The sequence below is a fragment of the Cricetulus griseus genome, chromosome 4 (assembly GCF_003668045.3).
Source record: "Cricetulus griseus strain 17A/GY chromosome 4, alternate assembly CriGri-PICRH-1.0, whole genome shotgun sequence".
Taxonomy (NCBI): domain Eukaryota; kingdom Metazoa; phylum Chordata; class Mammalia; order Rodentia; family Cricetidae; genus Cricetulus; species Cricetulus griseus.
The window spans coordinates 141425019-142001734 of NC_048597.1; the positions used below are offsets into that span (position 1 = coordinate 141425019).

A 576716-nucleotide genomic window follows, 5' to 3' on the forward strand; every position below is an offset into this window, starting at 1 on the left:
AAATGTTACAGACTTCCCTACAAGCCAATCTGACAGAGACATTTTCTCATTTGACCTATCTCCCTCCCAGATGACTCTAAGCTGTGTCGTTTACAGAAACTAACCAGGATAAGTCACTTCTTCGACACCTTGGCCCTTGCTCAAATGTTTCCTCCTTCACTGAATACTCTTCTCCAGATCTCTGCAAACCTCACAAGCATCAGCTCCACTAAGGCACATCTTGAGGATCTCATTTAAGATCGAAGTCAGGCTTTTGTAGATTCTCTCTGCTAATCCTTCTTATGATTTTTAACATGCTGGCAGGGTTTGGGAGATTCTACCTACTTTGGCATATTGATTATTCTGAGTTGAAATCCACAGATGTAGACCATTAAAATTAGTATGAAATCCTTTTGTCCCCTGTCTCCTAAACCCAACAGACTTGCTGCCAAAAGAGGTGATTCCAGAGGTGTCCTTCCAGACAATAAAGACAGGTGTCAAGCAGGATTTTAGAGGGAAAATGCAAATAAACAGAGCTTGCTAAATTCTCCCCAGTTGTGTTACCATTAGGTAAGATCATGTGCTTCCTTGATTGCACTTAGGCAGGACTGGCCAGAAAAACTAAAATTATATTTCTCTTATTTAGAAGAGCTTTCATTTCTGAGTTCCCTTTATCATATAAAATGTACATTAAGTAAATCTGTATGCTTTCTACTGCTTTTTATGTCTTTTGTTATGTTGTTTCTGCCATGACTCTTGTAATGGGTGAGAAAAAGGATCCTTTTCTCCTCTCCAATGTTGTAAGTAAAATTTATTCATCTAGTTTTAGCTTGTCTTAGGTTAGGATACAGATTACACCAGGGAAGCAGTGTTTATCCCTTTGTATACTGCATATTTCAAGTGCCTAACAGGGTCTATTATATGGTAGATTCCCAATAAATATGTGAGATATGAATTAGTGTTAAGCATTTTGTACCAACGTATTTTTTATTATAATGAAAGTACAAAAGCTTGGACAGGATAACCTCATATGAAATTTATGATAGTAATTGCTAAGGCAAAGTAAGGAGAGGAGAGATTAGAAACAAATCATGTTGCTCCTGTGTTTATAGACTGTCATAGTTATGTATGACTGTGTAACAAGTCATCCAAAAAGCTCAGTGGCTTAAAACACACATGTAATTTGTTTATGATAAGGTCAGTGGGCAAGCTGGGTGTTGTTTGGACTTAAGTACAGTACAGTCTGAGGTAAAGGGTAGCTAGCCCTGAAAGGCATAGTCCTGCTTCTCTCTGAATGTGGTATCTAATTCTTCTTCAGAATTATCTCAGTCATCTTCAGAATTATCTCAGTTTCTTCCTTCCATGGTCAGAGGCTTCAAACAGATCAGTGAGTGAATCCAAGTAAACAAGTACTTGTTTCAAGCCTTTGCTTTGTCACAGTTACCAACATTTGTACATTAAAGCTAGCTCTAGTTTAGATCTAGAATAGGGTGGTTCTCAAAGCTATATATTTTAACATAGGTTTAAGCTTAGAGGTTAGTCAAAAGGCACTTGGAGAAAGGATAAGACACCCAAACATGAGTGTGGGCTTCTCAATACAGAGTTAGCTTGAATTATTTAAATGTCTTCATAATACTTACATACATGATTTTGGTGGGTTGTGAAGTTAGATCTTCAATGGGTTGCTAAGAAACTACAATGGGATTGTATCTTGAATTGTACCAGAGGATTAAAGCTGATTTGCTCATACCCTAGATCAAATGGGTTGCAGGGGAAATTAGGATGTTTTCAATATAAATAAAAGTCATGTGTGTGAGATTCCCAGGAAATACCTGGGAAAGAAGTTAGTCAGTACTCAAGTCTTAGACTCTCCGATCTTGAGCATCCTTCATCGGTATTTCAATATTTTATTTGAAAATATCACTATATAAAAGGGATATTTTTTCTGTGTCATCAGCCTTCACAAAACATTTTAATCATTATGGAGTTCTCGCCTTTCCTCTGGCAAGGGGCTTCAGTTAGATTGTGGAGAGATGGCTTCTTTCCCCTCCAATGTCCTCTTAGTTTAAATTTTTTTCTATACTGCCTCAATATTCCACATTTTTCTCCCCAAATTATAAAGTAAAATGAATTAACCTACAGTTAAAGCATGTAGTGACATAGGTCAGTGGCAGAACAATGAAGATAAGGTCAAAGAAACCTCAAGTTCACTATTACCCCATCTCCACCTGAGTTAGAAGGAAGCAGAATTAATTTAAAAATCCTTCAGCTCCCAGACTTTTCAACTTACCCCAAACAAAAATGTCTCCTTTTCTTTCAAAATCTGCAGTGATAGAGATTTCATATCCTGCTTTGAGAACACACTCCTTGTGTTGAACTTCACCACTGGTACTTTCCCCACCTTACATAGAGCCTCCATTTGGGTTGCTGCCTTGCGCTAATTTCCTGTGAGGCTGCGACCTCTGTGGAGCTAGTGAACACAGTCCTCTGATACTATTCTGTCACAGATCAGATATAATGGGCTTCAGCCCTTCTGCACATTTCTCTACATCTCCCTTGAAAGTCCTCGATCCCGAGTCACATAATGCTAGGGTCAGAGCAGCAAGAGGAGAAAGGCCATTGTTAAGTTTCATTGGTGATTCACACACTTATTAGCACAGATGGTTTTTATCACGGAGTTTTTAATAGCAGTGTCATGTAACAACCTCACTTGTTACCTACAGTCCCTTCAGAGTCAGGTGTCCTCATTGTAACCTAGAGGCAGCTCGAGTCAATGCAGAGATCATAGTGCTAGGATCCACAGAGCCCATTTAAGTTCAAGATCTAAAGCTTATTTGTGGTATGACCTTGGACAAGTGGCTAAAAATCTCCACCTTGCATTCCTGATTGTAGGGATAATAAGACCAGCTTCTCACCTGTCTCAATGATAATGGGGAGGATTTGGTAAAAGAATGGATCTGAAAAGCCCCTTGCAAGCATGAAAACAATGAAGTCACCTAGAACTTCAGTCTGGCTCACCAGTTCTTCAGCACAAGGCAGCATCAGCAAAGCCCACAAGAGGGTCACAAAATCCTCATTCCTGGTGTATGAGTTGGGCAGATTGCTAAAGTTTATCCATAAGCTTTTGTCTGGGAGGTGGAGCATGCTCCTTGTTAATTTTTTCTGTAGAGATAATTCTATGAACATAACCACCTTCAGGTACCTTTACAAAACTTTAGGATTTTATTCTGTTAACAGCTAACACTTAGAAACTGAGCATACCCTGTTACATATAAGAGAGGATGTGTAGGCAGTTTCCACTGTTATGGATCCAAAGTCCGTGGCTAGAGGTGAGAATTAAATTCTGTACCCTGAACAAAAAGTTGTCAGCGAGACATGCTAATGTATTTAAATGATATTTATTGTTTCAAGGGGGTGGGGGAAGGAATAGGAAAAAGAAAATTCTATAAATACAGTATTTAAACTTCCGTGTCCTGTTTGCTCTCATCTGGTTGTACAGTTTCCTCCATGACCTGGCTCATCAAAATGACTCACAGTTTCCAAATGCATACAGCTGCTTCTGCTTGATATGGCTTTGACCCTGCTGTTTCTCATCCCTGGGGATGCCATCACTGTATCACCTCCAAAACAAGGTTTATATTCAACATGTAATAATTGTGCATATTATTGGAGTCATTTGTGATATTTCCATGCACAAGTATTTACCTACCAAATATGTCAGGGTAATGAGCATTTCCTTCTTGGAATCATATCTTTGTGTCTCCATAATTCTCCTTTCTAGTCTTTCATGGAGAGTATATGTAGTAGGGTGATATGAACGATGCTCACCCACTCTACTGTGGAGGAGCAGAACTTTCCGCTGTCTTATGTACTGTCCACCTTTTCTGTACCTATCCAAGACAGCAGGATGTTGGATGAATTGTCTTTGTGGCTGCAGAAGCCAGGGTACAGGGAGTGACAAATGCCATGACCTTTAGTAAAGAAATGGAAATAATCAGTGGGCAGATGGATGTGGCAAGCAAAGCGGAGGTAGGCTATGCAATCTCTTGGCCTGTGTCCAGTGGTTTGAGGACTTGGAGGAAGGAAGAAAGGATTTGTAGGCTGCCACAGTGAGCAAGGAGCATACTGTCAGAACTAGAGACACATGAGGGGCACTGAGAGGGAGAAACTGCATCCATTTGAGAGTACTAGAGAAGTGGTAGCTACATAGGGAATTGGAGGAAGCACGTGGGAATAGTGTTTAGGACATGGGTTCAGGATGCATTCAGATTGATGTCAATGGTCTCAAACCAATTCATAAAGGTTACTAGAGGAAGGAAGATGACTTGGCTGGAGTAATGACTGAATGAATAATTTCAGAAGCTGGTCTGGGTAATGTAGGCTTCTCTGGGAAACATGGTTTTCTAAAATAGATAGGAGATAGGACCATGCAACTCTCTGTTCACCATTTTGGTAACACCTTCACACCCAAGATGCACAAATTGCAATTATTCCTAAAATGCATTCAAACTGGAACTTGGACCAGAGGTTCAAGATGCTCACCTATCAACTGTGTGACATGCAAAGCTTGAGAACCATTTGCCCCATGTAGAGGAGACTGTCCTACAGTGGAATGCAACATGCATGCAGAGAAGAGTCAGCATGGCTAGGACATGAGATTCCTGTTTTTTCCATTGCCAATGCTCAGTCTATGGTATATTCATGTTGGTGTAGCTCAGCAGAGCTTGCAGTAAGTTCTTCTTCTGACCAAAACAAATTCAATTTGGCTATCTTTCAATTACACTCAAAGACGTCTCAGCACATTAGTCTAATTTATAATGAAAGAAATCACTGGCAAAATTTGCTAGTTTATTATTATCAACAAATTGCTTGTGACATGTCTCAGAATGGATTGTGGTATCGCTAATTAGTGCAGACAGTTGAGAACTATTTGTCTCATAGAGTGGGGACCCAATCATGGCCCTGGAGTTAGAGATTATACCTTTGATTTTATTGTTCATTTTAAGCTGTAGGCCTAAAACCGCAAACCTGTTGTCTGAATCCCTTTTGCTTGATCTGGGTATAATTGGTAGGAGTAAAGCTGATCACACCACAGTTTGGACTGACTCTCAGTCACTTCCTCAATGAGCTGCTATGATTCATGTGATCTTGTATAGGGTTTGACCTTCTGTGCTCTTTCCATATCCTTAACTATGTAACAGCATTCCCAATCCCCAACCTATGGGAGGCATGCTTCCTGAGTTTGCCTTGTGGGAACAACACTGATTTTTATATAGTGTTTAGCATGGAATGATACAGGCAATTGGCATTCCGTCTGTGTTGAAGATTAATGAGTGCTAACGTCTGAGAGAGAGGGAGTACTTGTCCCTACAGAAATCCCACAGAGAAGAGTGAACTGCTGCCAAGGCAAGTATCAGGGAGGGAGAGGCTCTGCCGGGTCACACACAGAGACTTTCCATGGTATTCTTCCCTTTGTTCTGAAGAAAAGTTAAGTCTATTCTCTCTGCTGCCTCACTTTGCTTAATCATAACTTATATTCTCTGAACTTCTCATATTGAAAGAAAATTAAATAACAACCTGTCTTCCCCACAGGTGAAACAGAGGCTTGAATGTTAACAGTAATATAGTATTGTGCATTAGTGATGGTGTCAATCTGAATTTCTAAATGTAATTCAGGCTCATTCCATCTAGTTTTACTGCAAATGCATTCACATCTCTTTCATATTTCCAACCAGTTACGCAAAAGCTTTCACACCTACCCCTCTTAATAGGAAGCAGTATCTTTGCTTCACAAGGCCCCTCCCTCCACTCTATCCATCACTAGAAGAATTCACATGATCTCCAAGGAGAATAGGGAGGTACTGGTTCTTTCCAACAAAGGCTAAGGGAGAACAGGAATTCCTACTGGTCCTCTGCATTCCTTCTGGCTACCTTATGTTGTTTCTGCTGAGTGACAAGGCTCGCCTGCACTATGGAGAGCTTTTGTCAGTGTAAATATCTGCCAGCTCTGAAGTGAGGTGGTGTGATTACAAGTTTATTGCTCCACAGTTCACAGGCATATGCTCAGTCACTTTCTTTCAGTGCACACCACCATGCCAGATGCTAGGCCCAGGACCTGGGCATAAAATCGGATGCTGACAGACATGTTTCTACTCTTTATGGAATTTTTTAAAATTCAGAATCATGTCCTTCCTTGCAACCAAGCCAGAATCGTGTTCATTTGTTCTTCTAATGTCACATTTTAGCAAGCCTGCTTATGGTTCTCTGAGGCAGGTGACAGTCACTTACCCAGTACCATGCCCTGTTTTGCTTGGGTTGCAAAATATATTGAATAGATGTGGACACCTGGGAAGGAAGTGGGAAAAGAAGCATGCAGAGGGAGAGGCCCCAGTATGATTCATATGTATGATATATATGAATCATAAGTGTATGGTAACTATGCCTATGATAATGAGATACAATATCTTAGTAATGAAAAACTAATGTAGCTCCATCATTACAAGAGATAACATCCGGGGTATGGCTATCTAGTGTCTGAGAGCATCAGTTCTGTTATGCTACTTACATGCTTGGCACTCAGTTGTGTTGTGAAGGACTTTCAGCCAATACTTTTCCCCATCTATCATTCACAGACTCACAGTAAGTTATGCTGAGGATAAAGCCAGTATTTGGCCTTCCCAAAGTGAGCCATTGAGACAAGTCTTCTCTAATTCAACACTGGCCTTTCTGACATGAATTCCATGCTCACTGTCTTTTGTCTCTATCTGCAAGGATCTCTTTCTTTTTTGTTTTCCCAACTTTTTTATTTGAATTAGGAACAGAATTGTTTTACATGACAATCCCACCCGTCCTCCCCTACCTGCCCCCCCCCACTAAAACCTTTTCTGTCACATATCTTCTCTGCTCCCCCTGGATGGTGAGGCCTTCCATAGGGTGTCATCAGAGTCTTTCATTTCCTTTGGGGTAGGGCCTAGGCCCACAAGGATCTCTTTCAAATCTCTCTGTGACTTGAAACTCAAGGTTGTTGTTAACATACAGAGAGGGAGTTTGGAAGTGAGTTTTGATTATATGGAGGGACCTGGTGGATGGACCTGATTTTCAAGGCCAAGTCCCAGGCTCTAGTTGTTTTTATTCAGAGTGTGGACTTTTAAACTAGCATCTGTTTTGTACATAGTAAAAAGATACAATCATACTTATATTTTAAGAGCCCATAAAACAAAAAATGTAGCAACCATGAAGTGCTCCACCAATTCTCCTGCAAAAAACATGGTATTACACTAAAGACCAGTGTATGTGTGCCAGGATCATATTTCCCTTTTCTCAGTTGGTCCACATCCTTTCTGGCCTCTCCAGAGACTCAGTCATCCAGGCAAAATGATACTTTAATGACACAGTGCAAATTCTACACCATGCCCTTCTGGTTTACTGTCATCCTCTCAGGAAGACAATTGCTTCACAGTCATGGAATATACTCTCAAAGTCATTCTATCCTGCCACAGATGGCCTATTGCAGGGCTGAACAATGATCCAACTACCCCCGAGGAATTCTGAAACTTGACAGCAGAGCTTGTTATTGTATAGCCATACTTGACAAAAGAGACTTTGCAGGTGTAATTAATTAAAATATGATGAGGTTGAGGAAAATTTTGGAGTATTTTGATATTGCCTAAATTTCTTTTTCTTTTTTGTTGGGGGGGGCTTTTTCAAGACAGGGTTTCTTGTTTTGTTTTGGAGGCTGTCCTGGAACTTGCTTTGTACACCAGGCTGGCCTCAAACTCACAGAGATCTGCCTGCCTCTGCCTCCTGAGTGCTAGGATTAAAGGCGTGCACCATCAGGCGTGCCCGGCTGATATAGCCTAACTTTTCATGGTGTTCTTGTTGAAGTATGAATAGATGATTGCTCACCACAGCTAAGGCAATGATGGCATACCAAACAAGCAATCACATTCAAGCCTAGCTTGGTTAAAAGATGGAGTGTTGCTTACAGGAGCATAGGTGATTCCGACAGAGGCATCACTGAAAATCCCACTTCAGCACAGATGACTCACAAAAGGTAAATCATTGGAGATTCTATGAAACATTCAGGCAGCACCATTCGAAAGTCTCCTTTCTTCCAATAATAATTTGCTGTTAACACAATCTTACATGGCGGGGGAAGGGGTCCAGAAAATTATAAGGATCATAAGGTTCCTCAGCCTTATGTATTTCTTTCATGCAAGAATGCTTTAATTTCATGGAAGTAGCTACCCAATGCTCCATCACTTCTCCCACTCTTAGATTCTTTTTTCACTCCCTTCCCCATTGTTCCCTAAGCCTTTGAGGAGTTATATAGGTCTCTGATCCTTTTCTTCTATTTTTCACTTGAGGATATTGGACTGATTTAACATGGTAACAGTCATTTACTCTCAGAAACTTGACCACTTATATGTCTCTGCAGTAAACAACATCCATCACATATAAGAAAGAAATTTCCTTCTGCAAATAGGACTGTCAGTAGCAGTAATCCATTAGAGTAAACAAATGCTTTGAAAACAAAGTACATGCATTTAACCAAACACTATCAATAGCTTCCCTACTTGGGACTGTGACCTTCACTGCCACAGCTTTAAGCCCTGGTTTATGATGCTAGTCACAGAATTTTGCCCAGGAATAAATGTTAAGTTAAAGTAGAATGCAGTTGGTTTCATCCATGGCAGACACACCACTATTGCACCAATAGGTGTATCTCTTGTGCATGCTGATAGTGTGATATTCAGATTGGATAGCCTAACCGGACTTCAACAACTCTCTGCTGTCAATGTATATAAAGTTATGAAAGATAGTCAGTAAGGAAGAAGCTTTTAACTTAGGCCCAGCTTGATTTTACCATGTTCTATAACTAAAGCATGAATGTCATCAGCAACAGGAATTTATATACAGTACATGCAATCAACAAAAATGACAATAGCCTTTGATGTATATAAGACTTCCCTGCCTATCAATTTATAGACAGATAACCCACCTCGGGCACTGGGATTTTCATTCAACAACCTTATGTCTCTTGGGACAGTACCCATTTTATCTGTGTAAAGTGTTCTTTGAACTTATACTCTTGAAATGCTATTTTTCTCATTCTTTGAGGTATTCTTCCAATCTGTAAGATACTTGTGTTACCATCATATAATTAAACCATTTTGACAAGGGTGAGGAGGATATCTAAAGATCTACAGCCATCTTGTGATGCCACTTAGGGATGGGATTCAGCAGCTAAGTGAATATGAAGACTCGATTAGCAAGTCTACCACAGCATACGGATACATCAGTGTGAATGAGAGGTACTAACTTCTTCAGCTCTGTGTAATCCATAGGCATTCTCTATGAACCATGTGTTCTCCCTATCCTGGAGCACTTTCTTGGGGCTTCCATGCACCTTACTATCCCCAATAGACTCAGCAGTTGGTTTGCACTGCTCAGTGAGGTGTGGATGAAAGGAGAGCAGGAGAGCCAGTGTTGCAGCCAGTTTTTGGTTCTGATAGACTATTAGCTGAAATTGAGGCTGCTGCTTTAACATCAGTCATGCTATTGAGAGGACCCCAGGCTGGGCAAGAAATCTCCAGGGTCAGTACAGTTTAACACAGATAATAAATGTGTGCAGTATACTTTAGGAAGATAACTGTCTAGCCATGGGCAAACTTATCTTCTTCACCTGTTCTGCCCTGTTCCCCATGCTTTCTCTCACCTCTTTGGTGAACTGCTATTCTGGCTTTAAAGCCTTTCAGAGGCTAACTAGCACAGTATTGGCTTCCAGTCAACTTTTCCCCTAGGACCCTCACTTCGGTATAAATCTTGCCACATTTTCTTTCTGGTGACTCAGGCAAATCCCATTGTCTGCTTTTTTTTTCTTTTAAATCTTGCATGTATTAACACATCATGAATCCAATTTACATGCTTCTCTAAATCATTCAGGTCAATGAAAGTCTCCCCTACCTCATAAAGAATATATGCCATTATGGGACACAATAAAACAACCAAAGTTCCATTCTTATCTTAAGGTCACTGCCAGATAAAATTCTTTTAACCGTCCTGTGAACATATTTCCACCAGGCTTGGTTAACTGGGCATCAAGCATTACCTCAGTAATGCCTGTCCTTTCTCTATTGTCCTTCAGTCCCTGATGGTCATGAGTACATCAGCTGATGACAAGCAAGTGTCCCTAATGGATAACTTGAGTCCATGCTTCAGGATTGGTTTCCATTGTATTTCTTCATACTGGGCAGTCTTTGCCTTAAGAGGGTTTGGTAGTTGTATTCCTTAGTTTCTCCAATTCCACAGCATTCCAGCTTATCCTGGTGATGCCTGCCTATGTCCCAGAGCATCCTAAATCAGGGTTTGAAGGAGCTTTCTTGTGTAAAAGTCTTTGTTTGTAACTTTAAGAAGTTCACAGGTAGAGCATTCTGTAATTATTACATCCTCATCAGGACAACTATTAAGACCCCTGCCTGAATTCTGAATCTTAGACTTTATCTTCCTCTATATTTAAGGTTGAACCTAAGTGGTGTCTTCTATCACTCCTGCCTCTCTCTCTTTCCCTGCTAAATATTCAATTCTTCCCATGGGGTCAACATTTATACTCTCTTTCATTTATCTTCCACCAGGTACAAGAGTGCCATCTTATCACACACACACACACACACACACACACACACACACACACACACACACCCTTTTCCTGCAACATCAGAGGCTGGTGTGGAGAATAGCATCTGCATATATTTTCTCCCTGTAATTCTTCCCTTATGTGGGCAAGTTAATTCTGGAAAGAGAGAAGGGCCTCAGTGAATATCTTATCATCTCCACCAGAGTGTGTACAATTGTTGTCAGTCAGCTCATGATCCCATCCATGATATTTTCAAGTCTTGGACTGTGTTCTCTAATCTATCTGTCTTGGAGGCACTCTCTACTTAAGAGGGAAATCATATCCATAGGGAAGTTATGATACCCAAGACTGAGAAGCAGAGGGTCACCCTGGGATTTCCCCCAAGTATCCTCCACCTGTAGCTTTTGTGGCATACCTTACCAATCACAGCAGGTATATGCAACTGCCTTTATAGGAAGGAGGAACACCTTTCTGTACCACATGGATAAAGGTACTATATTGAAACTGTCACCATGGACATGCCTAACTCACATGAATTCCCTTCAGTTTAGTATCCTAACCCTGGCCACGAAGGCCATGTCACTGCTACACAAAATCTCAGAAAGGACAAAAGCAATAGTTTAGAAAAATTATTCTGCTCAAGTCCAGTTTGATAATCCAATATATTTATTGGTGTTATTTACACCATGGGTAATGACTGTATACAGGTGAACCACTGAAGTTTCCATTGCAGTCCACAAAAGAGCCACCCAACCCCAACAATTGTTTACTGCTTATCTAACATTTCAGGGGAGGGATCAAGAGTGTTGTAAATTTCATGAATTTCTCCAATTCATAGAAAATAACTGCAAAATCTTTGACTGGGAACAATGTAACCCCAAATTCCCTGTAAGAAGAAATGCAAAGGTCAGAATCACAGAAGGGGGTGTGACAAAGTAAAAAAGGAGAGGCACAGAGAGCTGTAGAGGCTTCATTGTTGGCTTGCAGAGGGACGATGGGGCTATACACAAAGGCACCAGGAACCTCAAGAGCTGGGGCTTTATAACAGTTGATCTTGATTACTAACTTGAGGGCATCTGAAATGACCCAGAAGACAAGTCTCTGGGTGTGTTTGCAAGTGTTTCTAATCAAAGTTAATGGATATAAGAAGATTGACCCAGGGCATGGACAGCACCATTCCCTGGACTTAATAAAAAGGAGAAAGTTAACAGAGCACCTGCCTTCATTTCTCTAAGATTCTTGATGGTCAGCTGTCTTGTGCTTTTGCCAGCATGTTTTTGATGCCCCAAAGGACTGCATCACCTCAAACTGTAAGCCAAAGTAACCCTTCCTTCTTTAAACTGCTTTTGTTGGTTATTTTGTTACATCAAAATAAATAAATAGATATACTCACAACAGCAAAGCAGGGTTTTCTCTCTAAAGCCCTCAAAGGAAATCCAACTACAATCTCAGTAATATGTGGTACAGGGAAATGGACTTGGGATTTCTTCTTTCCAGAATTGTGGATAAAATACGTGCAGTGTATTAAGTCACTCTATATAGCTACCTTGTTACAGCAGTAATGGAAAATCAGTATGCTTACCTCCCCAAAACAGCATTCACATTTAGTCTTCTATGGGCTTTTTAGGCATGTCCTTTTGAGATATAAGTGAAGCTCCTTGAGTTGATTTCTGCAGCATTCACTCTAGAATATTTTCCAAAAGGCCTGAGAGCTGGCTTCTGGAATGGTGTGCCCTTGTTTGATCCACTGTTACTGAGCCTGCCATCTGCTCAACACTGGCAGAAGATGGCTTCCTAGGCTGACTTACTTGAGCTCAGATTCCTTATGAGAACAATGGACCCTAAGTCCGTGCTTCTAGACAAGACTAGCTGCTGGCCTCACACAGCCTCCTTCTGTGGGCTAGCATCAGAGTTCTGTGACATCTGCTACCAACCTTTCCCCTGGAACCAGAGCTGGTCTAATGTGTTTTGGAGCTGAGTTTGTGCTAGCTTTTTGTCACCTCCATTGCTGCCATTCTCACTATCTGTTCCGGAATCAACTTCACCCATTAACAAGAAACACTGGGGTCCCAATGTGACCTCTCAGAGAGTCATTTCAGGGTAAGGACATACTAACGCTCACAAGTTTCCAGACCCTTCCTATGTGACTTCCTACTCCATCTCCTGCCATGGCTTCTCTAATATCTACCAATACCTGGCAAGAGGACATTTTGTCAGCCCACGTTCTGTGATAAAGGAAGCTGCCACGAAAGTTCCTGGGCTTCCACATGGCCAGCTAATCTTTAACAGCCCTTAGTCCCTTGGCAACAGAAACCAAGGCATTAGCATCATTGAGGTCATACAATGATGACCTTTTCTGTAAAGTCTTGGAGTCTTTTGAAACTATCACCCTCTTTTGCCTCAGGGACACACTACACTTGTAACAGATAAATAGCTTGGGAAAGTCAGCTTAAGATTGTTCTTAGGAATGGTTATAGGTCTTAATAAAATCACTATTGGCCAGTGGTCTTGGAGAGTTATTTAGGCCTCACAGTCCAGTACACATGGCCTGCACAGAAGTTTCCATGTAGCATAGACTCAGCCCAATGGTGGCTTAGTCTGTCATGTAAACCTTGTTTAATTTTAGAGAGTGGGTGTCCACAGATACTGACGGAGATTATCTTCCTGTGCCCTTTCTGATCTTATACTTTCAAGACATTAGAACATTTTATAACCTTGGAGAGTTCATTTAAAACAATTGCATAGGTCTTGCTCTCTATCTGATGTAGCTCTTTTCTAACAGGCTGTCCCTCTCAGGCACCAATTCCAACAGCAATCTAGTTCCAACAACTTGTCTCTCCTCCTGGCATGATATTCTGAGGCCCAGCAGGAGAAGGTAAATATAACAGAAAACACTGGTCAGTTTGCCAAAAGAACTTAAACGTGTTTCTGACTCTGCTTTGAAACAAATATGATACAAATGAGGGCTGCTATTGTACCTTCTGAATCTTGAGTCCAGTCACCAATGACCATAGAGCCTTATGAATTTTGTGGCAAGAACATTGCTGGTCTCAGCTCCTAACTGAGTGACCTCATGTGGCTCCCTGACCCCTGAATCCTGGTTTGTTTTCTTATACCTTTATGTTCATATATCAACATAGAACATGACTTCTCAAGCTCTTCTAAGGTGAATTCCTTGCTGATGTTGGACCAATGTTCTAAGGTGAGTCACTGTGCCATTTTGCTGCTATTTGTTCTCTGTGGCAAGACTGGAATTTTTACTGAAGTTTTGTTAAGAAAGATTTGGTGGCTCTAACTGGCCTAAGGAAATAATGAACAAAACTTCCTGTGTTTTGGGTTTAAAACAAGTATTCTTTTCTGGGGCATGCTGGCCATGTGGCAGCGAGGAGGGGCTGGATTCGAGTCAGCAGCTGTGGACACTAGAATCTTCCTGCCACAGTGCCATCTGGAAAGTGGGGCCCTAGAAGCACTGGCATGATGCTTTCAGGCCTGAGGAACAAAAGCAATGATTTTAGGAAGGCAGAGTGTCATCTTCAAAGTCCATTGTGCCTGAGGCTCATCTGATGAGGATATACAAATATGAATCACTCCCCATGCCTGATTCCAGTCCCTGATGTTGAGAATCATTCCATGTCTGCTCAGACATTCTTCTGCTCACATTTGAGCCTAAGGATGTTAGGCATTTGAGCTGCATCTGGCTTTAGACACAGTCACTACTTGGGGACTTGGGTAGCACAGAGCACTGGCCTTCTTGGAGATATGAGGCCATAGGCCTGGGATCTCGACTCCCATTCCTTCACCTCTCCACATGGCTGGAAGCTTCACTTACAACATGAGTTTCATAGGAATTAATTTTAATGGTGTCACTGGGGACTTCAAAATTAGTGGAGTATTGCTGGATAGTTCAACCGAACTGTCTACCCTTCAAATCACAATGCTGAATGATGCCTAGTGAGAGGGGCTAATATGATCCCAGAACCATTCTGAACTGTCCTATGTAAGCTAGTCTCTTGCCTCTCTCCTCATCCTGTATAATTCTACACAAATTGAATTGAGTATTTTCATCATGGTGTCTGTGGTAGTTAGAAGGTAATTTGGCCCCCATAAGATCATAGGGAATGGCACAATTAGGAGGTGTGGCTTTGTTGGAGGAAGTGTCACTGTGGGTGTGGTCTCTGACTTCTCCTTTGCTAAGCTTCACTCAGTGTGACCCTCATTTCACTTCCTATTGCCTTTGTATTACAATGCAGAATTCTGCAGCGACTTCTCCAGCACCATGTCAGCCTGCATGCCACCTTGTCCATTTGGGCCGAGCCTCTGAACTGTAAGCTGCCCCAATTAAATATTTTCCTTTAGAAGAGTTGCCTTCACAGTAGTAGAAACCCCAACTAAGACAATACCCTTTTGCTGTTTTGAGACAGGTTCTCAATATGTAGCCCAAGCTGAGCTGAAACACATTGTCTTCCAGCCTCAGCCAATAGAGTGCTAGGAGTATAGGCATGAGAATCATGCCCAGCACTGGCTCTTCTTTAACTGAGCTCTAGTCAAGTCCCTTAGTCACATCTCTGCATAGCATGGATTTCTCTGCTGTTAACCTCTCTCATTCTTTACTCACGTTTTCCGTTTATACCGGTTCATTCTTAACAGCCTTGTTTTAATATTCTTTCCCATAAGAGGCCTTTGTCCAGCCCCCCCCCAAACACATTAGGTACTCAGGATTTTTTGTTAATTCCCACTGTGGTTTCACTATACAACAGTTATTATTGCTTATCAGGGACCACACACTGTTCTAAGTGCTTTAAGCTCAGACACTCCTTGACTTCAGATAGGGGTCATACCTTAATAAACTTATCATAAGTTGAAAATATCCTAAATCAGAAATGCATTTAACCCATGGTAGTCATTGACATCATGGCTTAGCAACCACTGGCACTTCTTAGTAGTGGCTATGTCCCCTCACATTTTTGTGGTTGTGATTCCCTGTTGCTGCCTAGAATCTCATGCCACACATAACTAATGCAGAACATAAAGTATGATTTCTACTGGCTTCCTGTTGTTTTCATACTATTTTGAAGTTAAAACAAAACAGACAACCCATGAAGGGACCAGCCATAATTGCATACATAATCCTAGTAAAAATCCTATGCCCCGGGTGTTCCAGAATTCAACTAATGATCAGAAAGGTTATTGGTTTCCTTGCTTCCTGTGGAAGTTCAAGTGTTATGAAAAATGATGGAAGCCATCTCATTCAGCACTCAAGCTTTTAGACAATATAATAATAAGTGCATCCAGTATATAAGAAAGAGGGGCCTAATAACCAAACTATGGCTGTTTTGTAACTTTCACACTTTTAACATGAAGTGTTTCATGTGGACTAGACTGAGTCAATCTATTTGCTACAAGTAAGATCCAGCCCCTGCCCTGTGAGCTACTGAATGTCTGTCCCAGAAGGGCTGGGACAGGCATCTACCTTGCTTCTCTCTGGAAGGTAGGACTGCTATCCTTCAGCTCTTTGTCACAATTCCTAACTTTGTTTGCCTTCAATTTAAACCTGTGTCCCTTGCAAATAAATGCCCCTTTCTCCTGGGTGTACAGTGTCATAAGAGACCCTGGCAGAAGGGATTTGTATTAAACAAGAGGAAGGAAGGAACTTCATACAATCAGGGCTCTTCGAGGCTCTCAGGACCCTCCAGGATGCTAGATCACAGATATGTCTGGGGACACTGCTAGAATGAGCATAGTTCCATTTCTGTGCTGGCCAGAGACTGGGAGCTGATCTAAATGCCCTCTGAAAGCCCCCTTGGGCCTGTCTTCTATAGTATATAGAGCAAATCCACCCTGTTATCTTGCATGTGTATAAAACATGGAGTGATCACATTGAGCCTAAAGCCTCCCATGGGCAAGGGACTATTAATAGACATTCATTAAATGCCAGAAGCACACTAGACTTTGTTCCAAAACAAAGAATTAGATAAGGTCTTTGCTGGAATATAGGCTCTTCCCAGGGAGTACAGAAACTAAATTCATTGAGTTGACGGGGAGAAAAAAATCACAGGTAAAGAGCACAAATGTAATCAGGGTTCTGACCCCTTTGAAACAATTTCTTACATATTTCTTTTATATGCCATGGTTTATATATAGTGTGTGACATTCACCATCTTGAAAGGATTTGTAAGCTGTTGCCCCCAGACCTTTACAGACAGGAAAATTACATCGGGCCATTTCATATGACCTTCCTGAGCCATGGTTTCTTTATGTATAAAAGTAGACAGGAGTAGTTAATGGGAAAGGACAAATGGGACATCACCCACCTGTGCCAGGTATGCACCACAGGTGGGATCACCTGTGCCATTATAGGAACTACTCAAATAGTGAAATGTTTCTGCATGTGTCCCCTGAGAGTCCTTGTCCTTCATAGATACCTCAGCCACATGCCCCTTACTCCACTATTATCTCTGCTGGTCAGGGTTTTTCTAGAAGCAAGAGACATATGCCAAAAGGCGCTTAGGGATTTGTATATGGGTAAGATAAAAACCATTCAGGAGTAGAGAGATACTCAGTTCAGCAACAGTGGGAGACTGCTACTTTCCTCCAGCCCAAGGGTCAAGAACATGAGAATCTGTGTCTATCTGTGGCTTTGGATGTCAACTGATCAAAGCTGAGACCTTTAAAGAAGAACATGGTTGTCTTATGTAACCTTAGCCCAGTGAGGAGTGGCCTAGGAAATAAAAAGCACAAACTCTTTTCCCTATCCATTTTGATTTCCTGCAGGTGTTTACTATACAAGTAGATCCTAGCCTGGAGCTAGGCAAGAAGGAGCCTGGTAAAGGCTAACTGTCACCAGGTGAGTCTTCTGGTGTAGAGTGGGATGGAGAAAGAGAGAGGGATTTTACCAGGCAGAAAGGAAGACACCCAATGGTACACAATTAACTGCTGGTAACAACGGGCCTTTGGCACGATTGGAGTCTTTTCTAGCCTATGATTGCTCCTTAGGTATAAAGGGTTTGTTTGGCTCCTGCAACAGACTTCTTTTTCAAGCACTATGTCATAGAACAAAAATTTCTTCCCCACTTTGGATTCAGTCCCATTGTGGACCTTTCTATTTCTTTTAGTAATTTCCACAGGGAAAGAGTGTCAAGTTTGTCTGCACAGGCAGCCGGGACAAGGCATCTTTTTCCCTCAGGATTGTAAGCCTTTAAGTAAAGGACACAAAGAATTGTCACTCTCCTGAGGTCCAGGAGGGCTACTACAGTGGGTTTCTACCTAGTGTTTGCAGTTAAAACTTCCAGCAGTCAACTGTGTGCACTGGCCCAGCCTATTTCCTATCTAGTCTCCTTGTTAACAGTTGCTGCAAGTAGGCAAAATTTGAGCATTACTGGGTCTCACTGTCTCTTACAATGTCTTCTTTCTAGAGAAGAGCCTAATTGTGCTGCTCATTTCCATGTAGAAATTGCCTTTGAGGGGCTTTTGTGCAGAGAGCCTACCCTTCTTGCTGTTCAACTCTTACCTTGTCCCCTATTCAATTGCTTTATCTGGCCTTTCCAGATGGGGTAAACCCTTTGCTCTCTCATTGTCCTTAGTATGTTTGCAGCACCACTTAGCACGTTCTCAGGTTCTGTTTTCTTCTAAAATATGTATGCCTTTGACCTGCTAATGCTGTAAGAAGGAAGGTATCGACAGACAAAAGGGGAGACCCTGAGAAGTCTCCCACATCTCTCAATATACCCATCACAATGCTAAGCATGCTGGGAATTTCCCAAACAAAGTTGAAGCTGCTTGTTATCTGTTTTGTGTGACTTCAGTTTAAACCCACCCAAATACTGCATCTCAGGCTCAGTGCTCATATCAAGCTGTTTTCTCTGCAATTTCCTTGGACTGGGTGAGGACAGTGGGGTTAGAAAGGTATGGCTGCTGTACCCATCACAGTCACAGCCATTTTCAACAGAAGATGTGCGTTACTGGTACAAAAGCTATTCTGAGAATGTTCTCGTAGCTCAAGACACAAAGAACAACTGCTGGCACGGGTAGTTCTGCCACACTCCCTATCCTATCCAGCACTGATGGAAACATGCACGTCTTGTTGAAGTATGATTGTCTGCTGCTCTTTGCTTTTTCCATATAGGAACTGTAACCCGGACAAAAGCGTCTGAAAGCCTGGCGAGCTCTCATGTCAATTTCAGTTTAACCAGGTGCTGTTTTTCCTCTGTCAGTTGCCTCCCTGAGACTTCCTTTGCTTAGCAACAACCTCTGTTTTTCACAGCAGCTTCTCCCCAAGTCTTAGCAGCAACTCTAGAGCTTCCAGAGGGCTGGAAGCCTTGTGGATTTAAGTGGAATCGAGGGGGAAACCTCTCAGGGACTGAAATGGCCTGAGGTTTCTTCAGCCTCTGGCATTAGAGCTGGGTTTAAGGACTGGGCTACTAATGCTGTTTAATATAAAGGGTTGGTGCCCACATTGCGTCAAGAGGTCTTAAGCACCAGACACTGCTCAGAAGAGCAAGGATAACCACAGAGTATGTATTTAGAATAGACATCTAACCCTATCACTATCTGGTCCATCAGGAAATTTATCATCTCAGAGTGGGCAATCTTTGAATGTGCTTTCAGGTCAGTGGAAGATAAAAAGCAGGCAGGGTCCAATCTGTGCAATATATGAACTCTGAGGTTTAGTTCCCTGGAGATCATCACAGTAGTCTTCGGAATTTTCCAAAGCTAAAGATTTCCAAAATCCTCTCAGTTAATGTGACATATCAGGGTGAGAGGCAGAGCCAGAGTTAGATGGTAAGTGAGTCTCAGCATCTACATTATTACAAGAGCTGTAGGGATCCCACATAATCCATGTTATCACAGCAAGCTACAGTTCCTATGGTGCACTCCCAAGGTACACCAGTGGCCACAACAACCACTGTAGAGATGCACTGACCTTCATCTGGTTAGATAAGGCCAAAAAAGAAAATCCAGTCAGCATCAAAGTATGCTGGGTTACTCAACCTTCAAGATATTGCATACTACATAGGATGTGCATGCAGGTGTGACACATGTGAGCAATCCTGGTGACATGCCACACATACATCCTATACATGTCCCATTGTTTTTCTCTACCTTGGTCTTTATGTATCAGAGAGGTATAGGTCACCTATTAGTCAGACCTAGTCTACGGTGGCAGACTTGTTACCACTGAGGTAAACACTTCCAGGATTTCCCAAGATTTCTCTAGGCTAGTTCATGACACTGGGCTTTTCTGGCATTGGCATTTCACAGCCCAGAGAGTATGCTGAGAGAAAAACAACTAAGAAGATGTGGAGAGTGGATACGACTTCCTCTGCAGTCCTGGAGAATCTTAAATCAGATTAAATGAGAAGGAATATATGAAAGTCCTTTATAAATTGCAAAGACATAGAAACATGTAAAATTGAATACTATTATAGGGCATACAAGCAGATATTCTTCTCTGGTGGTGATGCTGAGAACCCCTAAATGTCCAATTCCAAGCCACCCATGGATGTAATAAGTAAAATACCTATGACAAGGCCAGTAACTTATCAACCTGGTAGAGACATATTATGTCTCTAACATGTGAAAACATTGAACTGTCTTTGAAGAATATAATTCAAGGAAAAGAATAATAAAGATGGCAAAAGTTAGTAGCACCTAGTTTGAACCAGAGTGATGTAAAATTGGATACGTTGAATACCTTAAAATATCTCACAAGAGAGTTTGGGACAAACATTTTATGGACTAAATTTTTCACAATTACCAGCAGATGTTCAATGAAGAAGCACTGGCTATCTGAATGCAATTCATCCTACTTTCTTTTAGGAATATAAGTTAAAATAAAGTTAATTGCAATGTTCAAAGATTGTGACCACACAAATTGTTGTTTGCTTCTACTCCCATCTCCATGGTGTTCATTATATTTTGATTGTGTTGTTCTCTTGGACATAAGATCTAAAGCAGAAATATCCCAAAAGGTTCCCTGACCTGCCCCTATCCATCCACTCAACAAATACAATGTTTTATCAGCTCAAAAAAATTGCCAGTTGTAAGACATGGGGGAAGTGCTGCCAATTAAACCATGGTATCCTATTGATTATGAGAAAAAAAGCTTCAAAGATTTTAAGTGAGCAATGTCTATCTTAGACTTGAATGAACAATTTAAAAGGTAACAATGAAGTAAGCTGTTGGGCTCATCAGACCACATTAATAAAGCCTGTCTTCACCTCAAGAGATTTGCAAAAGCATTTATATCTGACTTTCCTCATGGGCAAAGTAGGATCCAAGAAGCAGCTCTCCACAAAGGAGCTGTCAATTTCAGGTCAACATTGACAGTGGACCATAGAGTGATGGGGTTTTTGTTTTGTTTATTTTGTTCTGTTTTAATATCACCAAAGCATTGTTGTATGAATATTGTTAAGGAACAGCAGTGCCAGAGAATTGTAGACTAGATACAGGCTAGTATAGGTAATGAAAGCAACAGTACAACCTCATAGAGGTTGTAGTGAAGTCTAAGAGACTGAATATATAACACAGAAGGGAAATTATAGCATTTTCTGATGGATTGTGTGTACATATTGCAAGGAATATAAAGGATGAGTTAAAAGTTTGTTTGTGAAGATAAAGGAAACTAGAAGAATTTCATGTTCCATTTGAGATTCACATTGTATTACACTCTGGTGCTGGGAGCTGAACCGAAGTCCTAACACATAAGCATGTGTTATACCAGTGATGTACACACCTTGTCTCTGGTTTATTTACTTAGGGAGATGATGAGGGAAACTTGTTTAGAAAACACATTCCACACCTTGCAGATGCCTATTGAATAGGTATCTGCTGTTACTAATTACTGCACAAAGTTTTAAGACAAATCTAAACCATGAACTTCATGAGATCTTTATAGAAGCCCACTGGTACATTTTGTGTGTGTGTGTGTGTGTTTAGAATAAATAGTAGTTATACTGACTTGAATTCAATTATATGTTAGAAATTTCCCTATCCACCAAAGAGTCCAGATGAGATTCAGAGGGAGGTAAAAGTCAGGGAAAACAATTTGCCTAGGTCAGATATTTTTCCCACTTCAGGGCCTTTGTGTTCTGATTGCAAAGTCATTAGCTCTGAAACACACTGATACAGTTAACTTACCATCATCATTCATAAACCAGTGCAGGTCTCATCAGGAACACTCCCTGGCTTCCTAGACAGGCTTCCTGTGTGGCAGGTGTTTATAACACAACGTGTACACACAGCACATCCATTCTCTGTATGTGCAGTAATTCTATTATTGATTTCCCCTCTGCTAACTTGGAAACTTCCTGCGAGCAGGAAGTGGTTTTGATTTGGCTCACCATTTAATCATCAGCATCTAGAAGAGTGACTGGATATCCTGGGGCTTCAGTAAATAATGGGGTGTAAATAAGTGTGGTTTCATACCAAGTCCCACCTATAATTCATTTCAACCTCACGAGCACAGTTTCTTGAATCTTTAATTTCTCCAATGGTTTCTGGTGACCCCTAGGAACAAATACATCATAAAGAAGATAAAATGATTCAGACAAATATTTGTATTTTACAAAAAGTCTTTGCCTAGCCTCGAATGTTGGTAACAACAAAAATCTATTGAATTCTCTTTTTAACTCAGTGGAGTTCTGATGTTTCAAAATCATATTTCTTTTTTAAAAATTTTTATTAATTTATTGTTTACATTCCAATCCCAGTTCCCCCTCCCTCCTCTTCTCCCACTTCTCCCAGCCCTTCCCCCCACCTCCCATCTGCTCCTCAGAGAGGGTAAGGCCTCCCCTAGGAAGTCTACCAAGTCTGTCCCATTATTTCCTTGAGGCAGGACCAAAGCACCTCTCCACCCAACACACCCCTGTGTCTAGGCTGAGCAAGGTATCTCTCCATATAGAATGGGCTCCACTAAGTCAGTTTGTGCATTAGTGTTAGATCTTGGATCTATTGCCAGTGGCCTCATATATTGTTCCAGTCACACTATTGTCATCTATATTAAGGAAGTCTAGTTCAGTCTTATGCTGGTTCCCCATTTGTCAGACCTGAGTCAGAGATCTCTCACTAGCTGGCGTCAGCTGATTCTGTAGGTTTCACCATAATGGTCTTGACTCTTTGTTCATATTATTGCTCCTCCCTCACTTCAATTGTACTCCAGGAGCTTGGCTCAATGGTTAGTTGTGGACTTCTGCAACTGCTTCTGCAAGAGGCTTCTAGCTTTTCTAGGGTTGTGGATACTAAGCTGGGTATATTTTGCTTTATGTCTGGTATCCACATATGAGTGAATATATACTATATTTATCTTTGTGGTTTTGGGTTATCTCACTGAGAATTTTTTTTCTAGTTCTGTCCATTTGCCTGTGAGTACTCCATTGTGTAAACCTACCCTTTTTCAGTTGAGGGGCATTTAGGTTGTTTCCAAGATCTAGCTATTATGAATAATGTTACTATGAATATAGCTGAGCAAATGTCCTTGTGATGTGAATGTGCCTCCTTTGGGTATATGCCCAACAGTGGTATTGCAGGGTCTTGAGATAGGTGGATTCCCTAGTTTTCTGAGAGCTTGCAATACTGATTTCCACAGTGGCCATACAAGTTTGCACTCCCACCAGCAATGGAGGATTGTTCCCCTTTCTCTATATCCACTCCAGTATAAGCTGTCATTCGTGTTTTTATCTTAGCTACCAAATAATCTAATCAAAATCATCTTTTAAAGTCCTAGTATGTGAGTATTTGAAGAGACTTTTCACAAGCCTTTATACCAGAAATCACAGGTCACTGAACAATGGAGATTTAATATGACCCAGTCATGTCCATCAAGGAACACTTGGCAAAAATTGATTCTAGGAATTCTGTGGTAATTGTTCTGTTCATGTGGTTAAACTGGGATATTCATCAGTTGGTGAATCTGAATAAATGAGCCAAGGATTTGGTTGTGTGTCTACTTCATGTTTTTGTAAATCTCACTCAAAGTATAGAAAATGGACACTCTCAGGGACAGTCCAGCCAGTTTGCTTCTTTCTTCCAAGTCAAGGATTCACTCTTCAGATGTGTCCTGTAAGAAAAGGGAATGAAGCAGCCCTGCAAAACAAAGCAGCTGCTTCTCAAATGTGTCACCAGACATTTAGCTTCTGAAGTTATTACTGCTGATAGAGAGAGAACAGAGGACATGGGGGAGGAATGTGGACAAAATGTGAGACATTGCTAAGCCAGGGTCCTGAGTTATTTAGCCAGAAAGGCTTTCTCATTGATAGTTTGGGGCATGGCTCAACTTTGCTACACAGGTATATTTGCAAATCCCAAGTCATCTCTGGGGATCAATCCACCATGTCCTGTAAATTCCATGTAACGGAGGATTCCTACTGAAATAGTTTTAATAGCAAAGAATGATAATAATGTAAATGCTGCTAGCATTTCAGTGTTTGGAACCATGAGCATTTCATTTGGAAAAAAGTTATAGACTAGTGAAAGTGTGACCATGAGGCAGAGTATCTGCAGGATTTGTGAGCTAGCAGTGTTGAAGTCCCTGGCAGAGGTGGCAACAAGCTTGTAATGAATTTACTGCCCTCATGCTGTTGTTTAGGTGGGCCATTACTTCTGACTAGTGAATTACACTGTGAAATATTGATGTCCTTGTTCAGAACTAAGATTGGGTGTAGAGTTTGCCTGACCCTCTTACTTGCATGCTATGCTAGCACTGGCTTAGCAGGTAGGGATTGCTTCACACTGGGAAGGGAGTAGAGCCTACCCAGAATCCAAGTAAGAAAACACTAGTGAGAAGGATGAAGTAGCCAGCCCCTCATTCTGTCCTGGACTCTGATATTTGAAAGTGTAGGATGAGTTATGTTTTCTTAAATGAAATGTCTGTCCTAATAGACAGAGAAAAAGCAATGCTGATTTGATTTCTTTGGCTCCACGTGGGTTATGAGCTGTTTGGCTGACAGAAATGTCCAGTAGTTATCATAAATAAAGCTACAAATACATTTGGCTTGATCAAAACTTGTGTAATTGTCACATTTAGAAACATTACTGAGAAGAGCCAGTCAGCAAAAAGGGTTTGGAGGACAGAGCCGGAGTGTTAGAACACTGCAGGCTTGATTTCTCAGTGTTTAAATTCTAGTCCACACACGTCCCTGGCAGACTTGGAAGGACACGCTGCTTGCTGCATATTATTTACAAATCAAAACATGCTGAACAATATTTTACTGTATGTATTTTGGAAGTTTAAGCAATCCATGGGACACATCCAGGATATAGGTTCACAGTGAGGGCTCACTCTCTGTTTCTGTCTGTCTCTCTGTCTCTTCCTCTCTTTCTCTCTGCCCCCCTCTCTCTCATGATACATGTGTTTTTGTGGGTACACTCACCCAAGCCATCACATAGAAAACAAAAGGCTGATGTTAGCATGCCTTCCTCAGTTGCTTCTCCACCTATTTGTTTGAAACAGGATCCCTTACTGAGCCTGGGGTTTACTGTTTCAGATTTTAGCTCAACTGGCCAGGGAGTATGTCCCTGGGATCCTGTCTCCACATCAACCCTGAAGTTACAGATGATTCCATCCATGTCAGGCTTCCTGCTGTGCTCTCCCCCACCCCGCCCCCGCACCAGCCTACAATTTTCCTAAACTCTCAAGTTCAGGTTTTCACAAGTACTTCAAACAATGAGCCAGGCCCTAGCCCTGCATAGGCACAGTAAGGGCTCTTAACAAGAGTCTTGCAGTGAGTCTGAAGTAGCCCATAAATTACCAGACATGAGGCAAAGCATGTGTGGATTTCTTCTTGTAGGTTGTTTTGCTCTCTCTCTCTCTCTCTCTCTCTCTCTCTCTCTCTCTCTCTCTCTCTCTCTCTCTCTCTCTCCCTATCTCCATTTTTCTCCCTGCAGTTTGTTTCCTCTTGTCTTACTCATGTCTTATAAAGGATAGCTTTGGATTAACACCATTTGCTGTTTCAGGCAACATCACTGTCTATTATTAAGCAATGTTCCTTACTGCAGGATCAATCTCTCAACTTCTCCTTAAGGAGCCACTTCAAGTATCTGCAGAATAGCCACTATGATTATGTGTTTTCTCTGCTCGGGAGCCATCCCGGAGGCAAAGACAATGCATTGGTTGTAGAATTTTCCTGTATTCACACCCTCCATCTGCATGGTTTTAAAATGCTGCTTTTCAGAATTCAGTCTTGCAGAAATCTTATGAAAACCAGAAGTCATTTAATAATATTGCATTTTAAGCTAGATAGAGCAATATTCCACAATAGCATTTTTATATAAAAGATAAGAAGAAGGAACACAATAAACTAGTGAAGGATCAAGACTAGAGCCTAGTTCTACATATTAGCAACTCATTTTTTGTATTCAAAATGCAGCACCAATATTCAGAGATTCCAAATCAAAAAGTCACCGGAACACCATAAGTGCTATGGCCACTCTAGGAAATTTTAATCAAATATATGAGAGATGCATAGATAGAGGAATATTCATTATAAAAACACCAACAACCTCCAAATTATAGAGATGAACTCATATACTTTTACCATATGCCAGAAGAAATTATTCAAGTTATTTGCAAGATTGCAAAGGAATAGTCAGCATTCAAAAACTAAATCCAAACCAGGTCACTTTCTAATACATGTATCAGAATGTATTAGACTTAAGCTAGAAGAACTGACCTCAACTTGAGCTCAGGAAATAAAGGGTCTTTTCTACCAAGGTTCTAATCATGGGATAGAGGCATGATGGGGGGACTCATGAAGATGTGGGAGACAAATGCAGAGATTCAGAGAGTTCTTATTCACAAATCATGAGGATATTAATTTGTATTTAGTGCTTTACAGGAGGATGAAGTCAAGTGCTCATGGAAATAATGTTTAAATTAAGAATAGAGAGAAGGAAGATCCAATGCTTCGAGTGGCTTGATTGGGGAGCCAAAGAATAACAAAGGAAATACTAACCACACAATCAAATACCAATGAACAAGGTCTGATTCAAATTAGCTCTGGCATTTGGCTTAGAATTTTAAAAACTGTAAGTTGAAAAGAGATGGTTTTATTCCCTTTATCAGACACTACTGATGCCAATTGTTTTTAGCTGATTGTCTGCTGAAAGTGAATGACTGGCATGCACAGATGCTTTTGGCCAGGTGTACTTGTCACCTGGCATTGTGGTTCTGCATGAACAAAGATTGCTAGTTTTCAATAATCATCCCTTTGCATATATTTTTTCTCTTTAAATGACAAGTAGCTCATTTTTATTCACAATTATAGTATTAGAATATCATCAGTGATTTGCTGAGCTCACACTGTACACTTTTTAATCAAACATATCTACACAGTAGGTTCTTGTGAATGACAAGGGCTACTGTCTTCCAAGATAAACTCAAGGTCCAGACAGTAGAAAATAAAGATGGGAGAGGCTAGTGAAACGCAACAACATGCAATCAGATTTTTGTGTTAATTCATCCACTACCTTATCTCCAGCTTAAAGAGCAGTAACTGGCATTCATCATCACCAGCCACAGCACACAATGTGACCACTAGTGCATCACTGACTGTGATCATAGCTCCCAATTGGTACTGTCTACAGTCAGAGGGCAAACCTTGAATGAGTAGTCACCATGTTTCAAGATAGATATTCAGATCCATTGTGGAGAGTATGTGTGTGGAAGGCTCATTTATGGATGATAGAAACATATTGCACATCTGTGTGTCTGGATAAGAGCAGGTGTTCTGTTGGAAGGTGAACAGAACTATAGGAGTTTTGGTGAAAATGGTTAGGGCTTGTTCATCTACATCTGTCTTCTTTGCATTCATAGAGGCTGCCATGGTATAGTAAATTGCCAGTCTCTGATGACACTTTCCCTAAGGGACATCCTAATGTTGAGATGGATGGAGTGGATCTTAAGTAGGATGGTGTCTCATCTGTGAGTTACAAGTGGTCCAGTATACTTGAACTTATATTCAATTTGGCATGAAGAAAAACATCACCACAGGTTCTATTCTGGATGATTGTTTCCACAGATTCTAATAAACAGGTTGAGCACATTATTGTTTCCAACAGAGGAAGGACCAAGAGTTTTTCTCTAAGTTCCTATCAGCTCCTGACTGCCTCTGTGATGAACCCTAAATTGACTTGAAGGCTGAGGAAGGAGAATGCCATTCACTTTGAGTTTCCTAAGCAATCTGGGGCTCATAGATCTGCTAACCAGAAGAGAAGAAACTTTTACTTCCAAGATACAGTAGGGAGATCTGTCGACTGGTGAACCCATCAGTGATGGGGAAACGGTCCCCCACGAACATGCTCTTCCATAACCCGATCACCAAAGAACCACAGGCAAAAGGAGCATGAGTTGACAGTGATAGAACCAAGCCTTACTCATCAGTGTTACCTTACAGTGCTGGCCCTGGCTGACATTAATTCAGGGCATGATGGTCATAGGCTGATCTGAGGCATGATTAGTGATAATGATATTGGTAATGTCAGCAAGTAGCAGTATAGTAGCTGTTCATAGATATCTAGCAGTGGTTTATTTGAAAGAGAAATCCATTCCAACAGAGGTTGGGAGTCATGTTCTCTTGTCTCAGCAAGTGAAGCTTGGGTAGTGTATCTTTGCAACTGTTCTGAAATAGCCTATCCAGGGGGATTTCTGGCTTCCACTTTAGAAACAATTGTCATCCATGTTTTCTCTACTTGATTCTGGTGAGCTGTGATGTGTAAGCTAAATCCACCAGTTGACAGAGGCATGGAAAGTTTAGAAACTCTCACTTGGCACCTTCATTCGTTTCCCCCTATAATTAAGAAAGTATTGGCTTTATTTCTTGGAGCAGTTTTAGGCTTAGAGAAAATTGAGCACACAGTGTAACAGAAAGCAATGGGTTTGTGTCTCCGGGCCCACTACATAAAGTACTTTCCTATATGAATAAGTAGTTACAGTCTCCCAGCATCAATTCCCTATACTTTCTGGGTTCTAGGAGAGCACTGTTTTGGAAATAAGCCCCATTCTACTTACCTGCTGCATCTGGTAAATCTTTCTCTGCTTTTAATTCCTGTCTCGATTTTCTACTCATACTTTGCATCCTAAGAAAATATAAGGCCCCTTACTTCCAGTGGCTGTGAAACAGGGCATGGGTAAGACCAACGCAGCCAGGGTCTAAAAGACCTAGCCAGACTATTCCACGCACTATTTAGGTGTCTGGTACTTGAAATTTCCAGTGAAGGGTGAGGTTGATGTGGGAGGACAAAGGAGTCAAAGAGAAATAAAGTCAGGGATTCCATGTCAATGTTGCTATCGGCAACTGGAAATGCCAGCACTCCATACAAATATCCTGACTCCTTAAGGGGCAAAGCTGATGCCTAAAGTTACAAGGGCCATAATTCCTGACTTATCAGGCCTATACCTCATTTCTGACTCACAATTAATCTTCTATATGTTTCATTTCCAGAATCAGTCTTAGTATTATTTGAATATTGTTATATTGAAATCTTTGTTTCCTCTTAATTTATGGGTCTATGTTTGGTTTGGGGGTAGTGGTGACAGACATGGAAAGCAGTCAGTCCTCAGAGTTTTAATTCTTAAGATTGGGGGTTATTCCATACATACCATGATGAAATCATTGGAACTAACAGCTGTGACCGGACTTGACTATCTGACCCACAAAGGAATCGAATAACAACAGCAGGATAGAGGTAGCTTCCAACAAAACTCCCTGAAGGTATTGAAGACAAGGTCCCCAGAAAATTTTGGCTCTCTTTGCATCAACAGGGAGGATGGGGGAAGTCTCAAGACCCCACTGGCTATTTAGCAGAGCACTTGCCAAGGCAAGCTCCCCACTTCCATTCTTCAGACAGCCAGGCAAATTCACAGCCCCACCCCCATTACAGAATGAGCTATCACACCAAGTGAAGAGGGACATGGAACACTTTTTAATGTCAAGTCAGAGACAACCCATCCCTCCCCTATCCCCCAATCCCACTTTCCCTCATCACATCCAGGACCCCTCCCCGAGGCCTCTCTGGTCCCCAGATTTTGGGGAAGGAAAAAAAATGGTTACCTAAAAACTGCATTTTTCTTCTCTTTCATACACACTCACACGAAGGTGGAAAATTAAATAAAATAAACCAAGAGGGTTAAGTTCTCCAGTAGTCACAAAGGCATCAGGGATTCCCGCAATGGGCTAAAGCAAGTGATTACTGACTGACTGTTGGTTTAGTTGGTTCAGTTGCTTGCTGTCCATTAATGCCCCAAGGTGTGATGGAGAAGCCAAGCTGGCGGCCTCCTCCTCAGAGAGCCACACCTGGAAAGATGCTGCGCCTGGTATTAGTTATTGTTTCTGTTGTCCTTTCTGCTTTTTAGAAATTACTCTGACATGTAAATAACCCAAGAAAAAAAGGAAGGATCTGATTACACAATTACCAGTAAACTCTATCATCTTTTAGAAGATCAACACACAGCTAACGCCATATACAGCATGCAGTAATGTCTGAGAAAGGACCCTGCTGAGAAACAAAATGGCTAGAACTCTAACAAAAAAAATATATGTATATATATATATATATACTGTATAATATATGTCATCAAAAGAAGCATAGCCAAGAAACCAAGATAGAGTGCAGATCAACCTTCCATTTCTAAGCAGTAGGTAGATAGCATAGTGCTGTCTGCATGAAATGCCAGAATGAGGAGGAGGCTGTAACGCTGGTGGAGTGTTTGTTAAATCAGATGTGTGTCTGGTGGATTTGCCAAATCCTCACCAGGTGGTTAGGACCTGGTGTGTGGTCCACCAGTTGTAAACCTAGGTAAAAAGTACACTAATTGCTTTTAATGCTTAATAAACACGCTTCTCTTCACCCCTCTCCTGTGTATTTTTAGTTTTGTCTCTTGCTTTTGCACTAAGTTCTAGACTCATATCAGAAAATATAATTAATAAAATTAATAATGAATCAGAATCCCTTATTATCCATGATGTCCATGTGGTAAAATGAGAAACAAAGCAAAACAAAACAAAAGTTTAACGATATTATTTTGTGACTGTCGCTTGTGGGATTATGGTGCTGTCAGGCTGTCTTGTTTCCTTTTCTTTCTTTTTTCGGTTGTTGTCTGTTTTTGTTTTTGTTTTCTTCTGATTTCACACTTCATGACACATGCCACCATGGCGCAGCCCACCAAAGGGCCCTCTGTGGCACGTCTAGGCCCCTGTTTCTCACTCTGTGCTTGTCTCTATGGACCGATGGAATTTGGGATGGCCGACTCCAGAATGTTCCATGGTGGGGCACTTTAGTGGGCAGAGTGGCTGAGCCCTTGCCCACCCTGGCAACAGAGAGGTCACACAGTGCAGCTTGTGGGTGGGTCCAAGCCAGGTGTGCCTTCTTCCCATTTGGGAAAAGAAAGAAAACCCAGTGGTACCTAAATATCTGCAAGGCAATTTTCAAATTTCCTTTTTTTTTTTAAACTTTTTTCTTTCCCACAGTATTGTTTGTTCCCCTCCCTTGAATTTCTGTCCCATTGGCTGTGATTCTCTGAATTTCATTGGATTCTGACTTGTCGCTGTCGTGTTGCAGTGCTGTTGTATTGAGATGCAGTGGCGGCAGCTCTCCCCAGGAGGGACAGGGACTCCCATCAAAATTTGAGGAGCAGGTGTAAGACCAGAAGAGGGAGGAGCCAAATGCAGCCTGCCCTCCTTGATGTCCCATTGTTCACTTCACTGACAGCACCTGGGCCTGTGGAGAGAACACACATGTCATGAGCTACTTGCAGCAAGATGGGAGAACTTATCACCTGTCACTTGGTCTGCTGCCACTTCCACTGAGGCTTCTCTTTAGGATGAACAACTAGTGTTCTAACAACAGAACATTGTAAGACAGTCAAATGGATACTCAGTGTGTAAACACAAGCCTTCCCTGGCAAACCGACAAGATGCTGCAGAATTGTCATTTGCCCATGGCAATAACATGCTTCAATAATGTCAAATCCTTGATCGCCTGGCTACTTGCCTCATTACCCGTCACCTTCTGAGGTCTGACTGCCGCAGACATTTCCAGAGCCTTCAGGCTTCACAGCCTGTTCAGGAAAGGACTTGGTGGGCCCTGCCTGACGTCTGTCTCCCTGCTGCTGTTCCACTGAACAAAATGACTCTCTCAGTCTCAGGGTGGTGCTGGGATTCCCCCTGGAGTCCTTGGCTTCTTTGTCATCTGGATGAGGTATCATCAGACTTAAGCTCAAGTGTCTGATAAGCCCAAACCATCTCACACAGGGTAGAGAGAAGACTAAGTCAGGAACAAGACCATGTGCTGTGTGGACAAGAATGTACCTAGGGATTGACATGGAAATTGGTGTGCAGCACCTTCTTCATTGAATGACTATTGAGAGGCAAGCTTTGTTAAGAGGCACTTATTCACCTGGTTTACAAATAGATACTCTTTGCCAAACACAAGAGGCAAGAGAACTAACTCCAAGGTGGTGAAACTCCCCAGTAGCTTCCCTGTTGTTACATATAAACTTCCCGGCTACTTTAGCTCTTGGGTCCAAGGGTTTGCATGAAAAAAGGAAACAATGATTATGGAATAGTACATACTGTCAGAAACCAGATGCTTTAGACATTTAATGAACAGGGACATGTCCCCTCTGATTGGAGCTGCTCTGATCTGCTCTGGTACATTGAATTTCTCAGAGCTATTTAGTCCCCGTCCTCACCCGAACAGTGCCAGAACCTGATCATCTGACTCGGGAGCTCAGCACTGGAGTCACTTCTGGTTAAATCAGGCCAGATTCAACTAGGTTTCCTGATTGCACATGGGATTATTCTGTCAAGTCCTAGAATTTCTGACCTAGCTACTGCCCATATGATTGCATGTCTCGGTCCTTTGACGTCAGCAGCTGCCAACTTCATGTGGGCCTGGGTCACAAGAGTCACACACTGGGAGATTCCTGGTAACGTTGAGTCATCGTGCTGAAAAGCACAGAGAACCCTGCTCTGCTCTGTGCCTGCCAGGAGAAGTGATCCAGGAAACACAAAGTAGAAAACATTCTTGGGGACACAGGTGATGACGAAGCATGATCAGGAATTTACTGAGGACTTACCTTTCAATTGTTTGTCATATAGAGACAAAGTGTTCACACATTCTACAATCTTGCTGCCAGCTTTCCTTCCAAGGGGGCACTAAGAACTCCCTCTCTAGATCCACACATTGTTGTCTTCACATGCTTTCCTTGTTCTCACAGAGTGATGTCGCTCCTTGACTCCCCAAGGAAAGGCATTACATCTTATAATTTTAGGGAGTCTTTTCTCTCTGAACTGCTCTGTTCTTTCTACTTTGCCCCTTGTTTGTGCCTGTGGCTGTGAGATCTTATATACAGACCTTGAAAGCCGGGTTCCATTTCATCCCTGGTAAAGTGAGTGGTCCATTCCATATTTCTACATGTGCCTTGCCCAGTGCAATTTAAAACAAGTCCTGTGTACTTAATCTGTGAGAATCTATCAGACCACAGACTGTAGCACATGCCCCCCTCTTTCTCAATACCCAGGTGTTCGGCTTTAAAGCCCATTCCTGCCCAACAGCCTGCCATGGTCAGAAAGATAGCTAGGGGCAAAAGAGATGGAGAACAAATGCCAGCCCCTTGAGAACACTTGGACAATCCTTTTCTCCTTCATCTCCCTCTTTCATACTTAACTGAAGGGCAGAAGCCACAATGCAACAAGCATACAACAGAAGCCTTGCCTGGTTCCCAAATAAGAATAGTCCATGTAAGGCTGAACACCTTGTGTCCAGCCTAGATCCTCTGTACAGTGGCCAGGTAGCTTTGTTGGAGGCTCTCACTGAGGCTTTTGTTCAGTTACATTAGTACACACCTTGGAGTTCCACTGTGGTTGAATTGTATGCTGGGAAACAGTACAGGAAGTCTACAGGGACGGCTCTTAGGCCAATAAACTCTACAAAGCCAAAGAGTGCCTGTGAACACATCACCTTGCTTGGAGGAAGGGTAGTCTTGGTGAGATTCACTGGGCTTTCCTGCTGTTCTTATTCAGGCCTGAGTAACCTTGTCCCGACTGCCCACCACCTCCACGCTATGCACACACACTCTTTCTCCTCCACACCCTGTCTGTCTCTTTAGCACCTATGGGAAAACCTGACTCAGAATGAAGGAGAAGCAGACAGACAGCCCAAGGTAAGATGTCTGTCCATGCCTGCTGGAAGACATACCTGCAGTGACTCACCTTCCAAGTCACAGTTCACCAGCTACCACTGCCACCAGCTGCTGGGACCTCTCACATTTATCCCTTACATTAACTTCAGAGCAATGTCCCCACACCTCCAATTTGTTCCAGCTGAATGCTACAGCCTTAACCAAAACATCTGGTAGAATGTTCACCATCACATTGTATTATCTGCCAGCTATCTGCCCACATAGGCTGTCTTCCTGCCATGTTTTCTTAAATATTCTTGATCCAGTGCATGGAGGCACACATTCACACAGACACACAAACATACAGACAGACAGACAGACACAGAGGCAGACACACACAGAGACACACAGGCAGAAAAAGACATATACACAGACAAACACACACACACACACACACAACACACACACACACACACACACACACACACACACACACACTGGCTGGCTGGTACTCCCAAGCCATATTCTTTTTCTTTCCAATGCTCATATCCTCTACCCATTTGTCTGAAACATTCTTTTTTTTTTTTTTTAACTCACTCCTATTCATTATTCCAGCTTCAAGGCGGTTTCCTACAGGTAGGATTCCTGGATTCTCTCAGTAACATATCCATTCTGCTATTAAATGTGCCCCAGAATTCTAATATTCTAATTCTCTTATTTGTCTGACACACAGTTTCCGCTAAGTGCTATTACCAACTAAAACTGGTTCTTCCCTCCTCCCTGCTTGTGGTTTGTTTTAGACAGGAACTCCCTATCTAGCTCAGGATGAATGAGAAATCTTAATCTTCCTGCCTCAGGATCCCGAGTTCTGGGGTCATAGGTGTATAGCACCACATCTGGCTTCCTTTGACTTCCTAATGGCAGGGTATGTGTCTCACTGACCATGGCAGGTATTCATTTTTAACTGACTAAGGGAGAGAGCCCTGACTGATGCTGACATGTCTCTGTTTGCCTTGTGCTTCTGTTCCTCTTTTTTCTTATAATTATACTTGTTTTTAAAAAGCAAACCATATAAGACACAAAAATATTTTCACCTCTGTGTCTTCTGCTTTATCTCAATTTCTCTTACAGAAATTCTTTCTCCCCTTTTCTAACTCTGTCCAACAAAGTCACCAAAGGTCCCAGTACTGAGCGACTCTACCTGGAAGCAAAGCCTCATGAACCAGGGATTCAAGAGTGATGTGGTGCTATTACAGTGTCTGGGGACTGGGCTGAGGATTACAATTTCTTTTGGAATTTGTGGAAAGTTTTCTTTTGGGAGCTTAGGAGACCCCTCCGGTCCCTTGGCTGCAGTTTCCATATGCAATTTGCTTCCCACCAGCTCAGATCATGTATCTTCCCAGAAGGGTGAGGTCAATGGCTAACCCATCTGGGCACTGCTGAAGGCTGGTCTGCCCCACCCTGAGAAAATACTGAGCAGATACCAGAGAAAAGAGTGCCATGGGGTGAAGATCTTTGGTCCAGGGAGGCATAGGTCAAAGCCTTCTAAGAGCAAGGCTTTTTCCCTATAGATGCTAGGGAAGTGACAGCTCATCCCATCTGTTTGGTGACACAGTCACTCAGATAAGGCATCTGTTCTTCACCCAGCCACGCCTCCATTCCACATTGGATGCCTTTATTGCCACTATCTCATTAGAGAGCAGCGGAGGTCTAAAGAGACTAATTACCAGGACAGTTAGGGTCTCACAGAGCTGGAATGAGTGTCAATTATCCATCGGAAACATCTGGCTGCCATGAAAGCCTCAAATAAGACACATTTTATTCCTGTCCCAGTGAATCACCCAAGAACCTCCCTTTTCCTCCCAAGTCCCCCTCCCTCTCCCCACTTTCCTTCTAGCTCCAAGTTAGAGAAGGAGAGCAAGGGCTAAGAAAAGGCAGCATGCAAAGCTATGGCTTGAGAAGATTGTTGCATTAGAGAGAGCTTCATGGAGGTAATAAGGCAAGCCCAGTTCCAGGGTCCCAAAACCCAGCTCTTCTGAATACAGGCAGGTGTTCATTAGTGCCACCATAAGGACCAGTTAAACTCGTGCAAGTGGAGCAACTCATACAGGATGTGATGTCATTGGGAATGGAGTTAATCTAGGTTGATGGCAAATCACTCAAGAGTCAGGGAGAGGTCCCTCTAGAATGCTTAAGGGTGAGCTTAAAGAAGAAGGCATCTAGGAAGAGGTGAAGAAAACTGCATATCCGTTCCCACTAAGGCATCAGCTGCCTGAGAAGTAAATATACAAACCTTTCCAAGGGGTCATGGCTGTAGTTTTCACTTCTAAAAAGAAATTAAAAATAAGCTACTGTTAAGGCAGAAAGCATCTTCAAGTGCTTACTTTGCCCTCAGATGGTCTTAGAAACAAGCCAGAGTTATTGGCCCAGGAGATTGCCCAGGCCCCTTAGACTTGCCTCTAGTTATGCTGGCCACTGTCCATCACCCATAGCCATTCAGTATTTATTTATTATTACTATTGATATTATTATTTTAGCTAGAAGTGGACTGGAGGCAAGGAAGAATATGGATGGCAATTGCTGTGAGTCACAGCCTGACACAGAGCCTGCATATATACACTTGATCTTAGAAGACATCCAGTCCTTTGGAATTTCAGCCACTGAGGCAAAACATCTTCATAGAAATGTCCATGCTCTCATCAAACTGTCCCCCAATTCACTGAATTCTGTGGTGTTAAGTATAAAGTTGGCAGATACAGTAGGATATATACTATAGCAATTTGAGTCTGGGTAACCATGCTAATTATATAAGGTAAAAGTCTGACTTGATTTTAGTTAGGCCTTGTCTTTTAGAAACACTGATGAGTTAGCTCTTAGATGGCAGGAGAATCTTGACCTTTAATATCTGACTACAAGCTGGCCTGATGACACTCTCTCTGGGGCCATGAGAGACATTGATAGCTGTACCTGTGTTGCAAGAGTGGAACTTTCCAGAAGCCCCTGTAAATACATAAAGACAGAGACTGCTCTGTTGACTAGATGGTGTAAGAGCTCCCATTTTCCTGACTGTAAGCTCTCAGAAGATTATACAGAGCCTTTTCAGTTTTTCTGTGGCTGCCAAGGGCTTTGATGGCTTGATTTGTGATAACCATTCACCTTTTACTTTCTTTTCTAGCCATGGGCCTGTGCAGTTGTTCATCTGCATACAGGGAGCACATGAAGCATCATCAAAGCTTTGGGCTTCGGGTCCTAAAGTGTTGTACAAGGAGTCTGTTCTTTGTGCAGAGGTCCTCACATTCAGAGAGATAGCAGCCTTTGATACAGTGCATCCTAACTCCAACTACAGTGTTTGTAGTAAGGCAAATGCATTTTGTGCTTCAGACTCTTAGTTATACCTTAATGACACCAGGCCTACGAAACCTCCTGAACTAAGTAAATATTACCAACCTTAATAAAGATGTGAGAAGTGACCAATGTTTGGTCATTGAAGGGATGCCCTAAGTGAAGTTTAGATGGGAGGGGGAAGCCAGATGTGTTGGCTCCATATGTCTTATGCACAGCATGGACAGTCTTTTGGAATATATCCTTGGCCCTTGGAACAGTCCAGAAGCTGAGGGGCTGCTGATTTACTGGTGTCAGTGTCAAGAAGGAAGGTGAATGGAAGGAAGGACATCCTGGAGAGATGTTGGGTGATAAAGAAACCATGCAGACTTTGCCTGTAGACCACAAGCAGTAAAAATATAAGGTGTCCTGTAGGCTGTTACCCACAGAGTATTGTGGGTACTGGCTCAAATAGGGCTGCAGGAAGACAGATGTAGTTTCTATGTAGACCTGGGGCTTTGAGGAAGAGGTATAAACTAAAGGCACACATTCCTGTTACAGGAACCCACAGGAAATCCAGAAACAATTTACACATAATTGTTCCCATTCAGCGCCCTCAGCCCTGGATTCCTATTGTAGCTATTTGAAAGAAACTCAATTCTTTAGCATCCACAAGGTAAAGGGCAATTGGCCACTTGTCTTGACCTTATCTAGAACTCATTCTTTTTAGGTCTTTTCTAGGTCACAGTGTTTTAGCCAACCCTTGCTTAATGCAGCACAGGGGAAAGCAGGCCTGCTCTTCCTTCTATGGACTGTAAGCCACTTTTGCTCTAGCATCAAGAAGAAGTACAGGAGGTTTGACATCATCCTCTCTGTCATGGTAACATTCTGTCATCCTGTGAACTTTGTAAGAACCTCTTAAGCCAGTGACAGCCCTAAGATATAGACTTTGAGTGACATCTTAACTATCAAGAAAAGAAACACAGCTGGGCATGATTACATTCCTCTTAAATCCCAACACTTGGGAGGCAGAGACAGGCAGATCTCTGTGAGTTTGAGACCAGCCTGATGTACCTAGTGAGTTCCAGGACAGCCATCAAAAAAGAAAAAATGGTGGGGGGGGGAAATGGGGGATGGAGAGATAGTTCAGTGGTTGAGAGCCCTGGCTGTTCTTACAGAGTTCCCAGATTCAATTCCCAGTACTACATGGCAGTTCATAACAACCTATAACTCTATTTCCAGGGGATCTAACACCTTATATTACAAGGCATGCACAGGTTACAAAGTCATGCAATCAGGCAAAACACACACACACACACACACACACACACACACACACACACACACACACAAGCACTAAAAATTTAAAAATAAGCACTTCTTAGCAATCCAAGTATTTTTCTTCAATAGGAACTTAATTAAAAATTATCCGATCCCTTTGCTAATGATATATTAGCACAAAGTCAGATAGAACCATAGTGGTGTGATAAAAAGAAAAAAAGGAAAGCTGATGGGAAGAGGCAAGAAAGAACAACAGAAGGGAAGGAGGAAGAGAGGGGCAGGGAGGAAGGAAGGGAAAATACATAAAAAGGAAAAGAATCCCCTATGTCAGATAATATTGTATATTTCTGTTCATTCCAGAAATGATCATTATGTCAGCAAAGCAAATAAATGCTCAGTTATTTGCTGAATCAAAGTGCTTAGGTAAGTTCAGGGCTGGCCTCTAAATCTCACAGGGAGAAATTTGCTTCTGGGTGAATATGGTTGTTCAACCCACTCTTCTAGAAAAAAGATAACAGATTTTTTTTTCATATACATGCCATAGAAATGCTGACTGCATGATTCCTTGGTAGGTTGGCCTAGCTAACTATGTTGAATTTTCTGCAGGAAGAACTGATCATCTCTTTCTGAAATCTAGGAGGAGATATCTGCTTTTGTTGTCCATTCTTTAATACTGGGAGGCTCACGGGAATTAATAAGCCAACAATCTGAGCCCACTGATTTCATCAGATCTGTGCAGATTGAAGATAGAGGACCAATAGTTGAGGGGAGAGAAGCTGGGGAGCTGCTGAGCCTGCAGCATGGGCCTTGTGCTCTTACCCATGCAGAAGCTCTGTGAGGGATGATGGCACAGCCCAAAGTTCTTATTTATCACTTTGAGAGTCCTGTACCACCAAATATTAATACTGGAAAGTGACATGCAATCTGTTGTGTTTGCAAAAGGGAGGCAGAGAAATATGTCAAGGGTGACAAAAATGCTGAGGAGGAACAAAATTCTCTTATCATTTCTTGTCCATTTAGATATTAGGCAGCAAGGCAGCCTCGAGTTTCTCTAAAGGCCAAGGGTTTCCTGTTGTGGAAACCCAGACGTTCCTCTAAGTTTTTCTGTATGCCCAAAGAGCATCCCTTGGAGGTATTCCTGAAGAAAACAGCTATGTCATATATTCTATAGGAGAGCAGTCATGGGAAGGGGGAAACATATGCAGATAAATAAGTGGACATAAGGAGACTAAGGTCTACTTCTTGTAAAGCTGGCCTAGCTTTACATTCGAGTCCAGTAGACTACTGGTCAGTATTAGTGAAATACCTGCTGACAACATCATGGCAGCATCTGTCCTTTCTACCAAGGACATTAGTGCTTTTCTGATGTTCTTTACTTTGAATCTGAAAGGTGCCTCTTTGGGAGTTCAAAGGCAGAAGTTTCGTCCCAAGTTGAGTCTGAATACATCCCTGGACTTCCCCTTTTTCTTACCTGTTCTTTGTTTCACTTTCCTGTTCTGACTCATCAGCACGGTGGAGATAATGTAGCCCTGACTCTTTTTATGATAAGAGTATTTTTCTTCACTTGTCACATAGCTTCCCTGATATTCATTTCTTTCTATCTTTCCCTCCACCTCCCACATCTAATGCTGTCTTCTGTGAGTGTTCAAACAGTTAGAATGTAAATGGATGAACAGGATGTATGCAGGGGAGGGGTGGGATGAGGGAGGTCACAAGACTGTGTTGGGAATAGGGAGTTCTCACTGAGTTAACACAGGAGTCAAAATAGTCATTAAAGGCTCAGCAGTAAACCATTGCCTAGTATGTGAGCGGCTGTGAGTTTAATATCCAGCATGACACACACCAAAAAACAAAGCATAGAAAAGCAAACAAAACCACTGTCCTCTAGAAGAGGACAGTGACAACCTTGCAATATATCACTCACATTACTTGAGTGGCCCCGGAAGAAATGGGAAGACACACCAAGTATCCATAGAGTGGTAAGAGCTACACAAGTCATGAATAGGCAAGAGATGAGAGTGGAGGGGGAGAAGAAACTGAAAAGAAATGAATCTGTGGAATGTGTCCTGTATGGAGGGAGTCCCTGTCTTTTATATGTATATGGAGACTCAAAATGTGATAGTGTGCTTTGGAGTCTTTTAAATGCCAGAAGCTAGGACAACTACGAAAGGCAGATTACTCTTCATAGAAGATGGAAGGAAATCCAAGTGAGGTTATTAGACTCATCTAAGAACTGGGGCCTCCTAAAGGTCAACTGTGAGCTACAGCTCTTTGGTGTCCCATCCTGGGTCACTATTTGTGCCACCAGGCCTTTCTTGGAAAACCTGTGGATTAGGTAATGGTGACGTTTCTTGGACTGTTGGAATCACCATAAGAATCATCTGAGTTTGTTGTTGATTACCATAAACAGAACTCTTCATGTGCAAACTCAGATACCTTTGTACTGGGGTATCACTGTGGTCAGTGGTTGTACTGTCTTCTTTTTGGTTCACATTTAGTTTCTGAAACCTTAGCCCTCATGCTGATCTCTGGGTTTGGCATTTTAATGATGCTTTATTGGCCTTACTAATCTCAGCTCTCCTAGATAGATAGTGTGTGTGAAAGATGGGCAGAAGAAAAGGCTCCTGTGGCATTTTCCAAGCCCCCAGGATTCTACCACATTCCTAGCAATGACGATGTTACTGCTAGGAATATCAGGAAATCAACACCAGGGATAGGGTGAGGAAGAGGGCCAGGGTGAGGGCTTTGGGACCAAGGCGAAGGGAAGAAAACACAAGGCAAGGGGGATACTGACCTTGCAATAAAGTTGAGCTTGTAGGCTCATTTAGTTCTAAATCGGGTGGGGGACATACAGGAGAGAAAAATGAAAACAAACACATATATTATATACAGTCGCTATATATTTTTCATATATAGTTTGTATACTGCCTTTCACAAGCATTTCTAGCGGAAAGGATAAATAAAGGAAGACACAAACCAAAGGCCATAGGACAAGGTGCAGCAAGACAAACATTGAAATGCTTTCTGTCCCTTAATAGGGATGGGATTGTGGGAAGCAAGGTATTTTCCAGTGCAGATGGATTCTTTCTTTGCTTCTGCTGACCTTGGGAGCTAAATGTAAACAAAGGAATAAAGCTCCTTACTGGGGGAAATTTTTACCATCACATCTTCACCCCATTATCTTACAGATAAAGATGAAATCCAGCAATTTCTGTTCTCATGGTACCATAATCTAAATTTCATTAGGGCCCCCTGGAACTACTATGGTTCAGGAATATGGAAACAATAGTCTCAGAATTCTAGGACTGGCTCTATGGTCCCAGAGTCTAGACACTCAGAGCCTTATTGGTTGTTAATGGCAAGGTCTATCCTACTCCTGTAAGACTTACATCTCCCAAGATACAAGCTTACTAGGAGTTTCTTACACCAGAATCCCTCATTATTCAGTTTGACATGAAAAGGATACACTTTTATGATTTCTGTGCAAGTTGATGACAAAATGACAATAATTTAGCTGGCTTTCTGCAATGGCACTGGAGAAAATTTAATCATGGATGCTCTATATTCATGAAAGTAAGTGCTGCTGTCCAGTCTGCCTGGTCTGCTTGTTGGCTCCTACTGAAAATGACTTAGAGCATTCCCTGTGAACTTGGGAGCCACAATAATGTCTCCACTACACCTGGCTGGAGATGGAGGGGTTGAAAATGCTCAACTTAAACATTATTGGGATTTCACCAGCTCCATGGAAGAATGGTACCCATGGAGATCTTCTGTGATGGGCTCCTCAGAAATAGTATTGCAAATGAAACTAACAAATGACATTGATTTGTAATTCACTAAATATGAAAGAGTTTGCAAGTTTGCCTCTCCTTCATAGAGAATTTGTAGGTTACAGCTCTGAGACCTCCTCCATTAAGGAGCATCTCCACCTGTGCTCCATTTATCTGCGGTTGACCCAGGCCTCCTCCACTTATTTGCAAAGGTGCTATTAGTTCATAATGGATATTTAGCAAACCCTAGACTCTAGAAAGCTGAAAATGACAAAAATATCCCAAAGGAGGTAGAGGGTGGATGATCTCTTATTGGTGGTGGGAATGGAGGAAAAACAATGCCGTGATTGTCATATGTGGGTCTGCTGGAAAAAAAAAAAAACAAACAAAAAACAAAACCCAACGGCAAAGCCATTTCTCTCTCCATCTTAGAACAGAGAGGAGTTTTAAGGAGGGGGAAGATTATTTGAAAGAATGGGTATGGCTGTGGCCAGAGAGCAGGATGTGGGAGGTGCTGAGGGGAACACTGCTTATATGCTTTAGATTTTTAAAGGAAAGGACAATAGACCTGCCCCCTTTCTAATCCTATCCTTTGTGCATACAGACAGGTGCCTCCCATCAACTCCCAAAGGCCTGAGAGATTATAGGAGCACTTATGACTCCATGTATATGGGAGAATTTTTATAACTATTCTCATGCACAAAGGGGACTTGTGATCCTATCCATGCACAAGAGAGGCACATGGCCATCCTGGTACATGGGCAAATGTGATGACTGTGCATATCGAGGTCCTAAGCATTTCAGTCACTCTAGTCACATCTTGCCCCTTCTCAGCTCTGTGTTCTGGGATCAAATATGGCCTTCCCTTTTCCAGCCCCCTCAGCTAAGGCTGGAGTGCATTTCAAATGCTGAGTAGGAGGCTGGGAAGGTGTGACTGGGAAGTGGAGATGGTATCACATTCCCGTGTATCTTTAACACAGAGAATGGGAGAAACAGATTGGAAAATTTGACAGTCATTGAACTTGGTAGGGTATGGAGAAATGTGCTCTAAAGGCAACCAGAATTAATCACATGGCCCATCGGAAGTATCTGAACCCATTAAGGCTTTAAAGCCATTAGCAGACATCTGAAGTTGTTCCTGTTGGTAGCTAGGCAGGCATGCTCACTCCTGGGTAGATATTGCTCACAGGGTGTAGACATAGAGTGTTTTCCAAGAAGGTTGCTTACTGCTTCTGCCATGAATACAGTGGCTACATATGAAATGATGGCAGAAAAAAAATGCTTTATAAACTTAGTCCCTCAGTAATGAGTTAAGGAATTGGTGCATGAACAATGAACAATATGAGATATTTCAAGATGATGGTGAGGATGGGCAAATGTCTTTGCTAGCCATTGACACAAATAGAGAACTTGGAAAATCCCATTTTCCCTATTCTTTATCTTCCCATCTTTGAAATGAATATTATTAAGGATTCCAAGGGCTGTGATTCAGCTCTTATGAATGTCATTCAGATTTTCTTATGTGCCAATGGCTGGGAAACTTTCAGAAAAGGGAACATGTTATTTAGCCCAGTGAGCAAAGGACTGAAGCTATAAGGGCTCCTCTCTGATTTTAACTATTTTGTCCAATTATAATCTCTGAGTCAGTTTCAAAGACATCCCTGAAGGGGAAAAAGTCATTTTTGGCATCTTTTCCTCCTGTTTCAGGACTTTGGTCATTTTAGATAAATGAACATTCCATTTTTTCTTTCCCACTTCTGAAGCCTACATTCTTACATGCATGAATCTCTCTCTGTCTCAGTCTCTGTCTCTGTCTCTCTGTCTCTCTCTCTCTCCTTTCTTATTCTTTCATTTGCTCTACTTGGCTCACTTCTGAGCCTTTTCTTTTCCTCCATTCTCTCTTTCCCTCCACCAACCCTTCCCCACTTAGCATTGCCTTGTTACCCATCTCAGGGCAGAGTCTCACCAAATAACATGATGCTGGCATTGGTATGGCCCAACTTGTTGGAAGCCACACACGTGTAGTTCCCGTAGTCGTGTTCAGAGACGTTGAAAAAGATAAGCTTTGAGAGGAAAGGTCTGTTTTCCACTTTGACTCCCTTCTTTCCTTCAACCAGTCTAGGCAAACAAGCAACAGAAAAAGAAGGGGGAAATAAAGGGGAAAAAACAGGTCAATTTTTCTCATAGGGTAAACTTAGAGTCTAGAATTAATGATACCCTCATCCTCCCCAACATAGTATCACCATGACAATGATTCATCCACTTAATGGAATTACACGTTTCCATGGGACTTGGGAAGAGAAAAACTGCCCAGAGTTACCTCAGAGGTCAGTCTGGAATAGTGTTCCTGGCTATGGTAGCTTTCTGCACAAATCTCTACAGAGATTTTCCTGTGTGTGTCTTCCTTTCTCAAAAGGACAGTGAACTGGTGTAAGCCACTGCCCTCACTGAAATGCCCTCTGGCTCTGTGGGATGGCACGAAACACCCTGCTCTGGGAACAGATGCTACTGTTCTATCTCCAACTTGTTATATAGATGGGAATCTTGTAAAGGGTGCTGTCCAAGGCTCTGCAAGCCACCATGAGGATGCTTCTGTAGCTAGTATGGGTATGGATCCTATTTCCTAGTTTTTGGCAGTGTTCTCCATAAGGGAAGAAGTCTTCACATCAGAACCAAGCTATGAATTGGATTCCGGCTCCATAGTGTGAAGAGGGTTACTCAAAGCAGGTTCTTGCTTGACAGCTCAGAAATGTCTTTAACTAAACACAGTGCAGGGTGGCCAGCAGAGCTTTGCAGCACTTTACTCTCCTGGGATGACAAACATCCTCCCCCTCGGGCACTCAGGGATCTCCCATGCCCTACTGCTACAGACAGTAGCTACAGGTTTTTTCATGAAACTGTAGTCCTCTCAGTGACTACTGTCCCTGTTAGGTGGGCAGGCTTTTCTAAGAGTAGAATTCCATCTCTTCTTCCTTTGACTGACAGCAGACATAGGACAAGGCAGTGAAAGCAGAAGTCAAGTGAAGCCCCCCAAGACATCTGAAAAACTGCCTGTTCCCACTTAAGACACTTCTATTTGCTGCTCAATTCTGCTCATGTCAGTGAAAATGAAATGGGCTTCAGTTGTCATTTACTGGGACAGATGTCATATTCCCTCTGAGACCTGAGGCCACGGCTACCTTGTAGCCTCAGTGGTACAAAGAAGAAAAGCTGTGGCAAGGACCCCATGGTAGAAACATTCTTGGCATGCTGGTTGCTGGGAGGACAGAGAAACCTACTCAATGGGAGAATACTGGAAATGAATACATAAGCAAATGCATAAATGGACACAGAAAAATCAATGGGAAGTTGTGAACGTAGCTTAAGGAGACCACAGAGCTGCCTGCACCAGGGCTTCTGAGCCGGCACTAGGGCACCGTCTCCCTTTCTCTTCAGAATAGATGCTGACAAAGATGGCAGCCCCTGCTTGGACTGGTGCTGCAGTTCTCCCTTCCTGTGCCTCGAAACACATTTTTGTCATGCTTTCATCACACACTTGGAGATCTCATTTTTCTGTTATGTTTCTTTCTGTTTTTTTTTTCCATCAAGAATTTGAATACTAGAGTAGAGTGGATTGATTTTCACTAAGACTTAGGCCGTGTTCAGAAATAGAGACTAATACAGATATGTATTGTATGTATAGCCTGGGGTGGGGATATCTTTAGATCTTGGAACTGTAAGCCTCAGGTTTTCTTCATTACAGTAAGAAGGGCGGTGGGAATGAAAGATCTCTGATTTCTAGAATGAAGGAAAACAGCCAGCTCCATTTCTCATTTCAGTGAGTTTGGTCACCTCTTTCTGTCTCGGGTCTTCATTTATAAAATGGCGGCTGCCAATACCGCACCTTACTAGAGGCTACCAGTACATGCCCTAGAAATCCCAAGCAGTGTCCCTCACTGGACGTGGATATTATGATGGAGTGACTGGGTCCTCAATACAATTTAGTTTACTGGCTGAGGAACTAGAAGATGCTTAATGCCTGGGTGACTTCATGAAGAAAGAAAGTAGTGAACACCCCTCGTGCAGTAGGACAGTGTTTGCTGGGATGTCCCCACTGCTCTTCTCAGACTCTTTCTATGGCTTTGCAAACTCAGCCTCCTTCATTCTTTGCTCATCTCTCCACAGATCTCAGGGGACTTTGTCACACCTACAGCATCACTGCCTCTGCTTTTATGAAAATATTCTGAACACAGGAAGAGCTTACACATTTAGTTGTTGCTCATCCACCTTCAAATAGCTCTTTGATAATGGTAATTGTCATATTGCCTGGCTGTACTGAGCCACTGACCCCTGCGCTGATGTGCAATTTGATAACTCCTTGAAATGATCATCTTCACTGACTCACAACAAATGTCCCTAGGACGGCTGCAACAATGGGAAGGAAGGGAACAGTCCTACTCTTTTCTCCTACAGAGAAATGACAACCTGCACACAGAGGGAGGGTGCAAGAGGGTCATGGACTCAAACACAGTGGTACTGATAACCTTGGGGAGGGAAGTGGAGCCCTATGATGGGCAGGCAACTTGACAGCCCCTCCCAGAGGCAGATAGAATTGCTTAGGTCTGAGAAAATGTCAAAAATAGCTTTCCACGGAATGCATTATTTTCATGGCATAAAAAAAAATCACGGGGCTCACAATAATGTTGGTGGCTTTTGTTTTCTGATTTTTTCCTTGGCTAAATTATATTACCTTTCAGGTCTGCTGGTTGGCAAGTGATAACACTGAAGATGACATTGAAAGCCTTGCTGAACTTCCCTTAAATTAGAAAAGGCTTATTTGCACATTGAACTCCCATTGGGTGTCAGGAGAGGATTCCCAGAGATTAGATTGTGACTATCTGCACTCAGGAGTGTGGAAGGGAGGTTAATGAGGAGAGGAGGACTGAGCACCTTACCTCTTGTCATCCTTGAACCACTGGAATTCTGCTGAAGGGACTGCTGAGGCTTCACACTGTAGAGTCCCCTTCTGCCCCACGGGGACACCTGTACCCTTAGCTTCTGAGATGTATGGTGGATCTGCAGAAGGAAGATGGTCCATGCCATATAAGAGTACTTTTGAAAATGAAAAAAAAAAAAACAACAACAACCAGAACAACCAAAACAAACTGCCTCATTCATGCATTTTGTTTCTTACTCTCTGCCCTATTTCTGCTTATCTGCAGAAATCAAACTGCTGTATGGACTGTTCCAGAGAATGGGAATATTCAGGATGATATTCTAAAGGAAGACATTGTCTTTCAGCATGCATTGCCTCTCTTCTCTGTGATGAGGTGGAGCTGTGAGCTCTTGAGACACAGTGCTTGTTTAAGCCTTTTAACTTTCATAGGCTGACACCCACCCATCAGCCTTCCACTCCACGGGATAGCAGTCAGCACCTTTAATCATGTTCATAGAATTTCTGTACACTAGGTCTTGCCAAAGTGTAGGACTTTCAGCTATTCAATTCCCATCCAAGACTCACTTATAACTAATAATATTCATGGAGAATTGCCTGAAGGGTGTATGGACCAGTCCTTCCCATGGGCATTCTAAAATGGATCCTGTGCTCAACTAGACCTCCTTGCTGGGTCTGCATTCATCGTCTTCACTCAGCTACCTGTGGCATGCAAGCAGTGTGTAATGATGGGTATTGTACAACAGCCTCTCTAAATTCCTGTTCTGTTCAATGCCAGGGCATTGTACATGATGTGCTGACTGTTTCCGACAGTGGGGAGGGTTTTCTCTGGGGTCACATTACCAGGAAAAGCACGATTTCTTCAAAGAAAATAATGTTCTTTTGTCTTGCAGCTGATGTATATCTTAGAGTGCATGATGTTTCCTTTGTGTTAGCATTGTTAAGGCAAATTCTCACTGTGAACCCAGCAGCTTTATATTTCATATTTCATGGGTTGACTCCTCCCTCTTACTAACTTCCATAATAGATTTTCCCTTTGCTTCCACTTTGGTTTTATGTCTTAAGTTCATTATCAACAATTGTCAGTAACCTTAAGTTCCCTGAAAAGTAGAGTTTAAATAATAGGAAAACATGGCAGCATTGTTTTACCTTTACTACTTAAAGTGTTTCATGCTATCTAGGTTCTAACTGGAACACAAATCATAACAAGAAACAATGAGTATTAATCCAATACTGTTTCCTTCCCTTCCCCCATCCTGCCCCTGTAGAAGGGGTGAGGCTTCTGTGCTGCTGGTCTAGGCCTTGGGTTATATTCTGTGACAAGCAGAAGCCTTCCATGATTCATACAGAGCCAAGTCAATGCACATAACAAGGAACCCATGGGAAAACTGGTAAGGAATTGGTAGAAAATTCATGTAGATCAATGTCAAGGAGAATTTAGAAGGTTGATAAAGGGAGAATGAAGTTTTCACAGCACTAGCTTTCAAATGTTTTGAATTGCATCTATTAGTTTAAAATAAAATTTGAGATGTACCCACTCAAACCTGCATTTGTATATACTAATGTTTAAATTATGTATGTAATCAGAAGTCTATATCCATCAACATCTTCATTACAAAAGGATGATATACAAAGAGACACAAAAATGCTGCACACACAGGGGTAGTTTTTGTTCCAGCTCAGGCTTTTCTCCCACTGGAAGTATCTCCCTGGGAAGATTGTCACATTGCATGTGAATACATTACAAGAAAACTTTGGATTTTGAAATATATTTATATGGAGCATGCATTCAATGGCATTTATTGATTTGCAAGCCAGGTATGAAAGTTTGGTGCCATATGCAGTTACCGTCAGCTGCTTTTAAAGAGAAGGGTAACACTGGGCCTGTGAAAAATAGAAAATAAAACATGACTTTGGCCCCTTAACTCTTGAGAGCAGTGGACAGAAAGTGATGCTGGGTCTTTTCTGTCACGCTGAAGGCTGGCTTTGTGCTACAGTCTTGATAAGAGGGCATCCTCACACTCTCACGGGGTGGGGCTGGCAGGGCCACTCACAGTTCACGGTGACCTTCACTCTCCGTACCACTGGTGCAGCCACATCATTGGAAGCACTGCACTCGTAGTCCCCTGACTGCTCTCGAGTGATGCCCTGAATTTCCAGGTACTCATCTTCACTCACAAAGCCGACAGCTGCAGGAGAAAGAGTGAGGTGTAGTCAACTGGGTGGAAAAGACTAAAGACATGCATTACAAAACAGAGTATAGGGAATGGGGATTTAGCTCAGTGGTAGAGCACTGGTTCACCAAGCACAAAGCCCTATGTTCAGTCCTCAGTTCCAGAAAAAAAGAAAAGAATACAAATTATAAATTGGTTACATCTGGAAAACTGTCCATTTGTCAGCTCAAATTCTTAGGAATGCTACAGATAATCTCTTCTCTATTTCTGCCTCCTGCATCCCCACACCTCCTGCAATTCATACCCTCTTTTCCTTGACTCCCCAGTGTTCTAGCTGCAGTGTTTGTGCTCCCACTGAACTCATGTATGGAGAGAATTAACTGGTTCTCCATAAGTGATTAATAATTTTGACATTTACTCTTGTGGGATCTTACCACAAGGTTCAGCTCTGGGATTGGAGCAGGGACCTTAACTCTTTCTGACCTCCACCCACCATTTAAAGTGAACCTCTTAATACAATCCTGGGCCTGAGTTATTTGATGATACTGCATAATGGACACACACACACACACACACACACACACACACACACACACACACACACAAGACACTGATGTCTTAAGTGTCATAAGTGAAGAATCACATACAATTTAAAACACCTTTGTTTTCATATTAGACAAAAAAACAGGCGAATATCAATTTTCCAGACATTGATCTCCTGGAAGTCTTAGGCATAAAACTCAAAAAACTAATCAACCTGGAGACCACACACATGATGTCAAACCACAAGAAGAGCAGAAAGTGAAGAGTAAGAATTCATGACTACAAATCTTTCCCAGTCACATAAGCATTCAGAAATTTGATTTCACAGCTCTAGTGAAACATCATTAATAATGATACCACATCTATACCACATTCCACACATGAAGAATAGTTATCCAGTTATACAAAGACTAAGCCTCCCCATTGTCCCCACTCTCTCAGATATGGTCTCCTATCCCCAAGGCTGGCCTCAGGCTCACTAAGTTGCCTAGACCTTGCACACCTGACCTTCTTATATTTTTGGTTGTGAGCCTAGACATTAAAGGCTGAGCCATTTCTCCAGCCCTCAGGCCTGATCTTCTTGTCTCCACCTCAGTGCTAGAATGACAAGCATATGTCACAACACCTGGCTAAGCCCAAGACACTTAGAGAATAACTTTCCAAGTTCTGTCTCAAACCTGCCCTATGCCTTAGTTGTACTTAAAGTAAAGAAGGAAAATGCTGTTTACCTTCTGGGATTATCCTTCCTAAACTGTTAAATGAGGATAATGAGAATGACAATATCCTAAAGTAGGATACTATAAAAAGTGAACAGCAGGGGGCATTATGGTTAACTCTGGGACAACAAACTGAAATTGGGAATATCCCTAGAAATGAAGAAATGTTTTTTTCCAGGTGCAACCTACAAAGCAGGCCTGATACCTCATGGAGTTACTGAGAGCAACAAATAAAAATAACACAACACACATGAAAGCATTTGGAAATGTTCGTGTAGTGCCCACCTGGTAGTGTAGTTAATCCTAAAAGCTTCAGAGAAGCACAGAGGAAGGTTGGATGCAGCCACATTCATGTGGACAGCCCCAGAAATGGAACAGGGACTTTGGGCTCTAGGTCATGAAATCCCTCCATAATGTCCCAAGCATCTGTTCACCCAGAATGTGAAATCAATGTCTAAGAAACGCACATAATACAAAGAAGGCTGTGCATGGCATGCAAGCTGTAGCCCTATATGACAGCGTTATCCTCACTCTTGTCATGTCAACGGTAACAATCGCAGCAACAATAATAGAAAAGTAAACACACCCCATTGTCTTGTAAGAAAAAAGCAATTACTCTCCACTCTCGGGCAATTTTTAGCCATCCTTGGGGATGATGGGCTTTGAAGTCTCTTTTGCTCAAGCTCCCTTCAGTGTGACAGTCAGTTGACTTCCTACTGCCTGAAAGATGTAGCACTCTCAGCTCCAGCACCACAGCTGCCTGCCTGCTTCCATGCTCCCCAACATGATGATAATGGATGGAACCTCTGAAACTGAAAGCAAGCCACCCCAATTACATGTTTTCTTTATAAGTGTTGCCATGGTCACGGCGTTTCCTCATGACAATAAAAACCCTAACTAAGCGGCTGGAGAGGTGGATCAGTGCTTAAGAGCACTGGTTGCTCTTCCATAGGACCTGGGTTCAATTCCCAGTACCCTCATGGCAGATCACAATTGTCTGTAACTCCAGTAACAGGGTATCCAACACCTTCACACCAATGCACATCAAATGAAGTTAAATAAATTAAGAAAACCTAACTAAGACTCTAAGTTTGTGTAACCATCCAGCCACATCATACTGACCCAGAACACTCATTTACATATATTTAGCCATATGGAATCTATACTGCATGGGTACCAACATTTTATTCTTTTTATTCCCTTTGAAGGAGAAAAGAGGTACCAACATCTCTGATAAAGAAGATGAAAAACATTAATTCACCGGAAGAAGCAAGGGTATACTGATTAAGTAGGCTCACAGCCTAGCACAGAAAACCATCAGCTTGAACCGCCAAAGACTCACAGTTTCTGTAAGAAAATTCTGTGTCAGTATTGTTTTAGATTAACACACACTTTAGAACCTCGGCTTGAGGAAGTGTAGAGGAAATGAGAGGGATTCTAGTGAAGAAATTGTGGATCCTCTTACATGGCTGTTGTTTATTTACTATTAACTGCAGGCTAACATTTGTCAGATCTTTTTGCGCTAGAATTCTATAATTACTGTGCAAAGCATCTCAGAGACCAGTGTCACACTTAATATTCCCATTAATTTTAAATGGTAGTCCTTGGTACATATGTGTGGCAATTGGTGTCATATTTTAATTAGGCTTGCCCTACACCATCTGAAATTAATAATAGCTCAAATTACCAGTGTAATTTATAAATTAACAGTGCCTCAGCATTAGGAAATAAATTAGCTCTGGACAGCTGTTTCTGGATTGAGCTCCAGTGTCACCCCAATGATTGGTGGGACCTCGGGTCTATTAGGTCCAGGTAGCATACCACCATGACAGAGGAACAAGAGGCCTGTGGGTTCTTTTGAGCGTTTGTTTTCTCCAGTTGAAGTCTGTGTGTTTTTTGATCTGAATCTATGATTCAGATACTCTTGTTCTGATCACAGTGAGATTTGCAGAAGCTGAATTGTGATTAACTTACTTTGTGGACATCCAAAAGGAAGAACATTTGGAAGCAGTACAGTCATCAGCACAAATACAAGCTAGTAAATGGTCACTGACATAAAAAAAAAAAAAAACTCATCAAGTATTCTGCAAGAATGTGGGGGTATGAAGGACCGTGAAAACTCATCTAGTCTTGCCAGGTGTTGTATAAAGAAGGAAGCAGATGGCTGAGGATTTGGGGGAGGCATGTGCTCTTTACTGATCCAAATATTTAGTATATGTAAGTCATACGAAGTCGATGAGACTTTATTTTACCATCATACATACTCAGACAAAGTGAGAAACCATAAAGAACCCAACATATTCATTTTCTGACTAAAGTAAGCAAGGCCTGTGAAAAGTAGTTCATCTCTGCGAAAAAGACTTATGAATTATACTTGCATTGTTTTCACTTTTCTCTTAGTAGGAGTTTTTCTTTACTCGGGATCTAAATGGAAAAGATGGGAGAAAAGATGAAAACCACACACACACAGAGCAAACTAAACGATGTAGCACCAAAACTGATGTCCCAGTTGGTGCCACTTATGACAAAAAAATGAACAGAGCACACTAAATCAAAATATGAAATTTTAGCATTTAAAAAAAAAACAAGGTTTTGTGTCATAGCATTTCCATTCCAGCTGTGAATTGATCAGTGATTTATCCCCAGAATGAAGAACTTAAAAGGAATATAGGAGGGGAAAACAAAAACAATTTAACTGAGCACACTTTGTAAACTGCTACAGACTTCTAAAGATGGAAAGTGGCAGATCGCTTGCAAAAAGCCAGTGCCAAGAGTCTCTTCATGATCAATAGTACTCATCTATAAGTTGGCTTCCTCTTCTAAAGAAAATGCATCCTTGGGTGAAAATGACACTCATAATCTTAAAATACCTCCTTCTTCATGGCACAACTCTTGAGACACAAGTGGATCACTGTTTTCTTGGCATCATACATATGCCTCTGCCTTGCTATAAAAGCCCCCACACCTAAGGAGCCCATTACAGACCAGAGTTTGTCTTGCATTGGTGTGGAAAGAAGGGGACAGACCACCTTTGCAAGAGCAGAAGTTTAGAGTAGCACAAAACCAATTCTCTACCATCTAGCTTCACGATGTGGTGAGTAGGCTAACTTCTCTGCCCTGCCAGTTCTGAACAATTCAGAATAATACTATGCACTCCCAGTGCTGCTGGGAGCGGCAGCTGCTGTGGGGATAATGGGAGGCCTGGGATAAGCTCTCTGTAGGCACCAGTCACTCTAATCATTGCTATCACATGACTCTTAAAACCTTGTTTGATTTTCTTTTAGTTTAGTTGTCTGTAGAAAAGGGGAGGATGTGCATACACAAAGCTGGTGCCCACAAGGTCCAGGAGAGTGTGTCAGTGTCACTGGAGCTGGAGTTACAGGTGGTGGTGCACCAAAAATTATGAGCTGGGAACTGAAATTGGGTCCTTGGTAGGAGCGGTACATCGTCTTAACTGTTGAGCCATCTCTCCAGACTTCCATAGCACTACAGCACTTGTTATTAAAAGAGATGTGTGTGTGTGTGTGTGTGTGTGTGTGTGTGTGTGTGTGTGTGTGTGTGTGATCTGAATTGGGGGATGTGTATTGTGTGCAAGTGTTTAGAGGTCAGAAGTTGATGGCAGGTGTCCTCCTCAACCATTGTCCCCCTTATGTATTGTGGCTGGGTTTCTTGATAAAATCGGTTTGTAGAACCTAGATGCTCTAGCTAGCCATTTAGCTTCAGGGATCCATCTCCTCTGTCTACCACAGCTGCCAATATTTATGTGGGTGCTAGAGATACAAACTCCATTCCTTGTGTTCATGTGACAAAAACTTTATCCACTGAACCATCACTCGAGCCCCTCCTACTATGACTCATAATCAAGGCCTGCTACTTTGCATCTTAGACACATATGATGGCCCCGAAAGGAAATCACATCACCCCTCTATTTCAAATTCTGCTTTGTCCATGAAAATTATATAATTTGAGGTGAACTGCCCTCCCTGCCCTCCAAAAAGGTATGCTTAAGACCTAATTATCAGTCAAATGATACTATACTTAGGGTCTACCTACTTTTCTTCCTTTTTTGTTGTTGTTTTGAGGGAAGTTTTCACTTTGATGACTGGCTTCAAACTATGTCAAACCTTGTAACTTAGTCCTTTGAGTGGTGGGATCACATCCATGGGCCACCACCACACCTTGCTTAGAAATAAAGAATTTGAAAGTAATTAAGTTGAACTACAGTGTTAGGGCAGCAGTATTAAGGCATATGGGAAGAAGATGGTACAGTGACAAGTATGACGCTTCCCTAAGCTGAGCCATGCAAGGATCTCCAAAAGACGCAAAAGCAAGGGGAGCAGAGGATGACCCTTCCTGCAGTTGTTAGAGAGAGCCTAGACTAAGGCTTGATTTACTAATCAAATTGCCCATAACTGTAAGATGATAAAATGTGATTGTTGGTTACACCTAATTTTTTGTATCTTGTATAGTGTCCCAGGTCCATTAGCACATGCCCTTTATTTTCTGTTGTTGATATTTCTGAATGTTCTCCATCCATGCTGCATTTTAAAATGCAAAGTCTTAGAAATAATAAAATAATGAATGTAAAGGGCTTAAAGGAACATTGGTGGTTCCATAGCCTCATAATTTTTGTGCTAAGACAAAGATTCCTACAGGTGAATTCTTTACGATGAGAGCTCCACCATTAGGCATGAAGTCTGAGTCTCCTGAGTGGAAGGATTTTCACAGTCTTATCTGGCAATTATTTTGTGCAGCTACTGCATATGTAGCTCTAATGTTGTTTTCCAACAGCTGTGGGACACATGCTGACTTCTTTTTTTTTTTTCAGTGTAGTTGAACTTCTTAAACAATAGAGACAAAGTCATGGTTATCTCTGGCTCTCGACACATCTAGAAAACTAGTTTCCTTGATTTGAAATTTGTCAAGCACTTGTTGATACAAAGATTGATTAGGTTGAGTGATTGCAGCCATTCAATGATCCAATGACTCAACAGGTTGAATTCAGTCATACCAAACCCAGGACTAGTCATGATTCATCAGCCCTTAGTTGGCTCTGTCTGTAAGGTGGGTCACTTCTGATATTTGTTTTTCATACAATATTTATATTGTCTGACTTTAAAAACCTGCAATTCCTAACAGTTTTTTAGGAAAAGATTTTCTTTAAATATGTGACTTTAGAAGGCTTATGAAGTATTTCGTATAATTTATATCTAGCCTCAGAGCCAATTATTCCCTCAGAGAAATGTGTGCTTAATTTAAAACTGTAGCTCAATGAATAGGTATGAATTATCTCACAGATAATGTTTTATAGCCAACTTTTCAGGAGCACATCTACTTTATTAAGCAATATGACAACCAAAGCACCAAAATGAAGACGGCTGAATCAAGCTGGATACATGATGTTTCTCTCCCAAAGTCTTACAGGAGCTTCTCACTAGCCACAAGACAGAGCTCAGAGTCAGGCTACAAAAGACAGAGTCAAATCAAATGCCCGAGAGTTCACAGACTGGTCATTGAAACTCTTTTAACTGAAAATAATAACAATCAAGTTATAATTTTTATCATACCCAAGAATAAATTTGTCAGGAGGACAGCTGTAGCTTTTGGAGGGGACACAGCTGTCTCTTTGCTTAATATTTTTATGGTATGTATAACAGTCAGGATCAAATCAATGGACCACAGAAACTGGAAAAATATAGCACCCAGAATCCCAGCATCAGAACTGAGTAGGAATTATTTTTAAAATTTAATGCCAACACAGGATTTAGCAGTGCCACCTAAGGACTAGAGGACAAAAGAAGCATTTTAACTACTGATACTTCCACCACCACAGTCAGCATCAGGGTGTTTCTGCAATGCTCAGACAGGGCTTAGGGACATCTGCTTTAAGATCAAGTGAGCTGTGTTCACTCGACACCTTTATGACTGTAAGTGATCCTGCACAGGTGGTGTTCAGACTGGAGGAAGCTATGCTCTTTTCCAGCACTGGGTGAGAACATCCAGGGAAACATCACAATAGAGGCAAGGTTCTGAGTGCCAACTGCAAGGAGCTAGAGGGAACAGTTTAAGGAGGGAAAGAAGAAAGTAATCAAAACCAGAAAAGTAAGATAGGTGGCAAGATTTTGCCACTGTGACTCTAGGGTCAGGGCCTACCTGAGAGCCCAGTGTAGTCCTGGCTTCAAGAGCACCAATCATTGCAATGTAGAACACAGAAGTGGGCATGTCTGTGGCCTTTGATGCTCAGCTGGACAAGATTGGGGGTCACACTGGCTGTGCACATAATTCACATTGAAATAGGTGCAGTCTGCTGAAATTAGGAACACTAAACATGTTTGCACAATGTGGTACTGGTGATAAATGATTTATAGTATACTTAACATAAAAATATTAAGCAGAGAGGCAGCTGTATCCCTCTAATAACTATATCTGTCCACCTGACAAATTTATCCTTGGGTATGATAAAATTTACAACAGGGTTACTATTGTTTTTGGTTATAAGAATTTTACCACCCAATCTGTGAACCCGGGAGCTTCGTTTACTCTTGTTATTTGGTGCAGAACAGCTTCTGAGGGCCTCTGATGAGGCCACAACAAAATGACTGAAGGCATGCTGAAACTATAAGCCACATTTCCTAGCTGCAAATGAACAGCCATGAGTTTAGATGTGACCCACACCATATAGAGTATACTAGATAACAGCTTCTTTGTGTTTCTGACCTCTCTTCCATAAGACGGGAAGATCATACCACCTTACAGGATAACTGTGGGTGTGAAAGGAGTACCTAACTATAGACAGTCCACTCAATAAATAGAACTAGCACACCCACTGGTTTCAGTGGTATGAACTAAGTTTGGGCACCTTTTAATATAAAAAAAAAATCAAGACAAGAAAATCTCAACTAAGAAATGAAAAGAAGGTCAGATATCATCTTTGCTGGTAGGAATGTAATAAACTCTACAAAGGATTCATAATATATCCTTTAATTAGTATCTCTACTCCTTTTACTTAAAATAGGATTTGATTTACAAGAAATACAATTTCTGAGGATCACTTTTTCTTAAAAACAAATCAAGTATAGTTACATATCCAAGGTAAGCCTGCTTGAGGGCTTGAAAAATATCTCTGAATTCACAACGAAAAACAAAATGTTAAAGACACATTTATACACAGACACGGACACACACACCCTTGATTTTCCTCCGGATCTTGATCACAGGGCTGACACAAAGGGGAATCTGATGACCTCTGCAAGAATGGGCAAATTTAAAAGCTGTCTTTCACAGAAGATGTTCTGGAAGGTTTCAAACTGATTTTATCCTGCTGCAAACTGAGGAAGAAGTCTGAAAAGACTTAGCGAGAAAATTACTTTTGCTGTCAAATTTAGGAAGTGACATAGGCTGAACCATTCTAAATGGCTGGCTTCCATCTTTAAGAGGACATGCACTTCAACTGTTGGTTACCAGCAAACTGGGAGTTCATGTCACAGAGTACACATGTCTTCATGCCAATTCCTAGGTGCCATTCTAGCTAGTATAGACATTTCTCATTCTTGGGAAGGTTGTTTCATCAATTCTTGCAAAGTCCTTTTCTGTTGGATGCCGAGATGTTAACTGTGGCTGAGGTCTTCCTCTGAATCAGGGCTTCATTTATACATGGGTTACACACAGGATGATATTCTCCAAACAGTTTCATTGTTCAACAGAACTCCTGCTTGTGACAGAAATGCAAACTATACTCATAAAATTAATTCTTTAACCTGATTCCACCATAAAGCAATATAAATTTGATAAAAATGTGAAATGACGCCAAATATATATTGCGTGTGTACACATATATATGCACATATATATCAGCAAAGTACCTAGTATAGATCCTCCATATGTTAAAAAGTAATTTGATATTTGGAAGTGAGTGTATGTGTATATTTGAATATTTATGAATATGCACATATAAAGTATAATATTTTAAGTTATAAAGAAGAAAAAAGGAATTCCTTTAGTAGTTCAGATTGGGAAATTTTTGGAGAATAAATTATCTCTATATAAAAGAGAAGCTGCAACCCAAAATATTGGTGACAAGGAGCCCTTTGTATTCTTCCCTGGAGCAAGTCCCTGGGGACTTTTTAGGAAAGGCCAGGATGTACCCTGTTGACAATGGTGGCAGATTTTAGGGCCGGAGAAGCTTCTGAGGCTTCTAAGCTGTTCACTAGGTACTTCCTATGTTTGCTGCTTGAGGACCTGCCAGCTGAGTTCCTCATGTAGACCTTCTATTACGGGTGATGCTATCAAAATCAAAGCACACAGCTGGATGCTTGGAGTTCTCAGCGTGATGTCTGGAACCTGAGTATTTGCAGGAGTGCAGCTGATGGCTGCTAGAAAATAAATAAAATATAAATAAATAAATCAGCCTTTGATTTGTAAAACTCAGCCAATTTGATCTGAAAGACATTGATGGGGGATAAATATAGAAGCCAGCAGTGCCATGTCATCTCAGGCTTTAGGCTTTTGCCTCGCTTCTTCCTGGCTCTCTTGAGATAGGAGTTGGTGTGGTGTTGAGACAGATAAAGAATTGAACTGCTTTGGGATAGCTTGTCCAGATTCATTTAAAGAAATTCCACATATGTGAGGGACTCCTGAAGGGTTGAGATCTTTCTAGCCAGGAGAGGGGAAAACTCATTAAGAGGTCCTCTTCTAGCAGTCTCCCTGCCCACCACCTCTAAGCAATCTTAGAAGCATGAGGGTTGGTACCTGAGTATCTGGGATTTAGTTATCAAGACAATTTTTGGAGCAGCTTCTTAATTGGAGAATTGTAGAACTCTGGCCCAGGAGCTGTACCTGAGGAAATAGCTGTGTGTGTGTGTGTGTGTGTGTGTGTGTGTGTGTGTGTGTGTGTGTGTGTATGTGCATGCAGTGACAAACACACACATACACACAGATATATATATATATATATATATATATATATATATAGAGAGAGAGAGAGAGAGAGAGAGGCACACGTGTACATGTGCTTTCACTAATGGATCATTCCACCTTTGACCAAAAGGAAGCCTGACAGCAGCTTAAGATGCTACAACAGTTGTATCTGTGTTGTTTTGCTCCTTCACATCTCTTGTAGTAATGGGTTAGAACCAAATCTACATTGTTCCACACACACCTCCTCAAAATAAAACCTTCAAAATCTATCTGGCAAAAGGAAGAAGAACACAATAGCAGGGCTAAAGAATAGCTGTATGTGTGCTTTACTAAATATTTTGTGGAGAACAGGAAGTGAAGTAGCTTATCTATAAGCCCTTTGATGAATGATCATGCACATCTGGGAATTCCTGTGTTCGTTAAAGAGGAGAGTCCTTGCCCACCAAGATCTGAATTGCATTGGGGAATTGGAGGCTCTGCCCATAAACATGGAGTGAGTGGGTTGTGAGCTGAGGTGGGAGCTAGTGGATTTGGCTTTGTCCTTTTAGGACAGCATTCTCAGATACAGAGCATAGCACAGACTCTGCTTAAGCATCTCATTTTTCAGTGAGCTTGCTAAGGAAAGCCTTAGAAAGAGGTGGTTGTTTGGGAAGACATGAGGTAGAGAAGCTGGGATGGCATCACTCTATAAATGAGATAATCTAAGGGATGAAGTCAATCAGATTCTGAAAGAAAAATGTCAAGGTGCCATGAATTCTAAAGATAGAAATACAATCTCTGTATTTGCAATCGGCATAGAGTGGATACACACGGGCAGATAAAAACTGAGGATTAAAAACTGAGCGAATCACATGAACATAGACATACAAAAGCAGTAAGAAGATCTGCAGAAGGAGCATTTGGGCCCAGAGAGAAAAAGAGACATGCCTGAAAACTTCGTATTTGTCATACATAATTATAGTCTTCAAGTAGGAAAAGAAGGGGGCGTGTTTTCAAACAGTTGTCAAAGCCTAGCCACCAACACAGATACTTCATTCCTAACTGTGCTACCTGCAGCATGTGCAGCCCCCCTGCCCATCTGTTTGAGAATTCATCTCAGCTTTCTTATTAGTTCCAATATACACAGGTGGAATTTTTCAACCACATGGAATCTATAATAGGAAGAGTGTAGGGAAAACAGCAGAAGGTCTGATATACTATCTCATAGGACACATTACTAATGTTCCCTTATACTTGTTATTTTGTATGAAAAATAAATATAGGGACATGCACATCTGGATATTGGATAGAAAATGACGTAGTAAAACAAGAAAAGCATGATGTTATTGATTTCTGCTTTTATGATGATGCCTTTATGAACTAAGTGACCATCAGGAAGTTATCAAATCTCACTGCCCTGTTGAGTAAAATGCAGATACCCTTTTACTACTTATAGGTTTGATTTGAGAATTACATGAGGAAATTTGTAAAAATGCATAGAAGAATGATTGGCACACAGGAGGTAAAGTTAGAAGAAAAGAAAAACACTGGAGAAATTGGGGGGTCTACTCAACAATGACATCTGAAAAGATCCATAACTCCACTGTTTCTATCTTCACATTCCAGGTAACTTAGACTTAGAAAACCTGTGTCTCCAATGGAAAATCCTAGCTACAATCATGATTTCCATGTCTGCTTTCCAACTTAAGAGCCTGCTGAACTCCAGGTTCAAAACTGCAGGGGAATGCCCATCTGTCCTCTCTGAGACTTGACTCACCCTTCTCCTCTCATCTTTGGTCACAGTTTGCCAAAACTCATTTCTCTTGAGATGAGGTAGAATTACCTTACCTTACTTCTCATCTTCCTCAACTTCAATCAAGGAATCCTGGTTGGTGCCCATTGGAGCATCCTGATGTGTTCTATTCATTTCCTTATCAGTACTATTCTCTTAATTTGGGTTGTCATTACCTTCTCTACCTAATTCCATTACTCTGCTTTATTTGTTAATTCTATCATTACCCAATTTTTTTACCTCTAAAATATTGTCAATAGTAGAAATCTATCTCATTGCTATTTAAATCCCTTCTCCACTTGACATGACCCAGTCACCTGATATTCAGAAGCTCCTGTGGGCCCTTGCCCACCTCTCCAGGTTTGTTCATCACTCAGTGTTTTCCTCAAATGCATCAACATTCTAAAAATGAGGCAGCACATGAGTCTTTGTATCTGAATCTCCCCTGCGACGTCTGGAATCCAATATCTGCTTTGTCCACTTTAAACATCTTTTCAGGCTTCAAAGCTGTCTTGGACAGCACTGCTCTGAGAATCCTGTTTTGACCCTCACACATCCTTCCTTCTTTTTCTCCACTCAGTGTATGCTTCTGTTTGCTGTGTGGTGCAAGAATAAAGTTGCATTATCGTGTACTGTTTTTCAATAGAACTGAATCTTTTATTTATTTTACATCCACAACACTGTTAAGCACATTGAAGTCCCCAAGTGATTGTAAAGTCAGAGCTGGAGGAAGTGAAATAGCGAACTGATTTAGATGGCTGACATAGCCATCATGGACTATTTAGAACCTTCTTTTCTGATCCCCAAAATAGAGCTGATATCTGCCTTTAAAGATTTATCTTTGTTTGTCCATCTCTTTTTGTGTATGTGTACTTAAGGTCTGAACTCATAAAGAAGACTTTCAGAGTGGCCTAAGACTAAATAATTACATCTCACCTTCCCAAAGGAGAAAAAGCCTAGACTTGGGGAAAACCAAGAATGAGCTGGGTTTGTCTGTCTCTGCAAATGTCCTTCCGTAAATATTCTCACTGTTCATGTGCCTGCTTCCTCTGCCTATGAGGACACAGTGTGCCATAATCAGAAGAGTCTATGAGAGCTTTCTTATGTCATCATCAATCTGGTTAAATTTTTCCTGAGTAGAATCAGCTTGGTGATTCAGATTTGTCTATTTGTAATTAGTCAGGATATGATTACAGGAGATGTGATTAGGCTCTTTACCTTCCTGGGACAGGCAGGGGGAAAAGTGCTGCCATCAACAAGAAATGGGTCTCTGCAAGGGAAAGGGAACCTCTGTGTGGGGACACTGGCCACATGCCACTCGAAGAATAGATCTGTACAGGAAATAGAAGCATCACTGGAGGAGATGCTTACACACAGGAGCTGATTCAATGAAGGTACTGAATTCAGCTAAGCAGGGTAACACTGTGCAAGAGCATCAGATCTACTCCAACTTCTCACCTCCTGCATCAAGATGTTTGAAGCCTAAGATATCCATGTCTTTCCTGGATCTAGGGTGGTACCTGCCACTGACAGTCCTGTGTCCTGTCCCCCCACTCCCAGATCTATTACTCCATGTAAATCACATTTACATGCAAACATCAAATGTCCTTCAAACCTGCTAACCTTTCCTCTCCCTTAATTCCAACTAATGGGATTAAAGAACTTTTCACTTGATCAGTACCCAATGGTATTGGTCCCTGACATGAAAAACATAACCACTTTTACTGATGAAATGTTATTTGTTATTGCTCTTTAACACTCAACTTCAGGAGGCTAATCACCACATCCAAAATTTGACTGTCCCCTTCCACAGTACAGTAGAATGACAGAAAGAACTCATGAACGGAGTCAGTGTCTGCAAGCATGAATAGAAGGCAGGGAGAAGGACAGGAGAAGCATTAATTGGAGAAGAAGAGGGTATGAGAAAGGCATATATGTTAAACATGTATAAGATCTTTTTAAGCCCACGCCAGTAAAAGCCCATCATGGAGACAAGAACTGGATATGTAGTTCTTTCCCTAGCTATTGGCAATTCTAAGATAGTGAGAGAGGAAGCATGAGTTTTCTCTATGGAGTGTAGCCCCTGATAAGTTACCCACACTTCAGTGGATAGCCACATGTCCAAGAATATTTGCGTATCACAATATGGTCTGGATGGTCTGAATAACAAGGATACAAAGTTGAACAGGAATAAGTCTGGGAGAAGTTGGGGAAAGGGTGAATATATTTTTTGGTTGTGAGCCTAGCCTTTAGTGGCAGACCCAAATCTCCATCCCAAGAGTGTGTGTGAATATATTCAAAACACATTGTACAACATTCTCAAAATATAATAGAAAACTACATGTCAAGCAAAAAAAAAAAGTTGTTGCTAAAGGAAGGTATTCAGTTGTTTAGATAGATAAGAGGTTTGCTTCCATGATTCCTGTATTCCTAAGGAGGCTTTATGCCATTGCTACTCATGGAGGAATCAACCAAAATTGCTCATTTTTGACATCCCCTGATGCTTTCAGGACCACAACACCAGAACAAGCCACAATTTTTTCTACAAGTGAATAATCAATCTGTAAAGGACAAAATACTATTTTTAAGATCTGCAGATCATTTGGCCTCTGTGCAATTTTTCAACATCACTAACATGGCATCAGAAGAGACACCTGATTGTGGTTGCATATTAATAAAGCTTTCCTATAGACAATGGTATTTAAATGTCATGTCATTTTAATGTGATATAATATGCAGTGTGGTTCATCCTAAGCCACCACTGGGGACTGGCTCCAAGACTGCCTGAGGATATAAAAGTCCACAGAGTTCTAAGTCCCTTATGTAAAATGTATTTGCAGATAGTGGTCTAATCATGCCCTCCTGTAGACTTTGAGTTATCACTAGATTATCTACAAAATCTCACATACTATAATCATGCCCTCCTGTAGACTTTGAGTTATCACTAGATTATCTACAAAATCTCACATACTATGAATCTATGTAACTATTTTGCCACACTATGTTATTTGGAAGATAATGATAAGAAATGTGGTCTGTAAATGTCTCATGCTGATGTAATAATTTTGGATTGTAGATAGCTAAGTAGATGAATACAGAACTCTTAGATGTAGAGGGTAAACTTTGTTCTCTCTTTGGTTGATATTCAACAATTCAAAAATGAGAAAAATAGCTATATAAAAGAGCCAGCAGGTTGAAGTTGGCCTATCAGCTGTAGTTCACTGACCTTTACTCTATGTTTCAATTCCTGTTTCCATCAGATTCATGGTGCACTGTTCATCTAGCCCTACCTTTGTCTTAACTCTACACCCTTCATCTCTTTTCCTAATACTCTCATTGTGAACTCTGGGGCCTGGTATTCATGGTCAGTAGTTCCTTTATATCCCTGTATTCTTGAACAGGCACCATCCTGACCCTGTCACGGAGGTCTGGGAATCTGTATGGTCCTACAGACCTTCAAGCAGAAGCTACCAATTTTCAGAGACCATACACACTTTGTTGTCAGTTGGTGCCTTTGATTCCTAACAAAAGTTGCAGACTGAGTCTGTCTCAAAGCTGTGGCTTTGAGGACTTATCTTAATAATTACATATTTCCCTTCTTCACATTTCTCTGTTGACCTGGCTGTTTCTCCCCATTCATGGAACATCTTTATTCCTGATTTAGAGTCTCCATCACCAGTCCAATACCTACTATTATTCTCAGAGACCTGCTGTCCAGAAATACAATTGTTCAAAACCCAACTCCCTTATTCTTGATTTTTCATGACTGTACTACTTCTGAAGTTATGAATTGAACAATTCGGTGTATCCCTGATATTTTGTCTTTCCACATTTGCTATGTAACTGGATACAAACAATTATTCATTCATCTGGGGTTCTCAAAGCCACTGATCCAACCTTTTCAGCCTTACTTGTCCCTTTAATCTCTTTTGATAAACCTTAGACTTCTGACCTATCATTGTAATCTTTCTGTTGCAAAAATATCCTTACCTCTAACTTCTATTTCTATGCTATTATCATTGATGTAAAAAAAAAAGTTGGTTCTATTCCTGTCAAAATCTAATTCCTCTTTAGGGTCCATGTGTTTCTGCCCCTCCTTACCTTCCCAAAGATATCATTCCATCAGTGGCCTCTACTCGTTCCTACCTGTCATCAGCTTTTGCTGTGGTAGACCATTTCTATGACTGTTCTTCTTTTGCTTTTTAACTACCTGTCCCATCACCACTGTGTTCCACTGACTTGTATTCTTGTCAAACTCCTTTAAATGGCTATCTACATGTGTTATCTGAAGTCCCTTGTCCCTTGTCCCTTGTTCCATCTAATCTAGAACCTGTTCACACCTCTCAGCTGACCCTATTCACACCAAAGATATCAAATGATGGCCATGTTTCCAATCTTTTTTTTTCACATTTCCAATTTTATTGCACATGTTTAAGTATTTTTTAAAAAGATTTCTTAGCAGCAATTTACAAGGTTGACAACTAATTCCTTTAAATGGTCTCCTTAGAGTCTGTAAAGTCATAACCTCTGAATTGTCATTTGCTTCTCTGGTAACACCTTTAAAATCTCCTTATTAGATTCGCTTACTTTGCTCAACTTCTACATATTAGAATCTTCAGAGCACAGCCCCTGGTACGTTTTATATTTTTTCACTGTTAAATCATTTCTTAGTACCTATCATTTATTCTTCAGCTTTGAAGATCCAGGTATATGGCAACAACTCAAACATTTCTTTCTCAGCCCTTTTTCTTTTCCATGAGCCCCAGACTCATACATGGTCACTAGACATCTGGAATGCATCCCAAGTGTGATCTTTCTGGCCCAGAATCTTCAAACTTTTACTGTTCAAGTTTCCATTATGAACTAGTAACTCCTTAGAGTCTCACATCACTTCCAACTGTAAAAACAAATATGTTTCTGAGTATGATATATTCTACCTCTGAGGCCTTGAGACTATCCTATTTACTACATTTTAACATATGTAGTCTTACACTTCAGAGAATTCTAGAATAGCCTTTTAAGATTTCAAGTTTCCAGGCCGGGCAGTGGTGGTGCACACCTTTAGTTCCAGCACTTCAGAGGCAAAGGCATGATGATCTCTGTGAGTTTGGGGACATGATCTCTGTGTGTTTGAGCTATACAGAGAAACCCAGTCTCAAAAAACCAAGAGGGGGGGTGGATACTTTTCAGGTTTGTCTTAAACTATTGACAGTGATTGAAAAAGGTGATACCATTTTTGTCCCCACTTTTGCATATGCAATTACCTGGAAGCCTCTCCCATCTCAGGCTGTCTTTTGTTTCTTTTAGGTTACAGCTTAGATTTCATCATTGTGATGTTTGATGTCATGTGTTAGTTATGCTATGCTGTGTCCTTTGTTAGTACTTATTATATTGAAATGGGATTGTTAGTGATCTCCAACTAAAAATCTATTAAATGCAAACAATATTTCTGCATCTGTAGGGAATAGTTATAAGCAATATACAGTTGCTGAGAGAAAAAAATAATGAATAAATAAAAGTAAATATGACACATTTGCTCACAATAAACTTATCTGGCTAAGTCAACATTCATTCTTTACCTATGTTTTTATAGATTTGGTGATTAAAGCAATCTGTTCAACATCTCAGTGCCTATTGCGAGCCCCTAAATGAAGTATCTTTATTACTTCCTTAATAACCCATGGCACACTGACTTGATGCTCTAGAGTCACATTCCTTAGCACTTTCAGTTCCCAATTTCCTGATAGCTATGCCTTACTAAGGGGAGAACAGTGGGAGACATATGCTCACTTATAGTGTTTAAAATTGAATCTGTATGCTCATATTAATAATAATTAAAATAATATGGTAATATGGCTTTCAATCAATTTTACTGTATTTTAAATTCTGTGTTGGATTTGTGTACCAGTTAAGATGAAGAAAGCATAATACTCACTCTCTCTCTCTCCTGCTCATTACAACGGAATAAGTTGTCATTAGGTTATTGAAGGATTCTGACATCAGGTGTCAGTAGGGTTACCAAGGAGAGAGATGGAAACTGAAGAAAGAGCAAGATTGTGGCAGTTTACTTTAACTTTTTTGGCGTTTTTTTCTTTGCTGTTGTTGTTTTTCCTTTTTTAACTCAGAGAGGGAAAAATCCTGAAGTTATATAGCAGATCGAGCAGAAACAAGATCAAGACAGGCTATCCATTGGCCCTGAGAAGGAAGGTAGGGAGAACTAGCAATATGGACACATGGGGCACACCCTGTGTTTTCGTCCTGCCTCTATCTATAGCCAACATTCGAGTAAATAACCTTCCTCATGACCAGAGGAACTGGGAGAAGGGGTTATGGTACTAAAATGTTTACAAGAATCTTACACCGAGTTGGATTCAATAACATGAAATCAGCACCATTATGTTTTTAGGGAAGAGAGCTGGGGAGATTGATGCTCTTTCTTTCTATGGGGGCTCATAGGAACTGAAGAGAGGGGACAGGAGGAGGGAGCCCAAGGAAGGGATTCTTGAAGCATCCTTGAGAATGTGTCCACCTGACCCATACAATAACCAATAATTTTGGAGAATGGAACTTTTGTCATCCCTACCTGCCCTGACTGCTATCTGGGCCACAATGCAGGATGGTGGGCGCTCAGCAGGTCTCATAACCAGCCACAGCCAGCAGAAGGAAAGTCCAGGTTTCAGGTTTGACCTGGGCTAGATTAAGTGTTTCTTCAAATAGCCTGTCTTAAATCTATGTATGTTCTCAGAGGGGTTTTCCAGGATGCAGAGTCCCCTAAAATAATTTCAGAAATATGTATGATGTAATACAAAATTATTCATCATAGGAACACTGTGAAGAAGCCAGATATCTCAGGAGAAATTCCTATTAATAAACACCAACAAATTATCAGACTTCACATAAAGTAGAACATTCTGGAGACAAACATACAGATACAAATTCTTAACAGATGAGAAGTTGGAAATTAGAAAAAAATGAAAGAATTAAGATTTAGTTTGAGCTGAAAACCAGATGGGCACAATGGCAGAGTGGAAATGAAGAGTAAAGAGCAGTTAACATGAAGAAAAACAGGACCTATCTGACTTCAGAGGCTAAGATTCTAGGAGAAGCTTGACAGTGAAGAGACAGGGAAAGATTTTGGGGGTGAAGAACTGTGTAGTCTCACTAATTCTAGTTGTGATGTGTGTATAAAACTATACCTTGAACTATTCGTAGAAATGTACACTAAAAAGCAGTTAAGTTCATTAGCTAAGGATACACTATAGTTGCCAACTTATATTTCATATGCAGAATCTTAGATTTCCCCAAGTTTGTCAGTTTCTTAAGATTTACTTGCTCTATAGTATCAAACCGCCATGTACATTCAAGTCTCTCCAACCACATATTACTGCAGTTCTCAGACATCACCAGTTAAGTTTCTTTGTAGAGTGGTCAGTGGTAAACTGACCACAACTAGCCAATGTGCAGAGAGTTAAGTGTCAGTGAGATGCTCAGCCATAAATGGGGGATTTATAGCACACTCCTTCCTTGAGCTTCAGAGGCATCATGGAAGAGGTAGCAGAAATATTGTAAGACACAGACATTGGAAAGACCAGGGCAAAACAAAGTTTCTAGGAACTACAGGCATAGCTGTGCTCAGGAACTCACAGCTGCTGTGGTTGCTGGCACAATGTTCAGTCAATGAACTTGCTATCTTGAAAGGGAAGAGGTTCAAGAGCTTCCACCTATAGCTGAGGAGTTATGGCCAGTTGATGGCTTCTGAGGGAGTTTTCTCTAAGAGTATGGCCCATGAGGTGTCAAGAAGTCTCAAGTGGATAGCCCACAATCCATATAACAATTTGTGTTATATGGATAACACAACTTGGATTCAGTGTGTGTGTGTGTGTGTGTGTGTGTGTGTGTGTGTGTGTGTGTGTGCATGTGTGTGAAGAAGTTTGGAGAGAGTAGCAGGGAAGAGTTAGCAGGAGTTGGGGGGGTATGGTTTTGATAGTTTTTTGTTATTGTTGTTTTGTTTTTGTCAACTCCACATAAGCTAGAGTCATCTGGGAAGGACTTTGATTAAAAAGTTGCCTCCATAAGACGAGACTGTACACAAGTCTGTGGGTGTATTTTCTTGAGTAATGATTGGTATGGGAGGGCTCAGCACACTGTGGGCAGTGCCACCCATAAGTGACTGGATTAAATTAAAAAATCAAGCTGAGCAGTCCATAGTGCATGCCAGTAAGTGGCATTGCTTCTTGGTCACCACTTCATTTCCTGCCTTCAGGTTTCTTCCCTGCTTCAAGTCACAGCCAGGCTTCCCTTTGTGATGGACTGTAAGCGGTGAGATAAAATGAACCCTTTCTTATCCAGTTGCCTTTAGTAAGAGTGTTTTATCAAATACATCCTATCAAATACTCAAAGAATGTACATGTGTGATTTATGACTCAGTTATCCTTTAAGCAAACTGTGTTTTTTTATGTACTAAAAGATGCATAATTCTCCTATGAATTTGGGATGACTCAATGTACACCATCTCAGCTAATAAGCATTTGGGGTCTATGCTCCTCTAAGAACTATATTCTCTATTATATGCTTTTCATAGTTCCATGCTGTCTTTCCCTAAACTGGATAATGGAAACCATATTCTTCAATTCTAGAGAAATACCACCTGTAGGCTCTATGTCTGGCATATAATTGGAAAGGCAATTTTATTTCATAAATCATATATCATATCTAAGTTTTTCCTTTTAATCACTATCATCCCAGAGACCATATATAGCATCCTCCTCAACACCATAAATGTTAATTGAGTCAATAGTCCCAATTATTCCTCAGGATTCTCAGGAGACATTGCGATCCAAACACACCTTCAGCCAATCATGTTTTTTCCTTTCACTATCATACATCTGTGTTCTTTATTTGGACCCGAATATAGACCCTGAAAAGTAAGCTCACAAAATAGTAAGTTTATCTGAGACACCCTCACATGCATGCTCATACATGCACATATGTTAGCACATTTTTCTTTCTCTAACAGAATACGTAAATCTGTGGTTTATTTCAAGCTTAAATCCATTTTCAGCTATTCTATCTGGGGAAACATCCATGGAGCCACAGCGACTGGTTCATTTCCACTTGACTCTCTGAAATTCAGCTCTTTAGAGGTTGCTCTGTCTCCCAGATCCCTCTCCAAAGCCTTTATAATGGTTTGTTTTTTTCCATAAAAGTCACATTTTTCTTATTCTCCAGAATTTGCAGAACTTCAGCCTTGAAGAGCATGACAGTTCATGGGTCCCTTGCTCAGTCACGTGTATACCCAGTGTGCCACACAGGCCCAGTATAGGATGACAGAATGCTAATTTCTGGATTTTAGGGAAAGATGCACCCAAACAGAACACCTGGATTGTGTGGTCGATGCTCTCTTCCACTATTCATTTGCTACATTATGAAATACAAGCATTTGGAAAGCATGGAATACTCCACTTACCAAAATCACAGGCCTGATTACAAGCCTCATTATTTCACCATTATTGGTGAATGAGGGAAAGCACTGAGCTCAGGATCTAACAGAAGCCTCCCTAAGTGGCTCCATAAATTGCTGAGGCAGCTCTGATAAATAGGATGGTGGCCGAGCATTGCACAGCATATCTCTTCCTCTGAAGGCCTAGGAGGTCCAGAAAGTCTGAAGATGATTGAAAAGAGTAAGCATATGATAACAGGGAAAAGGCAGTCATTTCAGAGAAAGGTACTTCTGTGGTCAAGCCTAGCAAGAGCAAGAACACAGCACCAAAGAAAAAAACCATCATCCCACAGAAGGATTAGCAGGCAGAGGCTAAAGGACAAGATCAGAGCAAACTCTCAGGAGCCCCATGAGAAAGCACAGCTTTCCAAGTGGGATGAATCCCTGTAGTTTGGCTTTTCAGTGTAGATATTATAAGAATGAGAGTCAGGTGGATCCCACACTGTGAGGAACTATCCCACATATTAATGGTACTCCCCACTCCTGATTTGATTACACAGGGGGCCAATAAAGTCTACTAGTCATTCTGATGACCAAAAATACCTTCATGAAATTCAATAATCCCTTAGCCATGACACCTAGTTTGACCCATTGGGGATCCGGGTTCTTCAGATCCTGAAATGGAGTAAGAGAACAGAGTAGAGAGCCAAGAACAAGTGGACCAAATGGTTCACTGAGGTGCCAGGGTAGTGGCACCTCAGAAAGGGTACAATATCCTGTGTTGTTTCCTTGGTGACTTCTGTACTGGCCCATGAATCTGCTTCAATCCAATATTTTTCTAACCATCTTAAATCTTCTTTAGCAAAGAACCAGACATACAGACCCATTTAAAGTGAGCTAGTACTGGTTGAAAACACCATTGTAACAAACAGCAATGTCTTGGATTGGCATAGTCTAGAGAGTTAAACTTCATTTTGTCATGCTGATATTTTGGCAAATTTACTTATCCTTTTTTGGGGAGAGGGGATTTGAGACAGGGTTTCTCTGTAGCTTTGGAGCCTATCCTAGAACTTGCTCTGTAGACCAGGCTGGCCTCGAACTCAGAGAGATCTGACTATCTTGGCCTCTCGCCACCACTGCCCAAGAAGTTACTTTCATTATAGTATCTTCAAAATAAAAAAGAAATAACATCTACCAGGAAGTTTCTAGATCAGCCTAAACATGTTAAGTAAATCGGACACTCTGTAAATTTTTCTCTATTGTGTGGTTATTAGAAGTTATTGTTTCTCAAGAATCAGAGACTCAAACTGAAGAGATGGTCAGTTACCAGCTAGCAGCCAAGTCTCTCCGGGCAGTTGTTACTGTTAGTGGTCTTCCTCAGATGCAATTCTTTAGCCTGTGTGTCTGGGAGACTCTACCTATGCCCAAAGCCATCTGGAACACAGCTTCATTTGTCTCATGAAGCAGCTTGGATAAGCCAGAGTGGCTACATTAACAAAATGCCTATCTACACAAGAGAAGAGGACTGTGCCTTGAATGGAAAATTCCCCAAGGAGCAGGACTCATCTGTCAAGGCTTGGACAGAGGCAGACAGCTTGAGGACCCTGGCAGCAAGCAGGGCCAGAGAAGAGCTGGGAAGGGGGAGTGGTTGGAAGAATAAAAGGACTCTCTCATGTCCTTTGGTGACAAGGGCTAAACCTGTTTGTCAAATCTGCTGCCCCAGGAAGAGCTGCAAATGCAACTTGAAAAAAGCAGAGGGAGTGGCATGGTTGCCATGGTTACCTCTGGAATGTGCCAGGCCTGAGGAAGGGATAGTAAGCTATGATAGATGGGCCAGTTTGGATGAGGGTTAGGAAAGCGGATAGATAGGAAGAGTCAGCCAGGCCACTAGACCTTTTGTTCCTCTTCTCTTGAGATGGAATAGACAATTAAAAGCTTAAAAAGAATGGTTAAAAAGAGATACAAAGGGGTCCTGGAGAGATGGCCCAGCAGTTGAAAGAACTGGATGCTCTTCCAGAGGACTGGGTTCAATTCCGAGCAACCATGTGGCAGCTCATAACTGACTGCAACTCTAGAAGGGATCTAATACCCTCACAGAGACATCCATGCAGACAAAACATGAATGCACATGCAATAAGAATAAAATAAATTGTTGAAAAAGAGAGATAAAGAACATTTGGGAAAGTTGCTCTCCCATATTCTGGTGAGCACAGGGTGGCAACACAGGCTGCACAGTGTAAATGAGTCAGATTAGCTCTCAGTCCATGTCATCAAGCAGGTAAGGGTAAGGGCAGCTTCTAGTCCACGGAATCCCCGAGAGGCAGAGAGGGCACCACTGAGAGGATCTGAGACAGGTGGAATGCCAGAGCAAATTCAAGAGGAGAGTTCTAGGGAAACAGCTGCCCTGGATTACAGTGCTGTGACTCCATTCCAGCACAGGCTCTCTGGGTGGTACCAGTTCCTCCTTTGGTGTGCAGTCCCGGGTCTGATAACCGAGCATCTTCAGTCTGATAACCCTAGCATCTCTGGGCCACCAGTGGATTTAGAATACCCTGAGTCAAAATCTCCTAGGTTTGTGTTAGACAGCTGGAAGAGACAATTGGCTGTGATGAATGCTATAGGGTTAGTCTTACACCACTATCTCCATGAGATACTGAGATTCTAACCTCTAGCATTTCAGTGTGGGATTTTTGGAAACAGGATCTAATAGATATAATTAAGTTTACAATGAGACTATAGAGGTGGACCTTAATCCAATATGGCTGCTGCCCTTTGAAGAATAAAACTGGGGCATAGACACCAGGAAGGGGATAAACTAGGGAAACAGAGGGAAGGTTGTTATGATAAATCTTTCTGCCAAAGCCGCCAAGCCCCACCGCCACGTGTGTGCTTTATGCCAGCCACCCGCCCGAGTTAGGGCCCAAATTAATATACAGAGAGACTTGTATTAGGTTCAAAGCTGCTTGGCCAATGACTAGGATTTCTCATGTTAGCTCAGTCTTAATTATCATAAATCTATATATTTTATAAGACTTATCTTATAGAGGATACCTTCCGAAGGCACCCTCTTTTGCCGGTGGATCACATCCCGCCCTGGAGGAAGAGCGGAGGGAAAAAAGGACACTTCCTGTTTCCTTTGCTTAAATATGATTCTCCTTGCTATGTCACTTCCTGCCTGGATCACCACTTCTCTACTATATTTTCCAGAATCCTCTTTGACTCCTAGTCTACCCTAACTTGCTGTTTCATTAGCCAAACAGAACTTTAACAATCAATAAGATAAACATACACAGTACATTCCCCATCATCTCTTTTCTGTCTAAATAAAAAGAAGGATAACTTATCTTTTATAATAACTGAAGAAAACCATAACAATAATATCTGTCTTTAGCTCTATCAAAGACCACAGAAGGAAAATATATAAACTCTAGAATTGACAGGACATCTCACTACCTGAACAATCACCCAAAGTTCCTCTGTAACGTTGGGGCATCCATCTTTAGCCTATAGGCCACAGTGTATCTGGCACACTTCTCCATTTTAATAGGAACCCTTTAGTACTGTCTTGTTTTGTAAGTTCAGCAGTCACTTTCTTGTGGGTCCTGTATGTCCAGCTTATACTGTAACAAACAGTCCAGGCAAGAGCAGTTTCTTGCCCAAAAGGCTAATCTTGTCATGTTGAAAGCAAATTCCATAACGAGTTTCTTCAATGACCATCCTCCTTTCTGATGTAATTGGTGTGCCAGGAGCAGTTGTGTCTCACTGCCAAGAAAAACCCTAAAATATTTAAATGCCATATTTCTCTAGATCTTTGAAAGGTTTGAAGAATACCTAACCATCTCAAATACATCTCTGTAAATCTAGAAAACCTAACTAACTTAGTTATAAGTTAGGACTATCATAGGCAATTATATAACTTTATTTAAAAGATATGTATAAACACAATACCTAAACAAGAGGAGACATATACATATCACAAAATTGACCTTAAAGTTGTATGAATAAATGAAAATCTATACCAATCCATCAGAAGATGACCATTTTTTTTTATATACCCAGATAGGCTGCTATGCAAATCAATTCTACTCACACTTTCTCCTTGTACAGCCTCTGTAACTCTGAGATGATAATCCTTGTGGTTTAGGCCATTCCTGGTAGGGCACATTTCATCCCCCTTTCCCAAGGCAAATAGAAATCCAATAGAAGAGAAGAGGGTTTCCTTTTCAGGGTTCACTATGTGCTAAATTTCACATATATGTTTTAACCTAACATAGAAACTGTCCTTTGCAGGAGAAGGACCCTACAAGTTTGGCTCGACCTCTGGAGGCACTGGACAGATCTGCTGGCCAGTGCTTGTCTCCAATGGGGAATCAGCCTGAGTTGCCATCCAGTGCTGAGTGTCTGTCCTAAGAACACAGCCCAGAAGAGTGCAGAGGGAATGGGTGGGAAGTGTGCTTCAGGATGATGACAGAAATGGGGCTGGTCATGGGCTCAGAGAAAGAGCAGACCTTATATCTGCAGCCATCATTTTTGGCAGGAAAATTTCCACTTTCTCAGAAGCCCCTTATTTTACAGGAAAGGTCCCTGTTAGCCTTGCCCATCTTGGCCTCCCTTTTTAGCCTGTTTCCCTAAAAGCACCATCAGTCCTGAGACTTAACTGTGTGCTTTTAGGAAGAACTTAGGTAGGAGACACAGCAGCAGAAGGGTCTGTTTTTTTATCATAAAAATTCATCCTCTAGGAATATAATGATGATGAAAATATTTTTAAATGTTTAATTATCCATCCAAATCCACACTCAAGCATTAATAGGCACCAACTTTGCTCATTTTCCAGAACTCGTTAATCTCTGATCAGGATGCTGTTGTAATTACAGTTTTTTTTTGTTTTTTTGTTTTTTGTTTTTTTCTGTGTGTGCTGGGATCAAACCCTGGGTATCCTGCATACTAGATAAATGTGCTACCATTGAGATACATCTTCAGTCCCCAATTGCATGTGTTGATAAAAATGACCCAGCATGTAGCCAAAATATGCAGACTGCCTAGACTAGGTCAAGAATTTACTGCCTTGGAGAAATTTAAAATTTCAGAATTATAGGGATGTTTAGATTGGGAATGTGGCTCAGTTGTTAGAGTACTTCACTAGTAGTCAGGATCTCAAATTTTTATTAAGTCCAGTTGGAACTAATGATGTTGTATTGTTTTGATGATGAAATATTTTTAGCAACATGAAATTCATAAGAAGTAAGCTGAAGACAGAGGCCTTTTCTACTCAGGGGCATGTGTTATAGAAAAATCCTGCATCTGGGGGTGGAATTTGAGGTGGCAATGTGAAGTTTTCTACTGCTCAGCAATATACATACATATATACATACAGTATGTCTTTGTGTAAAGTTGGAAACCAGAACAATTTATGGTTTTTTCAGGTTACACACAGGCTTCCAGACATAAGCTATTCTTTACACAGCTCTGTCAGCTACGCTTATGACAAGAAAGTTTCTGAGGAATATTTCATGAAGATTTTTAAAAATGTTTACGACAATGCAAATATTGATGTCTTAGCCCAGTCAATATTACAATTTATTGTACTTCAATATAAAGAGCGAGCCAGGCTCCCTATTGGTCAATATTTGAACTCAGGTAAATAAATCTTTATACTGACTTCAGCAAATGTCAATATCTACTTATTCAAGACAAGTAAAAGTAAAAACAGGAAGCATTATTTATTTTTTGAAGTAAAATAACAACTAGTTACATAAAGGCCCCTCTGGCATTTCTGGAATATCAATATGTAGTTACTTTTGGCAATAAACCATAACAGAATTATAAGATGTGGGTTGAAAGCACAATGTTTGAAATTTTAGAAGTAGAGTTTAATAAAAAATAAATTTCATCTATGTTTTAATATCACAATACTTTTTTTAGACTTGAAGGAATTTTCAGATTTCATGTTCTTTTCATCCTGTAAGAACTTAAATTTTGATGTTGTCCATAATTTCAGGAATTCACAAGACCGTATTTCCCATCAATGCTTAGATTACATGATTAACCTTCACTCTGAACCTGAAAGAAAAATTTGCCCATATTTGACCTGTGTGTGAAGTGAAGTCTTTCTGTCTGGTCATGCTTTGGGCTGTCCATTTCAGAACAGGGGATGTCTATATTCTACATCTGCTCTTACAGACTGTATGTGCATTAGTAAAAGATTCTCCCAGCGTTACTGCCCAGAGGTTGAATAAAGCCACTAGCCATCCATTAGGTACAGCATAGTTTCAGATTTCAGGACACGACAGGAATTATCATACAAAAAAAAGAAAAAAAGAAAAAAAGAAAACCCAGACGTATGTGTACAAATAAAATTGTGGAAAAATGGTGCATACATATATGCCACATCACACATATAAATTCTTCTTGTGGAGGAATTCCTGTTTAAATGTACAAAATGTGTTTGCCTACGCATTGTCACATGTTGGCCTTAAGATGACAGTATAGGAAGCAAAGTGGTAATGTTACTTTTGTGTCAGAATATGTCTTGCACTCCTCAGGTATGTGATTTGCATCACTAATTGGGACATGGACTCTGTGGATTAACAGACTATTTGACCAATGAATATTCAGGCATGCTTTGAATACCCATTGACGACTCCCAGGGTGGTCATATTTATAGCTGTTCCCAGAATGCGGTTACTGAATGCTGATGCTCAGTGTTGAGTTGTCAATTTAGGTATCAGATAGGCTTAAATGAAGATTTATGCCTATTATAAAAATACCCACAAATTGATAGGGGCTGAAAGAAGAAAACAGGGCTTTCAAAAAACTGAGAGTTGCTAATGGTGAGAGAATATCATTTGCCTTCAATAGTTTGGTTTGGTTTTGGTTTTTACCTTTGAGGCTGAGTTGCCCAGAAACTGTGTCTTGAGCAATGACAGTGACTTTGTAAAATGGCTGTATGAATAGCCCGTGCTTGTTGCTTTGAGAGCTGGGTGGGATCCACATAAGCAGATGTACATTGAATTGGAAGCAATCTGGAGGACAAGGATATGAAATGGCCATGGATACTTCTCTGGTATGCACTGCAGGATCTCAGGGCTCAGTATAGCTGATGCTGTCAGCACATGTCTGATGGACAGTTCTGGGCTTTAGTGATGTTATGTTATTATTTTCCTTTGGGGATACTGACAAGAAAAGCTTTTAAGGTAAATCAGCAAGAGCTCTTAATGCTGAACCATTTCACCAACACAGTTAAGGGATTTTTGACCATCAGCCCGCAGAAAGTCACATAACAACCCCCTCTTTTAAAAGTATTTATTTTAAAATTATGTGTATATATGTATGTCTGTGTATATATGTATGTCTGCGTGTGGAAGTGTGTACATGAGTGCAGGTGTTCAAGGGTTTCCCTGGACCTGGAGTTACAGGCAGTTGTGAGAGGGGTACTCTTAACTGCTAAACCATATCTCAGTGCCTGCCAAACAATTCCTATGACACAACTTTACATGCTGCTGCTATCATGTCAAAGTGTGATATTTTATACTGGAATTACACAAGGCTACAGTTTTTACATTTGTTCAGTCCAGTAGGTATGTAAATGTATGTGGGCAAAAGGCAGTTATTGATTAAAGGCAACATTGAAATTGAGACTTTGAGAGACCAAACTCAAATAAAAAGCCTGCAAGAGAAAGAGGGAAGGGCATTCTGGGAAAGGACAATAGCATATGCAGAGACCTAAGGGAACAAAGGAATACCTTGCTTTGTAAGTTGTTAGTATGTAATGAATTGAGTGAACTAAGTAAGGACATAGGGTGGGGTATAGTAAGTGTCATAAGCACAGGGCTTTAGGATATCCTGAGGAACATGGGGGGTGCGCCCAAAACTCAAGCAAGGGAAGACCTTAAACAAATACATAAGACAGGAAGCGGCCTCTGGTAACAGAATAAAAGGTGAGATGGGGAAGAACAAATAGCTTTAAAAGAGACATGACTCAAGGATGCCAAGGGTTAAAATATGCCATGCATAGGCCATGATAGGAGGAAGGAATTAAATGAGAGAGACTCTAATATTGAAGAGAAATTTAGAATTACTTAATTGAAGATTATGAGAAATAATTAACTTACAAATTTCTGTCAGAAAGAGACGAATGTAGATGAAACTTCCTAAGAATGTGGAGTATGGAAAGAATATGATATAGAGGCCATTGGGAAGAAATAGGAATTCCATTTGGATAATATAGTCTAAAGTGGCCTGTAGGGCATGTAAGAGGAAGGGTCACAGTCACGTAAAATGACATGGATCTTCTCAGTATGGTTCATTTCAGCAGACAGTATTGAAAGCCTAGATGAGATAAAAGGAGAGGGAGTGGAATGAAACAAGTATTCAGGACATAGATATCCAGGGATGATTAGCAGCAAGATATCCAGGCATGATTAGCAGCAAGCAATAAATAAAGAACCCCAACTAAGGGTAAAAAAGGAATTTCAAAGATGGAGAAGTGCAAAATAACAGTAAGAGGATAAGACAGCATTTTCTGGTAATATCTCCCATATCACCTTGACTCTGAAGGCCCTCACATTGTGATGAGGACTCCAAGGAACCTGGGTAAGGCTCTGATCATTTCCATCTGTGTCTCAGAACACAGTCACTTTATTCTTAGAAAGCCCAAGCGAGGTTCATGGAGAGTCCATGCAGAGGAGTTCTGGCTGACTGGTGGTAGCATTAGCTAACACTTGCATTCACAGATGTATGAAGATGCTTCAGACAATTGTTACTCAAAGCTGCAAACTTAGACACCAGGCATCCTATCTGCCCAGCTGAGGATTCACACTTTCTAAGTAAAAACAACATGACCCTCTGCATCTACCTCAAGTCTCCCACCTCAAGTGTCTGGACATTATTTAAGGGCAGACTGACACCACCAGTGTGTGTGTGTGTGTGGAGGGCATGTCATTCAGCGATATCACTGACCAGACATCAAACAAACAAATAGGAATTCTGAAGAACTCACAGGCATCCTGGAAACAGCAGACGCCAAAAAGAAACTTCAAAGAAGACACAGAAGTGTCTGTGTGGCTTGGAAGCTAGAAAGCCATGGTGATATGCATGTTCCCTGGATCTAGACAGGAAATGTGGCCCAGGGAAGTTGAACCAATGAAAGCCCAGGGCAAAACCACAAGCATATATTATTTTTTTCTGAAATTATCTATACTATTAACTGTTACTTCTTTACATCAACAAATAGAATCATGGAATCCAACAAAATTAACAATGATTGCCTGTAGCTACTGTCTATTCTGGAAAGTCTTCTGACAGCAGGACCTCCTTGTTAAAGGCACAATATATTCACCAAGTCAGTCCATATGCTAGGTTCCAGCTTCTTAAAAATGTAGCTTGTGGGCCCCATGTGTGTAACTGAAAGTAGAGGCCCCTTCAATCAACGCGAAAGGTTGCTTTCCCACTAAAGCAGGAACAAAAGGACATCCACTCTCAACCACGTCTATTCAACATTGCATTGTAGGTTCTAGTCAGAGTGAATAGATACAAAAACTGGAAATCAAACAGGTCAGAAAATGGAACAAAAGGTATGACAGATGGGAAAGAAGGAAAAACCACCACTATTCACATATGGCATGATTTATACGTAAAGAAAGAATCCACTAAAGCACTATTTGGAGTAGTAGATGAATTTAGCAATATTGCCTGTTACAAATCAACATACCTAAGTCATTTGCATTTCTGTATACTTTCAGTGAAGAATATGAAAATAACCCTACCAAAACAGTTATTTTTATAATGGCATCAAAACGATAAGATGCTTGGACAAACTAAACCCAAAAGTGTGTGAAACTTCTATCCTGAAAACTACACAGCGCCATTGAAGGTTATGGAAAGACATCTTAACAACTGGGACAGGTTGAATGTTTATGATAGGAAGGTTTGATGCTATTGAAATAGTATTCTTCAATATGATTCTGATTCAATATGATGGCTATGAAACTTCCACCTGTATTCCTTGCTAAAATTGACAGACAGGGACCAATAATAGTCTAAAAAGTTTTTGAAAATGAAGAACAAACCTGGAAGAGCCACATTTTCAGATTTTAAATCTTACCAAAATGCTACAGAAATTAATACAAATGGTCAAGTATTCTGGCCATTAGTAAACTGGAAGCCAAAACCTACTGCACATTTTGGATCTCTTGATTTATACAAGAGTACAAGAATAGCTCAAAGGGAAATAAATGCTCCTTTCAGCAAACTGTGGTTAGCAAACTAGACACTCAGCTACTAAAGGAGAAAGTTGTACCTTACCATATGCAAATACAAAATCAACTGAAATGGAAAAAAAAAGAGACAGAGGAAATCTTCATGCTCTTAGGGTTTTAACTAGGACACTGAAAGCACAAGCAATGGAAGAAAAGCAAACATGCAGTAATCTTCAATAAAATGCAAGTGTTTGGTGATTCAAAGATTGCCATCTAGAAAGTAAAACTACAGCTCACAGAACAGGAGAAAGTATTTGTAAATGGTGCATTTGATGGGGGACTTACATGTAGGGGAGATGAAGTACTTGTTCTGTGAAAAGACAACCCAGTTAAAATTGGAAAAAATTCTAAACAGACATTTTTACAACAAAGTACAAATGACCATTAAGAACATCATAAATGCTCATACCATTGGGCAACAGAGAAATTCAAATAATAACTGTATTGAGAGTATACTTCATATTCATTGTAAAGGCTATAATCACAAAGATAAATAATAGCAAGTATTTGATTGGACATTGAAATACTGGAATGGTGGTATGTTGTAGAGAGAATTAAAATGAAAATGTGATTTTGGAAAGCAGTCTGGTAGGCTTTCAAAAGATTAAGCAGCATTACCATATATTGCCAAATGATTTCATTCTTAGGTATATAGCAAGTATAAACATGAATATATGCCACACAAAACACACATCAATAGTCATAATAGCCCTCAAAGGGAAACACCCCAAGTGCCCACTAACTGATGAATGGCTAAACAAATCTTGGCCATTTACATGGTAAAATATTATTCAATCAAAAAAGGAGCAAAGTTCTGATATGTGTGTCAAGTTGAATGAACCTTGAAAATATGCTAAGTTATCAAAATAGTGATGAAATCTCACATACTCCATTGTGGGATTCATATAAAATGTCCCAAATGGGCAATTCTGTAGAGACAGAAATTATAGTAGTTGTTTCCTAGTTCTCAGGGAGAAAAAGGGATTGGGAGGTGAAAGGAAGTGTGGTATCCAGAGACTACTGGTTCTCTTGAGACTGATAAAATCCCTCTATAAATGATTGTTTTGAACAAATCACTGTTAGTTATACAGTTCTGTCAATAGGTCCCAAGCCATGGGCATAGTGGGTGAACTGTGAGCCAGTTGGCTGTGTCTGTGTCATAGAAATCCAACCACCAGACTTATTGCCCTTCCTTGTTGCATCTTACTTACTTAATTATAAAGCTAGAGACAGACATAGTTCCAAATGGGAAGGGTGTGGAGGTAATGGAAAGCTCCCATGTTTTGTGTGATAAAAGAGGTCACTCACCTTTTCAAAGTGTTGAGTTCTACCTTATCTTATAAAGTGTAATGTGTACTTACAACCTGTTCTGGCCATTCACACCAAAGACATAAAAGCATATACCATGAAATTGCATGCATGCAAATATTCATGACAAAAATATTCATAAGAACTTGGAACTAGAAATCATGTAAATGGCCTTACTTAAATGCATGTACTGAACAATATTATATTTCCAGGCACAATGGGTCATGTTTGTAGTTCTCCCAAATTGGGAGAATAGGTAGGAAGATTGTGAGCCTGAGGACAGTTTGGGATTCAAAGAGAGACAATGTCTAAAATAAATCTGGGCATGGTAGTGGATGCCTGCAATCCCAACCAGAACTCAAGAGACAGAGGCAAGATGACTACTATACCATCAGGCCACCCAGAGCTAGCTACATTGTAAGGCAAGTCTCAGAGGGAAACAATGAAAAGAAAATATGTGAAAATTAAAATAAATACATGAGTAATATTATATACTATTACAATGTAGACTACATATGACATCACAGATAAACCCCACGGTAGAGAGGCGCCTACCATGAAGAATAAAGCTGTGTGAATTCAAACACAAAGTAAAATATCTGTCCAACTTGTAGAAATCACGTTGATACTTGCCAGCCTGAGAGTGCTGGGAAGAGGAAACACTCTGAATGGAAATGAAGGTATGTCCTCACAAGCTGAAGAGGTTTTATATCTTGATTAAGGTGGTGGTTACCTGACTATATACAATTTCTCAAAAGCCATCAACCTTAACATGTTTGGATTTCTTTGTATGCAAATTATAGCTCCGTGAAGTTGATTTGTAAAAAGAAAAAGTAAAAGTAGCTTGATGAAGTAAATGACATATCTCTGTAGATGTTTTCCAGGGCTGGATCCTGATTGATGGGATTTCAAGATTTTTAAATTGCTGGCTTACCAGCACCCTCCAATCACACAATGACTATGCTTCTTCACCTTCCACTCAGCACAGCCTTGTGATTCTCAGGACTGTCACTTGTAATGCAGACACCACAAAATTGGAAGTCAGGTATCTTGATTCCAACCCTGGCTGTGTCATTTTGGGCTATGCAATTTTGATATAAACTATGGCCTATAACTACATAAAACCTATGTTATTGTCTGCGTATCAGATAGGCTTGTTACTGCAAAGTGTTTTTGTTAAGAAGCATGGCAATCTCTCAGGAGGTACTTGCACATTTTACGGTGGGGCAGATGACATAGTGAACCAGTCAGGAAGTATGGCATCCTGTCTGTTGTCTAGCTCATTCAAGCAGAATGGAAGAATTTGGCTTTCTTTGGACAGTCATTTTAAAAAAGTCTTTGGGGCCGTAGAAATGGCTTGGTGGTTAAGAGCACTTGTGTTTTCAGAGGAACTGGGTTCAGTTCCTACATAGTACTTCAAACCATCTGTAACTCTAGATCCAGGGAATTTGATGCTATCTTCTGATCTCCATGGGTACCAAACAAGCATGTGGTACACATATGTCAATGTAGGCAAAACACTTCTATACATAAAATTAATAAATGAACCTAAAATATATAACACTGCAGTGATGCCTACACTGAATGGTTGGGATTAGGGGGTACCTGGTACAACAGAACACCCTGCACATATGTTTCCTGTCTTTTTAGCCTCATAAAATGTGGAGCAGATGTTCTGTGCCTTAAAATTCATAAGTATGAATACAATACGATCCCAGAAGTTTGTCTTCCAAGACACACTACACTTGAACCAGTCTCTGACTTGCACATAGATGGAAGGTGAAGGGCTTGGACCACACTTGTTCTACTCCTGAAGCTACTCTGCTTCACAGGCACAGAACTCTGCATACTGACCCTACTCGGTGTATTTTTGCCACATCTACTGGCTGGTGACATCCTTAGAGACACTTAGGATGCTTGGTGGCATGCTAAGAACTAGTCTCTGACTCCAAAGAGCCTTGTGACTAGCATGCGGGGAACATGGGCTTCTTCTTGATATGTTTCATTTTATTTTTCATCTTTATTCTTTCTTGAATATTGAAGACAATGCAGGCTTGTATACTATGGAAAAAATTTCATGAGTACAGTATTATTTCACCTTAGATTTTAAAAAAAGTAAACAAAAGTAGGTATTTAGATAAAAATAGGAAATGGTCATCAAATACTGAATGAAGACTTGGGTGTGAATTTGAAATCCATTGGGAACAGATAAAGAAACAATGAGGGGCTTTTGAGATGGCAAAGTCAGTATAATGCTTGCTACACAAGCATGAGGAATGAGTTCAGATCCTTGTCACTCATGTAAAAGCAGGGCAGGAAGTCCGGCAGACAAGGATCTCACTGGCTCTCACTGGTCAGCTTATGTAGCCAAATCCATGACCTCCACACCAAAAAGGAACCTATCTCAAAAGGAAGGTGGAGAACAAATGAAGGAGACACCTGAGGTCAACTTCTGATCCACACACACACACACTTGTGTACAAAGGTATCTCACACATGCACACTCACATACACACATGCACACATTAACACACAACAACCACACTCAGAGTTGGGGGAAGTCTACGCAAATCCCAGGAGAATCAGAGAGTCATGTGACCAAAGGATGAAGAACATATACATCTAAATGATTGCTTGTCTTCCAGTGACTTTACAATATTTTAGCAGTTTCTGTAAATGGCCAGCTGCAATATATTATTCCACACTTCTCAAATTAATTGATTTTGCGCTCCTGGATTTTGCTTCCACTCTTTCATCTCCTGAATCTTTGCAATGAGACTAAATGAGCCTTCACAGGGAAAGCCACTTTGATCTACTTCTTCCAGGGGAGGGAAACACAGGGTGGGCATGTGAGATGGTGCTCAGCCTTATTACAAGGTGCTTACAGGAAAATAAGGACAAATGGCAGGTGCCCCTCCCATGGCTCCTGTGTATTGCCTAAGCCCCAGTCCTATTTCCATCACAATAATTGTCATCCATGTTTGTACTCTTTACAGAGATCATTTCATTTAATAGGAAACATTTATAGTCAGAGTCTCTTGATAGACCCCCTCTGGTTCAGACGTTAACTAAAACTTTTAATCATTACATGCATGCCTTTCAAAACTAGTAGACCAATTCCATCTACACACACATGGAACTATTCTCTGAGTCTCTCTTCCCACATAATCCTACATTTCTGAGCTATCAGTTCTTTATCAGTAGCAAAAATTCACAAATCTAGGGCTCCTGATTCTTACCACTGTGCTTAGGCAGCTGTAAAACCTCATTCAAATCACATAATCTTTCTGGCTCTCGAGGTCTCTATCGTTAAAACTTCTAGCATGCTACAATCTCAGAGGAAGAGATTAAAGGCTTCTCTTCATTACTTGTGGCCTATGTTTGGCGCTGATCTAAGTGATCATCCTGTAACTGGGTGGAGGAGGGGTCTGAGTTCCAATGCCACTCTCTTGGCTGCTTTGATGTTTATGAGCTCCAGTGGTCTTAGCTTGGCTTCACTCTGCTCTGGGAGTTATGAGGAAAGATGCACTTTCTCCTTAGCTAGAGTTGATCCAGGGAGGCTGCCCATGAGACCGGGTAACCCACCTGGGCAAGTATTTAGTTCACATTCTTGAGGGATGCTCTTACCAGCACAGCCTGAAGATAAGGAAGAGCTGTTGCTGTCCGTTTTCATAGCTTGCTGGCATGAGGGACAGGTGCTCTGTGGCTCTCTTGTGATGGGGAATGTACTGTGTATGCTTATCTTATTAATTGTTGAATAAAGTTCTGTTTTGCCAATGAAACAGCAAGTTAGATAGGACTAGGAGTCAAAGAGGATTCTGGGAAATGTAGTAGAGAAGTGGTGATCCAGGCAGGAAGTGACATAGCAAGGAGACTCATATTTAAGCAAAGAGAAAGAGGAAGTGTCCCCCTTTTCCCCTTCCTCCTCCAGTGGCGCCATGTGAGCCACCAGCAAGAGAGGGTGCCAGTGAAAGGCATCCTCTATAAGTCTTATAAAATATATAGGTTTATGATAATTAAGACTGAGCTAACAGATGAGAATCGTCATTGGCCAAGCAGCATTTGAACCTAATACAAGTTTCTGTGTATTCATTTGGGCCCTAACTTGGGCAGGGGGGCTGGCTTAAAGCACACATGTGGCAGTGGGGCTTAGCAGCTTTTGGCAGAAAGATTTATCATAACACTCTTGGGAAAACCCAGATCCCAAGTCTCTGTATGTGTTTCTGTGAAACAGCACTATCAGGGGTAAGGTGGCCCAGGGACAGTACTTCTTCTTGATTCATATTTTCCTCACACATCCTTCCTGGGATTGCAAGTCTTGATGAGTATATAGAATCATGGCTGAATGTCCCATTTTCTGGGACAGTGGCTACTTAGCAGTAAGTATCTTCCATCAGTGGTGACCAGCCACAGCTGGAACTCAAAGCTGAGACTTGAATTTCAGCTCCATCACTAGATGAGTGCTCCTTTGGGTTTTGAGTTTAATCATTCTGCATGCGTTTCCTTGCAGGTGAAATGAAGAGCATAGTGGGATTTACAAGCTATTACTATAGCCCAATGACTTAATCGCTAACAAACACTGAAATTGTGCCTGAGGCCCAGGCAGACTCTCTCAGTAGACAATGTTCTCATCATGGTCACCATCATTGTCGTCATCGTTGTCATCATCATCTACATCATCATCACCATCATCATCATCTTCTTCTTCTATTCTCATTTTATTCCCCATTGGATGTCAAGTTCTGTTTTTAGCATAGCTTTTCTTCAACACGGTAATACCAAATTTTTGAGAATATATTCCCTTTAACTTGTTGGCTTTTCGTAAGAAAAATTTTCAAGCATTGTTACTAACATGGAGTGCAAGAGGCAATGGAGAATTTGAGTGCTCTCTGGAATAAAATCAGAGCAGACTTGATGTTGTCCTCTCTGGGTCAGGCAAGAACTCTACACAGCCAGAGTAGTTAGGCAATTTACTAGAGATCACACAGATGAAATGAGCAAGAAGTAAAAGCTAGATTTACCCATGAAACCATGCCCTTCCAGCCATTCCAGATGGTTTTGAAGTCTGCTTTTTAAAATAAAAATATCTAGTCCTTCTTGTTATCTGTGTTTAAAATGCTTGAAATGCACAATATAATTAATTTCCACACAAAGCCTAGAATGAAGGGTAGAGACTCTGATATTAGAGTACTGAGATAGAAATTCCTTCCAGGACAGTGGGAGTCACTGATCATAGTCTCTGGCAAGGACAGAGGAGACCCTGGGCTCACACTAGGGCTAATAAACTTGAGACTTCAAAGTCCTTTTCCATCCACTCTTCTGCCCCTCCCCTTCTCTTCTTGTCTTTGTGGCCTCATTTTGACACTGGGCACATCACTCAGAATCTCCATCTGTAATCAGGTAAGCACAGAACTGCCTGAACTGCAGTGGGGTGAGAAGATCCTCTTACTACTGTCACATCTGCCCAGTTTCTGCTTCTTAGCTGCCCACTAGGACAGTGTTTGGAAAGTCCCTGCCATCTGACACTGCCTTCTATCTTGCAGACGAAACAGGTAGGTATCACAAATATCAAGATGAGTGATGCCAAGGAGGACCAGAGATACACATTAGTGAATGCAGGACAGTTTGGAGACCACACCCCCAACTCTACAGCACCTGTGAGCTGGTGACTTAGGAGAGCTGCAGGTTGTCAGGGGTAGTGGAGCAAGGCTAGGAACCCAAGGTCTCAGCCTAGAAGAGATTTTCGTGTCCATCAGGGATGGCAACAAAAGAAATAAAGGTAACTGTGTGAGCAGCTGTTTGAGGTTGCCTTTGGCAGTTCTGTTTATTGGGTACACTGCAAAAGCTGACAAATTAGATAATAAAGCTGAAAACACTGGGGAAGTAAACATGCCATATAAATATAAGCTACTACTGCCTTCACATGTGATATCCTCTTATTTCTCTTATTCAAATGTTTCTGTTTTTTATGTCTTGACTTTTTTAAGGAATTCAAGTTGGCTTTTAAAAGTACACAAGAGAGAGAGGGGAAGAGAGAGAAAGAGAGAGAGAGAGAGAGAGAGAGAGAGAGAGAGAGAGAGAGAGAGACTGTGTGTGCTTAAACCTGCCTAAGCAAACCAGGAAATGATGAAACCATAAAGAAAAAGATTGGCAGATTTTATTGCAGACAAATCAAAACTGTTGTATGACAAATGGTATTATAAAATAAACTAAAAGGCAGGAGACAGACTGGAACAAATGTGTGCACTGTTTATAACAAAGGGTTAATATCCATAATACAAACAGCATTTGCACAAATCAATTTTAAAAGCAATAAACAACTCAGTAGAAAAAAATGAATGAAGAGCACAGACAAACAATTCACACAAGACATGAAAACATCTAATAAACCTGTGAAATATGAAAAATATGTAGAAAAACTTCCCTTGGTAACTCAAATATGCAAATAAAAATGGGTTCAACTCCCAACATATCACAGTGGCAGAAATGTAAAGTGCTGAGAGTGTCTGCTATGCAGTATGAGGGGACACCACACTTCTCTGCACTGGTGAGACCTTTAATTGATGTCGTCCTTTTGGAGGACAATTAGGCTGGCAATATAAAAATTTGAGTCAACAGACCCCATGAACAAGCAGTTCCACTGTCATAATCCACTTTATAGAAATATACCTTGTAAGAGACACAAACATTTGTGTTTGTGAGGTGATTCTGAGAAGCACTCTTTGAAAGAAAAAAAAACTATTATAAATCCACAAGGATCACAAAACTAAATGTATTTTAACATGGTCCTATCATGTGAAAGATTAATTTCTTTGTTTCAATTTTATGTGTGTGTCAGTTCACTTGCATGCATGTAGAGGTCAAAAGTGGGCAATGGATTCCTCTGGAACTTAATGAAGCTGATGGTTGTAAGCTGCCAGGCTGGTACTAGAAACCAAGGCCAGGTCCTTTGCAAGAATATCAAGTACTAATAATGACTATGTTTTATATACACAAGTATAAAAATATAGAGAAAAATTTTGGAAGAACAGTAGTCAAACTGTAAGTAGAAATGAATGGAGGCTGTCAGGTTAAAATATTAATAAATATGTGCTAAACACTACATTAGACATGAAAGACAATGGAAAAATTGGAAAAGAGAGTGGGCTTGGGGATCATGACAGATATCTATAATTGTGAAGTAGCTTTAGAACTACTCCTGTGATAGTTAAAAGTGAGCAAGAATTTTGAGTCAGATCCTGCTGCTATGAAAGTGAGGGAGAAAGTTGAGGTGAGGGGTCAAGGAAGAGTACTTCTGAAGAGAGAGCCTCCATGTTTCTTGGTATCGTAAACATGTATATGATGTTGGAAGAGGAATGGTAATGGTTACTCTGTTAAACTGTTAGGTAAAAAATGAGAAACATCCTTGAAACTGGAGGGAAGACAACCATGGCTATAGAGTGGAGAAGAACATGTCTGAATTTGGCTAACCATCTAGTATATTTAGAGGTAGAATTCGCGAGTAATAAAATACGATATTTAGTAGAGATTTCTAAACAATAGTATGGGTCTCCTCGATTAATGATTAAATGTGAATAGAGGAAAATAAACTGAAGATGGGATCAGAAAATGAAAAGCAGCAGGAATATAGTTTTGATTATTTCTCATTTGTTCTGTACTACAAAATGGAAGAAAGTATTTGGAAGGGAAGATGATATGAGTGCCAGGTGAGTGAAGGTTCATGTGAGTAGCCAACCTTGCAGGGAACTGAAGCTGAAACAGAAAGGGACATAACAAGGGGATAGTGTCAGAAGTCTTGAGCTTCACAAGATGCCATGATGGAATTATTCAGTTATTAATGTGAATTGCCCTTCAGATGGGGAAAGATGACCAACAAGGTGTTTCCAAGGTTAGGTTGAATGAGATGGGAAGCCTGCCAGGAACTTATGCAGGAATGAACTGAACGGCAAGACCCATCTTGAAGAAGGTCACTTGGAATGCTGTTTTTGTGAATAGACTTAAGCATCTATATAATGTGGTAAGGTGAAGTTAGGTTAGTAGGCAATCACAAAAATCTAAGCAAGAGGACAAAGTTAGTTATTCATCTCTTCAAAGATTGGTTGTGCTCTTTGACTGTAGTACTGTAGGATCTACTGTAGGCCATGTCTTGTGATTTTGAAACACAAAATAAGATCTCTGCATTGGGATAACCACAACACCTTGATCAACTCTGATGGAGGTTTGGAAGAGATACACTCTGGATCAGCATCATAAGGAGCTACCAGAAGAGACAGACAGGAGTACAAAGAATTCCTTCAGGAAGGAACAGCACATCACCACACTTTTGGGTGAAATAGTCCAAAAGGGGAAGTGTCTGGTAAAAAGTGTGAGCAAATGAGAAGGGTGGGGCTTGTGAAGTGGAAGGAGCTATAATCCTCCAGGTCAGGGCCACAGGACATCAGATCACCTGGGCATCTTACAGAGATGAGCTAGGGCAATGCAAAATGAAGGGCAAGGACCTTGGTATAGCACAGGACAGATGTTGCTTCTTGGTGGCTTCACTATATGGGATGCAGAGACAATCTAGGGGGCTGATGCACAGAAGAGCATGGGATGGGACCCGGCTCAGATTTAGGTTTAGTAAGTATGGGGATGAATCAGGAGTCACCAACAAACAGCTCTGTGAGACTGTAGATGAGATTTGTAGCTCTGGAGATGTTCGAAGGGGAAGATTTCTGAGTGCCCTGACTCTAGGATGGAGGCTAAATATCCTTTGACTATGGGGTTCCCTATAGATTTAGAGCAGGTTAGGTCAATGAAGTAACATGTTCATCTCATGTGACTGGGTTTGGCATATATTAGGGGCCAGGCCAGCAGTTTGGAATCCCCTCCATCCTGCAGGAATCTCATGTCACAATAGCATCTGCCTGTTGGTTTTAACCCAGCCACCTGCCTCAGCTCCAAGAGCTTCCCATTTGAAGTTCGTGGAAAGTTCCCCACTGCGACTAGTCAAACATGATCTGTGTGCTTCCTCCCTTCCTCCACTCACAATATTTGTACTCATTTGTCTTACTGAAGTCTATCCCCCCTGTTCCATTGAGACGGTTTGACTGGCAGGTCTTATTCTCCCACAGCTGAAACCTATCTATTCTCTAGACAATGAGGTGCAAGCGTTCTGTCTTCTATTGTGCTCAGTGGCCTTCTGCGCTCCCATCTTCAATCTTAAAAAGCCTGTCTCAGAAGACTCAGTCTAAAACCAGGTTCTGGAACATGGTCACTTGAACCAGTAATTCTGCATTTAACCAGTTCTGACCAAACAAAGGAAATATCCTGATATCCTCTCTCCTGGATACTTGTCCTGGGAGGCTGCCTCCATCTTTACAGCATAGTAAGTACTGTGAAAGGTCACTCCAATGCACTAAGGCCTCCATTTCAACCCATGCTATAGCCCCACTCACTCTCCTTGGAATCCTCTGTGCTTTCTATGGGATAGGGGAGTGTGCCCATACTCACCATAGTGATGAGGAAAATGACGCTAAGGAAGATGCATTAATAATATGGGACTGCTCCTGAGAGCTGTTTGGAAGATTTGGCAGTGGAGTGAAGCCACTTGTGGTCTTTCAGAAGAGGAACAGCTCTTTCCTCTATGGAAAGTTGACCTTTCCACAGGTGGAAAGGAAAGGACAGTGGTTTCAAGTACAAGGCCACCCTAAAGGAAATGAGTGTCCCATCTCTCCTTTAGCTGACATGCCCAAGGCTATATTGCTGTTGACTGAGTCTAGAAGAGTTCATCATTCCTAAGGGTGCTAGTTTCATAAGTTTTTGGAGTGTCACTGGCAACTGGTGCTCTGCCTGAGAACACGCCTCAGAGTGGTGCTTACGAGGAAAAAATCCAGATTCCATAAACCACCTTCTAAACCAGGCTGAGGCTGATGACTTAATGGGTTTGGGGTACATTTGAACAGAAGGTCCCCTGGAGTTCTACTGCCAACACCTAAAAACTCAGCTGTGTTTCAGGTCCTGCCCTGGAGATGAGGCTTCCCCATCTGGTGCCCCTCTTCTGCTGTGGATCCTCAGCCAAAACTAGTCAGTTTGGCCAGATTGTGAATAAAATCATCTTTTGAAATATTTTATAATCTAGCTGTGCATACTACAGAACAAATCAAGCTTGTACTGACCTTTTTGGCTCAATACTGCCAAGTACAATACTCGTGACCCCTCCGGGACACTGTTCTTTCAGTTTCTCTAACTTCTAATAACATCATCCACAGTCTGAAGTACCTTTGTTCAAATAAATCTCTAGAACTTTCTTCAAAAGACAAACAAAAAGAGCACACTCCATGGTACCACTGAGCTGCTAAAATGTTTTCGGAAGTCTATTTTCATATTGAACAAACCACCCAGACCTTAACCCTGCTTCTTCAGGTTACGAGCCGTATAACATGGATAAGTTTACTAGTGTTTATGAACTCACATTCTCTTGTCTTTAAAGATATCTATTAAATTTTATTTGATTCATCTTTGGCTTCCCTGGGTAAGGAGAGACCCCAGAATGGAGAGATGGGGAAGGGAGAGAAAGGGGAGAGACAGAGGCGAGTGGGAGAGAGAGGGAAGGAGGGAGGGAACACTTAACCCAGGCTTTAACTTTGAGTGTAGGGCCACTCTCAGTTTTGTGCCAGAGTAAATGAACTTATCACCTGATGGTACTCTCCTGTCCTCATTTCCAGTTCTCAAAATGCCCTGCTTTCTAAAGGTATACCTCCCTTCTCCCTAATGGCAAGTTCCTACACACACTGATTCTACTCACAATCTTCAAAATTTAGCTATATGACCTTGTAGCAACCACCAAGGCCTGATTTGTAGCTGATGCACAGCACAGTGATTTGGGGTCTGCCACGATGCCTCTCATTTCCTCCGAGTGTCTCCCAAGCTTGCTAGCTTCGGTTTTCCGGTTTTCCCCTGCTTAAGTGTGAGCAGTGGAATTGAAGTCCCTTTACAATATTAATCCATCAAACCTTTCACTTATTAGAGATGGTAGTATTTGATAGGCATGATTGTTCTAGAAAACTCATCTATAGAGGCTGGAGTTTATAGATCCAATATTGCATAGGTCTTTATACTCTCCCCATAAGTAAAATACAGTCCTGTCATTTGCCTCTGACCAACTGTTCACTTAATGGTAACTCTCAGAGTGTTTGGAGGCTTGTAAGGTAGTCAATATTTACATTAAATTCACAGAGATAATTGACAATTCTAACAGTTAAATCACAGGCAATCTACACACAGAAAATAGAAGGAATTAACAGGTATGGCTTCTGAACAAGTCTTGGACTTACTGACTGGGCAGCTTTGATGGAATTCAGTTGAGCACTCAGTTTGACAATCACACGCTTAAGAGTGACTGTCACTATCACACAGATGAAAACTCACTCTCCACCCTGATGAGCCTGGGTTTTTATTTGGCAGAGCTATAAGCATTTTTCCCTCCCTGTGTGCTGCCCTTGTGCTTACGTTGAGTGCAAGTGGTGGATGGAGAAAAGGTTTCCTTTAGATGGACCTCCTGAGAAAATTTTTTATGCTTGTGGTCAATGATGATTGAAAGACAGTCACATTATATGAAATCAAGCACTTAGGAAAAATACAGACTGAGCCCTGGGCTAGCCTCTGGCTGTGCTGCTCCAAGGCTTACTCAGTTTTGAGAGACAGTAAAAGTCAGAGACTAAGTGAAGTAACCCCATCTATTTGGGATCTATCAGCAGTCCAGGAACAAACCCCAAACATCAGGTAACATTGAGACATCCCAAGAAGATTAACAGAAACTTTACCAGCCAATTAAGCCAATGGCCAATGTATTTTATCTAATCCTACCTCTGAATTTGGGGGAATGCATGATAATCAAGTCTAGATACCCCACTGATGGTTGCTCAGGAGCCAGAGAAGATTAGCTGAGATGCAGACAGATCACGGAGAATGTGTTCTGTCTAACAAGTTTTCTGCCTGGTAAAATAATAGCCATGGAAGCAACTCTAAGTCCTGGAGCATCAGGATGAGTGTTCTTGCCTGGGTTCTAATTAGAGATGGTTCATGGATCAGCCCCTCCTGGAAGATGGACTTGTGCTGGCCCCCGGTCAGGTTCTCTGTATGAGAAGGGTTGTACTGGAAATGCCTGAGCAGCTGTCCCTGTGTTCCTGCTGTCACAAAGTACAAATGCATCTGGTGGGTAAGGCTCCACAGCTAACCTGCAGTAAATGCCAGCTCCATTAGTGTGGCAGGTGAGCAATCTATTAGGAAATTAAAGGCCCCTCCCTCATTATAGGAAAACAAATGAGCTGTGCCTGGAAGGGGCAGTGAGATGGAAAGGGGTTCCTTATGAAGGGATTGTGCTTTGGAGTTACAGGAATGTGTTTTGGAATCCTTGTTGTGACAATGCAAATGTGAGGTCATGAGCATCTGCTTTGAAAGTTTTGGGACTCCTTACATGAAAAGTGAGAAATGATTACAAACTGACAGCAATCAGGGCGACTGAAGGAGGTCAAAGGTGAAGACAAACCTGAAGATGCCTAAAGTGAAGACACACAAATGTTTATTCCTTCACCCTTATTACAGTTGGCTTCTCCAGAAGTGTCAGGCAGCACTGTTTAGCAGGGTGAGGACCAGACCTAAGCATCCCCTCAGCTTGGCTCCAGCTCCCCTCAGCAGGATGCTCTTCACTGACAGTCACCTAGCTCAGGTTCCTACCTTCTGGAAATAACCTTGCCTGTCAGGTTATTTCCAAGGTTCTCAAAGTCCTTTCCTCTCAGCACCCTACTCTCTTTCTCTTCCCAGGAGGGCTTGAGGATAGAGTCCAACCTTGGAGAGGCTCAGTTCTACCACAAGTTCTTCTTTTTATTATTGCTTTCTTGCAAGGTGAGAGAGGACAACGTCTCAGAATGAAAGATTCTCCTCCATGCCCTCTCGCAGCAGAGGCCCTAATTCATTTTTCATGGCCCCTTGCAGTGACAAAAGCCGCTGCTTTCTCTCTTGTAAGCGTGCTCCATGCAATAAGTCAAAGCTGATGCGCATTTTCCCCCTGGGTGCCGGAGCGCACTTTGATTTAATTTGCCCTGTTGTTTGGCACGGAGCCTTTGCCAGTGAGTTTCTTCACAGACCTGGGGAAGCAGGCCCTTACTGCGATAGGGTGCAGTGACAGATGGGGTTCAGTGGGTAGTGTTTAAATAATTTGCTGTGATGATAAAGGAAATGCTGCAGAGTGGCAGATGCTCTGCAGACAGCAGTCAGACAGACACACGCATCCTGTTTGTGAGAGCCGGAGCCGAATGACAACATGCTCCCACAGAGACAGACCCACTCTTTTTGAGTTAGAATTGGCAGCGCCACGGAAGAACTACAGAGGACCCCAGAGATTGGTGCGGCTGATGGACTCGTCTCTGCCTTTCCTGAACAGTCATCGGAAATCATCTGCGAGACTTTGAGACGATGTGCGCATGCTCTATTTATGCCACTTTTACTATCTCCTTCTCAGGACTGGCCCAGGTGAGAGCAATTGAAATACCATGGGGGGTCATGCTGGACCCATCATGAAGTGATACAGCCAGGGTGTGATGTTTGAACTTTGTGCCCCCCAAATATGCTAAATAACCCCATCTTGTTTAAAAATTGTGAAGCCCCGGCCCCCTGTATTTTGTTAAAGAAACTGGTGTGACACAGTTATATAGGTGGGAAGTAACTGGTCTGCGAAGGGACGGACATACGAGTTATTTTTCATGGCTATCACAAAATGCCTGACAAAAACAAATTGAGGAAAGAAAGGTTTGTTTAGGCTTCTGGTTTAAGGAGATACAGTACAGTATGGCAATGAAGGGATGGCAGAGGAAGTATGAAGTAGCTGGTAAAAATCCCCAAGACAGATGCACAGATGGGTCTCCTCAGTAATTCTAAATTCAGGTGAGAAGAACAACCATCATGGAGGTATGTGTACACATCAGAGATGCCCAGTTCAGCAGGTGATTCCTTTGTTTCTGCTCCTAGGATGAAGATGGCATTCCAACTGTTGCCCCCTTTTTTCTACACATTGCCTCTGTGCTCATCAGAGGAGAGAGCCATGCTCTGGATCATTACCCAGTTTGGATGCTGCAGTCGTAATTGTAGGTGAGGTGTCAGTGATACATCTTCCCAAGCAAAGGGCCAGGTGAGTGGGAGGAAGACAGCAAGGTCTGGCTGGGCAACTAGCTGGAGTCACAAGGCATGGCAGGAGAACACCCTGCCCTATAAGCAGGTGGTTCCTGAGAGCTCCCATGCACACCATATACACACTAAGATGTATGGGAATCTACCTTTGCCCTTGAGAAAAGATGGATAGATGTGGTGGAGGAACAGCAAAGAGAAGGCAGGGAAAGCTTATTGTGTTATCTGTCTGCCTTGCATTACTCTTTAGACATTTGCTTCAGATCTGAGTGTGAGGTGCATTTCTGAGAGAAAGATGGTGAAGGTGCAAGAAGAGTCTGGCTTGCTTGTTTCGGAGGTAAGGCGGAAGGAAGGAGTTTAAGAGGAAACGAATGAGACATCAATGGAAAATGGAAGGGTTTGGCTTGGAGGTCAGTACCCCAGTGAGAAGGTTTTGCTGAACAGGAAGTGGGGCAAAGAGAACTGAACTGTCTCCTAGCCAAGACTTGGCAGCTGAAGCTTGAAGGTGACTCAAGTGGGATGGCAGCGAAGAGGAGCCACACTGGAGCCCAGTCTGTTTGCTGGCTTACCTGTTGCGAATTGAACAGCTGTGGCTCTCACCACCCCCTTCCCCGACTGGGCAGTATACTTCCCTCTGAAAGGTGAACAGAGATTTGCCTCTTGGCATTTTTCTGGATTTTGTTTTATAGCTAATCAAACAGACATTAACCACCTGGGAACCTAGAAGCTGAGTTCCCTGAGCAGGCGGGTGACACCTTGACCTTTTGAGGGCACAGATGGAACACTGTCAGAGCCACTTCTGCAAGAAGCATTTAAAGGACTTAATCAAAGTCTTTAAAAAAAAAAAAAAGCAGTCCAGGACTGATAGCTACAAGCTATCATTTGAGAAAGAAAACTGAAGAGATATAGCTCAAAAGTGTAAGGAGGGGTAAGAAAGATCAGAGTTTGGGAAGACAAGACAAAAAAATGCCTGTCACTACCACCACCTGTTTGCTTTTCAGTGAGTTTCAGAAAGATCTTCTCAGACCCTGGTTCCAAGAAATGTTAAAGGTTAGGTCATTGGTTCTCAACTATGGGTATTTTCCTCTAGTGGACATTTGCCTCTGTCTTTCCATGTTCTCAGTTGTCTTAGATAGGAAGGGACTGTTAGTGACATCTACTGAGTTGAGACAAGGGCCCTGAACAACATGCTATCCTGGTTCACAGGGTCCATGGTGCTTGAAGAATTCAATCCATTGCACCCAGATACTGGCCCTAACAGAAACTGGTCCAGACTCAGGACAAAGAATGCTCTGGACTCACTCCACTGAGCCACAGCCATGCCAGTTTCTTTGGAATGGGTTTGTCTCTGTCCTCTAGCCCCCAAACAAAACAGTGACCCTGGTGAGAGGAGATACAGAGGCTTCCCAACAAACAGTAGGGGGATTAGACATGGAGGAGGTGTTAAAAATGGAAATATATATAAAGAGGTCAATGAATAAGGACAGAATGGTCAAAGGAAGGATGGTGGTAGAAATAACTGCTGATAGAGCAAAGAAGGAAATGTCTTAGATGGCAACAGAATGTGTATCTGCAGTAGGTGTGTTAAGGGCTGTGGAGAAAACAAGACTGGTGTTTTAAGAAAGACTGGAAAGTTAAAAGGAGAAGCAAGAAGGCAATATTCTGTGTGACTATAGTCACACCCCTCATGCACTCGATTCTCTTCCTCTTCACCCTTCCCAGCATGGATTTTTCCATTCTGTCAGCAACTGATCCTGTCAGGTAAGCAATTAGAACCCAAGATGGCTTTACTTTGCATTTGCCTAGTGATTAGCTTTTTCTTCCCCTGGTGGCTGTTTCTAGGATTTCTTTCCAGAGATGTTTTGGTAGGCTCTTAGTGCAGTTTTCAATGGGTTTTTGTCTTTTCTTTTTTACTATTGAATTCTCGGAGCTAATGTCCAACATATATTTTAGTTATTAATCCATGTCAAGCATATGGTCTTCAAATATCTCTTTCCCTCTGTAGCTGCCTCTGCACACTACTAATGGTTTGCTTTAGTGTGCGTAAGCTTTTTATTTGATATAGTCTCATTTCTCTGCTTTTGCTTTTGTTTCCTATCATTTCATGGTCACATAACAAAGTCACCACCTAGAACATTACTGTGTAATTTCCCCCATGTTCTTCTTTTATAGTTTAGAAGTTTCTGGTCTTACACTTAAGGTTTTAATCCACTCTGAGTTGACTTTGGTGTCTAATATGGGATAAGACACACTTTTGCACATGGAAATCCACTTTTCCAAGCACCATTGACTAAAGAGACTATTCTTTTTCACAGGGAGAAGGAGTGGGGATAGATAAAGAACACTCAGGATAATTGAAAAGGCCATGGGGAAACATTTTATATTTACTTAAAAATATGAACACTTTAGATGAAGTTATACCACTTAGGGTGATAATGCATTCTCCTAAAGCCATAGAATATCTAGCAAAACATCTGTACCAGGCATGGAAAATGTCTTTTGAGTTGTCAGTGGGGGGATTCAGAGGGGCTTCCAGAAAAATATAGGCTATTGCTGTTGCTCTTGGTTGCCTCCTGGAATTTGAAGGTTAAAACGTTATTGCTGAAGTCAATACACTTTTCAGACATAGGATTTTGAGGAATCAAGCTGGTACTGTACTTGAAGCCTCCTTTCTGAGTACTAGCTACATGGTATCTGAAAGTTCCATATAACTGCCAAGGCAGGAGCAAGGAATCAGTTAATAGTCTTATACCACTGTAGGACAATGACCAGCTAGACATACCCAAGAATGCAATAGCAACACTTATATCATGGGGCATCCAATATAATTAGACTTCAGACCCTCTCAACAGGAAAGAATTCATGCCAGGCACTGTAAACCTAGCCAACTACCCCATAGCAGGTGAAGCCATGGACTCTAGAGGAGAATATTTTACTGCTACTTTCCCATTGCATACTCCTGGTTCTTGCATTGGTTTCTTTTCCTGTTACTATGGTAAAACACTCTGACAAAGTCAGCTTCTGAAGATCTTAGTTTTTTCTTAAAGTCCTGTGTTAAAAGTCCATGATGCCAGTATAGTAATAGTCTTAGGAGCTTGAGGGAACTGGTCATATTGTATCTGCAAACAAGGAGCATGGAGGAACTAGCGAAGTGAAAAAGCATTTAAGAACTTGTCCTGATCTTGAAGAGGACTCAGGATCAATTACCAACACTCACATAACTCTGTGTATACTGCCAAACATAATACAATTAAAAACAAATGGGAAGAAAATAAGCAGTGGGATACAAATGTTACTGTTCAACTTGCTTTCTCCATTTTACATAGTTCAGCTCCCCTGCCTATGAAATGGCAGTGCCCACAGTGGGCAAGTTTTCCTTCTCACCTCAATTAATGCAGTCAAGGTAATCTACCAGAGGCTCATCTCTTAGGGGATTCCAGACTCTGTCAAGTTCCATTTGTTATCATGTACACTTTTTAAAAAATGTAACACTAATTTGATTACTTTCTTAGAGCTGGAGAGCAACTTGGTCTTTTATTTCTTGGTTGACATGAATATTTGCCTTTATTTTGTTGTTATTCTTTGTGAATTTATAGTCTTGGTTGTATAAAACCACATTGGAATAGAGAAAATTAAATGGCAATATTCCTGATTCATGGACATGGTGCCTTCCCATCTATTTGTATCTTCTTGAGTATCTTTTCTTGATGTGTAGAACTGCTAATACATAGATCCTTTAATCTCCTTGTTAACTTTATTCCTAACCTTTTCATTCTTCCTGGCTATCATAAACATATTTAATCTCTTGATTCATGATTTGAATAGCCAATTGTTATTTATTTTGTGTTCTGCAACCTTAATATATTCTCTTATTCTGGAAGTTATTTGTGAAATCTTTAGTTTTTCTATACAAACAATGAGGACATCACCAAATCATGACAATTTAATTTTCTCTTTTGCTATTTGGAGACCTTTTACCTTCTCCTTGCATAATTGCTCTGGCAAGAATGCCTAATACTATGCCAAGTAAGAGTGGTAAGCAGGGCATCTTACTGTTCTCCTGATTTCAGAGAAAAGACATTCAATTTTTAACCATTGAAAATGATGTTATCTGTGGCTGTCTCATCTCTAGTCTCAATTATGATGCTCTACCTCTTTCCTATACCTAGTTAGTTGGGAGTTATTTTCATAAAATGATGTCAAATTTTGTCAAATATTTTTTTCACCATGTAATGGGAGGTCATTTCAGGCCTATACAAAACAGCCACATTATGAAAAAAAAATCCATGTTCGTGAACAGAGGAGGAAATTAAGAAACTGTGTGATGAAATATTATTCAGTCTTAAAAATGAATGAAATTCCATCATTTGTGACAGACGGAACTGCAGAACAATATACTAAGCGACACAAGGCAGGAAGAGAAGAGCAGATACCATGTGGCCTCACTTATGTGTGTTATCCAGAATGATTGAATTCATAAAAGCAGAGGGGAGAGTGGTGGTTAAAGAGGTTGAAAAGAGGAGGAGTGAGGAGATGGTTGTGAAAAGAGGGGAGGAATATGTTAATGTTTTCCTTAATTTTGAGTTCTATTACACAGCATGATGAATACAGTTAATAATAGAGTATTGTAAATTTCAAAATTCCTAAGAGTAAATTTCAAACAATCTCATAACAAAAATGTTAAGTATATAAAGTGATGGATATGCTAACTAGCTTGATTTAATTATTCCACATTGTATTCATAAATCATAACATCACTTTGTATCCCATAAATTCATACAATTACAAATTGTCAATTTACAACAATATAAAAAAAGACAGCATGCAAGAGGTGCAGGGAGGTGGAAAAGATATTCCATGGGGAAGAGGTGGTGCTGATGAGACTGTCAGTCTGGTTAGAGCTGAGCTGAGCACAGTCTGTCACTGTGGCTGGGAGCTCGTAGAACCTGGCTGCCATCCTACATTAGGGGCTCCAATCTAGAAGATGGTGGACTGGAGGCAGGAGTCTGGAAAGCAAAGGACTATGGGCCCAAGGCAGGGAGGTGTCTTCCAGCTTTTCCTTAGCCTGAATTTACAGCTAAGCTTTCAAATCCTGCAATGTTTCTCCAGATCATGCATTTGAACAATTTTTGGAAACCTGACATGTTAACGAATTCAACTCCTACCCTCCCATATCTAATTGTGCTAGATCATTGGCAGATAGAAAGGGAGGTCTTGTTCCCCATGTATCCCTGTGTCAGGTCAACTGTGTTGAGGGATCCTCATCTGAATGTTCACCCTATAAAGGTAACATCTTGGTAACAGTCAGTCTCTTGGATGAGAAGAAGTTCAGGTTTATTGAGCCATCAGACTAAGACATGTGACTGAGCCAGGACTGAAGTGTTGGCTGACTGTAATATAGCCACATCATCTGTCAACTTCTCATGCATGGAAACAGTTCCTTTTGAAAGTCAGGGAAATGGCTAAGAAACCAGCTGGCTACAGGATCATGGACAAATCTTTTCACTTTCTCCAGATCTCATTTCTGTTATATATAAATGGAAAAAATGAAGGAAAGGAATAAAGTAGTTTGTACTTGATGATTTTAAGGTTATTTGTGGAACAATAAAGAATAAATTAAATGGTGTGTGTGTGTGTGTGTGTGTGTGTGTGTGTGTGTGTGTGTGTGTATGTATACCTTATATGGGTTGTGAATTTATTTGTATTTCAACTTCATTTTCTTTTTGTAAATGGGCCCTCTTTTATTAACTGCTCTATGTTACAGCCAGCCATGCAATGCCTCAGTCCTTCTTTGGCTACATGTCTTGGGCTGATGGTTTAATAAGCATGACTTCATTCTTCTCATTGACAGACTGAGAAGGATGTTATATCCATCGCACAAGATCATCAGGAGCTTCAGAGGCATCTCATGGGAAGCACACACAAGAGATTCAACAGCCCCAGGTAAACGAGAGTCATTATCATCAGCAGATAGAGTCAGTTGCTAGGCCCTGGGGATGTGTCCTAGGAAGAGAGTTTTGCTCTTGGGCATGGCTGTGAAAACATATTATATCGAAATTCTCTGAATAGCAGAAATAAGACAGAGCCATCTGCCATAGAATGAATATTTTCTCTCAAATGCCTAGTGTCCTGCAAGATGTCATTGTGGTCAGTATTCTGAGAGAAAAGACCTTGTCAAACAAGTTGGAGGAAACTTTGGCTTCAATAAATGAAGTGCTAGACGATTCTGAATTCTGAGTATATTCTATGCATCATAGATAATCAACAGCATGTTTTCCTAAACACATTGGAAACCTGCACCTTTCTCCCAACAAAGTGTTTTTTCTCCTCCTCAAAATAACCAGTGCTTTTCTGCACAAAACCTTGGTAATTTCAGTGTACAAGTAAACATTTATCTTATTTATCCATCCATATGCCAGGGATAAAAACATTCTTGTATCCATACATGCAAGGCCTTCTTTCCTTCAGATAACTTTCAAGGAGTGTCCCAGAGCTACAATAGCTTTCTAACGTGAGTTTTAAACAAAATCTCTAGTTCCACAAGCCCCAGGAATCTAGGCTTGACCACCTATACAAAATACCATTTAAAGAAATGAGGAAGTTTAATAAATGTGACCACAAAAGGAAGAGTGATATAGTAACTAATGACTCCGAGTCTACCTTCAAGTTTCTGATATGGGGGTTAGGTTTAAAAAGCAACAAGATGAAGAAAGTCTACTTAAGTCAGTCAGTGTAGTGTAAAAAGGACCAAGAAAAAACACCCTGACCCTGACTTGACCCCAGGACCAGGGCTTGAAATTAGACCAATCCCTGAGCAACCCCAGGGTCAGGCTTCAGAATCCCACCAGTCCATGAGCATAGAAACCACCAATCCCTAGGGTCGCTGAGTTCCAAAGGCCACCAATGCCTGAGCATGAAATGCCACTAATCCCTGAGTTTACCCCAGAATGTGACCAAATCCACTAATCCCAAGTCACCCTACAATGGGTCAGGAAGCAAGCTGAAAATTGATTGCTATCTAGGATGTCCCCTGGGATATTATCCCATTCATGGTCCTGATCAGGGAGGTGGCCTAGCCTCAGCTGGGTGGGTGTCATCAGTTTGGTGGATTTCATCTGCATGGTCCCAGACACACCTTCACTTCTCTGGGAAAAGATTGTTGGTGAGAATCTTATAAACATCTTGGAAGATGAGGTTGTGAGATTGGGATTGGATGCCTAATTGATTTTCATAGAGCAAAGCTTATACATGATACGTGATCATTCTCATTAAATGCCACATACTCAGCCCTGACTGGGTGGGAAATCTGTGGTTAAGGAGAGAGAGAGGGAAACCAGAGAGGCTAGAGAGAAAGAGAAGGGACTCCTAATTGAGGCTGTTGGGGGGGGCAGTTCCTAGTGTGATAGAAAAAAAAAAAGGAGGAATCATCTGATTTGGGCTTTGTAGCTTGGAGTTGTTTCCTCCTTGGCTGGTTTATTCCAAAATGACATTACCCCATGTGGTTCCTTTAAGATTGCTTAAGTATAGATTTTTAACTATCAACCCCAGTGTTATATTTTTCAGATTTATAACCTTACCCAATGTGCTTACAGATCTTGAGGTAAGATTTATGTCTTAGAAAAAGGTTTAGAGAGTTAGAACAAAACCAGAAGAGTATGAGATGAGTAGCAATAATCCACACTGGGAACAGTCTCTCCCTTTATTTTGTTCTGATCTCCCTTCTCTGTCACATAGCAGGTGGCTTGTATGATATGGGGCAGAGATTTTGGAAGAAACCTTTTAAACAAGCATACTTGGGTCTAGAGGAGGGAGAGCCATACTCCCAATTCCAGAGCCAGCTTTTAATTGAAGTGGTACAGCATAAAAGAACAGTATAATGACACTCAAACCTAAAAGACACTGGTTTTCTTGGCCTTTTGGGGTGGCTTAGAATTGGTGGATTTTTGTGATTGGACTCTGGGGCAAGCTCAGGGATTGGTGTGATTTCAAACCCTGGTCTTGGGGTCAGGGTGTTTTTCTTTGGCCTTTTTTACCCTGCATTTCTGCTTTATTTATTAATAAACAATGGGGAGTTGGGAAGGGAGCATCATTATTATTATATTAATTCCTAGTGATTGGGGATGTTGAGGTTCCTGAGTAATCCTGATGATCATTAGGGTGTAACTGTGTGCTGCAGGCATCTGGCTCCTTCGTGAGGAGCCAGTACTCATGTAAAAGTAACAGGTTAGAAGGTGTTGTTAGAAATCTTCTGGATCTCATGTTGAAAAAATCTAGACAAGACGTTTATAAGAAACGGTACAACTAGTAGGATTAAGAAAAGAAAGAGTGGTTAAGAAGTGTAGCATCCAGTTCCATATTGGACTATCAATGATCAATTGGCCAGAGGCATTGAGTTGTTTCCTATGTTTTGAAGATCTTCTGAAGTTTTCAGATCTAATCTCTACTATATCTGAGTCACTAATTTAGAAACAGCATTCCTCCCCAAGGAAGAGACAAAGACTACCTCTCTCTGCTGTTAGTAAATCTAATCCTTACTAATTTTGTAATTCTATGGTGGCCAGCAAGTCTATTTGTCCCTGGAAGGTTATCATGGTCTGACCCACCATGTGAAGATCTTGGATGAAACGCAAGGAAAGCCAATGGTAAATGACTCAGGAGGTAGTCAGTCCTGCTGCTCTCATAGTGACATGAATGGTTATACCCAGATCTGTTGAAAGTGGTGCAGCCTGCATTGCCCATTTCCAACATCATGCAGCAATTAACCCAGTGATAAGGAGTTGGCAAGGGTTCTTCAACAGGTACCACCCCTAGCTTTGGAAAAAGGAAAGCCAGGGCAAAAGTCCCAGACCACCTAGTGGTTAAGCAGTGCCACAGAGAATAGAGGCATTGTGAATGTTTGGGTAGAGAGTGGTAGTACTAAGGGTTATGGTATCATTACAGTCTGCAGAATCCAAGGTGCCCACAAAGTATGTTCCTGAGGAGTGATTAACAAGCAGTAAGGAAAGAAGATCTAATGAAACAATGAGTGAGGCCACAATGGTGGTTGTGGGTTTGACCCAGGAGGGATACAAAACCAGCATTCTTTAAAGTGTTCAGGCAGAGCATTATTCAATAGCTGATACACAGAGGTTAAGGTCTGAAACAAGAGATGATACGATAGGGAGGTGAGATCAGTATCATCAAAGGGGGTGATATTAGGGATGTAAGAACTTTGAAGAGCTTTGGATCACTTCTACTATGTACACCTAGGGGTTGAGAGAGCAGGATGTGTACTCTCTGTATTTTAAACATGCCTGATGGGTGGGGGGGTGATAAATGCTATAATAAAGTTTCCCAATGACCCTGTCTCCTGTTTAGGATTCCATAGGCCCTTAATTAGGATAAAATACCACCCATTCTACAAAGGTAGAACACCTTCCTGAATACACATTATGTCTCCTATAGGACCACCAAGGTGGTCTACATCTGGCTAATGTCAACAGCAATTTCTAGTCTGATCATAGAGAAAGAAGGCATAGGGGACAGGTATTTTAGAAGTTGATTTGGGTGTTACAGGGATAAGTATCTCCTTTTAGCAAACTGTTGGTGAGCAGTCTTCAGACTGAACCATGCAAGTGGTCTGGTCGAACCATTAAGTATACATTTAACAATAACATAGAGGAGAAAGAAATGGGTAACATTTCCATCACCCTAAATCACTTTCTAATACCATCAGAACTTTCATCTACATGAGACTTTCTTTGGATCCTCAGAACTTCCTTAAACTTTCACATGCTCAGATGCTTGCTTTGACCCTCAGAACTTAAGTTATCCTTGGTGCTTACTTGCACTTTTATATTCTCAGACCTTTATAACACTTTCTTGGACTCTCATTGCCACTGGGCTGAATTTTCACCAAGAGCCTCTCTTGGGCTCTCTTTAGGAATTTCAGTCCTGCCACACTGCACAAAGTCTCAGTTGCTTTCTATGACCCCTTCCTGTCATTTTAAAATCAATATCACCAAAGTGACTCTAATAATACAACTTCAGCTATCAGCAGAGGTACACTCCTGTATGAGTACATGAAGATGCAGCTTCAATACCATACTAAACAAGCACTGGTTTTTTAATTCTATCATGAAGTCTGTTTTATGATTTTTGTTTTCAAGACAGGAATTATCATACAATAATAGAGGAAATAGGTATAGGTGATAAGCCCCAGAGAAGGAGAAATGTATAAGGTAGTTATAGCCAACTGAATCAGCATTTGATAGCCTGATATAGAGCAGTTTCCTTGGCCCTTTTTATCCCATAGTAAGTACATTATTGTCCTGTTCTGGTCCTACACAGTGGTCTCATCAGATGTTCTTCACCCAACACTGGAGATGAGTGGCTTGGTTTCCAAGAGATGACTGTTCATGGTGCAGTTTAGCCATCAGAAGGCAATCCTCCTAATCTGAAGTGTTGTCTGTCCTGTAGGGTTCACTGCTGCTGGGCAATAGTTTGGGGACCTTGTTCAAGGATGTTTATTGGCTAATCCTATTGTTTTTAAAATCCAAAGTAATTGAAGGACTCTTCTTAATTCTTTGAAAAATATCTCATTTAAAATACCTCAGCTTCATAACTTTCTGACATTCATCTTTTATTTTTAACCACTCAAGACACATGTTCTTTCCAGACTCTTCATAGATAGGAAACTGTTGGTCTGTACTTGAGTTATATTTTTTTTTCTTCTTCCTCAGTCACCAGAGTACCACTCTTTTCCTACATTTTTCCCTTTTCTTGAACTCTCTTTTATCTGGAGAGTAGATGCATGGTAGCCTTGTATGTTAGGGTAGACACACCAGATTTTTGTGTTCAACCCTGATTTTGGCAATTCTTTTGCCTGCAGGCTAGCTCATCAAGTTAAATATTTGCTTCATGACATCTCTCATTCATCATAAATAAGAAGGAAGGAACAGCGGGGGTGGGGTGGGTGGGTGGGGTAGGGTGGGGGGCTCATAGGAAAATGAGTCCAAATGCTGGTTTTTAAATAAATTTCCAATTGTACTTATTTCTGAAAATAAATGGGAAAAATAAAGATAGAAAAAGACTGACTGAAGTCAGTCACTTCAGTAGGCATCCTGGGATCAAAGGCAAGGGAATCGAGGAGAACAGGATGGATGAGGGGTTCCAGCTACGAAAGTGGAACTCTGAGGAGAAATCTGCATTTTAGACATGCCATCAAGAAGATAATAGCATCCTGTTTTAAAATGACCACTGTTGTGGGATACTTGTACACTGTGAAAAGGTGTATTGTTGTGATGGGTGTAATAAAAAGCTAAGCAGACAATAGCTGGGAGCTGGATGGTGGGACAGAGAAAGACTCATTAAAGGTCACTCTACACTGGTCAAAGTTCAGGCAAAACCTTGAATCCTGCAGAATGCATGCCTATGGGGTTAGAGGGACCCTGACTGAGCTTTTAATCTTTAAATTTATTAGTTTTCAGAGGCAGCAAAGTCCAACAAGTAGTGGGCCTGGCACTCCACTGAACACTTCTGTGTGTACTATTAAATCAGTCAAAATCCAAACACTGATGGTTCTACTTGTGTTTTGCAATGACTGTGAGGCAGACAGTGATTGGGCCTCATTTCACATTGGAGGAAACCCAGACTTAGAAAGATGAGATCTGTTTACAAAGTCAACAATGCCTTGCTCTTTGCCTTCGGTATGGTTATTAGCACATAAGGAAGTTCCAGCCTGTGACTGCAAATATGATGTGGGCTGTGGACTTTAGGAAAGCTTCTCATGTCACTTCCAGAAAAGGCAGATGGGTCAATCAGGCAACCTTCCATCAACAGGAACTGACTGAGCCAATTTACATTTCTCTTAAAAGCACCAAAAAGATCTTCCTTCCTAGTAAGGAATTGCTAGAACCTAAATCGAAGGAAATACAAGTAGCAGCTTGCCCCAGACCTGTGGGCACTTGCTGAGCCAGACACTTTTCATCTTGTTGGGCAACCCAAAGGCCAAGAAAAGAGGAATCAAAGCACAGGACCACACTGAAGTGGGAAGTCTAATAAGAAAACCTCTCATAGTAACTGAAGAGCCCGGGATGCCATAACCCTGGATGAGAGGAAGCACCAAGATGAACATCCCTTCCAAGAAATTGTCATATAGTTTGGATGACCTGGGCTGGAAAGGAAAGCGGAAGGTGTAATTTAGTTTGAAGTGGTTCTAAATAGCAACCCTCCCAGGCAACCGGCAGAAACAAATACAATTCTATTGAAAAAAAAAGGCTATTACTTTCCTAAGAGTGGTCAAATTTATTTATTTTTAATACAATGATCTTCACAAAGGAAAAAAACATAGTCCCATAAAAATCATGATACCAAGAGCAAGAAAAGCAAGCTACACATATCCATACCCAGTAAAGGGGGTGTGAGAAAGAGTACATATCAGCTATCACTGTTTTAAAAAAATAAATGAAAGACTTGAAAATCTTAATGGAAAAAATTAAACACTAGCATGTTGGCAGAAACAGTGAAAACAGAATATCTAGAACTAAACACCTACATATTATTATCATTTAAGCTTATTGTTATTCTATGTATGGGCATGCACATGCCACGACTCACAGACAGAGGTCAGATGACTGTAGTATGGAATCACTTTTCTCCTTCTCCCTTTAATTTACTTGGGTTCAAGATCACCAGCTAGGGTGTTTATGTTGTATGCAAGAGTGTTACCCAGTCAGCCATCTTTTTTAACCCCATTAAATGTTTAAAAAAGTAAATATGTGTAATATGTTTAAATAAAATATTAGAAAAGGGCATAATTTATATAAATAAGTACCACATTGATGTAGATTAATATGTAGTTAAAATACATATCAATGGGAAGGTTTAAGGGAATATAACACAACTCTAGACAGATCAGTTAGCTGAGACATGAGTAAGACAAATACATTAAGCAGAATAAAGCAATAAGGAGATGGAGGATGCAGATTCAAAAGGGTAAGAGTCATGTAAGTGGTTAAGTCTATTCCTCACTTAGTAAGCAGCCCCAAAGGAGAGCAAAAAGGAAGAAGGATCAGGAGACAATATCGTAAGAGATCAAAGCTCAGAATTTCCCAGAAGCAATAAAATAATCAGTCAACAGATTCAAGAACACTAACAAATTTGAACAAAGTAAAAAACTTAAAAGGTATGCATAACTATGCATAATATAGTACACACATATACATACATACATACATACATACATACATACATACATACATACATACTTCAGAAAGCCAATACCAGAGGAAAAATCTGGAAAGCAATATGGGTAATGGCGTGTGTGTGTGTGTGTGTGTGTGTGTGTGTGTGTGTGTGTGTGTGTGTAACTTTAATGAAAGCCAACTTAAAATTGACAGCTACTTCATCAACAACAGAAATAGTCAGGAGACCCATTCTAAGCTGGAAGAGAGAACTTAAAACTGAACCTGTAGAATTTTCATTAAGTGACACTGGAGAAAACATGCTACCTGCAGGGGTCCAGCAGAGGAACACCTGCAGAAGGAATTTTGTGAGAAGAAAAATAATATCAAATGGAAAGTCTAAGGATGTTCAGAAAGAGATATGGAGCCCTAGGAATGTGATAATGAGTACCAGAATATATGTTGTCAGCAATGACAATGACCTTGAGACTGGTTAGAGTAACATACCCTGGACACCAGTCTGTCTGGCCCTGTCTTCAGCCTCCACCTGAATCACTTCATGGCTACATGTGACTTTCAGGTGTACATCCTGTACTTGGATCTGCAGCTTTTCTCTTGTATCGTGGATTTAAATGGTTCACAAGGAGGGAGAGATCCAAAGGGGATTACTGGGCAGGCCTGAAAATGGAAACTAGCTTTCACAAACATGGCGCCTGCCTGTGATCCTTTTGGATTGCACAACCAAAGAACAGCCTGCTGCCCTAGACCCAAGTAAAAGTGGAGAGTTTACTATGTGAATGTATACTCCAGCAAGAATTTTCTTCCCAGGAGCCTCTTCATCAGCTGGCAGAAGGGTGTACACACACTCTCTCACACACACACATACACAGCACATTCATTAACAGACATAATTACAGTCATATCTGATATAGCCAGCACACTCCCATATCCCTTCTTGAAACACACACTTATACGTCACACCCTCATTCCCTCACACAACATATACACCCACTACACATTTACATACTTTCACAAATGACACTCTTACACACATAGCTCTCACATACTTCCACAATTAACACACATAGATTTCTAGCCTTGAGTCCAAGGCTGCCCCCAGAATTTGAATGGAATAGGGTATTTCTTCATGCATACGCACGCACGCACGCGCGTGTGCGCACACACACACACACACACACACACACACACACACACACACACACAGCTACACTGATAAAAAGAAAGTGTGCAAGATTTTCCAACATAAAAGTCAAAAGACAGAGCCCCAGACAGGTGCTAAACCTATGGGGAAGCTGCTGAACCTATGGGGAAGGTTATGAAGATATGGAAAAGGTCTCCGTTTCTGATTCCTGAAACGGTTAGCATTTTCCTGGGGAAGGAGGAGCCTAGCCATTATCCTTTCCTTTTCATAGCCAACAGCTGAATACAGATACTCCTGGATGATGTGATTGACAGAGCTACAAAGTGAACGCCTGCATAGCAACAGCCATGCTGGAAATCTCCATGCTAGTGGCTACCAATGCCCTTCTTTGAGTCTATGCTGCACAGAATTTACTGTATTTAACTGAAATTGCTTGATTTGAACCTGAAACTTGGTGGAGTACTAAGGGCTACCTGCTTGACAGGTTAGTCATTTGAGAGGTAAGGGCATCTGCAGACCTGGGCTCTGAGGTCTTTTTTGTGCAATTGCCTTTTGAAGAAAAGGCAGCCAAACTTGTGATTTTTTATGGCAGTTGAGAAGAGAACTGGGATCCTTGGCTAGAATAGGGGCAGACTGGCCTACCCTCCCTGTTGAAAGCAAGAGAAGCAGTGTCCCTGCCCAGGCGGCCTCCTGCTGCTCACATGAAAGGCCATTTTAAATAACAGTCATGTATTAAAGCAAGGGGAAAGAAAGGAAGAAAAAAAATAAAAACCTCAAGGGCTATAGCACTGCCACAGTTTTAAATTATAGTGTAGGAGGATAAAAATAAAAGAGAGAGAGAGGAAGACAGAGCAAGGGAAAAAAATTGCCATTGTTTTATGAAGCAGATGGGAAAGTTCAGGGGATCAGAAAAAGACTATTATTATCTCAACTCTACAGTGACAAGCCAGCAGAAGGATGCACCGTTTTCTCCCATTTCTCCCTGAGAATGGGACACTAGCAGAATTTATTTTGAATGCAGTTTAAGGGCAGGGGTTCTAAGCAGCCAGGGTAGAATGAAAGATCCAGCGGCATGTGTATTTTAAGAGCACCTTCCCTGCATTACTCCATCCCCTCCCCCTGTGTTTAGATGCTTTGGGCTGTGCCTCCTCTAGGGTCTGGACAGAGAGCGAAAGGGGCCTGGAGAATTCTAAGGTTTAAGCACTAGAAGTAACTGTTTCCTGGGGGTTAATGTTTCTAAATTCAAGGGTAAAGGGACACAGGTTACCAAAGCTTAATGAGGTGGCAAGTGTCTGCTGAATTTTCACATCCAATAATTTGAAGGATCAGATATTAGAGAAAGAGAAAGGGAGTTTCAGTAACACAGCACAGCAGTCGCAGGTGCTGTCAGCCAAGCCTGATGACCATATGCTTGATCCCTGGGACACAAACGACAGGAAGAGAGAACCGACTAACAGCAAGTTGTTTTCTGACCCAGACACAAGCACTGTACCACACACGTCCCTGCACATATACACATGGTAAATAAATAAGTGAATGAATGAATAAGAAGAGAAAGAGGGAGTGAAGAGGAGAGATCTAGAAGGAAAGAGTGGGAAGAATGTGCCAGAAACGTGCAGAGTGTAGAAGTTCTAAACCTGTAATTACAAGGCACGTATTTTTCAATTCAGGACACTCCAGAGCCCACTGCTCTGTGGGGCCTCTGCCCTATTTGCTCTGCTGGATCTTTCCATCGGCATCTCCAGAATCTCTTAGTGGGAAACTTGAAGCTACCCATCATTGCATCAATTTTAGGATTCATTTATTCATGCAATAAACATTTATTTGAAAAGAGAAACATCCACTGAAGATTTGGGAGCCCACATTTATGGAGTACTAAGTGTTTTGTGCTGCACATTTCTCTCCACTGACTTCTTATCAACTCCTTCTAAGGAAATCATCCCCATTTTAGAGATGACAAAAGCAAGACCAAGGTTGGTTCTAGACTTCACGAAGATACTCAAAGCAGCTCAGTGGCAGTTTTGGCTCTGGAATTCAAATATGTCCAGCCTGCCATTTGTGTGCTGGAGGGACATGTGTCCATGAGAAGTTCCCAGAGAGCTAAGGAGGAAGATGTGTGCTTTGAAACCTGCAAACGTGTTCTAGGAAACTAGGGAAATGTCCAGAGATCTACAAGGATGACACCAACTAACCATCTAAGCAACAGTGGAGAGGCTACCTTAAATACCCTCCCCTGATAATGAGATTGATGACTAACTTATATGCCATCCTAGAGCCTGCATCCAGCAGCTGATGGAAGTGGAGGCAGACACCCACAGCTAAACACTGAACTGAACTGGAATCCAGTTACAGAGAAGAAGGAGTGATGAGCAAAGGGATCAAGACCAGGCTGATGAAACCGAGAGAGAACAAGTGGGAGCTTTTGGTCCCCCAGACTGATTTCTGAGAAACCAGCATGGAACTGATCCAGACCCCATGAATGTGGATGTCAGTGAGGAGGTCTCAGAAATCTATGGGGCCTCTTGTAGTAGATCAGTACTTATCCCAAGTATAGGAATGGACTTTGTGAGCCCACATAGAGGGATACTCCCTCATCCAAGACACACGGGGGTGGGCCTAGGCCCTATCCCAAAGGCTATGACAGATTCTGAAGAACCCCCATGGAAGTCCTCACTCTCCCTAGGGAGCAGAAATGGTATGGGATAGGTAGGGTGTTAGTGGGGGGCAGGGGAGGAGGGAATGGAGAGGGAACTGGGATTGACATGTAAAACAATCTTGTTTCTAATTTAAATAAAAAATAAAAAAGAAAGGTAGCATTTGACTGTATCCATTGGGGGGGGTGGGGGCTTTGAGTATAGCCTGAGGTTTGGGGAGTTTGGGAAGACAGAGTGTTGGTTTGCTTGAGATGCGCCTCTGAGTCCCAGACATTTGAAATACTTGGTCCCTTATTGGTGGCTATTGGGGAATGATTAAGAGGTATGGCCTTTCTGGAGAAAGTAGGTTTCTGGAGGCAATTTTGAGATAACAAAAAACTCTTATTCTCTGTGTGTTCTTTCTCTGCCTCCCACTTGCATGGAGAGATGCAACTCTGGGTTGGTCCTGCTACCACGTCTTCATTATATAATCATGGACTTTAACCCTCTGCAACCATATGCCCAATTAAATGCTTTCTTTTATGAGCTGCTTTGGTCATGGCTTTCTAATCACAGCAATAGAGAAGGAACAGACACAAGTGCAGTAGCATCTCAGCAGAGGGAAGAATACGTGGGAGGAAATGGATGTTCAGGGAAGAAGCAGAGAAAGAAGTTTGAGGCTAGGCAGGGCATCAGGGAAAATGAAGGGGCTCCTGTGTGCCCTGTAAGAGTGTTGGCTTGGACACCAAGAACCTGTTGGTAACTGAAGTGACCAGGGATGCAAATGATACGAGGAAAGACAAAGCAAAAGTGAACAATCCAGCATCTTGGAGCATCATGGATGCTCACATTCAGGATGGATCTTTAGGATGGGAATCTTTGACCACCTTGCCATCTAGACCCAGCTAATTTTGAGCTTCTCTCACGCTGCTCCCTCTACTCTGCAAGTGTATATTTCAGAGTAACAAAATTCTCTTAATAAAAAGCAAAACAAACAGAAACCATAAATATGAAGTCATATATCAGCAGCTGTGTATGGCGTACACAGCTCCAATTCAGAAAAGGGGTGTTTCCCTTTGTCTCCAACTAGGCTTCAGCCTTGGGAACTCAGAGCAGCCTCTTAACCATTTGCTTCACTGTGTCTCTTGAACACAAAGAGGGAAATTCCCTTGGCTATCCCACTGGGCTAATGTGAACTTCCACTGCAAACAACCAAGGGCTTCTCATAGGCTCAGCTTTACCTATGGTACTCAAATGCAAACACCAGCACATGCATACATTCCTGGGACTGGAAAAGTTCTGGCTGGGCTGGGGGGTTCATCTGAAACTCTCCCACAGAAACTCTACCAGCTCTTTATGTCCCCAGTCTGCCTGAGTCACAGCACTTTGGTTATAAGAAAACAAAATTGGTGTTTCTAAGGAATCTTGGGAAGGGCCCGACCATCTTCCTTCACAGTTTCTAACAACTTATAGGTGGTTGTGCACCTGGGGCACTGAGAATTCTCTTGCCATACTCCTTCCTATTTGCCTTATTCCTCTCCAGCCTGATGTAAATTTCAAATTAAAGCCTTCCAGCTCAGGGATTGGGGACACCTGGTCCCAGGGAGAATTTGGGATGAAAGGGTCCAGTGAGTCCCAGAATCCTTGCTGTGTTCTGCCTCTTACTGCTTTAGTTCCCCAGGGGGTTCCTGTCATTCCAGGGAGTACTAAGGGGTCTTGGCTGTGAAATGGACAAAGTTTCACAAATTCCAAATCAAAAGAGATAAAGGATTTGGTGAGATGAGTTAGTATCCTGCTGAGCACAGGCTGTGAGTTGGTACTGGCAGGTGGATGCCCATGGGTGGCTGCAACAGCAAACAGCATTTGTTCTTTGGTCAGAGTCCCAATGTCACTTCAGTCCTGCAGGGGGCCTGGAGGACATCCCACAGAAACTCTCCCAGATCTTTCTGTCCCCAATCTGCCTGTGTCACAGCACCACACTCACTTGCCTCATCATGTTCTTGGTGTGTCTAAGAAGGTCCTGTACATAGAATGTTCCACCTGCTTTTCTGGATGCTGACAAGCTTGTGCTGTCCTGGGAAGATGCTCTCCTTTGAAAGCACCCCAATGTGTGCACACACACACACACTCATACACACACACACACACACACACACACACACACACACACACACACATTTCATCGTTATTCTGCTTCTGTGCACTTGAATGCCTTCTTGTCTTTCCCCTCTTGTACAAGTCTCCCATTGGTCCATAGTGCTCTGCTCTGGTATTCCTGTTTGCTCTGCAACCCTTGGGGCATTCCTTCTCTTCTCCTGAATAGCTCCTGGAAGTAGCCACCTACCACAGCTTTCTGGCTATAGAGCTTCTCAGTAAACATCGCACCCATACTCCAGAACACCTCTGTGCCTTGCCAGGTCTGGGAGGGGCCATTTTTTTTTTTTTACCTAATCCAGCAGCCATTGCTTCAGTGCACTTAATATTCACGACAGATAGAACATTTCACGGCGAATTGGATGCACATTCAACTGGAAATGAAAATTTTATGACTGTTCTCACTCGGAGCCACAGATTACACCAGCTGAGAAAACATGGGCACAAACGTACAACCTGTGAACTGTAAAGTATATTAATAATGAAACCACAGCCTGGGAAATGAAGCCTTTATTCTGTTTATATTCTGCTCCATTAATAGAAGGCACTTCAGCTAGCTCCGCCCCATTAGCCAGCAATCTGTGCAGTGAGCAAGCTTGGCTAGGAGACGTAGGGCTGGGGCTACTGGGGGCAACTGCTCAGTCAATGACACGACACTCTGGTTGCAGAACTCCAAGTGGGCACCAGCTTTCTCCAAGTGGCAGCCAGGTATCTGTGCACCAGAGTGTACATATGACTTTCATGCACATCTAGGTTTGCATGTTTCCTCATCACTACAGAGAAGTCAAAAATAGAAAGAGAAGAGAATGTCACTACTCCATGCAGAAACTGAAACTGATCACCAAGGAGCAGCAACACATATTTAAGTACTGAGAAGTTCTTAAAGTGAGATATTGCATTGATACCCCAAAGTCACTCAAGGAACACTTTAACTATACAGATTTCCATACCCCATCATAGAAACTATTAATCAATTTATTTCACTATTTGACTCCACCAGAGAAATATGGTCCCAGCTTTATCAAACTTTAGATGCAATAATGACATCACTCTTCCAGGTGAACACATGCCCCCTCCACCTCCCAGCTATCTGAACAGCAATAAAAGCCTACAGGCAGCAGCATAGCACCTAAATTATTCCAGACAGGGTTTATACTGCCTGCGACATGGAACTAGGCTATGCATACATATGCAGGGCCTGGGTAACCAAGTGACTCAGCATCCCTTTTGCCTCAGCATCTGATCGCAGATTGGGCAGCTACTTTGGGGATTGCTGGCTGTAGGTGTATCCAAGAGCCCTGAGCTCAGCAAGGCAGAGGACCAATCTCACTCCCTGTCAGCTCAAGCCTGGCATGATTTACAGATCTGCAGTGCAATTAGTGACAAATGGAAAGAAGTCAAGAATGTGATCAGCCTGCCAGGGGAGCACATAGGATGAATTGGCAGATGGTAGAGTCAAAATCGAACCTGGAGATTCTTAGTGAAGAAGGATCTAAACTCTTGCTGTGCATCTGCCCCTGATGTGGTCCTGGAAAGGTACTGGGTACACAGCAACAGTGATGGGGGGGTCTATGTATACTTAAGTCAGTGTGTAACTTTCCTCTGACTACTGGCAAGAGAAACTTCCATTTTCCTGACCCCTCTGGCTTCTTGGCTTCATCAGTGGCCCAGGACTGGACAAAACACAGGGCAGATGGGCAGTGATGGGCAGTGATCAGCACACTGCCCTCAGGGGAATGAGATACTTTGAAAGGATGTCTCACTGTAGTGTCTGCTTAGACTACAGGAAGTCAGTGAAAGGAAGGATGTAATCCAGGGCCTATGCTGGCATTTCAGTCAACACTGGAGTGGCAGTGGTCCTATAAAATTATGATGGAGATGATAATCCCCATCACCTAGTGACCTCATAGCCATCACACTATCTTAAGAGAACACACACTCATATATTGATGGTGATGCTCACATAAATAAATATATTACACTGTAGTGCATGGCATATCATGTGTGTCTCTTGATAATGACCATAAAGCTTTGCACCTCTGCCCTATATATTACCATAATATAGTTTTCATGTTGTCTCAGAGCGCTGTACTTATACAAAGATTCCTGAAAACATGGTGCCACTGTGGTGACCACAGCTTCTGGGAGTTCCTGCTTGCCACATCTCTCATTTACATTGAGGACATATGGAATGATTGGCCTAGACCATCTAGTTTTCATAAATACCTCTAGTACATTCAAAGAGTGACAATGCAGGTCTCAGATTCAACCCTGGGATTAAGCAACTTGCCACTTCCTTCTCTAGCCCTGGATACCATGGAAGCCTAGGGCTGTGAAATTCTCCTCACTTCTACAACTCCTCTGGGCAACTGAGTCAAGGGACCACACGCATACTTAAGGAAAGGAAAGTTGCTGCAGAGTGATTTGTCTATGTGAGTCGTGCCAGTCACACAGATTTTGAGAAGCACTGGCACACAGAGTAATGACAATCATCACACAGCTCTAGTGAGGCCACCTACTTTATAGACTGGATAAATGTTTTCACTGACAGCCATCTTTTTGAACCACATGGATTTTAATCCTCTTTATTTATGAACATAAATTCTCAGACAATCCAAGATCTACCAGCTTCTTACCAAGCTCATTGAGAAAGCCCTTCTCTTCTTTCCCTTTGTATATGGAGAAATGGGAACACAGAGAAGGGAGGTGATCTGTCCATCCAAATTAGAAGTTGTTATAGTTAGATACAGACGAAGCAGCTACAGACTTGCACTAAGAACCCTGCAGCTGCTTCTGAAAATTTCAGGGCACAGATTTTTTTTTCTTTTCTAGAACCAGCCTCTATGTCTGCAGTCCTAATGCTGAAAGACATCCTTTGTATGACATGTTCCACCAGCTATCATACCAGCAACTGGTGTACAAAATGTCACCATTTATGCAGAGCACATCATGGAAGCCAATAGGAGCTGGAACCTGATTGCCCATAGCTGCAGCAACCTGATGTTGACAGAATGGGGACGAATTTCCAAGCTCAAAATTCTATAATAATACCTCAAGGGAGTCATTGGCAAAGTTTGGCCAAAGTATAATTAGTTTGTGCAGCTATTAGAGGCTGATAAAAGGTTTTAATTTGTGGAGTGATCCCACCAATCTTACAGATTCTGTAACTGCTTTTGCATCCTTTAAAACCGAGTGACTACTCAGGCTGAAGGCCACAGTCAAAGCCAACACAGGATGAGCCAGGATGCTGGCATCTGAGGGAACAAAAAGGGACAGGGAGTTTGCTAGCTCTTCCCATAATGAGGATGAAGGGAAGAAAGGCACGTGAGATGTGCAAGCGATAGCCTTTTCATCCCTATTATTTCCATTCTCATTCTTGCACTCTGCTCTCCTTTGCGTTAAGCAGAGCCATTTGGAAATGTAGCATTTGTCTTTACAAATTGTAAAGTGTGGAGAATGTACCCAGGACAATCCTTTATTTCCAGAGAAGCCAAAAGGAGTCATTTTGTTCTGTGTTTTAATTGTTAAGATGCAGTTCCCTCTGGGAGTGCTTACAGGAGGGTAATAACATGACAAGGGAGGTTCCACCTGCAGAGGGTGTCAAGGACAGGAAGGAGACAAATGGTTGATTTGGGGCTAAGGACAAAGACCCCTGCTGATGGGTCTGAGTTCTGCCATTTATCTGAGAGACAAACAAACATGATAAAAGTAACCAAGGAGATGGTATCAAACCACCACAATCTATTGTGCAGCTCCATGGTGCATTTGTGTGAAGGCTGGGATTGCATCTGATAGCATAATACAGATTTTACCCACTGCAATTTGCCTCTGAGGAGACAGACACTACACTACACTACACTACACTACACTACACTACACTACACACACACACACACAGACACACACACACACAGAGAGAGAGAGAGAGAGGGGGGGGGAGAACAAAAGAGAGATAAAGCATCACAACAAAGGCTAGTTTACATTTTCCTCCCAAATGCTGCTTCATACCAGTGGATTTTACTGTGTATGGGCAATTGGGTTTGATGAATGTGCTGGAAATCAGGGAGCAAGGCGGGGGTGGTTTCAGTGCATCCAAGCAAGCCAATGGATATAAGGCTTATGTAAAACATATGCAAAGTAACTGTGCATCTTCATGATGGCTCTTAAGTAAGGTCTCAACGGCTGCCATCAATATAGAAGATGTTAAGAGTGGGAAATGACCCATCAGCTTCATTTTAAAGAGATATATGTGCAGGTCTTTGCAAGAGGTGAAGAAAACGGATTACCAAAAAGGAGGGGCATTTGAGTTCATAACTTCATGTAATTCTGATTGTTTGTCCCTAATTTGTCTCATGAACTAGACATCACAGAATTGTATTGCTAGGATGGGAGGGGACTATGTATTATTACGTTTAATCACATTGCCCTATATCCAACACATGCTGATTAGTACATAAAAATGGTTTGCTGGCACCAGAATACTAGTCACAAGTTTGATTATCAACTAGATACACATTTGAGTGTCAAAAGGAAAACATTACCTCTAAGTTTAAAAATGAACATAAATGTAAATATGTGAATATGTAGATATGATTTCTTGTTCAGTTTCTGTAAGACAAACCACTCGTCTCCAAGATTTGTTTATTTTTATTTTATGTGCATGGGTGTTTTGTCTGCATATATGAATAGGCATCAAGGTGGGCATTGGTGGCGCTTGCCTTTAATCCCAGCACTCTGGAGGCAGAGATAGGCAGATCTCTGGGAGTGCGAGGCCAGCCTGGTCTACAGAGCTAGTGCCAGGATAGGCTCCAAAGGTACTCTGTCGCAAAAAACCAAAAAATAAAAGAATGGGCATCATATGGATAGAGTGCCCACCGAGTCCAGAAGAGGGCACTGGATCTTCTGGAACGAGAGTGGTGTGAGTACTGAGAACTAAATCTGGTCCTGTGCAAGAATAACAAATGCTACTAATCACTAAGGGATCCCTCTAGCTCCATAATACAAACCTCTTGAGACACTCATAGAAACACATTTGGATCTCTGATCCCCAGGGTTTCCATTCTGCTTTACCTCTTTGGTGTCTCATGTGTCTTTTATTGATAGCTTTTCCTGTTTGGAATGTTCTCTTCTCTATCTAATGTCACCTCAATATTACTCAAGTTACTTTATAAACAGATTCTTCAATGTAACCTGCTCCTTTTTGGTTGCTTGAACATATCCATTCACAAGCTTTCTTAAAAAAGAAAAAGGCATTTTTCTCTCCATAATGGAGAGTCTCTGGACAGCTGCCTGAGGAAGGTAGACAGAGTGTCTCTTCCAAGCTGGGAACAAAACTATACTTTCTGAAATGCAAACAAAAAACCCAAAACAAAACAAAAAACTAAAAAAACATTGGGTTGGAATATTCACATTGGTATCATTTAGCTTTGTCATTGGGAAATCAAGGAGATGAACTTGAAGTTGGGAAGCCATGAAGACTGTTACAATCATCATTTCCAAATTAAATCCACTTTATACTATATTTTTGCTTGACTCTACTCTCCTTTTAGTCAATAATTTAAGAAAAATAATTTAAAAATAACCTCTATAAAGACAACTGCCTTGTGGTTGGAGGAAAAAGGCAACTAGAATATACTCAATGATAGACACACTCACTTTTTCTGTTAAATGATGAAATCCCTAAATATAGGGACTATGTCTCCCTTATCCTCACTCTTCTATCTACTTCTCTAGCATCATTTGAACTTATTAGATGTTAAAGAAATGTCTGTGGGAGGATGAACAAATTAATTAGGAAAGGCGCAATGTTTCAATCCATATATATATACATATATATATACATATATATGACATATATATTACAGATATAGGAGAGTTTGGTAAGTAATATGAATTTCAATTAGTGTTGTCCTTTTAAAAATTATAATTAAATTTATAAAGGGAAATCATCATTATTATTCTAGCTCTATAATGAATAAAACATATACAATATATTTCATGCATATGTTCTAAGATTGTTTTCAAGGTAGACACAATGGAAAGCTTTGATAGGGAAGATATGCAGCTTGGAAGATATCCAAGCTTGCAGTCTTTGCCAGTTCCTGATGCTCCTGGAATCACTCATTATATCATAAAGTGTCTCTTCCTGGTAATTGGTCTTTTCTCTAAAACTCAATGGTAGTGTTTAGGGAAAAATTGGTGAAAGGGGAAACTGAGACAAACTTTTGCTACTTGGCTTTTAAGAAGGAAACCTACAGTTACCTAGGGATTAGTAGTGTTTATTTCAATTCTGTGGCTGTCAATATTAGAATAATGCTTGAGTTTCAGGATATTTGGCTATGTAGAGAGAAAGCAGGCAAGAAAGGAAAATATGGCACTCAAAACACTTGTGAGTAGAAAAAAATTAGATTATTCCTTACAGAAGATTAGGTTGTGTTCCATGTATCCAAGGCTGTATCCTGGATTTCTTGATTTATAATAGAAACAAAATTTCTTTGGGTGCTTCTCATGAATGAAAATGGAAAGCACAAGTTCATGCTGTGTCTATATTCTCCCATATATCTAAGACATCCTTTTTTAAGAAATTCACCTGACTAATCCATTCTAGCATCTGCATGGGAAGTAGCCATCATTGATGAAGCAAACACAGCCTGTTCCTCTTTGTTAGTAATGGGCATTGTAGTGTTATTTTGCTATACTTCTTTCTCTGAGCATGCTGTTGAACAAGCCAGTGCAGGCAACTTACTAGAAAGGCTGCACTCTGTTCAAACAGGCAGTTCTCCTTTGCTCTGGGAGGGAGACAAACATAATCCATGAAGTACATCAGTAGTCTCTCAGGGAGATGGCCAGAAAGGCAGACATCCCATCAATACATGCTGAACTTGAAGGGACATTTTCACAACATCCAGGTGAACAAGATCTAGGTAATATGTATGCACATTAACATTTGAGGAGCAGGATGGACATGCTTAGGGGTGCTCTCTGCAGTAAGTCCTTTCATCCTTCACTTGGTCTTCAGGTGTATTTCCAGCTACACTTTCCTAAAGCTATGGGCTCCGAGCCTACATATGTGTGCTCTGCCAATGGAGATGGTTCTGCCTTGTTGGATACTCTCTTGCCTTTTCTTCCCAAAGCTAATCTCATTGTCTACCTGTCTGTTGTCTTTCCTTACCTCGGTATAGTTAGGAGTGCTCCTGAGTCTGGAAAGGCAAGGCACGTATGTTACAGCCAAACATTCACATAACCTTTCCATTGTCCCAGGAGTTTTAGACCCAAGGTGTAGAAGGTAATCATTCTCCAGACCTGCTTCCTTTGAACTATCCAATTCTCTAGCTATTACATGCACCCTTGGACACTGACTTGCTTTCCCTCTCCCTTTCCTCTACCCATCCCTGCTCAACAGGTTCTTCCCAAAGACACCTTTCATCTTTACTCATTCAGTGTGAACCAAAAGGAGTGGGAGGTTCACAGGTTAACAGTGATGTAGTGGAGTCTGCTCCAGCCAAATTAATGCTGGCTGCCATGTAGTTTCCCTCATTAAACAATGCCCACCAAGATCCTGTCTGCTGTAAAACAATTGGTCTCTGAAGCCCAGTATTCATCTTCCAGGGTTGCTGGGAGATAATAAATGGGTAATATTCCAGTGATAATGGTAATGGAGTCACGGCTCAGAGCTAATATTATGGCAAAGTAGTAATTATTTCAACAGTAAACAAGGGGATGGTTGAGCTGCCGACAGAATTCCAGCCTGTTGAAATGGTTCAGTTAATTTGCTTGGAGCCGAGGCCTGGGACTGGCTGCAAGAGCAGGATAAAGTTTCCATCCTTGGCCCTAGTTCTCCGGATCTCCTCCTGGCCTCTGATTTCCTCTGGCTATGAAGCAGCATAAATCCCCCAAGCTTCTTCAGGCCTGACTTCTGATTGATAGGGAATGACAGGGATGGTGGCTTCAGGCTTCAGCCTGAAGATTCTGTCTGTCTCCTTCCCTACAGTGCCTCAGACTGGGACACTGAGACTAAGTGGGCCTTTGTGAAGAAGTAAGAATGCAAACACATGGGCTAGAAAATTGAAGTTTTTCAAGACAGGCTTCTCCAAAAAAAAAAAAAATTGCCTCCATTTATATATAATCCATGGTCAGTGGCTGACAGCAATGAGCTAGTTGTCAGGAAAATGCTTTGGCGATTTGTGATTCTGGAGGTTGTGTGAAAGCTAATAAAAATTTGGGCCTCAGCAAAAGTTCCTAAGATTTAGAAGGAAAATGATGACAATGCCTGATCAAAATGTGGGGTTTGCAAAGGCTTCCTTCTGATCATGACCTTTCAGCTCCCCTTGTCATTGGCCAAGGAAAGTGTACCCCACAGCAAAAGGCAAAATGCTATCTACAGGAATATCTTGCTACTTCTTTATATGATATACCTGGTCCAAGTCATGTGTTGCTATGTCTCTCCATCAACTCTCTCTCTCCATCAGTGAAGCTAGTCCACAGTTCACAGAAGGAAGGTGATACTGCAGGTAATGGAAGGGGTCTCAAAAAGTGCACCAGCACAGCGCAAAACCCCAGACTGACTTCTCTGTATGCACATAGCCTCATCATGGACACCTTTATCCAGTTTTTATTGAGAATGCATTTATTGCTCTGTCCATATCTGATTTTATTCAGGAATATATGTATGGCTCCCCGCCATTACTTTGTCACCATAACCATGATAATAAGCATCATTGCTAATAATTAATGTTCTTTTATGCCTGTAACTGACAAAGAGTAATTATGCAGTCCAACTTTTAAAGATATATGCTGCTCCCAGTTGACAAATGAATAAAAAGGGAGACAAAAACTAAGTTGCAAGTCTTGAACACAGAGTGGTTTGACTCCACAGATCTTTCCAAAGTGCCACATTCCTTCTAAATAGAATTAGTTCCTATAGACACCATAAGGGAGACTGAAAAATAGCTACAAATTATTATTATGAGATTCTGGCTTCAGTGTCCTTATCTGTAGAATGGAGATTATAATGATGCTTATCTCATTATCAAGATTAAATGTGTTCCTAGTTGTAGAACACTTTGCATGGATTTGGCAGAGAATAAATCCTCAACAAAAGTTAGTTAATGGTGCTTTTTAATAACTCCAGTGAGCACAAAATCTCCTTCCAAGCAAAGGTTTTATTTTTGTAAACAGCCATTTGGATTAGAGTCTCATGAATTAGATGAGTGTGATAAAATTATAATACATACATGTCAAAAACTTTACTGGCTGAGTTTTTGAAGCTGCTCCAAGGCATTTCCAATAGCTGCATTTTAAGAAAGTTCTCAGTAATGGTAGCATCAGTGACCCCCCCAGATAGTGGCTAAGTAGTTCTGATACTTGTCAAAAACACCATATTGCTCAGATGGGCTATACATGCAAGGGAGAATACTCATTAACTGTAGAATTCCCCAGGGGAATCACTTTTTTTAAAAACCCTAATAATGGGATAACAATCAAACCTGTATAGAATTTTGTGAATCAATCATGGAAATCTATCCAACATAGATTGTCAGGTGACAATTCTTCTAGTGAGGATGGGCATCGCGTCCCACGGTGGGACTTTTTTAGGTAGGTAAGTTTATAAGTGGTGCACAAAGGGAGAGAGAAATGAAAGGCAGTTCTGTCCTCTTAGTTCTTCTCCGACCTCAGTGTAGCTGGAACACTAAATTTTTGGTGCTTGTTAATTCTAAAATGTTACCCCTTTTCAATTCAGTGTAGCTATGACCTAAGAGGAAGAAAAGACTAGAGGCTAGAGACACAGGGAACTATGCACACACACAGACACAAACACACACAATGCACACACATGCACACCTACATAGTTACAGGCACACACACACATATACAGACACAGGTACACACAGCACAGGCACACATAGGCACACATAGGCACACATAGGCACACATAGGCACACACACACACACACACACACACACACAGGCACAAGAACACACATGCACATGCACACACACGATTGCAATGGTGGCTTAAGAAGATGGTGCAGAGAGGATGGTTTATTCAGTAAAAGAAGTGATGTAGTATAACTTTCAAGTCTGGGTTTTGACCCAAAAGTTGTCCTGTTGATAAAAACATGGGCGTATTATGACTATGATTTCTGCTAAGGAACGTTAAAATAATAAGAATTATGTGAATCAGAGAACACCAAATTATCAAATGCAGGTTTTCCTGAAAGCTGGGAGTAGCTTAGATATGTATTTTCTGGTAGTTCACCAAAAGCTTAGGCTTCCTGAGTTCTATGGCTGGTTTCTTCCAGTCACATTTCTTTGGATTTAAAATTGGAATATATTTCTAATGGCTAAGTTTATAACTACAAGATAGTTGTAAACATATATTTGAAAAGTAGAACATTATAAAGAAACTTATAATTAGCATCTAATATCTCCAACCGTTAGCAATAGTCACTATTTTTTTCATGTAAAGTTCAAAACTCATTTTTAAAAGTGAATGAGAAGACTATGAAGTCAATCTCAATAGAAATCTCTATGACAGACTTATTCTTTCCTCATGTTGGTGAAACTGTTATTAGTCTTGTGTGTAAGTATTTTTGAAAGTATGAAATCATAATGATGGCATTCTGAAGGACTATTCATCTAGGTGATCATTCAGAACTCTGACAAGATGTACTTAATTAGGTAGAGCTCATTTTTCTATGATCTTCTCTAAACTTGAGATCTGCCCTGTCTGCTTGACAAATAAGCTTAGTTCTACAGCTGTATTTCAGGCAGAAATAGGGGCAAAGATGGTAAAAAGGAGGTAGGTGCTGGGCTTGGATCCAGAAGATAACAAGAAGTCTGCAGTTGCCCAGTCTGGCTAGACTAGCAGTTCTCAACCTGTGGATCAAGAGCCCTTTGGGATTCACAGGTGTCAAATATCAGATATCCTTCCTATCAGATATTTACATTACAATTTATAACAGTAGACAATTACAGTTATGAAGTAGCAAAGAAAATAATTTTATGGTTAGGGGTCATGAGGAACTGTATTAAAGGGTCAAAACATTTAGGAAGGTTGAGAACCACTGGGTTAATGGTGCTGATTAACACAAAGTGCCCCTTCTGGGAAGATGGTGCCCACTAAGAAGGCTATTAGTGAGAGCAGGCTCATCCAAGCTATTACAGAAAGCTATAGAAGTACAAACAAACATGGGCACCTGCTACCCATGTCATTGCTAAGATATACTGATGTAGCTAGCAGGAAGCATTTTCATCACAGGAAAGTTTCTAATGAGAACGGGTTTCATGCAAGAGGATCCCAGTTATCACAAGGATACATTGTTTAAAAGTAAGTTCTACATTCTAGGCTTTCTCTGGTACTCTCCTCCCAGTTCACCACCAATGCCATAAAACAACAGAACAACAGAATGTGGTCACCAGAGGCAGCTGCTTGATCTTAGAATTCCCAGCTTCCAAGACCACAAGGCAGATCAATTTCCTTTTATGAAGCAATCAGTCCAAAGTGTTCCCCACAGAAAGAGAAAACAGACTAAAACAACAATCCAAACAAACTTCCCCATGGGTAGACAGAGAATCAACAAAAGAGCAGTGAGCATGGATCTGGCCACAAGACAGAGACCCAGGGGAACACTGTGCTTTTGTTATGCTCTGTAAAAAAAAAAAAAAAAATGACCCTTCAAACCAAAGTGGGTAGAATGTTGAATTGTTTGACTCTCAGGGTGGTACACATCAGGGTTAGGCACTGTGTGCCTTGTTAGAACAGAGGTCAGAGGTCAACAAGAAAAAACAGCAGATGGGCACAGTAAGCCATCTGTGGGCTAGGAGGTAGCTCTTGGCTCTCTGCAGTGGTATGTGCCACTCTTAGAAGGACAGAAATGCTCAGAAGTTTGGAATGTGTATGAGAACCACAAGGACTTTACAGGGTGCTAAGAAGAGAATTTGAATCAAAAGGGATTTTAATGGCAGTCCCAGGTCTTCTAGTCATCATTCTCTGTGTTACAGGGGCTGGCAAGCTTCTCCAAACGATCAGAGGATAGAAATTTTAGGTTTGGGAGTCATGTGACTTCAGCACTGATGGAATGCTAGTATTGTAAGACAAAATCATTCGTAAATAAATTGATGTGTTTGGCTGAGTTCCAAAACTACTAACTTATGGACAATAACCTTCAAATTTCAAACTATGCTTTAATTATTTTCAGCCATTGAAAGATGCAAAATGCACTCTATGCTCATGGGATTATGATCACCAAGGAATTATAAGATCAGATTTAGCCTAACTAAATGTATCTGTCAATCACTAGCATCACAAAATGAGGCAATAGGAGCCAGCACTGGATTTGCAGCATTCAGAGGACAGAGCTGTAGAATGGGAACCACATCAACACCAATGTCCCCTTTACCCTGCTATTTCCCTCTTGACTTCTGGCTTGCACTATTATGTCTTATTCTTCTGCTCTTTTTAAATGAAATTCAGATTCAACTCACCTCACTCCCAGGAACTACATCCTCTGCAGCATTTGAGAGATGCTTAGGTGAACTTTCAAATTAATTGCACTGTATAAATAAATGTAAGACTTAACAAAAGATAATGAGGACAAATGATAATTGCTGTTGTTATAACAACGCCATAAACACTGGTTACATTATTTGCTTTTTGAGTTTGTGTTGCAAAAATGCAAAAACATCTTTGTCTTGGAAGACTGCTTGGTAGCAGGATCACACCTCTACTCTCAGCCTCCTTGACTTTCTTGGCATTGCCCCAGAGCACATGCATGATTAATGCAGAACTTTTAATAAAGGACAATGTGCCTACTGTCTTTGTGTTTACAAAGCACCTGCAACGTTCTGTTACTATTCTGCCTATTCTCATCCTATTTTACAGATGAGCTAACAGAGGTCCACAGAGGTTAATTGGTTTGCTAAGGGTCATCTACTGAGTAATTGGCAGATCGGAGTCCAACCAAGTGTTCTGACCAAAGTGATCTTCACTCCCTAGGATCCCCTGCCCCAGTTAGACTGTAAGAGCTTAGATGTTAAGTTAAAGGTTGAACTGGGATATTGGGTTGAAGGTTTTCCTTGCCCAGTGCAGACCATAGGTAACCAGGTTGCATGAGTGACTTGGGAAGTCCTTTCTGTTCTGCTTTTGGGCCTCATCCCAGTCTTTTCACAGAGTCCCAGACAATTGGTTGCCAGTTTTCCAACATACATTTTTGCTTTCCTGACTCCTTTTCTTTCTTTCCCACAATGTCTCCCAACATGGTGTGTACATCATCAGATGGTGAAATGACTTACACTCACTCAGGAAACTTGGCAAGCACTGCCCGTCTTTTATTTGCACAGTGGGAAGTTTATAGTCAGTATGAATTGTAACAGCTCTGCAGGACTGACTTCTCAGCACTCCCCAGCTGTAGAGCTCTCTGAGGTGAGACATGGCTTGAGAGACACAACACAGCAGGGACTTTCTGATTCCCCTTTGCATCTGAGTTGGATCTTGAAAGCCACACTGCTGTGAACCTCCTGGCTCACTCCCTGCCTTTCTCACTAGCAGCCAGGGCTTCCCAGGAGGCTGGCAGCAAGGCTAGGCCTTCTCCCACTGGGAGCCCTATGGTCCCCACCTATTAGCTAGGGAGAGAAGAAAAGCATGCAAGGAAGACCTTTCAGAGTGTGGTGAAATATCAGATGAGTGCAGCAGCAATATCTTATTACCAAGGCTGTGGGCAGCATCTGCTCTGCTTCTTAATCACATGGTTGCTTCTGTTTTTTTTTTTTTTAAATAGGGCAGAAGTACCTTGTCAAAAACTTACATCCTAATAAAGTGCTAGTCTAGATTACAGCTAAATGCACATAGCGTAGTATAGGCTATTGTTTATCAAGATATGGGAACATCTTATCTTATTACAGTACCACTGCACCCCACATAGGGTCCTTTGGAGTAGAAATACTATTGTGTTCATTTCTCTTTGATTTTGTCAAAATGTGATCAAAGTATTGCTTTCTGATACATTTCAGTTACTTTCTTCAAACTTCATTAGACTTCCTTTTGTACCAAAATTAGAAGCAACTGGTTGTGAATTTGTCATTTTACCAGTGAAATGAAGGATGTGATCAGAGAAGCATGCATTTGTAACCTTCACTTAATGCACTTTCAGTATACAATGGGTACACCAGAGAAGTTATGGGTCTGATGCTAGAGAAAGCAGTTAGCAGATTAGTGGTACCAAGAAGTCCACTAACAATATTAGCCAAATTATTCATTAGATAAATCAGGGTATTATGGGAACATATCCAAGATGGACACTCATATCTTAGCTTGCCTTATAAGCCATACTACTCATTGTTAGGAACAGTAATTCATATTTATAGTTCAGATGAAATATTGTCAAAGATAGGCAATTACAAATCCTACCATTATTATTGTAACGATTACAAATTCCACTATTCACTCTATGCATCATCTTTGCTGTCCCTATTCTGCTGACACTTCTGAACACTCACTTGGGATCAGACCCAGGGTACATGTTACATGGAATGGTTACAGTAATCCTATAATGTGCCTTCTTCAATGGGCCACACTCTTGATGAGATGACTAGATGAGATGGCAAAGCCTGATGGAGAGTGGCAGAGAGCCCACAGAGATATTGTTTAGGAAATGATGTAATCAGAATTCATGTCTTTAAGTTCACTGCATTATAGACCAGTGAAGCTCTGAGTTCTGTCTATATTCATGAAAGAAAGATGTTCATGTCTATAAGCAGATTCAAATGGCTAAAGCTCCATCCCCAGCTCTGTGTTGTCCTAGCTTACCAACTGTGGCAAGTCATTTAACATTTGATTAATGTTCATGCCTCATTTTCCTTATTTTTCCCTTTCAGTGTTTCTAAAGATTATATATGCTGATACAAGTAGAGTGCTGGCATTGAACAAGAACAGAAAATGTCCTTGTTAGTACTGTCTTTTAACATTGTCATTGACTTCACTGTCTTCTCCCACTCAACATATCCCCTGCAGCATCCTTGAGCTCAAATAGAAGACTGAACTCTTGGAGCCAAGCTTCCTTGACATTGTGATGCATCATAACAGGCCCACTTCTAAGTAACTCCTTTATGTTTTTCCTTTCCTTGAAATGAGCTGAGACACTGATTCATAAGCAACCTCTGTTGCCAGTTCTCTGTGCAGATTACTGCCTTGCTGCAAGTAACACAGCGTGTGAAGGCAAGTGGGGTTGAATGCAGGCTGCTCCTCTTCTGCTATAAGGCAATGAGTGAAGGTGGACATTTGAATAGGGAATTTTAGAAATTGAATATGGGGAACTTTAAAGTACAAATGGCTGTTAGAATGGCATACTGAGACCTACTATTTATTCCTTTTCTCTTTGATAGAAGTGACTGGTTGCAACTACTGTGGCTTTTTCTTGTAGTGTAGTGTAGTGTAGATGTTTCCTCTGGGTTGGACAGGATCACAGACAGACAAATCAGATTATCTGGGGTCACACTCAAGAAAAATTCAGGGTTATCAGAATTTTAGCACTTCTTCATGGAGCAGGGGAGACTCAGACTCACAAGAGTGAGTGATCAAAAGACCATCATGAGGTACCAATCCTACCCAGAAGTCTAATAAGAGGTAACTAATTGTTTGGAACTTCTTGGAGATGTAGCTATACACATGATAGACACCAAGGGGTTTTTCTGTGCTATATGCAACTAGCTCATGTTCCTTTAAATAACCTTAATAAACTCATTGGTTCAACAAGCTGGACTTGGATGGGAATATTTTCTTTGGTTTATCTTATCTATGTGAATAGATATTTATTTATTTTCATCTCCACAGGGCATCACACAATATCCTTTTCTTTCTCCAGAGTCAGATTTTTGGGCCATATAATTTGGTGTTATATGCATTTAGGCATACATACTACCCTCCATTCTAAAACTGTATAGTAATAAACTCAGGTTAGTATATCATATTTCTGAAGCCAGGTTTCTTTGTAAAGCTACCATCTTCCCATGTTTGATCTCTGCTATAAAATAAGTATAAACCTATGATAGACATACTAACTTCATATAGTTGTTACAGGATAAAATAAAAAATATTTTAAAACATAAAAGTTAGATATGGTGTATCTATATCACCCCATCCCCCAACTCTCAAGAAATACTGTGGGAGAAGGGGTAGAAAATTGTAAAAAGAGAGCTCATTTGGGGTGAAACAGCCTCTTCTGGATATAACAGCATCATTTCACATAAGATCTTGAAGCAGCTGGCATTGTGCCTGCAGAAGATGAAGCCAGTCAACACTCCAGTGTGAATGGAGGCTCTTGCAAGCTGCTGCCCTTAGCTGAGGAGCCATTAAACCATTAAACGTTGGTGGCTTTTCTTTAGGGATGTGGCCTGTTGTGAAATACACCTTTACACTGTGTCAAGATATGTCACTATGATCAGTTTAATAAAAAATCTAAACAGTCAATAGCTAGGCAGGTTTTCCAGGCATGGAGAATGCTGGGAAGAAGAAGGGAGGAGTTGTGGGGAGACAGGGAGGAAGCAGGATATGTAGCAGATTAGGTAACAAGCCACAAGCCATGTGGCAACACATAAATTAATAGAAATGGGTTAATTTCAGTTATAATAGCTAGTTAGAAGTGAGCCCAAGTTAAGGCTGAGCTTCTATAGTTAATAAGAAGCCGCTGTGTGGTTATTTGGGAGATGGAAGGCAGGACAGAAAAATCTGCCTACAGTGGCCACAGATAGGGTAACTATGCTCAAGCAGTTGGTCCCACATCCATGTGCATATGGGCTATACTAATCAGATTCAGTAGACTACTGAAAAATAAAAGGGGACAGTGAGTTGGGAGGGGACCTGGGAAGAGTTGGAAAGGAAGAATAGGAGATGGATATGATAAAAACTACATTGTATAACTGCATGAAATTCTCAAAGATTAAATTTAATATACTGCATTTGAAAAAGCAATGCTGGAGAGGATGTGGAGAAAGGGGAACATTTCTCCACTGCTGGTAGGTATGCCAACTTGTACAGCCACTTTGGAAATCAGTATGGCGACTCTTCAAGAAAATGGGAATCAGTCTACCACAAGATCCAGCAATTCCACTCTTAGGCATATACCCAAAAGAAGCACATTCTTACAACAAGGACATCTGTTCAATGATGTTCATAGCAGCACTATTTGTAATAGCCAGAAACTGGAAGCAGCCTAGATGCCCCTCAACTGAAGAATGGATAGAGAAAATGTGGTACATTTACACAATGGAGCACTACTCAGCAGAAAAAAACAATGGAATCTTGAAATTTGCAGGAAAATGGATGGAGCTAGAAGAAACCATTCTTGAGTTATTAGGTAACCCAATCACAAAAAAACAAACATGATATGTACTCACTCATATGTGGTTTTTAGACATAGAGTAAAGAATTACCAGCCTACAATCCACACTGCCAGAGAAACTAGTAAACAAGGAGGACCCTAAAAGATACAAACATTGTTCCCTGGAGAAGGAGAAAAGGTCAAGATCCCCTGAGCAAATTGAGAACATGGTAAGAGGGGGGAGGGAGCTACGAGAATGAGAAGGGAAGAAAAGGAAGGATGCAGAGGTCATGAGGGAGCAGAAAGGTTGAGTCATGTGTAGATTAGAAGAAAGGATATGTGATAGGTAGGGTTTTAGTTGGGGGTGGTAGGGGAGGGAGGGAGAAGGGAACTGGGGTTGTCATGTAATTCAATCTTGTTTGTAATTCAAATTAAAAAAGTAAAAAAAAAGTGATATAAAAAAGCATAGGTTTTAGATACAATAGTTATCTAACAACTGGCTCAAAAGCTGGATTAGCCTACTCTGATATCTGCTGCAGATGTTTAAGCAGGATGAAGTATGGCTTTATCTCAGGCCTGAGAACCATGTTGTTTGCTTGAGTCTTGGTCTATCACATCATATAATGGTGTGAATTGTAGAGCAATTTTGTGTCACAGTGTCTTCACCTGAAGGGCAGCAATACAATGACCTCATAAAATCATAAACAAATGTAAAAGATAACACATTTAAACACTTAGAACAATAACCAGAACATGCTCAGCCTACAACAAAACTATTAGAAATCATGATATTGATAAAGGGGAAATGGAGGAGGAGACAATAAAAATAATGACAGTCATGATGAATCCTCTTTCAGCCCTCTCCTTTCTTTCTCCCTATTTCTCTCTCACCCCTCTCTCTTCCACTTTATTTTTCACTTTTTTTATAGTTTCTCACTCTGTAACCCATGGTGGCCTTGAACTCATAACATCTCTTCTTGAGTCTCTTAGGTGCAGGGATTACAAGCATGAGCCACCATGTCCACTTCCAGACTTCTCTTTTATGCAGAGGTAGGATTGAACCATTTTAGCAGCTGCTGTTTTTCTAATGACACTGAGTTGTCTCTCAAGGCAAAGAACCTCTAACTTCCTGCTTGACAATTTGGGTATGCCAAATGATCCCAGGACCCCTTATTGCCATCCGCATGATGACAATGAAGTAGAGCTCCCATCAAGAGGCTCTTATAGCCATGACAACATGTGCAACTTCACTCTACTGAGGATGTCATTTCCATGACAACACCTGAATGACCCAAATCAAGAGGCCTAGGGAAGTGCCACAAAGAGAAGATGTGTCAACGCTGAGGAATGCAGCCATTCAAGGGCAGAACAGGGCAGTCAGTGGGTACACTCAACAGCAAAGCTAAAGCAAGTGAAATGATGTCTAAAAATAAGCTCATATGAAGATCACCAAGGTGCTCTGAGCTCTGAAGAGCTGTGGGTTCCGGGAGGTTATATGCAAAGAGATGGAGCCAAACTTCCCAGTCCTTGTGTCTTACACAAACATTCTACCCACCTAGAGAGCTCATATTTTCAAGAGAAAGAAGGGTTCTATTGTAATATAGACAATGTCAGCAGTATCATTAAGGCTTCAAGAAAACATTTTGGATGGAGAATCACAAACACCTATGCATAGCAATAGGAGTTTCTTCTAAGTTACTCGGTTACCACTATTCTCTGTATATAGAGATTGTCTACCTATTCCTGGACAGACCTAGTCATGTGGGCATGCAGTATCAAGGCAGTAGGGATGTTTGAAGAATGCCCAGGTCATAATCTATGGAGCTGAAATATTTACCATAATATTAAACTCTGACCAAAGCAGGATTTGGATCAAGTTTGTCTACACTATTGTATATTACCTTGGGCCTACTCTTCCCCTCCCATTTTCCAAACTAGGGAGCTCAGGCATGAGGATATCTAGTCTTGGTTCCAGAGGGAGAAACTGACTTAAAACAAATAAACAAAAAAGCAAGAAGATGTCACAGGTACAGTCATGTGTGTGTATGGACCACAACAGATAACTTCCAAAGGCTGGCTCTGGTTTTGATGAAATATGGATTGGATATCCCTGATCTATGTGATCATATGAATGGGGAGTTGGTGCTAATGGATGGAAACTTTGAGAACATTTTCCCTGGTCTCAAAGGAAATTGGGGTATGAACAGAAATCTAGCCATGTCCCTATGCCCCTTGCCAAGACTCATTTCACACTTTAAGTGGTATTTCAGACAGTGCTAACAGCTACCCATCCTTGGTGATCCTCATTTGAGCTGGCAGCACAAACTCTCACATCTAAATGACCTAGTTGCAGAGAAAGCCTGTTGCATTTACAACGGGGAACTTTATCTGTAAATTCCAAGATCCTTTAAAGGTGCCCTTGGGTGTTGCTTCATTGGTGACTGTGTGTTCAATAAATAAAAGGTAAATTTGACTATCTTTTATTTCAACTGAAGAGGAGACAGGCTGAGGAAGAAGCCACACAATTACACAGAATAACAACCAGGCAGTTTTCAGGGATGCCAGGTACCAGACTAGAATTTGGGAAAAACACATTCTTGAACTCACAGTCCCTCCCAGCTCCTGATCCTTATTCTGTGATACATTACTATAACACTACCAATTAAACTTCATCTCATCCCCTTCGGTTCATTTTTCCCTATTTCGAATCACTGAATTATCCATTGACATCTTTCCAATTTTCGTTTCTACTAATTCATTTACTAGTTAATTAATTTAATGTATTTGTTTACTTTAAAATCTTGAAAATTTATACATGAGTACTGTATTTGCATGATTTCCAACACTCTCTACCATCTTTAACATTCTTTTATTTCCCTCTCAATTCATCTCAAATTCATGAGCTTCATATATATATATATATATATATATATATATGTATATATATATGTATATATATATATGTGTTGTGTGTGTGTGTGTGTGTGTGTGTGGAGAGAGAGAGAGAGAGAGAGAGAGAGAGAGAGAGAGAGAGAGAGAGACTCTTCCTGCTGAGTACATTCAGTGTTGTCCCAAATGGGATTGGATAACCCATTAGAAGAACATTCTTCCTCCATTGGTAGCCATTAATTTCTGTATCTCTAGGGGTAGGTCATGTGAAATATCTGTTGCTTTTATCAGATGCACTCTTTCAATGACTCCAGTCTGAATTTTGCCAATTCTGTTTTCATTTCAATCAACTCTAAATAATGTTTGTATCATTAATCATCTCTCCTTTTAGGAAGCATCCTCCTTCATTGCCTTGTACATTTATTTCTTCCCATCTCTCTTGTCACTTCCTCTCAGCTGTCTTTGCTGGAGGTCCTTCTCTTTTCCCTGATACCCTAGATACTGGAATTCATCTTGTTGGGGTCAGCACACAAGTCCCTTGTTTCAACTCTGGCACCAAATACAATTGCCATATTTATGAGTCTAGTCTGCCACCTGGCATCCTCTGGTTGTTGCCTAGTCATTGTTCTGTAAAATGATACAGCTTCTCTTTAGTGTCTCCCCTTTTTATATGAAATAAAAATTACCCAAGCTCGGCTTTTACTTATTGAACATCTAGTTTGTTTGTCTAGTTCCCATGCCCATGCATAGGCACATATTCATTTAACATACCTATTTAGTAAAGCACTAAACTCTAGAAATATTTACTAGTCACAGGTTATAAGTCTAAGTGTAACTCTTGATCTCTACCCCTTTCTTGAAATCCCCAATCAATCAGTGGACTTCTGCTTTGTTTTTAGAAAATATTCAAGTTCAAACGAGTCTGACCATTTTCACTCCTCCCATCATAGTCCACATTATCATTTTTAAGTTCTTCTCATTAAAGTCTACCATTTCTCTCTGCCAACATTCTTGCTCTCCATGAATACCAAACACACCCCTTACTCAAGGCTTGGCCGTACCTAAAATCTCTTTCTAAAATAACGATTTTCAACCTTCCTAATTCTTCAACCCTATAATCTTCATGTTGTGGTGACCCTCATGGTAAAATTATTTTGCTGCTGCTTTATAACTGTAATTTTGCTATGGTTATGAATTGTAATGTAAACACTGATGTTCAAGAGAACTGATAGTGAACCTTCTAAATGTTGCAACCCACAGGTTGGTCTAGAACAACATAGTTTATATTCTGCTAATGACCCTTTTCATGGGGGTACTCTAAGCCTTTCTTGTGTTCTATCTTTCAATACTCTAATGAAACCAGGGGGATAAGATGAGCCAGTTAGGATAAGGAAGGGTGCATGTTCATGGCCCAGGACTTTACTGGGCAGCTCTGCTTACAACAAGACTCAGAGAGCCCATACAACCTTATGGATTGGCAGTGGCCCCTATGACAGGAACCTAATTGCTCTTCTTCTCAGTTCCTTCTGCCTGCCTGTTCTGGTGAGAAAAAAAAGCATTTTCTACTACTAGGGAGATGAAGTATGCCAAAAACCACAAGCCACATAGTGACGCTGAATGAAGTCAGATAATGAAAAACACAGCCCGGAATCTGGCAAGTTCTTTTCATATCTAAAGCTGCTAAAGTGTAAAACAACCTAATAATAATAATCAAAGCAGAAGGCATGCCATTGTGTGGGTAAATGGCAGTATTTAACACAAAGAAAAAAATAAATCAAGTCAGAGTGCAGCCCCATCAATCCTGTGAATCAGAGCCCATCAATCCTGTGAATCAGAGCCGTCCATCCAGGTTTGTGTATGGGGAGGCAAGCTGAGATGTCACTAGACAAACACAAGCAGATTCAGCCAGAGAAGACGGGGTGGGGGAGGCCACAGCTACATGCAAAGGGCTATGGCCTTTGCTCAGACATGTTCACACCATTTAAAAGTCAAAGATCCCAAGAGAGGGATGGGAATGGTTATTGAAACGGGGCACTAGGATCCATCTGGGTACAGTAAGGGGAAAAGGTAGATTTGCAGGTAATTAGAAAGACTACCAAATTTTATTTTATTTGAATTTTGTCTTAGTTATGCAATTATTTCTAAATCCCAAATCCCTGCCTTTGGTTCTAAAATAAAAGGGAATTAGGTATTTCAGCTTGTGTCAAGTGAATAACTAGCACATCAGAGAGCCATGACTCTCAAACCTGAGCAGGCTTCATAATTGTCCAGAAGGTATGGAAACCGAGCCCCTCGGGTGCATCCTCAGAACACTGATACAGTAGGTCTGATATGGACAGGGCACAATTGGCTTTAGCAGTTGTCTAAGGTTTACTATGAGAACCAGTTAGTCCAATGTCTGTAATTTGGAAAGAAGCTGCCTTGCACTGAATTCAACCAACGTAGGGCTGCTGACTTTGTCCCACTTGTTTTGACCTTCAAAAGCTTCATTTAAATGAGAAAAGATAATATGCTTTCTTTCAGTGGAGTAGGCTAATAATAAAACCTGTCTCTCACTGTTGTCATAAAAAACAGACACCATGTGTAAATGGTTAGAAGCAAGCCTAGCACATTTTTAAGTTTCCATAAACTGCTAGTAATTGTTAGTATTGAATGATGGAAAGTCTGTCTGTTATATGGACTCTAGGAAAAAAATCCTAGTCATTGGAGGGCAAAAAAAGATTCAAAATTCCCAACTGGCCCTCCATAATCCACCGGAGATGCAATACAAGATCCCCAGATGATGCCTGAAGACATGGACTGCTTTGAACCCTATGTTATATAGGTTTCACACATATACCTATACACATATACCTATGACAAAGCTTAATTTATTAATTAGGTAGAATAATAGATCAAATGATAATGAAGTAGAGCCACTTTAATGGCACACTGTAACAAAAATCATAACAAAAAGAGAACATCTACTTTCTCAAAACATCTTCCTGTTTTGTGCTCAACTCACACAACAATGATGTAAGACGATGTGTGATGGGACAAAGTGGGGCGGGTGACACATAAATTGTTAGGTCAAGGTAGGCTGTAATTGACCATCTTACTTGTACATAAGAACAGTGACACCACTACAGTTGATCTTGCAGCTAGAGGGCTGCTGAGTGACAAATGGCCAGGTAGTTTATACATGACTATGTTTGACAAAGAAAAGATTTATGTTACAGGCAGAACAAATCTGGATGGCATGAGGTTTATCCATTGTCATACTACTCAAAATGGTAGCCAATTTTACACCCACACTTGTTTATTTTTGGAGTTTTCCATCAATATATTCAAATCACAGTTGACTGCAGATAACCCAAACCAAAGAAAGTGAGGCCACTGATTAGGGAGGACAATTGTACAAAATCAGCACTGTGTACATGTACTGTACACTGTACACCTAATGCAAAGGACACTGGAATTGCCAGTGCTTGGTGAATCCTAACCAACAATTCCTAAGCCCCAGTTGGTCTAATGAGATCCTTTTCATGCCCTAACTGGTGCTGATTGTCATGTGAGTCTATTCAGAAATGGTCCTCCTGCCTATAGGGGCCTTCCTTTAAAGGAGACTTCTCATCTTACTGAGCCATGCTGATTGGCATTTGTGGACAAGATGATTCAATCTCCTTGCTTTTGTTTCTTTATTTGTTCCATCAAAAACAGATCTGCTTAGTAACGGTCACCAAGCACCAGCACAAATAGCCAAAGACTCAGGAGAGCATGGGGGAGTGCGCTGTTAGCGGTGTCTGAATTCAGCAGACATCTGATTCTACAACATTTTTCAAGGGTTTTTAAATAATTGGGTAAAACCACAAACAGCGCCTGTGGTGTGCACTTCTGCCCTTGGTTTCTAGACTGAGGCGTGATTGCATATGTTCTCAATCCGGGCACACTGAACTCATTAATTTCTCCACTAGTCTTTTTATGATTTTCCATCTCTTTGAAGTAGATAGTTCCACAGATAAGATTGCTTTACATCAGACCATATATATTAAACTTACAAAAACCCTTATTGACAGTGGCAAACTTTACTCTAACTGTGTCTGTCTGCTTGTAAATTTATAGTTGAAGAATTATGGAGTTAAAGAGTAATCTGTAAATATCTCCCTTCATTTTTCCCCACCTTGAATAAACAATTTGATGAATGAGTTTCTGGATCACTTTCCCCTACAGATGAGGTTGTGCCATGGTTTGATTTCATCACAGCATATGACTGTTTTTATGCGTCAGAACCAATACTGTCTATTCCATACTGCTTTGAACAAGTCTCCTCTAATGACACATTTTTTTTTTTCTTCTCTGGTCAGCATTGACCACTATAATATCTGTTTCCTCAGTAATTTCCTGGTCTTTCTGGAGGAACTACTTAGGGTATCAAGGGCACTTTGACTAAGGATCCATGTTTATTGGAAAGTGATGAAGCATGAAGAGAATGTCAATTAATTACTTTTAAATATTATCCATTTTAACAATTGAATAATTCCACTTTTTAGAGAAGAAATTTGAATGTTCTACCCCTCTGTTCCTGTGTCATGAGACAAAGTACTGAAGAAGGGGCTATGCAAGGACATGGGAGTTAACCATAGGGTATTTATGATATTATAAGTTGGCCAACCACAGGGCGCTTATAATATTATGTGTTGGCTAACTAGAGCATTGATGATATTATATGTTGTGATGGAGACAGGTAGTTTACATTGGTACATCTGTGCCAACCATGTTGGCAGTGTATCGTTATCTCTATTTCCCAAGAGTAATAGTCTTAAGACTTGATGGTTTGGGTACATATCAGGGGAGGGGACAGAACCTTTTCTTAGATACCTCTCTAGTTGACTTGGAAATCCAGATATAGTCATCATTCAAAAATGATGCAAAGAGGACTGAGAGATGCAGTTCAGTAGTGGTGGTCCAGCATACATGAGTTCTAAGTTCTAACCTTGATAATGGGGGAAAAATCTTATAACCATGAAGATGAGGGTACATTCTCAATATTTTGGGCCTATGAGATAGTTCAGTATTTAAGCAGAGCTTGCCACAAAGCTTGACAACGTGAGATGTAGTCAGTGAAGTTAACTGACTCCCCAAGTTGCCCTTTGGCCAATGGAACATGCACACACACACACACACACACACACACACACACACACACACAGAGACAGACGAGAGAGAGAGAGAGAGAGAGAGAGAGAGAGAGACAGAGACAGAGACAGAGAGACTTTCACTCTCACTCATACACACACACAATAATGCAATAATAAAAGAATTTAAATGACACAAAACATGAGATTCTGATGTATTCCTCCTTAGTCACTGATATTTTGTTTTACTTTAAATGGTATCAAAAAATTTAATTTTACTTTTGCTTTTGTTTGAGGCAGAGTTTCACTTCAAAAATATCCCTAGCTAGCTTGAAACTCACTATGTCAACCAGGCTTGCCCCAACATTGTGGTGATCTTCCAGCTTCTGCCTCCCACGTTACTGGGATTGTAGGCATGTACATTCATGCCAGATTGTATTGTCAGCACTGAATACTCCCTCACTTCACTATTTCTCACACTGCCACTGGGGCGGGCATTAGAAATGAAGCAGAATGACATAAGTAAGGACTGCTCTTGGACTCCGTGATCTCTTAGATTACTTAGAATGTCCGTCCTTTTGGGTGACTGGTGAAAAGCCATCATCCCTCTTTGGAAAAGTGCTTTAGAATCCCAAAGAAAGGGATATACCCTGACTCAGGAGTGTATTAGAGGCTTTCAAACTGGTATCTTGGTCTTGAAGCAAGAATAGGACTTTTGAGTAAAAGGGTGATCTAAGGAAAGAAAGGCAGCACGAGTTACTTAGAGGACTTCCCATGTGTGCTGACTTGTCTTTGCTGTTGGTTTGACAATGCTGTATGTACTACAGGGATGGCCAGGTCATGAAAACTCTATGTATCATTCCAAGAAACAGGAAATAATGGAAGAAAGAAGTACACCTTTAGATATGGTGGCCAGTGCCCAGCAACTGAAAAGTAAGTGACAACTTCTCTCTGGCTGGATCTGTCCATTGCAAGTGAAAGTTGTCTCAGACAGCTAACCCATTCTTTTATAGAAATGAATTCATCTTGTATAGCCAAAGCCTCAGAGAAGGAGAAGATACTCCACAAAGTGTCTGCCTACATATCCAAAGAGCCCACTGTAAGATGCACAAGGTATAGTGTACCTCACACTTGCCCTCAGGAAGCAGATACATGGAATAGATGCCCAAGGCATCTCCATACCCACTTTTGGGACAAAGTCACAGACAAAGCCTACTTCTTCTAATTACTTCCCTAGATTCTGATTCTCAAGAGGAGACAGACAGAAGCCTGGCCGCTCTCAGCAGATCCCCCAGGCAGGACGCTGTCCTGACAAGTAGCAAGAAGACTAAACACCAATTCGCCTCTTCTCTCTCGTCATTCTTTCCCAGAGATTTGGGTTACTTTATGGCTTTCTGGTACAGCCATTACTGGAAAGCTAATCACTAACTATTCCTTTCAGTCACTACAGGAAAGATTTACATGGTATGCTGATTAAAATCAAGGTTATTCAACCAGGAGTAGCCCAGAAGCATGGTATAGAGTCATTCCCCCCCCAACACCCTTTCATGCTGGGTGGGTGCCATGTCCGAATAAGGTGATGCCTTTAGCTCCCTCCCTCAGCTCTTCTCTGCTGGGAACTTTTTTGTCTGCCATCCTAATGATCCCCATGCCACACAAGCCCTGATGCTGGTGCTGACAGGCTACTCATTAGTGCCAGGGTGCTGCAGTCAGCCGATGGCTTGCCAGAGCTCCACTCCTGACACTTTTTCACAGAGCTGTCACACAGTCATAGAGCCTGCCAGCTCTGGTTGAACTCAAGCTGTGATACCCCCAGTGCCAATTAATGCATCAGTGTCCTGCTTGCCTGGGGAGGAGGCTTTGTCAGTGATGACAAATGGGAAACCAGGCAAGCCAGTGGTCTAGAAATGGTAGTGGGTGTGTGGCTCAGGACACTGGCAAGGATAAGAACCCATGCTAAGGGCTACTTTGGTTTCATCAGCTTGTTGACTTAAATTTTTTTGAGAAATAAGGACTACCAGTAGTCCACTAGGGTTCTTGGAGCACAGGAAGGAAAGGATGACTACAGGAAAGGCGGTTGACTCAGATGCAGAAGTCATGTAGAGGTATCCACTATATGTTGCATTAAGAGGCTTGCTTTATTTTAAACTCAATGGAGATACTTCTGCTCTCATTCTACCCCCATATCTTTATGTAACCCTGAGATGAATGTTGGTTGTCCTGCCTACTTCTATTTACACACCAAGAATAAGGAGATGGAGAATGGGAAGAACAGGAAAGAGGGATGGATTTAAAATAATAATTTTCTTTTACCCACTAATTAACTGCTTTTGTTTTTCTCAATTTGAGAGGACCAGCACGTTTTCATATATATATTCCTCTGTCCTTTTTACTTTAGGAAACTACTTAGGAGCCACATACAAGAAGGTTGAAAGCAGTACCTGGTAGAAGGCTCAGGCTGTCCCACAAGGATAAGATGAAGAACATGTTTCAGAAAAACACATCTCAGCAGAGTGATGGGCATGAAGGACCTTAGAGTGAATCAGAAATCCCAACATCAAAGCCACTATGAGCTTTCTCAACTTCTGTGAAAGTGAGATTGAAGAAGGGCCTCTGCTTTCAGCCTAAGTTGAACCTCCCAATACAGCTGGTTCCTTGGAGTGGTTTCATGAAAGCCTGAGAGAGTGGGGGAAGGCTAGCAAAAATGTCCTGGAGCTTCAACAATGGCTCTATCTGGGGAAGATGGCAGATCACCACTGTACACATTACAGTGGAGAAAACCTCTCAAGAGTAAGCCTCGAGCATTGCACTAGAAGAAGAGACATGATCCTTTAGAGCAATGGAAAACAGTAGTGCTATACATCAAACCAACAGTATACTCTGAGTTGTATATAGGTCCCAGGCACTGTACATATGGTGAAGATGCAAAAGAAGTGAGACACACACAGACCCTGATCTCAAGGAACTTTTGAGATGGAAATGATACAAGTGAACCTGATGTGGGAAATCTCTGCTCTATGGATTTCCCCAATGCCTTTGTCTCATCTCAAGTCTTTGTCTTAGTGTGGGGATACTCTTTGGGTGTCTTAGATGAGGATATAACAAACTACCCAAGAGTTTTAGTGGAAGAAAGCTGGTGAAAGTAGGCACCATTCTATCAGGTGCTCAATAGTTCTTGGTTCCAAAGGTGTAAAATGTTCACAGATTCCTGGTTGGACTCACATATTTACCTGAGTTTATGGTAGGCTGCCAGGCATGTGACTGTATAGGAATCCTAGATGATTCTCTTACCCTATGACACCTCAATGAGATCTGGTGCTGGGACTGTGAGAACACATTTCTGTGAAGAGTGGGCCTACTTCGGGAATTTTCAGGATATATTGAAAGAGAACCTATTTCTGAATACTAGAGAAAACTCAGGGATGGGGCAGTTTTAAAGTCCATTCTTTCAGGCCTAGGTAAAGACAAAGGACAAACCCAGACTGCTGAGTAGGGAGCAGCCATGGATGAGATCCTGGTTTCCCTGATGCTGCATGTGCACAGACTGACCCTCCTAAGGACTTTGGCTTGGGCTTGTATGGAGTTAGCTGCATCTCTTTCTTGTGAGGTCAGGAAATGGAAACATTTCCTCCTGAGAAGATCAGGGCCCACGCAAATATACACAATAAGTGCATTTCCCGAAAACATGTGCCAAGTAAGAACAGGTATCCAGAAAACTGTGCACTTGAATTCCAAGAGTGGTAAGTCATGAGAAGAAAATAGAAAAGGCAAGCCACTATAAATAACATAGGAAAAACAACTTTGCACAAAATGTGGCCTGCCAAAAGGCAGCTTGGGAAGCCCTTATTACTTTCTATCCTGCCTGTGGGCATCTGGCATTTCTTCTACCTGATGAATGGCCTAGACAGGCATCTTGACCCTTTTATCCACCAGACATCCACTACTATATCAGCATGGCGAGGCCTTGCTGAAAGAATGGTCCACATTTGTGTATTTCCTTTCCACACAGATTTCTCTGGCTGGAAGTAGTCATTCATTTTTTATTTTTTATTTTTTGGAAGTAGTCATTCTAAAGAGGTGAGTTGCACTGGATGGCTTCTGATAAACAAAACTAGGCATTTTCAAAATTGCACAAAACCAGAAGATCAGTCTAGAAGGAGAAAATGCAATGAAGTCATCAGGTTGCCCCAAGTGCCTGGATCAGCTGTTCTTTGGGGAGAGTTTCATGTCTATGTAAAAATAATTTGACTGAGACACGATCTGTCTTTACCACTGGGACAAATGATGACAACTGCTCACTGCCTTTGGAGACTCAGCAAAGGTGCACATCATTCTCTCAGGAGCCCCAAGCCTGTCTTGGTTTATTTAAAATAAGCACCTTCTTGGAAACATTTAGTGAGTACAGATGAAGGCCTGACTGCTAAGGGTCTCCAGCTTCAGCTCAGATTTTACAACAGCTCAATGACATCTCTGATCTCCAAATAATCATCACTGGGGACACTGGTTCCCAGTGAGTCTCAAGGTGATTAGCTACAGCTCCGAATATCTCATCAGTTCGAAAGTGGGACAGCTAATCTGGGCCCCAGATCTGGACAAAGCGGTTCACCTAAATTACTCTAATCTGCAGGTAGATTCTGATCAGCCTGCTCCTCTCCCCTTGATACATCTTCTGTTTCCATAGCAGCTAAAACCTCAGGAAAGTGGCAGCATCTGGCCCTGTCTCAAGTGAAAATCTCCTAGGGAAGTGAATTAACTCCACTGGCACAAAAGGAGGAACAAAGGACCCCCAAAACACAGCTGAAACAGCATCAAATAAAAGTGGAGGAGGAAGAGAGGGGTGGAGAGAAGGAGAGAACAGTGAGTATAAAGTAAAAACATGGCAGAGATATTTAAGAGATAGTGAGAAAAATGGGAGAACCAAAAAGTGTAGGGGAGACATGGACATAAAAGGATTGGATAACAGAAGGTATCTGGAGGTGAAAGGCCATAAAACATCAATACAGTGACAAAGAGCAGAGTGGCTAGGGATGGGACTGAGAAGGGGCATCAAACTAGAGACAGAGTTTCTTGGAACGTAAAGGAAGTCTACATAGTGATAAATGTTCTGCAGTATGGAAAGGCAGACTGGCCCAGCATCTGATAGCACTAGGGACTCAGTGACATTAAGCTGTGATGAATGGGGTATGTAGACTCGAAATACCGGTGGGTTTAGGTATCCCGCTTTTAAAAGTGTCCCAGTTCCACTTTCCATCACTAATGAATGGTCTCCTGTTCAGCTGAGGTGTCCTTCTGGATTTGAGCCAGTCCACACAGAAGGTCATTTCAAAAGGAGAGACTGGCTTAAATGCAGAAAATTCTCTCTCATCCCTTTCTTCACGGGGTAACATCAGGAATGATGACCAAACATCTCCCTGGAGTTCAGGACAAATACAATTGAACATGTCACAACTCTGAGACCATCTGTCATAGTGCACTGGCACTGTCTGAGAGGAAATTCCATATTTGAGGTTGTTATAGTCCAACACTGATTTTTAAAAGGTGATTATGGAGGTACTGCCACCTTTAGGGTGGGGGCCTCAGGTTCCAGTGAAGGACATGCTGGAAACAGGCAGTTCTCCATTATTGGGACCTTCTGGGAATTCGCTTGTTAAAACAGCTTGCCTGGCTCAGTGGGTATGGCCCTTTGGGGACAGCCTACACCCAACAATGAAGTACTATGTTGATGAAAATGGCCCACCCAATGATCTTAGTAGAAGACAGAATAGAAGAGACATTGTACTTCAGGAATCCTACACAGACATGTGAAAGGTTTCCAAGGACCACATCATGACTCATCATCTCCTTCCACCCAAATTTGCCTCCTTCCCTTTCCACCTACAGAAGTTGATCACAAGAGCACCCCTAATAACTTTTCTTCACATCACTCTCCTACTGTGAGGGCACACAGCCTAGACCAAGCACAAAAACCTCCAGAAGGCTGCCTTTGGAATCCTTAACCTTGCCCTACATAGCAATATACTTGCCTTCATGGGTCCACACATACTCATAAATATGCATATGCATAAATTCATATGTAATTATATACATCAGCCAATGATCAGCAACAGATCTGAGGCTGTCTATCAACGCCTTTGCTCAAGTGTTACTATTTCTTGACTAAACTCCTTGTCATTAATCGATGTATACTACTCAGTTTTCTCAACCTTAACCAGTACTTGTTATACAGTCATCTGCCCATGAGAATATATTCACAAGAACAGAAATGTGTTAGTTTGGGGTTATGGCTAATTCACCCAGTGCCTAGAACAGCCTGTATGATTACACTTTCTACAAATATTTGGGAGTGAATGAAGTAATATTATATTCCTTGATAACAAATAAAAGCTACCTTAATGTAGCTTGTCAAATCCTAAAGGTTCAAAGCACAAATCACTTGGTTTGTTCTTCAAAACATCTGAACATTTTGGCAACATAAATTTTGCAATGCAGCCACATATTATGTGATATTTGTTATTTAGGAAATATCAGAGAAAAACAACAGCAAAACCACAAAAACAGCTAATGACCAGATTTTTGGCAAAGCACAGACCAGGGAAATTTCTTGTTTTGGAATATGGCATTTAGAGCTCTCATCTGTCATTATGTATTTGTATTTCCTATCTCTTTAAATACCAGCTGGACAATGTCACCAACACAGCACTTCCATCATCACTCTCAGTGGGACAAGTTCACACAGAACATCTTCACCACTATTTCACTCAGACTCAAGCAGAATTAATCTCCAGAAGATTACAAACATATATTCAGGTACACCTTCTGAGACTGTCAAAGCTAAGGCCACTGTGCATAGAACAATCATATCTACAGAGTCATGAGTGATTTCATACTACCAGAAGCTTAGAGCCCTTTGGACTCAGCAGCCAGTACCAGAACCTCCCACCCTTATCAAACAAGATTCTTATTATTTCTCATGAGCTGATGCTCTTACCTTTGGGAGAAATATGTCTCCAGGTTACTGTAGGCTCCGGTCTACCTGTGGCTATGCAAGTGAGGCTGATGTTGTTCCCTTCATTAATGGAGATATCTGAAGAAATCTCTACAATTTTGGGAGATACTGTGGAGACAAAACAGGTAGAAGGAACATAAAAATCCTGCTGACAACTCTTTTCATTGTCTTAAAGTAGAAGGTGACAGAAGCTTTGAAAGATTGGAACATATGGACTACACTTGGAAAACATGAGAAATTAGAAGAATTACCTTAAGAAGGAAAAAAAATTCTTACCTTAAATTCAGCTTCCAAATTAAATACAAAGTCCAGAGTGAAACCAGCTCCACTGCAATGCTGCAGTAACTCCCAACTATACCTTTTATCTCCCCTTACACCACCACCCCCACCACACATACCTCCAACACAGGTCCATGAGTCATTCTCATTGACTTCAGAGGCAGCTTTATGTAATGCAGTTCTTAACATAGCACATATCTGCCTAAACAGTTTGGATTCTCCCTTTTGCCTACCTGACATAATCAGGTTTTCTAGACTAGCACAGAGGGACATTCAGAATTGGGCATCAACTAACTTCCTCCAGCCATCTCTAGAGGCCCCAACATCCACTCACCCTTGCTTTGTCCCCAACACACTATGACATTTCTGGCCACATGGAGGATCTATATTCTTCCTTGTCATTTTTTTTTTACAATATACACATTCCCCTTAACAACTCAAATTCAGTTCTGCTTCTTCACCTAGGTTTCCTGAACATAGTAGACACAGAAGTTTTGACACTCTTATCATTGAGCTATGCTCACTTGACTCCTCTCCTGCGAAGGGGGGCTGTCCCCCAAATGCCTGAAGTTGGGGAGGCATTTGCTTCCTTGGCTTCTCTTTTGGAGCCTGGCTTCCCTTTGGAGGCTTATGGTACTGTGCTCTTCCCTCTGTACTTTACAGAGCTACAGCCTGGTCAAGCACTGGCTTATGTACTCTATCTCACACTGGAACCTATGGCAAGGCTCATTTTTGCTATTCATCTGAACCCACTTCTGCACTGTCACCCTTACCATAGACAACATGATATTGGATTCTCCACATGGCCCCTCATTTGTCTAATCTGTCAAATAGTCTGTACTTCAAGAAATTGAAGTGACAATGTCATTTATTGAGCTTTCAAAGTCTAATCATACATAGATTTATCCCACTACATTATACCTCTTCACTTGGACTCACTCATTCACTCATCCATTCATTCTTCTGTCAATCTGAACCCAAACCATACCTTCCCCATATAGGTATCTACAGTAGAAGTCCAACAGGTATTTATAGCATCCATAGTCATGCTGGACCATTTCCTCTGGGAAAGGGATATGATGGAAGTATCTCCTTCCAGCCTTCTTCCTTGGTCTCCCTTCTCCATCATCTTCTCCAATTCATGACCTGCACTCCACCCATGTGGTACACTCATGGCTCCCAAGCATGTGCTGTGTTTTGTCCTGTTATCGTACTTGTGGCTGCTGTGTGTGCTCAGCAGCTTCTCTCTAATAGTAACCTGAGTGGATGAATTTCTACCCCTTCTATTTCAATATAAGGTCTTTAAAAGGAGCCTTTTTCATCATTTAATTTTATGTTTTCATGCATACAGTGTGTTTCATACAGTAAACAAATTTGATCATTTTTAGACTTAAATCTCCATTGACTTTCAGGGAAAGAGTTTTTTTTTTTATTTGCGTGTGTGTGTGTGTGTGTGTGTGTGTGTGTGTGTGTGTGTGTGCATGTGTGTGTGTGAATTCCTGCACATTAATTCCTGACACTTGTGATGATGTTTTAACACCTTCCCAATGTCTGTCCCCACCCTCCCCCACCTGGAGTAGCTCAAGTCTCTTATGAAGCAGAGAAGCTGCTGCTGTCTAACTCCTTCCATTAAATTAAGAAGTACTGACCTCCTAATATTTAAGCGTTTACTATCTGCTGTAAAGTTTTGTACATTGTGTAAACCTTTCCTCCCAAATAGTAGATGTCTAAAATCATACATCTGATCTTTTATATTCCATTGTTCAGCACAAAGTGTGGTTTTTATTTAGAATTAAAAAGAAAAAAGAAATTTGAAATAATAAGACAGAAGTAAAGCAGTGGGATGAGAGACTCACTGCTCCGCAATCTCCAATATTTAAAGTCTAACACTGTAATTTGCAGTTGATAATTAAAAGTCAGAGTGTGCATGTCAGGATAGAAAGGCAATTGATATGGTAGTGACTAAGCATCTGATTTGATGACTCCTTGACATATAAATTTGTAAATTCTCTTAGTTCTACAGTTCTGTAGAACTCTTGCAGATGTAAAATCTCTGATGTATTTTACCCACAGAACATTAACTGCAGCATTTCCTTCTGGTGAACTCAGCCCAAGACATGTGCCTGCTCAGATTGTGCACTCACATAGCCTTGCTTGCTTCTTGGAACACAGGCTGCCTGCAGAGTGTCTATGCTGGCCTTCAGACATTACTTAAATGGTGCAGGTAAGTAATTTATTGATCTGTAAAGCACTCCAAGATTCTCTGCAAGGGATTATGTCATGCCAATGCCATGCAATAAAATAAAAAATGATGGACTTTGTGGACACAGGATGATTTAGGGGTTGTAGTTGGAAGTGTACGTAAAGTACATTTTAAGTGGAAATCAGGCTGGGTAATGAATTATTCTTGCTTTGCAAGGCTGACTGGGAGTTCATTTTCCTGGCTTCGTACATGATAGCTAATCTGCTAATCATACACTGGAGAACAATGGACAGTCCCAAAGTGGCATGGAAGGTGGAGTGGGCCAGAGCTGTCAGCACAGTAAGTATATTAAATGAGACAATCACACCTCATGCTTGGAAGAATCATCGAGAATTGTCTCCTCCCCCACCCCTATCATTTACAACTGGAAAGTATCCAACTCATGAAGGCAATGGAGAAGTGCTTGCCACCTCTTCTAGCTAGCCTAACAGCAGAGCTTGAAGGAGGTACACTGCCCTGGATGGAGCCAAAGAAGAAGCCATGCCTTGGTATGGGGCTCAGGTGACAACAAGCACAACCAAGTGATGAGAGCTAAATCAATGTGTGCAGATGCTCTTTGGTGGAAAGGATCACTTTCTAGGTGGAAACTTATATCATACTGTCGAATTTAAGATTAGAGGCTCAGAGCACAACCTTGACATGAGGACTTGAGTGCTATCCACAGCACCTCACTGAAAAATTAACTTGAGCTGGCAAGGAAACACTATGATATTTGCTAATTCCTGCTCATAAAACAGACTTGGGAAAGTAAGAGATAGGCTCTCTGCGTTTCACAGTTTCCATGGATACTTTCTGTACCTTACTTCCCTTAATGCAGGTTGTTAGAACCATACCAAGATTGCTTTTCTGCTAGAATTTATTCATTCATCCATCCATTCATTCATTCTCTTGTCAATATTCACGAGTCACTTTCCATATGCCAGCATTGTGCTAAGCACTAAGAACATAATGTCTGTGTACATAAGGATAATGTAATCTAAAGATATAAAACAGACAGAGGAATCCAAACTTTAATGTATTGTGACACAGAAGGATTCATCAAACTCTATGGGAGCATAGAAGTCAGATGCCTAAACTTGACTGTAGCTTAGTATTGCATGACCCTTTTAGGACATGTGACAAATAAGTTAGCTTTTTGGGGCTGAGCAAAAGTTTATCAAGTCTGGGTTGGAGAGGAAGACAAGTTTGTTAAACAAAAAGGGTGAGATAAGAAAAGCACAGCCGGGCATTGGTGGCACATGCCTTTAATCCCAGTACTCAGGAGGCAGAGGCATTCGGATCTCTGTGAATTCAAGGGCAGCCTGGTCTCCAGAGCAAGTGCCAGGATAGGCTTCAAAGCTACATAGAGAAACCCTGTCTCGGAAAAAAAAAAGGAAAGAAAAGCACCATTAGTGAGACTTTTTTTTTCTTATATATAATCAACCATTATAGAAGAGATTTTTCTTTAGAGGTTGTGCCAAAAGGCACAAAGTACTTGTGAATACATACTTTATACTGCAAAAATATACCAGTATGGTTTTGTTCTCCATGTTCTTACAATTTGTTTGGGGGAAACAATGCATTCAAGACATTCTACTGAGTTGGAGGATGAAGCAAAATGTACCAGAAAATTGTGTGTGATTGTGAAATGCAGGATGTATGTGATAAGTGCTGTGAGCTAGGAGGAGGGATGACCACAGTGATTGGGAGTGCCAGAGATGACTTCACTTTACATTAGTATGTGCTCTGGATAGCAACAAACAAGAAAGAATCATGCACTGAGATAAAAGTGGGGCTGTATTACAAGAACCAGAAATACACCAGCATGGATAAGGTGGCAAAAAATCCATGAGATACAGGAACATACAGCATCTATCAGCAGAAGGCAGTGTCCCACAGGGATTCAGATCCTGTGCCTCCCAGGCCACCTTTCTCATCTACAAAGGGGAAACAGTAATTCTGAGAATTCTGGCATTTGTGAGGTTCTTCAGGGGACTTAAGAAACAACTTCTGAAATGACCTGAGAGCAGTCCCTGGAAATATCAGACATTCAGTAAATAAGATTTTGGAGTTTTTTTTTTTTTTTTTGCCTCATATTGTCGGCAAACTAGTGTGCAGTGTCAACACAGAATTGACAGTCAATGAATTTCATAAAAATCAATGAAAAGGGGATACAAAGTCAATGAGGTACCAGGGGGCCAGATTGCAGAACAGCCTGTAGGGCTAGGTCTTGGGTTGTTAACTTCAATAGGCTATAGAAAGTATTTGATTAAAAAAAAAGAATTCCATAATTTAAATTTTTTATTTTAGGAAGAAGAATCTGTTAACCATGTGTTAGAATGGAACTGGGAGAAATTGGAATTAGAGAAATCTATATACATGAGTGATATTCAAAGCCTGGATTGAACTGTTGGCTCTGAGATTAAAGGAAAGGGTGAACTGGAGAGCAGTGCCAAGGAGCACACATGGAACCTAATGAGGGCCTGGAAGGTGGGGGGGGGGGTCTCAGAGAAGCAATTGGCTTTGTGGAGAACTTTAGTTAGAGTCATTCTGTTTTAAATATGCTGATGACAAAGACGCTTCATGACAACTGGGGCAACCAGGCAGAAGCAACCTGTTACTAGCTGGAGTTACATGACCAACGGGGCCGAGAGCACAATTGGAAGGTGTCCTGGGGAGGGCTGAGAACAGGTGCCACAAATTAAGTCAGTTGAGCATCAGTGGTGCCTTACAAAGGGATATCATTTTCTGCACATGCGTGTACTTGATGACTGAAGGTGCTACGCTTGAGGTCTGAATCTAAAATACACGAATTCTATAAACAGAAAGACTAAGATATATTTAGGAAGAAAGACAGAAGTCAGGTGAACCATATTCTGATGATAAAATTCCACATTTAATACATTTTATTAAGTTTTCATCTGGCTATTACTGAATTCTAATTCAAATATGTAAATAATTAAATGAGGTAATTATTAAAACAATATTCTGAGGAACTTTCTTATTCCTGGTTTAGCTTACAGTGCCCAGGTGTTGAATTTTAATAATTATGTCATTAATAAATAGCAATTTGCTGTTTTTAGCACACAGTAGATATCCTATTAAATCCAAATTAAGATACTTTATTAAGCACTGTGTAGTCCTGTGGGGCTGAGAGTGCACATAAATGCCTGGACCAGGTACTTCCCAGGACATATGCAGATCTATGCCTCCCAGATGGCTTCCACTGCTGCCAGAGGCACTTCTCTTTGCTTGATAGTGAAGGTCTATGTTGCCCAAAACTACTCAGGACAGTGTTCAAGGCTTGGGATTCTTTGCTGCTGTGTCCTAGGGACTTCTGATTCACAGTGTTAAATGCCCAAATCTGGGATACTGGCAACCCTTTTGGCTTATAGACCTTACAAATACACCCAAGCCATGATAACAGCCCGATGCAAAATGTGCATTGCAGACGGGGAAGTTATTAAAGATTCAGCCACTGTATGCCAGGCAAATCCTAATGCAAAGCTGTTTTGCATAGGAATGGGTCAGTCTGTGTAGCAAGATATGAGGCTATGTTTCCCAATCCAGACTGAAACAGGGTGATAAGTCAACGGGACAAGCATGAAGAAAACTTTCTTATACTAGTGGTCATGTGTGAAATACATCCCATTTCTCTCCTAGGCTCACCCCAGGCACCCTCTTTTTCTGCTGCTTCTTCTAGTCCTAAAGCACCCAACCCTTCCCGATACAAAGGTCCCTCTAAAATATCCCATTTTTCTTCACCTAACTTCTCTGTCCTAGCCTTTATATTTTGACTCCTCGAAGAGTCTTCCTTGGCCATTTTTTTTTCTAAGATAGAGTCTCCGCACTGGTTTAATTGTTCCACAATTATTGTGATAACTTTGAAGTATTTCCCATTACACAAAACTTTTACCATTAACATCAATAAACCCCAGGCAAATGAAAACTCCTTATTCACCTTATTATGAGATGGGAATGCTGACATTTGTTAGGAGTAGGGCATCTAGCAAATTATTCAAGGGCACATAACTTAAATCTGCAGTGTGGTGTACAATTTTTAGTAAGGGTTTTATTGTTAAAATCTCCTTGGAGTTGCAAGTGTGTATATGAAAAATTTATATAAAAAACCCAGGACACCCATTTTTTGTGCACATTGGCTGCTTGTGAAATCCTGTTGTGCATTAGACACGTTGCAAAGAGTGAGCCTATTGATAATATTTTAAGAATCCTATGAGGAATTTCTATTATTATTATTCATAAATGAAGGAAGCTTTAGTCATGTATTCAAGTGCAAGCTGCCAAACAGGGACAGACATGGAACATTATCAGAAAGTTATGGGTGAGGCCCACTGTCTGCTCTTCTCAGATGCCAGTTTTGTAGGTTGCAGGCTCCAGTCCTGCACTGCTTAGGTTTTGCTCAAAAGGTCTACACTGTGTAACCATCTACCCAGCTCCTTAATGACACAACTATGGACAATGGTCATTTCTCTAAACAGAACACTTCCACATTTGCTACATCAGCTTCCTTTCTTCCATAGCTCCACTGCAGCATTTGTGTGCCCATGCAGGAGCCCTTGTCAGTGCTCTGTATATGGTGTTATTCTTTACTACAGAATGCAAGGGAGGCTTTACCACCACGATTTCATACTAACTTTCCACTTCTGCATGCACAGTGAAATCTCCCACATATTCCATCCTGAGCATCTTGCTCTCCTTATACCCATTCACCTTCCTTCCATGTGAGCTGAACCAGAGATGTGGCCCTCAGAGACGCTACTGAAGCAGCCCCTGTGGCCGCTGACTCCTGCACACATACGGATCCATTGGACTGTGTCTACTTGGTGACAAAGAAGTCATCAATGATGTCCACATGTCTTAAGTCCAGGACTAATACAAGCTCTTATTGAGTTTCCTGTGATTGCAAACACAAGTCTGCCGTCCCCTTGCTCTGTTCTTCCTTCTCTACTTTCTTCTTTTGAAGTATCTGTATGCTCCAACACATATTTACAGAACTGTGGGGTCTGTGGAATTATTTACAAAGAGAAACTCTAAGACTTATGTCGGAAGACCAAGCACAAAGCTGAGATCTTCAAATTACTAGCTCTATAATGGACATAAATCATTTCCCTAGCTGGTTGCATTAATTATATTAATCTTTCTCAACCCGTGCTTTACCGATCAGAGAAAAATGTGGAAATACCACATGATAAACATAAAATATTATTCAAATATGACTCAGTAGTATTACTAATACTCATGTACCTCTAGAGACCAATATGTAGAGAAATGCAAACTTCCTGCACAGGGGACTTAGCTTGATTTAAAGGACACGGTGGCGTGGTTACCTGTGCTCCTATCAGCAGATTCTAGCTGGTATTTCAGAGCTAACAATGGCTCTGAGGTGAAAGGCAGCTGCAGGCCGAGGACTCAATCCCAGCCTCAGAGTGGTACAGGCTTACACTCCTGCCAGCAAGGAAACAGTGGCTGCCACTGTTTCTAGGGAACGAAGCCAGGCTGGATGTTCAGAATCCCAGATGAGGTTCTGAAACGTGAAAGCTTTTAATGATACAACCTCAGGCAATGGTTATTTCTTTCATCAGAACACTTTTGTCATTTGTTACATCTCATTCTTCCTCTCTCAGCTTCTCCATATTAAAACCAAGGAAAACTCATGAAGCCCTGGGAGAAAATCTGGTGATTTATTCAGGATTAGTCATAAACCAGTGGTTCTAAAGTTTGGAGTGTGGGCCTTTTAGGATCAACTGAAATGTGGAAGGAAGTTTTTATGAGCTCTGCTCTCTGACCCAGCTTAATCATTCCTGATGGAGACATAGAAGAATAAAGTAAACACCATTCATTCATCATGCCATGCTTCCCTGCTTCTGGGTATATTAGTGTAAATTGAATTTCACAGCCCCTACCTGTAACCGTAAGTGCTCCATTATAGTGGGCACCAACTAAGAAATTGCTAAGAAGTGTCTCCTCATCAACTCTTCCATGTGAGAACATAAGAGAAGGCTTGCTAATCACAATGCAGTCTGCCACCCAGACAGGACTGGCTGGGTTCCAGTTTCTAGAAAAATGGTACAGAGTTGGGATTGAATGGCTTGCTTGCCTTACACCACCATTCTGATATGGACCAGCTCCTTAGTTACCAACTCATCAAAGGTTAGAAAGATAGAGTGAGAAACCAAGGGTCACTGAACCAACATAAACAAGTTCAAGAATCCCTGGAGAGCATTTGGCCGAGTACTCAGCATGGCCTCAAGCATTGCCTTTCCTGTGCATGGAAAAGACTAAAGTTACTGAGTTAAATAGCTAAGCCAAGCCCATCATAACATAGGCAACCAGATACATGCAATCTCTAATCAGGTATCTTTGAAAACCAACAGTCAAGTTTCCACAGCCAGAGAGACTCCAAAATTAAAATGTGCTGAAAATGAAGAAGTAATCAATTAACCTGATTCACTATATAGTTTTACAAGGAAGAGGGTGGAAAACAATAGCAGAGAAACGTGTTTTTCTTATTATACCTCATGGAAGACAGCTATTATTTGTTGATCATCTTATAAGGACTATATTCTTGCTATGTATTTTCCATTTAATTCAGAACACTCAAGACTTAAAGAACTAATAAAATTCCACTGAAGGAGAAAGGAAGGGGCCAATGTCAGAGCCCAACTCTTCCAACAGGATTTGGGGGATCAAAGTAAATATTTAGGTAAAATTGAAAAGCACTTGTGGGCTGCTAATCACTCTACAGATGAATGTGACTTTGAGTGAGACAGTGTGGAGTTCAATTAATTATTGGTAAACAGCTTCACTATTTGCTATACAAACCCAACCCTGCATGTCCAGCCACATCTTTTGACTAACCCAATGGATTCTCAGCATCCAGTTCAGAAATGGGGCAAGCAATTGTGTTTCTGGTGTTCCAGCTTCTAAATTCCCCTGGAGTTCTCCACAGCCACAGTCCTGCTGTAGTCACTGAAACCCTACTACTGGGTCCACTCAGGATTTTTCTTTTATCTCTTGGCAACTTGCTGGGATTCCTTTCTTGAAAGCATGAAGGCATATGTAATTATTGAAATGAAGTTGACCAATTCAGGTAGGCCACACAGTGCTAATGGCCACTCTTATCATGCCCCCCCTCCACACACATTTTTATATGGCTTTTCTATGCAAGTTCTAAATGCCTGACCAAGGACTTGGATAGGAAAAGATCCCATTAAGCTTCAAGGACTCTGAAAACTCAGCCTTGCTGGCTTCAGTACCAGCTGGGGGAAGGCGTACATAAATTTTGTCCTTCAGAATGCAGTTCCTACCAGTTACTTCCTTTTCCAAATTCAGGAAGATGATAGTATGCTCTTGCTTCTGTTCAGAAACTCACCTCAAGCAGAGGGGACCCATCTTTGTACTACACTAGTCTGTGCTATCACCCCTCCCCAGGATCAAGTTTGTGTTTCTCTATGCTGATGTAAGCAATGTGAAAATATCTATGAGGAAAATATCTATAGGCTAACAAGCTATCATGGCCATGATTCTCTCCACCTGCTCTTAAAACGTGACTAAGGGCCAAGCATTTCTCTCTCACACACACTACCCTGTTCGGGTCAGATGGAGGTCAACCAAGTGAAAATGGAGGCCTTGTCCCCAGGTGGTCCCTTCTCAGCACCAAAGAAGTCTGTGTCTGTGCTGTCAATCCGCTGCCTGCCACCTACACACCTATATGCTCAGCTGCCTTTCTGGTGTCGTTTGCACTTTAATTCCTAATTGCCTAACAGCACTGGTTGTTAGACACTCAACAATGGCTGTAAATCTGTGAGCAGAGGGAATCATGCTGCCTGTACTAGGAAACTCTCCACAAACTCCTAGCTAACTGTACCCCTGACTGCAGGGGAATGCGAATGATTTCAAGAATGTTCCTATTTTCCTTTTAGTACCTGCAAGGTCAAGCTAGACAGAGAGGAGACTGCCTTGGGGAGAGCATCTGCCTTCTTCCAGCAGCATAGTAGTGTTAATGCTTGTGCCAGAATGGAAACTCAGGTTGTATTCAGGCTTCTGTGTCAGTGATTTCTGGGACCATCTTAGGCAAGTGAAGACACAGCTTATTATCTGACCTTGAATCTCAAAGCACTGTATGTGGTCCCACTGCAGTTCAAGGTTACTTGGCAACTGGTTTTAAACTGATTTTGTGTTCTGACTCCTTATTGCCACTAAATCCTTCATAAAGGTTATGGTTGGAGAGCAGATCATGAGGAAGCCTCTCCCCCACAGCATGAGAGGTAAAGATGCTGGCCTGTTTGTGTTGAGCTGCAAGTTCTCAGAGAGAACAGTAGCTCTGTGAATCCCCTGCGAAATGTCATAGTGCTGGAACAGGAGAGGAGGGTGCAGCCTGGGAAAGAAAAAGTTTCAACATGACTTCTTGTTAATACAAAGCTTGTCAAACACATCACCTAGAAATACTGAATGTCTTTATTAGATTCTTTTATCTCCCCCCGAGATTGGAAGGACGCACCAGTTGCTTCTCGGTGGAGATGTCATCATCCAGAAACTAATTAAAGGCTACGCAGGAAGCTGGGGCATTCACACTCTGGAGAACAAAATGCATTAGCAAGCAGAGTAAAAAAAATTACAAGTGAACTTTATATCGAAAAGGGCAAGTTGGGAATTTGACAATAACTTTTTCTTTCTCCCTCACCAGCTCACAGCAGGTGAAAGTGGGCCCATCAGGATGTCAATGAATCTTGATGCAAGGCCATCTGCTCCCTAGCATCTCGCAGGAAAGGATTTCTTCTATCTGGGTACCAAGGGATGAGGACCAAATGACCACATGCTATGGAAAATGCAATCAGGTAAGTTTCAGGCCAGACTTTGCCCCTACAATTGAGACATGCGGAGGATGTGTGTGTCTGAACAACATTCATTTATTTGTGCAGACTGAAGAGGCTAGGCACTCAATCCAAAGTATTTAAGAGTTCTGGAAAGGCAGACTAAAGCAGATGTTTCACCTAATGCTAATAAAAGCTCAAAACCTATGCCTTTGTTACCTTTAATTATGGACTAGGCCTCCCCCATGTATCTGGAGAACATTGCTGTTCTACTTCTCTATGATCACCAAAGACCTATCTCTACAGGTGCCATGGCCTTCCCTTTTTGGATTCCTTGTGCCCATGTTTTGTTTTCTTTCATGTCTCATTATTCAGAGTCCAGACACTAAAACTTAATAGCCTGTCTTTGCTACTCAAGGACTATTACCACTTCCCACTGATTCCATGGCTCCCCTAGACATGATATTTGAGACATTTCCTGATTCATGCCTTGGTTTGTGAACCTTCTTCTGTCTTTCAGGTTCTTCCTTATCAGCTCTGTCTTCTGAAACAGCCTTCATCTTTTGAATACACCTTGTCTTCTACTAGTCTTTTTAATAATTATTGGCTGGTTGACTGACAGTGAATGGGTGGATAAAAGCAAAAGCCTAAATATTTGCTGCTCACTCAGAGAAAAGTTTAAAGCCTTTGCTTTGTCATGCCAGGATACCCCTGTTTGTCTTACTTTCCTTTCTACTCTTGTCTTAAACGTTTCTTGACCAATGAAGACACATGAGTTACCATGCATTAGGGTCATCTACAGAGATGGGGATCCAGATCACCAGGGTAGCCAAGAACTCACTAATGTTTTGCTACCAACTAGCCTATGAGACTAATCTTGAATGTAGGTCCACTGTTCACTTATTTGCTAGCCAATACATATACACTATACACATCAATACAATTTTTGTAGTGGTAAAATATATGCCAAATGTGCGTCATCTTCAATGTTTTTAAATCTAAAGTCCAATGGCATGAAATACATTTATAAAAACAAATATTTTTGAGATAGTTATGTAACTTCTCAGGATTTTGTCTATAACACATATTACATGTTGCAGAATTCCTATAAAAGGGTGATTATGATGAGTGGTTTAGATAGATCATGTAGTGCCCAACACATGCTATGGGATCAAACTCATGAATCCATATACAAATGCAGTTGTCATGTCTGCTCCAGTTGGAACTGTTCCAACTAGAATTACATCGGCCAGTGTCTATTTCAGGTACTACATCTTATCCAGTGTGGGGGGTAATTCTTTATCTTTGTTATTATTAAGTCACCACTTGCCTCTGATGTTCCTTTTCTTCCTTAGCTTGGTGTTGTTACCCTGTTCTTGTTCTCCTCTTGTCTTATTGGCCACTCCTTAATTCCTTGCTCAGAGATGGACAGCTATATTTCCTGACCATAGTCTGCTTCACTAACTGTTTTCAGAGGCTCCTGGATTCAGAGTCCATGACTTTCTTTTATGCTGCACACCCACACCCATATAAGAAATCCTGGCATCCACACATTTTGGCTACTTGGAGATGGAACGCAGTTTTTCTTCCCTCCATAAAAATGATGGTATAATAATGGTCCTTCCTGCAGGGCTTTCCTAGAGATTTAATGTGTTCACATGCATAAAGATCTCAGAACAATACTGAGCTCAATAATGTGTGCTCAATAAAGCCCATGCATTTACACTGTCCCAGATAGAATTTTGGATTCTTCCTCTCTCTACTCCAAAGCCTCTTCCTCTCCTCGCATGCCCCTTCTTAATTAATCACACAGTTGCCAACCTAATCTCTTTGAACAAAGAAACAGGAGTTGCCCTTAATTTCCCTCATTCCCTTGCTTTCCATGTCCAACTATTAAATCTTGTTCACTTTATTTTAAAAATAACCCTTATGTTCCCTAAATCTCATTCTCTTCTCTCTTGAGATAATTTTCAGCCCTCTGCTTATCCAAGTCTGCTTTATGCTGTGTTATTTCTTTTCTGGTCTTCTTCTTTCCTTTTACATAGACATTCCACTCTTTATACCACAGAGTGACTTAAAAACACCTAAACAAGAGGTTCTCGTACTGTGGGTCATCATGACCCCTTAGGGGTCATACATCAGATATCCTGCATATTTGATATCCATATTACTATTTCTAACTTCAGCAAAATTAGAGTTATGAAGTAACAATGAAATAAGTTTGTTTTGCTTTTCAAGACAGGGTTTTTCTATGTAGCCTTGGCTGTCCTGGAATTTATTCTGTAGACCAGGCTGGCCTTGAAATCACAGAGATCTTCCTGGTTCTTGCTCCCAAGTGCTGGGATTAAAGGCATGCACCATCACCACTTAGCTTTCAATGAAATGATTTTATGGTTAGAGAGTCACCACAACATGAGGAATTATATTAAAGGGTCACAGCATGAGAAAGGTTGAGAACCACTGAATGCTAAGCCCCCCCCCCACACACACAGAGAGAGAGAGAGAGAGAGAGAGAGAGAGAGAGAGAGAGAGAGAGAGAATGGGGGAACCTATCACTTCTATTTATAACCTTCCAATAGCATCTGTCTACACTGAGCACTAAAATTCAAAGTTCATAGCAATGTCTACAAAACACTATGCAGCTGGCTTGGGTAGAGTGGCTCCTATGTCTTGAACTCTCTGATCTGTTCGCCACTTCTTGTAGATTCCAAGAATTATTTTTAATACAACTTTATAATTTCTGTTTCTTCCCCCCCCCAAATCTTCACCCAAACCATCATATGGTTAGTGGTTCATTTCAAATGTCCCTAAACAGCATCCTCCCTGTCCATCTTTTTAAAGCAGCCCCAGCCCATCCCAATGCTCTCCTATTAGATGGGTATGACATATATTCCCACCTGGAATTCTCATCTATTTGCTGAATGTCCTTTGTTTCTATCTCTTCATTGGAATCTTCCCTCCCAACAGTGCTGAGGATTGAACCTGGGCCTTGTACATACCAAGGAAGAAATTTCACTTCATTAGACTATATTCTCCAAGGCCTGGGGGGACAGGTAGTCAGTAAACATGCTCATCATGGAAACCTGACTATCTCAATTCGATTTCCAGAGTTCTGAGTGTTGCCACTGACCTCGATATATGCACTATGGCACCAGTGTGCCTGTCTTCACATATGCACGTTATAAACAAATACAGTATGAATAAATCAATAGAGTTGAAAAAATTGTACCCTTCAGGAGAATGAAGCCTCACATTGTACCCACTCTATCCAAACCATATACAGTGGTGCCCAGTTTGCAATAGGAACTTGATAACATTCAACCATCCCTAGCCAAATTTATTTGTAGTAACTTTATTATCATAAGTCCTTTCTTCTGGAACATATCATAACTATAACATGTCATAGTGACCACTGTACAGCAAACATCCTTCAGAGGAGACTTGAGAAGATAGAATCAGCAATATGTTTTGTACATGTTGTGTTTTACCTTGATGGTCTAGCAGTAAGTAGAGTTCCACCATTACTGTCCACCTGTGCACTAGGACCAAGTCATGGTCATTATCTTTCCTGTGGTTCCATGGGAGGGACACATTGACAATAAAGATTTCCAAAGTTCAACCACTGACAATTGGAATGACTAAATTTGCTTCTACACACAACCCCAAATCTGCACCTGTATTTATGGGAGGATGTATATGTATTGTATTATATGTGTTTATGTGTGAGTTATATATGTGTGTATATGTATATGCAGTGTTTGTGATGTGTGTATGTGTGTTGTGTGTATGTGGTGTGGGTAAGTGTACTGTGTGTGTGTGTGTGTGTATTGAGTATGTGGTGTATATGTGTGTGTTTTGTGTGTCTGTGGTATATATGTATGTGTATGTGGGGCGTTGTGTTGTGGTGTGTGTTTGGGTGAGTGTGTGTGTGGTGTGGTGGGTATGTGTGCTTATACATTTAAAATGAATATGTTTATAAAGAGGTCAGGGCAGCCTTACTTCCCACTGTAGAATCTGACACTTGTGAAGTGCTAGAAAATGTTAACTTGCTATGGAAAGTCCAAGTTCAGTTTCTTCTAAAGCACTAGAACATCAAAGAAAACAATGGCTTATGGGCTCCTCTCCCTTTTCCAAGGAGGCTGTGTTGAGTAACACAGAAAAGCTAAACAAAATCCTTGTCACTGGGCAATAAATTAAAAGTAGGTCTGTCCTACTGAAGATAAATCAGCAACTTTAACATTCCTCCCCTGAGCTGGGCATCTTCAAGGAACATAGGACAGGTGTCTCCAAGCTGAAGTATCGGTTAAAAAGCTGCCCTTTAAATTACATTTGGGCTATTTCTTTTCTGGCTGGCTGTATTTTTTTGTGATCTATCTGGAGACTTGAAAAGACGCACAGCAAAATAAATCTCAGTTCCATTAAGCACAAGCTATGGACTTGCATATTTGTTCTTATCTTTGGTCTTCCTTTCTGTCATCCCCCACTGCCCCACCCCTCTCCAGTGCTATCAAATATCAGCACCAGAAAATGTTACGATTACTCTTGACACTGATACTAATCTAATTCCCTGTAATTGCAATTCATCATCATGTGGGCTTCCTCTCTGTTCTGTGAAGCTCTAGCGTTCACATTGCAGATATCCTACAATAACTCCAGATGTAAACTCAGCCTGTTTCTTTCTAGAGTCCAAATGGTTGGCAGTGGAGTAGGCTCTGGTCTACATGCCCAGTCAGAGAATCAGGGTCAATGGAAACAGCCAAGGGGCACTGCCACAGTCTAGATTGGATCAGCACAAGTGAATGCACTTGCCTTCCTTTTAAGTCCAGCCCAGGCCCCTGCTGAGCCAAATCAATATTTAATAATTGGGATACGGTTATGTGGGTGTGTGTGGGTCTCCGCTTTCCCCTTACTGAGAGCTGTTTTCAGCAACACTGTATACACAGCATCTCTTAATGCCCAGTTCTGGCTCCTTTGGCAATTCCTATTTTTATCAACCCTACCATTCACTTCCGAAATGCATAATAAAGATAATAAGCTAAATCCTAGAAGAGCTCTGCCTATACCAAAGTAGCTAGAGGTGAGCAGGAGTTCATTACAGCAGACAGGACAATTTCCCTTTTTGGAGGTATGGACTGGGAAGAGTAGAACAATGAGGAGATGGAGCCAGGTCATTTCTGAAAGGTCTTGTAAAGAACTCAAAAGCACATGGCTTTAGGAGAGCGAAAATATGGACCTCTGCTGCCCTCAGCTCTCCTAATACCCCTAGTGTCACTCTGAACCAATCCTTTTCCATGAATCTTCAGCTCCATCATCTGCAAGAGGAGATTGAGCTAGTTGAAATGTCTCCACTTCAGCACTGTTGGAATTTTGAGCTAAATGATTCTTCCTTGAGGTAAAGGAATCCTGTTTATTGTAAGATATTTTGCAGCACAGATGCTAGTAGATGCCATTAGTACGCCCCACCCCACACAAATGTCCTGTGCTACACACACTTGGAACAGTCGGCATTCAGATATTGCTAATTATATCCAGGACATGAACTCCATGGAACCACTGGGCCAGCTCACTCTTGAAAAGTCTCCTGAGCATTCTATGCTTTTGTTATCATCTTCCTTCTTTGCAGATTTGCATGCAGATGCCAGTCATGGGCATAGACTGCAATCATCTAGAAGTTTCTCCTACATGCCATTTTCAGTTCACTTTCAAAACAGAGTTCGGCATTGCCTTGCCCTGAATTGCTTGCTTTCTTAGGTTTAAGTAAGGTAAAGGCACTGTGTCTGTTATGACACTCTTTGGTACATAACCCCATCATAGCTTTTCAGTCTGGGCTCTGGAGGCAGATGTGAAGCCACAGAACTTCCTGCTGTGATGACTGGCCTCCAGTGGCTGTCAACACCCTAAGCCCTGTTCCGTGCCTTTGTACTTCATCCAAGGCAGCTGAGCTCCATCTCACTGCCCCCTTCTGCAGGCCACCAACACTGCAGGGTCACCAGCTACTGAATGGCTCATTACCAGGGGCAAATCCATCAGAGAGGAGCCTCAGTCCCAGCACTGTAATGAATCCTTCAATTGGCTAGGAATGAATGCATTAATCTGGGGCTATTAGAGCCTTTTATCAGGCTGCCTAAAATATACTGCCTTCCCAAAGCATCCTGAGCAGGCATTTCACCCTAACGGAATATGTGGGAGGGAACACTATATTGGCACTAGCTAAAACAGGACAGCTAAGACAAATATCATATATAGGCAGAGGGGGAAGGGCACTCAAACCTAAAATAAAGGGAAAAGGCCATGTCATCTGAGAAACTTCCTTTATGGTGAAAAAGCAAAGAAGGAGAGAAAAAAAAGACACAGAGGCCCTCAGTGTTGCAGACTTCCTGAACAGCTACATGGTGGAGGCATCAAGACCCCGGGACAGGGTAGGCCTTGTTCTAGTCATCATATGTTGGACATGGTCAGATGGCACATAGTAAAACCTGGTGCTTAGTATTGTGAGTTTATAGTTATGTAGACATAAAGAAAAGGCAGTAGGCACATTTGCATACCTATTGTGATCCCAGAGGCATGTCACTGGAAACAAGGCAAGAATTCAACCTGTCAGGTGCCACGCTCCACTAGAACTCCATGGGGGGTGGGAGGGCTAAACAGTAGAGCTGCCTTAGACACTGGGCTAAGGGCAAGACTGCAAGAGTAACAGCCCTCCAGAGACAGTTTGAGGCCACAGCTTTGATGATTGAGGGCTTATTTGCTTATAAAATAGAAATTATTACAATTGCCTTGCTTTATCTTGTGTTTGTGAAAACCAAATATAATAATTCATGTGAATGCGTTCTCATACCAATAAAGAAGTGGCTGCAATGCTAAAGCATGAATGCCAGAATATTTCAGGTGCTAAATAAATATGTAAAAGGGCAAGCTGTTCAGTGCACTGGCCACATGATGAGGATAGCATGTCTCTATCTGCTCCTGCTCCATCATGAATTTCAGTGGCCTGTGGGGTCCTCTAGGAGTAGGCATCACAGGGACCAGGCATGGGCATAGGGAATAGGCATAGCCCAAGAGAATAGGCTGTACTGAAGAACTGAGTATGCACAGTGTTCCTTCTGGAGTGATGTGGATGATGGGAAAGGAGCAAGCAGGCCCATTCAGGGATGGGTTGTTTCTTGATGGGCTCTTTTAACTTCAGTAACATCATTTCCTGGTTTTGTTTTTATCACACGTTTACTAGAATTTATGTCCTTATGGACAGAGTGTCGTAATGAGGAGGAGCTGGGTAACTTTCAGACCCTTCCCTTCCCAAGGGACCCCAGGTATCAAGAAGCTTCCAGAATGGCTCAGTATTTGAGTTTTGGTCACTAGAGACTCCCATTGCTATGTCTTTTTTCTGTCTTTAGTAAATCTGGAATTAAGAGGGCTTCCCTCAAAGCCTGGGATATATAGATTTCAATCATGCTCTTAACCTCTGAAAGCAGAACATTTTAGATTTACTTCATTTTTCCTCTAATCTCTCCTTTCTAGGGTAGTGAAGAGATTATTAGGCAAGGGTGGCAGTAACTGTTGATAAAGATGACTCAAAGCCAGTATATCTGTTGGCTTCTAAGGACCTTGGCCTGTTATTTGCCTGCACACAAACCAGGGCCAGCAGTACAAAGCAGAAGCCCCCAAATGCCATGAAAGTCATTGGAGCCAACAAGGCCTGCAGCATCCTTTCCATTCCATCCTGGCATTCTCCCAGCTCTCACGAAAGCTATGTTCTTACAGGATAAACTTCACAACATGCCAAGGATCTGGAGTCTATTTTTATACTTGTGACTAACAGATCATTTTTAATAATGACAGTCTTTTTACTTAATAATAGAGAATTATTTAAAATCATGCATGTTGAACCATATCAGCAACTCTAGGAAGGCAAACAGCATAGCTGTCCATCAGCTGATGAATGGGTAATGAAAATGTGGTGCCAATACAAGTGGAATACTACTCAGATGCAAAAAAAAACATAAAATTATCAAATTTTCAGGTAAATGGACAGAGCTGGAAATAATTGTACTGAGTGAGGTAACCCAGACCTGAAAGACAAATGTTACATGTGTTCAAACTTTGGATATGTATGTTTAAATTTGGGTACCCATAAAAGTCAGGAATAGCTAGTTAGAATATAGCTAGTACCTGCAATAGGAGGTAGATTTTAAGGGAGTGGTGACAGAACACAGTTAATATGAAGGCGGATAGGGAATGCACAGGGTTGGTTTGGGTGAAGGATGATAATGCAGGATAGGGTAAGGACTATGGGGAGGGACTGCTAACACTAAGTACCTCTGAAAATGCCATATGGAAACCTAATACTGTAGAAGCATCCTAAAATACACACACACACACACACACACACACACACACACACACACACACACACAGTTACCCTGTAATGGGGGGGGTAATGTCTTTCCAGATAACATAAATCATAAAATAAAAAACCCAGCGCCAATATAGGTTATATCTTTTCAAGTGTATGGTGGGCTGTTCTCATAGACCATGAACCTACCTCACCCACACCTAAAACCAACCCTAAAGGCTAGTGTTATTGTTCTTGTTGACCCTCCATGATGGAAAAGCCCTGTTGCTGATGAGGCCACCATCACAAGATGTAGCGAAATCAAGCTGATATCAACCAGGAAGCCTCGTCCCTACTGGCTAACTTTTATATGGCAAAAGGTTCTATTGATGCTATGAAGGAGAAAGATCATCAATATTGATACTCAGTGCTGAACCCCACAAGTTACAATAATGACTGGCCTACTCACTTTTGCAATCTTCATCCATGGCTTCTGCCCCATGTTCCTGCTTTGACTTGCTGCCCTGACTTTTCTCAGTTACGGAAGAAACTTTAGAATTGTAAGCAAAGTGCCCACCACCCCAGGTTGTTGCCTGCCAATCACAGTGTTTTATCACAGCAGTAGACACCATAACCAAATTAAGCAAAAAGATGGTAAGGCTCAGCAAAAAAAAAAAAAAAAAAAATGATGTGCTAGATATGATGGTGTATTGTACACCTGGATTCCAGGGCCTGAGATGGCATGCACAAGGCTTGAATAAGATCAGGGTAGCCAAAATCTCAGCATGAGCAGAGAAGGGGATCATGAAGTTCTAGCTGTATCTGAAAAGCTATTTGCAATTGATAGCTTCTGGGGAAAGCGTTGGGTTTTCTTAGGGCTAGGGCTTCTGACAAAACAACCCATGTTCCTGTAGATGATCCTACAATGCACATACTAACAGCATCGGGTGAATTTAGTGCACTTCAAAAATAAAATGAGTTCACAAACTTTGATAGAGAAAAGTGACGGAAGGAATAGTGGGTAGATTTGTTCATAGCAGTTATATTCACATATAAAATTTTCAATTTAAAAGTTACATATGGCAAAGGCAAAGTTAGTAACATTTAAGATTTGTTTTGGAATATATTCTCTTGAATCATTATTGTAGCTATTGGCAAAGGAAGAAAATAACAGTGGTGTAACACAGTCACAAGCAATAAGATCATCAGAAGGCATCCAGCTCTGATTTGAGACATCATTTCCTATCAAAGAGGTGCTAGAAGGAGCCTTTGTTTGCATTATGAATAGAGGGATTATTTCAGAATATGAATGGAAGAAAATTTTCCCTCTTGAGAATGAAGAGAGTGGAGAAGAAATTATTACCCGGGACGGAAATGCTCTGATGTGTATTGCCAAAATAAATGTATATACACACACAATATGATGTATGAATATTGACATGCCCACATGCACATAGCTATGCATGCAAATACCTACATGTAAACTGAAGGAGTGAGTGAAAGCAATGGAGGACACTATTGAAAAAGCACATAATGTTTAGGCATAGCCTCCCAACACCAAAAGTTTAGAGTCTGAGGGTTTTAGTTTGTTTTGATTATGTTTTGCTTTCTGTTAAGTTTTTCCTACCTCGGTAGTACTGGGCAGACATGATTCTTTGTTTAGAAGAAGTTGGAGAATAATAGACCAAATCCCATCACATGGCTGTCAACACACACAAACACACACAGACACACACACAGGCACACACACATACATACACACACACTTACAAACACACACACACACACACACACACACACACACACACACACACACACACATACACAATCCCAGGAGGAGAATCTGCTGTTCTGAAATACTGTGAAATAACAACCCAAATCAATGGAAATTAAGATGGCACAAAAGTCTAGCTGCAGCAGAAGGTCCCACCCCCAGCTTCATAAAAGGATTGCTTCCTACACCACAGGTCTGCCCAGAAGACACTGCATCATAGGAACACAAAAATGTGGTCCCTTAACAATGCTACATTAACCTCATTCAAGGTCAGCTGCCTGGGAGGAAATCTTTCTACCAGGAAACTTTGTGTAGCTAGCTCTTCATGGACTTCATTTGACAGTGTTACAAATAATACAAACATGTTTTCAGAAAAAGATAACTCTGAAATTTTAAGGGGTGAATACTCTTGTCTTCCCTTCTGGGTATGAGCAATTGAAGAGGACGGCATCATTTCTGAAGAGTTCAGAGGGCTCCACTTGCTGCACTGCCAGGAACAGGAAGGACTGCAGTAGGGAACTGTGTGGGAAAAGAACTTGTACCATTTTGCCTCAAGGAGATCTTCCTGTAGTCAACCTGACTTGCTTATGCAGTGGTACATGGACAGGCTACATAGGATGAAGCATGTTCCTTCCAATATGGGTCTGGAACTGAGAAAGCACAAACACCCACCACACCCATGCAATAAGGCACAGAGTTGTGGGAAGGGTAATCTTTGGAATTAACCTCGGGTGCTCTGCAGCAGTTGAATCTGTAAGTCTCATCCCAAAGGAAAGTGGGGGGAAGGGGAGACCTGGCATGGAGACTAATGTTTTGGAGTAGGAGATGGAGAATATGAACAGGAAGTCCACAACATTTCCTGTGGTATGGTTATAGACTGAGTGTGTCTCCCAAAGGTTCATGTGCTGGAGGCTTCTGGTCCCCAGTGTAGCCTTGTTAAGGCAGAGGAAAATGTAAGATGCGGTGCCCAGTGTGAGGTTATTTGTTTATGAGGATCACCCAAAGAAACAACTAATGCTGCTCCTCTGGAGTGAGTTAGTTCTCCTTAGTATAGATTGTTACATTATCAGGATCTCCCATGCACTTAGTTCCTTCTGCACACAGTTTCCCATTTCTATTTCTCCATCTCGTTGTAGGACTGTATGACACTCATTGCTGGAACACCAGTGCTGTGATGCTGTAATTCTCTAGGCTAGAATTACAAGCCTAGTAAACTTCTTTATTTTCCAAAGTACCAAACCCCAGACACTTTATTATAGCAACCGGTATTATTCTGATAGACTCTGTAAACACAGTCTTTTAGGGTGAAGGCTCTTGAAAGAAAGAAAGAAAGAAAGAAAGAAAGAAAGAAAGAAAGAAAGAAAGAAAGAACGAAAGAAAGAACTAATGAAAGAAAGAAAGAAAAAGAAATGAAAGGATAAAAGGCAAAGCATTTCTAATTCCTACACATAGAGAGATGTTTTGGCCAAGTTTCACAGTGATTAAATGCAGTATTCACCAGGAAGCTTATAGGTAGAGCTGCTGCAACCATGGGAGTTTGAAGGGCAGCATACATCTGAGGAGATGGGCTGGGGTTTGCTTTGCACACAGAAAGCTTGGTGAGATCCTTCAGACCAGTAAAACCAAGTGCCTTGCCTAAATATTTGTTTATCAGATGGTGTTTTATAATTTCAAAGAACCCATTAACACCTTTGCTTTTGAATCAGAGGCTGGAACAGGCTCTGTACAGACAGGAAATGTCTGTAGCATTTGCTTCCCAGCCCTGATCTCCAGATCTCTATTTTCCATGAGAATTTTCTCAGTGGCATGAGAATTACTTTCTGAAACCAATTGGTTTCTTTTCTTCTCAGTTCTCATTAGATACCTTGGTTTTATCAGTGCCTGTGTGCTCAAATGTAATGAAGACAGTGACAGCCTGATTAAAGTCTTGGGACTTTGTTTGAGTTTTTGTCTAAAGTTTCCACGACTTCTTCGATCTGGAGAATCATGCTTGTCCTGGTGCTGTCAAGGAACATGAGTATTTTCAGGTGACACCTGTGTTCTCAAGGGGAGTGATGTGTGCTTGAGAGCAATTTGCGAGGACATGCACAGTCCTCTGGCTCTTCTTTATGATGATTGCAAATTTGGCTCCAGAGTCTCATAACTATGATGCCCACTAATCTAGTGTTTCTACTGGAATGAATATGCCTTCAGAAAAATGAACTGTATATTCCTGGTATTTGGTTAAAGTTCCTAACAAAGTGTTCATGCCAAGTACAAACTGGAAATACTCAAAGCAGGGCAATGGGAGTCAAGGCCCTGAGCACTATGTCTGTTGATGTCACTGCTGAATCTGGCCAGCAGGACATAATAAATCATTCTGGATCAAGCTTTTCTCCAGGGCTCTGAGGCCCTGCAGAGTCTTCACTGACACATGCAGTGCTGCAGTGGTGGTTTGCTGAGTACTTCCTGCATGCCAGGACTTTGAGACAGAGTCAAAAATGGATAGACCAACAGTTTAAAAGTATGTTGTCAGGGTATAACTGGGAAGTATGTACAATGAATGCTATCTAGCTCTGTGTGAGATGTATGATGTAGAATAGTGCATGCAGATGTGCCAGGGAGGAGATTTTCAAGAAAGCTCCCCTGGGTTGAGATCTTAGAGGAACTGAGGAAGTACCTAAGCAGGGAAAGGGAGTGCTGAAGGAAGCAGAAATGGCATCCACGAAAACAGAAGAAAGGTTCAGAAATGCTAGGTAACAAGTTGGTCTGTGTCTCTCTGCAGGAATGTGGGTGGTAGAATGGGTAGATCAGGATTCCACTTTGAAATAGTTTATATGCTTTAATAAGGATGGGGTAGTTATTCAAGAATCCTGGGCAGATTTGTATTTGGAAAGATAACATGGGCAACTGTATAATGATATATTTATGAGTACTAATTAGAAATAATTACCACTGTGCTTTCTATCATCACTCTATCTTCATCACTTTACCTACTAAAATTCAAGTCTTCAGTCTGGATGCTGATTTATAGGGTACTTCAGTTTTGAGTATAAAGGAGCCTACTGTTATAAGCTACCCTGATGGTATAGTAGCTGTTAATACATGCTTTCAAAAAAATGATGAATGATATGCCCAATGTCACACAATTGTAAATGATAGTAGTCTGAGCATAGGTAGTCTGACCCTGGAGGGCCATATCCTTAGCCAGCATGCATGGCTTGAGAATGAAAAGCCCTCCTTGTAAATGCAAGGACTACTCAAAGAAAGAGGGCCAAGAGAAAGAAGTTAATGGACATTTGGCAGATGGAATTGCAAGCCTTAAATAACATTGACAAAACACATGTGAAGCTACAAGTAAAATAGAAACTTTCAGAGAATTCTGAGCTTCTTGACTTGGTGGGTTTGATGAGTGGGCAGCATTTGTCAACATGAAAAATATTCATTAAAGAGAAGAGTGAAATTTTACTCATGTAATATTTAGTGGACATCTGCCACCACCATGTTACATTGCTGCCCAGAATTTTTACTCCATTCCAACTTTTAAGGAAACTTTGATAGTGAGAGTCCACACTAAAACCTGTTACAGATCAAATACGTGTCCCCTCCTGAGGTTTAGTAACATAGACACTACATGCCACCTCCTCTCTGTTGATTGGATGTTTACATCATGGATCTGACTTCATAGATGGTGATATAAAAATGCAGGGTCACACTGGGCAGTGGTGGCGCATACTTTTAATCCCATCACTCAGGAGGCAGAGGCAGGTGGATCTTTGTGAGTTCAAGACCAACCTGGTCTACAAGAGCTACTTCCAGGACAGCCTCCAAAGCCACAAAGAAACCCTCTCTCGAAAAACCAAAAAAAAAAAAAAGAAAAAAAGAGAAAAAGAAAAAGAAAAAGAAAAGAAAAGGCAGGGTCAGTTAGAACGAATCACTATTAGGAGGTTCAGTATTTAAAAGTATCTTAAGGCCAGATTAGGTATTAAGTACCCAGCATTCTATGGCATCAACAAGAGGGCCACTGTTGAGTTATGGTGGCTTCAGTGTCCTTGCAGCAAGACTCCCTGAATTATGATGTTTTTTTTTCATTCCTTAATCAATCCTCTGTCGATTCCACAAGTTCTACAAAATACTTTCAATGTTATTTTGTTACATCAACTTCAATCAATCCCTGCTCAGGGAGGCCAAGGACCCACTTATATGCAGATGTGATAGGCATCTTTTCCAAACTGTTAACACATTGAGTTCATATGTTACATGTAGAGCTCAAATTGTCTCCCACATGTACCAGTAAAGATGTTCCATTGACAATCTTGAAAGGAAGTGCAACCTATCTGGATGGCTACACAAATCACTGCTGTCATGCCAAATGGAAGGCTGAGTTGCACCACTTGCAGAAACATAAGGGAAGAGATTCATGCAGAGCTCAGGGGACATGACTATAAATGACATACAAAGGAGCAAAGGACATAAGTAGTAAGATCTGAGATAGAACAGTCAGTACAGTGCAAAGCTATGAGAGAGCATTTTCATGAAAGAGGAATTATCAGGACTGTAAATGGTAAGTAACAACGACACTAATTTCATAAGGAGACTAGAAAGGGCACCCTAGGTGCCACCTTTGCACCTACTGTGCCAAGAACATGAAAATAGCATGTCCTTGGCACAGTAGCTTGCCTTATACTTCTAGATTATTCTGAGAGCCTTACATTTTTTCTCTTTTTTCATTTAAATTAGAAACAAGCTCCCTTTACATGTCAATCCAAGTTCCCTCTCCCTCCTCTCCTCTCATGTCCCCCACCAATCCCCTATCCCATCCCTTTTCTGCTCCCCAGGGAGGGTGAGGCCTTCCATGGAGGATTTTCAAAGTCTGTCATATCATTTGGGATAGGGCCTAGGCCCTCCCCTGTGTGTCTAGGCTGAGTGAGTATCCCTCTATGTGGAATGGACTCCCAAAGTCCATTCGTGTACTAGGGATAAATACTGATCCACTACCAGAGGCCCCATAGACTGCCAAGGCCTCCCAACTGACACCCACGTTCAGGGGGTCTGGGTCGGTCCTATGCTGGTTTCCCAGCTACCAGTCTGAGGACTACATAAAAAGACAGTCTTAATTTACAATGTGACATGATGGCCATTTCAGCCATAAGGAACCAAATCCACCACATCTTCCTTGACTTCCTGAAGGAGCCGATGATGGCGTGCGGTTACCAACAAGGGAAATTCAGAAAGGCAAGATAAGAACATCTCACCAGACTTTAGTTGTCATCTTGTGATGCCAAATGGAGTGGAGGTGGTGGGCCGAGCTGCTAACTTTGGTGACCATAAGTGTATTTGACTTTTTGTTGTTGTCTTGTTGGTTTACTTTGTTGTTGTTTTGTTTTTTTTTTGTCAGGTTTTGAGGAGCTAACCCAGGGCCTTGTTCAAGTTAGCCCCTTCTGTTTGTGAAACTGAAACACAGCTTCTAAGGACACAAATGTTAGAAAAGTCTGACACTAAGAAGATTTGGGGGTTGAGTGTTTTGTTGGTGGGAATGTTTTTGTTTTTACTTTGAACTTGTGAAACTGCAGGCTTGAAATCACAGGAAGCCTAGAGATAGCTATGAGAAACTGTTTAGCTGTGTGACGTTTCTGTCCTCCACTGTTTCCCTTTAAGACCTGAGATCACCCCTCCCCTCATCACTATGCACTGCTCTCCCCCCATCTTCCTTGTGTCTTTGAAGTTGCCTGCTAATCTTCTGCTTTTAATAATAATCCATCAGTGTTTAGTAGCTCCTTTAAAAGTCATGTTTGACTTAACATGACTGTCAGTTTCTCTCTGCCTTCTGTATGCCCTCACTAATCATCCTCTACATCTCTCTGTGGGATTATTTCATCATTTTTAAGGATGTTCCTCTTCTCTTTTATCTTTTCACAAATTATGTAATAATTTATTAGACTGTGAACTGTGATAGGAAGGGAATGTGCAGCCTCACATTGAGTAAATCATCTTTCTCTCAGAAGACACCCAATCCCCTCTGTGTGTTCCAAAACCAGGGGGCCCATGGAGCTATGGGGTATACTGGGAAGGCACTATATTTTACAAGGCACTTCTGAACACGTATATACAACAGCATTGCCACTATTATCACCCTACTTTGAAATGGAGAAACTGAGGCACTGGGAGATTCAAATGTTTCCAACAGCCAAATGTCAAGACATGTAGGCTGTTGGTGGTACCTGCATCTTAATTTATTTTGATGTGTGACCTCTCAATCAAGAGAGTGTCCTATTCACCAGTTCCCATTCTTAATTTGCATCTGGGTCACCCAGTTTCATCAATTATCACTGGCAACTGTGTTCAGCTCTGTGTGTTCTCTGTTACATGGATGAGGATCTATTGTTAGGTGGGCCTCTCTGTTCCCACATAATAGCAGAGAATGCCACTTCCATCTCTTCCCCATATCACCTTCCAAAATGACTTTGAGTGATCTTTGCAGAAATGCAAATCTCATCAGCTTATAAAACTTTAAAGTATTCATTTTCCTCTGTTTTACAAGCGTGAAAAACCTTTTGTGGGGTGCATAAAAGAAGGCCCTTCAAGATTGGCCCATTTGCATCTTGCCAATCTTTCCTTTCATTATAATGTATTCAAATCCACCCCCTTAGTGTCTTGTGTCTGCTGATATCAATTACACACCTGTTTCTGCCTAACCACCATTATCATTTAGCTTTTCTTAACCATAAACTAGATTAAGATCTTAGTGTTAGCCCCCTTTCCCTCAATTTCCTCTTCCATATACAGTCTGGATCCCTGATTGATGAACTATCAGTGTTTTCATGTGGCTACATTTTCTTAGCCCCTTATCTAGACTCAATCTGGAAGAATTCTCCAGCTTCACTCTACCTTGAACCAGTTTGGGTTTGATATATCTTTTCTCTCTAGCATCTTATTGCAGAGCTCTTTGTATTTATTATGGGAAATGACCTTTTTGAAAACTCTTTGGCAGCAGCAATTTCTTTTTTGTCTCTTAGCATAGAATGCCTGAAACATACTCAGTCTTCCAATGATGAATAAAAAGTAAATAAAATTAAGATAAAAGGTGAGTTTAGATTGCTTCCTTAATGTGATTATTTAAAATGCATAATTGAAGCACCACATTTTCCTTTGCTTTGAGTCCATTGATTCAGTTACATTGAATACTAAATTCTCATAACATACACTTGCATTTAATATCTCAAAATCACTTTAGCCCTGAGTAAAAATATTTCTCCCTTAGGTGGTTTGTATCTACACCAAAGCAATTTTCATTCTCTTCAGTTTAATTTTTACTTTTCCCATTATTACTTCTGGTGGGCAAATAAATAATGAGTATTCTTCTCCCACAATCAAACTTTAAGACAAGCAAGTGATCCATAAAGATATAAAAAACACGTACTGGAGAGATGGCTCAGTGGGCAAAGCACTTGCTCTGTAGGCATAAGGGCCTTGGCTCAGATTCCCAAATTCCCTGTGAAGCTGGATGCAATAATAAACACCTGTAATCCCAGTGCTCCCATGATGAGATGGATGGCAGAAGTGAGAGAATTCCTAGAAGAGCATGGTCCAGCTAGCCTGTCATATGTAGTGATGAGGAACAAGAGACCCTGCCTCAAACAAGGTGGATGCAAGGATCAACACCTGAGGTTGTTCTTTGACCTGCACACATGCTCCTTAGTGCATGTTTACCCCTAAGTTTCATTCCCACATGAAGGGTGCACACACTTACACACACAAAGGGAAAACATGTTCTACTCACAAAAGCCCCATATATACATATATATAATACATACATATATATATATATATATATATATATATATATATTCTCACCAACTGTCCAGATTACAGTCAACATAAGATTTAAAATACAGATAAAAAGCTTGCCACCTATTGCTATAATTAAATTTCATCGGTTTCCCAACACATTTGGGAATCTTGGAAAACACAATTTTGAAGAGTAAGTCAATAAAATAAGGTAAAATATCAGACAGAATGATTCACATGGTGACCATGAATATCAACACAAATCTCAAAGTTAAGCTTTACATTCCTTCCAGGGTTTCCTGACAGTAACAGAGTAGTTACTCTTTTCACATACAATGTTTAGCTAAGAAAAGGAAAACAAATATTTATGTAGTATTAAAAGTTATTCATTTTATTTCAAGCAAATGATAATCATAGGACTCTCCAAACTGTGTTATTCACCTGTGTGACCTCAGATAAAGGACATGATCCTGACAGCCTGAGTCTCTCTATCTACTTGGTTCACAAGCTACAGTTGGGGAATACAGAGGTTAGGCATAGAGCAATGGTTCTCAACTTTCTAATGCTGCAACCCTTTAATACCATTTGTCTTATTGTGGTGAACCCCAACCATGAGACTGTTTTCACTGCTACTTCATACCTGTTATTTTGCTATAGTTAGGACTAGTAATATATATCTGTGTTTTCCAATGGTCTTAGGCAACTGTAGCTCAACCCCCCAGGGGTTGAAAGGTTGGGTAAGGGAATATGTGGCACAGGTAGATATCCTTAGGAAAGGGAAATAGAATAGATAGTTATGGATGGATGGGGGACTAGGAATTGAAGGAACAAGTGGGGAGAGAGAGGAGGAGGGATTGGTGAAGGAATACAGAGAATAGCTAAAATTAAAGGTTATTTGAGGAGTAATATGGAAACCTAAAACACTAGAAGCGTGTGTGTGTGTGTGTGTGTGTGTGTGTGTGTGTGTGTGTGTGTGTGTGTGATTTAAATGGAATCACCAAATAATGGGGGAGAAAGAGTCCTAAATGGTCATCTCTTGTCACCAAATGAAGCTTCCAATACCAGTCATTGAAATGTTGGTCAAAGGGGTTCCATGGAAATCCCCAAACAGCCCAGGCTGTTGCCAGGACTTTAGGTTGCTCTGCACAAACTAATGGCATGGACTCACTACTGAAGACTATACCTACACAACTCATTGAACATGGAGAATTTGAGCTGGTGACTACACAGAGCTTTTGGGCTTATATTATGACATCTTTGTTACAGGAAGGTACTATGCAAGCTACCAAAAGTGAATCATAAACATTAAACCAGACACAAATCCTTTGATCTACAATGGTGTCCTGCCTGCATGATACACTGGCACCAACACTGATGGAGTAACCAACCAATATCTGACTTAAGGCCTACTCCATGAGATGAAACCCATACCCAATACTTCTTAGGTGACTAAGAACTAGGACTAAATCACTCAGAGAACTGGGGTAAAACCAAATACTACTGTTATAAAAAATAAAATAAGCCAGGCTTTGGTGGCACATGTCTTAATCCCAGCACTCGGCAGGCAGAGGCAGGTGGATCTCTGTGAGTTTGAGACCAACCTGATCTACAGAGTGAGTGCCAGGACAGGTTCCAAAGCAATACAGAGAAACCCTGTCTGAAAAAGAAAACAAACAAACAAAAATTCAAACAAACAAATCTAGCAACAAAATAACACCTAATGACATTCCATTATACTCATAAACCAGTACTTTGCTCATCCATCATCAGAGAAGCTTTCTCCTACAGCAGATAGACATAAATACAGAGACTGAAGGCCATACATCACAGAGAGTGGGAGATCTTGGAACACACAACCCTAAACAAGATGTCCTATCTAATCTCTCTCCTAAGGGCTTAGGCAAAAACCCTCTGAAGAGGAAGTGGAAAGAGTACAAGAGCCAGAGAGATGAAGAACCCCTCAAAACTAGGCCCTCTAAGTCAACATGATCCAAGTTTATAGGAACTCACAGAGACTGAAACAGCTTGTATAAGGCCTGAATGGGTCTGCACCAGGTCTCTGCATATATATTATCCTTGCAGTTTAGTGTTTTGATTGGATTCCTGAATACGTGAGTCAGTAGATCTCTGATTCATGTGCCTTCACTTGAGCTCTTTTCCTTCTGTTTATTTGTCTTGTCCGACTTTAATGTTTTAGTTTCTGTTTTAACATAGTATATTTTATTTTATTATTATCCCTTAGAAGCCTGTTTGTTTTCTAATGAGAGACAAAAAGAGGATGCCTCTGGATTGGAAGGGGGATGGGGAGGAACTGGGAGGAGTAAAGGGAGGAGAAACCACAACCAGGATACAGTATATGAGAAAGAAATCCATTTCAATAAAAGGTGAAAATAAACAAAAACAAAACAAAAGGAAGACACGGATAAGCTGGGTGTTATTTAAGGCCTCTATTAGCATGCTCCTATGAGTATTTTTGCTTGTGCTTGCATTCCTTCAGCCAATTCAGGTGGAGTTATTCAACAAAGCTTCCAAATAATTCCCCAACTCCTTGGCCGTGTGTGTGTGTGTGTGTGTGTGTGTGTGTGTGTGTGTGTGTGTGTGTTTAGGAATGAAGTTGTGGTGGAACTTAATAATCAATGAGCACAAACTAAGCAAGCAGATAGTGCCTTGGATTAAAAATGTCTCCATTTAAAAGCTTTGACCTGTTGCCTGAAGCACTTGGGAATCAAGTAAAGGGTTTTCCAGCCTAAATAAATCTATTAGTAGCAGCCATATGGCAAGCAGAGATCCCAACACCACGGTACTCTGCCCCATACCCACTGGGGCTTCATAGCTTTCAACACAAAAGTTTCTATGGGCCTTAGGCATTTCATTAGCCTGTTTGGTTCACTACCCGGGTGTGTGGAATTGTTGAACTCGACCATAATTTCATTGTAGGTATTTTGAGGGAAGGCATTCTTAAGAAGTTGCTTGTTAGGAAAAAAATCCCAATGCTTTCTGAAATGGTCTGTATTCTGTCTGATTTTTTGTGTGAAATAATCACTTTATTTTTAGAAACAATAATGACAGCACTGATAATAATAATACATTATAAAGTCATACAATCCTGTCCCTTGTTCCACTTTGTGGCGATATAAGTGAAAAAGAATGCATTCATATTCCAGTGCCTGTCAGCTGGAATTGTTAAAGCCATTAAATTGGATCATACTGTGGCCACTGGATTGGAGTGCACTGCTGAGCTGCAGTATTTACTTGCATAAGGCCAACCAAATCAGAATGAAAGAGTGTTTCTGTCCATGGTGCTGAAAGCAAATAGTCTCCCAGCGGATTTGGTGCTGAACAAGGCAACCTCTTATGTTGAATCATGCATGTATTGTAACGTCTCTAATAAATCAATTACTTTTTGGCAGTAAAATGTCACAGCATTTAAAATTCTGATAATCACCTCCACTTTTCAGAGCTGTAGACTGTGTAACCTACACAGTCTAGCATTCTCCTGGAAGCACAGAGAAGGTTAAGTAACAAAGAAACAATGAAATACTTTGGCATGCATGCCCCATTAGGATTAAAGAGGCTAAAATTCTTCCCATTCTCAGAATCCTGAAAACATGGATACAGTTCCACATGCCAAACATAACTTGGTAGGACACATACATTTGGTGCCCTATTCAGAAATTTACAGTAAACAATCCCTCAAATACTTATTATGTGCTAAATAGCACAGCACATTCTTGATATCTTTTCTGCTACATGTGTAACCCAGTTTTACACCTTCAAATGACAAGATGTGATGCTATCTTCTACCCCTTAAGTTGCAAAAGGGAAAGAAACCGCCTTCAACTTAAAAGTCTTTCATCTCCTATAGAGATGAAAACTCCTTCTGAAACATTTTTCCTGCCTTTTCTTCCTTCAAAAATTGCTTCTATATCTGTAACTGACCAAAATGCTGCAAACACATCTCTTTAAAATCCCTACTTTGTTATCACCCATCCTTCCAGAAATAGCCCTTCCTGCAGCTCTGCCTCTGAGCACCTTTTCCTCAAGCAGGAGGACCTGCACAGGTTTCCCAAGGACAAATGAATAATTAAGTCCTTTGCACATGACAAATGTATTTTCTGCACATAATCACATGTAAGTGGAGGGAAAGTTGCAATGTGTGTTGATCAAACGATCTTTTCATGTGTTTATTTAATGAGTCTTCCTTAAATGTGGAATATATATGTTGGGGGCCAAAATAGATGATGGTGATGATGATGATGACAATTATTAAATAAACAAACAAATAAAAATTCGGGTTCCTATGCTAAAATGTATCAAGAAAGGAAAAGGAGTGGACCTGGTTTAGATAATGACAGAGTATTGTGAAGAATTTTTAAATCTTGACACAATAAAATTGCAAAAAAAAAAAAAAAATGATCCAGGAGTTCCTGTCAAGGAACAGGGGTGGGATTGGGCTGTTGAAGAATAACTTTTCTAGTCTTTGTTTAATTTCAGTCTTACAAAGGTGGGATGTTTATTTTTATTGAGAGGGGAAGATGCACAGAGTGACAGAATCAGTGCCAGACTCAGGTACTAATCATTGCTGAGAGCTCAGTCAGGGCTCAAGTGTGCATGCAGGAAGGCAGGGAAGCTGCTAGATTGCATGTTGTTAGATTTCTACACAGTTACCTCAGGTTATCACACATTGGGCCCTTATCCTTATACAGCTAGCTGATAGAGGGTGAAAGGTAGAGGCAAGGGCATAGACTGTGTCAGCTGACAGACAAGCACTGACAATGATGGGGTATTTGTGGTAGAGAGATCATGGGTTCAAATGTACAGAGCACACACCTTCCATACACACCCTCAACACACACCTTCCACACACAACCTCTACACACTCCCTCTACACACACTCTTCACTCACTCTCTCCATACACCCTCTACACACTCCATCCACACACAACCTCTCTACACACACACGCTACACACACCCTCCACAAACACACCCCCACTCCCCACACACCCCCTTATTATACCATACACACACGCAGATACACTGAGAATTTTTATTTGCAATTAAAAATATTACATGTGTACATTGTGCACTGAATCATTCTCTAGTACTAGAGCTGGGGGCACCTTTGTTAACCACTTTATTTGCAAAGCAGCCATATCCCAGTGTTCAGTGTTGCTGAACTCCTTCCAACATGCTGCAGGGGAAAATGAAGGTCTTTGGTCCCCTGGTTCAGAAGAGCCACATCAGATAAACTTGAAGTCTTGTTATCCAGAAATATTCATCCAAGAAAAGGAAAGAATTTGATTACTGTGGATTCTGCTCCATACTCCTCTTCCTGCCTGACAGTAACCTCCCTCTCCAGAGCAACAATAATCTGAACACAAACAGACAAGAAGCTTTTCAAAAAGTAATGAACTCAGAGGCATCAGAGCCAAGGCGATCATGGTTTAAATGCACGACTCCAGGAGCCCAGAGAGGCCATCAATTATACAGCCCAGCCGTCCAGGAAGAAAAAATAATAGTTCAAAGAGTCATTGCCAGAAAGAGAAAGAAAATGAAGAAAATGTCATAGAAATCAAACCATTCAGAGCATTTTGTTTCAAGAGGGTGGCTGAGCAAAGATGAGTAGCTAAATCCTGCCAAAGGCAGCTGTCTAAACACAGAGAGGAAGGAGGGATGGAACATACCTTAGTCCATGAAGTCACTTTTCAGCATCATTTTCTGTTACCCCAGAGCATGTAAGCTTCTACATAGTTAATTGAACAATCCATTTGCAAACATTTTTGAGAGCTTAAAACAACATATCACCAGAGTACCCGCTCTAATTAGTATCCAGAACCTGTTCACATCCATGTATTTTTTCTTACAAGTCTTTGAAGCAGGGAAAGGCACATTACTGCTTCTAGTTTGCAGATAGAATTGAAATAAAGGGAAAAAATGACTTGTTCAAGGTCACTCATCTACTAAGAGCCCCCATGATGCTGATGGCACAGAATCGAGAGAGCTATCAATAATCCTTTTATTTTTTAAAAATGGGCATTTCAAATAAAGATTTTTGTACTCAATAACTAACTGTCATTAAGTCATAAATCTGATCTTTTACCATTTAGTTATGGGCTCTCCTCACTCCTCTGGGGAGAAGCTACTGTATCAGAAGGAACACAGGATCAAATAGGCTTAGAAGACAGAGTTTCCAGCTGGTAGTAGAGGCAACTATTGCCCCAAACATTCTGTACTAGCTTTTGTTTGTTTTTATTTTTTTAAGCAAATGAAGAGGGAGAAGGTAAGTCCAAAGGTCAAAGAGAAAATGTTAATCTATGTTGAGTATAATTTAAGTCAGCCCTTTTTTTCAGAGAGGGCAAGGCAGAGGGCAAAACAGCAGCCCCACAGCTGAAGGTCTGTACAGCCATCTGCCCTGGATTAGAACATTCTTTACTGGAGGGAAATGGGCACTCATGAGATGCAGATGGTGAACAACCTGGTAAGTCCTGGAGGCCTGAACCTTACAGATTCATCAGTCCCCTCTCACAGTGTAGCAGCAAAAGTTTGCTGGGGAAAGAAGAGAAGGCAGAGCTGTCTAGACCAGGCTTGCCACCCTATGGACCTGCTTACAAGCAGAGTGCTCCAGCGTTAGAGATTCTTTGAATCTTCATTGATGCTGGAGTGGGCTTCTTGGGGATGTACTTGTCTTGGAGTTGACCATGGTCTTGGACACGGTTCCCATACATCAACTGGTATGCTAATTGAACTTTGGTAAAATCATTACTTTGTCTTCTCATTAGTGCCTTCTATAGGGTGAATTGATACTTTTGTCCTGTCTCCCAGGAAAACCTCATACAACACAGGTTGCAGTGTCTTGCTTTCTTCCCTATTGGGGTATATCATATTCTCTAAGTCCTGCTTTTGTCACTCAGACCTAGGAACTGGTAATAACTGTCCTGAACATTTCACAAAATAGGATGAAATAACTTAACTAAAATAATTGTCCCTTACAGAAATGAAGGGTCATCTGGTGGAGAGGAGGTAAAGGCTCATCTACTGCATATCTGGTGAACTGAGCAAATGAAAAGAGCAGCAGTTTCTGGTGCTTGGGTTTGTCAACATGCAGCTTGTATGTTCGAAAATACAAAGGCAACAAGTGAAAGCATTTAAAAGTCTAGCATCCAGGGTCAGTCAGAATAGTGGTCCAAAGCCCCTTTTTGTATGTATGTGAATGGTCATAGACAGCTTGATTAATCTTCCTAGGCTTCATTCCTTAGTCATGTATTGAGAGTGGTGAGGAAGTTTAACTCAAGCTTCTTCTGGAGATGGTAAATGCATGTAGGGCCTATAGTCAGCACCAGGAAAATACATAGAGCAACTTTAATGATTTGTATTACTCAATACTCTGTGCATGGAGAGCTAGAAGCAAACAGTGGTATTTCCTTCTCTTCTGGATGTCTAGCATCAGACAGTAACTGACCTCATGAGGTGCCTGGGAGCTTAACTAAAGAATTATGGTGAAGGTCCTGTGTGATGTGTAGACACTGAGAGTTAGTGGATAGCATGTGGGTTGCCTGGCATTTTGTACTAGTTCTTCAGTATTACAATTGATCTTGCCTGGTTTCCTCCTGCATTGATCTGTTCAGAATGCTCCTGACACAAATGCAATTTTCTGTGGCCAGCAATCAAATTCACCAATCGCACATGGCAAAAGCGATCGAAACAAAGGGCAGAAGTTGTGCTATTTCCAGCACAAATGATCAGTTCCTGAGTTTCTGACAGCATCAAATGGAAAAATCAAAATAACTTGAGACAGAAATAGCCAGAAGACCCTGGGTCTTCAACCCATTTGCAATATTCCTATGTGACCTGAAGTCATCCACTCTGTGCAAATGAGAAATTACCTACCTTGTAGGTCTGTGTGCTGGGAGAATTGGGATTTGGCATGGAACATGTCTGGCCTTTGTAATAATTGTTTCTGCTTTTAATTATTGACATTTCAATAGATTTTTAATAGTCTCCTTCCATAGGCCAAAGCTTTTCAAGTTAGAGTTCTCTCTAGTCACTATACACACTTTTCCTAAGTCATGTATCTTGAAAAGAATCACATGTTTTGAAAATATTTCTGACTATGTGTTAGACAAATGATCTCATTGGTCTTAAGCATATATAGAATGAATAAAGGCAATGAGACCTAGGGGGAGGCAGAGAAAGTATAAATAGACCATCTTGGTTTTCACACTCTCAATATAAGAAATTATCTCCTCACTATCTACGCCAATTGCTAATTCATTATCAGTCTTTTGAACTGTTAAAAGTCAAAATAACATCAACAGTCCCATATATTGTATGTTATTTATCTCTACCCCAATACCAACTGATTGGGCCAAGGGCAGTCACAAAGCTCAACAAAGACAGTATGATTTGTTTTTATAATCTGTAATTTAAGTATCAAAACCAAGATGGCTGGCTGTGGCTTAGCATGGCAAGTCAAGGCCACATGGGACAGGGTGGGAAACAGAAACTAAGGTGAGAGAGTTATGAGATCACTATAAGCTGACCTCTCTCTCTCTCACTCTCTCTCTCTCTCTCTCTCTGTACTTTTCTTATGTAAAAGAAATGCAATAAAGATGCTTCTCAGTCCAAAAGACCCAGAGGAATGGTGAGGGCAATCCCCTTTCACAGAGAACAGCTCTTCTTGGATTTGCTGCTACAGTGTCTGCACCACCACTGGTCCAACAAAAGATCTGAAACCCTGAAACCATTTTAGTGGTCTGTTGAAACTCAAATGGATATTTATTCATAACAAAGAGGACATGGGAAATGGAAGGACTGAGTGTTAATGAGGGCAGTTGAGGATCTGAATGTTTCTCCCCTAGTTCGAAAGGAATGAACTAGGGGAGCTGATGAGGTTCTCAAAGGAAATCCCTCATCTATCTTGACCAGTGCCCTTGTAAGGGAAGTATGGAGAAAACTCCTCACCCCAGTTACAATGTGCAGTTATAACTAGAAAGACAGAATCTGTAAGATCCTTTGTTGTGCAGTCCTGAAGACCTAAGTTTAATCCTTGGAACTCAGGGCTGTAGGACAAAAGAGTCTCTTGGAAGTTGTCCTTTGACCTTTACATATATATTTTCATAAACCCTAACCAGACACTGGGTGAGCTGATCACTTGATCTTTGTTTTTCAGCTCCAGAACTACAAGTAATGCAATTTATATTGTTCATAAGACATTCATTTATTTTGTCTGATACATTAGCTTCTTACACAGGAGACAAGAGATTGGGCACTAAGACAGAAAGGGGTAACAAGACAAAAATCATCAAGTGCATGCTTGTGTGAGCTCTGTGAAATTTTGTTCTTTGGGAGAAAGTCAGTTAACTTGAAGAAAGAAAACAAGGCACTAGATTATGTTCCAAGAGGAAAGATGAAAAAATTAGTCAACCATCCAACAACAAATAACATCCGGTGGACTTGAAAAGATTGCATCTTTTGAGTAAAGACATACTTACAATACAATGAGGCAAATGCAATGCAGACATGAGTGAGGTTTGAAACATTTAGCCAGAAGAAAGACTTAAAAAACAGACACCCTCAAATACTTGTTCTCCATTATGGGGTCAGAGCGATTTCACTATTTTTTTTTTTTATTTCCAACACTCAATAATGCTTTATGTATGAAAGGTCTTTAGCAAATACTCGTTACATTAAATTTTAAAAAACACTAACTACCTTCAAATACTGGATGTTACAGTTAATTTTAATCCCTTGACAATCAACCCTGGACTCCTTATTCTTAGGCTAAATATGAGAAAGCTGGATTTCTGAAAGATGAAATATTAGGCTAAAAATCCACCTACCAATATTTCATTTGATGACTTACAACTTGTAGGCATTTACATGGGTATACATAGATGGAATTCAGTTTTCAGTTTCTGCTATGGGGTTCTAGATGAATCAAGAGGCAGATACCATGAAGAAATAATTTTGGTTGTATGTATGTGTGTATACCATGGAGGAGATCTGAAGGAAGTTAGACCTGTTCATTGTCCCTTCATGGACTGTGAATGGGAAGCAGAATCTGCCCTCCTGCTTATTATTGTAGAGATGATTGGGGTTTTAGAAATAGAACTATGATGGTTTATAACCAGAAATTCACATAACATACAGAAACAACCTCTTTTCTTGGGGGAGGGTCTAAGGGATTTGGTCACATGGGACATGTCAATGACAATAGTGAATGTCAATGACAATAGTGAAAACCTTGTTCACCCTGACCACATCATTTCTTCCATATATTCCCCAAGAACCACTGTTCAATTTATCATACCATGGATGTTCATTCAATCCTTAGCACACGGCCTCTGCCACTAGGCTTTAGCAAGAGCCTATGACCCATCTGAGCTGGCTTCTCATTTTCTCTATTCCAGAGCAAAGGAAATCAAAGAGCTTGTCCTTTTCGTCATGAGTGGTTCTCCCCATCACTGTATTTCTGAAGATGCCTCTACACACTTAGAGAGATTCTGGGTAAGCTGATTTTTTGTTATTAACCAGCAGGACATCTGCCATAGCTTCCTGTAGACACACAAAGACTACCAACATACCCTAAGCCTGCCACAGCAGCTCCAAAATATTTGAGCCTACTTTATCTCTGGGTTTTCAGCCAGTGTTGGAAGCATAACCCTTTCTGCTTCCTATCTTCAGAACAGTCACCTCTACCTAGTCTCAGGCTGATGGTAGTGCTGGTCTGGAGAGCAACTCAGTGCTAGGAACATAATCCCAGAGGTCACTCTGTCTAATCAGGCTATGGAATGTCTGTCATGCTCAGAAAGAGCTATATAAAATGACTGAAGGTTCCATTTTATATCTGGTGGACATAGGTGACCACTTAACTATTGGCACTTCAGGAGAAGACAGAAGAAGAGAAAAATTAAAAAATTACAAAATCAAAACTATCTACGAGCTGGCATGGTAATACATGCCTGTAATCTTGACACTATGGACTCCATGGCAAGAGAAGTAAGAGTTCTACGCCAGTCTAAGCTATATAGGAGTACCCCATAATTAATTAATTAACTAATATTAAAATCATATTCTGAGTATAATCTTAAATCCTAGAAATAATAAGGACCAAAATAAAAAAGGGGGATGTGGATCAGCAGTCTCCAGAGATCCTTGATCCCCAATCCTAAATTCAATCCAGCACGGCATTTACTTTCTCTGGTTGGGGGACAGAATCTCAAAGACCTCCCTTGTAGAGCATCTGAATCCAAATGACAGGCTGCTGTGCCTGCTTGGGACAGGTTGAGAATGAGCTCTGCTTCCCACAGGTACAGCTGCTTCTTCAGCAAGGTACTTCTCCACTCAGGGCCCCACCCTTCCCTGCAGGCAAGATTCTCTCAGGCCCTGAGTTGACTAAAGATTCCTCAGGGGAATGAGAGAGGGAGAGAGAGAGAAGAGAGAGAGAGAGAGAGAGAGAGAGAGAGAGAGAGAGAGAGAGAGAGAGGACCAGATTAAAGTATCAGCACAGAATTTATGCTCTGGACTTAAGGTTTAATAATGCAACAGAAAATCAATATTTAATAAAGCAAATGATGGAGAAAAACACTGCCCGGGAGATGAGGCTGCTGCACTGTTTTCAAACGTCTCAGTCCCAGAGGAGGGCGAATTGGCAGGATGGATGGGAGACCAGGCTGACAAGAGAATCTGGCATGCAGACAGTCGTAGGTCCCATTGATTCCCATTCTGTTATCTTCTGGGTTTGCTGGCCACTTTTATTAAAGTGCTGACATGGAATTACAATGAAAGTGATGTGAGATGTTCAATAGATCAGGGGCCAACGGACCAGGCCACCCTTCAATTAGCAGCTCTGGATTGTTGTGATCTATGCAGGAGAGCCATCAAAGTTCAGACTCTATTTGCAGAAAAGAAAGGCAGAGGATGGGCCTAAAATTGGACCTTTATAGATATATTCCAGAGAGGCACCCCCTGATGTGTAATATCAGGGTACTAGGTAATACAGTAGAATGCATCTATTTGGTATACACAGCATCTCCAGCAGGGGTTTGAACTAATAAAAGATGCAAACTACAACTCACTAAAGTATCTTGAGTGGACTGTGTCTAGGAATTCAATGTGACTTGGGTCCTACTTTTCCATTGTGCAGAGCAGAGCACTTCTGAACTTTAGGGAAAGTAAATGTCATTGAAATGCTTGGTTCAGTGCCTCCTTTGTAGTTACTTTAGTATGTCTGATTAGGCTTTTTTTTTCTGTTAGAACATATTCATTCCTAGGGGAGCAAGTCACAGTTCATCCTGTCTACTTCTCTGGATATCTAGGTCATAGTTGATTTCATAGTGTTAGTTGGCTTCTAGGAAGCATGATTGTCAGATAACAAACTACCACCAGGAGAGATCTATGTTCTAAAGTGCCCTCCACAAACTTCTTGGGTCGCTGAGTATTAAAACTCTGCATTGCATAACATATCCTCTGAATTGTGTAGTCTCCCCTCCCTTCAAGGCTCCCACTGTAGAGACAACAGAAGTCAATATGTTGTTTATAACATTAGAAGCCTCAGGCAAGGTATGTGACAGCCTAGCTGCTGCCTGAATGGGAATGAACTCATCTGTAATGTGCAGATTGGCTACTCCCATTTGTTTTCTAAGAAACAGCATAGAGAGAGCAGAGTGCACTGATTCTCATTAATGAGAAAAATCTTCAGAAATCCTCAATGCGACTGTAAATTGTGAAGACAGTAAGTGCCCAAGAGTCAGGGAAGTCAAAAAGATGGAAACAGAAGAAATGAAGAAAAACTTAAATAGGTGTAAAGCAAAATTGCCAATGTTACTTATTGCTGCTTGTGAAGTCACATAACCTGCATAGAACAATCACATAATTAATTTTTAATGAATGCGTGAACAGAGTAGAGTAGAATCAAAGACTAGGATAGGGTAGGATGGAAAAGAGCATGCAGGAAATCAGGAAGATGGGTCAGAAAGGAATAGACCATGGGCAAAGGTGAGGTACGGAATGCTGAGTACAACTGCATAAACTGGGCATGTCCTGGGAATTATCCAGCTTAAACATCAGTTTCCACATAATTATTGATTCTGTTATGGAAATTCTGCTAATGGAAGACAGTGGTCCCTGCATGTCTCTTACTTGTAAAGAGTTGTCAGTGTGGTAGCAGGAACTATTCTGAAAGTAGACTTAATGCCAGACATGAGGTCAGCTGATGGTGGCACTTATCTTTACCTTTTCTTTGGGCCTCATGTGATTTCAAGACTCTGACAAAAGTTACCTTATTAAGCACTATGGTTTAAAATTCTGGGGTCTACAGGACCAAGCAACTTGATCAAGTGATATCCAGTATAATAGAGATTTCTCCCTGGAACTAGTAAACAAGGAAGTCCTACTTACACAGGACTTGGGGGAGCAGGGAAAGTCAATGAAGAACTGACATTACAGTTCCAGCAAATGGGATTCAAACAGTTAAAGAAAGTAGGTGGTCACATTATCCAAAACACATGGTGTGGACCTTTTGCTGAAGGAGCCTAGTAGGGGCAGTCAGGAGAAATTTGACAAGACCATCCACACTGCACTCAGGAGGAAAGAGTAGCAAAGGCCAAAGGAAGCCTGATACAGGGGCTTTAGGTGATCATTCTCAGTGTTGGGAGTAATTGATATATTCACTCAATAGCTCAGAGGCTGCTATCAGAGCAGCTGTAATATAATTTTATTTGTAAAATTCTCACTGCTTCTGAGGTGCTCTGGGCACTGTACAATAGCACTAAATAAATTAAATTAAAGCATGAAATATTATGAAAATGCAATGAAATCAACATCACCGAGGAGACAGGGAAACCCAAAAAGAAATAAGAGGAAAATGACTCCTCTCTGTAGGAAGCAGCATGTAGTGGGGAGAGGGATGTTTGGGGAAAGCAGAAAAAGTGAGGCTTCCTAAACAGCAGACAGATTCACTGCTGGGGGTCTTTTCACAGCAGACAGGGGTCCTGATGGCATCTTCCACTGGGATGAAGTGGAGGAAGACTTTAAACTCTCCACATGTCAGTTTCCTCAAAGTATAGATATCACATGGATATCTACTGTTGAAGATCATGAGACCTGAATGAGATTCCGAGTGAAGCATAGTACCTGCCACATAGTAAAACCCAACAATATCACGGTTTATTGTTGCTGTGACCACTGGGCAAAGGATGAGTGGAGGAGGAGAGAGACAGAGTAGAGGGGAGTAGGTAAAACGGGACTGATGCATGATCAAAGCGCATAGGGGAAGCCAGGAATAGAAACTACATTTCTCCCCTAGAAAGGAACAAAATAAATACACAGTGGAGTAGTCAACCACAAAGAAAAAAGAAATAATGTCACTTGCAGAAAAATGGATGCAATAGATGGCCATCATATTAGACAAAGTAAGCCAGACACAAAATGATAAATATCCTATTTTCTCTTATTTGTGGATTCTAAATTTTATACAGCTCTGTAAGAGCACATATATGGCAGGAAATCAGCCCAGTGGTAAGGGGAGGAGAGAGTATAGGAGGGTAAATATGGCCAAAGTGTATATTACATTTGAAAGAGCCTTTATGAAACCCTGCACTGTATATAATGAATGCATGTCAAAAAAAGTAAATAAAAAAGGTAAGCATCTAAGAAATAAAATTTAAAAGAAAACCTTTAATTCTCTTTGCAACCCTGGGTATAAAGTTTTAACACTCTTTGATGATGCTGATAGCTGAGGAACCTGGATGGTGTGGAAGGTAAGGTAACACTATTTGGTTTTGGACACACTATGAGATTTTTCAAAAGACAGTTCTATCCCATTCTTACATGATTTTCATGCTTTTGTGCATGAAGTCATCATAGATGAAGCTGAAAGGGATTGGCTGGGTCACTGTATATTATAGATCATGTTCGAAGAAGACATGGATCATGAGTAGAGGCCAAGGGTGAGGGAGGTGGCACTGAGAACTAAATCACATTATAAGAGTCATCTAGAAGAAAGGGGGCATTTGGGGAGAGTAGTTCATAAAAAGGCAGTTAAGGGATTCAGTTGGGGTGTGTGTGTGTGTGTGTGTGTGTGTGTGTGTGTGTGTGTGTGTGTGTGGTGTATCTATACATGTACAGATGCCCTCCCAGGTAGATGGGTGCCTATGGAGGCAAGTGGCCAACACTGGGTGTTTTTCTTGCTCTTCAGAAGGTTATTTTTGAGACAGGGTTTATAACACCCTGGTTTAAGCTAGGTTGGCTGGCCAAAGGGCCTCCAGGATCCACCTATCTCCACCCCCCTCTCAGCCTGCACAGTGCTGTGATTACAGACACGGATGTGCGCTTCCATGACTGGCTTTTCCATGTGTACTAAGGATCTAACGTGAGTTCCTCATGTTGGCACAACAAGTACTTTACTCATTGAGACATCTCATTAGGGCCAACTTCTTTTTTAAATTGAATTCATTTTTTTAAAATATTTTTTGCTTAAAAAAAAAAAACAAACTTCCTAACAAAAATCTACCCACAGAGCAAAGACCATTATAGGATAAGTGCTAAACCCCCATCACCAGCACTGTCACTGTCTTAACATCTACTTTGTGGTAAAACGATCTGGGGCAGCAGAACACAGAATGCTCAGCTTCTGATACAATGATAGTGGGATGGGTGATCTGCCAATGCTGGTTGTAAATGCTGGTTCTGCCTCAGATAAACTGATGGCTGGACACATCCCTATCTGTAAATGTTCACCGCGGTCTGAAGGCTAGGTCAGTTTGCTCAGGGCACTTTTTAATAAGCACATGTCATTTCCAGTGAGTTTATAGAATAATAAAGAAACAAACTTTGCTTATGATGTGCTTTTTTACAATGCAAACTTCCCATTACTGATGGTTGCCACCTGAGCTCATAAGGATATGTGGTGAGACTGATATTTCACAGGTGGACATTTCCTTATACCAAGGGGTGGGGGGTGTCACTGACTGAGCAGGATTATAGCACCTTTGCGTGGAGTCAGCTCATACCATCACCCTCAAGAGCTCCACATAGCAAGATTTATCATTATCCTCATTTTATAGGTGAAAGAACCAAGGCACAAAACCTGGTAGAGGTATTATTCTAACACAGCGGGGGGGGGGGGTCCCACCATGTCTGCTGTTTTCACAAACACAGAAAGGAAGATATGTCCTTAGCCAAGGGTGAGGGAAAGAGCCCTGAGGAGAGCCAGGAGACTGGACTTTAGTTGTAATATTCCTCTTAATCAGAGGTGTGACTTTGGCTTAAAAAAAAAAAAAAAAAAAAAGCTTACCTCGTGTCTATGTTTCTCCATTTGACATGACAGAACAGTGGTTTTCAACATGAGTGAACAAAGAAGCAACGGGGTTTTAAAAAAATGAGTGATGTTTTGGCCTTATCTCCAATGTTAAATCAAAAGCCCTGAAGAGGGCCTCAATACTGGAGATTAAACTGTAGCTTGAGTAACCGAGACCCCTGGCAAGGGACCCTCTAAGTGGCTTCTACCAGTGATATGATTTGAGCCTGCATCCATGCTTGCAAAGGCCACACCTAGTTGTGACCCAGCTCTCTGATCCTATTGATGCTAGCCTTTGCTCAGGATGCAAAGCTCATGCCTCGGTTGGATTGAGCTGCACAGAGTGAGGTAGTCCAGATTCTGCTTCTTCTCTGCTTCTTACTGTCATGGAGCCAAGCTGAGATGGCTGGCTCCCTAGCTTCCAAGCTAGGGAGCTTTCTAAAGGGCCTGCCTGCTACATATATAAGGTTTGTAAAAGCTAAAGCTATACATATTGTTGTCACTGGGTGGAAGTCTGTCTACTAAGAAGGCTGCCTACTAGTTTCATTTGATGAGAAGCTATGCTTAAAGTCCTTTATGGCTAGAGCAGCTAAAGGACCTTAATCACTTTGTCATAAGGGGATACCTTATGACATCCTGGTGCAGAAGAGGCTCTGTGCATAGAGGGGCCAGCTGATCCCTGTCCTCAGCTCACTGTGCCTGCTGCACTGCTCAGGAAATCCATCCTTGACATATTTGCCCATGGCCATCACATAGGGCAATGTCCAGGGTAAACAGAATAATACCTTCGTCTTTCTTTCCCAGCCCAAGGTGGTTCCCTTCTATGACTTCCACATTCACACTGGGTAAGTATCACAAGGCTGTTACACCCATGGTCTGCTACAAATTACTTCCAGTTGATAAATAAATGGAAACAGCCAGAGACAAACACATACCCTCCCCATGAGCACACAAACATATTCACCACACAAACACATTCTGAAAGAGCAATGTACACAGATCCAGAATTGGACTCTCAACAAAGAAACCTTAAACATACCAACCCCCCTCCAACTGTGCAAGGAGGGAATTTCATCTGGGGCTGGATGGGGCTCCCCAGGGGAAATGATATATTGTGAGTGGAACTGCAGCTCCATTTCAGGATGTGCTTATTAAGTGAGATGAAAAAATAAAGTGGTGCATCTGATCAGCTGGTCCCCCTCTCAAGGGCAGGGCAAGTTCAGAGTGCTGGTGGAAAAGCCCAGGAGCTGTTTGCAGAAAGAAGCAGCCTAGGGCTGTGCTGATGACATCAGCAGGCTGCAGCTGTGCACTGGGAGCATCAAACAGATCAGAAGTGATGACTCTGCCTTAGTTTACCAACTATGGCTGATTGTCAGCCCTGCTCTGACTGCTCAGAATGGGTCTCCTCAATAGGTCCATATACAATAGCTGTCACCTGTGGGCTAAGCTTATGCTAAGCAATGGAAAAACTCACCTGCTATGTGAACTGAAGGAAAAGATAGTGGAAACAGTCCAGAATATGTCTTTTCTGGCCCCAAATAGGCTGAAGGCTGTGCTGTACACAGAGTGCCCAGAAGTGGCCTCTGTGTGTCTTAGTAAGTAGCAATCAAGGGCAAAAGCCAAATAACTCGTTGGAAGCAATCTGAAAGCACAACAGGCTATTATGGGGTGAGTCTGTGCTGATCCACTCAGGGTGAAGACCACTCTTCATGGCTCTTCTGTTTCTTGTGTTTTCATGTGAATGGCCACATAGCAGGTTGAGGTGAAGGAAACCACACTGTAATTAGAGCCCTGGAACGAGCCACTCACCTAATTTGATAAAGAACCTGCTAATGAGTAATACCATACATTCAGATTTCATGTAAGAAACATTCCCAGACCTGCGACAGCCTCTTCTACGGCCATCTTTTAAGCCACCTGCCCAAACCTGGGAGTCTCAAAACATCCACAAATTTGCCTCTCAAGTTGACTTCATGTCTAGCAGGTCTATTAAGAAGGTTGTATCCTCCCAAGCTCCATTAGGAAATTCCTCTGCGGATTCCCAGCAGGGAGCAGGAATAAGAAGTCTGAGGTCATTTGGTAGGGGCTTGGCATTCTCTGCCTTCCCCTACCTTCCAAGCATCTCCTAGCTGGTCTGTCCTGTGCACTATCCCATCTGCCCTGTCTCATTATGGGCTTGATCCTCTGTTCACACACAGCTCTGAGTTCATCTCTGTAATCTGAAACGAAAGCTGGCACAGGGTTTTCTTCATTTGTAAATTTATAAACTTGAAGCTTCTGCAAAATTGAGACAATGAATTCTGTTTTCTTTCAACCTTAAACCACACAAGGAGGGCATGTGTCTTTGGGGGAAAGATTATTCTGGGAACCTGAAAGAAAGCACCAGACTGTGGACCATCCTGGCTCTTCCTGTGCACACACCCTCTCTTTCCATGCATGCATTACCCCTGTTTATATACCTTCTGAGAACGGTCTGTTGAGTCCCTACATGGAAGAAAAGATGGCTCTAGATCAGGGACCCAGTAACAGGTCATTGACTGTTCATGTTCTGTGTTTTTACTCTCTTACTCTCTCTGCCAAAAATTTCCTTTCTAGTCCATTCGTACTGTGTTTAGATGACAAAGATCTTTCTGAAACAACAAATGCAATTTCCCCCCCCCCCCGTGTTCTCTATCCCCAGTGTTCAGTGAAATCCCACATCTAAGGAGGCAGAAACTAGGCTTCTCTGCCCTCCAGTCCAAAGGTCCTCCCCAGAGCTTTTGCTTCCCCTTCAACTATCATGTCTCCACTTGGTCTTTTGAAATTACCCTGTTGTATGTGCTGTTCCTTCAGTCTAGGATAGTGGCTCTCTGCAGAGCTTTCATAAAAAAATCCATCCTGCCAAACTCAGCTTAAATGTCATATGTTCTGAAAATGGGATGGGGGAATGAGTAATCACCTAGATGGAAGTAACAGAAGACTTTATACCCCTCACACATGAGCAAATAAACAGAATGAAGACTGAAACCAAAAATGTTCGTGTAATTGCTGGTATCTGTTTCCATCCACGTACTCAATCAACAAATATCTATTGTTCGAGGCTTTACTCTAGGCATGTGGAAGGAAAGGTAAAGAAAACAGCTCAGTCCCCATCCTCATGGAAAAATATGTTCTGGTTGGGGTGAAGTAGGCTACATCCTTTTACAAAGCAATACACTTTATACCAATCATCGATGTATTGTCAAGAAAAATAAAACAAGAGAGTGCTGTCACAGTGACTTCAGGCAAAGAGCTAAAGAAGAAAGGTGTACTCTCTCAGGAGCTGGGGACAAGCAGAAGGTACATAAAGGAGTTGTATAGAGATGTTAGGAACCCAGTAACATCAGGCTGTGTCATGAGAAGCAAGAGTAAGGCTTCGATCCCACCCTACATGCATCAGGAAGCAAAGACTGAACCCAAAGAATGACAAAGTCTCACAAGATACACTGCACTTGGGAGGCAGATGCATGTGGATCTCTGTGAGTTTGAGAGACCAGCCTGCTCTACAAGAGCTCATTCCAGGACAGCCTTCAAAGCCACAGACAAACCCTGTCTCAAAAAACAAACAAACAAACAAACAAACAAAAAGATACTCTGTGCCTGAGTGTGGAGAACAAATGGGAACTATACTGATGAGATTGGTCAAGCAAGTGAGGGCAATGATGAATCTTGTCACATGGAAAAAGAAGACAGCTGGTGAGGAGGGGTATTCTGGGTAAATATCAAATTTCGGTAACTCTCACAAGATCTGTTTAAGAATGAGAAAGAAGGAGAGGAAGAAAAACATGAAATGGGTGTTTAAAGCTCTACAATGAATTGCTAAAGAATGCATTTATTGCTTTTGGAAGATGAAGGCTATAGGAAGAGCCTGTTAGAGATGAGTGTGCAGAGACCTATTAGAACTGAAGAGATTTATTAGGTACATTGTGAGTATGAAATGCTGTTGAGATAAATAATGAAAATGAAGTCCAAATACAGTGTTCCCTCCCCAATAATGAGAGAATACCCCAGGATCTTCAACTCCATTTCTACACGCCCAAACCATCCTCTTATGACACTCTTACACAGTTGAGAAGTTCGTCTCTGCTCTGCTGTATCATCTAAAATCCCCTGGTCAGTCATTTAAATAGTATCAAGTACAGTCTTATCCTAAAACTGTAGTGATTTCATCAATTCCTATAGATATCTCAAAGACAAGGAAATGACACTATTATTGTATCTACAGGACAGGGTGGATTTCTAGGATATAACTTTCAAAAAGACAGTCATTCTTCAGTAGTCTCAGGGTACTGGCTCTTGGATCCTCTGAGGGTACCAAAATCCAGAGCTATGCGAGTTGCTTCTATATAATATAGTACAGTATTTGCATGTAACTTAGGCACATCTTCGCTCTCCCTTCAAATCATCCTTAGCATTATACCTAACATAATCCAAATGCTATGTACATAGTTATTATACTTTGTTGTTTAGAAAGTTATTACAAGAACAAAAGCCTGAACATATTCACTAGAAATTTGAATATTTTTTCCTAAGAAAGAAGCTTCAAACAACAGTAATTTAGTGTCTCCTAGGATATCTGAATCCATTATTGGAGAGTGGCCTGGTTGGGCAGTTCTAGCTCAGGGTCTCTCACAGGGATTCAGGCCAGCAGCACACAAGACTGTTCCCCTCTGATGGCTGAGCTGGGTCAGAGACTGGTCATTCAAGTGCGTTGGCTGCAAATTCATGCTGGCTCTCGGAGGGAAGCCCGGGTTCCTCTTCCCACTGGCTTGTCCCTATGGCTACTTGAATGTCCTGGCCACAGAGTGGCTCAATGGATCAGAGGTTTAAACCTTTCTGTAAAGGACCAGAGAGCAACTATTGTGAACACTGTTGGCCAAGTCAAGCCTCTGCAACATATGCTTCTTTATTTAATCATATTTCAAAAGCTAGTGCTTACAAATAATGGCAATAGAGGCCATAGGCTGGGTTCAACTCATGGGCCCTAATTTGCTGATCCCTGCCCTGGAGCTTAGCTTCTTAAACTTTGGGTCATAAATCTGTATGTGGTCAAGCAACTGAGCTTTGTGAAAATGAAAATGGTAACAGTAAAAGGTTTATGAGCCATCAAAACCCCAAAGTTTAAGAATCTGAGCTGCTCCCAGCAGATCTATGGTACAGCGTGCATCCTCACTGCAGCTTGATTTGGAACATGTGTGAGCAGGTGGCATTGTGCATGCCTTCACACCACAAAAGACAAACCAATGCCTGAAACACCTGGGCTCAGTTTTGAGATACTATGTGTTACACAGTGTGGTGTTTTTACTGTACACACAATGTTACCCACAATTATAGAAAGACTAGTTATGGAAAAGAGATTTCATATTTTCCTGCCCTCAATCCTCAGCATGCAAGTATCAAATTCATGTATTTTTTTTTACTGTATTGTGTTACAATGTTTGATTTTAAAAATGCTGTTTGAATTTATATACAAGTGTTCAGAATTCAATAAATATTGAAAAATGAAAATAATGATCTGACAACTTACTAAGTCATTTATAAGAAACAGGAAATCAGGGCTGTAATAGACTTTTGAAAACAAAATATGAATGGAGACAACTACAAGAGAAAGTATCAAAAAAACCCAAATCAAGTATACATAGCAGCAATGTATATCAAAAATAGTAGCAAAGATGAATGAACTTGAGATAGATTACAAACATGAGGCTAGCTGAGAAATCCAGGGGGCCTCCTGAACTTTGGATTTCCTTGTTCTGTTTGGAGACAAGGTATTTTTATTCTTGAAACAGGGTGCTGTTATGTAGCCCAGGCTAGACTAAAACTTATAGGTATTCTCTACCCCCAGCCTCTCATGTACTGGGATTATAGGCATACATCACTATGCCTGGCTTATAAATAAAATTTTATTGAGATATTGCCAAATTAATTGAAAGTATAAAATAAAAATTGCTATTTGAATTGCTTACTCACTTGAATTTTATAAGAATTCATTAAATCGATTATAGTTGGGTTTAGGACTGAATTTTTAGTTTCTGCAGTGACCTTAAACACACCTATCATTTTGTATTATGTATGTATTCATGTGATGTGGTGTTCTCGGCATTAACAATTATAAATTTAGAATATTGATCAACTCTGATAAACATTGAAGAGACTCTTTCCCTGCAGTATTAAATACCCTGCCTAGATTTAATTTTTTTTTATGTAAAAGTAGGGGCACCCATATTGTTAGTATACAATTTTGCTTTCCTCTTCAATAAAAGATAAGATGATATATACCAACAAATTGTTTTAAAATAAAATTCTTTGGGTTTTATTTTTAGTTAATGATTGATATGTGTACATAGTCCATATGAGTCAGATAAAACTTTCTCCAATAGGAGGGGTCATGAGTGGGAAAAGTTCAGGAAGCCCTAGCTTGCAGCAAGCAATCACCCTAATGACTAAGCTCATTACTGCATTCCAGTAGATCTGCAGTACTAGAATTCTTTCTTAATTCCTACCTCCAATAACCAGGGGCCAATCATTTCAGAAGCAGTGTATTAATTTCATATTGCTACTGTAACAAATTTATACAAATCCCACAGCTTAAAACAAATAGAAATGTCTTTTCTTCTCAGTTCTAGAGGCCAGAGCCCATTGGCCTTTCGTTGATCTGAAAACGAGGATCAGATCTTAATCTGGAGGCTCAGAGAAAAGTGTCCAGGATTCTTCCAGCTGCTGGTGACTGATGACATTCCTGGCTTGTGGCTTTATCACCCCCATCTTCAAGGGCAATGCTGTCAAATCTCTGTTCCCACATTCACATTAGTTTCTCCATGTTTGTCTCTAGCGGCATCACTGCCTCCTCCTAACAAGTATGTGTGATTACATTTAGGGCCCATGATAATTTCCCTAACTTAAACTCTTTATTTAATCACATCTGCAAAGATGCAACCATTCGGGGAATATTCATGGGTCTTGGGACTAGAAACCGTTCTTTGCTTGGCCATCCTTCAGCCTACTACAACAAAACTGAGCAGTGAGCAATGAATCACATTGTTTAATTAGTTTTTAAAAAGAAATTTTATAACTCCATTCATTACTCAACAAATAGTCCCCAAACTCCTATTAGTTGGAGACACTGGGAATACAACGGAAGGCAGACATGCTTCCTGCCCTCAGGAAAACAGACACATCACACTTATTACACAACTTGTGGTCTGACCATGAAGAAGGGCAGTGCTTGAGCTCTTAAGTGAGGTGGGGGCAGTAGAGAACTCTGGAAAGCACCTCCAATCTATGGAAGTTCATATTTGAAAGCAGAAAAAGCACCTAGCAAGAGAATTCAGGTAGAGGGGAGAAGACTTATAAGGGCTTGGTGGCCAGAAAGAGCAAAAACATTAGTATAAAGTCAAATAAAAACAGTGAGGCAGGACAGAACATAAGCCAAAATTAGAGGTCCCAGAAACCAGACTCCGAGCTCTCCCAGACTTAGATGTCGTTGAGGCAATAACTTGTTTGAAAAGATTACTGTGGACACATAAGTAGTTTTATTGAAGGGGTGAGTGAAGGAAGTAGGATGGGTGTGGACAAAGTTTTATTTAATTTTACTTTTGTTCTAGCAGTCTATAGAAGAAATATAAGACCACCCATTTCCAAAGATTTCTATTTGTCTGGACTTCTAGCAGAGCAGAAATCTTGCTCCTAAACTTGGAACCACCAGCCTTTAAGTTTTAGATCCCCATGAATGGTCCTTCCTGAGCAACTATCCTCTTACTTTGTAAGGGTTACCTTGTCCCAACCCCATTCTACATCCTGATCACAGACTACTGTGATAAATCTGTGCAGATGTCCCAACCTTCTTATGGGTATTTTTATATATAAGTGAATATGAGAATTTCTAAAAATTCTTGATATTTCTTTCTTGGGGTAGGAAGAATGAAAGGGCTTGGCTAGCCTATATCCACAGAGTAAGGGAAGTTGACCCAAATGTCCTCTCTCTGAAGACCAGGTTTTTAGGAAAACAAAGCTCCTATAGCATCTATTCAAACTAGTGAGAAGAAAAGATTTGGTGGTGACACAGCTGAGGGACATTACCAGAGGAGAGGACAGAATGGAGATTATCAGGGTGTGACCCAGGTTGGTTCTTAGGAGCATGGAGAGCTGTATGTGTTACAAACACAGAGGACTGGATCTGTTCAAAAGACACAGGCTAGGACAGACAAGCCTGTATGCCTAATAAATGATTACAAACTTCATGGAATTGGCATGCAATCACCCGCCACTTCCTTGCATCTAATAGGCATCATTCTGCAAATCAGATTAAAGGATGTATCAAAACATTTCTATAAAGTATCTAATTGAGAACAATTTAAATAAGTAGGTCATTTTTTCCAGGTAATTATTATCAAAATTCAGACTGGAACCCAAAACTCTTAAATCCTAAAAATCTACTTCTTTCTACTAAGCTATTAAATCCACACTGGAGTCATCGCTGGGTTCATTGTGTAGACTCCCAATTAATCACAGTGGAAAGCTCTACTCGCCAAGTGAAAATCCTCTAGCTTGAATTCTTAATCCCCCACCAGCTGAGTTTACCACAAAGACATGAATATATAATTGAGACATAAAGAAAACATGCCACCAAATTAAATTGTCCTAATTTTAAATCAATAAATTCTTTTTCAAATAACATGAAATGAAGATAAAAGGAAAAATGTGGGGCCCCAACAACTCCAGCAGCAAATGAGCTGAACTCCAGCAGATGCCAGATAGACTTCCCACCAATGTTAGACATTGCTGGTCACAACTGATGTTCATTGGGAATGTCAGTCCTATGGTATATTCCAAGTGCAGACTTGTAGAAGTCTAAATCAGTCTGAAGATATGTGAAATGACAAGCTTTCCTCTCATCTGCACATGAGATCTCAGGCAACAGGAGAAGGTGGCTTCTGGTGGCCCTTGATGTGGCTGCCATTTATCCTTAGCTGCAATATCATCCATTCAGGTACAAAATCACAATGACATGAGGATTCAGGCACAAAATCACAATGACATGAGGAGCTCAATGTTATGTACTCTTCTGAGTGCATAAAGAGCTACTCCTTGACTACACTGTGACACATTAATCACTGTTGTGACTGCAGGTGTAAGCACAGAGTGCTTCCAGCAACAGATTTGGTGGTAGACATGTCTTGGAAGTCTGTCTCGTTTGTGTCTTAGCCACTACACAAGGGACACAGAACCATAGGGATTGAATCCATTCTTTACCTTCCAAGACTTCTCCCTTTCTTTCAGGGCTTATTAACCAAGGTGCTTGTCATGTTCTATTCCACTGATAGCCTTGTGGATATTGTCCATTGTCAAATCCATTTAATGTACATTGCCTTGAGGAATAGAAATGGCACTCTTGCCTGTATATCAGGAAAAACCAAGTCTGTGGAGAAACACTACACATCCCTGCCCATCCAAAACTGAAGTGTTGCCAGCTTTCTGGTCCTACTCTGAACACATAAGTGCAACCACTCTTCTTCCCTATGGTTCTTTCCTGGGACAACATGTCTTACCCAGAGCACTTACCAAGTCCCACTCACAAAATGAGAAACCCAGTTGTGAAATGCAGCTTTCGATTATGCTATTTAATTATCATGGCGCTGCAGCTACTTCCTTTCAGTGATTCATCAGATCTATATGCACACAAATATCCCAATCTCTGCTCTAACAAGATAGTGGTTGGTTGGTAATGTGGTCCTTTCTGCTGCAATGTCAGGAACTCCATGTGACTTTTGTGTTCCTAACATCTGTTTTCAAAATGCAGTTGAATGGTATTGAATTGTATTCCCTGATAATCTTGAATTCAACAGCCGATAGGCAGAGCACCTTCTACAACGATGTCTGCCCAGACCCAAAGAAGTTGAGGACTTTTAGTTTTCTCAGTGACCAGAATGTAAGTCATAAGGCAGATTGCACACCAGTCTGCCTGAGCAGGCAGGAGTCACCATGCGTCACTGAGTTCACTGAGTCACTGAGATCAATAACACTGCCTTTGATATCACTCTCTGAAAATCATTGAGTGCAAAGACCACAGCCTCCAACTCCACAAGCCTTTAGAGATTTGGCAGTGATTCTAGAATTAAATATGTACTGTTTCTCAGGAAGCCTCCAAAAGACCTCATAAACCTTCAGTTAAGAATATCTGAAAGGCATGAACAGGATGGGGCTTTAGGAAAAGGAATCTCTGCTTCACAATTAGTTTGAATAAAGCAATACCTCCAATGTGGAAATGGGAGGCTACAGATAGTGTATTTTGAAAATGCTGGTATTTAAGATCTGAATTTATTCTCCCCCCAAATAAAATGACAACCTTTCTACTTGGAGGCTGAATAAGGAATAAAGATACAGGGGGAAGCCTTGACAATTTCTCCATGCCATGGTGAAGCTGAGGTAGCTTGCAGGCAGTTCAGGTTCCCTAGAGGAAGCCACTCCAGGGAAATTATGTTCCTGGCTGCTTGTAGAATTTCACCAGGGAGCCCTAACTGCTCACCTGGAGGAATGCTGCTGACTCCCCAAAGTTCTGGGAAGCAGTCATGGTCACTGGAGTCTCTGTTCCCTTAGAACTGCATATGTGGAGTAAAGGATTTTTCAGAGGAGCCCTGTCTGCTATTGTGAGCTTATAGGTGATGCCAAGTTTTCCAAACTGCTTAGAAAACATAAGGGGTGTCCTTTGCCTGGCAAAATCATATCCAAAGGTACAGAAATGACTTTAATGAATCCATTGTGACTCACCCTACTTGACTTATGGAACAGGTAGGCTTCCAGTGGGCTTCCAGAGACGTGAGCACTGGTGTAGCCTTTCTGGTAAATGATGCCCCTCTACTGTCCATAAGGGCTTCCTCACCAGGTGAAGTGAGATGCTTCATGCTACCTACATTTTGTAGATCAATTGCCAGGAGAATGTCCTATTTCCTCACCATGTTCCACAGTGCTTTGAGGAACACTTCAATTTCATAGTAGAATTAATTTCCATAGCTTTTCAAAAATTCTACAAAATTTAAATTTTGTAGAGCCTTATGATGAGAGAAAAATGTATATTTTCATATATTTCTTGAAGGAAGCAGAAGAGTAGAGTGTTCCAATGTTCTTCTCCACTGTCTGTCACTTGGGGCTATTGAAACCTAGGCAAGAACATAAAGTTCTGTGTGAGGTCAATCCTGTCTGTTGGGGACTGGTTGGTGATGTGGACCTCCACCATGGACTCAGCCAGGTGCAGTTAGAATGGAAACAGGTCATAAGAACTTCTCAGGGCTCCAGGAGCCTGGTAGTGTGAGGAGCAGTTGGCACCTCCTGCTGTGTGTGGAGGGACAGAAATCTATGCTTTCAAAATAAGAATCAGATCACATTGTTCCCTTTGATATTCTGTGCTTCAAGTCTCCTTTTGTTGGGGCCCACCTGTAAAAGTCTTTGGTGCATAGGTATTTAGAAATTCATAGTTATTGTTCCTGTTCTCTTAATCACAGTAATGAGTTTTGCTTGACAAGATCAATTAATTATTCAAGATTGGAATGCTCTCTCTCTCTCTCTCTCTCTCTCTCTCTCTCTCTCTCTCTCTCTCTCTCTCTCTCTCTCTCTCTCTCTCGACACACACACACACACACACACACACACACACACACACAAAGACACCCCAGGGTGGCAAGGAGAGGATTAGGAACCTGAAGACAATAAAAGATAGATGAAGTGTTGGCATGGTCACAGTTGAATTGTTCATGTCACCACCTGGCTACAGGTCTCCCAGCCCAGTCTCCTCCCCCACAAACCCATGAACACAGGGGCTGGGTCCTATACTGTACAGTAGAGATCAGTGGTTCCCTCCTGAACTAGAGTTTCAGAGCTGCTTGACTCCAAAGGCAGATAATTAACTATGAGACAATAGCAGGGATTTTCAGATTAACTCTGTGTAGAGAGAAAGAGGAAAACTCATTTGCACCAAACAAAAGGGGAGGGGGCGATTAGATGCTCTAATGACAATGGGAGACCTAGATAGGGCCTGGAAAACTGATAAAGAGGCCAATAGCTTTCTTCTTACTATGAAAGGAATATCTTTGTTTTTCTAAGTTCTGCTTTCTGCTGTTCTCTATCATGCAAATGTTTTTCTAGGTGAGATTTAAAGTTCCAAGGGTACTTGGTCAAGGCTAAGTCCTTCCCCATGCTTAGGTGAGGCAGGCCTTTCATGTTCTATAGTCACTGCTGCAGGGAATGGCAGTATAAGTACAGGACTGTGGGACAAAGGGCTTCTTAGATGTCTTCTCTAGCTGCCTGCAATTTGACAAATGATTCAGTGGCAGCAAATCTTTTATTCTTTCTGTTTTCCAAGGTCTCACTTCTTCCATGAGACCAACAGAGACAGGAGGATGTTCATTTTGAATGCATAAAAAACTTGTTTGGCAGCAAAATCAAGAGCTGAAATATGTAGCTAGATTTCAGAAGCAGACATGAATTGTATCCATGAAGATGAAATCTGAAGGTCAAAAGGATAGATGTGGTTTTTATAAGAGTAATTTTATTTTTAATTATATATGTGTGTGTTTGGTTGTATGTGCCTGTAAGTTGCAGGGGCCTGCAGAAGTCAGAGGAGGGCACTGGATCCTCTGGAACTGGTATTATAGGTGGCTGTGAGCTACCTAACATAGATGCTTGGAACCAAATTTAGGTCTTCTACAAGACTGCCACTCAATACCGAGTCTCCCCTCCTCCAATCCCATCAAAAAGATTATGTTCTGCTGCCTAACAGGTTATGCAAATCCTTGAGTGGCACTTCTTAATCTCCACATTCTGGATAACACCTTTGGAGTCTAGCTTTCTTCTCTGCCTGAGCTGAGAAAGAACCCCAGTCTTCTATCCAGCAACTTCTGTTTTTAAAAAGAATACCATCTTTTCTTATTTCCATCTCTCTCCAAAACCTGTTCCCATACCATGCCCGGTCCTTCATGACAGGGAAACAGCATCACCATACTGGTAACTACTGGTAGCACTGATCAGTAATGCTCCCTGTGATGAAAGCTCAGGTCCATGCTCTGTGTCTGCATCATCTACTGTATTAGAAAAGATGGTTCCTATGACTGCAGAAGTCTTAGTTTTATTTCTGCTATTTTAAATTGTCACCCTAGTGAGTTGCTAGTTAACACAGCCTCTCCTCAGTTCACCTTTCCTGATACAGTCTCTTCTACCTGCCTTCAACACAACTCCAAAAGCTGTTCTCTCAGGGATGGTTTTTTCCCATCCTTGCCAAAGAGACTTGGCCCATATAATTGTCTGGGTGCCACCTGCAGCCTGGATCCTTGAGCACCTGTCTTCTCTTTCTCAAGCTAGCCATCCCTGTCCCTGAGGATGAATTCAGTGCCTCTATTTCATCCTTGGGTTCCCACTGACAGGCCAATGGATTTCTCCATTCACCATTCCTCTCATTGGAACTCACAATGATAGCTGCTCCTCCAACTCCTTTTCTGCCTGTTGTCTTCAATTGAGTGAAGGCTATAAAGCCCAACCCAGCCCAAATGGAACCCTGTCCACATTCAAGGTAACTCACCAGTCCTGTTCTAGAAACCACATTTTCATATCATCATGAGGAGATGAAGAGAGTTTAGGAGAACCTATGAAATCACAAAGCCATCTATAAAACAAATTAAATAAAACAGAAATAATGCTTAAGGAGTAGAGATTCAGGCCACAGCATCTGTACTCACACAGATTCTTGGAGATGATTTGGAAAAGTGACACACCATTCTATCTCCCCACACAGAAGTGAACTTGATCTTGAAGGGCAGCATTGTGTTCATCCTTATCCCATCCAAGTCATGGGAACACACTGTTAGCAATGTTTCTCAGAAAGTAATTATTGACAGAAGGAAGGAATGAGTTTATGTCTACTTCTTGGGCAAATGAAGTTGTGATGTCTTGATTATGTTTAAGAGTCGATCATTTTGAATTACAACTGTAAAGAAAGATCTAATATAAAAAAAAAAAAACTAATGGACTGGGTGGGATGCTTGGCAGTCAGGATGCTGCAAATAATCTTGGACTTCAGACAGATTGCAAGAGGTAGTGGCAGTGTCATTTCCCCCTCCCCACATCGCTCTGTGTGGGGTACATATACATGATGCTAGCTATGCAGCTTGTAAGTCCAGGTGGGCACAATACTATGTTTGTTTTCTTGTTATTACTGATGTTTGTATTTCTGTTTTTAAATGATTACAATACCATTTGGAGAACTTGATGTGCATGACTTGCATTCCAGCAGAGTTTGGTTGAAAAGCAACTTAAATTCAGACTGTCAGCTTCTGCTAAGGGAATTAGGGTCTCTGTTCAGTATAATAAATGATCCCAAGATAAATATATTTCTTTTTTTAATCCTGCATGGTAGTACATCCTCTTTCCAATACAGAGTCTGGCTCTATTTAGTTTGTCTGATTGCTTTGAAGAACAGGACAGGTTGACTCTGGAAAAACCATGGTCCTCTATTCATTAATGTGTCAATAATACTCAGCCCAGGCATATTGACAGCGGATTATCTTGGGCTGAGTCTGTGTACAAGACCAATGCCTTTTTTAACCCAGCTTGTTTCCAGATCAATACACCCATCAGCATTCGAAAATTAGCCCAAGATGAGATTCCAATACTCGAGATGGTGTGTCATGGGAAGAGGGCACCTAGCCAAGTCACAAATGTAAACACCTGGCTATAGATTAAACATTTTCCATTAGCTTGGACGTGGGTGAAGATGGTTGTGGACTGTATCCCCTCCTTTCCTTCTGTTGCCCCACCTTCCAAGTAGTCAGCCTTCTTTCTTAGGGCCATTGTAAGATCTTTGGACTATAATTTCAGATATTGACTTCAGTAAGTATCCATTAAATGCCAATGTTCAAAAACCAGTCTACTATTTAGGGCAGACATGAATGGGTGTGTGTGCAAGGAGATGCATAGGAAAACAACACTGACCCAGACCTGGTTTCTCGTTTTCTAAGAGGGGTTAGAATTTTCCATTCCATCCCTTTTCTCATTCTACGATGGTGCCGCTCTCTGCAGCAAACCTCCACTCAATGCTCCTAGCCTTTACTGGTCATTGCAAGACACTCTGCCAGAGGAAGAGCTTCAGAAGTACTGCCTAGTAAAGATCACCAGTGGCTTGCCTGGAGCATTCACCAAAGCTCCCCACAGAATTGTGACTCTTAATTTTTATTTTGTCTATCTATCTACTAGGAAAATCTATTACATGTTTAAAATGTATACATGCTCAAACAAAACCTCACATAGCAGTACCTAGTCTGCTATTTATAATACACTCAAACACCGGCTATCCAATTCTATTTTAAAATGCTATTTGCACAAAGCTGTTTGAAAAAAAATACTCATTTATATAACCTATAAAAGAAATAAAACATCATAATTTCCTTTGTTTAAAAAAAAACAATAAGCAAAAGTTATAAAACCCTGATGTGACCGTACTCTGCCACAGCCTGATAGCTTCTAGTGTACTGCTGCCCTCACCTGTAAGTAACCTGCACCCAAATGTCCCCTTATCCTAACCTGTTCTCCTCTCATGGCTGCTGGCCCTCTCCTGCTTCTCCCAGTTCTGATACATGATCCCAGTGTGCTTTCTTCATCTTCTCACTGAGACTTCCCCTCATTCCTTTAATTTGTCCTTCTCAGTCCTTCTTCATCTTTTCTTTCTCACCAATCACTCCAGCTTTTCATCCTACTCTCAAGCATACTGCCAGGAAGGCAGGCTGCAAGAGGGACATCATTGCTTTGCCTGGCTCCTGCAATTTAGCTGGATGAAAAGAGACAGGGATCAGGCTGGGGTGCAGGGTGTGGGAGAGGAAAAAAAATCCTCCAGCCTAGGATTTCACTTCCCAGGATCTTCAGTTCCGAGAGAGCAAAAAACAAAGTGTTTAACCTACTATAAAATGTGACTAAATGTTTTAAAATATCAGTAGTGTTTTAAAAAAAAATCAAAGGGAGCATTCAATAGTGACTACGGGGTACATACACCTCCATGGGTTAGGCATTCTCACAAGGGCTTTAGTTTATCTGTGTGTAAAATGTAAACCCAACCCCACTCCTCACATTCACCCTGTTTCACAAGAAGAGGCCCCTGGGGTGCAGTAATACTTGTTTTAGGCCTCTCCATCAGACAGCAGACAATGCGGCTCCAAACTTGCTCAGTAACTAGAAACCCATCTATTTGTTAAGTGTAGTTTGCTGCCCAAGGACCAGTTCTGATTTGAGAAGACTAACATCAGCCCCATGATGTGAGAAACAGAGGGAGTAGAACCCAGAGAGATACCACAAAATGCACTCAGACACCAACAAACTCCCCAGCAAACCATAAAACTACAAAGTGCAAAGAAGAAGAAAACAGAAGCCAAAACAAACAAACAAACAAAAGAAAACAGAAGACCAGCTAAGTAGGGACCCTGAATCCAGTCTCATAGATAGCACAGGCATGGGGGAACAAATCTTGGGTTGGATGAAAAAAGAAGCAAGTACATTACACCAGTGTGTGTGTGTGTGTGTGTGTGTGTGTGTGTGTGTGTGTCAGGGGGTGGTTGAGGTAAGCTTCTGAGTTGAAGTAAGATCACTGCATCTTGGCTCTTCTGTTATTGAAGGCTGGTCTAGGGCATGGCATATGTACCGAAACAGAAGAACATTAAAATTCTGGTCTTAAAATAAAGCAAACTTGTACTTGGGTGCAACATTTTAAAAATGCTAAGAGGAAGAAAAGCCAAGGAAAGCAATAATTAGAAGATAATTTTGTATAAAAATATTATTGGAATACAAGAAAAACTAGTTCATCTCAACAAGCCAATTGTTGGAAAGTTCAGTGATAACTCCCATTGCCACTGGGTGGGTGTTGGGCATGTCTAGAAAAGTGTCCTTAATGGGAGAACAGGAAGTATCATCTTGGTTTAAGATCATGAAAGACATTCCCATCTACACATTGAGGCCTCCCAGCCAAACTCTACCCACCTTGTACAATGAGATGGACCCTGGAGGTCTTAGGGTGGTTGTCTGTCTGCACTGAACAGGTATAAGGACCCTCGTCATACACATCCACATTCTGGATCTCAATGCTGTACTGGGTCTGGGTGTTACTCAGGAGGACCACACGAGGATCTAGGCACCACTTGTCATTTCCAGCATAGAGGATGGTACTGCGGTTTAGCCAGGCCACCCGGGTGACTCGGTTGTCAATTGTACACCTGAAAGACAAAACCAGGCAGATAAGTAAAAGGACCAGAGAGAAAGAAGAGGTTGTAAGAGGCAGGCTAGCATGCCTCAGCATGCCTTGTCTTTCCCCTTTATACCCAGTGGACAGACATGCATTCCCTGTGTTTGCTTTGCCATGGGTAGAATGTTCCAGAACTCACCAGTAGGGCACTTGTATGATTATGGCTTTAGAACATCTACTGTTTGGGTTTTCTAGATCCTGAGGAGTTTAGTGCCTCTAAAGCCAGAGGAGGAAATGACCATTTCAAATAGCCTCTAAGTGCAAAGCCAAGGCATCTTACATACTCAGAATATCTAGAATGTTAAGACACTACTAGCCCTCCTAGCTCAGCCCTAGGATCCTCATGATGTGGACAATGATAATTCCCATTGTCACTGGCTGGCTGTTTGGGATGTGCTAAACTGTTCAATACTTGCAACAGCCCTGCGGGGTGTATTTTATTGGAAAAAGAATTCAGGCACAAGGATGCTAAATGTTTTTCCAATTCACGGTTAATATGTGCTGGTTCAGAAACCCAGCTTTAACTACAAACCATCCTTCCACTCATCTCAATATAGCAAATTCTAACAGAAGGCTTCTGAAGTCAAAACTAAATAGGGACCACCACTATTGCTGTTTATCTTCATTATATCCAGGGCAGAAATGTTCAATTATTGCTAGACTAAAGACATTTTCTAAAATCTCAAGACTGTTTGCACATATAAAAATAGATTCCCTTTCTTTTTATTTTTGCATCTGGAGTTCTCAAGTTGTGGAAGCTTCCTTTTCTCTTCTGCACTTTGAAACCGCCCAGTAACTCTCACCAAGTCTTCATCATATCTTTCTGTCTGTAATCATTTCACTCTCTTGTTACACCAAGTATGTCCTATGGCCTAAGGCTAAATTCACAAATACAGTGTCTAGCTCCTTTCTGTAATGCTGGGAATAGCTGTGGTGCATGGTCTTTATAATGATGTCTCAAATTTCTGCACTCTTTTAGCATATAAAGTACATTCACATTCACACTGTCTCAATTGTTTCCTGCAACAAATCTTTGAGGAAGTGGCTCAAATTCATTTCTTGTTCCAAAGACCAGAACTGTTCTGTTTCAACCTGCCTGGGTCTTTCGCAGTGAAAGAGAAAGCACTGAAGACAGTCCCCCACTTTAATGTCTCATTTCGTGTACTGTGTGTACTTCACAATGTGCAAAGGTGACCTTTTTAATGGGCAGGTATCATGGTTTACTTTGATTGCCAACTTCATTGGCTTCAGAAATTCTAGGAAAGTAATAAAGCATAAACATGGTTTTATCTTTGAGAGGACTGGGGAAGAAAGAAATTGGGGTTCACCATTTCAAGGGGTGCCAAGAGACATGCTCTTTCTCTGATGCTTGCTGCTAAGAGGTGAACTACTCTGCTCCAGGCTCCCACCTCACTAAATGTGAAGGACTCACACCATAAGCCTTAATAAGCCTGGCCTTCTACACATTGTTTCACTAGGGTATTTTTTCACAGTGTCAAAAAGCCAACCCAAAGTGGCTTTGCTTCTGTTGAATCCTAAAAGTTACCATTAAAACAAAACAAAACAAAAACCAAGCACTGACAGTGAGTTCCTCCACTTCCTGCTTCCTGACAACGGCTATAGGTTACTCAGGCGCAGGTGGACATATTGCAGAAAGCTCCTATGGGGGAATCTGCCCAGTAAGAAGCACTCTTGTTTTAGGGTCTAGCAGGTTTGCAGCACTTAGGGATTTTTCTGGCAATTCTGGAGAAATGGAGGGTGTGATGCTGACATATGCCATGAAAGTGATAGAAGAACCAACTAGTGAGATGTCAGGGTACTAGTTCAAAACAGGGGCATGTGCCACTTATATCAGAAACACATGAAAGGTCTATAAGCTCCACAATTGCTTATATTATTTATTAAGTCTTTGAGAAGCCAGAAATATCAAGTTATAACAAGAGCTCAGTTGGAGTTTGAAAGTTACTGATTCAGAATAGTGGTACCCAGGACCACCTATATAATTTATGGAGCCTGAGACCAAATGAAAAGACAAAAACCTCTATCAGTGAGAAGTTTCAGATGGTAAGAGTGGGGCACCAAACCAAATGTGGGTTTGCAAATCAATAGTCATGAAGTCAGCTCTACTGATCCTCAAACTTTAATTGTAATCTGTGATGGGAGGTTTCTGAGAAATAGGTTCTGATCTGGTACAGCAGAGGCTGAGCCTAAGACATACACAAACACTCTCATCTCTCACTCTCTCATCTCTATTTGTTACCTAGGCTACTACTCTCAAACTCTGTTCTTCTGCTTCAGCCCCCAGAGTGCTAAGATTTCAGGCCTGTTTCATCGTGCCTGACTTAGGGTTCTGTTTCATTGCTGGGTTCCCAGGTGAAGGCATTCACCTAGAACCTGGGTTCACCCTTTGAGGTGATTTCATCTGGAGCTGAATTGTGTACATATTAACGTTCGTGAAGCCTGCTAATATGTGGCTGGCAAGCAAGCAGCTTCTACATCACAAACAGCATCACCATCACCTGGGAACTTGTTAGAAGTGCAAAATCCAAAGCCCAACATCAGAGGCAGTGAATCAGAAGCTGTATTTTAATAAGATCTCCAGGTAACATGATTGCATGTGATGCTTAGCCTGGTCTGAACTATATTCCATGCCTCCCTTTTGGCTTCAAGGAAAACATCCAGAGCAAACTGTGAGAGTCCAAGACAGAGTGGGAGATCCTTGACAAAGGAAACTCCTGATGGTGGTCTCTTCCTTTCAAATCACAGGACAATGGTCTTCATCTTGGGCTGCATTGACTGAAGCCTGGCTCTGAAACCATGCTGCTTTGAGCCCCCGAAGTACAATTCATTCCACAGCTTACTATACTAAAAACAACTTTTACAGTAATGACTTTAAGGGCAGAACCTATTCTGAACTTTGCTTGGGGTCAAACAGGTTACCAGAAGCTCACACTCATGACCAATGCTTGCTGAACACATATCTCTACTTGCTAAGTATTGTGCAAGCCTACTCCAGGAACTGTTAGCATCTCAAAAACGTGAATGCATTAATGTATTGTTGCAAACCAACAGATCAAATTATCTGAGCCTAAGAAACATCTATATAAGGAAATCGAAGTTATATTAACATTTGTTCTACTTTTCACCTTTGATGTTCCTTAATGTCCTCATGGGACCTCAAACAAACACATCTAAGTTCCAGGTTCTTAGATTCAGTTTGCATCTGAATAGCCTGGCTGATAGCATACAGCAGAGATAGATGGGTGGTGCTGAGCTGGAGACTGAGTTGAGACACTGTATTTTGTTGTAACCCAGAGGGTGCCCACAGTGGAGAGTGATAGTCTGGAGATCACACTGTGAGAACCACTAATTCAAAGATCTGGTTTCTGGTGAAATGAGAACAACCCAGTGGATGGGTGCTAGGAAATGACTCTTGTCAGAAACAATTTTCTATTACTTTCCCAGAGAAAACTTTCTTGTAACCAATGTGTTCTGGGAAGCCAGAAGCAGGTTCATAGTGACTTTTTCTCTGAGTGGCTGAAATTAAAGCAGATAGCAGTTAAAAGTCCAAGGTGCAGGAAATGCTGACCAGCAGACGCGGGCCCTGGGAAAAGTTGATGATACCCAGTGCTCAGGCTTCTCCCAGCCTTCAGAGGTAGTACCAGAGGGACATCCCGGGATACCTACCCCTGGAGGTCTAATTATCCAATATGGACTGAAGAAGAAGCTTTATGATCATACCATATTGCTTTACAGGGCCAGAGAGGTTCCTCAGCAAAAAAGCTAACACTTCAAATGCAGCCAATTTCCAGCCCAGTTATGTAGCCCCTGTGATATACTACACTGAAAAGTTGGCATAGTTTCAGCTGTGGTTTTGGGCACATTCAAGGTCATGTTGAGATGTCCAAACTGTCACTACTGTGTATCAGTCTTGCCGAGTCTCCATGGAATTAACACAGGCGTCTGCAGAGATGGATCACAAAGGTAACTCAGCAGCCAACTCCTGTCATCTGCTCATACCTGCCCCCATCTATCTGTCTCATTTATCCATTCTCCATAACAATGCAGAGGAGACATTCTTCAGATAAAAAAAAGTGAAATAGATAATTGCTCCTCAGCCAGAGTGAGTGCTTGGTTGACGGGGAGAAGCAGACATTGGAGTCGGAAATTTGGCCAGCAGTCCCCTTTGCAAACATGCTGTGCCTCCAAAGACTTCTACATTGTTATTTCTGAAGCACACCATGATATTTCACCTTCCTTAGGAAGACTTTAGAGATATGATTAACTGGGAGTGGATAAGGTTTTAAACTCATCCTTCCCTGACAAACTAAGCAGGGGAAGCTGGAGCTGGACTCTCATCATAGAACAGGAAACATCCAGAGGACAGCAGGACGGAGGAAAGAGAGAGAGAGAGTAGATGGAAAGGGTAGGATGGGTGTTCCGCATCCCAGGAATGTCTCACGGTGAGTACAAGAGCTAGAAACTGTTCCAGGAGGGCAGGACCACAAGACAAGAGGACAGAGGATGCCCTTACAGGAGGCACAGTGCCAGGACAGGGTTCCAGTTCTGTTTCCCTGTTACTTTCTTATTGAGCACATCTGCCTAAAGGCTATATCTGACTAAATGATGGAAACAGAAAGAAGGCACATTGACACCTGGTTGAAACATTTGGATAAACCAAATCATGTCCCTTCCATACCTTACCCCAGTTTCAGTTTCTGCCATAAGTCTTTTCAAGAAGCCCTCATATAGTTGGATAGTACCCTCTTTCCTGGAACCGCCCCTGTTTTCTACATAAGAGCTCTGTCATCACTCATTCTCTCTCTCTTCCACTTTCTCTCCTTCTTAAGCTCCAACTTATGGATAAACTTCTCTCTAAAAGTCATCTTCTGTCCATGAATTTCAGTCTTTGAAATCTTAATCTCAAAGTCACTGGCTAGAGGCAACTTTGGTGGCCAAGATCAGAGAAAGGCTCTATGGTTCTAAAAGACACACTCATATTTCTGTGTCATCAAGTCTCCTAGTATCTACAGATGTACCAGGCTTCTACTTCACCATCCTCACTCCTGTCATGATTTGGGCATGAAACAGACTCCAAAGACTTGTGTATTATAGCCTTGGATCCCAGTGGTAGATCCAGCCCGAAGTAATGATTGAAACATGGGGGCTCTGTTTGTTTTGGTTTCTTGGCTACTTGAGGTGAGCAACTTAGTTTTGTTGTACCCTTCAACTGTGATGGTCTACCTCATCACAGGCTAGAAACAACCCATCTGCCAAGCATGGACTAAAACCTCCAAAACTGTGAACCAAAAAGTTCTTTCTTTCTTGAATTCTTTTCAGGGGTAATTTGTCACAAGGACACATTTAACACACTGCCCAAAGTGACTCTTATGCCAAGAACAGAACAAGCCCCTTTGTGTGTTCACACCCAAGGCTTCTAGACAGAGCTCTGTAGCTTACTACTCTACTCATCTCTGACATCCTCTGACAGCCAGCCTCAGGGTTCAACCACCAGCTCCAAACACATCCCAGCCTTTGGTATTTTGGTGTATGGCTTTCTACTATCACCATATCAGCTCTCCCTTCTGCATGAGGCCCTCATTGGCATCCCATAGACTGGCCTTGCCAGCATCCTAGAAGAGTGTTGACAGAAGAAGGCCCAGAGAGACATTGGGTTGCCAAGAGACATCTGGTTGCCATGAGGCATCTGATTGCCATTTGTTTACTAAGCCTGTGCCCCCTTTATGTGCATATGTGACTATCTGCCTTATGGACATTCTTCTTGTTGGGAATATGCAGACCCATCTAAGGCTCTATCCTTTGATACCACTTGTATATGTGAACTGCCAGGGCATCATCTATGGTGATGGAAAGCCTCACATGCAGTTGGCTAGAAAAGGATACAACCATAGGAGAACAGGCCCAACCATGAACCTCTAGCACACAGAGTGGGGTAGGGAATGCTTCCAAACCTGTAATTGTCTGCAGCTGCATTTACTGCCCCAAAGAAGATTTAAAGTCCCCTGACATCTTCAATGAACAGTAATTGTGTTTTTATAGAGAGGAGAAGCACAAGTATTGAAGCAAGCCCAGGACCCACATCTCAGAGACAAAACTACGTAAGTATGGACTTTGGTGGCCTTACACTACTTTTGGAATCAGGGTAAGAAAAGAGAAAGATAAAAACTTGAAACCTGGAAGAAAAGTAGGTGAAAGTGGTCTGTTTGGAGCCTCCTAAAGACAGGCAGAGTGTTGAAAAAAAAGAAAGAAGGATTACTGAAGAAAGGAGAGGAAAGCCAAGCCTGGCCTCTCCTGATAGCACCTGCCTGAGGATCTAACGGCAATAATGGATCCAGACAGTGTGCAATCTGACAGCTCCTCCTATGAAATGGCCCTTTAAATGCTATTGAAAGGCAGCACGCTTGAGACCACAGCACAAAAAGGTGCCTCTGTCCTTCACAGAACCTGATCACAACTGTCTCTTATCACACAGAAATGCTTCAGCCACTTCCAAATTTGGCTTCCCTAGCCTTTGGCACATGCTCTCCTCACCTCACCCTTCACAGCAAGTATTGCAACATAAGTGGCTCAAGATGCCTTCACTCAGGCGCAGGGCATTAGAGCTCTTGTGTGAGCTTTCCATACCTGCTTCTCTGAAGAAGAGTTTTCCAGGAAAAATCAGGCAACAAAGGTGACATGTCTCATGGCTGACCCAGTGCAAATTCAGAGGCTAGAAGACACCTCAAATCTCTATAGTAAGAGACAACCCCAGTAGTGAGGTGGATTATTTTGAACCTCCTAGATAACTTTTAGCACCAAAACTCATGTTCTTACTTACAAAATTAGGTTGGATGTTAAAGACAAAATCTCTAGCTATCCTCAGTTCAAACTGCTCTTCCTTCTCCCAACTGGTACTGGCTTGAATTTAAATAACAAAACCAGCATACAATGACATCTTTCCTAGCTGTGAAAATAATGGCCAGGGTGGCCATGCCTTGGCAGAAGGAGAGGACATGCTTGTGATGGAGAAGAAAAGGCAATAGAGGAGGGAAACAAAACCAAACCAGCTGGACACATACCATGCTGTGCCTGTGGCTTCATACTGCTGGGAAACAGCTGTGGTCAGGGGGAGGGATACGAAGAGGAGGGCAACATGGCTGAAGTCTGGCTGCTGGAATGAAAGTCTCCTCTCTGCCTCCAAGGTCTCAGAGTTACTTCACTTCACTGATTGCATTGAAGTCATTTGTAGTGAAATAATGTTTCTCCTCCATGGGGTCAAGAAGGAGAAGATGAAGAGAACCATGCACAGAAAAGCATAGCTCTGAATATCAGAGAGATCACAGCAGGACTCTTCTGTGTCCTATCACATGGACATCTTCCTCATCAGAGTTCTGTATGTTTCTTGCATCCTTAACATGATTGTAAATTCTTGGCTAGGTCTCATTTCCTTGTATAATAGTGTCCAAAGTACACACCAAACTGCCCACTGATTCTGTGAATGATGCCACATATCTTTTACAAATTTTAAGAAAGAAGGAATGAGAGAAATACATCCACTAAAAGTTTGAGTTATAAGAATAAACACAGTACATGTCTCTAAAAACCCACATCTGCAAACACAATTGTATGAGCTGCCCTCCATACCACCTCTTATCATGGGGAATCAGCTCAACTGAGGCAGACTCCTGCTCCTTGCCAATGCCTCTGAACAAAGCAGTGGGGCTTTGCTCTGTGGACTTCCAGAAAGGCTGTCTGCAAGCACATCTACCCACCTGTCCTTTCTATCTAAATCAAATAAATCTGCACTGCCACAGACAAACTCAGTGGAGTTAAGTGGGCCATTACTTGTCTAAAATGAATAGCACAGGAATTTGAGTTGTACTGGTAACAAAAACTCAATATTAATATGAATTCCGAAGGAAGCTCAACAGGTCATATGATATTTTAAGTTACAACTCCCACAAGCTATTCTTTATTCATCCATAATCCGGTCACATATGAAGAGGAACTCCATAGTTAGTATAAGATGATTTGGGCAATGTGAGAGTGTCTACACTATGGAAAAGTATAAAGTTATTGGGAGAAATGAAGACAAAGAGGCATCATGGGCTTATCTCTGGCTATCAGACTATTGAAATGATGGGTCCCTTTGGAACTGGGATTACCCCAGGGGTCTCAATTGAGAGAAGAACAATGCTGGGCTCCTGGTGTAAGGCACATGGGAGCTTAATTTCCATAAAGAGATTGCATACAGTTCTGACAGCTTGTCATACCTTATTGCAAGGAGAGAGGGGAGGCTAGACAACAGCAAGGGGCACCATTACAAATTGACCAACACTTTATTTATGCATACTATTTTTTTACTTTATTATTTTATGCACAGGGATGTTCTGCCTGAATGTATGGCTATGAATCACATCAGTTGTTGGTGCCCTGGAGGTCAGAAGAGGGCTGTGGATCTCTTAGTACTAGAGTTATACAAATGATTGTAAGCAACTATGGGAGGAACTTAGAATCAGCTGGCCCTGGGTTCATTCACTGGAAGATCTGTTTTGCTCCTAACTACTGAACCATCTCTCTGATTCCTAGTTATACACACCTCTTACCCTCTATTTAAACATAAACTTTATGTCTGAACCCCACAGATAGACTGAGGAGGAAAGTTGTCATAGACTCTTTTCCTCTTCCCCATGTGGCCACATTGACTATGTTCCCATTGCCTGGTTTTCACTGTTGGCATCTTTTTAATCAGGTCTGTTAGAACTACCTAAGAGTGGTCAGTTAGGACTACCAAGGTCTACAACCTCCTGTATTCCCTGGGTGCTAAAGCCAAACAACATAAAAACTTTCATTTCTTTATTGTATCCAAAATATAGGCCAAACGTGGAAAACAGTCATTCCTAAGGGGCAGAGTCTAAATGCACTCATGTTCATGACATTCATGGAAATTTGCCTTGAACTCAACCTGCCATTTGACCTTGGCTAAACAGAGTGAGACCTGGGAAACTCAATGCCACCACCCTCTCTGATGGTTTATTTAGACAGCACTTATATAGAGGCTATATTTCTGAGGGTGTTTCCAGAAGAGAACAACACGAGCAACATTGTACTAAGGAGGTCAGATCCTTGCTCATCAATTTGAAATAGTATTATCCAACCCACAGAGGACCTTAATGGAATAAAAAAATAAAAGAAGGGCAAGACTTTTTCTCTGTTTGAGCTAAAATATTCATCTTCTCCTGCTCTGGAAAACTTTCTCTTTGGGTTATCAGGTCTTTGGCTTGTATTGAAACTTACAGTAGAATTGTGAGGCAAAGCCAATAATCTCTAGACAGGTAACACAGGCAGATAATAGCCAGACAGATGGATCCCCTTGACTCTGTCCCTCTGAAGAACTAACTCCCAGATACACACAATCCACATGCTTCAGGCATGGACTGTATTATGTGCACTGGTCTACCTCTCCCCTGGTTGTCTGAACACTACATACAGTAGACTTTAGTGACTAGAAGTTTAATGTGGAATGTCCTCTCCATATTGACATTTACAAAAATTCCTATCCCCTTCCTAGGCCAACTTTAGAGATTACTTCTTATTCCAATTATTTTTTATTTTCAAGGCTTTTTGTTGTTGTTATTCAATGAGTGCTCTTCAAACATACTTCAACTGTTATGTATTCCAGGGTTCATCCTTTTGAGTTACGTGCAGCTCTGGGAAGGCAGAAAGCACACACAAATTGAGCATCTCTAATCTGAAAATATGAAATCTGAAAAGCCCCAGAATCTGAAACTTTGTGGGTGTCAACTTGATGCCACAGTGGAAAATTCCATACTATAAAATGTTCTTCCATGGAAAAAAAATTGATTACATAAAGTCACTTTTAGGGTACAGGGCATATGTGAAACATTAATGAATTTTGAATTTAGATTTGGGTTCCATCTCAAGACAACTAGTTGTGTATATGCTAATATTCCAAAATCGAAACAAATCTGAACTCTGAAATACATCTGGTCCTGAGCATTCCTGGTTAGGGATGCTCAACCTGTATTATTTGTTTGTCTAGTCTACTCCTTGTCTCCCCTACCCTGTAATGGCTTTGGGTAATAATATCAGGGCAATTTAGACCTTGGTGAGTGTTCTGATGACTGTGAGGACGGAGGCTTGTTAAATAGTGTTTTAGTTAGGGATGAATCTGGGAGAGTAAGTCCTCTAGGGCCTGGGAGTAAAGTGTATGGAACAGAAAGCTTTGACAGGACAGATGGAGTCAGGCCGGTGAGTCTGCGCACAGTGATCTCTGTGTGCCCCTAGACTCCACAGTGCAGTGACTGGTGTTATCACATCAAGGGGTGCCTCTGCCCTCCAGCATCCAGCTGTGTTGTTAATCCAATGTGAAGCCATGGCTGAAGATAGCAAAGGAAGGGAAGGAGAGCAGGTGCCAGAGGCTATGCTCCTGTTTCAAAAACCACAGCCCATGCCAGAGGCCCTTTCCACCCAGCCTCACTTCTTGGAGGCGCCTATGACCTTCTTCCCCTGTCCCTCCCACATCATGACAGCACCTTTGTAAAAACCATTTTATTCAACTCTGCTCAATTATACCAATTTGAGCATGCCATTTCTTGCACATGGAATCTCTGATCATTCTAGATAGGTTGTCCAATCTGCCCCAAGAAAGACTCTCACTACATCCTGAGGTCAGAGAGTGGCCAAAATAATAAACAAAGCATTCTGCAGAGGCTAGCTCATAGTGTCTGCAAGTTAATCTTAGCATTGAGCTTCTCTTTTTTCTCTAGTGGACAGACCAAGGAATCAAGAAGGGAGCTGTACAAAAGAAAGTTTTGAGAAATAAATCCATCCATAGTCTTGCCTTTGTGTTTAACTGTTTGGTTGTGTTCTCACTAACTGCTCTGTATGAAGCTTGTGCCTGAGGTGAGACTTCTTCATGCCTCTTTATCTGTCAAAAGATCATGTCCAGCCTGACAGAGCACCTAGTGGAAAAACCATAGCACACATGGTCCTACGAGGACAGCTTCTATAATTACATTGGGCACACAAAGAATTGGTTTGGTGGGTAGGATGTATGGGCTACACTAGCACATTATATACACTATATATTGGGAAAGGGCCTGGAAATGGCCTGCTTCCCCCATGCCAGGGCTTGGTGTGGCTACAAGAGCTGTGTTTGCTTGGCAGCATTGCACATATATATCAGTCTGGGATGGATCCAGCCTATATGTTACACCTGGTCCTCTCCCTGGGGCAATCCTCATCTCCATCACCAGTAGCATTTTCAGCCTTCTCTTAGGTCTGGTACCCATCTATCAGTCACTTTGCACTAATGTGAATATTTAGGTCTTGAACACTTGCAAGTGGGGAGAAGCTCAAAGCTTAGCAGACAAAACACAGTTCTGGCTATATGTGCATGTATGACCTTGTGCATACTCGACTGTAAATATTATGACCATATTTGTGGCAAGAAAGGGCAAAGAAGAAAGCAAAGTGGCTTGCATCCTAATGAAAAACAGTCTTGCTATGGAAACCCTATCAGCAGGAAGGCAGGGAAGGGAGATGAGAGCTAGACTCTCAGAGATGCTTGGGGACTCCCATGTTGGAGGGCAGTGGGAGGGGGTTGTCTCTGTTTTCTCACTAAGTGACCTTGGCCACACACCATTTCACCTCCTTGTGGTGCCACTGTGTCTAAGTGATTGCCTGGACTGGGGTGGAAGTGAAAGACAGCTGGTAAGTAGGCAAGCATCCTCCCTGGGGAGCAGTTGTCTAGTTAGAAAGCCCCCTTTCTGCCATCTGAGTAGGAGTCAGGGAAACAGAGGAAGCAGGAGGCAAAACCAGCATAAAGATGCATCCTGAATTGCTGGAAACTTGTCCTTTTCCATCTATGTCCTGTGGAGCCCCTTTTTTCCCTGTGGCTTGTGAAGAGGAAGGAAGAACTCCCCAGGGTATGGAAAATGAGCACTCCTAAAGACAAGGGAATACAGGAATCACTAAGAGCACAAAGCTCATTGGCTCTCTCTAGATAGTTAATTAAGGTGATGCAGTCCCCACAGGAGTGGATGTCTCTAAGAAGATTAAATTTGCCAGTGGGAAGGTGATGCCCTTTGCTTAGTCTGCTTCTCTGTACCTGGGGAGACATCACTGTTGCCCATTTTCTGCTGGATCTCTCCTTCACTAGCCATGGGTCAGTTGCTTCTTTGAAAAGGTCCTGAGGCCAACTTGTTAATGATGGCTAGTATTACTCCAGCTTCCTCATTTCTCCTACCTCTCCACCAGCAGCTGACTATATTGAGGGGGGATCACAGTGAGAATCTTTGGGTGCAAGGAAGACAGAAAAGAGCACACATGTTAAGTCATCTCTTGCTTTATCTGTATTATGTACAAAGACAGTGGCAAGATACAAAAGTAACTCTCTTGGGCCATATGAAAGTGTTTTAACCCAAGGCAAAATGTCTCAATTGCTGACCAAAGATGTATGGCCAGAAGAAATCAGTCCTTAGCCTTGGATGCCTCAGGTATACAGAAGAAAGAGTTCAGGATGCAGTCTGGAGGAACTCAGACCTCAGGTAGGCAGAGGAGGAGTGTGGAGAATCTCAGGAATGTGATAAATAGAACAAAAAGCCAGGAGGAAGAGAGAAGAAGGCAGGCCTGGGGTCTGCTTTTAGATCCCCAGTGTCCTGCTGCCCACCAGCACAAGACATAGCAGTGGTGTATGTTCACCCTGGCTCTGTTGGGTCCCATTTATCATCTCTTTGTGGCTTTCCAAGCTTCTGTGCTTCTACTCCTACCCACCAATTCCTGTTTCTATGTTCTGAGGCCCACCTTTAGGTTACAGGACTCTGTTCACACTTTCATACAGAACTCAAGTTTGTATCCTCCAGGCAGCTATAAGCAGGCTGCCTGTGGTGGACAGAAAGTGCCTTAGCCATCTTTTGGGTGTCTGCCTGAGATAGAGCTGGCTCCGGGCTCCTGCCTTGTCCTGCCTCGCTGCTTCTGCTCTCTTTCCTCACATGTCTAGTCCATACCTAAGGGCTGCTTCAGGGGAAGAAAAAAAAAAAGACAACCCTATCTGTAATCCTCACACCTGCTTCCTGACTGGTAGAACCCATAGGAAGAGAAAGAATGCACAGAAAAGTGAGTAGAAAGAAAAGGTGGGCTGCACTGTGACCAGCTGCAGGGATCAGGGCAGAGCAGGCAGCTCCTAACTCTACGGAAGGCACAGTAGCGACATAAAGCCTGAAGCCTGGAACAGTGGGCAGAGAGATGCAAACACGGTCAACTGCAGTAATAGAGGGGGACACTTGGTGGGAGACACATGTATGTGAAAATGTGCATAGGAACACAGAGACCACTCCCTGGATACAAAGGTGCCTAAAGATGTAGATGTGGATACAGGATAAAGGATCAGGTGTCTGGTCTGGGAAAACTGTTCTGTGTGATGAACAGAGCAGGAATTCCCAGAAACAAAGGTCAAAGCCCTTATTGCCACAATGTGCAGTATGTTCTAGGCTGTGTATGAGCTGTTATCCCAAGGGTCTGGGGAGGCTGAATGGCAGGACAGAAATCATATTTGGAAATGATGAAGCAGCAGGCAGGTGAGGGAGGATGAGGAGGGTAGGGAAGTCAGCCACTGCCAGCCACAGGGGGAACACTGGGCCTTGCATGTCCTAAGGAATTGTTTTTCTTCTTCTAAGTATGCTGCACTCACTCTTATCATCTAAGAATTGCCCACATAGATGTTCTGTTGTAGCTTCACAGGATGAAGTTAAACAAGGCTGGCAATTGGAGTTACGTGGAAGGGGTATTTGTGGCTCATGGGACCCCCCACATGTTTTTCAGGCCTTTCTATTCACAACAGCATAGATAGACTGTGGTGTATTTGAAAAAGTTTATTTTTCCACTTACTTGTCTATTTTTTCATTGCGTACCAACTATGTGGCTGACATCATTGTTCTAAGCAGTTAAAGATTCATTAAAAGGACAAAAGATCTAGACCCAGGCACATTCTCTTTGTGCAGAAGAGGAGGGGCTGTAGTTCAGCCATGAAGAAGTGTGGTACGTGCCATGGTGGGATACTATGAGTGCTGTGCAGAAAATAAACAGGTGCTAGGGAAGCAATCCCTAATCTTATGGGTCATGGGAAGCCTTGCAGAAGTGGCATTTATATGAAAGTTCTGCAAATTGGGTGTTTGCAGGAATTTGGGAGGACAACTACCAATAAGAAGCCTGGGGTCAAGTTATGTGACTATTTTTGTTTTGCAAGACAAAGCTGCTTAGCTTCTTACATTCAAATTAGTATTGCATCTCTTGACTTCTTAACCCCAAATACAATGGTTGTGTTTTGTAACTGGTAAGCACCTGCCACCGAGCACAACAGCCTGAGTATGATTCCATGACCCACATGTTAGAAAGAGAGAACTGATAGGTTTTCCTCTGACACATACCATGAGGTGTACACACCCACACACATACGCTTACACCCACAAGAAAGAAACACAATAAAACGAGATAGTGCTTGTGTGGCTGGTTGTTTTTTCAGGATAGATTATGTAGAGAATACCCGATAAACTTGATAACACACTGGGTATTACTCAGATTTGAACAAGGTCTCTACCCGTCTGGAAGCGCCTGCATGTTCACATACTTCATCTGATACCACAGATGTTCTATGTCTCTATGTTCACATCCCAGAGGAAGTGGCAGCAGTCAGTCTGACTTCCAGGAAGCCATGATACCTGAACTGTTGTTTCAGTGTCTAATCTCCTGAGATACACAGGCTTCTTTTCTTGACTTGGTTTCCACGTACACACCAGTGCATCAAATATTGTCTGCCTCACCCTGCTCTTCTGGTTGGAGTGGTCAGAATGCATGCTGAAGGGAGGTGCGAAAGGCCTGCTTGAGAGCAGGGAGGGGGTTAATGTTTGCAAACCTTCTGTGTGGAAACACAGTTGTCTCCTGTCTCAAGTCTTATTTTCCAAGCAGCCAAATACATGCCCACGCCGCCATGCTCAACATTACACATTTATTTATTGTGCTTCTATGCCTGTGGAGATGTGGTGCTCACTCTTCAGAACAAAACATATTCCTTACTCTCTGTGTTTTAAGAGCTTATGATACAGAGAAGATAACAGCCACTTAAATGAGAGGAAGCAGGGGGCCTGCATAGGCAATTGGATGATAAACACCAGATGGATATGGAAAGAAACAAGCCCAGTTTTAACCCTCCATGAACAGGCACAATCCAATCAGAAGCAGGAAGCTCCAAACACAGGGCTATTTTCTTTCCCTGTGCCCAGCATCCCTCCCTTCCCATTGAGGGCAAAAAATAGGGAGGCCAGAACAGAGGCAAGGTTGAACTGATTAGTGAAGAGAGACAAAACCTCAGTTGAGAAAGCAGTCGTTGGGGTCAGTGTTCTATCTGCCATTCCTTCCAAAGCACTTTCATCCAAACAATATTGGTCAATTAAATAGCCAAGTTCTTTACAGAAACTCCTGGAGGTTTTGCCCTTTATCCCTACTGACTTGTCTCTGTAAGAAGGGATTCCAGCTGGGATATGGGTGCATTAGTTCTTTCTCTGCACCCAACATCACTAAACATGACTCTTTCACAATAAGCTCAAGTCAGTCCCCAGCAGTGGGAAAACTGAACAGGTCACCTTCTGTAGTGAAGGCAGGGTAGGGCTCACTCCCATCTCATCCAAATTGGCAGAGGGCTGTCATCTGTATTATTCTGTCTTGCACAGTCTCTTGTTTCCAGCTCAACCTTCAGCAGTATACCCTTCTCTGGCCCTCTTGGATGACTGTGAAGTATGTTTCTAGACAGTCTGTCCAAGCCTTACTTGTTCAAACCCCTCAGTGGTTCACATTATTCAAACAATTTAGAGGAATACATCAGATTGTGAGGTCTGAGATATTGCTCATTCCTCCAATCAATCCCCTGTCCTTTCAGTGCTCTGAATGATAGCCAGAGTGTGCTATTGGTGTGCAAATTTCCAAGAATAGCCTGCTTGTAGCATATCTGCCATACTCTTAATCTATTTCATATTCTATTCTCACGATCATCTAGCCACCTCCCTACTTTCCTCCATCACAGGGATCCCTTCAAACTCTCAATATACCTTATTGTGTAGCCTCAGCATCATCTTTAGCAGGCCATATGGAAACTGTTAAGGCAAGGCTAGTGTGTTTTCTCTACCTGTCTTTTATAACCTACCATATACCTATTATGTCTACCATTGGTTCATGTTTAAGGACCTTTTCAGTTGATAAATAGTGGTTGCTTAAAGTGAAGGCACACTGTAGTATGTGTCTATCCTAAACCAGGTGTCTGGAGACAATAGCCAGCCTCATACACATCCCAAATCCTGGACTCTCTCCAACTCTTCTCCATGGTTACTCATGCTGGCTGCCAGGATCTCAACACGCTTGAATCTATACCACATGTGAATCACACTCGCAGAAGTCACAAAGTCATGTTTTGTGCTCTCCCACCCCAAAAGCCTACAGAAGAAGAAAGGATTCTGTAGATAATTCACGAGAATGTTTTTGTTAACTAACCAGAAAAACAACACCTCAAACTGTCTTTGTGCTTGATGCATTCAAAACCCTTCCAGTTTTAATTAGTATCTCACAGACTCATGAAAACAAAGCTGGGTGCAGAGATACATCTCAAATCCTGGATCTGAGGATTTAAAATGGGTTAGTGTGGGCAAGTCATTTGTCCTGCTGGGCCTCAACTACTCATTTTCATTTCGTTTCATTTCATTTTTTTTTTTTTTTTTACAAAACCAGGATAATGCCCAAAGTCCCAGCTGTGTAGTTCACACCAAGCCCCCGCTCCTGCCTTGTTCTCCAGGGACCTATGCAGATGCTGCTAGCTGTCCAGATTTGTTGCTTGGAACACCACAAAAACCTCCCTGTTCTGATAGCAGGTTCCTATCTGTTCCAGGCTCTGCAGACAGAACCAGGGTGGAAGAAGTTAGGAAAGACGTGGAGAAAAGTGCAGGATTGTGAAGACAGGGTGCCAACTGATACCATGAATAAATAAAACATGGCTTCATCCTTCATGCAGATTCTCTGGGAAGGGGACACAATAGAAAATACTTCATGTCACTCCCACAAAGTAGAGAATAACATAATATTAATTAGAATATAAACTCATGTTGTAAAACTGGTATCGTGATGGTTAATGTTCTCACTAGGGGAACTTCAAAGTCAGGATGAGAATATAGTAATTTTTCCTTCTTCCTACTTGGGAGAAACCTTCAATTCCTCTCTGTTTTCTGAACTTACATGGTCAATGTGATGTTCCTTAGCATCTCCCTAACAAATCTAATGGATTTCACTCTCAAGACTTATTTCATCACCTCTAAATCCACTTAATCAACTGCTTTCTATATGCAAATAGTTGATTCTATCTTTCTAGATGATTTCCCCTTACAGTCATTTCTCCCTGCTTGGAAAATGCATTCCAACTCTCCTATTGGGTGTCTAAAGTTACATAGCCCTAAACCTTATCTCTACTGTGGTTTCACCTGTTAGACATGCATACACACTCTGATCAGTTTAACTATTGAATTAGGCTCAGTAGTAGATTAGTAACAGAGGTGCTGGATATAGTAGCTCATGCCCCTAATCTCAGTACTCATGAGTCTGAGACAGAAGGATCACTGTAAATTCAAAACTAAAATATACTGGGATAGAATAAATGTCTCATCTCAAAAAACTTATAATAAGATAGAATAATGATAATATATTGTAATACAAGTCCTATTAATGTGGTTTCTCATTGCTGAAATATATTGGACTGTATGCAGGACAAAGGGTTGGTTCAATGAAGGTGTTATGGAGTCACTCAGATAGTTCATCACTCTACTGAGAACAATGAACAACCTTAAACTCATAAATTGTTTACCTCTCAAATTTTCATTTAATATTTTGGACTGTGATGAATTACCAGTAACTGAAATTCTGCACAGTGAACCAACAGATAAGACTGGCTACGACACTAGCAACTTGTGTGGACATTATGTTGGGATCCTGTTCCATTATAAGAATATACAAAAAGGATTTCTCCTAATCCCTGAGTCCTAATAGACTTTGGAACCATGTTTTTCTCACTAAGAACAAGATGCTCTTTTGTAGCTTCATCAAGGCCTGTTGACATAGTTCATGATCAGCAGACTAACCAAAGAAGAAGGGACTGACAACATGACTTCCTAAAGAAACATTATTCTTATTAAGAAACTGGAATCAAATTGACCTTAGTTCAGAAAAGGTTGCAGATGGATTTGTGGGGATGCTGACCCACAGAAGTATCCTTATCACTGAAGTCATGTACATCTCATGCCTCCTACATTCTAGATTCCTTTTTCTTGTCTTATTAATTCAGGTTCATACATGAGTTCCAATTTTAAATGGCTAGTGGTTGGAGCCAATGATTTGGTGTGTATGTCTGAAGAAAAATAATGACACTAGCAACTAACTTCCAACTTGCATTCCCTAACAAGTGTTCCCATAGCCAGGAAGCACAGTAGACAGGGAGTCTGAGATGAATCAGATGTTCAAGTTGTTTCCTGATCAGAGTGGGGACCACCTACCCCACCCCCACATTGTTCTGTTCTTAAAACTTCTATTTTATCATATATTTCATCTGTCTGGAAAAGATAATTACAACCCAAAAGGCTAGGAAGTTGGGCTGGTTCTGATACAAGAACTCACTTGGGAGCAATCTGGCTGAACTAACTTGAAGGAGCTGTTGGCTGACCTTTTGTCACCTCACCCAGGGTAAAGTAGGTATTCTAGATCAATACATGTGCAAGACACTGGAAGGCTGCCCCTTAAGTTGGTTCTAAAGTTGTCATTAGGGACTCAACAGTAACAACACCTATATAACAGAGGCACTGAACTGCACTGTACTTTTATGTTCAATGGTAAAGATGTTCACTTCTTATATCACCACCTCTGAGTGCTGTGTCTGGAATATATGACCAAACAATGCCCTTACACCCATGGGAGCTGTCTTTGTAAAGTAAACCCTAACAAAAACATTTTGTTTAAGGAAATCTTCATCTGATGACATTCTAGGTCCAATAATATCAATTGTCTTCAAGGAAAAGTTCCCACAACATCCCAAGTCATTTCTCCCCTTGCCAAATGTCTATATCTGCATATTCCCCCACCAAATATCAATAGTTATTTAACTTCTAGCCCGCAACTATAAACACTGGAAGAATCTTGGTGACCCCTATTCTGCCTGAAGGAAATGTGCATCTTTGCAGCCTGGAGGCAGGTCACAGTATGCCACAGACTGTCTCTGCAGAAGCCACATTCGAATCCTGTTGTCAGATGTCCTTGTGGAGTTTCTCAAACCTTGCTGATAGAGTAGGCAGGACTAGAAACAGCTGAGTGGTAACATTTTGCATGCACATTCAAAAGACATTTATTATCTGAAAGACACTGTTTAGAAATTGTGTTTCTACTTAATTTGTGATAAATGATTAGTAAACTTGTTTGTCAATGTAATAAAAAAAAAAAAACCACTACAACTCATCGAGCATTCTCAATTAGATTCACATAGCTTATTATCTGGGAAAAAAATAAAAAGCAACTACTCGTACAGGAGGAACAGGTATATTGCTTGCCTGAATGCTCCCTTCCCTTCTCTCAGTCAGCCCTTTGCCCTGCACAATCTATCCCAGAAAGTCTTCCTCTGCCAAAGCAAACCAGCCACCCTAATGTGGAGGATGGATAGACAAATAGAGGGATATCCTTTGTCCACAAGTTTCAGGAAAGAGTATAAACCATGCTGAGGGGCATTCCCCACACTGCTCCTCTCCTCAGTCCCTTGGACAGAAAATGCTAGGTCTAAGACCAGAGCTAGCCTCTGGAACTTAAGGATTATAAACTCAGACATCACTCAGCCTGCTGGCCTGACATCTTTTCTCCTATTAATAGCAACATCTTCCATTCTGTTTATCCCAGAAAATGGAATGAATGAGGCTTGGCTCCAAGTATGAGAGAGAATAAAACCCAGGGTAGCAATAAATTGGAGTACAGAGTGGCAGACACTGTAATCCTCTGGAATGCCTCTCCGGCTCAAGGAAAAGCACCTCTTTGGGGAACCAGCAAAGGAAATCAATGCCCATAAAAGCATCAAGAGCACAAGCAACAGCAGAAAAAATAGATACTGTTGACCAGGACATGCGGCAGATTGCAGGTTGTAAAACAAAATAGAAAGTCATTAAAAAGGCGGTCAAAGGGCACGGTTGAACCATGCAGATGTCACTGGGGACCTGCGTTGGGGGTCTCAGGGCTTCTCATTAGCCAGGAGGTCAGTATTGTCTGTGTGATTGTGGGGTCCCACGTGGTTGATCCCTGCACAGTGGCGTGGAGGTGAGAAGCGATTACTCGTGCAGTGGGTCCACTTGGTAACACATTCTGAACAGCTTATTGGGTTATTAATACATCACAAGCATATTGAGCTGTATTCATTTAGGGTTCGGATTACTTTAACCAAAGACTGTTCTGGGAAGTCTGCCAGGGTATGTATTTCTGGAAGGAGTTCCCTAGTCTACCTCCTTCAGCACCTTTTGATCCACCAGAGGGCAGAGTCAACCCATGAGACCCAGGCTTGGGAACCTTGTGGCGGTAGTTTGCAGAAGGGAGGGTATTTGTAGGAGGGGACCAGGAAAAACAAAGTCACGAACACATCTCTTCATCTTGGACAGGAAGTGGGGAAATAATTCCCACAACACTAGGGACAAAAGACTGACAATAGGCTCAGAAAAAGAGCAAGGAAAAAATGCCATTAATGTGCTGTGCCTCAGTTTCCCAACATGTGAGAGAACAGGTGCTGGAATCTTTTCAGCACACCTTAAACCAGACTGCCTTTTACAGATCATAAAGAACACCTCTCATTATACAAAAGGGACAGTGGGCAGAGCCAGGCTTTAAGGTCACAGCCAGCAAAGTGAAGGTGTAATCTGGAGTCTTTTCCTGGGCTTCACACGTCTCTGCCTCTGGCCCTCTGCAGGTCTCTATCTCGGGCAGTCCCACTCCTATCCCCCCTCTCCTTTAGTCTTCTACTATCTTTGCTACCCTTGCCAGTTCCTCTTGTCTTGGAAGAAATAAAAGAAAACCCCAAAATAACTCCTGGGGGAAAAATGACAGCAGCTGCACGGCCCTCCCCCTGCTCCCACCTCGGAAGGTGCTGGCACACTGCCAGCCATGGTGTGAGCATTGGTTTCCAGTCTTCTTGCCTGTGTTCCACAATAGCTCAGCCTTCCTTTATTGGAGAGAAGACTGTGGTGGGAGAAAAAGCAAGGAAAAACATCTTCCCATCTCATAAGAAGTAACTGGCACCAGCATCTGTAACCACCCTCAGTTGGGTCCATGGTGGTAAGTATCACATGTCAATCACATTACCTCACCAACTGGGCTGGAGAGAAATAACATTACCCTGATACTGTTCCGTGTGCGTATGCCAGCCCACGTGACACTAAATCCACCAGGCCCTTCTTTTGGGGAGAGAAAGTAATGGGTTCAGAATCATCTTGATCTTGGTTTGGTTTTATTTTTCCCATCACAAACATTCACTGACATACACAGTGGCCAGACCCTAGCTTATTCTTAGTCTCTGCTTCCCTACATTGCACAAGAATGTGTGTTGGGGCTCTAGGTGCTTACAAAAAGTGATGATACAGCTTTCCTCGGTTATGTTCCTTCCTCTAACAATAGTACACTCTACCGCAGTCAGGACCACAGTCAATCTTCTCTCTTCTGCACCTCTCCCTCTCCCTCCATCCCCTCTCTTTCTCTCTCCCTGCTCTCTCTCCAAACACACACACACACACACACACACACACACCACTGCACTATATTGTCTTCTACTTCCATATACTTACAGTGGGCTTAATTTGTTCTAGGTTTCTTAGGCATCATAGATCATATCCCTCACTAAATTATTCACTAAATTAGCTTCACCCAATATTTTGGGGGTGTCTGTGCTTGCTATGTGTCAACCAATGTGCCAAGAAATACTAAGTTGAATAGGGCAGAAAAGGTGTCTTCTGTAGGTGGTGCTTTCTGATTTGGAGCATGCATCAGACATATTTGCAGACCTTGATAAATGTTTGTGTTTTACAAATATCTCCCCCTTATATTTAAAAGAAGTTTCACAGCTTTTATGATGAACAAATCTGAGAGACATTCACCTGAGTGGCTGGTGAGATTTAGGTATAAGCAGGGAGACCTAGAGGTGCAACAAACTGGGGCACGAGGGTAAGACATTTTCACACAAGACCTTGGGAGTCACCCTTAGGGTTATGGAAGATAGCATCAAGGTACAGAGGTCTCAGAGTGCCACACTGTGCCCAGATCTGTGAGATGGAGAGCATCACTTGCCACTGGGGAAAGACTAAGAAATAGCAGCTGCTCTCACAGGTCCACCCAGCAGCTCATGCCTGCCAGAGTTGTGAGACCACAGGAAGCACCAGACGCTGAGAGGTAGAGCCAAGGGTGCAGAGTAAACCTTAAGTCCAGAGGGCTACTAACAGAAAGAAATGAGTATAGTAAAATAATACTAATGAATAACAATTAATGATCATCAACATATACCAGGCCCCATGCTAAGCCCTTTACACACATTATTTTACTTGCTCCATATAACTATTCTCTGTGGTAGTTACCAAAAATATCTCTACTTTGAATGCAAAGAAATTAAAGTGTAATAGGTTGCCTACGGTCACACAGTTACTAAATTTCAGAGTAGAGCTTCAACTCTAGGAATCTCTCTGTGGAGATCCATTCTCCAGAGCAGAGACTCTGTACCTGAAGGGCTGGCTGGCTGGGGAGCTGGACCAGTGGGAATCCTGGCAAAAGGAATGTGACAAGGGAAGGGTTTTTGAATGCAGTACTTCAATGCTTAGTTATGACATCAGATGCCAATATATTAGAGACTCTGGGTTGAATCTCATATGCTAGTCTTGATTGTTCATCCAAGTTGTCTATACCTTCAGGACATGACCATTTCTGCTGTGACACAGATGAAGTTCCTGGCAGCTGGGATCCTGACACATCCTCAGACTCTTGTTGACTGGTTGTCCAATGTGCACAGGGCATTGTTGATAGGAGGGACTAGAGGAACAGTGGCTTCCTACTTCTTCCCAAGGGAGAATGACTATAGGTCACATGCATGCCAGGTCCTCTGCTGCCCTGCCTTCTAACAGCTCCAGCCATCTTTCTTTTTGCCACCATAAAACTAAACCCATGGCCACCCTATCAAGGCATATATAGGTATTATTGGGTCTCCTGATAAGGCTCCCAGAACGTGCCTATGTTTTTTTTAGTAAGATAGCAGAAATGTCTCTATATCTATGTGAGAAATCTATGAAATGAACCCCAACATCCATCTTGTATGCACCTCTTCCTGCCAGGCCACCCTTTGTACCCTTCTTGTCCCTCTCTGTCCTTGCTATGGACAGTACATTTTATATGAAGCTGTAAAATTTGATGACAGCTTTCCTTTCCTGTCATGTGGCCCTCATGCTGATACCTCTGTGATATACAGCACTGACCCTCTGGCAGTCAAGCAGCCTCATTACAAATGAGAAAAAAGGGAGGCAGAAGACACAAAAGGAGGGTTGCACACCAAAGAAGAGTGGTGCCAACAGGACAGTGTACAAAGAGAAAGGAGAAGAAAGGCAAACAGCCTCAAATTGTCAGTCAGGGGAAAATGGAGACAGGCCTTCTCATTCACTTTGACTGTCCAATAGATGCATAAAATTCTCTCTCTCTCTCTCTCTCTCTCTCTCTCTCTCTCTCTCTCTCTCTCTCTCTCTGTGTGTGTGTGTGTGTGTGTGTGTGTGTGTGTGTGTCTGTGTCTGTGTCTGTCTGTCTCTTTGCTTTTCATATTTGTCCCTGTCTCTCTCTTTGTGTGTGTACCTCAGAAAGTAACAAGGACTAAATTCTAAATAGAGAGGTCAATTCTCTTAACCTACAGAATATATATATATATATATATATATAGATATAGATATAGATATAGATATAGATATAGATATAGATATAGATATAGATATAGATATAGATATAGATATATATTCAGTATCTCCAAAGAAACAGCAGCTAATGAAATTACATTGGGAAAGACAGGTCTCCAGTCAAGAATTCTTAGGGAAAGCTGGTATAGGAGGTCTACATCTCTGTGAGTTTCTATGCCTTCTCTTTCTCCTCTGAGGCTGTGGGACTTATATCTCCAATCAGATTCTTGAGACCAAGGAAAGAAATGCAGTGCTCCTAGGGACAGGATCTACAGATCAGGGGGCTCTCTGCTTAGACAAGGCTGGGATATTTGAAGGTTTCCTTAGCAAACTTATGAAGTCTGATGTGGTAGCATGGGCAGAACCTTGGTTCCCAAGAAAATCCTGTTGATTTCACTTTAACTGCTCCAGGGGAGGCTGATTTGCTGACTCCAGAGTTACCTAAACAAGGAAGGTATGTTGGAAGAGCACCTACAGACACACACCATAGTGGGAAAACCCACATTTGCCTTTGGCAGCATTCCTACACTGGGCTGTGCCTGTTCTTTGCTTCTTTTACTGCCTATCACATTCTTGCTCCTGTCTTCAGCAGGGATAAACTTGACTACTAGTGTGCTGGGTTCATGAGTTCAGCATCTTGACAGGGTCCTGAGTTCCCTAGACTCATGTCAACCAGAGACAGGCAATCAGCATCTGTAGCATCTGCTTTGAGTGCAGGTCTGTGCCAAGTGCACAGCTCGGAGCACGATGCTTCTCCAAACACACAGCTCAGCACCAACAGCACTTTACCTACATTTCAAATTAATAGGCAGTTTAGGTGTTCCCCTTTCAGCTTCCTGTATAGAGGTAGAGGCTGCAATGAATGCCAGCCCATGGTGTCTAGGTTATTAGATATGCCTGCAGAATGCAAGTAATTTGTGCTTCTGCTTTGTGCAATTGGCACTAATGGCACATGCATAAAACGGAGCCATCTTCCAAAACACACGTCAAAGGAATGTATTTACCAGGCACAAAGGCTAGGAGCAGAAGAATTGAACTCTAATGATAACATGTTTGCAGAAAAGCGATGCACTTAAGTTATTATGTATGAAAACTATTGGCAAAATTGTCAGTCTAGGCTCATTAGAGAGAAAGAGGCGGGAGATGAACACAGAAGGGGTGGTCTGCTGGTTGGAATTGAGGGACAGACTGCTGTATGAGAACATAGATTACCAAAGGGAATGGAAAATAAAATGAGAATTAAGGCTTGTGAGGCAGAATTTAAGAGAGAAATAGGAGATTTTATAGGTCAAAGAGAGGTTTGCAAGAATAGAGCTGGGAACTGGATCCTGTAATGGATCGGCTTTTCACTTATATTTTCTGTACTCTGTAGTCCTCTTACTTAAATAAATGGAGTCTGGGCATTTTCCACTAAGTTCTTCCTTCCGGAATTTCATCATGCCTCTGTCGACCCCAGGCGTCTTGTACATGACTCATATTTTTTTTTTTCAGAATTTCGCGTTACCCACCAGTCTCTACTGTTACTACAACTTTATGCATTCAGATTTATATTTTACTTTTTATGCTTGAACTTTGATGTGGGTTTGCATTTAATCTGAGCAGAAAATTAACACTATGACCCTGATTTTATATTCAAAGCAAATGAGGTCCTGGGAAGAAGGGCTTATGGAGGTCATTGCAGAAGACAAGCTTAGTGATGAAGATGAATTGCACATCCTCAGGCTTACTCGGGGAGATGCTCCCTCCCCATCTCTACAATGGGAATAAAATCCCAGCCTGTTCTACTTTTGTTCTGTGAATGCTGCAAGCTTTGTAGAGAGTTAGTTCAGAAGACACGTCAAGGTGACCACTGGACAGATGTGAAAGCAGCCAAAGACATCAAAATGAAACCAGATCACCAGAAAGCAATGAAGATTGTGCGTGCACACAGATACACACACCTGTACCTCCATCAAGTCTCTTTAGCAGTAACACAGCTTGCAATAGCCCATTCTACTGCTGCCAAGGGGGTAGCATTAGGGTTAAAGATAGACATAAAGTGAAGAAAAAATAATCCTCCCTTGTGGATAGTCAAGGAAAGGGTGCTGCATTTACTTCAGCTGCTATTGGCATGCTTCTCTCTGGGGAGCCTCTAGGTCAGGATGCCTATTAATCCCTGCAAAGCCCTAGGCAGGTAGGCAAATATTATTTCCACTTATTCCCAGCTGAGAAAAGAAAGGAGGCAGTCAACACAGGTACTTTATCCACTAGTGTGTAGATACTGTGTCTTCGGGAATCAGGAGGGGCAAAATGTTGCTCATTCTTTCTACACGTTAATTACAAATTTCAGCATTTCAGGGAGTCTTGGCCCTTTCTTGCCCTTGGCAATGATTCTGTGTGGGTGTTACCCCCAAGCCTGGGGCTAGACCTATAAAAGGAATTAAATGGCGTCAGTCAGTACTCAGATCACTGATCACAGGGCCCTTGTGATTTTATTACCTCTCCTCATCCTCACTCTCATCCTCTTACTTGGTTTATCACCATCAGCTCCTCAAGTCCATCACTGCCTAGAGAGAGTGGAAAGTTTCCACCATTCCTTCAAAAACCCTTTGGTCTCATAGGCTGATAAAGTTCCAGAAACACAGCATCTCCATTTGAAGATGACATTAGTTCTGGTCAGTTTTAACACCAGAGGAAATGGCCTGTGCATACACACAAAATAAATAAATAAGTAAATAAATAAACAAACAAAATAAAAATTTTAAAAATAGAAATGTAACAACATAAACAGAGGAAGAGACAAAGACAGGCTTCGTTATTGTTTCATTTGGGGGTTCTTTTTTATCATTTGCTGAGCTGTAAAATCAAGCTGGGACTAGGAGGAGAGGCAGAGGGCCTCATTCTGTACTGTAACAGCAAATTTACTGATTCATCTCATAGTTTCCTTGAACATCTTATAAATTCCCCAACTCCCCAGCTTGTGTGGGGGAATGTCCTATGGACGCATAGATAGTCTTTGCACAGCATTTATAAGTACACATGGCTTGATGAGCCAATGGGCTGGCAACCATGTACTGAGATGCCATATTCCAACATGAGGACAGACATGGCAGCATCACTTCACCACTTGAAACTTTACCTGGCAGGATATGCTCATGGCCAAGTAATCTTAATTCTCTAAAATCTCCGTCCATCTGTGCCCTTGGTGCAGAAGGTCCCCAAGACCATCAGTGATGGCTCCATGGTGGATTGGACTGCTACTTGGGACCAGAGGGCTGCCAGCTCACTCCCACTGTGGCTGAAAATCCCATTTCCACTCAGGATGGCAAAGGCAAACAATTTAATGCATTAACCTCTACTGCCTCCTCACCCAGCTGCTTTCCATCTTGATTGAAGGGTAAGGAGGTTAATTATTCCCAGGCTCCTCTTCAGACTTCACAGACCATATCATTGCTGCTAGCAGGGGCAGGGTCTGGTCTGGCTGAACCTAGGCTTTGGAGAAGATGGTGGTAATGAAATTGGCTGCCGCCACCACTGGAGCTGTTCCTGTGCCAGGCTTTGATATTTGAAAGGGTCAGTCATGAGGTCAAGGATGCATGTCCCCATTCTCAGATAAGATCAGAAGAAGGGATGATTTCAACTTTGGTCACTATGATCACCATGCCAATGCACCCCTCACCAATAGGTGGAGATTGAGTGTCTTCTCTCTGCAAATATAGACATTGGAGAGACCACAAAGCTCTGGACCTTGGGAGCCTCAGCCTCCTGGAATTACCTCAGATTCAATAAAAACTGAAGGCTACCTGCTCATGTCAATGAGAGAAGCTCTGCTGAGGGAGCAGAGAAAACAAGCCACCTATGGAAGGTGCTCTTTTCATCCACTGGCAGTTGGAGGATGAGGCTGAGGAAGAATGAGACAGGCTGGGCAGAGAGGGGTTTCTTTATACTATATACTATGACTGCTCCTCCCCCTCCAGCTCCTTCACCCCCTTGAGGACATCATCCTTAAAATATATTTCATTTCACAGCTGCATTATGGTACCACAAAATCCTGGGAATCCAATTTAAGAACAGATTACCTCCTCACTTACTTCATTTGAAGCAATTACATGTTAATTTTCATTGAAACCAGCCTAATGCATACCAATCTGATGCTGCAATCTCATTTGAATACTTAAGGGAACATCTACCAGGTTTGGGGCTCCAGAGATTTGTATTTAAAGGGCCACTTCATCATTCTGTTCATTGGTGGGCTCTCTTCTCTTCCTGATGCCCTCCCTGAAGCTCTTTGGGTTGGGAGCTTTACCATGGTGAAATAAGAATCGATGAGTGTGTTCCATGACTGCACGTAGATGTAGTTAGTGAGGAAGTCCTTGTTCCAGGGCTTGTGTCTTTTCTCTGCCATTTGTATTGGCGGGCTACTGTGATAAAAACACCTAGCCACCTCCACCTTAATTTGTCTGCCTTACGAAGTCAAGATTCATTCTGGGCCATCTGCACAGGGGAGATGCAATGCCAAATCCCACCTCTCCTCAGCCCCCTGTCTATGCACAACCCCCTCACATTGTTGACTGCTACATATGGTATTCCCAGCCATTCACCTAAGGAGGAAATAGCTTTCTAGACAAGCCCTGTGCATTGATCTGAGCTGCTGGTAATTAATATTACTTGAGGACTTTACACTCAGCTGTTCTTTCAGTTTCAGAACATCCAGGTTTAAACAACAACAATGGAAGCTTATCTGCTCAATTTATGAAATTAAAATAAATGTGTCTCAAGCTGCAATTTAGAGAGATTCTGAAGCTATAAGGGATTGTGAACCTATTGCGAAGATGCTATATACATTTATTTTATATTATATTGTAATTAATCTAAGATAACAGAGGAAGGCAGATGGTTTTACAAGACTGATTTAATTTGGACAGCCAAGAATTGTTGGTTCCAGTGCAGGGATGTTGAAGGTCAGGGTCAGTGGTGTCTATTATGTCTATTACTGTTACTAGATTTAACTTGAAGTACAACAGGCATTTGCGATACTAACTGTTCTGTACAATGCTTGTGATTGATCCCGGACCTAGTCACCTCTGTCCTCATGGAGCTTATATAACCAAGGAGACATAATACACAAGTCCATCAGATAATGAGTATAGCACAACAAGAAGGCAAAGCGAGGGTTGAGAGAGTGTGATGTGGTCCTAGCTCCTAGCTTACTACTGCTGTGTCATACTAGCAAACAGACTTAAGCACATTGCCTTTTCTGCCTGAGAGGAGCCAATATACCTAGAGGTACCTTTTGATAACATCATTTACACAAGTAAAGGTCACTCCTGACCTAACAGGGTATTTCCAAGCTCTCCACCAAATTGCAGCCCTCTATGCTTTAGAATAGTGATCTGTCACTCTTTACTCGGCAGAAGCTGGGCTCAGAGCAGATATGAGGGCATGTGGCATGGCCAGTGAGTTCAGTAAGGAGGGTCACACAAATGAGGGTCTGTGTCCATGTTCAGAGACAGCAGGCTTGAAGATGGGCACTCCTTGTTCATGTTTTCAATCTCAATCAACAGAAAAATAAAAAAAAAACAAAACACAGTAGTGCTGCCTTCCCTTATAGACAGCTTTGTAAATACATTTTGTTTTTATGCAGCAAGATTGAAATAGCATTTGCATTGCTAGAGGGTTAACTAGACTCCAAGAACAAAACTGCAATACAAAAAAGCAATCACTTTAAATGTCCACTCCTGCCTTCTAGCAGGGGTTCTCTAATGCTGAATTAAAAATAAATGTGGGTTCTTCAAGAACTCTGGCATCTATGACTTTGGTGGAGGTGGCGAGATTGTCTTCCTCCACAGATGCCAGGTTATGGTCCCACCTTCAGAAGAGGAATCCTCATAAGCTCCCCACTTCATCTGCTTGGCCACTTGTTCTCTCTCTCTCTCTCCTTGAGTCTTACCTCATATGTTTTTTTTTAATTCTCTGTGCTACTTTCCCTATCATCAAATGGGTATGAAACCAGGGAAAATAGCCCTTTGTCAATCTGGAGAGTCTCTCCTCCCTTTCTCTTAGACAAGAGTGCTATCTGCATAGTGAGTGTCTTTCCTATGGCTCTAGTCCTGACCACCTAGCCCCTGCTCTCAAGCCTGTAATTCATCTTAATGCCTCAGAGCTACAGATATGTGTGGATAGGAAAGTATGGGAACTGTCTGTAGTTCAGTATCTCAGTTTCTCCATCATGTTCCACTGATGTCTAACCCATGCTGTCTTAAGTGCAACCAATGTTGTCTATTGACTCAACTGGAGTGACACTCTGACAGAGGTACTTTGTCCAGGGAAATGGGGAGTGGGGGTAGATGATGGTTACTCAGAAAGGGACAGGAGAAGAGCATAGCCACGCTAAATTTGGAACATGCTGTAGCTCTCAAAGACTGAATAGGGGCTTCTCTGACAAGGAAGATTAGCATGGATAAAGGACTGTTTAGAGGGCCTGGCTTGTTTGCACTCTGCCCCATTAAAGAAAGGATCTCCACAGAGCTGGGATGGTAATGGCTGTGGGCTCACCAGGCTTTGCTATGAAGCATTTAGGACAAGCTGCTCTCTGAGATCCTACAAGGCTTGAGTGCTATTCAATGAAGATAGAGGAATGCAGCACCATCATTTCATTAGTAATGTCAACACTGGACGAGGAAAAGTGGCCCAACAAATACTAAGTCATGGTTTTGTCAGCAGGTCTAGGGCCCAATAGTGGTTTCTCAAGTTGCTGGCATGCCATACAGTGACTGAGTGGGGTGAAGTATCCCTTGTCCAGACAGGAGCCTTCTCTTAGACAAAGAGCTGTCCTTGTTCAAAAAATGTCACCTGTTTCTGTGTTCTTGATGGGAAAATGTTACTTACAGCTCGCCTTACTTTTTCTATTATACACTATCAAATTTTTATTTTTTTAGCCTTATTGAGGCATAATTGGCAAATAGAAATTATATATATTTAGCATGTACAACTTGATGTTTTGATATATGTATACATTGTGAAATGATCACTACAATCAAGCTAATTAGTATGTCCATCACCTTGCCTAGTTACCATTTCCTTTGTTGTGAGAATTTAAGCTCTGCTCTTAGCAAATTGCAGCAAGTCTTTGCAAATACAATACAGCCTTGCTAGTCATCTTCACCATGCTGTGTATTAGATCTCCAGAATTATTCTTTGTAGCTGCAACTTCAGTACACATGAAACTTCTACTCATAAAAGAAGCAATCTCTGGCCTTGGTGGAGACCTAGCATTTTAGTTGGGCCAGTCATTCACTTGGCCAAGAGGCTACCCTTAGGAAGATGGGTTCGCCTTAAGCCACACTTAAGAGATATATGGGATAAACAGCCCTTAAAAAAAATCTGTACTTGCCTTCCCAGAATCCCCACTGTTAGTGCAGTGGTTTGTGGGGCTACAGCCATGTAGCATGGTAAGTCTGCCTGATTGTTTTGTATTACTCAGAAAAGAGTAAATTCTTTTTTTCTATCTCTGTTCTCAGGATGCTTTTTCCACCTTTGTGTGCATCCTTACTTTTCCTCTAATGCTTTCTCCACCACATGGCTGCTTGTTAACCATGTGGCTAATCTCCATGCCAGCTTAAACGGCATGGCTTTGTTCCTTTCCTCTTTATTTCTGCATGGTTGTTGAGATGTATAGCTTGTTGCCTGGGAGGTTTTTTGTTTTAGACCCTAATAAAATTGTCTTTGAGCTCTCATTTGAATCTATTCTTAAATTATTTTATTAATGATGCTAAGAAACTCCAAAAAAGACCTCAATTTCCCTTGTATCAAAACTTTGTACTCAGCCACCAACATCTTCCCATTATTCTTGCCCCACCCCTGGGCTCCAGAAACCAGCATTCTAATCTCTGTTCTATGCATTTGACTATTTTAGATTCTGCACTTAAGTGCATTGGTCTCTCTGTATCTGGGTTATTTCATGATGCAAAATGCCCTCTGAGTCCACCCAGCATTATAACCATCAATTCTACCTTTATCCACAGGAAAGTAAATCATTATCTCATGTAGATATTTGCATCATTGTGTTTCTTGAATGAAACTCATAATAACCAAGATATAGACTTGCCAATCATCAAGAGATGACTCGATACAGCAGGTGTGATATAGATACACACACACACACACACACACACACACACACACACACACACACACACACACACACACACACACCATGGACAAGGCACATGACAAAAAGGAGAGCCTGTGGGTAGATAAAATGATTCAGTGGGTAAAGGCACTTGAAACCAAGACTGATGATCTGAGTTACATTCCTGGGACTGAAGTGGTTAAAGAAGACAACAGACTCTCTCCAGTTGCACATGTATCTGTGAATTGCTGTGTACACTGAGTATGTACAGATATGCACATGTACGTACTTACATATGCAATCAAATCCTATTCAGCTTTGAACAAGAATATATCCTACACTTTGTTTTAAGTACAGGTCAGTATAACTCAAGATTCTCAGTGGTGTTGACAATCATCACATAAATAAATACATGGAAAGACACTCTAGACAACTTCACCAAATTTTTGCCAGTTAGGAGCTGTTGATAATCACTGTATAACCTTGATGGACTCAGGCATATCATTGGACCTTGCTTTCCTATGTTAAGTTGAACTTGATCATTCTCAATGTCCTCCACACCCGAAGTAAAATATTATTCCACTTCAGGATTTAAAGAACTAATGTCAGTTCCTGATATCTGCCCCTCCCTAAAGGATTATAAATGTACTACACAAGTGTGCAGAGTAATCATCCTGCAGCAGATAGGAGCAAATACAGAGACCCACAGCCAGGCATTACTCAGACAGTGAGAGACCTTAGAACACTCAAACCCAAATGGGATTATCTCCATCAAATTTCTCCCCTCAGAGCTCAGGGAACCTTGCTGAAGTGGAGGTGGAAAGAGTGTAAGGGTATGGAGGACAAGCCCTCTAAGTTAACACAAGCAAAGCTCAAATGAACTCACAGAGACTGACACAGCATGCACAGGGCCTGTGCAGGTCTGCACCAGATCTGCTGTACAAATATTACCACTTCCAGTTTAGTGTTTTTATGAGATTTCCCAGTGTTCCAAGGAATGGGTCTCTGATTCTTGTGTCTTCTCACTGTCTCTTTTCTGCTAGCATGTCTTGTTCAATTTCTATGTGATAGTTTCTGTTTTATCATATTACATTTTATTTTATTATTACCCCTTAGAAGTCTGTTTGTTTTCTAATGAAAAACAAAAAGAGGAGTGGATCTGGATGGGAGGGGAGGACCTGGGAGGAGTAGAGGAAATGGGCTAATCAGGATATATTATGTGCCAAAAGAATCTATTTTCAATACAAGGGGAGAAAAAGTGCAGAGGAAATGATCAGGGATTAGGAAAATGTGGTTGCCTGTAAAGGAGGAAGGGTGAGGGTAGTGAGGCAAAATGGTGCTACAGTTTATTTGTTTGTTTGGTAGTTAGTTTTCAGTGCAAGGCCCTGAACACACTAAGCACAGGTTGAATATACTGTTGATGAACATGACGGCATTACTTCGGAAAAGCATCTTTAAATAGTGCAATCATTGAACACAGTGTAGTGTTTGCAACCCGAACAAGGAAGAGAACCAAGCATCCTGTACTGCCCTCTCCTGGTGGAGCAGTAAAGGCTATGTAAGAAGCAAGACTGGAGGTGGGCAGGGCTGGTTCTGACATATAAAATGCTTTTGTTGGAGGCTCAATGTGTTCAAAGCACTCCCCAGCTTTCTCCATAGAAAGCCAGCTGACTTGACACATGCCATGTTCAACACTTGTTCTTTATTTTAAACATAGTTTTAGATGTCATTTTGAAAGCAGGATAAGACCTTTTCAATAACATTCCATATTTACACTTCTTTTATTTTTTTTAAACAAAAGCTTGTGTCTGAATAGAATCACGTCTTCAAAGGATGCCTTTTGAAGAATCTATAGGACAGATAAAAATGTGTTGATGAAGAAATAAGTTCAACTGCGCAGTGTGAAAGCGAATCCTTCCTCAAGATCAGCAAGAATGACATGAAAAGAGACAGAAAGACTGGAGGCTGCACGAAAGGCCACAGCAGTGGATAAAGAGTTCTTGGGATGCAGCTGTCATTGGTGGCAATGAAGGCTTGGGCCTGATGCTCATTTAAGATTCCTCCTCTGTCTGATTGTTTTTTGCAAGTTCTTCAGTCATCCTTGGCTTTGACAATGAGCCCAAAGGATTGCATAGCGTCCTTCAAAGTAGGTACCCCTGTACTACACAAGGTGCCTGCTAAGGTGGCTTTGGGGGCCATATATGCTATCTTCAATCACTCTAGTTGTCAGTTAGCTTAACTGACATCTCAAGATATTCTGGAGTGAGTAAGCCATGCTCTGCCTCCCTCTCCTGCTTACCACATCACAGTCAATAGGAGAGTACCTACATGAAGGTTGAGGATGCAGATGTTGAGTCAGAGGCCAGTACTTCAGAGCTTTTACTCTGTTTCTCCCCACTGCAGCTCACCTCTGCTTGGATCAACTGGGTACCAAGAATAGTAGGAGCTATGAAGGGAAAATATGTACCTTGTGCACATGGGCTAGCTTTCAGATGAAGAGAATTTGGGTCATGATATTGAGTTAAGATAGCTTCCCTCTTTGTGATCTCTGGATGAAAATGCTATTTAAATGCAAATCACAGAGGCATTTCTTACAACCATGGCAATGATTCCAAAGTTATTTAAAAACCAAGTCCCTGGGTGAATATCTTACTAACACACAGGTGAAGTACTTCACTGAGGTTGGGCCTAGGCTGCATGGACACAGCAGATAACAAAACAAGGAAGCCAGTGGGTAGGCAAGATGGCTCAGTGGGTTTAAGGCTTGTCACCAGGACTGATAACCTAAATTCCATCCCTGGGATTCATGTGTTAAAGGAGAGAACAGATTCCATCCATGTGTCTGCATATGCACACGCGCGCACACACACATACATACACACACACACACACACACACACAGAGAGAGAGAGAGAGAGAGAGAGAGAGAGAGAGAGAGAGAGTAAATAAAGGTAAAAACATGTTTTGTTTTTGTCTTTATAACAAAGGAGAGTCAGTCCTGAACATGGTCAAAGCAATCTGGCAGTGTGCATGATACAGCAGACGGGTGTGTGTGTGTGTGTTGAGGGGTGATGAGCAATAACTAGGATGGTGGCTGTGGAGAACTGCTTCCAAGGTCTCACCAGGATAACCTTTACTTCTGTCTAAAGTCATCAGGTATGGTCCAATGGGTCCAGCAGGAAATCAAGTGTCTTCCAAGGCCATTCTGGAGGTAACAAGACACCCCCTCTCAGCTATTTCCCCAACTGTGATCAAGGAAGATTATCTCTGCAGTCTTGAAATTAAGAAAGCAGAGCCACTGGTATTTCTTCTGGAGGGACACTGAACAGAAGCACAGAGCTGTGTTTTCAAGTGCCTCCCTGAAACCAGGGTGGTCTTCCCATGTCACCTGTGTGTGTGATGTGGAAAGAAGAGGTCAGAAATTACTTATTAATCAGCATAGATATCCAGGCCCAAATCTCACACTCTGAGTGTCCAGAGACCTGTGATCAGAAGGCAGGGCACAGACTCTGAGGTCTGTCTCAGTATTGCCTAGACAGTCCCCAGCGGCAAATGTTCCCTCAGCAGAGAGCTGTGGACTCCATGGTCCTTGCCTCATTCCAAGACTTGAGGCATCATTTTCCATCAATTCAGAGAAACACAAAGTATTTTAAGAAGTTCCATTATTTACTAAGTGAATGATTCTGAAAATGCCTTGTTTTTTTTTTTGGTCCTCTTTTTGTCATTTCTTTTCTGCTAAAAGGTTAGCCATACCCTCCTACATAACATGTCTTCAAGATGTGGCATTCAGCTGAGTGTAGGGACACTAGTTTCTTTCACTTGTTTATCAATGCTGTACAATGGATCAGGCAAATGACGCAAGATTGCTTCATCTACGGTCTCTTTGGCATGCATCAAGCTGCATGGAAGTGCCTCAGCCTGCGTCAGTCACCAAAGAGACTGCACAACATAAAGAAGGCTATGTATTGCTGGATGAGAACTAAGGGGAGAGTAAGTTCTGCTCTCTTTTAGAACAACCAAGGCTGCCAACATAAAAGGGATCTGTGACCTTTGTTGTGCTGTGTAGTAGCTATTTATAATCTCAGACATCTGTAGCTTCCATTGAGCAAGGCAAAACTTCCCTCATCCCTTGCCAAAATGCCTATATCAGTATCAAACTGGTTCCTTTCTGCCTCAAGCACAAGCCACTGAAAGCCTCCCCAGAAAATAGAAACTTGTGGTAATGTATCTTTATTACTAACCGTGATTAAAGAGACAGTTTCCAATCTCCCCGTGGTGTTGAGTAGCTGGCTGGAAACCATCTATTATTCTGTTTCAGAGACTGAAGAATTTAGATTGGACATCTTTAAAAGAATAAATCTGAAACCTGGTGCTTCATTTTTTCTCAGCCAACTTTGGTGGTTGAAGCATCTATGTTCCTTTTCAGAAGGTCAGTTTATTAAGTGTGTGCAGATCTCAAGCAATCCCATCTTACGTATGGGAGACTGTGAGCTGCTAGTTTTCCTAGGACTGCAGAACTCTACAGCATTGGAAAATGAAATGGGGGATCCTATGTAAGCAGACCTACAGTATTGGAATGTCTTATCATATACATTATCAATTACTTCATTCCATCAGTGATATATTTATTTTATTTTTTATTTTTATTATTTTCATTATTGTGTGTATGTGTACCAGGTATGAATGTGGGCATGTGAACAGTATGCATGTGGACATCAGATGACAATTGTCAGGTGTGCTTCCACAGTAGGATGTGAGCTTCAAAGTTGGGTCATCATGCTTGCAAGGCAAGCAGCTTTACTCCCTGAACCATTTTGCTGGCCTGAACCTTTAAATCATTGTTTTCCAGCCCTTATAACAGTAAAGGAAAATTCAACCTTATGTGTTTCCTTTTCAAAAAGATGAGAGGAGAATCTATTTATTCGAGTTGCTATGTTGTAATATGAGTTCTAATAGGACTTAATAATAAAAGCCCAGAGTCAGATATAGGGGAAAATGCTGAAAGATCCGAGAAATGAAGGAGCAAAACCACAGCAAGGATACCTACTCAACTTCCCAGTGGAAAAGAGACTGAGCTCCTGTCTCCTCCTGCCTTACCACTTCCTGTATCCTACCAGCCATGTCACTTCTGTCTCCACCTCCCTAGTGCTGGGATTAAAGACATGTGATCTCAAATGATAGCATCACCTTTGTGTGAGCCCATTTTCTCTTTTAGACAAATTCAATCTTACATAGCCCAGGGTAGCCTTGAACTCACAGAGTTCCGTCTTCCTCTGCCTCCCAAGTGCCAGAATTAAAGGTGTGTACCAATACTGCCTGGTCTCTCTAGCTAGCTAGTGGCTTAGCTCCCCACTCTGGTCTTCAGGCAAGTTGATTTGTTAGATCACAAACAAAATATCACCACACTATGTTCAAGAAATAACTGAATTTGCTCCTTTATAAGTTGAAAAATATATCTAAAAATTAAGGAATGCATTAATATAGTTTTCAAATAAGAAATAAAAGTACTAAATTCATTAGATTATTTCTTGCTATAAAATTTTAACCAAACATGAATATGAATAAAGACATTTGCAGAGAGGACATTGGGCTGCAAAAGGGAAAACAAAGCCCCATGCCACCATCATATGTGATCTAAGAATAAACCGATCACAAGCATACTTATGGTCATGCTGCAGCCATCTGCTGGCAATGCAGCTCTCCAGAGACACAAGTGTCCTTGGCAGAGATGAGTCATGCAGAGACCTGAAAGGATGTTAATTACTAAGTTTACTGGTGCTAGGAACACCAAATTTGTGGCGACAGGAGTTCAGGAGTGCATGCCTCATTTCCCATCCCGTGTTCACACTCACTGGTTTAGTACTGAGTGTGTGCCAGATGTGGTGCAAGGGACAAAGCTACAGCACTCAAGAGACAGAGCCCTCTTTTCTGGAACTGATGTGCTAGTCAGAGCACTGAGAAAGGTTGCAAGTTATTTTAGGGAGGCATGGTATTCTGAAGACAGCACACAGGACAGTGGGCTGGAGAAGGGCGATGCTACTAGACCACATATGTCAGGGTTGTGTTTCTATAGAAACACATTTTCAGGAGAAAAGATTTGTCTTGGTACCTAAGAGGTAACCAGGAGGTATCTAAAGGAAGACCTTGGATGGTCAGGAGAGAGTAATGCAAGCATGCAGCAAGAGCAAGAATGTACAGAGGATGTTTTCCATGAGCTGAGAGTAGATCAAGCGAGTGGAATAAATGGCTCCATGCACCACAGTGGGCTTGCATCTGATAGGTAGAGGAAAAGACTTGGAGAGCTTGGTGGTAATCAGCCCTGATTTTAAGTATAAAAGTTTGGCCAAAATGTCTTAAGATGGGGAACAATCTTATATACAGTTTCTGTATTAAAATGATGTTTCTATTTTTCCCAGAGGACAGTGTAACAGAAGGAGCTGGGTAGCAGAGAGGCCACATAGGAAGTTCAAGTTGCTATCACCATTTGGTGATGGTGGGCCAGGCTATAGGTTGTGAAATGAAGGACAGAAGTATAGAATGGAGATAGGCATTGCAGGTGGGTTAAGAATAAGGGAGATGATGAGTCACGGAAGAGCAAGGATCAATTTGAACTCTGCAGTTCTAGCCTGAACAGCCTTTGTAGAAGGTGCTCTACTTTAGTGAGAGGAATTGGTGATTCTGTTTTATAGTTGCACCTATGGTGCTCTGCTGGAGCCACCTACGAAACTCCTTGACCTGGTGTGTGTGTATGGGACTGTGTATATCAAAGCACTGTTCCTTTAAGTCAGAGGGGATGAGAGACAAAGATGTGAATGTATGCAAAGCAGCCTAAAATACATCTATATGGAGCCAACCTACAAAAGGCGACATGGGCTTGGATCCATCAGACACCAACATTCAAGGTGGTCCCAGTGAAGCAGGACAAATAAAATAAGAACAATTGTAGGTTCCAGAAACACAGAAAACTAGGTCCTTTTCCAGAGTGTTCTAGACTGCTGCATAGAAAGCTGATGTTAGTTCATGTGGAAACAAACCAAAATAGCCTTTTTACTTGAACTGCATTCTACATGAGTACATCGAGGAAGATGAGGAGTATTAATAGATAGCTAGTCATTATGGATACTTAGTTATGTGTCCTGTGACAAGACTCCATCTGGAAATCAGAAACAGACATTGACTGGGTGATCATCTGTGATCACAATGCCTCCTCCTTTTGCTTTACATCAGCAGGACCAGAGAAGGGCTCTATATTTAGACTACAGGCGCTAATATGGTATTTGATAAATAAACACCGGATGTATTGATGCATGCCCACATTGTTGGGAACATTCTACATACTTTATAGATTTTAATTTTCAATCTTCCTAGACTGAAAAGAGAACTCAGAGAGCTACCCAGACTTTACAGAAACTTGCAATAAACTAGCAGAGACACATACTTCCTAACTGTGCCACATATGCTGATGGGTAAATGATCCCAGTCACCATTCCATTCAACTCCAGCAGACCTAACAGCCTGTCTCAGGGAAGCACTAGTGGAGGACAACATTGAAGGAGTAGCCTGCCCATTATGGAAGATCCTTTCCTGGGGATGTCTAAAATTTGAACATGAACATTCACTCAGTTCTGGACTTTTAACATTTCAAACAAACTCAGCTCTGAGCATGAGTTTGTTTAAACTCTCTGCAGACAGCTTATAGGTGGGTGTGGGCACAGACAGATGGGATGCTGCAGAGAGGAAGCTGTGTAAATGCCAAGTGGCCAGGGCTATGGCCAACCTGGAAGCCTTCCGGCGGGCACTTCTGTTTACTAACCTCCTGTCTTGGCAGCGCCTTTAGCATGGTCACGTGGCTGCTCCACAAGGAGCTGCTTAATTGCCACCAGTGGATAATCTGACCCTTTGAATCCAGATGGCTGAAATCTCCCTGTCATGGACATAGATACCCCTTTCCTGGGGAAAGCTGCTGCCTCATTACTTGGAAACAGTCTGCTTTAGGTGAACCATATGATGACTGCTACCTTGGAGAAGTGAGGTAAATGCCACCCTGAAAGAAAAGGGAAGAGGAGGTGGGAAGAGGGTACATGGTGGGGAACTACTACCCTGCCCCCTCTCATTTCTGGAATCTGAATGTGTTTATTTATAACTCAACATTCAAACTGGTAGCTGAAAGCTTTCAAGTGAAAATGTAGGTCAAAAATATTATGTGGGATAAAGGCAATTGTTTCAGCTTCAGGGAACAAGTAAGTAATTGAACTATGCTGTATCACTGACTTCTACAGACCAACACCCACCAGCTTAGCCACAGAACACATGGTCCCAGTTTAGCCTCCAATGGCTAACTTAGACTTTCCTTTGTAGAGAGGGGCTGGGTTAAGAGCAGGGAAATGGAAAGTTAGCAAGGATGGTTTAGATGCTCTGCCCTTCCCCTCTTTAAGGCAGGCACAAGTATTATGGCCAAAACCCTGAAATTCTTCATCTGCAAAGCAACCTTAGAATAAGGAGAGATGCGGAGAGTGAGAGCTTCCCCAAGCCAAGGTGCCCCAGCACCAAGCTATCAGTCCAGTGCTTTGGGGCCTGTACATCAAAGCCGTGCAGCAACAGAAACCTGCAGAGTCAGCCAGTCAACCAGATAAAAATGACTGGACTCCAACCTGGAGGGGTCAGCTCATGATAATTAGGGACAATTAGCCATGTGTCTGCTGCTCCACCACCCAGGTTTTATCCTCAAAGCTCGGGGTTGCAGCATCTCCTCTGAGACCCTGGCTCTTCTTCCTTTCCCCACTTCCACTCCTGCTTCTTAATACTGACTTCTGTTCACTTCCTCATCTCTTCCCTCTTCCTGGTGCTCCTTGTGCTCTCTGCTCTTCCCTCTTCACTGATTTCTCTTTTCATGTCTCCCCAATAGATAAATTTAGATAGCCTTCTTTTCTCCACTAATACAAATGTGTTCTTGATCTAACCATATGTATTAAATTAATAAACACACATTTATTTATCACGAACTTAACCAGTGCTTCCCCCTGGGAGTTTTCTGCATTCAGTCTCTATTCATCCTCACTAAGTAGGCACAGCTTCTGGAGGAGCATTGGATCCTTGATTGTGCACAGACTCCTGGGAACACGTTCCCTCAGCCAGCCTTCCTTAGAATGTTTGGTTAGGAATAAGTGGGTAGAGACTGGGGAAAAGGAGAGGAAGAAGGAGCAGTGAGGGGAAGAACACAGTCAAAGTGAACCCACTGGGATCTCCAGGGGCTTCAAGGTCACCCTTTGATGCAGCTTCCTGTTAGTCCATCCTCTAAAATAGTTAGTGTTTTGCCAGGTGGTGGTGGTACACGCCTTTAATCCCAGCACTTGGGAGGCAGAGGCAGGAGGATCTCTTTGATTTGAGATCAGCCTGGTTTAAAAGAGCTAGTTCCAGGACAGCCTCCAAAGCCACAGAGAAAATCTGTCTCGAAAAACAAAAAGCAAATAACAACAACAACAACAAGTAGTTGGTGTTTTATAACCTTGGCTGTTCATGGAGTGTTCATTGAAGAAAATTAGAATACAAGTTTAGAAAGATAGAGAGAAGGAAGGAAGGAAGGAAGGAAGGAAGGTAGGTAGATAGGAATGGAAAATGGGGGGAAAGGGAGAAAGGTGATGGATAAGTGGACTTAATTGTCCCATAATCTCCTTACTCAGAAAGGTCTACTTTAAATATTGTAGCAAATACCCTCACATATATCCATAACAATGTTCATATACACATGAACATTCATATGCAAACATGACATGGAGCTACAGCACTGATAAATTATTTGAAGACGAAAGATATTGTGGACCAGGAATCTCACAGTAAGAAGGCCATTAGCAGAACCAGTAAGGAAAACAATGGACAGTTGATAACCTCCTGGTTCTGGCCAGGCCACTGCATTTGTGTCACTTCAGCTTCACACAAACCCACAGGAGCTTTGCAACGGAGGAAACGAAATCTTAGAAAACTTGGGTGTCGCTTGACCAGATTCACAGCCAGGCAGTGGCACATTCAAGACATGGGTCTACAGCAATAGGATGACTGGCATCACTTTCAGGTGCAGGTAAATGCTGAAGAAATCTCTGCAATGGAAGACTGACATGCGCTAGGTACTTGCCTTCATTTTTTTTTTTTTTTTTGCCACCAGCTATATATAACTGAATTAGAGAAAATTAAAAAAATAACGTAATCCGAAGATCACTTAACAGTTCAAAAGTTAATCAACCTGAGTGTAGGAAAGTAAGAACCGAACTGATCAAAGTTCCTGAACACAAGGCTGAGTATATGCTCTCCACAGCAACAAAATGCCTGAGATTAGAAATGCTAGCATGCATGCAAAGGCAAAAGAGGCCATGCAACTAAGAATCACACGGCTTCTGTGAGCTTTACTTGAAGCCACAGTGGACCCCAAAACCTGTGCAAGGGCCAGATTCCAATCTGGCTGAGAAAATGTGCCAAGTGGTTTCAGTCTGTCAAACTCATCTTCTATAAGCTTGGAGAGAGACTGAGTGAGGAAGTTCTGCTGTGCCTGCCATGCCTGTGTGCATCAAGGGAGTCACCTCCAGGAACATCTGCTGCCGATGTTCAACACTAGGCAGGATAGGGATCAGATGAAGGCAGACCCTGGCAAGCTCTGCTCTTCATTGGGGCCAATTTGCATTGTAGATGCCACAGGCTCCCTGGGGCCAAGGGACTCAAGGCCTTTACAGTCCAATTTGGCTCTGCTGTGCTCAGTTCTGAAGCAGAGTTGCACTTAGTTTAATGGTTTGACACGAGGCACATGACGTGTGCAAGCACCTGGAAGTTTGAGGGAGGCTGGATTCCAGGACGTGTGGAGACAGGCTTTGCACTGCCCACAGCCCTGGGACCAGAGGCTGTCACTAACACAGCAGGGCAGCCATGCTAGTGCCTGCTCAGGGGGCACTTCTAGAAACACTTAGCATTTTTTGTACTTAGGAAATGTCCTTCAAGAAAGTTTTGCTGACAATTTGATCTTACTACAAAATGAGGCAGAATAAATTCATTAGAAAGACCAATATGAAACCTACGCTGTGTAAGTTGCAAAACCCCTCCACAACATGGAATGTAACCAAACTGTAACATTCAAGGTTTTAAGGAAAAATTATGTCTTAAACTACTTCCTGACTGATAATAAAATTGCCAAAGATTGCTCCTTCATGAGGAAGGGATGTTTATTTAGCTTACAAACACAAAATCTGAAAGTCTAAGCGGCCCTAGGTGTTGTGCCTAGTTTGCTTCACAAATAGTGGGAAAGGCAGAATCTGTCATGTGCAAGAGAGGCCAAGTGTGTGATATGGCCACTTTATAACAATCCACTCTGAAGAGAACAAACTCGTTATGTAAGGTATGCATTAAACCCTTCTAAAAGTAGCACCTAGGTTACCATTTTTCAGTATCACTACAATGGACAGAACATCTGAAACATGGCCTTTTGTGAAGCACACTCTAAACATAACAGATACCTTGTGAGTTCTCCATCTGAAAGGGCATTTGCCCACTTCCTCTGTTCACTAGAAGAATATGTGAGATGCAACCTCTATCAAAATCTCGGAAGAAAGAATTCTTTCTACAACAGATGATCTCAGAGCTAATTCCTAAAGGATGAGTAAGAGAAGTCCAGGAGTAAAGGAATGGAAAGCACTACAGGTTTAAAACACACACACACACACACACACACACAGAGAGAGAGAGAGAGAGAGAGAGAGAGAGAGAGAGAGCACATACTCATATACCCACACATAAATACCAACTCTTAGACTCACATATTCACATACTCAAACATAACCATACGTTCTCTCTCTGCTGCTCTCTCTCAAACACAGACACACACACACCACATGAACACACACAAAGGGGGACACAGTAGAGATGATGAGTGAAAGAAACAATAAGCAACTCCATCATCCAGGAGTGTTACACACCAGAATAGAATGCCAAAAATGGGGCTGAGAGCTTTGAAAGAAGGGTTGAATCATAGAGTGTCAGGTGCTATGTCAAGCAGCTTAGACACAAACATTCATTATGCATTTTACATAATCTTTCCTGCCATTGTATTCAAGATTCAGGGATAGAAGGTTGAGCTTAACAAGACAGGATGAGGGGCAGTTGAGATAGTAAATCATTGCCATAGTTCAGGCAAGAGATAGCAAGGAATGCTATTACATCCCTGGTGATAGAGACACAGATAGGGTGAGCAGGTGGCAGCATCAGACTGGCAGAATGTGGTGAGAAGAAGTAAGGCTTTAGGTTTCTAGCCAATACTATATGGAATTGATTGCACCACAACCATGCTTATTGAAATGTGTACAGCACTGTGTTCTTCAGTCTATCCTATTCCATTACTATGCCTGGTCACAGTAAACAGGGATATTAAATTATTGGACAGGTGTTCACTGAACACAAGCTCCACAGTTGATTCAGTGTAGCTTCACTCAGAGGAGAGACAGTGGTCACGTGTACAGAACAAAGGACTAGAAGGCCACTGGTACCAAGGAGCTGGGTCACAGGGCAGCAGGGCAGAGAAGAGTGATGTCACCCTGAGTTGTCTTTTGTCTGAGCGAGCAATCTCTTCGTGGTGGAACACCACTGTCAAGATCAATATTGAAATAAAAGGGTGGGGAGGGCCAGAGAGAAAGCAAACAGCAACTCAACTCCATAGAGGTAGGAAGGCTGATCAATGGCCTCAGGAACAATCCATACTAATTATGGTGATAAAAAGCTGTCAGTCAATAGCCTGGATATTAAATTTAGTGGGTTGGAGACAACAGGTCTGCTTGCATTTCCCCCACCATTTTATTTATTGAAACACTCAGATACAAATGAGCATTCAGCGCTGAGATTTCATTGTTTCACCTGCTTTGAACTGCAAATGCTTTGATAGCTGGATTGCCAAAGCTGTCACATTTCCCTCCATAGTTCCTATGCAGAAGTCTACCTTCACCATTCGGACAGAGTTCTGTTTTGTAAAGTCTGACAGTGATACTGGTCATTAACTCGCAGCCGATCGCTCACCTCATACATCTCAACACAGCTCAGAAGTGTGTGTGTGTGTGTGTGTGTGTGTGTGTGTGTGTGTATGGGGAGTGCTCAGTGAACAGAAAGATTTCCTCAGCAATCGGAGAACACAGACAACACAGCTATCCCCAAACAGCACGGAGATGGATGGCAGCCCCCAGTCAGATGTTGTGCTTCTGAGAAGGCAGTCCTTTGAGACTCTTTGTGGCCAAATGCCTAGCACAGAAGGAAAGGAGGCAATGGGTGTCTAAGAAGTTAATAAGGAAGACTAGCTCGTGCCACCACTTACAGTTCCAGATACAGCAATTCAATCATCCTTGAAGCAGGTGCTGGTGGCACAGCTCACTGGGGGCTTGCATATGCTAACTGAACCTTCGACTGTCTGGGTCTGTATTCCCCTCCAGCTTGATTATTCTTCTGCCAGGGACAGATCCTGTGGATGCTAGCTAACCAGCCTCCAAATCAATCTCCACTCAGAAAAACAACATGAAGCGCATATTTTATCAGCCATGCCGATCAATCTTGCACAAGGTACTAAACAAACTTGGTTAGGCCATAGATTGCTTCCAGGAGTGACAGCGAGGAAGCAAGTGGGTGTGGTGATTAACCAGGTGGATTTCAAGGAATCACTCCTTTTAGTGTTCTAAAAAAACTCTGCCAGCACAAGCGGTAGAAAGAAAAAGCCACCTTTCTTGGAATCCAGGGATTTGTAGTTATCATGTCTATAAGAAAGCCTGGCTTAAAAGTTGGTTAGTACCAACAGGAGGAGTTGGTCCACTTTTTTGGGAAAATGGAAAAGAATTAGGTAGAGGATTAGGTAGGCAAGAATTGGAAGGTTTGGGGAGGAACAGCAAACTGGGAACTATGGGACACCAGGCTGCTTTGGTATGGGAATGTAGGCCAGGCCCAGAGAGCTCATTTGTCACCAACATTTTCCCTATAAAAAAGCAAATGCCTGAGTCTCTCCAGAAATCATGTGTGGCATAGCATGGATTCTCAGCCTATTATCCTGAGAACAGCAAGGTGCCCTGAGAGTCCTATTCCTTAGGCCTGGCTGGACTTAACATTGGAGACAGTGCACAGGACTGCTGAGGAAGAGCCTATAGAATTGACTGACATATGTTTAAGAATGTCCACTGATAACACACTTGAGGCAAACCACTCCATCGTTCAGCCATGATTTTCAAAACTGAGGACTTAGGTGAGAATGTTGCCAGGTTATCTCCATATTGTGTGCTTGTCAGAGGTCATGAGATTAACAATTTAATCAGAAAATTAAGAAATAAGATAGGTAGGAAAAAATCCACATCCAAAATAAATTGTGTTTTGACATAAAAAGATTTGGGCACCACTGACTTAGAAGCACTTTAGATCCTATTCCCCGTGCAACAGTGTGTGGTTTTATTCTTCCGAACCTCAGTACACAGCCTCTAGCAAGCCTCCAGCTCTCACCCCCTCTCACCCCCACCCTCCTCTGAGACTTCCAGGCTCCCCACTCTGGTCAGTAGAGTTGGTTCTTTCTCTCTATCTTGCATTTACAATTTGATTTTGTCGTGTTGCTACAATTTCAGTTTCGATAACACGGAGTTAATTAAGACACGATCTCTAAGAAACAGGTGGCCACAGGAAGATAAGCACAGAATCTTCCAGCTGTAAACAGCTACAGCCCTTGACCAGCATCCAGGGAGCTGCTGCTGTTACAAAGAAGACATTGCTATCAGCCCTAATCAAACATGGATGTAATGTTCACGTGAATATTGAGCAGAGCCCATGCACGTTGCTCTGACTGTGATCAAAACAACCCAGGCTGTTGTAGAGGAAGGGAGTCTTTATGGCTTGACACATTGCCTTCTGCTCAACAGTGTCTGGCCAAGGAGACATGGAGACCAAAAGCTAGTACTTGTTGGGGAAATTTGCATGAAAATGCTGTAGATTCACCATCTTTTGCACTTGAGGGTGCATATTTGCCCAAAGGAGAGGAGGAGGTCTAGTTCCTCTAATTCCTTAGAAAGCAATGAGACCAGGTCTGCTGGAACTGTAATTAAATATTGAGAAGTCAAAGTGAAAGCAAAGGCATTAGAACCGGGAAAGCACTATAGTCAGGACCATCTGAGATGTGTTGCCTAGGACACTGTCTCAGTAGTGCTAGCATGTACATAAGTAACAACTGCAGCTCCAAAAGGAGTTTGTTAGTGCTCAGGCTCAAAACACATGTAGGTGATTACCTACCAACAAAGCAGCATGAGAAGAGTCAGAATTCTTAAGTGAATGATAGGGTTGCTAGACCAAAGGTTTGTCACATACCAGTCTCCACAGGACTGGAGGACCTTCCTGCACTGGAGACACTGTTAGCTTTTGTGTCCTAATTTTTGGAGAACAAGCTAATTGCACAAAGCAGAGCATGTACTTGCACGGACAACATCTCATTGTTTCAGCTTTGATTTGCATGAGCAGGCATTTACCGTTTGTAATTTTTGGTAAACCACCAATAAAACTACTGATGTTGCCAGTTACTAAATTTGTCAGTAGACACCTCATAATTAAAGACTATCCTAGCTGTCTTAACTTCCCTAATCATGCCACCTTTCTAGTGGGCTGAATGGATATTAATAATAGCAAATTTTATAATAAGGCACTTTCCACATCCTTATTTGCATTAATTGGACAGAAACAAACAAGTAGAAGGGAAAAACAATCTTAGTTTGTCATAGAATCTGTGCTACTGTGTAGAAGTCAAAGTGGTGTAGAAGGCAGATTTCTGTCCACCTTCTTCCTTCATTCCATGCTTCCCTGATTTTCCTTTTGATACAGGGTCTCATTACATAGCCCAGGTTGGCCTCTACTTTGTGATCTCATCTACCACACGCTATCATATCCTCAGCTGGAAGCACCCCAAAATTCTTCTCCCTTTGGTTTCTTTTTGGAGGGAAGTTCTCATCATTCCCCCAAACAAAACAGACAAGTTTTTTAAAGACAACAAATAAATTTGTGTTATACAAAAGCCTTTCTCTAGGGTGAATGGTATGGAGTTTCTATTTCTTGGTGAAACTGTACTCACAGACATTCTTAACTGCAAACATTCCCAGACTGACCCAACCTGAGCACCATTTAAGTGTTTTTCATGGAGTAGTTCCCAACTGTTCAGTCAAGAAAATCAATGTGACAATTTGGGTACTATAAAGAAATCCAGGCACATTGAGTACTAAAAAAGACATGTCACTTATTCAGTGGTTCTGATAATTTACAACATAGCCCACTGTCCTGGAAGATCACCCTAATCACCAATGCAATGTGGCATGAGTGTTACAAACAGTCTGCCTGAAAGGAGGCCAATGGTCAATTGCAGCTGACTTCAGATCAATGGTCTCCTCATACTCCAAATGCCAACCAGACAGGTCAACACATTAAATGTTGGGGTTCCAAACTGTGGTTATTGAAGTAAAGTCCCAGGCAATGATGTGACCAGAACACATGTAGGCTCATAACTCTTTCCAATGGCTTAGGCCATTTCTAAATAGATGTATGTGCCTTGGGCAGTCCCTCTATTACCACACCCCAGAGAGTATAGCTTTATGAGAACCTTGGCTCTGTAGATCTACTTGAAGATGAAATACAGAATAAATTATGATGCTGCATACTACCTGAAGCAAAGTCACAGAACTGAGTTGTGACCCCTGTCTACAGTCACACTAAGGAAAGCTACCACTGCTTTATGCCTATCATGAGTCAGAGATAAGCATAGTCCCAAGACTTAATTCAAACCGGGCCTGATATAAAGTCACTTGGTGCCTCCGAAATCCTAGAGTCAGATTACATATAAACCCAGGCTCTCAGGCTTTGTGTTACTGTGTGCATATATGTGCATACATATACATGTGAGTGTGAGCACACTTTTGCCATGGCATGCCTGTGGAGGTCAGCCTTGGTTGTTGGTCCTCACCTTCTACCTTGTTGGAAACAGTGGCTCTTTCTGTTTTCTACTGAGTACACTAGGCTAGCTGGTGAGCAATCTTCTCAGCGATTCTCCTGTCCTCCCATCCATCTCCTGATAGACATGCCTGGCCCAGCTTTCTGTGAGCTCTGGAAAGTCACACTCAGGATCTCACTTGCTTGGCAAGTGCTTTACATGCTGAGCCACTTTCCTAGGACAATTCATTTTAATCATGGTTGTAGAGGGCTTATCTACCGCAGTGTGGGAGTGTGTATGTGTGTGCGTAAGTGTGAGTGTCTGTCTGCCTGTGCGTGCGTGCGTGCGTGCGTGAGTACGTGTGTGTGTGTGTGTGTGTGTGTGTGTGTGTGTGTGTGTGTGTGTCTGTCTGTCTGTCTGTCTGTCTGTCTGTCTGTCTCTCTATCTGGCTCTCTGTGCATGTTTGTGTGCAGAGCTCGATCAACTGGTCAAGAAGCAGAAAGTATGTCTTCTCTAGTGGGCATTCTCCTTTCCCCTTTTATTTCCTGGACCCCTAGCCTGTAGTAAGACCCATCAACAATCAGGGACTTTTTTGTGAATGCCCTCACAGACACACCTTGAAGAGTGATTTCTTAATCACCCAGGTGCTTCTCAGACTAATCTAGTTGAAAATGAAGATTAACGACCACACCCAGCAATATGGAGATAGAGTTGTTAAGGAACTAAACTAACTGTGGAAGTCAGGTGAAGTGGAATGTTCATAGGCAGCTGGACAAAGCAGAACATAGCCAGTGAAGTGTACAGAGTGTCACTCCTCAGAGCCTGTATGTCCTGTTTCCAAAGTCTCATCCCTCACATCCTCTGCAATACTCTCTGTCACCCTGTGGTGAGCTGGGCTCTCCTAGATCTGTGTGATGATTAATGGTGTGGTAAATGTCAGTTCCCTTCCTGGCAGGTCCTTGCACAAGGCAGCAGGCAGATGAAGAGTGAGGAGATAGTGGGGAAAGAAATCAGTGCTTCTGTTAACCATATAGAGCCAGTCACTCCTTGATGGGTCAGTAATTAATAGTTCCGGAGTGGTGGGCATAAGACTGCAGAAGTATGCTTTGTGAATAGGCCCTGGAGGGGGCGAGGGGGGGAGTCACATTGCTTGTAAGGTCATTAAGAGAATATTATAAGTAATACTCCATGACTCTCTCATTAAATACTAAGTGAGTCATTCAATCTTGGGGTTCTATTTCTATTCCCCTTCTAAATGCAACTTTAATGATTTAAAATCCCTTCAACCCAATTACAGTCCTGGATTCTGATTAGGAACTCTTGCCCATTGTGTGCGGGAACCATTATCCAGAAGCCTATAGCAAAATTAGCACCTAGAGAGGCAGCACTGGGAAATAAATCCTTCCCTGACATTTCAAGACCGGTTCCTGGCCAATTACAACACACTCTGTTACTCTGGTAATGTATAACTGAGTTGCTTCTTGCAATCAAAGGTTGCTGGCCAAAAAGATAGGGGAAAATCATTTAAGGTAAAAAGAAGCCTAGGAAGTATAGAAACCAGTCAGGGGCAGCAACCTGGAGGCGAGAAAGGGTTTATCAGGCAGAATCTGTCACTCGGGCCTGATCAATTTGTCAGAGAGGAGCTGTGGTAGATTAAGCCGACTCACATGGCAATTGGGGACTAGGAGGTAGCATCCACTTCCTCCACTATATAGTGGCATACTGTACATGTCATGGTAGCAGTAAGTGCTATGACAGGGAACAGTGTTCTTAAGGCTAACACAAAAGCATGGTGTGAAACCTTGATCAGTAAAAAAGGCTGGGCAGGTGGGCTTTCTCCATGCGGTTTTTTTGTTTGTTTGTTTGTTTGTTTGTTTGTTTTGTTTTGTTTTTTGCAATCCAGGTTGGTGGGGTTTCTCCACTTTTTAACACATGGTCTCTAAGGCTGCCCTGGATATTGACAGCAGCTGCTGTGACATTTGTGAATGACACCTGTCAGTCCAGGGTTAAGAATCAGTTAGTTGGCTCGACTCAGACATAGGATGCTAGGACTGAAGTCCTCAGCTTTCCAAATGCCAGTGCACATTACTCAAGAGGAAACAGGGTTGGACAGACAAGCCACCGTCTCTGTCACGGATGCCCTTTTTTGTTACTGTCTTTGTATTCTCAGTTCATTTACCAATCATGATAAATTCCATCTCAGTTCAGGGACTCCAGACCTATGTCTTTGCTTTTGTGGCTAAGCATCACAGTTAGAGCCTAGTGCTTAAATGTTAGTGTGACGATGAAACTGCAGATGAAGCAGACCAGTCGTCAGAGCCGCAGGAAAGACAGGATACAGGACCATTTAGGAAGCCGTCTAACTCCTTTCTGTGTGGCTCCTGACGCTGCCTTGGCCCATCCTGACGTTGCACCAGCCCATCGTAACACAAACCCCACTTGTCCTGTCTTCTAGTCATGATGTGATAGGAAGACAATGAAAGGCAGGAAGAAGCTGAGGACAGAGCAGCAGAGGAAGCTTGTGGATTCCCAGGCTTGCAGACAGCCCCACCACACTGAAATACTACAGGAGGCATCCATAGTGATGCCATTAGGGTGGGAAGAGGGGACTGAAGGTGCACTCCACTGCCGAGTTCTACCCTTTCCTTTGAAACTCCTCTAGCTCATCTTCAAAAGTCTCCATCTCTGATTCCCTCCCTCTGCTATTAATATGATGGAGCTGTCATTACAAAGACGCCCTAATTACTAAAAGCTGATAGTTGCCTCCTTGTTGAGCCCTATTGTGATAAATGCCATGAATAAACATCCCAATTTCCCTTGGCCCAGCAGTGTATACATGCACACACACAGGGACACACACAGACACAGTCTTCTTAAGCACACTGGGGCTGTCTCATCGCTCTAACCTCCTTGACTTTTCTCTTCTCTAGCTCCCGTTGTTTCCATGGGAACCACAAAAATAATAATAATCATCATAATAAAAGGGGAAGAAATGCCTGCTGTTCTTCTATTGAAAGGGGCTTCTATTTACCAACACCTAAGAGTCCAGTGTCCTCAATGGACTCCTAATTTCTAGCCACATAATTCTCCTCACTCTCATCTAGCCTCATCCTTAACATATATGCTACTCAAATTCACTCTTTGGATCTCCAGAAAGGGAGAGACAAAGGTTTTTACGGTTTGGAATTCTTGACAATAGAAAATATAACAGGAAGACACTAGAGAATCCAGCAATAACATATCTCATACCTGCTGAGAACACCTAGTATTTCCTGTGTGGTATCAGCAGGTTAGTCATGGCAACTCCTAGGCATTTTAAGTCTAGGAAAACATGATTATCTAGGAAGAAAACAATGTATAGAATTGGACATTTAGCCTGACAATCCATTGTTCTCTTTCTTTCTATCTAGCTGTCCAGTCAAAAAACATGAGGCATGGGGTGGTGGGTTGGTCACAGTTTTATCATCTGTCATAATCCAGGAGCAGTGCTAGTTAGTAATAGAGCACAGCTGTGAATCACTGTCACAGTCCTCATAGACCAAGCCATTTTTGCTGATACAGTTAAATAAAAAGGCACGGTAGAGTCAGGACTGGATCCATAACAATGACGTTTCACAGGAAAGACTTTCATCATATCTGTTAAAGAAGTTTCTAGGAAGGAAGTACTTCAATGGGAAGTCTAAAGAGAGAGTATATGTGAATGTTATGTATTTGAGTGGTGTGTGTATGTGTGTGTGTATTAAGGAAGGATGTCCTAGACTAGTTGATGCTGAAGGTTTGCCATGAAGCCAGGGGAATGGCATTTTAGACAAAGTCGAGGAAGAGTGCTGGACCCAGTGTCTGTTGGATGAACTGATAAACTGGATAGTTTCATGGAAGAATTAGCTGCCAAGATGAACCTAACTCATGTGCTTCCTCACATACCATGTTCTGTGGGCTCAGAAGTCATCGCTGAGACAAAATACCCACTACGAAGCAACTTAAGGGAGAAATGGTTTGTTTTAGACTTAAGAACAGAGTTCACAGTGGTAGGGAATACATGAGGCAGAGAAGACAGGCTCCCAGCTATGATGCAGAAACTTGCTCATATTTCTGCAAATTAGGAAGCAGAGATATGGTAACGCTAGTCCTTGGAGGGTTTTCTCTTATCTCATTTATTCAGTCCAAGACACCAATACAAGTGATGGCCCCAACAATATTGAAGGTATGTAATTTCTTCTCCGTTAATCCCCTCTGGAAGCACCATCATACATATATGCCAAGGAATGCCTCTTTAATTCCATAGATGTTTCTTAATCCAAAACAGACCTTCTCCTGATTGACTTCGGTCAAGGAACCAGCATGTGCCAAGCTCTCAAAAAAGTAGTAGACATGGGAGGAAAACGGAATGTGTTCAGTATTGCCAGAGTGGAATGTGGGTAACGAGCACCATGCTGGGAATGGACAGGATAGGTAAATAGTTGAAGTGAGTGAGGCATGTAAACATAGGATACCAAGACCTGGAAAGCTTAATGTCTCCTAATACAAGTTAAAGATATAGGCTTTTGGCACAACAAAATAAGAGAACCACTGATATGCTGTCAAGAGGAAAAATAGAATCATGTTTCTATTTGAAAGATTTGACTGCAGCATGGAGAATGATTTGGGTCAGGGACAGCCTAGGGTACAAGGACAGTTAGAGATTACAATAATAATCCCCATGAAAGATTAGAGTAGCTGGAATTAAAGAGTTGAAACAATGAAAGGAGATACTCAATGGGGGCAGGATTTGGGGAATAGAGATGGATTATTCTGGATGCCAACCTGTCTCCGGCCTTCATCCTCTGGGTGAGGGGGTCACTGAAATATAATATAAGACTGCAGGAAAAACAATGGAAATGAGATAAACCTGCTGAACTTAATGCATCTTTGCTTCACTGGGTGGGGATAGACAGAGGTCTACATCCTGGGTCAGGGTCAGGAGACAAAGCAGGCTTGAGTTGTGAATTATAGAGGTATCAGTATATACATGTTGAGGGGGAAGATGGACCTGACACAAAAAAACAGTTCCTGATTGTCCCAGAGGGCAAAGCCCCTAAGAGCAAACACCAGATAGACTCAGGCAGTCAGAGAGCTGTGTTTTCTAGAAGCAGAGGAAAGAGGCTAAGTGACCTGAGAGGTCACGTGAGCTCCTTCAAGCCTTTCTAGGGACTACATCAAAGCTGTGGGCATCTTGGTGGGTATCATTTCTAAGGAGCAGTGGGGCAGAGTGAATTAGGAGCCAGAATGTCAGAGCTGGTGTAATGATGTCTGGGAGCTGAGAGTGGTTGTAAAGAAAGACATAGAAATTAGGCAATGCCTCAAGAAATAATTTCAAAATATACAAAATATATTAATGGTGTTTCATTGCTGAAAAGGTAGGTATTCAGATATTGCAGGTATCTGAAAGAAAAGAAAAAATACAAAGTTGGCCTTCTATGGATATTGCACAAGAAGAGGTCAACAGTAAAACCAGTTTCAGGAAAGAGAAGAACTTCTGATTATAGAGATGTCAGCTCACAGCTATGGTAGCAGGAGGTCCAGAGACCACTGATTTTAATGGTGTCAACATGTCATGTTTCTTCATTAATTTGTTCGCTTACCCAATATTCCTACAAGACTTTTCTTTTTACTTACTTTATTGCCCCCTTCCTTCCATCATTTTTAAAAATCTGGAGTCTAGGGCCATGGCAATGCTACAGAAACATTCTGTCTGTGACCAACAGAGTTTTGAGACATGGCCTCACAAATGTTGTTCGGGCTGGCCTCGAACTCACTTTGTAGCCAAGCAGGATTTGAACCTTCTATCTTTCTGCATCAGCCTCACAACTAGCTGAATTATCTGCCTGATAAACTATCTGCAGGGCTGTGGTGGTGCATGCCTTCAATCGAAGCACTTGGGAGGCAGAGGTTAGCAGATTTCTGAGTTCGATACCAGCCTCATCTACAGAGTGAGTTCCAGGACAGCTAGGGCTACACACAGAAACCCTGTCTTGAAAAACCAAAAACCAAAACCAAACAAACAAAAAACAGCTCTATTAAAAGTCTAATAAAATACATTTCTTAGGAATAAACAAAATACAAACCTTATAGTGAAAAAGTCAAATAAAAATAAAACCAATTATGATCTCAAACAACAAAAGAAAAATTTAAAAATAACACAAAAATAAAATCATAATTGGGAAGGACAGATATGTATAAAAGGTGCAAATATCAGTAAAAGCCTCCTTGAGAAAATCTTCAAACCAAGACATAAAATGGATTTGTGTGAAGAAGAAAAAAAGAGTAATTTATAGGAAGATAAGTTTTATGGGGTAAGGAAAGCAAGAATACAGGGGTTAAGTAGAATCAAGAAGACTGAATAGCACCACCCTGCAGAATGGGAGACAGAAACTAGATAAATGACTTGCCAGCCTTTTATTTCGAAGTTAGGTCAGAGATTATGGATTCCTGGAAGAACCACTAAGAAGCCCAAGTTTTCTCCAGCAGCAACTAGTGTAAGCTATCAAGAGATGAATTTTTTTATGGGTTGTATTTTCCTCAAAAAACCTAATCAAGGGCAGTGGGGTAAGGAGGGCAAGATTTATTGATGATGGTGGATGAAGCCATGGGTTTCTGTCTCTAGGCTCGATGATGGGGAAGAGAAAGAAAAGACAAAGGGGCTGGGTTGAGGGGAGGGATGGTGCTGGAGAACACTTAGGCTCCAGTGTGTCACAATGAAGAAAGAACTGGTTATATAGACCCAGAAGCACAAGAGCAGAGAGTAGCTGATTTAGTAAGTATCTTGGGGACACTGGGAGTGATCCCAAAGCTCTTAAGATAACTGTGAGATAGAACACTGGCTGGGAAGAAATGGAAGGCTCATTGGACAGCAGAAGATGGCATGCTAAGAGGGCTGAGGGTCTGATGGGTCACCACCCAGGTGAGCAGCAGGTCTGAGTAGGGCTGGAGACTGTAACAACATGAAGAAACATCTATTGTAGTTCAGCTCTCCTGAGGGTGGCACATTCGACCCCATCTTTGCTGGATGGCAGTTGTGATGGGCAAAGAGAATGTATCACATAAACCGAGCTTAGGAGCATTTCATGTTGTGTGCCGGCCACTGTACACAATTTGAAAGGCTGTTTTGGATACCATTTCCTATGGCACATGATCCTATAGTTAAAAAACTACAAAGGACTTTGCAGTAGGTTGTAGCTAGTAACCAGAAAGACTGAAATCAGCAGCCATGCAGTTTTCTTTTTATTAATAGCCAGTCAAAAGGTGACTGTTGTGATACACACCTCTGCTTCTAGCTATTAGGAGGCTGTAAAAGGAGGACCTCAAGTTCAAGCCTGCCCGGCCTGCACAGTGAATTCAAGGCTAGTCTGGGAAACTTGGAAAAACCCTGTCACAGACTAAACAAATTTGAAAGTGACACAGTTCAGTAGTGGAGCAGAATATTGTAATCCTTACCTATGCAGCTCAATGATATAATATGGTGTAATATTCCTGTGTGGGTCAGCGCTGGAACCCTTGCCCATGGAGTTCAATGGTGGAATCATCAACTATGCTGTTCAATGGTGGAACCCTTGCCTATGTGGCTCAACAGTGGCATTCTTACCTAACACACACAGGCCCCAAGTTCTATCACCTGCACACCTGCACAGAAACAGGCATGGCTGGTTAGGAGAAAGTCATTGAATAAGAAGTGAATGTTGATTTACTGATTCATGTGTGTGTGTGTGTGTGTGTGTATGTGTACATGCACACACTCAGATGATATACATACATAATATATATTCCCAATGTTGTATTGCCATTTCAAAATCACATCTTTTCCTGCAGTAGTCTAAACCCCACTCAGTTGAAAGGTTTAGGTTTAGACCTACCTACCTTCTGGAATATTCTGGTTGACAGTAAGCTCTCATTTCAGTGATCATAGCATTGAGAGCACATGCCAAGCCCTTTAGCATCTACTTATATATCCTTTAACAAGCATATGTGACTTCGTTTCCATGAACCTCTTCCTTCTGAGACATCAAACAGTCATTGGGCCTGGGCTGAAGACAGAGATTTGCCCTCAAGGTTTATATTGTTTCTTTATCTGGCATTGGGCTTGGTTTGTGTCAGGAGCACAGGTGCTGTCATTTAATCAATTCTCCTCATTTCCTGTTGCCATAAACTGCCCAACCATTAGATCTCCATGCAAGCACTCAGGAAAAACATCCTATGAAACAAGTACACTTCACAGTTTTCTGAGATTAAAATCTGAACTAATGGCTGTTAGCAAGAGAAGAAAGTTCCATGGCGATGCATTTGAAAAGCTCTGAGGTTAAGCACAACCCTGCTGAGACTGTCCGGCTCACAGACCGAATAGGTCAGTGAAGCTTAAAAGGCTCCACAGAGCCCGTTGGGAATATGAGGATGAAATGCAGGTAGAAGAAGGTAAGTGGACAGATGGCGAGCATCATCAGTGCACCCCACGCTCATCCCTGGGTCCAGGCATTTTAGAACACCATCCAGCAGCAGGCAGAGCTGCCCATTGGCCCGAAGGATGGGAACTGCCTTTGTCAAGCAGAGCTGTCCACTCTTGGCTGCTGGGGATTGTGTACAAGTACTCAAACCCAGCTATGATCTTTTTGGCATGGGGCTTTAGTATCAGGATAAGCCTTTCTGCTCTTTGAAAAGCAATCCAGCTGAGTGGGCCATGTGGGCACAGCTGGTAGATGCCTTCTGCAGTGACTGCACATTTAGTCACTTGGCAAATTAAAAGATGTCCCATGCAGGCTGGAAGCTTGCTCTCAGTTGCTTGCCCAATGGGAGAGCTGGGGCCACTGATTTTCTTCAGCACAGGTTCATGATGAAACTTACCTGAGCTTCACAAAGACTGTTCAGGAAGAGGCACTGAACACTTAGAATTTGGGATCTAAGAATTTAAATAATACATGAACAGGATGGCATGAAATTCTTCCATTTTGACTATTCCTGTGCCTAACATAAAAAAGCACTGTAGAGAGTCCATTTCCTCCATTAAACACATACTACTTTTTGGTAACATGAGAAAGTACTGTATTTCAAAATAATAATAATAATAATAATAATAATAATAATACTGCAGAAAGATAAAAAATGGAAGACTGCCTTACATAATTTGTGGGAGATTTTACATTAGCTGGCATGCATCACAGGTTAATGAAAAGCTCTCATTTGGCTGGCCAAAAGTAGATGGGGTACCTAGCCATATTAATAGGAACAAAAAGTAGAAAATGGAAGACAATGTGCTTCACACTCCTTCCACCACCTCATCTAAAACAGTCTATGACTTCACATTCAAGTTTTAATGTTGTCAGGGAAATGTAACCAGGACAGCAAAGGTCAGGAAAAACACCCATGAGGAATTTGTAATTAATCTTGGAAAAGAGAAGACATCCATAACTGTTTTCAAGTTTTGAAGAGCTAGTATTTGGGAAAAAAAAACAACTATTTAAAAAATTTGGGGGAAAGTCTATTTTTATAATTATAGTGACTGCTACATCAATAGACCGTGACTTCTTCATCAAGACAATGACAATTATGAGACGCAGCAACCAGAGTGACATGAACTGGAAGCACACTCTAGGGAGTATCAAAGACCTTCACTCATAAGCTAGGGTTTTTAAATGATGGTTGTAGGATTCAAGTGCAAGCCCACTGATTACATATCATAAACTCCTGTCTGTGTTTTATTGCCCACATGTCTTCCTTAAGGTTCTGATGTAGATGGAAAATGAAGATGCACACAAAGAGCCCAGGAGAGCCAGTGGTTGCACAGCTAGTGTCCATGAGTATTGGCTATTGTCACTGCTATCTCTGGGCAAGCAGAGCTAGCCAGCATCTAATGCTAAGGGTTTTGTGGTTAAGTGTGTGCCTCTGAATCACATGGGTTTCTTCTCTGGCCTGCCTTTTTACACCTCACTCTCTATGCTGGGCCCTTTATGTGGGAAGCCTGACTCACATGCAAGGGTCAAGTGCCCCTCTGCAGAGGCAGCTCCGATACCCTTGAGGTCTACATTTAATCCTAAAGTTGGACTTTTCTTTATTCAAATCCCATTCAGAATTGGCACAATTCCATTTGCTGATTCAAAAAAAGGGAAAGAGGTTTTGAAAAGGCTTATAACAAAGGCTCATAAGCCTTACAGATCAAACAGCTCTTAAAGAACAACATTTTGATGAGTTAAGTGTAAAAGAACCAGAAACATACGGATTAAATTCCCCTTGAAATTTGAATGCATTTAAAAATGAAAGGGAAAAGCACTTGGCAGAATGCACTGGGGTCCTCTGCTGAATCTCAAACATTTAGGAAAACGGCTTGAGACATTGGACCCAAATGAAGCCACTTTCTATCTGGCTTCCATTAAGTGCTGCTGGTATTTTTCCCCCCACATCTCTTAGGAGACTATTTCAGATCCCCAGCTCCTATTCCTTCCTTTTCGCTTAATAGCTAATTGCTAATTAGCAAGATATTTGTGTGCTGGGAAAAGCAGTTCATTTTCTGAAAATGCTGGAGACTACTGCTCAGGTCATCTACCAGTAAGCATGCTGGGGCAGTGGCCTGTGAAGCTCTACCTGTCCCATGTTGTGAACGTGTTTAATACGGGATGAAAAGCACACCAATGGGCATGTCAAGTACTGCAGGCCTGAGCTAGCATCACCAGACAACATAGCACTGTTTTTAGAATTCTCTAGGACCAGACTTCTCACGGGCAGGGCAACCACAGAGGCTAAAGTAGGATTGTTAGATAAGCAAAATTGTCTGGCTTGTATAAATGGACCAGTGTTGGTGGTATTATCAGTGAGAAGTGGCTCCACAGTGATTCCTTCACATGTGGCAGGAAAATATGCTCCATTTTTATTTATTCTCTTCATTATTTTTTAGTGATGGTTTGCTCATCTACCTTAGAATAGGAAATTAATCAACATCATCAAATATTGTCAGTCAGTCTGTGCATATTATGAGTGATGGCTGAGAGTTTCCTTTTGCTGTGGTTTTAGTTTTATTTGGTATGATCTGTTTTCATGTGAGCAATAAACTTAGAGGCATTTTATATAAGTGCAGAGCTCTGACTTATGAACAATAGACCTGGGGTTGACTCCTGTCTTGATCATGTTTTAGCCAGATGGGCCTGAGGAAAAGGGTTGGTCTCTTAGAGTCTCCATGTCCTCTGTAAAATGGGAATTTTTACTGTTTTTGAATCTTGTGTTAGGTATGGTGGGTGACTGGCTAACATCCCGTCCAACAGCCCCAGCAAAGTTCCTGGCTCATGAAGGAAGTATCTGCAAATGATGGCCACTGTGGCATGGGTTTTCAAAAGATCTTCTAACTTTTCTTGAAACTGTCTTCTAGCAAAGGGGGCGCAGATGTACATTTCAGATCATTACTGTGAACCAGAGAGAAGGCTGACAGTGAAAATCTTCATTACCTAAGTCTATCATCAGGCAGAATGATAGAACATGTACAGCATCTCATAGGCAACATAGTATTCTGTCTTCATGGTCTTTTGTTGAAAGCCTAGACCAGAGCAGCCGATAATTTGTAGAGATTATCAAGTTCATAAAATTGGCTGATGACAATGACTAAAATTTTAGTAGTGTGGAGCTGCAGTGTGGGTAATGAACACTGACTGACATTGTGTGTCCTCCACAGGCTTTCTACTCCATGCTAGTACTAGGCATGTGGTGACAGTAATCTTGGTTCCTTTCTCCAGCCTTGGCACTCTTAGAGGTCAGCAAATCCAGGGACTGGTCCAAATCCCATCTACTCTCTGCTTCTTTAAGTGGGTATTTGGGGGGAGCATCCTGGCCATACTATTTTACTGCAATTCACCTGTTGCTGCATCCATGCTTTCAAGACAGAGTAATGACGATTCACCATGCAGTATATCCTAAAGTATTTACTATTTTTCCCTTTACAAAACAGTTTGTGGCCCAATAGTCTGCTAGAATCAAGCAAAAGGCACAGATAAAGAAAAGATATATTTAGTAAGCAGGGCAGTTGCTGAGAACATGGTACAGCTGTTTCCATAACACACTCTCATTAAGTCAGATTAATGCAGCTATTTAGCATGAAATGTATGAGGTAATCAATACTATTGTGTCTGTGGTTTAAAGAAAATAAATGATGAAAGTATGTCATTGATTACATACCTACCAACACTATCAATATTTACCTTACTTCAGGTAAATGCCATCGAGATAAAGGTTACCTCTTTCATGAGAAGAATTAGATTTTTGGCCAATTCTCAATCATTTGGAGACAGACTAATAAGAGTGTTGCTGAGCTTTTCCCCCTCCTGATTTCTGCCTGTAGGCTGTTACACTTTTGCTTGAGACTTCCCGAGAAGGGTGAGGAGGAGAGAAAGGAAAGAGCCATGCTTTAATCTAAGCGCTTATAAATCGTTCTCAAAAAAGGCAATGTGCTAAAATAAAATTCTTTACAGAAAATGAATAAACACCTTATTTTTAGATTTCTGAGTAGATTGCAATTATCTTTCTTCCCTAGGCTAATAATAGCTCAGAAAACCCAGTGTGGTTTGGAGGTGGCAAGAGCTCTGTTGGTCCCAAGATCATCAGAAATGTTGTTCTACTTAGAAGTGTAACTCATGCATAAAGCCATCCATAAACACTAGCTTGCATTGCTACCTTAAAAGATGCAAAAATCAACCTGGAGCTCCATCTTGGAAAAGTGTTCTAGAGGAAACCTATGTGAAACTTCTAATGTTAAGCTGCTAAAATTACAGCTCTGTTTCACTTTTACAAATGTTTCCACATTTTCATATTTCCTTTTAAGATTTTTTATCTTGTTGTGGGAAGAATGCAATCTCAGATCTACACACTGAATGAAACTGTAAGTCTACAGTGTCTGCAATAGGCACAGGGCTGTACAGCAAATGTCCAGGCTTACTTATTTTGTGTGATGGAACATAATGTTTGTTGAACTGGCTGTTCTTGCCCCTCCCCAGCCTCTGATGCTCATCATGCTAATGTTTGATTCTATAAATCCCCCTAGTTGATGCCATGTTGGATTGAAATATCCAGTGTTAGTCCTTCTGTGACTGGCTTATTTTATTCACTTACTTAAATGTCATCAGGATTCATGTATGTAACCATACAGAATGTAATGTCTTCATTTTTAAAGAATGAATAATATTTATTTATATGTATATACTTCATTTTCTATATCCACTAGTGATCAAATGTTTACAGCATTTTCACATCAAGGTCATAGTGAATTAAAATCTAGTATGTTTGAACTAGAAATATGTCTTCCCATATTTCTGTAACTTAAAGTGATCTTTGCCTTCCTACTTCTTCTTGATTTACACAAGTACTGGCAAATTAACAATCACCTTATATCAAAAGTACTTGAAATCAAGCAAGTATATTGTTTTCCTTGGATCCATATGAAAAACTAAGATAATCTATTTTCCATGAATACTGTCTCTGAAATTAATCCTGGCTAGAGGTATAAAAAGATTCTGATGGAAGATCTGTGCTTCCTCATGAGTTCTGATTTCTGAGGCAGAGTCCAGCCATGCACCCACAGGGCAATGGTAGTACCTTGAGACCAATACACACAGTGCCCTTGTATGTAAGGACTGTGGTCCTCAAAGCCAACCTGTCTCTAGGTCAGTCATACATTCCCTTCCCAGAAGCCCCATGGCTTCAAACAGCCTGCCAAGTTCACTCTAAAACAAAATGACACATTATTCTGTTCATTGTTTCCCAAACAAGCCATTATCCAGTGGCCTATTCTGACTTTGTGGAGGGATATCCTGTGCTGGGAGATAAATCTTTCTGTGACATTTCAAGACTCATCCTCAGCCAATTAGAATTGCCACTGTGACACTGGCTTGATGACACACATTTCCACCAGGTTTTCCTCCAAATCTCATCCTTAATGGCCCTGCAGCACCTCTGTAGGCTAGGTCCAGACAGGAAAACAAGAATGGCCAGAAATAACAAGGGACTGAATAAACCAAGGTTGGGGGAATGTGCTGTTGTAAGAACCTTTGCATAGAAGGCTGGCTTTCAGCCCCTGCATTTTCTTTGACCTCTAAAGGCAACCTGGGGCCACACAGGTCACACAAGCTTCACAGGCCACACAGAGACTACTGAGGAGATAAGGGGCTGGTGCTTTATTTGAAAATAGACTTGACTCTACTGATTAGCTTATAAAGTTTCACCATGGAGATTGGGCTTGGCAGTTTGTGAGGATGGTTTCAAGTCAGGCCATACAGAATCAACTTCCTTGTTACTCAAGATCCCCTGTATTCCTCAATTAGTGTCTGGACAAACAGTGAAGTCATATGTCCCTTTTACAGTATTCAGTTTGCCATTTATGGAGGGCCAGATATTTTGCATACTTATTGCCACTGATATAATGTAATCAGGTAGACCTACATGAGATAAGCAAGGCTTCCTTCAGTCACAAGACATAAGACATGTCTTGTAAACAAGCACCCCTTTTTCATGACTGGGAAACTGAGAATCAGAGAAGGTACTGGTCATACTCCAGGTTTCCCCAACAAAACAAAACCTCTTTCTTTGCTTCCTAAGTACAGGAATTCTCACATGGCTCCTTGTATTATTACAGAAGACTACTGAAGTTGGAATCCCTCAGCCTAGAGTCCTGCTAAGTTTCATCCTCTGATGCTAATGACACTCCAGTGGCATTCTGGACATGGCAGAGGCAGCTATGGGGCTTAGGAACTTCAGGCTGTAACAGGCAAGACTCAGAAGTCAGACTCATTTTTCAGAAATGACACCATCTTCCAATCTATTCAGATATGACCATGGAGTAACTTTCAGCTTGTATTTGTCTGAAACATGTTCTCTCTTATGAGTTCCCGAGAGAAAACCCCTGATGCTTCTCTGCAGTAAAACACAAAGCCCCTTCCCCATGACACATGCTCTGTGGTGATAGGCAACTGCAACTTTAAAAGAATAGAGACCATGGAACTGGCTGAGAGTTCCTTCTGGAGAGGTGGCAGGGGGATCTGTGCACATAGCACTCTCATTGAACTAGGCCTCCTGTCTTCCGTAAAACTAAAAATAAGGATGATAACAAGAAAGATTTATCTGGGTCTGAAAGGAAGTTCTGACATTTCCAGAATGGCATCTCTCCAGAAAATCTGTTCATTCCTTCCCATTCACATCTCTGCTTAGTATTTCTCTGAAAAAAATACAGGGAACGATGCCTTCCCCATGGTTCACAACAATAAGATCACCCTAGCTAACATACACTCCCTCAAAACTTGGTTGGTTAATTACTCACCATCAGAAACACCAAAGTAACAATCAGTGTCATATGTGTTTGAGGACTCTTATTGTTCTAAGAGACTCCTAATTATATGTTTCCTCTTGTGTCTATCCCTTAACCCTCCCTACTTCCCTACGGGAGATGGAGAAACACAATCAAAGAGGATTCTAAAGAGGCTTGTCATATCCTGGGGTTTACAAGACATGGCACTCAAAAGGCAGTGATGTTAATATTGTTTTACAGTGTGCAGACTTGCTTGGGGGTTACAGGCATCTGTGAGCATTAACCCCTTTCTAAGACAAGGAAAAGGAGGGATGGGGGTTGGATCACTCATGCAGGCATAATGCTTGCCTTACCTCTCAGGATCTCCAACCCTCAAGTTGTATCTAGCTAGTTTCTCTCCTTTCTTTCTTTCTTCCCTCCTCCCTCCCTCCCTCCCTCCCTTCATTCCTTGCTTCTTCTCTTCCTTTCTTTCTCATGAAGAACATACTTTAGTTGGTTTTGATGGACAAGAAACCTATGGTCATGTCCTTAGCCAAACCCTATTCAAAACATTATCAGAATTATCCCGAATTCTTCAAGGGTTGAATGTAGCATATGCAACTGGTTGGTGATTTCCAGCACATATTTTACTGTGTTTACAATCCAGGGCTCTTAATTCAGGGCTATTGTTAATGAAGCAGTTTGTCTTGGTTAGGTTTCTGTTGCTGTGATGAGATACCATGACCAAAAGAAACTGGGGAGGAAAGGTTTATTTAGATTACAAGTCCTGAATCATGGTCCATTGAGGGCAATAGGAGCTGATGCAAAGACCATGGGGGAGTGCTGCTTACTAGTTTGTTCTTCCTAAATTGCTTAACCTGCTTTCCTGTAGCATCCAGGACCACCTGTCCAAGAGTGGCCCCATCTGCAATGGTCTGGCCCCTCACATCAATTACTAATTAAAAAAAATGCCCTACATACTTGCCTAGAGTCAGATCTTATAGAGGCAATCTCTCAATTGAGGTTCCCTCCTTTAAGATATCTCTATTTGTGCTCAGTTGAGAAAAAAAAAAAAAACTAGCCAGGACAGAGGCATTGCATGCCACGCAAATTATGTTGTATTTCAGTGTGTGTCAAATGTGAAAACAGCATTTTGTGAAAGTGACAAAAGGTATGGACTCTAATTTTAGAAAATGAATTTGTTATTTTATGACTCTCTTTCGCCCCATTCTGCCATACACAAAGGCATATATATGTTTCTGAGAGATTCTTAGACTCTATGAAGGTGACTTAGCCTCAGATTAGGAAAGCTCATTTTATTAAAAAGTTTAACCTCAGTGTGGCTTCAGCACAGACCATGGACATCCTCATGACCTTTGATGGTAACATGGACCAGGGACTTGGCTCTGGGCCTCAACAGGATCACAGACACCAACATGGCTCTTGGCAGCAGCCTGGACCATGGATATTCAGAGATAGCACAGATCATGGATGTCAACCTGGCCTACAGGGCAGCAGACACATCCAAATGGACATAGCGCATCAACATGGCCTGAGACAGTGTTGCTCTGGAGGCCATGTTGATGTCCAATGTCTGTGCTGCCATCAAGGACCATGATGATGTCTATGATTGATGCCGAAGCCATGGGCTTTGCTGGTGTCCATAGTCTTGCATCCAGAGGCCATGTGGATACCTGTGGTCTGTGATACTGCCTAAAGTCATGTTGATGTCCATGGGCCATACTGTCACCAGTAACCATAGTACATGATCCATGCTGCCACTGACTGTAAAGGGTAAGGAAGGGTAATGGTATCGATGACTTCAGACTCACAGTGCAGAATGAAAGACATAGAAGGCTTCTGTAACAACCTTTTCTTCCAACATCACCCCCCAAAAAGTCTAGACAGGAGCCATTGAAGAGAACATTTAAAACTAGTGATAAGGATGCTGAAAGTAGTTCTTCATGGTTGATGGCTTCTGGCAGGAGTGAGGGTGGGGGTAGGGAAAGGCTCACTGTTTCACTGTTTTTTAAGTGTCTGGCCACCAGAAATCTGACCATGCTCCAGTGAGTACATGAGCAGCACAAACAAGACTTAGCATTTTTTCTTTTATTTTCTTCCTTTTTGGTGTGGGGAGTCACAAGGGTAGGAGAATGGACTTGAGAGGACTGGGAAGTGAGTTGTAAATGGGGTATATTATGTGAAATTTTCAAACAATCAATAAAATGCTAGAAAAAAAGATCAACTTCTAAATATTTAGTATGTCTTCCCTAGGTCCCTTTATAACAATATGTAGAAAATTTTAAGGTTTATCTTATTTACTCTTTTTTCTCAATCAAATACTTTCCTCAGTGGTATGATTCAATCCACTGCCCCACCACTTAATTTTAATCAATGTACATGCCCTGGGAACTTTTTATAGGTCAGATTTGTGTATTAACTTGACTGGACTATGATGCTTAGTTATTCAAATGCTGACCAAACTGTTGCTGTGACTGTATTTTGTCGCATTCAAAATTGAACTGGACTGAAATAAAGAGGGTCACCCTGGATGAACTGGACAGCTTAAGCAATTGACTCAAAGGCCTTTATAGAAGTAGAAGCGAGAGCTCTGGGAAGAGGCCTTGCCATCTGTGGACAGCCGCTTCAGCCTTTGTTGTCACAGATGCTATTCTTGATGACCACCCTATGGATTCAACTTGCCAATCTAGGGTTCACACTCCAGTAGGCAATCCTCCACATTAGACACCTCAGGCAGTCTTCTCAAGTTCTGTTGCTGCTGCTAAAACCCTTGTTGATGTGGATTTTGTATAGGGAAGTAGGGCACAGCTGAAAGGAATACCCTAAAACATATATCTGTCTATTGAACTGGATATTATGCAGGGGCTGGGGGCCTTTTTACATATAAGTAGGAAAATCAGAGTACCAATCTTAGAATACTCAGAGAGGAAATTCTGCAGACATGCCCAGAACTTTTTGTTAGGAACACACTCTTAACATCTGCTGTAAAAAAGTTTGTTCTATACATGTCAGGAAAGCTGCACTCATGACATCTCAACAATATGCCACCTAAAATGGATACTCACAATGACAACAACAATTGGCAAGCCAGTGTGGATGGGAGAGATCTCATAAGGTCCCAACCCTCCAGGCAAGCAATGGTTGCTGAGAGAGGAAGAGTCAGTCTTTTGTAATTACAGGTCCCTTGATAGGTTAATCCAATCCCAAGTGGTCATCCTTAAACAAGTATATATAAGCAACATTAACTGGAATCAGCAAATCTTTGTATATATACATGAATGTAATATACATGAAACAATAAGGAAAGGGCCATACATTTGAGAGGGACTAAAGTACACAGGAGTCAGAGGAGGAAAGGGAGAAGAGGAAACGATGTAAATGCAGAACTTATGTATGAAATTCTCCAAAGCAATTACAAAACTTATATTAAAAAGGCTCTTATTATTACATAGGATCAGAAAGCTTACCTGCATTCTTCCCTACAGGTTGTAGAAAGAAAAACATGTAAGCATGAATATGGATATTTCATAGAGGAAATTTTCAAGCATTGTGTTATGGTGTAACCTGGGCTTTGCATTCTACTTATAGTAAAATGTGAGAGGAGAAACATAAATTGAAGAACTGTTAAGTAAGAATGACCTTGCCTTTGATGATTTTTAAAATTCTCTGTCTATGTAAGTTGTGAAATATGATAAAATTAGGATACTCTGTTGTTAACAAGTGTGCCCTGGAGAAAAGACTGAAAGTGAAACTAAGCAAACTTGTACTAGGGATGAAGCTGTTGAGTTCAGGAGTCATAGAGACAAGATTACCCAAGAATGGTCTACAGGGAGCTCATCTTTCCAACAGTTTGAGTCCCATTGACATACATAGGGGACACAAAAAGTTTTGAGAATATAATGTCAATAGAAAACATGGCCAGCATGGCTGAAAAAGATGAACACATCACAAAATTACATAGGGCTGGTGTACGCTCAAGTTCTATAGCAAGGAACCAAGCTGACAAAACTGTTAACTTATAAGTGTACTCTGTCATTAAATAAAAAGCAAAATGAACAGTGATTCCCTGTGTGCAGTGTTGAGCCCAGAAGCCAGACTAGACCAAAAGGCTGAGTGGTTGTGCCAGAATGTAGGGATATGAGCCACAGAGTATCATTCCCATGCCTTGCAGCAGAATGGAATCTTCCTGGTGGAATCTTGATAGTCCTTAGAACTGCTCCCCCTTCTTCTTTGTTTCTCTTCTTTTTAAAAGGAGCATCTATAACGTTTTGTCTATGCACATCATATTTTAGAAGAAGGAAAAGTGTATTCTAGTTTCAAACGCTTCCAGATGGAAAGAAACCTTGCCTCCATGTGGCTCACACTCAGAGTATCGCTCAATCTAAGTTAGATGATGAAACATCGAACTTTTGGCATAAATATATAAATCAGATTTTAAAAATGAGCTGATCCACAACAGGCTAAGACCTGGGGCATCTTGTGATGGAGTGAATGCATTACAAGCATATATATGACAAGCATATATGAATCAATTGTAGTCATTTGTTTGGGAAACTGTAATAGAATGAAAAAGATGTGCTTCAGAATTGTTTAGATTCTAACTCCCCAAATCTGTGTATTCCTTTTATGGGGGGGGGTGTCTCTACAAGTGAACTTAATGACAATCTTGGGATGAAAAACCAATTTTGGATCCCCTTAGTGATCTTCCAAGTACAAGCACACATTCTTTAATGAAGTGAAGATAGTAGTGGATTGAAATACATATGCAAGTGAATGTGTTATGAGTGGTGGGAGAGACAGGAATGCTAGAATGTTCCAGAAGCAGGAGGAGATGACAAAACAATTCTCTAGCCAAGCTCCTGAAGAAGCATGGGCCAGCTCACGCTTTGCTTTAAGTTGGTAAATTGATGTTGGACTTCTAGACAAGTGGGAAAGTATATTCTCTTGCTTTAAGCAATCAAGTTTGTGATAAACATTACAATAGCTGCAGTAAAACAGCATAGATCACATAGGAAAGTGAAAACAGTGTCCATCTATCTCCTTAATACGGTATGAATTGACCTGTAGAAGGATCCCAATGACTATTCAGGTATCTCTAGTACAAGGATGCCAGCCATAAAGGCAGATGAAAGGGCCTCAGAACCTTTCTTTGGATGTAGAAAACTGGATTCCCATGAAGAGGAGGATATGGGAGGAGCAGTCATGAAATTAACTGACATATTTTGAGATGTGTTCAAATGGAGGAACTCTTAGATTTCACAGAAAAAAGAAAGGAAAAAAGCTTTCCAGTGACCAATGGTTAAAATAGAGTATACAAAGAGGCATTTAATTAGTTGAATTTCAGCACTTTTCAAACTGTGCTTCCTATAAAATATGGAGAAATACAAAATCTTTGAGACAATGGGTCTGGTGTCCCCACACACACCCCACACACAAACCTGCCAACACCATACAGGCAGAATCAAAGAAAGGTGGCATAAACTTAAAACACAGAGGCTGGCAGTTGGTACTTGCTCAAGGATAATTTCTTCACTTTCTTAGTTCAGTGTAAAGAATGAAGATAAGACTTGTGACATTTTCCTAAGTGTCTGTCACATACCTAGATGGTTAATGATAACAGTAAGATAGCATGTGGGGAAAGTCAGGATTACAAACTAGTATTTCTCTCTTTAATTCTTCCACTAGGAGGCAAGAGAAATTAGGAAGCTAGAGACCCATACAGACGATTAAAGTCTTGAATGACATTCCAGAGGTTTTGGAATCCATGGGATGCTTATAATATATGGTACAACATAACTTCATGTTCTGGACAAGATCATTATCTGGTGTTGAAAAGATACAAAGGGTCACGGATGAGTCAGAAGGGAACCAGTGTTGAATCTTCTGGAGCAGGTTCCAGGAACAAGATATTTGAGGCCCTGCTTAAAGGACAGCACAGAATGCATTTTTCAATGGTTGAGGCCACACAGCTTGAGGCCATGTTTGAGGAGGCAGAAAATGTAGCCTGCACATACGATTACTGGAAGACAGGGTAAATCACATGAGTACAGTGAAGAGCTGCAAGGATTCCTTATGCACAGCTATTCTAGAAAGGGCATCTGAGTTTTGGCATCTCTTCTAAGGGAGCTATTTTAAAAATGTCACAGTGTTTGATGGCTGGCAAAGTACTTCAGTACATTTGTTTACAAAGCCTGCCTTTCATGGTTCCTAATGATCCTAATGGCCAGCTGCATATGTTTTTCCAAGAGTCAGATCCCCCACATTCTTATGCACAGATAGGGCAGTGGAGCATGCATTTCTCAGTCCTCTACTCTGGGAGGACTACAACAAAGTTTTCAATGCTCAAAGTATAGCACAATGCACATCCTTGCAAGTGTGGAATGAGCCTATAACCTTGCCCCATATGTCACTTAGCTACTTAGCAGAGATGCAGAACGGTGTACAATGAACCATGTTCTACAAAACCCAAGGAAACCCTATTTTATCAAATGTTTGCCTACTTGGAATAGTTATGATGTTGTGACCTGTAACTCAAGGTGGTGGTTATTTAAGCTTCCATCCCTATGGGAAATACAGCTGTTAAGCTCAAAAGAATCATAAGAAAGAGCACCATGGCTCAAGAATACTTATGGACTTCTTGTCTGCTCATCTAGCTATTTTCAGGTTTGTTCCCTACACTGTGTGATCAAGGGATTTGGTGAGGCTCTTTCTAAACCATCCAAAAATCCAAGGTTTCAAATTCTTCTTTTAAAGACGTTACAGTGTTGTTGGAGGCCTCACTATTAACCCTTCATTCCTGGTAGTCACTCGGAATTAGTCTTTGCTCAGATATATATATGGTGTTCATTTGGTGCACTTCTACCTAACTTCCTAACTCAACAACAATTTAGCAATATCACACACACACACACACACACACACACACACACACACAAACACACACAAAAAGAGAAAGAGAGAGAGAGAGAGAGAGAGAGAGAGAGTGTCACAACACTTCACATGAAGATAAGTTTATTCCAATCCAAGTTTCAAGGATAGAAGGAGGAGTCTCAAGAAATGATTTGTTCAGGAGCTTCTTATTCCTTGTCCATAAAGAAAAGGCACTTTTGGAAGAGCCAATCACTGAGGCTCTTACCTCCTTTCTCTCAAGGTTCCCATAAACATGCTTCGCCTTCTTCTAAGGTTTTCTCTTAACATATTTTTACACCTCTACTGCCATAAATATGCGTAGTCTCAAAACACATATGTTTAAATTTGCTTCTTGATCTGATCATATTTTGAGGTGGGACCTCTGGTGCATGGTTAAGTCATGGGCTTAACTTCTAGGGGCTCCCAGGGACAGGACAGAACTCTTTCTTTCCTTCTACGATATGAAGTCATAGGGAAAGGAAACAAGCCTTCAGCAGACATGGAACCTGTCAGAACTTTGATCTTGAACTGCCCAGGTTTCAGAACTCATATGGATGGATAAATACATGTTTGGTAAGCCCATATATACCATTATGTCAGGTTGTAACCTGAACAAACTAAGACAGCTACCCTTCTCTTTTTTCCTAAGCCTGGAGCTTTCCTATTGAAGTGCAGTCTATTCTGCCAAGCATCCACTTCCAGAAGCACACAAGGCACCAAGAATTTCAGCCTTCTGTTTCTTTGTATAATCCATGGAGTTTTTCCTATTCAATAAAGGACTTCATTTCTATTGACTTGTAAAGACCACACACTTCAAGTGCTGCCAAAACAAATCAATGTCACATGAGCCAAATAAATCCTTTTAACTACTCCGAAGAAGTAGTGATTGTGAATTCTTGATGTCTGTATTTTGGCTTGTAGGTTCTATATAACCCCTGGCATAGCTTCCATGATAAGACTCCAAGCAGAATGCCTCTGGCCACAGTGTACCTACTCTTTGGAGGGAGAAGCCTTTGTGGAGGGCCTACTCTGGTCCCACAATATTCCCACTCCAGTCTACTCTGCATTTTACCCAACAGTCTAGGTTTTTCACTCATAGCCCAGAGCAATCTGTTTGTTAAGGAAAGTTACCCTGAAAAATTCAGATTAAGAAACATTCAGGACTAGGATGTTAAAGCAGTCAGTGTTAATGAGTATGGGGTTTTTCACTTGGCTATTTAGAATTGGCTGGGTTGGCACATGCCAGATCTACTCTTGGCTCTGGTTGACATAGTTAGCTCCTGACTACCCCACGATGGAAAATATAAAAACAAACATATAGATATTATCATGTAACACTGCCTATCTCATACACTATAGAACATCTTGAGGCAGGTTTATGCTTACTGACCTCAGGGTAATTTTTTTGCACCTGGGTGGTACATTACTTCCAGGTGAGGGAAAGCCAGATGGCCCAAACTTTCCTGGAGTTGATTAAAATGATTGTACCTGCTTCAGAAATCGACCAATCAAATATCACAGTTGCATTTACCATGGTAACGTCTCAGCCAGTGGCTTCTGCACTGTTAATAGAAGATGTTGAATCTACTACCAATTAAAACCAGCAAATGATACCCCCTATCTGATACACACACACTCACATCACTTCATCTTAAGTGCTTTCACAGAGCCAGCTGCTGCTGAACAAAAAGAAAATTGAAAAAAAGCATTTCTTTTAAAAGTGGAGCTCCTGCTTGGTGACATATAGAATAATAACACAGGTCTTGAACACCCCTGGCACAATCTACCACTACATAAATGCAGAAGATTCTTGAACTCTGTAATTGCCTGGTATCTCATGGGACATTTGTCAGCACTTGGCAAAGATGCCCAAGAACAGGGGTAGAGGACAATTTTCACATCCATGTGGCATCAAATATCTCCTAAGTCAGCCATATGAATTCCACATTCTGTTATTATGAGATGCTATTAGATAGCCATGCATTTCCAGTTTCTGGTTTATAATTTAATACAATTCAATTTATTTCTGTTCAATTCAATTGGGTTCCATCTAACTCAGTTTAACTCAACACATTCATTAGCCACATATTAGCTAAAGGCTAGTGTGAAAATTAGTTGAACACAACCTTCCCTCGCAAGGGGCCTAAAATGAGTTATCTGCAAGAGTTTGATAGACCTGTACAATTGCAACATGGAGGACACTGAGCATCCCTGAGTTTTACACCTAAGGTGCTGAGAAAGACACATGGATGACTTTAATATATCAACCATTCTGTCAAAATGTACACGGAGAGTATGCCAAGGGTGAGCAAAACACCTAGTTAGCGTTGCACATAGGGTGAGTATTTCAAGAGACAAAAGGAAAGGAATAAAAAGAAAATAACAAAATGGTTCTACAGCAAGGCCCCATCTTCGATGCAGCATTAAGAGTAAGACAAACTGAAAGCCAGAGCCATTTCAGTGCACATTCACAAAACACCATCTCAAAATCACTTAGATATTCAGTATTTTTCAACATAGCTGAATGTTTGCCTTTACAGATGCTCAACACAAACATCCACATTTAGACAAATAAAAATAGCAGTGGTTTGCAGTTATGACCATTAAAACCATGTGTAGATAGGCAAAAATAAAAAACAAGACTAATCGCACCATGTGAAGCAGGAAATATACCAGTCTCTAAATTTTTTCTGCAACTTCAGGTCTAGAACTGCTCAGAAACAGAACACCAAAAGGCCACAATTGCAGAGATTGCACACTCCTCAGGAAATTCAAGAAACTTCGTTATTTCTGGGATAGAAATTAAGTCTTTGGTTTCCACCAATAACTTGTGATACAGTGGAATGCTCCCTGTGTTGCTGTAAATGCCTCCGCTCTCTTTGCCTGGTTTATTAATGGTGCAAAGCTATCTGCCTGATGTCAGAAGAGGAGAGTGGGTCAATTATTTCTTTTCCTCTCCTTGCTTGAGTGCTGCTCAGAGTGGACATGACCTTCATCCCAAGCACACTGAACTTGAAATTCAGGAAGCCTTTTCTGTATTGAGGACTTGTTTAGGGAAGCACAGGATAAGAGTCAATACCAAACTTTTTCCGGGCTTGCTTAGGTCATCCAACCTGTCCTTATCAGGTAAACTGAGTCCCTCATAGTTCCAATCTCCAATGTTTTAACCAGTAGGAAGCTTTCAACAAGGCACTTAGGTCTAAGACAATGACTATTGGAACAAACAGAGAGCTACAGTTACTGGATATGATGTAACTTCTGGAAGAAGTTTAACAACTACAGATGGTTCTTGAAAAATCAACAAGCCCGGGTATAAACTTGAAAAGCAGCTCTCTGCCCCACAAGGGTCAGCCTCAGAAGAAACTGTCTACTCCCCACTAGTTCCAGCCTCAAAAGAAGCTCTGTGTACTGTCCACCAGAGCCAGCCTCAGAAGAAAGGATGGTCCTTTCTGCATCTGTGCTGCCATAGCTACGGGCATTAAAATGCTGCAGGAGAGATCAGGGCAGGGAGGGAATATGTAGGATTGCAGAAGTTCAAGTCTAACTGAAGCAAGGACTGAGTATTCTTTACATGATGCACTAACAGAATAAACCAGACACTGAGTCTGTGGTAATGCTCTCCAGCGGATTCCATGGACTCTGAAATGGCTTCCCATGGGCACTAGTCATAGGCACCTGCACTAGGGCACATTAGATGTTGTGGAAATTACTCTGGCTTAAGAAACAAAATTCAGAGGCGCAAACTACAGGACTAGTAACTATAATATACAAACCCTAGTTTGATTAGGGCAGCCAAGGTGCTGGGACAATCATTTGATGAATCTGGCATCAATGTTTACCATTTCAAGCATTAGTATATGTCCTGGTGAGCCTTAATTGTCAACCTTGTCAACCTGATACAGATCCATGTATGTGTATTTTTCTATAAGTGACTATCTTGATTATTAACTAATGGAGGAGAGCCCATCCCATTGTGGGTGGCATCATTCCTCAGAAAGGTGGTCCTGAGTTACGTTACAAAATGCTAACTAAGCATGAGATATGGAACAGACAGGAATCCTCCCTGGTTCCTCTCCCAAGTCCCTGCTCCAACTTCACTCAATATTCTATTCAAACATTGAAGTATGAGCCAAAGAAATCCATTCATCCCCAAGTTGCTTTTGGAGAAAATGTTTTATTACAGCTCCAGAATGAAAACCAGAATTGTATGTAAAACAATGCACACATGACTCATGAGGCGTTTTTTTCCTTCTCTGTCTCAACTGTTCTCTGTGCTAAGGAATGGAAGTACCCCAAAGGCTGATGCTTAGAGTAAGGTTCCAGGGCTTTATAGCCACCAGATTTTTTAGGAATCTAATGCTGAGTTTCAATGGCAACCCTGCCAACAGGAATGGATAATCAAAGGATCCTATGTGGCCAGGCAGATGGACTGTTTGGCCTGTCACCTGTATCAGACAAGCTCATGTCCACACAGAGGCAAGAACCAGAAAGGACCCGTACCAACCAGGTAGAATGTTGGAGGTGAAGGGCTGCCTGCCTTCAGAGCACACTAACTACAAAGAGTAAGTGAAGAAATTGAAGAGGAATGTATAGTTTTCACTGTTGTTAAGCTAGAATGGGTGATTTCAAAACTTTAGCCATCTAGGATGGAGTCCTAAAGAATTCCTGTTGCTGCTATCCTCTCTCTCTCTTATGCTTACTCCATTTCACATTTTCAGAACATCTTTCATATTAATTGTGAATAATATTGGCTTACTCTCATCTACCGTCAAGTAGGCATGCCCTGTGCAGCCCTGCCTCCTTCCAGTGAACGGTACAGGTTTCGAAAATATGACAAGCAGATGACAGGGTACCAAGGATTTGATTTAAGCCCTGATTGTAACTCTTGGTTTCCTGAGCTCCATGGGTCATCTTGTTTCAGAATCAGAGATGATGACAACCAGCAACTTGAGTTAGACAGAAGACTGTAGGATTCACTCTTTGTCTGAACCTCCTTCCCCAGTGTTCCATAGAAAATGAGTGAAAAATATTACAAGAAGAATTGGAAAAAAATATTTGAAGGACATGAGGCACACAGAAGTCACTGCAGCAAGTGTAGGTGACAATAGGTAAAAGGAACTCAAGGAAAGTGGGGAACCAATTTTGCATTGGGCATCTCACTGTGTTAGCGGCACATGGACAGCCTAAATCTCTATATCAGCAAGACATACCATGTCCTATAGAATGCCAGAAGAGAGACCAAGTCCAGTATGAAGGACAGAGCATCCCAGGAGACTGGGTTGTAGAGTGCTCTACATGGTGGCACATGCCTATAATCCCAGCACTTGGGAAACTAAGATATAAAAGGTCTATGAATCAAGGGCCAGATGGGCTGCTCAACAAGTACCAAACAAATGTGGGCTGTAAAATGTTGAGTCCCTGTCTCAACTACTGTTAGGCCAAGTATATTCCTTCCATGTTAGGAGCCCCAAGTGAAGCACATTCTACCATCAGCTCCTGCAACCCACCCTTTTTATCAGAGCACAAAAAAAGCAGCTGAGGGGGCTCTCAGGATTACAATGGTGCATTTAAATAAGAATCACCCTGCATTTCACAAACATCAGCTCCAAGAAAACCAAATGAAGAAGCAACATAAAGCACCCCAACAGACAGAATAATCGGAGCTGACAGAGGAAGGAGAAAAACTGCAAGTAGAATCAGACATAAGAATAAGACATTAGAAGTAACTTTCATTTCTAAAAACAAAAATAGAAGCTTAGTGTAGTCACAAACAAGAACAGGCATCATTTAATAAGCACCTTGGGAATGAGAAACCACTATACAGTGTCTTAAGGTAATTTTGCCAAATGACTCCATGATTTGGGAAAAGAAGTAAAATAAGGAAATGACAACAGTGAGGGAAGTCCAGGGACTTAGTGTAAGAAGCTGAGGAAGAAAACTGGGAAACTGATAGTCCATGATAAAACTCAACTGAAGAGTGAATCCAGGATCTGCCGGAAATGCCTGGTTACCCTGGAAAGAGTCAGTATCTGCGGTGCCCTCCAGAGCAAATCCAGAGGACCATGAAGCCATAGGCTACCCAAGGAGAGAAGAGGGGATGATGGCATGTGTAGAGAAAGCAGAGCAGGTATTGGGGGTTTGGTTTGGGAGCTACTGAAGAAATGGTAAGCATATTTTTCCAAGAACATTGTTCTAAAACCTAAACATTTGAGAGGGTGTTGCTAAAACTCTCCTTGAAAGTCTAAATACACAGTTTAGTCTATCTGACAAAGAAGAACAAGGAATTCACATAAGACATTCTGGCAGTACCAGGCAACACTGCTAAAAACACTTCTAAGAACAGAAAGATTTATAGCTACATTCCTAGAAACCCAAGCCTGGTGCATCTCCAAATACACCATACATTTTAGACTTCATCTTTTACAATATTTATTGCATTGTCTATTTTCTTTTCTGTAGTAGAGCACACAGCCAGAGAGCGGAAGCAAGATGAGCACTAGATTGGGATTCTCCATTTGCCCTTTCCTGTGTCCCGATGGCGGCCATCTTCTAGTCAATGGTGTTAGGTTTATGAAAGCTATGCCTGTCACAGCAGCTATCAGCACATTCCTTTTTCTGTGGGGGTAGAATGTACCAAAATACCCAAATAATCCTACAAATATCGACACGCTAACAAAGCAGGTGTTGCTCCTGGGACCAAGTGGACAGCTGGTTGGCAATATTGTTGTTGGGTGACAGCTCATTCAACAGTATCGCATGTATGTACATACTTGGCATTGGCCCAGTGGCCCTCCTCTAGTGTGCTAGATGGCATGTGGGCCACAAAAGAGTTAAGCACACAAGGAAAAGAATCATCTGAGTACATGTAAGATGTAAACAGTGAAATCAGGGTCTTGGTCAATAAAGAAATGGCAAAGTTTACTGGTTAATCCTCTGCCTTCCCATTTCCTTTCCCTTTTCCTTCCCCCCCCCTCTTTTCTCTCTTAGTCCTTATCCTTACCTCCACACAAGCATGTATTCACCTTATGTGTTTAGGGCTCGCTACTCTGCCTCCTGATAGATTCTCTATTTTAATGGGGGAAGCACAGGTGCCAGATGATGGTGCAGCTGACTGTGTTTAGTGGCTAGGTGTTTAAGCAGTGGAATTTCGCTGCCAACAAAAACCCTTCACTGAGCATTAGTCAGTATAGAAAAGCTGAGCAGCTCAGTTGGGGACAAAGCAGGGAAGTGTGTGGGGACCCAGGATTGTAAGCCAGGGCTCATTCTCATAGGTATCCACCCCACTACCTTTACATTTTTCAACTGCCAGTTTGAGGCAAGAGAATGTTCATAGTTTAGTACTTACTGAATAAAAATAAACATTTCTAATTTTACAAAAGGAGATGTTTTTATTTCTCTCCACACTGCAAAAATGAAAATTGATAAGTCAAGATCTCTTCTTTATCGTTTCTCACTGCCACCCCTCGCCTCCTTTTCTGGAAACATAGCTACTTTTGTCCAGAGGAAACACAGAAGACAGACTGTGGCCTTTCTGAAAAGTAATGAGTACTAGAATTTATTGCACATTTTCTGTATGCTGAGTCCTGCATTAGATGCTAAAACAGATCATCTGTGATCTGAATTCATAGCTGTCCCTCAATCTGTCACTGGGTCAAATCCTGATACACTCATCCTAAGCTGGGTAGTCTATAAGGTGAAATTGTGCTTACCACATCTATTCTATTGCATCATAGTTTAGCTTCATCTACTGTTCGGGACACTTGTCTGTATCGGGAAAAAATATCTAACACAAAGCCCATGTTCTAATAAAGTGTTGATCATCTCATATACACACATAAATAAGCTTCTTATAGCCTTGGTGGCATGAGAGAACACAAGCCAGAACTCTCAAAACCACCAGCAACATTCATTGTAATGGCAAGGCCAGTGGCTACTGTCCATCATCATGAGAGAATGCACATCAGAGTCAGAGAAAAAGACCCAAATTCAAAAAATAAAACCAGTTTCAATTGTAAAGTTTTAAAAATCAGAAGCCAAGGTGTGTTATGTTGGGGGCTGTCAGTGCAGGCCTATGAAGGACAGATAATGAAGAGTCTATGTAGGAAATGAAGCAGAGTGTTCAGAAATGTTAAGTAAATGATCAGATCCCCAAGTCCTAAGATAGGAGACTCAAGCACATACGCGCACAAATTCACATCCATACAGATATACATACACACACATGCACACACTTTCACAGACATACCTGCATTCACACACAGAAATGCACATGCATAAACATACAAAGACACACATACAAGCATGCACGTGCACTCTCTCTCTCTCTCTCTCTCTCTCTCTCTCTCTCTCTCTCTCTCTCTCTCACACACACACACACACACACACAGAGGCATCCTTCTTCACTACATATTTTGAAATACATGTTTACTTTCCCACCCTGCCTGCCTGTTGTCCCAGGCTGCAGCTGCTGTTCCAATGCCATGGTGCTAGGTGCCAAAAAGCTGTTTTCTTCCACTCTAATAAACATGTTTCTATTCATTTGTGAGATGGTGTGTTTGTTTATCCAGTAGGCTTCTGCTATGTGTGTCTGGCCAGATCCTATATTAACCCTCCAAAGACAAGGCTCTCCAAGCTTAGGCTCTACCCAGGTGTCTGAGCTGCACTTTAGCCAGTGAGTCCTAGGTAAGGTGGTGACTTTGAGAAAAGAAAGAAGTGAATGGGTGAGGGGCATAAATGGAACAGCTGCTTCATTATCCTAAAACAAATTTAGAGCCAATAAAAGGTGTTCAAGTGAGAAGACTAGAGAATGAAGATTGACAGTCAAAGAAACAGCCACATTGGCTTTGGCCTCAGTACCAGCCCAACCTTTTGCAATACAGGTTTCTTAATTCCAAAGCACTGCAAGGAACTCAGACCCCTTGAGACTGGATTCCCTAAGACACTGTTAGCTCTTCTTCATCAAATCCTGGCATGGTACTGCTTGCACTGTCTCCAGTGCCCAAACAGGCAGGGTCAGCATTTCCTCCTACAGTGTAGACTCTTACCCATTTTTTTTTTTTAATTTCCAACATTGGTCTGACAAGCCTTTAGAACAGTGAGACTGCTCCTCCTCAGCTTGGGAAAAGTTTCAGCCATTTCTTTCTCCCAGAATGACATTCCTGGAGAAATTGCAATTTATTCAGGAGACCATTGCTACAACTGTCTGCTAGTCAAAGGGAGGGGCATAAATTAGGCTGTCTTGACTCCTTCTGGGAATGTTATGGCAATGCACACCCTGCTACCTTACAGTTGGAAGAACACGGTGGTAGAACTCAGCACAGCTCAGGTCACATCTCTGACAGCTCTTCTCCAATGGGCACTCTACTGAGGTGTCACCTGTGAGTCCCTAGGCAACAGACTTCCAAGTGTTACCTGAGTAAGGGGTTTTCTATCGAAAGATGTAGCACCCTGTACCCTATGCCCTTCCCTGCCACCCACCTGGGAATCAAAAGGCCTAAGTGCAGGCTTGTGCTGTGAAATCACTCCTATACCCATAAAGGTGCATGAGACTCTCACTTGTGCCAGGTTGGGAGCCATGTTTTTCTCTGTTCAGAGCCCTCCCTGCCATGCTGTCTATTTCTGGGACTTGAACTCTCCAGAGAGAGCCTGCATGCTGTTGCCTATCTATCTGTCTGTGGTTGAGATCAGTAACTCTTCTAAAAAACTCCACATTCCTAACAATCCTTCTCAGTAACCCCCATTGAGACCTTTCAACAGCCCCTTGGACAGTTCTGTGCTGGGCTCACTGAATGTCCCACCAATACCAACACTGGGATAGATTTTAGAAGACCACTGGATAATACATGAAGAGATTCATTTTTCCCATTCAAGATAGCTTTGACAATGTTCTACATCCTAAGTTACTGAATTAGTGTCTATTGGCCCTTCCCGTTGTTCTTCTTCCAGGGACTGAATATCCCCCATTCAGTCTGTTTTCTGGCCACCAGTATAATAAAGAAGATGCCTACACTCCTCTGACTCATTGCAAACTAACTGTGGTTGCATCCACTCACTTCTCCATAAAGTGGAAGTGATCAGGGACCATTTGCATCTTAAAGGAATCCTTTCAGTAGAAATGGCAAAGTAAGTGCAAAGCTGTATATAGCTCTTCAGAGAGAGGGGTCTCAGATCAAAGTCTATTGAAAATTGTCTATTTCCAAGACGCCAAATCAAATCATCTGTGTCCCTCCAGTAGAAAGTATAGACAGATGGCTTTGGAACTAACCCTAGCTTTTTTTAAAGGGGAAATGGGGACGACAATAAGGTACTGACCCCCTGCCTTCTGTGGAGTGTACATCTATATATCAATTCCCAGGCCTTTCTACAGCAGGAGCAGAGGCTTTACTGTGGAAACACTGCTTTGTGCTGTTTTCTTTCTTTCTTTTAGCTTTTATTTGGTTTCTTGTTGAATAACCACTGCATTTGCCACTGTAAATAGGCCCTCAATTCAGTGCAGCTTCTTTTTGGGGTTGCTGGCAGCTTGCACTGGAAGGGAATCCACCAATTAAGGTCATCAACACAAGAGGGGATAAAAAGAACACATATTAAGTACCTTCTGCTTCAGGAAACACCTGGGTAGCTTTAGAGACAACAGATCCTCCATTTGAGATTTTGAAGGCATACTTAGTTAATTTTGCAAGAATTGTAATTGACAGGTTGGGTAGTAGAAGTGGAGAGAGTAGTTCATGTGCATACCTCATATTATTTCAGTCCACTTCTCAATACTTCTCACACCCAATACACAGAGAGAGGGAGAGAGAAATAGTGCAGGAGGAGAAGGAAGGGAAAGGAGAGGAATAGGGTGGGGAGGGGAGGGGCACCCAGTCTCAGGGAAATGCCTACTGACATAGTCCATAAATTTAGATCCCTTCTTGTTGAAATCAGAGAGCATCTAGTAGACAGCCAGAAGAATTGGTTTGGTGAGTGCTATTTGCCCTTGGTCATGGTAGTGTAAGAAGAGGAGCTGTAAGAATTGACAAGAATCCCATGCCTGGAAACATCTTTCATCTATCTGTGACTTGATAAGTCAATGACATCATTTCCATCATTTGGACCATATACTGAGATCAGGTCCTGGGGTTGGAAATGCTTTGGGTCAAACTACATTTCCCTTCCTTTCCAGTGCTTAACCCCTGTTATTGTGTATGTATTCATTGATAACTTCAAGGATAATGGTAGTTATGCCTTCACAAGACTCATGCAAACCTTCACCATGCTTGCCCAGAGTTCAGGTACTCTCAGGTGCTCACTATTCCTGTTATGGTTGGTACATCCCTGCAGCTGCCTCTTGACCCCATGGAATGCAAATGTCACTGAAATCTCTGGAACATGCACAAATATGAAAGCCAGCATTAGAATTACTTTATTGCTGTTTAGTTCTTCCTTTAGGTTTATGTTAGACACCATAAGAGACACTATAAGAAAGAAATCACTGAGTCTTCCTTTTGCTTTTGAAGAGCTTTGAAATTCCTAATACATTTGAGAAATACATATTTGTGAAACATTAGTAAGGCATTTAAATGAGGACTTACTCAAGCACATTGAGCCTGGAAAAAATATGACTGGGTCTGGAAAATATGACCATTTAGAGAAATAATTAATTCAGCTATTCTGTCTGTCTCATAGATGGGAAAGGTGGGGAGCAGGGATCCTCCAAATCAAATAACATTTCCTTCAGATATGAACTTGGAGTGAATAAGAGAATGACTTTTCCATTTGGTGCCTTAATTCCTGTCCATCAGGCTTCCTGCTGCTTCCAGCCTGGAAATGTGATTATCTATCACTCTTCTGGAATGAGCAGGACCAGGTGCATTCCTGAGCATCTCCACTCTCTCCCTCACCTGCACTCTGATAAGCATGGCAGAGCTGGGGGCCGTTGACAAGATTCACATTTTCAACTGATAAAGTGCCATTTACACTATGAATGCAGATGGCAGTGGTAGGGTGTGGTGCTCAAACATTACACTTCAAGGAAAAGCAGACCAGGCCTCCCAATCCTTGGGAGAATGATGGTGTCCCTCTCCCTTTTGTTATTAAAAATGGAGAAAAATAAAAAAGAAAATGGGGAACGAGGGCCAGTCCCAGCTGCCATATTCTAATGAATATTCTCGTCGTTAGAACTGTGGCACCCAGCTTCACGAAGAATTAACAGTAAATTTGGCTTCATGATGTTCTTTATCCAGATAAGTATCTATGGACAATTTAAGAAAACTTTCTGAAATCAACTGGACACAGGGGTCAATATATTTATTTTCCCTAATTTGAGTTATCTATTAAAAATCTGAGTTATTTATTTCACACTTTAAAGGTGAAAATTTTCACCTCTAGATTTATTCAATTCTTTCGATTCTAACATGTATCTGGCCTGAGAGACCTGGTAGACAAGCCCCAGGCCAACCTGTGCAATCAGCCAATGACCCACTGGCTGCTTCAGGCCCATTATTCCACTGCTTCCCCAGCACTGAATCCAATCTTCAGGGATCACGGTGCAGTAAGCACCAGCATTGATGAGTTCCCCACAATCATTCCTGAAATAGACTTCACACTTGAGGAAGCTGTGCATGTCCTTGCTCCCCACCTTCTATTATCAGAGCCGAGAGGAGGAGAGGGTTAGAGGAGGAGAGAGCAGTGGAGAATGGCTTGGGCAAATGAATAAAAGTACATTTGTATTTTCCTACCATTGTGACCAAGACATTAGGAGGTTAAGTTACCTGGCCAGAGCTACAGGGCTAGGATTCAAACTAGCTTATATTTGACTTCAGAGGGAAAACTTTTAAGAATGAAGCAAAATGTCTGGCTTGATCAAGGCCAGCTGTCAGGTCAGCCAGCTGGCACCAAGACATCCTTCTCACCCTGGACACATAACAAGGCTCAGAAGCCATTAAGCCCTATTTCTGGAGTTCCTGCTACAAGGCAGCCATAGTTATGCAAAAGAGGGAAAAAACAACAAGGGCTGTTTACTGCATCCCAGGGGAGGCGACACACATAAAGATGAAAAGGGAACAACAGAAGCAGGTGAACAAAGCCAGAAGAGAAGAGCCACTTGACAGTCCCACCAGTTCCTCTATCTTTTTATGGAGCCAGTACTCCTGCAGCAGCAGCCTTATTGGTGTCTGTGTGCTTGGCCGCTTCTGTCTCAGTACCTTTCCCTCAGGAGCAGATCTAAATGATCGTTTTGTCCACCCACCCCTCTTCATCCTCAAGCTTCTAGATGCTACTACCACTTAAGCTTTGTCTCCATGCACACTCTCATAGTGCACACGTTTCTTCTGAAGTAGAGATATCAAGAGTAGGCAATTACTTGTGTAGTGATGTGCTTATGCCCACCTCCCGCTTGTGCTAAGGACCACAATGGTGAGGACTTCTCTCTTGCTTCAACTGTGAGCACGATGCTGTTAGCAGACAAACACACAAGCACTAGGTGTCTCTCTTCCAGAAGGCAATTTGCCCAGCAGCTTTCCCTGTTTCTATGCTACCTGCCTATTTTAGGTATCTTCACAGTTCTAAAATACCTGCAGGAGTAGGCTTGTCTGCAATGGCTGAAAGGATCAACTGTGGAACAACTGCTGTTTCTCCAAGAGGACTTGAGCTGGGTTTCTGATAAAGCTGGGGGTTCTGATAACTCCAGTTCATGAACAAAGACCAGGTGTAGATATGGGGTTTGCTCTTCCTTCCCATTTGGCTAACTTGGGCCATGGTTCTCCAACTGCCAGCTTGTCTCAAATGTCATAAGAGAATCGCTGGAAAGAAATGAACAACCCCCCCCCAACCCTACCATTTAACCTACCTACCTTACTACTCTGCCAGTCACCAATTGTGTCATGTGGTCAGGGTCCTCTGTTAAGTAAACACTACTGAGCCAACTCCAAATTCATTCTTAGGATAGTCCAGCTCAGTAACTCAGAAAAAAAAAAATCAGTTTGCAGGTGAGAGAAAGGTGCCTTCTCTCTCAGAGTTCTCTTGTGATGAGGTCAGAAATCCCTGTGGATCAAAATTGTCCAAGGGTCACAAAGAAAGCTACTATGAGAAGTGGGAGTGTCACTAGAAGGCAGTGCCTTCCCCATCAGTTGGAAGATGTGTCTGAGACAAAGGCACCTGTGTCTGCTTTCCTGGCTGAGCTAATCTGAAACGCATGTCCTTCCTCAGAATGCCTCTTTTTTCCCCAGGAATTTTCCTACACTGCCTTGCTGACTGAGCAGCACATTGGCCCCATCTCTGGATGAGTCATATGCCAGCAGACACACCATCAGGACAGAAGAAAAACCTACATCAGGCAGAGATGATAGAAGCAATAAACATCTCCAACAGTGCTGATAACTTTGGAGGCCACAGCTAAGGGAGTGTTCCTCACATTTCTTTGAGACACTCTCCAGGGATTTGAGAAAGGCTGTCAGTTGGGGAACTCATCTGCTTTGGCAGGCTGTGTTGTCTCCTGTCTCTCATTCTGCTCTCCCATCTCCATTCCTGTCCCAAGCCAGCCTTTGTCTGCCATGACCTGAACAAGAGTGCTCTGCTAACCCCGTCAGATATAACCAGCTCCAACAGTGCTGCTTTCATTCTTCCTTCACCTTGGACATGCCCTGTGCACAGAGAGGTGAGTCCCATGGTCTCTGAGTCTGGGTCATCTGATGATGACTTTCTCTAGGGGTCACTTAGAACAGGCAGCTGATATAGATTTATCTTTAGACCCAGATTTTTGTCCTTTTTGCAGCTGTGTCTGAGATGTACTTCGCTTCCTGGCAGTAAGTATCTGGAGCGGTGGCCTTCAAGTCAAAAGGCTAGATGTCTCTCCAATTATATTTTTCCTCAATTCCATTTCCTTTGACCTGGTCATTTCTGAAAGACCAAACACCCTCTTAACATCCTTTCTTCTGAGCTCACAATGAACAGCAAACTAAAAACAAAAGTCTTGAATAACAGTGTACAAGTTCTCCTTTGGAGACATCAACCTTGACTCTCCACAGGACAAGGGCTGATTCTTCAAATGCCTCTCAACTGATGAACATGAAGGGACCAAGGCCATTATGTATTTTATCACCCACCCAAAATTATCGAGTTCCAATTCTCTAGATTTTCCCAGTTTTTTTTGTTGTTGACACTGGTGGTGTTTGCTTTGTTTGTTTTGTGGATGTCAAGATTTTAACACTGTGCTCAAAACAACTTCTGATATTCCTCAACTCCTGGGTCCTGAATCCCTGTGGTTGCTATTTGGACCCAACTATTTACAGTTGTCAGCCACATTTACACAACTTTCTCATACAAAGCTTTCAAGGAACTCTGGAATTAGGACAGGGAGTACAGAATTCTGAACCCCAAAGAGTGAAAGGGTCTTTTAGTTTTCTGTCTCCAAGTGCAAGCAAGCAAAAAATTAAGACTCTCCTCTGGTCCCACAGCCATTCCTACAAACAACATTATCCTCTTGGTACTAAAAAGTGGCCCAACAATGTCCCAGCACAGAGTATAGGCGTATTCCTGTGGCGTGGACTTAGGGAGAGCTTTACAAACTACAAAACATTATCTCTTTTCAGGATACTCTTTAGCATTGCACTGGAGCAGGAGGGAAAGGAAAGAGGCTGAGCATGTTTGTATAATGGTCATTGCTATTCAGCAATGTATGCATTCAGCCATGGGATGTGGTAGTACATTCCTACAATACATTAAGAGTTGGAGACAAGATGGCTGCTTATCATACAAGCATAGGCCTACAGGGACATGGAACTGCCAATACTAATAGGTCTAAAGATGAAAGTCATTCTGAGTTATCACAGGAAATGGAGGTACTAGAGTTATAATGGCAATTTGGCTACATATCTGAGACTTCACAGTCTGTGTTGCTCAACTCTGACCTTAGCAGGCAATGATGCACACACAAGTCAGGCATGCAATACCATCACAAGGATCATCACTGAAGACAAAATTCTCTCTTGTCTATGGCTCAGAACAGTTACAGGGAAAAGGAGGCTCACAGGAAGGGAGCTTGGGAGAGACACATTTAGCAGAACTTGCACATTGCCCATCAGGGTCATTGAAGCTATGAACATGACTGCAATCTAGGGAGATGTCTCAATCAGTAATGGGACTGCTGCACAAACATGAGAACCTGATCTCAGATTCCCAGCTCCCAAGTAAAAAGCCATGTGCTCATGTGTAGGTCTATGACTTCATGAAATGAGGGCTGTGGCAAGCAAATCACTGAAACTCAGTGAGTGGCCATTTTAGATGAATTGATAAGCTCCAGGTTCATTGAGAATTTGTCTCAAAAAGCATGATAAAGTAATTAAGAAAGACACCTGATGTTGACCTCAGGTCTGTACACATGCATGTACATACCCACACTACAATATCTACAAAGCAGGCCTGTACACATGAATACATACACAGGAGCACACGAAACAAGGCTGATTCCCAGGGAAGCCATGTTGAATGGATTTTCAAAAATCTTCTTTAGTTGTTAAGTGGGAATTTGGTTTTTCAATATCAAAATGTTTTTCTTCCAAAGTGAATAATGGGAATTGAGACCAAGTATTTAAAGGAAAACAATCTTATCGAGGGTAGAATCATAGCTGAAACATTTCATAGACAAAACATTGCAAAAGATATTTGGGAGTCATCATCAGACTGGCCCAAAAACCTTGTGTAAAATTTGATCTTGACATTAAAAGGCTATTTAGTTAATAGATAAGGTTCAGTGTCTGAGTCCTCTTCATCCCTCCAGCAGTGACTGGTTATCTATGGAAGATCCAAGGCTGTAAGATCACAGAAAACAGGACAGGGGCAAAGGAAGTTACAGTCAAACCTAGAAATATATGTACACTTTGATTCTACTTCCAGATTTGTTGCTTATTCAATGTAGTCATAGATGGCCAATAATATCTGAGCCTGGGGTTCCATGCATAAAACTTATGATCCTGTGAATAGCCTAACATTACTACTGCATTTAAACAAAAATGATCCTAGTGTTGTTTCTAATGGAGTAAATACTCGGTATGACTGAAAAATGGGCAATTGAGAGACACATGATGGATATATGAGTACAAAAATCAAGGGCTCAGCTGCCTGGACTTTATTGTTGTTGATGTTTTTATTTTTTTATGCCAGAAACCCCTCCCTTTCTCTGAAGATACCCTTTCTACATGCTGGTGAAGAAGACACAGAGAACCCAGGGGAGCGCCATCTGGGAATGACCTATTATCTGTGCTCAGTATGTTCCTGGAATCCTGTTGTCCCCAAGAGAACAGGTGAAAGCCCTACACTGTCAGAAAGTGGGGGAAGCACTCTGTTTAATATTTTATTAATGGTATTAAGATTTCTTTGCATAAGCCATTAATCATTAGGTTATAAGAAAGGTTTATGCTTATTCAGAGAGTATAATAACTCACCACACTAAGGACTGTGTGATTTCTCACTGACCAATAGAACTACTAGGTTGCTATACAAAAGGATGATTTTCTTTGCTTTCTCTGTTTTGTATTTTCCTTTTTTTTTCCTTTGGTTTTTTAAGACAGGGTTTCCCCGTGGCTTTGGAGGCTGTCCTGGAACTAGCTTTTGTAGGCCAGGCTGGCCTCGAACGCCCGGCCCTGTATTTTCATTTTGTTTCTTTCTTTTTTTTTTTTTTTTTCTATTTAGTTCGACTTAGGCCAGTTGGTTGATTTAACACTCACTTATTGAATGCTTTTGACGCAAACAAATACAATTTCATCTCTCCTCTTGCAAGCTCCCAATGGCAGCAATAATGATAAAATAGCAAGAATCATCACCATTTGTTGGGCACTCGCCCAGCACCTGTCCTGTGTTAAGCACTTTGTACTCATTATCTCAATCTTCCTATTTAATTCTCATCACCACCCTACAAAGCATGTACTAGTATGATCTCAATTTTGTAAAAATTTAGTTTTGAATTCAAGTAACTCACCCAAGGTTAAGCAGTGAGGATTGGTCTGGTCTAGCAAAAAAATTAGACTGCTTCCCAGATAAAAATTCCATTTTAGATTCTTAACTTCATATACGCAACCATATTTCTATACACAACCTGTATGAGTCAGGACAGCAGTAGTCACTCATCTTTTATTTCCTGTCCTCAATTCTGAAAGATTTCTACAGATAGTAGAACCATGGAGACAGCTTGGGAAAAAGGAATGAAAAACCCCCACAATTTACAATGTTCACCAGTTCCTAGGACAGATAGCTGATTAACCAGAAGCCCTGAAGTCTGCTGAAACTACACTGTGCTATTACTACAGGCCCATGCCAAGGACCTGGCTTAAAGAAATCCTCATCTGAGATCATAGCACTCCAGTGTGGGAGTAAGGTCTCCTCTATATCTCTGTTGTTGAATTGTATTTGGGAATGGAAGGAGCCACAGAGAAGAATGCCAAGTAACCATCAACATTGGTTATCTGGAAAATAAGTATTCATATAGGAAACTGTAATTGCATGCTTCCAAAATGTAGTTAAATATACAAAAATAGCCACAGCCAATAGCCTAGGGTGTTTCTTAAATAGTTAGCTCTTATTAATTTTATAAGATAATGCATTTCATTAAGACTTTTGTTCATTTATTTTTATTATTTTTTTAATCTGTGGACAAATTAATTGGTTTCATAATAGCATTATAACAGATGTATTTTACTGTAGTTTATTCTCCCCTCAATTACCCCCTTGTAATGGGTTGTATCCATTGTCAACTTAAAAAGGTCTAGAATCAAGCTGAAGACAACTGCTAGCCATGACTGTCTTGATTAGATTAAATGAGGTAGAATGAGATAGAAGCATCCATCCCCTATGGATGGCACCATTCCCTGGGCTAAGATCCTGGACTGCATTAAAAATGAGAGAGAGAGAGAGAGAGAGAGAGAGAGAGAGAGAGAGAGAGAGAGAGAGAGAAGGGGGGCAGATTGCAAACAAGTGCTTTTGTTCTGTTTCTTAATTGTGGGCATGCTATCATGATGAGGTCCCTCAGGCTTCTACTGCCCATGACTTTTCAAACATGATGGACATACCCTGGAATTGTAAGCTAATATAATGTATGCTTTCCTTTAAGTTGTACTAGCCTAGGTATTTTATAACAGCAACAGAAAAGTAATTAAGACACCTCCCACCACAACTTCCTGCTCCCACTGGTCCTTTTCCTCCATTCAGATAGATTTTGTATATTTTAAAACATGAGTATATTAAAATCAGGATTAAACATGTGAGAAAATGTGTGACATTATCTCTCTCTCGTTTTTGTAATTTGCCAGACAGGTTTATTTTTCTATAAACCTACTGGAGTTTCTGTCAAATGGTCTATTTAAATCAATATCCATCTTAAAAAACATATTCAAGACCTAAGTGGCAAGACCAGATCAAGCACTCATTGGAAATTGACTTGGGATTCAAAGTTCTTGAAGTTACCAAGTTTTGTGCTCAAAGACTTGGCCATTCACATTTGAATATTATATTTCTTTCACATTAGCATTTTTGTTACTTTCACCCCTTTGACTTTTCTCTCATACAGTCAATCCCAACTTCCATGTTCTGTATGTCCATATATTTAAATCTGGATTTCACATGTAAGAGAAAACCTGTAATATTTGTCTTTCTGTGTCTGCCTGGTTTCTTTTAACATAATGATCTCCACTCCTATCCATTTGTCTGCTAATGTCATAATTTCCTTCGTTATAGCTGAATAAAACTCTATTTTATAGATGCATATATATCCCTGTGTTGTTATGAGTTTGGTGTCTGTGTGTACATAAGTAGACAAATATGTGGATAGATAGATAGATAGATAGATAGATAGATAGATAGATAGATAGATAGAAGACAGACAGATACATAGATAACAGGTCAGATATTCTTTATGGTTTTATCTGTTGATAAAACCATAAAGTAGGTTCTGTATCTTGGCTGTTGTGACTAGTTCTGAAATTAATAAGATGTGCTAATATTTCTGTGGCATATTCCTTCAGGTATACATCCAGAAGTGTTATAGCTGAATCAAATTTTAGTTCTATTTTTACTTTATTTTCAGGAACATGCATTCTGATTTCCACAGAGGTAGAATTTATGTCCCCACCAGTAACATATGTGTGTTCTGCTTTCCCTACAGCATTAGTGGCTTGTTTTCTTGATGATACACATTTTGATTAAGGTGAGATTGAATATCAGTATAGTAGTGTCTTAGTTTTATCTTTATTATTTGTTGTTTTGAGACAGGGTATCAGGCAGAGGCTGGCCTAAATTTACTATGTATATAGTTCAAGATGGCCTTGAACTCACAGCATTACTCTCCTGAGTCTTCCCAATATTGAAACTGCCTGCATGAGCCAACACACCTGGTTCAAGTCAATGGAGTTTTAATTTAGATCTCCTGATAGATAAGGATATTGAACAGTTTTCATCTACTTCTTGGCAATTTTATTCTTCCTTTTTATTTATGATATATGATTGCATGGTAGAGCACACAGGAGAAAGGTAGAAGACTTTAAGTTCTTTTTCTCCTTCTACCTTTAAGAGCATTGTGAGGATGGAAATCAGTTACCAGCCTTGTGCAGCAAGAGCGTTTACCCATGCTGAGACACCTCTCCTACCCTGTTTGTTTCCTTATTTTGAGAATTATCGGTTCAATGCATTTGCCCATTTTATTGAGTGATTTGTGTGGGATGTTTAATTATTTGAGTTCTTTATTAATGATTTTTGTTTATGGAGACAGGGTCTGTCTATGATGGCTCAAATGGCTTAGACTTACACAATCATTCTGTCTCAGCTTCCTGGATTCTGGGAACAGAAGTAGCCCACCACACCCCACTTCATTATGACATTCTAATACATGTACACAACATAGTTATATCATGTCTATCCTTCAGTAGCATCTTTTATCTCCCCTACACCATCATGATATTCTCTTTTTTTAAATCTTGATTGTTCCCCAAATCTGCAGTCTACATGTGACAGACACCATGCAATGCTTGGTGAGACAGGAGTAACTGCAGACTTCCCATGTATCAAACATGATGATTCTAATATTTTTTTGTTTTCCAATCTATCCACGTGGGGAGCAGGTACTTAGTCAGCTTGCTTGAACTTACATGAAGTAGTGGCTGAAGGACATAATGGGTTACTACTTTTCAATCCTTCAGAAAATATAAATGAGGCCAAACTCTTTTCCCTTTGGACAAAGCAACTAACTAGAATCTCTGTGGCTTGGAGAAGGAATATTTCTGTTAAAGCATAAAGCTGAACTTGGATCTTCAGTGGCCATGCAAGAGTCTAGATTGCTATAAACTGAAGCAAGATAGAGACAAGAATGTGAGGCTGTGTCTTAGTTAACGTTTCTATCACTGTGAAGAGATACTGTCAGCAAGGCAATTCTTATAAAGGAAAGCATTTAATTGGGTCTGGCTTAAAGTTCAGAGGTTTATTCCAATGCCGTCATGTGGGAAGCATGGTGGCATGTAGGCAGACATGGTGCTGGAGAAGGACCTGAGATTTCTACATCTGGATCCACCAGCAGCAGGAAAACAGAGGGACACTGGGCATGGCTTGAGCATTTGCAACCTCAAACCTACCCCCAATGACGAACTTCCTCCAACAAGGCCATACCTACTCCACCAAGGCCACCCCCCCAGTAGTACCACTCCCTATGATCCTATGGAGGCCATTTTCATTCAAGCTGCCACAGGCTGAGTGCAGGTTTCCTCAGTGACTCCAAAAGAAACTCCTTCTCAAACAGCTCAGGATCCTAGAGTAATGTGACATGATTCCAAAATTCTGTTTTCATGTCCCAGCGTCCTCAGAGCTGTCCCTCCTCTTGCACCCTCCACTTCATCTTTGTCTCTTCATGTTCCATTTACATGGCAGCAGCATAAATCAACAGTATATGGATAAGCTCAGTGAATTAAATATTGTAAGAATATGTATTCTGAGCATGAGCTCTAAGCTAGGCCAAATCCTTGGTTCTAGGGCTATAACGTTAATTAGAACACCATGACTCCTATCCATCCCTATTTGGTACCATAGGGATGGTATGATATGTTTAACATGATGGCAGATGTGCTATCAATAGTTAATGAACTGAAAGATTGTCTTGATTCCTCCTTGATGCACAGTCCACACATATATTTTCCTGGAGCAGACCTACACACTTTCCTTGCCAACACTACTGTCTTCAGAGCATAATGTTCAGCCTGTGGAATGGTGACATGTCCTGTGGTGTACAATCTATCTCTGCTTTTTGTTGTAGAAACATACTCTGATATATGACAAGGAGGTTCTTAAATCGGGGTCCATCTCATATAATTTTGTATTCCAGCTCTGAACTTAAACATTTTTGTTTAGGAAGAGAACATCCTTTCTTTTCTTGGGTGTGGACAATGGAAATGTCTGGCCAAAAGGTCTAGCAGCCTTTGCTCTGACAGTCTCCAGTACAATGAATGTATTCACTGAGAAGAAAGACTGATGCTCTTGACAGAGACAAGGTCAGTAGTGTTCATAGCTCTCATCAGCTTTATTAATGGAGTGGAGGAGAAGATGCCAAATTGTCCTTTGCCAGCAGAAAACTACACAAAGTATCTGGAGTCCCCGAGGAGATATGATTGGCTATCACAAAGTTTAAGGCTTCCCTTGGGTCTTTTTCCTTTTTATGTTTTGTGGAAGAGGCCATATTTGTTCTGGTGTACAGGCCATGTCTCTCTCACAGAGAACAATGAGCAGAAATATGCTATTTGACTTCTAAGGTCAAAGCGAAGCACTCTACCTTTGACTCAACTTGGTTCTGCATTCTTATGTAGAATAAAATGTGTAGCTATGCACCTGCCATTTAAGTTATGGAAGTAAAATCATACTGTGAGTGATTTATTACTGCTGCCAACAATGACCTGAACACGGTCCATGGTCCATGGGGAGTTGGGAATTGATGATAACAGGGGGATCCTGGACCTTGTTCTTCAGCTGAGATGTTGCATGACAACTGAGGACAACCAGCAACAAAATAACACAGCAGTGCCTTATAGGCCAACCTACTGATGCGTGTGATCTGTTTGATCTTCTCAATATAATAATGCCCCCATTTCGCTGATGAAAAAGTAAAGCCTCGGGGTGATTCAGTACCACATCCAAAGTCAAGCTAATAATTGGTAGGAGAGCCAGAACTTGCCTGTGGTCTTCTGGTTCTGAACCCCACAGGACACAGTGGCAGGGATTCCAGAGCAGTGGACATGCTTGCCTCAGATGCAGACACCAGGCATGCTCCTACTGCTGCTGTGATTTCCAGGGAACAGCTAGACTCTTAAATCTTGGGTATGCAAGTGGCTGCACATTCATATGCACTGAGAGACAGAAATGCATCTCAGGGAATTATAGTTTAATAATCTCACAACTCAGCACATTAGTAATAACCAGAGACAAAAATAAAACCGATGACTGTCTAGGCGTGTCTAAGGTTATTCTGAATGCAATTGGATGAACACAGGTTCTCCACTATCACCAGGTCAGCCTGATGTCTACCTTCATTTCCACATTCCTCATCAGTCACACCTGGCTGCTCTGCAGTTTGCCTCCATCCCTTTGCTTACACACTTAGAAGTCAAAACCAGAGAAACAGAAAGCTATTTCCCCCAAACGAACCACCTCTTCATTTCTTTGTCACACATACATGCATACACACATAATTAAAATGATAGAAAGAATAACAGAGATACAGGCTGCTGTGTGTAGCTGTATGTTTCACAAAGAGAAAAGCTCCAATCTAAGCAAATGCAATTTGCAGTGGGTGAGGCGGGGGGGGGGGGGGTGTAGGCTGTAATTTTAAATGCTTGGTATAGAAGACTATAAGTAGCTTAATTTTATGAACAGAAGGAAACACTGTCATTCCTGGAGACCTACTATGTGACTACCTCATACACAAACCAGTTTAATATTGGAACAACCACAATGTGAGCCATTCATGTTTACCAACCAACAAGGAAAACAAGTGCATGTGTGATATTATTATACAGCCAGAAAGTATGAGGTAAAATCCATATCTGACAACAGAGAACATTCACATATATAAAAGTCTATGACCCTCTCTCAGGACCTGGACAGAGTTAGCCATCCATGCACAGAAAAAAAAATTCTCCTCACTGAGATTGAAAAATAGTTGATTATGGGGAAATTTCCCTTTCCTTACTATTTGTCCAGCAGTCTGGGTGTGTGATATCAGAACAATTCACTTCAGTATAAGGCATTGGCAGAGAGCCTTGGTTGAAAGGGATATAGCACATAGAGCTTGGGGCCAATTGGTCTCATCAAAATTCCCAACATTTTGTGTGCTGGTGCTATCCATTATTCCACAATAATGCCCCCATGTCTTAGGGTTTCCTTTCTGTAATAAAACCCTAAGACAAAAGCAACTTAGGGAGGGAAGGGCTTACTTTGGCTTACACATCACAGATCACATTCTATCACTAAGAGAAGTCAGGGCAGGAACTCACAGCAGGAACCTCGAAGCCAGAACTGAAGAAGTCACAGAAGATCATTTTTTACTGGCTTAATCCTCATGACTTGCTCAGCATCTTTCTTACAGAACTGAGGACCACCACCCTAGGGTTGCCACAGTCTGCAGTAAGCTGGGACCTTCCATATCAACCACCAATGAAGCAAATACCTCACAGGCTCACACATAGGTCAATTCAGAGAGATTATTTTATCAGTTAAGGTTCCCTCTTCCCAAATGCCTACAGTTTTTGTCAAGTTGTCATAAAACTAGACAGCACATTCAAGATACTCCAAGGACAATGAAGGATGGTATAATAGAAAGTATCCCAAATGGGTTCCTTTTTTGTGCATGCAACTCCTAAGCTAACCACTCCTGGGAGCTGTTTTTGGAAGTACTTAGCCTCTGTCCTTTGAAGCCAGTACACTTAGCCACATTCTCTAGTTTGGCTGGGGCTCATGAAAAACCTGCAAGTAAGCATCAGATTTACAGTCCTCCAGAATGTCCTTGCTTTCCAGTCAATATTTCTTTCCTTTTGCTTATTAAGATAGTTATTGCCATGTTTTGCATGTCTGAGTATGCTGTACATGTATGTGTACATGCTCACATATGTAAGTGCACATGTGTGCTGATGCCTGTGGAAGCCAGAAGTTAACATCAGGTATCATTTGTGATCACACTTTACCTTAAATATTATGGCAGGGTTTCTCACTTGAATCCAGAGGTCACCAATTTGGCTATTCTAGGGTAGCAAGCTTCTTTCAGGAATTCACTCGTATCTACCATTCACCTCCCCCTCCCATGTATCTCTGTTTCCATTGGTTCAAGCATCCATTGAGACTCAATATTCCCAAACCTACTAGCTCTGTTTGAACCCTCAGATTTCACTTTTTCTGCAGCCTTTGCTGAAGATTTTCTGATGTGTTTCCTGTTTCCCAGATCTTTCTGTTCCATCTGTCTTCCAGTGCCACATGTATAGGAATCTGTGACAAAAATCCATGAGACCATCCTAATATTAGTCATGGACTGAGGTCCTGATCCACACCAATGGACAAAGACACTGCTTCCAAGGAGCTCGAGCTAAGTGTGGAGCAGTATGTCAATGGACCATAAGTCAAATGTAGAGAATATCAGAAAGCCATGGCAGCTATGAGAGGAAGAGAGAAGACTATGAGGCAGGGGGTGATGGCAGCCACTGACTATTGATGACAAACCAGGCAACGTGCTGAAGATACACAAAAAAGCCACTCAGTCCTCACAAAAGCCCTAGGGCTGAGGGAGTCCAGAATCACTCCCACTTTACAAATGAGTAAGTTACACTCAGAGAGGTTAAGTCACTTGCCCATATTGAGCCAGAATATAAATATAAATGTGACTTTGCAGGTCTCAGAACTCCACCAATCTCCAAATCAGAGACCATTCCCTTCAGTACACTCTCTCCCTCCCTCTTCCACTTGGAAAATCTTCACTGCATATTCAACAGGAGCCAGAGTCCACCATGCCAGAAACAAGATGGGTCAAGGAATTCATGAGCTTAGCACACAAAATCAAAGAAGATGGATTGACTGAATTAAGCCTCTGCTCCTAGTGAACACAGATCCCAGTTGCCTTTAGCCTTCTGTGTTTCAAACAGAAGCTTGGAATTACTTATGCTAGCCATGAGTTCAAAGACACCAAGAAATGAAGAAGAGCAGCAGAAGGCACATGAGAAAAGTATTCCCATAGACAGGAGGCACATCCACTCCATTCATGTGTGTGCACACACATACGATAATATTTTGTTTGCAAATCTGCCTATTTACATAGTTAATTTGGGATCTGTTTGCAAACACAAATTAGTTTGGTGCAATTACTTTGTGCATGGACATGGAGTTAGCCGCTTCAGCAGCTTAACAGCATCAAAAGAGACTGCATAGCAGCATATGGCTGGCTGTATATAATCACAGTATTACCTACACACATTAGTTACATAGATGTTACATTATAATTAGTACCATTCTTAAGTCATTGGAAAGGGAGGAGAGGTATTCTAATTAAATCAACAGGGTGTCTTGACTGTGAGAGTGTGACAATGAGTCACAGCAGTCCATCAAATGTGACATACAATTACCATCTTTATGCCCCCCTCCATATTGGGGGGAAGCTCTTAGATAACAACATTGAATAGTATCATTCTGTAGCCACATGTTTCTCTGTCTTCAAGACATATTGCTACTTTCTGAGTCTCCTCTGCAGCTCAAGTAATCACCAATGGCATCACACTGGAAGAGACTACAGTAACAGTCTGGTGACAATTGTCGAGAGAAGGAAAAGTAATAGACTCTGTATCATGCCACTTAGTGGTAAACTCAAACAGGACAGACCACTCTCTCTGGTTTGAAATCCAGTGCTGATTCCCATACCCTCTGGTATCATTATGTGGCTGTCATTTTCGAAGCTGCAACCAATGTCTCAGTCAGTCCATTTCTCTCTAAGATTAGGAATTAATTTATGTTGTGAGGGTGAATAGTTGCTGCACTTCCTAATCCATTCATAACCAATGGGGGGGAAATCTCTCCTAGGTTGTTGAATAAATAGAAGCTAGTATTCCAATGTCTTCACATGATTTTAAGGACTCAGGCAATTAAAAGTATTCTGCCTCCTGAGGATGCAATTCACTTAAATTCATTGAGCCAAGCTGTGTCATATGAGCTCCAGACACACCATTTGCTGGGTGACATTGGACAGTGTACTGAGTCTTCTCTTGATTCCTCCATGATACAGAATTAACATACTTAAATGTCTTCCTCTCCGTTTTCATTACAAAAATAATTTTTCTTCGAACAGGCACTGTGTTAACATGAGCTTCAAATTACAACAGGCAGTGACATCATCTTAGGGTTGATATTGCCATTGTGGCTCTGGGTAGAATGGGTCAGAATATTCCTTACACCCAATTTCCCCCATGCTGCCAAGTGCAATATTGTCTCCATCCTCTTTTATGGAGAAAATGTGAACTTGGAGCCTAGGGGAGGGAAGCCACAGGATGCTGTTATTATCACCAGGCCAATTGAGGAGAACAAATAGCATCACAGCATAATCAGCATCTTATCCCAAATCGTTCTGTCCTTCCTCCCCAGTACAACATTTAACACTCTGTGCAGAAGAAACTAAACATTCTTTGTAGCATAAGATGGGAAACAGACCACAGAAGCACAGGATAAGAGATCACTGGTGTCCATCAGGAACAAATGACCATGTAATAACTCTGTAATTACATGGTAACTAGAACTGATTGAGCCTGTAAATTATATCCTTGTCACCCCTGGGTAATGATGCAGCTCTATCTCCCATCTACTGAGAGCCGCAGCACATGTCCACAGACACTGAGAGATAAGGGAATTTGGGACTGTTAAAGCAGATTTGCTGCTGCTGATAGGTGCCAAAGAGACAGCCTGAAATCTGGGATTTAATGATCTTCCAGTTGAGGCATTACTGTCTCACCAGCCATAGCAAGACATCCATTATGCAGCCAGCACCCATCATCCTTTTAGAGGGATTGATTAAGACTCCCAAAATTAGAGATGAAAGGAATAAGGCTGGGAACATGTTAACACAAAAATGTTACACATGCCTGCAGGCAGGGACACACACACACACACACACACACACACACACACACACATCACAATGGCCAATTTACACTCCTTGAAACATTTAATTTGCAAACCTCTGAAACACCACTATTGTGGCATTTCACCAAATATTTTACTACTAGGAAGAATATTGTCTATTTCTATGCAACATCCTCTCTGGGACCATTATGCAGAGGCATTAAGAAATTCTGCGTGGTAGATCATTCAGCAAATATTGTTTGACAGCCGACTGTGCATACAGCGTTCTTTTAGGTGTTAGAGGAAACAAAGAAGCATAACACTCAATTCTCTCCCTCAAGGATATGAGTCCACTTACATAGATAATATAAATACATAAAGTGCTGAATTATAATGCCACAAGGCAGTATATAATTAACTGCCAAATGACTGGTATGGATAATGAGAGACAGAGAGTAGAAAAGAACTCACTTTACTGTGGTGTAATTGTAAATATAGCATCTCACAGATGAACATGAACATCTACAAGAGCCCAACTATCAGTCTCATTTAAGCTCCATTAGGAAGGCACGTCTCAAATTTCTCTCTGTTGGCAGGCCTCTTGCTTTCCCAAAAAGCAAACAACAACCACCGCCAAATAAATAAATAAATAAATAAATAAATAAATAAATAAATAAAATGTCCAACAATAAAAACTGTGGGAAGGAAAGTATCAGAAATATGAACATTGGGTTGGAGATATGTCTCAGAGGTTAAAAGCACTGGCTGCTTCTCTAGAAGATCAGGGTTCAATTCCTATCACCCTCATGGCAGCTCATAACTGTAATATGGATCCATTGCCAGACAGGGATCTATCACACCAGGCATGCATGCAGACAAAATCCCATATACATAAAATTAATCTATAGAAAAAAAGAAATATGAACATAAGTATAAATTTGCCTGCAGCCAAGATAATAGGCAAGCAGAAATGTGTTAATGATGGCTGTATTCTTCTTCAGCTCAGGGCACAGATGCAGGTTAACTGTCCAAAGTTATGTGAACATTTATTAATCAACATGGAGATTTAGTAAGAAGAACAAGGGCAAGAAAACAGCACAATCAACTTAAGAAACTACAAAATCAAAAAGAAAGGAAGAATGAAAGGAAAGAGAAAGGAAAGGGCAGAAAGGAAGGAAGGAAGGAAGGAAGGAAGGAAGGAAGGAAGGAAGGAAAAGAAAGGAAACTACAAAATCTTCTCCCCAAACATCCAGCCAGGGTGAATTAAGTTAGGGACAGCTGGTGGGGTTCAATAGGGTCATTTCTCCCAGATAATACAGAGGGGAAAGAATGTGCTCTGCTCTCTGGATTATTTGTCCAACCTTTAGATGTATGTCATTTAAAACAGGTTAGTGCTGCTACTGCCAAGGGTTCACCAAGAGGGGCCCTGGGATCCTATCTGGACTGGATAGAAAACCATTATCTATCATTCAGTGGTCCATTTGAGCAAGCTCAAAAAAATGCCCAAGTTAAAAAGGGACTCTATGTGTGTTATACATCTATGGGGCATTGGTTCCTTGCCCCAAAAAGAGAAAGAATACATGGATGATGCTTAAAAGCCTTCCTGAACCTAATTTCTATAAACTAGGCAGGCTGTAATGTTTAGTTATTCAAAAGCTAGTAAAGAGTATTTGAATCCCCAATCTCAAGTTGCAGCGAAAGGTTACACAAATTCAGTATTAACTAACAAGTAGTTGAACAAAATGTCCAGTTATCTCAGCTGCTATCGATGCCACGTAAATCTTTTTTTTATGGAAGGGCCAAGCAATATCTGAGAGAATGTCCTGTGACTAGTTTGGGTGATCTTCAGAGACCTTTATCTGCCTTCACAGACCTATCCGCAAAACATTGGACTAGCATTGTGCACTCCTACAAGAAGTTACCTGACAGAAACAACCTAATGGAGGGAAGATTTATTTTCCTTATGGTTTCTGAGGGTCTTAGTCCATGTGTAAGGTGAAGGTATGGCCCAGCAGCTGAGTGGGGGGTTGGGGGGCAGAAGGAACAGATTGGAAGGCTGTTCACATGGCAGTGGTCTCAGAAGCATTGAACCAGAGGTTGAGCTAAAAACCTTTAAAAGCTTGACTCCGGTGAGCCACATCTGCCAATGTAGCCCCACCTCCCAGGTTTCCAGAACCTGCCCAAACAGTGCCACCAGCTGCAGAAGATGCATTCAAAGCATGAACCCATGAGAGACATTTCAGATCCAAATGATAAAAGCAATAGACCTGGAGGAAACTGCTTATAACACTTCAGCCTTCCGTTGATGTCAGGAAACAGCCCTCTTTGCTGCTCAAATCACAATGGTGCTGACAGGCAGGACTCTGTACACCTGCACTCTTTATTTTATTTACAGGGGCCACAAGATCGATATTAGCTTCCCTGGAAATAAAGCTTTCTGCTTTGCATTGGAATTTATTTTCAATTGCTGCTGGAAACCATTATCACACAATAATGTTCATTCACCACTTATGTTATCTCTTCAGCTAGGCAGATTGCCAGGTATTTGACTGCCTGACACCAAGTCCATTTGGTGCATGACAAAAATAAAACCTTGCATTGCCTGGAAATAACAGGAGACATACTTATCATCCAGCCATGGATGCCTGTGATCCTCTGGAGTTGTCAGAAGTCATGTAAATCGCCTTGTGCTGCAGCCATAGGTACACTCTCACTATCTGTGTATAGTTAGTAGGAAGAAAATGCTTTCAAATGGAGCAAACTTACTACAAGCTGTAGAGGTAAAGCTATGAAGGTAGAAGACTATTATGGGTCTGTGCTATCTTTGGGTCATGTTTTCCTTAAGTTGGATTCATTGATCACATGACACTGCTGTGATGTTCAAAAGTGTTGACTGACATTCTCCTTGGTGCCAGAGTAAGTACTTGACATTCACTGGAAAATACCTACATCTGTCTGAGATAAGTACATACAAAGTAAACAATCAGGTACACATGTAAAAAATGGTGTTGACACAAGTAACCAAACACTGTATCCTGGTTATGAATCCAGGGGCGGCTTCTGCAATGAAGTACAATTTGAATCCGATAGTCTTAACTAATCTATGAGTACAAATGTAGGCAAGGAGACTGTGGAATACAACTGACTGGAATGTAAGTCAACTCAGTGGTGAGCCCATATTGAGATGGGGACTTAGTGAACATCACACCTATAATTAGGTAAAAAGTAGACAGCCAGGCCTAAAGGATAACCCTACACCTTTCCAATCATGAGGGGATAGCCATTTTAGATATGTTGATTTCAGACAAGTAGTCAGAGAAAGCATGCCTCAATTAAAATCAAGAGAAGGTCAAGGGCAGAAATGGTGAAGTAGACAGTCCCTGTACACAGACCACAGTGAAAGCCCAGAAAATGGAAGAGGCTTACACTGAGAGTGTTTCAGTTTGATTATGAAAGAAATTAATGTTCATAAGGTCAGTACTTCCCAGGACCAAGTGTACAGGCAAGGAGACAAGTTGGCAACAGTGTGGATCACTAAGAGTAAGGCAGGTGACATGTAATTCCAGAAAAAAATAATGAGAGGTGTCACCACAGAGTTGGTAGTGAACAGGGTGAGTGAAGCAGTAAAAGCAACACCTATCTGTGTACTTGGGAGCTTTGTGTGTTGGTGGATATCTGTACCCAGCACCTGGGAGGCTATGGCAAGATATTCACGTTTCATGTAAACTTGGTCTACAGAGTTAAGTTCCAGGCCAATGTGGGATACATAGTGAGACCCTACCTCATAAAACCAAGAGGTGAAATGGAGCTCAAGGCTAAAATGATTGTATTTATTTAATAACTGGAAGGTCGTAGGTTTAACTATTGCTTTCAGATAGAATAAAGGGGGATGGAAGGGGGAGAAAAGAATGAAGGAAGCAGACAAGAAAGGTTTGTGCAGAGTTTGAAAATACTGATCAATACAGTTTTAATAAGTAAAGCAGTTTGGATAGATCCATTTGGTTAAGGAATGAGTGGACATGAAATGGTGAAGTGTTCGTCAAAAATGTCAGTTAAGGATAAAAGCAGAAGTGGACAAACCAAAAGATGAAAACAGGGAGGACTTGAGCATCCTAAGTTTTAGAGGAAAACCTGGTAGAGAACAATAGGACATGAGACTCCCGCATGGAAAAGATTATAGAACAAAGTCTGAGCAACTGTTATTTACACTGCCAAAGATAAATACATGTCGGGATCTATTAGAACTCTCTTTAAGTCTACGTCAGTCTGCTTTTTTTTTGCTGAGCAGTAGTGTGCATGTCCAGTTGTTTCCTAGGAGCTCCATCAGAAATCTAAGCAGATCCATGTGAGCAGAAGACAACTCGGGACAGACATTGCCCAGTTTTCCCTACTGGCTATAGCAGGTACTTAACCAAAGCCTGGGGGAAGTTCTCCTTGATCCCTCTTTTTATTTTATCCCCAACACCCAGTGTCCCAACCAATTTTGTGAGCTTCACCCATCAAACAGAGGCAAAGAATTTCTACCTCAGAGTTCCCACCTATACACTGTTGTCCCAGCCACTGCCATTGCTCATCTACAACACAGCTATGCTCTTCCAACAGGTGTATTGCTTCCAACATAACCCTTCCCATCTGCCCAGAACTATCCTTTTACAAACACAGTCAGAACAAACCATTTCTGTGTCAGTACCGTATAAGGACATCATTTTTATTCATATCTTTAAGTTAGCACACAAAGTAATGGGTTCTCTTATGGTATTCTCATACTTATCTTATTCTCACTGGTCCCCCTTACCTCATCCTTCCACTGTCTCCCAGCTCTCCTTCTGCCGATCCCTTCCTTGTCCCCAAAGAGCTCCCTGTCTGCTTTCATGTCACATGTATTCCATGGTGACCTTTCATTCCCCCCATACTCCCTTAAAACCTCTCCTTCCCCTTTCATGGCCTTCAACATATATATAAATATTAAAATCTAGGCTCTGTCTATTAGAGAACATGTGCTATCTGTCTGACGAGTCTGGCTTATTTGCTATGTGTGTTGGTTTCCAGTTTATCCATTTCCCCACAAATGTTTTTCTCAACTTCCTTTTACACAAAGCATTAAGCTAGACTTCTTCCTAGATCAGGATATAGCAGTCATGCCCCCTTCCCATGTGTGCATTGTATAGTGGGGAGCTCTGGTCACTAGTCCTAGTTAACTATGCCTTTCTGGCTCACCTAGGTAGGATTCTCCTTCTCATGTCTGCTTGGGGCTAGTCCTTGTGACCTACTTTGGCCACAAGCTGTTTACAGAGGACTGTGCTCAGGCTGAAGGCTTGCCCTACTAAAGCATTCTGCTCTCTGGTTTCTTTTGGGAGCACAGCTCTCCTCTTTGGGTGGGTGGGTACTGTCTCTTTAGCTTCAAATCTAGCATAAAACCATGTAGATCACCCTGAGCCCAGGATACAGGCTACAGTAATCTCAGGCAATCTACAAATTGAGAAGTATCAAAAATTGGCTAGCTTGTATATTCATAAGAGATTTTAAATTTGTCATTACTATGGTCAGTAGCTGGCTAATTAATTCAATGAACTAACTTCCCTCTGTCAAGGAGTCAAGAGACATCTCCCTCACTCTGGCCAAACCATATCTGTCCCTTTCCCTTCCCACTGTCTATCAGGATCCTGACACAGGGCCTTTGCATATTCAGCTTTCTCTTGAAAATCCAGTATGAAAATAATCTCTTTCCTCACCTCCATCACATTATCTCAGCATGGGTACCTTCCAGGACCAATTCTACTCAAGAGCCTCATTATTTGCTCTTTGCCTAGAATTCCTTCTTATATAGTACATGCTGTAAATTTATTTATATACAGATATATTTAATTACAAATTACATAATACTGTATAGTTCCATGTAAGTATATATAATTAATTTGTTAAACATGGTTTATTTTCTCCCTTACATGCCAGAACTCAATTGGTGTGTATACAGTCTGATTAGTAAGTAAATAAACAATACTTCAGGTTCAGCTCCGTTGGCCCATAACAAGACATTTTATAATTGTGTGTATAACATGAAGTGGTCTGGGAGATTTTTACTTGATTTTAGTGGATGGAAGATGGGTGCGAGTAGTTAGCTGCTGAGGAGTGTTGGTAAAGGAAAACCTTAAAGAGGCAGGCAGGCCATGTGTTAGTGCAAACAGTATCCTAGTCACCTCCAGAGCCCTTGAGAACTGCTCCTCCTGGGGATGCAGCCACTTGTGACTGATGATCATAATTATGACCAGAGTAACAAAAATAAGATAAATGATATTTCCTATGCCTTGCTCAATAAGACAGAGCAATAATATATTTTAGAAAAAACGTCTATCAAAAGAGATTGTAATGTTTCCAGATCAATTTAAAGGATGATAGCTCAGTGATATGACAAACCTACTCATGTGGAACACTGTCACTGTTTTATAAATAAGACCTTCCCATACAAACATGAGGATTTGTAATGAATTTGCTGATTATTCTTTGCCATGAATAATATGCAGAATTGATGTTATGCCCTTGTTCCTCTCTGGTCACTTCCTCCCTCCTTTGTATGGTTTTCTTATTTGTTTTTCTTTAAGACATCTGTTAAAACACATATTCATGGTTATCATTCAGTGGTGGCTGTGTCTTTCATTTCTTTGCCACTAAAGGCCTGCATGGTTCTATTTCTGCTGACACAATAAATGAATTAAATTTCTTAAGTAAAAACATCAGAAAAAACAACTTTGTGTTTTCAGTCTGGCATCATAAGAACCTTTTTAAAAAAATCAGGAAAAATAGAGCCAACAAAGTCTCTATTTGTTTTTGGAGTCTTCAGAAGAGAATAGTGGCGAAACACTGGACCCAAGAACAAGAGCTCAGCAGCAAAACCATGATCAGTATAGAGAAACTCAAAGGCATGGCTAAACCACCAGAGGCTCAGCACAGTCAAGTGTGAGTGGTGTAGACCCCAGAGGGGCCCATCTTTGGGTGGCCACTGACTCATAAGTCTTACCTCCATGAGCCCCACAAGATTTGTAGCTTCTTATAATTAAGATCAGAAAACATGTCCCATATATCCAGGAAGGGTAGGCAAAAGTGGCCAACTAGAAACACATCTGGAGTATTCTGTTCTTACTGAGGCCTGCCCCACAAGAGAAATCATTTCACCAGAGCCTAGGACCTGGGGGAAAGGGAAATGTCTAACTCTAGTTCCATGTAGCCTCTGGACTCACCTGAGAGAGCAGAAGATGCATGCACACAAACTGAAACATACGTATGAAGGTCACACTCCAAGAACATAAGCCCAGTAAAGACAGAGAGCTCGATGCCCTGAAGGAAAGGCTGGCTGGGGGTGTGGTGAGGGGATCCAAAGCACTGGAGCAGACATAGAGAACACCATGATGTGTGCACTGGACATGGCCAGTGACACACAGGAAAACCTGCAAAATTATCAGTAGACACTTCCTGAATCTAAATCCACAGAGGACAAAGGGTGGGATGAAAAGGAACCAAGTACCCTACATCTGTGTGTGGTTCAACTACAGCTTGGTGGGTGGATCCCTGTCTACTGTTGCTGACACAGAGAGTGACCCATCTTATGACCAGGAAATTCAAGACAGAACAAACACGGACAATGGTTCTTTAGTTGCTAAACTCTACCTTAAAGCAGTCTCTTTTTTCCACTTGTTTCTAGCCTGCCTCTTCCAAAGTAATCCCCTAATCCCCAATGGCATTTTCTTCTCCAGAAAGGAAAAAGGTAGAAACAACTGCCTTCCCGAGGCCCCTCCCCCTAATCAAAACCCAAGCTAAACCCAAACAACACAAAGCCCCAGCAAAAAATAATTGCCTTGTTCTCAACACCAATTGCTGTTGATAATATCTGTGAATTGTCTGCATTGGAACCTAGTAACACTCCCCAACGCACAAGAGGATTTTCCTCAGCATGGTTAGTGCAGTATAAAAGCAGATGACAAAGCTCTTGCAGATAAGAGCACACAGATTTTTTTTTTCCTTTTTCAAAAACGTATCTGATGAATATACAAGAAAGAAGAAGATGACCTCCACATTTGTGCACTCCTTTCCCTAAAGAAGAGTGTTTGTGACATAACCTGGCAGTGGCCTCACAGTCACGGATGTCTCCTAGACTCCAGAATGGTGTCCATATATGACCATTTGTGCCCCTGAGGAATGACACTTTCCTTGGTGGTAGAGAGCAATGGGCATTTAACAGCTGCTGAGCAAAACTCCTGAGTACTGCAGGGCAAGATATTAACCCAAAGGACACTCCACGCTCTCTCTGCAAGGGCAATGTATTAGAAGTAGCAATCTTATTGATATTAGCAGTAATTATAATAATTATGAGCATGTACACGGCACTTTTGTGTCTGCAAATGCTCTGCATTCATCCTAATGATTGCCATTTGTACAGTAACTTCGTATTTCCTAAACACTCTGTCATTAATTAAATGATGGCAGAAACATCTGTGGGCAAGGGCCTTAGTTTTCCCTCTTATAGGCACAAGATGGAGGGAAAGCAATTGCCTTGCCCCAGGCCATGTGATCAGTCAGGGACAGAATCACAATCCCATTTTCAAGTGCCCCATTGTCTATTTTGCCTGCACTTTGTATGCAAAACTGGGCATCTACTTCTAACTGAAAGGAAAGTGCCTAAAGCATGAAAACCCATCACTTCCCCAGCTTCTGGGTGATTGTTAAGTACCTCTGGCACCGTAAGAAATCTGTTTTCATAGAGAACTTTAGAGGTGCAACAAAATAACTATGTTGAAATTCATCCTTGGTTCAGGTCACACCCCTGATTCAATCACACTGGTCTGGGGGTGAACTCCACCTCTTAAGTGATGTTAATGGGAATCCCCAGGAGTGTGAATAGCTGCTTCAGGCAGTGGCTCTCAACCTTGAGTTGGGGCTTTTCAAGGACTGCATGTCCCTACTCCAAGGATTTCCCACCAAACTGGACTGGAATGAGACTCAAAAATGTACACCTGTGATCTAGGTTATTCCTCACCTGAGGTTCCTTCTCCCCAGATGACCCTAGTTTGTGTCAAAAGCTAAGCAGTATAGTTATCAAGAAGTCAGGAGTTACTCATTTCTACAAAAATTCTAGCCCATTCTAACATGTATGAAGCTCCAAATACCTATTGGTAACATGTTCCTTACCATATGGAAAGACTGACTAAATTTGGTAAGCAGGTGAGGAAGAAGCCTGGGGTATATTTAAAAGTCACGGACAGGGCTGGAGAGATGGCTCATCCATTAAAGGCTAGGCTCACAACCAAAAATAAAAAAAGGCACGGACAGCCACATGTCACATAGTTCCAGAAGGTGAATAAGCAAGAAAGGGACAACTGTGGAAGAGCCTAAAATATACCCATCCTGGCTTGAAAGCAGTCAGCCTCTATCAGAGCTCCCTGGGAGTGTATACTTGACAGGGCAAGGTGTAGCTCTGTGGCTAGCTAAACCAGCCCTTCATGAACAGCTAGTCAAGAATAGAGTGGCCAAACTGACTATAGGACTATAGTGGCAGTAGAGGGCACAGCCTGAAATGCTGTGTGATATGCAGGGATAAAAGACAAGACAAGAAAACCAAGCCAAAAGACACATGCTGTCCCCCTCTCCTACTCCAGTTCTTCCCATGAGGCTGTTCCCTCCAGGAAGAGTCCACACATTCCAGAGACATTCTTGATGAGAGACCTCAGGAGTCTGGAGACCCACCATCAGCTAGAGACTGAATGAGAAGTGGTTCAGAAACAGTTTCAGATAACAAGCCATTCCAGAAGCCTGCCCCTTGACAAGTCAGTACTCAGCCAAGGCATCACCTTGCCAGGGCTTCTGTCCTTCCCATAGGCTCAGCTGTGACCAGAGGACCCAATTCCACAGCTGTTCAGCTGCACGCTGTGCCTGTTCCCCAGCTGTAATGCCGTATTACTTGTGCTTGTTTGCCATCGGCTTTAATTAAGAGAGGTTTAATTTTCCAGCATTATCTTGGCTCCTCCTTCCCAAGCACTCACATCAAGAGATTCAGTTGTTTTCCACCCAGGCTCAACTCGGGCACAGGCCCAGTAACATTGCTGAAAACACCCTCTCATGCCCACAGGGGAGAACATACAGAGGAGCACATGACAGGTCTGCGGTGGGGGTGGGGAAGAGTCTGCTGCTCTTGGGGATCCCAATGAAAGTACACTCTTCCTTTGGCAGAGCCAGGATCCCCTTTTAGTCTCCACTGGGTATTTTTTCAAAAGTCTTCCCACGAGCTTCATGTGGAGCCAGCCTAAGGAACTCAAACTTGATTCCAATCTGATTATCCAACATGGCCCTATCAGCTGAGACAGCAACATTTATCACATTAATAGGAAGGATGGAAGAAAACTGGGATCCCATCCAACAGGAGCATTTTTATCACATGTTGCACTGTCTTACAAATCCAATTATCACCAGCTGAAGGTCTTAACAGCCCTTGGATTGCAGCTTTCGAATCTTAAAGGCACACGATGCACATTTTCTAAGATTCTTTCCACCATTCCTTATTCTAGGCACTCGACCCACAGGACAACTTCAGAGCTAGAGCTGCCGATGAGATACATGTCTTGAGTTTAACCAGTGAGTTCAAGGGAAACAGACTGAGGATGCCATTTGTCTTAGTTAGGATTTTTATTGTTGCAATGAAACGCCATGGTCAAAGCAACTCGAGGGGAAAAACAGTTTATTCACCTTATGCTTCCATATTGCTGTTTACCACCAAACGAAATCAGGACAGGGACTCAAGCAGTGCAGGAACCTGGAAGCAGGAGCTGATGCAGAGGCCATAGAGAGTGCTCTTCACTGGCTTGGTCCCCATGGCTTGCTCAGCCTGCTTTCTTATAGAACCCAGGAGCACCAGGTGCCCAGGAGTGGCACCACCTATGATGGATGGACCTTCCTCCATCAATAACTAATTAAGAAAAAGCCTTACAACTGGATCTTATGGAGGCATGTTTTCAATTAAGGGTCCACCCATTCAGATGACTCTAGTTTGTGTGCCAAGTTGACATAAGACTAACCAGCACACCACTTTACCATTGGCTTCAGCAATTTGGGCCGAAATGCAGTGCACAGCGAGAGGTAAGATCAGAGAAAGCAAGCCTGGGAAGGCTTGCAGGTAAGGTCAGGTGACTGACAAAGTAGGACAGTAATTTTTTGTAATGCCACACTGTTCTCAAAGTTTACTCACAAATTTAGAAGCTGCTACCAGATACCCTGTGACTTAGAGGAAGCATTCCCCAAAGCTATGAGTATAAATGTCTGAGAAACATGCTAAATAAAACCCACTGGCATCTGCTGTATCCAGGAAAAGAGATCAGCAAATATATGCACAAAAAGCCTCAAGACAAAGTTGATCAAAAGTGACAGCCAACTATTGCGAAGCATAATCACTGAGCAAGGGGAGAAAATGACCCACAAGTGCTATATCAGTGTAGAATTCTGATCTCTGGTGAAGAACTAGTGACTCTAGTACTCAGTGAGCCTAACTTAGTCACTGTGAAGGCTTTTCTAGGGTAAGTCAGGCCATGAAGAACAGCAAACTCTAGGCCTTAGTCTAGGAGAATCACTTGATTTGGAATACTGGGTGATATCCTGCTTAGGAGGTTGATAGTGGGAATGATGGTCACAAAGACTACCAGTTAGGTCCAATGGCTGCTTGGAATGTTGTTCAAGTTATGCATAGTCAATGAGGAACTCAAGTCAGGCCTACACCTTTCATTGACTCAACAGTTATAAATTGGAACAGAAAGGACATGAAAGACACCAACAGAAAGCAAATGAAAGACACACCCTAAAGTGAATTATACTTCTAGTGGACTCACTACCCACATACAAGTCTACTAGAGGAAGTATGTCTATAGCTGTTTGAGTATAAACTCTGTTTAATCATAGGCTAAAAGTTCAACCATACAGACCCAAGAGCAAGCTATAAGAAACTAGACTTTAAAACTAATGTTAATACATTGACTATCTGTGACTGCAATATAGTACACTAAATATCTACTTAAAATACTGTACAAGTGGGCACTAAGAACTCTTGAATTGTTCCAAGATGCTGCCTATAGCAGTCAAAATTTCAAAGCATTTTAATACATTTAAAGAACTAGGGGAACTTATTTAAGACCAAGAGATCATATATCAACAATAAATACATAGAGTGACACAAAGAGTGTCAAGGATACAGAAATTACATTTCTAAAAATAAACCAAATGCAAATTCTAGAGATAAAAATTAAAGAAACTACAATTTTTGCTAAGAACCCAACAACTGGTTTGAGATGAAGATGAAGGAGTCCATAAAATTAAAAATCATGAGAAATTATCCAAATAAAATAAAGATAAAAGATAAAAGAAGGATGAAGAGTTTCATTTCATACAACAATGGGATTTTGTAAGGAGAAGGGATACACAGAGAGAGGGACAGAGATCACATGCAAAGCAATGGGGGCAAAATATTAACAAATGTTATAAAAAATAATCAAACGTGTTTACATAGCTAAAATTTTCTACAGATCCAAATTACCACAACTAAAAAAAGATCCATACCACAATCAAACATTTGAAATCAAAGAAAAAGAGATACGGTTGACAAGAGGAAAGTTATAGGGTAGTGATGATGTACCTGATAATGTATCTTTTTACCTGAAATAACAAAGTCCAAGGAACTAGGTAAGGTGACATATTCAAATATAGAGGGGGTAACAAGACTATTGTGTAACAGAATTTCCCTTTGAATGTGGAGGTAAAACACAGTCCTTCCCAGACAATGCATTGAGGGTTGGCCTATCTTGCAATTACTCTTGAAATTCTACCAGGAAATTGTGACACAGCCACATGCTGACCTGAATTCAAAGGAAAAAAGAAAAGCCCAAGAAAGGGCAATGTGCAGGTTCACATAAAACTCAACAAGTCTCTCCTTCTTTATCACTTCACCTTTAAACAAAATTCTATGAGCTATAGTTAAACTATTGCATTCCTGTATTTGTGAAGGGACCAGCTCCCCATTTCAGCAGCTATGACCTTGTCTTAGTCACTGGAGGTTAGGTGCCTGCCTCGTGACAAGGAACCAATCAGAAGTTAGCTGGTGGCGCTATGCTTTACTACCCAGGGTGTACTTTATGGAAAAGCACACAGCAATGACGCACAGAGCATAGCAACCACCCTGGGAGGGCCTATGGGCCATAACAACCCCAATCAACACAGGACAAGCCCTCCAAGCCTGGAGGCACACCAATCATGAGCCTGTGTGTACCCCTAGACACTCACTCCCCTTACACTGCCCTACAAGATCTCTCGAAGCCGGTTCAAACTGTCTTTTGCGAGACGTCTGCCATGGCGGGTGGGTGAAAGACCCGAGCTAACATGGGGTTAGCTCATTAAATTACAATAAAGCCTCATGCAGTTTTCAGCAAGCTCCCTAATCTGCCTGGGGATTGGGGTGACTGAGGTCGTGGCCTGGGACCCCGGATACCTGAGTTTTCCAGGGGTCTAACATTTGTCATCTATAGAGATGTAATGCATCTGAAAAATAAAAATAAAAAAGAAATATACTGGAAGCATACTTTATATTTTACCAGAATTTGCTTGATATTAGTGATTAAATGGGTTTTGAGAGGCTAAATGAGGAAGTATAATCACCAGAGAGATTAATAAAATAATGTCTCAAACTTAAAAGTAAAATGTCAATATGAGATTTGGAATGAGGGTTGGAGAGACAGCTAAGCCATTAAGTGCACTAACTGTTCTATCACAGAGTCAGAATTTAGATCCATCCAAGTACTCACATCAATAAGCTCACACACATCTGTAACTGCAGCTCTAAAAGATTCAATGTCCCTTTTTGGCTACAATGAGACCCCCCTATACTGGAACCCCTTCTACACACGCACACGTGTGTGCACGCGCGCACGTACACACACACACACACACACACACACACACACACACACACCAAAAATATCAAAGCATAAAATAGAAATCCAATCATGAATAAAAGGGCTGTTAATATGTATAAAATAAACACCACAATTAAGAGGCAAATTTTCAGACTGTAAACTAAAGTGAATTTCCATTATAAATTATAAAATATAAACATAATAATAATAATAATGATAATAATAATAATCATGGAAACTTATGGTTTTAAATTAAAACTAAATTAAAAAATCAGACAGAAAACTATAAAATCCTCAGATTTTTAGAAATTAAGGAATATGATTATTAATGTTATGAGTCAAAAATAAACAAAAAATAAAATATGTGATTAGCTGAATAGAAACCAAACCTCAATAGCTCAGAATTTATGGGATGCAGGAGAAAGATGTGCATAAGGATCAGGTATAGTTGTAAACATTTATGTTAGAAATGATAAAAGGTCTTAGTTGGTAGCCTATTATGCCAACTTAAGAAATTACTAAAGGAGAGAAAATTCAAATCAAAATCAGGGATTAGATGCGATAAGGAGTAGCAGGAAATAATAAAATAGAATGAGATAATATTATAGAAAGTTAAGTGAGCTGAATTCATTCTTAAAAGATAACAAATTTAACAAATATTTAATTAGAGTAACTGAGAAAAGGAGCAGAAAATTGTTGGAGATGAACAGAAGTGGAGACATGCTGATACAAGCCCTAACTCTTTCAGAGTATAAATGGTCTAGATAGAAAACTTATTAACAATTTACACCAACAAATTAGACAATTTGGATGAAAGGGACAAATTACACAAATGACAGAAATTAATGAAACTGACATAGGAAGAAGTACAACATCTGAATAAAACAGAACCCAGTATTTATATTCATCATTAACCATCAACAGGAAAAGCCAGCTCCATGAGGCTTCATGAAACTTTGTCAAACAGAAAAACATGAAACATAAATCCTGCATGAATTCCTATACCAATTATGGGTTAGGCTTATTATAAGGGTTCAATATTACCATATATGAAGGCCAGGCGAAGAAAGTATAAGGAAAATAAGGTACATAATAATTTCCTTTGTGAATATAGATGCAGCAGGCTTTAATAAAATATTAATAAATGGGACTTAGGAATATGTAAGGAGTACTATACACCATTGCTCAAGGGGACATGTCACAGGTGGATAGTTTGATTCGGTGTCTGAGAATGAGCCAAATATGACATAAACTAGAATTAAAACAAAGCTGCAAGTCCATTTTATTAGATTAAGGAAAACATTTGCCAAACTTTCACACTCATTCTTAATAACAATTCCCAAGTAGGAGGGTTTGAATCAGCCTTAACTTTACAAAAGTTATATATAAAGCAACCCACAGTTAGCATCCTACAACAATGATAAAAGACTGTTTTCACTCTGGGAGTAGAATGCTCAATGTTGACACCCCTATTCAAGTAAAATTAGTGCTTCTATCCTTTGCAACAACAACAGAGAAAGTAAGCCAAAATATAGGCAGAAACAGTAGGAAAGGAAAAGAAAGATGATATTTAGATAGAAAGGGGAGAAATAAAACTTTCTTTCAGCCAGCACAAGCCTGAGTGATGAAAAACCCACATGATTAAAACTAAACCATTCAGCAAGTTGCAGAAATAGCATCAGTACACAAAGGACAATTATTTTTCTATAAGCCAACAACCCTGAAACTGTGATAACAATTCCATTCACAAAAGCATCAAAAAGAATTAAATACTTAATAATAAATGTCTACACTGAAATCCATATAACAGTGTGGAGTGAAATTAAAACCTGTCTAAATAAATGGAGAGGCATTCCATGTTCATGGATCTGAACCCTCAGTAGTGTCAAGATGGCAGTTTCTCCCAAATTGATCTATAAATTAAAATGAGATCTCCATTAAAATCTCAGCAGGGTGGTATAAATTGACAATCTGTTGCTAAACTACTTATGAAAATGCAAAGGATGTAGAAAAGCCAAAACAATTTCAGAAAAGATTAATGTAAGAAAACAATACTACCTGACTTCAAACCTTCCATAACGTTATAGCAATGAGGAATGTGTGTGTACAATGACAGGCATTTAGATTAGTGGAAAAGAACAGGTTTCTAGATAGAAATCCCATTCACAGGAACAAATGAAGAGTCATCATTCCCATTTAAGGCCAACTGTGTTTTCACAGACATCCCAAGAATTAATCTTGTTTTCAAAGCACTAGTTGGGAGCAGTTGAAAAATCCATGTGGGTAAACTCCAACTCAAAATAAATTAACAGGTCTATGCATAGGCACTAACATGAGGCTGCTTCTAGGAGAAACTCATGTTCCTTCATTGGGTAAAATGTTCTTAGGTTAAAAAAGAGACTTAATAAAAATGTGATAAATTGGGCTTCATCAAATTTGAAAACTTTTTGACTCAAAATCTTCATTAAGGCAATGAAAAGACATGCCACATACTGGAGAAAATACTTGTAAATCATGTGTCTAATAAAAACCTTGTACCAAGAAAATATAAATAATTCTTACAACTGAGGAAAACAAGCAATTCAATTATGAAACTGACAAAAGTGTTGAACAGACTCCTCAAGCAGGAAGATATATGAATAGTAATAAGGATGAAGAAAGGCACTCAATGATATTAGTCAGTAAGGAACTGCAAAAAGAAGCCACAAGAAGATAACCTTACACCCTCACTACTAGAAAGTCTACAGTCAAAACTCCCGCCCCTAGCAAGTGTTGGCAAGGACTTAGAGAAAGCAGGCTACTTGTCAGCTGCTGGAGGAAATGTGAACTGTTGCAGTCATTTTGGGAAAACAGTTGGCAGGTTTTATCAAAGTTATAAATAAATTGACATTTGACCCAGGAAGTCTACTCCTAGGACTTCTTTGCAATAGAACACTATTGTGCAATGAAAAGATCAAGTTATGCATGCATATTAACACACAGATGAAACTTAAAAGCATGTTGAAATAATTCACATGCAAAACCTGCACATTGTATAATTACAATTAAATAAGATTCCTGAAAAGGAAAATTTATAAACAGAAAAGCAGATTGGTGTTTCCTAAATCTGGGATGATAAATGGAGATTACACGGGCCCTCGGAAATTTTCTGAAGTGATGATCATGTCTCCAAATGGAGTGTATTGATGGTTACTCAACTATATGAGTTTACTTTTTAAAAAGAAAAATCACTTCATTATACACTTCAAGGGGATGAGTGTTAAGGTATATAAATGATGCCTTCGCCAAACCATTAAAAAATGAAAGTGAGCTGAATGAACCCTTCAGTGGATTATCTTGGGGCCATAAACATTCATGTGTACCCCATTGTTCTCCCAGTGGGGAGATGGTGCCCTCCCTGATCAAGACTAAACTCATTACCATTTTTCTGTGTCCCACTGATTCCTTGATAGGAATCCTTGTTCTCAAAATTCCCTACTAGCTAAATCTTTCTCTGACTTACATTAAAGAATGGTCAATAATAGGCATGGTTGTCTCACTTCCCACCTCTAAGCAGCTCCAGGTAGACAGCCTTCTCTACAGAATGGTCAGCCTGCCATTATCAGTAACAGCCTGCGTGCAACAGCTCATAGACCCATCTCAGTCCTTATTTCACAGACCCTGCTTCACAATCCTTCCTTCCTGCTCTGTACTGGCATTTGCCATGAGTTTCTCTGGCCTCAATGGTACAATTATAAAGGGAAAGAATGCTTAGCTATGCCCTGTGCCTTTTCTCTATGTGCCTTCACCTTCAGATTTCCATCTAACCCTGTATATAGAGTACTTCATTATTTCAGATTATGCTTATTAATAGATTTCAGTAATCTGAAGATGGGCTGGGCTTAGGTCCATTTTTGCATTTATGAAAAAAGTGTTGATTAATTACAGTGGGAATGACAAGACAGCTACTTGACAACATATTGTTAGCCATTAATTAACTTAGCTTTATGTTCTTGAAAGTAATAAAATTGCATTTCTTTTAAAAGGTTTTATAATTAGTCTGAACCACACAATTTAGCACTTAATTATATACTGTCTTCTATTGTTTTTTAATTCCCTTTTTCTTCCTTTCTCTCCCACTCCTTTCTTTCTGACCTCCTCTCCCACAGCAGTATAGAGTATAGACCATACCATGCATTCACTGTTCTAGTCATTCTTAAAGGATACAAATGAATAAAAAGTCCTTAATTCTGCCTTCGGGGAGCTTCTTCTGAAAGAAGACGATGGAATTCGCACATAATTGACAATATTACATGGGTGAAAGTAATTAACTGCATTCCTGAGTTTGAAATAAATCTATCTCTTCCAAATTGATGGGTACATATGGGCTTGAGAACAAAGAAAGACACAGAGATACGTAAGGCACATTGATGGGAGATGAGCAAGCACAAAGGCAGAAGCAGTAGAAGGTGTGATACATATTGAAACCACATGGTGTGTACTAGAAATACCATAAGCTCTATAATCAGTCCCTCTACCACTCATATTGATCTTAGTCAACACAATAACATGCAGAATTGTTGTATTTTATCATTCTCACCTTTAAATCATGCACTATAGTGTCTAATTGATATTAGACAGTATGGTAACTAACTGGGGCAGTACTCATAAAGCTCAGACACATAGTAGGTATCAAAATGTGAATCAAAAAGTGTGTGTACTCCTTTGTTCCAAGAAAAGTGAGCATAAATGAGCTATCAGACATAAACAGCCTCTTTGGGGAAACCAGACAACAAAGTTTTAGCAGCCACTCATCCAACTCAGGGTGCTCATTGACTTAATTGGTGCTTCTGCAGTCAGCTGATTTTGCCTCTTTGCAGAGACACAGGACTCCCTTCTTGTTATGGGAATTGTGTTCATGCTGTGGTTCAATGTCCAATGGACTAGAGCATTTGGTTCAAGGGGTAGGGTTAACATTCAGCTGACCTGAATGGATAATGAAGCTCCCTGGCTGACTAGGGACACGAGAAAGAATACCCCTGGTAGAGGATGAGGTAGGGCCAAGGGGTTTTGTGGTCTTTTCTAACGAGATGGTGGATGGTGGTTGTGTGAATTACAGTCGCTTGAAATTATCTCAGGTTTCTATCTTTTGTATTTATCTCTAAGTTTCATATTATAATAAACAGTAAAAGAAATCGCAATACTTTCTCCCTGGAGCTCTGCAATCCTTAGGATGATTTCAAATAGAGAACGAAATGCTAAACACCACTTATTTGTACTTCAAGATACATTTAGGAAGAAGTGCAGCAATGGTTATCAGGGGGTTCCCCATCTTTCTTTTGTCTTTTTGAATCATATTGTATCATTATAGAATTTGTACTAAGGTTATTTTATTCAAATCCTCAATTACATATTTATGAGACCAATTTTGCAGATCAATAATGTAAGACATGGTTTCAGGCTTGCTGAGAATTATGACAAAACACATATCCAAAACACTCAGCACCAGAGAGTTTGCATTGTAAGATCTATAAGTACCAGGTGACTTCCTACGATAGACCTAAGATCAAGGAAGGTTAGTGACCATACACATGGACAAGTCACTGAGATCAGGGGGAGTCCAAGTGTCTTGTTCAAGAGCTAAGACTAAGACTCCCATCATCTATGAACAAACAACTGTTATTTTGGCACTTCTTAAGAGAGATGGAACAAACTTATTCATTAAAAAGTTATCCCATTGTGAGAAGCAAACACAAGGGAAGGAAAATTGTTCCAGAAAGATACTGGCAGCTTCCCCAATTAGGAAAAATTCAAAAGACCTACCCATGGTAAATAGTCAAAACATGCAGTAGCCATGAAGAATATTTCATCTGGGAATTCAGTGAAAGATGTTACTTAATAAAGAACTTTAAATTCTGGGATAAGTCAGCAATGTCCACTGGGGAGAAAAAAGACTCAAGTTGCTCAAGAAGAGAATTACATGTGATGAAGGATTCTTCCAGCATGAAGAAAGGCATCAGGGTGCAGGGAATAGACTAGGGACATTGTGAGGAAGCTCCTACAAGGAACAAGTGAGTCAGGATGCACTGAAGAGAGCAGTCATTATCCCTAAAACTTACAGAATCATCCCATTCCAGACCCAGACTCTCTAACCTTGTTTGCTGTTGACATCAATGGAACCAATGGGAATTAGAATTGGGGCTGCAGCTGCATCTCACATGAACTGAGTTTCCAAGATTTGGTTTTATGTTCTCCATGTTATACGAGGCAAAGAAGTTGTTTGTGAAATATTTAGATTCAAATAGATAGTACATATAAAGAGAATTGTCAGAACAAAAAGCTGATTGGATGAGTTGGAATAGCCCTGGTGAGAATCAGCATTTGGATTGTCTGAAACTCCTGGAATGAACTACATTAGCCTCCATTATCTAGTCTCTGGCTTTAACATTAGTCCAGCCCCTTCCTTCACCCCTGTCATGCAAAACCAGTCAGCTTGGTAATGGCCCAAAACTACAGGGGCCATGAGGTCATCAGTGAACACCGAAGGTTCCCTATACATCAAAACAAGCTTTGTCTTCTCCATTTTCTGTTCCTCTGAGAATCGGCATCATGATCGCCTCCCAACAATACTGAAAAGGCAGACACACCGATGACAGATTTTTTTAATCACAAATGTAATAACCCATCATGTCTCATGAAAAGGAAAGAGGGCAACAGGGAGGCAATTTGGTCCAGGAGTTTAATAAAAGCATGCTTCCCTCAGAAGGAAGCTCATAATGCCATCTTCCAAGTGCAGAGTGCTAAACAGAGCTCAGGAAGGCAATGAGCCAGATTTGGAGCTCCAAAGATGTCACTGGGTATGTGTGTTCTGTTCTCATGTTGGCCTGCTCATCAGGAGAGCAGAGCCACAGGAGACTGAGCACAGCCGCAGTCCTGCAAAGAGGCCCCTTGCCGTGTCACTCTCTGCAGTGATTTTCGGTTCTCCTTCTGCCTACAGGCTTAGCCACAAGCTTCCTTTCCATCAGCACATGCATATGCATGTCACAAACCTCTAAGGGATTTGCTGGTCCAATCCCAAGCTGTAACTGTGTTTAAAGACAGCCAGGTATACAATGAGGGATAGGTCACTGAAAGTTGAGGGAAACTGGGACACTTCCCTGGGTGGCAAGAATTAACTTCCAGGACTCTTGCAGACACAAGCGGTTTCAGAGAACACACTGTGTGTTTAAAAATGCTTGACAAAGGCAAGCTTCCAATTGAAGCTTTTCCTAACAAAAGACAGGGGGACTTCCGCCAGAGGTAAAGCTTCCAGGCTGACAGGCAGAGGGAGGGCTGGGCAATAAGTCAGTGGGATGCAGAGGGAGTGGAGGATACCTTCCCTACTGCGTTGATTTGGTGTCTGTGAGCCTTTCTTTCAGGATGTGGATGTGTGCCTTGATGCCCCGCTGGTGAATTCTATCCAGTTAGAAAACATTTTGTTACCTTCATTCGCTCTTAATTAAAATGAAAAGAAAACTCCTAGGGTTCTGACAACCGGAAAAAATACAGGAAGAAAGAAAAGGAAAGGAAAACAAGAAAGAAAGGGGAGAGCTCTTTGAATTGTTGGAAGCAAAGGTTAGAGTTACCCGACTTAGCAAGGAAGAAAGGACTAAAAAAATGAACTCAACAAAATGGTTTTAATCTTTCTGAGCAGTGTGGATTCTGGGAAATATTTTCAGGGGGACATTGTATGCATTTGTAATGGCAGAAGAAAGACAATGGCTTCTTAATCTCAGTATTCACACCTGGCTAGCAACACTCTCCTGCATTCTCTTTGGATTGCTAGATGGCTCACTCTCTCAACAATTATCTACCAAAGGCCACCATGGAGTCAAGATTACTCACACAGTAGCAGTCAGGATGCCAAGGAAAAGTAAAATGTACAATATTGATAGTTTTAATTTTCTGAGCTCTACCTGAGGTCAGCTTTGATATTAGGTCCTTGACATTTTGGTTCTCACATAGGCCATGCAAGGAGGGATCACGATCTTCAGCATATTGGAGAAAAGCAAAGGCTCTAAAAGACTAAAATTCTTGTACTAAGTTTATTAAGTACAACCTCTTCACAAAGTGGTATACTCAGTATAGGGGCAAGGCTGAGTCTCCTACCAGTCCAAGCCTATGAACTTTCCACTGTTTTTAGACTTCCCCATTTGAGGCAAAGGAAAATTAATCGTAGTTGGTTTTCTAGTCCCTTACTTCATGTGTACATTCTTCATAAAGGCCCAAAGAGAGGTGTGCATATACTCCTCTTGATTTCTTTTTGGTATTAGTAAGCCTACTTTAAAACCTAAGCTTGTTCTATTCAATGCTTGCTTTTCTTTTCTCCATATACTCCGCCTTCTATAAAACAAGCCCTCTCCAGGTCATTCCCATAAACTACTTTGTAGCACCATGCTTAAGTTGTAGACTTTAAAAAATGTTTGGTTCTTTTTTGGGGGGAGAGGAGTGTTGGAGAGAAGACTCCAAAGTTAACTGCACTGATTGTCTTCCAGAAGATCCAGGTTCAATACCCAGAACACACAGTGACCAACAACCACTCCTGTTCCACAGGATCCAATGTCTTCTTCTTGCCTCTTCTGACAATACACACAAATGGTGCAACAGACATAAATTCAGACAAAGAACCCATAAAATTAAAATTAAAATAAATAAATCTTTCAGAACGTGTGTGTGTGTGTGTGTGTGTGTGTGTGTGTGTGTGTGTGTGTGTGTGTGTGTGTGTGTTGGGACACAGGTATGTGCAGTTGTGCATGTGTGAGCATGGGTGTCGAGGACGGAGTACAACCTTGGGTATTGTTCCTCAGGCACTAACCACTTTTTGTGAGACAGAGTTTCTCAGTAGCCTGAAGCTTGCCAAGTATGCTAGGCTGGCTGACCAGCAAACTCAGAGATCTACTTGCCTCTGCATCCCCAGCATTGGGACAGAATTATTCACACATTCCACCATACCTGGCATTTTTAACAAGAGTTCTGGGAGAACAAAAACAGGTCTTTATGCTTGTAAGGCAAGCACTTCCAGGCCAAGTTATCTCCCCAGCCCTACACTGAAACATATTTGAGGTAAAATTTTATATGCCATCTACTCCCTTGCTCAGTGCTACTACTATGTCACACTATATGTTTTAGCTCACCTAGGATAAAAATTTAATTCTGCCAGACTCTATACTTGATGCCATGTATTATTATTTGCCCTGGATTCATAAAGATCTGTTACACATTTGACTCAGTATTTGATGCCATGCATTATGATTTGCCCTGGATTCATAAAGATCTGTTACACACAAAAATACCCACAAAGTTTACAAAACCAATGCAAATCAGGTGGATGATTACCCATTCCCAAAGAACTTCACCATAGACATTCTTAAATAGCAAACTTCTCAGCACCATTATAATTTGACTTGATTCTTCCCCTGGGGATGCATCTTTTGCATAAATAAAGCAAAGCAGAGAGTAACAAAAGGAGCCCAGAAATGTCGACCTGAAAACCTACATTGCAAATCTGTTGATGTAGCACTCAGGTATGGACAGGCCTTACATCAAAGGGTGTTTTATGCTCTCTGTTTCTCCTAGTGATCTTGTGCTGGTGGTAGGTTGCCAGTAGGATCAAAGTTCCCAAGTGGTCCTGGGATGAATGACCATCTTTCCTTAATTGCTCTTTCCCTGAACTCTTCTGCAGGTTCATCTTCAAAAAGGAAGGGGGAAAAAAAGTAAAAAGAGAACCGCAGTTAGGAGGTAGGCTTCACCTGCTGCTCATTCTTTTTGTCTTAAACTCAGGGAGACTCAGGGTAGTCAGAGCAGGATATGCTATGCTGAAACAGACAACTATCTCCATAGGTTGAAGCAAGGGACCCAGGAGGTACTCTGTGTCTACTACTCCTGGTAAATCAAACATAGTCTTCCAGTATTGTCATGACTCTGAAATGTCCCATGCAGAAATAAAAGACTTAGCCCAGCCCACCAAGACACATATGCTATTTCTACTTGCCTATCACTGACTAAATCTAGTCATGCAGTAATCCCTTTTCCCCTTATTGGAAGAAGTACAATTCATCCCCAGGAAATACTACAGATGTAAAGATCCACAAGTAATCCATAAGCAACAGCAGTGCTTGCAGCAGGCCTACAGTGGTGCTGAAGCTGTCCATAAGCAGAGAACAGAAAGCTTCAGACTCTAGAACTCTGGGGAGCACATACCATGGGACTTCTGGGTGACCTGACCTGTATTGGTTCTTTGAAGGTTCCTAGGTACATCCCTGATTACACTAGCCCTTTCCCTTTTGGAAATGACTGCAGAATTCTCAATTCATAACTGGTACTAGCCAAACCAGCCTTGTGGGATGCTGCCTTCATCACTAAGGAGGAGAACTGGACAGAATAAACCTTGTTAAAGTTTCCAATCTCCAAGAGATGCCTTTGTCCTGTGATGGCCTTGCAAAAGCACCTTTCATCTATTTCAAAGGGAAGCTGCCTTCTCACCTTCTCTCAGCTTTTCTTGTTGCAAGGCTGTTTCCTATTTTAGATAGACTGAAACATTTTTCTACTTCCTCAATTTCTCCCCTTAGATTTTTCCACACAGAGCAGAGGACAAGCAGTGCACACAAACCAGGCTGTCTGTTAAGTCAATGGACATCTCTCTCTCTCTCCTCAAGTTTTCTCACCATTTGGGGTTGAGAAAAGCAGGTGTCAGGTCTCCTTGGGTGAAGGAGTTATTTTCAAGCTGTGGAAAGATTGCAAGGCAGATTTTTGTCAACTCCTACACATCCCAACACTGAGCACCCTTATTATAAAAGGTGTCAAGAGGCATCAGCCAAGTGAATGAGGCACCCAAGAGAAAGGCATGCCTAATCAGAGGAAGCAAAGGGGGAGGGCATATCTCACCGATCTCCAGCAATGTTTATGGGGGAGAGCACTCCAAAGGAAAATAGACAGTTATGGTTAAAAACTGCTATTCTTTCATTTCTTTGAGATGTGTTTTAATGTCTTTTGTGATGCTCTAAGAAATAAGCAGCATTCGCCTTAGGGAAACAAGAGATGTTGGAGTCAGAAAGGTATCTTGTAAATCTAGGTGTGCTCATAGTGTATGCTAAGGGATTTGCTGCAAGCCCATGCACATGAATTAGGAAATAGGAGGACTGAGAACTGGCTATCTCTGCCCTCATTCACAAAGAAGAAGGAAGGCAAGAAACACAAAAGCAATGCCAACAGCACAGCGAACATGAACATATAAAAGTACAAGGGAGAAACGTGTTTGGAATCCCTGCTATGTGTTAGAAATAGTATGCACAATTACCCCCATTTAATATGCACAGCAAACCCACAATTAACTTCCTCATATCCCTTCCTCTCCAAGGTCATTCATCCACTGACAACTCCTCCACAAGGTAACAGTGTTGCTCTTGTCTGCTTTGGCTCCATGTTAGGCACTAATAGCACTCAGGAAAGACCTGGTTTAGTGACAATAGAAAGAGGAAACTGGGAAATGTCTGCTTAAGGTTTAACAGACACTTCTTGTCCAAGAGAAGATTTGCTCTCAGATCTTTGGCACTCTCTAAATTTCTGTTATCCACATGCAGCAAGATGTTAGAGTTAGGTAATGGAATTTCACCTGCGGATGTACAGACTCAGACTCTACTGGCATAGGGCCTGTAAACAAACAACAAACTTTCTAGCCCCAATCTAACAGCCAGCCAAGGCCAACCAATTGCAGAGTATCATCTGCAGCTCTAATAATGTCCTTATGCTAATCCCTACCCATCAGCAATACATTTTCACCACAAATTCAGAAGAACAGGTAAGCCTCCTTGTCCTCACTATCTCATTGTCATTCTTCTTAGGAAGGTGAAGCAGTAGTGATTTCTGTGAGTAGGCTTGCACATCTATCACCCATTGTAAATGTGACTATTAAAACTGTCTGGGTTTCAGGCCTTAGACACCTCACCATGCTGCTCAGCAGAGGACAAGCTATAATGTCATTACTTAAAAGTTCCCAAGGAGAGCAGTCCTTTTAATCTTACTATCCACAGCTATGTGAAAGCTGAATCAATACACAAGGTAGCATGAACTTCCCAGACTTGGAAGGATTGTGATCCTACCACAGATACACCTGCTGATACAATGCAACTGTGTGCTTCCCTCTCCCCTCAACTCTGTATGTGTCAGGCTGTCTCCCCCCACCTTCTCTCTCTCTCTCTCTCTCTCTCTCTCTCTCTCTCTCTCTCTCTCTCTCTGTCTCTTTTTCTTTCTTTCTGTGAAATGCTTATACCCAAATTATAAGACCCTATTGATCTGTGACAGAGGATACTAATCAAGTGAAACCAGGGGAATAGAACACAGATATGAGATGCCATTGATCAGATGAAGGAATTAACTAGATAAGGGAGAGAGGCCTTCCAAGGAGGAACTGTAGGAACATCCCCGTATACAAGGCTTTGAACACATGGAAGAAAATGAAGCTAAAAATCACCTTTAGCTTTCACTTAATAAAAGAAATACAAGTTTAAAATATTAAAAGAATGGATTTGAGTATTTACCTGTATTTTGGAGATACATGTAGACATTTTTATTCAGACTAGAATAGAGGAGTTGTGGTATAAAGTAATAGCACAAGCTGTCATGGGCTGTTACCACTATCTACCCCAGTCAACCACTCCCTGTCTCATTTAATACACACACACACACACACACACACACACACACACACACACACACACACATTTTCTCCTTTCTTTCTTTCCCTCCCATGAATTCTCCTTGGTATAAACATTCTAAATTATTTATATCTAGATTGAAGGCATCTTTTGGTATAACTGGGCTAGGGTAATCAAAATATAATTGTGCTATAGATATGCAAATACATTATGATAATATTTGATTAAGGTGACTATGAGACCTACAGAATGATACTACAGCTTTGGGCCATCCAGGGGCAAAAAAAAAAAAAAAAGGCTTCAGAAAAAAGGTTACGTGAGGATCTTGAGCTGTTAAAGAAACTGGCTGGGTGAGATATAAATTCTGAACAAGAAGCATCTCTGCGAATAGCTCTGTAAGTGGTAAGGCCAAGAAAAATAAACCTTAGCTCAGGGATTTCTCTGTGCAGACTCCAAGGAAGCAATTAAGGAAGGTCTCAGGCCTCTGAGAAGACTCAAGCAAGGGTACAGGCATGGTCTGATGTGGAGACAGACTGACTGGGAAAAGCCTTTAGTTCTTAAGTGAACAATGTAACTGAAAACCAGCTCCTCAATGTATGGTCCTTAGGCCAGAAGCATCAGTGGTACCTGGGAACACACTGTTCTACTTGCATACCTCCCTCTCCCCTTAACTCTGTGTATACATGTGTCTGTGTCTCTTTGTGTGTGCGTGAAATCCTTAGACCAGATTAGAAGTGCTCTGTTAGCCTATGACAGAGGATACAAATCAACAGAAACCAGGGAAATGGAACATGGAATCAAACGCCCAGAAGTTAGGGCCAAGATATCTGCATTTGACGTGGCCCCCAGAAGAGCCCAATGCCCACAAAGTGACAATCTCCTGTAGAGCATCAGGTAGACTCAGGGTGAGGTTAGAGCAAATCAGGAAATGTTGGCATTACTGACTTTAGCGTGTTGGGTCCACACAGAGAGCTATGGCAGATTTTTCAGTCATTTTGTAATGTGGTTTTCCTTCAGCTCCAGTCAACTTTCATCTCATACCTTCCTAAGGCTATCTTCCTGGCCAGAGACTTGATCAGGAACTTTGATAAACTAATCCAGGAGAGGCTGTCAAAGATCAAGTTTCTCTCTACAAGGAAGGAGCAACCCTGCCATTGATGAGTTAATAAGGTAACACAGCTGCAGCCTTACTGCACGCACACTCATCCTGTCTAAAAGTCACTGCATCTTCACCCATATTTTCTGTATTTTCTAAGATGAGTTCCCGAAGCACAGAATTTAAGCCCCTCATCCAAGATCATGGAGAAGAAGGGAATAGAACTTGGATCCAAACCCAAGCAATCTGGTGCTTTAAGATTTCAATGATGGCTAGAGATTCCTGGGGAGAGAAATGATTCAGAAGCATGGATAGTAAGAGAAAAAGATAGAAATAAAACAAAAGAACAACCAGTGGATACTAATGCTTGAAAATTTTGCAAACAAAGGCCAGAACCCTCCTCTTTGAGGGATGAATAGAATTTTGCTTTTAAAAAAAATCTCTCTGCAGAGTATTAATTATGTTCTTAGAAGGACTTGATGTCAAAGGGTAGTCTTGGATCACTGTCAGTAAAAGCTCCTTTTGTCCCCTCCCATCTTGGCCCTCTGACATTCTCCTCGTGGCTCACTTGTCAACACCTACCAAACCTGAATTCTTATTAAAAGAGATGATAGCCAGGCATGGGGGAACAAACCTGTAACACCAACACTTAGGAGGCAGAAGCAGGTGAATCCCTGTAAGTTCAAGGCCAGCATGGTCTACAGAGTGTGTTCTAGACCAGTCAGGGCTACAAAGAAAGACCATGTCTCAATAACAGTAATATTTTCAACATATGAAAAATTACTAAATTTGATAGTTTTTATACAACAAAGCTGACATAAAGATCCATGTTGGAAGTGTGACCAATGCTATATCACTTTCCTACCCCAAATCTTCAGTGAACACAAGACAATACCCTTGACCTCTGAAAATCCTCTGGCATTTACAGACACTGTTCCCACAATGATGGACATCCTACTGATTCTGCAGGTCTCACTTATCCACCAACTTCTATTGCATGTTGGGTTTTCATGTGGCTATGCATTGATTCTGATATTTTCGACCATCTAGACTCAACCTTTCTGTATATCATCCATTCTTTCAGGTCTAATTTAGATCCATGCCTTCTTTGCTCATCCATGTCTATGTAATTACTCCTCTGCAGCCATAACTGTTTATCCTTAATACCATTTGACCACTACTCACATATGGCTTCACCACTGAAGTTTACAGTACTGAGCATTTTGGGGTATGTTCTGTGTATGTTTGTGTTATGTTACATGCATTACTAGAAATCAACTCCTTTATATGTACACCCTATATCTGGAACAAAGGATCCAATTCTGAAAAGTTGACATGAGCTGCATGTTTCTGTATTGTTAGCATTGATTCCATACACAGTGTACCTCTTTGTATGCAGGAGGTCCTACCCTCACACATACTTAGTGAGACGGATGCCCCACACTCCCATAGGAGCATATGTGATTCTGCACTTGTCTTTAGAAATCTAAGATCAGTTTTCTTTAGTGCAATAGCTCTGTCTCCCAAGCTGAACCACACATTCCTCTTCGGTCTCTTGTCTGCTCAGGATGCTCCTGCAAAACCTTCCTCAGCAGATAACCAGGAGTGCCACACAGCTCTCAAGCTGCCCTTTGTTTCTGCAAGTTTCCTGTGTTGCTTGCTCTGCATGAAATGCACTTTGCTCATTCTTTAGAAAATTCCAGATAAGATAAAAACCCTAGTAGAAAGTCATTTCATACCTGTCCTTCCTACTGGTATTATGTTTCCTTTCCCCCCACAATGTTTAGTAAGCAATTGATTATATTTTTTTCTGCCCTATTTGTTTATGAATTCCAAGAGGACAGCAACTGTTTCTTATTTATCTCCATGTCCCCAGGCACCAGCGTGGTACTCAGCGCAGAGTCTAAGCTCGGTGCATTGAATGAGAGAACAAACGAATGAATAATGAAATAGAGAGGATATACCAAACCAGACTTTTATAAATTTGTGAAGGAACCTATCATTAGCCCAGTGGAGAATGTGATAAAATTATGCCACACAATAGGATACGGAAGCGTGTTAATATGAAAAATGTACTTGTACACATTTACCCCAAACGCTTTCCATATTTAAGTCATATCATTTGCAGTACTGAAATCCACTGGGAGAAACATGGTTTATGGCAAATAAACTGAAGGAACCTCCACAGGAAGTATAGCACAGAAATCAATAAGGGAAGAATAGCATCAGACATGAAGGTGGTAGCATCTACAGGGACTGAGAGACAAAGATAGTACATCCTTCCTGGATTAAGAATTCCCTCCCTCAAGGACTGACACCAGAGCATCAGATGTGTACCTGGCTTTTGAGACAAAGCAATAGACTCTACCCACAAGCAGGGATTTTAAAGAAAAACGCAATGAAAATAAGTGGGATTGTCCCAGGATATGCCCATGGAGAGTTGGCTCCACCCTGATGCCCCAATCCAGATTGGGTTGATGGTATCTCTGAGGTTGAATGGGCCTCAGCACTCACCCTCTGGACTCTAGCTGAAAACCTAAAGATGTCTGTGATCTCAGTCTCCTTGATGCCTTAAGAGAATTTGATCAAGCCAGGTGGAAAGTAAAAGCTACATGTTAGAAATCACCACCATGCAGAATGTGTGGGGTGTGTGTGTATGTGTGTGTGTGTGTGTGTGTGTGTGTGTGTGTGTGTGTGTGTATGTGTATGTGTATATTTGTGTGTGTGTGTGTGTGTAGGGAGTGTTTCATGGACTGAAATCAAGCATGAAAAAGAAAAGGGAAATAAAGCTAGAGCCATAGAAAGCCTGTCAAATCTCTCCAAACTGCAACAAAAGCATGGGAGAGATAGTTTCTCTTTAATGAATGCTTTGATCAGACACAGTTGATATAATAATTATATAAAACTAGAACAAGACAGAAATAAGATGTGTTTTTTTCTCTCATGTAGCCTGTAACCTTTGCAATTGGTTCATAAATTGAAGAAAAGAATAAGTCCCTTCAACACAGAAGAACCTGCTTTGTCCTCTGACTTACACAGGAAATTCTCAGCAAAGCCTACACCCCTTTTCCTTCTTGCCCTAGAAAGGCTGCTCTGCCAGCCATGACTTCGAAAGGGAACTAATGATGATGGAATTTTCATCACCTGCACCTCACCCTTAATTCTCAGGCTAATACTGCTGTTTAATCCACAGTCTGTCCACAAGCTGTGTGTTTCCTCTCCACTGAAACCTTTTTCTTACTTAAATGATTCCTCCCTTCAGTCTGCACTTTGTTGGTCATTTCCCAAGTAATAAGATACCCAGTGCTTCTGGAAGTATTGACTTGGCTAGTCTCCAGAAGAGGAGGAGAAAGCATCACTCTTTTTTAGAGTGATACTCCCACAAGCACGTGTTCTTTAGAAATAGTAAGGGAGAGAGGTGGTTACCATGGGAACAGAGGCAGACACACAAATAGGAGCCACACATTTCTCTCAAGGGAGCATCAGCAGGGACTCCTTCCTTACTTCCATCACCATCAGAGCCCCTTTTGAAAGCTTCCTTTCCTGAATGGGAAGAGAGGCCAAAGTGGGGGAAAGATATCCTTGCTCTGAAATTCCAGGTGACATTTGGTGAGTCTTCTTGACCAACAGGCTGCTCCTGTGGTTGTTAGTGAGGACAGCCTAAATCTGGGTCTGGACAGAAGAGAAGAGAAAATAATAGCTGCTTCTGCAGTCATCATTTGAGGAATTCTCAAGAGTGTTGGTACACACACTTGAGCCATAAGCTCAAGAAACATTGATACAAACCCCTGTGGTGCACATGCTGGCTTAGAGCTCAGCCAGGTCTAGGGGGAAGAAGTGGGAAGAAATCAGAGGATGACACAGCCCACCTATCACTTTGATGCCATAGAGCCCTTCATGGGGACACAATGAATATATCAGGAGAACCACAGGAAGAAAGGGGAGAAAAAGAAAGGCAGGACATACATGATGGGCTGTGGGCACCTCCTGAAAGAAAGTAGGGGTTGTATATCTAGCAGGACACTGAAGTCGGCCTGATGGAGTCTGAGACTGACTCTACCATGATCAGATATAAATAAATAAATACTTTTTTTAATAAAAAAACTCATGTTTATAGCAATAAAATGCCGACCAGCTGTTTGGCAAAATGTATATAAACAGCCGGTTGATTAAACAGCATTCAGGCTGCAAGGGAGGCTTCAGGAAAGATGATGGGCAGGTTTGTCAAGTTGTCTCAAGCATAGCCTTGCCTGGGTGGTGGGACCCAGAGGCCACAGGGATGTCGCAGAACTGGAAGCCTTCCCCTGCCACATGCCGGATGCTGATTTATGGGGACTGGAACAATTTGTCTAAAGCTGTAATTTTAACTACCTCCGTGCTGAGCAGCCAATCAGTGGGCTTGCTGCACGCAGCTTTTACGAGTCCCCATAAAAGCAGCAAAATGAAAACTCAGGGGCCCTTAAAATATACTCCAAGGGTTTCTGCAGTGCAATTGGAGGCTTTTATGACTCCTGTCAGGACTTTTATGACCCCGTAAAACCAGGCAGCAGCCTGGCCTGAGATGAAAAGTGGCCCCACTGTCTTAAAGTCTAAATGGTCTGTACATTTACAAGGCCTCCAGGAAAGATGGGGGAACACAGCCAGGACAGGGGGTTGCCTAGAGTGAAGGCAGGTTGTGGGGCAGAAGAACTGAAAATGGGGAAAGTGAGTGACTGGAGCAGGGGATGAAGAGGGTGAGCTGCGCATGCGTTCTTCAACCTGTCAGAGCCCAGGCCCCCAAATCCTCCTGACATTTGCCACGTGGGAGTAACAGATGGGAACAGAGCCAGGCAAAAGGCGCTGTCGTTGGGAAGAAGAAAACAGAAGCTGCCGGGGACTCTTGGGCTCTATGGTACCATTGCAAGGGCATATCCCCAGTATTATGACACCTGCATTACAGGAAGTGTGTTGTGGTGGGGGTATTCTAGAAGCAGTGCTTAGAGCACTGTAAGTGTTCTCCAGAGTTCAGAGAAGGTAGTTCCATCGGGGTAATGAGAACCTTCCAAGAGACTAAAGCCTACCTTGTGCCTGAAGACAGAAGACAGGCTCTGTCCACCATACTTAGGCAGGAAGTCTTATCACAGACTCCTTTTTTGTTGTCATTGAGACTATGACAGTGTGATTCTGGACCTCAGAGTGCCCCTATCATGCAAGCTAGCTGGACAGGGACAGTGTGCTACACAAACCCCCAAGAACCTACTGCCCTTCTATGGTGCATACCAGCAGATGGCTTAGAGTAACATGGTGTGACCCTTACTATGAAGGCATAGCTGATACCCAGGGAAGGGTAAGGTGATGTGAGGGGCACAGGAAATGGACATCCTAAAGCAATCCTACTATGGGACTCAGGTCCTACCCCCACAGAGCCTACAAAGGGAGGAAAGGTGATGGAAACAGAGTGGATGTGTGTGAATGCCACAGTAGAGCTGGAGGCAGGTGTTCTAAAGGCAAAGCACGGAGACTCAGTAAAAGTTGTGAGAAAGGGGTCCATGCCCCTAAGGTATGATTGCTTGTTGGGGTTGAGGGTCAAGAGAAAAGACAAGATAGCAAGTGATTCACTTGGATGAGTTACCAGGCAGCTTCCTTCTATAAGAGTGGCATCCCAGGCATTGGTGGCGCACGCCTTTAATCCCAGCACTTGGGAAGCAGAGGCAGGTGGATCTCTGTGAGTTCGAGACCAGCCTGGTCTACAAGAGCTAGTTCCAGGACAGTCTCCAAAGCCACAGAGAAACCCTGTCTCGAAAAAAGAGAGAGAGAGAGAGAGAGAGAGAGAGAGAGAGAGAGAGAGAGAGAGAGAGTGGCATCCTCCACCTGGAGAGGCTGTATGTGACAGAGTAAGGAAAAGGCCATGTCACAGCACAGGCACTGGAGTCCTGATAGAGTGTAGCACATAATCGGAGTCATGTTGACCCCAGGGCTGCAGGACAGACACCTACCCGGCAATTATTCCCCTGCCATCATGCATGCTAGCAGGAGCCTTGAGGGGTGGCAATGTAAGTTGGAAGATGAGGAGGCCCAGCTGTAAATCCCAAGACACCATTATGTACACTGAGCCAGTCCTTAATCTTTGTGAGCCTCTTTCCCTCATCTGTAAAGTGGAGATAAAATATTTGCCTCATGTGGTTGCTCTAAGGATTAAAAGAGATAAGTTGTGTAGGGCCGGATTTGAGCAGCATCTTAGGAGACGGACAGGGGTTTGTCAGTGCCCACAGAGAGGGGCTGCAATTTCAGAGGAAACTATGGTAGTGGCAGACATAAACCAATAATCAAAATTTAGGTACAACCAGGCATCTGCTATCCCTACAGCAAGAGTCGCCTGTAAGGGGCGAGTGTGTCCATTTTTTTTTAAATTGTACATTGACAAATTATAGTTGCACATATTTATGGGGCAAAAAGGGATATTATAATTTTCATACAATGTGAAATGGCCAGATCAAGCCATTCAACCCAATCCATCACTTCAAACATCTGACATTGTCTATGATAAGAGCACCTAAGGTTCACCCTCCCAGTGGCGTTGAAACTTGCAGTGATAAACTATGGGCTCTGCTCACCCATGTTGTCAGTCTACATAAGATTTGCTCCTCCTCACATTGTTCCCTGTCCACTTCCATCTAGTTTTTTAACTTTAAAAATATTACCTGTGTGTTTGTGTGTATATGTGTACATGCATGTGGTATGTGTGTGTGTGTGTGTGTGTGTGTATGTGTAGAACCTCAGATGCTGACAGAGATGACAAACAGATGTTGCTATGCCTGATGTTTATTAATTTGAGTTCAATAGGACCGAATTCTGGTTTTCAGCTTGCAAGACAAGTGCTTTACCCACCAAACCATACCCCAGTCCTGTCCCCCTTTCCTATCATCTCTTCAGACCTCTCCAAACTTTGATATCCACATTCTGCTCTCTCCCTCTATGAGTCCATTCACTCCATTTCTCTATATAACTGAGATCATGCAACATTTGTTTTCTTTTGGCAAAATGTTCTCTGATTCTATCCACACTGTGGCAGAGAACAGGATCTCTTGATTTTTTAAGGCTGTGTAGTTATCCCATTCTCTTTATTCACCCTTCCTCTGATGAAACCTTAGGAAAACTCCATAGCTTGGCTATTGAGTGTTACCAAAAGCATGGCCACACAGCCAGAACTTCAACATGCTGATTGAAGATCTTTGGAAATGCATAGCCAGAAGTGGTATTCTGCTTTTAGTTTGATGAGGAACCTTGTTAGTGACTTCACTACATATTCCCATCAACACTTCTTTACATGGAGATCTCTAAACATCAATTCACTGACAGGACAATCATGTCAGAACTATATTGTAGCAGGTGTGGTGATGAGGCCATAAGGGAGAGTAGAGTGTCTTCTTTTTCTTCCTGACTTCTATCCTTAAAATCCATTTTCACAACATCTAGAGTCCTCTTAAAACACACATTGAATGTGTCATTATCTTTAAAGTTCTTCAGGCAATTACTATGGATCACATGTCCCCCTTTCCTGGGGCAACCCTCAATGTTCTGTAGATCTGTGTCTGCCCAGAACTAGTCTAGATTTGATTTAGTCTCTATCCCTCTGCTCCCTTGCTCCCAGGTCAAATTCCTATTCATCAGAATTTTAACAGGAGCAATGCTCAACTCTCCATTTCTGCCAGGGTGACTCCTCCTCATCCACTTGTTATCAGTGTGATCAAAGCCTCCTCTAAAAAAAGGACTCCATGAGTTGGTAGTACCAAGGTGACACCCATATCCACCATCCACATCTTTCAAACATATACTGGGTTCTCAGTTCATTCACACTAGAGAAGAATGCCAATGACCACATGTTGTGAGCCAAAGATCTCAGGGCTTGGCATGAGATCCTAGGCCATGCTTGGCCGGCCACATAGTTATATATGAACCTTTACATAGCAGCTCCTCAAAAGTTCAGCTCAAGAAAAGAAACAACTTGACCCAGTCCTCCACCCACAGGCTCAGTCACCTAGGCAAACCTTCTGGGACCTCTAACTCATGAACTCTTTACCCTGCCAAACCTCCTCTTTGTGGCTTCCTAATATCCTGCCTACACTAACACCTGGCACACAAACAACCCATTCTACCCCTCCCCATATCCTGCTCTGCTGACTATATAAGCTAGCCTTGGATAAATAAAGTTTGCCACTTGATCACAATCCTGTCTTGTGGTCATTCTTTCTGTGTCTCTTGTCCCCATTCCCTATCCCCGACTCTCTTGACCCAGGTTGACGTCCTATGTGTCGGGACAACCACAGAGAGCCATAGTCCTGGAACTTTGTCCCTTATCTGGAGAATAATACCAAAAGAATAAAATTTGTTAGATTACTAAATAGACTGGTCTAGAATGGAAAGGATTCTGAATATGTAGCATGAGTCATTGAGTGTTTAGTCATCCATGCTTACCATGGAGCTAACAGTAATTGAAAGAGGACATTGGCTTAAAGGAAGTAAAAAGAGCAATATGACCAAGCTGTAGGGATTCTCTATGGGGCTGTAGATCTGTGTTTAGAAGCAAGGCTGGTTTCAGTAATGCAGGTGAGAAGGGAAAAAGTTCTGGATTACCACGGTGGATGTCTAAATGCCAGACAAAAGCCATTCAAAAGTAAACTCACCAGACAACAGAAAATTAGATAAGACCCCTATGTAGCTTCAAGGTATCTATCCAAGTGCCTGGTGGCCAGATGAGTGTGTGGGATTCATAGTAATAACTCAAAGTGTGAATGTGGACACAGAATCCAGTATGGGGCTTCTTCAATACAAAATCTATGAGAGTGAGCCATACAGAAGGAAGTACCCAATAGGCAGCTGAGAAACAGATCTTGTGTCCAGAAAAGTTTAGAAACATAATTTGATGAGTTAGAGGAACCACACTAAAATAATTGAAATGACATAAATAGTCAGTGGTGTTTGTATAAGAGCCAGAGGAAGCTAGTAGTCTCACACTCAAACTCTGAAAATTGTGAGCAGTTTAAAGAACAATAGGGGCCTAGGGACCAGAAGCTACTTTCCTTAACAAACTCCTGTCACACACAGCTGACATTAGATGTCCCATCATTAGTTGCTTCCTGATGACACCATTCATTTTGTAGCAATGTATATCAACTGGTTATTAGGTTAGATGGTTAGATATCATACCACATGGGATCCCCTCCAACTCTGTTTCTACTTCTGTACCAGACTTTCCCTTTCTTCTCCCAGAATTTTACATCAGCCCCCTTTACCTAGTAGAAGCATGTTCCAAAGGGGTTCCTCCAACTTCAGGTTGTAGTGAACCCCACAGATGCTATGTTTTTATTTATATATACACACACCAATGGCAAGCTTTAGCTCTTTAGATAAGCAAAGTGATTAATGACAATAGTTAATAATGAACTAGAAACATAACAACAAAGTCCTTGTCTGACCATGAAATTTTGAGCTTATACAAATCATGTGTGTCAGAATTCAAAGGTTTCCTTGGCCAATGCAGGATGAAGTTTATCACCAAGGTAAGGAGCTCAGATGGATATGAATGATAATTAAGAATAAAACTCTTCTCCTTGAGGTCACCACTGACTTCTAACTAACCAAGTCCAGTGGATGGAATTGACACTGACATTTCATACTACTGGCTAACACTGACTCCTTCACTCTTCCTACCCTTTGGGGACAGAGCCTTTTTTTGTTAATGGTGTTAATTATGTCTTTCTTTATTACCTGCTCTTTCTCTTCCCTTTCATTTTTTATGACTCCAAAATTCATAGATTGTTATTGTCTCAATTATATCTACCATAGGAAATCTGTGTGTAACACACACACACACACACACACACACACACACACACACACACACACACACACATCTTTATATATCATTTGCAAACAATTATTACAAAAGTGTTAGCATTAGCTCACAACTTCCATATATACAACTTCTTGGATTTGTACAATTGGAGGCCCAGTAGGCATTTCAAAACAAGATGTCAAAATTCAGCTCCTACCACAAAGCCCTGTTCTCCTCTACCAGCTAATTACCTCATTATCAGAGCCAAAGATATGGAAGCTGTTCCAGGTGCATTGCTTGTCCCCTACTGCAACAGACAACAAATTGCGTGTTCTACCTTCCAATTACTGCTGTTCTTTATTTGTATTGCTCAAGTCTCAAAATGCAGTTTGATACCTCCTGAAGGGATGCTATAGAATCCTGGAAGTCATTCCACTCAATGGCTTTCATTTCCATACTCTATCCCAGTGGGCACAGCATCCCACATATCTAGCCTATGCTATTTCCTTTTTCACATACGAAGGGCCCCTTCATTAAGACAGAAATTCAACTCTATACTCTATACTCTATACTCTATACTCTATACTCTATACTATTCAACTATACTATTCAACTCTATACTCTATAAAGTATCTTGTGCCACATACGTAGGCACAAGCTACTTTAAAAATCAGGTTCCCAGATACTATCCCAAATCAACTTAAGAGAATGCTTGGTGGGCTAACTCCAGAAACATGGTGGGTATGTTTCCAAACTTCTAGAAGTTCTTATGACACATGTGTAGCTTGCAATGGAGCCATATTTATAATAGGTATTTCCTGTAAAATATCATCTCTTCTCTGGGAATTCCTAGTGCAAGCACTCCTCTTCAGTTTCCTGTGCCCAGAAGGACTCGTGCAGCACGCACATTGCTGGCCATTGTTCAGGTAGTCCATGTGTAGGCGTCTAGACCCGAGAAACACAAACATAGCTCCTTTCGTAGAGACTTCATGAGGGAAACAAAAGAACTGTATTTACAGATTGCCACACGGCTCTTGTCTGCTGTATTCTGCTTTGTGCATTGGAGAGGTAGAGTAAGCGATTCTGTGTAATGAGAAGAACAGAAGTCACAAAAGGAATAATGAAACTGACTCTCTGATGCTATCCTTGTCCTTGGTACCAGTCTATCACTCTTTTTATTTGTTTACTTTTGCAGTTCTGGGACTGAGCCCAGCATTGCACGCATGATGGGCAGACACTCTATCACAGTGCTATATTGCCAGCCCCAGACTATTCTTGAAGCCAAGCTGTAGCCCTGAATTTGCAGGCCAGGAAATTATTACATGTTTTTAAGGAAGTTATATTCTTGCCTGAGATCCAAAATTAAGGGGATTAATAAACACCCAGTGAATGCCTGCACTCAACTTTTCTACCGCTGTCTGCAACATTTTTCTCCTACCATACCTCCACTGTACTTCACAGCTTGTACTGCCCATTTGTCCCTGGTCCCTGTTGTTCCTTGCCTATCTTTATATACTTTAGCAGGTACAGTTTCCTCTTTGTGTTAGCTTCCTCATCTCTGAAGATTCATTTCAAATTCTATTTCCCTTGAACCCCTCTCCAGGCTTTAGAGTAGAAATGTATTCTCCTGTGTCTTTTCTTTTCTTTTTCCTTTTTGAAACATCGTTACTCTGTGAAGTTTTTGGAGCCTGTCCTGGTACTCCCTCTGTAGACCAGGCTGACCTCTGCCTCACAAGGGCTGGGATTAAAGGTGTTCACCACCACCGCCCAGTTTCCCCTGTGTCTTAAAGCAGCTTGTGTTGAGAACTGGTGTGGCTTTTGTTGAGTGCTTTTTGTATTCCCCCCTGAACCTCAAGATGAAGGGTAAGAGCTATTATTTTAGTATCTTTGGTTCTCTATCTTCCAATAGTGGTAAACATAAAATGACCTCCTTAATGTCTGTGATATTTAAGACTGTACTAATCGACCAATTAATCAATCACCTGTTAATTACGAATTAATCAGAATCTGTAAGACAGAGGAAATGACAGAAAGGTGACTGTCTATAGCTTATGATGATTCAGCCTCTGACTTGCAAAGAAAAGCCACTTGTGATGGGACTGCTGCTGTCAACTCCACAGTGCATCAGGTGGATGGCTGTTATGCTTCTTTTATTTTTTCCCAATACAAAGAGAAGAAAGAAGGTCATGTGGGGAAGCCTCTTATCAACCTGGCTGAAAGAGAGTCTGCTCAATATTGCTTGACATATCTTCTCAGCAGGAGGTTCTTGGAGCTAGGAAGGTGCTGCATCTTCCTCATAGTGCACACTACTATTGCTAAATGTACAGCAAACACCAAGCAAGCTGTATTTGTCATCCAGCCCACTTAGTGTGTAGTATTGCCTTTCCTTTACCTCAAGTCAATGTTCTTATCCAGATTATAGAGTATGTACATCACAGTTACAGGGCAATCTATCAGGTAACTGGGTTCACAGCCCACTCAGTCACTCACTGATTAAGATTCAAATTGACATAGTCTTTCTTCCCACACCCCATCTCTCTCTTTCTTTTCAGTAGAGCAAGAATGTGGAAAATAGTTTATAAGCTCAGTCCCTGGCTCACAGGAGATGAAAATGTGATCCTTTGCTAGCTCAGACAAAATCCTCCATGCTACATTAGGCTTGATAGCAAATTTTGTACTTGCAGGCTTTTATCAAAACTATATCTGAAATCTTAATAATGCAGGAAGGTGGATAAAGTCTCTCCTCTGTTCAGGTTTACATCAACAGAAACAGAACTAATTCATGATTCAAAACTCAGCAATTTTGGCAGGATCTACAGTAGCATTCAGAAAGTCCTGAAGATGATGGAAAGAACCTGGGCACATGCCAGCACATAGGCACATGCACACAAACATGCACACACATGCACATGCCAGCACTTGCATGTATACACACACACACACACACACTCCTGAATGAAAATCTTAATGCTAAAATTAAAGATTATATTTGTGAATAGCAAGAACTACCCTGAATTTTCAATATCAGCCACCCTTAAAGAGCATAAAGTAGCGGCTAGAAAGATGGCTCAGTTGGTAAAGTGCTTTGCCTTGCAGCAAATTTGATTACCAATACTCAAGTTAAAAAAGAAAAAGCTGTTTATGATAACATATACCTAGAACCCCAGTGATGTGAAAACAGACACAGGAGGATCCCTTGGCTTGCTGGCAGGATAGTCTAGATGAATTCATGAGCTCCAGAATCAGTGAGAAATCCTGTCTCATAAAAAATCAGACGGAGCTCAAAATACATGCCAGTGACAGAAAGCCTGCCTAGTATACATGGACCCCTAGGTTCAATTCCCCAGGCCCCCAAAATAAAGCAAAACAAAACAAGGTGGATAGCTGATAAGGAAGACACCCAACAGCACTCTGATCTCCACCTACACATCTGCACTCACATGCAAAATCACTTATATACACAGGTGCAAACCCACTTAAGCACACATCTGCAAACTAATTTATTCACACACACACACACACACACACACACACACACACACACACACACACACAAAGGATATAAACTATATTAACCAAAATATAAAATTAGAGCCTTCTCTTCTCTATGCATTTCTCTGGCCTCTTGCAGACACATGTAGTACAGGATAAGGAGACTACCAGATTTATATGTAAGCTAAAAAGAAAAATTTACCCTTCTGTTCAAATCTACAATTTTCTCTTCACTCGCTATGAAACTTGAAATTTTTTTAAAAAAATGATTTTAGCTTTATGTGTTCTTCTTTTCAAAATGCAATGAATAAAATCCATTCTGTTAAACGTACTGGTTGCTTTTGAGGATCAAAATCAATAAGATTGATTCCTCTACCCCAGCTGCCAGTATTCTGGCTACACATAATAGCACTATGGGGTGTGGTGTTTTGTTGTTCCAAATATTTTTGACTTCTATTCAGGAAAGGATTATGTATTTGGTGCATTGACATCAGTACTGGTCATCTGACTTGTGACCAACATAAAAAGGAGTAGAAATATCATCACCAGTTACTACAAAATGGAAGAGTTTGGAGCAGTCCTGTGGGTCTTCTTTTCTCTCTGGGACAATGTCTTAACTCTAACCCATCCCTTCAAGCTTCAGGCCAGAAATGAAATCAATTGAAGTTTGTATGTGTCTCTCTATATGTGAACATGCTTGAAATAAATCCATATCTATTGTCTGTCACTGAGATATTGAAATCAGTTGTTACTGCAGCAAAATGTAGCCAAAGCTGACTGATACACATGAGAAACTGTAAACCAACTTCGATTTTCACTTAAGTATCCCTCAAGATTAACTGGTCCAGTTTCCTTGGAAAATACACTCATCCCAAAAATAGTTACTAGACTCTTAATACAACAGGCATTTTCTCATGTTGCATGTTAAATAAATAATTATTTTAAGCCACATATAACTATCTTTATGATATCATAATATAATTTGATTATAGGATAAAGAAGACAAATAACTTGAAATAATTTGATAAGCACAAACCAGTAAGTAAAATGTTTTGAAGTTTTCAAGAAAATTAATGGCATGCATATAAAAAATGTTTCATAAAATAAATGTATATCAGTTGGTACTAATTTACTCAATTAGTATAATTTCGTGAAATTGTCTTTTTGGGTAAGATATTAGGCTCAGGGTTGTCTGAATATATAACATCTAGAAGGCATTAATATTTGAAAATGGAAACATCAGTGGTGTGTTCAGAAGCAACATATCCCAAAGCTTGATTGTAGCACCCTTAACTTTTCTGTATCAAGTTTTTTTGTTAATATTTTTATTATTCTTCCGGTCCCAGGCGCTTTGGGAGCCGCCGGATACCGTTCAGACATGGCCAAGTCTAAGAACCACACCACACAAAACCAGTCCAGGAATTGGCACAGAAATGGCATCAAGAAACCCCAATCACAAAGATACAAATATCTTAAGGGGGTCGACCCCAAGTTCCTGAGGAACATGCACTTTGTCAAGAAACACAACAAGCAAGGCCTGAAGAAGATGCAGGCAAACAATGCAAAGGCCATGAGTGCTTGCGCAGAGGCCATCAAGGACCTTGTAAAGCCCAAGGTGGTGAAGCCCAAGATGCCGAAGGGCCCCAGCCGCAAACTCAGCCGCCTTGCTTTCATCGCTCACCCCAAACTCGGGAAGCAGATTAGAAGCTACATGGCCACGGGTCGCAGGCTCTGCCAACCAAAGCCCAAGGTTCAAACCAAGGCAGAGGCCTCGGCTCCAGCTAAGCCCCAGCTTCGGCTCCAGCTCAGGCTCCCAAAGGTGCCCAGGCCCTTGTGAATGCCCCATAGAAAAGGTTTCTTCCACTGTGAAGACAGATGGACTGGTGTGACACAACTACACACTATCTGCAGGTGATCATGCCCTGTGATGTTTTTACAAATAAACTTGAGGCAAGACCTGTTAAAAAATATTTTTATTATTTATGTGTATATGTGTGTCTGCGCTTGAGTATGTACTCCTGTGTGCAGGCACCAGTAGAGGTCAGGAGAGGGTATCAGATACTCTGAAACTGAAATTGTAAATGGTGATGAGCCACCTGAAATGGATGCTAGAAATTGAACTAGGTTGTCTGCAAGAGTAGCATGCCCTATTTATTTCTTTTATTTTCATTCCTTTGTTCTTTTCAAGACAGGGTTTCTCTGTGTAGCCCTGGCTATCCTGGAACTCACTCTGTATACCAGGGTTGCCTAGAACTCACAGAGCTCCACCTGCCTCAGCCTCCAGAGTCCTAGGATTAAAGGTGTGAGCCACCACCACCTGGCAACAGACGCACTCTTAGTCACCAAGCAATTAAATCAAATATTTTCTCAAAATGCAGAAGGTTCCAGACCCACCAGAGCTGTACTTATAGACCCAGATAGATGAGGTCATTTTTCTGCTTCATGCTGATAAGGCTTAGTTTGTCTGTTTACCAAATCTAGAAATAACAAATCCATTACTATAGAAGTTTAACATAAGGGAGTGGAATAGTAATATTTCGAGTATTATATTTTAGTTATTTATACCATATGTATATGGAGGACTCCTCTGATTAGATGCCTTCTTGTCACAGACCTTTATTTTTTAAAAATCTCAGCAGCCTTCCTTGCTCTGCCAACAACCAATTCATCAGACCCAGAAAACTGTCAAAATGATGGCACTGTCCATGCAGCCACACATATCAATTTCTCTAAAGAATTCCTGGTTTAACTAAATGTGGCAATGTTCATTTCCTTCACTTGGACAAAGTCCTCATCTTAGCCAAAAGAGGCCATGACAGAGCCCATAAGCCTACACCACCATGCCTACAGCAGTCATTCACAAGGAATGCTCTACAAAGACAATCCGCCACTGCAGATTAGTGTGCTAACAGGCTACCAAGAATAGCTTCGATTTTACTCACAAATCCAATTTCAAGATGGAGAGAATCTAATGCAGCATCACCAAGCTACCCTGCTATAGTCATGGAAGAAGAATACCTGTTCCCTGGGGAATGTTTGTAAAGTAGAATAGCCCCGGGCAAAGAGTGAGTTGGAAAGTCAGTCCACAGAAAGGCTAATATATTATTAGACAAAAATCTTCAAGTGAAGTTCAAATGTTGTACAGTGAATAGTTTTGTACCCTAGAAGTCATATATTGAAACCAGTCACCAATGTGCCAGTATCAGAAAATGTACTTGGGGGGTTAGAGTGTGGGGATTAGGTTCAGAATACAGAACTTCCATCAGTAGGATTAGTATCCACTTGTAAGATGCCCCCAGAAAACTTTCTACTATGTACAGACACAAGAAGTCTCTCTATGAAAAACCAGTCCTTAACCAGACTCCCAATTAGTGAAGGCTTTGATCATAAATTGCCAGGTCTCCATATATTCAGACATAATTGTTTGCTATTTACACAGTCTAGTCCATAATATTCTGTTATAGCAGCCTGTACAGATTAAGATGACAAGCTTGTCCTCAGGAGCAGACATCTATGTGACTCACCTCTGTTTTCAGTGTGCATCCCACTCATACTTCCTCAGAAAAATGACTAACCATCAACTGAGTGACTGGCCAAGTGAACAACACAACATATTGGAACACAGTGATTTGCTTTCAGCAGCTCCATGTAAAACCAAGCAACTGAATCATTTGACAGAAGGCTAAATGATAGGAGTATAGTCTATAGTCACTTGAAAGGGCAAACTTCTTAATAGTAGTAAAAATTTCCTTCTGTTGGTAGCCGCCATGCAAGGCCTCCCTGACACACACTTCTCCTATCAAGCTATTATGCATCTTCTCTCCATCTCTGGGTCGCCAAGAACTTTCCACACCATGTCAAGAGCAAAGACTTCTAAAGTCTGCTACTCAACCCACTTATTTTGTTGTGAAGACAATTCAGTCGGAGAAAGTCAAATTAAAATAAAAGATAGGATTGCTAGAGTAGATAGAATATTAATTTTACACATAGTAAACATTCCAGTCTGCATGTACAGGTGGCTTGCATGCACAGATGTACATGTATATGTGCTTGTCTGTCCTGTTAAAATTAAAATATGGTTATTTATGTGAGTAGATATAAAATATTTGAAAATCATTAGTATAGACTAAAAGAAAAACTAGGCAGACCTGATGAATACATACATGTCTCCCACTTGTTAGCTATTCTACTGTGAACAAATGACCCTACCATTTAGAGTATTAGGTTTTTAAATCTATAAAACCAAATTATATTGGTTAAAATTTCAATGAAATAATGTAATGATAATGTTTATTTCGAATTGGAAATTTTTACAAAAAAATTTCTCCCTTCCTCTTTTATCTTTTTGGTTAATATAGTGATATCTTAGAATAATATAACCTTCCCTACCTCCTAATTATATTGGAATCCATCAGATTTCCCCTACTGAAATTATACTCCTTAAGATCAAGGAAGAAAAAAATCAGTTACTTGCTCACTGAATGCTTATTGGAACTCTTTTTTTAGCCAGTGGGACTAAATCTCTAAACAGTAGCAATGAGTAACCCGGGGCCTCATGAAGCTTACATTCCATATGAAGAGGGCCAATAAAATCAAATGAACCAGGACCAAGAGCTGAAGTGTTTAGGAAAATATTAACATATGGATTTGTGAGACTAAGTGTTATGTGGAGAGAGATGAAACTTTATGCCGGAAGCTTAAAGGTATCCTTCTGGTATAGTTATGGACAGATGTGCCCCAAATAGTTAGTGGCATGATAAATAAGTGCTTAAGAAGTTAAGATACACAAAACAAATGGGGGGCCAAACAAGTAGCCGTTATAATTAAGTGCTGAAATAGAATAGAACATACTTTTAATTCTTTCAGTTTCTGCAAAGTGACTGAAAATCTTGAGCCTGGGGACAGGGAGGGCCTCTAGATTTTGCAGAAGGCATGCTTTGAACTGGGCTTGTTGAAACAGGCTGTAAAATCCAGAACAGCCAGTGACTGCCATGTAGTCTCTGCAGTTCTGTTTCATGTTACTTGCCAGTACAGACATGCCCCTGGAGGCTACATCTTTAGTGGCCAAAGGACCTGTCAAGGCTGATGTTTCAAATTTGAAACAGCTTCCAATAGGCCAGATGGAGTTCTTTGGAAAAACAGTGGAGGTTCCCAATTCAAAAAAGTTAAAAAAAAAATTAAAAAGCAGACCCACAGAGATACAGCATAGCTCAACCCAGAACAGGGTGAGATTTCAAAGGTCTCCAGTTCAGAGGGCTGTGAATAGTGATGTCATTTATTCTGAGTTTATCAGATACTCTGGGGCTATCTAGATTGAAGAGGTGAAGAAGATAATGAACATTTATCAGGTGCACATGCCTTTTCTATTTCTAGTGATGTTGGATCCCAACAAACCCATTCTAATTTGAAAACATCATAATTGAAATGAATTTCATATATCAAACATATCATCACTTACCGTGGCCTGTGTTGTGTGTTCCCAATAGTACAGCAGCATACAGTTGGTCAAAATGAGTTAATATACACCCTATTACTCAAAAAAGTGCTGAGTGTTGTGTAACTTACTAAATACTGTAGTGAAAATAAAATCATATGGTTGTACAGTAAAGTTTTATAGTGTTAAAAAAGTATGAAACTCTTGAGTGGTTCCATCATAAATCAAGAACTCTGTTCTTGTCCTAATGGCATCTTGGGGGGCCACCCCAATTCCAAGACAACATTAGTGGGAGGTATGTATAAAAATGACCACTCACTATTCTCTAACACTAATGCTTTTAGGTACCATACTGGCTTTCTCCAAACCATCTTGCCATTACATGCACTTGATAAGAATTCAACATCACCTGTATAACTTCATAAGCCTAGCTCTTCAATGACTCCTACATCTACTGTTTGATATTTTCTGATTCCCCTGCAAGATGCTGCTCATAAGGACCTTGGATACCTCATGTGGAAGGCAAGGGCCTGTCCTGAAGACTCTATTTCTGGATGAGCCCTAAAGCAGAGGCAGGCATCACTGACAATCATAGTACCACCATGAAGTGACACTGGTGGCTTATTATCTAGTGCTTACCACAAAGATTTGGTGATTTATTTGTTATGCAAACTACTGTTTCTTAGATTTTTAATTAGTGTCATGAATAGGTGACTGGCATGATTAAACCAAAAATAGGTTGCTTGGTAGTGATCTAAATGGATTAGAGAGATGGAGAACCCTACTATAAAATATCAAAATATTTGGTAAAATGTCACGACAAATCAAAGTAAGTGTCCACTGAACCTGAGAGGGAATGGAGAGAGAAGCACAACCATTGACTGTTCCTGTTTTCACTAGCTGTTGCAAAAACTAAGTGAGCTCAAAGAACATGTTTTACTTTTCAAGGAAATGAGGAAGAAGATAAAACCAGCAGTCTGAGGCCTCGCCAAATAGGAAAAGTTGGCTGAGCCAACGCCTCACCCATCAAAGATCACATAGAACATCTCTAAGCAGATAGAACCATTAATAATTCTCAGCTGGACAAGAGGCTAACTTTTGGGGAAGTTACAAAATCATAGCCAGTACTTTCCTTTCCAAGGACTTCCTTGAGATAGCCTCAGTGTTGCCACACTGAGTATCATGAGAGCATAGAAAAGGAGGAACAAGTAAGCCTCAAAGCTGGTTTACTTTCTTTGGTGTTTGACTCATGGCAAATGATGCTTGTGCAGTGTTTGAAAGACTTTGTAACCAAAATTATGACTTAACTTTCAAAGTGTTAATGACATACTCTAACTTGAAAAAGCAGAGTGGGTTGCATATCTTATTCAGTTCCAAGGGAAATTTGATCAACAACAACCATACCAAATGTGTCCATTGAAGATGCTGAACCAAGAACTTTGTAATGATGAAGCTATTCAGCCATGAAGAGTATGAGACCAAAACTCTCTAGGGGAGACATTTTTCAACTGACCGGTCAGATATATCACCATTAACAGAAACTAGTAGCCTTCCAGCTCTCCTCTTTTTCTAATTAAATGTCTATGATGATAAGGATATGTTGTGGAATATTATTTTAACTAGGCAAAGATGTGTTACATTTGTTTATGCCACATTTGTTTAATTATGTAAAGATGTGTTGCATTTGTTTAACTTTGCCTGCATAGAGCACCTGATTGGTATATTAAAAATCTGAACAGCCAATAGCTAGGCAGGGGAGGGATACATAAGGCTAGAGTGCAGAGAGAATAAATACAAGGAGGAATCTACACTTGAGAGAGAAGACAGAAGGAGGAGGAAAGAATGAAGGAGATGCCAGGGGTCAGAAGCCAGGTAGCTCTAGAACCATACATAAGAAGCATCAAAAGTAAAATAGATATACATTAGGAAAGAAAAGAAAAAAGTCCTGGGGCAAAGGGCAGATAAAGAGAAACAGGTTAATTTAGAAGAGTTAGCCAGAAATCAGGCTAAGCTAAAGCAAGCATTCATAACCAGTAAGAAGTGTTCAGGACATGATTTGGGAGCTAGTTGGGAGCTAGCCCAAAAGAAAGCCTAGTAGAAGCATACACGTCTAGCCTAATGAAAGAAAAGGGCAGCTGCATATCACTTTTCCATGAGAAGTCTCAGCTAGTCATGAAGCGTAAGAGGAAAGTATTGCCACGTAATCTTGAAGTTGGAACAGGATGCAATAGTCAGAATGGACTTTCAGTTTTCCAACTAGAGGCTAACTTGGTGTGGTACACATGTGAAGAAGGCCAAAGGCATGCTGTATCTATGAGTACCAAACAAACGCCAAAATCAACCCCCAATTTCCTCATGTCATTAGACTATATTCCTTTACCAGGGAGTGTGCCAGGTCGATAGTGTAACTATACTTTGACCAAAAGCTTATGAAATATCATCTGATATAACTATTCTATTCTTAAAATTCTTCCATGTGTGCTCTCTTAACCTCTTTCCTCTTCTCCTGGCTCCAAGATAATGATGAGAGGCCCATAGAAGACAACTGTCTAAGATGGCAGTGGAAGAACATTTTGTAGTCTGGGTCAGCAAGTGATTGTGTGGAAGGCAAAAAGCACTACAGCTTTTGCATCGATGAGCAAGACATGAGCATGTCCGTTTAGATGAGTTTTTGTCTTTTAGAAAATACAATACTATGCAATCCTTAATATTAATTGAACTACTCTAGATGGCTTTAACCTATGCCCCACAATCTTCATATTCCATTGTTCCACACTATCATCCATCATCGAAAAGCAGAACCACTGTGTCAAGATAAATTGTCCAGTCTTTTCTTATCTTCAGATACTGGGCACATGATCCTTTCAGGTAGTATAGTTGAAAATTTGTTTATCAATAGCTAAAGAAACAATCTCGTGCTAGTAAGGAAAATCCAAACTTGAGTGAGCCCTGCAAGCTGATGAAAAGCCATCCTCTTCCCCACCTGCTGGTTCCAGAGGGGTTCTTTAGGTAAATGAAAATCATAAGTCATTTGATCCTGGAAGTTTTTTCTGCAGAAAGGCAAGACTTGGGTCCTTTCTTTGCATTAAATCTTGCCTTGATTAAATTGGCTCTTTCTCTTAGTGAGTTTCCAAAGCACTGAGTTACTAACAAGAAAAGATTTTAATAAGGTCCTAGATTTTAAAGCCATAGGCAACACAGCCTGGGCCCTTTATACTGTGTAATGAATAAAAGAACTCAAATCACTGCTTTTAAAAAACCATCTATCTAAGAATTATAATAATCCCCCTTTTTTCCACCCTCCTTTTCTTTCACTTTATATGTTTCCAATGTCACTTGCTCCAAGGGGCATGTATTAGAGGAACAGAAACCATGCTTTTCACAGGAGATGGCCCTGGCTGGAAGGCACCCCTCTCCCAAGCTGCTCTTGCAAGTGGATAGCCTGTCAGTGAGTGATCAGTTTTCCTAGCCCTTCCTCTTCCCCTCCAGCACCATCTCTGTAGCTCCTTTCCATTGTCTGGCCTCTTATCCTAGCTCTCCCCCTCTTTTCTCTTTATATTCTCTTCCTCTGTGCTTTCTCTTGATCATAGTAACAAGGAAACAACATGCCAGGGAGGAACCGACTACTCTCCAATCAGGACAAGTTCCAGTGTACAGAACAAACAGAAAGAAGCCACCCCACTCCGGCTTGGTGACAGCATTCACTGCCTCAAAAGTTTCAAAAGTCAGTACGTTTGTCATAGATTTCTCGTCCCCTTAAGTTGATGGGCAGTCTAGAGCATAATTTCATGCTGAGGGATGGATTTTGTTTTGTTTTTCTTCTTTTTTTTTCTTTTTGGGGCCCTGAGAACATACAGGGTGATCTGAATTTAAGCAGGCCAGTTTTCAAATCCTATTCTAGCACTAAAACTTTGGAGTGCCCAACCAAGAAGAAATGTACAAGATGATATGTGTCCCCTCTGGTCCTCTCTTGCCCCCCAGACACAGAGCAGGGGTGCTTGGGAACACAGAACAAGTGGAACATTTCCATGAAAGTGCTTTATTTTGAGTATGGAACAGCTTCCTGCCAATGAGTCACCTCCTCAGCCAAGGCAGAAGTGCTTGCAGAGACCATTGAGACCACTCCACCCTGCCACTCGAGTGAGAGAGGTGACTGCAGGGAACATTGTGTGGTCACACACTGAACCAGACATCCCAGAGGACACATTGAGCCACACTGGAGGCTCTTAGGTGGAAAAAGTATTGCCTACTTAAGACACAAGCAAGCTGGACATGGTGGCAGAAATCTAATTCTTCCTTCTCCCATCCTCACCAGGTAGCCTTACCAAATTCTCAGTGGAAAAGAAATACAGAGTGTTGGGAAGTCACTCAAATCATGCAGTGTTTGTCCATCTTTTGAGAGGGGAGACTAACAGAATCTCACTATGTGTAGCCTTGGCTGTCCTGGAACTCACCATGTAGACCAAACTAGCCTCAAACTCATAGAGTTCCTCCTTCTATGCCTCTGCCTCCTGAGATGGAAGACATGCACCACTACATGTGGCTGATCCAACTCACTCTTGAGCTTTAATCCATGCCAAATCTTGTGTCATTTTTATCAAAACAGATAAAGCCAGGAAGGACTGATGAAGTTGTTCAAGGATTAGGTTATTTATTATAACACACACCCCATTTCCAGAGCTACTATGTCTACTTGAAGTAATAACTGGAAGGAATGACTGTGTACAGGACATCTACCAGAAATGATGGGAATCTGGTATGAATCCCTACCACATAGACTTGCATAGGCTATTTGCAATTATCTCCCACACCTCTTTGTCCCCATGTCTCTCCATGGCTTGCTCTCATTTCTGTCAAAGAGGTTCATTTTGGATTTTCCTTATCTATCTTCTTTCCTACCAGCAGACAGACTGTCACAAGAATCTCTTCAAGCCAGGTAGTGGTGGCACAACCCTCTCATCATAACATTCAGGAGGCAGAGACAGATGGATCTCTGTGAGTTTGAGGCCAGCATGGTCTACAGATCTAGTTCTAGGATAGCCAGGGCTACACAAAGAAACCCTGTCTTGAACAACAACAAAAGAACCACTTCAAACCCTTCCTGTCAATACTTCCAGAGCAGAGAAAGCAGTTTCATAATGCTGCATAAGCTCAACAGGTGTTTGCAGAGTAAATATATTAATTAACAAGGTAGCTGCCCATTGTTTTCTGAGATGGTGCTGGAGCCTCAGTCCATTTCTACATACAGCATTGAAAAATTATGGTAGTTATCTATTTTCTTTTAAAATTTGCTTTTGAACCCCACAATTAAATCATAACAAAACAATTTGAGGGACTTATATCATGAAAGAGAATTCAATTTGGTTTTCTCTCTTGGATATTTTTCATTTTCAATTCAGTGTTTGCCAAATAGACATTGGTTATATCTAGTACGACCAATACAATCATAACATCTAGCATGAGTGCACTCGCCTATAAAATTCAACATCTTTTAGCCTCTTTGGGAAATAATAAATCAGCCTTATTCTGGATATGCTATATATGAGTTTGCTGCAAGCTTACCTATTTTTTCAGGTCTGACCATCAATCTAGGAAAATGATCAATTCCCATTTCAGAGATGTATGAAGAGAAGCAAGTAAAACACAGATATTTTATAATACTTGGACTTTTCTTTTGACATCCATTGTTTATGATTTATGCTCTTCCTGAGTTATTTTTAAAATGTAATGCATGTGACTTCAAATTAGCAAATGTCATGGTTAATCTTAATTGTCAGCTTGGTTAGGTTGAGAAAGACCTGAGACTTAAGTGAAGCACACTGCTAAGCTTTTTTTTTCTGTGAGGATGTTTCTAGAGATCATCACATGATGAGGGCTTTGCAGTATCTGGATGTTTAACTTATTGATGGATTAGTATGAAGGTAGCACCAATGAGAGGATCTGAGAGATAAGAGGTATGTTCTAGTTAGAGGAAATGGGTTAACCTGGAAGTGTGGTGGGAGATTTTCATTGGCCCACTCCTGTGTTCCACACTCTCTGCTTCTTATATAGGGGAGGAACAGCTTTCCTACCACATGTCTTACCACAGTGCTCTGCCCAAGCACATGACAACAAAAGACCATGAGCTGAATGAAACTATGAACCAAAATGAGGCCTTCTTTTCCTAAGTTATTTCTGTCAGATATATGGTGACAGTGATAAGAAATGTTAAGTGACAAAACAAACAATTGTTTTGTATCTAAAGGGGCTAATTAAAACACGACTCAGTTTACCCAGTAGCAATAATGCTGTACCCATCTTCCTCCCCCCTCTTGTCTCTCTGTATTAATTAATATGTACAAAGAACACTGAGTTCCTTGGCCCTACATATTCACAAAGGGCTATTATCAGTAATTGTCTTTTAGTAATTAGTTGTCACCAGGTCCATTATCATATCTATAGACTTGGGAATACTTGAGCCATAATGTTAGAGCTTAAAGTGTCATCCAATGTGGATGTCAAATGTCTTTCAATGTCATGTCCTCTTTTGGGCATGGAGAATGACATCTTAATGCTGCCTTCTGGGCAATTTTTAGTTAATAATGAGGCCAGCAGGTCTCAAACAGCTTCAAACAATAACTCCTTATTGGATTGCTAGACAATGAATTAATGGTCACAAAGAGACTTACCAATCACAACTTAATTAATTACAGGCAAGTGAGAGAGCTTTGTAACTTCCTCAATTTCATCTCCATAACACACATGTACTATATATCACCTTGGCCAGAGGCCCTCTTAATTTTCAAATGCCAAACATCAAAACACCTTAAATAATCAGAGAGGGTGCTAATGAAATCTGCATCATTAAAATGTGGTGAGTTCCTCTGTTAAGTGCAGAGAATGCCATTGAACAGGTCCTTTAAGTCTCAATCTATGATCTAAATTTTTGGATCTAATGGAACCAATAAATGGATTTTACATAGTCTGACTCAGAAACTAGATTGGGGTGTGGTAGGGTGAATCATACTCTACACAGGCCCTTTAAGTCTTGATCTAGATCTAAACTCTGGATCTGATTGATCTAATAAATAGACCTTACATAGACTGCCTCAGGAAGCAGACTGGGTGTAGTAGGTTGAATCATATTACACTTTACCTGGCTACAGTTGACTTTCTGGGTTTAGGTGTATAGCATCAACAATCAGAACCTACTTGTCTTCTGCCGATAGGTGTGTTCAATACTAAACAGACAGCATCTCAAAGGTCCCTTAGCTTCACAGAGTCAACAGACCCATGCATGTTTCCTAAATACGTTCCCGGCCATGCCAACCCTATAGCATGTAATCTATAAGCTTCCTCAGCATTTATAAGCCAACACAAGGAGGAACTAGGCAAACCCCAGAGAAAATGTATGCTTTGCAACTGTGTGTCAGGAGCCTACTTTGCCACGGTTAATATGTGCTCCAATTAAAGGATTTTCCAGGTCATACACACTCAAGCATGCAGGTGGGAACTAGGTCAAACATATGTTATCACATTTGAAACACAAGGATTGTTTTCACAGACTTCAATGTGCTAATGTGTACCACAATTCTCCAAGCTCTGGTTACATAAACAGCATCCAACAGACATATTGATTAAACAGAAATACTTCTAGTTTGTAAACTAATGCGAGGAAAAAATATGGACTCTAGTCTTATTGCATGGAGCCCTGCCATCTTCCTGTGGTGGCCCAGGGATACAGGGAGTAGGACAGGAAGCACAAATCTTATTAGCTAGAGAAGGTCTAGTGGAGGTTTTTTCCTTATGATTTTATTAGCTTTCATTCCTTGCTGATGGATAACATATTTTCAGAAGAACATATTCTCTGACCCAAAAAATTTGAAACCTACTGTACTATATGTTCCAATGTTCCTTCTTTTTTGCTTAACTGTAACAAGGCTAATATTTTGAAGATAAATAAGGATCAAATATTGATATCATTAGCTTCCTTGTGACCTCTATATTCATTTTCTGACACTTTGGGCCCAGTTTTTCTGGCCTATGCTATTGTTCCATCCATCTCCAATTCTTTCCTACTATTCAATAGACTGGGATGCACCTTTATTACTAAATAAATCATGTGTGTCATCACACTTAACATTCTAAAAGTTAAATCTCAGTTCAATCAATATCCCCTGAACAATGTCTCTCCTGCTGTCCCTGGAGCCTTCATCTGACTATGGAGAACCCCCAAAGAAGAACTTCTCCTGAAGTGTCACTCTAACTGTCCCCCAAGAGTCTTTCTGAACACCATACTTTTTCTTTAATATTTGTGATTTGTTTTTTTTCCATAAATTACTTGGGATCATACTTACATGTCAGAGACTACCTGTGGAGAGTCAATGTATTATACTATCAACCGTTCCCTGTGAATGGAAATCTCTCTCTCTCTCTCTCTCTCTCAAAGAAACCCACAATGTATTCTATTACAAAAGTTCTTGCTTCACTGGCTGTCAGATTTTTATAGTAACTAGTAAAAAGTAAATAAATCCTACAAATCTTTCCCTTTGCCTTTGACAATCAGCCTTCACGAGATATGGTTAAGGAAGCATCCAATCATGTCATGTAAGTACAGTGTTGAAGCAGCTATATACACTGGGGTTTAGAGCTAGTAAATTAGTCAATGGGCTGGCAAGACCTTAAAATCAACCCTTTGTTTCCATGAGGGGAAAGAAGCAGTTACTCTTGGATGCTATCATTTTGGCTGCCTAGGACTGCAGAAGCGGCACGCACCTGAGCAATTGGAAGAGCCCAGCCTGAGGAAAGAGCCATTTGGCATGGGTAGGACAGCCCTTGCATAACACACACCAGTTCATTGTTCTCACAATAGGAAGAGCAGATGCTCTTGGGAAATTTGGCAGTACAACTCACTGAGAGGACGAAGCTCAGCACTAAAGGCTTATGATAGGAAACTGTTAAGTGTAACTGTTTTTGTTTAGTGTTCTTTCCATTCCATTAAAAATGTAGCAAATGATGCTGCCATTTCCCAATTCTACCAAGTGGCAGGAGGGCGTGAGGGCAGAGGGCAATCCATGTACTTCTGAAGAGATGGGTTCTGGAGGCTCAGCATGTGATAAGCCAGATCTATTTGATTTCCAATATGCATGTATGCAGAGAAAGCTTCCAATGGGTGGTGCTGACATTTATCTTCAGTATCTAGGACTGGTGGGGTTGGTCACCTCTGTGCTTGGGAGTGAAAGTAAATGTCAGAAAAGATTAGTGGCCATATACTACCCATACACGTGGACATTTTTCATTCTTTGTGTATTCTTCATGCTGCTCTTCATTTATGAAACAGTTGTGAGAAATTCAATGTACCTGTGCTCCAGAGGGAGTGAAATTATGGAAAAGTGTGCTGTGTTATCAGCATGGATTTGGACTGAGATTATTTTCAATGCAAAATACTACTTCCCAGTTTGCTTTATTATGCCTTTTGGAGACAGGGACATGGGAATGCTTTGTATTCTGGGACTATTTCTTCATCTATGGGTCATGGAACTCCAGAGAGCATATTGGGCTTTCAATATTTATGCTGTTACTTTGATCCATTCATTAAGGAATGTGGTTAGTACTGAACTGAGGCCTGGAGGGGAGCGGAGAAAGACGCGGGTTGGAAATGCTCGCATAGATTATCTTCGTGATAACCACAGAGGTGAAAATGGCAACAGGGAGGGGAAAGAAGGATGAAGGGGCACAAGAACATGTTATTCTTGTGTGATATCCATCTTGTAGAATAAAATCCCTAGCCTGACCAACTAGGATCCAAGACCAGCAGAACAGGAGCACTAAGAAAGCCCACCTCCCATCCTCAGCCCTCTGAGCATCCCCTCACTGCTTCAATTCTGTCCCATTAAGGACTGTGGAAGCCAGGCTAAACCATACTTAAAAATATCCAATTAAGGAGCTAGAGAGATGCCTCGTTGCTGAGAAGCACTTGTGATTCCTCCAGAGGATGCAGATTTGATTCCCATCACCCAGATGACAGCTCACAGCCACCTGTAACTCCAGTTCCACAGGATCCAATGCCCTCTTCAGGCTTCCAAGGGCAATGAAAAAAATTCATACAAATAAAATAGCAAAATATTTTTAAATACAAAATAAATGAAAACAAAACAAAAATTACAAATTAAACAAACAAAAACCCTAGCAATCCAGAATCACCTACCCCAAGTAGAAAATAGATTCAAAGGCCACTTGTTTGTGAAGTGAAGAGAATCAAACCCCCACAGACCAAGTTGTTCCTCACTGGAGGTACTTGGCACTTACTTTTTACATGCTAGAGGCACTCTTCTCTCTGGTGGAGCTGTATTTTCTCAGTTATCTCAACCTAACTAAACCACACAACAAAACACTCTAAAGCAAATGACAGCAGGGCCTGGGAGTAGAGCTCTCTTCTTCTCCTAGTGACCATACAGACTTGAAATTCTACTGCACAAGTCCACTCCTCCTACAACCTCTTCCTATCAAGTGGAACAATCAGTGAGCTGAGCACTCTCAAGTCCAACCCATATCTTCCCTCACAAGAAGGACCCTTTCAAGGAAGGACTTCTATAACTTGCATCCACTCAAGGCCTAAACACAAATCACAGAATCAGCCTTGACAAATTTACCCATGTAGAGGCTTAACTAAGCATTTATTCACTTCTCCTTCTTTGTGACATATGAAGCTAGGTGTCCATGCACTTATCCTAAATCAAGGCACTTACTTTGGTATCTTATGTTACCCAATGGACCTAAAATCCAATAGGGAGAGCAGGAAATTATACTATCTATCCATTTCCTAAGACCATGCTGGACCAGCTTACAACTGAGGGATAGATAATAGATATGGGTATGGGTATGGGTATAGGTATAGATATAGATATGGGTATGGGTATGGATATGGATATTGATATGGACATAGATATACATATACATATAGATATGCAGTAGGAGTAAGAAACACACCTTGCCGGGCATTGGTGGTGCACGCTTTTAATCCCAGCACTGAGGAGGCAGAGGCAGGTGGATCTCTGTAAGTTCAAGGCCAGCCTGGTCTCCAGAGTGAGTGCCAGGATAGGTTCCAAAGCTACACAGAGAAACCCTGTCTAGAAAAACCAAAAAAAAAGAAAGAAAAGAAAAATAAAAAGAAAATAAAAAGAAACACACCTGTTAGTTGAGGGAGACCCTGTCAGGACTTTTCAGAGGGAAGGATGCATGGGCTAGGAGAAGAACATAGCATAAGAACACGGAACAGTTGTGATGCATTTCAACCTCCCACAGATTTAATCTATTTCAGAGTGTTTCCTCCCTTCCCCACCTCAATTTGAAATGTCTTGCACATCAGACTACAACATCACTAGCTCTTCCTTGTGGAGGGTTAAGAATCTTAAAAGTTCAGTGTGTGACACTTGCCTTGTTGTGCTTTTTCACCCTGCTTTATCTGGGAAACTAAGGTCTCGATTAGTGAAGCTCTTGTTTCAAATAAAAACATTTCAGAAATAAGGACTCATACAGGTCATAGGTGGTAAATATCTCATTGGATTCCTACTTGACTCTCAAGAAGGGGGAGTTTTTTGTCAGATGAAAATAATAAAATGAATCACATTTTGGTGATAGTCTCAGTTTCTTTCTTGTTGCTATGATAAGATATCTAGATAAAGTCAATTTAAGGAGAAGAAGGTCTGTTTTAGCTCACAGTTCAAGCTATAGTGCATCATGGAGAGGAAGTCAAGGCAGGAAACTGGAAACCGTTGGTCTCAGCACCTCTACAGTCAGAAGAGAACAATGGATGCATGCTCACCTTAACCTCCAGGCAGAAGAGAGCAATGGCTGTATGTTCAGCTCATTTTCTGTTTTATGCAGACCAAGAACCCCTTCCAGGGAATGATTCCAGCTACAATCAAGATGGGTCTTCAAATAAAAATTAACATAATCAAGATAATACCCTACGGGCATGCCCAGAAGCCCATCTCCCACTTGACTATAGAGCTTGCAAAATGACATTTGACATTATTAATCATCACAGCTTTCATAGGCTCCTTGTTTGAATACTGGGTACCCAGTTGGTGGACCTGTTTTGGAATGACTGGGAGGTGTGGCCTTGTTGGAAAAATAAGTGGTATTTGAAGGTTTAAAAGCCCACACCATTCCCAATTAGCTGCCATTTCCAGTTAGCACTCTCTGCCTCATAGTTGTGTCTTAAAATATGAGCTTTCAGCTAATGCTTCAATGCCAGGTCTGCCTGCTTGATTCCATGATGTTCATGAACCATCTGAAACTCTTAAGTCCTGAAATACTCCTTCAACTCTAAGTTGACTTGGCACAGTGTCTTACCACAACAATAGAAAAGTAACTAAGACCCATACTTTTCTGTGTGTACCTCTCAGATATTGTACCATGATCATGGAATAGCTGATTATCATGAGAATAAAAAGGCGATAATTTATGTAGTGTAAAAAATGTAGTGCTGACTCGGGTTCCCCATAAGGCAAACATCATGGGGCAGATAGCAGGATAACAAAGCATATCTGTCTTTAAAATGTACCAGGATACGGGATGCATAAACTTGGAGTAAATACTAAATAAAGAACATGTAATTTTACTATGATTTACTCATTTATCTATTTGCTCACACATCTAAATACATCATAAATACCTATGTTATGCCTGTTACTTCTCTGAACACTGCCAGATCTAGAACATAGCACACTCACATTAACAAGGGCTCCCCATAGTGAGTCCCCTGGGGAAGAAGAAATATAGAGGATGGTTTTCTAGAATTCTTCTCTCAGATGGAGTAATGGACCTCACTCTCACACTGTGGAGTGGGAACTAAAGAGGTGATGAGCATGATGGAATTTTCAGAAGTTTTAGGTTTTGCTGCATTTTGTGACCAATGGCCCCATCTCCACATCCTAATGAAGAGACAACTGAACCAGAAGGGTAGTCACAGGTGTGAAAGCTAACCTGGTTCCTCAATTCCCTTCCACGTAATCTTCCCTGGTGATATGGTTATAGATGAGACCACAGAAGAAAACACCTTGATCAGAGAGGACTCCAGAGAACTTGGAGTTCATTCTAATAAAGAAAGATGTTTTAGCTCTTGGAGAATGAGTTGCATTTTTAGTTAAGCAAATTTCAAGTCCATAGTGTTTATTTTGTTGTTATTACAAAGCTTACTTATCCATTTAGTTGCCAGATCATTTGTCAGCTTGAATGTTTTCAACATAGTTGGATGCACTCAGTGGTGTAGACCTCAGCAAAGGAGATGAATTCACAACAGGGAAGCTGTCTAACAACTCACTCGAGAGGCACAAAAATCATCACACTTCCTTTCATTCAGAATTATATGTGAGGTTATGTTTCTGTGTTTTAGTACTTTGAAAAAGTACTAAAAAAAAGTCTTCACTGATGGTCCATGACACTGTGCCTGATGATTTGCCTAGAAATGAAAGATGGAACAATATTGCAGCTCCTACATGCTCCTAATCTAAAAAGAGAAGAGGAAAGCATTTTAAGCATGCTTCATCCCAAAGGATACATCTACAACATATCTTCTACACCTCTGACTCATGGTACATCACAGAAGAGGGGGCAGAAAGATTGCAAGAGCCACCATACTAGGAAGTCTGTCGTGAAAGTCTCTCCTAGAAATGGCTACATAAACAAGAATAGAACAAGGGCAATATCAACAGACAAGTTAATACGGAAGGAAAAACTTTCATGGAGTCTCACCCCTAGACAAAAAACTCTGGCAACCAATGACTGCTGGGAGAAAGGTAATTAGCCTCTCCAGGGAACAATGCAACATATTGGTAGTCCGGTACAGAGTGGTCAGGCCTCCGTATATACACAACCATATATACATATATACACAAAAAAACAAAATGGACTCAGCATACACAAAATACATATACACACATGTACCAACAATAAAGAAAAAGAGGTTACCAACTTGGGGACGATGGAGAAGTTCCAGAGAGGGTAGCTGGGAGGGCTGGAGGGAGGGGGAAGTGATGTAATTCTATTTCAATTTAAAAGATTTTTTAAAAAATAAAAACTTTAAAAGAATTCTTTGGCTTAGGGTGTTTTCTAGTAGTTGTATGGTTACCATACTGTGTACAACGCAGGGCAGCCTATCAGTGGAGGTGGACAGAATCCAGGCAGAAACATAAATATAGGAAATCAGGCCAACAGGACAGGGTATCCTGTAAGGCATTACAGGTAGAACAATCTAAAGGTGTGGTGCAGGCTCAGGGACAAGAAACAGATGTAACAAATAAGAAAGCTCAGAAAAAGGACTGTATGTGCAGGAAAGAAACCTGTTAAAATGACAGCAACAGTCACACAAAGCCATGGGAACCAACAGCTTAGTTGATGGTCCTGGAAAACAGGCTTGCAGCCTGGAGGGGACTGGGGGTAAACAGAGCTGGGTACTCATTTTATTATGGGAAGGCTATTTTGTATCATGTTGTCAAATTGCATCTTAATATCCTAAATCAGGAAAAAGCAAAGCCATAAACACATAAACAAGTCCTGAGGGCTGGAGGCATGCTCAGCAGTGCAGAGTGCTAGGAGAGTGCTTTCTGCTCTTGCAGACAACCAGAGCTTGGTTCTTAGCACCTTGTCTGACAGTTCTCAGTAGCCTGTAACTCCAGTCAAAGGACCCAGTGACTTCCTCTGGCCTCTGATGGCCCTATTTGCACACACCTATACACACACACACACACACACACACACACACACACACACACACACACACACACACACACACTTCAAAAGATAATTAAATATAAAATATCCCATTTTCACTGAAAAAATGTATAAAATACATTCACATGTTAAGGAGAAGTGAACTGTGAGAGATTTTGTTATCGTGAAAATATCAATATCAGAGAATCTAGTTACACTTATGATATGGATTTGACTACCCTAGGCATCATAAGATTATGTAATCACCAGCATTCCTGCAATCTGCCATTTATCAAAATGTTATTATATTGTGTGGAGTTTATTTGGTCAGGCACTATTGTAAGTTCCTTATACATTTTTCTCATTTAATCTGAGTAAAAGCTATATTAAAAAGTTGAGTTTAATCCATCCATTTGGGAAAGAAAAGGCTGAATATCATCACCAAGGCCACAGACAGTGGCAGAGCTCAGATTTGAACCCTTGAAGTCAGGTTCAAGTATTTAATTACTTTTATGTGGTGTCTGATGAAGAGCACCATTGGCAAAATCAATGCAATGAGCAATGACATAGATTCATACAAACATACTTTACAAATTTTAATGCTGATAAGCAATTAAAATATGGAATGTGTACCATGAATTCTTTTCCGTAAACCCATATGAAAAGGAGAGATGGCCGCAATAAAAGGATAGGGCAAGTCTTCTCGGATAATGAGATTGATGACTACCTATATGCCATCCTAGAGCCTTCATCCAGTAGCTGATGAAAGCAGACACAGATACCCACAGCTAAGTACTGAGCTGAACTCTGGAATGCATTTGCAGAGAGGGAAGAGTGATGAGCAAGGGGGTCAAGACCAGGCTGGAGAAACCTACAGAAATAGCTGACCTGAACAAGGGGGAACTCATGGACCCCAGACTGATAGCTGGGAAACCAGCTTAGGACTGTTCCAGAATCCCTGAAGGAGAAAGTCAGTTTGGAGGTCTGGACAATCTTTGGGGCCACTGGTAGTGGATTAGTATTTACCCCCAGTACACAAATGAACGTTGGGAGCCCTCTCCACATAGAGGGATACTCTCTTAGCCTAGACACACTGGTGAAGGTCTAGGCCCTGCTCCAAATGATATGACAGACTTTTAAGAACCCCCATGGAAGGCCTCACCCTCCCTGGGGAGCCGAAAGGGGATGGGATAGGGGGTTGGTGAAGGACAGGGGAGGAGGGGAGGGAGAGGGAACTGGGATTGACATGTAAAAGAATCTTGATTCTAGTTTAAATTTTAAAAAAGGAAAGAAAAAGGATAGGGCAAGGATTAAGCAATAGACAGAGGAAAGGGTCTGGGAAGCAAACCTGCTCATGAGGTGTGTGTAATTACACACTCCCTAGAAACCAGTGGGATGCAGACAAATTTAGAATCACTTTACCCCATAAGTTCAGATAAAACTAAGTTGAGGTACCTGCCCTTGTACTCCACAGGGTGAAAACAGCCCTGTAAGGCCCATTGAAAACAAAGTTGTAGCTCTTAATGTTGTGACACACAGAACCTATTAACCAGCAGCATCAATAGTGGCTGTGCTTCTCGGGGGAAAGTTCATAGCAGTTTATGAAGGCTTGCCTGTCATGGAATTGTATGGGACAAAGGGAACTGGAAAGAAAGCCGCAGTAAATCAAAGCAATGGATACATCAGTGGCAAATACATACAAGGTACCAACACATTTTATAAAGATGCATGCACATTTAATGAGATTTATGAGATTTATGAAATACATTTGTATGAGGAACTGTAGAGCAAGGAGACTAGGAATAGAATTGAAGATGAAGGGACAAACAAGACAGCACTTTTCAGGGATCAATGATCCCGTGTCGGCAATGCTCATCTTTGATGAGTGTGATTAACTCAGCCCTCAACCATGCTGCATGTGTAGAAAAATAATGAAGAATTATGAGTGAGATCAGGAATGGAGGATGAGGCAAAAGCCCAGGTACAAGAACGAGGATGTCAATCATGCTTAGACAAGAGCTGAGGTGAAATGCTACTGACGTCCTAGGCCTATGGCAGTTTAAATAACGGCTGCTGCAGTCTGTGGGAAAGCAGAGTCAGGGACAGATGTGAGCCTTTAGATAGGAATCAGGTGGCCGAGCTAGGGAAACATAATGTCTCCAGGAAAAAAAAAAAAAAAAAAAAAAAAAACCTGGTGGAATTAGGCTTGACACATGAATGACAACTGGCAGGTTACAAAGCCAGAAGGTATTTCTGACATTAGTTTATTTAGAACAGACGTGGTTAGAGGCCCAGAGGAAATAAAGTTTCTAAGCTCCCTAACAAGTAGAGCATAGAAGCTGGACAGGAGTCATGCAATTGAAACACATGCCCCACACCAGCTGAATTGAAGTAAATGCACGGAAATCAGAGTCCGTATGCACTGTTGCCACCGTGTTGCTTGACCTAGATCTAGGCCAATTTGATTTGGTTGTGAAAATGTATAGGTGAGGTTTCTAAGTACATTACTTTCATCATCTTTATTATGAATTGCTGCTGTCTTCTGTGTAATAAGATGAACACAGAATGGGGAGAGAGAGCACCCCTTACTTTGCAGTTAAGAGTCAAATTTTAGCAATCGAGGAGTTTCTCCTTTTCAAAATTCATGGACTGTCCCTAAATTGGGCATACTAAGAAAACTTCAGAGAGACCTGTACAGTAGCTCAAGTGCTTCTATTCACATCATGTGTCACTAAAACCCAAACCATGAAACCCCAACACCTACCCGTGCTCTGCTTCACTGAGAAAGGGCCCACAGTCTTTGCTGAGGCTCCCAAACCCAAAGATTAAAGGACTCTGTTCCCCAAAATGAAATGCAGAATAGTATTTGTCAAGAAGACAAGTATGTGTCACAGACTACGGACACACAGAGTTCATGCCGCATTCAGCTAACAGAATGGAGTACATTGGAGGGGAGTGGACAAGCCTAGCTGAGTGGTCTTGGGAGAATGTGGCCTCTGTTCATCTCCCTCATGGAACTCATCACCGTCACGATAAGCAGACACCTGGGTGAACTTTCTAGTCTTCTGATTAAATAGCTCTGCAGAGAATTCTGCCTTTGTTCCTGAAGCACCCTACCACCCAAATGGAAAATAGAATTAGCCCTCTTCTCTTTTTAATCTTGAATTGTACACTAATTGATGTTTAAGAGCCCTGCTGCTGTATTGTATTTGCCCAGTCATTAACTGTGTTTGATTACAGATGTTTCAGGTATAGCCAAAATGTCCCCTTGCCTGCTGACAAATGAATACATCAGGTAGTTTTTAAACACCACTAGTCTCCAGGAGTCCCAGAGTGCAACAACAAAGATAGTTCATGGGGAAAGAGTCAAAACAGTCATAAGGAGAATTAGGTGGGTAAGAGGCTGTGCTCAGTCTCTGAAAAGCGTTTAAAATGTGTTTTGGGAAAATATGTAGGATTCATAAAAGTGAGGAAGAAAAGAATTATCACTCTGCTAGAGATCAAATATCTAGCATGCTATAAATGTGAGCTGGTCCCCAAGAGATCTGTGTATTGGGAGCTTGGTTCTCGGTGTGACCATCTTAGAAGGTAGTTTGGGACTCTTAATACACATGCCAAGCTATTAGGTAACTGAAGATTGTCTTATATGGGAACCATTAAAGATTTTGTGAGGCCTTGGCTATTTCTCGTGAGAGAGCAATTATCATGTATGTGACCAGCTACTCCCTAGTATCTGCCATGGTATCCTGTTGAGCTACTATCTCTTCTCCTATATACTCCCATCATGACACCACTACCATAATATGGTACAGTCACAAGGGTGACTTATTGAGGCAGCACCAGTCTCTAAAGCTAAGCTAAATGAACCCCCTTTCTTTATAGTGTATTCAGCCTTTAGCATGTATTATACCAGAAGATAGATTGATGCTATAGTAGATCCACAAACCCAAAGCCCGAAAGCCTACTCCACTCTTAACTCCACATACCAGGACAGTCCACCAAAACCCAAAGGGACAGCACAGAGTCAGAAAACACAAACCATGAGGAGGTGGAAGGGGTCATTCACAGATAAGAAACACACAACAGGGCCTGGCAGTGGAGGCTCACACCTTTAATCCCAGCACTAAAGATGCCTAGGCAGGCAGATCTATGAGTTCAATGCCAGCCTAGTCTACAGAGAGAGTTCCAAGACATCCAGTGCTACATACACTCACTCACACACACACACACACACACACACACACACACACACACACACACACACACAGCCTGTCTCAAAAAAATGAATGAGAAAGAAAGAAAGAAAGAAAGGAAGGAAGAAAGGAAGGAGGGAAGGAGGGAAGGAAGGGAGAGAGGGAAGGAGGGGGCAGGGGAGAGGCAGGGAGGGAGGCTGTTATGATAAATCATTCCGCCAAAAGCCACCAAGCCCTACCGCCACGTGGGAGCTTTACATCAGCCACCAGACTGAGTTAGACCCAAATGAATACACAGAAACTTTTATTAGGTACAATGCTGCTTGGCCAACGACTAGGATTCTCATCTGCTAGCTCAGTCTTAATTATCATAAATCTATATATTTTATAAGACTTATCTTATTGGCGTCCCTCCTGGCCGGTGGATCACATCGTGCTGCTGGAGCAGGAGTGGAGGGGAAAAGAGAACCCTTCCTGTTTTTCCTTCACTTAAATATGAGTCTCCTTGCTATGTCACTTCCTGCCAAGATCAGCACTTCTCTACTACATTTCCCAGAATCCTCTTTGACTCCTAGTCTCGTCTACTTGCTGTCTCATTGGCCAAACAGTATTTTATTTAACAATCAATAAGATAAACATACACAGTACATTCCCCATCAGGAGGCAGGGAGGGAGGGAGGGAGGGAGAGAGGGAGGGAAAGGAGGAAGGAAGAAAGGAAGGAAGGAAGGAAGGAAGGAAGGAAGGAAGGAAGGAAGGAAAGACACTGTTAGCATGGGAAGCCATTTTTATTCCCCTCTGTGAGTCCTGGAAGCTACTTTCCTAGGTAAGAAAGATTCCTTGATAATTACCTGGGAAACTTCAGCCATAGCATTTTCAATAAACAGATTCTGAGGGTGGCATGGAGGGTGGAGGATGCTGAACTCTCCAGTGACACATAGTGTGGCCTAGAACACTCTAGATGGCAGGGTCCAGCATATTCAGTAGCCCAGTCCCTGTGTTTTCAGCCCTCAAATGTTACAACAAAGCAGTCTTCAGCTGCAAACTATTTCAACTCATGGTTCTATTTCTCTGTGCTATTGGTCTACTTAAACACTAGTTTCTTAGCCCCAGCAAAATGGGAGGGCACACCATTATTTTAATTGATACTACTGAAGAATTCACTGTGATAAAACATAACAGTAGTCTGAAACTACCTGTTCTGTTGGCCAAATCCAGGTTGCATACGTTAATCACTCCTGTTGTTGTGAAACAGTGTCCTGATCTGACATAAATGGGACTGCTGTCACCTCTCCAGCTGTGAACATCACCTGATAGTCACAGGTGCCGCTGCCTATACAAGGTCATTACAGTCTTAAAGTCTTTACACACTTCATACTTTGTCTGGAATTCATTCCCTAGAAAAGTTGCTTCTTTCAAATTTTTGAAGACATGCCTCAAATGGCACCTTCATAGAGATTTATAATAAAATGTTCTCTGTATTTCTCATCTCACTATTCTGCTGTTTTCATCCACAAACACACACACTTCTGGCAACTGGACAATATATTCACACATTAGCTTTACTGTCTGTCTCTCCTCACTGGCATGCAGGGCAAATGGATTTTTCAGTTTGAATGAGATATCCTGTGATTGTGAACAGTTACCTTTACATAACCGGCACTCAATAAATACTGAATAAACAAAAGAATGAGAGAGAGTCTATTCTGCTTTTGTGACCTTGTCTCCATTGTTTTCTTCCACCTAGAATCTCCCTACAATGATGTATTAATCATCTTTTATGCCAGAAAATGAGAACTTTGTACTTTGAATTATGCTACTTAACTCAGCTTCAACTGCTCCTTCCTCCTGCTACCACTTCGAGAAAATGAGTTTTGCACACAAGATTCATCTCAGGTGACTCTCTTCTATGCTTTCCCTCCTCTTGCCTGTCTTCCTCCCACACCAGGCTCCACCTTTTCTCTCTTTCTGCAAATATTTTAACGTCTTTGATGCAGCATTTTCTATGCTAGCCACAGAAGACTTGAAATGCCAGACATATTCCCTGACTTTGATTAGTTCACAGTCTACTGAAGTTTCCTCCAATGCTTCCCAGTGAATAAGTCACTCCCAAGCTTGACATTCTGAGTCACAGTGACAAAAACAAAAAACCCACGGCGTCAAGTCTCAAAAAACCCATTCTTTATTTTTAGCTTGAAGATAAAAATTCCTACCATATAGCAGCATTTCATAATTAACCTAAGTGACATTTCAGAAGTAATTATATGCAACATAATGTATACAACAATACAAGTAATAATACAGAAGTAAACTAAACAATGCTAAGACGCCCTGTTGGCAACCACTTGTTCAAGCATGTTAGTTTCTTTCTCTTCTCTCCAGTGCCCAGCAGTGACCACATTTCTTTACTCCATCCCTTATTTTATTCTGCCTCACTGTAGAAGTTACTTAGTAGTCTGCTGCCCATGAGATGTTGAGCTGCCTGAGGCCATCTCATTGTGTGCAGCTAAGTAGTTGTAGACTGTAGTTGAGAGTTAAGGGACATCTTGCTTTCCTTTCCTATTTGACCCTCATTTGTTTCCCTTTCTTCTACATGTGAGTCTGCCTGCCAGTCCTTTCCCCTCTCCATCAGGCCCTTTGTTTCATCGCCTTCTTTTGTATTCCACCCTTCTTAGTACTCCCTTCTCTCTCCAACAATGCCACACTACCTACCATGCCCTCCCTCTTCTCCTTGCCGAAGTTATGGTGCAATCATCCCCTCCTCCCCTCTCTCTGTCATCACTCTCTGTCAGGCCCTTGTCCTCACAGCCCAGCCAGGGGAAGGATTATTGATCTCTTGGTAATGCCCGAGTGCCTCTGAAGGTTAAGGTCAACAAGAGTAAAGCATCCTGCTGAACCACAAAACCTAACTCTGCTTCAGTAGGATGGGCATCAATTATTCAGAGTTGTCAGACCATGGGGCACACTCATCCGGTGACAGTGGGTGGGAAAATGTGAATGATAAAGTCAGTGTGGAAAGACTGTCACACATAGGTGAACCCTCACAACCCAGGGCCTGCCCTTGTTGCTGGGGCTGACAGCGGTGACAGGATCAGCTATGGTCACAGGAAAAGTGATGCTGGTTAGAATCCTATTTTTTTTTAAAAAAAGATTATCATCAAAAACATCATCAGCATCTAGAAAGAATAATCTATGTTTGAGTCATTTTTATTTATCTTATTTCCCACAACCCTACATATAATTCCCCTTCATTTTTCTACTTTCTCTTGTGATCTATCAATGCTACAGAAATCAAAGTAAACTCAGATAATGGTGCAATTTGTTCACCACTTCTACATCTTTACAGTTTCAAAGTCTTATACCATCTCAATAATAGTCCTTCCGTTCATCATATACAGGAAATAAAGAGATGTGAGTCAGAAAACAGATGTAAATCTTAGCATCTTACTCATTCCAAAGAACTATGTTCCTAAGTATTAGTGGCCCATCCCAGTGAGGTTATTATCATCTGCCACCCAGCTCACCTTTGGGCCATTGCACAGACATAAATCACTTTGCTGAATGCCCACTTTCTCCACCCTCAGTTTGCTGAAGATTCATTCACAGTTCAGGGTTGCTTTTAATCTCTCTTCTTCTGGATAAAGCTTTACCTGAGTTTGAGTGCTGACTCCACCATCTTCCCTTTCACTTCCTTGAACTGTCAATATAGAAATGATAGCAATATCAAGCAGGCATGTGCAAATCCTTTTCAAAAGGCCTCTTTTGCTGTGAGTACAGTGCAAGCAGCACTCTCATTACTATGCCATCTGCACATGCTCAAGGTACAAATTGTATGCCTTGTGCCTCTCCCTGAGGGGACACATTCTACTTAGCAGCTATTAAATCAAGGGATGTTGTCAAGGCAAAATCACAGTTCTGTCTATGACCTGCTCAGTCTCTTTGGAGAGAATCCTTCTACCAAGGTTGGAGGAGAAATTCCACATGAGCTTTCATGAATTTATAATAAGCAGGATCTTGTCACAGATGTTTCCAGGGAGGACATCTTGTAAGAGAGAGCTAGTGTCTCCCTCTAGAACAGAAGACATGTTTTCTTTATTGTGACTCTAATAATGATAATGATAATGATAATGTCTCACTTTCAGAAAATCACTGGGCACTTTCCTCCCAATCTACCATAAGAGATTACAACCTCTCTAAACTTGAAGTTACTCAGTTATAAAGCAAGTCCAAGTCTTTGCTTCAGTGGCTCTGTAGCACACCTATGGGTGTAGGACCACAGGAGAGTGAATGTTTACTTACTATGTAAGCCACAGTAGTAACATCCTTTGTCTGGAACACAGGGATGTAAGAGTACTGTATCTTCTGCCAGCATCACCTTGAAAAGTGGCAGGTTATTCATTAGTTTGAAATTAGGGTAAATTCTCCCACCTTCCATGTTTTCTGACAGGTTCTGGTTGGTGATGAGAATTGGCTATTAATACAACTTTCTGGAAGATAACAGGAGTCGTTTTCACAGGCTGAGCTGGAGATAGACAATTAATTTGTGGGACCTCACAACAAATGCCATTCTTAGGTTATGGGTATGTGCTTTAAGTAAGGCTCACTACTGTTGTATTAAAGTTTGGACGATGACTAGTGAAGGTAGCAGTGATGGGCAATATGGTTCAGAATTTTCATTCTGAAAAACAACTGTGAAGGCTTTGGCACAGCAAACTTGCAAAATCAAGTGATGATATAGCTATAGCTGACAAACCCAGGAACCCCAGGGGTGAAATGAATGATGTAAATCATAAGCACACACACACACACACACACACACACACACAGAGAGAGAGAGAGAGAGAGAGAGAGAGAGAGAGAGAGAGAGAGAGAGTATATAGTCTTAGTCTGTTAGGTTTCCATTCTAACAAATTACCTAGCAGAGTGGCTTAAGCAAGAGTTCTACAGACTAGAATGTCCACAAACCAGGTGCCTGTAGATCCAGCATCTGGTTTCTAATGGTTGTGTTCTTACTGTGTCCTCATTTATGAAAATCAGATACTGGAGATGCAATCTTGAAGGTCTTCTTATAAAGACAATAATCTTGTTATGGATGTTTTGTCCTTGTGACCCAATTACCTCTTACCAGTCCTATCTTGAAATACTATTTCTTTGGAGATTGATATTTCCAAACTTAGATTTTAGGAAGACATGGATATGTAATACATAGCAATTAGAAACGTGCTTTAATATGCACTGCTTTTTGGCTTCCGTGCTACTCTTGATTGCCATGCTTCTACATTTCCCACCCCTTCAACTTTGACCTCCACTACTTTAAGGAGAAAAATGGCTGGTATGGGCATAGGGATAAGGCCTTGGTACCTCCGAACAAAAGGCATTTAACCATATGCATAAACTAGAGAGGTATAAGGAAGAAAGGGGCTTGAATTGCTAAGGACACAGAGACAGAAGTCATCCCAGCACTTGCTCTCATTGTGGCTGAGCATCCAGATTCAGTTGGGATGTGATGTGACCCATGGGTGGGGCCCATTAAACCAAGTCAATATTGTGTTGTTATTGCTTCTACAACAATAATAGAAACTGAAGTGCTGTGTGTCTGCACTTTATAACCCATAAGTGAGAAAGAGAATTCTCATATTTAGGGAGAGCTGCAAGGACAGAAGCCCTTTGGGATACTTTGGGACAGAAAGTCTTGCATCACCAGAAAGTAAGTAAGGAGTTAGCACTATTCTCCACTCTCTGGTCTCTGAAATTCTCATCTACAGTTTAGAGTTAAGACTCTTCCTTTTGATGGTTCTGAATACAGATATTATCACAAGTCTTGCAGCAGTCATAGCTGGGTCCTAAACTTTTTATAGGGTGTTATCACCTGCTTGACTACTTGTGAAGTTTCTTGGGATGGTACAGATATCTTTACTCTTTCCAGTGTCCCAGCAGGCAGGGGCAAACTACATCTCAATGCTGTCACCACAAAGTCATTTAGTGGACTCCAGATAATGGAGCCACTGCGTTCATTTGCCAGTTAACTTTCAATCATCTCCCATTAAGTTGTATTTGATGTATTCAATCAACTTATGGCAAATTCTCCACCTCTAAGACCCCAAACCCTAATGACCTATCTGAGATAAACATCTCTATGACTATGACTAGGTTTCCTGACTGAAACCTCTAGCAACCAGCTACAGCCTCTATCCAGAGTCATCTCAGAGGTTATGGGCTTGTCTGCCAGTCATGGTGACCAGGTACATCTCCTTTGAGAAAAAAAAAAAAGCTTATTACCTTGATTTTTACACACCATTGGAAACCAAACACCAGGTTTTGAGAAGCTTTGGGATTCTTTCTGTAGGAGCCAATGATACCAAGATGAAATAGCCCTGCCATCCTTATTTGTCATGGAAATTTTCTATTCCAGAACACTGTCTATCTTGCTGTCATATTGGGTTTACATTTTTAAAAAAGAAAAAAGTTCTCTATCCCTCTGAGGAAACGTTATCATCCAAGTGGTGCATGGAACAAAGCTGCTGACACAGCACCCTTTTCCACTCCTACACAGAGATTCCCCTAAATGCCCCTACTTGTCACAATGGTATCCTCCAGTCTGCTCCAACTGGTCAGCCTCAGCACCTTCAGAACAGAGCCAAAAAGGAGCATGCTGTTAGGCTTTGTGGGTGGAACTCAAGGCCATTCCCATAGTTCTAACAAATTCTTCTCTTCACAAGATTGACTATGCATGTAGTGATTTGTAGACTGCTCTTCATGGCCTCACTGTTTTGCCTTCCACTTTGAAAACTACAGACTACTATATTAGATAACCCTCAAAAGGGCCATGCATTGTGAAAACAAATCACAGCTATTAATCAGCCTGACTGACACCACAACTAGGACATGCTACGAGACTCCACTGGGAGAATCAAGTTGAAAATGAAGCTTGCAGTAGCCGAATTAACACCACTGATAGCCTTGCTCACTGTGGTAAGAGATGAGGCAGCACCTCAACCCCCTAACAGTAAAGGACTATTTCATTTCAGACTTAGTGATTCCTACCAACAAGTTGACCTCTTTGTCTCACAGTGGGAGGGCACATTGGAAGGGGTACTGCCCCTATCACTGCTGAAGGATAAACTCCATCTGACATATGACCTTGTTAGGCCTATTAATGCTGAATCCCTGCTGTGGACACTTTGTAGGGCACAGGGGCCCTTTCTTATTGAAAGCCAACTATTGTCTCCCTCGGAAGTAATTTGGGCCAGTGATGAGTTTTCTGAGTGTTTCTAGTCCAGATTTGTTGTGCCTTTTATGAAAGACGTTTTATAATGAAGGACTAATAGGTCAGTTTGACAGATTCACTTTTTGTCATGTCCCATTTGCCATCACTGAACCTTAGAGCTGTCTTAGGAAAACCAAATCAGAAAACTGTCTGCTGCTAAGACGAGGTTTCAGTGGGTAAAGTGCTTGAGGCATGAGAACCCGAATTAGATCCCTAGTACCCCTGGAAAAGCTGGGCATGGTGGCATGCACCTGGGGCCCCATACTGGGAGGATAGACACAGATGAACTCCTGAAGCTCATTAGCCAGCTGGTCTAGACAAATTGGAAAACTGAAGGTTCAGTGAGAGATTCTGTATAGAGAAATAAACTGGGGGGCGATAGGAAAGAACAATGATGCTAAGCTTTCCCTTCTACAAGCATATACATGAGTATGTATGCCCACCTGCACACACATCACACACAAAGGATTGCTGACTGCTTGCCCTTTGCCTTGCAGCTCAAGCACCGAACTAAAGTACATTGGTTCCAGAATGGGACTATTCTATGAAAGGGATTGTCTCCTGTCTGGTAGTTACTGGGTAAAAAACAACAAAATAAACCAAATAATATGGTATGTGTCTGTGTGTGTGTGTGTCTGTGTGTGTGTGTGTGTGTGTGTGTGTGTGTGTGTGTGTGTGTGTGTGTGTGTTTACACACAAGCATACATTGTGTGGCATGTGCACTTGGATGTTTCTATAAAAGTTCTTGCAGAAGCTCAGGATTTATTCTTGAATAGTCCTATGCATAGCAACCATTATGTTTTCCTGAAGTGACCTCAGTTCATCAGAGTAAGTCCAAACAGGGCACAGCCTGGACACAGGGCCACCTAGAGCACTCACACTTAATTGTTTGGTCACATTGAGTCTCTTGGTGGATTGGCATGCCCTAGGTTAAAAGAGAATGGCTACATAGTTTAGCACATTATTGTCCAAATCACTCAAGAGTGACTCAAATAAGCCAAAGTGAGGAGAAATTGCAATTCTATAGGTTCTATAAAAATTCCCTTGACTCTGCTTCAACTGAGTCATCCAGAAGAAAGGTCTATGAACAAATGAAAGATGATTAGAAAGGTTAAAATTAGAAGCCCCAGATATGGCACATCAGTTTCATAGAAGGAAGCCAAACCACAGGCACCTGAGCAGGAGAAAATTGCACACAGGAGGCACAGAAAGGAAGACATGTGACTAAGTTTGTGTCTTATTACCAATCCATAAACCTTGGCCATGAGGAAGCTATCCCAAACACTCACAAGTATCTTTCTTTAACTGATTGATGGGTCCACTGACACTGCTCTAATGGCTCTGACAATTGGTCCATCATGCCCATAAACCTACTGAAGAAGTTTATCATGATGGCAGAGGATGAACTTCAAACCAAAGTCCCTCTGCAGACATTCTGAGTTGACTTCCATACTCTCCTCTCATAGTCATTGACTCACAGAACATCCATATGTTACTTAAATAGGGACATGGATAAAACTTGTCACCTGATGTCTTCAATTGGTTCCAGGACCCCCACAGATATCAAAATTATTGATGCTTAACTCTTACACTAAACAATGTACTGTCTGCATATCTTGCTTATAGTTCAAATCAATTCTATGTGATTTAAAATGCCTAATCTAAATGTTGCAGTATTTCGATAATGAGAAAGGAAAAATTCTGTACACATTCCAGGTGTTTATCAAGAATTTTTGATCTGTGGCTGGCTGAACTCATGAGCAGAGAACCATCTGAATACATAATGCTAACAATCAGTAAGGCTAGGCAGTCCCTATCAAAAGAAGTTAGGTTTGCAACTATACTCAGTCATTCTAAGTGCCATAGAAACTACAGTGCAGCAACCATTCAGTACCTCACATTTTCCCACACAAGAATACCTGAGAGTACAATTCTTTTTTCACAATATTTTATTGATTATTTGGGAATTGTGTATCATGAACGCAAGCACACTCACTTCACATTCCTCCCTGGTCTGCGGTCTGCTCCCAACCTTTGTGGACTTCTGCTACTAAAAGAAGAAGTAGAAGATGAGGAGGAGGAGGAGGAGGAAGAGGAGGAGGAGGAAGGAGGAGGAGGAGGAGGAGGAGGAGGAGGAGGAGAAGAAGAAGAAGAAGAAGAAGAAGAAGAAGAAGAAGAAGAAGAAGAAGAAGAAGAAGAAGAAGAAGAAGAAGAAGACGAGAAGTCCAATTTGTTCTCACTGGAGCATGCTCAAACTCTCAGTGGCAAGACCCTTAAAGAAAACTGAGTTCTTCCCCACCTGGCACCTCCTTGAGAAGCCATCAATTGTGGAGAGCTATACTTCAGTATCCTTATCACAATTGTTAAGGGTTCTCTTTGATGGCTGTCTACCTAGGCTGTTACTTGTTTTAGTGGAAGGGTATCTCTGAAGTTTTCTGTGTCCCTCTTTCTCAACTGTGAGTATGCAAAGACTACGAGTCGTAAGCGGAGATCAGGGAAAACCTTGCCCTTCTTCTGAACATGTTATGACTTTTATTTTTTGGTTTTTGATTTATTATTATTATTATTGTGTGTGATATGTTTGTGCACATTCCATGGCACACATTTAGAAATAAAAAAAGATAGATTTTTGGAATTTGTTCTCTGCTTCAACAACAGAATCTGGTAATCAAATTCAGGTCATCATGATTATATGGTACCTTTTTTAACTGCTGCCTGCATTATGACTTTTTTTTCCTACATTGTAAGATACTCAAAAAGAATTCTAAAGTACATATGGAGCCTCACCTTTACTCTGGTAGTAGTTAGGGTCAGCCTTATCTCACTGGCGAGGACAGAGGACTGAAATGCCATGGACTACTGTTTTACAAACCCAGACCATGTCTGATTCCATCAGTACCCACTGTGGTACCCACATTTATGTATTGGGCAACTAGAAAGGTCAGTATAGAAACTTGAGGTTAATAGTCTCCTTTCTTCCCTAAGTAGCCCCTGATCATTTTGACTTTTGCTCATCTAATCAGCTCTCATACTCTAGGGGGCCAAAGCTGAAGCTAACACTGACATAGCTTCAACCCTGTAGCATGGAGCCCTGTTAACAGTGACCTTAATAAAATGTGCTCTGAGAGTAACTAAATAGACTTGGTACCATCCTCCTAGATTAATCAGACTAGCTGATGACATAAGAAAACTTACCAGCAGGGAACTATCAGTAAGTACTGACAGGAAGCAAACCCTCCTTGTGGGTCTCTTAAATTTTTCATCTCTTGCAAGCATAAGAACAGATGATCCTTTCATTGATATTTCCATATACAAAGAATTCTAGCCAAGTGGTGATGGCAATACACACCTTTAATCCCAGCACTCAGGAGACAGAGGCAAATGGATCTCTATAAATTCAAGGCCAGCCTGGTCTACAGGGCAAGTTCCAAGATAGCCAGAGCTATTAACACAGAAAAACCATGTCTCAAAAAATAAAAACTAAAAGACACTGGATATCTACAATGCAAAGAGTTAATTTTTATACACAGTGTAACAAAGACAAACTGTCCCAAGACCAGGCAAAGTGTTGGCAACCATGCTCGCCTCCCATTATTAAACACCTAGATTTGCTAAGCTTGGGTTTACTCGGGTATTTTGCCAATCAATGGACTATTCAGCATGAACTTGGGCTATCAATATCATATATTTGAGACTTGGGGCACAAACGTAAAGCTACTGTTGTTAGAAGTCCTCTAACTATGACCTCAGAACCTTATTCCTTCTTCCAACATCTATTCAGCAGCTTCAGTTACTCTTCTAAAAGACATTATTCCTGCTGGAATGTTGACTATAAATTTAACAGAATCCCTATACCAAATGAGCACTGCCCATGGGCCAAAGCTCAGCCCATACAAGGAAGCCCATTCTGTCAATGTCCTCCTCCCACCTTTGCCTTGCAGGCACACAGTGAGCTGTCTGGTTTGCAGAAAGTGAACTTGAGATCAGAAAGAGCAGCTGGACTCACCAGCATTGAATTTATCTTCTTCAGAGTTCTTTTCTTTCCCATATAGAAGATAAATCAAGGAGAGGGAAGAGGGAAGTGTGGGCTTGTGGTTCCCTCAGATTAAAGCCATTGATTACAGGCTGACATCATGGGAGCTGTTGATACAATAAATTTTTGTTTTTTCCTAAATGATTTTCTCATTAAAGATTAGAGTTCTATGGGGGAAAGCTGTAGCACTCAGTGCTAAATTATTAGCTCATATTTAATACCTGTAGTTCCGGCTTACCTGCTCAGCATTCTTTGTGGCTACAGCATTTCACTCTCTCCCCTCACCACTCATGAGAGTCTGAAGTTTATCCCAAAGCATCATGATGAGAAAAGGCTGCTACTTTCCCCATGCCACTCTTCTTATGGCACTGAGGTGCCCAGGACACCTTCTGAGCTTTTAAGTTCCATGTCTCTAAAGATTACTAAATTGGGTCGGATGTGTGGGATTAAGCTCTCCTCATAAAATTTGCTTGAGAAAATCTCAGATCCATTAATGCTTCATAAAAATTTTACAAGGTTTCTGCTAAAGGAAGGAAAACAAACAGAGGTGGTGTCGGCATCTAGGCGCTCCTTAAATCAAACATTCTCTCTTTCTAATGCATTTTTTTTATGGCACCAATCAGAAAAGCAATCAACCATGAAGCCTGCGGCTTCTTCTACTTCCATTACTAGAGTAAAATCTCTAGTATCTTTAAGCATTCTGCATGAAGCCAAAAGAGAAGCCCCTCTATTAATATTAATATACATCTATAGTATAAACACTCTCACATGTATATCTAGAGATATTCACACATATATGCATGTATCTACACCCATCAATCAATCCATCTCTAGGTAGATTTGAAAACTTTTATGATCTTCAAAATGTACATATTAAGATTAAAATTGCCCATCACACAATTTCAGATCAGGAAACTAGGATAAGATGAAAAATTAATCTTCCTCATACTGATTTCACAGTGGAAGGTTGAGGAGATAGAAACAATGAGCATGTAAGAAAGCTAGCAATTTAAATACTCTCATATTTATTACCTTTACTTATATTTGTATTGTTCTTAGAGATAAATGACAATAAAATAAATCACAGGTAACAGCTGAACTCCAGGGTTTAAAGGTTACTGATTTTGAGATATGCAATGAGACAGTTTGGAAGGATTGACAGCCCAGCTCCATCTGCAACATACTGCCCCCAAAGTCTAGAGCCATGGGCTCTAGATGCCCTGTACCCAGACATCCCCTTGATAAATAGACCCACTGAAGGGAGAATGGAACACTTGGACCTAGTTTCCTAACATGATAAGGGACTGTCCTGCCAGCCCTTATTCCTCCAATTGTGTGACTTCCTTTGGAAGCCTTTTCATAACAGACAAGTGACTAAAATATAGAGGCAATAATAACACTACAAAATATTGCTTAGATTTTTCTCTTTTATGTTCCATATATATTATAATTACCTGATCCTTGGAAACCCTGTGAAGTAAAGAAACTGTAATATCTTGGAAAGGAAACAAGATTTTCACTAAAATAAAAACTAGTGCTTAAATTCTAGCTTGGCCAGATGCTAGCTTGTGTAACTTTAGACCTCTACAAACCTGTTGTCATATATGTAAATTAGGGATGGGGGGTCTCTATTTAACACAGTGTTATGGTTTAATCTCTTAAATGTCACCACAAATCTAGTGTGCCTCAATGGAATGGGGACCAAAACTTTGGCACTGCTGGGTTCCTGCTGATGGCACTACTGAGTCTCTTCTGGGAGGTGCTACTGCCTTTCCAGACTAGACCTACTGGGAGGCATTGTTAATAGGGATAAAAGTGATCACCAAGGGATATATGGATGGGCTTGCAGATACGAAAGAGAAGGGGGATACAATGTAATCATATTTCAATTCCAAGAAAAATAATATTTCTAAAAATTGATATGAAGAATCCAACCCCTTTGTCTTTCTCCTCTCTTTCTGTCTACCTCAAGGTGAACAACTTTGCTCTATCATGAGTGGTCTTCGATAGTGCTTGCTTCACAACAGACCAACCATAACACAGAAATCCAACCAAGGTGGAAGTCATGGGTCAAAATGAGTTTGCCCTCCTTTTGACTTGTTTATCCCACCTATTTGTCACAGTAGCAGAAGACCAATACCCAGGATATTACTTAAACACTTGTAGAATAATGTCTGTCCACTCACACTTTTGTACAGTTTAGGAAAGTAATTAACACTGCAGAGAAAGCTTTAGCACAGTTAAATCTCTCCCAATTCTGATGCCTGAATGTGTTTTTCCCATGACTCAAGGCTGCCCATCTTTACTTTCAGTTAGCACTGTGCCACACAGGTAGAGGCTGACCTTAGAAGGAAAGGAACAGCTCTTCACTACTGCCCAGTTTCCACCAATCAGTGCTGTGGCAACCAACTTCAAGAGAGCCCCCACATCCAATAAATGTGTGTGAGGGAACCTTGTCCCAGAGATAAAAGGTTGGGTTTCTTGGGTGGTGCCCCTGCCCTGTGGCCCAACCCCCATACAAACAGACAGGGAGACGATCTGAGCTCAGTTCAGTAGAAGCTGGAAGGCTGGGAGACTTCCAGAGGTTTCCCAGATTCCTAAGCACTCTGTGCTTACCACATTTGAAAAATCTGGCCACAAACTCACAGCAATGAAAAGGTATTGTGGGTTGTCAGGGAACGCCTGCCGACATCATTTCTGTTGAGAAGCAATCAATCCAAACATGGGGCTCTGGTCCTTTTCCATTTCCTGTACTCCCACGTGCCTGTTTAATGTGGATAGCTCTAATTATATCTTTAATAACTAAGACTCTGAAATGCTTCAGGTCATCATGCTGCCTTGAATGTACAGCACCTGTCATCTCCCTGATGCGCCTGTGTGAAAGAAGAAAGAAGCCTGGGTCTAGATCAGGAGTGAAGCCAGTCCAGGGCTCTCACCACTCAGCCTGTCTGCTTCTGACCAGGTCTCCACTGTGCTGGCTAATGGAAGTCTGTGGCATCCGCAGAGATGTTGGTTCTAAAGAAAATCGATGGTAGACTCCCTGACACCGGCATCAGACATCCGAGAGACACTGACTTCCCCGCCTGGCCTTGGGAGTTCTTGAGTGTGTGGAGAAGGAAGTGCATTCACTCAAGTCCTTTGCCCCACAGGTTTTGTAAATAATTCAGGAAGACAAGGAAGAGCTATCTTGAGAAAAGGCTACAGGGGCTGTCTTGCTCGGGATTCTAAGACGTCACCTAGTGCCCCTCTGGTCATTTTTTGCTGTTACATTTTTAAAGTCAAACTATGGAATATATTTAAGAAAACCATATTTTGGTATTAGTAAGATAAAGTGTAATGGTTCACTGGTAGGGATACCAGCGCCAAATCCCACTATTATTAAATCAGAGCAGAGCACTGGGATGGTAGGGAACAGAGGAACTAACAGAGTGAGGGAGAAGGTTTTCTTAGATCTTTGAGCTGGTTAACCTTCATAGTCAAATTGATTTGATTAAAATTGCCTAGGAGATGGTAAAGCACAACTTTGATGTGTCTTGTATGAGTGTTTCCACCAAGGCTTAAATCATGAGTCCAATGACCTACGGCAGGAATGAATCCTTGGATGGACTCATAATATCACAATGTGACTGGGAGGTGGTGAATGGTAGGAGGTGAGATCTACTGACTGAGATTGAAGGTCCATGAGGGGAGTGTCTTTGGGGCTGTATCTGGCCCTGGCTCTTTCCTACAGTTACCTTTCCTTAGCTTCCTCTTCACCTGTATGTGAAGTACTCTGACACCTCTAAACCTGTGAACCAAGATAAACAACCCCTCTCCTTCATTTGTTCTCAGATATTCTTGTGAGAATGGTGAGGAACACAGCAGTATAGGATTCTCACGCCAACAATAGGTTTCATAAGACATAGTGGAATTTATAAAAGGAATTTTTGCAATTTTTGTACCTTTGCAATCCTTAAAACCTATTGTCTAGACAAATTGTCCTGAGTACTTTCTCACTCTGGTCATCTGTATTTTCCTATTATATTTGAAATCACTTTTGAATGAATTTGAGAAGCCCTTCTCCTCCCTAGTGCCTTTCTAAGAAAAAAGGAACTCTAAAAGTTGACAAACAGCTATTGTCCAGAGCACAGTCAGGCAGTCGGGTTCCAAGAATTAAGTAATTGGGGGGAATGCCAAGTAGCTGGTCAAGATGTGTGGAATATTTCCAGCTCAGTACCATTCATCTCAATGCAATTTAAAACAATGGCATAGCATTTCCACCAATCAAGCTAGCAAACCTCAACAGAATTATAATATTCATCATAGATGAAAGAGTGAGGTTGTAGAGAAATGAGCAGTGCACCCATGCAAAGGGCAATTTGACAGCAGGTGTCAAAAACCATTGGCCATTTGCATATGCTTAACTGTAATTCTACTGCAGGAACCTATCCTATGGAAATAACCACAGTTGTGAATGAAGACATCACAAGAGAAAGTTACTTCAAACAGTATTTACAAGGGCAAAACTATCAGTAACAACTTGTCTCACCAAAGACTGGCAATCATTACTTAAAAGTGTGATTGTCCATCTATGAAGCAGAATATTTTATAGCAAGGAAATAGCACAAACAGGGGCTGGAAAGATGACTCATTGGGTAATGTTCTTACTACAACTTGTATGATAAGCTGAGTTTGAACCCTATCTTGTGCATAAAAGCTGAGTGTGGCAGCACACACCTGTAACTCCAGTGTTGGGATGGGACTACCTGAAATGTATAGTCAAAACAGCAAGGTTCAGTGAGGTACCCTGTCTCAAAAACACAGTGGAGAATGAAAGAGGAAGGCATCATCCTCAGACCTCCAAATCTGCATACATGGATTTAAGCTCACAGTTGTATATACCATAAAGAGAGAGAGAGAGAGAGAGAGAGAGAGAGAGAGAGAGAGAGATCACTTATACAACATTCAATGATAAGATGCTATACAATTTGTATGAATAGACAAAAAGATTATATGTATTAACTATTGCAAGTAAAAGTATGATTATGCATATAGATGTTTAAATTAATGATTGACATGTTAACAATGATGACCCATGGATAGTGAATTACAAATAAATGCTTTTAGCTTGTCTGTTTGGTTTTACTACTACTTCCTAAAATTTTTGCAGCATACATAAGATACATACATTTTAAAATGTAGCTTCATATGTTCCATAAATGTAGATTTCATGTATTCTATAAAGGTTGACTGGGCACATACTTTGTGCCAGGGAGTATTTGGGGGCAAAGTTAAATGTGCAGACTCTCTGGGAGGTGCTGAAGGAAAGGGAAGACACTATGTAATCCTCCTGTAGCATCTGAGCCTGGAAAAGCCAGAGCCTCTGGCTATTCCAAGTCTAGCCTTAGCTGCAGTCTGTTGCATGAAGAAGATAAGCCATAGTACAGGTCCACTTATAGCCAGGACTTAGGTCACAGCAGCAGCTGTCCCTGCTCCTTCCTAACACCTTCAAGGGCTACAGAGGCCTTCGACCACCTCCAGTGGGCAGAGCATCCTGTGCTATTGCAACTGCCTGTGTTTAGTTCCCCAGTCGCTGGCATGAATCCAAGAGAAGTCAAATGCCAAGCGTATTCTTTTGGTGGCTATTTGGGGGTAATGGTGATCTTACCTTAAGTCAAACCTCTAGCTCTGAGGAATATCCTTAAGGGGGTTATTGTGTGTTTTTATTGAATTAATTTCATTATAAGTTACTAAACAATGATATTTGACTGTGCCTTCCTTATACACAGACTTAACATTATCAAAGACAGCTACAGTTTAGGAGCACAAGAACTGCTTTTCTCCATCTCTCCAGAGTGACTTACTGCCTCAGCCTGTCTATGTCACACCATTTATTTCTTTTCCTTTCTTGCTCCCCTCTCATAATCTTCTCTCCTCCTGCTTTATTAAAATTTTTTACTTAAAAAATTTTCTTGTTTCTTACTCTACCTCTCCTTTCTAATCAAAACAATACACTGGTCCTCTATTTTGCATTGTGTTCACTGCTAAGACATAACTACACTTAATCTTGCCCAGGTTACCAATGCCAATTAAAACAGACCAAACAAAGCCACCAATGCAAAGAATTTTCTTGCCCAGTGAAAAATCTGACCTTTCCATTAGTGGGTGTGAACTGCCTATTTTCCCAAAGATTTTAAAATGACTTTGGTATGTTTCACTTTCTCAGCCAGCCCCTAAGTAAGTATGGTCTGCAAAGATCTGTTCTCAGTACTAATTCTGTACACACACACACACACACACACACACACACACACACACACACACACACACACAAACACACATGCACCTGTGGGTGTGCACGCAAACACACACATGCACATACATATCACACAAATTTTGCTTCTGCTCTTCAAAAAGGCATGTATATCCTGTACTTACCAATATCCAGAAAGTTGGATCCCAATTTCAGTCCTAAAATACATTTTGAAACATCTTTAAAATTTTAGGGAAAAAATACAGTATGCCTCTATTTTTGAAAATTTTAGCACTTCCACTTTCAATGCCATTGGCAAAATCAAAAAATGTTGCCAAGACAACAAACCACCCAGTCTTTCCCTGATGCCTGACAACCCACCAGCACCCACTTTCTTTCCTGAACATTCTTGCTTACTGGCAACTGGAAAACTGAGCTCAGTGCTTTCTGTCCAGGAACCAGAAAAGGCAGCTACATATTTGTTTTTCAAGACTGACAAAACTGGCCTTCATCAAAGACACTGAAGAATGTTCCCAGTGTCACAGTCCTTATACCAACCTGACTAAAGCAATGGCAAAGTAACTAAATTACTTCTGCTGTCTCTACTCTAGGGATTAAATTTGGACAGCGAAGAGCTGAAGTAAGCATGGGTAGGGAGAGACAGAGATGCAGCAGTGCCAGTCACCATAAGTCATCACCAACTGAGGACCATGCTTACATCTTTAACTGGTTTAGCTCTTCATTCATTCATTTATTTATTTTGAAACAGAATCCTGCTAGGTAGTCTGAGTTAGTGTTGAAGTCCCAGGATGGCTTCAATTCACCATCCTCCTGACTCAGGCTGCCCAATTCTAATATTAAAAGCCTATGCCACCATACTCAGTTCTTTTCATTTCTAAAGGGAAACTCTTGTGGAACCATATCTCTCTGCATGGGAAAGGTAAATAACCTCCCTTTGTTGAGCATTTGGTTTGATGCTTTGCTTCCTGCTAATCATAAAGGGCAAGAAAGTGTATCCAAGTATGTAGTCATCGAAGTGATGTTAAAAAACACACAAGAAAAGCATGAGGCTCTGCGGGAGTAGCTAGGTGAAAAGGGTAATCATTAAACTAAAATGACACGAATTTTGCTGCATTGATTTTGTCAGTATTATTGGATATTACATATGTATGCTTATTTGTACTTACGTGTGTACACATGCATGCACACATAGAACTGCTACAGAAGGTTGTAGATAAACTATATGAAGTCTCTTCCATGAACAAAGCCAGATCCTGGTAGCCTTTGAGGCAAGGAATAGCAATGAGTGTCAAAACATCTGCAAAGAGATAGGGGCATATGAGATGTTCTTGAGTGATGCTCAGGGCTTTGGCTTATTAATAAGAAAGGTATCCTTAAATAAGGTTCCCCACAAAAGAAAGGAAGTGGTAAGATATTGTCTGATTTGTTATGAGTGAAACCAGGGTGATGATTTCTTGCAGGGAGCTCTCATGAATTATGTGGCATGGAATGTATGTAGCAAAATCTCATTATGACCTCAGGTTCAATGGTCTCATCTTCTTCGAAGGTGGTATGGGCTGTGAGGAGTGCCTGGGCCTTTCCCCCAATCTCCAGCATCACACTGTGCTTTGAGCCAGTCTTTGTTCCAGACAGGATGGCCCCTTATTCACTGGACCAGGTTAATAGGGTGGAGAGGGAGCATCTGCTTCATAGAAGGCTGTCAAGTGAAGGCAGTAACACTGTCTCTAAACCAGCTTTTCATAGGCTCTTACTTAGTATTTAATTTGGCTGCAGTGTATGGAATTAGGCTAATGGCTGTTAAGTGGCTAAGGCACAAACATGGCCCATCTGCTGAGAAGGCTCTGGGCCATTGTCTATTTGAAAGGCTAAGGAAAAAAGATGAGTGAGAGACACAGTTACACTGAGAGCTTCATCACGTGCCTGTTTATGACCCCTCTGATCTTATTTCTCTCAACGCTTGTGATTTTCATGGTTCCATATTAAAGAGTTAGAAGCAGGTCCTCACTGCTGGACCATTACTAAAATGAAGATAGCCTATCCTCATCTAAGTTGGCAGATGTGGATCAAGAAGCAGCCCCATCAGCAGCACAATGATTCGGTGCACCTCAAGATATGATGGAGAGTAACAATGTTCAAGGTGCTATGGAGAACACAAGAAAAGAGATGGGGCTATAGCTTAGCAATAGAGTGCTCACCTAGGTGCATGATGCCCTAAGTTAAATTCCTGGTACTGTTGTAATTAAAAGACAGAGAAAGAGAGAGAGTGAAACACATGGAAAGATTGGAAAGATTCCTGACACTGGGTGATTCTGTCTTAAAGAGAAGGAGAAAGACACAAAGACTGAAGTATTCTAATGTATCATCCACCTTGTCCAAACTTCAAGAGAAATCTAAAGAGGACATGTCTGGGAAGATCATAGGGGAGTTCAGAGTCAAGAATTCTTTTGGACTTTGGTTTTGAATATAATAATACCTTATGTTTATAAGTACTCACTCTCTGGAGGACAATGTATATGCAGTATCTAAATTAACATTATCAATATCCCGATACAAGTATCTTTTCATTCCTTTTGACTCTGGAGTAAAAAGAGGTGTAACTAGTACTATCCAATGGCAAGGTTTTTGTCAGCCTCTGTGTTCTCTTTAAAGTTAGAGACGATCAAGCTGGGATTGTAGGATACTTGTCTGACAAGCACAAGGCCCTGGGTTCATGTCTCAGCACTGCCAATAAATAAAGATAAATAAAAATAAAGTTGGAGAAAACCTAAACAGAAAAAGAAGGTGAAGTAAAAGGGGAGCATGTGGGCTTTTCAGTCTTACTCAGGGCTCAGGAGTAAGGTGGGAAGCAGGTGGTTATGATGGTGAGCTTGCTAGTTTGGCTGCAATATGTGGACAAAGATATGGGAGCCAAAATGCAAGATACTTAGAAAACTAGGCAAGGGAATGAGCCATTAAAGGGAAGGTTTGCATGCAATGGAAAAGGAAGAGGGTGCTCAGGCTATTCTTGTGAACGTCCTGTCACGTCTGATAGATAGGATGCAATAGAGATGAGAATATAGAGGGGAAAAAGTCAAATGAGATGTCACAAGTCCACTGTAAGCAAGTGACACTGAACCCACACTCAAAGGAGTCTGGTATTCATCGAAAATGATGGTACCCTTGTGTCATGTGATATGGGGTAGGGCAACTAAGTCAGTCCACCAATAGACACTCACTAAATAGCCTCAGGTTTGGGTCAAGAACTGTGCTAGATAGTGGAGATGAGGAAGCAAAAAATCAAGGACAGGCCATTTGTTGTAGTGAGTAAACACTCATGAGATAATTATAAATAGCTAATACAGATAGCTTGTAAAGTTCTGGTGAGGGTGTATTATGGAAGCTGTGGGGTTGTGGCAGGGTGAAGGACTTGGTTTAGAGCAATGAGGGCATAGGTAAATGTCCAGCAGAACTTGACACAGCACTCCAAGCTCATCTAGGATATTCTAAAAATGCACCCTAAGTGTGCCATGCTACTCCTCAGCGGACCTGAACCTTCAAGGAAAAAAAGGCTTTTGAATGAGCAACTTTGACTACACTAGATATTACTGATGACTTGGAAGGATGGACTTCAGGAATGTGGGTAACAGTTCTAGGTACAGGGGCTGCTCTCAGGGTAGACCTGAATACATCCTTCCAATTCCTCAGGCTGCCAAAGTATGGAATGTCTTCAGTTGTGCTTAGGGCTTTGTCATGTGCATATCTTAAAACACCACTGAGATAGCTTTATGCTTTGTGAATTAAAGACAAAGATGCCAGTGCTGAGACCCAAGTCCAAGACATTATGCTGTTATGAATGCTGAGGATGCAGAAGTGGACAAAACATAACTTCTGCCTCACAACTGGTGTTCTAGCCAGAGATGATAGGTAATAAACAGACAAGCAATAGGTGTATGGAATTATTCCAGTGTTCCCTGAAGCACTATCCATAACACCTAAGATATAGAAGTGACTTAAGTATCCATTGATAGATTAGCAATCAAAGAAAACCTGGAACGTACACCCATCGCAATATTCAGCTTTGTGGAAGGGAGGAAATCCTGCCATTTGCAAGAGCATGGAAGAACCCTGAGGTTGTTATGCCAAGTGAAATATGACAGTCACAGAAGGACAGATCCTGCATGATGGCACTGACATGTGGCATCAAAACCCAGCAAACTCACAGAATCACAGAGCAGAATGGGAGTTCCCAGGGGCAAGAGGGTGCAAAGCTGCTAACCCTTGGGGAAAAAGTCCTAATTATGCAATGTGAGCACATTCTGGAGCTTTTCCATAGCACACGGTATGCATAAAAATACTGCTCAAGTGTTTTAAGGGTGGCCAGACTCCTCTAGGTCTGATGACCACAGTGTAAACAAAATTGAAAATGAAGTAACACATACATATTGGGAGAAAGTGAATGAAAGGACACTACTCTGAGTCTGAAGCCCACCCTAATACCTAACTATATTCCAAGTAGCCATGGAGACAACCAAGACAGACTATATAGGGAGTACCAAGGCTTTGGGGCTAAAGAGTGGAACAAGAGACAATAGGTTTTTTTTTTGCTCCAACAATCATTTTATTACAGGCAAAAAGTTAACTATGGGACAAAAAAGGCTCCTTTGTCTAAAGATCTTCATCAACAAAGCAGCAGCATTCTTTAGGAAATAAAAATTACCAAGTATTCAAGTCCTTCATGATATACCTTTGGGCATCATAATAATTAGGATCAACTTTTATTACAATATCTTCCTCAGTATATAGCATGTAAGAGTTTATGGCCAAAGATGCGATATTCATCACTGTATATTCACTAAGAATAAAACTAACAATAACAAATCAATAGAAATAGTATTAGTAGGACTTAATGTTTTTTGAATGTTCACTTTGTAACAGTTGGGCCCCACATGAAATGCCTCCCTTGTAGAATGTTATTTGATCTCACTACTAATCTAAGGAGGGAAAACCTAGGCTTAAAAACATCATCTAAACCAATTATACAAAGCACCACCAATGCTCATATCCAAATGTAGCTCAGACCAAAGTCACTACTGGTAACTGTACATTACTAACAATGTACCATGGGTCGCTGAGGACTATCTATGCTGAAAAACAAGGTGCTAGAGCACTAAAGCCCTGAAACATTGACACCCTTAAGAACAGACAACACAGAACTGCCTCACTCATGCTCTGTTCACACCAAAGCTCTACAAAGACTCCTGTCATCTGCTCTTCTCTCCTCCATTCTTTCCTTCCTTTGTTTCTTCCTTTGTTGGCAATTTTCCTGTGCTGCTATGTGCCAGACTTTGCCTTCAATGAATATGGGCAGCCTCAGTACAGGTGACAGGCTATGTGAGTGTTAAGTCACTGGTCATGGCAATAAACACTGACCTCACAGGCAAGAGAAGCTCCCCAAGGGGACTAAGCAGCAAGCAGTTACCAGACTCTTAGTGTACTACTTAATGAATAAAGATAATAAAATCAAATTGGAAGGGAATCTCGATAATCAATGTCAGATATCAGTAATGAAAAATGAAGTATAGGAGGACTCCTATGTTTTCTTTTTATTTTATTTTTAAACCGACACCCTAAATCTCCACAGAGAGAGCCCAATTCCTAGCCAGTTGTGTGGAATCTAGAGGCAGAAGATCCTATTGATCCAATGCCCATTGATCCTATTAAAGTTTGCATGTCCTGGGGGGAGAATGAAGCACTGAGTGAATGTATAAGGAGTGGGTGGAGTCCTGAGTGAACATGTGTTGTTGCCATGTGTACAGCCATAAAAGGGACTCTGAATTCTCACACAAGGGAATGGCAAAGTCTTGCCTGGGGTCAGGATCAGGGAATTAGAAAAGCCTTTCTCTGAGTCAAATAAGAGTGTTTACTAACAATTGACCAACGTATGCAGAAAATATCACCCACAGCTTCCTCTTCTGAGATGACTGAGCCTTACATATTTACCTAAGTAGACCTCAAAGGGGAATCAACTAAACCTGCCTCCTTGTTCAGCTGTGTACAATAACTGCTTCCTCAATTCAGTTGCATAAATTTAACATGTTGGGTTCTGGGCAGCTGGTACCCTCCCACCTGACCCCAGCTTTTCTGTACCCATGACTGTGTGTCTGACCTTTCATCATTCCCTGGTCACTACAGTTGATCCCTGAAGTCATGAAGAGTGTGCCAGTGTCCCTTCCAAAGTCATGTTGAAATATAATGGCCATTGTAATGGCATTAACAGGTGGTTCCTCTAAAAAGCAATTGGTTCAGAGAATTTCATCCTCATGAATGGATTCATGCCCTTATCTCCAGAGCATATTTCTGACAAAATCTGACTTCTCTCACTTGATCTGTTGTTAACTTGCCTGCCCGATATATCAGGAGGCAACATGAGACATCACCACACTCTTGAACTCATCAGCCATGGTTCTGCTTTAAATAAATTTTGGTTGTACATACATTACAGTCCATAAGAATCTAACCATAAAGGGGGGGAGATTTGAGAGGTAGATCAGTGGTAGAACACATGCTTAGCATCTTAGAAGCCCTTTGTTCAAACCCCATCACTAAAGAGGAAGGGGTTCAAAAGGAAGGGAGACCAGGATGAAGGGAGGGAGACAAAGTCAGAACCACACAAAGTGCCTGGAAAGGCTGTGCGGCAGAGGAAATCTAAGAAAGCCCTTTGGGAAGTACCAAGTGTGCTGGCTAGTTTTATGTCAACACAACACAAGCTAAAGTCACTGGAAAGGAACTGCCTCATTTGAGAAAATATCTCAGTAAGATTGGGCTGTAGGCAGGCTTGTTGCCTGTTTTCTTAATCAGCGATTTATGTGGAAGGGTGCAGCCATTGTGGATGATATACCACCCATGGGCTATAAGAAAGCAGGCTGAGCAAGTCATAAGGAGCAAGTCAGTAAGCAGCACCCCTCCATGGCCTCTGCATCAGTTCCTGCCTCCAACTTCCAACTCTGCTTTAGTTCCTGCCCTTACTGCTTCTGATGGTGAACTGTGATAGGGAACTGTGAGTGAAGAAACACTTTGCTCCCCAAGTTGCCTTTGTCATAATGTTTCATCACTGCAATGTAGCCCTAACTTAGATACCAACACAAGCATCCATTGCCCCTGAAGGAAAGAGTAAGTTTACAAGAAACCAGCAGAGGAAATGGGTCATTAGAACCCCAAAAGGGTGTCCACAGAGTGGGAATGCTCCTATCTATTCCTTTTATACCATTACAATATGCTATGTCTCAGAAGTTAGGGAAAATCTGTTGCTCTTGTACTTTTTTTATTTTTAAAATATGTGTGTCTGTGTGTGGGTTTGTGAGTGTGAGTGCAGTGCCTAAAGAGTCAGAAAGAGGGGTGTCAGATCCCCCAGACCTTGATTTCCCTCAGACAAGTGTTTGTGAGACATCTGATGTAGGTGCTGGGAACTGAACTCCAGTCCTATACTCTCTTAACTACAAAGCTATCTCTCTGCTCCCAAATTAAGGAAACTCTTGTACATAGGAAAGTATTTAGGTCACTTTCAAGATATACATGTAACAAGTATTACAGCAATTTCTGAGACAAAAATGCTACAAATAGTCCAGAATTGCTTGGGGAATAATTCTGAAATAAAAAAACAATCCAGAATATGATCTATATATTAAAACCAGTATTATGTAACAAAGTATTATGTTCTAGTTTGCTTTCTGTTACCATGACCAAATGTTGACCAAACCAACTGAGGAGGAAAGGGTTTATTTCAGCTTGCAAGTTATTGTCCATCATCAAGGGAACTCAAGGCAGGAACTAAGTCAGAAACCAGGGAAGAACATAGATTACTGGCTTGGTTTTCCTGACTTGTTCAGCTACCCTTCTTTTACAGTCAAGTCCTACTTGCCTAAGAATTGAACCTACTAAGTCAATCAAGAACATGACAGATCAGCAAATAGTCAAGAAGAAGACCCACAGACATACTAATAGCCCAACCTGATAGAGACAATTCTTCAATTCAATTCCTCAAGTAGACAAGGACTAACCAGTGGAGGCAGTATGACCAACATAAGTAGATACTGCTTGATAAACAATACTGGGACTGAGATTTTTTAAAGGCAAAAAGGGAAGGATTCCTCCATGCCATAGGTGTATAGATAGATGGATCAACAATTTCAAATAAAAATTAAATTATAAACAGAGCTGAGGAAATAATCCAGCCCAGGTGTGGTCTGTAATTCTGACACTTAGAAGGCTTGAGTGAGGATGATGAGTTCAAGGCCACCCTGGGCTACACAGTAAGACCCTGTTCTAAAGCCAAGAAAGAGGGAAAATCATTAATATTGTTCAGGATCTCCAGATAGGAAATATCTTTCTAATCAAGAATATAGACACAATAAATGCAAAGCAATTTAACTACATAAAATTTAATAATGTATGTAGAAAATACATATGACAAATGATAAGATTGCAAGAAAACTAGAGGGTAATGTATGAGATGTATGGCAATGATTAATTTATTCCAACATATAGTATCTTAACAATAGATAAGGGAAGGATGAGGGAAAAATAGGTAAAAACTAAGCAAGCTGCACAAAAAGATGAAGTAAAAATGTGCAGCAAATATGAAAAGATACTAACCTCCCAATTTAAAAAAAATATAAGTTGTACATCTCCTTACAGTGTGACAAAAGTCCACTATTTAAAATGCAAAACAATGAAGTATTACAAAAAAAATGAACCCCATTCATTACAGGCTAGGTTATATAGAAAGTTCCATACAAATCCATAAGATTGAACAATCCAATGTATGATTTTGTAATAGTCTCCATACTTTGGATTTATGTACTTCTGGCCCTCATACACTCAGAGACATGAGTTTGCTTTAAGAGACACTTGTGTGTCTATGCCAAGTTGTTTGTCATGGCCTGGTTGGAACAACAGAGGAAATGAAAATAACTTGAATGTGAATGTAGAGGGAACCAGTGAAATACATTCCGGGCCTCAGAAAATAGAATATTACTCATCTAGGTAAAAGAAGTAAAGTTTACTTTATACACACTGATGGAAGAGCATATTGCTGACATACTGTTTGTAAACAATGGGAAGCCCAGATCGATACGTGGGACACATTTCATTTGTATAAGATGAATGTTGTGTGTGCCACATATGGTTGGAAATGAATGTAAAAACACCTGCCAAACTGTGGGCTCCTCCAGAGAAGAGGAGAGAAGTTTTTTCAATGAAATGTCTACTTTTTAAAAGTCTCTAAATTTTAGCAGAGGACATATGACAGGTTTTGGTTTTGGTTTGTTTTCATTTCTTTGTCTGTAAAAAGAGCAAAATAGATTAGGAAATCTTCTCTTTGGCCCTTGAAGCAATTTATTTGACCATGGTGTGGCCTCCTTTTCAAAATAAGAGATCCTGGATGGTTTTTAATATCTTCTCACACCAATGGTTATAGGATTTGAAAAGGAGTTCTTTAAAAGGCCCATATGGCTGCCCCCACACTAGCAGGCTTCTAGTGAGAGGTGCTGAAGCATTCATCGGTGGTCCATTCCCCTGTTGCTGCTGTCTCCTGTAAGTCTCACACTGCCTGCTCACCCCAGCTTCCTGGGTCTTTTAATAGTTTCTATCTACGTGATTTCCCTCCTGATATCCTGATTCCCTGGATTGCTCTCTTGTTCTCTTTCTGACCAGAATCTGGTGACAGACTTCTGTGTTCTGTCTTCCTCTTGTGTAACTAAGTTCAGTTCATTAGCTGTATACAAAAGGTAGATCTAACCAGTCTCAGCCCATACATTGCTCAGGACTTTGCATGGAAAACAGCAGCCTTCTGCACCAGAGACACGTAATAGGCAAGACTGCTTTTCACAAGGAGAGATTTGCCAGGTGCCATTCATTCATTTTAACACTTGTGTCTCCCAGAGGTTTCAGAACAGACTCATCGCACTGATCAATTACTCCAGCATTCTAAGGGGGAACTGAGAGACTGGAACTAGAAAGGTCCAAGAAGTTCAGGGAGGGGTCACTATACAGCTGGGAAACTACACCACCCAGAGAATTAACAAGGAGGGTATGCTATTTGCCCTTTCCTTTTGACAAACTCTGACTGCCTTTGGGATTACTTCTCTAAGTGATTGGGAAAATATTGACAATTAAGGCAAAAATTTGAACACCTGGCTGGCCTTTCGTCTGGATATTCCACTTCTTACTATTTTCAGCTTGTATATGTATGAGGGGCTCACTCTCAATCTCCCTCCTCTTTAGCTCAAATGGACTAGAATGCAGGAGGTGACAGTGGAACATCAAAAATCAGCTGCCTTCAGCCACCCATTGTGGATAGAGGGTGTGTGTGTGTGTGTGTGTGTGTGTGTGTGTGTGTGTGTGTGTGTGTGTGTGTGTGTATGTGTGTGTGTGTGTTTGTGTTTGTATGCATGCTGCCTTTGGCCCCAGGGATTAAACTAAGGGCTTTGCACGTGCTAGACACATGCTTTACTCATGAACTATCTACTTCTAAAACCAAATAAAGGATTTCAAGTAAGTTTGCAGCCAAATAGCCCTAAATGCAAAGGAATCCCAGTGTTCAGGAGGCTCACCTCTGTACTGCTTCAAACTTAATATGTAAATGCATGCACTGTTAAACTTTAGGTGTCTACATGTATGTGATGTGCATGTATGCATGCATGTGAATGTGTGGTGATAGCAGAATCTCAAGGAATACGACTGTTTCATACAAATAGTTAAAAATGATGCTATTTTGGGATCCATACATGGGAAACCATTAAAACACATACTGCTGTTTTCCTGGATTTGTGCTTGCTGAAGGAAGAAAATAAAACAAGAATAAAAACAATGAAATCCAACCACACACCAAAGGGACTGTGCTTAGTTCAAAACTCCAGGCATGAAGCCCAAATAGATCCAGGCCCGGCTTTATCCTCACACAACAGGGAAGATGATAAAATGCATTTACTTAGTCTTGCATCACGAGAGCCAAATGATTCCAAACTGAACTAATCCTGTCTATCCCAGGAGCAGTGTTTTGGTTCTCTGCACTACATATGTCAAAATGGTGATGCTGTGGCATGATACATTTCCACAACACCCCTTCAAGTGTGATCAGGCATATACTCCAACACATAAATGCTCTGTATACATTTGCTTAAATAAATAATTCATGAAACTACAAATACCTATCCCTGAAGCAGCTTCCAACTCTTAAACACTCGAAGCATGCTCACCCTCATTTTAAACAGGAGGAGATGAAGTGCAGGTTGCAATTCAGATGGAGGGGAGGGGATGCCAATCCACCGAGACCTATTTCAAATTAGCGAGGAGTTAGCTACCGGATACCAACACAGCAGGCAGAATTTTATTTCAAGGGCAAAATGTGGAGTTTAACTAAGGAGAGCATCCTGGTACTGGTGAGGAAGCAAAGCTGAGTGCAGCATGGATTTCAAAGCAGATGCCTTTTCCTGGATCTCGTGAATGCAGGAAAGAACTGTCCTGTCACCTTCCTACAACATGACGGACCTCCAAATACAGCTCATTAGATACTCACCTCTTCTTAGCAAATCGTGCCTCCTGTGCCCAATGCAATATGAGTACAAGGATTTATAAACTACAGTACAGAGCCCAACTACTGCAAATCGCTGTCTGGTGATTTCCTTTTAACCAACAGAATTTTGCTCTGTGCTTAGTAATTCTGGATTTAAAGTATTTTCTATTTTTTCTAGGCAAATTACTTTGCACCTGCCAGTGGCATTTATCTACTACCAAAAGCCTATCAGTGTCACCTAGATCTCGTTATACCACTGGCTTCTTCCCAAGATCTCCCACTAAAAAGGAGGAAAAGTGTTTCAGAAAAGTTTACGAGAGGGAAGAATACAATTTTCACTTACAAATAATGCCCAAATACAGCTTTTAAAACTCCCTCCGAAAAAGACTCTTTCTTCGGGAATAGCACTATCACTGGGAATTTTCCCCCTTTTAGAAAAATTTGACTCAAAATTAGAATATCTGCCAGGCCAAAAAGCTCTAGCTGTCAGAGAGGCTTGAGGCTATGATGAGATTCCTATGCCTTCTCTTATTTGTGGTCTAATTCCGTAAGACCTTTTAAATGGTAGAAGTGCATGTTGTGAGAAAGTTTTTAAAAACAAAGCTGAACTTCTCAAGTTCTTTGTCCAAGCTAGAGGTGTTATTCCCTGGGGAGGAGATCTTCTATGCACACACAATGACCTGAGTTCAGGTGGTCATGTATATGTGCCGATAACCCCAGCGGTGTAGGGAGCAGAAACAGGAAGGTCAGTGGGGTCTGGTGGCCAGCAGCCTAGCTCTAGGTACAGCAGAAAGCAATAGAGGAAAACACTCAGTATCTTCTACTGGGGCCAAACATGTGCACACCTGCTTACACATTCCTGTATGCTCACCTCACTAGCACACGCACACACACACCACCACCACCACCACCACCATCACTACTATCACCACCACCACCACCACCACCACAATAACAACACCACCACACCATTGTCACCACCACCCCACCACTACTACTACTACTACTAATAGTAATAATAATAATATTAATAATAAAATTCTTTACCTATGGGAAGTGGGCAAAGTACTAGGAAATGGAGAGTGGAAAAGAGAGGAATGTTCAAAGAACCAAGGAGAAAGATCCAGAGAGATCATTCTGCAAGTGCCCTTCAATAGTCTCTTTCATTCCACCGATGAAGGGGATTCCATTTGTGTCTATCATAGCACTCTTGCACATTTTATGCTATTGCTTCTGTCTCCATCTCAACCAGGAGGAGTGAGAATTAAGGAGTTCGGGTACTTGGCACAGAGACTGCCCTTCTGTCAGAGGTCCCTCACCATGTGGCATCCCATCAAGTTTGGGGCTAGTGACATCACTCAGAAGTCATAGACACAGAAGCAGTGCTGATGTCTGGGTGCTTTCTCGGGGAAAGGCTGGTAAGTCCTTTACTGAACAATCCCAGCCTCTACTTCAGATGTACTCTGAAATTAGAGAGTCCCCATTGAGTTTTTTCTACTTGCTGTGGCTCCTCTAAGTTTCTGACATGGTAGGTTCTGGCTCGGGCCTAATAAGATCTGCGATTCTGACAAGGTTTTACAGATAGAACATTTGTTTTTCAGAAATACCAGGGACTGACAGTGTTTCAGGTATTTCTGATTTTAGAATATTCATTATATATGTACTATGAGATAGTGCGGATGGAGGACTGAACTCTAAACACTAAAGTGATTTGCTTCATATGAACCTTCAATACATAGCCTGGTAGTCATATACCAGCAATAGTTGTGGTACATCTACATCTGACTGTGATCCATCACAAGTGCTCAAGTGGAGAATTTTCCATTTGTGGTGTCATGACTGTGATCAAAATGTTCCTGAAGTTGGCACATTGGGGAGTTCAGATTTTTGGATGCCTTGTACTGATGATGCTACTCAGGGGGCTGAACTTGGAAATGACAACCCTGCTCCCCAGATGTGCTCCAAAGATTCAAAGTTGCCATCCGAGTGCTTTTTAGACCATGGGAAATGACCTGCAATACCCTGGATGGTTAAGCTCTGTGTACTAATACACAGAGGCAAAGCGGGTCTGCTTCTGTGTTCCCATAGAGACAGCTAGTCTCTGTACAAAGCAACTGTTATTTGTCCACCAAACTGTTAATGTTGTCCTGCTTTAACCCATAGAAAGAATGTTTTCCCAAGCACCCCTTGTAGCTAGGTCAGTGGTTCTCAAATCACCGAAGACCACTTTGTGTATCAGATACTTACATGATGATTCATAACAGTAGCAAAATTACAGTCATGAAGTAGCAATGAAAACAATTTTATGGTTCGGATTCAGCACAACATGAGGATCTGCATTAAAAGGGTGCAGCGCTGGGAAAGTTGAGAACCACTGAGCTATGCAGGGACATACAGCAGTTCTAGGCTCCGTTTCCAGACAACACCCAACCCTACCAGATCATTCCCTTATTCTCCTTGAAGCAAGGACTCCAATATAAATTCCACAATGGAAAAGCTCAGGTCCTTAAATCACCACCTGGGAGGAGCCACCGAGGTGATCTGTGCCTCCTGCACAGACATTTCATAAGCAAGAAATTAACGTGTATCACGTTTCTGCACTAGGATTTGGAGGCTGTTTATTACAACAGCTGTTATAATTATGCCACTAATCCGTCCTCTGTTTTTGCATAGTGGCTCCTACCTGACCCCCCTCCAAGATCCACTTGCTTCACAGTTAGTTTAAGCACCAACTTCCCCTCAAGATTATAGCTTTATTCACTTTACTCCTTAAAAAAAATCTTACCATTGAAAAAACTCTGGCATAAAATAGACAATTATTAAATGTCTATTAAAGGGAGAGGAAAAAAGGAAACAAAGGAAGCAAGTTTAAAAAAAAAACTGTTATACCACATAGGCTGAGCCCACAGATCTAAATATGTTCTTTAATATGGATTATTGCACAACCAACACCAGACTGCTGTCATGGATTAATTTTGATTAGAATGGAGGTGGGGTTAGAAGGAAGGAGGGGAGGGGGGAGGAGGGGAGAGGGAGGACTGTGGTTGGAATGTAAAATGAAATCAAAAGATTAAATGGAAAAGGGAGTGCAAAAATGAAAGAAATAATAAAAGAAACTCAGACCTCCAAAACTAGGGGTACTCCTTGAGGAGTTGTTTAGATCACTCCAAATGACCCATAGCTGCTCCTACATAACAAGAGCATATACTGGTGGGCCTGTGTGAAGTACTTCCTGGTTAGTCCCAATCCCCTGACACCCTCACAGGATTAGGGTAATAGTAGAATAACATCTGTCATTCACTTATCCTGTTTTTTCTCTGCAATGTGGAGCAGCATGAGCCATTCCCGTCTCCTATAAAACTGAGATCAAAGACATTCTTCTTGCTCCTCCAAAAGATTCCTTCTCAGTGTCAGAGGGACAGAGACAGAGAGTTGTCAGGCAAAGACAATAAAAGGGAAGACTTTGTTTCCTAGCAAGCACTATAGAGCCATAAGGAACTGTGATTAAATAGCTCAGTCATGACCACGTGCTCATACACAGCTAGAGAACAAGAAGCAATGTTTGAATTCCTATCCCCTTTCCTCTTTGTTGTTCTAACACACACACACACACCCCCCAGAAGGTGGCTTCACAGGGTTTCACCAGTGGCCAATTCTTAATACCCACTGACAGACAGCTCCAGATTTCCAGATTAGTGCATTATTCCTCAACTTCCCACAAGCACAAAATGAACAAATGACAGCCAGAGAGTGATGTCAACTTGACAGATTATGAGGCATTGCCCATTTGCCTTAAATCATTTCCCTATAAATCATATGTATGAGAAGGTATGTGATGTACTTAGCCACCAGGCTCCAAGAATGTCCATTTCTCTGGTTCACTTGAGCCCTTCCACAAGCTCTGTTCTCCTTGCCCTCCAGTTACCAAATTAGACTGTATACAGTGGTACACCCTGGTAATCTCCGAATTCGGGAGGCAGAAGCAGGATGACTGGGATTCAAATGTAGTGTGAGGCCTCACCTCTAGTTTTTTTTTTTTTTTTTTTTTTTGAGAACACACAGGGTGTTTTTGTTCATAAGCGAACTTTGGTATCAAAAGAAGGTTGGTAAATTTAATTATCTGATCATCATGTTTCATGGATATTGATTCATTAGGATAGTAAGCAAGATCATTAAGTCACCTCTCTTCTACAGTTTCTGTTCTCTGGGTACATAGGATGATAGCTCAGTGGTAGGTATCAGACACTTGCTCGTTCCATTCTACTTACCCTGAATCAGGAAACAGATATTCTCACCCTGGAAAAGCCTACTGTGAGCAAAATGATAAGAAGAAGACATATTCCTACCATGTATAGCAACCTGTCTGTCTGCACAAGTTAACTGGGTGGCATCAGGTGATTTCCCCTGACAATAGACTTCATATTTTGTACACTCTGCATGTCAGCTTGCTTACATGGATACTCTGCATTGTTTGTAGAACACAGGGGGTAAGAAAGTAAATACACTCCCCTCAAGCAAACTTGAAAATGTTTGTCCCTCAATTTATACCAATTATGTCTTTACTGTGTTTGACTCCAGTAAGTCCTCCCACCCCACTTCCTCAACCACTGGAGCCCTGGAAAAAACTGACCAAATTTCCTTGTTGTTACATTATGTTATGCAGCATTGGAACCAAGTACACATACATTGCACATGAATGTTACATTGTGTTTGGAGTAAAAATCAGAACACTTCACTGGGGCAGTATCCACTGAGATTCTTAGGTTGCCAATATAATGTACGACCATAGAAGATCTCTGTGGAAATTTCTATCTGATACCTGAATCTGAAAGCAATGAGAATGGTCTTCCTTCCTGGAATTTAAAATAGATTGTTTTTCTGTAGTATTCTCCTTGAGGCTGAGCTCTGGATTTCTGGAACAGTTATTCAAGTGAATGATTACATACAGACAAAAGTCTTAAGAAAGAGAGAAGTGTCCAGTGTGAGGTCCAAGTCAATTAAATATATTATCCTTACACTGTCTCAAGCCTACCATGCAAATGGTGGGAGCTTTCTAATTACTGACTTCTTTCCTCCTGTGTCCATATGACATCACATCATTCAAGGGGATGACACAGAAACCCACTTTACTCCATGCTAAATTCTATGCTAACTTTTAAGAAAAAGAAACAGAAGGCAAAAGACAAAAGATCTGTACATCTAAAGGATGCTTTTGCTCCCTTCAAAGACAGCGCTGGGCTTGGGCTTTGCCTCTCAACCTCTCCTCTCTCTCACCATAATTACATTATCTTTGCTAGAACTTTCTCATATGTATGCAACTATATGCAACTATGCTCTGGAAAGTATTATCTGAACACACACAGAGATACACACAGACAGTCGCACAGATACATACGACACACACACACACACACACACACACACACACACACACACACACACACACACAGAGAGAGAGAGAGAGAGAGAGTTACTTTCCATTGATCTTCCCACAGTTACTAACAGCTCTCTCTCTCTCTCTCTCTCTCTCTCTCTCTCTCTCTCTCTCCTCTCTCTCTCTATCTCTCCTTAATGATTATCTGAAATCTTCATTTTCATGATCACCAAGGCTCATCAATCCAATCTCAGGGACACTACTCTCTTCTGGGTTGTGGCAGTCACTCTCCAAGTTGGTCCCTCCTTCCTGAACACATTTTCTCCTCACTTTGGTTCTGCTCCTGCAGATTTCTATTCCCTCCCAATCTTCCCACCTATGCTCTGTGTTCTTTCCTGACTCCCACCTCTCCCCAACCTTCAAATATTACAGATCTGCCAACTTCTAATACTGACCTTTCTCATTATTTACACATGATGTTGGTGATTTTATCCTGCCTTAAGATTTTAAGGACAAATGGAAGCTTCTCTCTCATATTTATATCCACAGCATCCCAAGAGAACCTCTCCCGACTCAAGACCAACACCTAAACCTTTCCACTCATAAGCTTCCAGGCTTTCTCATTGATTCTTCCCAAGAGTTACACTCCATCTAGCACATGGTCAAATGAGGGGATTCATGCTTGCTTCTATCCATCCCCTCTTTGTCCTGCCTTTCTTCTGGGACCTACAGACTATCCTTAATACCCACCTACTTCACATTATACTTGGAGAAGTAATACGTCTTCACTGACACACACCTGAACAATATATTCCTTTGCCATAAACTTCTAAACTCCATATGGCACTGAGATGAAGTGCAAACCTTTTACCCCATGCAATGTGGTCAAGAAGAACCCCAGGCCTCTCTGGCCTCTCTGAGCTCTCAAACATCATCTTGTCAATCTCACCTTTGGCACTGTGCTGGGCTCCAACAGCTTCCATTTCCTTCTCAATCACGCTGAGAAGGCTGCAGGCCACACCAGCTCCATATTGCTTGTTCATTAGAATTCTGCTCTTCTTTCTAAGCTGTAGACAAAGCAGGCTCCTGTGCATCCCTCAAGGTTAGGTTTCACTGTCCACATCACTACCATCTGCTCCTGACTACTCCTAACCATGTGTTTCCCATCACATCACCTATTCTTCATAGCCCTGTCATCCAAAACTTTCCTTGTTGAATTACTTTTACCACTAAAATGTAATCTTCCATGAGAGCAAAGACTTCAACTTGTTCAGCTGTGTATTCGAAACACATAAGTCAATGCCTAACCCATAGCAAGGACTAGATGGACAACAGATATCTAAACAAGGCATATGCAATGAATACCAGCTAAAGTGATAGCCTGTGCCTTCTCTCCTGGTGAACACTATTTTAAGATTTGGTTCAGTATCCTGTGCAAGAAGTCAAGTCAGAAGATTGTGCATCTTAATAGAATCTTATCTCTTTTTTGCCCTGAGATATTACACTGCACATGCTCTACATAGTGTCTGCAATCCATGTTCTGTGAGAGCTCTAACACACAAGTCATCCCTCAAAATAGCACTAATTTCTACTAGCAATAAGAAATTGGGATTTATTTTCAGAGTTTGATTCAATGCTAAATTATCATAGTAGTTAGTGTAAGGTCCACCTGTTGGGAGTTTTTGCTCCCTCTCACTGGCGGCTTTGTGGAGGAAGGGTGAGGGAGACAGAGTTACAACAAGTTTCCCAGGAAGCAGAAGACCAGCATTGAGGTGCAGATCTGTTTTAATGTGTATGTTCACTGGCATTTGTGCATACATTATCCAAGCAGCTAAGGTCATATCAGGTTACAAAATGGCATGCAACCCATATTATACATGGTTGTCCAGGGTGGGCAGTATGTCTGGGCAGTGTGTCTGCAGACAAAGGGTGGGAAGCAGGCAATACCCTGGGCTTTGGTGCCAAATTAGAGGGTCTCTAGTTAGCTGGGACTCTATTATGAGTCATTTAGTATTCCAGAGACTCAGATCTGCTCAAACATCCTCAGGAGGTGTTGATACTTCTCACGTTCCTGTTCCCCATCTTTCAGCGACATCATCTGAATAAACAGACCACTTGGAATACATCATGTCTAGGACTAGAAAAATAGGGAGAGACTTCACAATTCCAAAAGTCGCTTTCATCTGCAAACCTTTAGGCCATGTATGAACAATTGCACTGGGATATTGCCTCTGCTCAGGAAAACATCTACAGCACCTTAGTGGCTGTTACCATGCTCAGAAGGCATCTCAGCATTGCATGGCCTCTTCGTAGTACACCACATACTTGCGGAATAGTAACACCAATCAGTGACCCATCCATTATACAGAGGCCCAACCACACAGGCACTGTGTAGTCTCACATTTTATCTGCCTGCCATATCTGACTAATAGAACAAGAAATAATACACAGAATATTAAAAAACACTATAGCTAGAATAAATTATTAATTCAATTAAAGTATGAGTTCAATAATGATTCTTTTTCATTGCATTTATTAAAAGGAAAAATTAATTGCTAAGTGGGTATTTAAAAAAAAAACACAAACTGCTGACTCTTCTCAGTGAAATTGCAGACTTCTTTTTGCCAGGAGTTTAACAACCACGCTCAGACCCTGGTAAGAAGACACCAAGAAACACTCAATATTGAGACAGACAGATTAATATTGAGCAAAAAGGGCTGCAAAGATGGCTCAGCCCACAAAGGCACTTGCCACCAAGTCTGATAATCTGAATTCAAATCCTAGAACTGATTTTGTGCAAGGGGAGGACACACACATACACATGTGCACATGCACTCAACAAAGTTTTAATTAAGCATACAGTATACAGTGGTATTGTAAGGTTGGGGGTGGGATTTGGAGTGTTATATGCAAGAATATAAGGTAGCAGATAAATTAATTTCCAGATGAATTAAAACTTAATCCTATATGCTCCAAAATTGTCATTTTAATTTTAACCAACTTTGATGACAAATTGCTTGAAATATTGGCTCACTTGAATGTCTTGAGAGACTAATGTGTAATGTAATATACTTTAAAATGTTGAGGTCTCTGATTCATCATTCCAAACACCGATTTTTGACATAGATATTCTTAGAAGATGATGGAATATGTACAAAACTGTTCTGCACATGCATATACCAAAAGACACACGTGTGATTTCCTTGCTTCCTCCCTTTTCAGCACTCCTAGTAATCACAGTACAAGAACAGAAATGCAATGCTGGTAATTTAACACAGATTCAGCAGAACAAAACAGGAGCATTAATGATTGTGAGTTCTAGTAATTTATTTAAAAGTGACATTTGTCACTGTCTTCTTCTATCTCCTTTGCCTTACATGAGATAAGGCTTGCATCAAGGACTGAGATTTTTCTGTCATTTTTACCTAAAACTCTGGAAGGAAGAATACCAAAAAAGGGCAGTTCTGATTACAACATATTATTGCATGGGTGAGGTAATAAGGGCCATGGAGCGTCTATCTAGCCCTGGAAATAAATGAGAGACTTGCAGAGGGAAATGAAGGGAACAAGCAACAGGGCCTGTCTCCTTCTCTCTTCTCCTGAACTGTCTCCAAACACATGTTCTTATTTTTTTTCCTTTTGTCTGTGGTCAGCACACATGTGTAAGGACAGGAGCTTCTCCATCAAAAAATAATTCCTCTAGGGAACACTAAACATGGGCCTGGACACAAAGTGGTTCTTATGATATATTTATGATTAGTAAACACAAGAATTTAACCTCAATCTTACAAGTCAAGTGGGAAATAGATGGCTTCCGGAGTGGGCTTTAAGTAGAGAAATGGGTGACTGTATTTCTTAAACCAGTGTTTGATTCAAAGTAGTAGCATGGCAAGGAGTTATGTAAACATATCTCAGGATGGAGAGAGTTCATTATTTACATGCCACAATAATGATAATACAGCAGGACACTAGCTTTCTGGCATTTTCATGTATTGCTATCACTGACACCTTTGCATACTGACTTTCTCATTCAGCTACACAATGAAAGTACAACTGTAAATACAGCTCATTGGTTACCATCCCCACATGGCTCAAATCAAATCTTCCCCATACCTCTCTGGGCCCTACATAATCTCCAAAAGTTGCCACAAAGCCTACTCCTCAGTGACTTACATGTCTCTCAGAAGAGCTAGACATCAGTGTCTTGTTATGGCCAAGAAACTCGGACTGATAATTTACAATGCTCTAATGAATCCCACAGATAATGAAATGAGACCCAGTCTATCTCCTAGACATCCCTATGGCCCATCTGACACCACATTTAGTGCTCTCTTCTCTTTTAGCCTGGGAGCATCTTCGCTGCTGCTGCAGCACTCTCTTCCAGCCCCTTCTCTCCCTTACTTTTGGCTCAAATGCTACTTCCTATTTGCGAAACTTTTGCTAACCCTCTCCAGCTGTGGCCTCAACCCAGCACTTCATTAAATCTGACATATCTGGATACAGTTCTCCACAGGCTTACCATCTTCCATCACGTGACTACACTGTAAGACTCATGAACATATGTCTCTCTTACTCGTTCTGGAATCATGGCACATCACACATCTAATGAATGTTCCAACAAATGAATGAATCACTCAAAGGCAGGCAGTGCTAAAGACTTTCTGTAGATTATTTTATTTTATCTTTAAACCATCTCTGCAAGGTAGTTTCTATTAATTACTATTCTTATTTTACTAATGAGGCTAAGTAAATTTCCCAGTGGACTGCACAGTCCATTCTTTTAATGACATTTCTCCCCTATCCTCTGTATATTTACATGATGGTCTATACGTGGGGGACAATGTCCCTCCGACCTGTCATAGTGCTATACAAAGCTCATTCATCAGAGAAAATATCCAAGCTTCTTCTCGGGGTTTTTTGGGGGGCATCATTTTTATGTTTTCTAGCTTCTTAAAAATTGACAATTTCATATGTAGATCACACGGTATAAGTGGACAAGACCAATGTGGTCATTAAGAGCATAGATGGGCCAGTAAGATGGCTTAGTAGGCAAAGATATTTGCAGCCAAACCTGACAACTTGAATCTAACACCTGGCACTTACAAAAAAAGACAAGACCAGCTCCTGCACACATTGTCCTCCATCCTCTGTACAGTAGCATGCACACATGCACACACCCACATGCACACATGTACAATAAATAAATGAGGTGATTTTTTTCAATAAAGGATGTACACAGGCCATGGAATTAGCCAATGTGGAGTCAAACCCCCATTCAGCCACGTATTCATAAGTATATGGGATAAAATGTTCAAAGCAATATGCCCCTCTCTCCAAAAAAAAAAAAATAGGAGTTCAGTAAATGTCCACTGGAGTTGTCATTATCACTAAATACTGACTACATGATTGCCCAGACTAGCTTTTACTTCCCTGAGTAAAAAATCACACACATATTACAGCAGCCTAATAACACTGCCCATGGGTCCTAGCCATCAAGACAGTTCTTTCTCTTCCTGTTCTTCTGCTTAGGTGTAGAGTAAGAATCCAAGAGAAAGAGAACCTTGCATCACCAACTCAGTAAAATGTAAAAATAAAGCCTGGTAGAATTAACCCCAGAGCCATCTGTCCCCTTCTTAGGTGAAAGCCACAGCACTTAGGGGCTAGAGACTGCAGAACCAAGAAATCACCTGTATCTGTAAAATAAAGCTGACCAGACACAGACCAAGTCTAACTCTGAAAAGAGCACTTCTACGGTGGGAAGCTAACAGGTGAGAGAAAGGGAACTCCTAGCTAACACCTGTAGGTGCTATAAAGCACTGCCCTTTCGTTTTGAAGTTAAGGAAAGGGCAGGCATGCAAACTAAGTGGATTGCTCCTTTGCCCAGTATCCCAGAAGGGGTTGGATGGATACACAGACTATGGGTGCACAGTGCATAGACATGGACCCTCCAGGTCCCCCACAGCTCCCTGACAGTTCTGGGCCCAGAAACCAACTGGCAGTGCTGGCACACTTGCAGTAGAAATGCAGTGGCACTGCCAGCTTTCAGTGACAAAGGGAGTGTTTACAGCAGGCACACTGACAGCTGTCCGAGTGCCACATTTATTTACAAAATGTTAGTTAAATTACTGACAGTTGGCGCTGTGGAGGAAAAGCCGAGAGAAAAGCTGACACTTCTTGATCTAGTGGTGCTCAGCTCCCAGCCCTGGCTCTGCTTCTCGCCTATTTATTAATTCCATTATTTTCCTGTTAGTTTGTCTATGTATACCTTCTGGCTTATTCACTGGCCCTAGCTGTTAAGACACTTCAGGTGTCCCATGCAGTTAAACCTCTCCATGGAATTCGGTTACAAATTGCCAGAGCTCTAAGTTACCCTAAGGATGACTTTGAATGGCAATCATGCTTCAAGCGAAAAGTGCAGAGGCGCTCCTGGATGTCTTTGGAGAGTGTGGAAGCAGGGAGCACATTTCAAGCCACAGAGAGACTAAAGTGAGAATAATCTCACAATCAGAAACATCTTTGGATGCTTGTGCTCTCTGCCAGAGACAGGATTTCCACGAGACAGCCAGACCAAGTACTTCCATTTTTTATCCTTTCTGACATAAGCAATTAAGATAGAGGAAGAAGAATTTGTGTGATAAATGAAGATCAACGTCATTGCTCTACAGAGTTTTAAACACCGCAACATATTACCAATACAGCTTGTATCATTGCTTTTCCTCAAATGTTAAGAGAGAGAGGTGGGAGAGAGGGAAAGAGAGGGAGAGAGAGAGAGAGAGAGAGAGAGAGAGAGAGAGAGAGAGAGAGAGAGAGAGAGCATTGGTTGCCATAAAACATTGTCTTAAATTTTTTCCAGTCTTTTATCTTGTGTCGAAATAATTTCTGGGTTTTATTGACAATTTAAAAATGGACAGATAGATGAAGAGTAATGAAGCTTTCCATAAGTTTCTTGCTCCTCCTCCCCCATACTTGCATTTATTGAATTCCAAACTTTGTGCCTGTTGATCATTACCGCTGGAAGGGAAGCTCAATGAAACAGGGGTTTTAGTGTGCTGTCACTGTCTGTCATTGTCTACAGAGTCTAGAAGAATGTGCTGCCTATGGTCAGCATGTCTTGGCATTACTGAATTGAATGGTAGCAGCACAGCTCCCTGGAGTTGACACTTCTCAGTCCAGTTGGTTTTCATAAGTCAAGGATGTTCTGGGCTCACCATGAAATAGACAAAGACTTCACCACAGAGGAGGGACGCCTGCAGCTTTGAGGCCTTGTCTTCCTCTAGCAACATGTCCAAGGTTTTATGGGGTCCTTCATAGGCTGTCCCAAATATTCCTACAGGTTCAGACCCCTGCCTGCCATCACCTTCTTCAGCCTTCCAGTGTTCTTGTAGCTCTCCAGAACAGCCCCCATGTTACCTTCATAATAAACTGTAGCTATATTGAGTCTCTTTTTGAGATCCCTCTTCATCAGCTCCCTCTGCCAGACAAGAAAGGACTTGCTGAGGGATGGAGCGGTGGCCTATTTGTCTCTGGAGCTCTTAAAGCACTCAACACACTGCTTACACATGGAAGCAAGTATACAGAAAGCCCAATGATTGACCCGCAGTGATGTGAATCCCAAAAGTCACCAACCTCGAAGATTATGTAGCACTGTCCTTATCTGATTTACAAAACCAAATGCATACGGAAAATCCATGGAGAGACACAACCCTTGCCAACCCACTACCAAGAAATTTGGTATGCACCTGTATGTTGATACAAAATCCTTTGTTTTGTTAAAGTTTCTGCTAGCATCTGCAGGTGTAGACAACCACTTCTGACCAATGGGTGTAGACCAGTTAATTTTCTGAAGTGATTTAGAGAAATTACCATCTTTGTTCATGTATTTAGATAAATTATTTTCTAATAAAGAGAAAATAGACACTACTGATAATATGATGTTTAAGTGCCACAAAATTAACTTATTTGTTACAATTCTAAAAAAGAAGGAGAAAAATAATTAAAAAACTCAAAGCACTGGTCAGCTACTCATAGGAGAGAAGTTGTAAATAAATTGGAATTCAGACTCAAGAGGAATGGAAGTTGTATTTCCTAGGCCAGGTAGAGAGAGCAGGATGGATTTGTTACATTTTTATATGCAGATATGGTACACACATGATATGGGATATGAAAATATGAGGTATTTTATATGATATATGAAACTATTTCATAATAAAGAAAAGCAATATGCAGCTGGCTTGTAGGGTATATAAAACATGTGCTTCTCATATGAGCATTCCATCATGCCCTAGAGCTTGTGAAGAGACCGGCCCAGTGGGAGGTGCAAAGAGAAAAAGAAGGACCAGTTCCAAGACCACAGGCAATCTGCATCCTTCCACCTCACTTCCACCTAAATGGAAGGATCTGAGCATCAAACATGACCTCAGCATCATCCAGGGCCTCAGTAATGCCTATCCCACTCTTTCTTACTTTCTCCTATGAAGTAAATTTATGCAAAAAGTAAAGAACTTGGATTGTACCTTAGTGGTAGAACAGCTGACTAGAATATGTAAGGTCCTAGTTAAATCACTAGTACCACAAATACATACATGCATGCATACATACATGTTGCTCACACACAAAAAAACCATAAAATATTAATAGGGAAGTTCCCAATGTATTTAGATGGGGAATATATGTTTACATAATCTTTAAAATAAGGGTTTACTTTGTTATCTATAGCTTAGTGAAATTATTGGATAGAGATCACAAAATCATTGGTACCTACCAACTAGTTAAGAACTTAGTAGCATCCAAACCAATTACATCAAAGCTAAGTGGTCTATTCCTTACCTCAAGGACTTACCACGTATTTATGAGAAGAGTATTCAAAATCCTCTTTTCTGGATGCTTGGAGAAATGCAGCAATCACTAGCACCCTACTTGGTAATATTCTACCATAACACTTTTTCCCAGTCTTATTTTAACTTTGTTCTAATCGACATCTCAACCATCTACATCTCAATACCCTTCCCATCCTCTAGTAATCACCTTTCTACTCATTACTGCTCTCAAGTTAACATGTTCAGATACCACAAATGGGCAAGATCAAACAGGATTTGTGTTTCTGAGTCTAACTTCATTAAACATGTTATCCTTCGGCTGCATTCATGCTATTGCAAAGGACAGGGTTTAATTATTTGGGGAGATGAGTGGTATTCAATTTATTGTATCGATCACATTTTCCTTATCTATTGTCTGCTATTGACACCTAGATTGACTCAAAACTCTTAGCTATTTATAAATAGAAGTGCAATGTACATAGCAGTGCTACTATCTATTTGGCATCCTGGTTTCACTTCCAGCAGGACTATTAGGACAGAGAGTAGTTCTAATTTTGGTGTTTGGAGCACATTCATAGTGTTTTCCATAAACTCTAAATTAATTCACCTTTCCCACAACAATTCACATTGTTCTTTTCTCCCCTTCCTCACTAGCATGTGTGTCTTATCTTTTTTACAATTGTCATTCTAATTATTGTTTGCTTTTGACACTATATATACATATATGAGAACAGCTCATTGTACATCATAAATACATAAAATTATCATGTACGTAATAAACAAAGGTTACAACTTTATGATAAAGATGGCAAAGGGGTTTTAAATTAAACAACAAAATGAGACTAGGATCTTACAGTCTTTTTGCTGAAATATTCACTGTACATTATTTCTTCTGAACATTTTATCAATTTTAGATACCTCAGGACCGTGAGTGATGGGGCCTTTGATCATGAATGACAATAAAGTCTAGGGAACCATATAGTGCTTGTTCATCCAAGGACGTAAAGGACTGGTACTTCTATGGCACCTCATGAGACATCAAGGACATCTTCAGAATACCTCATTTGGAAGTAACTTCCCACTTTGTGCATCAGTGTAAGCCTAACAAACAGAGGCTCTCCAGAGGCAGCCCTTCTATATTACAGGAAGTGTTAGTCGGGTATTTGATACAGGTCATTGTGAGACCCAAGAGAAGTTCCCTGTCAGGCTGTGTCTGGTAGAAAAGAACATATAACTTTTAAGAGAATGTAAAATTTTAATAAGGGCTAGACAATAAATAATAATTAACTGCCAAAAGGTGGAAATCACTCATGATATAACAGTATTCCAAATGACCAGACTGCTTCTATGGCTTCCCTAATGTAACATAAGGTCAAATGTGTTCCCATGCCACACACTCTGGGTTAAGTTTTGCTCTCAACTCTTCTATCTTTTCAAGTCTAAGAGTTCCTACTTTGGCACTTTCATCTTTATTATTGCTTCTTCCTGGAACATATTCCCTCCCAATATAGGAACATCCTCACCCCAGTACATGTGACATCTCACTTAAAGGTTCCACTTCAGGAAGACTATCCAACCTACTTTTTCATTTTCCTCTGTAACATACCCAGCAGTACTGGCTTTAGTCTGTGGCTGCCCTTTGGCTCCCTGTCTTCTTGAGTCTCAAGGTCTAGAATGGCATTTGCTGCTCAGCAGATGTCAACTACATTTTCTTAAACAAATAATTTATTTGATATAAGCACAAAGCATTGGGGCTGTTGAAAAAGTAAGACATGTACCACCTGTTGGGATGCTCAATGAAAGAGGAGATTCAAGATGTTTTCTGTAGTGTTGCAGTACTGGGGTCTCGGTGGGAGAAACTAAGGACTGGAAAGAAGGGTGTGGAATTCACAGAAGCTAAGCAAACCCCACAGGAAGCTTTGTTTGAGCATTGGAAGGCCATCTCTGCATTCGGACAAAACAGGTGAAAGATCTCAGAAGATGTTTCTCTCCAAAAATTCTCTAAACACAAATGGGAGATAACCTCTCTTCCATCATTTTCCATCTGTCTTAAACCATTTAACTTTGGATTTTCTGTATGGTTGGTTTGTTGGGTTTTGGTTTTTGGTAATTTTCTCTGTTGGTAGCATAAAATATCTAATACTTAATATGTGCCAGGTACAATCCTTAGAAGTTTACATGTTAACTTACATGATTATTATAAATGATTATGATTATTAGATGAGATGACCCATGTAAAGTATTTATCACATAATGATAGGTTCTCATTAGATGCTGCCACAGCTGATTTTGTTTTGGTTGCTGTTGTTGCTATCATCTTTCTCACAGCAATTCTACCAGGTAGGTATTAAGGTACCACAGTCCCACCTCTTCTTGGAGAATCTGTCCCATGGCCCCTGACTGAAGGCCTGAAACATCACATAATACCGAACCTTACACACACCATAATTTCCTGTGTATGCATATAGATACTAAGAATTTACTGGTAATTTAGGCAAAGTGGAAGACTAAACAACACAACAGCAAAATATATTGTTTATAATAACATACCACAATAAAAAGTTACATGAATGTATTCTTTCTCCCTCAAAAGTTCTTATTTGACTGTATTCACCGCTTCTTTCTTTAACAATACTTAAAGGAAGCAAGTACATTGTGGTGTCTCTTTAGCCTATCCAAATTGTTGAACCACTAACTTTGTGCTTAAGGCCGTGATCAAGTGAAATATGAGATACTGCAATACAGACATGAGGAGCCACAAAAGTCCGTCTGATTACTCAGACTGAAACTAACAATGTTAGTTATACAAAGGGAATGTATACCATGGGTAAATGGGACAAAGGAGAGTTCACATCCTGGATGGAGGGAAGTGGCTAGGGCACAGATTCCTCACACTCTCCTAAAGCTTGCAAGTTAAAGTCGCTAAGTACCATGTATCTGGATTTTCCATTTAATATTTGCAAATGTAGTAGGTTGTGGGTAACTGAGACGGCAGATAAGGAAAGGCTACTGTATTATTTAGTACATTTTCACAGATAAGAATATAAAGCCTAGAAAGGATTAGTCTAATCATTTTCACAGCTCAATTTTAAACCTGTACCAACATCACAGTCCATCATCCACTACAGAATATATCCTTAACTACCAGGTTTTTATAAGAGTTGGGTACCTCCATCTGGACAAATATTTATGTATTGTAAGTAGCCACACTATTGACAGGCTAGACACTCTGTCTCCCGAAGCTTGGTGCATATGAAAGGATCTATGATGCTCTGATTTCACATCGCTGTTACAGTGTCTAGAAGCCCAGTCCTTCCCCACATCATTGACTGCCCCTGCTTTCCATCTCTTCTTCCTTTAATCAGTGCTGTGAGGAGAAAACTGAGGGCTTTGAAGTCTGTGCATAAAGGAAGAGTGTGAACCATAGTGACAGTACCAAAGTGCAACAGGCATGAGGATCAGGCCACCATGACACCTTATGTGAAAGAAGAGAGATTTGTATCTGGTGACTCCTAGCATGTGGTGTTTCAGTCAGCCCAGCCTCCATGTATGGGCTTTGGAGCTCAACACCTACTAATAATTGTATGCTAATGTTAAGGAGTGAATAGGCTACCTTTTAATACTAATGGTAACCACAGGGACAGGGAAATGCTATTCTGAATGCTTAATAAAGTTGTTGCAAATGCTCTAAGGGTACAATGTTCAATTTTCAGATGTGAATAGAAATGAACAAAGAGTGGTGGTAAATAAACAAACAAACAAACACCAACAACACTTCCTCACAATCCACTCTTTGTAGGTTTAAGCACTGAATAGATATAAAATATGTAGTAAATAGTTTTTCTGAAAAGCTCAAGAGGCCTAACCCACCTCTGATTTCTATGAGCCTATTAATACCAAATGTACATCTTCTTAAACATATAGGTGCATTTACACATAGTCATAAAATTCCAGCTTAATTTACAATGTCTTGGAAATGGCAACAGGTAGGGTCTAAAATTGAATATTATGCATATCATAAATACTTATAAGGTTTATATATAATATCAGAAGAAAATACCAGAAACCCATGAAGGATGACATTTCAGTAGTAGACACTAATTAGACCCTCATGGCTAGGGATGGCAAGGGGAGTCCTCAGGTACAGCCTGTCACAAAACAATACTCTGATAGCCAGGACCACATCTTCAGGGTGGCTCTTGACACAGAGAGTAGAAATGACACAGGGCTGGGGATGTCTGTTTATTCGGGATTTGTATTTATTTCACATTTCCTAATACTCAGGCCCTTATTTCCATGCTCCTGAATTTCTATGTGGTGAAAGTTCTGACATATATACAAGACCTCCATATCCTTCTTTTTAAAAACAAAGTGTACTTTAACTGATGCATATCAACATATAAACTATATTTGCTAATAAGAAACCATGTAATAATTTGATATGTGAATAGATTATATATGTTAAATCAGGATTACCATATCTATTTCCTTTCATATCATCTCTTTATATTGAAAATGTTTTAAATTCTTTCTTTTAGAATCATCCTAACTTGTAATTGCATAGGTCAGCCTTGAACTCGCTCTGTTGCCCAGCTGGGCAGGCATATGGTCCTTCTGTTTCAGCCTCCTAAGTATCTAGGATCCCAAGCCCATGATATAAGCCACAGCCTAGAACTGCTGGTTCTTGTCTAACTGTTACCTCTATGGTCACTGTCCATTCCTTCTTCAGTTTATAGCTTTTGTCACCAACTCTCTGCTCTCCCTTGATAAGGTCATTAAGCTTCTGAGTCACTCAATCTAGCATGTTCCTCTGAGGACTTTTGGGGCACTTGTCCACCATGTATAGTTCTCCTCAACTTGCATGTCCTTTACACACACCCAGTGATCTGTCCCCATATTTCATTTTACTTTCTGTCAATTCTTTCCCCCACATGACTTATTTGTTTGTTTACTTGATAACTGGCCCCTGGTGTACATATGAGTCATTTGGGGGTATTATAGGGAGACTACCCTTTTGCCAGGCACTCAAGTGAGTGACTCTATTAACCTGTAGGAAGGACACCTAAACCAAATTTCTGTGCCTAATGCTTACTTGGGAAAGATGTATTTTTCCAATACACACAGTAGCAGCCCAGTGCTCTCTTGTCACTAGGACTTTCTCTGATACCTGAGGCAGTCACATAAGTGGTAAAATAGGAACCATGGAGGACAGAGCTGCTGGTAGAGGTATCTGGATACATTCTGAAAGTTTCCATCCATCCTGTATTGTAAGCAGGGAGCTGTGCAGCTTACTGAGCTACAAAAACTAGACCTTGAAATCCTGAAATAAGATGAGATATTGAGTTGCAGTTTCCACATTTCCTCCTCTTTGAAGCTCTCCCACCAGAATCTTGCTTTATGTACTCCTGTCATGATTTTGCCTTATGTCCTCTCACCATGACCTCTCCTAATGCCTTCCCACCATGACCTCTCCTTATGACCTCTCTTCATGACTTTGCCTTGTGTCCTTCTACCACAACCTCACTGCCTTTGCCCATGTTTCTTTTCTCCTCTATACAGATTCCCATGTGAATAGGCCAAACCCTGCACCAACATACTCTTCCATAGTCTGACTCCTGACAGCAGCTTTGCCTCCTTTCTCATCAATATTTTTAAGAACAAGCCTACAAACCATCCATCAGTCCCTTTGAGGGGTGTCAGTGAAAACACCAGGAGCTACAATTCCTTCAGCACAAAGGGTTACTCTAAATAAGAGACTCCAGCCACTAATGAGCCATTTGTCATCTGAGAGGCATTTTCACTAATTGCAGTATCTCAGTTATAGCCATCATGGATATGTGTTAATTTGCTTCAAGGTAAAACTTTTCTTTGTCACTGGTTTTCACAGACTTGCAGAGTAAAGGAGACATTTTACTTGGTTCAGAGATATAAAGCGTCAAGGAATTGAAAATCAAACATTTGAGGCTTCAGTTTGAAAAGGCCATGGGTCTGGCTTTTCAGACATGTTTAAAAAATCACCAAAAGGTTTGCTGGAAAAGATTAATAAGTTCATAAGCTTGAAATAAAAATGTGTGCATATCTCTATACCATTAAAATGAAAAATATGGATTGCTTAGTAACTGTGGAGCACTGATTTAGATATAGATAGTTATGCCAACAAATAATCTCTATAGCTCAGACCCAGGCAGAAGCCCATTGTTCCCTTGTGCAGTAATCTAGTGAGGTTTTGGGTCAGCTGGTAGGGTGGGGCAGGAACTCTTTTTCTGCAGTTGTTCAGGGACCTTTCTGATGGAGCATCTGCCACAGAGGATATGGTTTCCAAGGTAATTTTGGGCATCAGCAGCCAGATGGTATCAGGAGAAACAGCACAATGTAGTTCACAGGGGAGAGTCTAATGGCCAATCCGCTTATAGCTATTGCTTACACTCATTAGGTCACATGATCAACCTAAGAAAGACATGAAAATACAGCCATGGATTGTGTTGATGGACAAGAAGAAAAAATATATATTTTAGACACTAGAAGTCTTTTTTTTTTCGAGACAGGATTTCTCTGTGGCTTTGGAGGCTGTCCTGGAACTAGCTCTTGTAGACCAGGCTGGTCTCAAACTCACAGAGATCCTCTGCCTGTGCCTCTGCCTCTGCCTCCCGAATGCTGGAATTAAAGGTGTGAGCCACCACCGCTCGGCTCTAGAAGTCTTTTTTAAGAAAAAAAAAGTAGTGAAACAAGCAGGATGGGACGTGCCTGCCTTGCTATTCCAGCAGGGAGCTGAGGTCTAGGAGAACTGATTTTCTTAGCAGCATCTCATGGTGAGTTGTGACAGAGCCAAGGTCCACCCAAAGCCCAGGTCTCCTTGTCCCTGAGGAACCAGTCAGTCCCAAAGTGATGAATTTCACATAGATTTTCCAGAAGCAATTGCACCACCAAGATGATATGCAGTTAGACTGCGGCAGTGTCTGATCCTGCCCAATCCTCTGTGCCCTCTGCCTTCTGCAGATGGATGGCATGCAAGTATATGAGTCTGTCCAGAGACAGTTCACACTAGGCATTGCCGGTGTACTGTACCGACTGTATCAGCCACAGAGAGTGCCACCCATTGTTCTGAGTACTTCACACTGTATTGGTGTCTTGGTGCAACTATTACTAGATCCCTTAAATGATGGCAAACTGAGTCACAGCTTAGTGAGTTAGTATCCCAGAGATCATAGACCTGGGTGGCTGAGCCAGGATTTGAACCTGGGAAAGCTTTTGTGTCTATCCCCTGCTGTATCCTCCACAGCCCCAGGCAGCAGTTATTTAAGAAAGCAGGCTTGCCAGGCAGGTGGTGCAGGTCTTTATTTCCAGCACTCAGGAGGCAGAGGCAGGTGAATCTCTGAGTTAGAGTCCAACATGATCTACAGAGTGAGTTTCAGGGCTGCCAGGACTACACAGAGAAATGATGCCTGAAACTAAAATAATGGGCACTAAATACTTGGTTAAATTCCAGGCTCACAGTTTGCCTTCCTTCTCCATGCCACTTCCTTGTCCCCCTTCCATTTTTGTAGGCCTCAGGCTAGAAAATAATCCTTATTTCCCAGCATTTATTAGATTTTCTATAAAACTCCTTGTAAAAGTGGATATTTAGGGCCCTTTAGATTCCACACATCCTGGCTTTATGAAGTGTGTCCCATTTCCCACTGCCCAGGAAATTTCTTTCTCAACATCGCATTCCACTCTGTGACCTAGAAGCAAATCCAACAGCATCACCCACCTGTATATGAACAGTTTAGTAACACCTAAGCCCATGAAAGTACAGACTTGCCTCTTCTTAGAAAAAGACAAACAAAATTTTCACTGTTAATAGCCTACTATTACTCCTAATAAATGTTTCATTCACTCTACGAATATCCTTTAATATATTTTCTGTCCCAGCAGTAATTCAGTCACTATGAATGAGAGCAATAAACTCACTGGCCTGGTGGATCTTACATTTTAGGGAAAGAGACAATAAACAAGTAACAGATAAACAAATAACAGGTCTCTCTTAAGGCTATGAAGAAAATTCCAGATACAGAAGGGAGCAGAACGAGGAGGGACTGGAAATAGCTATTGCAGACAGTGTTGCCTGGAGGATGTGTCACTGGAAAGGACACGCAACTTCCGGGAGGGCTGTGGTCACACATTTCCACAGCAGGTCCTAGCAGAGAGAGCAGACTTGGATCCCAGAACAAGAGAAGCTCAGTATGCCACTGTCCTGGGGAGGCAGCAAAGATGGGCTCCCGGTGATTCAAATGCTCTCACAGTACCAAGGTGTTTGCATTTCATTCCAAGGATAATTGGACCAAAGCAGGGTTCGAAATACAGTCATGCAACATAATTTATGTTCTCAAAATGATGAGCAAGAGGCTTCTAACTGGGCAAGGGCTCTTTAATAACACAAGCAGATAAGAGCTGGAGAGATGGCTCAGTGGATAAGAGCCACTTGGCTATTCTTCTAAGGACCCAAGTTGGATTCCCAGAACCCACAAGGCAGCTCACAACTGTCTGTAACTCCAGCTCCAGAGGATCCAATACCTCTTCTGGCTTCCTCAGACACAGCAGGCATGTGGTACACATAGATAAGTACATGAAAAACATCCATATACATAAAATAAAAACAGATAAATATCTTTTAAAAAGAGGAGCAAAACCAAAAATCAGAGGCAATGTTACCAAATACCTTAGTAGTAAGGATGTTGACTATGATCTGGGGGTTCATTCAAATGGTGAAATATGGTCTGATTCAGGAAATCATTAAAAGTGAAGATAAGCTGAGTTTGGCAACTCAGCATATTAAACACAGCATAAGACAGGAAAATAAAATAAAATAGCTGCTAGGTTTCTGGCCCGAACAACTAGATGACAGATAAGCACTTAGTGTTGACAGTTCCCAGGACTGGGACTGATGGAGAGCAGGCAGTTAGTGAAAGTTGGGGATGAGTTGAGTGGGGAATGGGTGCTGATCAAGAGCATGAGGGAGGCATACAATCTCAATGTCTCTTAAAAGGGGAATCCGCTGGTTCATAGTGGGACAGTGTAGTTAGTTCAGAGGGAAGGGTGTGGTCAGGATGGGGAGTGATTGGCTGTAGCTGGAAGGGAAGTGGTCCATATGGCTTTGTGGTATCTGTTTTGTCACCACTGCAAGTTTTGAGGAAGATGAGCAGAAAAAAAAAACAAAAACAAAAACAGAAGCCACAGTGAGCATCAAAAAAGGCATTTATTCATCTTTCAGGTCCCATCACAAAAGTAGGACATGGAGGGAAAAGTAGGCATGAGATGAATTGAGGGGTAGAAATATTCCAAAAAAGCTACTTTCCACCCAAAATAGGGGGTGTGAGAGTATCAAAGAAAATACTGAGGGTGGCAGATTTTGCTTATGGCAGATCATGAAGCCCACAAAGTAGAAAGGTTTGTGGGATTAGAAATAGGCATGCACCAGTCTTCAAGTTTCAGATATAGAAGAGTACCATGGTAAGAATCTGGAGGTGACAAGTGGCTGGCTCATGGTTGAGAGCTTTTATCATAATATAACCAAACGCAGAAATGACTTCATTCTGGTGGTCTTTAAGAGAGAGGGAGCCCACTCTGACTGCTATTACTTAACAAAGGCCTTTCTTTACAGTGCTGTAGGGCTGTCATAATGGAGAAGCAAACCAAAAGTTACAATCAGTACGAATTATAGTCTCACACTTCTGGAGGCTGGAAGCCTGAGACCCTGAGAGTGACAAGGCTACATCACTTGGAAACTCACATGCAAGATTCTTCATGGTCTGTTCTCACCCTTTATTACTAATTCTGTAGAATTCCTTGTCTTCAAAGTATATCACCCCAACCTCTGTCTTCTCCATCACATAACATTCTTTGTTTGTGTCCTTTATATCTCTGTGTTATCATTTCATGTGTGTACTGGATGTATTGGCTCAGGGGACCATTTGACAGTAGTATAACTTCTTCTTGGTTCATCACAGATGAAGCATCCCTTAGTCCAAAAGTTCAAAGAACCACCAATTCTTACTCTATAAGCACCAGCATAATAGAAGCAGAAAACTCCATACCAAGAACATAGTGTCTTCCACAAAATTATTTTAAATACTATATAAAATTACTTCCAGGATATGTACACAGGACATATGTGAAACGTATAAGAAATTCCTATGAACAGGATGATTATCCTCATCCCCAAGCCAACTCATCATGTGATTGTATAATTAAAAAAACAAACAAGCACATTATTAAAAATACAAATCTTAAATATAAGTCTCAGGCATCTTGGATAAAGAATATTCAAGCCTATTTCCAAATATGATCATATATAAGGTACAAGAAACATTTATTTCTTTATTTTCTAGTTTGTTTGTTTTGGTGGGCAGAGAGGCATTGCTCTCCTTACAGCCCCATAGTACTCCTTATTATAGTGGCCACTTACAATAGCAACAGCACTCAATTAGAAATAATTCGCATTTATTTCCTTTCTTACATGTAAGTTCTGGTATGACTACAATCGTTTTAGATTGATCTCTCCTGATGGGTAAATTTGTGAAAAGATGATTTTTTCTGAGTATGAGAGCATTTTTTCACTCATCTATTACATTATGGTTTGTCTAAAATCCAGAGAAGATAAGAAATTACTTTCATACAAACACATCTTCCTTTGCCTCCATGGGGCCAACAAAGCTTTGTCTGAAGGTTGATTTCAGTTTTATGATTTTCTATCAGTATGTTGGTTGATGCTGTTTTCATTAAAATTCTATTATTTTTTTAAATCCATCATCAAGTTCTAAGATTAATTCATATGTTCATTTTACAAGACAAAGCTCACCCCCAAAAGCTTTCTAAGCCAAAACATTTCACTCTGACAAGACAGAAAATTGGCCAAACACTCCAAAACAAATCTAAACAACTCAGCCATGTGAATGAATGATTTTTGACAAACAGATCATAAATGATGGAAGCTGTAATTCATAATAGCTCTTTACATTTAAACTAATTTACATCTTTTGCCACTGGCTTTGGAAGAAAGGGCTTTCTTGATCCCATTGGTGAATTCCAAGATCATTTTTAAATAGTAGGAGCATCCCAGACTTTTCTCCACCCTAAAGAAAATGACCAAATGCAGGTTTATATCTCCACCATGAAAGCTCTGGGCCTGCCTTCCAATTACAAGGAGGTATCAGAGGCAGCCAAAAGAACTTCTGACACTGTTGAAGATCTACATACCAGAAGATCCCCTGCTACATGGCATCCCACCCCATCTTACTGCCCTTCTCCATCATATTATCAAAGAGACCAATCATCCAAGGACAGAGGTCCACCCAGCCTGAATCTGTCCATGAATTTCTGATAACCTACTTCATAAAACATTCTAGACCACTTTGTTTAGTGAGAAATTCATCTTCAGAACCATGAACTGTCACAACTTGCTATGCAACAATCTTGTTAGGAAAAATGAAGGAATACCTTTCTTCTCACTTCCTTTCAAAAATAAAAGTCTCAAGAAATGATGGGAACCTAAGAAGATTCATAGATCAAAGCAAAGGTGTTTGAGAAATCATGCACACACACACACACACACACACACACACACACACACACACACACAACTACAGATGATTATGAGTGGACAATGCAGGATTTATAATTTTATAACAATTTAGAAGTAAATAAAGTAAATCTATCGTCGAAGTGTAGTGACATGAATATTGGAGTTACAGTGGTTTATAACAAGAATAGGATAAAATGTATGGATGTTATACACACACACACACACACACACACACACACACACACACACATATATATATATATATATATATATATATATATATATAAAATAGATTACATTAAAGGTTGTGCAGTGTGGGATCCTTTTTTTCCTCTCGGCCTTGGTCATCAGTCCAAGTGGGCAAAGGGGCAGAAGCTCTGTATGTTGCCCATGAGCATGAATAGAGATAGCCCTCCAGGACACTGTTTTTGGTGAAAGGTCAACTTTATTCCAGAGTATAAGGAATGTATAGGGTTGGAGATCCTGGGGACAAGCCCTAATTTGCATTAAGTGGCACACTCCTATCACAAGGCTTTGTATGTGGCAATAGGTTCCTATAGCAGAGCTCCTAGCACAAGTCTTTTTAGAAGGAATCTATGCCAAGGGTCAAGCTAAAGACAAAGAATCAAGCTTAGAGACAGCTTTCAGGTAAGGTTAGTCCTCCAGGCCCAGGGCCATTCTCCAGATAAAGGCAGGTATAGGCAGGAAGTTCTGTTGGGGAGGGAAGAAGTCCCATGTTGCCAAGCCCTGAAGATAAGCTGCCAGACCATGGGGAAACTGCAAGTTTTTCCAATCAGCAAAAAAATTCCAACAATGCATTTCTTTATTTTCACCCAAATCAACACCATGGAGTGTCTAGCAACCATTCTCTTCAAACAAAGAGATGAATTATTTTTGTCTGTAATCCTAAAATCACACTGATAAGATGCTTACACCAGGATGATGCTTGCTTAAGTTCCTGATTCCAAGTTCAGTTTCCTTCTAATGCACTCCTCTGCCCCCTAGTACATGCCTGGTGGAGTATAAGTTGGTTAGTATTCTGTGTCAGAGACCTTTGTCTCCACCAGCTGTCATTCAATTAGACTTCTCTTTTACCTCCTCTTGTTGTGCACATGAAAAATCTGAAAATGCTTCTTAAATCCAATAAAATTTTTATGTTATAAAAACAGTTTTAGACCACCTATATGCATTTCTACATGCAGACAGATAAATATGGTATTGATGGCATTGTCTACTGATTTTCCTGGTCATCAATTATACGATGGAAATTCACAAACTTTCCTGTTCCTTGGGAAGTGAAATTACTTTAGTGGAATGTTCAGCCCTAAAGAGTAGATACATGTCAACATCGATTAGTTTTATGCTTTTTCAATACACTAGAAGAAATGTGAATGGTCCTGTTCCACATATAAGAGAAACAAACAAAATGGTAGAGCCAGGCCCTTCCCATTGGACCTCAACCACCTAACATTCAGTTGCACTGGCTTGTGGCATCCTTATAGAATTGAGTCTACCTGGAATTGTTTGGTGTCCCACTTTGGGAAAGTGCTCAGAGATATTTGAGGAATTGTGACCTCTGTGTGAGAAGCCAAGACTGCTGATGTCTGAAGCAAAGGATTAATGGTAGAACCTAGGGTAAAGTTTCCTCTGAATGAAACAAGTCAGCCCTGTGATTCTGAGAAGGATCCTACTAAGACAGAATAGGTGTCTGTGTGTTTGTGCTACATGCCACATAAATCCCTCACACTCCCTGGACCTATGGCCAAAGCTCATCAAGAATGGAGCTGAGCTATGTGTGACACAAGGGAGAGCAAACAAGTTCCCTAGGTCCTTGGTAGCAGAGGAACTTGGATAGAAGAAAAGAGAGATAAGATGAGGCCAGCTCTCCAGCCTAAAGAGAAAGGGCCTAAAAGCCAGGCCCAGGTGTCTACTATCTGATCCTGTGGTCTGGAGGAAATGCTCCCTTTTGTTTCTCAGTCTATAAAATCAGAATAAGAACTGTATCTCCTGTGATTTGGATGAGAAAATCCTCAGAACAAGGCTTAACAGAGAGGAAACAGGCATGTGTGGCACTGAGTCTGAACCTTAGTGTAATAACACATGCTTTGGTCCAAAGAAAGCAGAGTTAGGTGAGAACCAAGAATGTGGTGACAAATGGCAGCCAATTGAATCAGAGCATGCCTAGTAGGTCTGCAGAATGGTTTGGTATTTAGTGGGCAAATCCCCCCTTCCTTTAGGCACATACAGGCTACTGAGCTCATAGCCGAGGAATGGAGCTGATGCTGGATGCCACCTTTCTCACCTTGGAGCAAGTCTGATTGTCATTGCCCCCCTTACACTTAAAACTATGTGGCTGAACTTCATGGTCTGTAATCTTTCCAAACTTCATTGTGTGGGCCTAACAGGGAAAGAATAACAATTGCTGAAGCACACCTCTGAGGAAAGGAAGGGGTACCAGGAAACTGTGTTGTCCCTCTGCATGCAGTTTTGGGTTCCAGTAAGAACTGGCACACTCCCACCGCTTCTGTCCCATAGTTGCTGGAATTTTCATGATTCCCATTTTGCTTTCTGACTCCTTAATGAACCTCCCTGCACAGGCCCATCTGCCCATGCTGCTCAGAGCCACAGTCCACAGGATGAATGCTGACCAGCCCCTGAGGGGAGCTCAGTCAGCAACTGTGACGGGAGGCACAGAAACAAGCCCAGTGCATGCTTCTGGATGGCATTGCTATAGGGAAGGAGTGATGCCATAAGCAGGGACCAATAGTTCCACCACGGAGACAACTGCTACCAGGGGACTCTAAAAATAGAAGATAGGAAGGAGATGCTTTTCTGCCCCCCTCCTCATCTTAAGTAGACTACTTTCTCTGAAGTACACATGACATGTCATTAAGAACATTTCTTCAAAATTGGGTAGTAAAATGACCTGCCAGAGAAGGAAGCACACAGCTAGCAAATAAGGAGCAAACTCCCAACACAGCCCATCTGTGTGGAACTCAGGAAGACACCAGGTCAATAAATAACATGTGTTTGGAATCTGCACACAGCACCTTGTCTGAAACTGCCCCACACCACACATTACCAGGGCAGCTATAAAGCTGCATCAAAGACATCCCAGGGCAAGGACAATACAAGATGGCAAGGTAAAGAGAGACATTCAAGGGGAGAAGGGAGTAAACTTCAAACACACATTTCTTCACTCATCCCTACAGTTTGTGTTTTGGTCACTTCCGGTAGAAGAGACGCTGGGGAGTGAATATGCTGAATAAGCCAGAGGGTGTACACCTATCCCAGGGAATTCACTGTCCAGGTGAGAAAGGCAGACCGCATGGTAACTAAACACATGAATGGGATGGCTTCAAGCAGGGATGAGTGCTCCTGAGAAGCACCCACTGTGAGAAGCTGATATTGACTGGTATAAGTGGTAAGAGGCCTAAATTGATTTGGGTGTCAGCAAAGGCTTCAGTTGGGGTATTTCATCTGTACTTGGGTCCAAACCAGAAATAACTATGGCTGCAGCAATCTGGATAGTGTTGTTCCTAGTAGGAGGGATGACCAAAAGTAAGCTCCATGGGTCAAGTCATGTGCTTAAAAATTGTGAATAAAACCCAAAGAAGGTACAGTTTTACCTTCCAAGGCCCTCAGAGTATCTTCAAGGACTAACAGACCCATAAAGAACCCAATTTCCTAAATCTGGAAGGAGATTCTCTAGATCTACCCCAATCTTCTGTGTTACATTGGAGTTGCTATATCGAAACTCAGCCTTGATCATGCACATTAACTTAGACAATTTATTTTTACCTTGTCCAAGAAAAACAACATGGTTCAGTCACTGTACTTCTAGACACAAGACAGAGAAGAGATTCAGCCTCTGACTTGCTCCGCACCCTGGAAATAATTCACTTTTGTAGTGGCTGCTTTCTTTGTGGAATGCCTGAACCAGGTTTCTCCCTAGGCAGAAATCACTGAATGACATCCTGATGTTTAGTGAAGGTCTGCACCTGGGCTTCATCTGCCCAGTAACCATCTCAGTTTCTGAGCTGCTTGATATTGCCTCTACACTGTTTGTTTGCTTGCTTTTCAAGACAGGGTTTCTCTGTGTAGCCCTGGATATCCTTGAATTCTCTGTAGACCAAGCTGGCCTAAAACTAAGAGATCTACCTGCCTCTGCCTCCCCAGTGCTGGGATTAAAGGCATGTGCCACCACTGCCTCTACTTTCTAATACTACTAGTTCTATGTCCTAACCACTGAAAGCCTACTTCCATCAGAGGGCACTCCGCTCAGACCCACCCAGCTTGTCACCCTAGCCCTATGTGTTAATCTTGATTGTCTTCTTCACAGGCTAGCTTTGGAGGTTACAGCCAGGTCTTCTGAGAGCCAAGTTCAGGCCTCCATCTTTTTCGACATACTTCAGCACCTGGCTTGATGCCCTTCCTGAAGGAACCATGCAATACATCTTTGTTCTTTGATCATTGCTAAGTTATAAATTAAAGTGATAGAAAAATAGGATAAGGAGCAAAAGAGAGTTTTGTTTTGTCTTCATATTGTCCAGGGCACTGGTGAAGTTAAAAGGTGTGATCATTGCTCTCCCAGAATGAGCTCAGCCCAATTAGAAAGGCAATTAAACTACAGTACAAAAGAGGAAAGGATGGCAGACATTAAACACCACTGGGGAAGTAGGGAGACAGAATTCTTGGGCCCTGATAAATCTTGGGAAATCTTGATGTCCGAGATCTACTTAAATCACTCTGAAACAACATTCTACCTCTGTCACTTGCTACTGGTGTGAGTTCAAATAAATGCAGCCCTTTGAGTCTCAACGCCTTCATCTGTAGAATGAGAGATAACCTAATGAATCTCAGAGAGTGAAGGGATTAACTGTTACTCTGAACATTTAGTTCATAGTACCATACAGTGGCTGATCAATAAATGATACTACAATTCAATGTATTAACATCAAGTACTGGTGCCTCCTGCTAGCCCCACTTCAAAACTTCCTATCTATTACACCTTCATCAAGTAATGTTTTGGTTTTTTGTTTGTTTGTTTTTTTGTTTTTCTGTGAGATGAGGGGCTATAGTAGGGATCCAACCAGGGATTCATATGAGCTAAGCAAGCACTCTATCAATTGAGCCATATCCCCAGGCCCAAGTGAGGATAATTCTTCATGCCAATGCCTCAGTTTTCCCATCTGTAAAATGTGATAATAATAGCAACTACATAATAATTATTATTAGAATTCACTTACAATGTTGGAGGTTGAGATATTATATACAGCACTTTGGTATTCCCTGATGCACTGTGACAACTCAACAAGCCAGGACTATATAGTTACGCATTCTGTGTCATGTGATCTCACCATTCATAAAAAAAAAAAAAAAAAAACATCAAAGGGAGAGCAGAAACAGTGGGAGACTGCAAATGCCTGAAACTCTGTACACCATTGTTTCCCAATAGCTCCACAAAGATCATCTCAGATAATCAGAGAAAGTAAAATAAACTTTCAAGGTTTCTTCAAAGTAGAATTTATCACTGAAACACTTAATCTTTAGGGACTACAAAAGATCTCAAAGATGATACTGGTGAGAACAAAGCAGAATAAAAGGAAACTAGAGCAGAAAGTCCTCTGCTGGTCATGAAGGGAACTGCAGTCTTACTGCAAGGACACCTGGGTGGCCTTCCATGTTAGCAGAGGTGCTTCAGCCTCCCTACTTGTTGATAGGCAAGGGAAGAAACCAGTTCCATTTCGTGTACAATTTAAAAGAAACAACAATAGAATCATGAACCATTAGATGGTTGCAACTTATAAACAAGTGAGATGCAAATTTAGCAATTTTTGTATAAACAAAATAATGCAACCTAAAATCACTACATGCGACTTTCCAAGACAGAACAAGAAAAGGCAGGGAAAGTGTCTAAGAATTCAGCGCTTCCACTCCCAAAAGTTCACCCTCAACAAGGAAGCCCTTCCATGGTCGAGGGCAATACAATCTGAGAAGAATGAGGAAACACCCAAGGGGGCATGGGTGGCACACATACAGCTTGCCTGTTACACCTGGTGCCAGTTCTGACCACAAATCATGGCCATGGCCAATGCCTTGTATCGTTCACACCCTGGTTCATCTAATCCCTAGCTTTTAAGGTTCCAAACACTGAAAGGGCCACCCTCCTGAATGTTACAAAGACATGAAGCCCTTTGTGGCTGACACAGTATAGCAGGGGACTGGATGGAGCTTTTATGCAAGGTTAGGTTGTGACCAATCCTGAGGTACACAGGCACAGCCATGCCATATCTTCCTACTTCCTTCTGTATTCAAACAAGACCTCTGTGTGGAGAGTCTGTGTGAAAATGCAAACTAACATTGGGATCTGAAAGAGACTAAGGTGAGGGTGAAAAGTGAGAGCAAAGGAGCCAATACACAATAATGTCTGTTAGAAAAAAGTGTCAGGCCCTGGCACCTGCTAGATGCAGCAATTCTCTGAAAAAGCCAGAATCTCCTAAGCCACAGGGCTATTGCCTTCCTGGGATGACATTTTGGGCCACTCTAACCCCCTTGTGTGAATGTGAGAGTCACTGTCAAGACCTATTGTCTACTTATATCTTCAAACCCCTAGGGCACTCACTAGCTTCTTTTCTCTCTTCTGAGTGTGTTTGGGGGGGATCTATTTGTATCTAAATTAATCCCCATACATAGTATCTCTATTTTGCCCCTGGGGGTCTGCTTCCTGTAGCCAAGGGTCAGGGTCAAAGAAGCCATCTAGAGAGCACTAAATTTTCTTGACTACATTGTTTTAGAGGTTTGGGATTCTTTTTCTATTGAAATGGTCTGAAATCTGCATAGTTACAAATCCTATGAAGTCCCTACATAAAGCAAACACCCAGTCATTTCAGAGAGGGGGCAACTGGGCAGTTTAGCTTAACCTGAAATATTCCCTGAAGAGTTCATTCATGTATCATTGAACGACCAGGAGTTCATTGGAGCTATGATGGTTAGGTCTCCAAAGACAAAGGATCTTGGGATGTTTGCAGTCTTGCGTGGCTCCTTAAATCACATGTGTTTTTGACAATGCCCTCACAATTCAACTCTGTATTGCCAGCACTCCCTCCCCAACACTTTCTGTCCTGTAGGTATCATGCATACAGCTCAGTCTCAGAACACAATGGGTCCAACACATCTGGCACCAAAGCCAAGGTTAATTTCCCAAAAATCTCCATGTCAGGGGATAAAAATAGTGTCCTGTCTCCTATGGTCAGTTCAATGGACCAGTTTTGAAAACTTTATTAAAGAGGACACATTAAGGCAAAGGGAGGTGCGAAGGATTTTTGGTCTCTTAAAAATTCCAGAGAGGAAAATCTCCTATTAAAATCATCCAGAGTGTAGCCCTCCTGTGAGAGGTGTGGTTTTATCAACGCTAGTGAGGGAGTCAGTGCTTTAATAGCAAGGTAACAAGAGAGACAGTCTTGCCCCACTTAACACAAAACGTAGCCAAGATTCTTCTCCTCCTTCCCAGGTCTTGCAATCCTCAGTCCTAGAAATCATCCCTGACCCTACACAACACTAAAGTCTAGGGTTTTTTTTTTGGGGGGGGTGCCAAGTTTTGCACATACTGATTTGGTAGATAGAACAAATAGAACATAGCTCACTCCTGTCAATGGCATTTTACACAGATAAATCAGAGGGCATGGTGCTAGCATCCAAAGGCCATGTTCAGACAGGAGACCTCATCTGCCTCTGCCCACCATCTCATGGAATCCAGACATCCCAGAAAAACATTGTTAAAACCAGGCTCAGGAAAAGAGGTTTTGTGGAATCCGGTCCCTGGTGGCAACTGCCAGTGGCACGGGTAGAGTGGGGGCATCCCCACCAAACCATGTCCCTGCTTTGGGACTCATTAACTTCAGAGAGATCATCCATGCTGAGTCTCAGGCAAGTCCCAGGTCACCATAGCCATCAGGCTCAGGAACAGGCAGTATCAGGACCACTGACCTCAAAGTGAGACAGCTATCCCTCACCTTTAACAAACCCCTGAGTCTAAGAAGCTAGGTTTGGGAAACGCAGATCTCCCCTGGCACTGCTCTGTGATTGCCACATTCCTTGGCAGAGCAGCCAGCTCATTCAAGAATTGTGCAGCGCAGGGAACTAGCGACCTCTCCACTAGCCCTGGCTTGCTCCAGTGCACACACCCGCACCCCCTACCCCTGTCCCCTCAGCCCAAACAAATCATTATTTCGTAGAATGGCAGTTCCCTACCTGAGGGTGGCGCTCTCCCCCTGCCTGACCGTCACGTTGTCCATAGCTTTGGGAAAGGTGGCATCTCCGCTGCGCACCGGCACTCCTGTGGGTACAAGGAACAGCAGCCTGAGAGACACGACCACGAGGCACTTCCAGGGCAGGAACAGGTACCCACAGACCCCCATTCTCGAAAGCCACAACTTCCCAGAACTCCGGCAGCGGCACGCACACGCCCCCCGGGCGAGCACAGGAAGTGGGTGGGGTGGGGAGTGAGCGCGGGGACCCTGCGATGAACTAGCTGCGACCGCGAGTTGCACTGGGAGGTGGAAAGCGCGCAGACTCCTCCAAGTCTAATATTCCTCCCTCAAATCCAGCCTCAGCTCGCCAGCCTCCAAGAACCAGTTTCCACCGCACACATCCGAGGCAGACTTTCTCCGTGCTGCCTGTGTCCAGGAAGGTGGACAGGAAGGAGAAGCGCAAGGCAAGCAAGCAAGCGCACAGGTGCGGGTCTCAGGAGCTGCCTCTTCCCTGTAGCAGTTCAGGCATGGCACTTTGGACAGGAGTAAGCACTTTGGTATCCAACAGGGCTGTGGCTGGGTTGCATCCAGCTACCCAGATGTGGTCTGCGATTCCTCAGTCGAACAAGGGGAAATCCAGCACTTTCTTAAGTTTCAGAGCAAGGCTCACCGCCAGAAACAATCTGGAACAATAGCAGATGGAAAGTAGAGCACGCAAGAGGCGGTAGGGATGGTGCCAGGAGGCTACTGCTAAGCCGGCTTCGAGCAATCCGGACTCCGAAATCCTGCCGCAGAGCCTCGGTCAACTTCCTCGGAGCCCAGATGCGCGCCGCAGCCTGGGCTGTAGTCTCTGCAGAGCAGCAGAGGCTCGAGCAGCCAAGCAGGGCGGACCGTGGTGGTCCCTCGCCTGCTCTCTGGTTCGCTGCAGAAGGCGAAGCGCAGTCGGCACAGGAGCCGCGGACGCCACGCTCAGCGGCCGCCCCCGGCCTCCGCGCCGCCTTCCTCCCGGGAGCAGCCCCGACGCGCGCGGGCCCCGACCGCCGGGGTTGTCATGGCAGCAGCTCCATCCCTGACCGCCACTTTCTCTCGGTGCCGACTCCAAGCAATCCAGCAGGCGGGTGGCACGGACTGCGCGCTCATCCCGACGGGTGCGGGGCGCGGGAGCCCACCTTAACCCCCGCTGCGCCGGGCCAGGGCAGGGCGGTGCACCACCTCTGGCCACTGGTTTAACCATTTCTGGACTTAAAGAGCAAGCTCTTCGCAATTAAGAAGACAAAGTTACAGTGAGGTCTTAATAAGCCCTAGACATCTTAATAAGGGTCACAAACTAACTAGGAAGAGAAGAGCCTGCAGCATGCATATATGCACCTTTAAAATGGTCAAATTAATTCTATCAGCATTTAGAGTAGAGTGTTATAGGAGGATGCTTTAAATAGTCTCATTTTTATTCAACGTTACACTACCCCTCTGCACTCCACCCACCCCTAAAAGCTCCTTAAAACCCCATAGACTAAACACAACCATTCTAAAGAGATTGTCCATGTAAAAATTAAATGTGGAAATTCCAAAAGCGTCTTGGTGGGTGCAATGAGCAAAATCCCATTAAAATGTTGGTCAAGTGCAACACTGCCTTTCTCAACCCCCACCCCCACCCCAGACACTGAGTATGCTGCCGGGTAAAAGGAAAACTGGCACGGGCCACTGCCTGGTTTCTAAGGAAGAGTCTCAGGGTTCTGGGTTCACACTCTGGCATACCTTATTTCATCTCCAAGAGGTGTGGCGTTTTTTACATCTTTGAAGCCCAAGGAAAGATTGGGTATGCCTCAGGTTCTGTGACTTCTCTGTCTGCTGCTGGTTCCTCTGTGCCTACATCATGTTTCTCCCTTCACCCTAGTTCTGATGGACCATGCCTAGTCCCTGTGCAGAGAACAGAGTGGATCGGTAGGAACAGTGAGGGCAACACCAATAGGCTCCTTTCTCAGGGACTTCCAGTCCTGAGCTTCCAATAATGACTTAAATTGATCCTGGGAATTGGGGGAAGGATAGGATGGTTTTGTTTGGTTCCTGTGGCCTTTCTATTGCATACAATTGGGGCACTATTTTTTAAAAGCAAGCTATGAAATAACTGGGGAAGGGGGAGGAGCTCTTCCTCATCTAACACTGACACCAAAACATGACTACAGAGCCAAGATTAACCACAGGGTTCTGGTATCAGGGGACCATTGACACTACTGAGCAATGCTGGCCGTTTCCATGTAGACAGCATGAAAGAATCCACAAGTACCCTTCTCCCACAATATCTGCCACATTGCTACACCAGAGGGAGGGGAGGTCAGAGGTCAGCTTTGTGATAGCCAAATTCAAAGGCCACAAAGGAAGATGAGCGAGCTTGTTTTTCTATTTTTATAGTTTCCCAAGCACTGCTGGGCCACGAAGTATTGAGCAACTTTACACTGGAGGTGTCAAAATGCTTGACATCAATTCATTACTAGGCCAATTCCCTACTGTCTCTTCGGGTGACTTTTTCTGATATTAAAGTCTCAGGGAACTCATCCACTATTTTTGAAACCAGGGAACCTTTTGACATACAGCACCAAAAATGCTTGTTGTTGACTTATGGCAATAACAAATGGCTCTTTTTTTCCCAAAGCCTACTTTGTCTCATTTTTTTTTCAGTGGGAAAATATGAAAATCGTAAATTAAACTATTTCATTCAGTTGAGCTGTTCGTGAGTACAGACAGCAGGCTTGAGCTTCTCTTTTTGCTGATTAATAGGCTTATGAGTTTAAGAATCTTTCCTGAAAGCCAGTGTGTCACTCCTAATAACCTATGCGCTATCCCTCCTCTGGTCCTATCACCACCCCACTTCCTAAGTGCCACACTTGGTGGAAACAAGTGCCAGACATGAGGAAGTAAAAGGAACTCACATTGGGCTTTGGAGTCATTTCCCTGCAGATCCAGGCCCTAGAATAGAGAGGCTGATTCCTTTCATGACAAATTCTAGTTCAGTCTCCTGCATCTAATTCCAGGTGGGTACAAATGAGCATTTAGGTTTTGCATCTAGGATTGGAGATAATGACAACCAACAGCCTGTCCCAAGGGTCCTACATACATGATTAACTCTACAGGAAAATACTTAGAAAACCATTTAAGATGGAAGAGGCTTTATTAATACATTTTTCCTGCTACTGCTTCGTTATTATGGCTAGACAGAAAAGTAATCCTCCAAGGCTCCTTGAGACACAGTCTATATTGGCCTGAATGCACTTCATCTCAGACTGGCAGAACATCTCTCTCTGACCCTGAGGAGGAATGCTGACCTGTGGCACCCTGGTGGCTCCCCACAGAAAGCCCATCAGCACTCAGGTAACCCTCATGGAGAACAAAGAAAAGCCACTCATAATCTCTGCTTGGAGGACCCAGGAATCCAAATTCTATTCACAAATAAAAGTCAAGCAAGTGGCCAAAGGTCAGAGATACCCGCACAATTAACAAGACAGGTCTGCTTCATTCAAACCTGCTATTGAAGTGCTTTAAAAAGATGAAGATCAAAATCACATGTCAATTGCCTTCCCATCCCCTAATCCCTAAATATAACCAGCACTTAGTGGCTTATCTTATATCCTGTCTCTGGCTTCATAAAAACTGCTGGATTTATTTTATTTTTCCCAGCATATCTGAGTTAATGAAAAAGGGATGACAGTCAGAGCAATTTCATTATTTGTGTTCTTTATAGAAACAACTTCCTCTCTGCCTCCTGGAAAGCAGACTCCTAACGAGTGCCACCTCCACCTTCTCCTCCTCCCATCCCCCTCTCCTTCCTCCCATCTTTCTCACACACATACATATACTGTACACATAAATCAACTTGTCACAGCTTGTCTCGGCACTGACAGCTGTAATTGCTTCAGGTTATAAAAATATCTTTAGGACAATACATTTCAAGCTCTCTCTCTCTCTCTCTCTCTCTCTCTCTCTCTCTCTCTCTCTCACACACACACACACACACACACACACACACACACACACACACCCTGAAGCAGAGAGGAGTGTATGGTGTCTTATACCTGCACCTGTACACTGAACTAGGGTTTGAACAAGAAGTCCTGATTGACAGGTACCCAGCTGGGATTTTGTTTTGTTTTACTCTATGTTACCTACAGCAAGGCTAGAGTGAGCTAAAGAGCTCTGGCTCTTCCAATATTCAAGAGACAGAGGAAGAGCAGTAGCTTAAGAAATGCCAGCTCAATTTCTCTACAAAGGCGAAAGGCCCCCCTCTCCTGGTAGAGATTTCAAATAGAAGCACAGGCGAGATGAAAAATGCAGGGCAGTTAGTGAGTGGTGTGACATCAAATAGATATTGGAAGATTTAATCAGAAAGAGCAGTGTAAATCTGGATAAAGAGGTGCCTCCAGGGGTGTAGGGAAGGGCTGGGCTTTGGAAAAATACATGCTATTTTTGCTCCTCTATGAATACAAGATCACAATAAAAATCACTGCTAATCTGGGCTACAGTCCAGTTTGTTAGGATTTCAGTGGGAAGAGCAACAGGGCAACATGAAGAAGGGAAGAGGGCTGCACAAAAGAAAAAATAAAAAGGTCAGAAAAAGAGAGATCCCAGAAGAAGGAGATGAAGAAAAGGCAGGGGCATGGCTGCCTGTCCATGGGCTTTGAAACCCACAGAACTTTATAAGGGATACACAAAGCAAAGAGATTGTAAGGGAAAAAGCTATGGAGGGCAACTGAATGAGCTAAAATCAAAGTGTCAAGAATACAAAGGGTAGGTTCCAGAGAGCACGTCCCAAGAGTTAGAGAAGTTGGGGCAAAATTGTCTCTTGTGTAAGATTTAGGTCATAGTAAAGCCTCAGACCCATAGAGTCACAGAATGATGTGTCAGAAAGGGTGTGGGAAGATATGCAATACATCCCTTTCACTTCAGGAAGGAAGGATTGATCCCCAGTAGGTCAACTTAGGTAGAATGCTAATAATGAGCAAAGCAGGGCAAGAACTCAGGACTTCTGACAGCTGGTCCAGTCGTATTCCCATTATTCCACAACTATGGACACCGTTGACAGATGAGTAGCAAACACTGGCTTTTAATGCTTCATCTGGGGCCATACAGACAACCACGGAGGGAGCCACACACTGCTCATTATATCTCTGGGCGTCCAATGATTTCACTGAATCTGATGCAATCAGTGAACCAGCATGCGTAGGGACTGGGTTGAGAACTAGATAAAGAAAGATGAAGGAAAGCACACGACACACCGGTTTGCCCTCCAGTTACCAGCAGTCTGGTGCTCTTGGGTTTCTCAGCAGCCATGAGTTACAGTGAAATTCACAGATGTTGAAGTTCTAGGGAATCCTGACTTGTACTCCCCTCAGCTAAGGAAAATAGGCTGAAATCTACACTCCCCTTAAGAATCCAACCTGTGGTGCCTGTCCAGATTTCTTGGCACCATATTGGCCTTTCTAGAGTCCTTGTTAAGAGGAAAGGAGTGCATTAGGGACACCATAATGTGACAGAAATCCTCTCGTCAGAAAAGCCCACACAGAGCAAGAGAGACAGACAGTGCATGCGTATCTTCTCGGAGTAAAGAATACACTTGTAGTATGAGCACTGTGAGGAAGAAATGGAAGAAGGCATCTGAGCCGTGGTGGCCTTTGCCTTTAATCCCAGCCCTTGGGAGGCAGAGGCCTTTGGATCTCTGTGAATACGAGACCAGCCTGGTCTATAAGAGCTAGTTCCAGGACAGCCTCCAAAGCTACAGAGAAACCCTGTCTTGAAAAACAAAAACAAAAACAAAAAAGAAAAAAAAAAGAAAAGAAATGGAAGAAGGAAAGTCACATCAAAAATGAAAGATCTCTACATAAGGAGCTGATGCTAAGCAGATCTTTACTGCTGAGGAAAATGAAAAGTATACAGAACAGAAGAATCCTTGTAGCAGGCAAGCAAACTTCATAGACTCTACCCAATCCAAGAACAGAAGTAAGGTGAGCAGAAGCTGCCACTTGTCTGGTTGTGTTCAGCTGAACTTGGTATGAAACCTGGTAGCTCTGTCCTCTTCAGTAAGATATGTGCACTCATGCACTTCTTCAGTCTATATTATCCACCAAGAATGACTGACTGTGGACTTTGGAAATAGAAATGGCAAAAGTCAAATCATCATGCTCTGTCATAAGGATGGGACCCTGGGGACACAGCTTTGCTTGTAAACTAGAAGAATTCATATTACCAAGCACATGGAGCTGCTATAAGGCTCTGTGAACAGATACAGAAGTTCAGGCCAGAGCCTGGCTTCTCCTGTGTTTCTCAGGTGATACCTGGAAGGGTTGTGTTGAACTTGTCAGGAAGGACACAGAGAAAATCATTCAGAGGAGTCCAGGAGCAGAGCCCAGGTCTGGAGACAGTCATGGAATTTACATCAGGAGGGAGTCTCATCCCAGAGAAAGAAAAGAAACACCATGCTTGGGTGTGATAGAGAGAGGAAGTGCCTCAATCTACACACTTGAAGCTGGAAGAAGAATGACCCCACCCTTCACATCACTGTCTCATCCCTGAATATCTAGCCATCCAATGGCTGCTGCCTGCTCACAGAAACATAGGGGAAACAACTCATGCTTGAGATCTGGCTTTCTCTTGATAGATGTTGAAGAACTTGGAACTCTCCTGTTCCCAAGTAAAGGTAGAGAACATCCAGGATGTAGGGGAAGAAGATGCCTCCAGCCCATCCTAAGTAAGTCACACCTTCAAACCCTCTTCCAGTGCTCCTGAACCCTTCTCTGCCCCTACATGCCTACTGCAGGCAAAGTCACTTGGAGTCTGCAAGGTCAGCTTGCTGCAGTCTCCATTTGCAGAAAGTCATTTAGTCTTCCAACCCTACCAAACCCTCAGAGCTGTCAGCCCCATGGTCCTTCTAGAGAGGTTACCTGTAGACATTAGCTTATGTGAATACACTCACCTACACACTACCTATCAAGTGAAATGTTTGCAAAAAGCAGCCCAACCACTCAGGGACTAGCTTTTGATACCACAACAAGCTTGTGCATGGCAATCTCTGAAGCCTGGAGCACACCCAAGGCACTGTCGGGAACACATGCCTTGCTTACCCCACATCTTTCCTTCCTAAAGAATCACCTACTGCTTGTGTCTTTCCTGAACTTTTACCCACATTTTTGTTTGGGGGATTTTACTCCTTATTCCTCAGCTCGGAGAAGAAGCAGAAAAGGCAAAGTTCAATGAGATGAGAACACTCTATAACACTCTGTAACTGCTTCAATTAGGCTATTTCCTAGTAATGACTTGCACATGAATATCCTCTTATAAAGCAGAACACCTGGGTTCCAGATCCTCTCAGCAGATCTCACTGCTAATTTGGAAATGTTAGGACTTTCATTTGTCAAATGAGCCAACAACCTACAGGGACATCAAATCGCCATCAAGATCTACCTGCTAATTCATTCCAATGGGCTAATACATTTCTGGAGAACAAAAGAATGATTCTAGACTATGCTGACAACTCTGGAGAGGCAGGGATCAAGGGTCTGCAGTTGCAGCCCCGGCCAGCCACTTACTGTGAGGAAGTGCCTGGGTGTCTACCTCCTGACTCCTATACAAGGAGCTTGGATTAGAAGATTTCCAAGGACCCTTCCAACTCTAATAGACTGTGATTATGATGCTCCTCAGCCCTCTTCTCAGAAGCAGTTTACCCTTCAGAGTCACTTATCTGTTCCTCCTGTGCAGAAATAGCCTCTTCCCCCTGCCCTTCCACTCTCCAGTAAGCCAAGGTACCACTTCAGAATTCAGAAAACTATCATACAAAGTAATTAATGAGCTGCCCCAGATCTAAGGCAAGCCGGTGGAGGAGTCAAGATGATTAAAAGTCTTCCAATAAAGGGTTTCTTTAAGGAAAAGAAAATCCCACAATGCATCCAGCAATGTTAATCTTCAATAAATACGCTGTTAATATTTAACTGGCATTTATTTAAACTTACAGTAACTGTCCTATTAAATCTAAATTAATTGCCCATTTGGGAATCTTCCCCTAAAGCTGGGACATGACCGTCTAGATCATAGCCTACGCTAGGCATCTAGCCGTAAAGAGAATACTTAAGCCATTCTTCCAAGACTATTGGAATAGCATGGCTGCAAGAGTGTTGGAGATAAACTAGGCTAGCAAGTTGTCTGTACTGTGACTTTCTAGGAGACTAATTGTTTCTGCTCTTCAGTAAGAGACTATTTTGTTTCTTTATTGTTCTTATTACACGTGACTACATAAGGCATATTTTCATACAAGAATATAATGCACTTTGAACCCTGTTTACCTCTGTCTTCTCTTTTTTTCCATCCACCGCTATTCCCTGGATAGTTTTACTTCTATTGTCACACCGTCTTATACACATCTGACTTTATGTATACAATATATAAAGTCTAGGGTCTACAAACTGGAGAAAACATGTGGCATTTGTCTATCTCAGACTGGATCCATTTGCCTACAAATAACACAATTTCATTCTTCTTTATGGATAAATAAAATTCCTATTCCTATTCCTCTCTCTCTCTCTCTCTCTCTCTCTCTCTCTCTCTCTCTCTCTCTCTCTCTCTCTCTCTCCCCTAGGAATATTTTTCCTTTGAGCACATGCTAGTCAAATGCCCCACCAACCACAGACTATAGGTCAATCAGGACACCTCCCCTTCCTTTTTAGACTTTGTGGTTTAGACTCAGCCTTCTTTCTTTTGTCTAATTATCTCCAAGGTTTATAAATAAGACATTTATGCTTCACAGTCAGTTGTGTGTTCATATCTGTATGCATGTATACACATATAAATACAGCTTACATATAAGCACAAATAGAAATATACTTTCATGTGTCACAAAGTACATTTTGTAATGATGTTCATCTATAAAAGAGCTGCAAAATAATCCCCGAGCTGTGCTGCTTTGTCAGGGGTAGCCAGAGTGTAATTGGGTAGAACTGATCTTTGCTCTTCCTGGAATCAATCAATATTGTTTTATTATAAGTGTGATCCTGGCTGAACTTCTGTGATGTTATTTCACTATGATTAGAACACATTTGCATTTGCTCACATGCTCACACTCACTGCTCTTGTGTTAGTGAGATGGGGATTTCAGACAAACACAGGGTTCAGTCACACAGGTCAGTGCTCAGAGAGCATCAGCTTCAAACCAATGTGCCCAGGCCGACTAGAATCTGAATTTTCCTCTAGGAAGTGGGAACAAGGATGAGGGGATCATAATTCTCTCTAAGGTTTCTGAAGCTTTTAGTTGGGTTTCCCTATGTTCTGTTTGCCTTGCAAGGTGTGGAGGCAGGTGAGTTGTAGCTAAGGAGACATGTGGAGCAGACAGACCACTGAAGGGAAAGATAGCAGAGAGGAAGTCAAAGCATTCACCCTTTGTAAAAGGACTGTGCTTATGCTTAACCATTTGTGGAAGGTTTAAATTTGTACTTCTATAAAAGTCAGGTACTTTTACTGTTTTTCTAACTAAACCAATATACAAACCGTCACTTGTTTGCTTGCTTATTTATTTGTTTTTCTCCCTTCAATCTCTGTCAAGTTAGACTGAAGAGAGTATAGGATCCTAACAATCCCTTCAGTTAATAAAAGTAATCCATCCTTTTCCAAAACATCTTTATTCTTCATTTTACCGACACTTGGAAAGTGGAGGAAAATGAATGGCGTTCTGAGTTCTGTATTATTTTGTTGCCTCATCTATTCACCTGTACTGGATGCCATTTGTTCTAGGATTTACATGGTAGAACATGGAAGGGCATTGTTGATGCATCAAAACCTTGGATCTCCCCTCCTAGGGCTCAACCACTTGTGGCTTTTTCCTCCCGGGAAATAATGATTTCCCTGAACCTCCTGTAGGCTTCTTCCTCGGAATTATCAGAGAGCTGCAAGAAGCAAGAAAGTGAGAACAGCTACTAGAGAATCCTAGAGTAGATTTACCTGAACTCGGGTAGCTCTAATCCTAGAGGAGGGAGAATGGGGGCATGTTTTGAGTGTACATGTGAATCAGGCATAACATATGAAAATAATTTACTTCAGATTTCACAACAGTTTTGACAAGGTGTCAGGATCAAAGATGCCTTAAAAAAAGTGGATGATGAGAAGTCTCTGTTTTTCCCTCCAAGGCAGAAAATTAGCTTAAAGCTAAGATGTAAATCAAGCATAGATTGACATGTTTCTATAAGGAGAAGTATTAATAAGAGATTTCTCAAAGGACAGTCACTAGGACAAATCAAATGTAATTTCTTTTTGTGTGTGAATCATCTGTCATAGGAAATTCAGAAGGAATACTCCTAGATTTTCAGAAGTCCTTGTGGTCCACTGAATAATTCAATCTTCAGCTCATAGGAAGGAACTGAGCCCACAAACTTATGTGAATATACAGAAAAGTGGACAAGTGGAATATAACAGGCCTCAGGAAAATAATCTAATGTGTACTGGTTACGTATCAAGTCCTGGATGGCTAAGAGACAGTGCTGTGTGGTGGATTGAAAATGGATGCTGTAGCTAATGGCCTCGACTTTCAATTTAGGCTCCACAAGCTGTCAGCCTCATCTTGAACCACCTTCTTATCTCTCAACATCCTCTATTAAAATGAAATAGCACTTCCTATTATGTTAGCTGCAGGATTAAATAAGAAAGTGCATGTAGTACCCAATGGCATGTTGTGCCAACCCCAGAAACAAGAGCTACTGATTTTTCCTTCTCCAGCCCAGGCAAGTAACTTTGTAATCGCTCATCACTAGTGGCTCTTTCAACATGGCCCTAACAGTACAGTGCACAATGTGACACTATAAGCGTTTTCCCACAAATAACAGGATTTTCCCACCCAAAAAGAATATGGATCCAGTGTTGTTCTAAAAGACACTAGAGCTTTTGGGGAGGGGAAAGAAACAGAAACAAACAAAAACATTACTTGTACTCAAAATTACAGTTTTATTGAGATAGGGTCTTGTTTCTGCAGTGCTATGAATGATGGTGACACTATCAGGCCTGGTTTAAACATCACTTTTACTGTCTCCTGAACTCTGCCCCTCACTACCCAATTTCTTAACACTTCTGTCATTCTGTTCGTGTCTCCCCCTCCAACATCTGTTGGGTGCTTTTTCTAAATTAGATGTAGCATGAACCCACCTCTCTCAGTTTCCACTGCCTCACTATGACAGGAGGCACCCTCCTTCCTGAGCTCTTACCTGAAGGATTGAGGTCTCTCTTAGGTGGCTGGCCATTATCAACTCTTAACCAGATCCATTGCAGTGGTCACACTGAAAGAAGGTTCCCTGAATCTGAGAGCATCACTTTCCTTGACTAAGCCCATAGTGGCTCCCCACTGCCCTTTGAATAAAGCTTTCCATATTTATGTGTGTCTGAGCCCCAAAGACACACTCCTTTGCTTTTAATTGTATCTTCTGTCAATATTTCTCACAGCAAGCTAGGTTAGAACTTATTTTATTTGAAGACTAATTTCTTTCACATTCTTCTTTCCAAACTCTGGGCCTTTATATCTGCTGCTGCCCTTCCTGGAACCCTGCTCTTGTGTTTTTCAGGCTAAATCCTATCAACTTTTTTCTGTTCCCAATTTCTTTCTCATATGAGGATCTATTCCATCACCACACGATACATCCTCTGCAGCAGTGTTTCTCACAAGAGCCACCATATTCAGGGGGAGCTGAAGTTCTCTCCTTTTCGATCTATTCCTGAACTCTAACACCAGCTCTGGCACTTAACTTCTTGATGAATATTGACTGAATTTCCATGACTGTCACAGCTGGAGAAAAAAATCAGCAATTAAAATTCTTTGCTGACAAGGCTTCCAAATCAAGTAACCTTAGAAAGATGAAGACATGCAATATAAGATAGTGGGCACACACCGAATGATTAAATACTAAAACCAAAAAGGACACGAAGAAATAAAGATAGCAGCTTAAGGATAAAAGCAGTTATGTCTATATGAAAGGCTGTACCAGCATATGTGTTATCTAAATGGAAAGGCAAAGGCTTGGATGAGTGTGAGGGTGATAGGTTTATTAGGTCACAGATGTTTGACATATATCTATAACCTTTGAATATGACTCCCAACAGGATTGTGACTGTCCAGAGCAGGTAAGTAGGACATCTGAATTGATGTGACCTGTTGTGACCTTTCTAATGTCATGTTCCCATTTACCCAGTGATTCAATTGTCTGCATGGATGGGGGTAACAACATCTTCACCCCTATACACTTCCATCACAGCCCACTCTAGAGTACAGGTGTATCCTTGGTGAAGGCAGTTCTTAAATGCTGCCACACTGTGTGTGTGTGTGTGTGTGTGTGTGTGTGTGTGTGTGTGAGAGAGAGAGAGAGAGAGAGAGAGAGAGAGAGACAGACAGACAGACAGACAGACAGACACAGAGACACAGAGACACAGAGACACAGAGACAGAGACAGACAGAGAGATGTGAGGAGATGATAGAGAATGCAAGATGACTCAGCTTTATGCAGGGTCAACTGAACACCTTAAGCTCCTATTCTACACACACACACACACACACACACACACACACACACACACACACACACACACACACACTTCCGCTCTTAGCTACAGGTGAGTGCATAACATTCACTGTTTCCTGAACACTGCCACCTGCTTTAGCTCTGGCTATGCTTGGCAAACTCTTTTCATAGGCTGGGCTTCTCAGGACAGAGCTGGCTCTGCCTCATTGCCTTCCTGTGCCAGCTAGGGCATGATGGGAAGCAATTCAATAGAATTTTCCACTTCTCACTTTAATGGAAGAGAATTATGTCAGTAACCATTGGAAACAATAGCTGGTCCCCAGGTCTGACACCCTAGCTGTGTGCTTCTTTTGACTTGCTTCATGGGAAGTTGATAAATTATAAATAACTTCATTGGAGGAAACTATAGCATTTCCTTTCCTTTGAGACATGTGGAATAACATACACAGGGCTTCACAGATTTTACAAAAAAAGCAAACTTGGAGTGTTTTATGAAAGTTTTCCCCAAATAAAGGTTGGAGTAAGTTAGTAGGAAAGTATGTTTCTGCTTGACCAGCTAGGATGAACAAACTCTTGTCACTTTCATTTAAAACAGGTAAAGTAGGTAGGTGATGTGATATGCAGGACTTGTGTGTGTATGTGGTGTGTTTGTGTGTGTGTGTGTGTGTGTGTGTGTGTGTGTGTGTGTGTTAGAAGTAATTAAATAATTACACAGATGATCAATAGCCACAAGTAGAATCCATGTAGAAAGGAAAAGTACAGTTATAAGAGAGAAGAAGAAAAATGAAGGGATATTGATTCACAATCATTCTGTCTCAACACAAGGGAGTAAAACATACTCAATATCAGCAATATTTGTGAGGAGGAATTAATAAATAAAATTTGTAAAAGAGTAATATATAACCTAGAACCTTGTATTTCCATCTTCCCTGGAGACCCATTGGCTGTACCTCCCCCAAAGCAGACACTGTTCAGACCGCTTTCAGTCTTTTAAGAGAAAGAAGAGCTTTGTGCCCTTTTTATATCCTTCCTTAGCAGACCAAAATAGAAGAGTTAAGTGAAGTTATCTAAACATTTCCAAGATAGCCACTTGGCTCTAGAGAGAGATAGCTAAGTATAGTCTCATAACAAATCCACTCCAATCCCAACATCCAACCCTGACCCCCTAGCACTCTCCATCCAAGAATAACATTAATACTAATCAGACTATTAGCCAGGGTGCTTGGTTTGAATTTGAAAAATTGGAGAAACGATCTTATAAATTATTTTCCAAGGATATCATCTTTAAGCATGAACAGCTATAACTGACTCTGAATTCTGGGAAGTGAGCATAATTACATGGAAATTGACACGACACAAATGCCAAGAATTCTGTTAACCTTTAATATCTTTTAAAAACTCCCTCCTTGTAATTATCTCTTTCTTTTGTTCTAAATGTTACCAATGAATATGTAGAGGTGTAAGCAAACAAGAGGGTAGATGGACTGTGGGATCTTTGTCTTTGGAATTCTAGAGTTCTCCAGGTGTTCCATAAGATACCAAGTTATGAATAGCATTCTTGGAGTTTGGCTGCATCCAAAAGTTGTCTCCGTCTTGGTATTTTTCTTTGCTCTTGTTCTCTGATTACAATTCTCCAGGCTAGCTGGAGTTCCTTCACAATAGGAATTATAGTGGAAATGTAGGTGTGAGGCAGTGGGTGTCTAATGCAATTCCTGACCTGCTCTGTGTCTTTGCAAAAGTCACTGCACCTTTTCCGTGCTTTGGATTTCCTTTCTGTAAAGCGAGTGTGATGACATTTAGCTTCAACTGCAACAATATTTGCATAGTGCTGTAAACTTTACAGAAGACATTTACATCTCTTATCTCACTGGTGTCTGGGTGTCCTATTCATTCCCCCTCCTTTTCAGACTCTACTGCCATTACCAAGGTTCTTTTCTGTTCTCTTTTTCTCTATGTACAAATTTAATTAAGTCTTAACTCATCCCTTGGCCTCCAGCCCTGCCTCTGCCTAAACTAGTCCTTAAGTGCCAGAGCAAACTTCTTGGGGAGGGAAGTTGAAAGGGTTTTGATCATCACTGTACCCAGGAAGCAAAGGCTGCTATCAGGACCATGAGGCCAGAGAGATTACATGGTCAGCAATGTGATGACTGGTCATTTGTGAATGCCAAATGCCTTTCAGATGTTCAGGTGAGTGAAACATTTTTTCTTCATTTCAGCCTAAAATTGTGTATCTTTTAACAAATTCTTGCTTGGTTTTAATGTTTACTGAGCACCTAAGAATGTACCATCTTGCAAACCATGCAAAGGTTGCTTGACTTGCTCAGATCTTTACCTAGAATTGTCACTAGTTTGAGAAATTGTATCAGCAGTGGGAATGTTTATTGTGGGGTGTGAGTCACTAGTTTTATATGTCTATGACAGCCTGCCAGCAATGTACCTGCCATGTTCTCATCACTGGTCACTGGGGGCAGCTGCACTTCTCTGTATCCCATAGCAAAGTTGTGCCCCAAGACTTATTTTATTTTTGTTACTAAACATTTTCTATTAATTTAGTTTTAGAGATCCAGCAAGAACATTACATAGGTCACTTTTGAAATGGGCATGGAAATGGCTTATTTTAATTATATTTAATTTAGAGTTTTAAGCTTTATATGGTAATGAAGATATACACAATTTTAAATGAGTTCTAGTTTAGTTAAGTTAAATAATAGCTGATATGAGCAAATTATTTGAAACCAGTTTTATCTTTCTTGGATTGATCTCTAGTAATGTTCTTGGCCTGTTCAGGAAGTTTGGGTAGCTCTTCCTGCCTATGGCAGCTCTCCCTGCCATTGAGAGCTATGCTAGACTAAACTACAGCATTAGGCTTTGCTGTGACCTCACTGCCTCCTTACTGACCTTAACAACTCAATCAACTTGAACTAGTAGTTCTTCCTGGGCCATCACACTGATACTCATAAACTCTATATGAAAGGATGCCTTTCTACTATTCATAATTTTTGCAAATACCATTCGGGCAAGACCAGGGTAAACTCTTTTTCCTTCATGAAACATTGTTTTAACCAATGTCCCCACTACTGAAATAAATCCTTTTTAACATATCTTTGTATCTACCTATGTATCCATCTATGTATCTATCTATCTATGTTATATATTCAAATATGCATGCTATTCATACACACATGTATATGCTATAAATATGCATATGTATCATAATATAAGAACTTGTGATACACATTTATCTTTGTAATATTACATGTTTATTATGTTTTTGGTTCTTTGTATTATAGATGAATATATTCATCTGGTCTTGCCTATTGTGGCTTAGAACCTTTCTGGAGGAAGGCACTTTCTTTTTCTAGTTTCTTTATTCACCTTCCCAAGGCTGTGCAATGTGTGGGAATGAGAGTGTAGGTGCCAGAAATCCTCATTTAATTGAACTGCTACCTCAGTTGTTGAATTGCTCTAAGCACTGCCCTTCCTTCATACGGAAGGAAACTGAACTCTAAACCTGGAAGGTTTTTGTTTGGTTGGTTTTGTTTTGTTTTAGGGATTGTTGTTATCGTTGTTTTGTAGGTGAGATCTCACCATGTGGCCTGGCATGTCTGAGACTTTCTATGTAGATCAGGCTGGCCTTGAACTCCCAGAGGTTCATCACTTCTGCTCCTGGGTGTTGAGATTAACAGTGAGTGCCATTTGCTCACTTGGGAGATTCTTTTAGGCAGATCACCAGGTATGCATGTTGCAGAGGTTGAAGAAATCCTGACTTCCAGCTCATTCAAGATCTGGGTCTGCATTTAGAAAAGACCTAGAGTTTGGACTATGTTTTCACACACACACACACACACACACACACACACACACACACACACAGAGAGAGAGAGAGAGAGAGAGAGAGAGAGAGAGAGAGAGAGAGAGAGAGAGAGAGAGAGAGAGAGAGAGAATCAGCTAATTTCCAGATCAAATTTCCAGTACAGAGGTTAGCGTTTCTATGACTTCATGTGCAGGTGCTGAGACAAAACCTTCCACTTCTCAAAGCCTCATCGCCAAACAGACATGCAGCTTGCTCCATTTTAAGATTGGATTCCAACAGATTTTAGGCAGAAATAAGACACCAGTTTCCCAGAACCTTCCAGAGGCTTGCTGGTAGTGGAAGGGTCAAGCTCCAGCTGTGCTCCCTGGCCCAATGCCAGCCCTGCCGGAGCCCATCCATCACAGCTGAAGCCTGCCCTTCTCACATGCTGCTTGAGTTGGAAATGGAAGTGGCCTTTTAACAGAACATTGTCTTAGGATTGTATGAAGCAAGGCTGACAGAGAAAGGAAGATTCATTCCTGACACCAATCATACTAATATCTGTCACCAAAATGACATTTTCCCTTTAATGATGAAAAATGCATCAGAATAGAGTAGGGGAGTGAGCAGCCTCCCCTGTGCTGCCCTGGCCTGCAAGGGAGGAAACCTCTACTGTTGGTGGTCTCCAGGTGGAGTAGTTAAAGGAATGGATGGCCATCCCACCACTGAACAAAGAAAACTCATACCTGCTTTAGAAAAGCAGGCTCCAAGCAAAGGGAAGCCTCCAAATTAGGTAATATCACGGAATACCTAATCCTTTCTTTATGAAGTTCTCTGCCTGGTTTTTCCATAGAATTATCTCCATACTTTTCAGGCCCTGAGCTGGGGGCTCAGGGCTGATTTTCAGGGATGCCATTGCACAGTTCCCTCATACCAAGTTTGGCAGAGTCAGTAAACCTCATAGTAAGGTCATGCTGCTGAGTCTATCCCCATCCTCTGGGGTGTGAATGGGTTGAGACCAAAAAACTCAGGCAGAATGCGGGTTCCCTGTGCATACCAAGGGGACAGCCTATGGATAAGGGTAATTCATGGAAGGAAGAGAAGGCACCACAGAGCCACAGTTCCATAGACCCATTGTCTAGAGAGGTGAGGACTGCACAAAGCTCGGGATATGCTCCCTCATTCACTGAACAGTTGGAGAAAAACCAGAGCGAGACTGCTCTAAACGCTGGCTGCCCGATTCTCAACTTCACATCTACCTAGAAGTCCGATGATGGTGACATTTACATGAAGCCTTCTTTCCCAGTGGCAGAACCTGTTTCCCATGGTATTCATCCACTTAGTTCTCTTCTGCAGCTGTGCATGGACACATCACACAGCAAGACAACAACGAGGAAGCTCACATACATGACAATGAAACATGCACATTCTCCCAGGCCCCATATCTCTTTCTTTATGATTAGGTGACTGAGGGGAAGATTCAAAAGGGAAGCTGCAATCTAATAATTTCTCTAGGAGGTTCTCCTCTGCAGACCTTTGCTGAACCATTAGACACCCTACCTACCTACCTCCAAGCCTGTTTCATGGTGTCAGTTATTATGCCTCTGAGATAAATGGTTGATTAGTTGTTCTCAAAACCATCCAAATTACATACACTGCAGAGAAATAATGTAGTAACTTGTAAGGACAGTATATGTGGATTCTTTTATCCAGTCTCTAAGTTATACTAGTCTGTGTCTATATAGGCTTTCTTGTAACCCTTCACTCACTCTTACAAATATCAGCATGCCTAGGAACCACATGATACCAGGGGACTTCTGAAGATTTTAGACTTTCCAAATTATATGCAACGTTAATTAGCACAGCACCCACACATTAGCTAACCTGCCAGCAAAGCAACATTACATCATCATAGTTATGAAGAAGGAAACTGAGTCATTTACATGAGTGGGCTTCTGGCTCCCCCTCCTTCTCCTCCATTTTCCCTTTCAAAAAATACTTTAGCCAAGCAAAGTCATGGCTTTTCACAAACTGTTCATCTGAACAATTGAGACCCCCAAGCCACTGACAAACAAACATGGATTGTTTAAGGCAGAAACCATAATATGAATCCCTGCAAATAATTGACACCATACTGTCTGCATCCTCAAATGGAGTCAGATACTCTGTCCTCTGCTGTTCTTGGCCTTTTGTGTCTTCTTGTGTTCTTTCAGTCACAAAACTCCCCAGCAAGAGCTCCAAGGCCCAAAATGACTCCTAAACTCTAAAAATGACACTAAAAGCCTCTGCCATAGTGGAGAGAATGGATAAACCAGGCTGTTCCCAGGGAAGCTCAGTAGGCAGTAGGAAGAAACTTGCTACACACCCCCTCTGGGGGGATCATATGCTATGAGACATCAAAGATCCCACTGAGATCTTTCTATCAGAAACCCATGTTCTTGATTCTCCAGGGTGCCAGGCACCACTGACAGAGCAGGGCAAAGACCATGCTGTCTGTCTCTAATTCCCATGATGGTGTCTGCTTCCAGAGAGGAAAAAAAGAGGATCTTATGCTTGTTCTAGGTTTGTGTTCATTAGAAGAGGGCCAGACTGGATTGCCTTTCATAGCAGCTATGCAAACCAATGTCCAGCAGAGGCACCATGGCAATATAACATCCAGGGGTTGAAAGCACCACATGGCCTACAGCAGTTGGAAGCTGGCCATCACCTCCTGGCGATAAAGGGCATTTACAAACTGCTTAAGTGATATGATGTAACATGCACATAAACTTGCATGAATTATTTTACTCATAGCATATTTGATATACTTAAGGAAATGACAAAACTTTCTACTTTCATAGTTGCAGCAATCACAGCTGACATAAAAATGTTGGGTCTGTTGGGAAAGAAATGATACCCCTTTCTTGGGCAGTTTAATTCTGCTCCATGCGTTCTGTCAAGACAAAGCTATGTTCCCACTTGGCAGATGAATAAAGTAAGGTTCACATTGGTCAGGAACCTGACCAAGTTCCCACTGTGAATTATCAAAGACCTTAGCTTCAAATTGAGTCTTCGATCTTCATTTTTACTTAGCAGCACTTTACTCAATGAGGAAATCTAGCCTCCCTCCTTGAGGAATGCTCTCTCTGCTGTGGCTCCTCTGAGAGGACAAAGAGTCCTTAGGATAATGGGAACAATTTGTGAAGGGCCAGAGGAGCAGAGTGAGATTGAGAGCCATTGTTAAGAAGTGGGCCCAGCAAAAAAACACACGAGGCACGGGCAGAAGAGCGATGCAAGTCCACAGTGCCTGAGCAATGTAACAAGCCTGCCATTCACAGCACAGCACTCCTCTGAACATCTGGGAGAGCAGCATCTGTTGTGCACAGAACAACAGGCAGGATTGATCGACAACACTGGGAGCAAAGAGCAGGCAACAGTTCCCAGTGTTAAGACACTGTGGGTGGCTTTCTGGGTGGCTATTGGCAGCTCTTGTAGAGCCTACCAGGAGAACTGAAGCCTGCTGTCTGAAAGGTGTCTGCTCTGGGTGTGATGGCCAACCTCCTTGATGTTGTGCAGCATGTGATCACAAAAAAAAAAGAAAAAGAAAAAAGAATGCACACTTTATTATGTGCTGGGAACCTGAGTCCTGGCAGTTTTAGACTTCTATCCTCCTGCGCATCATCATCCCAAGAGGTCCCTGACTTGTGAAGCAGCCAACACATGAGGACCTCCAGCTTATACATATATCTGATAAGCAAGTATCCTCCTCTAGATACTCCTCAACAGATCCCCTCTTCTCCACAAGTGCCTCTGTCCTGTAGGTGAGGACAGACCTCTGTCTTCTGAATTTTACAAACTCAGATCTACTATAAAGGCCAGAACACACTGCCTTGGGGTCCAGCTGAATGAAAACAGGATGTCCACCCTCCAAAAACAATATGCTTGTTGTCTCTATTGCTTCTATCTTTTTATTACATCAACTTCCTTCAGCATTAAAAATAGATCCAAGGTAAAGCCAGAGATGGCTCTGGGGTTTTGAATATGGCTGTTGTCTCTTGCAGAAGACTCAAGTTTCATTCTAGAACTCCAGGTCCTCCAGGGCATTTGGTGCCCTCCTCTGGTCTCCCTGGCACTTTCACTCACATACCCCACCCATATCTACATACAGATAATTAAAAATAAAAATAAGTATGAAGAAAATATATTTCAAAAGACCTTTGGTACCATCTCCATTATTGCTACCTTCTTATGGGTGAGGAATGAAGGCCTAGAGAACTTTCAAGGAAGACAAGTCCACAGGGCTGGGCTAGAGAACACATGGAATTTATTTGTATCCTGAGCTCAGTTGCCTATTTCTCTGAAGCAAGACCAGAGTGAAAAGTTGAAGGAATAAATGATCCCAGGCTAGAGACACATAAGAGTTGAAGAGGAACTGTAGAGGAGGCTCATTTTAAAAACAAACCTGTCAGGAAGCATGTGTCCAGGACAACATCGACAATGACAAACACTCATTACGAGCTTTTCGAGAGACATTTGGGTGATGATGTTTATTCAAACGACTAGGGGTGGAAGTTTTTCAGACAGTTTTGCTTTTATATGTTAAAGGAACAGAAAAATCAATCTAGCACTAATAAAAGATGAATCAGGATTGCTCATATAAACCCAATTGTGCATCCATGTTTTTCGGCAAAGGAAAATGCTTACAGATTTCCCTGTTTCAGCCTCTGTTAACCCAGAGCTTTCGGCTCCCACCTCAGTCTACCCTGCTCTAAGCAGTCTGCCCATGGCCATTACCGCCTGTGGCCTCACCATTAGCACTACAACACCAATTAATTGTGATAATGAGAAGCCTTCACATTTAAGGAAAACTCTCAGCCTGCTCTCTAGTGGCTTCCAAATTTGTTTAGGAAGCTTTGTCTCCAGGAGGTTGTGCTGTGGTTCTCTACAAAGAGGTAAGGGCTCTCTGGGTCAGAACTGCAGTGTGTGCCCATGTGAACATGTCACGCAGGGGTGTGCACTATCTAGTAGAGTCACGTGCTTCCTTGTGAGCAGGGAACTAGGTCAGGGAGGAAAGTACTGTGCGAGTACACTGTGCTGCCAGGGAGATGAGCTTTGAGTGTGCTGAGGAGAAAGGCTCTGTGAGCAAGAGGAAGGAGATAGGGTGTGGGGGACAAAGGTATTAAGTTCACATTGCAATAGGAAGCTGCCAAGTTGGAGGGTGAGGGTTCCTGCAGAGATTTGTACTCCCTGAAGAGACACCCAGCCCATCTGGGAAACAGTACCTCATGCAAATGAGGTGAACTTCTGTGTGCCTTGCTCCCTTGTTTCTATTCCTTGACTTCCCACACACATCCATCTTATTTATTACAGACTTCCGGGGTCCATTCTCTTCCCCTTCCCAGTCTGTTTTTTATTTACTCTCTTTTCTCCTCATTTGTAAATAATAATAAACGCCAAGGAATGAGACTGCTTATTTTTACTGTGGTGACAGGAATCCTGTAATTTAGGACCTTGTAGAAGGGGCAATACAAACACCCAAAGGAAGGATATTTTCCCTTGAGGACATCCTGATGCAGTTTTTTTAAAGCCCACCCACTGGGCCGTCAAAGTCACATGTACTGTGACAAAGTGGGTAATTATGTTTCACTTAGCACACATCAAATGAACAAATGGCCAAAGAGCTTGGAGCATGTGCACCCATGCTTGCCTGAGGAAGGGGGTGGGGTAGGGGCTGGCCCCAGCTCAGCTCACCCAGGGGTACTGGGCTAAGGAACCTATAAAGAGCCTGTAGAGGAGGGGGGCTCTGAGCCTCTTTTCTGCCAGGGAGCTGAAGTGGAATCTGCCTTGTTGGTCTCTCATGTCCTTTTGTTTGGTTTTCATGGAAACCTGTGTTTATGGGGAAACTATAGGCACATTGGTTACAGACAGATGTTGCTGATATTCATCCCTCATCACCTTCAAAATGCTCCTTTGGGAGAATGAGTTCACACTTTTGAGTTCTTCTGCTAGTGCAGGAGATGAAAACAAATCACCATTGTTTCCCTAAAATCTACATGTGTCCTTTGGGTGCAGGTGACCCTAGGCTGCCTTTGACCAGGGATCTCTTTATTCCCCTCATGCTTGCTGCATCTCTGGGAGGGGGAAACAGAACTAAAGGTACTTGTCATGCAGAACAAAACAATAAAAATTAAAGAGAATTAATGCTGGCTTCTCTGGGGCTAATACAAAAACTAGCCTTCTTCATTCCTGAGAGCCCTCATCCCATCACCCCTTCCCTGCACTTCTTCACAGTCTGGGAAACTTTGTCGCTTTAAAATTTAATTATATAAAATCCCGTTCCCTTTACCCCCTGCGGATGAGCAATTGTTCTGCTATTTCTATAAAACGCCACAGGAAATATGAAAATAGGAGGCAGGATTTGGAGCAAGGCTGTTCCTGAATGCCTGTGGTTAGCTGCATCGGGGATGGCTGCATGGATTTTACATCTGTCATAGGGAAGTGGAAGGCAGAGATGGAGGAGTGTGGAAGGAGGGGGAGACACAGACACACACACAAACACACAGAGAGAGAGACAGAGACAGAGAGACACACAGAGAGAAAGAGAGAGAGACAGAGACAAAGACAGACAGGACAAATGGAGAGGCATGCATGATGCTACAAGTGACCTATGGCCTCAAGGCAACCTAACCCCTGCCAAGCTCACTCCTCACTGCTATAGTAGGAGAGTCAGGAAGTCAGATGGGTCTAGATGAATCACGAGTTGGAGAGAAATGGATGGTATCTTTCTCTGCAGAATGAGATGACCTCTTCCAAGCAAGCTGGGCATTATTCACAGACACTTTCTTTCCGAAACCAAATAGCTAGCTGGGAGAAAGACTGAGTAAAAGCTGAAAGGACAGATACTGGAGGGTGAAGCCAAGGTGCTAATCATGGCTGGCCACCTGCAGAAGGAAGAACTGCCACAGCTGAACTCTTCTTGCTGTGTTTCTTCTCAAATATAAGATGAGGATAGGAGAAACAGGGCAACAAAATCTCTCACAAAGGAGGCCTAGAATGATGCAATTATAAGTATTAGAATAAATAGTTTTGGTGTAGCAATATTGCAAAGAATATGGGGGAGACACCAGACTGAATGGAGGTGATGCCCACTTGTGACTATTATCAGCAATGAGACTAGGGCTAAGATGTGATATGCAGCAAGTCTAAACTTGGAGTCGGGAACACAGTAGAAAAAATGAGTTTGTAAGTTAAGAGGTCTAAAGATGCCAGTTGACAAAGAGGGATCAAGTTATTTCTAGAACACAATCAAAAGAGCAAGCAAGTGGGGGTTGAAAAGGTAATCAGAAGCTTATTAAGATATAGGGGGAGCCGGGCATTGGTGGCGCACACCTTTAGTCCCAGCAGTCGGGAAGCAGAGGCATGCAGATCTCTGTGGGTTTGAGACCAGCCTGCTCTAGAAGAGCTAGTTCCAGGACAGCCTCCAAAACCACAGAGAAACCCTATCTCAAAAACCAAAAAACAAAACCAAACAAAAAAGAAAAGAAATAGGGGGAAGTTGTTTATGCCTGGGGAATGGAGAAGACCAAAGCCAACGAGCTACACAAGGCATACTTCAGAGTTCAACAGTCATTTTGCAGATGGTAAGGATTCACGAGGGTTTTCCTTTTATATTCCAGGTCATCAAAAGGTCTTACTGTTTTCCAATTTTATTTAGGTGCAGTTGTGTTTATTCAAGGTGTATAAGTTTTATAATCTTTTTCAATGCTTAGTTTTAAATCTAAGGCCACCTGTATGTTATGCAAGCATTCTACAGTGTGAGCTATATTCATGATCCCAACAAGATGTTCTGATGCATGCAAGGACTGCTAAATAGTCAGTATAAACAAGCTAATCAAAACATTGACTGCAGCACCTAGTCACTGTGCCTGTTGTGCAAAGAGGGCTCACTGTGTGCTCTTAGACATTTTGAGTATACCTTGGATCAAGGCTGACAGCAGCTACCACGCTGAGTATTAGGTCTTTGAACTCATTTTAGGACTGCTGGTTTGTATCTCCACCAACATTTCCCCATTTTACAGACATTTTCAAGGAAATGTAGAGGCAAGATCCAAGGTGTAATGAGCCAACATGGAAGTCACAAGCCACAACTGGAAACTGGTAGGGTTGAAGATAAGAAGCAGATGCTGCTGAGACGGGCACATCAAATCCATAAGATGCTCTAGCTCCCAAGGAAGCATAAAAGTTACTTTCTTCCTAGATGCTTCTTCCCTATCCTAGAAAAGCCTCCATAGCTGAAGAAATCTGCGTGTGCTAGACATTGGTATAGTTAGTATGTATTTTCTTCATCTTATTTACTCACACATGTGAGTTAGTTTAGGGGAGCAGGATGTCTAATAAGTGCTTGATCTTTGCCAGGTCCTGCCGATGAGTGAACACATACTGAGGCCAGTGATGAGAAAGGAGAATCTGGTAGGGAATCCTAAGAGAGGTTTTCTTTCCTTAAACTGGCACCATTTTCCCTTCCCAACATCCTTTTCCTAATTGCTGAAGTACAGGTGAAGCTGAAACTGTAGCTGAAACTATCTAGCTACAAGGTCAAGAATATGACTCTGAAGATGACAGAGGGAAGAGATAAGAAGGTGGCAAAATACCAGTGATGTCATGGAGGTTATCATTATCCTAGTGATTGGATTTCATACTCCAAAGTTAGATCTTGAACTTGGGAGTCTGTTATCAACAGTGGAGTACAGATCCAGATACCATGAGGTACGTGTCAGGGTGACTTCTCTGTGGAAGTGTGCCACTACTAAGGCACGGCTGTTGTTACATCAGTAGTAAAAAGTGTTTTCCTTTGAGATAGAGTAGGGGAAAAAAGGCCCTTGTCCCTTAGGTACTCTGCACATCATTAACTTGCAAAATCAACTATTCTCTGTTGTTAGGGGTTAGTCATAGATTTCTTATGAGACTGTGAAGTAAAATGTGCCTTGGTCCAAATGCTCAGCATCATAGGTCCCACTTCAGAGGAGATTACAGTGTCAGTTTTAAAGAACATGCAAAGTGATAAAGGTCGAAGAGGTACCATTCACAGGATGAAGGCAAGAGGTGACTCCTTCTCTAACAGTGGCTTTCAGTTGGGCTGGTGAAGGCAGTCTCTTAGGGCTGATAGTGGAGAGCCACTAGGGAGATTAAGGGATACCTAGAAGGATCCAACTCTAGCTCAGGCTAGAGCTCTTAGAAAAGTGAGCCAAGGAGCAGAATGGCAACTGCCCCGATAATATGGAGACCCTAATGTGACAGTGAAGAAAGTCAGGGGGGTTTGGATTATTGGGGTGTGGCTTCTACCAGCTAGTTGACCTGGTACAAAAGATACATCCTCTCCAAACCTTGGTTTCTCCACGTACAGGTTATCTGGGGGATTGGAGGAGATCACAGATATGGCTGCTTGAAACCCTGTGGACTATCTTTAAATCAGGACTTTTGTTATCCTGGGAAGGTAGATGAGGAGCCTTGCCAGAGACCATCTTCTAGATGCACCAAAGCACACACCCAGATCCCACAGGCCTTTTTCTTCTTTCAAAAATTAGAGAAACAGCTGTTAGCACAGACTGGCCTGGGCATCTTGCCACAGAGGTGGTCAAGGCTTTACAGAAGCCTCTACCTTTGACCTATTTGGCCTGTTTTACATTGGGGTGCAGTTATCTGCCTTTCAACACAGCCCTATATGTGGGAAATGGAAGGGTTCACAGATTCCAGAAACCCTTCTCAGTGTATTGGAATAGGTTACCGGTAAACATAATTCACTCTCCAAATCCACAGGCATGCCTAGTCATAGGCAGAAGGTACATATCAGATTTAGAGTCAATGTATGAAGAAATGACAACCCAGTTACCTTCACTCCAGGTAAATAATACCCACATAAGGAACAATTGATAGGCTGCCACAGTGAAGCCCAGTCAGAAGGCAGCTACTCCACTATGCACAGACCAATAGGAACATATGAGAAACACACATCTTCTGGTCATGGCAAGATAAGAAGCATCTAACCCTAACCATTGTAGACGGGAAAGTGATTGCCAATGGCATCACAGAGCAGCCTTTCAGCCTTAGACCACCTGTGGCTGGGCTTCATGCTCTCAAGGTAGGTTTGAACTCGGATTTCTGTCATGAGAAGTGGAATACAGGAATTACAGATGCTCCAGTGGTTTGGCATCCCCTCCTGCCCATGTGGGGATTCTCTCTTGTGAAAGGGAACCTGGGCCTTTGCACACAGGCAGCCATGATCACAAATGATACATGGTAAGGACTGAAGAAAAGGAAGTGTTTAACTAGGGCACAGTGACTTATACTAACTGCATTTCTCAATGGCCACTGTCACCTGATTTCTTAAACAGAAAGCTCCTTTGCTCTTGGACAGTAATTAAGTGGCCCTGAGCTCACAGGCAGCACCAGACCATCAGGGAACTTCTTGTATGAAATTTATCTTCTTCTCCATCATTTTACAGCAGCCCAAGTACAAAATGCTCCTCTGTTGTGGTGGCTGATAATGCAATGAGGCTCCAACCCCTCTGTGAGCTAATGACATTTGTGGGGAGATGACAGGTGGGTATGAAAATGGAATCGGATGGGGAGGGGGCAGTCTCTGGCTCTGTTCCCTGCTCTTTGCTGTTTCTGTCACTTCGCTCCCAAAGAAGAGCGTGGGTTGATATCTATTAGTCTGTGCATCAGAATATTCATCTAATTTCATAATGAAGATGTTGCTCCATCAGATACAGACGACATGTCAGCAGAAATGCAGAAGGCCATTTTTTATGTGTCAGCTGGTTCTCAGCGGGGCCCCCACCTGCTTGGAATAGTGTAAAGTATGCAGATTCAAGGAAATGGCTAGACTGATCGCCACAGATATGGCAGGTCTTTGTTCTCTTTCCTGGTGACCTGCTCCTCTCCAGCTGGAAGCTCTATGAGGACAGGAGACTTTCTGCCTGTTGGTTCTTGCACACCTGTGTCTGGAACGTGAAAGATACTCAGTTTAGATTCATGATGACTAGGCTTTCCTGATCTGCTTGCTCTCCAATTCAACACCTTCAATCAGTCAAACCTACCTCTGAGGACTTGTCCTTGGCCTTAGAAAAGAGGTCTGTCTTAGGGTTTCCATTGTTGTGAAGAGACACCATGATCATGGCAAATCTTATAAAGAAACTATTTAATTGGGCTGTCTTATAATTTAGAGGTTTAGTCCACTATCTTCATGGTGGGGAATAAGGCTGCATGCAGGCAGGCATGGAGCTGGAGACAGAGCTGAGATTCCTACTTCTGGACTTACAGGTAATAGGAAGTGGTCTGCGACACTGGGAGTTATTTTGAGCATATATGAGACCTCAAAGCCCACCTCCACAGTGGCATACTTCTTCCAACAAGGCCACGCCCACTCCAACAAAGCCACACCTCCAAATTGTGCCGCTCCCATAGCGGACCATATTCTTTCAAACCACCACAAGGTCACAAAGATGACCTAGTGCCAAGGATTGAAGCATCAAGTCAACTCAGCTGTCACCCAGCTGTTAACCTGTGTTCATGTTCTAAAACCCTCTGTGCCTTAGTGTCCCCTTTCCTATAGCTGATGTTCAAGGTCTGAACTGCCTTGTTATTGCTGTTAAGGCTGAATGGGATGAAGCATGTTATGGGCTAAAGATGGGCCAGACACATACCAACCACTCAGTAATATTAGCAAGCACAAATTTCTTAAAGAAAGCTTAGTTTTGTTCCTACTCCCCTTATCTGAGTCTTTTCTTCCTGGGGAACCTAAAGCAAATACAATTTTTTCAGGAACTGTCAACCCATTTTTCAAGGCCACATTACTCTCCCCATCTGCAATTCAAGACAGGATAACTAACACTTTTTCATATCCACTTTGCCAAGATTACTGTAACATGAATGCCATACGGTAGAAGTTAAACACCCTGGTTACATTGCCACACATCTCAGTTTTGCATTTTTCAAGCTATGAGACTCCATGAGTACTAAGCATGTCAAATACATCAGTCCCTCTATCTGTATCAAATAGGGACATTGATAGTAGCTAGTTCCTGGGATTGCTATAAAGATGAAATGAACTAATTGCCACTAAGAGTTTAAAATAGCTCCTGCATCTACTGAGCAAGTAATCTGTAGATAATAATTACTTCTATCTGTAGCTACCATTGCAAAAAAAAAAAAATCTTGCAGCCAGTTACATACAGGCTGGAGTCCCCTCCCATTCTGTCATCTACATAAAGATAGTAGGTCATTGCATACACAAAGACATAATGCTTTGTTTTCTTGGGTAGGTGACCTTGAGTGTCTATTCTAACCAAGAACCTGTGATAGAATTGGGAACATAGGTTCCTTTGGGACAGTAGCTTGTCATTTTCTCCTTAACACCTTCTGCTTTAATATTTCAGACACTGAACTTCAGCCAAAGAGACTGAGTACCTGATTGGTAGTCACAAAAAAAAAAAAAAAAATGAGTCCTGGTCTGCATTCTGGATTTGGTTGTACAACAGTGAAAATCAATTCTATTAAGAGTTTTGTTTTCTTATCTTAACAACATGGGGAATACTGCTGTGTTTACTTATTTGATTCAGAGATTCTGATCCTAACTCTGAGTATTTGAGATTCCCCTTGTGATCTGAACAGGACCTGATACCCGGAAAGAGAACTGGGGTGCTTGGCTAGTTGTGGGTTCTGCTTGGATTTTATGCCACTCTTTGGAGCAGACCATGGTTTTCTGTCCCCAGCTTTCTCAAGGGGACTAGAGATATCCTGACCTTTGAGTGTGGACCATTAATGTTCTGACTTTTTCTTCTTAATTACTTGAGATGTTATAATTGGCACAAAAAGGTTATGTGCTAGTGTGTCAGTCTTGACCAGCTGCAAACAGCCAACTCAGAATGTCTGGTTTCCTGATTTGTAAGAACTGCCTGGAATACCCTGGGTGCGAGGGTTGGTAGAAAGAAGACCTTTTGTATGCAGGTGTGTGTACCAAGACAGATTTTGTGTTGTTTTGTATAGCCTTGTCAACTTACTTAACCCAGTCTATTTGTAATTTTCATAAACCTCTTTTTCCCCATTGCCATCAGAAAAAAGGGATAAAATTATGTAGAAATTCTTAACTCTTAATGACTGCATATTTTATCAAGCCTAAAATTTTGAGTACTGCATTCAAAGGTCTCTAAAATTGAGTTAAGAGGCAGATCTTGAAGGTATTTGTGGATAAAAATTGTTGATTAAAATACATTGGATGAAATTCTCAAAGAATTAATAAAAATATTTAAAAACCAGAATTGCCTAAAAATCCATGACAAATTAACATGGAAAAATGGCTATATATCCTTTTCTCTCCTGCAGAATTCCCCATTTGCATTATGAATAGACATTCCCCCCATTTACCTTGTCACAGGAGACTCGGCTTAAACCCTCTCCCTGCAACTCTACAGGACTAGAGAGAGAAAGAGTTAGCATGAATATAATGAAGAAGCTCCTCTATCACGTTTGCAATGGTTAATATTTTGTGTGTCCACTGGGCAGGACTATAATATCCAGATATTAGATCAAACATTATTCTCCACGTTGCTGTGGAAGTATTTTTAGATGTGATTAATGTTTAAATCGGTGGACTTTGAGCAAAGCCGATTATTCTCCACAGTGTGGACAAACCTCATCCAATCCCTTGGAGGTTTTACATAGGAAAAGACTGATCTCCCCTGAAGAAAAAAAAAAAAAAACATGCTGCTGCAGATTGTATCTGGACTCAGTTACCAGCTTTCCCTGCTTTCTAGCCGTTGACCTGCCCTGTACATACTTAACTTGGCAGTTGTCTCCACATTTTTGAACCAATTTTCCTTCCTTAATTCTCTCCTTCCTTCCTTCCTTCCTTCCTTCCTTCTTTATTTCCTTTCTTCCTTTTATTCACCATTCTTTCTTCTCTCTATCTCCATCTTTCTACCTCTCTCCTTGCTATCTACATGATTTCAATTGTGTAGCCCAAACCATCCTGGAACTTGGAATCCTCCTGTCTTTCATATGTACTACCAGGCTCAGTAAACCAATTTCTCTCATTCTTGTAGTAACCACACACACACACACACACACACACACACACACACACACACACACACACACAGAGAGAGAGAGAGAGAGAGAGAGAGAGAGAGAGAGAGAGAGAGAGAGATTTTTCTTTTGGGTAACTCTAACTACACAAATAGTCTAACACTGGCCTTTCCTTAAGGGAAAGATATTCTCTTATGTATGTTTTAGGATGTGACTTCCCCATGCATCTTTCCCTAGATTTCACTCAGTTTTCCAATCCCCAATTAATTTTTGTTAGGCCATGACATTATCTCCTGCTGGGGATGGAGATCAGCTCACCATTCCATCACTCACAGCCTCTTGTCTACCACTGTGCTGTCCTCAAATGGCAGTTTCCATCTTACATGCCCATTTCCTATGGGATTCTTTTACCCATTGATTTTCCCCATTTCTCCCTCAGAGTGCATAAAGCACAGCACAGAGATGCGTTCCATGATTGCAAACAAATGCACCATAGTTTGAGCACCTGGCATTTCTACATCTCCATGGTCCCACTAAATGGATGCCAGGGTAACACCAGGGATACATTTTTCTCCTCTAAACTTCTTTGAAATGCAAATCTAATTAATCTTAACAACAAGAAACCAGGAGTTAGATATCATGGTAAAAAAAAACCTGAAGGATCCAAGAAGCAGAGAGAACGCCACAATCCCTTCCTACCTTTCCCATCCTCTGCTCAAAAAGGCTGAGATACTCTCTCTGCTCTGCCTTATCCACTTCCTGTTTCCTCTCTGTACAGTCCTCTAGACCTCTATGGTTAACTAGTGGCTAGCTCTGCCCTCTGACTCCAAGCAAGCTTTATTTGTCAGAACACAAACAAAACATCACACAACACTTCTTTCATTCACTTTTCATCTGTTTCAAGTGAAACAGTCAAATGCAGCCAGACACTGTATTTATTCATTATTCGATGTGTGGTCTGGGGTTTCTTGTTTTGTGTTGAAACTCGGTCTCATTGGCTTAAAACTCTGAAGAGATCTTCCTGGCTAGAGCCTACCAAGTAGCTGGGAACCCATCACCACACCCACTTCTCCAATGTGTTGTTAACACTAGTGTCCACTGTGAGTAGGCTACTTTTCTGTGTAAGAGGCTGTGTTTGTATGTATGTGCAGATGTGTGTGTGTGTGTGTGTGTGTGTGTGTGTGTGTGTGTGTGTGTGTGTAATTGCCACCTCACAATTCCCTCTTAGGTTGGCTTCATTATCCCTATTTTGATATTCAATAGAAGCAAGCAAATTAACTGTGATCACACCGTGACAATGTAACCTGTCTGAGACTCCAGCTCAGTGCTTCTGACTCTAAGTCCACTTACTTGCCATTCCTTCAATTGCCTCCTTATCCACCAGAGTGGGACTGCAAAGGGAAGTGCTGCTTACCCATGTCCCTGTTGCCTTAATTTGTCAGAGGAAGCACTCCATGTGTGTTAATGAGGACAGTGGAAGGAGAAGGAAATAACAAATAATGGGGACCCAGACTCAGTTGCCAGTTCAACAAAGACTTTCATAGGAAATGAAAAAGTTATGAAAACAGGATTTTAAAACACAGGACATCTGTATAGAAAAGCAGATCAGAATGGAACTTATTTTCAGGAGGAAGGGTCTTGACAAGTTGCATAGAAACACATATCCAGGAATCATCCAAGTGGTGATTTAAGCAGCGATGATCAGTACTAGAAAGTTCTTTCTGTTGTTCCTAGCATATTTAAATCCAACATCTTTGCCTGTGGGGTTAGCATCTACCATGATTTGGCCCAAGGTTCTGTGATTTACCTAGACATGCATTACCTTTGAGATAGAAGAAAAAGACAAGACTTTGAATTTGTCTTCAAGGATGCCACAAGGAACTGAACAGGAATGATTGTTTTTTTTCTGAACAGTCAGTCTGTACACTAAATGCCTGAAGCCAATGTTTGGTAGACATCATCCTGAGAATACAGATAACAACGCAAAAGCTATGGGGAGTCCATGCACCCTTAGAGCTGGCAGGGAATCTTCCACATGCAATGTCTATTGTGTGTGTGCTTTGGTATCTGGCACTGGACTCCCAAGTCCAGAGTCCTGAGTGGGAAAACTGTGTGAGAAGCTTTCCAGCTAATCCCCAGCTTAGGCTTTCTTTTCCTGGTGTCCTGCCCTAGCTAGCCCCTGCTGAGCAAATGACTAATTCCCTTCCCTCATTTGCATTGTTACCTGAAAGGTATTTATAGTCTGTGATCATCTGCCCCCTGAGTCCTCTGCTTCTCTAGTCTATAATTTAGCATTAGGCCCAGTCTGCTTGCAGAAGAAATGAGCATGCCCAGGAGTTCTGCTCCCAGAATGAATGCCAGCAAGGGCTGCCACCTCCTATAAGCCTTAGTGATGGCTCAAAACAGGGAAGAAAAATGTCACTTTCAGATTGATCTTGGTTCTCTTTATTGAAAGTTTTATCTCATGTCTGTTGAGCTGGAAGAGATTTGTCCAGATGGCTGTGTGTGTGTGTGTGTGTGTGTGTGTGTGTGTGCGCGCGCGCGCGCGCGCGCGCGCATGCACACACGCACACGAATTGCATGTGAATGCACAAAGAAAAGCAGAGCAGAAAGAGGGAAGTTGATTTTCCTTTGTCCACAATCAATCTCTCTGCTCTTTATGGCTCTATTCACTATTCTGTTGCAATACTTATGGATGACAAAAGCCAAAAAGCTAAGAGAAAACAAAAATACAGGACACCACAAGATATTACACTAACAAAACAACACCCTGAAAAGGCTTTTGTAACAAATCTTTCCAAGATTCTGAGGCCACAGCCCAATGCAATATAGGAAGACTATATATGGGATCTGGGAGAGGACAGCAATTTAGAACAACAATTTCAAAAGTTTGTAAGAGAACACCTACTTCTTGAGCTAAGAAACTTTGAGGAAATTTATCTGGAAGTCACCAAGGTGTTATGTTCACCTTTTTCTATGATTTGTAGATAAAAGGTTGTTGTTTTCAAATGGCAATTTTTGAAGAAATAGAATAGATAATAATTTGAATTTAAGTCTACTCACACCATGATAATGAGTTAACAAAAATACTTCCTTGTTCCTCTTTCTGAGAGTCTTCTATTTTTTTCTTGTAATAATAAATAATCTTCATTAAACATATTTCCACTTAAAACCAAGAGAACTGGCAATGAGCGTTTGAGGACTATGGCTACAGCTCCAAGATAAATCTATATTTTCTTCCAAGAAAAGTCATCCACACAGTGGAGGAGTATGGCAGGTGTTAAGTTGACCAATAATAAAGTTTGTGGTTGTCAAGGTGGAAAAGGTGGACATGGTGCTCCCCCAGAGATACACTCAGAGAGCACATCATCATGTCTGTGATATTTCTGTAAAGATGTCCCACCTGGGGCAGGATGCAAGGAAGTACCACACAGACTCAGGTCAAAGGTCTCCTTCCTGAATGTGCTAGCAAATATACTTCGAGTTTAACATGGTCCCAAGAGACAGAATACTGACGCATTGTTATGAATTGAAGGAGAGATGGAGTCTGGACAACTGAATTTGATGTGTTTCCTTGGGAAGATCCTGAGCCAGAAAGGAAGACATGTCACTGTTAGGAAAGGTAATAAAGCATGAATAGGGTTTGTGGAATGGATGATTCAGTTGATATCAGTATTTATCTGCTGCTTGTGGTAACTACAGAGTGGCAAAGAAGATGGAATTCTTATTGAAGAGAAGCAAATATTAAACTATATAGGGAGGATGAGGACTTTATCAGGTAAATATTTTTTAAAAAAAATTATCAGGTAAAATTTTTCGGAGGTTGGATCTGGAAGCAAAGGACCAAAACTTAACAGGAGGAGTCTACCCAGAGACCAGCAACACACCTGATGACTTTGTTCTCTGCTTGTAGAGATTTTCCCAGTTGCCCTCTGTCTCTAGCCACTGGCCTCTAGCCCCAGCTCACAGGATAACCATATCAGTTGGCTATTATGTATTCTTCCAAATCACCAACAGCAAAGTGAATATGAGAGATACTGGAAAACACCTTTGAGTACCAAGACAATTACTCTCTAACTGCAGAAGTCCCCACACTAATGTCTATAATAAGATGCAGTTGTGCTATTCATCATAGGGGCAGTAAGAATAGTTGCCATTGAGAAAGGCTATTTCCTAATATCTGAAGAACTGAGCCCTTTATACCTCTTGATATCCTCCCCCCACTCAAAATGAAACTATGTCCCTTTAAGCCCCAAAACATCTTGTGTGGAGGATGGGAAGCATAAGTAATATTCTATAGCCAATTATAAGGAAATGTGATTATAAAATATATAAGTCCTTCAATACTGTCATCAAGATGAGTCATAAATCAGACATCTCATGGTTTCAGATTATCAATTCCCTTTATTCTGTGAGCATTCAAATAAAGAACACTGGCACATCAACAGAAATGTAAGTATGTTCAAGATGGGGGTGTTAGCTAGTGCTTGTAAGCACCTGTAGCTGGGGAAAGAGGAGGTCCGAGTTTCTGGGTTACCACACTCTGGTGCAGTATTTATGACTCTATCTATAATCTTGTCCAAATCAGAATTTCTGCCCAAATTCTTCCTGGAAGTACATTTGGACATAATCTGTCCTTTTAAATCCTCAAATCAAGTCACATAGCAGGATGAGGAAGACCGATGCAAGACAGCTAAGTCTCCCCAAAAGAAAGTTCTGACCCATGCAGAACTTTAATAGAAGCAGGGATGTAACATGAAGTACACAAGAGCAGCTGTTGCCAATCAGGTGGGGAGGCACACTTCTAGAAAAGCAGGTATCAGTTCAATAAAAATCATTTTTGTGTGTGTGTTCATATAGCACTTTGCAGTTTACAAGTGTTATTTCATTAAATCTTGTACTACCTCCCCTGGCATAGTCATTGTTATTTTCATTCTATAGACATAAAAGAGGACCATTTCTCACATCACCTGGGCCTTTCCGGCTCCTGCTGATGCTTTACTCACAAGCACCGTCTCTTTAGAGATGGTTCTAGTAAAAAGAAAATGAAAACATGGTCTCCTGGCCTTCAGTAGTGGCACAATTTGACCTGCTTTTGGCAGTGCAATGCCTCCTATGATATTCTTCTAACAGATTTGTCTAATTATGTTTTGCTTGGGCTAAGATTAAAATTAATTGGTCTTTTCACGATCACACATCAGAAGAGTAATAGGGCCAGGCACCTGAGAAACAACTAAGGATTCAAGATCGGCAATGGGTAATCCACAATGCAAAGTCTGAAGGTGGTAGGAAGTGAGGAGAGGATGTGGAATAGTCCTTTCAGTGAGTGATTACTGGTTTGTTTATTTGCCGACACCTTTATCACAACCTCTGTGGGACAGTGTGTGACCATAGCTGCACACACACACACATACACACACACACACACACACACACACACACACACACACACACACACACACACACACACACACTCGCACAGGCACAGACAGAGACAGAGACAGAGACAGAGGACAGAGATTTAGAGAGACAGATCAGAGACTGTGGAAAACAGACACCCAGATGGGAGAGCCCCAGTATGCTTCCTTTTGCCACACTCATATTGCTGGATAGAATCTAAGGTCTGTGGACTTTCAAAGAAAGAACAGATAAATCATTTCAGATAAGGAAAAGGGGGTAAAAAAAGATAATAAAGGGAAAAAATCTACTTTCTCCCCCTTCAAATGCCACAAGAAAATGTCAAGAAAATTGCTTTAGTGGAAATAACAGAGGAGTTCAAAACAAAATTGCCAAGTGTCACTCCCTTGGACTGCTCTCCCTTGCCTCCGAGGTACCTTGCTTCCTCTGCTCCATTTGCCCCTAGGATGCCACTTCTCTGTCCTCTAGAGGAGACAGGACTGGAAAACAACACTTGGAAAGCCTTTCACTAAGGAGAATAATAGAGAATCTAAACAAAGGACACAGAAAGGACTGAAGAAGAGATTTTCTCTACTAGCTGGCCACTTCCTGCTCCAGGACAATATCCACAAAAGGGAGGCCTGTTTTCATTTTGAATGACATCATTATCAAAAGCTCTTGTTTAGTGGTTAATTCTGCTAGGCAGGTCGCAGGTCACCACCAATAGGACACTATATAAATATACTTTTGCCTTTTGCTCTCCTGGAACTTCATGACATTTCATGTCAAGAGGTGTACCTACCTGTCTTTCTTTGTGAATTTTCTATTTCTCTCATAATATCAGTCAGTAAGGTGCTTATCTGAAGGACACAGAGAATGAAACTTTCCCTGTTATAATAGATGAACCCATTCATTTACTTATTCATTCGCTTGTTCATTCAATATAAAACAGAGGGAGAAAGAAAGAAAAGATCAGAGCCATTGGACACTAGGCTGTCAGCTAACCTGTAAAAACAGAGAAACGAACAAACCTCATATCCTGACATGAAACATTATATTAAACTCAGTACATACATAGGGGAGGTTGAATGCATTCACTTGAATGTAGACAGACCAAACACACTATATGGTACAGATTCTATTTTTGCTTTTACCATTTGCCCTAGTGTTGCTACAAAGGATCCAGTGAGAAAGCCATCACCTCACTGAGTTCATTCTTTGCAGAGCTATGCCAGGTTCTCCCCACATTAAAGTCTACAACCAAATCTCTAGCCTCAATTCTGAAAACCTCAGCTGGATTGTTAACTGGTATTGTGATCCTTTTCCTAGGTCAGACCTCTGGCAATAATGATGATAACTAATTATCTGAACATTAGTAATAGTCAAAAAGTACTCAAGCCCTTACACTATTAACCTATTATCCCTTGGGTTTAGATGAACCATTGTAGAGAACAGTGTAGGCAGTTGTAGAAGCAATAGAGAAGGGTTAACCAAAAGACATGGTTTGCATTAAATTGTTAGGTCTTAGCTGAGAATGTATAAGAAATAAAGTAACAAGAAATTAAACTACAACCCCAAGTCAAGTTCACTGAAACAGCACTCCAGGTTATAATCTATTTGGTATAATGTATATTGATAATTATTTAATTGGGGATGTTTTCCTATTGATATCATTTAAAAACAATTGGAAGCACATCACAATGGAGAAAGAAATAATCTTGAAGGGAAAACACTTTAGAGTAGAAGCATGGCCTCTTCCATGCGTGGCCAGGCTGCCAACCAAAGTGACTGGTGCTTTCTGGTTAGAAAGAGATGTGATAGACCCCTTTCCCCAGTGCATATGTTTATAATCTTAAACTCTTGGAGTCACAGTGAGGTCAGGATGGTCTTAATCTCTATTTCTTTTCACACTGAGGCAACCACTAACCACTAAGCACTCTGTTATTGAGTTTAAATGTCAACGTTGTCTCCTCTAAATCTGCTGTAATACCCTCTAGTATTGTAGTATAATTTTTTCATAAAATCTTAGTGAGGACACTATCAACAGATGGAGGAATCTAAATCAGCAAGTTGGATGTGTTCTTAAAATACTGCAGTGATATTTTATATTCATTTAGCAGTCTCTCTCGTCTTTCTAGCCTCTCTCTATCTATCTATCTATCTATCTATCTATCTATCTATCTATCTCTTTCTGTCGCCCCCACACACAGGTATACACACTCCCTTGGTGTTTTGCAAAACACACCAAAATTTGACAAAGAGAACCAGAGAAATGCAACTATTTGGTAAAATTAATAGGATAAATATCTGCGGAAGAGAACTGATGAACATAGATTTTGGTTGGACAAGCCAATGCATGAGGCAGCCACTGGCCCTTTTGGGGAATCAAGACAAATGGAAGAAGGACACTGAGAAATTGATGAATCTCAGCAGCACTAGGTGTGTCAATAACTATTTCTCCCCGGGCATAATCGTTCTGAAGGTTCCCTTCCAAAGCCAGAGGCTGCTGAGCCACATAAAATGTAAGAAAAGACCTCCCCAAGGTTAATTAAGGACTGGCCCCAGCTCCTGAGCTCAGCTTCCACAACAGCTTGTGGATAATGTGTGCCAGGTCTGCGTCAATCTCCTCTTTTTTCCCAGGTAAACAAGTGGGCTTTGGTGAAATCATACCCAGCAGAGAGTGTCTTGGTAATAAGATGTCTTAGGTGCACTGAAACAAAATCTAGTACTATGGAAGAATGAATGAAGCCGGCAACTGTGCCAAGGGAGTTCTCTGTGGGTACACACAGCCTGTCTTCATGAGGAACTTTGAAATCCCTTGAAGGCACTGACAGTTTCACCAAGTTTAGGCCTGAAATTGGCTGAAGCTCTTCATTCTTAATTGGGAGAAACCGTGGAGGCTGCAGGGAAACAAGAAGGAGAAGACAAGGTACATGATGAGAAAGGAGAGACCTGGGGGACCAATAGTTACAAATGCAGAGAGAAAAAAGGAGAAAGGCTTCCCCAGAGAACCTAGGGCAGAGAGGCTCTCAGGAACAGCAGAGGGGATGGATCTCCAGAGAGGAGCCAGTGGGGGAGAACACATTAACATCGCCGTGCTTCTCATTGCATTGGCAGGGAGGAAACAAGCCTATGCACGCAGCATATTCATATCGATAATCTAAACAATATTTCATAGCTAATAGCAGTAGTTTTTCCGTCAAAGTATTACAACATATTATGCTAATACCCAGCCCTGCTGTGTGTGCCTTCCTAGGATACCTCGGCTTTCCCAGAAGTCACTCACTGCCTCGGTAGCTCTATTTATTTGCTCATGATTTATATTCTTCCTACTTAGAAAACAAGTCCGAGACAGCTTGCCTTGTTAAATATATATAAAACCAAAGAGTGCAAATGAAAACAGAGACAAAAATCAGTTAAAAAGAAACATATCAGGTACTACCTGAGCTGGGCAGCTGAGAGGCCCTGAACACTAAATGTAGCTCTGAGCTGCCAAGAGGAAGGGGGACAATATATATGTTGCTGCTGGCATTTATTTTTTATTGGTAGGAACACAAGCATGCCAGATCACAAAATCACACTCACTGTTGCTAGTTTTTATCGTATACAGCAATAGTTGATTAACTGACAATAGTTCAGCCGTGTTATCTATAAACATATAATAGTACTTTCAAATGGGTTTTCTCATATTTGCTCTCTCCTCGAAGCAGCTTGCAGATTCTGTATTTAGACCAGGTCAACTACTTAAATAGGTCCTGACTGGGTACCTTCTACAACACCTAGCAGTGCAGTTTTGAAACAGACACATATATTTTTAAAGATATATGCAGGCCTCTATCTCAAATATTATGAACTGCTGGAGGTAGAAAGAGACCAATACTTTTTTTCTTAAAAAGTAGGTGCTGAATGATACACATAAGCCATCTCTTTTGTTCATTCCTGTTTGACAAGTGCAACACTGGGTTGTATTTTGGTCATTTTCTTTCTGAGGATTGGCTTCTAAAATATTCAGGCTGGTTGCTTGGTGTGCAGGGTAGGTAAGAGGGGGTGGAGACAGGATCTCATTCTATAGCCCAGGCTAGTCTGGAAGTTGCTATGTAGTTCAGCCTGTTCTTGAACTCATAATCTTTCTTTCTCTGTTGCCTGAGTTGTGGGATTACAGGAATAATCTGTTATGGCTGGCTCATAAAATGGTGTCAGGATATTGTCAGGTTTTCATTATGAAGATTCAAAAATAAAGTGCCTTAAACCTGAATATGGGAGTGTGCCTGGAGTCCCCACACAGTTGGGAGACACCCTGAATGAAGTGATAAAGGATATTGCCTCAAGATGAGAATGCAAACTGTCTTGGACCCTGAATTAGACACCAGTTTATCAACAAGTGGCTAAGCCTAAATCATCAGTCAAGCAAGGGGAGGACTTCTGAGTTTTCTACATCATTACTCTAGGGGCAGTGACAGTTCACTAGGCTCTGCTGTCATACATTGCAGAGCTAGAATCTCATGAAGTTGCTACCTCTTTGTTAGAATTATCTTTTCTTCTGTTTTTTTTTTTTTTCCTCGTGGAGTAACAAAGGCTCAAAAGTTAAAACCAACACTGACACTGCTCAAGAGCTAAGTGGTAAGACTGAGATCCCAGAAAATCTCTGCCCAAAATCCATCCACTGTCTTTCCAAAATCTACCTTCCCTGACAGCTGCTGTCCTCCTTCCAGCCTTTGTCCTCCCAAGGGACCTGGGCGGGGACCAGGGTGCACTAACAGAAAACACAGCTTTCCAGGTTAGGAAAGGGCATCTGACTAGGAATCCATTTGCCCAAGAATTAAGAAAACAATAGACAAGTGGGACCCCCTAAAACTGAAAAGCTTCTGCATAAATAAAGAAACAAACATCCTGGAGAAGAAGTCCACAGGATGGAAAAGAATCTTTGCCAGCTGTATATCTGACAGAGGATGGATATCCAGAATATATAAAAAACTCAAAAAAGGAAATAAAAATAAGTGACCCATTCAAAAAAAAAATGGGCCTACAACCCAAATGGAGAGTTCTCAAAGGAAGAATAAAATAATGACTAACAAATATCTCCTCCAGGGGCTGGAGAGATGGCTCAGAGGTTAAGAGCACTGACTGCTCTTCCAGAGGTCTTGAGTTCAATTCCCAGCAACCACATGGTGGCTCACAACCATCCATTATGAGATCCGGTGCCCTCTGCTGGTGTGCAGATATACATGGAAGAACAATGTTGTATACATAATAAATAAATAAAGTCTAAAAAAAAATACAAATATCTCCTCCAAACAAAAATGTTCATTGTTCATGGCAATTAGGGAATAGCAAATCAAAACAACTTTGAGATTTCATCTTACTCCAGTGAGGATGATGAACAAAACAACCAAAGCAAATGGTGGAATGGGTGTGGGAGAAAAATAAACCTTCATTCACTGATGATGGGAATGCAAACTGGTGCAGTCTTTATGGAATTCCTTGTTGAGAAGTCTCAACAAAACTATAAAAAAAATCCAACATCTGACCTAGGTTTATCTCGCCTTAGTGTATACACAAAGTACTCAACATCCTACTCCACATATACTGCTTAGCTACCTTCATGGCTGCTCTCTCATGGTAGCCAGGAAATGGAACAATGTAAGTATCTTTTAATTGATGAATGCATAATGAAAATATGGTAACATACAAGATGGAATATTATTCATCTGCAAAGAAAACTGAAATCATGAACTTTTCAGGTAAATGAGTAGAACTGGAAAAATATCACATTGAGTGAGGTAACCCAGAACCAGAAAAACAAACTGCATATTCTCTCTCAGTGGAGGCTCCTAGTTCCAAATTTTTAAGTGTGAGTACATATACTGGAGTAATTTCAGAAACCATGAAAGTAAAATGTAGGGTATTTCTGGGCTAGGAGGCTGGGAGAAAATAGAGAGTAGAATAGCAGGGTACAAGGGAACTGGGGAAAAGGAGGATCTAATTAGGGAGAGGGGATAAATACTAAGAAAGAGGAAGTGTAAGCCCTTTGAGGCACATGATTGGCCATGTCTGACCCTAGACTACTCTAAGGCAGTAGTAATGGCTGTTTTCAACACCTTGAGGTGGGAGAGTGGCCAAGCCCCCTTTCTACAGGGGGAAAAAAGCCCAAGAACAGACCACAGAACCCTACCAATTCCTGAGCTTAAAATCCCACCAATTGTTGAGCTTGTCTCAAGATCAGGCCTCAAAATCCCACCAATCCCATGCTACCCTTGAAAGCTCTGCCCCCTCCCAAGAAGCCCTATATAAAGTCTGCCTCCTTCTCATTCTTAGCTGCTTCTCACCCAAGCAGAAGTAGACAATGTCTCTCCTGTGTATTTTTCAATAAATCTCTTGTGTAAAGTTTGTTATGCTATATGACTTTATGGTATTCCTAGGGTCCTGTCTGCCAGTATACATTTCCCATCAGAGCTGTAACACTTCCACTGGGGAAACCTTTCCCCTCAGAACTGTAACACTTAGAAAAGGAGTGTAAAATAGCATTAAGGATGCTATACTATTAACTATCTACCTTTAAAAGAACTATAATACACATAAGTTTGTGCATAAATATGTATAAATATACATTATTATCCAAATTATTTTTTTCATCTAGTCTGGTAATGTTCTCTTCCAAGAGCCAAAGACTACATAACCAAAAACCCAACACCAGCAATAACCCTCTTTTGTGTTGTTGGTCAGGGTTATCCAAAAGACTACCAAAACATTACAGATCATTGAAATTTCCTTTGTTTGTACCACCAAAGGTAAGAGATGAGTCTGTATTGTTGAAGTCACCATGTATTTCAGACACAGGACCCAGAGACCCATGAGCTGGACCTGACCTGAGTGCCTCCCCTCTGAGGAGGAATTTTCATGATACCAGATGGCACCGTGCAAGCCTCCCAAGGAGGAAGGAAACAATCAAAAGTTCTACCCATCTATGAGCCACAACAATGGCCAGCATGGCACAATTACCCTAAGGGTGTAGTAGTAGCACTCACACTTTGGCAGTAACCAACAGCTCTTTTATTGGACTCAAGACCTGCTCAACAAGAGGAAAACCATGACTGGTACTGGAAACCTAGCCAACTACCTAGGGGTAGTAAAGTTACAGGTGTTGGATGAAAACATACAACCACCACTTTACTAAACCAGAATAATCCCAACTGCATTGTAAATGTCTGTTCTTATAACCATGGATAAATGTAGTCTTCACCTCTCATCAAGGAAACTTCTCTTTGCAACAGATCATTACAGAAAAACCTCAATTAATCAAAATGCAGAGTTGTAGATTCCAGTCCCAGTGGATATATCTGCAAACCTAGTCCCGCACCTAAGGCTCATGGAACATGGTGGAAAGGGGGGTAGAAATATTGTAAGAGTCAGAGTATTAGAGAATTTTCTGTGAGACTGTATGTCTTAGAAACATCAGAAGTTATACCCATAAATTCTCACCAACACAACTGCCTAAACATGAGCTGAACAAGGGCAATACAATAGACATAATGGAGCCTACTACATGAAGAACTACAAGCAACAAAGGAATTCTGAGAGTGGGAGACATAGTCTTACCCAAGGAAGAGCACACTAATTATCCAATACACACTAGTTATCCAGTACCAACTGGTCAGTCCAGAAAACACACATACAAGTAACATTATGCAAACTGAGTAGGTTATGTTAAGAATATGTATGCTTATGCATATACAGCACATACATATGCATGTACATATATATATATGTATAACATATACATATATGCATGAAACAACAATTAATGAAAAAAGAAGCCATGAATTTTAACTATATGTATATGGGAAGACTTGGAGGGAGGAGAGGGAAATGATATAATTATAATATCAAAAATAAAAGAAATAATATATGCTATATAATATAATAAATAATATAAAGCAAAGCTTTCATCTGAAATATTCAGAATTTTACCTAAAGATACTTTTCTAAAAGAAAATAATGTGCAATATTCAATTATCCTCAGATTCTAGTTGATCATGCATCAAAAGATGGCTCCATGACCCATGAGTATATGGGCAACATAAATTATACTTGGTGGGTTATAAAAAATAGTATATGAAGTTGGGATGAGGTGGAGATAGGTTAGGAATTCAAGGGAGAAAGGGAGGTAAGAATAATTAAAAACACATGGTATGAAGGGATTGAATTCACAAAAATTAATAAAACCATTATATTGAAAAAGAACCACCAAGTTACTTAAATTTTCTTTGTGTCAATTTATTCACCTTATAAAATTGGTGTCTGCAATATAGAATTGTGATATGAATTAAGTAATATGGCTTCTGAATTGCACATAGACCACAATCACTGAATCCTGCCCCAAAGCAACAATGGAGCCCCTCAGGTCAAGGAGATGGAGAGACAATATCAATATTCTGGTAAGAGTAATGGCTCAGATCTGAATGAGCCAGTGTGCAGTTCTGGGGTTTCCTCCCAGCCCAGTGGGAATTCTAAGACCTGACTTCGATAAGGAATGACAAGGGACAAGATAGAAAGTATGAGACAGCAGCATCTGCCTGGAGATCTACAATTAAATTATCTCCCAAATTTTCACTAAAGTCTCTTTCTGTTACTAAAACTATAATCCTACTAAGAATAACCTAAAATGAGAACATACATGATGTTTTAGAAATAGCATTTGGAAATCATAGAGTTGGCATTGCCTAAGCCATCTGAAGTCATTTTAAATTTTATTTGGGACGAAGGATGAACAAGGATAGTTCAGGCCAATTTCTCGAGAAGCTAGCAGGATGTGAACAGATGTCAGTGGTGGCAGATCATCTCAATTCCTGTCTGGTTTCTACATTCAGCCCAAAAGAGAACATGAGCGCCTTGAAACTGAAAAGAAGAAAATAATTTTGGAACTTCTCTTGGATGCCTGAGCTGCGACGAACATTCCACAGAAACAATGGGAATCCAGTGAAGTGCATGTGAGGACGAGAGGCTTGTGATGGTGCTGGAACCCACCTTTCTCCTCCCAGCAGTCTCTGATGGAAGATGCCCCAGAAGCTAAACTTTGGCCACTAGGGGATAGTATAAGAATTTTAAAAGTTGGAGTCAACGAACCCCTCCCTATTTATTCCACCCATCCAGCACTTAGGATAGAGAAGCCTGTGTGTGTGATGGCCACACAACTGATAATTAGGAAAACCAAGAGGCCCTCTGTCTCCATTTCTGGTCTGGGAGGGGAAAAAGCCCATGTAAATTGCCTCCCATAGTACAAAGAAAAACATAGAGGTCCTTGTGTTGGTAGTTTGTCCGTACCTTCCTTAACCCTAGTGTAGTATAAGAGGTGGTGGGACCTTCAAGAGGTGAGGCTTCCTGCAAGGCAATTAGGTCATTGGAGGTGCTGCTCTGTAGAGGGAGAAATGGAGTTCTTGCCTGGTTAGTTCTCATGAGAGCGGAATGTTAGCAAAGGTGCCTGACCTTCTCTCTCAGTGTGTGACATTTCCTTACACACTAACTGCCGTGTTATACATCATGGTGTGATCTTCCCAGGGGCTGAACTGGTAGATGGTAAGGCCTCAAAACTTAGCTAGATAAAACTTCTTCCAATATAAAAATAAAAGGAGGAGTAGGAGGAGGGAGAGGAAGGGGAGGAGGAAAAGAAAACAGATGGTATTTCTAGTGATGTCATCAGGAAAGTATCATGGGGAAGGGAATAGTGTGCAAAGGGCAAAGCTGGAGGAAATGGAGCCATTTAGGAATACAATTAGAATGGGTAAGTAAAACAGAAAAATGAACAGAGGTTGGAAGATAGTTGGAGCTTAAGGTGTGCGTGGGAGCTAGCAGGGAGCACCGGGTCTCCTAGGAATGAAAAGAGTGAAGAGATGAGACAGAGTAAGACAGGAAAGATTGCTGTTTCCAGCATGGGCTGGCCAGGTGCTTGAACTTGATTTTGGAGCAAGCTGCTGAACAGACCCATTCACGATCAGGGCTGTGTGGGGAAGATGAATCTAGCAATGCTGTGTACGAGTGTCATCTAGGAAGGATCACGGGCAGAGAGACCAGATAGGAACCAGTTAGTAATGAGTCTGATGCAGACAGTCAAAGATTGGGGGTGTGAATGGGGGACTGAGAGGCGAAGGAGACTCTTTGATAGATCACAGCCAAAATTGAAAGAAAGAAAGAAAGAAAGAAAGAAAGAAAGAAAGGAAGGAAGGAAGGAAGGAAGGAAGGAAGGAAGGAAGGAAGGAAGGAAGGAAGGAAGGAAGAGGAACCTTAGAGGAAGGGAGAGGAATTCAGCAAGGAATTAAGATAATTTGCTAATCTGTGAAACAAGAGGTACCTTGTAATTTTGTGGCTCATCTACCTTGAAGATTATATTCTAGATGAAGATGGAGACAGCTAGCGAACTCCTACGCATTTACTTTCACCCTAGGATTCCACCAAGAGCAAGCAACACAGTCTCAGTGAAGGAAAGCCCTGCCATCCCTTTGAGAGTTCCTTGCTGCAAGAGAATGGGGTAGAGTGGGCTCTCTGGAAAGCTCTCATTCAACAGGGTCCTGACTGTGGGGTTCTCCAGCCTGCCCAGCATAGACAGCCTGGCCTCTTTCAAACTTGTACCTACAGCTCCATCTGCTGGTAGTGGGATCACTGGCTTGTGGCTCTATGTACTTAAGACCTTACTTTGTGTCCACATCTCACGCTCTACATCACATTCATAGAAACACACTCATAAGCGTGTGTATGTGCACACATAGACAATCATACACATACACAGATAAACACACTTTCAGACATAAATACAATCACAGAGACAAAATGGGCACACAAAAATGTACATGTACACTAGAAATAGGCACACAAACACACTCACTCACACACACACACACACACACACACACACACGTGTGTAAAAAGACTTATAGATATCACACAAGAACACAGGTACATAGACACTCAGCCAAACATATAGGTACACAGGAAAAGATACACACACAGGGATATACTATACATACACAAGCACAATAGGAGAATACACAGATATCCAGACATAGGAATACACACAGAGAGTGAGTGTGTGTGTGTGTGTGAGGGGGGGAGGAGCTAGCTCCCCACTGATGTACCTGCTGCAAGAAGCTTCCTGCTATAGCTGGGTAGCTCCTTGCTCCCTCCTTACCTCTAATTTTGGAAGCCTTCAGCTGGCCCTTGGGCATGCCTGGGGTGTGAGTTGAACCACATTCCCTCCTTAGCTCTGTGTAAGGTGCAAACAGAAGGTGGGCAGGATCACAGTATTTGGAGGACACATGGTTGGACATCTGAAAAGCTAATTTCCTGGTTAATTTCCCTTTGTACTGCTAACTGAACCTGTGATTGCATCCTGCTCTCTCCTCAAGAGTCCACGAGCTGGGAAGGAAAGAGGGAGCCCCTCTTCCTACACCTGCTCCCACTCTCCATCTTGGCAGCCACACACTGTTCCGGCTTGCATCCCCAACAACTGGTAAGGCAAGCTGGTCCCTCTAACCTTTCCTATTAACCTACTTTCCCTGCAGACACTAGTTTGTCTAAAGAATCTTAGGTTCAAATGAATTTTATTTTTAAACCAGAAAATTCACGACACTGTAATGAAAATAGTCACTTTTTAAAAACCTTTTAAGAAAAAAAAAATGCCATTCCTAGCTACATCTCTTAATGGCTGCCTCCTGGAGGCAGGCTAAATGATGATTCCACCAACCTGTTTAAAATGTAAGGGAGGTTACTGCAGAAGTAATCTGAGGGTGTCTCGACTGCAAATACGAATGCCTTTGTCAGCGATCTCTGGCACCATGCAGGGCGCAGGTATTTTTAGCCCACGCAGATTTGCAGGGGGACACACGTGCACAAGCTGAATTATGTGAGATGAGTTCCGAATCATGACTATCCATTCCTGTGGGGTTTGAAGCCCCGAAGGAGTGACTGTTTGTGCCTACAGGCAAATGGGTCCTGGTCATTGATACCCCTTGGATTGTGCCCAGATCTAGGGATCAAGGAACCCAGAGTGAGAGGCAGCCTCTCTATGGCAACTGAATGGCCTGGCAGTTCAAAGAGACCAGTGGGAAACTCAGTGATGACATGGAGGACTTCTGTCCCTCACCCTGTGAACACTCCTGCTTTTGTTTGTTGTTTTGTTTTTCTCCGTGTAAACTTGGGACAAGACTGAATGGAAAAGGAAAGGCAAAAATCCTGGTAGCACCTGAGTGTGTATGAGTAATAGTGCTAGTGTACAAGTGGTGTGTGTGTACAAATGCATGTGTGGACGCAGATACAGTGTGCACAGTGTTGTGTCATGCATGTGTGCTATATGTGGTACGCTGTAGTGTACACATGTGAGGTGTGTGGTACATTGAGGTATTAAGTGGCTTTTGGGGTATGCAGGTGTTTGTGTGTGTGTGTGTGTGTGTGTGTGTGTGTGTGTGTGTGTGTGAAATGTAGGTGTGAATGACAGAGGTGTGACATGCAAGTCTGTATGTGGGGACAGAGGTGGATGTAAGGCAGGGAACTAGATCCAGCAGGCAAGGTCAAACATGCATATATGAATATACTTACTTTTCTAGCATCATTTGGTTTGGTTGGTAGGTTGTTGTTGCTTTTTTAAAACCAGCAATCAAATGGGCAGTAGGAGGCAGTGATTGGCTGGGTGAAAAAAGTATAGCAACTGCCTATAGATTGCTTTCCCACTAACCAGACATAGTCCATAAAAACACACATTCAGGGAGATTTTTGAACACTCTCAACTTCAAACATGGATTTCCATTATACTTCTAAGTACATTCCTAACGGACAAACATTGCATTCTAAATTTTTGTTTGATGGGATGTTGTAAAGCACACTTTGTAGTGTAATAGACATGAACTTGAATATTGGCTTTGGCCATTTGTTAGCTAGTGGCTCTGAGTAAGCCAACTGATCAGTATAAGCCTCAGTATTCTTCTCAGAGAGAGGCTAGAGGCACAGGCCTTTGGGGGCATGTAGACATTGTCTCTTGGTAGAAATTGTGATACAGCATGGCTGGGTGATATGATAAAGAACACAGCATCATAGGGGTCATATCCTCTGTAATGCCCAGGAGAGCATCAAAGGGGTAATGAAGAATTCTCACCTCCTCAAACACAGGACTGTCACGATCAGTCAGCCATGGACTATCCAGGCCAGAAACTTTGAGTCAAAGGCAGAGCTGAGACTAAAGCATAGAAATTAGCAAGAGGCAGATACTAGCCCAACAGGAGGAGACACAACCTGATGAAGAGAACTTTCCAATAAAGGACTGATAGGTGACAAGCTCCCTCTCCCCAGTTGTGTTCAAACAATGCCAGGCACTCCTGGTCAGAGGTGGCATGTTGAGAGCCTCTTTATTAAAGCGGAAGGTTTAGCTATATCAAAATCAAAATTGAACAGTCTCCCAATGTTCACAGCCTTTGTTTCTGTGAAAGAGAAAGAGGGTATTACCATCCCTGTTTCCCCTTGAAACCTAACACTCTGGAAGTCCTTGGTCCCTGCTGGAGGCCAAGAAGTAATAGGAAGCCTCCGGTGTTGCATGGCTGTGCACTGGGACCATTAAGTGTTCCACTTAGTGCAAGAGGGACAGTGCATGTGAGAGTTGAGTTTAAAATGATAATTAGCTCTTATGATAGTCTTAATTGAAACTGGCTAGTCCAGTGAGAGGATTTCTTGGGTCAGCCCTGCTCATTACCCTCTTTAGCAGCAGGAGATCCAGGCCCTCAAGTGACAAACTCCAGTGACCAGGCCCACAACAGACAGAGCAGATATTTAACGCTCTTTTCTTCCTGAAGTTTTCTGTTTTTATTGACTTATGTTTCTTCCATTGGGCTGTTTCTCTCCCTTGTTCACATCTTCCCTAACCCTTTACTCTTTAAGACAGACACAGACCATACTAAACTAGACAGCTTTTCCACTTCTCAACTTCAGGTTAATTCTGAACGATCTAACTCAACAACTGATGTTATTCTATCTTTGTTGCCTTCCTTCTCATTTGCCTCTCTGGTCCTGCTATATCTCTAGGCCAGGCATGTACATATTAGAACTTCTTACACATTTGATTTACCATTCTGCCAACCTCATTTTTATAAGCTAACCCAATTCAATGAGTTCTCTCATTGGTCTATTTGAAACTTGCTTATGCTTAGTAACACAGTGTGTCATCATTACCATATATGATTATTAAATAGGAAGGAATGGAAAGGATTCCTAAGTATGACCAAGCCCATGCAAGCTATGAAGTACCCACACTCTTGTTTGTAAAGTGGCAGAAGACCCTGAACCTGAAGGGTGACTTTATGGAGGCAAAGGAAGGTATAAGGAGGACAGCCAAGGCCATACTCATACTGCCCCATATTCTGTTCTTAGAAAGAGAGGCTCTAGGCCCTCAGAAGTTGTGGCTTCTAGGCTAATCTCAGAAAGAAGAGGAAGGACCCTTCTCTCACTATACCATCATTAGTCTCCTGCTCTGAGACTTCACACTGGGTTGCATTTCTGCAGTTCTAAGAATAGATTGCCTAATGCTGGTGATTCTGAGGTGTGTCTGAGTGACTTCAATCACCACTTTCTGGGCCCAGGTCACTGTGCTTCTTGGAGACACTCTGAATAGGCTCGGTGTGCTGCATAGTAGAGTCAAAGGAGTCCAAGAATATCTTCTAACCTGAGCCTGGAAAAAAGGACCAGGATGTAGAGAAACCAGGAAATGAAAATGGAGACATCAATAGCACAAGCATGAAATATGTCTCAAAGCAGACTTTAATGGGCATAGGTACAGAAAAAAGAAATACCATGTTAGTCCACTTTTCATTGTTATAATGAAATACTTGAGGCTGGATTATAAAGTAAAAGGTTATCTAGACCACTTCTGAAGGTTCAAGGGCATGCACTGACATTACCTCTGGTCTGAGGATTTTGTGGCTGATGGTGCTATCATGAAAGGATGCCTGTGGAGAGAACATCTCTTAGACAAGGAGACAAAGATTGGCCCCATACTACATTCTGAGAGAAACAGTGACCCAATGACCCTGGACAACCATAATAGTTGTATCAGCTGTTAACCATGCCATACTAAGACCTATCACATGAATCTTTGAGAGACACACACTAGAAAGATCCAAACAATAAAAATACCAACAGAAATCCCCTGAGGGGAATCTCTCAGTCTTACTGTAACATCTTTTCCTCACTTCCTGCTTGACTGCTTTCCTTGGAATGGTGGGAGAGGTGTGACTGGATGGGTGGTGCAGGTGTATGGGCATGTACAATTGTTGTTCAGTAGGAGCCATCCGCCTTGTGTTTTGAGACAGGGCCTCTTACTGGAATCTGGGGCTCATTGATTGATTAGACTAGACTGGCTGGCTAGTAAGCCCAGAGATCCACCTGTCTGTTTCTATCTTTCTAGCACTGGGGATTACATGTGTGTTCCACCACATCCAGTTTTTTTATGTGGATGCTGTGGATTAAATTCAGGGGGTTGAGCAGCAAACACTACACTGAGTTATCTCCCCAGCCCTGATTGGCTGCCTTTGAAATACACACTGATTTAATAACATCTGATGCTTAGAACTTATGGTTTTATTTTCATGAAGCCATGTACATATACATGAATGTAATAGCTAATCTTGGTTGTCAACTTGACATACTTGGGAAGAGAGGGCCTTAACTGAGAAAGTGCCTCCATGAAACTAGCTTGTGAGCATACCTGTAGGGCTTTTTCTTGATTTCTAATAATGCAGGATGTCTGAGCCCATGGCAGGCCAAGCCACTCCTGGGCAGGTAGGTCTGGGCAGTACAAGAAAAGTGACTGAAGTGACCCTGAGAGTAAGTAAGTAGATTTTCTTCACAGCACCTGCCTCTGCTCCTGTTTGTGTTCCTGCCCCAGCTTTCCTTGGCAATGATCTATTACTTGGAAGTATAAAGGGAACAAACCATTTCCTCCTTAAGTTGGTTTTGGTCAGTGTAACTACAAGCAAAAGGGAAATAGAGACGTATAATTTTATAAACAGAACAGTAGATTATAAGGAAAAAGAAAGAACTCTGCTCTAGAGGCCTGGGTGGGCAATGTTTGATTCTTATACTAATTCCTCAGTTCTTCATTTTAGAAGACAAAACCATTGACAGCATGGCTTTGATGTGCCCTCAGCTCTGAAATTCCAAAACCGCCTTGGTTTTGTGAGAACCTAAGCCTGAATGCCACAGATCTCCCTTCTCCTCCTGAAAGGCCGGAGACGCTCTTCCTGTAAGTATTATCTAATCCTGCTCAGTATATATTTAAGTCCAAAGACAGAATCCAATAATTCATATTTCAAAACCTGTAGCCATATTATTCCAAAATGAATAGCAGTTTGTGTTTTCAGGTGAGAACAGTTGTAGTTTTTTCTGTCTAGGGAACATGGATGTCCTCCAAACCTCCAATGTGAGCAAAAATCTGATTGTAGGACACATTTTTTTTTAACTAGAGAAATATTTTTTCCATTTTTTATTTAAATTAGAAACAAGCTTGTTTTACATGTCAATCCCAGTCCCCCCTCCTCCCCTGCCTCCCACTAACAGCCTAACTATCCCATACACTTTCTGATCTTCAGGGAGGGTGAGGCCTTTCATGGAGGGGTCTTCAGTGTCTGTCATATCCTTTGGGATAGGACCTAGGCTTCACCCTTTGTGTCTAGGCTGAGGGAGTATCCTCTATGTGGAATGGGCTCCCGAAGTCCATTCCTGTGCTAGGGATACTACTACCAGAGGCCCCATAGATTTCTGAGTCCTCCTTACTGACACCCACATCATGGGGTCTGGATCAGTCCCATGCTGTCATAAACTAGGGAAACTTAAAAACAAAAAAACAAAAACCTCACCTCACTTTAAAAATCTCTGAGTTCATGCTTAACACCTAGGCTAAGTTTCCATTCTATTTCCCAAATTAACAATGTCTAAGATATTCAATAAGTGTATGAAAAAAATGAAGCTTCTACCTGAGACCCAAACTCCCTGGACCCACATCTGCCACAGGGTTGCACTACTTCCAAGATTGCATTGTCCTGTCTAGTATTTTTTTTTTTCTTGAAGTAGAAATAAAGCCAGTTAAAATTTCTTCCTTAAGTTAACTCAGATATGGCTGACTTTGTGTTTCTTGCACCCTTGACTCCAGCCATGGCCTCAAAGTGACCCATAAATGCATGTTCCGCTGTCCACATAGCTGTACTTCACTTGACAGTTACAATGTTATCACAATCGAGAAGTTCCCTGATCAACTGAATCCTGGCTTTATAATAGGCACCCTGCCCAGAAAATATCCTTGTAGATTTATGACCCATTTTCTTTAAGCTGATCGTTGCCTGGACTGGTTGTTCTTGGAGCCACGGCAATAGTAGTAGCCATCTCAGTGGGGCGGAAGTTCATCACAGTGTTTCACATCCAGGACAGGTTCTAGGTGATTCTAGGGGGAAGTGATGAGCTGTCTCCATGGGTATTCAGGAAGTGTTGATGCCTCCTAATGTAGACTGGAGGCAGGTCTAGCTAGCGCTTACTTGTCTCCAAGCACTCCTTTGCCAGACAGTAACATAGCAACCAGCTGCATGGCCTGCAACACCTTTTTTTTTTTTTTTTTTGCATTCTAAGACATATTCATTAGTGAAATATCAGAAACCTCAGGGGCAGCATGTGCTTCTAATTCATTTTCCAATTGTATAATGAGCCAGGAGTGAAATTTTTAGGGTGAATTTAATTGACCTTTACAGCAACATCAGGCAGATTGGCTTAAATGCTATTAAAGCAGAGGGTAACCCAGAGAGACTTTCTGGAAGGTTATCGGAAAATCTATCAAGTTTTTTTTTCTTAATTTTCATCAAGAAAGGAAAAAGCTAAATAGAGGACACAAAAGGATAAACAGAAAGAAGGACAGAAGGACAGAAGATTCAGAATAAGAGTGTGATGGAGAGAGAAGAGAGAAATGAAATGTCAGGATGGGTGGGAGCAGCTCCAGCCCCTTATTGCCAGGGGATTACGCTTTAATTTAGAGAGCCTGTTTGAAAATGTGCAATTAAGCTACAGGTCACATTGGCCTAGAGTCTTTTTAGCACTTGGGAATAGGAGAGTACAGCCCTCTCTTTATTAATATTTTGCTATTGGTATTTAGGCTCTTCATAGTAGAGCTCACATAGAATAGAAAATGACATCTTCTTTTGGCAGCTGACATGAATCTTATTTCAGTCTCCATTGTCCCTTTCACTAAAAGGCATGTTTGGTTCTCAGTCACAAGACACCCATAAGAAAACCAGGAGTAGGGATGAAGAAATCCTAGGATGCCAGGATCACACCCTAAGGAAGGGGTGGCTGTCAATGAACAGGAGCTGATGGCACTTTGTGGCAGTGTCAAACCATAGGAAGGATCTGGATTGAGAGAAAGCTCAACAGTGGCCATTAGAGTCCCTGTCATCATTGCATTGTACTCAAGCACTTCCACAGTTATGTAGCTGCTAAGATATTAGGAGAGAATAGCATGTCTTTGAAATTTGGAGAAAGCAGGGACAGTATGCAGCCCTATCTCCATTCCTACCAAGGAAGAGCCATTAAGAAACAAGGAGGCAGTCAAGGATGTAATCTGGACCTTCTGTCCTGAGGAAGGCTATGTGCAAGACTGTCCATTTGCTGGTACAGAAAGCTTGGACTTGGGATTGTTAATGTAGCTAATATGGTTTATGTGGAATATCCCTTTTCCTTCTGGGAATCTAGACATTTGGTACACACTAGGCAGAGATGGACACATAACAGGCCCCAGTAAGCACATTGGATATTGAAGTCTGTAGCAGTGTGCTTCTATAGAAGAAAGTCCATGTACTCTTGGACTTTTTGTTGCTAAGACAAGAATGGATGCTGTGTGGCCTGTTGGAAAGGGCAGATGGCTTAAAGAAGACTCTATGTGGATTCCTTCAGACTCAGCCCATAACTTTATCCCTCATAATCTTGCTACATACTTTCATAATACAAGTAAGCAAATCCAGGAAATTAGTATGGTTGTATTCTGAGTCCCATGAATATTTCTAGAACATTTCCCAACATGAGGGTGTCTTGGAAACCCCAGGGGATCCTCTCTTACATAGAAAGCTCTCCTCCTGTTTTTGTCCCACCCTCAATTCCAAATCTCACATTCCATTCTGAGATCACTTTTTGATAGTCATGGAAGCTACAGACATGAAGTATGGCCCAATATAGATGCATCGTCCTTCAGCAGTGACTAAGACTTCCCAGCCTTCAGAAGACTCTAATAGATATTCGAGTTACTCATATATAAATGTTTGATTCCTCATGTCCAAGAATCTACAGAAGAATATGAGTGTGTGCGGGGGCAACTTAGAAGAAGCTCAGAAAAAAGGAAAACATAAAAGAGAGGGAGACATCTAAAGTAGAGATACAGAAAGTGTCAGCATCTGTTTTTACTATCAAGGTCAGTAGCATCTTTTTGAATACTGTTTGTTGAGTGCTTACTGAGTGAAAGCAAAAGTTTGTGTTTGCAAAGCTCTTTGCATACATTGATTCTAACTAGTGTCCAGAGTGGGAGCAGAAGGCAGTGGGTGCCATTACTAAAGGACAAAGAAATTACATGTTTCCACATCACAGAACTGGAGAAAGATGAAAGGGAGATCTCATCATCCAGGCACGCTCCTTCAGATGACAAGTAAAGGCTCAGAGTGGTACCCTCTCACCTGATATTGATAGACTTGAGGAATCTGTTTGAAAAGGACAACAAGCAATCTTACTTCTAGTTGTCCCTTAACACTGCTAAATTCCCAGTAGCTTTTGTGGGGAAAGTCACCCATATACAGGCTTTCCTTATTATTACCAAAGCCCTTCACATGGTCTTGTAGTAACAATAACTTTCTTCCAACCTTAATTTTGAAATATGTTATATTTTCTACTGTCTAGGATTAGAGACTTTTATAGCACCCTCAAAAACAGTATAAAATGTTTATTAAATTTGATTTCTATAAATGTACCTTTGTATTCTCTGCAACTTCTACCTAGAACCACACAAGCTAATGTGTCTTCTGGGATAATGAATGGACAGTGGATAGATGTTTGGATGGACAGAGGGATGGGTGGGATGGATGGATGGATGGATGGATGGATGATTGATGTACAATGGAAGAAAGGATGGGTATTGAAGGGGAAAACAGACATTGAGGGATTGAAATGATTTTATAGGAGCTGAACCACTACAAACTTCTGACTGACTGCCTGATGTTATGAACTCTAAATTCCTAACATTGGTGAGAAGAGAATGAACAAAGCTACAGGAATTATATACTAAAGTGTTTTTAACTGCTTCTATGTCTTCTGCATTATAGTATGTGATATATGGACACAAAGGGTAGATATGATAGACAAGAGAATTGTTTATGTACTTGCTAACTTCACATAAACTGGAAATTCATGAAGAAATATTCCATCAGCTGTCTACCAGATTTTAACTCTCCCAATACCTGCTCCAGAAGGAATGATTTGTGAGGTTCAGTTTCTTCAAAACCTACTTAAGCTTTTGTTCCCTTGCAGTACTCTGATCACCTAACTTCATATTGTCCTTTATACCCCACAGTGTTCAGGGTGCCACCTTAGTTCTGTAGAGAGTGGCCATTTTTGCACTTGTTTATTTGTTCAACAAACAACTCCATGCAAAGGGCAAGTTCTTTCAGTAGTTTGTAAGAGACACAGTGGAGATCCATATCGTGTCCCTATGTGCTTGTTGCCTAGCTGAGAGGATAGGTACTTAGCTCAAGAATTACAAAAGGTTGTATCTTATAATACATATGAAGAGGAGGGGAGAGGGAGAGAGAAGAAGAGAGGGGGAGAGAAGGAAGGAGTGATGGAGAGAGAGAGAGAGAGAGAGAGAGAGAGAGAGAGAGGAAGCACCATCAATAAAGAAAAATGAAAAGCTGCATTAAGCAGAAGAGTCTGAACAGGAAGATATGAGTAACACAAAAGTATGCACACAAAAATGACAAAATGCCTTATGCATTCATTCTAAAAGCTCTTAAGGTTCAGCGTGAGACCACAGACTGGAAAGAGGGGTAAGAATAGGAGGCAGGGGGAGACAAAAGCTGTCAGGAGCAAGACACAGAAGGGAAGTGCCTTTCAAGCTACATGAAGGAGTTGGGGCTCTTACCTATATGGTGATTGGATGCCAGTAGAATACTTTAATGAGCTATCTGTTTGCAAAAGGTCATTTGGCAGGAAGGGAGAGGATGATTGGAGGTGGGTGAGTCAGGAGATAAGGAGACAATAACATAGGCTAGACAGGAAATAACAGGCAAGAATGAAAGTGTTAGCAATGGGAATAGAAATGATACACAAATTTGAGATGTCATTAAGTAAGGGTGAGGGACAAGAAGAAACCCCTGACAGGTGTGCAAGTTTCTCTGTTTTACTGACTGCTTGTGCTATGGGAGTTATAAAAAACAAGACAAGGTTCCTATCTGCAGGAAAGGATGTGTGACATGCAAAAACAACTAATGGCAAAAGGTGATGCACGTCTACTATCAATGAAAGGTACAGAGTTAAAGCACCACGAAGAGGATGACAGAATGGGGTCCTTCCAGTTGCACTCATAGCAGAGCCCTGGATGCCAAACTCCATCTGTGTCAGTCTAGGACACAGTGAGACAGGAAACAGCAAAGATGTTTCTGAGGGACCAAAGTTACTAATTTGGATGTCTTTATCAGGGGTGTACAGTAGGACACAGGAAAGATAAAGATAGGAAGTAGAGACTAGGGAAGATCAGTACTTGCACACAAACATGATGATCTGACCTTGGAGTCCCAGCACTAACATTAAAACCCAAGAGTGATGGCATGCAATGGTGACCCCAATATTGTAAAGATGGAAGTAGAGACAGGTGGAGGGGTTCCTGAAACTCGTTGGCTAACCAGCCCAGGAGAATCGGTAAGTTTAAAGTTCAGTGAGAAATTATGTCTCAAAAATTAAAGGTGGAAAGCAATTGAACATCTGATGCTAACCTTTAGCCACCATGTGCATATGCACACATATTAACAACTCTATCGCTTGGCGTTGGTGGCACATGCCTTTAATCCCAGCACTCAGGAGGCAGAGGCAGGTAGATCTCTGTGAGTTTGAGGCCAGTCTGGTCTCTAGAGCAAGTGCCAGGATAGGCTCCAAAGCTACACAGAGAAACCCTGTCTTGAAAAAAAAAAAAAAAAAAAAAAAAAAACACTATGCACTAATCACACAAGCAACACTACACACAATGAAACACACACAAATATACTGCAAGTTTTTGTTTGTTTGTTTGTTTGTTTGTTTGTTTGTTTTGGTTTTGGACAGAATTTAGAATGTAGGAAATTTAAATGACAAGGAGTTGGAGTTTCTTTACCCTCTGGCCACCATTGCCCTGATGGCTCAGAGTACATTCTAGGAAAATCTGTGTCCCAGAAGATGTTGTCAACTGCTTTGTAAAATGAGAGGATTGTGGCTGAATTGCATTTGGAAAAAGATGGATTAAACTAAGTTAAACAGGTTCATTACTAATGGACTTTTTAGCTAGTTTAATTTTACATATAAAGATGAGGAATAAAAAGGATCAAAGGCTATAGTGCAATTAAAAGAGAAAGAACAGAAAGCACTTTTATTAGAAATCCATATGTGGGTTCTAGTCCCAGGTTTATTATGGCTTAATTGTGAATGTTCATAAGCCATTAAAAAATCTTCCTGGGTGGGCCTCAATGTCATTGTCTGTGAAATGGGGCTATTAGATTAGGTGAATGGTTTAAAAGTCTAAGTGCTCCCTGGCTAATTTAGAGCCCCTAAAGTGGGTTAATCATTTTTTATATGGCTCACATATAAGCATAAGACAATGTAGGTAGCTATAAAGGTCTTTGAATCAAATTGAAATCTTCGATTTTTTTTTTGATGGTTTTGTATAAACTCTGCAAGATGACACTGGGACATTAGATATTGCTACATTCAATTATAAGGTTGATGATTGAGTGGAATCTGGTTTTGTTTGTCTTTTAATTTCTGGAAACTGCCCCAGCTGTGGAGATACAATAACTCAATCAACACTTGTTCACTTTACAAGTGAATGCTGGTCAACGGTAGAGCAGCAGCTCTATCGGCCTTTATTGAAAGGTCAGCGCTAGCTATTCAGCTGGAAACAAACCTGGGAAAACATGCTTGAAAGCAATGCCACAGGAATTAAGAACTTCTTGTTGAAAATTTGCAAGGTGTGGTGGTTCATGCCTTTAGCCTCAGCAATTGAGAGGTAGAGGCAGGTAGATCTGACTATGTGAGTTCGAGGCCAGCCTCATTTACAAAGCAAGTTCCAGACATCCAGGGCTATACAAAGAAAGCCTGTCTCAAAAAAGAACAAAAAAGAAAAGGAAGAAAAAAGAAAATTTTCAGACTGTTGCAATAGATGTTCTCTAATATAGCTTTAAATTATGAAATCACATATTATTTTCTTGAGGCCTAAAAATATGACATTGTAAATGATATTTTTAAGACTTTCATTATACTTTTGGGGGTGGATATTTTTGAGTAGCAGAGATGTGAGGAAAATGGAGCTGCTAAGCTGTGGAGGAGTGAATGAATGTTGGGAAAACTGATGTCACAGGCATGGGACACTGACTTCACCCATCATGCCAGCACCAGAGCCCACAACAGTGCTGAGCTTTAGAGGGGAGACAGACAAGCACAGGGGGATAGTTCGTAAGCTGGGACTCTACTTAGTTTGGGTTATGCACAGACACCTCTCTAGTAATGTACACGGCAGCCTGAGAACCTGCGATGAAATGCTCACATAGCTCCCTCTGAACAACAGAATAATTTCTTTTCCTTAAGGACCATCAAACTTGGACAGTTTCTATTTAAACATATACCTAAGTTCTGTTTGGATATAGGGTGGAGGGAAGAAATGAAGCCTGAACTGGTTTTGAGTGCATATATAGAAAGGCAAACCTGTAACCATAGTGGAACGTTAAAAGAGTCTCCTATTTACCTTTTGTACCTATGTATAATTGTGCATGTGGATGATTAAAATCACATTTACTATGGGAGGGAACATGCCCAATACCAATCAAAGTGGAGAACTATCCATACTACACTCCTGAGTAACCAAAGTCTTCCTTCTCTTGAATCCCACAAAAAGAAGCTCCAAACAGCTATCAGGGCCCCTGAGTATCTTCAGTCATGTGGCCTAGGGCTTTCATGCAATGTATTTTGACCTGTTCTTTGCTTTGATTTCCCTACCACTTTGGAAATCTCTGGGGTCCTTTATTTCAATTCCTTGAGCAACAGGCCAAGAACCTGGGAACACCCAATCCTGACCCCAACCATCAGTAACAAGGGGAATCAATAAGTAGACTTTGGCTATCTAATCAGTCTAACAAAACATTTATTGGCTACCACTCTCCACCAGCATGGACAGGGCAAATCAGTTTAAATACAATCTAGTTGCGCATTTATTGTGCCTGGCCCTGAGTTAGATCTATTGATTGAGGTGATGGTCTCTAATCTGTATGGAGTTCAAAGATGTCCTAGCTCCGTAAGTGAGTCAGAGATGGGCAGAAGCAGGACCCTACTACATTTGATATTAATGAATTTTGATTCTTCTTGAGCAAGATATTTAAATAAGGTTGTTAGGATAAAAGGACTCTAATTTGAGGAATAATAAAGGCATACTGCAATGGACACAGCTGTAAAAAAAATTCAACAGTGGCAAAGATAAGGGGGGCAGCGATCTGGGAGTTTGTAGAAAGGAAAAAAAACAAAGTGAGATGTTTGCTTTTTATCATCCTTTTTGTTTTATGTGTGAGGATGGGGAGACTCTGGGGCATCACATAGACAGAAAGGAAAGAAAACTGTGAAGATCTCACTAGAGTTACATAGATAGACTCTCAGTGCTCTACTGCTTCTAAAGTTGGTGTGGAGAGGCCATGGTAACATACTAATTAGTATCAGAATGTGAAGGACATATCCAAAATAAGCCTGTATCCCTTAGCAACCCTTCCTATTCACTTTCTCTTCACCCTTTTAGATTTTCAGCCTGCACCCTGGTTCCCTGTAACCATCTTAATGTACTTCCTGCCTGCTGGGGTTACGGTGGGGGAAGAAGTACTTTATTTTAATTGTTCTAAATTTACCACTTCTAAGCTCCAAGTCGTGTCTCTTCGATCAGATGATCTAGAATTGCCAAATCACCTGTGCTCCCTGCCAGCACTGGCAGCCCCCCACCAGCACACTGGCCAGATGCTCTGCCCAGCATGGAGATCTGGCAGCAGCAGCCTGTGGCTTCCCTCCTCCCTAACCAGTCCGTGTACACCATGCTGGTTTACACTGCCTGCACTACCCCCTCTTGTTCTTGCCTGTGCATTCTCTACACAGCAGCTGGAGGGATCTTTTAGAAACAGAAACCATGTCACAATGCTCTTCAAACCCAGGGGGAAAACATATGGCCCAATTTACCTGTGACACTCAGTCTAATTACTAAGAATGTCCCTTTCACTTTCATAAGCATCCCTATCTGGACGACAATTAAATATCCATTCTTCTTAAATACTCCCAAAGAAGCCACACTCAATAACACAGCCTAATCTCTCTGGTGTCTACCCCCAGCCACAGGTCCACCCGTCCCCTCAGCCACTAGCAAATGACCACACTAGCTTCTTTGTTTCTCCAATATGCAGAGCTCATGCTGATATTGGGATGCAAGTGCTTGTCACTGTCCCCAGCATAGAATCTAATTGCCCCTGTTTTCCGCAGTATTTTTTTCTTTCCCTTCACATCTAGACACAAATACAACAACCTCAAAATTCTCTCCCATTACAAAGTGAGCAAACATACCCAGCACACAGATGTCTTTCATGGTTCTCTTTCTGTTTCTTCATCTCTATCTCTCTGCACTCTGTCCCTCCCCCACCCCTCTGTTCCTTGCTGCTACCTTCTCACTCACAAGGTAGCATCCTTAATGAAGGAAACCACATCTTTACTTGTTATTGTAGTTACCATAGAGATGGGTCAGAAATCCTGAGTACTCAGGAATGCCCCCCAGGGGCATTTACCTATGGGAACACCCCAAAACATTTACCTTACACTGAGGTGCTTTCTACTGTGAGAGTATAAAAGTGTAATCCATGTGCTTGCATTTGCTTTACTAATATAATATAGAATGCGATGTACCTGTTCAAAGCCCCTCTACTATAAAATATGTATTGCTGGCTTTCTATATAAGTCTAGCAAAAAATAAGTTACCATTTATTTCAAATAGAAGTTTGTAACTCATTGAGAAGGAATAGCAGTTTATAATGATATATTTTCCCAAAGAACTAGCTACAGCACATCTTCAAAGAAGGACAAAGAGTCATTAAGTCCATTAATTGCTGAAAGAAGTACCATTCTAACAGGCTCAACTACTGATTCATGGTCAATTAGTGCCCAAGCTGAGAGAACAGCCTGGTTCTCAGCCTCCTATAGGCAATGCAGGAAGTTCTTCAAAGATTTGTTCTAAATACTGTGGAAATCTTAGACAAAAGCTAAGATTGTAGAGCTAAGCTACAACTGTAGAGTTCTGTAAAAACATATCCTGGCACAAGTAGCTGGCACTCAAAAATTTGTATAAACAATAATAAGCAGTATGATAATCTTAAGGGTGCAATAGTGACACTCACCTTGGAGGTAACCAACAGCTCTCTAGTTATACTTACAGCCTGCTCAACAAGAGGGAAATCATGCTGGACACTGGAAATATACACAACTACCAGGGGCTAGAGAAGTCATGAGTCTTGGAGGAGAAGCTACAGTCTCCTCTTCACTAAAACCAGTATAACCTGTTGGGAGCCATACAGCTTAGCATGAACCTTTAGGCCAAACTTGGCAAGCCACAGGGTTATAGAACTGTCTTTTGATTATAAATGGCTTCGAGAAGCATGAGCACTCAGAAGGAACAACATGACCCAGACATCAATCCTTTGTTCCAACCACAGGCCCACTTACCTAGGCAACCATCCTCCTTCCCACCATTTACCTAGGCAACCCTCCCTCTCCCCAGCACTTACCTAAGCAACCCTCCTGCGTCCCACTACTCACCTAGGTAACCCTCCTTCTCCCCATCACCCATGAACTTTTTACCCTGCCAATATCCTCCTTCTATAGTTTTCTGACATCCTGCTTAAACTAACACCTGGCTCTTGGCTTTTTCTCCCCCTCCCCTTTGCCCCATACTACTGACTATATAAGCTACCCTGGAAAAATAAAATTTGCCACTTGATCAGAATCCTGTTTTGGGGTCATTCTCTCGTGTCTCTTGTCCCGATTCCCCTCCCTGGACTTCTTGCTCTAGGTTGCTGTCCTGCGGGTCGGGACAACTACAAAAACACTTCACTACATTCTAAATATTTATTTTCTACCCACAAAGAAGTGTAGCTCTGACCCTTCATCCAGGAAACTTGCTTTGCAACAGATGCAGACCATTACAGAAAACCACAACTAGTCAAAATCCAAACAAGAGTCCATGTGGCCCAGGCTCAATGGATACATCTACAACACAATTCCTGCATCCAAGGTTCAGATGTTGTTCTGGAAGGGGGAAGAGAGAGATTGCAAGAGCCAGAGGAACAGGAAGTTTGCTGTAAGGTTTTGTATCCTGGAAATGTTTGAGAGGCTACACACCCATGAAGTCTCATCAACATGGCTGACCAAGCAAGACATGAGTAAGATGTGCTAACATGGAAGAGCCAAAGCTCAGGAGGACTCATCCCTACACAAAGAACTATAGGCAACTAAGGAATGTTGCAACTGAGAAAAATAGTCTTTGCCGAGAAAGAGTCCCTTACTTGGTTATCCACTAGGAAGTGGTCAGCTCTGAAATCATATATGTTATTATATGTACTGAGCAGTTTATATTTATATATTTAGGAATATATATTACAACAATTAGAGAAAAAGAAAAAGAAGCCATGGATTTGAGAGAGAGCAAGAGGGGGGGATCCATAGGAGGGACTAAAGACAGGAAACACAAGGTTACCTAATTATAATTTCAAAAATTAGAATATGAATACATGTATGTAAGGTTGATCATATGTCTGAATGTTCAAGTGGATGAATAAGTAGATAAACATATGATGATAGATGGATAAATTAGTGAGTAGGTAGCTTAATAGGTAGATGGATGGAGGGATAGATAGGTAGACAGACAGACAGGTGACAGATACATAACCATTATGGATGGAAAAATATATTTAGGGAAGTACTTATGATTCTTCTTTTGGCCATTGGAATAGTAGACCCTATGAAATCAGAATTTCCCCAGAAATAGTATGCTGTTAGAAAGAAAAAGGAAAAGGCTGGGGCCTGCTACTAGCCTGAGGGACTGCTTATCTCCTAGGAAAAGATGTCACATAATTCTAGCAACTTCCTAGAGACTGCAGCTTAGACAACACAGCAGGTGGAGCTATACTTTGTCCAGAAGGAGTCAGTTGTGCTTATTTCTTTTCTTTTTTTTAAAGGTGGAATTTTTTTTTGGTTTTTTATTTATTTAAATTCTTTAATTACTACTCATATTTACATATCCATCCCCCCATTCCCTTACCCTCCCATCCTCCCATGTTCCCCACCAACACCCCCCCCAACCCATCCCCCAACTCCTCTCCAGGGATAGTGAGGCCCTCCACCAGCGACCTTCAAAGTCTGTCATATCATTTGGGGGAGGACCTAGGCCCTCCTTGCTGTATCTGGGCTGCAATAGTATCTCTCCATAGGGAATGGGCTCCTAAAGTCCATTTGTGCTCTAGGATTAAAGAGTGGCTCCACTGTTAGAGTTCCCATAGACTGTCTTGGTCTCCTAGCTGGCACTCACATTCAGAGGGCTTGGTTCGGTCCAATGCTTATTTCTTACCCTGTGCTTAAGCTTTATGTTGGGACCCAAAAAGCTGAGCTTGGAGAGGGCTTACTACTCCCACTTCCCCCTTTTCTCAATGTGGTCACCCTGAAAATCTCTCCTTTTTTGCTTTCTACAATCAGTGTCTTGAAGAAGGATGTTTGTGTCTAGCTTGTTAGGGATACTACAGCCCAAGCTCTGGCTCCAAGACCTGGTGGATAGGTGGGTGGTTGGATGGATGGCTGGGATCTCCAAACCTTCCTACCTATATGTCAAAGTGAACTCCCGTACTCTAGCAGTCAAACACATTAACAGAGCCAGGTGAACTTGAGTCTACGGCCAGGTAGAGATAGCAGACAGATCCTGACCTGTAGTACCATCTCACAAAACAAAGTCACAAACATCCAAAGGTGACTGCTGAGCCACCAAGGCAGAAGGAGTACCTTGCTAGTCTTACACTCCCCTCAAAACTCCCTCACTCCTTTGCTCCTGGGGAGTCTTGCAAAACCTAGAGAAAGGAACACTTCAAAGTGAAGCAAAGAAAGAAAAGGATTAAAATGGAGTATATTGAAATGTAAGGTTTTCTGTTTTAGTGAAATTAAAGGTGTAGGAACCTCTGTTGTATTAAATGTTCAGTATGTGTAGAAGGTAAATACTGTCAGTGAGCAAGCAGGAGATTAAGGTGACAGGAAAAGCAGTTTTTAAACCTGTTAGATATTAATTTCCCATAGATCATCCGTCTGTCCTCTCCTTGTTTGAAGTTCCCAAGGCTGGAGGCTTCAAAGCACACACTGACTGCCATTTGCACACAGCTCATGGCTCCACAGGGAGCCTCCTCAGCAGGTTATAACACTGTCCCTGCAGGAGCCCTCCTCGTACTCGCTCACTGTCAGTCTCTGCCTTTTTCTTTATTTCTGAACATCAAGGACAATTCTATCAGCAAGTCCAGCAGCTGGTAATGCAGCAGGCTCATCGCCACCATGGTGTGCATCTCAGACCCTCCCTGGCTCCCGGCATGCAAATTGATTTAGAAGATGAAATGAAAAGTGATGGAAATTCTTCCTGAACCATCTAAGCAACTCTTTTCTCTTCCTTGTTTCTTTCTCCTTCTCTATCATGCTTCATTGTTTCTCTTTTTGCATTAGCTAAGGTCTGGGGAACTCTACTGACCTTTTGTAGACCCATCATTTGGCAATTCCTTATCGTTTTTACGTGGCTATAACAATGCCTGTTTGGTGCTTGGGACTACTCGTGTCCTCCAACAGTCTGTTAAAGCAGAACAGAATGGCAGTCTGTCCCCAAGGATGCTCTATGAAAGATGGTATAAAGATGAGCAGCACGAAGGGATGGCTGAGCCCACTGCAAACAACCAGCATCCCCGGTTTTGAGACTATTTCTCACTCCTCCTTGACTAGACACCAGACACACAGCTTAGAAGGTTCTAGACTAGCTGAATCTTGAAATGTCATTCTTAGATTTCTAAAGGATAAAAAGTCATGTCAACTGGAAATGACAGATAAATAATAAAAACTTGTTTTTCCATTAGAGGAAGAAGTGACTTGTGAACAGGGACTTAGCTAATCATCTGGGTGTTCTGTTTGATTTCTCTGAAATGAAGGTGCTACACTGTATTATCCTCTAAGCCCACTTCCTTGCTCAATGATCACAGACATGCAATTATAAGGATTCTATTGCTACACAGGAGCAGAGATCCAACATAGTGGTCTCCTCTGTCTTTGGTTTTTTTGTTTTACTTTCATTAAATAACCTATTTAGATCTACCTGTCACCACCAATTATGTGCAACCAGAACCCGAAATACTGTCCTTTAGACTCATCCAAGAAACCAACTGAACGTATTAAAGTTTATTTCCCGGGATTAAAACAAGTTTTGGCTCCACTTGGGCATGGACAAACTAGAGGAGACATGGCAGGAACTGACTGTCAAGGCAACACTGAGTCAGGTGGGCATCTGCAGAGACACCCAGCCAGGAGGCCATGGAGATGTTTCTGTACATACACCTCAGATTGGTAGATATTTCTGTTGAAGGAAGTCTGGGAAATAACCCATTGCCTAGTTTTCTAATCAAGAAATCCTATGGGTCAGTGCCCTCCCATAGTGCATACCTAAATTAAAGATGGTGCAGTTCTTGCTAGGTCAATTATTGACTTACAATCCCGGCCAAATCCGATGGCACCACCTGACCTGCCGACCTTGCCACCCTTTCCATTTGAACATCGATTGTAGCAGCTCACCTCATTAGTCCGTTCTCCTCAGCACCCGCTGCCTACCCAGAGGAATTTCAGCTAATCCCTTTTTGTTGTTTATTTCTCAGTTTTGTTTAAGTGAATTGAGGGCAGTGACCTCAGACTTGGAAGGACAAGCCAAACTTCTGCAAAGAAAGCTCCAGCCAGTCTCTCCCGATCCACCACACTCTGTGTATTCCAAGCAGAAGCACATACTGTTCAGGGATCCCGAGTGTCTACCAGGACAAGAATGAGACTTTCTAGAAGTGTTCAGAATTGCTAGGCTTTAGGTCAAGTGAAAGAGGGAAGCCCCCAGGATAGTGATCATGTTTTCCCCTTGTGGTCACCACCTGGTGAACTAGAATACCTGCTGGAATGTTCATTTACCTAAGGAATGGGTGAATCAAAGAGTTATTGCCTTGTTATTATTGGTTAGCAGTCCTCTGCTTCCAACAGCTCACCTGCTAACCCACTTACCCAAGGCTGCAACTGTGAACATGCATTTTCAGCATTAATGGAATGATTTCAAATCATTGTACTAATATCAATATTTGCAAGCCATTAAAATGGATCCTGGGGTTTGGCCTACCATTAATGGTCACTGTAACCTACACTTAGCATCCTGAATGCAAATCACATGACTCTAGGTTTCAGGTCTTAGCTGGCATTAAAAAAATGAGTTTCAAATAATCCGTAAATGCCACTGAATCTCCATGCAATGGAATGAGGTGTTTTCATTGAAGGCCATTATCTGCCTAACAATATTAGGTGGGATACTTACATACCCATTCTATAGATAGAAGCCTTAAATTTTCTAAGCACAAAAATAGCTTGAGGAACAGAAGTCAGCCACTTGGCAATTAATTATCTACAGCAGTCTTGCTGGAGACATTGCAGAGTGACAGCAAGAGTGGCTGAAACAGCAGCCTTAGTTCACAGAAGGAGAAAAGAGTGTTGAAAGCCCACAGTGCACCGTGCTGTAATTAAAGGAGCAATTCAGAGGGAGAGTGCTTAGATTTTCACTCTGCTCTGCTATTCCCTAGGTGTGAGACTTGGGGCCAATCTGGCATCTGCATTCCAGAGCCTGAATGAGAACCAAGGGCAGCAGCAGATGTGAAAGCTCTTTGTAAAATGCAAAGACTATCTAAATGTTAGTTGTTAATAGCATTTTGAAAAGGAGCAAGCACATCAATGCTATTATCAAGGGTCAGAGGCAAGTGGGTCTCTTAAAGGCCTGTGGAAGAGGAAGCTGATATAATGCAGGGATTTTTCTGGCAAGCGCGTGTTCCCTGTAGCAACACCCATTGTGACCTGCATAGTCTCAGGAAGCTGAAGGTGATATTATTATTAATATTACCCAATCATGAGGAAAGTGACTTTCATGTAGATGAAAAGGACTCCAATTTCACCTTATCAGCCAAGAAGAAAAGGGGATCAACCATCTAATAAAAATAATCACACAAACTCTAGTATGAGAGCCATAGCTATTTGAGGGTTCCAAGCATCCATCTTCAGCTATTAAGTTGTTTAGTTACAGTCCAAGGGGAAATGCAAAAGTTATGCCCATACAAAGGAAAGGAAATTTTTTGAGAGTAAAGAAATGCATACATATGCACTTAATTTTCATATCGACTTTATACCTGAAGTTTAGAACCTGGTAGCATAAGTCATCAAGTGGAATAACACATCTATATCACTATTGCAGGTTCTATTGTAATATAATTACAGAAGGAATACAGAGAATAAATGTCTTGATAATGTATTAAATATTTTAGAACTAACATATAAAGGTTTTGTTTCCATGTGATAGCTAGCCTCTAAGATGGTCTCAGTGGGTCCCTCCTATTTCCTTGCGTATAAATCTATTCCCTTTCTATGGAGGTTGGATCTAGGGACTTGTTTCTAATAAATTGACTAGAGTAAAAATGTTGAAGTCTAATTATAAAAGACCTTGTCTTCCATCTTGTTCACCACCCTTTCTCCTTTATCTTTACTACTCATTCTAGAGAAGGACACTTCTTGTTGTAACTGCCATACACAAAGATCCATCCAGCAAGGATATGAGGGCAGTCTCTGGCCAACATCATAGGAGGAAATAGAATATGTTGCTGACCACAGGTGTGAGCCTGAAGGTCCATCCAGCCCAGCAGAGATGTGATAATTGTCATACTCAAGGCACAGTGATTTATGCTTTCTGCTAAATCATTGTCTATTTCTTTGCTCAGAATCACCCATGGCCTCTGTCTTCCCTAGCTGATGAGTTAAATTCATTAACATGATACAAAGTCAGCTGGGTCTATCTTCCTCCTGATCTCCATTCCATACCAGTAAAGTCATTCTTCATGTTCTAGGCAACATCGAACTTCCTCTGTGTGATCCCCCACATAATGAACTTTAGGAAACACAGGTCTTCTCTAAACCTTCTGCCTAGCTGGCCTCTACTGTTCATCTCTCGCCATCCCTCTACACAAACAAAATTATGTCTCTATTAGAATCGGGATAGCCATCAAGCTCTCCAGGAATCCTTCTCTGATCATTACAGATTGAGTCAGAGATCAGCCTTCTGGAATCCTGTGAAGCATGGGCTTATTGGTGTTAACATTTGTGCTATATTTATAGCACCTATTATGTCCATGTGTCTGTCTTGGTGCTTTAAACTTTTTGAGGGTTGATCTGAGTCTAGTTATTTATCTTTGTGTTTATGAGGGATAGAAGGTATTAAATAGAATTCTAAGCAAAGGCAATGAACTAATCCTAAAGCTGATTTGTGTAATGGTCTATTTGAGATCATTTCAACCAAGCAGAGAAAAACAGTTGCAACATAAGAAGCAATGAAGGAACTTCCAGAAGATCCAGTGTATTCTGCTACCTGGAAAACTAGTAACTTCACAGCTTTTCTTTGGATTCATTGGAGAACTGTCTGTCAGGAATTTTTATCCTGGCATTCTTACTCTGTTACCTGGTTAGCTCAACTATAACCCCTGTCTTTTTGTGACTTTGGTATTAGAGACATCTAACAACGTATTGCTTTCCTGATATAGGTGGTTGTCTTAAAGACTTAGCTAGTAACAGACTGAGTTCTGTGAATGTATTCAACTTCCTGCCTCATTTAACTTATAAGCAGCATATCTTGCCATCCAGAAGCAGTCTAACAGATGGGTATAGACCACTTTTCTCAGGTCATAGAAACGACAGAATATAAATACTTGTTCCCTACACATGGTCACCTCTGTAGGAGCCAACAGAGACTGGACACAAAATTCATTCCCTGGCATGGCTATAGTACTTAAAACAGCAAAACCTGATTTAGAAGATAAAGAGTCTGCAAATGACAGGGCAACACACAGAGAAAGCATTGTTTAGACTTATTTTAAATCTCATCAGATGGCCACTGCAGGAGTGGAGACTGGCATGCTGACCACAGTGGCCTCTGATGCCAAGCTGGAGGTAGTGACAGGGGTAGTTCTCCCTGCCACCACAAACACAGAGTACCATTCATACACACCATGATTTTGGTTTTGGTCCTGGGCATTTTCCTGGTGACAGGTTCTAGAATGTGATTTTCAGATCCATGTGAGAACCAGAACAGAGGTGGTCATCCACTCAGGGCTAATTTCTGACCTGATACATGATCAACGCAGATGAGAAGAATTGGGGGGAAACACCAACACACAATAAGTATTCAGGAAGCAGTTATTGCCATGGTGAAACAACTGCACACTTCCTGTACATGCTGCGCCCTAGGGTGAGCCACAGACCCCTGATTCTTCCTTCAGATTTAGCCACAGGCTGGGTTCCAATAACAGGTTCTGGCCTTACATAGCAGACATCTTCAGACTTCATTTCCACACCACATCACATCTTATTACACTCTTTTCCTTATTGTTATTATTGACAAGTACAGGTATTCTTATTATAAATTATTCTAATTAGGATGTTTTCAATATATAATAACTGATTCACTGGGTTTGTTACTGAGTAATCACTACATTTTGGAGATTTCAATAACTATGTCATTATTTAATTTTCATAATAATGCAATATGGTAAATAGTATTTATATTTGATTAAAAACAAAGTCATAGTCGTGTAACAAGTTGGCAGCTATAGACTTAAAATTAACGCACAGCTGAAGAAGCCTTTGCTATCACTGAGTTCCTGACGTCATACCATTAACCTGGGCTATGACTTGAGCCCCTTCCCAATACAGACTTTGTTAATTTCTCAGGTCATGTTCTAGGCAACACTGAATTTCCTGTGTGATCCAGCTCTGGTCCCATATCACCTCCCTCTTCATCACACCTATCTTCTGTCCTGTTATTGTCCTGCTCCTCTGTGACTGGGTTTCTGTCATTGAGCCTTAAGCAACAACTGTGTCCAGCTCTCACACTCAAGATGCCCCTTAGCATTTCCATGTCCTCAGCTTCAGCCAGGCCCTGATTTTTGACTTGTTATTCCTTGGAATACTGTACCTAACAAAACACAGAATGCCCGTCTGTTGTTGTTGATGAAGGATACCTTTTGTTTTGTGAGGTAAGGTCTCATGTAGACTAGGATGGCCTCAAGGTCACTCTGCAGCTGAGAAACACAGAATTTTTACAGAGTTGGGCTAGACAGACAAACAGACAGACAGACAGACACGGATACGTGGACACACAGAGACAAAGACAGAGAGACACAGAGAGTGTTGAAATTAGGGTTCAACACCACTTTCCAGTGTTCCGGTGGTACAAAAATGGCATGCAGTCACGGGAAACTAAGACTGGTATTTTGGATTTTGTTGTTTTTTTTTTTTTCTCAGGCTAAGGACAGGCTGTCTATCCTCTGTGGGCTGGGCAGTAACATGGGCCACAGTTGCTAGCAGCCTCTTGGCCACAGACTTTTGGCAGTGTGCTGCATTGTAAACTAGAATGTTCAGTGAGTGCCATGTACTAATTGTACTTTGCAGGATGTGCATCAATATAGATAGATTGAAGAGCATCTGTATTTCTTTTTTCAGCTTTCAAAGTATTTTTATTTGTAATTTGGAATATTTGTTTTTCAGATTTTGTTCATACTCCAATTTCATTTATACATAATAAAAATAAAAATTTTAAGTGTTTATTATTCCATTTATGTTTTGTTCTAAATACTAAAATATGTATGATTCAGCTGAAACAATGCACTATTTAATAAATTTGAAAGAACATATTGATTAAAAATCATATGACTTCATCACCCACTATTATCAGAGAACAACAAAGTGAAACCCCAAATATATATAAAATAAAGTAATAAAAATAAGAGAACCTATTAAATAGAAAGCAATGAAGTTTAGGATGTTTAATAAAGTTGAGTATTTCACTGAAAAGGCTAAGAGAACTAAAGTCTCAAGAAGAAGGAAAAGGAGAGGGAGGGGAGAAGGCAAAGAGGAGTAATAACAAGAAGGAGAAGGAGGAGGAGGAGGAGAAGAAGAAAAAGAAGAGGAGGAGAAGGGGAGGGGGAGGAGGAGGAGGAGAAGAGGAGGAGGAGGATGAAACCACTAATAAGAACTACAAGATCCATAATATACTGCTTCATAACTTTCCCATTTTGGTTTCTGTTGCTGTGATAAATACCATGACCAAAAGCAGCTTAGGGGAAGAAAGGCCTTATTTGGCTTGCTTCATGGAGGAAGCCAGGGCAGAGGATCAAAGCAGGAACCTGGAGGCAGAAACTGAAGCAGAGACCATGGGGGGGAGGCTACTGATTCTGATTGGCTTGCTGCTGGGCTCCTGTTCAGCTACCTTTTAATAAAGCCCAGACCCAACTGCCCAGAGATGGCACTGCCCACAATGGGCTGGGCCCTTCTGCATCAATTAGCATTCCAAAAACTACCCTACAGACATGCCCAGAGGCCATCTGACTGAGGCAATTCTTTAACTGAGACTCCCTCTCCCAAGTTGTGTCAAACATGATAACAGAAGCTATGATTGTAACAAATTCAGCAGTCTTTTATTAATACAAATGCCCTTGTAGTCAAATTTGAAAACAAAATATGTAAGTGGAAGTGATTCAAAGCATGAAAAATAAGGCTTTACAGGTGATATTCAGAAAAAAATGTTACCAGAAGTTTAAAACACTAATAACCAGCATTAGGCCCAGAAGCATTTATAGACAGGTTCTACAAGTAGTGCAATCCATAGAGAATTTAAAAGTTAAGTGAACATGAGGACTCACTCCCAATACTCCTCTGACATTCCTGACTACAACATGGCAAGTACATGTGTGTGCCTGCGCACATGAGCACATGCACACACAGTTAAATGAAATGTTTTAGAAAGAATAAGGTTCTAAAGTGCACCACAGAATGCTGCCTGAGCTAGAAATTTTGATTCCAAAAGCAGAAAAGGAACATGTGAAATTATTCTCACATACAAAGATGGGATAATCCCAATTGAAGATTAGCAAACTAAAGTCAAAGTTACATTTTTAAATATCCAGAATGTCTTGTATAGACAAATATTTTTAAAAACATTCCATCATTTTATATGTATGAGTATCTTGCCTGCATCCATGTCTGTGTACCACTTGTGTGCCTGGGAGCCAGAAGAGGGAACTGGATCCCCTTGAACTGGAATTACAGATGGTTGTAAGCCACTATTTGGGTGCCTGGAATTGAACTTGGGACCTATGGAAGAAGAGTTGGTGTTCTTAACCACCGAGCCATCTCTCCAGGCCCCAGCACAGGAATGTTCCTTAAGTGACTGAGTTGTTTTATCCTGGAAATGAAAAATTGATTCAATTTTCAAATGAATTAAGTAGACTTGATCTTGTGAGTGGAGACTTGCATTTGGAAGAAAACTCCGAACAGGCTTCCTAGGTCTTGGATGTGTGCGGTGTGTGTGTGTGTGTGTGTGTGTGTGTGTGTGTGTGTGTGTGTGTGTGTGCATGCAGTGCACTTACACCGATTCTCAGTTAGCAGAGATGGATTGAAGACACTGAACATCTATTAAGCACCTACTGATGGCCATACTGCTGGCTAATGGCTACTCCTTGAGAAACAATGATCATCCTGGCCTAGACATCATCCTTTCCCAACATCACTTCAGTAGGTAAGTGCAGTCTCACCCATCTATTTTATCTGTAATGGTTTCCTTGAACCAACTTCTGCAAGTACCAGTTTACTCACTGAATCTTAGTCCTAGAATGCTTGTTTGGTCAATTTTGAGAGGCAGAAAAAAAAGCAACACTTGTCATTTCAAAAAACAGAACAACTGCGTAATGAAGTGTGATACACTTAGGATAGAATTGCAAAGCAAATAGTGAGGTATAAATGTTTTACTTCATTTCATAGAGGGGATTTGATTTAAATATAGTGAGCATCATATCAGTAGTTAAACTGTTAGAAGGCATTGCTCCAGAGTCAGGAACAGAGCAAGGCTGCATGCTCTCTTGCTCTCATTGCTTTGGTAGAAGGATTTGCTGAAGGTCAGATTAAACACAATGACACAGATGAGGAAATAGAGATAATGAGAATCAAAGAAAACAATGAGCTGCCTAATGATATGATTATCTATATAGGAAATCCAGGTGTGTCAAACGTTAATTATAATTGATACAGGAATTTAGGAACATAAACGATCAATATAGAAATATCAATTAAAATTTGAAACACTAGCTGCACACAAATGGAAAACTAGTTAAAGAAAACACGATTTACAATGACAACAAAAATAGGGTCCATGGGAATAACTGTACAAAACATGTATAAGAGATTTATAGCAAAAATTATAAAGCTTTATTAAAAAATCTCAAAATGAGATCTAAATAAATGGAAGCCTACAGTGTGCTCAGGGATAGAAAAAAACTGTCATCATAAATATGCCAATGAACATAAAATTATTCCATAAATTTTATCAAATACAACTCTAGAGAAAATACCAGGAGAATTTTACATGACACTACGCATTAATTTGAGGAGCATAAATAAAGGATCAGAAATAACTGAGATGAATTTGAAGAGTGAAATGGGAGGGTTCATTCTCTCTGACACTGAGATGTGCTTGGGAGCTTCATCAGCACAGGTGGTGTATTGTAAGGCCAAGAGAAAGAGGCACAGATCAAGGGGATGGATATCCTGACACAGAATCACACACACTGAAATGGAGTCTCCCAATGAGATATTCAAGATCTTTCAGAAATTTAGAGAGAGAGAGAGAGAGAGAGATCCTCACAGGGGAGAATACAGTTTTAGTTCAGTTAGGACGACAAAAGAGCTCTACCATAAAAAATATCTCATTTTCAAAACACAAGTCCCTCATTGAAAGAATAAATTTGTATTGCAAAGGATAGAACGAACAAACTGTGTAAAACGTAAAAGGAGGAATTCAAAACCCTGTCAACCAAGACAGGGAAACAAAGCAAAACAGAGGCTTCTGGGGAAAATGGACAATCCAGTAATGAAAACAAAAGCATATTTAAAAAAAAAAAGAGCCAAGTATGGCTTCATACACCTGTAGTCCAGCTACTCCAGAGGCTGAGGCAGGAGGATTGATTGAATCCAGAAGTTCTAGGCAGTAGTACTCTGTGCTGTTCGTGTGTCTACACTAAGCTTGACTTTAATATGGTGACCTCTGAGGAGAGGGAGACCACCAGACTCCCTGAACAGGGGTGAAATGGCCCAAGATGAGGAAAAATGTTAAGCCAAACTAGAAATGAGGAAAATGCAAATGAAAACAATAAAGTGTCATTATATCTGCAAATTGCTTACTCTTATGTGCCCTAATAAGAACATAAGACCATTTTATTTTTGCAATTTAACTATATTTGGGAAATTTGAAGGTCTTTGAATTCCACACCCAGCAATTCCTGATCACATGTGCACAAGGTGCCATGTAAAGAAAAATTGCTTCAGTGTTGTTTGTGAATGGATAAGTGAGCCAAATGCCTCACATAATGCCAAACAGTGCCTCGGACATAAAGTGGAACACTATCCTGGAATTTAAATGAACAAAGGGGATATCTGTACATATAACAACAGGCTGAGAATTATGGCCCACATACTTATCCCAGCTCTCAAGATGCTGAAGCAGGAGGGTCATGAGTTGGAGGCCAGTCTGAACTATGAAGTGAAATTCTGTCCTCAAAAAATAAAAGTGAGATACTAATTGTCCAATTAAAAGTGAACATAATGTTACATAAAGGGGCAAATAATTGGAAGCTTATAATCAGGTGAAGATAGTGTGTGCACCTCTCTCTGTCTCTCTCTCTGTCTCTGTCTCTCTCTCTCTCTCTCTCTCTCTCTCTCTCTCTTCTCTCTCTCTCTCTCTGTGTGTGTGTGTGTGTGTGTGTGTGTGTGTGTGTGTAGAGGGCAGAGGTTGATGTCTGGTGTCTTTCTCATCACCCTCGACCTTAATTTTGGAAATAATGTCTGCCACAGAACCAGCAGCTCATTGATTGGGCTGGAATTGCTGACTTGCCAGTGAGCTCCAAGAAGCCAGCTGCATCCACCCACCCAATCCCCAAATTAAAATGTTCAAGATGATGCCTGGGATAGAACTCAGTTCTTCATGCTTGCACAGCAAGTACATTACCACTGAGCCTTCTCCCCAGCCTATATTGAGATTATTTTAATAACTCAACATCATAGAAAACATATTTTATTTATTTGCATAAAAATGTATTTGTAACAAAAGAGAATCTAACCAAATTATACTTATGAGGAAGGCAAATAGAAACAAGGAAAACAGACTCAGATAAATAAAGGGGTCTGTGTTGGTATATAATGTATTTCTTTGATAGTGAGATCCAAAGTAAATTTAGCAAAAAAAAAAAGAAGATCTATAAACATAGGTCTTCAACACAGTTTTGTTTCCTATTCAAGATGTGATATATATATGACAGCTCTTGAATGGGGTCCACCTAAAACATATACCACGTTTTCTATTCTGTGGCTGATACCATCAATCAATACTTCTGTTGCAACATCTTAATTTTAAAGGTCAATTTTCTATGAATTTTCCCTCTTTCTGCTTGAACATGATCAGTAGATGTAGCACATGTCCAAGTCATCTCAAGGAGCCAGTAGATTTGGGGCACTGTTCCATGGGAAGCTGCTTTAACACTGCCTCTTAGTGTTCTTTCTCACAGACTATGCTTTCTTTTCTTTTCCTCTCTTCACTTCCCTTCTCTTTTCTTTATTTCTTCCTTCCTTATTCCTCCTTTCTTTCTTTTTTCTTCCTTCCTTGCTTGCTTGCTTTCTCTCTTTCCTTCCTTATTTCTGTATGTCTGTCTTGTTTTATTTTCCTTTGGGAGACAAGATCTTTCACTATGTAGCTCACACTGGTCTTGAATTCCAATTACTGTTAATAAAGCAAAAAACCCCACACCTATGCTAAAGAGCCCGCCAGGCTGACTAGAACTTTGTGATTGTGGAGAGACAGAATGTTGTTGATGAAAAAGCTGACTTGTCTTGAACTATCCTTAACCTCTTTGATAATCATCCTGTCTGGCCTAACAGCCTGGTGACTATCAAGTAAAATTTTTGGATGTTGTCTTAGTAAGTTTCATATTGTTATGATTAAACACTTTCCAAAAGAATTTGGGGGAGGAAAGGGCTTATTTTATTTTATCTTATACTTCCACAAAACAGTATAGTAGTGAGGGAATTGGGGAAAGGAACTCAAGGTAGGGACCTTGAAGGTTGGTGGCAGGAACTGAAGGAGAGTCCATAGAGCAATGGTGCTTACTGTCTTGCTCAGGCTACTTTCTTATACAAACCAGGACCATCTCCCTGTGAATGGCACTGCCCATAGTGGGCTGGCTCTCCCATATCAATGATTAATCAAGAAAATGTTCCACAGGCTTGCACACAAGACAAAGACAATTCCTCAATTGAGATTCACTCTTCTCAGATATATCTAGAGTGGTTTCAGGTTGACTAAAAACTAACAAATGCACACTTAGTTACTAAGCAAGTAGCAAATGGCAGCTGAGATTCATCTGCTGCAGTCCAACCACCTAACGTTTTTACCAATGTAATTGAAAAATGTCTTGATTCTAAATTATAACTTCATGAAATCATTTCTACATTAGAGCACTTTATTGCAGCCACCTGAATTCATGTTCTCTATAAAGGCCATGGTCATTCAGATTTTGCTCATGAATAAACACTCACCCTCATTGAAGGGTGTACTGTTTTGCTTGATACATTATGCAGAAACCAAAGCTTGAAAATTGTGCTAGAGGTCATAAAACAGAAGAACTGGGCCAAACTAAGACACACAGCAGAAACAAACTCACCTGGAAATATTTTAATATGATCCCATTCTGAGCCTAACATTCCACAATCAAGGGACAGTGACTACTCATGGACTCACATGTTCCAGAGACCACAGATTATTCTATCAAGTGAAATGATACACAAACCATGGTGAGTCACTTCCCTGTCTGCTTATCACTTGAGTCCTAAAACCATTCAATGGCTCACCCAGCTGCCCAATCCACTTTCCCATTCTTAGTCCCAGCTGAGACCATCTCAGGTTCTACTCACCCAATGCTCTGCAACTTCAGTTAACACAGTTTTGCACACCCAAAGCTTTTCCTAATCATCTTTGAATGAGACTCCAACAATACTGTAGGAACAAATATGAAATCTACTTCTTCCAGTGTGGCTCCTGCATAAAGGTCAGCATTTCTGGCCATTTTAATTCTTCTTGGTGGCCCAGCCCTCGACCTATGGAAGCCCTCTTCTCCATAGGTGCTTTGCCCCTCTTCCTTACACACCTTAATGCTTCTCCATCATAACCCTTAAACATTTCTTATTGGGTGCACTGGCTAGTTTTATGTTAATGTGGCACAAACTAGAGTCATCAGAAAGGAGGGAACCTCATCTTAGAAAATGCCTCCATTCGAATGGATGTTGGTAAGCCTATAAGGCATTTTCTTAATTAGTAAGTGATTGGTTCAGCCCATTAAGGGTGGGGCCATCCTGGGCTGGTGGTCCTGGGTTCTATAAGAAAGCAGGCTGAGCAAGCCATGAGAAGCAAGCCAGTAAGCAGCACCCCTTCATGGTCTCTGTATCAGCCCCTGCCTCCGGGTTTTTGCCTTGCTTGAGTTCCTGTCCCAAATGGATGAATGATGAACTGTGATGTGGAAAAAATAAACTGAATTAAACCCTTTCCTCCCCACCTTGCTTTGGTCATGGTGTTTTGTCTCAGGAACAGTCACCCTGGCTAAGAAACCGGGCTTAGCTAGTTTGGCTGGTTTTTCCTCCAAGCCTTTCAACTAAACTCTCTCTTTTCACACATGACAGCATTAGTCACATCTCCCTTTCCTTGTTCTGATTTTTTTTTTTAAAAAAAAAAAATCTGTCTGCCAACATCAGCAATGTTCATCCTTGGCTATACATTAGAAACAAAAATGAAGGTAAAAAATTATAACTGACAGGTGTGAATATGGCCTAGATACCTGAATTTTTAGAATTTGCTAAAGTGATTCTAGTTGCTGCTAATTGGAAAATAGCTAAGCACATGTGGCCTGCCATTAATGCCTAGCCCAGGATGGTCCCATCATAAACACATCTGCACTGAGTATAATCCCTATTACTGAAGACTGTATTCTGCTTCAAGTGTGAAATGCACTTGCTTGCCTGGTCACTATATTTGGCAACAGCCTTGGCAGTAATTCCCAAAACAATAAGGATAACTTGATTATAGAATTATTACAATTTATTACAGTTATTGGTTTCATATTTCAGCCTCTTTCTAGGGTTTTGAGTTCTGCAAGGTAGTGACTATCTTCTATTCATCGTTATATCTCCAGAGACAAGAAGAGTTCAAGACCCATAAAATATCTCAAAATTGTGTCCTTAATCTATTTAACTGACCATAAATTGAGTGGTCTCACTTTAAAGTAATTATCAAATTCTCACATGGAACTCATGTTGCTGGACAATCACACTTTTCTATTAGTTGCTTCCCCTGTCTGTTTCCCAAGGTGGCCATTCTGTAGACTTCTCTCCTTTATTCCACTCCTGTCCCTTCCTGCATCCTCAGATTTACCTGATTCATTCACTTCCTCCTTCATAAGTAACCTAGAGCAGGCAGAGGGCTTTCTGTGACTCAACATCCTGCCTCTGCCTTTCTGTTTGGTACCAACATGAACACACCAGCCTCAGAGGAGCACAGGCCTCCAGCTGTCTACTGCAGGACATCGGCATCACTCCACTCCTGCCTCATGTTCTCCTTTCAATGTCTTCTTCCCTCTTACTTTCTGGCCAATTTTATCATTATATAAACTTTTAAAAATTTCTCTTTCTTTTTCTATAATATGAGGAAACAAAATATAAAATCAAATAAGCACAGTTCTCTGCAAAACAATGGTCTCTCTCTTCTTGGTACAAAATTGTGTTCTCAGGATGCTGTTAGACTCCCAGTGTTCAATCTCATGGTCATTTCTTAAGTTTCCTTTTCTTCTTAGGTTTCTTATTTAATTATTGAATGGCAAATAGCATCTATTCATTTGAATATAAGTGAAATTCTATTGCTCTTCTCTGTAAAACACTCCAGTGTCTGTCAGTTTCTTAGAGTATAAGTCTACACCCTTACAATGACCTGTTTTTTCTTTCCAGCATCCTGTTCTTATTGCCTTGACTCATAACAATTTCTCCTCCTGACAGTTTTAGATGATGACAGTCTGTCTACACATTGTGTACACTGACTACACTGTCTACCCACTGTGTGTACTCCCTGTCCACCAGCTGTGTACAATGACTGTCTATTCATTGTGCACATCAACTGCCTGTATACCCACTATGCACACAGACTAACTATTCACTATGCACACTGACTGCCTGTCTATCCACTGTGCACAGTGACTGTCTACCCACTGTGCACACTGACTGACTGTCTACCCACTATGCATGTCAATGTTCTTAGAGAGCTCCTACAGTGATGTAGTCCTTATTTAGACACTTCTTCCCCAAAGGCCTACTACATTTCATGCTCCTCAAAAATTTAAACATAGGAAGACAAAAGATTTTTATAGACATTTTCAAAACAATTCAAAGTATACTTGCTATATAATAGGTACTTAGTAGATGTTTAATAAATGAACAAGTGAATAACAGAAGATTTCATGTTCTGTTTTATCCAGCTTGTTATACCAAGTTGATCATGTATACTACTTGCTCTACAGGCAGACCTTTTAAAAACTTTCTCTCATCCCTTTTTCTCATTTATCACTTACATACTGCCTGTTGATACTGACGTTGAATCAAATATGTTATCAGTTTGATGTCTAGCTTCACAATAGTATTGAAAGCTATCCTCAACCATTCTTTTCAATGACATTTATTTATATTTGTGGATGTGTGTGTGTTGGATGACTGTGAATGCCATGTTGCACTTATGAGGTCAGAGGACAGCTTGCAGGAGTTTCTTCTCTTCTTTCCTTCTACTATGCTCATCACAGAGATTGAATGTAGATCTCCAGACTTGGTGGCAAGGGCCTTTTGCAAGCAACTCCCGACAGAGCCAGGACTTGAACCAACCATTTTCCATCTGGAGTCCCAGCTCTACCTTTTCTCCTTGAGTACGCCCACAGCAATTCAAAACACAAACAAAGCTGGATGCTCAGCTTTGTTGTTCTCTCATCTCCAACAGGACACTCCTTGAGGATCCTTATCATGCTCAATGGCTGCAGGCCTGACATGGATGGCAAATGTAGCCTTCCTAGAGAGGCAGATGGAGCATGCTCACAGCCCCAGGGCAGTCTACACCCACCCTTGCAGCAGCAGTGCAGGGACAAAGTCATCCTTCCCGCTTCTTACCTGATGTAGAAATAAATAAATAACTGCAAAAAATCCAATCTCTGTTTGGAGGCACTAAATCCCCTCTCCTTTCCAGATGGCTGGGAGATTTCTCCCAGGTGGTAAATATATTATTAAGAACTCATTTCACCGTGAAATTGACTATTCAAAACACAGACAGAAGTTAATATATTAGGACAACCTGTCTGAAAACTCACGTTAGAGAAAATTTATTTTTGTTTAATATAAAGCCTGGTATTATACACAACCCTTTCTAGTTCAGCCAGTTAAAGTTGTCCCCAGTTAGAACATGTGTCCCAATGTCAGGAGCACTACCACCAAGTGTCATATGTCCTTATAAGAAGCTGTGGTCACCCCTTCTGTGTGGCATAGTAGTTAATGATGTTCAGCCTCAGACAGCACTGTTCAGGTCTCTTGGGTACACAGTGACTGTTCCCATCTGGCAGTTGAAGCTAAGCTAAAAAATCTTTAGCTGAACTTGTTCTAGAACAGCCTTGCAAGAGATGACCGGGAGCCCCAAGGGAAAATGTAGAGACAGAATTGCCAGTCATGAGCTGTTTTATCAATGGAAAATTCACACAGAGTACAAAACAGAAAAGGCTTGTCAGTAAGGATCCAGCTGACTGTGAATATCTGAATATCTGGAGCATTAACTCATTCACGCTTGGTTGAGTCACCTTTCAGTAACTAGGCTACTTCCTTAGATCCCGGGGGGGGGGGTGGAGAGGGAGACACCACTCAAACAGATCAATAACTTGCACTGTATATTAGACTGGCCCTGAACTCCCAGAGATCTGCCCACCTCTGCCTCCTGTGTGCTGGTTGTTAAAGGTGTGTGCTGTCACCACACCTTGCTCAAACAGATCATGAATTATCAGTGAGATCCCATGTTATAATCAGAAAAGTATGTTTCAGGTTTGTTCAGGATTAGAAAAATCCAGCCTCAGGAGTCACTAACTTAACTGTTTAATGAAGGGTGAGCGTGAAGGAAAGCGTGGTAGCGCAGGGGCCCTTTGTCTTCACCTTGAGGAAGGGTGATCGTGGCAGGCATCTGTGTGGAAGTGCTTCTCTAGGAAGGGGCTGCCCCCCCCCGCCCCAGTGTTGATAGGAAAGTATCTGTGGGGCTGCCCCCCCCCAGTGTTGATAGGAAAGTATCTGTGCCTTCGTCAATGGGGCTTTCTCATTCTACTATATACTCACTTCCTCCACACCTTGACTTGTTTCAATCTTTGCCAATAATCTTAAGTTTAAAGGCAAAATGCAAAATAGTTCTGAATTTCTCAGAAGGAAATAGTACAGGTTCTCTGAGCGGCTCAAAAGAGATTGTCTTTTGTTTTAAAAACGATCCCTTCAGGAATGACAGGTTTATTGCTAATCACACAATGAATTTGTTATGCATTGACACAAGTGAATCCAACTGACACCTAAATCATGTCTATTAAAGAATTTTTAATTTATACAATTATTTTGATCCAACTAATTACTCAAATAGGAATTCAGTCAAACAACTGCCTACGCTTTTCAAAAAAAAAAATGAAGTTCCAGAATAATTAGTAAACGAGTAATGAATAATCCACTGAAGAATGAAGTGATTTTTCATATGTTTTAAATATTACAGTGCCTCTTTCTGGGCCACTGACTTCTGCAGTAACTCAGGAAAGTGCAGCCACAAATTCAAAGAGAGTCCTGCAGAGATGAAGCCATTGCAAAACCACTTCAGTGAGTTAGAATTTCCAGCCTCTGGCAAAATACCAAGGAGTACAGAGGCTAAGCAAACTTAAATGATTTAGAAAAGTTCACTCATCCCTTTCTCCTTACATAAAACACTCACCATCTACACCATGGTTTATACACCATGTACACTGTGTGCCACACTGTGCCATAACATCTACACCATGTACCAGGTGCTGTGTTGTGCCATGGCATCTACACCATCTACCAGATGCTATGTGGTGCCATGGCATCTATACCGTGTACCAGGCACTGTGATGTGCCATGGCTTTTTACAGGACAAACTTTCTCATTTAATCCTTGGTTAGATGCATAAAGCCTTAAAGGAAACAAAAGCAAGAGTTTTTTCTCTGCCAAAGCTCTCCAACTTGTCTAATGGAGCTGATTCTGTGTGAAATTTGGGGGGAAAACAGGAATAACCAACAGATGGAAGATGATAAAACAGTAATACATTAAAATAAAATTATCTTAAAATACAATATACATGGAGAAAAAAATAAACACATCATGGTTGAGCAGCTTGTTAAGAATCCATGTGCTGAACACACTGGTTTTTCTAGCATCATTGAAGAGAGAGCTTGCCTGTGCAAAGGAGCTGTTCTCTTGTACTCTCCATCTCAGTTCCCTCAAGCCTTTCTGTTTTGCTCCATATTAGTAGGTCAGCTTTACCTATATTTGTATTTCAGATACATGGAACTACTTGCTATGAGTTTTTTTCTTTAGTGTCTTACTTAGCTGGTTAAATATGGCATCTATCATCCATACTACATCATCATCATCATCAACACCATCCTCATTATTATTGGAAGATTATGTCCCAATTCATATATCCATCTGATTACATGAATATGCATTGCTTCCAGTTCAGAGAGCAAACAAGCACAGCAGCTTCAAGCATCCTTGCAAATTATCTTTTGCCAAATCTGTATTAAAGAATCTACAATGCAAGGAATAATATGAAATATATAATTAACAGTTCTCAAGAGTTTTCCAAAGTGTTTGTATCAATTTGGATTCTCATCAGCAAAGTGTTCATATCTATTTGCCCAGTACCCTCACCAGTACTTGATATTGTCAACCTTTCTAATTTTATCTATGTTTGTAGACAAGCAATGGTATATCATCATTCTTTTAATATATATTTACCTATTGGTGACACTGAGTCCTTTAGAGATCATTATTTTGTGAAATGTCTATTGAAATCATTTGCCCAGGCCTGTTGGGTATCTGCTTATTTTGAGTTTCCTAAGTTGTTAATGCATGCGAGAGGACAGCCCTTTATCACTGACAAGAATTGTGAAGATCCTAATTGTTCACATCTGACCATTTCAAATCAATCACAAGCAGCATTCTTGAGGAGGAGGCAATTTAGAGAGTCAGTCTCCCAAGACACACATACACATGTGTACCTGGTAAACTTAAGTGTACCTCAGCCAGCTTTTCACTGTTGACTTACAAGACAGAGATAAGGCTGCATCAATCTGAGTCCCAAAGCATAGAGTGGTCAAAGTACTGCACAAGTGCCCATGCCTATAACACACCCTGGTATTACATAAGATTGTAAGTCCAGGAAGGCAGGGATGTATGGTGGATTGCTCATTCTTCTATTCCTTTGTGTTGAAAACAATACAGAGCACAAGAAGATATATGCTGAGTAAAGATATAATTACAATTCCTGGAGCCCATCAGGTGTCCGGTGTTAACTATTGGTACCAATGATAGAAGTACGATGTGACTTTATATGACATACCTCAACAGAGCGGTCAAATCGTGATGAGGAAAGCTATATTTCCTGTACTGTTTCACAATTCTACAATATGAAAATCAAGAATATATTCATAGAAACTGCATGGACAGTTATGATCTAACATTTGAGAAGAATTGTATTTATAAACTATTGTTCAAAACACAACCTTAATATTTTTGGAGTTAGGTGCTATGCTATCATTGGAAAAAATTATGTTATGGATATTAAGTATAATTTTAATCCTGTCATCTCAAAAATATGTTGTTCACCTTCTGAGCAATAGCAAATTAGCTCATAATTATTAAGGAAAAAATTCATTAAAAGGAAAGGACACAACAGATTAGCTTAAATTGAATTTGAAAATTAGAATACCACTTGGATAAAATGCAGCATTCTTCTGTATTACCCAGCTAAATGTGTATGTGTGTATTTGTATGTGTGCATTCATACATATGCAGGTTCATATAGTCCTACATACATATGTACACACACATGTATATGTAACTGCTACCAGCAGTTCCCCAAATTGGCTCAGAAAAGAAGTTATCAGTATTTTCTTCTCTTCAAAATCTTAGCAGGGCTAAGTGTAGTAGTCCATACCTTTAATTCCAGCAGTTGGGAGGCAGAGGCGGGCAGATTCTATGAGTTCTGGGCCAGTCTGGTCTACATAGAGTGTTCCATGCCAATAGGGGATACACAGTAAGTAGTGAGACCCTGTCTCAAGCAAAGAAACAAACAAAAAGACTTAGCAATTCATTGACGTACTCTTGTACTGAGCTACCCTCTCCTAAGCTGCAGCCTCATAACTAATCTGAGAATGAAATCACAATTGATTTTCAAGGGCCACTGAGATTTATTGAGACACAGTTTACCCTGCCTTGTGATCAGAAATGAAGCCCCTGCTGACTAACTTTGAGTGACTCTATAAGAATTTTGAGTTATTTTTGCTATCAAATAACAAATGTACTCATCCAGCCCATGCACGGTATCCAGGTTTTCCTAGGAAGTAAGCCTCTATTTTAATACTTTCTTAGCCAAACACCATACCCTTGGTCTACTAGCCTGAAGGAAGTCAACATCTCTGCAACACTGACTCAGCAAGGGAACCAATTGCTCTGAACCTAATAGTGAAAAGACAGAGCATACACAAACACAAGCCTCGTGGAGTTTTGCCTCCTTTAACATCCAGAGTGTGGCCTGGGGGCTGGTGTTCAAGTTTGAGTATGTGTGACTTATTTGCATGGATGGTGTGGAAGCTGGAGAAATTATGGAACAAAATACTTTCCATTGGTCATCCATCTGGATGCAGTGAAATTCTGTTCTAGAGGAGAACTGATTATAAGGGCATGCTAGCAATCCAGACTTCTCACTCAGTACTGGCACAAAGATTAGTTTTCATAGCCTGTTTGCCCTCATGAATATTTAAAAGGTGAATGTCAACCCTAAGACAATCAGAGCACTGTGTTAATCTGAGAGTCATTGTTAAAATTCAGTCTTTTCTTTGGAGCTAGGGTTAACACCAGTTAGTAAACTTCCCCCTAAAAGTTATTGCACAGACACTGCTCCAAATTCTCTCCTCAGGTATGTGATAGTCTGAGGAGAGTCTCCCTTTCTCACACAAGCTATGTGAAGTGTCCCGAGAAGATTGGGCATTTAAAAATTTGGGAAAGGATGGGTTGTAAGAGTGGCCTGGACTCTCTACAGGTTTCCTGGAGTCCTGACCTCCAGAAACAAGTGATTCTCCAGACTGAAGCATTGACTTCCCTAGGCATTCACACAAAGTAAGGCCTGGGTCTGGGGAACATGAAAGCTCAGCCTGGACCATTTTTGACTGTGAGGACTTGGGATGGATGCTTTATCTATCTCAAGGAAGAGTCTGTTCTTGAGAAAACTGGGAAACTTGTGCTTCCTTGTGGCCATGTTGACCTTCAAAGGCTTTGTAACCAAGTGCAAACCATAACGATTTAATTGCTCATTAACTTGTAGAGATTTGCATGTGAAATGGAGTCTTGCAACCTCCTGGAAGCCACTATTAGTTAAAAAATGTGAGCCCTCAAAAGACAACAGGTTTACTCTGAGAAGATAATGAGGGTTGGAGCCCAGTGGTTCCTGTATGTGCAGACAGACTTTAGCACACAACATATCCTTAAATGTCAATTTAGGTATGTATATGTAAAAGAGAAACAGAAAAAGACAGAGAGACCAACAAAGCACTCATGGTGGAGTGCTAAACATGAAGCTAAAAGGAACCTTTTTTGTTGCCTTTAACTGTTTTTTGAATAACCAATAACATTGAACAGAATGTTTCAAATGTAAAAGTAGGATGCAGGTTTCCTGATACTTTGAAAGTACAATAGAGATCAGATCACTGAGAAAATGAGCTAAAGGAACCAGGGAAGCAGAAACTCTATGTATTTATGTACCATGGAGAAGTGTTGTGAAACATGCAATCAGTCTTAGAGTAATGGCAGCATGTTGCTGTTGCTGATGTTGCTTCAGTAGTGATGAACCCGATAGTGGTGATCAGAACAGGGGTGATGTTGTGATGACAGAAGTAATGACTGATGGTGGTGGTGGTGGTTATGGTGGAGATGCTATTGTTGGTTCTGGTGGTGATGACAGTAGTAATGACTGATGGTGGTGGTGGTGGTTATGGTGGAGATGCTATTGTTGGTTCTGGTGGTGATGACAGTAGTAATGACTGATGGTGGTGGTGGTTTGTGGTGATGGTGATGCTGGTAATAGTGATGGTGGTCAAAGTTATGATGATGCTATTGTTGATGGCAGCGATGATGGTGATGGCAGGACAGCAGTGATTGACAGCGGTGATGGTAGCAATGGCAGTTATGATGGTGGTTATAATGGAACACATAGAAGATTACTATACACTTGCTACAGACAACATTGTGATAACTACTTTGCCAGGACCTGTTCATTCAGACCTAAAAATACTGTGTGACAGTTGCTTGGCAGCTGCTTTAGTTCTCTTCACCTTAAAGATGAGAAAAATGAGGCATGAAGAGTATAATAGCTTCTCAAGGTCGTATAGAACCAGATATTTGAACTCAGATAATTTGACTCCAGTGTCACGAACCTAGCCATTCTTCGGGGCTGCCAGAAAAATGCAGAGCAGCAAGAATCAGAAACAGAAAGATATATTCCTTGTGTGACAATATTCAGTGATGGGAGACCTGAGGAATATTACTGCCTAATAATGGCAGGGGACTGCTTCAAGTACAGAAGAGCCCAGTGTGAAGAATAGAAAAAGGGTGGACTTAGAAATTAGAGAGGTAACTGCCCATAAAATTTGATCATTTCATTAGAATGTGACATGACAAATTGAGTAATGGCACCAGATACCTGCAATTTACCTTATATGTAGCTTGAGATTCAAGATAACCATTCGGTGTGAGTATCAGCTTTTGCTACACCCTCAGCTAAGTTCCTGGTCTTGGGGTATGCCGTATAACCATTGAGAAACATGAGAAGAGGGATGAAGTATGACTATAAGGATTCACACTGGCAGGATCAGCCATCAAGCATGGGTCACAAACAGATAAAATGAATGGTAGTGTATTTTAAATAGCAATAAGTGAGGTAAGCACCAATAGCATGAATTCTCAGTCTACCTAACTTTCCTCATCTTCCTCTACTACAATCCTTTCTCCATGACATAGAGTGGTCCTTCACCCAGTTGTTTCATGGAACCTCACCCCAGTTTCCCATTTCTCTTTCTCAACTCTGCTGAGATTGCTCAGTCTCCAATCCTTGAACAACCAGAACCGCCTGGTGCTTACAATTTTCAGACTTTGTATATTTAAAGTGTCCCCATAAGTGCATTCCTTTTATTTTCTACCACCAAATCTTACCTATCTTTTTATGCTTGCTTTTTTGTCATTTTCTCCCTTCCCAAATAGACTCTAGGAACTATGAATTTAGAAATGCCTTTCATGCTTGTGGAGATAGAGTTTGGTACAATGTAGGTACACAAAATGATTTATTGAATGATCAGACCAAAGGATATGATGGATATATACATTAGTGAATGAAAACTCTGAGAACATTACCATTTCAGGAACTATAGGGACAGGGCACAGGCAAAGACTCTCAGACCCCCATGTGTTCATAGGCTAACTGAGTTGCCAGTACTCAGTGAGCACAGAAACTGCACAACTATTTGGAGCTGCACCAGTCCTACATGCCTAGGCTTCAGCTTGCACCATGAAGGCTCCAGAAAGCCAGATTTGGCCATTTGGGGCAACATTTTTTCTATATTATTCTGATCTTTTAATTTATGCTTATGTGCATATGTGGATTACTTGTATGTAGATGCATGTGTGAGAATGTACATGCATGGGTGTGTGTTTGTTTGTGTGTGTGTGTGTGTGTGTGCGTGTGTGTGTGTGTGTGTGTGTGTGTGTGTGTGTGTGTGTGAGCGTCTTTCTTTCTTTCTTTCTTTCCTTCGTTCTTTCTTTTTTTTTTGAGACAATGTGGCTTGCTTGCCTGGAATTCAATAAGTAGACTAGGCTGGTCAGCCAACCAGTGAGACCCAAAGATCCATTTGTCTCCACCAGTAATCTCCAGACTACTTCACCAAAGAGACTAGATGGCTGACCCGATGATTCTCCTGTCTCTTCATATAATCTCTGTTATTAAGACTGCTTGCATGTGCCATCATGTCCACCTGTTTTTACTTGGGCATTAAGGATCAAACATACGTCCTCATGCTTGGGAGGCAAGAACTTCCCATCTGAGCCATCTCTGTAGCCATTTGCTTTTGAATGTTCTTGAGCCTATGGAGGCTTAATCTCCAGCCACCTTTTCATTGCTGTCAACAGCAAAAAGAAAAGATTCATCCCTTGCCACTCCCCAATCCACTGGTCTCTGCCCCTGCATCTCCCATTCTTATCTCAACCATTATGTACCCACCATGCCATACAGAGTACTTCTTCCATAAACTGTTAAGGGCATTATGACCAATGCCAGGGCTTAGGAAACAGTAAGCCTGTCATCTACGGGGCATCCTGCCCCCTTTGCCACTCAAGCTTTATATCCTCACTCTGACACTTACTTCAGAGTGTGGAGAGGAGTGGATGTGTCCTTACTGATTATCACTGGCCTCTCCATGCTCACTCACTCCCTTGTTGAAATTGATTCTTTGGGGTCTGTGCCGTTTATCATCCCACATCCAGCTCTGCTTGCTGCCAGCTTTCTAACTTCCTTGTCAACCCCCATTCATCAAAGGTTTTGGGACTTATGTAAGTTACTCAAAACTCTAACTGGTGCTGGAGAGATGGCTCAAGAGTTAAAAACATTTGCTGCTTTTGCAGAGGACCTAGGTGTGGGTCCCAGCAGCCACAACACAACTCAAACGGCCTGTAATGCCTATTCCGGGGGATCTGGCACCCCCTTCTGGCCTCTGAGGGCACCAGAAATGGTACATGGTGTACAAGGTACATATACATACATGCACACACTCACACATACACATAAAAATTAAATACACATTAAAAAAAAAAAAACGCTAGCGTCATTTATGACCACCTAACTTAAATGAACTTTACTCTAAGAATGTCTTCAATCTACTCCTGTGAAAATCACAGATTTGCCATAATCTGTAGCTATGTTGTCAGAATTACAAACTCGAGTTCATACTTTATGCCACAACATTTTCACTATCCATTTTGTGTTTCTTTCTAACAACTTCCAGTGGATGTGTTCTTCAAATTTTCTTATATATTGGTCAGAAGTCCCTTCCCCTCTTGTATGCTTCCCCCCTTAATCATGTGGGGCCCATAGCTTACCTTGTCAATGGAAGTCTTGCCACCCTCTCAAAGAACCTGTCTCCTCTCCCCTCTGGCACTGCTCTGGTATCTATAATTCTACCAGAATTTTAAGATGCCTTCAATCTAGACTGGATTTTTAGCTGCTGAATGTCATGTAGTAGGGTGGCTTGATCCTATGCTAACTCATCACTACCACCATCTCATGGATCCCCATTATATTGGTAGATGCCCTGTTCCATGTCTTTCTTGCATTCCAATTGTACATCCTCTTCTAAACTCAGGATCCTCATTTGATATCCCTGTACAATGCTAAAAATCCTGAACGAAGTAGATTTTCTTGATTTTGCCAGATTTACCAACCACTGCCTTCCCTACCGTGTCATGGATACTGTGATTCAGTTACTTCCTCCAGAAGCTGTATGTCCTGGCCACACAGAAAAGGACACAAAGAAGGTAAAGCCACATATTTGAGGAATGCATATTTGTGACAGGTGTGGAGAAGGGAGGAAAAAGTCACAGGAGTCTTGGTAAGTATTGCTAAGAAAACTGCTGGTTGTCTGTCAGAATCAATATGCTCCTAGGGTTAACAATCTGGGGGGACTGCAAAGCTGGTGGATCTGGCTTGCAGAATTGATAAGTTGGGATGAGCAGCAAAAAGAAATGTAGCATGCATGAGAAGAGTGAGAGTCCATACATGGTCTCCTGGGATTTCCACCACAGCCTACAGGCCACAGAAGAATAAAAGCGAATGGTTGTGCCCATAATGGCTCCCTCTTTCCTTGTCTCCTCTGTTCTTCCCCAACTCGACCTTCCTGATCCCTCATGTTCCTCTCCTCCCTCCCCTTCTCCCCTCCTCTTTCTCCTACCTCCCTTTCCTTCCCCCCTGTGCTCCAAATTTACTCAGGAGATCTTGTCCCTTTTCCCTTCTCAGGGGTCCACATATGTCTCTAAGAGAGACATGGAAACAACCCTTCTTGTTTCCTAATGTTCTGGGGTTGTGGATTGTAGGCTGGTTATCCTTTGCTTTATGTCTAACACCCAAGTATGAGTGAGTACATACTATGCTTTTCTTTCTGTGTCTGGGTTGCCTCACTCAGGGTAGTTTCTTCTAGTTCCTTTCATTTGGGAAATCTCCAGGAATCCACAAGGATGACCCCAACTACGAATCTAAGCAATAAGCAATAGTGGAGAAGCTACTTCAAATGCTCTTCCCCTATAATGAGATTGATAACTACTTTAAATGCCATCCTGGAGCCTTCATCCAGTAGCTGATGGAGGCAGAAGCAAAGATTCACAGCTAAGCATAGAGCTGAACTCCTGGAATCCAGTTGTAGAGAGTGGAGAGAGGAGTGAGGGTCAACGGGGTCAAGACCATGTTGGAGAAACGAACAAAAACAGCTGACCTGAGCAAGTGGGATCTCAAGGACTCCAGACTGACAGCTGGGGAACCTATGGGGCCTCTGGCAGTTAAACCAGTATTTATCCCTAGTGTGCAAGTGGGCTTTGGGAGCCCATTCTCCATGGAAATATACTCAGCCTAGATACACAGGGGAGGACCTTGGTCCTGCCCTAAATGATGTGACAGACTTTGATGATCCCTATGGGAGGCCTCACCCTCCCTGAAGAGTGGATGGGAGGACAGGAGGGAGGGGGAACTGGGATTAGTATGTAAAATAGATTGTTTTAATTTAAATAAAATTAATTTTAAAAAAGAAGTGAAAGGTTGTGGGTGAATGAAGCCTTTATGGTTTTCAGCACAGGGGAGGAAAGTTTACAGACCATCCAGAAAGATGCTGATGATCCTCAGATGAGGATAAACTAGAAGAAGGGATCCCATGTTCTAAAGCAACTAGCATTAACTAGAGACATTGTTTAGGGTTTGGGCTCCCATTTCTGGGCTATTATATTCTCAACCTGCCTTCCCCAAGCCTGCAAAAAATAAGCTATGAAGTTATGATTTAACAACTTACAATGCAGATGCAGTCATCTCTTTTCTTTGGCAGAGACTGTTTTACTTTATTTTCTATGTTTCTACCTCCTTCCTTTGCAGGAAAGATCAGAATGTGTAAAGAGTAGGCAGCAGGTCATATCAATAGCTACACTTGTACTCCAGGCCAGGAAGCTAAAATTGGAAGTCTTGTAGGGAAGAGGACTTTGAATAAAATGCAAAATTTTAATTCTAAACCAAACATCAAGCATCGATTTAAAACAAAAAGAAAGAAATTCATTGAAGTATTATGGAATTAAATAGATATTAAGAATTCCTGGCAGGGGCTGGAGAGATGGCTCAGAGGTTAAGAGCACTGACTGCTCTTCCAGAGGTCCTGAGTTCAATTCCCAGCAACCACACGGAGGCTCACAACCATCCGTTATGAGATCTGATGCCCTCTTTTGGTGTGCAGATATATATGGAAGCAGAATGTTGTATACATAATAAATAAATAAAATAAAAAAACGGAATTCCTGGCAGCCATGGGGAAAAGAATTTTTTCTTTTTTTCCTCCAAAAGTTGACAGTAGTTACTAATTCTGAATCCAACTTTAAATTGAGTATTCCCATATCATATGGAGGTCTAGCACATCCTAGGAAGAGTCATTGCCCCTCCAAGGGGCAGTCCGCTTACTCTGTCACTTGTCCTGTTCCCTCCAGACTTAGCCAGAATGCTTCCTTCACTCTTTTGTATAAATAAATACTCTGACAACAACATGACATGTCCAGTCTCTCCTTTCAAATATTTTCCTTGACTCCCTGTCTCTTTCTGTCCATAGTCCTCTGTCTTTTCTCACAATTATATCCGATATCTCAAAAGAATTGTGACACAACATTATCCCCAAACTCGTATCTCTAGCCCAGTTCTCATTTCCAAGATTCAGAGAGCTCCAGAAACTGCTCAAAGTGTTTTCCAGGATGTTAGAAGTTCAAGCTCTAGACAACCACAACTAAGTAGAAAAGGCTCTTTTAACAGTTTTGACCCTGGGCCTTTAAATGGAATTCAGTTCCATCCTTGACTTATAGTCTTCTGACCACTCAAATCTACCTATTGGTATGTTTTGTAACCTTTTAAAAGTTTTAAATAAAACCCACTTTATCATAAAGAACTTGCAAATAAAAAAGCATCATGCAGCTAGATTCACAAAACCACTCAGTGAAGCTCTTGACCAGACTCAGGCTATACTCCTCAGTGAATTTTCTGTGTAAATAGAATAGCAGTTCAGAATCTAGGAGCTTCACATTGGACTTTACACTTCAACTATCAACTATATTTTTCTTCACGTATCCACTAATCACACAACAACAAAAATCCACAACAAAGTAAAACTTAGATAAAAACAATTAGCTTCTATCCTCTTTCACAGTCCATCTCTTCTTTCTCTCGAATTCTGTTCTCCCTCATCACCTAATAGTGCCCTTTCTTGCTCTCTTTTATAAATGCTATGTTACATCCACATGTATACGTGTTTACATAAATACATTTATACATTATAGCCTTAGACTCTCATATGAGATAAAACAGATTTTAATTTTTTTCCTAACTATTAACTTTCTATTTCTATCTTCTCCCTCCTGGTATCCTTTCATTAAACACCTCTCTCTCAGATGACTAGAATAGTCTTCCATAAATCTATCCATACTCATAAGTACACTCACATCCACCTTTCTCACAACGAATCCCAAAACAAATATAAACCTGGTGATTTGATATTGTGTGTAGAATACTAGGATAACAAGATGAGCTCCTAATGCCCCCTGCCTGTTCTTTGGGGAGTCAACAGCTTAATTCCAGCCTTATCCGTGTTAGGTCTTCAAGTGTGTCCACGCTGAAAAAGTCACACCTTAGTGTTCTAACTCCCTGCATCCCAGTTCTAATTCCCTGCCTCACTTGGGTATACAGTTGTTTGGTACATAATCAATTAAATAGTGTGTATTTATTGTTTATTCCAAGGAGCCTAGACCCCTATGGCAGCATGACTCATATGCTCATGGGAAGAGATTTGGATGTAGATATACCCAAGAGTGAAAACAGGTCAGGATCATGATTGTGCTGGACAGATTTTGTAAACTTCATACAAAGCAGAGTCACCTGGAAAGAGGGAAACTTACCTGAAGAATTGCCTCCATCAGATGGGCTTGTGGGTGTCTGTGGGGGTATTTTCTTGATTATTGATTGATATAGGGAAAGCCCAGCTCATAGTGAGCCTTGGGGTGCTATGTTGTTTAATAAAACAACCAGTAAGCAGAATTGCTCCATGGCGTCTGCTTCAGTTCCTGCCTCCAAATTCTTGCCTTGAGTTCCTTCTCTGGATTCCCTTTATAATCAACTACATAACCTGAGAGGCAAAATAAACCCTTTCCTCAGCAAATTATTTTAGCCATGGTTTAACAGTAACCAAACTTGGACAATGGCACTACAATCATAGATCACCACATTGCCAGGAAACTACCAAAGTCCTGGCAAGAGGCATGTGGCACATTCCTCCTGCAAACTTGAGAGAAACTAATTGACCCCATCATCACTATAACATTAGCCTTGTAGTTTCTAGGACTGTGGGAACTTTCTGAAGTGCTAAGACCCACTCTGAGAGTTCATGCAAAAGCACTTACAAACTAATGTATATCACATGTCTGTACCTATAGCTAAGGTGGCCTCACTTTCAATAATTTTGGGTTCTACTTCCTGAAAGAGAACTTTGTAGCTGTATTTCCATGTGTATTTCCATATCTTTCTTCTGTCTGTTACTTTGCTAAGTCCCTAACAATCTCCAATTTTGGCCAGGGTTAGAGCCACCGCTCAAGGAAATTCTATTTACGATTCTGTTTGCCTCAATTTATAATTGTATATCATTCAAGCCTTTCATAGGCTGACATAATGTCTGTCATAGTGCAATCATGCAAATCATATTTGTTGTTTGAATGAATGAATTCTTATAGAAATACATATTCTGGGTTGATTTTAATGTGACCCCAAGCAGAATTAATTGCCTGCTGTTCTTCACTTTCCTCTCAAATACCATGACCCACTGACAGTAGGGGCTGTGACTTCTTTGAGTATTATGTTCCAAAAATATGCACCATGCTGGGAACTGAGTGGGTACTCGGCCAATATTTGTGTGACTGAATTATGTTGCTGGTATAGGAATGATGGACCGCAGCATGCTGCACAAGTGGAAGGGATAATTACTATCGAATGGCTTGGATTATTTCCCTCTACACTAAGGACTTGTTACAATTTGCCATTCCTGGTAAATACAGTTATGCCCGGTAAATTCTGCTGTTCAGCCTCAAACTTATGTGGAAGGAAATTAAATGTGTCTCCCTTGGATTCATTTCGAACTCATGGCTCAGTTGATGTGCTTCACAATGCCTTTTGAGAATTCTTTTCAATTCTCTTCATCTCTTCTCCTCCCTCCTCCCTTCCATGTGTGTAACCCAGGGGAAAACAAAGTACTTAAATGCAACCAACACTGTAATCATATACCCTGTTGAATTGTACAAAGAAGAAACAGAAACTGGAGTCTTCTATGTGCCCCTCTTTGGATTTACATTCCTATCTTTGGATATTTTAACTATACACATAGGCAAAAGAAGCAGGTCTTTGTAGTTAGGGAGTCATCTAATGAAGTAGATTGTAACAAAAATTATTTTATATCCCCAATATTCTTTTCCAGTCTTAAGTAATAATGCTGAAGTAATTGGGAAAAAATCAGGAATTTTGCAAATATGATAAAGAAGTGCTCCTTTTAGTTAGGTTATAACAATAGAAATTTCTGTGTCTTCATTTCTCTTTACCTGGTGTTTCTAAAGGACTTGCAAAGACTAGAACTAGTACCGAGAGTCATCAGGGGATAAAAACAGATATTTATGAATGAAGCATGGTCAACCCGATGGTTGAAAGGGTACGTTTCACTCAAGCAGGGTATGCTTTGCATTTCTTTTGGGCAGAGAGCTAAATCTGCTCACCATATAGTTATTCCCTACCACTAATTTTATGCTGACTTAATGGTCAAAGAATTAAAAAAAAATGTGACTGGAGGTTGGAATCCTGTGTAGAATTTGCTCTGGCTCTGGTAGGTAAGTTTGCTTTGGGCGTTGGCTACAGAAGACTTTTGGTTACTTCTATTGCTGTGGTAAAACACCATGATCAAGGCAACTTATAGATGAAAGAGTTGCATTGGTGGCATACAGTTTCAGAGGTTTATGTCCATGCCAATCATGGTGGAGAGCATGATACCAGGAATGCAGGCATGGCATTAGGGCAGCAGCTGGAAACTTACATCTTGATCTACAGGTGAAAGGCAGAGAGAACTAAATGGGAATGACATGGATTTTGAAACCTCAAAGCCCTTCCCTAGTGACACACCTACTCTAACATGACCACACCTCCTAATCCTTTCCAATTTGTTCCACCAACTGGGGAGCAAGAATTCAAATACATGATCTTATATGGACCATTCTAACGCAAAGCACCACAAGAAGAAAATAATTCTTTACCAGTTGATGAAAAATTTCCTGTCTTGACAATGTCTTGTGATTGGTGTATGTGAGTATACTATTAGTATTTCTCACCTCCCAAGCAAAAGATTCATTTTCTAACATCAATTATCTCCTAATTCTGTAGAAGAATTATCCCATTCCTCTGTGCTTTAGTATCAAAAGAGAAAGAAAAGGAGAGGAAAGACAGGAAGGAGAAAGGAAAGAAAACAAAGAAAGAACAGAAGGAGGGAAGAAGGAAGGAATGAATGGAAAATGCAGTGATTATTTTCCACCCAAGTGCATGCTACCTTTTAATCTACTCATGGAGATGAGGCATTTCCCTATGGATGCAGCTTTCCCTTCAAATCTGCTTTTATCTGTTATTTAAATCAGTCTAAGAATATTGAAAACCCACCTCCATTTCTACTTTCATCTTCATAATTTTCTCTTTCTCATCTGCCTGTTCCTATAGGATACCATTGAGCCAAAGGAAAGCAATGAGCCCTTCACTCAAGTATTAGAACACATCTGAACTCCACACAAAAGTAACACATTACAGTGACACGATGAAAAATGATTCATTGGAGACGGTCCTACTTTCTTGCTTTTATCAGTTACTCATTCAGGACACTGAAACCAGCTGTTACAAAAGCCAGTATTTGCTTTACAAAAGAAGAAAAGCTCCCTCTGTACACACAATCTTATTCTTCCTACTGATTCCAGCATCAATAGCATTTGACAGGTTGGTAATTTGTGTTTTTTTTTTTTAAACATAATTCATTTAGTGCCATTCTTCTTTATTGTTGTACATTTTACACATTGGTGCATAGAAAATATTGTTGCATCTTAACAATTCTAGTCTTTGCAGTGATCATTCATTCAAGAGGGACTGTATGAGTGTCTTTGGGGACAGTGTGATGAATTGTGGAACTGCCAGGGGGCCATGGCAATGAGGAGAGGGGAAGAGGGAAGAAGCAGGGCAGAAAGAGATAGAGACAGAAACAAAGACAAAAAGGATAATTACCTGGAGTGACAAAGAGGAGACAACAGCATGAGAAAACATGGGGAACTTGGAGAAGAAATTGACACAAATATTACATCCTGACACACTATAGCATACAATGTCTTTGGAATTTCAGCTCTCCTTGCACCCCTAACAGGCTATGTAGGAGTGTATTGCTGTTACTGAGTTTTTGCTGGGTAAGGGACTTCGACTTTACTTCCTCCTAGTAAAATTAAACAAATATAGTGACAATAATCAAGGTATAGCTTCACATATCTCAATGTTTGCTTCATAAGAGTCTGTGGTTGACCCTATGAATCCATAGTCTCAAGCAATTCCCTACCAATGCTGTCAAGTGAAGGATGGAATGTAGCTAGTGGAAGAATATGTATCATATGTACACAAGACCCTGAACTTGATCCCTGGTGCAAAATAACAAATCTCTAAACCAAAACAAACAAACAACCCCTTCTCAAATTCTGTCTGTAGTGAGAACACACAGACTTTCCTCTTGCTATTATTCCCAAAACAACAGAGAAGACTTATTTACATAGCATTTACATTATGTTAATTATTACAAGTCATCCAGAGATAATGTAAAGTATGAAGTGGCCAGGTGTTAGGATGCAGGCCTTTTTCCTTAGCACTTGGGAGACTGAGGCAAAGGGTCATAAATGCTGGGCCAGTCTGGGCTCCCACACATGTGTACTCCCTCACACACACATTCCATTCTCACAATAAGGGATATATGCAGATATTATGGCATTTTGTGAAAGAAACTTGAATATCCCTAGAGTTTGATATTCATGAGGGAGTCAGGGACCCAGCCTCCAGGAAATACCAAGAAATAAGTTATAGTGTACTAACTCTTTCTAGTTAGAACCGGTATGCTTAGCGAAGCTTTCTGAATGTGGGCTTTTTTTTCTGAACTGTCTTTCGTCAATTAACGATGTGATAATGGAACTGGGCCACTAACTCTAACATTTAGATCAAACAAGAGAGAGTGTATGGACGCAACCCTCACTTCGAAGAGTCACCTGCTAAGTAGGTATATGGACCATACATTCCAATCATGCAGAACATGTACAGTATGAGTTTGGATATGCCTTCTTTGAGTTATTGGATGATCACTGAGTATCCATAGCTATGACAGCCGCTGCATGAACACAGCTATGATAACCACTGTGTGTCCACAGTGATGTTGACCACTGGGTATCTATAGCTATGATAACCACTGCATAACCACAGCTATGATGGTCACTGTGTGTCCCACAGCTATGATGACCTCTGCTTATCTTTGCTTCCTTCTCTTAATCCTTACAGCCTCTCTGAATGGTAAGTTATTGGCCTCATTTTGCTGATAGGGACACAAAATCTGAGAAGTAAAGTATTTGATTCTGGTAACAGTCATAGTTAAGGTGAGAAACCAAATTAAAACAGCCCTATAAGGGATCTCAAGGGAGCACACAGGGAAGTAGAAGAGAAAAACAAAATACTTGGAACATCCTTCACATAGCAAGGCTCTCCTGCCTGGGCCAAATGAATGAGTCAGCAAATGAAGGGTCTTAACCTGCCCAAGGTGCCAGAAGAAAACAAAGTCACCAATGAAGTGAGAAGTGAGTAACAGGTGTTCATTAAGCTCCATTAGGAGGAGGATGGCAATCCTTTTTGTATGAGATGCACTGGATGGCGGGAGATCAAGACATAAACTAGAGAACTAAAGGGAAGAAGTCTTCCTTTAGTGGTGCTGTTGCTTTCCTGACCCAAACAGGGAGACATCATTTCTTGATACTCACATGTGAAATGTCATTACCTGATTCTTATATTTCAGTTCATACCTTCAAGAGGAAAAGCCTTTGGCTACAGCTTAATGCTACTGACTAGGGACACACATTCCTGATGCTTAAAATCCAGCAGTTCATTTAGACTGGAAGACATGGGTATGTGCATAAGGAGGAAAGGACCAACCTTATACATGTGCATTTGTTAACATTACATGGTATGAGACATCCTGAACACCCTCCAACAAATGCAATAGTAACTGCAATATTATGATTGATCATACTATATAGTACAGGACTGAACAATAAAGTTAAACTACTGCTCACCTGTCAACTGGAAGGATGTATATAAAACCTTCAGGTTGTGGGATATGCATGGTGTGATAACCTTTGTATGAGTTTCAAAGCATGGCGATGCTTTCCATTCTTGAGTGACCCATATGTATATATATAATGTAGAATGTCCATCAATGCTTGGACAATAGACTTTGTAGTAGAAAGACTAATTATAACTGCATAAGTGAAGGACTCTCAAAGGTCCTTGGCTTGATTGGTCATGTATATTTTTTTCATTAGTCTGAGTAGTAGATGTGCTAATTCTCACTCCCCACCCCTTTAAAAAAAACACAGCTAAAATATTTCACAGTAAATACTTTTTGCCAGAAAAGATGTGAAAATAAGCCCAGAAGCCTATAAATACCAACACACAGCAACCATGGGATGGACAGTAATCCTTACCCAGAAACAGAGAGAGGAGAACACACACCTGGCCACCAGGAAAGTCCTGTTGCCACTTGGAAGCCAGATGGCAGTGATTCTCAATGGACCACTGGCTTTGGTGATCTGCTATCATGAGCATCCATAGGCAAACAGAGACGTAACAGGGGAACACCAGAGGGAGACCAAAGATGGAGAACACTGTGAGAGGCGAGGTTCTGGGGATGTGGGAGAGAGCAGTTCTTGTTAATCTCACCAGGCTGTTGTGGTTGAGTGGACTCACTTTGCTCCCAAAGCAGACGCTTATGTTATTATTTCTCTCAGCGGGTTTCAAGCTGCCTGTTAGTTAATAAGAAAAGTGAGAGATGCAACAATTGCCTTTGCTTGGCTAGCTTGTAAAGGCTTTGTCACTCAAAAATGGAACAAAGGCCCTAATAACATCCTGTGCCATGAAGGCAAGTGTCAGAGAACAGACAGAAATCAATTATCTGGGTGAAATTCAGAAGCTGGAGGAGCGGTGTGCACGTGCATGGAGGCATTCAGACCACATAATCCCATTAACAGGGTGCTGGGATCTCACGGGAGGGCAGAGCCACACAGGAAAATTATAATTAAAAGTAAATAAAGGGAAATGAGTCCCTGGTGGCCCTCTGTCATAGCCCTCAACACAGACATGGTTCTGTCTGAGGGTAGCAGAGCTTTGAATGCATGTGTACCAGGCAGGCTTGGAAATGGGAGCCACAGGCTCTCATGGGCATGCTCACTAATTCTGCTTGTTAGTAACATTTAGTAACTGGGTAAGACGTTTGAAAAGTGACAGCAGTGCCCAGAGCCCAGAGCTGGAATGAATCTTCCTGACACAGGATCTGGACTACTCTGGAGACATTTAATGTGCATTGCTCCTGCTGAAGTCATGTTTAAAGAGGTGAGTAAAGAGAGTGAATTGATGAACAAATGGGTACATGGTTGTGGAAAGGCTTGGTGACAAGACCGCTTATTTCTTTCCAAAATCAATGAAAAGCCATCCTCAACACCTTGTAGAAGTTCAGAAATTCAGGCATGGCTCCAAACCAAGTACACTAACATTTCTGAGTGACACTTGGGCTTGTATAGCTTTACACGGCCCATTGAGGCACTCAAGAGTTCAGCTGGAGATGGAACTCTTTGAATAAGATGGTTTTCCCCCAGTCTTCATTTGAGTAGATAGGTGTAGGTTACAGTCTTGCAGAGGAAAAAGAGCAGTCAGGAGACGGTGGGAATGGAGTCTGATCTCACACCTGTCAGTAATTAGCTTCATGTTATGACTTCAAGTAAATAAATTCAACTTTCTAAATTGTAGTGTCCTAAACAGTTTTAAAGGGAAGAGGTATTTTTGTGACCTGGGAACTGAACTCAGGGTCTTAGCTTGCTAGACAAGTGCTCTGTTACTGAGCTCAGCCTCCAATCCTGGTGCGGAGAGATGTTCAGTAGATATTTTTGTGGTATCTTTTGTTTGCAAGTTTTGTGACCTTAAAAAAAATCTCACAGCCCATAACCTATGGAGAACAGTCAGCATGCATGTCTTCTGAAGGCTGCTCCTGACCACTGTGCATCTGTGGGGAGGTCAAAGATGTGCTTCTGTAGGAGATAAGAAGAGACAGAGACTACTACAGGGCCCATCATACTCTAAATAGATGCTGTATAGAGATGCAGACACATAGGCAATGGGCAGTATGTTTAAGTAATAGAGACAGTACTGGAGCAACAGGCTTTGACACATTTTGTTCATTCATATATCCAGTTATGTATAGTGAAGGAATGAATTTATGAATTAGTGAATTAATGTCACTGGAGTGGGTGGCTTGTCTTTGGAAACTACCTCACTGGATATAAACTTGATGAATTCTAACATCCGAATCCATCTACACAGATGCACAATCATGACTTTGGTACTAGGAGAAAAGTGCCCTCCCCTTACAGGAAGAATAAGTTTGCAAAGAAGAATATTTTAATTTATGGTACTGGGTAGAAATCTTTATAACTCCTCTGCAAGCTTGCTTCTCTTTTAAGTGTGTTTTTCCCATTTACTAAAGCCAGTGGGTGAGAGTCTGCTTTCATACCAGGTAGGCCTGGGGTCGTGATGCCCTGTGAAGAGACACCAGAGGTACTGACAGGACAGAAGAAAACAGTTTTAAATTTATTCCCTAGAAGTCATCATAAAGTAAGCACTGCAGCGTGAAGGTGGCTTCTGCAGCAAGGAGGGTGATTTGAGCCCACTGTCCCTCTCAGACTGTGTCAGCCGACAACTGGTGGGTGCTAACAGCTGCTACTGTGTACAGAATGGGAGAGCTGTAAGCTCCCAGCCCCCAAGCCCATCATCTTCAGTGTTGCTGGTAGTGAGAAAGCTGTTTGGAAGAAAGCACAGTCAGGGGATTCTCCCTTATTTGCAAAGACAGTAAGTGGTACAATCCAAGCCCAGCAACAGCAGCTGGCACCAGCCCCAAGGCCTTCACAGTTCTTGTGGGGTTAGGGAAATACTGAGAAGTCATTCAGTGTATGCTAATGACATATGGGGCAGCAAGGAACCTCAAATAAGTACAGAGAGGGCTGGTAATTGTTGCTAACTAAATGAGGAGGCCAGGCCAAGCCCTCCATGCTGGACAATGGGTTTTGTCAGAAGGGTAAAGCCAGGGCAATGTTAGGGGAGGGGTGCCAAAGGGAGAGACCTGCCATCTCCTTCCCAGACAACCCTTGTGAAGGGCCCACAGATGTGATGCTTGTTGCACATAAATGCTGGGCATTGTGGGGCAGAGAGATTCTTCTTCCTTGCTCCTAATGTGAATGTCTCTTGAGACATGGTACAGCAGCAGCAAGGAATTTGAAGCTGGTACCTCTGCTGGGAGCTGTCATTGAGTTGCCAGGCAATGTCAAGGCTATTTCAAGGTCAGACTGAGGAAATAGACAGAGTAATTTGAGGGTCAAGCTGTTTGTTTGTTTAAAATCAGTACCATCCATTTAATTTTCCCTTCTCTATACTTCCTATGTATGATTTTATTTTTAAGATAATTTGTTCTGTGTGAAATAATCCTTAACCTTAAACGTTAGGAATAAACCCTGTGGTCACTGAGCTTGGGGTAATAATGCCTTTGGTCACTTCACAATAGAAGTGATCAAATGCATTATTAATACTGTATGGTATGGTATGCCAGTGTTGGACACTGGAACTTAAACATTGGCTCTTATTCCCCCACCTGGGAGGAGGCTCAGAGGATGTGCAGTAATGTAACTCTGGGACTGCAAATGTTGCCACCCAAGACAAAGACATGTAAAACCTTCACTTTCTCCAGTCTCTAATTTGGTGTGGCAAAAAGTAAGGCGGTGGATTATTATCTATTCTTATCATTACAGAGTTACATGACTTGGGGAAAAGTTCCTGAGACTCACAAGCTTTAACTTGTCAATGATGAGCTAAAATAAATAATCTTTAAATTCCTTTCTAACTTAATATCAAAACCATTTTCTCTCAGATTTCCACTACTGTGGTTTTAGATTCATATTAACAAATCTTCTAAGATATGGTGTATTTAGGAAAGGACATGCCCCATGGCTCTATAAAAAAAAATCCTGTCACTCAATGATTAAGAGCCCTGTTGCTCTCCAGGAATGTACTTCCCAGGATTTTTGTTGGGCATCACACAACTGCCCATACTTAGGGCTCCAGTAGATCTGCTGCCCTCTTCTGGAGTCCATGAACATCTGTACTCATGTGTCTACTGCCCAATCCCAAATTAAAAAAAAAAATCAATCTAAAACAAACAAACAACAACAACAAAAAATCTCCTTCCTTTTAAACACAGCATCATGTCAAGTCACCTAAGAAGCAGACATTCAGGCATTTGGTGGAGTTCAAGGAACAGTGTACATTGGCATCTTAGGCCAAACCATGGTGGTGCTTGTGACATCATACTAATTCAGGCTTTTTGTCAGGGAGATGCATTTCCAAGGCCACTGGGCACTTGGTATGATCTGTAATATAGTATTCTTACCCATCCCTAGGATTTGCTTATCACATGATCCACAATGACCAGCTTCTCCACGACTAATGAGATCTTCTCACAGTTAGAAACATGAAGGTTATAAGTGCTGCTTTAGTTTGTCAGTTTGAGACAATCTGGAGTCAATTGGAAAGAGCAAACACAGCTGAGCACTTATCTCCATTGCATTGGCCTGTGGGTTTGTGGGGGCACTTTCTTTTTTTTCTTGAAAATAGTTTTTTTTATCATTTTTTATTTGAATTACAAACAAGATTGAATTACATGACAATCCCAGTTCCCTTCTCCCTCTCTTCCTCGTGGGGGCACTTTCTTGATTAATGGTTTATGTGGGAGAACTCAGTCCACTGTCCCTAATGCCACCCCTGGGCAGGTGGTCCTGGGTTGTATTAAAAAGACAGCTGAGTGAATAATGAAGAGCAAGCCAGAAAGTCCCTCTATGCTTCCAGCTTCATTTCCTGCTTTGAACTCCTGCCCTGACTCCCCTGGGTGATGGACTATAACCTAAAAACTGAAATAAACCCTTCCTTCCAAGTTGCTTTGGTCACAGTGTTTATTACAGTAACAGAGAAGCAAACTGGAGCACTCTCTGAATGCAATATTGGGAGAAAATAGAAGTTGGGATCTTAGAGGGAAACAATCATGCCTTTGGCATGTACATCTCTCCCCAGCTCTAGACACCCCTCAGCTCATCTCTCAGATTTGCTGAGGCATTGAGACTTCAGCTCAGTACTAGGGACATGCTGGGGGATCTGCTCCCAACATCCCCCACCCAGAAGGAATCAAGATTAAAGGCAGCTGCTTAATCTTTCCCCAAAGCTTCTTAAGCGTTTCTATCAGGGTCAGCTCAGCTACTGCTTTCTCAACCTGCCCACAGAAAATATCCTAATTTAGGTCCTTCTGCTGACTGTCAAGTTGAGAAAATGAGAGACTGAATCCTGATCGGAGGACAGGCTGGGGAGAGATGCAGGTGGCACGAGGGAGGGCAGGTGGGGGTGGATGGCAGGGTACCAAGCCATCCATTTCCTTTGCAATGATGAGATCTCAGGAAGGAAGATACTTCTTCGTTGACTTCATCCCCTCAGAAAGAGTCATCAAGAACCTCCAATGCAAGCCGGGCGCTGGTGGCGCACACCTTTAATCCCAGCACTCGGGAGGCAGAGGCAGGTGGATCTCTGGAAGTTCGAGACCAGCCTGGTCTACAAGAACTAGTTCCAGGACAGCCTCCAAAGCCACAGAGAAACCCTGTCTCGAAAAACCAAAAAAAAAAAAAAAAAAAAAAAAACCTCCAATGCATTGAGCACCTACTTTGCTGGAGAGGGAAGGCTGTGAGCAGGAGGGCAGTGTAGAGGCAGTTATGTGGAAGTACTGATCTGAGGGATAGATGGCAGGTAGCTGGTGCCAGCAGAAGTAAGGGATGGGACCTGGACAGACAGGGTATAGGAGATGAAAGGATTATGAGGATCCTTCTAAATCAAGTTTGACTTGACCTTGGCAGTAGCAGAAAGCCATGCAAGCATTTTTATTTGAAGAGCAATACGACCGAATTTGTATTTTGAAAGATCTGATTAGCAAGTAGAACACAGGATTGGAAGAGACCAAACACAAAGAGAGATCAAAATCCCATGTTGTGGGTGTTGCTGATGTTGGTGTCAGACTGCAATGGAACTGGAGTGCTAGGGTTGGTGGTCAGGGGAAATTAAGAGGTGGCATCACCAGAGTTTGCTTAGTGATGGTTGGAGGTGATGAAGAAGAAAGGGGATCCAGATGAAAATCCTGTTTCTAGCTTGGACAATGGGTACAGTGTGACACCACACAATGAAGGGCAATGGGTGCTGCCCAGAGGGAAGTGGAGGTGAACAGAACATGGAAGTCTAGAAGTCATTGCAAATAAGGTCACTTCTCACTCCCCTATGGGAGCTGTTTTTCTCTGAATTGACTAAAAACAGAGACAAGTTTAGGAACTGCCTTCCGATCCAGACCATCGGTAATTGCTTTGTTCTAGTTTTGAATACAGAGGGGTAGAAATGAGTGAAAAGAGCACGGATATCTGAAACTGCATGACATGGTTCCAGAACTTTTGTTTCCATGGTGGAAAAGCTAATGTGCAATAAAGAACCTATTGGTGTAGACTCACAGTCTGGCTCAGCAGAGAACCAGCTGGGGAGGCACCTAGGGGGAAGCTGGGGGAGGAGAGCCAGGTGCAGGCTTTCATAGCAGCTTTGTTAATGATCTGGAAGAGGAAGTAAACTGCGCACTCATGAAGTTTTCAGCTGAGTAGCCAGAATGGGAAGTGCCAGGGAGGAGGGCAAAATAATTGGACTAAAACCCAAGTGGCAGCAGAGAATAGGGACCATGCGTACCCACTTTTGCACTGGTGATTTATTGCAAGAGGACCACATTCTTTCTGAAGAGATACGAGTAGAGCACTCTATTAAGGTCTCCAGGAGGCACATTAGCTCTACAAAGTCACTAGGCTGTGGTTCGTCCAATGCTTCATTAGGCATTAAATGACAGATGGTAATAATAATATTAATCATACAGGGCTAACATTTATTTAGCTCTTCCTGTGGACTTAATGCTAAGCTAAGTCCTCTTACCCCTTTGACATTCTGAATTCTCTGGAGCAGCTCTTCTGCAAATGAAGAGCTCAGAGCGAAGGGTTAAAGTGACTCACCCAAGGTCATGCAACACTTAATTGGCAAGGGTGAAATCTCTGTAACCCCAAAGATTCTAGTCCTAACTATAGCCTTGTGTGGTCAGAATCATCATAGAAATAATGTTATAACCAACATCCTTTATGAGATAATGACTTCGTAGAAATAACAATAATTTTAACACCATTTTGATTTCGTTGGGGGGAAGCTCTGATTCTCTATGTAAGTATATTGTCTAAATCAAAACCTTTTAGCTTCCCTATCTGTAAAGTCTACTTGTGGGAAACTCCTAATTGCTCTTTAAGAAAAACTTAGATGTCTCTTCTATTCAGTGTTCTAGACCTCCTCTGAAAAGGTCATACATTCCTATACTCCCCAGAGTCCATTCATTGGTAGAGAATAATCCCAAAGAAGTGGCAATCAATCATCCACTGTTCACTTGTGAGAAAGTCTTTTATCATGCATCTCCTCAACCCTAATACCTAAGCCATGGCTTTGGGCTTAGTATGTTTTCTACTGATGTATCCTAAAGAAATACATTTAAAAAAAGACTGAGTCACAAAGTGTGGCTACTGTTCATTTGTGAACAAAATACCTTAGGATAACAATCCTCTGGTTTCTGAAACTGGGAACTGCATTAGCCAGAGTTGAAGAACCTGAGAAACCCTCAGTTTTTTATAGTGAGTGCTTAATTACAAACAATGGACACCCACAGAGGTGTGGCTTTGATGAGAACATTTTTATCTCCAATGGAGCTTCCACTTCACACACTTGATAACAATGTAGAGGAAATAAGAACAACTCACTTGATTGCGAAAGGCAAATCTCAAGCAACATAATGGATACCAAAGAGTCTCTTGCCATGAAAAAGCCCATGCTTTAAACAGGGGTAACAAGGTTCTTAAAGAAAAGGATGTCTTAATCTCTCTTGGCTATGCCTTCTCATATGCTTTTTATTGCTTTGTCATTGTCTCATGTCCTCAAATTTTCTAAAGTCTGTCTAACTATGGAAGTATTAAACCATTTTTTTTTTAGTTTTGTTTTTTGTACAACCTAACTTTTCCACTTTGCCTTCTCTCACAGTGTTACCTTCAGTCTTGCTGCAGAGGTAAATTCCACTGAAATGTCCCCTGTTTATTTGACAGCCACCTCAACTCCCTTAATGGTCTTGGCATTTTCATGATATGTGCCTCACAGGCACATATGGCGGCCACCCTGCAAGCTGTGGCATTTAGTCTCTTTCCTCCTTCATGTCCTATATTCTGACCTTAGTGTCTCATTCACTATATACCAAATATTTAGTACAATCCATGGTGTACTTAGTATGAAGGAGGTGAGGGTGAAGGAGGAGGTGGGGGGGAAAGAGGAGATGGAGGAATTCAGATAGGGAAGGAAGGCAGGCAGGCAAACTCAAATGCTATATTTTCTCTAATCTGGGTTGACAAAAATGAAGTGTTTTTTAGCCAAACAATTTAGGTTCAAGAGTAAATCCTCATACCTGCATGTTGAACTGGAGTTGATCCAAAACTCATTATTCTTTGAAAGGATACATCAGTTCTCATATTCTAATATATACTAGATATTTGCGCACACATGATAATGACAGTCTTGTTAAAAGAGAAAAATAAAGAGGGGAGAGAGGGAGATGACAAAGAGAGAAAGATTCTTTGCCTGGAACACGTAGAAAAGTCAGGGAGAAGGCTAGAGTTTAGAGCAAGCAAAATGGAGTTTTAAAGCCAGCATACAGCCTCGCCTGGTGTGGGGTCACTTGGCTGGGAATAGGTTAAAACCACAAAGTGTCCTTGCTAGTTAACAACCTCCATTCAACTGAGTTTTATACCAGCATCAACTTCCATACACAGTTCATTCAGGGATGGCATAGAGACTTCTAGAAAATCTTATGAAAGATGTAGATTATCTCAGGGCTAAAAGGTGAAAAATAATTATATCTTTAAAAAACCATTGCAAATTCCAGATGCTGGCACAGCTGTATTTTAATATTCCAATACTATGACAAGAGTGAATCTTGCTCTATGCCTCTTATCTTCCCCTCACATACCAGTGCTGTCAATGCCATCGGCAATTTTACATGTAAATGAGCTCATCCATCACTCCTTGCTCTGCAGCAACTCACTTCTGAGCCTGCCATAGAGTTACACCATTAAATCTCCCCGCTTTACAATATACATCATGACATATTTGACATCAATCAGCTGTGTCAGCCTGCTCACTGTAAACCATAAACTCACTCTGCGGCCCTCCCTGCACGGGGTGATTAAACCTGCTTGGGGTAGCTTCCTGATTACAGTGATAAATGGCGATTCATCTCCAACTCCTGCTCCCCACCTGTTCCTGGCTTCTGCCCCATACTCCTCATGCCTGCCCAATGGAGGAGGCAGTGGTCAGTGGAAGGTGCACACAGAAGTGTTGATTTGTACACTTGGGTTTAAAACCTGGCTTTGACTTGGCAATTACCACTTGGCTCTGGGTTATGACTTTGCTATTTTTAAATATGGTTGTGAAGCTGCATCCTTTATTGTGTAATTAGGACACAGTAATGAGTATGTACTTAGAGTTCTTCCAAGGATAGCCTCCCCAACCCCCGATATTAAAGACCAATCAGATTAACTCCCAAGTGCCAGTGACAGATACTATCCTGTTCATCACACCTCTCTGTTTAGCAGACAGTTTCTGTCAGGTTATCCCTAACTGACTACCTCTGAGTCCTACCCAAGTTAGAGTATCAGAACTTATGTGTGTAAGATGGTATTAATGTGAATATAACCATAAATATATTTTAATCACTATTTTCAACTATCTGACTTACAAAATTCAGTATTTTGTTGTCAGAAGGACCACCTTGCTGGCAGCATTCTGGCACATTGCATCACACCATAATCTGACCACATGTGCCAGTATATTATGACAATACACTTGAAAGCCACTAGACCAGATAATTTATGTGCTTTGTTCTAGCAGAGAAACCCAAAAGAGTTTTATCAATATGACGAGATACTCCACTGAGCTGACTAGGCAAACCATCTGATCATTCCAAGAGTCCTTTTGCCCTTCCTTCTGTTGGGCCTGAGATAGAAACTACTTCTCTTGTTTTCTGGCACAAGGACCAAGCCATCTGCTGACCAGTGGAAGCATCCTCAATGGTGTGTGCTCTCCGGAATATCTCCTAAGCAATAAATCAGAGGGCTCTTTGGACCCAACAAAACACAGAGTAGTAAGCATTCTTTATCCTTAGTTACCCTACTCACACACAGATCAAGGACTACCCACCTGCTGCTTGTTCTGATTTTCATCAGCCTGGCTGCTCAGGTCTCCTTTGTCTAATTATCTCATTCATCTACCAGAATCCATAGTGGTCTGTCCAGAGAGGAGTGTACAAACCATCTGGAAGGAGTAGATAGAGGAATGGGCTATTGCTACAACACTGAGCAGACCGATTCAGCTTAGGGATGCCCACGACATGCAGGCTATCTCTAGAATGTGTGGAAGAGAAGTCAAGAGAAATGCAAGAGCATGTGGGGAGATGAGGAAAGGGAGGTATTTTGATGATTTCATGAAATCTAAAGAGAGGGAGGAGAGAAGCAGAAAGCAGAGGAGGGGCAGCTAGGAACAGAAGGAGAAAGTTAGCTTCTTGCTTTCATTTGTGGGACATCCAGAGTAATGAAGCCTCTTTCTAGAGAAGATGAATGGGCATCTGTAGAGATTATGAGTGAGGTTTTATTGCAGATCAATAAATCTGTGTCAGAGATTCCCATCTGGAGGGAGTTTTAATTTAAAGGAAAGAGTGATGAGCTCACAATGATAATAAATCAAAAAGTTGTGTTTTCACGTATGCATTAACCTTCTATCAAAACACACATCGATGTCAAGCAAGAGTTGGAAAACAAATCTCCCAGGTGATTCTGAAGGACAGCCATGGGAACCCAATAGCTCACCTGCTGAGGGACAAAGAGAGTCTGCTGCTTCACTTCACTCTCACCCACATCTTTGACAAGAACTGAGGGAAGCTGAGGATTTATGTCACTGCCATTAGCAAGAATTGCAAGTTGTCACCAAGCAACAGCTGTCTTGGATCAAAACCAAAAAGAATTCTCCAAAAAGGAGATTTCACAGTCACAAAGCTGAGATACCAGCTGAAGAAAGATGGGAGAAAGGAGGAATGAATAAGGGAAATTCTGAAACCTCTGCTCAAACAAAATTTAAAGTGCTGGGGGTAAGTCTGAAACAACCCTGTAGTTCCATGCCTACTCCATGGATCCCAGGGTTATACTGACAGCCTCCACTGAGATTAGCAGTGAACAGGAAACACACAGGTGTGGCCATGGCTGATGGTAACAATGGCCTAGGACACTGGTAATACCATACTTCAAGAAAGCTAGCACAGGCAGGCTGTGTTACTCAGCTGCCCATCTCACTCTAGAAAAGCTACTAGTGTTAAAGGGCACCTACCCGTTGAACATTTATTGCCATTTTTGTGTGATGATCTGTATGAATATGCTTGTCTTTCTAATACTTATGAGGCTTTGAGAAGGAGAAGTGAATCACAGAGCATTTACCAGCAAAGCACCCAGCATCTTCCTCTATACATATTTTAGGAAGTCTTCTCCCTGCGTCCCAGGCACTGCATGCATGCAGTCAATCAACTATAGATCAAAAACATTTTTTGAAGAAAATGCTTTTCATTGAGCTTGTATAGACTTCATATTTTCTTATCATTATTCCCCAAACAACACAGTATAGTATATTTACATATCACTCAGAGATAGTCCAAGTAATGTAGAGATTATTTGATGAAACTGGGAAAAGTCATGTATGCTGGGGTATCCTAGAGATTGAGGCAGGGAGAGTGCCTTGAGATTGAGGCCAGACTAGGCTCTACGGCAAAATCTTGTTAAAAGAATTAAACATCAAAATACTAAAATGTAATATAGAAATCTACAACTGGTCAATGGGCAGAAAATAAAGGCTGCGGTTTCTGAAGCTCTAAATGAGATATTTACATCACATATCTACCCTCCTCCCCTCACACACATACCTTAAGATTCAGGGATCATTATAGAAGAGGGAGAAGAAAGGTTGTAAAAAACAGAAGCAGAGACTCTCCACAGTGAAACATTCTTTGCTAGACATGACAGCCATGGCACGCATGAACTCATAGTAATGTGACTGCATACCCTAAACTTGCACAAATTTCAGCACGGACAGAGGAAAGCTCATGATATCCCACATAAAACTGAGAAGTTATTGGCAATTGGTGGCTCCTTGGAGAGGTAGAGTTAGTTTTATTCATGGATTGGCCCTTGAAAGGCTACCCATGCTCTAGAAAATGGTCCTATATCCATGCACATACAGGAAGCACCAAGTGGACTCATTGGGTTTAAAGAATGTCATAAAGAGAGACCAAAACTTGGGGGAGGGGAACACAGAGGGGGAGATACAGGAGGAATTTAAAGGGATGGAATGGTGGATTTGACCAATACACATACACAAACAGACACACATGTCTCTCTCTATATATGCAACTTAAAAGTAAATTTTAAAACCAAATAGTTATTCAATAAATAAAAACAAGATAAATGGGAGATGCTGAGTATAGTCAGATAGTAAGCCTGCAATCCCAGAAATGAGGAGGGTGAGAAAGTAGGAGCCCACTTTTAAGGCCACCTAAACTATGAGAGACAATCTCAAATTAACTAAGTAAAATGGGAGGATTGACATCATGAGTATTGAAACTCTTTGGTATATCACCACAGGTTCTGGAAGTAACCCTTCAGCATCCCTGATATATATATATATATATATATATATATATATATATATATATATATATATATCACTAATATATATAATATATATATATATATATCACTAATTATCTTCCTGTAGATAAAAGTATAAGGCATCCCTGTGTTCACATCTGCATGGCTACACAGATGATGTGACAGGAAAACAGAGACCAGACCAGAGGATCAACAGTTGAACTTAGCTTAGATCTGTGTGTCGCACCCAGCCAGCAGCATCTCCAACCCTGCCTGCTTCCTCACACCTTCCTCCTGTTCAAATCAAATGTTTAACATGCTCCTCCTTCTGGGGGCTGCTTCACACCAATGACTCTAAGGGCGTGTCTGTGCTATCTCCCACACCTGGGTCTAACCTTGACTAACCAGCTTGTGCTTCTCAGCTGTATTGCTACTCAGGCAACATCATCCCACTGCACATGGCAACCTTCATCTTTTGTCTCCTATTCATTTCTGTGAGAGCATTTTTTTCTTTTTGGACTTACATTTTTATTACATATATGACTTCATAACATTAACAGCATTGTGTCACAGTTACATCATGCACAGGTGCACTCCCCAGTAGGACCCATAGTAGGTGCTTTGCTGAGGGTGGTAGGACCCATAGTAGGTGCTTTGCTGAGGGTGGTGGGAAGAATGTATTTAGAAATGACACTTAAATGGGGGAAATCTCTAATGGAACAAATGGGTACATTTAACAACTGAAGTGCAAAGGGAACTTAATTTCTGAAAATGTACCACCGATTCCCAATCAGCATTAAGAATCTGCATGTGCTTTACAGATATCCCTTCAGCACCCTCAGCCATGAAGAATATTCATTGGTGAACATGGAATATTTTAGGGGGTTGGCTCCTAAATCCCATTTCAAAGATCAATAAAGGGACTTCTGGAGAGGGAGCAGAGTTTTTGTGACCCAATGGGTCAACCCAGCAGCCAAGAAGGAGTCTTTGATGTTAGAATTATGACAGCCGAACCCTGGCTCACTGATCTTCTAAACGAAGTTCAAGGCCTGCTGCCTCAGGAGTATTCATCTTCAACTGAAAATTCTTTCTCCCTGAGTCCTCTGCTGAATATGTAGAAATGAGAGTCAGTTTTAGAAAAGATTGTGGTACCATTAATAATCATCTCATATCAATGAGACTGTCTGAACGTTCCTGTTGGAATCTTTATGCAAATAACATTGTATGCAATTGTATCTAAAAAAAGGTACAAAGGGAGAAGGTACACACAAGATAATGACAATAAAAATAAAGGCAACAAGTATTTATTAATTACAAATGACTTGTAAGTGCCCTCTCACATTTTCCAGTTGTTACATTCTTAAAGGGCATTAGCCACACTGAACTCAGAGAATTTAAAACCTGCATAATATAACTGGATGCTGGGACATAGAAGAATGCAAATAGATTCATATCTATCACCCTGCACAAAATTCAGGTCCAAGTGGATCAAAGACCTCACCATAAATCCAGATACACTGAACCTGAAAGAAGAAAAACTGAGTAATATCCTTGAACACATTGGCACAGGAGACAACTTCCTGGACAGAACACTAATGGCATAGATACTAAGATCAAAACATAATAAATGGGACCTCATGAAACTGCAAATTTTCTGTAAGACAAAGGACAGTGTCAATAGGACAAAATGGTAGCCAATAAATTAGGAAAAGATCTTAGCCAAACCCACATCTGACAGAGGAATGATTTTCAAAATGCTTAAAGAATTCAAGAAACTTGACATCAACAAACCAAATAATCTAATTTTAAAAATGGGGTACAGATCTAAACAGAATTCTCAGAAGATGAATCTCAAATGGCCAAGAAACAATTAAAGAAATATTCAGCATTCTTAGCCATTAGGGAAATGCAAATCAAAATGATTCTGAGATTCCATGTTACAATTGTCAGAATGGTTAAGATCAAAACTAAAAGTGACAGCTCATTCTAGAGAGGATGTGGAGCAAGGGGAACACTCCTCTACTGATGGCTGGAATGCAAACTTATACCGCTACTTTGGAAATAAATATAGCAGTTTCTCAGAAAACTGGGAATCTATCTACCAGAAGACCCTGCTATAACACTCTTTGGCTTATACACAAAGGATACTCAATCTTAGAAGGACATTTGCTCAACTATGTTCATAGCATCTTTATTTGTAATAGCCAGAAACTGGAAATAACCTGGATGTCCCTCTACTGAGGAATGGATAAGGAAAATATGTTATATTTACACAATGGAGTATTACTCAGCTGTTAAAAGCCAATGACATCATGAAATTTGAAGGCAAATGGATGGAACTAGAAAATATCATCCCAAGTGAGGTAAACCAGACACAGAAAAACAAACATGGTGCCGTCAACTTTCTGGAACTCTAAGTAGACTTGTTCTTGATCCAGCCATAATCCCAACCCAAATGCAATCAGAATGGATAGTGCCCATTTTCAGGTATCTTCAATCCTATTGTCCCTGCTGCTTAAAGTCCCAGTTCCCAAGCATGCCTCAAGGTACTAAATGATCAGGACAAATTTCCATTTCCATTTTATCCTCTGATTTCTGCAGTGATAACAGAGAGTCACAGCTGGAGGAAGGACAATGCTGCCTTCCCAGTCTATTCCCACCTATTCTTCAGTAGAGCTGTCCTGTTTCTTACAATTAGGAGCCTGACTGCCGTTTCTTCCAGAACACTGCAAAAACTTCAACTCTGGCCAGCACACAATCAGACCTCCATTTACTGACAATATCCCTCACTTTTTCTGATCCCTCCAGGGCATTTATGTCTTGGTGAGTTTTAAGTATTGACTATTCTTCTAAGTCTGTGCCCTTAAAAGCAAAGATGGTGATTCAGGCTGCAATGCTCATGGTATTTAGTAACTTCACTAGAACATACTATTAGCATCGTGCACACCAGTTGAATTGAGTTTGTTCTTTTTAACACTAGAGTGTGTTTCTCACTCAGGGAACAGCTGATGCAGAGTGACATGTGTGAAATGCATTAGACCATTAGTTGAGAAAACACTGGGTCTGGGGTTTGCTACTCCATGGCCTTTGCTCATTAGGCAAGTTCCTTGTCCTTTCTGAACTGTATTCTCAGCCAGAATAAAAGAGTGGTAGCAGGTAACACAAATTGCATCACATAACACGTGAACATCATCAACAATCTTCCACATGTGCTTTTTAATTTAATTTAATTAATTTATTCATTTATTATGTGTACAGTGTTCTTCCAGCATGTATGCCCACATACCAGAAGAGGGTACTAGATCTCATTATAGATGGTTGTGAATGACCATGTGGTTGCTGGGAATTGAACTCAGGACCTCTGAAAGAGCAGCCAGTGCTCTTAACTTTTGAGTCATCTCTCCAGGCCCCCTATGTTTTTTTTAAATATATAATACATATTTTAACACCCTTTTCCATTCTAGACCCATTCTTGGATTTCAGGGATGTGGAGATAAAAACAAATAACTTAAAAAAAACTTTTTTGAAAACCTCATAACAACTTTGTGATACCAGCAGGTCAATTACCACTAACTTCACCTTTTTTAAAATAATAATAATTTTAAAAAACAGCTAAAGTTCAGGGAGCTTCAAATTTGATGTTCACTGTGTATTTTTAAGATTCTGAGTCATGGTATAATAATACTGACTAAACAATTATAAATAATTGGCTCCATTAACTGAAAACAAGGATGTTCATAAAATTTGCACTTAGGTTTATAGAAAACCTCAGTTGTTGTATGGAATTGCCAGGTAATCTAATTTAACCTAATCAAATTATCTTTTAAAGGAGCATTGTCAAGTTGATACTGTTTCGTTTCCCATGCTTGTATGAAGATATAACAGAGAATTAACATTTCTGTTAAAGATATAAATTGAAATGATAGATGTCTAATCTGATTTTCCCACAAAAATTGTGTTTTCATGTAGGTTATATTCCTTACCAGAAGTGTGATGTCCAGTATGTTTCAGGCATAACCAGGAACATCACACTTAATTTTGTGCAGAAAACAAAATCACATTTTTTTAAAGTATAAAGCTTTCTAAATCGATTTGCTCCATTAAATCCAACAAATGTTATAAGCAATAGAATTATGGAAGGTTGTCTCATGATTGCTGCTGGAAAGAGAAATGTGAATTGGATATTAAGAGTCTTTCTCTATGACAGACAATAAGAAAAATACATGAATGCATTGGAAAGTCATGAAACAGTAAATGACTTCAAGAATGAGGGATGTGAATTAATGTTTATTGATCATTAACTATATATTTTTAAAGGACAGGATAAAACTTTACCTTATCCTTATAGGACCCATATGAATCTATAGCCATGGATCATTTTCAGTCATGTTTGGAAGTACACCCACCCACCAACCTACCTACCCAACCCCCACATTTATATACTAGGTTAAGTGAGGTTAAAAATGGAGAGGAAATCATAGCACAGTTATCCCCTGTATCCATGGATTTAATTAATGCTGATCAAAAAATATTTTAAAATTTTGTTTTTTCTTAACATGTGCAGATAGTTTTTCTTGATATTATTCTCTAAGTAGTATAGCATACTCACTACTTGTACTGGTTTGAACAGGAATGGCCCTATAGACTCGTGTTTGAATGTTTTGCACATAGAGGGTGGGCACTATTAGGAGGTATGACCATGTGAAGTAGGTGTGGCCTTGTTGGAGGAAGTGTGTCATTGAGAAGGCAGACTTTGAGGTCTTATAAGCTCAAGTCTGGCCAGTGGGACACAAACTCATTTCTGCTGCCTGCAGACCAGATGTAGACTTCTCAGCCTCTTCTCCAACATCATGTCTGCCTGTACACTGCCATGTCCCAGCATGAAGATAATGGCCTAAACCTCTGAAACTGGAAGCTAGCCCCAAATTAAAAGTTTTCCTTTATAAAAGTTGCTGTGATCATAGGTCTCTTTACAGCAATAGCAACCCTAGCTAAGATACTACCTACACATTTAATAATCACATTTAATCAGTTGTAAGAGTATATGAGAGAATTGTTTGGATTATCTGCAAATTTGATGCCATTTTCTTAGCAGCCTTGAGCATCTGCAAATTTGGGATCCCATTAGTATCATGGGATGAGACTCATCCTCCATGTATTCCATGAAATACTGGCATGTTCTTATGCAACAATACTGAAGATTGGCTGGAAAGTAAGCTACTGCTGACACACAGGAGAAGAGGCCCTGCATCCTACCAGGGCACCACAACAGATCCAACCCTGTTAGTGGAAGTGTGGGTGAGCCACTCCAGAAATCATGAGCATAGGACAGCTGTCCCCATTTCCCAACTGACAGACCAAGCCTACAGCTGTCCAGACCCAGACCCAGGGTTATAACTTGGCCCACCCCAACACTATCCCATTTATGACCTACATGTGAAGGGTCCTGAAGCAGACAACCAAAGCTGCAGGACCTCCACAACACAAGGTGCCAGCAGGATGTCCAGGAAGAGTCCTAATGGGGGCCCCAGCATCAAACATGTAGGGGAGGCCAGGGGCCTCAAACCAATAACTCTTTGCAATGAACATCTGCAAGTAGAGATGTATGGACAAAGACTTATTCAGAGTAACTTTTTGGGTGACACTGAAGCTTCCGTGATGAGATTTTTAATTACTTCCCTTTTTAAATTTTTTTCTTATTTTATTTTCTTTATTTTTCTCTTGAATTTTGTTTTATTGGGGGGCATGCAGGGGTGGAGGGTGGATGCAAAGGGATGGAGAATGAATGGGATCAAGATATATGATTGAAAAATGTGAAAACCACATAGAATAAATAAGTTCTATTGATATAAAAAAAGAGTTATTGCTGACTCTTTAAGTCTGTAGACTATATAAGGTGCGCAAGGAGGGCTCTGCCTGGTTACAGTAGTCTTTATAACATATAAGTCCCTTGGTATTGCTCTAACAAAATATGGAAGGCAAGTATGATGGCTTATCTTTTTATCCCAGCACTTAGAAGACTGAGGCAGAAGAATTTCTATAAGTTTAAGGCCATCTTGGCCCACATAGTGAGCTCAAAGATATCATGGTTTCAAAAGCAAGATCCTGATTCAAAAAATTATGAGGCTAGGTAAACTAAAAAGAAAGGAAATGTATTTGTCACCACTCTGGAGGCTGAGAGCTTAAAGTGGAAACCATGACAGTTTGGTGGCTAAAGATTCTGAGGGCCCTGCCTTGTGACTGCCTTCTCTGGAAAAGACAACCCATCTCCTTACATGACAGAAGTGATAGAAGGGCAAAGAAAAGATCTGTAGCTAGTTCTATCTGCCCAGATTTTTGACAACACACCAGTCCATTCAGAAGGATGTACTTTATGGCTTGTCACTCCCCAAAGAACCTACCTTCCAACATTCCCACAGTGATGGTTGAGGGTCAGCACATACATTTTTGGAGGAAACATTCACAGTGGTGATAACTGAGGCATCCTGGTATTCAAACAAAAATAGTAGCTAGTGTTGCCAGTTTGAGTGAGAGAAGATTGCCCAGGATATAATCTGTACTTCGAGTTTTGAATGGTGACAAACACACTGCCAAGAGAGTATGGAGACAGAGGGAGGTAGGACACAATGGGAGGTAATTATAATCCTACAAGATGCAGAAGTGCAGTGCAAGTTCTAATAGGTCTTAATAATAAAAGCCCAGAGTCAGATATAGGGGTAAATGCTGAAAGATCAGAGACAAAGGAGCCAACCACAGCCACACACTACCTCACCAACTTCCCAGCTGAAAAGAGAGCGAGCTTCTATCTCCTCCTGCCTTATATCCCTCTTTCCATCTAGCCATACCACTTCCTGTCTGTCTCTACAGACATCCAGACCTCTATAGTTAACTAGTGGCTAGCTCTAACCTCTGATCTATAGGCAAGCTTCATTTATTAGAGTACAAACAAGATATCACCACACAGAAGCATCGTGGAGTATGGCATGTAAGAGGAACTATTGTTAACAGGTATCTAGAGTGATGCATATGCTTACTGCACACAGAGAGTGAGAAGGCAGGGGCTAGGCATTGACCTGTGCAAGCACATAACACTTACCTGGGAACTTGTCAGTATGGCTTGGTCCCACTCACCTATGCCTGAAAAGGTGAAGTAGACTTAGATTTCTTGGCAAAGGAGACATTATTATTAACACTTTCTGATCAGGGAGTTCCAGAGTCAGAGTTACACATTGGGAAGTTAATGAAGCAGGGGTACAAAGAACAAGAGATCCGGGGAGAGAGATGTATTAATTGGTTATTCTGGTATTTCAACAGATAAAGCAGGCAGGAGGTGATGGGGGCTTGTGTGGGAGACAGTGGGGAATGAAACCTTTCACACCAACTGATCAACAGCCCCAGGGGCAGAGCAATGCAGTCAAGGGTAAACACTGGCAGGTTCTTCAGACAGAGAGAGATTCAGAATTAGATTTCAGGACAGGAGTCCAAGTGTGAAGCAGATCTAGGCACCATTCCCACAGAGGTGATAATTGGACAGTGGGAGGTGATGAGAAAACTACCACAGGAGAATGTATGTAAAAATAAAGGGTTGGGAACAAAATCTTGGAGGGTGACATATCTCAGGGGCACAGAAGAGCTGATCAGTGGTGGACAATTAGCCAAAGAGGCTGGAGAAGGCAGCAGGATATGTGCCATAGCAAGGAGGATTTTTACTGTGCAAAGAAGCAGGTCAGCAAGAGGGACAAATTATATACAAGGGAGTAGGTTGTATTGAGATTCAGCCAATTCATTTCATAATTAATAAGTTGGTGATCAACTTCAAGAGAAAAGTTAGGAAAGTGTGAAAGCAGAAAACAGGTGGTATATCCTGCAGAAGCTTAGACAGGCTGGTACACCCTGATTGCAGAGTGTTCTCTCACACACGTGTCAGAAAGGAAAGAAAATACCCTGGAAAAGTCAAGCTGGTCTTCCTGCCTTACTTGAAATCCTTACTTAAAATTGCCTCATTTGATTCTTTGCAATACTATGGAGTTTTGGAAACTAAGAGTACCTGGTAACTAACATGTTAGAATTATTTTTGAGGCTCATGGCTCACACCGCTTCCAAACTATCCAGAGAATGGTCTGCATCTGTCCGAGGAGGTTCACATCCATGTTCTCAACACTGGCAACTCCCACCCAAGTCTTAGGCATTGCTTTAAAATACCAACAGCAGTCAGCTACATACCACAGTGGATAAACATCAACCAATAAACCCATGAACAGTTTTACACAGTGGTTTGAGAGATGCAATGGTCATTGGCAGGAAGGTGAGCTCAGGTAAACTCAGAGGACAGGGACTAACTTTTGCCTATATCTACAATATAAATCATGGATCTACTGAAGAGAGCAAGCCTACTAATGCCCCATCCCCAGCATCTCTTCCTTGGACATTTGTCCACTAGTCACTGTTCTCCCCTTTCCTCAGGGCAACCCAATTACATGGAGGCCTTCAGAGTTAGCCAGGGAGTGGAGACACTGCTCTTGGCACCAGAAGCATGTACCCTTCTTCTCAAAGATATTCCCAGTGTGGATGAAGTGGAGGTGACATCAAGGGAAAACATAAAGGAAATGATAAAACTGCAAATAGCAAGAATGCTGTTTTCATGCAAATGGTCCTAAGTAAAATGGAAGAAGGCAGACCCAGCAGGAAGAAATGGAACAGGGAAGAGATGCAAGAGAAAGCTGAATTAGTTTTGTGTAAGAGAATTTCTGAGAGGCATTAGTCACTCTTGGAGAAAATGAATAGGCTTTTTTTCTCACATTTATTAAATTCCTGTGATTCTCTAAAGTAGAAGTCTTATTTTCAATTGTAAGATGGGAGTCTGCAGGTATATTTCAAAAAAAAAAAAGAGAGAATTCTCCCTCTCACATCACATATAATACTAACCACCAGTCACTGGGGTGAGGTGGGATGAGATGGACAGGGTGGGGTGCTGAAGAGGGGACAAGCTCACCTCACTTAAGGGGCATGACATCCCCTGGGCGGCCTGTGTGGATAGCACCAGGCTAGTTTCTGGGAGCTGCGTGGGCAAGGAAGGAAGCCAGGGGACTGAAAGAAAGTTTAGAGATGCCAAAAGTGATATGGAAAACAAACTGGGTTTGTGGCAAGTTGACCTTGTTCTGGTGACACCGGTAATTGAATATGTCATCTAACTTTGGTTTCTTTATTTGTGATACTAAGAATAATGTCACCTTTACTGTGAGAACAAAATGGGATAAAATCATGGAAACACAGAAGAAAAATGGTCAGAATGGCTGAGTATAAACACAAGAATCCGGTACACAACTGGGGTGCTAGCTCTGTTTGGAGAACACTCATCTAGCATGCACCAAGTCTTAAATTGGATTCCCAGAACCATATAAGCCAGGTGTGGTGGTACATGCTTATAATCCCAACAAATCTCACACTCAGGTGATGGAGTCAGATGTTCAGTATGTCATGGTCCTGCTCAGCTACAAGTTTTGAGGCAATTTGGGGTAAATGAGATGCCCCCCCCATCTAAAATGATGATGGTGGTGGTGGTGATGATGATTCTAACATACTCTGGATTACAACATCCTTTTAAGAGTTTAAATAATAATGATATTTGCTTTTTAATGTGATGACTGTGTTATGAGAAAGTTGTCACGGGATCTTTCCCCATATGTTGGAAAGAGTACAGTCTTCAATGGTGGCTTCTATGGGAGTGTATAATATCCTAAGAATCCAATGAGTGAACAAGAAAAGGGATGGGCAAAGCTGCTGCCATGTTCCTGGTTCTGCAAGAATCTGGGCAGCTCAGTAATGATGTCTGCTTCCTTGGGGTAGGAACTGTAATATGCCATTGATACAAGGCAGCTTCTGCAGGACAAATGCATTCTACCCATATCTGCTATATTCTGATTTAAAATCTGACTTTGGAAAAAGCCATTCCTTGGCTTTTTTTTTTCATAGTTTTGTAAAAATAGTTCCTATGGTTCCCAATGGTTTTGCTTTGATGCAGGGGTGAGTCATTGGGTATTGTGTAAAAGTGCTAATCTTCCCCCCCAAACACTTCTGAATTCTTTAATTTCTCTGACACATTAATTCTAACCCCAGTCCCCAAAGCCCCAACATCCCTGAGAATCCCAGAACAGAAATTATAGCAATTTCCTGTAACCTGAATCAAATTCCAAGGTTGGAGAGCACGGGCCAAGTCCAGCCATTAATTCAAACAACCATGTGAAAGATTATGGTGGGCAGCTGTGATTCCATTAAAGGGGGCAATTTCAACTCCATTTCCTTGATAAACAGACACAAGCTCACCCCTAAATTGGGCTTGATAGATTTGATTAGGGGAGAGTTTTTGGAGGTTGTGATTTCTACAGGAAAATTGCTGTTTGATGTGCAAGGCCAAATTGCACTTGAAATCTCCTTGGGGGCTGGGGGTGGAGAAAGAAGAGGAAAGAACACCTAGCCAATTGCCATCATCCAAGCAGCAGGGGAATCAAGCTGTTGTATTCAAAATATCTGTTAGCTATGCAGCCAGAGTGTGGTGCAGAAAGTGTGCCTACTCAGGGGACCTGGTGATTAAAAGCAACAAAACCAAGAGTTATTTAAACAAAGCAAAATGTGCCTATCCACCTTCTGTGTCCCATATGAATCTTTTTCAGGGAAGGTATGTAGCTTTGGTTGTGGACACCTGTGGTTTTCTGTTTCTGTTTCCACACTGAGAACCTGGACTAGAAGGGATGGGAGTGGGCACCAATGATAGCTTCACAGCACAGCCTCTGATCACAAACAGGATGATGGGCTAAATGACCTTTTAGTCAAATGGAAAGTTAACTTCTTTAGGTCATCTCTGCCAGATGAGACAGTGAAGACTGTAATTAGTTCTTGAAATACTAAGGATGCAAAAGTCATAATGTTTTGTATTAGTAAGTCTGCTTTGGGGATTTTTTAAATATTTTTTCCATAAGTACTTAAAGGAACACTCTTCAGCATTGCCCCATTCTGCCTGGGTTGGTGCCAAGCTTGTAGGGAATAGAGATTTCCTGGAGACCTAGATTGAGCCAAGAATACCAGGGTGCTTTAAACCCATGGTCTCATTAAATCTTCCAGTAACCTTGGAGGTGGCTACTATTTTCCTATTTTCAAATAAAGATAACAAGTTCAGTAAATGTTTGATGTTTTAAATAGCCAAGATCTTACAGGCTGTGGGAAGGGGACTAGATGTGATCTAAAACCACCTATGTCTAAGTCCACATGCTTGCAGTCTCAGAGATGTGTTGCCAGGGCTTTGAGAAAGAGGATTTCACAATTCTCTGTCACTTATATAATGCCCTTGGGAAATTACATAGAGATAAATTTATAAATGTAGGCATTTATAAATTGATAAATGCAGAAATTCATCAAATACATTTTTCAATAGGTTGGTCCATTTTAACTGAACTGCTATGATCCCCAAAGCTGAGATATTTGAAAATCCAGGCTCTACCCACTCCAATCTACTTGTTGTAAGAGTGAGCACATTTTGGTTCATAGCATCATCTCCACATAATCTTATAACTGACCAGGGTTTTCCATAGAATCCACCCCAACCACAATTCTCTAGCTTTTCTGCATCATTCCCCATTGTCCTGTGTCTTCAACCATCTACCCATTTCAGCAAGCTCTCAGAATTAGCTTTTGTATACATCAAGCACACTGTTGAGTTTCTGAACATAATTCCACCCTAACATATGAAACATTCTGGTGAGTATACTGGTCTTCTCTTTCTGTTCTCCTTACCTTCCCATTCATCACTTCCTGTGCCTCCTACAGAAGGACTCCAAGCAAGAGACAGTGAGTTTAGAATACTTCTTAGGGAAGCTGATCAGGATCCAAAGATCCAGAATGATCATCCTATACAGATGAGGACCAAACTTTCCATTTAGCTGATAGTTTACCATACTGTTCTCCAACACTCAAAATCCTATGGTTCCCTAGCTCTACCACAGGCTTTGAACCACTGCTTTTCTCCAACTGAGACTATCTCACAGCTCTTACTCTGTGATCACTCCACAAATTATCTTGGATTAGAAAACAAAAAATGATTTTCAATCTGATTTGAGAGCTTAGAAGTTTTCTTTCTTGTGCAAGAAAGAATAATGACGCCTATTAGCCCTTATAATACCACGTTCAAATGGCAAGACCCACGGAGGACTCTGTGTCAGCATGCAGTCATCCGAAATATGTTTGTTATTGAGGGTCACATAGAATGGAGCCAGGCTGGGGTGGGATAGGACAGAGTATGACATATAGCAATGTTTGTCTTTCAAGGTGGATACTCTTAACTGATCATAAAGAGTGGGAGTTATTTCTTATGAACAATGAAGTTTTTACTGATGAACTAAACAATTAAGTAACAAACAACAAAATGGTTTATTATGAGTCTTGGACATTTTTGCGCTCTACACTTTTTGCTATTTCAGGATCTTGATCAACAAATTAATTGAATAAATATTTACCCAGGGCTAATTGATAGTAACACATTGTTGATTAATGCAGGTGTGGACGCTGCCTACCTGGAATTGAACGGTCTGGAGGAGGAACTATCATTCAGAAAACAGTGAAAAGTTCACTGGATGTTGCCATCTGCTTCCTGAAAGCATTGAAATAACCCTAGGCAGGTGTCAGTCCAGATGGTCAGGATCCACCTGCAGCGCAGGTGGGGGAAGGTGCTCTAAATGACCTGGAGCCATCACTCATCATCTCAGAGGTGGAGATGATGTATCATGTTCACACCTTCACAGGATGGGCAGTGGCCACATGCTGTTCTAGAATACAAATCAACAGGCCTCTAAATTGTTTGAGATAAAGGGATGGTGGGAGTTGGTTCTCTTTTCAAAAGATAAGGATCTACTCATGTGCAGTGGCTCCTGACTGTAATCCCAACACTGGGAGGTCCAAGACAAATTTGGGTCCATTTTAGTCTACACTGTGAGTTCCAGACCAGCCTGAGCTACAGAATAAGATCTTATTTCAAAACAAACAAGCTAACAAAATAGATATAACAACATAAACAAAACCTTAAAATCAACAGCAACCAGAGGCCCTAATACTCAATAGGTGCTACCTAGTTTTGGATGCTGAGAGCTTGCAATCTGATCTAAACTCATCAGCATTTAAACGCCTTGTTCTTGAGCCCTTCTCTACTGCTCCCATGCACTTCCTTTGGTGCAGTGGAGTCTGTGGAAGGCCAGGTGCAGCAAGACATTTTTAGAAGACCCCATCTCTTTTCCATTATTTCCTGGCCCAAGATGGAAGGGAAGTTACAGGTCTAGACAAGTCCTCTAATCTGTCTATGATGACAGCAGCAACTAGGAGGAAAGATGGAAAGGTGCAAGGGGGATCCTACAAACATCTGCCTGTACATCTACCAGCATCACCAGGCTGAGGATCTCAAAGACAATTACAGGAGAGATAGTCCATTCATTTATTTTACCCAGACACCCATTATTACTATACTTTCCTTGTTTAGGTCTTGCATCAATATGCTTGACTAATTTTTTTTCTGCTAAGCTGCCAACCTTGGGCAAGAGAACATCTGGTATATCCCGAAGGGCATTAGCCCATTACGAAAGGCAAATTGATTTTTAAAAAAAAAATCATAAATCAGCAGTCAAATGAAAAATGTCATTTTAAATTACAAACATAACTGAGTTGGTGCATGGCTGGTACATGTGAATAACTGGAATTATTTATGACTGTTTAATATTTGTTGGGAGTGCTTTGTAATTTTAATTATGTAATACAAGGTGAGATAATTATTTACTAGTGCTGACATGGAAATGCCAATAATTACTTAATATCTGTTGGAAATTATTCAACAGTTTTTAATTAGCAATACATACTAAAGTGATTGTTACTCCCCAGAAAATATAAAAATCCAGCCATAAGAAAAGACACCTGGGACTTACATTAGTAAGTGTTCTAAAATGCATTATTGATTTATACACATTATCATACTTATGTTATTACTTTTCGATGTTTGACGGATTCCTGCTTTCATCAGCAAAAGAACACAAAAGTAAAGAAGAGCTATCAAAGTAGGCGATCAAGTAAAATAAAAGGCACTTATTACAATGGGACCATTTGTTTCATACATCCTTAGATTGTATCTGGAATAACAATGTTTGTTGCTATAGACTTTCATTCACACACTTTCTCCAATTAGTCTATTCACTTCCATTACAGATCTCTAGAGGAATGCATCCAGTCCTCACTTTCAGAATGTCTTATAAACAATGTTCTTTGGAAACATACAGCTAGAGATGTGGGCCAGGGAGAACTGGCAATCTCTATAAAGTACATTCCCTCTTTGGTTGAGTTCTTCTGCGCAGCTTTGAAAGCCACAGGATAAAATAATGAAAAAAATACCACTGGATAGTAATAAACAGTCTCAGCCATTGACTATATGTAAGGGTTATACAGGAACACCATTAGTTACTAAACACATTCCTTGGGGTCTCTCTTATGTTAAAAAAAAAACATTTAATTAGAATGACATTTTTAGAGTTTGCTAAATATTTCTTTCATAAATTAGTCCTTACACAATGTAGTGCTTTGCTGAGGGAGGGAGGGGGAAAGGAGGGAAAAAGAGAAACACTTCCATTTCATCATTTGCCAAATATATTTTTGATAAATTACTAAAAATTGTTTCCAACCATTAGTGTTATGACCAAAATTTCTCCCCCAATGACTTGTTACACATTCTCTGAGAAGATGTCACATGGGAATTTATCCTCTGGATGGATAGAGCATCATTATCATTGGGCTATATATTGCATGGGTATGACCAAGTTCATCTTTTCTTGAGCCCTAACTCACTCTAGTTCCAGCCATTTACTTCATCCCAACTGACACCAAAGACATCCATATTCCTAACAAGTTCCCTGCATCTTTCACCCCAAATACACCCTCCATATTTTGCTTTGTGATGCTGGAGTTGGAACTCTATTGCACTCGATAGAGTTTTGTCAATTGAGTTCCTCTTAGGAGCTTCAACAAGAAACAGTACATGAAGATAGAAGACAGAAAGAGTTTAAGGTCATGTTCCTTCTATTTTGCCTATTCTTTGTGTCAGAATGACCCCAGACATCCATTCACCTTAGAACCCTCTCACCATCCTCCCTACCCATCTCTTAGTGCAGTGTGCTTCTTCCCCATAGGACTGTTCCATCTCTGTGTGTTACTCCTGTCTGCATTTAAGATGCCAGGGCAGCTGCACACATCCTGGTGTCTTAGTTCCTCTACAGGCCAACAACTTAGAGTTTCTAATAATCCCAACTTCTTCTCTGGGTGTCCTTGTATATAGGAGAGTGGTGGAATTTCCTTTTGCCTCCCAGTCTTCCAACACCTTGTGTCATCATTCTCTAGACAAATGTTCTCAGGTAAAAAACCTACTATGGTTTCTCTTTTCCTGTTAGACTCTCTTATTTGCACCTCTACATGTAAATGCTGCCTTACTGTGCACCTCTGCTCAAGAACACCTCTCTAGCCAAAGTATTGCAATACCTGATCCAGTCTATCATGCAGTTCAGTCGTCTCCCATGCCAAGAAATGCATCGTACCCACTATATTGGGCACCCCAACTCTCCAGTTTCAGAGCAGCTTTATGTTCTTACCATTGTGTCCATCTCTTATCATGAAAACTTGTGGTCCTGTTCCTTCTGTCAGCTGTTCCTTCAAGGCAGGGAACACAGTAGCCTTGGTACCTTGCTCCATGCATGGAGCATAGAATGTGATATCCATATGTATTGTTTACCCTGAACTCATGCTTTGCTACTGTACAAGTCTAAATTAAACTCCTACAGTGAATCCCTAGCTTTTGCCCTTCAGAGACTTGAGCTGTCTCGAAGAGTATCAGGATGAAAATGTCCTTGTTGTGTCTTGGCACAGCAGTGTTTTCTTATGAGGCAGAATCAGAAAGACAGCAAAGGGGATGCCAGCTCACAGACAATGTGGTTTCATCTCCTGAAGTAGTAGACCAAACATTTGATCTACCAACAGTGAATTAAGAACAATCCTATATCAATGTTGTCTCTTCCTTAACTGATATAGAACAAAAAGCCAGTAACAATATTATCTGCCATGTGCATATAAATACTTAGATATTGTATGATTTCATTAAATTCCAACAACATTTCTCTAAGAGAGAAATCATTATCCTACTTGCAAATGAAGAAAAAGATAGCAATAAGGCTGGGATTAGAGTGAGATCTGTGGTGCCTTCACCCTGGAAGCAAAATTTAAAGAAATGAGAGAGAAGGGGGGAAAAAGAAACCTCCGCAATTTGCGTGTACACTCCAATTCCTTATTTTAACAAATAGAAATTAGTGAAAAGATCAATGATAGAAAATGTGAAAAAAATAAGACTGAGTTATTGTCATTGGTTTTTTCCCCCTAGGATGCCAGACACTTCACAGAACTGTTGAATCCTACTATACCTTGCCAAAGAATGGGTATCCTTGATAAAAGGAGCTGGAACACACACCCAGGTTCTCCTAGCTCCAAAACTGGAATCATACATAACCCACTGTTGTGGCCTACATGATGGTAACATACTCTCTACAGGGTTCATCACTCACTGCAGCTTTTAACATGGATATTTTGTTTAGTGTCTTACAATGGAGGCAGGAACCTCCAAAGTATAGAAATGCTTTCTGCACATCATATGGAGCTATTATTTTTTCTCTAAAGTCAATGGAGCACATCTCTGGTTTTAGATGTCATGTATTCTGGAGTGTCTCTGTAAAAATGATAGCTAAAGGGTACAGTGTCAACTATGCATGTACTGCTTAACCATCTATCCACTCATTCAACAACAGTCCATGAGAACTTGTCCTATAGCAGTCTATTAGCATGATTCATGCAAACACCTACAGATTTTTGTCTGAATAAACAGGTTAAAATGACAAGAAGTGAGATTCTGTCTTCCTGAGTATAACTCCTGAGGAACAAGGCAGTAAACTATGAATGAGGAACAGAAGCCATTGCCAGCAGCATAGCATTCTTATAAAGAAACCATGTAGTAGAGACACAAAGTGATGTTTTGATAGACAGCTATTGTGAATTTATGATCAAGTTCCATAACCTGGGTACCACTATGCTAAGGTGTTACCTTTCCCTCCCTTCTTGTATTAAAGTAGGATATAGCAATATGCTTAAACTTGTAATAAAGATTAGATTATTCCTAAAATATCAGTATGGTTTCTCACCCCAGAGAAGTAGATACTCAGCTAACCTCCAACCCAGAAGTTCAAGTGAGAAACTGAGCACCACATGGGGACACTAGCAAGGATCAGTGAAGCCACCTTTCACACCTCTCAGTCCCCTTTTTTGGTTTCTCATAAGCCACATCTTCTTGTCTAAGAGCCGTCCATGAGTCCTTGCAGTCTGAGATGGTCACAATCAGTGGGTATTCATCAATCATTTCCCCTTCTGTCCCAGCCACAGCTCAGATAAATGATAAATATTGAAGTCTTTTAACCTCATCTCCCCAGTCAAAGCTCTCTGATCCACTAGTCATTCTTGCTGTACTATGGTGAGGACCTTTCCATCTGGCTTCTTCTCTCTGATTCAGGAGTGGTTGAGCCCAGAAGCAACTGCAATGGGCTGCAAAACCTCTGCTCTGTGTTCTGATGCTTGGAATCATAGTCATAGCCCTTCTAACCCTCTCTTTGGTAACCTTCTGCCAGTATGTGCCTCTAGTACACTGACTCCTACTTTTGAGAGAACAGTACTGGAGATGTGGCATGGGATGTGACAAGGGGTACATGCATAATGAAGGGGTTTCAACTGCTTTATGAAAGTTCTTCCTGGGATTTGGTGAAGGCCCATCAGCCTAGAAGAATAGAGGTGCTTCACTGTCTGGAAGAGGACAGACCTGCACATACATAAGTGTTGTGGCTTTGATGAATTTTTTAACATCTCTACCATTGGAGATTGGAAATCACATTTTTTTTTTATTTTTAGCCAGTTGGTGCTCCTGGATCCCTAGTTTGTGTCAGATAGCAAGCACTAAGAGTAGTGTATTAAAAAAAAGGAGGGTTAATCATTTGATTCAGATAGTTGAAAAGGTATTTAATAAATCATTGCTTCTCATCATTGTTACTAACACTGGAAATAATATAATAGCCAATCAACTGTGCATTACCATTATTAGCAATATAAAACTTACTCTGTAAGCATGCTGGTTTTCCTGTGACCCCTAAGACTGTATTCATAGGAAAACTTGCCAGCTTCTGATATGCTGTAGTTATTGAAGGATAATGGGCATACTAAAAGTACTTCTAAGCCAGTCGGCAATTCCTGCCAAGGAGAGACCTAGAACCACCATTTGAACAGGACTGGCTCCACTCATATATCCTAACTGCACTCCCTCACTGTACCAACTCAGAATCCAATCTAGACCAAATTCATTTTGTATTCTAGGTAAATGGCAATAAGGGAAATTAAGCAACTGATTAAAGTAAATATAATTCATTCTGTAAATATTTGTCTTCTAACCAGATATTTGACTAGAAATCAAAGCAAAGCTTGTGAAGCCTAATGTTTCTCCTTGCATGAGAAATCAATTGCTCTATGTTTACCCTTTTATTTCACAAATGCAAAACAATAGCAATTCAAAGAGCAGGGGCTGCATGTAGCCCTTCAAGGGGAGCTGTGGAGAGCGGCATGCCCTTTTTACATCTTTTATGCAAGGATGATATGAGGAGAAGAGAGCAGGCAATGATGGTTGAAGTGATGTTGAGCAAGCAGGAGATTTATGAATACGTGGTGGCAACAGTATGCAGAGCTGAAGAGCAGGGGTCATACTGGTAGATGGCAAGGAGGATGATTGTTGTTGGATTTAAGGAAGTAAGATATAAATGTGAAAGACAGACTTGATAGGATGCTATTTCAGTTTAACCAGATATGGCTGGTGAGACAAAAATCAATAAGAAACCTCTATGTACAGAAGGCAAGACAGGCAAAGAAGCAGAAATCCACATCTCAATCTAAATTTAGTTCAGGTGATGAAAAAGTTGTTTTATTCTTCCAAAAATATATTCTCTTGTTTCATATGCATGCATGCATGCATGCTTGCTTGCATGCTTATGCATGTGTATGTGTGTGTTCCTTTGTGTGCACACACACATATGTGTGCATGCACAAGTACCTGAATTGTGTATGCATGCATTTGCTTTGCTTAATATACTAACCATAATCAAACTCCCTTTCCAATGTATCAAAATTTGGTCATTTTAAAAGGATCCAAATGTTATTTATAATAGAGATGATATTAAGAGGGATCAACATAGGTGTATCCTTTAATAAACACAATAATTATTAAGAATTATTTATAGTTAACGTGGTGCCAGTATCTGGTTCCATATTTTTTAAATTTAAATCTTATGTCAAGTCTATTAAATGGACAGTGCTATTCACAGTTTTGGATAAATAGCTCAACGCTTATTGAGATTTAATATCTCGTTTCAGATTCAGTGAGGTGAACTCAGATATCCACTGTAAACTCTGGTTACATTCGAAAGGTCTCTTCACTTGATAGTTGACTTGTTCTTCCATTCCATTCATTCACAATTCATCCAATGAGCTTTCACTGTTACAGGTTAGGTAGAGAAAGCCAAGATCCACTGCCCTTGTAAAGGTCTTTTAGGTTGTTGGAGCTGGGATCATGACTCTCCTTGGCGGTAGGAGCATGAAGGACATTTTCAGATATTGTAGGGTATTATTCCTCAATTTGGGTGTCAGTGGCACAGATGTCTTCAGTGTGGAAAATTTATGAGTTGTGCACTCATGATATATGGATTTTCTCCTCTCTGCAAATATTCATGTACCCACGCATCCCACAGTCACCAAAAAAAAAAAATCACACTAAATAAAAGTTTAAATGCAAACAAAAACAAACAAGCAAAGGAGACATTCCTCTGGCTTTAGGAAGATATTTTATTCAATAAAAGAAGTAAACTGACCTAGCCAGAATGTTCAAAAGTCTACCTGGATATTGTCAGAAATTAATACTTATGACTGCTTTTTATATTTAATATATTTTTTAGGAACAGCTGGAAGTAGCATTCACTTCCACTTCCTTTTTTAAATAAATAAAAACCACAGAACATAGGCAAGAAAGCTTTAGTTTTGTGCTTACCAATTTGTGAATGTAGGCACTGGACAAAGAAGATTTGATCCTGTTGTCAAACAGTGATACCACAAAGTGTGGGGATTATGCCTTAAATGCTGGATAGAGAATGGCAAGTCCTTGAGAAAGTCATGGATCTCAAGTTCAATGCTTTTTCAAGCCCGAAAGCACTAATGTCAATTAGTAGTTGGTGCTGTGGCTGCATCCTACATTCCGTTCTTTCAGGAGAGTGCCTCAAAGATATTTTTGAGTGATGAAAACACACTTAGTACCTGGGTGATTCCCTTTCCTCTTATTTCTAACTTTAATCTATCTCTTGAGCCATGTGTGCCATGCTAGAAGGCAGCCTAATGCAGGCTGCTATGCTTGAACTGCTATGAAGAATATTTTTGTAGGTCTTCATTTCTTGAGAACTGGATGAGAACTGCAAATTATCCTCAGGACCAGAAAGACACACACCTCACATCTTGGAGCAAACATTTCTTATAGCAACCTGTAGGCTCCTAGGTGGAAGTTCCATAGCTCAGTGTTAGCCTAGTCAAAAGGGCCCATTCTCACAGTGCTGAACAGGTGACAATAGTCATTCTTCTTCTTGAGGACAGGAGGGGAAAGGGAAGTATATAGTGCATATAGGATAGAGAGCCATAGTCATTCTATACTCTTTATCTCAGGAGGTATTGTTTCACGTTCCCCCATTTATTTAGTATTTTCACAATATTGACAGGAGGGAAGATCCATTTAAGAAGACCCAACAATTAGAAAATTAGAATATCAAAACAGGGAAGGCATATGCCAACAAAAGCGAGCTGCTGGAATTGACAGAGCAATTAAACAAATAGACAGATGGACAGCCAGAAGACTCAAACACTCCCCAGAAGAATTTCTGGAATGACGTTTAAAAACACCCCATGTTTTCTCAAGCAAAAATGTTTTTTTTTTGAGTTCTGTATCTGAATAGGCAGTGAAAATATCAATGTTGAAATTCCGACTCTTTGTCTAGACTACTAAGAGACAAAATAATATTTCAAAGCATAGATCAGTGGGATAAAAAGATATTTGTGAAGGTAGATACAGAAATTTAATGGGGAGGTTTTATATATACATGTGTGTATGTATGTATGTATGTATTATGTATATATCACACACACATGAACATATGTGTGTGTGTGTGTGTGTGTGTGTGTGTGTAAATTGAGGGCTAAAGAAATGTCTCAAGAGGCAAATGAACTTGTTTGAACAAGTATGAAGACATGAGTTCAAATCCCCAGCATTCATGAAAAACAAATTGCATGTGTCTGGATAGTGCATTTAACCTGTGCTCTGTGAGCTTTGATTGAAAACAGAATCCCTGTTAAGAGAGACAAAATGAATGAGGATCTCACGAAAGCTTTCTGGCTGCCAGCCACCTCTGCCTCCACCTCCCAAGCCCTGATTCTAGTATTAGTATAGATTGAATACAGAGCATCATACAGGTGAGACAAGCCCTCCACCACTGAGAGACCCTGTTTCAAGGGATCATGGTGGAGAACATAGTGCAGGAAGCTGGTCCTTCTTTTCTCCCTCTGTACACATGAATGTTCAGTAGCACATACATGTGCATACACTATTCATGTATCACACACATATTTGATCACACACACACACACAATTGTTGCACATGAAGCAAAACATGGAAAAGAAGAAGGAAAAGAATCCAAGCAAATGATAAAGGAAATTGGGAGCTGACTTGTGAGGAAATTGAGGATCGACCTGAAGCTCAGTGGGTTCACTCTCTTCCAGACTGAGTTGACAAGGAAAGATGTGTGTCTTACAGAGTATGCACCATCACACAAGAATAGTGCAATGCATTTCTGGATCACGCGTAAGCATGTCACTTATATTCTGTGAAGGAAACAATTTCTTTTTTACCAAGGAGGGTAAGAGTAAAGACTCAGACTTGCATGCATCTCACTGTCAAAACTAGAAACTAGAAGACAATGATACAACCTTCACCAGTGGTGGAGAGAAAATGCTGCAGTCAGAATACTATGCTCAATGTAAAATTACTGCTAATGATGAAGATGACAGAGGGAACTTCACACATTGACCCCAAGAACAGCCCAATAGGCAATTCAAGTTGGAAGACAAGCCAAATGAGGCCTGAACTTGGGAAAGGCAAGATACAGAGAAGTGAGTAAGAAACCACCCCCCACCCTGCACACCAAACAGGAGAGATTTCTCAGGAATGTGCTTAAACCCACATTCAAGGAGGAGGCCACACAGAAATGGTTCTACAAAGTGCTTAGAGCACTACAACAATGTCTGGGACCTCAGGTGGGGAGAAAGTTAAGTGGGAAGAAATCCCTGAGGAAGAGCAAAGACTTTGAAGAAGTATACAAGAGGAAGAAAATGATGTTTTCCAATAGTCATATTTAATTAAGGAAGATGAGAAAGAGGATAGAAGCGCATTTTTCCTATTATTGTTTTATAATTCATTTTTTTCCAGACAAGGTCTTGCTATATAGCCTCAGCTGACCCCAATGTCATGGCAATCCTTTTGCTTCAGCCTCTTGAATTCTGGAAAAATACAGCATGCTCCAAGTGAAAATAAATGCTAGAAATAATACTAATATATTATATTGATTTTAAATAATAGAAAATGAGGACCAAGCCTATGTCTTAGTGGTAGAGCCCTTGACCCGCATGAGGTTATTGGTTCAGTGCTCAATACCATCTACAAAATGTGGAAGGGCCAGGAGATGTCTCAGTGATAAAGTACTCACCCTGTCTGAGGCTCTAAATTGGATCTGCAGCATCCACATGAAAATCCAGGAGTGAAGGCACACATCTGTGGCTCCAGCACAGAGAAGGCAGAAACTGGCAGATCCCAAGGGCTAGCTAGCTAGCCACTCCCACTGAAATGTCAAGTTCCCAGTTCTCTGAGAGACTCTGGATTCCATATGTGCACACTCAGGAAAGCACACCCCATACAAGCACACACACACACACAAACACACACACAGAAAGAGAGAAAAAATAGGGAGAGAGACTGAGAATCTGTGTTCAATTTTGTTGCAAAAAAAACTGTAGCTATTTGTAATAGAGAAAGAAACTCTAAAAGTAAAACTTAGAGCCATAAAATGAACAGAAATTAAGATTAATTGGTATAGGTCTCTATATGATGTCAATTGCACAAAACAAAAGCAAAATTGTATATAATGGAAAGAGAAATTGTCATAAAAATATAATTCAACCTATTCAGAGCTTGATGAATTTAATAGATAAACCCTTGAAGAAAGACAGGGGAATTGAAAACCATAATTAATCAAATTGGCCTTAGGTATAACATATAACCTTGCATTCTTGTAACTCAAATATAAACATATATGTATATGTATAAGAATTCACTTTTAAAAATAAACTGTCACTGGGCTACAAGGAAATTTGTAGAAAGGTTAAAAAATTTAATGGGCAACCCTATCAGATCAAAATTCTGTATTATAATAATTATTGGAACCTTTATTTGAAATAGGTAATATATGTTTGTCATATTTGGTGCAAAAATAATAGAATTTTAATTTATTCAATAATATCTGTCATCTAATCTTCTGACACTAGGAGTAAGTACATTTCCTAATTTTCTTTATTATTAATAAGGAGATATGAAGATTAAATGTTCATTTTTTAAAAAGCAGAAAATGAACTGCAAAATATACAGAAATAGGATAAAGGAATTAACATGGATACAATCAGGAATTAATTAAAAACAAATAAACAAAATCGAAGTGGGACTATCCAAAGTTGAGTTTCCCAAAGAGCTGTTTGTAATCCTGACTGGTGAGATGGCACACAAACACACCAGCAAATGTAGACATGGATTTAAGGGACCAAAGAGAGAAAAAAGAAAAGGAAAACAATGCACCAACTCTGGCAGATTAAGGCATTTTAAGAGAATGTTCTGTGAAGCTCACTAACAACCCAGAGAACACAGATGATGCCTTAGCAAAATGGGAGGGACAGAAGTCACCTAGGAAATAGGACCCTGGATAGAAACAGTGAAGCACCCATTGTTTTCACTAGGTACTGGGACACAGGTCAGGTTCCACTAACCTTTAAATTCTACTAATATTCAAACTATCCCTGGCCACATAACAAATAAAAATTTCAAATTTGCTATATAAATCTGTATTATATTAATGCTAAGACCTAACAGAAATACTGTGAATTGACTCCATGCTTTCATATATACATGAAGAACTTAGTAGTAATTCCATCAGTGATAGAATTGAGCTATTAGACAAAATGTGCTATATATTACAATAAGACATTGTTTCTAGCCATGGTGGTGGAACTCTAAGCAGAAGGGCAAATAATTCAAGTAATCACTGGAAGTTATTGGCTGAAAGCTACCTCAGCTAAGGACCCTTGGAAGGTAACCTCTCTGCCTTCAAGAGTTTAGTTACTGTAGTCAAAGATGTGGTCTTAGTATTCAAACACAATTAACAGCAAGGAAAGATTAAGTATATAACATTCGTGGGATGGTGTACACATGGATGTTTACAGTAGGACATATTTATTTAGTTCCATTTACATAATTTCACAACATTCCAAAGAAATAAAAAACTCAATTAAAGTGAAGCCTGTTTGCAGGATTCCTTAAAAGCAGCTCAAGGGACAAGAGGAGCTGCAGCCAACAGCTGCCCCTCAGTGAA

The 576716-nt window shown here is 41.3% G+C and overlaps 2 protein-coding genes across 5 annotated transcripts; one reads left to right on the plus strand and one right to left on the minus strand.

Annotated features, from left to right (window-relative positions):
* Positions 1-31223: 31223 nt before the first annotated feature.
* Ntm (neurotrimin) lies at positions 31224-438578 on the minus strand. 4 transcript variants are annotated; one of them, XM_027411725.2, is made up of 9 exons: positions 438412-438578; positions 210307-210539; positions 147738-147863; positions 49088-49222; positions 47035-47155; positions 44067-44218; positions 41125-41160; positions 36022-36054; positions 31224-31324 (listed from the first exon to the last, which is right to left on the minus strand). In XM_027411725.2, the coding sequence occupies exons 1-9, from the start codon at positions 438576-438578 to the stop codon at positions 31224-31226; spliced, it is 1104 nt and encodes a 367-aa protein (XP_027267526.1). The 4 variants fall into 4 exon arrangements, with proteins under 4 accessions (XP_027267526.1, XP_027267528.1, XP_027267527.1 ...); XM_027411727.2 differs by lacking the exon at positions 41125-41160; XM_027411726.2 differs by lacking the exon at positions 36022-36054.
* Positions 352364-352822, plus strand: LOC100753771 (60S ribosomal protein L29-like). Its single transcript, XM_035444369.1, has one exon. The coding sequence runs from the start codon at positions 352364-352366 to the stop codon at positions 352820-352822; it is 459 nt and encodes a 152-aa protein (XP_035300260.1).
* Positions 438579-576716: the final 138138 nt, after the last annotated feature.

What these genes read in the sequence shown, in the direction of transcription:
- Ntm (XM_027411725.2), bottom strand. Translation starts at nt 438,578, where the DNA reads ATGGGGGTCTGTGGGTACCTGTTCCTGCCCTGGAAGTGCCTCGTGGTC. An exon ending in GGTCCATCTCATTGTACAAG is followed by an intron (nt 147,864 to 210,306) that starts GTGGGTAGAGTT and finishes TTGTCTCCACAG; the next exon opens with TATCTCCCAAAATTGTAGAG. An exon ending in AGCCATGACCCCTTGGAAAG is followed by an intron (nt 31,325 to 36,021) that starts GTTTGTATATTT and finishes TTCTCTCCACAG; the next exon opens with GCCCAGGTGCTGTCAGTGAA.
- LOC100753771 (XM_035444369.1), top strand. Translation starts at nt 352,364, where the DNA reads ATGGCCAAGTCTAAGAACCACACCACACAAAACCAGTCCAGGAATTGG.